This window comes from Heterodontus francisci, chromosome 7 (assembly GCF_036365525.1).
Source record: "Heterodontus francisci isolate sHetFra1 chromosome 7, sHetFra1.hap1, whole genome shotgun sequence".
Taxonomy (NCBI): domain Eukaryota; kingdom Metazoa; phylum Chordata; class Chondrichthyes; order Heterodontiformes; family Heterodontidae; genus Heterodontus; species Heterodontus francisci.
In genome coordinates, this window is record NC_090377.1 from 49,101,819 (window position 1) to 49,678,534 (window position 576,716).

Genomic DNA, 576,716 nt, shown 5'->3' on the forward strand with positions numbered 1-576,716 from the left:
AATCCACACCACAAAGCTCACTAGATCTTTGTAGGTAGCTTTCTTTGAGGTCAGTGGCGAGCACCATCACTTTGCCACCGACCACAAAATCCAGGCCATTGTCTCCCATCCTTTGGAACTGGGTGTAGGAATTGTCGCAATCATTTCATACCTGCAGTCACTGCTCAACCAACAGTTTCATCGTCTCCCCAAATGTGCCGTGCAACCTCTTAATTCCAAATTACAAAGATTTGTTTTATGTAGTTCAAAAGCGCTTGAAGAATCGGTGCAGATCATTAACGGACAGGAGGGAGTCTCATTCTAGTTCACTCTAATTGCAATTCACCATTCCAGTCTAAATATGTATCTACTGCCAGAGAATTAAGTTGGAGTTGCTGAGGATTTCTAGGCAGCCGACGTGTATCTGGCCCATGAACTTTCTAAACATAATTCTTCTCACTGATGTTTACACAATACATATATATTCGGGGGCTTGACATGGGTTAGAACCATTCACCCATAATCCAATGCAGTTTCAACTTGGTAACTCGTGATAAATCACCAGTTCATAAACCTCAACCGTGCGTGAAAGCACGTAGTATTTAACAGAACACCAGTAAATAGATGTTTCTGCATTACCCGTGCCCACCGAAAGCAAACAAGACCTTCTGTTTGAACTGACCCCTTCCCATGTCTGCTCCACCTAAAGCCTGCCGTGGAGTCACTGCCAGTCTGTTTACCAATGAGCCGGAGAGCGCATGACGTTCCAGCCAAGTCAGCAAAAGAGTATCTGCACAACGAGTTTTGCAACCTGGCCGCTTTCCCGGTCCGATTTAATGCATCTCGTTAATCATAAAACCCGGCCAATTGTTGGACTTTGACTCCCGAAATGACCGAGAACTCTTCAATGTCTGGAAAGAAACAGCTTCGCCTTCCCTAACCATTGCTGCCCGCCGTGCTGTCTTTTCACTCCAAACATCATGAAGATCTCCAAACATCTCCTGTTAAAGGTATATTCACTCTCAAGATTGTTTTTTTATATAAAGTCCTGCAGTACGGGAAACCATACAGTTTATTCACCCGAATAGAAATGTTTTTTAATCTCGTCCATTTATACGCAGTACCCAGTGGTTCGAATTTAGATATAGGTCTGTGAGGAAGGGAGAATGGGTTCGAGTGCATGCACTACTATCTATTAAACTATTTCAATTGTCTTAAAAGTTTTGATTGCCCTTTAGTAATCTTAATAAAATCTGATCGACTTTCTAGCTTCTCATATTCTCCTATCCAGTAAATGACAATAAAGGTGAATTGTGGACACTGCTTTAAAGGGGAGCTGGTAGCATGAGACAAAAAGACCCAACAGAAATTTAAAGGGCTCCAGCCGTGCTTGTTATCTGCTGACCTGATGGCAACTCCTGATTTTATGTTGTTACTGAGTTGAAACATTTCTTCTCCGCTTAGTATGGAACAAGTTACTTAGATAAATCAGAACACTCCAGAAATAGTGCTGCTGGTGAATAAATATTGTACATTTGTAAACAAAAAAGTATCCCTTAGCAAACTCTGTCACGTGGTTATATATCGCTATGTAACCCTCATAACACGACAGTCAGCTGCAACTTAGGTAGTTCACATTGCCTTCCACCATAAATCTTGGTTTCATTCTCAATAAACACAATAATCACCCATCCCACCCAAGGTATAGGTCTGAAAGCATTTGGAATGGTTTACCTATCAACAGTTTGTGAAACTGGCAATGCCACTTTAAAGAGAGCTTACACCTTATCTATGGACTGGTAAATCCAAACGGATGATTGTTTACGGACCTTATCAGAATTTGCCAGAGGAGGAATAGTTGGACACTGCAATGAATCCCAATGACTGGCTTAAAAGAAAGTTTGTTTCTAAATCAAGTGACTGTAGAACAGGAGATCTTTAATGTGTACTAGAGTTCCTGGAACTTATTGGAGTTCCTTTTGACAGCAGCTACAGTTGTGTCACTTATCAAACAAATCAGAAATCTCAAGTGAGAAGAAAAATTATACCTCACCGGTCAGAGTTAAATGTTGTGATATTTTTAGCACCCATGTTACACATTTCATTCATTTTTTTTTAATTTTCCAAAGTATGTTTAAAGTTAGGAAGCAAGACTTCAGTTTCAGATTTGTTATATACTAATTGGATTGCAGAAACAGAGAAAATAATCCCAATATATGGGGCTGGGTTTTGTGCTGCAGGTAGGGCTCCCGGCACTGGGCCGAAAAGGCAGGGGAAACCTACCCCACCTCCGGTAAGATCGCTGGGTGATGGGAAGGCAACGGGCCCTGCCTCCTGCCGCCTCTCACACTATGTGCCACCCCCGCCTCCGACCCCACCTCGGGGCCTCACAAAATCCCAGCCATAATTTAAAGAATTTAAAAAGCTCCTTTTTCTTATGTGTAAGATGCATGTTCGCAGAGCTTTGTGTAAGCTTAAAATAGTAGCAATGAAGTGTTTGTTTTCTGTAATTTGTCTGATAGTTCACTCCTATAGGAGACATAATGCATGTAAGCTGGTCACCCATTTACCCCAGGTACCTTCGCCTAAATATTGTGGAATCGTGCCTTACTCTTGATATCAATGGCACATAACAAGTATTTGTTCTCATAAACTATTTACCTATTACGCAAACTACAGATATACTCACTATACTGTTAGTTGGTAACCCCACATGCAAGAGTTCGTTCCTGGGTGTTCGGTCTGCTGAATGAGTTCTCTTGATGTCTTCAGTGGCTGACCAGGTCACTCTTACTGGCTGCAGCAACAATATCCTTGTGAGCTGTGGCTTTATATCCCTTTCCGACCCTGGTCCCTTGACATAGAAGGTAATGTCTTGAATTGGGACATCTGATTGGGTTTCAGTGCCTTTTCAATCCCACCGTGGCTATGCAAGACCACTTGTATGTAGCCATTTCCTGCTCTCAGCGGGGTACAGGTGTGGTATCTTAGGTGCATGCCAGCAATGGATGCTGTGATATCTGCATCTTGATAAGTCAGGAAGAAAGTCATTCACACAGTTGTTGTAGACAAAGTGCCTGATGTTATAGTGGTCTGGAGCCACAACCTTAATGACATGCCGTAACTTGTTTATGTGTGTGGGACCCTGTTCAGTTCAAACTGTCTTTTACTTTTAAAAAGCCCAATATGAGCTGACCAAAGACCAGCGATGAAGTCTTCAATCAGAATTCTTCTCCCTTCGTCCCGATGTCCTCCACATTCAGTGTTCCTACCACCCTTTGTCAAACTTTGCACAAAAAATTACCAAGTCCCAGTTTACATTTGTATTGAGCACATTTTGCAATTTGATTAACAGTTACAAGCAAATATTCGAATGAAAACTTTGCAGAAAAATACATTCCCCTTTCATGTGCTTGCAGTTGTTGAAATGCCTGCTGATTATTTAAAATGTAACACTTGTACATCTTGCATGAAAAAATAACAAATAGGCAAACCCTTCGAAGTGGAATCTTCAATGGTAAACTGAGTTACCATTTTTGTGAAAGAATAGTTATTGTCCAGTAACTCATGAGTTATGATATCCTGTATGTTATCTATAACTCCTGATCCCTGTTGGTTTAGGGTTTCTTTCTTCCATTTCTGCTTCGTGGCTTGGTGTCGACATTTTATTTGTCGATGCTCCTGTGAATCACCTTGGGACATTTTACCACATTAAAGGTGTTCTATAAATGCAATTTGTTGTTGTTTGTGTCTCTGCTTCTCTAATCTGCTTCAGTTTCTGAGTGTGAAATTTCAAATATGTTGTATAGGCAGGATCCATAACATTAGAATTTATAACCTTCTGTTATCGGTGTGTAAATTGGGAAAACATGTAGAATAGCACTTTCAAGTTGCTGCAAACACATCTACTAACTTCTGCTCAGTGACATGAAAACATACCAAAGCAACATTGCTGAATTAGAGTGCTAGGTGACATTACATTTTCTTTTAAAGACTACAAGATTTCCCTCAGCTTAGAGTGAGTGGAGGAGGATAAGATGATTTTTAATGTACGCTACATTATCAGGTCCACTGATTTACAGTGACTGAATACCGTACCTCATCCTGCTTTTTATTCTATGGCATTCTGGGATTATTACTTTGGTGACTTGGAGATTGAATTCTGCAGCTGTTCATTTTTCTGTGAAAATTACAAATCCGTGGCCTTGGCTATTCTTATTTTCATAAATGAGTGTCCTTTATTTTCAAAAATTATTCTTTACCCATGCATTCATTTTTTACAATTCTTTTTCAAATTTTAAAGCTGGAGATGGTATGCAGGATGTAGCATGTCAGAGGTAGATACCTGGCTTTTAGTAGTACTGAAGAGAAGGAGGAGCTCACAAGCTTAGCCACACTGAGGTGAATGATTCTGGAATTTGGCAGCAATAAGCTGGGTCTCCAGGATTTTCACAGCAACAGATGGCAGAATGTGGGGTTTGGTTCACTTGTGAACTACTGCGGTCTGTCACCTTTTAAAAGGAGAAAAATATAAAGGCCAGATTTGAATTATGAGTACAGTATCTCTTTCCCTAGATAATGAGAGAAATTTACCATTTCTAAAAATCTTAAAATATATATTCACAGTAATCATATTCTATTTATCTAAGGGAGTCATAGTTTATATTTTTAACAAGGTGTGGGGTATACATTTTTCAGTATTGTTTTAAAAATACATTTGATCCTGTGCTGACTTTATTATATAAGGCATTTTTTAAAATCCCTGGTAGGCTAGTATTAAATTTTGTTTTGTACTGCAGAGAATAGAAGCCAACAACCAATAGTCTAACAATCTTAGCAGTTCATGTGGATTGGATGAGAGAATGAGTCAAATAAAGGTTGGAACTGTACTATTCACGTCTGTTACTGTTGTGCTCATGCTTCATAGTTTCCCTGTTTGTTAAACTCATTAACACAGTTTTGGCCTGAAGTAGAATATTTACTTTTCCATTTGACCGTGAGGAAAACCACAGGAGTTATCAGCTTGCACACATGAAACACCAACGACTCTGTTTTTTTCACGAATGCTGTTTAACCTGCTGAAAGAGTCCAGCATATTCTGTTTTTGTTTTAGATTTCTAGCATATGCAAAATTTTGGCTTTTTATTCTCAAATAATTACCGTAACAGGTAAAGTTTGTTCTTTTCACTCACGTTTAATTTGTTCATTTATTAGGAATAAAATTAACAATGGGAGGGAAATATGACCCCAGTTACCAAAAAACACTTTGGACTGATGCAGTACAAACTTTCTTAGCAATTAATGTGCCAAGTTGAGAATAGTTCAAGGATGTGATTCTGTTCCAAAAATGTTGAGAGTGACAACAGTTCTTTTCAACTGCTGCATAATTTAGTGCTTTTTTGTGATAAAGATTTTTGTTAACAGAGAACCATGGCTCCTAATATTAAATCTTATGTTCAGAAAACTAAACTGTCAAAAATAATTTGGCAACAGTTTATAAAGAGAAGTTTCTTTATAGACATGGCATTGAAAGACTTAAGACCCATATGATATAACAGCAACATAATTCAAAGAGGCATGTGTGTGTTTTCAGGCAGGCTCAAACTGAATCATAGAATTTTACAGTATAGAGGGAGGCTACTTGGCTTATTGTACCAGTTCTGTGAAAGAGCTATCAACGTAATCCTTTCCCTGGCCTTTTCCCATAGCTTTCTAAACTTACCCTTTCAAATATTTATCCATGTGGAGACATTCATCATTGTATGGGAGAGGAGGATTCCTGTAGTGCACGTTGCAGAAGAGGGTCATCCTACAGCTAAAGAGAAATAGAGGGACATAGGAAGGAAAATGGTGACTAACTATCTGGGGGAATTGTGGTTTGGGAGAAATATTGCAGGATTCATGGGAGTTTCATGTTGTCTGGTGGGTAAGGTAACTGTCACATACCAGAAGGTTAAATCAAGAGAGAGAATTCATGGTGCTGTGCAGCCAAAGGAAAGGAAGGTGGTAGCTGTAGGCGTGTTGAGAAAATAAAAGGTGCTATAACTACCATATTTATCGTTAGAGGGATAAAAAGCTTTTTCTGCAGCTGTGTTGAGGAAGAATGATCTGTTGCTTCCAGGGTGTAGATATAAGGGACATAATGGAGTATTTAGAGATCATTCTGGACGGGGAGAGTGATCAGCTTCAAGTCTTGATTTCTTTGGAATTCTTGAGTTAGGGAAGAGCAGGGAGGAGGCCTTTCAAAGGAATTTTGAGAAGTTAGATATTAAATTGAAAAACACAATTTACTGATCACAGGATTTAGGGATACCTGTGGAAGATCCAGTACTGGAAATAATTATTCAAAAGGGCACCAAATTAAAAATGTTAATGAAACTAATGTAAGATCTCGCATTGTAGATTTGCTATTATAAATCTCCGGAAGAAATACACTTTCAGGATTGCTGCTTTAAACTGAACATTTATCAACTCCCTCTATTGGCACACTGCGCATGCTACACCAAGCTTGTACAGTGGCCTCAAATACAGTGGTATCAAATGAACAATACACTTTATCCTTCCCCTTTTTAGTAACAGAGTTTCAATGGTTTCTTTACAACGTTCTGTTTGGACATTACTTCAATTTGTCACATTGCTTAAGTATGGCAGGCGTTTCTGCTCATAAGCAGGATATCAACATGTGACATCAGGTGTTGTCTCATTTAGCATGTGTTGATGTCTGGATCGGACACGATGTGTGCGGATGGTGTTTGCAACACTTTGAAGAATGATGCATTTCGTGCGATGATTTGCGAACCGCGCTTAGCAGCGATCAGTGTTCCCTTTGTGTTGGCCACAACAAATGGCTGGAGGTCATAGGGGGTTGAATGTTTTCCAGCATAACCATCATGTTTTACAAGCACTTTGTCTCCTGGCTTTAGCGTTGTAGTTCTGAATTTCAGGTTTTGCTCTGCATTTGCTCTTCTGTGATCTTTCTGTCCTCAATTACACTCGCCTACATGTTGAGCATTAGCTTTGCAGGGTAGCTCAGGAAGATGCGTGCGCATAGGATGTGTGAAGATGAGCTCAGCTGGAGGCTTTCCAATGGTCAAATGAGAAGTTGCTCTGTAATTGCAAAGAAAACGATGCAACTCCTGTTTTCACGACTTGCTCTCAGCAGTAGCTGCACAGATCACTTTTTTCAAGGTACACATGAATCTCTCAACTTTTCCATTAGCTCTTGGACAACAGTGTGTGATATTTTTTGAGTGAAGCCCAGGTAATTTGCAAACTCATCGCTGTCCATTGTCGCTTCTTACCATTTGAGGGACTCCAAACAATGCAAAAATCTGTTCAGGCTTTGGGACAACTGCTTTCACTGAGGTAGACGTAACTATTCCTATGACTGGGAATCTGCTGCAGTCATCAGTGATAATAAGCAAGTGTTTGTCAGTGGACAAGTCTGTGAAGTCTACGCTAACTTCAGTCCATGGGCCTGCAGGTAGCTCAAACATGCTGAGCGGCTCACGAAGATTTGACATTGATTTGAAACTGATGAGTGTGCCACTTTCTCCAGCTATGACATAGAATACAGCATTTGTTCTAGTGTCTTTGAATGTGGTTGGCATTTCAAAAGTCCCAAGAGCCTTCAGTGGTTTGTTACTATTGTAGGGGAAGATTTTTGTATTCCCTGATTTGCAAAGGATAAGTTAGTCCTGAAGTTTGTTGAATGTTTTATCTCCCATGACGTTGACAGATGCTTCTGTATCTATGACAGCGTCTACTTTTGAGCAGCCAATGGTCACTGTCACACATGGCTGGTTGCTGTGTCTGGAAGAAAGCACAAAAGTATATTCAGGGTCATCTATTGCTACATTTTCTTGCCCTTTTGGTGTGGTACGCGTACATGGCACCCTTTTAGTTGTATTGGTCTTAACTGTTGATTTTGCTGATGAGCAGCAGACGTGACCAAAATGGTTGAGTTTCCCACAAGCTTTATACTGCTTGCCAGTAGTAGGGCATATTTTCTGGTGTGGGTAAGTACTGCCACAGTGGAAGCATTGCTTGGACAAGTGATGATCCTGTCTGTAAGATTGATGTCGTTGCATTGCAGGTGGTTGCCTGACATATGAGCGGTGAACACTGTTCTCCAGAGTTGAGCTTGAAGTGTGGCAGTTGTTGTAGGCAGCCTCAACTTCGGCAGTTCTGGACTCTGAAAGGGATTGTGATCTTGCTAACTCCAGCAGCTCTGATACTTTCTGTCTTTCTCAAGTGCTTTTCTACGTATTTGACTGGAGACGCAACCTTCAATTATTTGTGTTTTGATTTCCTGTTTGACGTCATCAAAGTTACATTTTGTTGCCAGTTGCCTCAATTGTGCGCAATTTCGATTAATTGTCTCATTTGCTTCTTGCTTGGTATATCAGAAAATAATTGTTTTGTGTATTGTGTTCTTCTTGGACATGAAATAAGTTATTAGTGCATTTTTGTGCTCAGTTGTATTTGTCTTGCACAAGTGTAAGTATCTCAAATATTTTCCAATACATCACCTCCAGAGTGGAGAAGTAAGGCCTTTTTTGCCTTATCATTGGTGATTCCAAAGCCCACCTTTGCACCCTCAAATCGTCCGTCACTTCTGCCAACGAGGAACATCGATGAGGGCTCGGAGTGCATGTTAAAATGTGGTAGGTTGGGCATAGTTGTCACTATCTTGATTGTTAGTGCAGCAATAGTGTGATCAAGGATCCAGGAGAGTGTTCTGCAGGCACAATTACACAGACATCATCAAAAGTAATAATGGCAAATGAAAGAAGCAAATGCACATTTTGTGGGATGCTACAATCCTGCAATAAATTCTTCTCTCAGGTTTAAGCAGACCAAACTACCCTTGCCTTGGATTATGAGACAAAATGGCTGTCCTGCATTAGCTGCATGAAGATACAAGGCCTGCTGTGCACAAACCCTAACACTGTCTGTATTTAACAATCCGCATTAGAGTTCACGACTGAAAGCACAGCAAATTATACCTGACTAAAGTAAATGCAGATCTGCTATTGTAAATCTCTGGAAGAAACAAATGGCACTACCTTCTGGATTTCTACTTTAAACTAAATCTTTATTATTATTGATGCCCTCTATTGGTACACTGCGCATGCTATACCAAGCATGTGTGATGACCTCAAATCAACCATACACTACAACAAAGAGTAGAAATGTTACCATGCCAGATTGTATTCATCCTGGAATACTGAAGGAAGTTGCGGAGGAAATAATTGAGTCATTTAAACAACCTTTGAAAGTAGGAAGTGCATCAAAACACTCGAGGACAACAAACCTTACTGTCATGTTAAGCTTGCTCCCATGTTAAGCAAAGGAGAAAAGGATGTACTATGTAGTTATAAACCAGTTAGATATACCTCAGTTATGGTTAAAGTTTTAAGGGGTGGAAAAAAAGATCAGATGCAGTGTAAAACAATTTGCTGATTCGCTATGAGTCCATTGCATGTTACTAATGTAGACCAATTTCACCTCCTTTAGAGTGCAATGGATGGGAATGTAGCTACATAGGTTGAAGGTGGCTAGGGATCAGAAAGCTTAGAGATTGATGTGGGTAATGGTGCATCCAGGGGTCTTTTTTGTTCCATTTATATAAATGATTGGACATAGGCAGAAGCCAAGTGAAGTTTCCTGATTAGACCAAGTTAAGGGCAGATTGTGAGGAAGAATGCAAGAGATTGCAGTCAGAGACAAACAGTGTAGGAGAATGAACAGTTATGGAGTTCAATAAAGAAAAATAAGATCGTACATTTTGGAAAAAGAACAGTGAAAGTAAGTATATCTAAATAGTAAGATTTTTAACAGAGTGGAGGGACAGAGAGAACTAGGGGTGCAGATACATAGATGTTTAAAAGTAGGCTGCCTGAAGAAAAGGTTGTAAGTTGCGAATGGGGGTCTGAGTTTTATACATAAGGGCGTTGAATATAAAAGCAAAGAACTGATGTTGAATTTTCACAAGATATTAGTGAGTTGTGTGCAGTCTGTGTACCCTGTTGTAGAAAGGATATGCAATGGGTATAAAAACTATTCATTAGAATGTTACCAGGAAGGAGAGGTTATAGTCATTCGGAAAGGTTTTAAAAATTGGGCCTTTTCCACTAGAACCGAGGAAGTTAAGGGGAAATCTATAACAGAGCTGTTCAAAATAGTGAAAGGTTTTGAGAGCGTAAATAGTCAAACCTGCAGAATTAGTAACAAGGGGATGTAATCTTCAGGATTCTCATGAGAAGAACAAAAAAGGAAGTTATACAAAATGGAATTATTTTCTCTGGCAAATGGCAATTGAGGCAGAGTCTAAACATCATTTAGAAGATAATTCGAGAAGTAATGTATATAACAGGTGAGAATCTAAAAGATGATGAGTAAAATAGCCAGCTCCAGAGCTAGCACCAACACAGGCCTGTTGGGCCGAATGACCTCCTTATGTCCTGTAAATTCCATGATTCGTTGATTCTGATAGCACCAGTTGACTGAAGGCATAAAGGAGTTAAACAGATTATAGCAATTGCAAAATAAATGTTTGACAACCTGAAAAAGTTTCCATGCAACTTTAAAATCGAGCTAGTGTTAGTAGATTGCTTAGATGTTATTTTGTGATCAACAATGCTATATGGATGTGAAAATTGAACCTTGAGTGCTGAGGTAAAAGTAATATGAGGTGTTTGAATCATTATGCTTCAGACATATGTTGAAAACTAGTTGGATAAGAATGACCAGTGAGAAGATTATTGAACTAGCACAAGAGGAAAACAATGAGGCTGCATATGACTGGAAAATTTATATACTAGAAATTTTTTTTTACTTTTAATTAGTTATAGGTAAGTTGTAAATGTGCAGAAAGCACAGCAAATATTTCCCCTTGCTGTGAGTATCTTATTCAGATCTAACAAGGAATAGTTTTTCATTTTTTTTTCTAGATTACAACTATGAGTACTCTTCAAAACGACTTTATTAACTGTAATAAAAGCAAAATACTGCAGATGCTGGAAATCTGAAATAAAAACAAGAAATACTGGAAATACTCAGCAGGTCTGGCAGCATCTGTGGAGAGAGAAGCAGAGTTAACGTTTCAGGTCAGTGACCCTTCATCAGAACTGGCAGAGGCTAGAAATGTAAAATGTTTTAAGCAAATAAAGTGGGGGAGGGGCAAGAGATAACAAAAGAGAAGGTGTTGATAGGACAGGGTCACTGAGAATAACTGCCCAGAAGGTCATGGAGCAAAGGCAAATGGTATGTTAATGGTGTGGTGAAAGACAAAGCGTTAGTACAGAGAGGGTGTTAATGGACAGAAAACTGAGCAGTCTGGCCCCAAGCACAAACATGAAAAAAAAAGTGAGTAGGCACAGTAGAAACAAACTAAAATAAAATACACACAAAAAAGAAAAAATAACTGAAAAATTAAAATAAAAAGGGGGGCCCGTCATGCTCTGAAATTATTGAACTCAGTGTTCAGTCTGGCAGGCTGTAATGTGCCTAATCAGTAAATGAGATGCTGTGGTCTCCTCTACATTGGGGAAAAACCAAACGCAGATTGAGTGACTGCTTTGCGGAACACCTCCGCTCAGTCTGAAAGCATGACCCCGAGCTTCCGGTCGCTGGCCATTTCAGCCCTCCCCCACCACCCCACCCCACCCTGCTTTCATGCCCACATCTCTGTCCTGGGATTGCTGCAGTGTTCCAGTGAACATCAACGCAAGCTCGAGGAACAGCATCTCATTTACCGATTAGGCATGCTACAGCCTGCCGGACTGAACATTGAGTTCAATAATTTTAGAGCATGACGGGCGCCCCTTTTTATTTTTATTTTTAGTTATTTTTTTCTTTTTTCTTTTTTATGTGTTTGTTTTATTTTAGTTTAATTTGTTTCTACTGTGCCTACCCACTCTTTTTTTTCATGTTTGTGCTTGGGGCCAGGCTGTTCAGCTTTCTGTCCATTAACACCCTCTCTGTGCTAATGCTTTGTCTTTCACTACACCATTAACATACCATTTGCCTTTGCTCCATGACCTTCTGGTCAGTTTTTTTTAATTCATTCATGGGATGTGGGCATCGCTGGCCAGGCCAGCATTTATTGCCCATCCCTAATTGCCCTTGAGAAGGTGGTGGTGAGCTGCCGCCTTGAACCGCTGCAGTCCATGCGCGGTAGGTACACCCACAGTGCTGTTTGTTATTCTCTGTGACCCTGTCCTAACAAAAGAGAAGGTGTTGCTATCTCTTGCCCCACCCCCACTTTACTTGCTTGAAACCTATTACATTTCTAACCTTTGCCAGTTCTGTTGAAGGGTCACTGACCTGAAACGTTAACTCTGCTTCTCTCTCCACAGATACTGCCAGACCTGCTGAGTATTTCCAGCATTTCTTGTTCATTGACTGGCTGTAAAGTGTTTTGGGATGGTTCTAAGGTCATTAAAGGTGTTATACAAATTTAAGTCTGTGTGAGTGTATAACATGAAAACCATGATATACTCTGGTCAACACTGTCCAGAATGAATGAATATATAGATGGAGAGATAGAAAGAAAGAATAATCTTTCCTCAAGCACCTTATACAAAAGATGACAACTACAACAGAAGTAAGGACAGAAAGATGAGAGAGAATGTTTGCAAGGTTAATTTACATTCTCACAATGTGGAATGTTTCCTAACATGCTGATACCCTCATATCCTTCCTGATTCACTCAACTCCATATACAAATAAGAATACTTGCTGACATTTCAGTGTAGTGCTGAGGGAATGCTGTATAATAGGCAGTGCTGTCTTTCAGACAATACATTAAACTGAGGACCTGCTTGTCCACACCAGTGGATGTAAAAGATCCCATGGCATCATATAAAGACTAAGGAATTCCGTCAGTGTCCTAGTCACATTCCTTCCTCAGCCATCCACACTAAAATAAATCGATCAGAAAGCTGTTCTATCATTGAACTATATATATCTTTGAAAGTACGCAATGTTTAGGCCAATTTAACGTGTTTACTGGAAAGGGAATCTGTGTTTTTCATATGTGGCTGGTAATGACCTTGCAAGTCATTGTGCTTTTTGTTTGGGTGGGTGACTGCAAGCAGTCCCCTGAGTATTTTGATTGCTTATTCAATTACTTTGGACCTATGACATTATAACTGATATCTTGCAGGGCGTGTCTGAGAGCAGAGCTCGATTGACAGCTCCATGCTTATGCTGATAAATACTCTGGAGCCTTAGTTCTTCTGGTTCTGCTGATTAGAGACAAACTACTGAAGGTTCTATGAGATTAGATTAAGCGTCATGTGTAAATTTTTAATGGGCACTGGTCTAGGTTCAGTAATCAATTAGGAAAATTAGTGAAGTGTTGCATTTTTTTATATATGAGGAAGTGTAAATTAAAATGTCTGATCAAAAGGAGTATGCTCTATTGATTCTCTGCTACTGTTTAATTTTTACATTTTTAATGAATCTTATTTATAGTTTTCTATATTGAATTTACAGTACAGAAACAGGCCATTCAGTCCGACTGGCCGATGCTGATGTTGATGCTCCACATGAACCTCCTCTCACCATACCTAATCTCACCAAATCAGCATAACCTTCCATCTCTTTCCCCCTCATGTACTTATCAAGCTGCCCTTTAAATGTGTCTCTGCTATTCACCTCAAAAGGAGGGATGTTGACACTCATCCCAATCTCTGCCTACCTGAACTCCACTCCCAGTTAATATAGCTCCCTAGAAGTCATGATTCCAGAGAATCAGGCAGATTGACTTCTTTTATGGCTCTTGTTGTCCTTCTTGTCTGAACCTTTGGTTCCTGACCTAAAACCCCTCTTGATCTAAAAGGAGGTAATATGCCACTTTTGGAGAGAGAGAAATGTGAATTTACATTGATTTGATGAGGTGGGGCCTATAGGTCTATGCCGGGGATAGCTTTTTGAAGTTGTTGATGCTGCTAGAAACTTGCTAAAGTATTATTTAGTTATCTAAATTATTAGATTACATTTCTGGGGTTTTCCACTGTACCAAAGACATTCCAAACTGAACCTACATCTGAAAACCACAGGTAAAATTAACCACAGATTGTATGTCAATAATCATGGGAGCTGTATGTAGTCTACTACATCAATACAGGACTGATATGAACCAACGTAAGCTCTCCAATATTTCCTCAGGAAAGGACACATGGTTGAAGAATGAGTGAAAAATGGCAAGTGGGAGGCACATGTGATGGAAAGTTCACCCTGTTAGTTTCGGAGTTCTCCAAGCCATAAAGCTCAAGACAGTTAGTATATGTTTATATTAAAAGGAAGAGGAGGGTACTACTATTCCCTGTTTAATAATGTTCTAGGGACTTAAGTATCTTCTCTTCCCCACCATCACCCCATGTGCCCTTATTTATCAGTAGAAAATTCCTGTGAAATAAAAAGGAAAAACGGTAATCTGAGATAAAAACAGTAACTGCTGGACATACACTGCAGTTCAATGAGTATCTGTAAAGAGAAAAGACAGGCTGAGACATTTTGAATGTGTACCCTTTTTACTGAGTCTGACCTAGGGTACACACCCAAATTGGCAGGTACAGGTGTGATGGGTGAACGAGATTTGGTGTGAGTTAAGGGGCGGACGGGAATTCATTTTCCGGGTCCCCGGGCTTTAATTGTCCCGAGGCGGGACTTCCACCAATCAGTGGGCCAGCAGTTCTTAGTCCCAGCAGCGCCACCAGGAGCAGTGGCCATTGCTGGGACTGCAGCGCAGCCGACACCATGGACCCACGAGCAAAGGTAAGTTGGGCATGCCTCACCAGGGAGATCCGGTCTTCCCTGGTGAGGCTGGAGTGGTCTTTTGGAGGGAGGGGGGTGTCTTGCACCCTGGGGGTAGGTTGTGAGGTGGGGGCGGCTCTCAATTGGGCACCCTGTGCCTGACTGCCATGGCCCCCCCACCCCGGTGCACGGAAAGGCCGGCAGCTATCGCTGGGCGGCCTTTCACATCCCCAGCACGCCCGCTTGCCACAGGTAAAATACCCGTGGAGGAGGGCGAGGGCTCTTAAGTGGCCACTTAAGCACCTTGATTGGCCTCAGGCGGGCTGTTCCCCCCCCCCCCCCCCCCCCCCAGCCCGACAGCCGTTAGGTTGACTGGAGGCGGGAGCGGGTAGGCCTCACGGAGCCTCCTGCTCAATTTTACGCTGCGCCCACACCACCATCCGACCCACTGGGGCAGCGTAAAATTCAGCCCAAGGTGCTGGCAGCAGAGTGTTGGATGAGTTCAAGTTTATTATGAGTGGATGATGGAAGGCTGGCAGCAGAGCTTTGGAATAGTCAAGTCTAGAGGTAACAAAGACAGGAATGAGGGTTTCAGCAGCAGATGAGCTCATGCATGGGTGGAGATGGGTGTTTGTTACAGAGGTGGAAGTATGCAGTCTTGCTGATGAGTCAGATATGTGGTTGGTAGCTCATCTCTGGGTCAGATAGAATGCCAAAATTGCCAATGGTCTGGCTGAACTGAAGGCAGTGACTAGGAAGAGGGTTGGAATAGGTGGCTAGGGAACTTAGCAACTTGACAATGGCTTCGGTCTTCCCAATATTTAACTGAAGGAAATTTCTGTTCATCCCAAAGAAATTCTTTGGGAACTGGGCCGACTGATGCTTTGTCCCCTTCACCGTCAGGTCAGACTACCTGAAGGTGCGGGGGATATGTTTTCAGAGGGGCTGGGGCGTGTGCCAAAAACTGGAAGGAGCGAACAGGCAGGGTAAAACGGAAACTAGTCATGTGGGAGCGGCGCTCCCTCTCCATTGCAGTTATGAAACTGGTCATCAGGTGCAAGGTGCTCTTGGTGTTGCTGTATGTGGTGCAGATCTGGCCCATACCCACTCCTACACCGTGGCACTCACCTGAGCCATTTTCAGCTTTATCTGGAGATCAAAAATGGACTGTGTCTGCAGGGACACGATGTTCAAACCTCTGGATAAGGGGGGAAAACGCGTACCCAACGTCGCCCTCATCCTGACGGCCACCTTTGTGTGCGGCTGCATCAAGCTGTGCGTAGACCCCCCAGTACGCAAGCACCAAGTGTCACTATGTGCTGAGGTTCTATCTGTCCCTGGAGTTGTGAAGGATGGGTCTGTCCACATTGCCACGGAACACTCCATTCAGTTGGACCCGTGCTGTACCACCTATCCCTCGTGAAAAAGTTTTTGTGGAGAAACACCTTTGACTGCAAGTGTATCAGGCGGTGGTCCATACATAACGTCCTTGAGGCCCTACGGGAAAAGGAGATGGTGGATCCTGTTGAATGGTTCCCCGAGCAGACTGTCAAATTCATTTGGCTAGTTGTCCATGATCAAGTGTTGCAGACTGGCACATTCCAAGGTCCAGGACTACAGGCTGAGGGACACAATAAAGCATGGGGCAGCTGCTGCAAGGGTTCAATAGGGAAATGCTACTGTCGCTGGTTTTGCCGCCATAATAAAACAAGGGGTTGGAACCCGTGTAAAGGCCCTCGGGCTGTATCCACCAGAAAATGCTTTTGCTACGTAATGCAAATATACATTGCATATAAAATGGAATGGCAAGAGTTGTGAGGCACCTCACGTTCTGTATCAAAAGAAACTAATCTTCTTTGCACTTTCTGAAATGGCAACCATGAATTGTTTTGTAATGTATTTTTTTTTTACAAATTTTATGAATAAAGTAGATTTTCGGGGGAAAAAATGTCTGTTCATCCAGGACTAGATGTTGGACTGGCAGTCTGATAATTTAGAGATAATGGAGGTGTCGAGAGAGGAGGTGATGGTGAGGTAGAGCTGGGTATCATCAGTCCACATGTGGAAATTGTCACTGTTTTTGGATGATGTTGTTGAGGGGCGGCAATGAGATAAAAACTAGGAGGGGGCCACATTGACTAAGATAGCAAAGTTAAAGTTTGTCTAAATTGATGGTTGATTCAGATGTTTCAAACAGATCAATTACCTTTTTAAAACTATATAATCTTTTAATAAATAAAAAAAATTAAAAACTATATAATCATATCAAAACAAGAATTCCAATTTTGTCAGACCAGCATCTGCATTAAGGTAGGAACTTCAGCTGATTGAATAAATCTCGTTCTACCATATAATCAGTTCTTAAGAAAAACCTATTGATCTATTTAAGACTTGTTTAATATTTTCTCGTTCGTCTGTGAGAGGCAGAGCATTTATAAATAAATTTCCTGAGCACAACTAAATCATCTTGTTATGCAATTGATATTTAAGTGTTGATGCCAACAATGGTAGGTATCTTGACTAGTGCTGAAGTGCTCACATTTATTCTAGTGACAATGTTACTGACAGAATTAGGCAGGAAAATAAGTACTTTGTAAGTTTTGATGTTTCTTCCCAATGAAAAAGTGGGAAGATGTTATGATCAAGTACCTCTGATTGGAGCTGAAGGAAGATCCTAATGTCTGCTTCTCAGTTTGTAAGCTAATGTATAATACTTGATCAGTGCATCTTTGTAGATTTAAGCTAGAAATCACTAATATCTAAACCTCGACCTGGGCACCAGAAACGACAACGGCAAACCCAGCCCTGTCGACCTTGCAAAGTCCTCCTTACTAACATCTGGGGGCTTGTGCCAAAGTTGGGAGAGCTGTCCCACAGACTAGTCAAGCAACAGCCTGACATAGTCATACTCATGGAATCATACCTGACAGACAATGTCCCAGACACTGCAATCACTATCCCTGGGTATGTCCTGTCCCACCGGCAGGACAGACCCAGCAGAGGTGGTGGCACAGTGGTATACAGTAGGGAGGGAGTTGCCCTGGGAGTCCTCAACATTGACTCCAGACCCCATGAAGTCTCATGGCATCAGGTCAAACATGGGCAAGGTAACCTCCTGATTACCACCTACCGCCCTCCCTCGGCTGGTGACTCAGTACTCATGTTGAACACCACTTGGAGGAAGCACTGAGGGTGGCAATGTCCATCACCAAGAGTGGCTTGGTAGCACCACTACTGACCGAGCTGGCCGAGTCCTAAAGGACATAGCTGCTAGACTGGGTCTGCGGCAGGTGGTGGGGGAACCAACACGAGGGAAAAACATACTTGACCTCGTCCTCACCAATCTGCCTGCTGCAGATGCTTCTGTCCATAACTGTATTGGTAGGAGTGACCACCGCACAGTCCTTGTGGAGATGAAGTCCCGCCTTCACATTGAGGATACCGTCCATCGTGTTGTGCGGCACTATCACCGTGCTAAATGGGATAGATTTCAAACAGATATAGCAATGCCAAACTGGGCATCCATGAGGTGCTGTGGGCCATCAGCAGCAGCAGAATTGTACTCAACCACAAAATGTAACCTCATGGCCGTGCACATCCCCCACTCTACCATTACCATCAAGCCAGGAGACCAACCCTGGTTCAATGAAGAGTGCAGGAGGGCATGCCAGGAGCAGCACCAGGCATACCTCAAAATGAGGTGTCAACCTGGTGAAGCTACAACACAGGACTATCTGCGTGCCAAACTGCGTAAGCAGCATGCGATAGACAGAGCTAAGCGATCCCATAACCAACGGATCAGATCTAAGCTCTGCAGTCCTGCCACATCCAGCCGTGAATGGTGGTGGACAATTAAACAACTAACTGGAGGAGGTGGCTGCACAAATATCGCCATCCTCAATGATGGGGGAGCCCAGCACATCAGTGCGAAAGATAAGGCTGAAGCATTTGCAACAATCTTCAGCCAGAAGTGCTGAGTTGATGATCCATCTCGGCCTCCTCCTGAAGTCCCCATCATCACAGATGCCAGACTTCAGCCAATTCGATTCGCTCCACGTGATATCAAGAAACGACTGAAGGCACTGGATACTGCAAAAGCTATGGGCCCTGACAATATTCCGGCAATAGTACTGAAGAGCTGTGCTCCAGAACTTGCTGTGCCCCTAGCCAAGCTGTTCCAGTACAGCACTGGCATCTACCCTGCAATGTGGAAAATTGCCCAGGTATGTCCTGTACACAAAAAGCATGACAAATCCAACCCGGCCAATTACCGCCCCATCAGCCTATTCTCTATCATCAGTAAAGTGATGGAAGGTGTCATCAACAGTGCCATCAAGCAGCACTTGCTTAGCAATAACCTGCTCAGTGACGCTCAGTTTGGGTTCCGCCAGGGCCACTCAGCTCCTGACCTCATTACAGCCTTGGTTCAAACATGGACAGAAGAGCTGAACTCAAGCGGTGAGGTGAGAGTGACTGCCCTTGACATCAAGGCAGCATTTGACCGAGTATGGCATCAAGGAGCCCTAGCAAAACTGAGGTCAATGGAAATCAGGGGGAAAACCCTCCGCTGGCTGGAGTCATACCTAGCGCAAAGGAAGATGGTTGTGGTTGTTGGAGGTCAATCATCTGAGCTCCAGGACATCACTGCAGCAGTTCCTCAGGGTAGTGTCCTGGGCCCAACCATCTTCAGCTGCTTCATCAATGACCTTCCTTCAATCACAAGGTCAGAAGTGGGGATGTTCGCTGATGATTGCTCAATGTTCAGCACCATTTGTGACTCCTCAGATACTGAAGCAGTCCGTGTAGAAATGCAGCAAGACCTGGACAATATCCAGGCTTGGGCTGATGAGTGGCAAGTAGCATTCGCGCCACACAAGTGCCAGGCAATGGCCATCTCCAACAAGAGAGAATCTAACCATCTCCCTTTGACATTGAACAACATTACCATCGCTCAATCCCCCACTATCAACATCCTAGGGGTTACCATTGACCAGAAACGGAACTGGAGTAACCATATAAATACTGTGGCTACAAGAGCAGGTCAGAGGCTAGGAATTCTGAGGCGAGTAACTCACCTCCTGACTCCCCAAAGCCTGTCCACCATCTACAAGGCACAAGTCAGGAGTGTGATGGAATACTCTCCACCTGCCTGGATGGGTGCAGCTCCAACAACACTCAAGAAGCTTGACACCATCCAGGACAAAGCAGCCCGCTTGATTGGCACCCCATCTACAAACATTCACTCCCTCCACCACCGACGCACAGTGGCAGCAGTGTGTACCATCTACAAGATGCACTGCAGAAATGCACCAAGGCTCCTTAGACAGCACCTTCCAAACCCGCGACCTCTACCAACTAGAAGGACAAGGGCAGCAAATACATGGGAACACGACCACCTGCAAGTTCCCCTCCAAGTCACACACCATCCTGACTTGGAACTATATCGCCGTTCCTGCACTGTCGCTGGGTCAAAATCCTGGAACTCCCTTCCTAACAGCACTGTGGGTATACCTACCCCAAATGGACTGCAGTGGTTCAAGGAGGCAGCTCACCACCACCTTCTCAAGGGCAATTCGGGATGGGCAATAAATGCTGGTCAGGCCAGCGTCGCCCATATCCCTGAATGAATTAAAAAAAAACTATTTCTTAAATTAAGTTGAGTTGAGCTGAAATCTTGATGATCAGGTTGGCTTTCCACTTAAGAAACAATCACAAGAAATACTTTTGCTGAACTTGGCACAAGCTTTACAGGGCTTGGAAATCATATGAAATCTACAGATCGAGAGAGGTATCTTGGGTGCCAATAGCTGGAATGGATCTATAATCTTCAGCACAAATCTTGAAATCAAATGTTGAGCTGAAATTATCTCTCCAAAGTGTAAATTTGCAGATTAGTGGCAGAACACATGAGAGAATGGATGCTTAGCTGAAAATATGCTTTTTAAAAAAAAAAGAAACCTCCAAACTTGCATAGAGAATTTTTGAAAAGCAGATTATCAAATTACATTGAGCATGCAGTTCACAAATGAGGCCTTGGGTATGGAGATAGGGATAATTATCGGATGCAAATCCACGAGAGTTCTTGCAGGTAATTTGGCCTGGGTGTTCGCCTCAATCTCAATTTTCTGTTTGCAATTTATAAGGATTTACATTTGGGAATTGCTGTTTTGTAAAAAAAAAAATCCTCTTGTCTTATGCTCCCTTGAAACCTGACACCGTCTTGTGTTATTTAATTGATACCATTTTCCCCCCCATAAACCGCTAATTTTTAAATCATACGTCCCATCCTCTCAGAATGACAAGATTGATTGTCTGTGATTTTCAAGTCTTTGCTTTGTCATCATCTTATACAAATTACACTGGCTATATGATGCCGAATAATTGAATAGTATTGTAACAACTTATTGATTTTCCATTGTGCTTTCTTTTTCTGTAGCAAATTGTGCCACCTACTGGGAACAAAATTTTAAGGGAAAAACACAATATACCAAAGTTTACTGCAGTTGTTAGGTGTCCTAAGTGTGAACTGAAAGTCCAGCTGTGTTTTAAATGCAAATTCAACATTTTATTTCCTCCACATAAGATATTCATTGCTCAATGTTAGAAGTAGCTACTTTGCAAATAATTAGCTTGTGATTAAACTAGTTCAAAGAAGCTCTTTTTCTCCATGCACACACACAAAGCTATGCCACAAAAGCACATTTTTTGCCTATCTTTTCTTTTGGCCCCTTCTACCCCCCCCCCCCCCCCCCACCCTTCCACGTTGTGCAGAATGCCAATAGAAAGCTCACTCATTTACATTAATCTGCAGGTGTACTGTTCAAAAGGAAAAGTTAGAAATTTGGCCTTGTAGATTTTACCATAGTTTGCAGGGTCTCTGTACTGTGTTGATCTTGGTTAGTGAGTGACAATTCTACTTGTGTAATGTATATTTATTGAAATTTAGTTTCAAATGTATTCATATTTAATTTTAAGCATTTGTAACTATTTATTTAATGTAAAGTGAAATATATTCAGATATGTTTATAGTTCCCTGGAGAAATTACAAGACTAAAGACTAATTTTAAATTCAGTGATATTTTACCCAGTAATTACTTACATTGAAAGCATACAAAGTTGTTCTGGCCTAGGCATTAAAGCACTGCAATGCCCTGTTGGATAGCCTTATATGTGAGGTAAAAGTCTGCAAAGGAAGCCCGACCGAGCCCGAATGCCGGATCCAGAAGTGTGACCTGACCCGAACCCGACACACATCATCGGGTCCCGTCGGGCTCGGGTCGGGCAGCAGGCCTTTACATGGGTAAAGGCCTGCCGCCTGCTACTCAACTCAAGTCTGACGGGACCCGACGACATGTGTCGGGGTCGGATCGGGTCGCACTTCCTTGTCCGGCATTCGGGGCTCGGTCGGGTTTCCTTTGCAGACCTTTACTAGGGATAACCCTTTTGTTTTTAAACTAGTTTATTATGCCAGTAAGTGTAGGCCAGACATGTTCCTTGGAATGAAGATAGATATTTGATTCGGAATTGCTCAGAAACAAAACTGGACCACTACTTAAAAGTTGTGAGTACTAGAGCAGGTCAGAGGCTGGACATTCTGTGGTGAGTGCCTCAGTTCCTGACTCCCAAAGCCTTTCCACCACCTACAAGACACAAGTTAGGAGTGTGATGGAATACCATCCACTTGCCTGGATAGTTGCAACTGCAACAACACTCAAGAAGCTTAACACCATCCAGAATAAAGCAGTCCACTTTGTCGGCACTCCATCCATCACCTTAAACATCCACTCCCTCCACAACCACTGTGCTGTGGCCACAGCATGTATGATATACAGGATGCAATGCAGCTTCTTTGACAGCACCTTCAAAACCCATGAACTCCACCATCAAGTAGCACATGCCTTCAGATTTCCCCCCAAGTGTCTCTCAATCCTGATTTGGGCATTTATTGCAGTTCCTTCATGGTTGCTGAGTTTAAAATCCTGGATCTATTTAACAGCACTGCATGAGAACCTTCACCACATAGACTGCAATGGTTCAAGAACAAGGCTCGCCATCAACTTCTCAAGGGCAACTAGAAGTGAGAAATGAATGCAGGCCTTTCTAGCAATGCCCAAATTCCAGAATGAATATGAAGAAAATACGCTTTGAAAGCCCAGGTGATATGGTCCTGAAGAGCTTAACTAATGAAGTTGAAGATAGGAAAAAAGTACAGTAATGTCATTTTGTGGGTCCAACAATTTGATCAGTATATTTTGCATTTTTAAACCAAAATCATTGACATCTTAAACAAGTAGAGATGGCCTTTATTTGATACCTATTATTTGGCCTGGACACAAAGGCCTGAATTTTATTAGCACGGCGCGCTCTGCAGCGGTGCACTTTAAACTCGGCAGCCTTCCAACACGGAAGTGCGGCCGAGGAGCCCCCGCGATATTACGCACGGGCTCATTTAAATGGAGGGGGCAGAGTTGCATCCCCGGATGATGTAGAGGTGGCAGCAATGGCGTCAGGCGCCAGTGCGGTTTTTAAAGGGCTTTAAACCCTTAGTCATTTTACATTTTAAAGGTACAGTATTAAGGAATTTTTTATGAACATATAATAAAGATATGGAGGCCCTTGCCCAACCACCCCCCCCCCTCTACCAATGGTCATTTCATTGGCCCTTATTGACAAAACTGACTTTATTCCCTACCCAACCTTTTCCCCCTGACCTTCTAATATTTGGCCTCTAACCCCTTCCCACCATCCCCACAGCCAATTAAAATTGTCTTCCATGCTCCCCCACCCCTCCTGCCCTGAAAGTTTTATTCCTCCGCTCTCCCCACCAGGTTCTCACCTCGGAACTCTGTATCGAGTTCTGACAGCGCGCGAAGGATGAACAGCGGCTGAAAAATTGGCGTGGGATGGCCGCCGCCTGCAGGTAAGTTTATTTGCATCTCATTTAGATTCATTTTAGTATGCAGATGAAGAGCACACAGTCATGCGGCACCAAGGTCCCCCTGCCACCGGTAATATGCAGCAGGCTCTTCTCGATGTTTCCTCACTTAAGGAGGGATATACTTGCACTGGAAGCAGTTCAGAGAAGGTTCACTAGGCTGATTCCTGGGATGAAGGTGTTGTCTTAAGAGGAAAGGTTGAGCAGGTTGGGCCTGTTCTCATTGGAGTTTAGAAGAATGAGAGGTGATCTTAGATTAGATTAGATTAGAGATACAGCACTGAAACAGGCCCTTCGGCCCACCGAGTCTGTGCCGAACATCAACCACCCATTTATACTAATCCTACACTAATCCCATATTGCTACCAAACATCCCCACCTGTCCCTATATTTCCCTACCACCTACCTACCTACACTAGTGACAATTTATAATGGCCAATTTACCTATCAACCTGCAAGTCTTTTGGCTTGTGGGAGGAAACCGGAGCACCCGGAGAAAACCCACGCAGACACAGGGAGAACTTGCAAACTCCACACAGGCAGTACCTGGAATCGAACCCGGGTCCCTGGAGCTGTGAAGGTGCGGTGCTAACCACTGCGCCACTGTGCCGCCCTGAAACATATAAGATTCTGAGGAGGCTTGACAGGGTAGATGCTGAGAGGATGTTTCCCTCATGGAAAAATCTAGAACTAGGGTGAACAGTTTCAAAATAAGGGGTCTCCCGAAATGAGGATTTTTTTTTTCTCTGAGGGTTGTTAATCTTTGGAATTCTCCTCCCCAGAGAGCAGTGGAGGCTGTGTCATTGAGTATATTCAAAGCTGAGCTAGACAAATTTTTGATTTACAAGGGAGTCGAGGGTAATGGGGGACGGGCAGGAAAGTGGAGTTAAGGCCACCATCAGATCAAACATGATCCTATTGAATGGCGGAGCAGGCTCAAGAGGCTGAATGACCTATTCCTTCTCCTATTTCTTACGTTCTTATGTACTTTTTTTTTGCACTGGAGTGCTGACTTGGGTTGCATTAGAGTGCTATAGTGGAAGTTTGGTAACTGAGGAAGTTTGGTGAGGAGGGAGCGAGGAGCTCCTTTCATTTCCTCCCTGTCCTCAGAGTGAGGGGAGCCGAGAGCTTCCAAAGAGCACAGCTGACTGGTAAGTAAGTCCTAGTGGGTATTTTTCAAAGTGGATTGAATTGTAAGTCATTGTTTTAGCAAGACCTAATTGTTTTTTTAATTATGATCTTCCATAATTTGAAATTTAAAGGGTTTAGTCATGGCAGGAGAGCTTGAAGCCGTGGTTTGCTCATCTTGCTGCATGTGGGAATCCGGGAACATTTCCAGTCCCCGGGACCAGCATGTGTGCAGGAAGTGTGTCCAGCTGCAGCTCCTGGAAGCTTGGGTTTCAGAGCTGGAACGGTGGCTGGAAACACTGCGGAGCATCCGCGAGTCTGAGAGCATTGTGGATAGCACCTATAGAGAGGTGGTCACACCGCAGCTGAAGGGACTTGAGGAAGGAAGGGAATGGGTGACCACCAGGCAGTCCAAGAGAAACAGGCAGGTCGTTCAGGAGTCCCCTGGGGTCCTGCTTGCAAATCGGTATTCCATTTTGGAGGCTGGTTCCTCCAGGGAGTGCGGACAGAGCCAAGCTTCTGGCACCGCAAGCAGCCTATCTGCACAGGAAGGGGGAAAGAGAGGAAGAGCAATAGTAATAGGGGATTCTATAGTCAGGGGAACAGATCGGCGCTACTGTGGCCGTCAACATGACTCCAGGATGGTGTGTTGCCTCCCTGGTGCCAGGGTCCGGGATGTCACTGAACATCCTGAAGGGGGAGGGTGATAAGGCAGAGGTCATGGTACATGTTGGTACCAATGACATAGGTAGAAAGAGGGATGAGGTCTTGCATCAGGAATTCAGGGAGTTAGGCAGTGGACTAAAAAGCAGGACCTCTCTGGTTGTAATCTCTGGATTACTCCCAGTGCCACATGCTAGCGAGTGTAGAAATAGGAGAATAGCACAGATGAATGCATTGCTTAAGAGTTGGTGCAGGAGGGAGGGTTTTAGATTCCTGGACCACTGGGACCGTTTCTGGGGAAGGTGGGACCTGTACAAGCGGGACGGTCTACATCTGAACCAGAGGGGCACTAACATCCTTGCTGGCGGGTTTGCTAGTGCTGTTGGGAGGAGTTTAAACGAATTTGGCAGGGGGAGGGGATGCAGACTCCTAGCAGAATGGGGACACAGCTAAGCACAGGAAAGCAAACAAGTCAGAGGGAATACAGCGGAAGTAAGTTTCTAGGGAATAAGACCAGGATGGAAGGCCTCTACTTTAATGCCAGGAGTATTGCAGGTAAAACGGATGAGTTAAGGGCAATGATTGACACGTGGAATTGTGATATAGTAGCCATCACAGAGACATGGTTGAGGGAGGGGCAGGATTGGCAGCTCAATATCCCGGGATATAGAATCTTCAGGCGAGAAAGAGGAGGGGGTGTTGCAATATTAGTTAAGGAGTCAGTTACTGCAGTAAGGAGAGATGATATCTTGGAGGGGGCATCAATTGAAGCTTTATGGGTAGAGTTTAGGAATAAAAAAGGGATAGCCACATTGCTAGGTGTTTATTATAGACCTCCAGATAGTCAGCGGGAAACTGAGGAGCAAATATGTGTGCAATTTGCAGAGGTGTGTAAAAATAATAGGGTAATTATATTGGGTGATTTCAACTTTCCCAACATTAATTGGGATTGTCATCGTGTTAAGGGCTTAGATGGAGTGGAGTTCTTAAAATGTATACAGGAGAACTTTTTAGCTCAATATGTAGAGGATCTAACAAGGGAGGGTGCAGTGCTGGACCTAATTCTGGGGAATGAAGCCAGACAGGTGGTTGATGTGTTGGTGGGAGATCATTTTGGTGATAGTGACCACAACATGGTAGAATTTAAGCTTGTAATGGAGAAAGAAAAAGACAAGTTGCAAAAAACGTTTTTGGATTGGGGGAGAGCAAATTTTTGTAAAATAAGGCAGGATCTGGCCAAGGTAGACTGGAAAGAGTTACTTGTCGGGAAATCTACAGAAGAGCAGTGGGGGACATTCAAAAAGGAAATGGGGAGGGTACAGGCCCAACATGTTCCCTCTAGGGTAATAGGTAGGAGCAACAAGCCCAGAGAACCATGGATGACCGGAAAAATTCAGGGTATGATGAGAAGGAAAAGAGAGGCTTTTAGCAAATACAAGGAGAGCAAATCAATGGAAGCATTAGTGGTGTACAGAAAGTGTCGGATGGAGCTTAAGAAAGCAATTAGGAGAGCAAAGAGGGGATATGCGAAAGCTCTGGCTGGTAAAAGTAGGGAAAATCCCAAGATATTCTATAAGTATATCAATGGGAAGAGGATAACCAGGGAAAGAATAGGACCCATTAGGGACCAAGGGGGAAATTTGTGGGTGGAGCCAGAGGACATTGGTAGGGTGTTGAACGAAAACTTCACATCTGTCTTCCACCAAGAGAATGAGGATGTAGATATGGAAGTTAGAGAGAGAGACTGTGAGGTTCTTGAGCAAATTGTCATAGGGAGTGACAAGGTATTGGAGGTTTTGGAAGGCTTAAAAGCGGACAGATCTCCAGGTCCGGACGATTTGTGTCCCAGGATGCTGTGGGAGGCGAGGGTGGAGATTGCAGGGGCTCTGACCATAATTTATAATTCCTCTCTGGCCACGGGGGAGGTGCCAGAGGACTGGAGAACAGCTAATGTGGTCGCACTATTTAAGAAACGTTGTAGAGATAAGCCAAGCCAGGGAACTACAGACCAGTGAGTCTCACGTCAGTGGGAGGGAAACTATTGGAGAAAATTCTGAAGGAGAGAATCTATCACCACTTGGAGAGGCAAAATTGGATTAGAAATAGTCAGCATGGCTTTGTCAGAGGGAGGTCATGCCCAACAAATTTGATTGAACTTTTTGAGCATGTGACCAGGTGTGTAGATGAGGGTAGTGCAGTTGATGTAGTTTACATGGATTTCAGCAAAGCCTTTGACAAGGTCCCACATGGGAGACTTATCAAGAAAGCAAATGCACATGAGATACAAGGTAACTTGATGAGGTGGATTCAAAATTGGCTTAGCTGTAAGAGACAGAGAGTGATGACAGACGGCTGTTTTAGTGACTGGAAGCCAGTGTCCAGTGGCATACCACAGGGATCTGTGCTGGGTCCCCTATTGTTTGTCATTTATATAAACGACATAGATGACTATGTGGGGGGTAGGATCAGTAAGTTCGCGGATGACACAAAGATTGGCCGAGTGGTTAACAGTGAGGTGGAGCGTCTTAGGTTACAGGACGATATAGACTGGATGGTCAAATGGGCAGAAAAATGGCAGATGGAATTTAACGCTGAAAAGTGTGAGGTGATACACTTTGGAAGGAGTAATGTGACACGTAAGTATTCAGTGAATGGCCTGACACTGGGAAGTTCCGAGGAACAAAGGGACCTTGGCGTGTTTGTCCATAGATCTCTGAAGGCAGAAGGGCAGGTTAATAGGGTGGTGAAAAAGGCATATGGGACACTTGCCTTTATCAATCAAGGCAGAGATTACAAAAGCAGGGAGGTCATGTTGGAGTTGTACAGAACTTTGGTAAGGCCACAGCTGGAGTACTGTGTGCCATCCTGGTCGCCACATTATAGGAAGGATGTGATTGCATTGGAGGGGGTGCAGAGGCGATTCACCAGGGTGTTGCCTGGGATGGAACATTTAAGCTATGAAGAGAGGTTGGATAGGCTTGGGTTGTTTTCACTGGAGCAGAGAAGACTGAGGGGTGACCTGATCGAGGTGTACAAGATTATGAAGGGCATGGACAGGGTGGATAGTGAGCAGCTGTTCCCCCTTAGTTGAAGGGTCAGTTATGAGGGGTCACAAGTTTAAAGTGAGAGGCGGGGGATTTGAGGAAGAACTTTTTTACCCAGAGGGTGGTGATGGTCTGGAATGCCCTGCCTGGGAGGGTGGTAGAGGCAGGTTTCCTCACATCCTTTAAAAAGTACCTGGATGAGCACTTGGCACATCATAACATTCAAGGCTATGGGCCAAGTGCTGGCAAATAGGATTAGGTAGACAGGTCAGGTGTTTTAATGTATCGGTACAGACTCGATGGGCCGAAGGGCCTCTTCTGCACTGTATTATTCTGTGATTCTGTGATATGGGTGCAGGTGTGGTTTGATCACTGTCACATTTCTAGATTGACCAGTGATTATTATGTGGCACTAGATGTGCTGATATGGGCATTAGAAATTTATTCTAATATTCTTCCTACAGTAAGTTAATTAGAAATTTTATAGAATGCACATTTTGTATATTCCGAAAGTCTATGCCAGCTCATATGTTGATAACATGAAATATTACTTATACATGTATGATGACAGGAAGAAAATAAAATTCAACCAAGCAGCTAACAAAATTATTGATGAGCACAAGTTCCAACAAAATAGAAAATATAAGTTGCCTTTCTAAATATGCACTCTTTTTAAAAAAAAAAAGTTAATAATTGCACAAAGGAACTAGGCGGCTTTCTTGGGCATTTTAACTACAGATGGGGTTAAAACCTCCCCTCGTGTTTACTGTGGGTTTTGTGTTATCTGTGAGTAAGACAAACCCTTCTTTTGGCTTACTTGAAATATAACAATATAGACGTGCTTGTGCTCAGTTCAGTTTGCACTGTAGATTTTTTTTTAATTACTTATTAATTTAGTGGAATATTTCTGTTTTGAACCATATATTTAAAATCTGAACACCACTCTTACATTATTTAGTTCAAGAGAAATAGTGGACTACACTTCACAGCTTCCGAGAAGTAGCACCTAAAGATGCAGAGGGCATGATCTATCTTTGCACTAAATGAATATTTAGTCAGCTGTTCGAAACTGCATGGAACACGATCATTTTTGCAAAGGGTAGAATTAGGTTCATAACTGAAGAATCAAAAAATGCAGCATCTTGAATCAGTATTTAACCTGCATCTATTTGAAATTATTCATTGTTTATTCTGAGAAAATCTTCTGCTTTCTCTCTTTGAGTATCACTGACTGATCAATCAGTTGTGGAAAAATCAGGTTTTACTATAAAAGGGTTTCCTTGTATTTTGTAATTTCTTAATCATTAACTAATAAAAGCAATATTACTTCCAAGCCATGAGATATTCGATTAATTGCAAGGCCATGTGAAAGAATCCTGAGGGTAATATTGCCTGCTAATGAGCTCTTTATATGATTAAGTTTAAACAACACTGTCAAGAGAAAGCTATCATTAAATCATCCTTTAAACAATTTAATTAGTTCAATCTTCATGGCTAAATTACAAATTATTATAGCAACCTATTATAAAAAAGACAAAAGTATTATTACTGGTTTAAAAAATCCACATACTGGGAAATTGGATGGGAGTACAGTAATTGCTGGAAATACATAGTAGATCAGTCAGCACATGGAAGAGAAAGATAAGCAAACGTTTCAGGTATAACTGTTCATTGGAGCCAGAAATGCTAATCTTTCTTCCTTTGGATGCTAACAGATCTTATGCACATTGCCAACATTTTCAGTTTTTTAAATTATGATTTATGCCATTGAAGGATCTGCAGAATTATTCTGCTCTTTCTGACCTACACTGTAATTCCAATGACCTACTTCAAAACACTTTAACTATAAAACAATTATGGTGAGAGTCTATGCGGCCCATCATGTCTATGCTAGCCAACAAAGAACTATCTGGCCTGATCCCACTTTCCAGCTCTTGATCCATTGTCCTGTAGGTTACAGCATTTCAAGTGCATATCCAAGTGTTTTTTGAATGCAGTGAGGGTTTCTGCCTACCACCCTCTGGGTGAAAATGTTTCTCCTCAACTCCCATCCAATCCTTCTGCCAGTTACTTTAAATCTATGCCCCATGGTTATTGACCTTTCTGCTAAGGAAAATAGATCCTTCCTGTCCACGCTATCTAGGCCACTCATCATTTTGTGCACCTCAATTAAATCTCCCCTCAGCCTCCTCTGTTCCAAAAAAAACAACCCCGGCCTATCTAAATTTTCCTCATAGCTACGATTTTCAATTCTTGATTACAGCTTCATAAATCTCCTCTGTACCCTTTATAGTGCAGTCACATCCTTTGTTATGAGTGACGCAGGAGGAATGCACTGTCTTCCTCTAGTTCCACTTCTCCACAGGTCACAACATATATTTAAATATTTCCCAGTTACCGATACGATCAATCGTATACTCTACTCTTTATCCCAGAATAAAATACACCAACCAGGGTTCTTTAATAAACAACAAAATCATCAGTTTATTATAAAACAAGACTTATCCAGTAAAGAAACAAGGCATTAATACACAGATTGAAATATGAAAGTTCCCTTTTAAAATGGTTTAAAAAAAAAAGAGGTCTTTTACGAAAAAAGAGACAAAAAGATACTTTGGCCAAATACTTGTTCATTCTTGAAGAAAAAGGATGAGCTATGTTGTGTCCTAAAAATGACATACAGTCTGGTGTCCGAGTACACGTAGACGGGTCACTGGGATTTTTTCTGGAGCAGTTTTTTTCAGGTGGCGTTGCAAATTAATCCGGCAGGTTTCCAAAAGCTTCTCAGGAGAAATGTGGCATTGGGGGTTTTAGCTCTCAAACACTGGATTTTTCAGGGTCTTTTAAAAAGAGGTAGAGAAAGAGGAGCTGGGTGTTTATTTTCAGCAGGCTACAAACCCAACAGCCTTTAAAACAGTTCACACCCCAACTGAACCAAAACAATATCCCAAAAGCGAAACCTTCTGACCACCATAAATCTTGACATGCCACTTCTCTGTAAACATCTCCCCCAAGTCACCAAGGTTTCTGTTGTTTATTGAGCTTAAGGCATGTGACATCCAGTAAACGTTTGTTTTCAAACAAGACCTCCCAGTGACACATGCAGAAAAACACATCCACGGAATCGTTTCAGCTTTCCAAATGAACCAATGTCCATAATTCTAAAATGAGTCCTTAAAATTTTTTTTTTAAAAAGCACTTTCATAACACCTTCCTGTAACACAATGACCAGAAGTGTTTGTAGTATTCTAGCTGCGGGCTAACTAGTGTTCAAAGAAGTTGATTTTGATATTGGATGGCTGACCGGTGGAGTGAGCCGGTCAGCCACCCATCCCAATGGCAAAAATTCACTGCGATTTTGAGGCGCTGGACTCATTTTATATCAGCCCAGTGAACTGCAGGGCATCAAACCAGCATCCCAATGTATGTCATTGAATTAAAGTTGTCTAATATCAGGTCATCCCAGCTGGCAGCAAGATATGTGTAAGGTCATGCTCAGAGTTGCATTCCAGGATACCAGCAGCCCAAATTATTTTTGTAGGGCTCAGAGAACTCCTGCTCCTGCTGCCCTGACACAAATAATTTCAAATTTACCTTTGCTGGGCTTCTGATGTCCTCCTAAAATGGCAATGAAGTCCTTTGTACATCATAGTGATGAAAACTTACTTTCTTTATCATTCCTTTATCATTCAGGCATCCATCATATACTGTAGAAGCCATCCCAAAGTAGCAGCAATTAAAAGGGAAGAGGCTTCAGCCAGGAAGACCCTAATCCCTGCTGCCAAAACAGATTAGTTCAAAACACTGTCCTGGATGTTGTCCAAATTTAAATAATAATGTCTGGTTAAATGTGAAGGACACTCCACATAGCTAACTTACAATTACTGTCAATGGAAACCTAACTAAGAGGTCCCAAGAAGCAGTCAATGCAAAGAGTATATTAGCCCCTAATCTGGATTTTTGAAAATATATCCGTTCAATGTTACAATAGATAAAACACTGCATTGACTTTTTTGTTATGTGCTGCTTTGTGCCAAGACTGCCTAAATCCTCTTCCCCGAGAACCTGAATAACTGCTGGGAATTCATAAACTCTTGAGTTGAGTGAACATAAACACAAAATGCTGTATACACATTGACATTGTGAAACCTATAATTAATGGGGAGGTGAATTTAAAAAAAAAAGCTGTAACAATTTTCTGAACCTAATCAAGCTAATAACTTGGGGAAAAAAACTGGGTAAAGTCCAAAAGCTGTTTCATCCTTCCACTGAATCAAATAGGGATCATCCACAATTAAAACCTGCAGCTGACTTTTTTTTTAGAACATTACAGCGCAGTACAGGCCCTTCGGCCCTCGATGTTGCGCCGACCTGTGAAACCATCTGACCTACACTATTCCATTTTCATCCATGTGTCTATCCAATGTCCACTTAAATGCCCTTAAAGTTGGCGAATCTACTACTGCTGCAGACAGGGCGTTCCACGCCCTTACTACTCTCTGCGTAAAGAAACTACCTCTCACATCTGTCCTATATCTATCACCCCTCAACTTGAAGCTATGTCCCCTCGTGTTTGCCATCACCATCCGAGGAAAAAGACGCTCACTATCCACCCTATCTAACCCTCTGATTATCTTATATGTCTCTATTAAGTCACCTCTCCTCCTCCTTCTCTCCAACGAAAACAACCTCAAGTCCCTCAGCCTTTCCTCGTAAGACCTTCCCTCCATACCAGGCAACATCCTAGTAAATCTCCTCTGCACCCTTTCCATAGCTTCCACATCCTTCCTATAATGCGGTGACCAGAACTGCACACAATACTCCAGGCGCGGTCTCACCAGAGTTTTGTACAGCTGCAGCATGACCTCGTGGCTCCGAAACTCGATCCCCCTACTAATAAAAGCTAACGCACCATATGCCTTCTTAACAGCCCTATTAACCTGGGTAGCAACTTTCAGGGATTTATGTACCTGGACACCAAGATCTCTCTGCTCATCTACACTACCAAGAATCTTCCCATTAGCCCAGTACTCTGCATTCCTGTTACTCCTTCCAAAGTGAATCACCTCACACTTTTCCGCATTAAACTCCATTTGCCATCTCTCAGCCCAGCTCTGCAGCCTATCTATGTCTCTCTGTACCCTACAACATCCTTCGGCACTATCCACAACTCCACCGACCTTAGTGTCATCTGCAAATGTACTAACCCACCCTTCTACACCCTCTTCCAGGTCATTTATAAAAATGACAAACAGCAGTGGCCCCAAAACAGATCCTTGCGGTACACCACTAGTAACTAAACTCCAGGATGAACATTTGCCATCAACCACCACCCTCTGTCTTCTTTCAGCTAGCCAATTTCTGATCCAAAGCTCTAAATCGCCTTCAACCCCATACTTCCGTATTTTCTGCAATAGCCTACCGTGGGGAACCTTATCAAACGCCTTACTGAAATCCATATACACCACATCCACTGCTTTACCCTCATCCACCTGTTTGGTCACCTTCTCGAAAAACTCATTTATTCTTCTTTTAATGTTAATGTTGCCAAAGATGCTTTCATCCAGGTAAGAATCATGTATTCAAAAAGTTGTGAATGGTGGGTTCAAAAGTTAAGGATTAATTTGAGGTATTAGGAATCAAGATGAATCAATTTGTGTGTCAGCTGTGGTTCATTTGTAGTACTTTTGCCTCTAAGTTAGAAGGTTGTGGGTTCAAGTCCCACTCCAGGTCTTCAACACAAAATCTATGCTGACACTGTAGTGTCTAGTGAGGAATGCTGCACTATCGGAGGTGCCGTCTTTCAGATGAGATGTTAAACCGAGTTGCCATCTGTCCCCTCAGGTGGATGTAAAAAATCCCATGGCACTATTTTCAAAGAAGATCAGGGAATATCAGGGCAATTTTAACCCCCAAATACAGGAAGATTTGGGTTGGGTGGGATATTAAAATGTTAAAAATCTGAATGCCAAGCCCAACTCATCGCCAACCCAGCACTTTGGTTTTAATAAAAGTGGGACAAGGAGTCGGAAATCAACCACGGGTTGCATCTAAACTGGAGAGGCATATCCTGGCTGCGAGGTTTGCTAGCGTCACTTGGGAGGGTTTAAACTAGTGTGGCAGGGGGGTGGGAACCAGAGCAGTAGGACAGCAAGTGAAATAACTGAAGGGGAACTAGTAAATAAGGCCAGTAAGACTAAGAGGAAGAGCAGGCAGGAAGATGTTGCGGAGCACAGCGGGACTGGTGGTCTGAAGTGCATTTGTTTCAATGCAAGAAGTATAACAGGTAAGGCAGATGAATTTAGAGCTTGGATTAGTACTTGGAACTATGATGTTGTTGCTGTTACAGAGACTTGGTTGAGGGAAGGACAGGATTGGCAGCTAAATGTTCCAGGATTTAGAAGCTTCAGGCGGGATAGAGGGGGATGTAAAATGGGTGGGGGAGTTGCATTACTTGTTAAGGAGAATATCACAGCTGTACTGCGGGAGGACACCTCGGAGGGGTCGTGCAGCGAGGCAATATGGGTGGAGCTCAGGAATAGGAAGGGTGCAGTCACGATGTTGGAGGTTTTCTACAGGCCTCCCAACAGCCAGCGGGAGGTAGAGGAGCAGATATGTAGACAGATTTTGGAAAGATGTAAAGGTAACAGCGTTGTAGTGAAGGGTAATTTTAACTTCCCCTATATTGACTGGGACTCACTTAGTGCTTGGGGCTTGGATGGGGCGGAATTTGTGAGGAGCATCCAGGAGGGCTTCTTGAAACAAAATGTAGATAGTCCAACTAGGGATGGGGCCGTACTGGACCTGGTATTGGGGAATGAGCCCGGCCAGGTGGTCGAAGTTTCAGTAGGGGAGCATTCGGGAACAGTGACCATAATTCCATAAGTTTTAAGGTACTTGTGGATAAGGATAAGAGTAGTCCTCGGGTGAAGGTGCTAAATTGGGGGAAGGCTAATTATAACAATATTAGGCAGGAACTGAAGAATTTAGATTGGGGGCGGCTGTTTGAGGGTAAATCAACATCTGACATGTGGGAGTCTTTCAAACGTCAGTTGATTAAAATCCAGGACCAGCATGTTCCTGTGAGGAGGAAGAAGGATAAGTTTGGCAAGTTTCGGGAACCTTGGATAACGCGGGATATTGTGAGCCTAGTCAAAAAGAAAAAGGAAGCATTCGTAAGGGCTGGAAGGCTAGGAACAGACTAATCCCTTGAGAAATACAGTAGGAAGGAACTTAAGCAAGGAGTCAGGAAGGCTAAAAGGGGTCACGAAAAGTCAGTGGCAATCAGGATTAAGGAAAATCCCAAGGCTTTTTATACGTATATAAGGAGCAAGAGGGTAACGAGGGAAAGGGTTGGCCCACTCAAGGACAGAGAAGGGAATCTATGTGTGGAGCCAGAGGAAATGGGCGAAGTACAAAATGAGTACTTTGCATCAGTATTCACCCAGGAGAAGGACTTGGTGGATGATGAGCCTAGGGAAGGGAGTGTAGATAGTCTCAGTCATCTCATTATCAAAAAGGAGGAGGTGTTGGGTGTCTTGCAAAGCATTAAGGTAGATAAGTCCCCAGGGCCTGATGGGATCGACCCCAGAATACTGAGGGAGGCAAGGGAAGAAATTTCTGGGGCCTTGACAGAAATCTTTGCATCCCCATTGGCTACAGGTGAGGTCCTAGAGGACTGGAGAATACCCAATGTTGTTCCTTTGTTTAAGAAGGGTAGCAAGGATAATACAGGAAATTATAGGCTGATGAGCCTTATGTCAGTGGTAGGGAAATTATTAGAGAGGATTCTTCGGGACAGGATTTACTCCCATTTGGAAACAAACAAACTTATTAGCGAGAGGCAGCATGGTTTTGTGAAGGGGAGGTCGTGTCTCACTAATTTGATTGAGTTTTTTGAGGAAGTGACAAAGATGATTGATGAAGGAAGGGCAGTGGATATTATCTATATGGACTTCAGTAAAGCTTTTGACAAGGTTCCTCATGGCAGACTGGTACAAAAGGTAAAGTCACACGGGATCAGAGGTGAGCTGGCAAGATGGATACAGAACTGGCTCAGTCATAGAAGACAGAGGGTAGCAATGGAAGGGTGCTTTTCTGAATGGAGGGCTGTGACTAGTGGTGTTCCGCAGGGATCTGTGCTGGGACCTTTGCTGTTTGTAGTATATATAAATGATTTGGAGGAAAATGTAGCTGGTCTGATTAGTGAGTTTGCGGATGACACAAAGGTTGGTGGAGTTGCGGACAGTGATGAGGATTGTCAGAGGATACAGCAGGATATAGATCGGTTGGAGACTTGGGCGGAGAAATGGCAGATGGAGTTTAATCCGGACAAATGTGAGGTAATGTATTTTGGAAGGTCTAATGCAGGTGGGAAGTATACAGTAAATGGCAGAACCCTTAGGAGTATTGACAGGCAGAGAGATCTGGGCGTACAGGTCCACAGGTCACTGAAAGTGGCAACGCAGGTGGATAAGGTAGTCAAGAAGGCATGCTTGCCTTCATCGGTCGGGGCATAGAGTCTAAAAATTGGCAAGTCATGCTGCAGCTGTACAGAACTTTAGTTAGGCCACACTTAGAATATTGCGTGCAATTCTGGTCGCCACACTACCAGAAAGACGTGGAGGCTTTGGAGAGGGTACAGAAGAGGTTTACCAGGATGTTGCCTGGTCTGGAGGGCATTGGCTATGAGGAGAGGTTGGATAAACTCTGATTGTTTTCACTGGCACGACGGAGGTGGAGGGGCGACATGTTAGATGTTTACAAAGTTATGAGCGGCATGGACAGAGTGGATAGTCAGAAGCTTTTTCCCAGGGTAGAAGAGTCAGTTACTAGGGGACATGGGTTTAAGGTGAGAGGGGCAAAGTTTAGAGGGGATGTGCGAGGCAAGTTCTTTACACAGAGGGTGGTGAGTGCCTGGAACTTGTTGCTGGGGGAGGTGGTGGAAGCAGGTATGATAGCGACTTTTAAGAGGCATCTTGACAAATGCATGAATAGGATGGGAATAGAGGGATACGGTCCCTGGAAGTGCAGAAGGTTTTAGTTTCGGCAGGCATCAAGATCGGCGCAGGCTTGGAGGGCCGAATGGCCTGTTCCTGTGCTGGACTGTTCTTTGTTCTTTTGTTCTTTGTTCATAAGAGGTGGGCTGGAAATATAAATATTATAATGAGGCCGCATGCTTCATATGTAACCACCACTTTAAATAAAGGAGTGGCTCCTGAGTTTTCGTGGCCTCAGGAAACCCAGTGGATACAGGGATGTGAGGACTGCTGGATCCAGGAGGTAAGTGCCTTTCCACTTACTTGCTGTAACCCGTATACTTGTTTCCTCAACCCTTTTTCCCCCCCCCACTGTGATCGGGCACCCAATGACCCTTCCGATCTCCTGCACAAAATCTCTGATCTCCCCCTTTTCTCCTTCCCTTAACCCTTTCAATCTTCCCAACCCCAGCCTCCAATCTGTCTCTGGCCTCTGTTCTCCTCTAACTCTGGCCTCCCAATATTGCCTGACTCCATGCCCCAATCACCCCCCCCCCGCCCCCCCCCCACCCCACCCCGCTCCAGCCTCCCCACTCTTCCCCAGTTCCGGACTCTAATCTTTCTCTCCTCTGCCAGCCTCCTCTATCTTCCCTCGTTCTGGTCTCTGATCTTCCTCCTTTTTGGCCTCCTCGATCTTACCTGGCTCTTTGCCAAAGGCCTACCTACCTGCCAGCCAGCATATAAATCTGGCTGGCTGCAGGTGTGAGGCGGAGGTGATAATTAGGTTCTGCCTTTTAAATATGGCAGGACCGGAGGGAAACTTCTTGTTCCAGATTTCCTGACCTCAAACCAGCACCCCACTCCCTGCTCTCTCCCCACTTCCGAATTAATATCCAGCCCATAGTTTCTTCCTTAACCATCAACCTTGAAAGCGAAATCATAACTCTGTTTTCTGTTCTAAATCTTTTACATTTAGTCCTTTAATTGTAATCTCCTGTTCTTGACCCCTCAACTACTGGAAGTAGTCTGCTTCTGTCTACTCTGTCCCATCCTTTCATAATTTGCTCCTTTTTATGGGCAGTCTTGTGCTCTGGTCATGCGCACAGGAAGAGGTGCATTGGGATTTTTCAGATCCGTTTCACTGAGACCCTTACAGTCAGCAGAGAGACACTTTCACCCTATCAATCTTGGGTGAATTCAAAACTACATCCCAGAATTTTAAGTAAAAGCAAAATACTGCGGATGCTGGAAATCTGAAATAAAAACAAGAAATGCTGGAAATACTCAGCTGGTCTGGCAGCATCTGTGGAGAGAGAAGCAGAGTTAATGTTTCAGGTTAGTGACCCTTCTTCAGAACTGGCAAATATTATAAATGTGAAAGGATTTAAGTAAGTAAAGTGGGGGTGGGGCAAGAGATAAGAAAAGAGCAGGTGTAGATAGGACAAGGTCACAGAATAGCTGACCAGAAGGTCATGAATTTTAAGTGTTAGCCACTGAATCACTGCTGTGAAAATTTCTCAACAATTTACTTCTCCTGTTAAAACAACTTTTTCTGTATCACCATTCACATGTAACTTCACATTTAATATTGTGATTTTCTTTTTGACCTCTTCACCTTCTTTCCACATCATCTACCATGTTCCTCATGTATATTTATTAAAACTTCCACGTCGCCAACAGAAACAATACGAGAACATTAGACCCTGAATTAAGAATATGTTTTCAAGTTCCAGTCTCCACTGTTATTCATAGTCACACTTAATGTTGAGGAGGTGAGTTGGATTTCTTGCCTAGGATGTTTATGACAGATCAATTCAGTTGTAGTTTGAGGGTTTTCATTCTTCAACTGTTGGAGCACGTTTTCTGGTGCATCAATCATAGTATGTCATTGATGGTATTTGTTGATGACTGCAGGGTGAGCTGTTTAAAATTCTCAATCAAGGAAAATAGCAAAGTTTGGGCAGGGTCAGGGGGAGAGGATGGAGATGATTACAGTTTCTAATTTTGAGGCTTGAGTTTGTAAAGGAACCTGATATTTTTCAATTCCATTGCATAAAAAGATGATAGGTATGGCAATAAGACAGTAGAGACCATTTTGGCATGAGAGTTTAAGTCAAGGTAACAGTATTCTCTTGATAAAGGGATATCTTAATCTAAAACATGTTCAGATTTACTGAGAGAACAGAATGCAGCAAGCTCAGAGGGAGACAGGTTAGAGTGAGCCAGGGGGGCCGAGAAATTAAGACGGCAGTTGTCACTCCGACAGTGCCCAATGAAAAGATCAAGAGCGGGTAAGAGGCCAGAGGGAGGGGTCCAGGAGGAGGGAGAGTACTGAAGGTGGGTGAATGGGTCCGCTGGTCTAGGGGAGGACTCCTGGCCAAAGAAGTGAGTCTGGAGGCAATGGCGATGGAGAAAAGCTCAACATCATGCCGAGCGCGAAATTCATTGAGGTGGGGACGTAAGGGTTTAAAACAGAGTCCTTTGCTAAGTACAGAACATCTGATGAAAGGTCACAGACCTGAAATGTTAACTTTGTTTCTCTCACCACAGATGCTGCCAGACCTGCTGAGTATTTCCGGCACTTTCTGTGATCATTTCAGATTCCCAGCATCTGCAGTATTTTGCTCTTATTCAAATTTACTTTTAGTTGAAGGTTGCATAGGAATATAGTTTGGAAAATTTGAATTCACTACAACAGCTCTTATTCCATTGACCTGCATTGACATACTCAAAATGGAACACATTGCCGTTCTAAAAAAATTCTTATACACAAGACAATCAAACAGTATCTGCTTTCAGCTCATCTGTCCTCTTTCAAAGCAATTGTGTATTCTTCAACCTGACAACCACGCATGCTGTTTCAACATTGTCCTGTTTTGATTATCTTCTGTTGCCTAAAGTGTAATAATGCAAGAGAAGTCCCAGTTTCAACTGCAAACAATGTATTCCCCAGTTGTTGTTCAATTTCCACAAAGCCAGAAGCAGGGAGCGAGTAATACATATGGTTTTGAAAATAAAATCCAAGATTTTAATCAACATAGATTCCTTGAACTTCACCTAGGAAAGCTTACAAAAATCACATCTTATTGGATAATAGTATAAGGGGGTACATTCATGATGAGGTAATTTTGATTCCCTAGTCCGTGATACCTCACAGTTCTACTACACATGATCGAATCACCATTGTATATACTATAATATTTATAGAAATATAGAAATGCATTAAGAATTTCCATATGGTCTTCTGCTGAGCCCAACCTGTTCCGAAGAAGGGTCACTGACCCGAAACGTTAACTCTGCTTCTCTTTCCACAGATGCTGCCAGACCTGCTGAGTGAATCCAGCATTTCTTGTTTTTGTTTCAGATTTCCAGCATCCGCAGTATTTTGCTTTTATTTGGGGGAAGAAGAGTTTGTTATTGTGTGTTATTGTAGTTGTAGCGTAGTTAGGGCATTCTTGATAAAATCTCGGAGTCTGGATTAGGTCAACTAACAACTTTTTTATTATTTACACGTCTATTTACGCACTCTCCTCAAGCTTCTCTAGCGAGCATCCTTGGTGGTGCTGCTGCTGTTTTCTTCCAAAATCCATTACCATGTGACTGTTACATCATTACAACTATAGTGGGAGGGGTTTCTCTCACTGTCTCCAACATTAATCCTTTCAAGTCGTTCTACAGCTGTGAGCTCCGCTGTCTTCATTGGTTGAATTATTTTCCTTTACCATTGCATCCCAGGATCACCAACTTCTCCATGGCAGCCCTGGGCAGCAATGATAAGTGTGGCGAGAAACTTTGGGGTTCTGGGCCCTGTCTCCAAAACCATTTTCATGTGGCAGGGGGAAAAAAATCCCAGTTGAGGTGATTAGGTATTAGTAGGTAGTGCATTGCCTAATTTTTTTCTCCAGTCTTCACCACAACCCTTCCCAGTCATCTGTGCACAAAGTACAATTATGCATGTGTTTCTTGCCCCCATCATCAGTTATGCATTTCAATGCATCACCAGTCTTACAGCAGTTCTCACAATAACCAAATTTCTTGCCAATGGTCCACAATTTCCTAATCATATCCTTTCTCTTTCTCGCTCTCTCTCTCTCTCTCTCTCTCTCAAACACTGACACTAGGAGTACATATCTATTTCTTCCTCTCCACTACATCTTTCAAACTCTCTCAATTTCTCCATTGCATCTATAGAATCAGGTAGCTTGCCCAACATCCATAGGAGAATTCCTTTTGGATTTCTACCCACTCCTCCAAATCTCCCTCATCCCCAACCTATTTTTCATGATCATCCCATGTGCACACAATGGGATTCCTGCTGCTAAGACTGTCCACCAGTGCAAGGCTATAAATTTCTCGTGGTACAACAGGAAGGATGTTCTTGTAGCACTAGTACAGACAGTGAGGGTCCTTAAAGGGACATAAACAGCCTGAAGATGGAATCGAGGCTACCCCCCCCCCCCCCCCCAAATGTATTGGCCAAAGCCTTCAGCAGGTAAGTCTGAACCCAACTTGGGGGGAAGGGAAGATGCTACAAGTCCCTCTCCATTGATTGGATGAACTGTGTCTCTACTGCTCCATCCCAGAATCGCCAACTTCTGCGTAGCAGCCCTGGGAAGCAACAGTAGTGTGGAGGGAAATCCACTGAGTCATAAGCCCTGTTTCTATAGCCATTTTCATGTAGTGGGGAAAGAAAATCCCAGGGTGATGGGGTAGGTAGGCCATGCTGCCTACATTTTTTTTCATTCTTCGACACAATCCTGCTCAATTTTGGGTAGGATCACAGAGGAGAATCCTGGCCCCAGTCTTGGATGAACAGTAACTTCCTCCAGCTAAAAATTGGAAACATAATAATAGGAGTAGGTCATTCATCTGCTTGAAGACTGAAGCCATTGTCTTTGGCCCCAGCCATTAACTCAGGTTATTCAAATTTTGTCCTGCTTCAATGTAAAATATTTTCAAACACCCGGCTGCTAATTTCCTCCACTTCACAAAATCAAAGGACTGAATTTTACCGGCCCCTCGATGCAGCCAGTCACAGCATGGGAACTGGTAAAATGTTGCGGGGAGAGGCCTGCTTCTACACGCAACGTTGAGATGCGCCTGCCGCATATTACCGGCAGCGGGGGGAGCTCAGTGTGGCCGCCCCGCCACCTGGCGGCAGGCCCTTCATCTGCATATTTAAATTGACAGTGATATTCAAATGAACTTATCTGCCATCTCACGCTGATTTTACGGCCTCCGTTCGGCCTTCGCGCACCTTCAGAACTCCGTACGGAGTTCCGAGGCGAGAGCCTAGTGCGGCGTAATAAAATTTCAGGGTGGGAGGGGTGAAGGAGCGGGGAAATCAATTTTTATTGGATGTGGGGATCTTGGGAAGGGGTTATAGGCCAAATGTTATAATTTTGGGTGGTAAAGTCCAGGTAAGGAAAAAGGAATGTGTTGGTCATTTCGGGCATTGAAATGACCTTTGGGGGGGGTTAGGGAAAGGCCATCCACATATTTCTTATGGCTTATTAAAAATGTAATACTACTGCCCGTTTAAAAATTTAAAGTAATTATAAGGGCTGAAAGCTCTTTAAAAATGGCACCGGTGCCTGCGTGGTGGCACCGGACACTGTTGCTGTTGTCTTTCCATTAACATTAACATACCATTTGTCTTTGCTCCATGACCTTCTGTTCAGTTATTCTCATTGACCTTGTCCTATCAACACCTCTTTTGTGATCTCTTGCCCCACCCCCGCTTTACTTGCTTAAAACGTTTTTACATTTCTAATATCTGCCAGTTCTGATGAAGGGTCACTGACCTGAAACATTAACTCTCCTTCTCTCTCCACAGATACTGCCAGACCTGCTGAGTGTTTCCAGCATTTCTTGTTGGTGTGTCAGATTTCCAGCATCTGCAGTATTTTGCTTTGATTATACTCCAGAAAGTCAGGTGGTGAGGGATTGAACTAAGGCCAATCTTTCGAAACTTTTTATAAGCATTTATTTAGAGATACACATTACAAACAGGCACTTCCTAACCCAACAACCACAGTTTCAATCTGTTCCTATTTATAGGAGCACAAGTGAATCTCCAGTTAATGCCCACCAGCTGCTTACAATTAAGCATAATTAATATACAATTGACAACCAGGTGGGGGAATTATAACCCTCTCACCCAGTGGAAACTGGGCATCCTTGTTTGTGACTGCATTTGCCTCTGGCCTTTCATGACCACTAGCCTAATGCTGGGGACCATTCCTTTGGGCCCCCAGCTATGGCCTCTTGTTGATCAAAATACCACTCCCACCTGCCAGCCTCTTTGTCATTCTCCCCAGCTTGAATGGAAATCCATCCTACAGAATGGAAATGTTGCTCAGCCATTAAAGTTGGCTGGGCCGCTCTGCCTGCTGCTGCCAGACAGCTAGACTGTTAGCGAGCCCATGTTCCCACCCAGGAGTAAAAATTGTCCCCTGGGTGTCTGAAATGGTAAGAATTTATTTTTACTTTGTTTTAAAATGGGCGTAACAGATTGCTTACAGATTAATAAAATGCCAATAATATAATGGGGGTCTCAGGAGACTTCTCAGCTTTTAAAATTCAAATCGTTATTAAGGTGTATGTTTGTGCATGTGCACAAGATTGTGTGTCTGTCTTGCACTGTCATCTGACAATCCACTGTCAAGGTTTATGATGATTTTTGAACCACTTAATTGTGCTTATAGCCATAAGGGTCTATTGCACATTCTTTCAGGGACTGCATTACAGAGTCTGAGTTTGCAAGCCATTAACATTTTCCATGATGCCCTACCTGAGTGTGAAGCTCCCAGTAGGATACTGGAATGGGCCCTATTGTCTAAGTCCACCAACTAAAAGCAAAAACAAATCTCATTGAACATGAATTCTGAGATGTCTCTCACTATTAATGTGCAAATTTCATTCTAGGCACAAGAAGAGCTCCAATGCAGGAAGGTTGGAAAATCAGTACTGGATACATTCATCAGGACTCTGATAATTCTCTGCACAGCAATAGCAGTTGTTCTGTCATCCATGTCTGTGTGCTGTGGTCACTGGCTGACTGCAGACAGGAAACTATTTGGACTCTGGTATTTCTGCACTTTAGAGCATGGCCATAAGCCTCAATGTACCACAGATTTCAGTGTTGCTGAGGTTGATGGGTTATACACCAGTTTAGTTTTCACAAGGATTGTCATCACTTTTGCTGTGGTGCTGGCAATGTTTGGTCTGGAGATGCTAATTACCTCTCAGGTTTGTCAAGATGCCTATTCCAGACGCAAGTGGGCATATGGCTCAGGGCTGATTCTCCTAGCTTTCTTCATGACATCTGTTGGTGTGCTGGTCTTTGCCTTTCAATTGTGGAATTTTATTACACTCTCCGGCATCAGTTTAGCATACTGGTGTGAGTTCATTACAGCTTTTCTTTTTTTCCTCAATAGTATTAGTGGTCTTCACATGTACAGCATGCCAAGGTCACATAATTCAACAGACGTATGAATAATTCCATTTGTTTGATGTTTATTCTTACACTAGTTTCTTACTTATGCAAAATAACTTGGTCTCAGAGTCTGTATATGTGAATTGCAGGTATTCAAAGTCTTTAACATTTGCTGACTATTGCTATTATTGACTATTTTTACAATCTCAGTGAAAATGCTTTTGCTGTATGTTTTGTTTTGTGATGTGCCATTTTGAATTCCTATTTTTCTAAAGAATAAAAAATATCAACTATTTTGAAGCAGAAATCAGACAACAAATCATAGCACGTACATATGAGTGCTATTTTGTGGGGGGTTGGGGGGAAAATACCTCCACCTTAGGTTTATAATCTCACCGAAATTAATTTCTAGAAACATTGCAGTGATATTAAAAAAATCACTTGGCTGGCTGTACTCAAACCTAGATGATCTACTTTAATGATGCAGGGGGAGGTGAGTACATTATTGTCTTAATATTAACAAAGCTAAAAATGGTTTGAAAATTCTTACCATTTCTTAGAAAAGAAAAGGTGGATCTTGGCTTAAGAATAAGAGCTGCACAGTGCTATTTTTAAGACTGCTATCCTTTATGAATTAAGTGGCACCGTGGCTTACAACACTGTACATTTTGCCTTTTTGGGATTTGGATTTGAATCCAACAAAGACTGGCTGGATGAAAGTCTCCTGCGCTTTGACTGCAAGGGATTGGAGTAAAATGAATGTGGACAGTCTTAAACCAATTAGGTGGGGATAGGCTCAGAGCATAAAACTGTCCACTCATTGACATTAAATTGGCTGAATCACTGAGAAGTTTTGAGGAGTGATTAGTGAGAGATTTAGGAGAATGAATTTTAGAGCAATGCAAGTGCTTTTCTGAGATTGTGTTGAGGCACATTGTTGACTTAGAACAGAGGGAACTTTGCTGAATATCTTACCAAACTATACCTGACATGAGATGCTTGATGTTGATATGGAACAGGATAATTTTATCAGACTGTGCCATCAGTGGGGAACCTCTCTGGTGGCAGAGCACAGTAGGAATTCAGATGTGCATCGCCCTATATGGTTGGAAAATTAAGGTGGGTAGCCAGTGCCTGAATTTTTCATGTGTCCTGCCATAAGAGGCTCCCTTCAAACAGTGCGGGCATGCCACATTACTCGTATAGAAACATAGAAAATAGGAGCAGGAGTAGGCCATTCGGCCCTTCGGGCCTGCTCCGCCATTAAATAAAGATCATGGCTGATGGTCTAATTCAGTACCCTGTTCCTGCTTTCTCCCCATATCCCTTGATCCCTTTGGCATTGAGAAATATATCTAACATCTCCTTGAATATATTTAACATATGATGCTCATTTTGGGAGAGGATAGTAGTTGCAATAATTCAGGAAAGAAATTATACCATCATAATTCAGGAATAAAATTAAAACATTGAGTTTAATAAAATTGGAGTTGATCAGTGTAGTTTATGACCTACAGTATATAAATTTAACAGGAACTCTGATAACTATAGACTGAATTGTTTTTTTATGCTGTTAAAGTATCTTATGTGACTCACACTTTCTTCCCCATCATCTGGAAATTTTTGGTTTGATTACACATATTGAAGAGACCACTGCATGGAGTATGGAAGAAACTTTTAAGCTTTCGTAAACATCACAGTTGGCAACAGGTAGTCTAAAGAAAAATATTCATAAGTTACATTTACTAATTTATGCAGTAACTAAGAACTAAATTCACATGGAAAGGCCAGCACATCAAATTTCAGTTTTATACGGGAAAAAGAATAGTTTACAAAACAAGTGATCACATTCAAAACTTTGATACTATAATGTTATACTTAACAAATAAAATGCTTCTAAATCAAACTTAACTTCATATGTTATGATAATGATGAGATTTTAAGCAGGGTAGTGTAGAGTAGAAATAATATCCTCATGGAATATAATTATTTAAAAAGATATGCATTTATAAACTCTTCAGTTTAAATAACTAGCTAAATAACTTATTATGTTGTAACTTTTGCAAAGGAAAGGAAGTGCCATTCAAGATTAATTGTACTTTATCCAGATAGCAAGTTTAGTCGGATGTAAGTTTTTTTTTTTCCATTTTAAAACTCCTAATCCCTAAGCCATCCAATCTAAACAGATTTAACTCATCAAACACTTTGGGGAAGTTTATTAAACTAGTTTAATAATGCTGTGCGCCAAGATCTTTGTTTTCAATGATTTGTTGTAAAATTAAGAATTCAGCTACAATTTTGTTGTGAAGCAGCAGAACTTAACCAAATCAAACTTTTTGCATCCCACCTAGCTTGGATTTATGATCATCTGTACTGAATTAACACAGATATACTGAATTATTTCCATTGTACTTTATCATTTTGTGAATGGTTTTAAGCTGTATAACTGATTTGGATTGAAGGACTGTAAATTTCTTTGAAACCAGTCTTTTTTTTCTTTCTCCTCTGAATTGTAAGTTTATTGTAAAAAAAAAAGTTTAATTTCGACATGCTCTCCAGACACTGTTGGTTCAGTTTATGGCTGATAAAGTTTGAATAAATAACCAATGTTAAGAACAAAGCTTTGTTGCCAATTTTGTTTTTAAAGCTGTATATTCAGACTTAAATATACACCATTTATCAATACTGAAAAGAGGTTGCCAAGTTTTTCATACTGTTTAATTCAGTTCTTAATTGCAAATTAAAATGCCTTTCATATGACATGCCAGTGTCGTAATGTAATCACTTCTCAACCAAATGGGCGTCAGACTACAGATACAATCCCAGAAAGTTTGCTTTAGACGAGAACCTAATGATTGATTCCATTTCATTGGGCCATAATTTGCAGTAGTAAGTCATCTAATAGTATCTACCATTAGTTAGACTTGCCTTTGCACATTTAGGTTTTAAATTTTTTGCGTGGCAAGTTGCTGAAAGTGCCAGCTGATAACATCATAGCAGGGGAAATCGAGTATCTGGGACCTGAGTGAACAGGGCAAGCAACTGTGTATCTCCTTAACTAATCAGATTGAAGGAGTGTGAAATTAACAGTGCAAGGACTGAAGGAAGTGTGGAGTGGGTGAATTGAATGTAAAATCAAGTACATAAAGAGAAGAGAGGAAAGATAGGATTGAGAGGGGGAAAAAGACAGAAAGGAAAAGTTTTTAAAAAAAAATACATTTTTAAAATCTCCAACAACAATTATAACCTGAAGCAATGAAACTTGACGCTTGTAATCGGTACTTTTCAGTGCCAGAGAGGTTTCTTGTCAGTAATTAACATTTATCACATTGTTAAAAGGATACTTAGACTGAAATGATCAAGATTTAACTTTCTGTGGTAAGTTTCGTTTGTATCTACTATGCAAATGCAGCAACTTCAATGTTGTGGCACACAACAAGGTGCTGATTTTGTGAAGCTAGCGACAAAGTGGCACAACTCGAACAGCAAATCGCCTGAAGTTACTGTGCTATTTGCACGTAAATAACAGGGACTGCCATTAACCTTCCTGTTAATTTGACAACAAATTATGCCCCATTGTTAAGATCCATTTGTTTAAATTTGAAGCTATGAGTTGAATATTTTATATGTGGGCTAAACAGAATTCCTTTTAATTTTTGCATATTTTTCAAGTAATCAATAATAATGTTTGTGGGTAAAGTCAATTTTATAGTTTCCAAAAATCATTCTTTTTAAGGTAGTAGGGTATGATTATACTGGCACGAACAGGAACTAAGCAGGAAAAGGAACTCCTTATCAAGGCAGTTAAACATCCTGGACTTTCCCTCTTGGGAATAAACTTATATGTTTGTCTCATTGCAAAACTATGGGTTGAATTTTGAGTGCACCGCAAATCTTGGCAGTACGCTCTGATCTCAGCGGCCCATACGCAGAACCGCCCTCACTGAGTTAAACGTGGGGGCTCGTTTAAATGGACGGGGTGGAGCAGCCGTCCCTGATGACGTAGAGGACATCCAAAGACCAGAATGTCAGCGTGGGACGGCCGTCTGAACCAGGTAAGTTTTATTTACATGCGTTAACCTTTATTAACATTGAAATAAAGTGGACCACACTGAGGCCTCGCCGCTGCCATGATCACCCGCTCTGGAGGGCTTGTAAAATTCAGCCCTATTTGTGAATGAAGGATCACTTCTCACCAAATCAAACAACTCTGAACAATTTTTGTTGCTTTTTATTTCCAAACAAAGCTTGCAGTTATAAAACAGTGTGATATATTTTTGCTGATCATCCTGAAAATTCTTCTCTCAGTTTGTTCATCCTGAATGGAATATTTAGGATATACTGAGTGCCGGGCTGAATTTCTTTTTGTTTTTCAATTTTTTTTTCTCAATTCTTCTCCCCTCAGCTGCTGAAACTATTGATTCCTTGCTAGGATATGATGCCATGGGTTTTTACTACTCTATTGTACCTCACTTGTGTGTCAAAATTCATGCATGAATAAAGCCAATGAGTGTTGGTAGGTTAATTGATAATGGGTCTCATCCTGTTCTCAACCAACATTCACAAGTCAACTTTCAGCAAGAGTTGCCAGACAGTAACTATTACTGGAAACTTGACTATTTTTTCCTTTTCCTGACCCAGGTGTGCTGAACCCATTGTAGTACCTTGAGTGAGATAAGCTAATTTGGCACAGATGCCTGAAATATTAGGGAAACTTCTAGGTGATTTATTTCTCTCAAATACAAAATAGTAATTCATTAGTATTCTACATAGTACTGGTTTATACAACATGTTGTATTAATTCTGATAATTGACAATCCATGTATCAGAAGAACATAAGAACCGGAGTAGGCCGTTCAGCCCCTCGAGCATGTTCTGCCATTCAATGAGATAGTGGCTGATATATATAACTAATCCATCTACCTGTCTTAGTTCCATAACCCTTCATACCCTTACCTAATATCAATCTATAAATCTCAGTTTTGAAACTTTCAATTGACCTAGCATCAAAAACCTTTTGACTACCCTTTATGTGCTTTCTGATATCATCTCTGAATGGCTTAGCATTAATATTAAGGTTAAGCCGATTTGTTCTAGGCTCTCCCACCAGAGGAAATAGTTTCTCTTCATCCACCCTAACAAACTGGAGTCAATGGGAATTGAGGAAAACTCTCCGCTGGTTGGAATCATACCCAGCGCAAAGGAAGATGGTTGCGGTTGTTGAAGGTCAATCATCTCAGCTCCAGGACATCAGTGCAGGAGTTCCTCAGGGTAGCGTCCTAGGCCCAACCATCTTCAGCTGCTTCATCAATGTCCTTCCTTCAATCAAGGTCAGAAGTGGGGATGTTCACTGATGATTGCACAATGTTCAGCACCATTCACAACTCCTCAGATACTGAAGCAGTCTGTGTAGAAATGCAGCAAGACCTGGACAATATCCAGGCTTGGGCTAATAAGTGGCAAGTAACATTCACATCGCACAAGTGCCAGGCAATGACCATCTAACAAGAGGGAATCCAACCATCTCCCCTTGACATGCAATGGCATTACAACCACTGAATCCCACACTATCAACATTGTGTGGGTTACCATTGACCAGAAACTGAACTGGAGTAGCCATATAAATACTGAGAGCAGGTCAGAGACTAGGAATCCTGCGACGAGTAACTCACCTTCTGACTCCCCAAAGCGTGTCTACCATCTACAGGCCACAAATCAGGAGTGTGATGGAATACTCTCCACTTGCCTAGATGGGTGTAGCTCCGACAACACTCCAGGAGCTCGACACCATCCAGGACAAAGTAGCCTGCTTGATTGCCACCTCATTCACAAACATTCACTCACTTCATCACTGACGCACAGTGACAGCAGTGTGTACCATCTACAAGATGCACTGCACCAACGCTCCTTCGACAGCACCTTCCAAACCCGTGACCTCTAACACCTAGAAGGGCAAGGGCAGCAGTTGCATGGGAACACCACCACCTGTAAGTTCCCCTCCAAGTCACACACCATCCTGACTTGGAACTATCTTGCTGTTTCTTCACTGTTACTGGGACAAATTCCTGGAACTCCTTTCCTAACAGCACTGCGGGTGTACCTACCCCACATGAACTGCAGCAGTTCAAGAAGGCAGCTCACCATCACCTTCTCAAGAGCAATTAGGGATGGGCAATAAATGCTGGCATTGTCAGTGACACCCATATCCCACAAACGAATAAAAAAAACCTATCAAATCCTTCAATCATCTTAAGCACCTCAATTGGTTCACCCCTTAATACTCTTCTCAAGGAAATGCAAGGCTCGTCTATGTAACCTGTCCTCAGAATTTGACCCTTTTGACCCCTGCATCATTCTGGTGAATCTGTACTGCACCCCTTCCAAGGCTAAAATATCCTTCCTGAGGTGTGGTGTCCAGAACTCACTGCAGCACTCCAGATGAGGTATAACCAGAGCTCTGTGCAGCTGTAACATAACTTTTCCTCTTTGTATTCAAGCCTCTTGAGGTACAGGCTAATATTTCAATAGCCTTTTGAATTATATTTTGTGCCTGTCCACTAGCTTCTCATCGTTTAGAAAATACTCTGATCTATCTTTCTTAGGTCCAGAATGGATGACCTCAAACTTTCGCACTTTAAATTCCATCTGTCAGTTTTGTCCACTCACCTAATCTATTAATGTCCTTTTGCCAATTTCTGTTACCATCTACACAATTTACTGTGCCACTTATAATAGTATCATCAGCAAACTTACATATCTGGCACTCTATTCCTTCATCCTAGTCATTTATAAATATTGTGAAAAGCTGAGGCCCTAGTACAGATCCTTGGGGGACATCCCTTGTCACATCCTGTCAATTTGAGTTCATGCCCATTATCACTTTTTTCTGCCTCCGACTTCCTAACCAATTTTGTATCCAAGCACATAGGTTGTTTCCAATTCCAGGTGCTCTCATTTTGTTCACATCATTAAACATATCATGGATATGACTGCATTTTCCATGTCCTTACTAGCAGCTGGAGTGTATTATGTCCCTCTGAATGGTTAAATGTTATCTTTGCATGTCCTTAACAGTTTTGTTTCCTCCATCATAAGGTCGGGAGTGGGGCTGTTTGCTGGCAACTCCACTGTATTTAACATGGTTCGTAATTGCTCAGATAATATAGCCCATATCAACCGATAGCAGGACCTGGAAAACATCCAGGCTTGTGCTAACAAGGGACAGGTAACATTAGTGTCACATTAGGTTGGCATCCTTCCATCTACCAAAGATGATGGACACACAGCAAACAATCCATTTAGGTGGGGTGTCTTCTCTTGGTGCAGCTTTGCTGATGGCTGTGAAGGCCAATCCTTGAAAGGCAGGTTCTACCACAAGTGCTGCACGTGGAGCTACCAAGTGACACTGTGAGTTGTTGTTTTTGACGTTGGCGCCTGTTGCCAAGCTGCTGTAGCTTGGTAGTGGTAGTTCACACCAATCCACAGGATGTCTCACTATTTCCCTCTTTCGCCAGCTAGGTGTAGGGCATGAGAGTCCCTTGTGGAGTTTCATTTAGGTTTGGAGCTGTATTCTGAACGTAACAAGAATGAGTGACTCAACACCAAATAATGTGTTGAAACAGCAATTTTTATTAAGTAATTATTGAACAATTATTCGTGGTAAAAATAGGAAAGGTAACTTTATTAAAGAAGGGAAGGAAAAGAGTATAGAAAGACAACAATTGCTATAACCCCTAAAATGGTACTGTTCTTCCTTGGTATATACATCACCAAGTCCCTGGAGAACCTTGCACGGGGGTGGACTCTCCTGTCAGTCACTCCGTCGACGTCCTTCCTCCATAGTCTTCAGTGGTTGATTAGTCCACTCCGGCTGCAGCCCTGAACGTTGGATGTTTTGCCCCTTTAAGTCCAATTTCCAACTGCATTCCAGCTTTCCGAAGCCTTCAATGATCTTTCTCAAAATAAGAGTCTAACAATCATGAGTCCTTATCGAATTCGTTTCACAAGCACTACGAGGCTGCTCAGGCTCGTACTTTGATGGTGTCTGTCACCTGCCATCAATTCGGTTATACTGTCCATCAATTAAACTCCATCTCCTGACTCCATACCATAGTGGACTACCCCATGTGCAAGGCTATCCATTGTCCTGGCTTGTAGTTCAAGGGACATTGAGTATTGTAAGAACTGACTCTCCTGTTTAAACAATAGGGCCAGAATTTAACATTGGGTGGGACGTCCCGCCCACCGGCCAAAAACTCTGGGGCCAGCCTGTCTCAGCCGGGCCTGGGAGCCATGCCAGGATTTTACATGCCCCAGGTCCTTAATTGGCCTTGGGCGTGACTTCCGCCCTTCTGAGGCAGGAAGTCCCGCCTCCAAGAGCTGCCAGCCAATCAGCCGACTGGCAGCTATCGGTCCCAGCAGCATCACCCGGAGGATAGTCACTGCTGGGACTGCACCCAGCCACAGCAGCAAGAAAGGTGCCAGCCCGGAAACAAGGTAAGTGTCTGGGGCCTTGCCTGGGACAATCGGCTTGGCCCCGGCGAGGTAAGGGGGGATGGTTGAGAGAGGGGGTGGGAGTGTAGTGCAGTTGGGGTGGTTGGGCTGTGTGGGTGCCCTCTGTGGGACACAGGGTGCCCGATCAGGAGGGCGCCCACCCAGCCTGCAAGGAAGCCGCCAGGTTTTACTGGGCAACCTCTGGGGGACCTCAGCTGGCCATCGGCTGCTGGTAAAATACCTGGTGGTGGGAGGAGGCCCTTAAGTTGCCTTGATTGGCCTGGGGTGGGACAGCCGTTTCATGCCGCTGCTGCCCCTCGTAAATTGCAGCGAGGACGGGAAGGCATTGGGAATGGCCCCCGCCTCCCACTCTATTTTACAACCCCCTGCCACCGGCCCAGTCCTGGAGGGGAGGGAGCATAAAATTCTGGCGTAGGAAACAGCCTTTATTTTTAAGAAGAGAAAAACAGTAGTTTGGACAAAACAACAGCTGTGAACATGGTCTACTTTGACCAACGTGGAAACAAAATGAAGGAGTTCTTGGGAAAACAAGTTCACAGTTAATAATATTACTACTGATTACCATTAATTACATAATTGATTAATTACTTGACTTTGTCAGAGGACAATCACACTTTGTTTTCAATCAAAAATTCAGTACAGGTTTAATACAGCTTTTTTTCAAAATCAAGAGCAAAGCAGAAGTAAAATGTAAAAATATAAAAGTGCACAAAGTAGTGGTTGCAGGCCTCAGGTCTACATAGTAACTCCCAGGTGTGATAGTGGACATTTAGGGCCTATATGTCACATTTGCAAGCATCCTTGAAGTGGAGCTTTGGGCGCTCCACTCGTCATCTGGCCCTGGCTACCTCACCAAACAGAAGGTCCTTGGGTATGTGACCATCTTCCATCCTCTGGACGGGTCCGATCCACTGAAGCCGCCTCTGTTTGATTATTGCCAACACACTTGGGAGCTCTGCCTTTGAGAGGACTGCCACATTTGTGATATACCCATAATGCACTGCAGACAGCGAAGATGGAAATAATTGAGCTTCTTTTCCTGGCAGCTGTAAGTTGCCCATGTTTCACAGCCATACAGCAAAGTGCTGAGAACACAGGCCTTATAAACCATCAGCTTGGTCTTAAGGGGCAGCTTGGTGTTAACCCTTGTGCATTTCGTGAGTCGGCCAAAGGTGGTAAATGCTTTCCCTGTGCATTTATGAGCTCTGCATCAAGGGACAGATTGTGACAAAAGTGCTGGTTAATGGCTATCTCAAATAAGAGAATGCCCAACCACTTTCCCCTGACCTCCAAAGTACCACCATTGCTGACACCTCAGCCAGCAACATCTTAGGGGTCACCATGGACAAGATGATGAACTGGACCTGCCATATCAACATTGTCGCTACAAGGGAAGGGCATAGGCTTTATAACGTGTAACAAGTGGCTAACCTCCAAACCTCTGAAAGTCTCTCCACAATCTACAAGGCTTAAGTCAGGAGTGTGATGGAATTCTCAAACTTGTGTGGATGGGTGCAACTGCAACAACACTCAAGATGCTCTACATCATTTACCACAGAGCAGTTGACTTAATTGGTACCATTGCTACTGAACTCAATATCCACCCCCTCTGCCACCAATGCACTAAGTCTACAGTATGCATGGTCTACAGGATGCACTGCAGCAACTCAGCATCATGCTGTCCTGCAAACTCTAAGGCCAAAATAACCAAAAGTGACAATGTTTGTGAACACCATCAATCTATGTCTTCCCTTGTTGTGCAGCAACATTTTTGCACCATCTTTAATGAAGCAGGTAATTTTGACTTTAGGTCAGTATGAAATACATTGAAATAAAAATCAGGAGTGGTGTTTAGTGAGTGGCAGGGAGGGGAATAGGTTTGCACTCCTTGGATTAGTTTAATTGTGTTTCCATGGCTATGGGTTGAGGCAAAACTCAGAATGAAACAAAGAAAAATGTGGAAACCAAGACCACACTGAGGTGGTTATTGTATATAATTGCTATCACAATAAAGATTGAATATATTTAGCAACCTCAGTTGAATGGAATCAAAATAATAGTTCTGTCAGCATCTAAAATAAAACAACATAGATTATCATATAAGAACTGACAAAGGGAACCCAAAATCCTATGATACCGCTTGCTGCCATAACAATTACAGAGCAGAACTTCTGATTTGTGTATGACTGCATCGGAATTCCCAGCATCAGGCAACTAGTGCACTATTGGGGGTGCATGTGACAATATAGATGGAGCTGGGGCACCAGCAACGTGGGGGGATCGAGAGCTGGCAGGACCAGCTGTAAGTTTCAGTTCTAATGAAATCTCAGCCCCCTTCTAGAAAGGCTGCTTTCAGGGTGTAAATAAGCTGCTTTCTTCTGTGGTCTTACTGATACTGCTATGAAATAATGTATGCCAGTTTCTTTACAATCCACAGTAGATAGGGGGCACCAGAAGCAGGAATATTGGAAATTCCAACAGGTGGCATCATTCTGCTAGTGTTTCCTCCATTTGTGAAATAGGGTTGTAAGGTGTAGTTGGAAGAACTGCCATTGCCCACAGCAAACGCCAATGCACCACAGGAAAGGGCAGAGGCTTTGCATTACAGGGTTCAGTCAAAATTTCCAACCTTGCTAGTCCCTAGCAGGCCCGATTGTATTCCAAATCCAGTTGGGTTAAGAAAATTAAATAAGCAAAACATATTATAATCACTAATGCAACATGTAATATTCCTAGTGGAACTATTTCTCTCATCTGATTACCATAAATAATTACAGTGAAATGAATTCTAATTTTCAGTCTTCGTATAATTTTAGTGTTAATATTTGCTTCACTAATCTCATGAAAGTAATATTTGGAGCTGAAATGCTTCTGTGAACTTAGAACTTCATCCTTACTAAGGAACTTAGGGTGGCACAGTGGCACAGTGGTTAGCACCGCAGCCTCACAGCTCCAGCAACCCGGGTTCAATTCTGGGTACTGCCTGTGTGGAGTTTGCATGTTCTCCCTGTGTCTGCGTGGGTTTTCTCCGGGTGCTCCGGTTTCCTCCCACAAGCCAAAAGACTTGCAGGTTGGTAGGTAAATTGGCCATTATAAATTGCCCCTAGTATAGGTAGGTGGTAGGGAAATATAGGGACAGGTGGGAATGTGGTAGGAATATGGGATTAGTGTAGGATTAGTATAAATGGGTGGTTGATGGTCGGCACAGACTTGGTGGGCCGAAGGGCCTGTTTCAGTGCTGTATCTCTAAAAAAAAACTTAAAATGGCAGCTCACTATGAGACATCACCAACCTCCAAGTAGATGTAGGCTTGAAATGCTCCATCTAATAGAATCGCAAGGCTGCAACACTATTTTAATGCATTGTACCTCAGCGCATTCCAATAAACTAATTTTGAATTTGATTTTGAATTGGAAACTAAATTCCAAAAGTCCAGTTGTGTTGATTGCAATATGCTGATCTTCCTTGCAATAATAATTTTATAGGGTGTATCCGCCAACTATTAAAAGTAACTTTACTTTGTTTTTTTTGCAACAATTGTTGAAAATTTGTTTTGAACTGCAAGGCAGTGCTATCTGTCTCTTCTGGTTTGTGGATGTGACACAATGGGTTGCATTTTAAGACTCCACCACTGAAGTAGGCAGCGGACATAAAAAAATGCGGCCCGCGTGCACAGGCCACAAGTCACGGAGCTGCTGCGATTTCAAACACGGCGGCTCATTTGTATGGCCGCGGCGCATACCACCTGCGATGGCGTGGAGGGGGCAGGCGAGCCGTCACCGGCAATTCGCAGGCCCTGGCGCCATTTTTAAATGGCTGACAGCCCTGAATGAACATTTAAAATTTAAAGGGCAAGTTCAGTGAAGATTTTGCTCAAATAAATGCAATGACCTTTCCAGGCATTCTCCCACCCTCCTCCTTCCACCCCCCACCCCCCCCAATGGCATTGCACAACATTCCTGCCCTTCCTCCCCCTCCCAGAATTCCAATATTGAAACTTTGACCTTTCCCCTCGCCCCCCAAATTTCAGCACCTTTGTCCTTTACCCCTTCCCATCACCCCCCACCCTGGACCAATCCGAGGCCTTATAGCCCCGCACCCCGCTCCTGCACAGAGAAACAAAACCTCCTCCCCACAGGTGTCGTGTCATGTTATCCCAAACGGGGATTCGAAGGCTTGGCATTGTCGGCAGCAAGAATAAAGATGGCAACATGATGGCAGAATCGGCGAGATTAATGGTAAATAGGTATTTACATATTTTAATGCGGTTCCCATCGCCAAGCGGCGGGGCGGCCACAACGAGGCCTAGCCACCTCTGCCGAGATCGGTACGGGACCTGCTGCCGTCGGGGTTGTTGGCAGTACCAATTTTCATTGCCCCCCGACACCATTCCCGTCGGTAGAGGGGCTTTAAAATCCAGCCCAATGTGGTAAAACAATGACATTATTAACACTCACAGGTGCTATTATCACTTGGCTATGTTTAAGAATTCTATTTTCTTATGTAACAACACACAATTTAGACATTTCAAGAATTATTTGGGAGACTGATTTACAAGCACTTTACAAAATAGCTACTCTTAAAAATGAACTTGCTCGCTCATAGCTGATCGGTGGAACAAGTTGAACTTAAATACCAATAGCCCTTGTAACACACATCACACATAAACCCCATATTACGCATATACATAAATTTCATGCCTATCTTGATCAATATAATGTTCCTTGGTAAGTGCACGTTGCAAACACCAGCTTAGCTGACACCCCAATTTGGAAAAATTGGAATTCTCAGTGTAATTGGCAGATCAATAACATCTGGCCTATCAATAGCAGCAGTATCTCTGTTAAATTGTTCACAGTTAATAAATCTGGTTTCATATTCTTTTGGAAAAGCATTTGAAGCACGATATTTCATGAGATCCTTTAAAGAACATCTGATTCTTGGTCAGGAAATTCCCGTTGTTCCTTGGGACTGGACCTGGTCAGCAGAGATACCTGTGTTCCGCCTGTCACCCCATTACTGATTATGGAATTGTTTTGGTTGTGTAAATTAACAGCAAAATACTTCCTTAGCCTCCATCGTCTCCATTTTCTCTTGATTTCAGCTCGAACCTAAGTGGAAAATAATCATGTTTTATTGATAGAAAAGCAAAACTATGTTTATTACTATTAAAGAAAAGTTTTTGACTGTGTGTACGTGGCATATAAATCAGAGTTAATCAGTAAATAAAACTTACTTCACCATTAAGGAAACAGTACAGTACTGCAACAACAAAGCCCTGTAGGTTAAAAAATTTCTTATTAATGGTTTAAAGAACACATTTACATTGATATAGCATACTCCTCTAAAGGATCTTAAAATGACTCAATTGAAATAACCTTTATTTACAAGTCACAGTACTACTTAACATGTATCAAGTAAGTTTCTTGGTATGCACCAGTGCCAGACAACCTCAGTTGTTGCTAATGCATATTAGAAAACCATCAGCACATATTCAGAAAAATATTCACATCAAATTTATATAGAACCCTACTAATATTAATGATACTTTCGCTGAATGATTCACTAATTTTAATCAAAAATTCTAATGTTTATTCAAATAAATACCTGAAATGATCCAAGAGCAAGCTCAAAGCCTATTCGTAAGTCCATTGCAAGGTTGCTTTCTTTATCCGGGAAAATTACAAAGACAATGTAATGGATTCCAAACAATGGGATTAACAAGAGAGTGGACTTTGCAAGTCTCCTACAAAGAACAAATACAACATACAGAACCAGTTAAAATATATTTGGCTCTTCCATTCTTGGGTGGATTTACACTCCCAGGTGGGAAGCTGGGATGAGCTGACAGCCTTACTTCCCAGAAGACTCCATGGGAAACCTTGTCTGATTTTAACAGCTGGATGTCACTTACATTCTGGCAGCCAGCGACAAGCCCAAAGCAGATGAAATGCGACAGCTTACTGGTTTCAGGCGGCTCAAAATCGTGCGCCCTGGAGGCCGCCCGTTAGCACCAAGGTAAGTCACAAGGAGCAGGAGCGGGGCTGTGGTAAGTGAGGAGCCCAGGATAGCAAAGGCCCAAAATGCCCTTGTTGAAGCTCAAGGTAATCTCCAGTTCCTCCTGGTCCCACTAAAGAAGGTTTCTGAGTTACCTTGGAGGGCCTCCTCTCCTTCCCTGTAAAGCTGTATTGAGAGGAGAGCCCATGGTGGGCACACTACTCAGTTGGCTAGTAAAATGCCATCTGAGTCCTATGTATATGATAGGACCCCCAATTAACATGTAATAATGACGCTTCCTTGAGTCAGATGGGCACCTTGATAGCCTATAAAAAGAGCCCAGTCAAGATGGAAGTGAGTGGAAATTGAACAGGAATGGGGCAGTAAATCTTTGTACATCTGTTTCAATTGCCAAGTAGTGGGGTTAAAGTTCCACTTTCTGTGTCTATTCTGTTGTACAGGAGTTACATTTCATTCTAAGAAAACAGAGCCACCTTATGCACTTGATATGAATTCCTGATTGTAGTTTTCAGAAGTGCCTTTGATTGAGATGGCATTCCTGTCACTGCTTTTCTTTATGAACTTGGATTACTGTTTATAAATAGATATGGATTAACAGTAATGCTACCTGGGAATGGTACAGAGAGATAGGTCACTTTCACTTCATGTATTTCGAGAACTACAAATCTTACAATAAATTTAAATTAACATCGGTCTATTTCATAGTGACAGCAGTTGTCTGAGTGACAATTTAAATTTAAGGCTTATTTTGCACAAAAGGTAAGGCTTTATTTTATACTACTGATTATTTCTACAGTGTTTATTTGTAGTCCAGTATCTGAAGCATGGTTATGATAAGTTGTTAATGTAGAGCTATATTTAAATTTAACCTGACCACCACAAGAACCATTGAATCATATAGTTTTACAGTACAGAAGGAGGCCATTCAGTCCATCATGTTTTCACCAGATTTCGAAAAGAGATAAACATTTAGTCCCATTTCCTGCCCTTTCCCCATTTGCTTTTTTTTAGTTTTCAGTTATTTATCCATTTCACTTTTGTTTCTACTGTTTTTTTTATTCTGGTAGGATATTCAAATTCCTAACAGTCCTCTCTGTAGAAAAATTCTCCTAACCCCTCTCTTCATTCCTGTGATGATGATCTTAAATTTATGCCCTTTTAGTACCAATTGACCAAGCAGTGGAAATAGTGTAAAATACCCTGTTCTTATATACATACATACGTAGGGTTAGGAATTGTTTCATAGAACATAGAACATAGAACAGTACAGCATAGTACAGGCCCTTCGGCCTGTATGATTCAGGTTTTTCCTTTCATTTTACTTATAAATCATTTGTGGATTTTTTCTGTAGTTAGAAATAATGAAATGGTTAAAGTTGTTCATTCTCAGGATGCTTTAGGGTTTAATTTATCAGGGTACAATTTAGCTGACTAAGCTGTTTTAGTTTCTGCTGAAAGTGCAGGATGTGTGATTCTTTGTTGACTTTTTTTGTTGCCACATTTGAAAAGAGATAGCCAAGAAATCTTGAGATAAAGAAATGGGACAATGAGCTCAGGATGATGTGCAGTTTTGGTCGCCTTATCTGAGGAAGGATGTTCTTGCTATAGAGGGAGTGCAGCGAAGGTTTACCAGACTGATTCCTGGGATGGTGGGACTGACGTATGAGGAGAGATTGAGTCGGTTAGGATTATATTCGGTGGAGTTCAGAAGAGTGAGGGGGGATCTCATCGAAACCTGTAAAATTCTAACAGGACATGACAGGGTAGATGCAGGAAGGATGTTCCCGATGGTGGGGGAGTCCAGAACCAGGGGTCATAGTCTAAGGATACAGGGTAAACCTTTCAGGACTGAGATGAGGAGAAATTTCTTCACCCAGAGAGTGGTGAGCCTGTGGAATTCGCTACCACAGAAAGCAGTTGAGGCCAAAACATTGTATGTTTTCAAGAAGGAATTAGATATAGCTCTTGGGTCTAAAGGGATCAAAGGGTATGGGGCAAAAGCGGGAACAGGCTGCTGAGTTGGATGATCAGCCATGATCATAATGGATGGTGGGGCAGGCTCGAAGGGCCGAATGGCCTACTCATACATTTTCTATGTTTCTATGTTTAGCTCATGCTAGATGGTAAACAGATGGTTGAGTGTTTTGTAGGAATTACCTCATTCCTGAGGGTATTATTCACAATAAATGTCATCAGAATATAATGAAACTTATTGGACTGTGCATGGTGAGAGGCTTATAAAGATATTGAACTTTCTGTCACAATAGTAGAGAGTCAGGATCAAAAGCATCAATGACGGTTATGTATCAACCCAGAACAAAAATGGGGTAATTATGTTTATTTCCTTGTATGTCTACTGCTTGTCTCAAAGACTTGGTTGAACACAATATTACATTACACCCATATTTGGTGTCAGAATCGAATTCTCTTACAATATTATTTCCCTACATACTTTATGAAAATTCCTCATAATTTTGAACACCTCAAAGATATTCTCACCGTGAATAGTGTCCCATTTTCTCTATTCTCTCATTAGAAGTAAAGTCTCTCATTCCTTGTATCATTTTAGCAAATTTATTCTTTACCCTTTCCATAGCCTTGACATCTTTCCTAAAGTAGGGCACTGATAACTGGACACCATAGGCTGGATTTTCAATTTGTGACGGAGGCGCAAATGTTACTTGCCACTTATCAGCCCAAGCCTGGATATTGTCCAGTTGCGCAGTGGAAAGCCAGTCAGAGAAGGGAAACAACTCCTGATGCTGCATAAATGGAGGAAGGAGCAGAGAACAGTTCATGCATTATCACACAGTGGCTATTGTGTGAGCAGTGCTCAATGAGTGTTTTAGGTGTAGGTGCTGGGGCAATTGAGAAGGAATGTACCTGCAGGGCTCAGTCGGGCAGGGGTCAGTGGGGCACAGCAGGGAGGTCCAGGCAACTGTTCCCATGCAGCTGGTGGCAAGTGAGACCATCTCTATCTCGACTCTATTTTGTTCTCCTCTTGTCCTGTATCTTCTCACCTACATCTGTGACTCTTCCGATGCCCTCTGTCACTTGACAGTTTCCTGGTCCTAACCATTTCCTTTTCATCATGAATATCCAATTCCTCTACACCTCCATCCCCCATCAGGACAGTCTGAGGGCTCTCTGCTTCTTCCTTCAACAAAGGCCCAACCAGTCAGTCCCCATCCACTACCACCCTCCTCCACCTGGCTGAACTTATTCTTGCATTGAACAACTTCTCCTTCAACTCCACTCACTGCCTTGGAATAAAAAGTGTTGCTATGGATACCTACAGGGGGATATGTGGAACATTCTTCTTCCAGTTTAACTCAGGCCACCTCCGTCATATCTTTTTCCGGTACATTTATGACTGTATTGGTTCTGCTTCCTACTGTCGCCCTGAACTGGAAAATTTCAACAAATTTACTTCTAATTTCCACCCTTCTCACCTTTGCATGGTCCATCTCCAACTCTTCCCTTTCCTTCCTTGACTTCTCTCTCTCCATTTCTGGGGATAGTCTGTCAACCAATATTCACTGTAAGCCAACTGACTCCCACAGCTACCTGGACTACACTTCCTCACACATTGCTTCCTGTAATGACTCTATTCCATTCTCCCAGTTTCTCCGCCTCCGTTGCATCTGTTCAGAAGATGCAAACATTCCATACTAGCATTTTCCATATGTCTTTCTTTTTCCTCAACTGAGGAATTCCCCCCCCCCCCCCACCCACCCGTGGTTGACAGGGCCCTCGACCATGTCCATTCTATCTCACATACTTCTGCTCTCACCCCTTAGCCTCCCTCCCAGAACGACGATCGGGTTCTCTTTGTCCTCATCTTCCACCCCACCAGAATCCATATTCAACAGATCATCCTCTGCCATTTCTGTGACCTCCAGCGTGATGCCACCACTTCCTCAATGTACAGCTACTGTGTGACCACAACAAGCATTTTCTGCAGTTTTGTGCACAGTTTCCTGGCAGTTGCTATGATGCCTTCATCCTGAGGCAATCACAGGCACAGCAGCTGTTCATGCTGCCAGAGAGACGACAAGGATGGCTGCTAAGAGATGAGGGCTATCCATTGAAGAAATGGCTGCTGACACCTGTGTGCAACCCTACAACAGCGGCACAGAGACGTTACAACTGCTCCCATCTCAGCACAAGGACCATTATAGAGCAGTCTATCAGACTCCTGAGGATGGGTTTCCTATGCCTTGACCTGTTGGCAGGGTGCCATCCAGTACGCTCCCTCAACAGTTTCTCGTATGTTGGTGGTATGCTGCACTCTTCATAACATGGCTCTCCAGAGGTATGGACCTTGAGGATGAAGATGAGGAAGAACGGCACAGGTCTTCGGAGGAGGAGGACGACGTGGTGGAGGACAACGTGGTGAGGTCAGGCTGAGATGTCAACCCATTGACCAGCATGGCAGGGAAGCTCGGGCCACACTAATCCAGGCACTTTTCTCCTGAGGGCACCTCATCCTGGATGGCATTTGGTCTAGTACCACACCTTTCCCACAATGAACGGTCGCAGAGCATATCCTGTTTCCCAAAAATGTCTGGAAGGCATATCACCACACAGTGTCCCTGACCACCAACCATTGTGTTGCACACCCACCGCCACTTCATCATGTTGGTGCATCAATGGCCTCAAAACATTGGGATCACACAAGTCAAGCTTCAACCGTCAATCTTTGCATTACATTTAGGGGAATCAGCGAATAGAAGCATAACAAAACTCACCCAAATGCACAACCAAGTGAAACTACTGATGCAGCACCATCCACACATGGCTACTCCTACTGGGGGTGGGGTGGGGGGGTGCTGGTATTCCCCGTGTAGCTGAGGCAGAAATGGAGGCAGGCTGCTCATTTGTGTCTGCACGCGGCTGAGTTGGCCATGGTGCCTTTCTTCAGAGTTGCGGTGCCATTGGGGCACTGCCACAGGCTGCCCCACATGCAACAACATAAGGGCAAACTCGGTCACTGGTCCTTGCCGTATAGATGTTGCCTCAATCAGAGGCACCAAGGAAGTAACTGATGACGAAAGTGCCCATTGAGGTGTGGCCTCTTCAACATCATCCCTTACTGCCCCAGCATTTTTATGGTACACGTGCACGTCTGAGGAAAGCAGCACCTAGGGCTCAACTGGCAGCCCATCCATGCATCTTTGCGCCCTCACTGCAACTGACTGGTTTCTTTAGTTTCTCATTATAATTAAAGGCTTTCTGCACTGGTATCATTTTTATCATTATTATTTTATGTTTTTTATAGACATACTCAGTTACTAATTTCTTAACATTTTAAGAACAGGATACAGATCATGATGGCAGACAACATATGCTAGTTTAGAAGTAGGTACCTGGAGTTTTATATTGCTGTGTTGGGGTTTGGATTTTTCCATACTGTTGAGTAGTTTTTTTTATGCTGTACATGGGATGTTAATGTCACTGGCAAGACCTGTATTTACTGCCCATTGCTAACTGCCACTGTGAAGGTGGTGGTGAGCCACCTTCGCGAACCACTGCAGTCCATGTGGTGTAGATGCGCCCACAGTGCTGTTAGGTAGTGATTTCCAGGATTTTGATCCAGCAACGATGAAGGAATGAAGATATATTTCCAAGTCAGGCTGGTATGTGACGTGGAGGGGAACTTGTAGGTGGCAGTGTTCCTGTGTACCTGCTGCCCTTATTCCTCCAGGTGGTAGAGATTGCCGGTTTGGAAGGTGCTGTTGAAGAAGCCTTGGCGAGTTGCTGCAGTGCATCTTCTAGTTGGTACACACTGCTGCCACAGCGCCACTGGTAGAGGGAGTGAATGTTTGAGATGGTGGATGGAGTGTCAATCAAGCTCACTGACGTTCCCACAGCCAGAGTAGAATTTGCATGGCTTTGTGTTAAAGAGGCTGGTAGATACAGTGACTCACCTGTACTGGTTTAAATCATTCCCCACAGCATCAGGTGTCTTTAGCTTTTTTATTAATATCCTAATGATCCGTACGAAGAGAACAAAGTTGATCTGTGAAGTAGAATAAAAGTAAATGTTTACTTTTTCAAAGGTGACAGGACAAGTTGATAAAGCTGTTAAAAAAAGCACATGGGGTCCTGGGCTTTATAAATAGAGATCTACAGAGCAAAACGTAGATACATTGCACCCTTACCTTGGTCTTAGAGGACCAAAATGGCATTCACAGTGAACGTGCACACTTCTAATACGGGTCTCACTGGATGCCGTATTGGTGAGGGCATTAGCGTGTGCAGTGAACGTCTGCTGTAAGTATGCAGAATAGCAGATCATGATGATAACCAACATGTAGCTCTAATTTGACACCAGCACTGCCATTTTGGAGCTTAGCGCTCCAATTACACTGTTTCTTAATCACACAGAGCTGAACACAATGGAAGGAAAGAGGCCCCATCTCTGCTATTTAAAGGATCATCAACTATTTTCAGGTTATTTGCTGATTGTTTTGTTCCTATGATTACAGAAGTGTTTGGTGCTTTTGAGAGTCCTTTAAAGTTTCTAACATCTACAGGGAGTAGTGTGGTAGGTGCTAAAGGAGTTGATCTTGACTTCACGGCTTCTGCACAAGCCAATTGCTAACAGATATGGGTGCACTAGTGGATATTCCATGTGGAATGTAGCATGACTGGGAGAATGAGCAGAGGGCATGCAGAGCAGGATGAGCTGCTAGAAGATGGAGGAGGAGGGGGGAGGTAAGGGCTATTAGCAAGAGGCCATATTCGTCTAGTATGTTCAGAGAGCAAGTATCCTACCTAAACTTTAACAAGGAACTGTGTGTGAGATATCTGCACTTCATTAAGGATGTCTTCCCTGAAATCTATCACCTGCTGCAGCCACAAGTGCAACCTCAGAGCAGGGCAAGAACTGCATTATCAGCAGTTGTGAAGGTGATCGTGGCCATGAACTTCCAGTCTAGAGTTGGAGATCTTTGCAATATCTCACAGTTTGCTGTCATAAGGGAGGTCACTGACACTCTATTCAAAGAGGCTCACTTCACTTCATTCCTCCTTGCCAGAGAACAGGAGATGCAGCAAGTACATGGCTTCATAAGGACTGCAGGCTTTCCCATGGTGCAGGGTGCCATTGGATGCACACAAGCCATTTAGCAGGTACTCTGAGATGCATCACAACATAAAAGGAATTTTACTCCCTCAATAACCAGCTGGGGTGTGATCATCCACAACAAATCATGCAGGTCAATAGCTGATATCATGACATAAGGGGATATGAGGAGAGTGTGGGAAAAAGGCATTGAAGTGGATGATCCGCCATGATCATATTGAATGGTGGGGTAGGCTTGGTAGGCTGAATGGCCTACTCCTGCTCCTATGTTCCTGGCAGCAGACATGATGCCAAATGGCCTCATTTTGTACTGTGAGACTCTATGAACTGGGGAGAAGCTATTGACCGATCACCACTTTCACATCCTAGCCTCTTTTGCACATATCCTCAAAAATAGATATTATTTAAGTAATGAATTTTAAATACATAAAAGTAAAGGAAAAGGACACCATGGTGTAAGTGAATAGGTATAGCCATTAGTTACAATGATTCTTAAATTAACATATGCATCTAACTAGAGTTTTCTAATACTTTCAGTACCAACATTTCAATGATAGTATATACAGGGCATTGACAATTGCCATAAGTAAAATATTTGAATAGTATATCACCAAATCCTTCCCTTCTTTGTCTACAGATCTTATTAGCAACTAATATACATGTATAAACTATAACCTGAGCACTGACTATTCAAGTCATGTAAAAATATTTGTTTTTATTCACATAAAATAGCTAAATACAGCTGTGAAGCAACAGAAATTCCTAAATCCTCTGTATGGGAAAAAGTAAATGTAAATGTTTCACATCACAATTGTTATCCTGTTTAAGGACATTTGCTCCCACTGAGACTGACCACAGTTACTGAACAACTGATAGGAGCACCCTTTATTGGCCAGTATTGTTTTCTTCTTGTAACTACAATTGTTCTGATATTGCCTTTGACGTTACTAAACTTTGTACTTAGCTTTTAATACATAGTCACAGCGATGCCACAAGGGGGAAGCAGTATGCAGAGGCAATTCCCAACCGTCTATCGCTAAGAATTTCCTTGGAGGTTCTCCTGATTGGCGACTGCAATTTTGGTAGAAAATCAGCCAGAACCCCAGATAGATGCATTGAACAGGGTATCTACTGATCTTCCACCAAAGTTATGGTGGCTAATCTGGAGAACCATCAAGCATATTCCCAACATATGTCCCGACTGTCTATCAGGATATAAGGAATGAAAAATATATGGAAAAGAGGTGGAAAATGTACGATTTTCAAAATTATACATAAATCAAAATCTAGGATTTTGTGTAGCTTTAACAAATACCTTGGTAACATAATTTATTTATTTTGCTTTTGTGGCCTTATGCGGTGGATTCTCACTTACTAAGAACTGAGTTGAGACTGCCAGAAGTAATTTAAAATTCTTGCAGTTAGCAGAAAAAGGAAACTTTCATTCAATTTGCTGGGGTTGGATTTAAACAGACGAGTAAGTGTGTAACCAACTGCACCATTCAATCCAGGAATGATTCTTGTCTATTTCATCTGTTTCGTCATTTAGAATTGGATTTGGTTTTTGTCTTATAATCATTGAGAAATTTTCAGCCTGTTACAAAAGATATTTAATGTTATACATGCACAATGTTGTTGTAAATAATTAAATTAAATGGACCAATTTGAAGTCCATACAGTTCATTCAGTCTTGTACCTGAAAAGAGTTGAATCTGAGTCATTTTAACTTTAGGAGATAGTATAACATGGGTGATATTGGATTGGCCAAATGTTACACACCTCTCCTGTTTTCCCTCTCATTGACTTCAGTTGAAAGAAATATTGGGCGGAAAGTATAACAGATGAAAAATTTGTTTTTCTCATTTTGCCATATTAGCAAAAGTCACCCAATTTAAGAGCATAACTGCATGTACCACACATTGGTTTGCAAATTGCTGAATACTTCATGTTTGTCGGGTGCACTATTTAATTATAAAAGTGAATTATTTAAAATGTAGTACTTGAACTAATAATTTACCACAGATCAGAACCATCTTTAATTAAAAAGTACTTACAAAAATAGACAGAATTACAGGTCCTTTAATGATCCACCATATATATTCATCTGAGTTAACATCCCAACAGCTGTGGATTACACAAAGAGATAATGAACCTTTTAAAATGGTGCTGTTTCTCTGAGTCTAAATGACTGAACATTGTCTGTGAATGTGAACAAGCTATTAGATCTGTACAGTGGTACTGAATTTACACATAGTTATTATTAATACCACATCACTTTAATTTGTTGCCACCCTTTATGAATAGCATTTGGTAGATATAAAGATAGACTTGATTCTCAAGACTTTAAAAGAAGAATGATATACTCAAAAGGTATTAAAGAACAATCGTCAAAATGGAAGGGAGACATTTGTTTTTTTCATAATAGCATGTAAACTTTTTTGTTATATCTCACTGGAGTGTCAGAAGATAATTTCTGCACCCATTTAAAGGATTGAGAGCTTTAAAGTACTCTACACATTTATGTCATTACCATGCAATTTTACATTTATGTATAAGTATGCTACACTACCTTTGGAGGTTTTACTCCTGCTGAACAATCATTTTTTTTCAAATATCTAACACTAAAAATGACCACAACAAAGGTTTGACCTGAAAAGATCCTTTCTTGCGGCATATGTTCTTCATTTGTGGTTCTTCAATGTGGTTGGCTCTTACATGCCCTCTGAAATGGCCTAGCAAGTCACTCAGTTGTATCTAACCACTACGAAGTCAATAAAAAGGAATGAAACCGGACGGACCACCCGGCATCGACCCAGGCACCAGAAACGACAATGGCAAACCCAGCCCTGTCGACCCTGCAAAGTCCTCCTTACTAACATCTGGGGGCTTGTGCCAAAGTTGGGAGAGCTGTCCCACAGACTAGTCAAGCAACAGCCTGACATAGTCATACTCACGGAATCATACCTGACAGACAATGTCCCAGACACTGCCATCACCATCCCTGGGTATGTCCTGTCCCACCGGCAGGACAGACCCAGCAGAAGTGGTGGCACAGTGGTATACAGTAGGGAGGGAGTTGCCCTGGGAGACCTCAACATCGACTCAGGACCCCATGAAGTCTCATGGCACCAGGTCAAACATGGGCAAGGAAACCTCCTGCTGATTACCATCTACCGCCCCCTCAGTTGATGAATCAGTACTCCTCCATGTTGAACAGCACTTGGAGGAGGCATTGAGGGTGGCAAGGGCACAGAATGTACTCTGGGTGGGGGACTTCAATGTCCATCACCAAGAGTGGCTCGGTAGCACCAGTACTGACCGAGCTCTCCGAGTCCCAAAGGATATATCTGCTAGACTGGATATGCGGCAGGTGGTGAAGGAACCAACAAGAGGGGAAAACATACTTGACCTCGTCCTCACCAATCTGCCTGCTGCAGATGCATCTGTCAATGACAGTATTGATAGGAGTGACCACCGCACAGTTGTTGAGAAGACAAAGTCCCACCTTCACATTGAGGATACCCTTCTTCGTGTTGTGTGGCACTACCACCATGATAAATGGGATAGATTTCGAACAGATCTAGCAATGCAAAACTTGGCATCCATGAGGCGCTGTGGGCCATCAGCAGCAGCAGAATTGTGCTCAACCACAATCTGTAACCTCATAGCCCAGCATATCCCCCACTCTACCATTACCATCAAGCCAGGAGACCAACCCTGGTTCAATGAAGAGTGCAGGAGGGCATGCCAGGAGCAGCACCAGGCATACCTCAAAATGAGGTGTCAACCTGGTGAAGCTACAGCACAGGACTATCTGCAAAACTGCATAAGCAGCATGAGATAGACAGAGCTAAGCGATCCCATAACCAACGGATCAGATCTAAGCTCTGCAGTCCTGCCACATCAAGCCGTGAATGGTGGTAGACAATTAAACAACTAACTGGAGGAGGTGGCTCCACAAATATCCCCATCCTCAATGATGGGGGAGCCCAGCACATTCGTGCAAAAGATAAGGCTGAAGAATTTGCAACAATCTTCAGCCAGAAGTGCCGAGTTGATGATCCATCTCGGCCTCCTCCTGAAGTCCCCAGCATCACAGATGCCAGACTTCAGCCAATTCGATTCACTCCGCGCAATATCAAGAAATGACTGAAGGCACTGGATACTGCAAAGGCAATGGGCCCTGACAATATTCCGGCAATAGTACTGAAGAGCTGTGCTCCAGAACTTGCTGTGCCCCTAGCCAAGCTGTTCCAGTACAGCTACAACACTGGCAGCTACCCTGCAATGTGGAAAATTGCCCAGGTATGTCCTGTACACAAAAAGCAGGACAAGACCAAGCCGGCCAATTACCCCCCCATCAGCCTAATCTCAATCATCAGTAAAGTGATGGAAGGTGTCATCAACAGTGCCATCAAGCGGCACTTGCTTAGCAATAAACTGCTCAGTGACGCTCAGTTTTGGTTCCGCGAGGACCACTCAGCTCCTGATCTCATTACAGCCTTGGTTCAAATATGGACAGAAGAGCTGAACTCGTGAGGTGAGAGTGACTGCCCTTGACATCAAGGTAGCATTTGACCGAGTATGGCATCAAGGAGCCCTGGCAAAACTGAGGTCAATGGAAATCGGGGGAAACCCCTCCGCTGGCTGGAGACATACCTAGCGCAAAGGAAGATGGTTGTGGTTGTTGGAGGTCAATCATCTCAGCTCCAGGACATCACTGCAGCAGTTCCTCAGGGTAGTGTCCTGGGCCCAACCATCTTCAGCTGCTTCATCAATGACCTTCCTTCAATCATAAGGTCAGAAGTGGGGATGTTCGCTGATGATTGCACAATGTTCAGCACCATTCGTGACTCCTCAGATACTGACGCAGTCCATGTAGAAGTGAAACAAGACTTGGACAATATCCAGGCTTGGGCTGATAAGTGGCATGTAACATTCGCACCACACAATTGCCAGGCAACAACCATCTCCAACAAGAGAGAATCTAACCATCTCCCCTTGACGTTCAATGGCATTACCATCGCTAATCCCCCACTATCAATATCCTAGGGGCTACCATTGACCAGAAACTGAACTGGCGTAGCCATATAAATACCGTGGCTACAAGAGCAGGTCAGAGGCTAGGAATCCTGCAGCGAGTAACTCACCTCCTGACTCCCCAAAGCCTGTCCACCATCTACAAGGCACAAGTCAGGAGTGTGATGGAATAGTCTCCACTTGCCTGGATGAGTGCAGCTCCAACAACACTCAAGAAGTTCGACACCATCCAGGACAAAGCAGCCTGCTTGATTGGCACCCCATCTACAAACATTAACTCCCTCCACCACCGACACACAGTGGCAACAGTGTGTACCATCTACAGGATGCACTGCAGCAACGCACCAAGGCTCCTTAGACAGCACCTTCCAAACCCACGACCTCTACCAACTAGAAGGACAAGGGCAGCAAATGCATGGGAACACCACCACCTGCAAGTTCCCCTCCAAGTCACACACCATCCTGGCTTGGAACGATATCGCCGTTCCTTCACTGTCGCTGGGTCAAAATCCTGGAACTCCCTTCCTAACAGCACTGTGAGTGTACCTACCTTACATGGACTGCAGCGGTTCAAGAAGGCAGCCCACCACCACCTTCTGAAGGGCAATTAGGGATGAGCAATAAATGCTGGCCTGGCCAACGACGCCCACATCCCATGAATGAAAAAAAAATTCTAGGTTTTATTTATCATGGAAGTACGGCTTACCCAATGTTCTCATATATCTGCCTTGCAATTGCCCAGGGTATAAGAACAATTGCTGGTGCACCTGAAGGTGAGAAATTAAAACAAATCAACAAAATTGAAGAAACTCAGATTACTAGATGCAGGAAAACATGATAACACTTTACAAAATGAGTAGTTTAGAACCATACAAAAATGCATGCCATTTAGTTTCTTAGAGTGAAACTTACCCCATCCTAGAACAATATACCACCAGAAGTATTTTCGCTCTGAAAAGACAGATACCACCAGGAGTGTGTGCAGATACAGTGCTTCTACAAGCAACCAACTGAAATTAGCCATAATACAGTACTGGAAGAAAACAATAACGACTTTACATTCAACCTGGGAAACAAAGTAAACAGAAAACACAATAAATTGCAGATCAAGTCATAATTTCCCTCACTACAAAAATAGATAACTACTGTGTTGGCGTACTATTACTTTTGTATTAATGCTTTTATACTATTACTTTTGGCTTTGGCTGTGCATGGATGTGACAATGACATTATATCATAGAAGAAAATGGCAGAATATATGGTGTTCAAAATCATGAGGGGTCTGGACAGAGTAGATAGGGAGAAATTGTTCCCAGGGGAGTGGGACTAGGTGAGGTGCTCTTGCAGAGAGCCAGCACAGACACGATGGGCTGAATGGCCTCCTTCTGTGTTGTAATCATTTTATGATTCTATGATAGTGAGAGAAATAGCAGTCCATCTTCAGATCCTCAGCAATCCTTTGTCTGAGTGCACTGCAGCCCTGTGATGAGAGACCACCTCCAGAGTATAATCTGACACTACTTTGCACCAGTTATAGTACAACTCCAACCAGTATGAAGGTATGTTTTAGGATGCCAAACAACAAAATGATGGGTTCTTTCAGGCCAAGATCCGGGCCTGGAAACCCATGTGGGCCCCACTTCCACCATTCCATTAACCTGGATGCTGGTATCTTGCTGTTGTCCATGTTACTCAGGTCAAAAGGAGGTGGGAGCAATGGGTAAATGGCAGAATCCTTCCAGTCCCACGACCTTTTACAGACCTGCAATGGGGCAGGCAGAACTTCCATCTAACTCTACCCTTGTAGGGATTTTCACAATGCAATATGTGAGGCAGGACCCAGTGTTTCTGAGCATCATCCCATTTCCCACACCTAACTATCCTGTCACAATTATTTTGCACCAGCATTCTGTCGAGGCCCAAATGAAATTCAGGGCCACATTAACTAATACTAAAATATTAACCTTGGTTAAGCTCAAAAATGTAACATCTGACTTACACCAGAATATTTATTTTTCCATGTGACTCTCTTGCTGCAGAAGGCTGCAGGAGTTTATCATTAACGCTCACCTTCAGTAAGAACTAAACTGGTTAAATTAATTTGTTTATTCCTTTTTCTCTAACCCTTTCTTTTGAAGAATAGGAACACTCCGCTGGAAAAGTGTTTGTCGGCATTTACTTCTGACCCTACCACTCCTTACACATATCTACCATTTCATTAAAATTAGCAAACACAAACTTGTCATCACTGTGTTTCATAGAATTTTGCCATAATACAAGGCTTATTGTCCAAAGCTCTACCGGCTAGTTAATTAGTCAATGATTAACCATAGCAACAGAAAATTTTAGTTCAATGTACATGGCTATCTACATTGTACAATGTTCTTGCCTCTTAACCATGGCATTCCTCCTATTGACTTGTTTATAAACTCATGGGTAATTTAAGAAGCAGGACAACTTAAAATTTTAGAATGATCCCTACAAATAATTATCATTTTTGTTATGTAATGAAATAATTACCGAGTAAGCATTGCAGTGATGAATATCCTCACTGGAAAACAGGACACTGTCTTTTATGAAGATTGAAATTGCACGAAGGATGTACGACACAAACAAATGCATATGAATGTAATTCCTGGTGCAGTGAAGCTTCCTATAAAATATGCAGCATATTTCAGTTATATTAGATACAAATTTAAACAGTTTAAACTTATCTATGCTTGTTTATATATTACAAAATAATGCATTATGAATGGTCCCAGTATTGGGGAGTGGGCAACAGGAAGTTGGATAGCGCAGCAGGAAGTTGCAATTTAATATGAAATGCCTTTTAATATGAAAAACAAATACGGTGTTTCTAAGGGCAGGCCCAATGCACAAAGGAATGGATAGGGAGGTAGGGAAACTGAATCCAAAGAGTAGAGGAAGGGACTGGACAAGAGGCTAACATTAGGAGAGGTGGCTGGACTTGCAGGAGGACACACAGAACTGGATGGTAAATGTCTTATAGTATCCACCTCTTTCTTCTGCTTCTTTGGCTGGATGTAGAGATGAAAGGGGGAGATGAAAGGGTATCGTCACAGCAGGCTTCTGTTTTTGGTTTTGGAATATAATTGGTTCATACTGATCATGTGAGTGACAATACCATGGGCCAGATTTTGCAATAAGAATAGTGGTGAGGCTAACAGTGCTCACCATAGTGCTGGAATAAATCAGACAGCAATTTCTGGTGTCAGCACATATGTTGTCAGAGATGCCCTACTCCTCCATAGGGTACGCTGTTGCAGTCCTCGCCGATAGACTCAGCACTGAAATCAATGCAGTGGTGTGAAGTTAGGGTTATTGCCCACTAGTTCCCTACTAAAGATGGCAGGAAAAGTTTGGGCTGGTGCACTCAGGGGTAGGTTTTAATGGCGCATAAGTGATAATTACTGCCAAACAACCTCTCTAGCCCTAAAAAAAATAATTTTACAAGTTAGGATTCGAATTTACCTTAGCCAGAATTTAATTAGTGGTGGAGATTTTTTTTTAAATAACTTTTTTTTAACTTTTTCTTGTCTGTTTTTCTTTCTCCATTAATCCCATTCATATTTCTCAATTTTATTTTGCAGCTTTTCATGATTTAAATCTAATTTATATTTCTTGCAGTATACCTCCTGGTTTGAACTCTGTGATCTGAATTTTCATTGGCTGTGGAGGTGTGACCGGAAACGGACGGGCCCGCAATTTCCTGCTATCTGTCTCCCGCCATGGCCCTACCTCCTGGCAATTTTCATGAAGGCAGGATCGGAGGGAGTGACAGACAACCGCCCGCAAGCGGTGAATAGCCAATTAGGCCGATTAAGGGGCCTATGAAGGTGACTCTGCACATGCTGATTGTAGGCACCCACCCCTCCCCAACCCCACTGAGGCCGAAACACAGACGAGGGATGGAAGCAGCCTCCTGGCAGCAGACTGCAAGGGCCATTGCTTCATCCAGCAAGAAAACCCCAACTCCCACCCAACCATGCACCCGCCATAGCCTTAGCGCCATAGCTGCAGCAGCCGGCCATCCACTGGGGGTTGCCCCTCCATGAGGACGGTCTGGCAGCTGTGGCCTCTTTGATTTTAAAAATTTGTAAAAGCTCTTCAGGGGGCTCCTCAGGCACATCTTGACACACACACTCTCCTACCTACATCGGCAGCTCCCATCTCTCATGGTGGGGCCTCCTAGTGGCGCTTCAGCCTCAGGAGTCCACCCTCTGCCCTGAATTGGACAGGGCTCCCGGAGGCAGCCACTTAATTGGCCATTTCCTTGACAATCACCCTCTTGTGGGGTTCCAACCTGCATTTCCTCCCTACAATGGAATCGGGCCTAACAAATGAAAATCCAGCCCCGCATGTCTCAGTGAGGATTCTTCAATATGATTGGTTGAAGAGCCTCACTGTTGCTTGCTCACAGATGTCTCAGTTCCCCTGTAGAGGGAACCACACTGGATCAGGGGCCAGATTAGAGAAAGTCTGCACTCTGAAGCTCACAAAAACTTTGTGGGCATCTGTCAGCAGGTGAACAACAAGCTTTGTTCTTTTACTGCTGACCGCAAATTCTGGGCCGTCGTGGGTAGCCTGGATCAATGAGACATTCACGGCCATACAGTGATACAATCTTGCAAACAGATAAACACAAAACTTTTATTAATACAGATGCTACTAATATCACACTCACCGAAATAAGCCAAGGATTGCTACCGCTATTGACAGGGCTATGAAGGAAGTGCTGTATCCGACAGTATACATGATTTTCACATTCATGTAGTATGCTCTCTTTATAAAGATAAAATAAATAACATTAGAAAACAATACATTCAACTATATCTACCATGTTGTAAATGATTTACCTGTCTGTGTCATTTGTATCCTTGCACATGCAGAATGTAAGATTAGAGTCTATTAGTAGAACTGAAATGCCAGTCACAAAACCTGCATTGCAACATATTGATTGAAATGCTGGATATGTCCACTCATGCACATTTCTGTCTCTACATACATACCATATAAGAGATTATCGTGGAAAATTAAAGCGCATGGGATTAGGGGTAGTGTTTTGCGATGGATAGAAAATTGGTTGGCAGACAGGAAACAAAGAGTAGGGATAAATGGGTCTTTTTCCGAATAGCAGGCAGTGACTAGTGGGGTACCACAGGGATCGGTGCTAGGACCCCAGCTATTCACAATATATATTAATGATTTAGATGAGGGAACTAAATGTAATATCTCCAAATTTGCAGATGACACAAAACTGGGTGGTAGGGTGAGTTGTGAGGAGGATGCAGAGAGGCTTCAGGGTGATTTGGACAAGTTGAGTGAGTGGGCTAATGCATGGCAGATGCAGTATAATGTGGATAAATGTGAGGATATCCATTTTGGTAGCAAAAACAGGAAGGTAGATTATTATCTGAACAGCTATAAACTGAGAGAGGGGAATATGCAGCGAGACCTGGGTGTTCTCGTACACCAGTCGCTGAAGGTAAGCATGCAGGTCCAACTTGTGGTAAAAAAGGCAAATGGTATGTTGGCCTTCATAGCAAGAGGATTCGAGTACAGGAGCAAGGATGTCATGCTGCAATTATGCAGGGCCTTGGTAAGGCCACACCTGGAAGATTGTGTGCAGTTTTGGTCTCCTTATCTGAGGAAGGATGTTCTTGCTATAGAGGGAGTGCAGCGATGGTTTACCAGACTGATTCCTGGGATGGTGGGACTGACGTATGAGGAGAGATTGAGTAGGTTAGGATTATATTCGCTGGAGTTCAGAAGAGTGAGGGGGGAGGGATCTCAGAGAAACCTATAAAATTCTAACAGGACATGACAGGGTAGATGCAGGAAGGATGTTCCCGATGGTGGGGGAGTCCAGAACCAGGGGTCATAGTCTAAGGATATGTGGTAAACTTTTCAGGACTGAGATGAGGAGAAATTTCTTCACCCAGAGAGTGGTGAGCCTGTGGAATTCGCTACCACAGAAAGCAGTTGAGGCCAAAACATTGTATGTTTTCAAGAAGGAGTTAGATATAGCTCTTGGATCTAAAGGGATCAAAGGGTATGGGGAGACCGCGGGAACAGGTTACTGAGTTGGTTGATCAGCCATGATCATAATGAATGGCGGAGCAGGCTCGAAGGGCCGAATGGCCTACACCTGCTCCTATTTTCTATGTTTTTGTGTTTACCTTGACTTCATTTGTGGTATCATTAACATCATATCCACAAGCTGTTCCGTATACAGGGAATGCTGCAGACCAGCCCTCACTTGTACAGTTTCGGTAAACAAAACCTGGCAAAAGTTATAAATAGAGCCTGATCAGACTATTAAGAATTTAAAATAAGGTGTTGCAAATACAATCTGCCACAAGTAACCCAACCATCCTTCGTTTGTATCCATTCCATTGCAGAATAACATGTGTGAAAAGAAAGGTGAAATAAAAAGGAAGAGCTGTTTATAAAGTTTCTTGAATATTAGCCTCCATATGTGGCTGTTTGCCATTAGCTGACTTCATCCATTTAAAGTTGAGCTGTTACCTTTTAAAAGTTGCATGCCTGCAAGATTTCACACTCTTCAATTAGGCAAGTTCCTTCACAAGTTGCGATCCTCCCAGGAAATGTAAAATATTTACTTCAGTGAACTAACCCAGGAAACTAGGTGAAAATCTGTGCAATGTTATTGGGGAAAAGGTGCACTCACCATTCTAGTGGTGTTCTAGTTGGTTCCCTAAATCTCCACAGAAAACCTAGCAAATTATACTAAAGTTCTTAGGTGTCTTGACACATTAGTTACACTTTTGCCTCTGAATCAGCAGTTTGTGGTTTCAAGTCCTGCTCTAGAAATTTGAGCACATAGCTTAATAGGCTGGTATTTAAGTGCAGTACTGAGGCAATTGTGCACTGGAAGTGATACCTTTCAGATTAGATATTAAACTGAGGACCCATCTGCCCTATGAGGTAGATAGAAAGATTCCACAACACTATCAGAAGAAGAGCAGAACAATTCTCCTTGTGCTGTGGCCAACATTTATCTTTCAACAAAGTTTGTGCAACTTTGTTGTGCACAAATTGGCTCTCATATTTCCCACATTACAACAGTGACTACACTTCAAAAACAAAGCACTTTGATTATAAACAATTTGGTTCATCATGAGGCCTTGAAAGGCACTATATAAATGCCAGCTGCTTCTTTCTAATAGCACTTTTAAAAAAATTAAAGACTTGAAATTTGTCCTTTGATCAGGCGACTGTTTCAGAGGACCCATTGTTTCCCCACAAAATGAATTTCTAGGGCTGAATTTTCAACTTACTGTCTGGGCATAACACTGACCAATTCAAATTGAAATCAATAGAAATGAAAATCGGGGAATGTCTATAACTGGCAGTCTATCTGCAACATCCGTTTTGCATCATGGACAGTAAGTTGAAAATCTGCCCCCTAGTCTTTCATCTATCAGACAGCACAATTGAATAGAAGCTAGGAGTAAGAGGAGGGAAAAAGTCATTGGCAATTCATTCTGGAATACTATTGAATAACCTGCCATAGTAAATACAGATAGACTTTGGCAGAGACCTCATCTTTATTGATGAGGCAATGATGACTTCGAAGAGGGGAAAACATTTTAAAAAGCATGGTTTTTATGAACAGTAAAGTGTTGAATCCATATTCATGTTCATTTGTCGTGCTGTTTACCTATTTTTCTGCAGCATCATTCAAACTGCAAGTAGACTTTTCAATTTATCATTGAATATTTTTATTTGAAAATTACAAAGTTGATGAGAGTTCCCAATCATCCCTAAAATAAGAGCTAACCTGAACTTTTTAGGACAATCTCAAGTGAATGAATGAACATACTTCATCCTCTAAAATTTTCAGCACCTGTTGGAATTATTATAAAAATGTATGTTCTTTATAAAATATATTTTTCTAATACATTGAGACTTCCAGATGATGAAGCTTTCCTGCCTAGTTTTTAAGTTCATTATCATCTTTGTGAATTGCTACTTGTCTCTATGACTATAGGCAAGCAATGATATTCCTTCCAGTAACTCTAATCCTCAAAAAAGTGGAATTTCTGCCAAATAGACAAGTAGGTTTGATAGAAAAGGTGCCACTCAAATGACAGTGGTCCCAACCTCCATTATGCTCATAAAAACTGCAGTTTAGAACAATTATTGTGTGTATTTGGCTGTCCTTTCTTTCACAGAGGACTTCATTCCCTCTTCCTCATTCAGAGATTTGCCAATTTGCCACTTGCTACTGATCCTGTTATAGCTCTGCTCCAGGACCAGACTCCTTCCTATGTGCCAAGCGTAGGAATTCCTGATCTGGCAAAAATTACCATTGCATCACAAATTCCAGTGCATAGTCCAGGGCATAGCTCAGGAGAGAAACTGCAGCATCAAGTAATGGAGTAAATATGACCAGCCTTGAGGAGCTTGTCAGGGAGAGAAGCAGCAGTCATTCACAGATTGAGATGAGGGTCTCCAACCAACCATGAATTAGAAATGAGACTGAAAAGACAGATTGGCACCCCATCAAGCAATGCCTTGATTTTAAATGCCTCTGTGTCCTCGCCCCTCCTAATCTCTGTAATCTCCTCCAGTCCCACACCCTCCAAAATATCTGTGCTTCTCTAATTCTGACCTCTACATCTCTGATTTTAATTTCTGTACTATTGCCTAGACCCCAAGCTTTAGAATACCCTCCCTACACCTCTCTGCCTCTCCACCTCACTTTCCTTCTTTAAGACACTCCTTAAAACCTACCTCTTTAAGCAAGCTTTTGGTCATCTGACCTAATATCTCCTTTTGTGGCTCGCATTTGTTTTAAAATGCTCCTGAAAAGTACCTTGGGATAGTTCATTACGTTAAAGGCGCTATATAAATATAGGTTGTTGTTTGATTAATTTAACAATTCAATTGGAATGTTCTTATCTGGAATTGCTGAGAAATTGGTGTTTATATTAATCAATCATCAGATTTCCTCTCCAACAACAACAGAAAATGCTGGTAATGGAGAAACATGAGGTCTGGCAGCATCTGTGGAGAGAGAAACAGAGTTAATGTTTCAAGTCTTTGACCTTTCATCAGAACTGGCAAAAGTTAGAAATGTAATAGGTTTTGAGCAAGTGAAGGGAGGAGGGGGGAAGAAGAACAAAAGGGAAGGTCAATGCTAGGGTGGAGGGCAGGAAAGATTAAATGACAAATGGTTTCATGGTACAGAGTCAAAGAGGGTAATAATGGGACAAGTGAAGAAACAAAAGATTTGGCTGGATGAAGTGTAAATGACAGGATAGCAGCTGTCCAAACACAAAGTAAAGGGATTAAGAAAGAAATTGGAGGTGGGGGGAAAAAAATGAAGCAGCAAAAAAAACATGAAAAAAGAAAAAAACAAAATGGAAGCAGAGATTATGATCTAAAATTATTGAACTCAATGTTGAGTCCAGAAGGCTGTAAAGTGCCCAGTCGAAAGATGAGCTGCTGTTCCTCAAGATTACGTGGCGCTTCATTGGAACACTGTAGGAGGCCAAGGAGAGAAAGGTCAGAGTGGCAGCAAGGTGGAAAATTGAAGTGACAAGGGATAGGAAGATCAGGGTGGTGCTTGTGGACTGAATGGAGGTGTTCTGCAAAGCAGTCACCCAGTCTGCGTTTGGTCTCCTCAGAGTAGAGGAGACTACAGTGTGAGCAGCGAATACAGTATACTAAATTGAAAGAAGTATAAGAAAAAATTTAGGAGTGTTTGGGGCCCTGGATGGTGTGAAGGGAGGAGGTAAAAGGACAGGTGTTGCATCTCCTGCGATTGTATGGAAAGGTGCCATAGGAAATGGAGGAGGTGTTGGGGGTGACTGATGAGTGGACCAGGGTGTTGTGGAGGGAACATTCCCTTTGGAATGCTGAAAAGGGAGGGGAGGCGAAGTTGTGTTTGGTGGTGGCATCACGCTGGAGGTGGCGAAAATGGCAGAGGATGGTCTGTTGAATACGGAAGCTGATGGGGTAGAAGGACAAGGGTAACCCTATCATGGTTCTGGAAGGGAGGGAAAGGGGTGAGAGCAGAAGTGCGTGAATAGTTCAGAGACAGTTGAAGGCCCTGTCAAACACGATGGTGGGGAGTCCTCAGTTGAGGAAATAGGAAGACATATTGGAAGCGTTAGTATAGAAGGTTGCATCATCCATACAGATGCAATGGAGACAGAGAAACATGAGAATGGAATCGAGTCCTTGCAGCAAGTGGGGTGAGAGGAAGTGGCCACAGAGGCAAAAGCAATGGAAGAAGAGCTCAGCGTCTTGCCGAACTCGAAATTCATTTAGGCGAGGGCGTAAGGGGATGAAGCTGAGGACAGATTGTTCAGGGTCAGAGAGGGGAAGGTTGAGGGTGTCATGAATACACGGCAAGAAGTGGGATTGGAGGAAGGGGTGGGGTCAGAGGGCAGTAAAGAGGAAGAAGGATCCAGAGGGGTGTTGGTACCCTTGAGTTTTTGAAACTTGCGATCCTTCCCCCTTCTCACTTTCACTTGCTCAAAACCTATTACATTTCTAACTTTTGCTAGTTCTGAAGAAATGTCACACGACCTGAAATGTTAACTCTGTTTCTAACTCCACAGATGCTGCCTGACCTGCTGATTATTTCCAGCACTTTCTGTTTTTGTTTCAGATTGCCAGAATCTGCAGTATTTTGCTTTTGTGTCAGATTTCCTCTGGTTAGATGCAGTGACCTGAATTTTCCAGCTCATTGGAGACGGGCTGGGAGGTGAGCGGGCTGGCAGTATGGTAATATGGTGGGGGAAGGGGTCGGGAGGGAAGTTCAATGTATTCCCGTTGCCAGGGCATACTTACAGTGGCGGGAACCTTGGTGGTGCAACCACCCACAAGATAGCCAAGTGAGCCTATAAGTGCCTAATTAAGGACCTTTTCCTGCCCCCATGGGCATTTTGCCCATGTCAGGAGGGCCCACCACCACATGGGGAGATCACCTGTGAAACCTGGCAATCTCCCAGCAGGCTCCCTGCATGACCCATGGAGGGGCCCCCTGGCGGTAATGGCTACCCTTACAGCAACAGCACTGCCGGTGCAGCATGATGTTATTGAGAGGCAGAAATCAGCAGCGCAGGCTGACCATCCAGTGGCTGGACTCCCCACCAAATGAAAACTGTCATTGTAAGCTTCCTTTATAAAGTGGCCATGAAATTAAAACAGTACTCACATTTTCTTCAAGAGTCCAACGCATGACGCATGTCTGGACTCACAGATGGGCCCATGTGCACCCATGCTGCATATGGTACACCATCTTTCACCTGACTGTTCTTCTGCCTGTTCAGGGCTGAGGTTACTCCCCGTCTGGTTGTCCCCTCCATCCCCCTGGCCATGATATTGATATGGGTGATCAGTTTATAATTTGGAGGGATTGCCCAAACAAGGCTACATGGAAACATTGCGGAGAAATTTGTTCACATGGCACGATGCAGACTTACGTCAATTCCCTGGGGGCAGGCAGTGCCACAGCCACTATCCATGTAGCCTGCATGGTGTTCATCATTGATATCAATCAAGAATGCCAAACAGGCCACATAAGTAGCAGCCCATGGCACCACCTGCCCCGGACAATCAACTTAGGCTGTGTACTGCCATTAGAAGTGGATAAATTTTCCCCCATGAAGTGGGTGCAGGAAACCAGCAGAAGGTCCCAACCTATTTTCTTGCCTTCCACTGCAGTTTCACCAGACATACAGCAGACGTGTGCTGAAATTTGGGACCAGATTCATTCATTGTCTTATTATTATGAATAATAATAAATGTGTTGCACAAATATATTTGGAGGCTTGGTGCTAGATGTAACTCAAGACAAATCATTGATGTTATAATATCTTAGAAGTTTAGGACTGCAGAAAAGTATTAAAAGGTTGACCATTGCAGCCTCACAGCTCCAGGGACCCAGGTTCAATTCTGGGTACTGCCTGTGCGGAGTTTGCAAGTTCTCCCTGTGACCGCGTGGGTTTTCGTCGGGTGCTCCGGTTTCCTCCCACCGCCAAAGACTTGCAGGTTGATAGGTAAATTGGCCATTGTAAATTGCCCCTAGTGTAGGTAGGTGGTAGGGAATATGGGATTACTGCAGGGTTAGTATAAAATGGGTGGTTCTTGGTCGTCACAGACTCGGTGGGCTGAAGGGCCTGTGTCAGCGCTGTATCTCTAGTTAAAAATAAAAAAATAAAATAAAAAATAGATAAATATGGGTTTGCCCTGAAACGTCATGTGTGTCACAGCAATGTGTGCTCTTGATAACTAAATTTATTCCTTGGCATTGTGTCAAACAAATAAAATAATCTTTGTTTTAGAAATAAATATTAATTCAGTAGGAAGAAAAGGACTTTCAGAAGGCATGACCCTAAATTGATCACATTTTACTTCAGCTGCATTGTAAAGAAAAACAGTTTGGCCACAATTTCCAAGAAGGATACAGAGAATGAAAAAGGAATGCATCAGTAAGACATGAGTTAGAAAGAAACCACTCCCTACCCTTTATTTATGATACATGGATATTGCTATTTAGGTAGAAGACAATCTTATTTTGTGATTTATTTGAAAGTTGAGTTGGATTTTGTTTAAATCCATCGTGATCTGTTGTTTTCTTTTGTATTTGAAGGTGATAGCTGAACACGTAGTAAAATATTGGACAAGGATCTAATCTGTGTTATTTGTTTAAGTAACTCAGAATTTTTTTTGTATTCGAGACTGCAAAGCTTCTAACTTGAATTTCCCTGTCAGCTGGACTTGCAGTCATGCATTAATTTTTTTTCTTGAACAGAAGATTAAAATAAATTAAATGCTGTTAGGTGTTCATTTTGAAGTTTGCAAAGATTCAAGCTAGACTAAAACACAATATCAGCTAAGACTTCTCTATCTCCCCGGTAATACACCATCTCATGTGAAGAAGGTCTTTAGCTTAATTGTGTAATTTAAGGATCAGATTGCAGGGGCAATGATGTTGTTGGACGCTGAGGTTATGTATGAGCAAGCATCTGAATTTTTATGCATGTAGGAAGGAAGCTTCAGGAAAGGAGAAAAGATCAAGTTCAGATCCCTAAGAGACAGTGACCACAAATTTGAGCTCCATAGAGACCATAGTTTTGGTGCTATGGATGCCGTTTTGGCCCCAAAATGACATCCTTGCTGCAAGCACACAGTTCCAGTGCAGCCCTGCTAAACGCCATCTTGGTGAGGGCATTAGCACTAGTGTTAGGACTGCACACCGGAAGTATAGAGAGTCGGCAGATTGTGCTTTCAATCAGTGTGCAACACTAACTCAATTTCAGCCATTTTCAACCTCATCGCTCCAACTAGTGCCTGCTTTTAAACACCCACAGCTGAACATGTGTTCAGCAGCAGGAAGGATCACCACCAGTGCTATTCAAAGAGATCATCAACCACTCTCAGGTTAGTTGCTGATTGTCTCTGAGTTTGCAAAGTACTTGGTGCTTTGCAGAGTAGTTTAAAGTTGGTAAAGTCAACAGGGAGTGGTGCTGCATGTGGAGAATGCCTTGGTTTTGATTTCAAAGATTCTGATTAGACCACTTACTCCCAGTCATGGGTTCTATGGTTAACAACCCCTTTGGGCTGCAGCATATGAGGGAGATGGAGCAGATATAGCAAAGAAGAGGACAAACTGCTCGCAGAGAGAGGAGGAGGAGTGGAAGAAGGCTGTCAGCAGGAGGCCTTGTCCATCTAGTCTTCAGGGAGCATTTCTCTCACCTCAACCTAAGTCAGGAACAATATGTGCATTGTCTGCACTTTACAAAGGAGATGCTCACAGGACTTTGCCACCTCTTGAAACCAGACTTGCAACTTTAGAGCAAGGCAGGGACACCACTGCTAGTGGCTGTGAAGGGCACCATGGCTCTAAATTTCTTCATGTCAGGATGCTTCCAAGCTGAAGCAGGCGACATCTGTAATATCTCCCAGTTCGCCGGAGGAAGAGAAGGAAGAGGAGGTGCAGGCGGAAGGGAAGAGGACTGGTGGAGTGGTAATTCTGGAAGGATGAATGCTGTCAACTTGAGAAAAGACAACAGGTTCATCCTCCACAAAGCCACACCCACTCGTCTGGGGCAGCGCCTCAGCAATCCGAGTAATTTGCCGGAGCACAGATTCCTGGACTACTGTAAGACCCTGAAAGCCCCTTTGAGCACTGGTATCCACAGCCATGAGGCTGCATGCATGGCACCAAGCTGGGCTTGCATAGCAATAAGCTGAGATTTCATGACCTCAGTTTGAGTTTCCATTGCAGCTTTCACTCAGATCTTGGGAGGCTTCTGCTTGTGCTGCCAAGGAAGCTGAGATATCGGCCATTAGATGCTGCATCATGGTCAGGTCTGCAAGCGGCTTCATGGATTTTCTTACCACTTCCACGCTGGAAAGGATCGGCTCCAAGCTCTGCACAAGGCCCAATGTCAAGTTGGAGCCAGACTCCTCCATGCTCCTTGACAGTGACATCAGGCTTTCTGGTAGGCCTACCAATGCACCAAACATTTCTGTGTGCATGCCCATCATCTTCATCTGAGTCCTCTGCAGCAGAACTGATGTGTGACTTCACCCTCTGAGGAGCTGGCACCAATGTGATCCTTTCTGCATATCTTGGCTGCAGGCCACTTACCATGTGCATGATCCTCCCTCTCGAGAACCCTCTAGAGAAGGTGCAGTGCTAGTATCTGAGCTGGTGGCTGCAGATGTGAGATTGAGTGACAGTGTTTCTTCTTCATCAGTATCTTGCTCCTCTTACACTTAATGCTCCTGCAGCAGTGCTTGACGAGTTCATAAAAAGCCAAAGGTTGGGGTGAGGAACCGGGAGAAAGCAAGAGATACATGCTTACACCATCTGCAGCTTATAACTCAGAAGGGATTGTGGGATATGGGGAAGTGGAATGTGAGAAGGTGGATTAGTTGAAACATACCGTCATCTTTGATGGTTTCAGCCCCACCACATCCAATGATGTCTCCTCCATGGGGGTGAGGGCATGCAGCCATGCCTGTTCCCCCTGACAGTGCTGCTGCCTCCGGTTATGCTCCACCTCGTTGTGCAAGAGAGAGGAAAGTGTGTCAGTGAGTGTGGTACAATGTGTTTGGATGATGTGACTGTCATGGTTGAATAGCTGACAGTGTGTGCAAGCTATGAGATGTGGCTGTGAGGCTTGCAGCAGTGCTAAGTGTGTGAGGGTAAGGTGAAACTATGAATGTGAGGTGTGAGTCATACTTGAAAGAGATTTTTGGTGCATGAGTGAAGTGAGGGAGGTGGTGAATGGAGCAGTGTGTGATCTAGTGGTTCATTTGTAAGGATATGGCATTTGAAGATGCATCTACTGACCTTGACCACGCTTGCAAGGTCATTGAACTATTTGCGCCACTGCATCGATGTCCTTGGGGCTAGACTGCTGGCATTGACCTCGATGGCTACCTACTCCCATTGCCTTTTTAGTGTCTGTCTGGAGGACCTCCTGGTCCCCTGTGGATTGAGCACCTCTCTCCTCTGGTCCAACTCCTGCACCAAGGCCACGAGTGGTGCATTGGAGAACATTGGGCCCACTATTTGGCCAGTTGTGCCATTTCCATTCATCTTTCCACTCGGAGTCTCATCATTTCCAGAACCTGCTGTAGCCAGAATGTACTTTGCCTTTAAGAGGTGTAGGCTGACTTTAACTGCTGCCAGCCTCGCACAAACTTGGTCCCCCTGCTGAGGAGTGCAGCCACGCAGCAGCATGCTTAATGCTAGGCTGCATACCACGATCATTTAAATTTGCAAGATTTGCATGCGACCTGCGTCGTTACAATCAGCAGCAGGTTAACTGCACATTCCCGCACCTGTTGTCCAGCGTAATCCATTTTTCCCCCAGTAGGCCTCTGGGGAATATTCATTGAACAGATTTCTAACACTCATGGGCAGTGTGAGTGAGTTAGTGTAAGATTTTGTTGTGGATTATTTTGCTTCTATTTATTTATCTTATAATTAATTAGATGTATAGAGTTGGTTAAGTGTGGAAACAATATGACTGTTTTAGCAAGTTGGTAAAGGTTCTGATAACTTGATTAGTTGGTTTTAGAGGCACAGTTGGTTCCTAATGATAGTAGCTTTTCTTGCATGTCTATAATTGAGTCATCATGGATAACTTAACAGATAATGGTTATTGGAGACAATCAGTAAAGAGTGGTATGTAAAAATGAGGTACACTACTGAAGTTTGATGTCAATGCACCCTATGAAAGGCTTTAATTGTAAAGAATAGACATTTTCCAGAGGAATATTTGAAAATAAAGTGGGCTTTTAATGCAGCAGTTTGTGGGTAAAATTTCTATTTGTGATAACTGTAGCAAAAAATCAGCAGAATACAAAATTAATCAAATTCCTTGATTGTCATTGTTTTATTTACCTTCCTTACGAGTCAGAACATAGATCACCTTGGGGCATGATACAGCAACAGTTTTTCCCAGTGATGAGGAGGGCCAGCATGTCAAGTTATCCCACATTCCATCACAGCCTATTGCAATTAAAACAGAAGCAGAGAAAAAAAATGTTTAGAAAATGTTTAGAAAAAATGCCTTTTACCCAGCTTCTCATACATGACATGATTTTAAACCATCATTGTTGGAGGAATGATAAGCTCTCATATTTAATAATTGTACTGTTTCTGCTCATTATAAATGTATTCTTAAATGTATTATTCTAAAGAACTGAAAACATTCCAAACAACCATTTCTCCTTCTAATAAAACTTTATTTATACCATTTAATCTAGATTTATGGTATTATATGGTGTTTGAGTGCAAACTGAAACACACAGAAAACAGTCCAAATACTTCATGCACGGTTTAAAAAAATATTCCTAGCAATCTTTTACATTCCCCCCATCTTCTGTGGAATTTTTCACTGTTGATTTTGGTACTACATCAGTGATAGGTATCAGAATTTCAAAATATGTACAAGATAATTTTATGGTTCTTTAAATCAATTCATTTTACCCCCTTGGGAACTTGCTTTTAACCTCTGTAGTTTTCAATTTTGGGGGATTTTTCTTTAAATTTGTATTACTTCAGTAATTTGTACAGTGCTTTCCTTAATTTCTCTGGATTTTCAAAAAGATATAATACATTGTGATATTTATTTCCTTCCCATGGAAAAACAATTCTCCTAGTGTCCTGGCCAACATAGCTCCTTCAACAGATGAACCGGCCATTCACCTCATTGCTTTTGTGGGATTTTGTTATCTGTAAAATGGCTGCTGTAAATACTTACCCAACACAGTCACTGCAGTCACTACACTGCAAAGTAAATACGTAAAGTAGTTTGAGACATTTCTGAGAGAGTTTTTCTTTTCCCTACTTGATGCAGATTTCACTTTGACTAGTTCATGCTTGATAAATGGAGTTGTTTTACTATTTCCTTGTTGGATGATTGTTTCCCTTTATATTCAAGAGAATAAAGAAGATTACAGGTTTTGTCAGGTGAGTAATGAACGTGAACGTTTGGTCAGTGAGGGTATATAAACAAGTTGAACAGATCTCATTATTTGGAACTTAGGAGGAAAATGTGGAGTACTTTGCCACTGAGCCACTGGGACTTTCCATAAGAGGAAGGGTAACAAAGTCATGTATTGTCTCTCTTTTTTCAATCTTGCATGTGTTTTTCCTGGAAAAAATCCAATATTTTAAGAGGTGATAAATATTTCATTCCTACTCTGTCATGATGTTCATTTTGGTTACCTAGTTTCTTTGAACATTCTTCCCCTTCAAACCACACTTGGACATAAGTGAAATTCTTACTTTACTCACCTACTGTAAATAGATGCCTGGAAGACAAATTGCCATGAATTGTATTCAGATTGTTTAAGCTGAAAACATTAGAAGGTGTTTTTTGTCAGTAGAGTTTGAATAATAATTTATTGGTACTGTGAATATATTTTGTATTATCTTGTGTAATGTATCCAAGCATTTCTAAGGTTCACAAAATAAGGTCAACTTGAAATTGAATTTATTTTTAAATATATTTAAGAAACAAAGTGGAATTAATGAATGGAGGATATACAATTCAACTACAGTATTAGTTGAAACAGTATATACAGTGTCAGCCGTGGCTCAGCTGGTAGCACTCTTACATCTGAATCACAAGGTTCCAGGCGCAAGTCCCACTCCAGAGCTTGAGCACAAAAATCAAGGTTTACAGTCCAGTGCAGTACTGAGGGAATGCTACACTGTCAGAAGTGCCATCTTTTGGATGAGATACTAAACCAAGCCCCCATCTGCTTGCTTGGGTGAATGTAAAAGATCCCATTGCACTATTTTGAAGAACAGCAGGGCAGTTATCCCTGGTGTACTGACCAATATTTATACCACAATCGACATCACAAAAAAATTTATCCAGTCATTATACATTCCTGCTGTGTGCATACTGGCTGCTGTGTTTCCTGCATTACAACAGTGACTACAATTTAAAAGAGCTGGATTGGCTGTAAAGCACTTTGAGATGTCCTGGTGGTTGTGAAAGGTGCTATATAAATGCAAGTTTTTTTTTCTTATTAGTATTAGGTAACTGAATGGAATGATATTCTTATAACAACACCACAACTCATTTATACTGAATTTCTGAGTGAAAATCCTCCATTGTTTAGTTTGTATGATTCAGTGCTTCAAAGATCAATAGAAACTAGTGTTGCCAGTTGTAAAACTTCAATTAATCAATCACCCTCTGTGTGCACTCAGTGACTCCCTTTATTATACTTTCAAATCTGTTATTTCTAGTTAAGCTATTGTTAGCAACCTAGATAGAAACTTGTTTATGAAGTACATAGTTTCAGGGAGGGGCCTATACAGAAGTTTCTGAATGGGGGTGAGTGCTGCTGGTGGCTAATGTGAAATCAGTATAAATTTTTCTATGCCTGGAGCTTTGTAAGGAACTGTTTTTAGTGCAGTTACCCCATTTGTGGATAAGTCCTAAATCAAGATTTGTTAGTATCAACAAGTTGAGATGTATGGAAAGGATTAATGGAAAGATGATCTAAACTTGATAGCTTAGATTCTCTGCTGGAGTTACAACAGCTCCCAGGCATAACTCCAACTGACTACAACTGCTCCATGGCTTTCCTGCTCAGCCCCCCCCCCCACCCCCCTTCCATCCAGCTTATGGGTAGTGTGTTATATTTGCTGCAAATTTTATATTTCCTGTTATTCGTATCTTAGCATGATGGTTGCAAAAGCCTGTGTATCTTGGCTTTCAGCATTGCTATAGGCAATGGAGGGAATATTTAAAGAGCCAGATAACCTATGCAATCAATTGCACAGACAATGGTGCATTTTGCCAGAATTTGAAAAATAATTTTTCTTCAGCCAGCAGCACAATGTTGTTCAGGCCTCTGAGGCTTGTCACAATCAATCTTTGCCCCACTGAGGGCATCTTGCCTAGTGAGTCACCTAAAAATGCAAATGACCTTAATACTGGAGAATCATTCGAGATCATGGTCTTGTGGCAGGCGGAATACCTGGCCTGTCAGAGATATGCTGGGGCCATGCAATTGTGGAAAATATTGACCACTCTGAAGCCCCTAAGGTGTCATGGCAAGCCGTGGAAATAAAAGCTTGAACATCCTGCTCTAGGGTCACTGACAACTGTGGAACCAGGCCTCAATATGTCTGCAGCTTTAGTTGAGAGGAAAAGGATGAAAATGAGTTGAAAGAATTCCTCAAAGAAGTGTAGTAACATCCCATTCAGAACTATGATTTTACCTTAATAGCTTACCTTACATAGAAAAATACCACCAGCTCCAGTTAGGTGCAGCTCACACTGCCTGATTTAACTCATTCTCTTGTTTCAAAAATTATTTTAGAATATACAATATTAATCTGGGTGCTGTGAAACCAGTGAAAAATCTAGATTATAAAGTTGACAATCCTGACATACACTTTTCCACCAAAATAATCTCAACAAACTGAAAGAAACTTAAAGAAAATATGTATTTTGTTTTAGAAAGCAACCAAATATTTAAAAATATAGTAAACTGAATGATGAAAAAGAACTTGTATCATGTTCATTAGACAAGCTTATAAAACTGACTTGTGGATTTATTTATATGTTACAAAACCAGACTTATTCATAAACTAAGCATATAACTATCTCTTCTCCCAACACACATCTCCGTAAACAGCACAAAATTGTCACAATAAAATTCACTTTGTTGTGCGATGGCAACTATTTAGTTGCACATTTGGTTAAGTGTTTTGACTGTATACTATAGCAAGATGCTATCTACAGTGTTCAGTTTCTACCAGTCACAAGAATATGATGTCAAACTTTATGGTTTACCTATTGTATATCAAACTCAGTCCTAGTATTTACTTCACACATTTTCTTTTCTGCTATCAGTACTTGTCATGGCTTTTGATACCTCAGGCATTATCTAGAAACCACTAGATGGCAACAACAACTTATCATACTGCCTGTTCACACTTTAACAGGACTATAAGATTGTTTCAATTAAACATTTTACAAATGTGACTTTTGTGTTTGTTTAAATATTGATCTACAACAGTGCATGTATATGTTCAGTTTAATTTTTTGATAGAATGTGGCTTCCTTTCCTCCATCTTTCTCCTCCCTCAATGGCTTGGAAGGTGCATTGGGTAGCTGCTCATTGCATACAGATAATGATGCACTCAGTTATGCGGTGTGGAGGTGTAATTAGATAAAGGCTGCTCATATGATTTTTCTTTCCTGATGCAAAGATGCCTAGTTTCAGGTTGGTTCTTGCGCATATTGAACCTACGTATTACCAGCCTGTGACATTGTACTTTGGATCTCAAACTCAATGTTTAGCTGTATAGTTTAAAATTATTGGCATATTACATATACAAGGGGAAACATGTACTTCAAATACTATAACCTCTTGTCATTATATTCAGTATCTTCATACATAGTGTGGCCCACTTAAAATTAAATTCTTGCTAAACTGATCATTATAGTAGTTCCAATTCTTTTGCTGTAGTTTGTCTCAATGAAATCTATTTTAAGATCAACTTTACTTTGAAAAATGGATTAGAACATATAAATGTTCCACTGCATTTAGAATGATCCCTCATACATATATCAGAATCTTGGAAAGAAGTTGGGGTCTGAATCAAGAACAGATGGTTGTTGGAAATGCTACAGATTTCAGATTTCAAAAAGTAGGAGCAAAAGATACTAAGAGTACAAATTATAATGCGTACTTTTTATTTAGAGAGGATGTTATTGAGAAGATCTGCTGCTTGGAAGTCCAAAGTGCATTAATGGAATACTTAAAACATTTTGAAATTGGTTTTCATTGTGGATGGTATTTTTGTTGGTTTGTTCCGGCTTGTCATAAAGCCATAGAGTCATTTATGGCACAGAAGGAGGCCATTCTGCCCATCGAGTCCATGCTGGCTCTCCCCAGAGTGACACAGCCAGTCCCATTCCCCCGCTCGATCCCCATGACTCTGCAAGTTTATTCCCTTCAAGTGCCCATCCAATTTCCTTTTCAAATCATTGATTGTTTCTGGTTTCACCACCCTTGTGGACAGCGACTTCCAGGTCATTACCACTTGCTACGTAAAAAAGTTTTTCCTCACAGGACCCCTGCTTCTCTTGCCCAAAATCTTCAATCTGTGCCTCCTAGCCTTTGTACCATCAGTTAATGGGAACAGTTTTTCCTTGTTTAACTTATCTAAACCTCTATCCCTCAATCTCCTTTGCTTCAAGGAGAACAATCCCAGCTTTTCCAATCAAACCTCGTAACTAAAATTCCCCATCCCTGGAACCTTTCTGAGAAATATTCTTTGCACCCTCTCAAGGACCCTCGCATCCTTCATAAAGTGTGGTGATTAGAACTGGATGCAGTACTCTAGTTGGGGCTTAACCAAAGATTTATAAAGGTTCGGCATAACATCCCTGCTTTTGTACTCTATGCTTCTATTTATGAAGCCCAAGATCCTATATGCTTTGCGAACCACTCTCTAGATATGTCCTACCACCTTCAAAGATTGATACGCATGCACCCCCATGTCCCTCTGTTCTTGCACACTCTTTATAACTATGCCATTAAGTCTACATTGCCTTACCCTATCCCTTCTGCCAAAATGCATCACCTCACACTTGTCTGTATTAAATTCCATCTGCCACTTGTCTGCCCATTCTGTTAGCATATCTGTATCAGGTCACTTTTTTTACACTTTTTTTGAAAGCTTACAATGACGTATCAAAAAACATTTATTAGACTGTACAAGTATAGGAGTTAACATTTGAAAAATTAAATAAAAACTTTGCCTTTAAAAAATCTGCTTTATCATGTCATCAGAAAATCTCAATACACTTCATTAATGAGCCACTTTTGAAGTCCAGTAACCATTATGTTGTCAAACGGGCAACAATATCCACACAATGTGCCAGCACTATCCCACTAACAGCAATGACTGACTCAACTTGTTTTTTCTTGCTAGTAGTGGTGAAGGACGATTTTGGCACGGAGATCAGGAATTATTTAATCCCTTTCCTTCCTCAATAGTAGCATGGGATCACAAGATCAAAAGCTGCTTATGGAAGAGGAAATCCATTTGGTACAGTTTAATTTATCAATTTAGAACAACCCTACACTCTCCTATTGCTACATTTAGTTGTTCCTTAAATGATTCCAGGATGTTTTCCTCCACTATTCTGTCCGGAAGCCTATTCCAAGTGTTGAGCAGTCTCTGTGTAAGAAGAATCTTCTGATATCTATCCTAAAGTTGCTTTTTATTAGATTGAACCTGTGTCTCTCTTATCCTATTCCTATAGTATAATTTCAAGCAGTATTCCAGTTTAATCCTTTTTCCATACCATTTACTAACTTGTGTACCTCTATAAGATAACCACTCAAATGCCTCCTTTCTAGGCTGAATATTCCAAGTCACTCTAGTCTTCCCTGATAACTCAGACCTCTGACATGTGCAGTTTGATCGCAACTTCCTCTAACTTGTATTCCATATTTTGTAGTTCAACATCAAACCTCTTTGACCATGGTTGCCTGTCATAATTTTGCCTTATGTAGCTTGGTATCGAATTTTGTTTGATAATATCCTTGTGAACCTTGGGATATTTTAGTATGTTAAAAACACAATTTAATGCATTTATTTTTTGCTTGCTGCTCTAAATTGACTGAATATGTTGAATTTTGAGTGAATTAGAAGTCTTTCAACTTCATCCTTAGCTATTTCAAAACCATTCATGAAGTATAGCTACTGCCAATTTTGTCTTCCCATATGCGATACTTTACATTTACCTGAATCATGTTTCATTGCCTTTATTTGGCCCACTAACATATTTTGTTTAGCTCCTTCTGCAGTTTCTGAGCTGCGTCTTTCAATTCCACTGCATCTCCTAATTTAATATAATTTACAAATGTAACCAGTTTGTAATGAATTTCAGAATCAAGCCGTTGATCTAAATTAGTAGTGCTTCCAACACTGAGCCGTTAGTTCCAATGTCCAGCTAGCTAGGATTCAGTTTAATATCTAATCTGAAGGAGAGTTGCCTTCAACAATGCAACACTAACTTACTGCTATACTAAAGTGTCAGCCTATATTATTTAACCAAACCTCAAACCTCTGACCTAGACACCGGATTGCCACCAACTAAGTCAAGCAGGAACATATAATAGCTGAAATAATAGTAACATAAATAATGGACGTATAATCATCCCTCATATAAAAAAAAAAATAGAAATCTGGGAAACCCTTTTGTAAATGTTTATGTCAAATAACTTTATTAAAGCAAATCATTTCATTATTGAAATGAAAAGTAAGAAGATAGCTGACAAAGTATTTGACAAGTCTGCAGAATCTACTGCTAATTAAATAATTCTGAATTTCCTGTTTTTTCTTCTGAATTCTGACATGCAGCATAACACATTGCCACTCAGTCATGCGTTAATATCTTCTTAATGTGACATTTAAACATGCCTGATGATAACTGGCATTTTAAAATTTATTATTAATTATATAGGGGATGAATTATGAAGCTGTTTGGGAGATAAGTCATACTAAGATTGACAGCAAGTGTAATTCTCATGAAGTCCTGTTCATACTTTAGGACAATATTTTTCATCTTCGAATTACTGTTCCTTTGAAAATTGAAGATGTTTTCTGCACAGCATGTATGTTACTTGCTTCAATCTGTACCTTTATTCAAAACCACAAATGGTTTTGAGATATGAACCATAAGCTGAGGGGTTTTGCAAGGCACTCTGTTTATGTTTGTGTTGGTGGTAAACTCGTAAAGGCTGAAATAAAAGCAAAATACTGCAGATGCTGGAAATCTGAAATAAAAACAAGAAATGCTGGAACCACTCAGCAGGTCTGGCAGCATCTGTGGAAAGAGAAGCAGAGTTAACGTTTCGGGTCAGTGACCCTCCCCGAAACGTTAACTCTGCTTCTCTTTCCACAGATGCTGCCAGACCTGCTGAGTGGTTCCAGCATTTCTTGTTTTTATTATATGAGTAAAGGCTGAAGTTACCTCATGGGATACTGGCATATGAATCCTTAACACATGCATTTGGAATGGAGGTGTTAATAGGTTTAAATAAATGGGTTAGTGCCTAAGCTAAAATAGCAGTGAGAGGAATTTCATACAAATGCATTATGTATTGTATGTTATTATCCCAGAACCCTAACTTCATACTTTAATTCAACTTTAACAGAACTTGAGTTCACTGTCGCACTATGTTCATTTGGTATTGGGTTCCAGTGCACTTGAACGCAGCATCACTGGGTTTAGAAAGCTTTGTTCCGGATATTTTGGAAGATGATATTTTTGGAAAAATGAAAAAGATTTCATGAGAACTGTACGTTGTAAATCGCATCCTTGATCAAATATTTTATCCAATTACCGTAATGTATATTAGCTGCTCCATTCTATGCCCGCAGTCTTACCTGCTTCAAACTTTTGCATTTCAGAATCGACTTTAGCGTTTGACAACATCTCGAAGCAATGTTCTTTCTCTTTTCTGAGGATATTCAGTAGATCACATTCTGGTGGGTTGGTTTTCACCTGAAGAAATATATCAATAATACTATATATCATTCACTAATTCTTTGGTCAAGACACTTCGTGCTGCAGAAAGTTAACCAGGTGTAAAGGCAATTTTTCATTCTCTCGATTTTGTTTTAAATATTGACATTGCAAGGTTCTTATTTCTCCACATTCTTTCGATTATAGTTATCCAGGTATGTCTGCGTCTGGGGTTGCTCTTTCTCGGCTATTTTATATAAACTTAGAAATCTATAATAAAGTAAATAAAGTGGTTGGAACGGACAAACTGACCCCCTCCCCCCCGCATCCCTGTTTAAAGTTTCATGCGAGCTCCTTGCGTATTAGCTCTCTGCATCAGAGTCCAGTGAGCTGGGTGTGGGTTCATTATGAACGAAGTAAATAGAAGCGGCTTGGATCACAGCAACAGTTGGAATGAATCAGTTTAAAACAAAAGAGTATAACACGATCGCAAGGCATTACACATCTCTACATAGTTTTTGTGGCCGTGGATAATAGTTTTCTTTCGTTAACACAGGTTTTGCTACACTTAAGTTAGCATTTTCCGAGAATACTTCGGACAGTGAATTAAGATGATCAAAATAGCCCTCTTGAACCTAGCAGACAGACTAATTATTGACATCGAGTTGTTGGTCTTTGCTCCAAAAGGGCAAATAATTGAAGCTTATCAGAACCTAACCCTCGTGCTCACTGGACCTGACGAGATGAAACATCTTATCTGTGGAAATGTGCAAAATGGCCTCGGTATTGAAATAAAATATATCAAATATTCTGACTTTTTAACTTCTGGGCATGAAAATGAATTCATCTAAACACTCGAGTAAAACGTCCACCTAAAATGCGAATTTAACAGTTTACTTACCGTTACGATGGTGTCCAGATAAATTAAAATCAGAAGGATCCTCATAGTGTGGGCACGTCCCAGAAGCTGTACTCCTGCCGCTCTGTACAGAGTGGTAACAAATTACATGGAGTTCATAAATCTTGTCAATTAAAATGGCAATTTCTTTTTCGTTCTGATTTGTCAGTAACTAATCTAACTCTGACCTTACCACTACATGGAAAAAGAACCCCTCCGGACGCTGAGCTTTGATATAAACAGAAAACCCTTTCTCACACGAGCATTCAGTAACCTGCCGCCGCCGATCGCAGTTCCATCATTTCGCCTAATAAGTGCATGACACGAGATGTGACATTTCCAGACTTAACCGAGATACCGCAAAGTCACAATTCGTACGCTTAAAGGAAAGCTGAAGTACTTAACAATCGCAAATCTGAAAGTGCTTATATAACTTTCCAACTTAAAAAGACTTGTGAAACCCCGAACTTTCCTCGCCCTCCCTGCTTTTAGCCGGAGAGTCCTTTGAAATGAGATTGAACGCTGATGATGTCCGACCTTTTGCGAAAGCCGCTAAAATGATGAAGACTCCTGGCCAGGCTCTGTCTGAATCGCAGGATGATCCTGTGTTTTGGCCGCTGTTGTGGAGACTCCGCCACAAGTGTTGAGTGATTTGTCGACTTCTCATTATCCTTTACTCACCGACAATGAATAATAATAGGAGGAGGAACCCTGTGCAGGGCAAACTCAATTATTTGTGCTTATCAATACTTATAGATATCTCGGTAATATGCAGTGGAATTGTAATTTGTTTATGCCTTTAATAATATTAAAGGAGTTAAATCGAGTTTCTTTTATGATTCACATTATCTATTAGTTATTATGACAATTAGAGTTATGATATTTCAATAAATTTTATACCGTATCATTCTACTCGTAATAGTTTCAAGGATTTGTGAAGGTGAAATCTATGTTTTATATCTGTTAGATATAATCATACACAGTTTAGATGCTGCCAACGTTACCAACATTTCATGGAGAACATCAATTTAGAGTGCGGGACTTTGGGTTCACCCTCCATAGCGCCTCAGTTCATGGAACTTATTGCTAACGCTGCTCTGGTAAACTGTCCAAGATTCAAATCGTGTTAGAACAGTGGCTACCATCGCGTTTATTAAGTGGACCAGTCCTCATAATACACCGGCCATCAAGTGGGTTATAGAAGAGCAAAATATTGCGCATGCTGGAAATCTGAAACAAAAACCGAAAATGCTGGAAATACTCTGTTTTTCTCTCCACAGATGCTGCCTGACCTGCTGAATCTTTCCAACATTGGATCAAGTGTGTTCTGTCTGGCTGTGTCCCAAAGTTTAAAGTGGGACTAGCATAGAATCATGGAATTGTACAACACAGAAGGAGGCCATTCGGCCCATCGAGTCTGCACCGGCTCTTTCAAGGAGCAATCTGGTTGGTCCCACTCCTGGCTCTTCCCCAGATTCCTGCAAGTTTTTTTTTTCTTTTCAAGTATTTATCCAATTCCCTTTTGAAATTTACTATTGAATCTGTATCCACCACCCCGTCAGGCAGTGCATTCCAAATCCTAACCATTCATTATCCAGCTTATGCAAGGTAGTTTAATATTTTATATAATATATAATATAAAATAAAAATAAGAAATGCTGGAACCACTCAGCAGGTCTGGCAGCAGGTCTGTGGAACGAGAAGCAGAGTTAACGTTTTGGGTCAGTGACCCTTCTTCGGAACTAGCAAATATTAGAAATGTCAAAGGTTATAAGCAGGTGAGCCGGGGGTGGGGCAAGAGATAACAAAGGAGAAGGTGTAGATTGGACAAGGCCACATAGCTGAGCAACAGGTCATGGAGCAAAGGCAAACAATATGTTAATGGTATGTTGAAAGACAAAGCATTAGTACAGATAAGGTGTTAACGGACTGAAGTTTGAACAGCAGCGAGTGGATCTCTAGCAGAGCAAGACTACACCTTCTGGCAGGGCAGGGATCCTGAAGAACCAAGACAGCATGGAGTGGGCTTCGCCATCAGAAACTCCTTGCTCAGCATGATAGAGCCTCCCTCAAATGGCTCGGAACGCATACTGTCCATCCGACTGCTCACCACCTCTGGTCCAGTACACCTACTCAGCATCTATTCTCCAACACTCTGCTCCCCACCTGAAGCTAAAGACCAGTTCTACGAGCAACTCCATAACATCATTAGCAGCATCCCCAACACCGAACACCTATTCCTGCTGGGGGACTTTAATGCCAGGGTTGGGGCCGACCATGACTCATGGCCCTCCTGCCTTGGGCGCTATGGTGTTGGAAGGATGAATGAGAACGGGCAGAGACTGCTTGAGTTGTGTACCTATCATAACCTCTGCATCACCAACTCGTTCTTTCACACTAAACCCTGTCACCAGGTTTCATGGAGGCACCCAAGATCGCGTAGTTAGCACCAGCTAGACCTCATTGTCACAAGGCAAGCCGCCTTAAACAGTGTTCAAATCACACGCAGCTTCCACAGTGCGGACTGCGACACCGACCACTCCCTGGTGTGCAGCAAGGTTAGACTCAAACCAAAGAAGTTGCATCATTCCAAGCAGAAGGGCCACCCACGCATCAACACGAGCAGAATTTCTCACCCACAGCTGTTACAAAAATTTCTAAATTCACTTGTAACAGCCCTTCAAAACACTCCCACAGGGGATGCTGAGACCAAGTGGGTCCACATCAGAGACGCCATCTATGAGTCAGCTTTGACCACCTACGGCAAAAGTGCGAAGAGAAATACAGACTGGTTTCAATCTCATAATGAAGAGCTGGAACCTGTCATAGCCGCTAAGCGCATTGCACTGTTGAACTACAAGAAAGCCCCCAGCGATTTAACATCCGCAGCACTTAAAGCAGCCAGAAGCACTGCACAAAGAACAGCCAGGCGCTGCGCAAACGACTACTGGCAACACCTATGCAGTCATATTCAGCTGGCCTCAGACACCGGAAACATCAGAGGAATGTATGATGGCATGAAGAGAGCTCTTGGGCCAACCATCAAGAAGATCACCCCCCTCAAATCTAAATCAGGGGACATAATCACTGACCAACACAAACAAATGGACCGCTGGGTTGAGCACTACCTAGAACTGTACTCCAGGGAGAATGCTGTCACTGAGACTGCCCTCAATGCAGCCCAGCCTCTACCAGTCATGGATGAGCTGGACATACAGCCAACCAAATCAGAACTCAGTGATGCCATTGATTCTCTAGCCAGCGGAAAAGCCCCTGGGAAGGACAGCATTACCCCTGAAATAATCAAGAGTGCCAAGCCTGCTGTACTCTCAGCACTACATGAACTGCTATGCCTGTGCTGGGACGAGGGAGCAGTACCCCAGGACATGCGCGATGCCAATATCATCACCCTCTATAAAAACAAAGGTGACCGCGGTGACTGCAACAACTACCGTGGAATCTCCCTGCTCAGCATAGTGGGGAAAGTCTTTGCTCGAGTTGCTCTGAACAGGCTCCAGAAGCTGGCCGAGCGCGTCTACCCTGAGGCACAGTGTGGCTTTCGTGCAGAGAGATCGACCGTTGACATGCTGTTCTCCCTTCGTCAGATACAGGAGAAATGCCGTGAACAACAGATGCCCCTCTACATTGCTTTCATTGATCTCACCAAAGCCTTTGACCTCGTCAGCAGACGTGGTCTCTTCAGACTACTAGAAAAGATTGGATGCCCACCAAAGCTACTAAGTATCATCACCTCATTCCATGACAATATGAAAGGCACAATTCAACATGGTGGCTCCTCATCAGAGCCCTTTCCTATCCTGAGTGGCGTGAAACAGGGCTGTGTTCTCGCACCCACACTTTTTGGGATTTTCTTCTCCCTGCTGCTTTCACATGCGTTCAGGTCCTCTGAAGAAGGAATTTCCTCCACACAAGATCAGGGGGCAGGTTGTTCAACCTTGCCCGTCTAAGAGCGAAGTCCAAAGTATGGAAAGTCCTCATCAGGGAACTCCTCTTTGCTGACAATGCTGCTTTAACATCTCACACTGAAGAGTGCCTGCAGAGTCTCATCGACAGGTTTGCGGCTGCCTGCAATGAATTTGGCCTAACCATCAGCCTCAAGAAAACGATCATCATGGGGCAGGACGTCAGAAATGCTCCATCCATCAATATTGGTGACCACGCTCTGGAAGTGGTTCAAGAGTTCACCTACCTAGGCTCAACTATCACCAGTAACCTGTTTCTAGATGCAGAAATCAACAAGCGCATGGGTAAGGCTTCCACTGCTATGTCCAGACTGGCCAAGAGAGTGTGGGAAAATGGCGCACCGACACGGAACACAAAAGTCCGAGTGTATCAGGCCTGTGTCCTCAGTACCTTGCTCTATGGCAGCGAGGCCTGGACAACATATGTCAGCCAAGAGCGACGTCTCAATTCATTCCATCTTAGCTGCCTCCGGAGAATACTTGGCATCAGGTGGCAGGACCGTATCTCCAACACAGAAGTCCTCAAGGTGGCCAACATCCCCAGCTTGTACACACTACTGAGTCAGCGGCGCTTGAGATGGCTTGGCCATGTGAGCCGCATGGAAGATGGCAGGATCCCCAAAGACACATTGTACAGTGAGCTCGCCACTGGTATCAGACCCACCGGCCGTCCATGTCTCCGCTTTAAAGACGTCTGCAAACGCGACATGAAATCCTGTGATATTGATCACAAGTCGTGGGAGTCAGTTGCCAGCGTTCGCCAGAGCTGGCAGGCAGCCATAAAGACAGGGCTAAAATGTGGCGAGTTGAAGAGACTTGGTAGTTGGCAGGAAAAAAGACAGAGGCGCAAGGGGAGAGCCAACTGTGCAACAGCCCCGACAAACAAATTTTTCTGCAGCACCTGTGGAAGAGCCTGTCACTCTAGAATTGGCCTTTATAGCCACTCCAGGCGCTGCTTCACAAACCACTGACCACCTCCAGGTGCGTATCCATTGTCTCTCGAGATAAGGAGGCCCAAAAGAAAGTGTGACTCTTGAGCTGTGGGACATTAGAGAAGCCTTGGTGGATGATGGGCCTAAAGCATGGGTTTCTAAAATTCTGGTGCTCGCAGTTAGTGGTAATGTTGAGAAGGATAACATATAAACTGGTGATGCAAAATTGAACAAAAGTTGCCTTTGAAGTACAATAACTCTTTTTTTACTGAAAATACATTTTGTTAGGCTTTTATTTAAGACTGCAAACTTTTTGTTTCTTTTCTCATTTTAGTAATACCTTTAATGTAGTTGGTACACCATGGCGGAGATGTAAGGAAAAGGTGTGATGAACACCTGTTATGTTATTAGAGTTTTGTGTTGAAAATTTGTGTATATTGATTTTCACATTCCCTTTCACGATTTTAAGAAATCTTTTTATTTTCACTTGTTGTGATGCAGTTATACCCTTGATTTTACTGCTCTGAGATCTGAACAACCCAATATTTTGCCTATCATTTGTAAGGTGTTTACCTTCAGCCTGAGTATATCTCATTAAGTGTCACTCTGTGATTTCTGTCATTCTAAGTGTTGCATGGCTGTAACCCAGAGACTGTTCAGCGATTGAGGGGCATAAAAGTGAAATTGTTTCTGCTTGTAGATTTCCCAATGCTCTCTCATGTCTGTCCATCGACAGTGATTGATCTTGGTTTCTTTTTGATGTGTTTTTTTTTGTTTTTTCAGCATGTAAGCAGTTTTTGTTTAGAATGTTCTGTTACTTAATGCATTATTATTTTTCCCATTCCTCAGTTGGTATCCCATTTACTTTCAAAATCACATTCTATGATTCTAGGATTCATCACCCTACACCTTCCCTTTCAAAATACCCACCCTTTTAGGTAAGGGCATCAAAGGGAGAGGCAGAGATGAGCGGATCCCGAGGAGCAGCAGGACCGGAGGTTTGTGTGGGAGAGAGGCAGAGAGGAGAGGAGCAGCAGGACCGAAGGTTTGTGCGGGAGAGAGGCAGAGAGGAGCGGATCCCGAGGAGCAGCAGGACCGGAGGTTTGTGCGGGAGAGAGGCAGAGAGGAGAGGAGCCCGAGGAGCAGCAGGACCGGAGGTTTGTGCGGGAGAGAGGCAGAGAGGAGAGGAGCCCGAGGAGCAGCAGGACCGAAGGTTTGTGCGGGAGAGAGGCAGAGAGGAGAGGAGCCCAAGGAGCAGAGAAAAAAAAATTGAAAAGTGACATCAGACTGACATCAGATTGAACAGCGAGAGCAGGGAAACAGAGAGCAACTGGGGTCAGTTTCAGGTAAGTTTTTAATTTAATTTAATTGAATCAACATAGAGTAAGACTTGATTAATTTATAAGTATATAAACTAAAGACTAAAGCGGTTTAAAAAAAACTAAAGACCAGTCAGAAATTACAATAACAAATTAAAATCTAATTATATAAAATAGAGATTCAGGGCCAGGCGATGTATTGTACCTGCATGATGTGGGAGCTGGTGGACCCCATTGTGGTTCTTGGTGAACACATCTGTAGCAAATGTTGGCTGCTCGAGGAACTCCAGCTCAGAGTTGATAAGCTAGAGTCTGAGCTTTGGACGCTGCGACACATCAGGGAGGAGGAGAGTTACCTGGACGCTATGTTTCGGAAGGCAGTCACACCCATTAGATTCTTTTGGGCCTCCTTATCTCGAGAGACAATGGATACGCGCCTGGAGGTGGTCAGTGGTTTGTGAAGCAGCGCCTGGAGTGGCTATAAAGGCCAATTCTGGAGTGACAGGCTCTTCCACAGGTGCTGCAGAGAAATTTGTTTGTTGGGGCTGTTGCACAGTTGGCTCTCCCCTTGCGCCTCTGTCTTTTTTCCTGCCAACTACTAAGTCTCTTCGACTCGCCACAATTTAGCCCTGTCTTTATGGCTGCCCGCCAGCTCTGGCGAATGCTGGCAACTGACTCCCACGACTTGTGATCAATGTCACACGATTTCATGTCGCGTTTGCAGACGTCTTTATAACGGAGACATGGACGGCCGGTGGGTCTGATACCAGTGGCGAGCTCGCTTTAACTACCTTGAATTCGGCTAGTGGTCAGGGACAGGAGGGTGTGACTATGAGTGAGGCAAGTAGAGGGATCCAGGAGGTTGTGCTGCAGGAGCCTCAGCCATTGACCTTGTCCAACAGGTTCGAGATTCTTGCTCCCTGTGTGGACGAGAGCAGGGACTGTAGGGAGGATGCGCAAACTGACCACAGCACCGTGGTACAGGGAGCCATTCAAGTGGGGGGAGAAAAGAGAAATTGCTAGGGGCTAAATTAAAAAGCAGAACCAAAAAGGTAATAATCTCCAGATTACTACCTGAGCCACAAGCAAATTGGCAAAGGTCAATAAGATTAAAGAGGTAAATGCGTGGCTCAAAGATTGGTGTGGGAGAAATGGGTTCGAATTCGTGGGACATAGGCACCAGTATTGGGGAAGGATGGATAGTATAGTTAGGGGCAGAGACACTGTTCTCTGTGGCCAGGATCGAGAGTCCTGAAGGCTCTGTTGCCTACCTGGTGCCAGGGTTCGGGATATCTCATCTGGGCTGCAGAGGAACTTGGAGTGGGAGGGGACAGATCCAGTTGTCGTGGTCCATGTAGGTACCAACAAAATAGGTAGAGTGAGGTTAGAGGTTCTGCTGAGGGAATATGAGCAGCTAGGGGCTAAATTAAAAAGCACAACCAAAAAGGTTATAATCTCCGGATTTCTACCTGAGCCAAGGGCAAATTGACAAAGGGTCAATAAGATTAAAGAGGTAAATGCATGGCTCTACGATTGGTGTGGGAGAAATGGGTTCGATTTCGTGGGACATTGGCACCAGTACTGGGGAAGGAGGGAGCTGTTCCGATGGGACGGGCTCCACCTGAAACAGGCTCCACCTGGGGCAGCACAGTCATGCAGTGGTTAGCACTGCAGCCTCACAGCTCCAGCGACCCGGGTTCGGTTCTGGGTACTGCCTGTGCGGAGTTTGCAAGTTCTCCCTGTGACCGCATGGGTTTCTGCCGGGTGCTCCGGTTTCCTCCCACAGCCAAAGACTTGCAGGTTGATAGGTAAGTTGCCCATTGTAAATTGCCCCTAGTGTAGGTAGGGGGAAAGTGGGGATGTGGTAGGGAACATGGGATTAATGTAGGATTAGTATAAATGGGTGGTTGATGTTCGGCACAAACTCGGTGGGCTGAAGGGCCTCTTTCAGTGCTGTATCCCTCTATCTCTCTGTGACTCTATGAATCATGCTGGGACCAGAGTCCTGGCGAATCACATAACTAGAGCTGTAGATAGGGCTTTAAACTAAATCGTCGGGGGGAGGGTTCAGTTGCATGGTAAAACAGGAAGTTAAAGGAGAAGGTAGGAGTGCAGGTTAGTGGTAAGGCTGATTGTTACCAAACTGCAAGAAGTATACTGGTTAAACCAGAAGAGAGAAATGATAAACAGGTGAATAAAGCATCAGTGCTGAGGGATCAATAAGATTAAAGAGGATAACTGGCTTGTGGAGGCCAAGCATTCATAGTGACGTCGCTTTTTGATCCTTCGATGTCGGCTCTTCCTATCATTGTGAAGCAGACTTCACCAAGCGTTGGATTGTTCACCCACTAATAGGGAACGTGAGCTGGGATTAGATAGTCGTGAGACAGGTTAGTTTTACCCTACTGATGATGTGTTGTTGCAATTGTAATCCTACTCAGTACGAGAGGAACCGTAGGTTCAGACATTTGGTGTATGTGCTTGGCTGAGGAGCCAATGGTGCGAAGCTACCATCTGTGGGATTATGACTGAACGCTTCTAAGTCAGAATACCCCCTAAATGTTAGTGGGTTTAGCCCAAATAAGAGTTCTATATACAAATGCACGGAGTGTAAGGAATAAACTAGATGAGCTGCAGGCGCAAATTCAAATGGAAGATTATAGTGTGGTGGCCATTGCGGAGATGTGGCTGCAGGATGGTCAGGCCTGGGAACTAAATATACTTAGTTATAAAGTTTACAGGAGGGACAGGGAAAATGGGAGAGGGGCCTTACTGATTAGAAATAATATCACCTCATTGGTGAGGGAGGATATAATGAGGGGAAAGCATCCAGTGGAGACCTAATGGGTGGAATTGAGGAACAGAAAAAGATCTAAAACGGTAACAGGTTTTGTGTATAGACTCCCTGGTAGCAGTTCTGAGGTGTTAGATTGTATAAATGCACAAATTAGGTAAGTGTGTAACAAAGGTAGAGTAGTATTAATGGGGGATTTTAACTTACACATAGATTGGGAGAGGTACTAGCAACTGTCAGAAAGGTAGTGAATTTCTGGTATGTGTCCGGGATAGTTTCCCACAGCAATATGTCCCAGATGTAACAAGGGGACAGGCAATATTAGATTTAGTTATGAGTAATGAGCCAAATTTAATTAGTAGCTTAACTGTGCGTGAACATTTATCAAATAATGATCACAACATGATCGAATTCAAGGTAGCGTTTGAAAGTGAAAAGCACGAATCAGCTACTAGAATTTTAGACTTGGGTCAGGCTGACTTTACCGGGTTGAGACAGAGACTGTCCACAGTAAACTGGGTAGATCAGTTCATGGGTCAAATGACTGAAGAACAGTGGAGAATATTTTAAAAAACATTTAATGAAATACAGAGCGAGTATATACCCCTGAGAGGAAAAAGCTCCACTTCACAGAAAAAACAGCCATGGACAACTAAAGAGATTAGGGATAGCATAAAACAAAAAGAAAGGGCTTACAAAAATGCAAAACGCAGCACAGATCTGGCCGAATGGGATCGATACAAAGACAAGCAAAGGGTCACAAAGCAGCTTATACGAGCTACTAAAAGAGATTATGAAAGGAAACTTGCAAGGGACATCAAAATCAATAAGAGGAAATTTTATAGTTACATAAAGGGAAAGCGGGTGGTCAAGAGCAATGTAGGCCCACTAAAAGCTGAAAATGGAGATATTGTCATTGATAATGGGGAAATGGCAGACATGTTGAACAATTATTTTGCCTCAGTATTTAAAGTTGAAAAGGAGGATGACTTGCCGGAAGTCCCAAAAAAATTAATAGTCGAATGGGGACAGGGACTTAATACAATTAACATAAGTAAAACATCAGTAACAAGGAAATTAATGGAACTAAAGAGTGGGAAACCCCCAGGACCTGACGGTTTCCATCTGAGGGTGTTAAAGGAAGTAGGCGAGCACATTGTAGATGCCCTAACTATAGTCTTTCAGAGTTCCCTAGATTCAGGCGTGGTCCCTTTGGATTGGAAAGTTGCACATGTCACTCCACTTTTTAATAAGGGTAAACGGGAGAACCAGGGAAATTACAGACCAGTTAGCCTGACATCTGTGATAGGCAAGTTGCTGGAGTCTATAATCAATGGGTGACTGAACACCTAGAAAAATTTCAGTTAATCAGGGACAGCCAGCATGGATTCATGACGGGAAGGTCATGCCTGACAAATCTCATTGAATTTTTTGAAGAGGTGACTAAGGTAGTGGACAGGGGAATGTCTATGGATGTTATTTATATGGACTTCCAGAAGGCATTTGATAAAGTCCCACATAAGAGACTGTTAACTAAGGTAGAAGCCCATGGAGTTGAGGGCAAATTATTGACATGGTTAGGAAGTTGGTTGAGTGGTAGGCGACAGAGAGTGGGGATAATGGGTAAGTACTCCAATTGGCAGGATGTAACTAGTGGTGTCCCACAGGGATCTGTGTTGGGGCCTCAATTATTCACATTATTCATTAACGACTTGGATGATGGCTTAGTAAGTCATATATCCAAATTTGCTGATGATACAAAGTTAGGCGGCATTGTAGACAGTCTAGATGATAGCATAAAATTGCAAAGAGATATTGACAGACTAGGTGAGTGGGCAAAACTGTGGCTGATGGATTTCAATGCAGGCAAGTGTGAGATTATCCATTTTGGTCCAAAAAAGGATAGAGCAGGGTACTTTCTACATGGGAAGAGGTTAAGTACAGTGGATGTCCAAAGAGACTTGGGGGTTCAGGTGCATAGATCTTTAAAATGCCACGAGCAAGTACAAAAAATAATCAAAAAGGCTAATGGAATGCTAGCCTTTATATCTAGAGGATTGGAGTCTAAAGACACAGAGGTTATGCTGCAGCTGTACAAAACCCTGGTTAGACTCCACTTGGAGTACTGTGAGAAGTTCTGGGCACCACACCTTAGGAAGGATATATTGGCCTTGGAGGGAGTGCAACGTAGGTTTACAAGAATGATACCTGGACTACAGGGGTTAAGTTACGAGGAGAAATTACACAAATTAGGCCTGTTTTCGCTAGAATTTAGAAGGTTAAGGGGTGATCTGATCGAAGTCTTCAAGATATTAACAGGAAAAGACAGGCTAGATAAAGATAAACTATTTCCACTGGTTGGAGATTCTAAAACTAGAGGGCATAGTCTAGAAATTAGGACCAGACCGTTCAGGAGAGATGTTAGGAAGCATTTCTTCACACAAAGGGTGGTAGAGGTTTGGAACTCTCTCCCACAAATAGCAGTTGAAGCTAGAACAGTTGTTAATTTTAAATCTGAGTTAGATAGATTTTTATTAAGCAAAGATATTAAGGGACATGGGCCAAAGGCAGGTATATGGAGTTAGGTTGTTAGGATCAGCCATGATCTCATTGAATGGCGGGACAGGCTCGAGGGGCTGAATGGTCTATTCCTGTTCCTATGTTCCTATAAAGGAAATGGAAAGTAAATGGAGTTGAGATGCAGATCAGCCTTGATACATCATTAGGATCAGAAGTTTTATTGGAATCCAGAGAGTGGAGGATCTGACAGACCTGGCAGGAATAAAACCTCATGTTGGTCACATTGGTGAAGTAGAATGAACTAATGGAAGGAGGTTCTTTAAATCTCATTGAGTTTGAGATTGGAGGAAAAAATTGATAAAAATTAGTTTGCTTTCTCATTAAACTAGTTTGCATCTACACCAAATGGAAAAGGAGTATAAAGTAATTTTCTGAAGAGGAAGGGGAAGGGGGAACGAGATTTTTAGTGTAGTGGGGGAGGGGGACTGGGTCAACTCTGCACTTTTTGTGGCAGGTCTGGCAGCCCTTTAAAAATGGAGGCAGTGCTTGCACAGAGGCAGCTGATGCTGTTGCCGGCATCGCAAAGCCTACCACGTGATTGGGGGAGGCGGTGGCCCTTCATATTTTAAGGAGCTACCATGTGCTAGAACGCGGCAGCATGGTGGCTTGCGACCCGCATGTGCGGGCTGCCATTTATTTCGCCCAACCCCTTGAGTGAGGGCTGCCATGAAATACTAAAGGCACAGTTAGCTGTCCAGATTGTCATTCCAGTGGTAAAGAAGACAATCATTGGTTTTAATTTTTAGGTTACAGGGAACTTCTTAGCACTCACAAGGAAAATGCAGGGCTCAGTCATGATGCTGTCTCTATGTTAATTGAATTGAAATTTCATCATCTGCCATGGTGGGATTTGAACACATTTCCTCAGAACATTAGCCTGGGCTCTAGATTACTAGTCCAGTGTCATTACCACCACGCTACCGCCTCCCCCTACTCTCATAGTACTCCAGGTGTGGTCTAATCAGGGCTTTATATATCTGAAGCATGACATCTACCCTTTTGTATTCTAGTCTGCTGGATAAAAAGACTGACATTCCATTAGCTTTTTTGATTATTTTCTCCACCTGCCCATGACATTTTAATGATCCATAAATTTGGACCCCCAAGTCTCTTTGGACCTCCACTGTTTCTAGCTTTTCTCCTTTTAGAAAGTACACTGTTCTATCTGTAACATAAGGATGTAAAGGGTTAATACTGAAGACAGTGAGAGAGACTCCTCCCACTGGTATGAGCGATGATGTAACAGTCACATGAGATAGACTTGAGAGGAAAAAGGTATAGCAGCATGAAGGATGCTAGCTTAAGTGGCTAGTGGAGAGTGTATATAGTAACTGTAAATAAGCAGTTGTTAGTTAACCTTTACCTGAGTCTAAAACTTTCTCTGGAACACCATACAATGCTACTAATACAACTAAACCCAACAAACCCAATATCATGGCAGTGGTAAAACAACAGTAAACAGCAGTGAAAGTGACCAGGAGAATTTGAAGATCTCCTTTCCTTTGGAAGAAACACGAGGTAAACAACAGTGAAGTTTAAAGATAAATACTGGCCCAGTACAGTAAGAAAACTACTAACCTACAAAAGAGGCTGTGAAGAGCTCCGCAGATGTGGCGAGTCAGAGCACCACAGGACAGAAGCGTGGTGACTTGCAAGTAGAATCCAGCAATGGTTTGAGTCATGATACCGACGATCGTGGATCAGTTTAAAAGCCCTTTGAAAAGCTTAAAGTAATTTTTTAAAGGCGTTGTGCTCAAAAAAGAGAAAAAAGGGGAAAACCCAATCCTACACTTGGGCTGAAGACGAGGGCGAAGAGTAGGAAACCCCTGAAAAGCGCGGGAACTCCTGAAAAGTGCAGGAAACCCCGCGAAAAGAGCGGAAACATCTCCATTAAAGTAGGCAAGCCTGAAAAAAAAACAAGCAGAATTTCTTAAAGCAAGGGGAACGCCCTAAAAAGTCTATTAAAGAAACCAATGTGGATCCAAAATTGGGAATGCCTGAGAGTTTCTAGAATCATGAGGGACCAAATCAGATTCAAAATTGGCTATCGTAGAGAAAAAGGTTCATAAGGTTTAGAATCGCTTTGTAACTCCATACAAAATCTGAAGTGGAACAAGTGAACACCCTCCTATATTCAGTAAGTGCGGTTGTGGATGACGTAATTGTCTGATAAGGGATCAACAAGGCTACCCATAAATTTGAAGAGGTACTCTAAGCCTTTGATAAATATTTTAATCTCCGTACCAATAGAATCTTGGAAAGAGCTAAATTTAATAAGCAGGCGCAGTTGACTGGCGAATCTGTAGACTCCTATATTAATGATCTGTATAGATTGGCAGAAAGTTGTGAATACAACGAATAAAAGGCAGAACTAATCTTAGACAGGATAGTCATCGGCATAGAGGATAAATCCTTATCAGACCTGTTGCAATCCAAGGAAGACCATACACTGGAAAATGCCATTCAAATTGTAAGACAGGCTGAAGTTCACAAAAGAATAGGGATGTCCTACGAGCTGACGACAAGCCGTGGATGAGAAGGAGTCCAATGCCTGTCCAACTGGTTAAGTCAAAGGCATGGAAACACTTTAAGGAACAGAAAAAACATACAGGTGAGAAGGCGCATGACATAGGAAAACCTTGCCAATGTTGTGGAGCCAAGAAGACCCACAGACGAGAGCAGTGCCCAGCAAGTGAAATTGAATGTTTTAAGTGTGGAAAAACTGGACACTGTGGGAAGATGTGCCACAGCAAAATTTCTTCGCTTAAAAGTACAAAACAGAAGTCCTTCATGCAAAGAGCAGTGAATCAAGTTCAACAATATCCAAAGACAAAGAACCAGAAGATTTCTTGGGAAAAATCAGTAAATTAAAAATACCAAGATTTCTGGACAGCAGACATCTACATGAATGGATACCTCATGAATTTTAAACTTGACGCAGGGGCTAGCGTCATGGTATTGTTTGACCAAGAACCATGGGTGAAGAGACATTACCTGCAACCAACAGATATACAGTTGCATTGTCCAGGCGGGCACAACTGTGAGTAAAAGGCAAACTCCAAACAAGTCTTCAGCATAAAGGAAGAGACCTTATACATCTTACTCAATCAAGAATTTTCTTTACTGAGCGAGAATGCATGCTTGGAACTGCAGTACATTGAAAAGGTAGCTGATGTCAAGAAAACAAAGGTAAAAAATTCATTCCAATCGTCAGCCGATGCGTAGATCATCTATCACAGGAATACATGAATTTTGTATGTGACATAGAGTCATACTCGCAACACACAGTATAAAGTTGGCCATCAAGCACACAGAAATTGCAAGAAATATGACAAGCTCAGAGAATGACGAGTGCATTCACATTAGACAATATTGTACACATGGGTGGCCACAAGAAAGTGCAGGAGGAAGAACAATGAAGAATTTCTATGAGTATAGGAAACACTTTACAATAATTGACAACTTATTAGTTTACAAAGACAGAATTGTTATTCCTACTTCAATGAGATCCGATATCTTAGATCGATTACACCAAGGCCATTTGGGTATGACCAAGTGCAGAGCGAGGGCACAGTCTTCAGTATGGTGGCCTGGGATATCCAAGGCTATTGAGATCATTATCAACCATGTGTGATACAGAGACCAGGACAGCGTAAACCTCTGTTGACTACCTAATTTCCAACTAGACCTTGGCAAAGGCTAGGCATGGATTTATTCATATTTGGTGGGAAGTCATATATCATCAATATCAACTACTTTGCTAGGTAGATAGAAGTCCAATGATTACATTCTATGACCATCGAGGTAGTTATCAGAATCCTTACAGGTATCATTGCGACACATGGGATTCCGGATTAAATATTATCAGACAACGGACCACAGTTTGGTCGAATGTTTTACCCAATTTGTCGTGAAGATGGTCTCTCAGCATCTATGAGCTCACCAAGGTAGCCACAGTCCAATGGCGAGGCAGAACAAGGCGTGAGAACCATAAAATTTTTACTCAAGAGAAATGAAGATCTTCCTATCTCTCTACTAGTTTATTGTTCAATGCCACTGCTGTGAGGATTATCACCAGAAGAATTACTAATGGGAAGGAAATTAAGAACACAGCTTCCAATATTGCCTCAACAATTAATGCCAGGATTGAAGATTCAAAACTACAAGAAAGTTTGAGAAAGAGAAAACGCCTACGGAAGGAAACAAACATGGACTTACAATAGGAGATTTCGAACAAGAAGCTTACCCAAATTAAACAATGGTCAAAAAGTTTGGATACATGTCCTGGAAAGAGAAGTTACAGTAATTCATAAACATGAGGACTATCAGCGATCGTATGTCGTACATACGAATGAAGGGAACATACGAAGAAATCAGAGGAATATCATTCCTATTCTGCAGCCAGTAATCCATCTGCAAGATCCAGATGAAGAGGAACAAACCCAAACCGGACAGAATACTACAACCAGAGAAACGAGAAACCAAGTCAGCAACCCCGACTTCCCATGAAGACTACTAATTGTCCCAGATGGATTACAACCAGATCGGGGGAGAGTTGTCAAACCTCCAAAGAGACTGAATTTGTACAGTCAGAGACTTGGGGGGAGAGAAAGTAGTAGACAAATCATAAATGTATATGTTTGGAAAAATGTTGGATAAAGACTTGGGGGCAGATGTAGTATAAGGATTTAGATTTTTAGAATTAGAGATACAGCACTGAAACAGGCCCTTTGGCCCACCGAGTCTGTGCCGACCATTAACCACCCATTTATACTAATCCTACACTAATCCCATGTTCCCACCACATCCTCACCTGTCCCTGCCAGTAAAGTTAAATTTTAAAGAAATACACCCCCACTACTGTTGTAGTAAAAATTATATCGCTCCTTTCCCACCCCCCAATACCAATGACACTAAGTATTTGCCCTTCCCCACCAAAACACCTACCTTTGAAATCTGACCTTCCCCCCGACCCCCGCAGACTGTACAATGTTTAAAGTTCACCCTTTCCCATCATCCCCTACAATTTTTATGATGAGTTGACCCCTTCTCCCTGACCCGCACTAAAACTCTAACTCCCTCCACTCCTCAGCAGTGTCACGCCTGGTTTCCCCAGATGGGTAAGTGAAGGCACGGGAGTGCCTGCTGCTGCTCCAAAGATCGTTAAGTTTCTTTAAATGTATTCGCTGTATTAATTTAAATATTTAAGTGAAGGCCCCATTGCCCAGTGGCGGGGTGGGTCGCCATGGAGACACACCGATACCGGGAGGATCGGGTGCGGCCCTCCCACCGTCGGGCTCCTTGGCAGGCCTCTGCCAGAACCATCTTCCAATCTCTCCCGCCACAGAGCCCGACGTCGGGGGCCCAGTAAAATTCAGTCCATCATCTGCATGCACCAACAGGAAGAGTGGGGGAATTGGAGCTTTCCAACATACTTAGCATGTCCACTGTGCAGGATTTAATTGATTATGTTGTAGGACTGCCCCTCCCCCAACAGGTGATCCAAGCATTTGAGACATTACTTTGGTATCTCAAGGGCTGCATTTTATTAGTGTACCGTTTGAATTCGGCAGCCTTCTGACACAGAAGTGCTGCCGCCGAGCCCCCGTGATATTACACGTGGGGGCTCATTTAAATAAAGGGGGCGGAGCAGACGCCCCCGCTGATGTAGAGGGGATGCCTGTAGCCATTTATACACCTAACTAGAATGGTATGGCATATCCTAATAGTTAGATTTATTATTTTATTTATGTCCACCAGAAAATAATGCATATGCCCTGGATGTATGCATGTTTTCATTCAGGGCCGTGGGTCGTTGTTTTGGTGGGGGGGGGCCATAAAATTCTGCGAAGAGAGGCACGCCTCGACCCTGACATCGAGATGGGCCCACCACATATTACCGGCAGCGGGGGGACCTCGATGCGGCCAAGAGAGAGGGGGCCTTCATCTAAATGTTAAAATGAACATAACTTAGAAGTAAATGAACTCACCTGCTGGCAGCAGCTGTCCCATACTGATTTTACGCCCGCTGATCGCGTCTCACGCACCTTCAGAACGCCATACGGCGTTCCGAGGTGGGAACCTGGTGGGGAGGGAGGAGGAATAACATTTTCAGGGCGGGAGGGGTGGGGGAGTGGGGAAAACAATTTTTATTGGCTGTGGGGATGGTGGGAAGGGGTTGAGGGTCAAAGGGAACAAATTTCGGGGGGGTAAGTTCGGGATATCAATAAAAGTTTATTATGGGGGGAGCGGGCAATTTTTATATAAATTATCCATTGGGAGGTGGGAGACAGGATTTAGAGTTGAAATAAAATTTTATTTTTATTCCCCAGTGACTGGGGCCTTTAAATATTAAAATGCTACTGAAGGGCTTGAAGCCTTTTAAAAATGGCGCCAGCGCCTGCACGGTGGTGCTGGATGCCATTGCCGGCGCGCAGTCGCCATCCCCTCTACATCAGCGGGGGCGTCTGCTCCGCCCCCTTTATTTAAATGAGCCCCCACGTGTAATATCATGGGGGCTCGGCGGCAGCACTTCTGTGTCAGAAGGCTGCCGAATTCAAACGGTACACTAATAAAATTCAGCCCTTGAGATACCAAAGTAATGTCTCAAATGCTTGGATCACCTGTTGGGGGAGGGGCAGTCCTACAATATACTCATGGAAAGATTAACAAAAACAAAATGTGACGAGCTGCATAATATTGCCTTGGGGGTGTCAACACCATAGACTTCAAAGAGGAACCAGAGCAAGCCAAGGAAGACCAGGATGGTAAGCAGCAGTAGCAGGTGAGGCAACATAGTAAGGACTCAGGTGCATGAGTCTCTTGCTTGGTTCTTTGCCCAGTTACATTAGTCTCTGTAATTGGCTACTATTTCTATTGGATGCAATATATTCAGTTTGCTTTATTCTAAGACAACAAACATTTCCGTTCCTATTTTCCGCTGCATTTGATGCTTTTATATCATTAACCCCAAACATGGATCAGATTTCACAGGTATGCTGGTAAAAACAACTTAATCCTTTACCGCTATCATTGACTCCAAGGCTGGCACTGTTTTATTGAGCATTTCTGATTTCAAGGCTTGCGTAAGTTCTAATTTCCTCCAGCTCAAAATTGACAAAGCTGAAACAATCTATTTAGTTCCTGCCAACACCTATGAGCTTCTTGCACTGCTTCTATCAATATTTCTGCATATGTACTCAAAGTGGCTTAGTTGTTGTTCAACATATTTTTGCTGTATGTTTACTGCTTCTGAATTGCGAGCTTCATGTGTCCCTTTCCGAGGTGTCACACTTCCCTAGTGTTCAAGAGTTTGAAGTACCCGTCCCAGCATCAGGAGCCCCTTTGATCACAATGTGCTGTTTCATGTTGCCATTTGCATCAGTTGTGCATAATTAAATTGAATCAAAGAATGGTTGCTAACTGAAGCGACTAGTTATTGCTGTGCAACTCCACAAGCCACTCCGAGACAGTGTATCCCTCCAAGGTTCTATGCTCTGTCTGAATATATGGTGAGCAGCTATTAGTTTTCCAAATCACTACTTTATACATTCTACCAACTGAATTAAAGCCTATTGTTACTCTTGCTCTGTGAATAGAGCCGAGGACATTTTTCAATTACATATGTACAATTTTTTTATGATTCATTCATGGATGTGGGCAGTGCTGGCTAGGCCAGCATTTATTGTCCATCCCTAATTGCCCTTGAGAAGGTGGTGGTGAGCTTCCTTGTTGAACTGCTGCAGTCCATATGGGATAGGTACACCCACCATGCTGATAGAAAGGGAGTTCTAGGATTTTGATCCCGTGACAGTGAAGTAACAGCGATATAGTTCCAAGTCAGGATAGTGTGTGGCTTGGAGGAGAGCTTGCAGGTAGTGGTGTTCCTATGCAGCTGCTGCCTTTGTCCTTCTAGTTGGTAGAGGTCATGGATTTGGAAGGTGCTGTCCAAGAAGCCTTGGTGCGTTTCTGCAGTGCATCTTGTAGATGGTACACACTGCTGCCACTGTACATCGGTGGTGGAGGGAGTGAATGTTGGTGGATGGAGTGCCAATCAAGTGGGCTGCTTTGTCCTGGATGGGGTTGAGCTTTTTGAGTGTTGTTGGAGATGGGCTCATTCAAGCAAGTGGAGAGTATTCCATCACACTTCTGACTTGTGCCTTATAGATGGTGGACAGGCTTTGGGGAGTCAGGAGATGACTTGCTTACCACAGGACTCCGAGCCTCTGACCTGCTCTTGTAGTCACTGCATTTATATGGCTACTCCAGTTCAGTTTTTGGTTAATGGTAACCTCCAGGATGTTGATAGTGGGGGATTCAGTGATTTTAATACCATTGAATGTCAAGAGGTGATGGTTAGATTCTCTCTTGTTTGAGATAGTCATTGCCTGGCACATGTGTGGTGCGAATGTTACTTGCCACTTATCACCCCAAGCCTGGATATTGTTCAGGTCTTGCTGCATTTCTACACAGACTGCTTCGGTATCTGAGGAGTTGCGAATTGTGCTGAACATTGTGCAATCATCAGTGAACATCACCACTTCTGACCTTATGATTGAAGGAAAGTCATTGATGAAGCAGCTGAAGATGGTTGGACCTAGGACACTACTCTGAGGAACTCCTGCAGTGATGTCCTGGAGCTGAGATTATTGACATTTACTCAATCCCAACAATTTTTAGCATGAGAGAGAGAAAGTCAGTCAATCTCTGGTATAAAGCCATTGTTAACTGAGTTTCTTGATAATGGATAAATTGTGGAGTTTACTGGATACATTCTTTAACCAAGGGGTCATGTTGAATAACTTCCAAATTGTTAGACAACATTAGTTAAAAAATGAAATAATTTTTTGTATATAAATTGATGTGGTAGGTAACAAGATTATGCAAGATTTGCTTGTGCACTGTCAGCAAAATGATGGGTATCCGAATTTCCGATTTGCAATGCTGTTAGGCAAGGCTCCACATCAACAGTGTGGAAGCTTAAAACTACTCCCATGATACTTTTTCAAAGCAGCAAAAAGTTATCAGAGCCAACAGGAATAAAACTCAGTCCTGCAAATTTACTCAAAAGGTCAATCCTTGGGATTCTTGGGTGTGCTGTGAGGAGCTGTCATGTAACGTTAGGTCTGGCCCCATTGCAATCAACTAATCTTGAAATCACTTACCGTTTTTAATGTAGAATGGATATCCTTGTTCTCTTAATGAGTCCCTGTAAATCTCCATCTGCAGCAGTGTACAAATGGACTGAATTCGGATAATGGATAACGTAAGCCAGGTGAACCATCTTCAGCATGTCCATTCTTTAGCAATTGCTAATGCAGGAGACTATTGAATCTCATAAATGAAACCTTGGACATGGGAAGTGACCTTGGATCAGTTTTTGGATGCTAAGTAGCTTTTAGCAGGCAGGACTAGGTCTCCTGCGAGATTATGAAGTAGTGTCAAATTTTATAAATCACAAACAATGGATGAATCCGATCCAAAGAATTGGATTATTCAACAGTTATCCTCCAACCAAGTATAGAGCAGATATATTCCTGCTCCACCTTCTCCTTGTAATGGCAGTTAGACCTTTTATTGCTGTTCAAAGTTTGTTACAGTTTTATACAAGGAGAAATATAAGCAATTGGGGCTAAAAAGGGGCTATGATTTGTGGTAAGAGATCACAGTGAGCTCTTTCAAGGCCTTGAAATAAGCTTATCATTTAAACAATCTTTTATAATAAAAGCAAAATACTGCAGATGCTGGAAATCTGAAATAAAAACAAGAAATGCTGGAAATACTCAGCAGGTCTGGCAGCATCTGTGGAGAGAGAAGCAGAGTTAATGTTTCAGGTCAGTGACCCTGAACTTTTATGTTTTCTACAGATATTGCAGAACTATTGATGAATAAATATTTTAATTCAAATTCATTTTAAATTATGGATTAGAGAATAATTCTACTATCAAGATGGCACTCTGTTAATTAAATGTCTGTATTGTAGAGTGTAATAGAAATTGTGGACAAATTCATCAAGACTGGACGTAGATTTGAAAGCTCTAATGAAGAAAAAAACCAGTGTTATGAAAGTACTTCTATTTTAAAAATATTTTTTGAGGATTCGTATTTTAGAATCATAGACATTAAGTTATTTGGGAAAACTGAAAGGACTCTATCGATGTTTTTTTACAAGGGTCACCAAGAGGTCTTGTTTGAAAACAACCTTTACTAGAAGTCACATGCCTTAAGCTCAAGAAACAGCAGAAACCTTGGTGACTTGGGGGAGATATTTACAGAGAAGTGACATGTCCTGATTTATGATGGTCAGGAGGTCACTTTTGAGATATTGTTTTGGTTCAGTAAGGGTGTGGACTATGTTGAAAAGCAGTTGGAGATCAACCTGCCAGCTCATCTTTCCTGCACCTCTCTAAGAGACCTGGAGAAATACATTGTGTCAGCTCCTTTTTCTCTACTTCTTTGAAAAACCTGCGAATCCAGAATGGGATAACTGAAACCCTGATGCCATGTTTCTCCTGGAAAGCCTACCAGACTACTTCTTGACATCTCCAGAACGAGCTGCTCCAGAAAAGATCCCAGTGATCTGTTTCCATATACCCAGACACCAGACCAAAAGGAACAACTGACATCCTTCCATATCTTCTTTTTTCTTCAAGAATTTACGTATTTGGCCAAAGTATTGCTTTTTATGTTTTTTTTAAAAAAGAGCTCTGCAGAGATAATTTCTTTATTTTTCAGTTAACCACTGTGTATGTGTCTGTGTGTGTGTATGGGCGGGAGGTGGGGCTAAAGTAAAAAGGGGATTTTCATACTTCAATCTGTGTGTTGATACTTTGCTTCGTTACTGGATAAGTCTTGTTGTATAATAAATTGATATTTTTGTTGTTTAATGAAGAAACTTAATTGGTGCGTTTTATTCTGGGACAAAGAGTATCGGTAACTGGGTAATCATTTAAATTTATGTTGTGACCTGTGGAGAAGTGGAACTAGAAAAGACAGTGCATGTCCCATCTCCAACCTCCCACCTTGGTCGTAACGCCAGGGCAACGTGTGATCATTAGCTCATGACATTATATTATCATTTTGCTTCTACAACCATTCAGTTTTTAGAACTGGATTTTTCCTACTGATTCTGCATAAGGCATGAGAATTATGTGGGACATGTTAGATGGACCAGCTGGTCTTTTCCTGTCCAACATTTTTGTATGTTCAGTGTTCACAATCGTCCCGGGGTTGTGCAGATATTAACATATAATTGCTTTTTCTGAAAAAAAAAAGACAAGAAATTGCCTGAGCAAAGGAAAATGACTAATAGCTCTGAAAAATTACCTTAGGCACTTTTTTCAAATTTAGAGAAAGAGATGCTATGAATTTCAGCAGTTTAAATTAATTAACTTTTGACACAGCGTTGTGCTATATATGTATGTGCTGATAATGGCCCCGCAATGCTCCTCGCCCAAATAAAACAATGTTATCAATGTTTGGTTAATATCCCATATGAAACATTATGTACTCATAACTAAAGTAAACAACATTCCATGAAATCTGGGATCTTTCCCACATTTGTTGCAATCAGTTGAACACTGGGTTAAGCTGACTACACACAACAATAACAAAAGCTTTATAAGATCTGTTTATTTCTGATATTTTGATAAATACTTAGTGGGTTTTATTCAAAATTAATTTACCTTGTTTGACCTATAGGCTCAGGTTTTTGGGACATTGACATCTCATTTGATGCACTAGCTGATTCCTCATGACATTGCTCTTGAACAGTTTGGGATCTGGAGCATATGGTAATGTTTCCTTTATCTACTCTCCTGTCCACTTAGGGCTATAGTCTGGGAGAATTGTGAGTGTGTCTTATGGATGTGAGAGCATTGGGGTGTGCAAAGGTCTGAGAGAACAGGGTGAGCTTAGATTTGTTAGTGTATGAGCACTGGGATGAGGAATCATGTGTTTGAAAACACTAGGAAGCCATGCCAGGGTTTGGTCGTAGTGGAAGTGTATTGCTGGGTATACTTATGATCATACAAACAGAAGAGACAAGAGAAATCAGACCCATCAAGCTTGCCCCATTCAGATAGGATGCAGTCATGTACACCATTGACTCACCCCCGAACCACACAACCTGTTGCAAAAGTAAAAACTTGTGGCCAATTCTGAAAAAAACTAGAAAATTCCCCTCCAAATCTCTTTAGGCAATCAAGCAAGGTTTCAAGAGACTGCTGTAACCCATAATCCCAGCTAAGTAGCTACATAGCCATACTCTATCCAATTAGTACATTTTAAAAACCTCGATCATATCCCCTCACCACCTGTATTTTTCTAGAGTTGATAGCCCTAACTCTTGCTGCCTATCATAATGGCTGAGGGCCCAAGATTAAATTGTTCTCCTCTGTATCTTCTCTAGAGCCTCGATATCCACATCAATGCAGGAACACAATACACCAGTTATAGATGCAGCAGAGCCTTATATAGATTACATACAGGGGCCCTTCATTTTATAGTTGATAACCCAACAACACAATGTGAAACCCTATTTGTGATCCTTTGTACTGCTTGTGAACCTTTTAATAAGTTAAGAGCTATCACCTGCTGGTTACTTTCTTGATCTCTTACCTTTAATAAATAAACATTCCTGCACAAAATAAATAGAGTTGGAGTTTCCAAACCTCAGATGCACTGCACTGCATTTGTCCATATTGAAGGACATCCGCCACACGTGGGTGCATTCTTCAAACCTATCTAAATCAGCCTGCAACCTATTGATCTGCTCTAAGTTACTAACGTCTTGACATATTTTCATGACGTTGGGGAATTTATAAATGTTTCCATTAATCCCCTCATTCAAATCATTAAGGAAAAGGATAAGCAGCAATGATCCAAACAGAAAGACCTCCGGAACTTCAATCGTGACATGGCTCCATTCAGATCAACCCATTAATTATACCCTTTTGCCAACATTTCAACCAATTACCTATCCAGTATAATACTATTTCTACGATCCCATAACATTTAATCATTCCTAATAGCATTCCATAGACCAATTTATGGAAAACATTTTAGATATTAACAGAAATATCGTCAATAGGACTGCTATCCATCCAGTATTCTAGTTGCTTCTGCAAAGAACTTAAATCAGGTTAGTGAGATAGAACCTATGTTTCTTGAAGCCATCTTGGGCATCCTTAATAACCTTAAACTTTCTAAGTGATTATAAATTACATCCTGTACAATGTTCTCCAGCAGCTTTCCTGCAATATTCATCAAATTGACTGATCTATAAGCCTCAGGTCTGATTTCTTCCCCTTCTTAAGCAATTGAACATATAAGCTTGTCTCCAGTCCAGGGAAACCAGCCTAGGCCTTAAAGAACTACTGAATATATTAGCCAGTGGCTCATATTTGATGACCCTTATTTTCTTAAGTGTTCCTTGGTAAATGTAATGAGGTTGAGCAGAATAATCAGCTTTAAGCACTTTGATCTTTAGTAGGACCATTTCTGAATTCTAATAAACAGCCGCAATAATGGCAGTGCCCGTTCCTGTGCGGGGTGGAGTGGGGGTGGGGGGGCGGGGGGTGGTATTCCCCCTCCTGTCCAATGGCGCTGATCCTTTTGGCCCTTTTAATATCCCTCATTTGTGGCTGGCAACTGGGAATGGTAGCGCCCTGTGCCTCCCTAAATACCTCAGAAGCGCCCACCTCTTTCAGTGCTGGATGGCCTCCAATTATCCCTCCAGACTCAGGAGACCACCCACCATCCTTAAATCGGATGGTGAGCGCAGAGGCAGCTGATTAGGAGGTCACCTCTGGGAAAATAGCTCTGCTGGCCTGGCTCCCAGCAAGTGTGGACTTGGGACACCCATTTGGTCCCAACATCGGGGTCTTGAAGCCCATGGGAAAATTCTGCCATCAGTTTCAACAAGCTGGCGGTCTTTATTACCAAATGTGCCAACTTCCTTTGTGGCCTTTTCTCTGGTAAGTTCACCAAGGAATATTTTCTAAATAAGGCATCTTAAGAACAGTCTTCAGCGCACATATCCTCAAGCTTCCTTTGAATGTTAGGCAGCAAAACAGTGAACTCCCTTTTAATGGACAACATTTTTTTTTAGATAAAAACAAGAAATGCAGGAACCACTCAGCAGGTCTGGCAGCATCTGTGGAAAGAGAAGCAGAGTTAACGTTTCGGGTCAGCAGCAAGTGCAAACATGAGAAAGTGGGGAAGCAAACTGAACAAACTAAGATGAAATGAAATAAATGCAAAAAAAGGTTGTAAAAAATGTAAAGAAAAAAAAAAGAAAAAAGAAAAAACAACTAAAAATGAAAGTAAAATGGGGGGCTGTCATGCTCTGAAATTATTGAACTCAATGTTCAGTCCGGCAGGCTGAAGAGTGCCTAATCGGTAGATGAGATGCTGTTCCTCGAGCTTGCGTTGATGTTCCTCGAGCTTGCGTTGATGTTCACTGCTGTTCAATATTCAGTCCGTTAACACCTTTTCTGTACTAATGCTTTGTCTTTCAACACACCATTAACATATTGTTTGCCTTTGTTCCATGACCTTTTGGTCAGCTATGTGGCCTTGTCCAATCTGTACCTTCTCCTTTGTTATCTCTTGCCCCACCCCCATCTCACTTGCTTATAACCTGTGACATTTTTAATATTTGTTAGTTCTGAAGAAGGGTCATTGACCCGAAACGTTAACTCTGCTTCTCTTTTCACAGATGCTGCCAGACCTGCTGAGTGGTTCCAGCATTTCTTGTTTTTATTTCAGATTTCCAGCATCCGCAGTATTTTGCTTTTATTTTTTTTGAGATGTTGGCTAGCCCAATTTTGCAATGCACAGCCAATCCAAATATAGACCTGCCTCCTTGAGCATGTTTTCTATACACAGGGAACATGATGAAATGAAGGGGACAGATTGTCTTTCAAAATTCAGCAAAGCCAGCACTGCTTGTTGCTAGCATGGATGACATCATATCATGGTTAAGTGAAGCCCTGATTTTAAGGTTCTTGTTAAATCAGAGTTTATACTCAATAAAATTGTTAACAGTATCTATTTTTTATTAGGTTTCCCATGCTATTGCTGATGGGTATCCAGAGGTAGAAATGTTTTACAATGTGGGGCCTGCCAAGCCCTGACAGAACCTATCTCTCCTGTTCCCAGCAAAGCTGGTGTGCTTCCCCAATGCATCTGTTTGTTTCTCCTCCTCTTTCTCCACTCCTTCTACTCAACAAGTATTTTTGTCTCTCCCTCTCTCTTGGCTGGATTTTATAAGCTTGTCGCCGATCAATCTTAGAGACAAGCTTCAAAAATAGCGTTCCGCCCACGCAGACCGCACGTCGCGGAGCCGCTGCTATATTAAACGCGGCAGCTCATTTAAATGGTCAAGGCAGGTCGCTCTCCCTTGTTCCCCCCCGATGATGTGGAGGGGGTGGGCGGTCCGTCCCCAGCAACGGTGACACCACTGTGCAGGTGCCGACGCCATTTTTTAAGGGCTTTGAGCTCTTCCACTTCATTTAAAGATTGAAAGATAGTGTTAATTAAAATGGTATCAACAAATTGAAATAAATGTTTCTAGCCCCTCTCCCAGCCCCCCATTAACCACAGAATTCATCCTTTGCCCTCTCCCCCACCAAAATACTTACCTTGTGCACTTGACCTTTCCACCCCCCTGACAGTTCACAAACTTTAATCTTTACCCCCTCCCACCATCTCCTACACTAATCAGAGGAGTTTGACCCTGCAGGAGTGCCGGCCACCAGCACCAATGTGGCACCAGAACAGATGGTGGGAGCAGGTAAGTACTTTCTTCTTCTTTCTTCTTCTTTCTTTTGGGCCTCCTTATCTCGAGAGACAATGGATACGCGCCTGGAGGTGGTCAGTGGAGTGACCTGATTTAAATAAATTTCCTGATGCTAACTTGGCTCCCGTTACCGGGTGGCAGGTGAGCTGCCATGAGGCCTCGCCGCCGGTGCCAGCAATATCGGCTGGGCTTTCCTGGCATCAAGGCCCATGGTGGGCCTCTGCCGGAGGCATTTTCCGGCCCCCCTTGCCATGATCCCCTTCGTTGGGGGGGCTGTAAAATCCAGCCCTCTGTCTCAACAAAATTTTCCTCCTCATTCGAGCATTTTTGCCTTTCTCTTGTTCCCATTCAACAGGATGTCTCTCTGTTCCTTTCTCTCTCCACCTGCCATTAAATAAGGTGAGTTTTTTTTTATATTGAACGCCCTACTCCAAAAGGGTGTCACTTTTTCTTTCTCTTTCCCACTTTATTTATCCATTTGATTATTCCCACCTCAACGGTATTCCTCTTCTTCCTGCCCTCACAATTGCACCTTTCTTTACCATTTCCCACTGAAAGAAGTCGATAGTTTGTTCATCAGATGGACTCTAATGCATGCAACCATTTTTATTGCCTTATTTTTGCTTTTTCTACATTCTTCTCTCACTTATTTTCACTTCTTTTTCCCCTTTCAGATTTTTATCTTTCAATTCTTTCTTGATTATTTTGCCACACTTTCTTCTTCCACTCCCAATCATGGGGAGACTGCAGAAAATGGGGAGAGCCAGCCACAAAAAAACATGCAAAAATCACGAGGAGGTGTGCCACAAATAAAATGCATGAAGAAATTGAGAAGAAGCAGGGCACAGAGAAAGCACATGAGTTGGGAGAGTGCAGAGCATAGAAGGAAGTCATTCCTGCATGCATTGTAGCTTTGGCAGCCAAGTGGCTCCGGGCTCCGGCAATTATGAAACTGCCCTGGTTAAAGTCCTCAGTAATATTCCGCACCTACAGTAATTAGTACCTTATCTCTCCTTGGTCTCCTTGACCACTCAATCCTTTGCTATCGCCTTTGTTTTGTGGTCCATTTCTGTGGAATTTCTCCTTCTTTGTTCTATTCCTTCTCGTCCCTATATAACCATTACATATCTTGCAATGGTTTCTCCTCCTGTCTCCACTTGGTCACCTCCACTATGCTCAGTTGCCTCACTCCTCATTTACACTCTGTGTCCCAGCAATATTATTAAAATAGCTCTGCAAGTATACCAAAACATCTTGTTTTATCCTCCAGCACCACCCTTGGCTCCATCACTTCCACGGTGTTGTCTTACTGGCTATCAACTAAGTTGTGGATGAGTCAGAACTCTGCCCAGCTGAACATTGGCAAGGCTGAAGCCATCCTCTTTGGTCCTCACCAAAAAGTCCACATCACCATGCTCAGTTCTCAAATGTACAGTATGGGAATCCTGCTTGATCATAATTGAGCTTCAAACCCCACATCTACTTACTACCATGACTACCTATTGCCACCTTCAAATTATTGGCCACCTTCAATCCTATTGCACCCCTCTGAAACCCTCTTGCTTGCCTATGCCACTTACTATGTGTTCCATTCTCCCTCTACATCAAAGTCAGTGGGAAAGACAGTCTTCAGCCATGATGCAATCTGAAACTCTCTTCCCAAATCTTTACATCTTTCTACATATCTGACACCTTCAAATACCTCCTCCTCAAAAATGACCTGTTCAATTCACTTCACATAACTTGTGCTTGGTGTCCAATCTTCTCCTTTGTGAAATGCCTTGGGGGAGGTGGTGGCGTAGTGGTAATGTCAGTGGACAAGTAGTCCAGAGGCCCAGGCCAATGTTCTGGGGACATGAGTTCAAATCCCACCACGGCAGATGGTGAAATTTGAATTCAATTAATAAAAATCTGGAATTAAAAGTTGGTCTTATGCTGACCATGAAACCATTGTCGCTTGTTGTAAAAACCCATCTGGTTCACTAATGCCTTTAGGGAATGAAATCTGCCTTCCTTACCTGGTCTGGCCGACATGTGACTCCAGACCCACAGCCATGTGGTTGACTCTTAAATGCCCTCTGAAATGGTCCAGCAAGCCACTCAGTTCGAGGGCAATTAGGGATGGGCAACAAATGCTGGCCGAGCCGGTGACATTCCAAGAACGAATAAAAAAAAAATGTTTTGCTGCATTAAAGCTGTGTCTATTGTTACGAATGCTGGACTTTATAGTATGATTATGCTTTTAAAAACTGTGATTTTTAAGGTAATGTGAGAAGGATTCAGAAGAAACATGTGACCTCACACCAACTCTACATAGAGACAAGACAAGGATCCTGGTTACCATGCAAACAAGGAACCCAAATCAAAGACTCTTTTGAAAGCAGAATGCAAGGTTGTAACACCTGAAGAACAATGGGTTTTGTTCTCCCAGACTCTTAGATTGTAAACAGGGAGTCAGGGCATCTGCAGATGCAAACTCGAGTTGAAATTTTTAACACCTGGAAACAAATGAAGGCCCAGGTGGTTCTACTGTGATCAGATTTGTGGACTTTGCATATTGAAAAGGGCAGATGTCTACTGACTTTTGAATCTGGATAAATTCAACAGGCTTTCAGAAGCCTGGAGGCTGTAAGGAAGGTCGGAAGACATAAAGACCAGCAGTGGCAGCTTCAGAAGAGAGAGAACACTGATACAGCAAAAGGCTGCTAAGACTTGAACCCAATTCAAAAGCTGAGGTTTGCGAAGGGAAAAGACCAATGGGATTACCAGAGATCGTCTTATTCACAAAGTCCATGTTGAAAGTGCTCGGAAGAAGTGAGCGAAGAGGATATTGTCTTTGAGAAGGACTGCGAGATCCAACTCATTGCAACTGGGAGCAGTTTGTGACTTTTAACTGCAAAGATATTGCTTCAATGAGGACACTGTGTAATGTATAAATGTGGTGTGGGGTTTTCAAGTATTTTAATAAATTAAAGGGAAATAACTTTCTCTGTAATTTAGTATAATAGCTACTTACAAAGTACTGTTTAGTTAATGTTGATTTTTCATTTAGTTGTTATAGTAAAAGTCTTACAACATGAAATCTTGTCATGTACTTCTTAAATTTGTTCTGGGCAGTTCATATCTCTTGTTTTAACGTTAATGGTCTCAAGGAGGTTGTAACGCATTTCATATATGTTATGACTGACCGCTCCTGTCAAAGCCCCCGATCAAAATATATTATTCTGGTTGTGGTGGGAGAAACGCACTGATAATTCAATCCCGTCGCTCCACAGATCATCTAATATATCATTTAAAACTTACCAGATTAAAGAAAGACCCAGCCAAATTGTACCATCTATTAACCCCCAAATGAGGCTAACCAAACCAGGTGTCTTTAAATCAACAAATTAACTCTTTCATTAAAAGAACTAAATTCTTAAACACTATGAAGATATAAATAATATATAAAAATAGCAAAAATTAGAATCCTTGCAAATTTACAGTCCGAAGTTGCTTGAAGTCCTCACAGTCATCCGATGCAGGAAAAAAGGTTCTTCCACAGTAGAACAGTCCGTAGTCTAACTTCAGTAGGTGATGCTTTCCTTCTCCAGCGAATTTCAACAATTAAAAACTTGCCAACACTTTCAATGGAATCAATCTGACTTTAGAGTTTTTTAAGGGATAAAAGATTCTCACAGTCTAACTTCCCTTTCTTCAATTTAAATTACCAGAGATCTCTGTCTTTCCTTGATGTTTTTAGAATTTTAAGAGATAATAATAATCAGACTAAAATCCTCTTCCTTCAGTTTAAATGGTAGAGCGCTCTTTCTTCAGGCGTGCTCATCACAGCTGTGTCCTCTGTGTCTTCTGTCTGTGTGTTCAAACTGTCTCACTAAAAGCCAGTTCAAACTGAATTGTAACAAATGTATCGCATCAGGCTCACTCCCAGTGGCTGTTCCATGGTATCGAGAATATTGAATCACAGTCTTCAAATAGCTGTTTCTAAGGCAACGAAAATGCACCTTCCTATAACTCCTAAGGCTTGCCGGCTCTTAAAGCAATACTGATCCCTTGCAAGTCTTAAAGGCAAACTGCATATTCTGAAAAAAAAGTACAGGATCGTGACATAGAATGCATGCGTATAAACACTTTCCAACATAAACTACATTAAGGCCCCATAAAATTGCAATAAGAATAAATGTAAAAAATAAAAATGCAATTTGGTGATTGATATTGATCCGAACTTAACAAACTAGTCAACATGGAAACGTTCTGCAATATTTAACATAAGCTTCTGTGAGAACTGAGACTGCCCCAAAACTCTATTATAGGAAAAGTTCATTCCCCACAGACCATATACAATCTACACTATCATAGCTCGATTCCACCAATGTAATCACCTAATGGAAAGTTTTAAATGCCCTCCATCCCCAAAGATAATCAAGCAACCTTGCAGAATATTCCTCCATCCTTAGTGTTCCCCAAGGAGCCCCGACCTGTTAGCCTTTATACGAACTTACATACGAATATACGAATTAGGAGCAGTAGGCCATTCAGCCCCTTGAGCCTCCTCTGTCATTTGATAAGATCATGGCTGATCTGATTGTGGCCTCAACACTACTTTCTTGCCTGCCCGCTATAACCTTTGACTTCCTTGTCGATCAAGAATCTATCTAACTCAGCCTTAAAATATTCAATGACTCAGCCTCCACTGTTCTCTGGGGAAGAGAACTCCACTGACTAACAATCTCTGAGAGAGAAAATTTCTCCTCATCTCTGTCTTAATCTCCTTATTTTTAAACTGTGTCCCCTAGTTCTAGTCTGTACCATAAGTAGAAACAATCCTTTCAGCATCCATTCTGTTAAGTCCCCTCAGGATCTTAAGTTTCAATAAGAATACCTCTTATTCTTCTAAACTGCAATGGATACAGGCCCAACCTAGAACATAGAGCATAGAACAGTACAGCACAGTACAGGCCCTTCGGCCCACGATGTTGTGCCGAAACTATTAACCTACTCTAAGATCAAACTAACTACCTACCCTTCATTCTACTATCATCCATGTACCTATCCAAGAGTCGCTTAAATGCCCCTAATGTATCTGCCTCTACTACCACCGCTGGCAGCGCATTCCACGCACCCACCACTCTCTGTGTAAAGAACCTACCTCTGACATCTCCCCGAAACCTTCCTCCAATCACCTTAAAATTATGCCCCCTGGTGATAGCCCTTTCCACCCTGGGAAAAAGTCTCTGACTATCCACTCTATCTATGCCTCTCATCATCTTGTACCCCTCTATCAAGTCACCTCTCATCCTTCTTCGCTCCAATGAGAAAAGCCCTAGCTCCCTCAATCTTTCTTTGTAGGACATGCCTTCCAGTCCAGGCAGCATCCTGGTAAATCTCCTCTGCACCCTCTCTAAAGCTTCCACATCCTTCCTATAATGAGGCGACCAGAACTGAACACAATATTCCAAGTGTGGTCGAGCCAGGGTGTTATAGAGCTGCAGCATAACCTCGCGGCTCTTAAACTCAATCCCCCTGTTAATGAAAGCCAACACACCATACGCCTTCTTAACAACCCTATCAACTTGGGTGGCAACTTTGAGCGATCTATGGACATGGACCCCAAGATCCCTCTGTTCCTCCACACTGCCAAGAATCCTGTCTTTAAGCCTGTATTCCGCATTCAAATTCGACCTTCCAAAATGAATCACTTCACACTTTTCCAGGTTGAACTCCATCTGCCACTTCTCAGCCCAGCTCTGCATCCTGTCAATGTCCCGTTGCAACCTACAACAGCCTTCCACACTATCCACAACTCCAGCAACCTTCGTGTCATCGGCAAACTTGCTAACCCAGCCTTCCACTTCCTCATCCAAGTCATTTATAAAAATTACAAAGAGCAGAGGTCCCAGAACAGATCCTTGTGGAACACCACTGGTCACCGAGCTCCATGCTGAATACTTTCCATCTACTACCACCCTCTGACTTCTATGGGCCAGCCAATTTTGTATCCAGACAGCCAACTTTCCCTGAATCCCATGCCTCCTTACTTTCTGAATGAGCCTACCATGGGGAACCTTATCAAACGCCTTGCTAAAATCCATATACACCACATCCACTGCTCTTCCTTCATCAATGTGTTTTGTCACATTTTCAAAGAATTCAATAAGGCTTGTGAGGCATGACCTGCCCCTCACAAAGCCATGCTGACTGTCTCTAATCAAACTATGCTTTTCCAAATAATCATAAATCCTGTCTCTCAGAATCCTCTCCAATAATTTGCCCACTACTGACATAAGACTGACTGGTCTATAATTCCCAGGGTTATCCCTATTCCCTTTCTTGAACAAGGGAACAACATTTGCCACCCTCCAATCATCCGGTACTACTCCAGTGGACAGTGAAGACGCAAAGATCATCGTCAAAGGTGCAGCAATCTCTGCCCTCGCTTCCCGTAATATCCTTGGGTATATCCCGTCTGGCCCCGGGGACTTATCTGTCCTCATATCGTTCAAAATTTCCAGCACATCCTCCCTCTTAACCTCTACCTGTTCGAGCATATCAGCCTGTTCCACGCTGTCCTCACAAACCTGTCCAATGTTTCCTCATAAAATAACCCCTTCATCCCAGGAATCAGTGCTTCTAATGCAATGATATCTTTCCTTAAGTAAGGAGACCAAAACTGTATGCAGTACTCCAGAGGTGGTCTCACTATGGCTCTGTACAACTGTAGCAAAATGTCCCTACTTTCCATCATTCTTTGCTGTTTTTTAAATTCTGTCTGATCTTCTGACCTACCACTGATCTTCACAGAATTGGAGGCTTTTTCTTTCAATTTTATACGATTGTTACAACCAGGTGAGAATGAGGTCTAGGGGTCCCTTTCAGTCTTCACCTGGTCTTACTGTAACAGGGTTTTATTTTTAAACACACTATGTTTTTAGCTCCCCCTTGGTGAATCCTTGTTCACTGCTTTCCAAATATAAGGTAAAGAAACAATCAGAAACAGACTTTCTTAGGTTTAAAGAAGAAAGATGAAATTTTATTAAAACTCAAATTCTAATTTGGTTGACGCCTATGGATGCATGATGCGCCCATGCTAGCATGCATATGAGATAGATACATGCAGATAGGGACAGAAAGAGCAGAAGAAAAATAAAGTGGAAAAGTTTGAGGCAATCTCTGAAGGTGGGTTTTTTGTTACTGTGCTTCAAGCTTGCTGTAGTCCTTGATTGTAGCTAGATCTTTCTTTTTGTTGGGGCCCAGTATTCTTCTTAAACCTCGTTCACTGTAGGAGTCTTTTCTCTCCCGGACATGTATCTTCAGTGGATTTCAGTTCCATGAGAAAGAGATGGGAATAGACAGGCGGACAGGATGTCTTCTTCAGTCCAGGAGCATTCTGCTTTCTCGCAGTTCAAACACTGTCTCTACAGTTTAAAACTCCCCAAGTTGGCCAGCAGGGTGGTCATGTGACCGACTGGTTTGACCAGGTCTGTTCTGTGTATTGTATGGGAGCAGGGCATAGCTCCTTTGTTCCAACACTGTCTGTTAATATGCAAATTTCTCTTTCCGGCCAGGGGCCTGGCAATTCCTTGTAACAAGCCTTCTCTTCTTCCCAGCAACAATTTGAAATTTAATGTCCATGTGGCAAAATTAATGTGCCTCATTCTTGGCAGGTGGGGGCTTGCATGATGCTATCCTTAGCTTCCTTAGTTAGCAACAGATGATGTGACCTTCTCATAGAGTCTTTATTTTTCACTGGAATGTATCTTTGCTGAGTTTTATGAAATATCTCCTTAAATGTCTGCCACTGCATCTCCACTGTCCTACCCTTTATCTTAATTTTCCAGTTCACTTTAGCCACCTCTGCCTTCATATCCTTGTAATTGCCTTTTATTTAAGTTTAAAACACTAGTCTTTGACCCACACTTCTCACCCTCAAACTGAATGTGAAATTCAACCATGTTATGATCCCTGCTACCTACAGGCTTCTTTACTATGAGGTCATTAATTAATCCTGGTCATTACCTGGTCTAGAATAGCCTGCTTTCTGGTTGGCTCTAGAACATGCTGCTCTAAGAAATTTTCCCAAATACACTCTACGAACTCATCCTCCAGGCTAACTTTGCCAATCTGATTCATCCAATTTATATGTAGATTAAAATCACCCAAGATTATTGCTGCAGCTTTGTTACAGGCCCCCATTATTTCTTCCTGTATACTCTGTCCTACAGTGTAGCTACTGTTAGGAGGTCTATAAACTACTCCCACAAGTGACTTCTTACCTTTATTATTTCCTTTCTCTACCCAAACTGATTGTACATCTTGAACTTTAGAACTAAGCTTAGCTCTCACTTATGTACTAATGTCATCCTTAATTAACAGAGCTACCCCACCACATTTTCCTAGCTTCCTGTCCTTCCAAAATGCCTCTGAATATTTAGCTCCCGGCTTTGGTCACCTTGCAGCCACATCTCTGTACTGGCTATCAGGTCATACATATTTATTTCTATTTGTGCTGACAATTCATCTATTTTGTTATGAATGCTGCGTGCATTCACATACAGAGCCTTTGGTTCTGTCTTTTTACTATTTTTACAAACACTGGCCCTATTTGTTGGCGCACACCTAAGATTGTACATTCTGTCCCTTCCTGCCACACTCTGATTATCATTACCCTGTTTGCTACCTTGCTCTTTCCCTTTAATTTACCACATCTTTTCTCACATGATCCCTCCACGCCACTATTTAGTTTAAAGCCTTCTCTGCTGTCCTAGTTATATGACTGGCCAGAACTCTGGTCCTAGCACAGTTCAGATTAAGACCATCCCAATGGTACAGCTCCCACTTTCCCCAGCACTGGTGCCAGTGCCCCTATAACATCTTCCCCACAATACCACAATTTTTATTAATGCCCAGATCTGTCAAATCCAACACATTTGAGTCTAAAATCCAACTGATTTGTGGTCCTAAATTGGTATCCTAACCTTTACAGTTCTATATATAAGAGCACCACTTTAAAAGAGTTGGGGGAGGGGAGGCAGTTTTCATTTTCTTGCACGTGAAAGATCAAAAGTTGGGTAGTTAGAAGACTTTAAAAGCTTTCGCTGACACCACGAACAAGCTCAAAACCCCATCAGGTAAACCTCGCCATTAAAGAGTGCGCGTGCTTCAGTCACTTGACCGGAAGTTGCTTTGTTTTGGCGACCCTGTTGCTATGGTAACAGGGCTGTTGAGGAGGACGGAGGTGCCAGAGACATTGTTGACTCGCAGTATTTTGCTGTTCGCCTCGCATGTGGGTGAGTGAACTCAGTAAATGTGTGCCGCTACAGAAAGTAGCCGAGGTTCGTTTCTGCTGCATGCAGCTTCATCCAGCTACCGTGTAACATGGCAGAGAGAGAGAGAGAATCCTGCCTTTACTCTTCCTACTTTACTGCATGCATTTGAAGCACATGGTGGAGTCACCATCCTCTCTCTCTCTCTGCCGTTACACAGTAGCTGGATGAAGCTGGATACTCTCTCTCTCCCCCCTCCCCGCCTATTGCAGGGTCGAAGGTATATGGGAGAGAGAGAGAGAGAGAGAGAGAGAATCCTGCCTTTACTCTTCCTACTTTACTGCATGCATTTGAAGCACATGGTGGAGTCACCGTCCTCTCTCTGTCTCTCCCATGTACCTTCGACCCTGCAATAGGCGGGGATGGGGGGGGAGAGAGAGAGAGAGTATCCAGTCTCAGCAAATATCACTTTAATCACCAGCTCACACCAGAGGAAGCAACCCGAAACCGGGAAGATTTTTTCTCTCTTTCTCCAAGCGCAGTTCTTTTAGTGATACAAGTGCCAATAACAAACTTATTGGGATCTGCAGTAGCTTTAAGCGGCTACAGCAGAGCCACAGTATCAACAACTACAATCTCCCGTAACTGCACCATCCACACACGAGCTGTTTTGATGTCATGTAGTTAACATAGATTTACTTAAGCTGAGTATATACTGTTACTTGTTACTCTGACCCTGCAGAAATGAATAATACTCTTGTTTACAGTGCAGTGCCCAATAATTATACATGCGATTGGGTCAGCAAAGTTTCCATACGTACTCTTTCAGGATATATGTTAAATTAGAGTCGTGATAAATTGTAATAGTAAATAGATCATAGTTCCTATATTGGACTTTAAGCACAGACAGTTTATTGGCTTCAAAGAATTGGCAAACTTTCTCAATATACCGAAAAACTTTGAACCAGGCAAGGCAATAGAGAGTTGGAGAGAAAGCCGAGAAATCATCTCAGCTTGGCTCTGGCATTTTCCACGTTTGGCAGCAAAATGACAAGGTGGAGAGGGACAGGCAAACACTTGATCGAGGATTTGTCTACAATTTAATGGAAAATTCCTGAGCTAAGTGTGTGGCAATAAATCTGAAGAACTATGAATGAAGCAGATGTACACAAGTCCAATCTTATGCCAGCCAACAGCCAATAACTGAAGGAAATCTTTTGAATACGTTAAGAACTGGTACTGCAAATATTGGTGGGACAAGAACAAGAATGACATTCAGGAGCAAAATACTGCTGGAAATACTCAGCAGGTCATGCAGTATCTATGGAGAGAGAAACAGTGTTAACATTTCAGGTCGATGACCTTTCATCTGTGAATACATTGACAACCTCACCCAAGAGTATGTTGCCGATTTCAATTTAAAACAAATGGAAAAAGCATCCACACAGTAGGATGAATAAACTGAACAAACTGTATTCCAATTGACCATCATCAGTAGAATTCCAGAGAGTTAGAAAAGCTGTGAGAGAATAATGCTGTTTCATATTTGAAGCTGTAAATTTGTCCATTGATTCTGTAAGCCAAATCTAAAAGTGGGCTACAATCATCATGATGTAAGTTGAAACTTAACTGACCAAATTGGTCTACTGTGTTGCCAATGACTCTCGAATCGGTCTGTTAGAACATTCTTTTATATGTAGTATGCTAGTATTTTCTGTCTTAATGGACACAGCTGGGAGGGCTTGATTGAAATATCAATTAGACTACTTTGGAGAACAATAGAGAAAATCCAGCTGTAATAATGTAAGATTTAGAATGCCTTTCTCCCCTGTTCTGTGAAATAGAAGGCAACGGCTCAAAGGGCAAGTGAAGGTTATTGGAAAGGAGACAAATCCTGAATTGGTTAAAATCGAGTTAAAAGATAAAAGAGTTAAGCTTTAAAAGAAACTATAATGAACACAAGGAAAGTATAAATGCAATTAAAATAAAGAAAGACAAAGTGACAGGATCTGATAGAGTATATCCAGGATCCTGAGCGGAAATAGCAGAGGTCCTAGATATGATATTTCAGGGTTGTGTTACGAGTGGATGTGGGTCAAAGGACTGGAGAATGGCCAATGTAATACCCATTTGCAAAAGAAGACAGAGCTAATTTATGGCAAGTGATATAGAATATTAAAGCCAAAATGTAATGGTGGATCTATATAAAATCATAGTAAGACCATAGTTAAAGTATTGTGTGCATTTCTGGCTCCACATTATAGAAAGGATATTGAGCCAATAGAGATGATACAGCAGATTCACTAGGATGCTGGTTGGTATGAATACAAATATGAAGAAAAACTTCAAGAGCTGTTTTCATTGGAATCAAATGGATTAAAGGAGTGATTTAATGGAGTTCTTTAAAATTATGATAGGATGGGACAGAGTAGATTGAAACCGAGGTCTAGAATGGGGGACACACATGTATGGAAGTAGTTTAGGGCAGAGCGCAGGGAAAACTTTTTTAGAGGAGAAATCATGGTCAGGGGGGTGGGGTGGAAAGGAGTTTGTGGAGGGAAGGGAGGAGAGATGGGGACATTGGAGTTCGCTGGGGGGGATCGATGGCGGGGAAGAGTGGAGATCATGGGGGAAGGTGGAAGTGCGGGAGAGATCGTGGCGGGGGTATCATGATGGGGGGTGGGGGAAAGAGATCGTGGTTTGGAGAGATTGTGCTCAAGGGGAGAGATCGTGGTCGGGGGAGAGAGAGTAGAATTGGGGAGCGATGGTTAAAACCGAAAGTAGGTGAGTTGGGGTTTGAAATTTTAACTTATCCGACCACCCGTTCTTGGGGGTTAAAATGACCCCCATTGAGATTTGAATGGCGCAGGGTAACAGAGGATTCAACGTTATCAAGTTATTATATAGAGGGGATAGAATCTAACTGATGCTTTGAAATACACTCAAACCGCCCCCCCCCCCCCTTTTTACACCAATAACCTTACATCTATGTTTTCTAATGACAGGATAATCCATTTTCCTCTCTCAGTTTTGACATCCTATAACATATTAAATCTAAACTATCATATATAAGGTGAAAGATAACCAATTATTTATACTTAATGCACTTGTTATGCATTTAGGCTACATCTAAATATCGCAGTTCTTTCATTGCAGTTAGTTCTGCTTCCTTGTGTAGTGAGGGCCAAATTCCTCCCAGCTAATTCCAAAGTTGCAAAAAGTTTGCTTCAAAAAATAAAAGCCTTGTTCGAGCACCATTTCTTTAAAATGTTTGTAATATTTTAAGATTGCCGAATAAAAACATCTCTAATGAAGCATTTCAAACTAGGTTGGAAGCCACTGTTTTGAAGGAGAAAGTGCCAATTACAATTTTTGGCTAGTTTCAATAGTACGATATTTTATTAGTAGGAAAAGATATACAAATTAATTTTTGCTTCTTGGAAGCAAGTCAAAACAGTTTAAATGATTCAGTCGCCCCATTGTGTCTGTTGTGGCGTAAAATACACGCACAGTTCTACACGTTTCATAAAAAAGCTGACAAAGTGAACATTGGACACAAAATTTACAATCAACCAAAGATTTTTTTAAAATGTTAGCATGCATTTAAAAACTAGGTTATTCCATCATGCTTTATGACTTCTGCTGTTAATATTTTTATTCGGGGTTGCATTTTTATAAACAAAGGTACAGTGCCATCGAAACCTATAATTCATGTTAGTCAAGGTAATAAATTAAAACCGTATGTGTACATAGTGCATCAGTCTAAAGAATTAAATGCTTTAAATATTCACCATTCTAGGTAGTTCATCCAGAGATACACAGATCTGGAATTCTGGCTCATAGTTGGAAAATTAAGCTTTTCCATTCACACTTACTATGACAGATCTTGTGTCAAAGAAAATCTGTTTGGGAAAGATGATTTCCAGACTCTTCTACCCCCCCCCCCCCCCCCCAGTTGCAGGTGTTTATAAACATTTTGAATAAATCGTTCACATTTTCCAAAGCGTTGCCTATGGAGCATTTAGATTTCAAAATTTTTTTTTTCCCCTAATTCTTCATATATTTTACATTTCATTTTGTGCCTGGCACAAGACCACAGCTATTGCGCTGTTGGTTAAGCCCAGTTATATCCTGGAGGAATACATTTATTAAATCATTTTTGTTTTACAAAAAGCTATTGACAGTTCTAATGCTGCTTGGGATGAAAATAGTCATTTTATACTTTTCAGAACTGAATCATAAAGATGAAATTTTGCTACCAGTACAAGCTATTTCTCTCATCTATGTTACTTGCCTATGTTTCCCCCTAGGGTTATTGTAATTTTCATCATAAAAAATTGATTTTGTTTTAAACTTTCTATCACTTCATAGTCCTCTGCACTGATTCCTTGAATTTGCTTTTTTTGTGTCACTTTCAGGAGTTGGGCAATGCTAGCAAGGATGCATTTATTGCTCTGCGAATATGGTGTTTATGGCTTGGATTATCTGATCACTGACTTGACTGACGTCAGCTTGGGCAGTGGTATAGGCACTGCAGTTGGCTTTAGAATATTTAGGTTAAAGAAGAGAAAGTCTGTCAGGGTTTCCACTTCTGATTGTTCTCTGATCATGCCCACTATAAAGTGTTGGAAATTGCTTCAAAAGTTCAAAAACTAGGAAATATCAATAATGGGAATCAGAGTAAAAAAAATACTGAAATGAATTAACTTGGGGTTGGGGGAGAGATTGTGGTCTGCGGGGAGAGAGAATGTGGTCGGAGGAAGAAAAAAATCATGGTCATGGAGAAGAGAGATTGCGGTCGGCGGGGCAGAGAGATTGCGGTCGGCGGGGCAGAGAGAGAGTGTGTCGGCAATGTTCCTCTAAGCTTGACCATGCAGCAATTGGGAATGTGCTGCGCAGGAACAAACAGGCTGCCTACACGCAACATTCCCTTTAAGATGCTTGCATGCGTGACCACGCGTCAATCTTAAAGGGACTGCATTGCATAACATGCCAGCCATGCACAGCAAACAGAAGTTAAAGGGAACATTGGTGGTCGGTAAGGGAATGGTACCACTAACAAGAAATTGGATAAATGACTGGACAATCTATTTTGGTGAAATTATATCTTTGAAATATCAGCATTTATTACACTAAACTAGGTAAAATAATTTTATTTCTGTGAAACTTCATGGCCCTAAATATCCACAGACTACAGACTGACCAGCATTTCTGCCAGACATGTGCCAGGTTCCGATGAAGGTCTCAGTCACAGGTTGCTGCCTTCCTGACAATGGTGGCCATGTTTGGGCAGGTAGAGGATCTGAGGAGATACTTCAATGTGTGGTCAGGATCTGGCATATCTGAGTTCCAGCCTATTTTCTGGCCATTAAATTCCCATCAAAGTTATAATGCGAGTTATAACTGGAACAGGCATAGATTTTCACATTCATGCTGTTCAATACAATAAATGTCTAAAATGATTGAAGAACCAAAATGCAGCAAACCATAGCAAGCATTAAAACAATGTACTATATATCATTGTAATGCCTTATGAGGAGTTGACATAAATATAATCCTGTAAGTCAAAATATATTGAAATGCCCTTAACTCTGGGTTCTAGCTTTAACTCTGGTGTTCTGTAATTCCATCCGTTGTGTGAATTTTCAATTAATAATCAACAGTTACTGTGGGTGGGTTGGGGGGGATGGTCTAGAAAAGCAAATAGCAAACTATTGTGATATGAAAGGACATTTATCCTGATATTTACAGGGAGGTGGTTAGGGAGCAGGCTGGAGGAAACCTAAAATGCGGGTAATGAGGAGGTCTTGATGAATCTAACAGTGCGATCTCATTTGAATTTCTTCCTCTGTTTCTCATTTGGGAGCCAGCCAAATTGAGAGGCTAGCTGGCTGGCTGTTAGGTGGGATGATATGGCCTGGAAAGCTGCAGTCAGGGGCCAGAGAGGAGGGTGGGTGGATTTGGATCACAGATTGGGGAGAGATCGTGACGGGGTGGGGGGGGGGGGTGCAGCGGATCACGGGCAGGCTGATTGATCATGGCAAATTAGCTTGGGGGCTGGGGGTAAGCGCTACTGCTCCTCCTGGCCCACAAACAGTGCTGGAAAGGCACTTGGCTGCTGGATCCAGCCATTCCTGCCACCCTTCAGTTGCCAGGTTTCCTGAGCGCTAGGAAACCCGATCCACAGCTATTAAATGTAAAAGTCTGAGGCATACAGCTTCATTAGCATATTACTGACCCACCCCCTGAGGGCAGGTTACTTTCCCACTCCCCAACACACCCCGGTTAAACCAGAAGTAGGAGAAATTGAAAGCGGATTTCAGAATTTAACCCGTCGTTTGTCCACTCATTGTGGAGGGGTTAATGTCTGCAACAAAAACTTACTGAAGATTTATGCATACGACATTGAATGTTGAGCTGTATCAATACAGTAATGTAGTTGATGGGTGGACGTAAACATAAAATAGTAGAGGGAAAAATGTGATGTATATATTCTTTAAAACAATTTAAAGTACAGCAGATGTAAAAGAAAGATGAAATACGGAAGACACAAGAAAGTAGAAATATGGCAAAATGCAAGCAAAGAAGCTGCATAGGAGAATACAGGAAAAGTCAAAGGACATAAGAGAATGACGTAGACTTTGGCACTCTGTATCTCAGAAATGTTATTGTTTAAGAAGATATGAAAGGTCTCAGTAGAAACTACAATATCAAAAGATTATCAATCACTACTACATTTAATCTAAATCGAATAAACTTTGTAAAAAGATTAACTGGGTCATTATTACTAAATGTTAAAAAATATAATTCAAGCTTCTCAAATTAAGCTGCTTAAGTGATTTTGATAATTTAGAGAAAATAATAGCGCATTTCATTTTTATGGACATTGCTAAGTATTTATCACAATAATCTTGTGGATGGATTCAGTAATAATTAACTAGTTTTGCACTGAAATGTTGCATGGGAAGTAAGTATGTTGATTGCTGTACTTTTGACTTAGTCATTCTTGAGGTTGCGTAGTTTCTTACACTTATGGCATTAACAATTTCACACACAGATCATTGGGACAATATTAATTGAGAACCTTTAGCACAGCGATGATTTTTATATGCTGTAATTTATCTGTTTACAGCACAAATTGGAAGTATTGTGCTTATTTTGTTTTAAATTATAAGCTGCAAAAAATGCATATCCAGGGAAGATTTTAAAATACTCAGCAAAACTATTCCTTCAGCTATTTTAAAATTCCTTCTTTAAAAAATATTGCATTGTGAATGAAGTGTAAGTGTTAAAATATAACAATAGAAGTAGACTGAGATTCCCAATATTCCCAGTATTATTTTAAATAGCTAGACTAGAATTGGGCTCAAGGCATCGTCCTGTGTGGCTCATGTTAAAATGAGCAGTAATCTTTTTAAATGGTCTATACATCGCTGCCTGTACTTTGGGTTTACCTGACAGTGGAGTATACTTGAATGACAACTGTTTGTTAAGCAATAAGTGCAGTATTTAGAATCATTATCAATAATGCAAGAATATTTATGCAAGCTGCTGGTTAAAACCCTAAAAATTAAATGATGTGCAATTCTCAGGACTCATATCTTACCAATAAGAAACAGAATTTTAATGAGTAAACAAGTTGGGCAGGGTTTTCAGCTGGTTGCGATGTTTTCTCAGCGGTATTGGCCCGTAGTCAGCCAAAACAAGTGCAGACGTTGTGGAATTTTAAGCACAGATTACATCCAGTGCAAATCGAGATCCTGTGATCTTTTGCGTAATAGCCAGTCCCACCAATAAAACTGGTCACGCAATTCACCATTGTGAATTTCCACTAATTGCATCATTACAGGTCTTCGATGAGGCTTTTTTTAGGCAAGAGGACACTAATTGGCACATTTTAAAACTTTCAGTTTTTTAAAGATTTGCTGAGAAACTGGCAACACCAATATAACTAATAAACCATTCTGTATTTTTTTCTGTCATTTTCAGTTATTTAAATTCCGGTGAGGCACTGTGGGGCATGAGAGTCCCTTGCAGAGTTTCACTTAGGTTCGGAGTGGCTGTAGGTCTGAAGCCTACAGAAGGTAAGGGGATTGAGAAGGTAATAGCGGAGGGACCTCATCCCTTGTAATTGGCCAACAGGTTCGTGGTTCTTGCAGCTTGTATGGATGAGAGTGGGGGCTGCAAGGTGGCTGAGCGAACTGACCATGACACTGTGATACAGGAAGTCACTCAAGTGGGGAGAGTAAATAGGAATGTTGCGGTGGTGGGGGCCAGTATAGTCAGGGAGATAGACTCAGTTCTCTGTAGTCGAGAATGAGAGTCCAGAAGTCTCTGTTGCCTATCCTTGCCAGGGTTCGGGACATCTGCTCTCGGCTGGAGAGGAACTTGCAGTGAAATGGGGAGGATTCAGTTGTCATGGTCCACGTGAGTGCCAATGACATAGATAGGAATAGGAAAGGGTTTCTGCTTGGGAATTATGAGCAGCTAGGGGTTAAATTAAATCTCTGGATTATTACCTGAGCCATGAGCAAATTGGCATAGCATAAATAAGATTAGCGAGTGAATGCGTACCTCAAAGATTGATGTGGGAGAAATTGGTTTTGATTCAAGGGGCACTGGCGCCAGTAATGGGGAACGTAGGAGATGTACCGTTGGGACTGTCTTCACCTGAACCCTGCTGGGACCAATATTCTGGTGAGTTGTATAACTAGGGCGGTAGAGAGGGCTTTAAAATTAAATAGTGGGGGGAAAGGGTCATGTGAGGGGAGATGTGGTAAATTCAAGGGAAACGACAAGCTAATAGAGCAGGGGAATAAATTGGGTAATGATAACCAGAGTGTGGCAAGAAGGGACAGAGCATGCCAACTTAAGAGTGCACCAGTAGATAAGACCAGAGATGGTAAAAAGGCAGAGTTAAAGACTATCTGAATGCATGCAGCATTCGTAACAAAATGGATGAATTGTTAGCACAGATAGAAATAAATATGTATGACCCGATAGCCATTATGGAGACATGGTTGCAAGGTGACCAAAGCTGGGATCTGAATATTGAAGGGTATTTGACATTTCTGAAAGACAGGAAGCTCGGAAAAGCAGGTGGTGTAGCTCTGTTAATTAAAGATGACATTAGTGCAGAAGTGAGACATGACCTTAGCTCCGAGGAGCAAGACCAAGCGCAGACTGGGTGACCGCTTTGCGGAACATCTCCGCTCAGTCCTCAAGCAGGACCCTGAGCTTCCGGTTGCTTGCCATTTCAACACTCCCCCCTGCTCTCATGCTCACATCTCTGTCCTGGGATTGCTGCAGTGTTCCAGTGAACATCAACGCAAACTCGAGGAACAGCATCTCATCTACCGATTAGGCACACTACAGCCTGCCGGACTGAACATTGAGTTCAATAATTTCAGAGCATGACAGCCCCCCATTTTACTTTCATTTTTAGTTATTTTTTCTTCCTTTTTTTTACATTCCTTTTTACATTTTTTGCAATCTTTTTTTGCATTTATTTCATTTCATCTTAGTTTGTTCAGTTTGCTTACCCACTGTTTTTTTCAGGTTGTTTTTCTTCAGGTTTGCACTTGCTGCTGTTCAATATTCAGTGTATTCACACCTAATCTGTACTAATGCTTTGTCTTTCAACACACCATTAACATATTGTTTGCCTTTGCTCCGTGACCTTTTGGTCAGCTATGTGGCCTGGTCCAATCTGCACCTTCTCCTTTGTTATCTCTTGCCCCACCCCCACCTCACTTGTTTATAATCTGTGACTTTTCTAATATTTGTCAGTTCCGAAGAAGGGTCACTGACCCGAAACGTTAACTCTGCTTCTCTTTCCACAGATGCTGCCAGACCTGCTGAGTGATTCCAGCATTTCTTGTTTTTGTTTCAGATTTCCAGCATCCGCAGTATTTTGCTTTTATATTAAGATGTAGCATCAGTTTGGGTAGAGATAAGAAATAGGAAAGGTAAGAGGTCATTTGTGGGAGTAGTTTATAGCCCCCCCTAACAGTAGTTACCTGACAGACAGAGAATACAGGAAGAAATAAATGGGGCGTGTAAGAAAGGTCCTGCAATAATCATGGGTAACATTAATCTACGTGCAGATTGGGCAAATCAGATTGGAAAAGATAGCCTGGAAAATAAGTTCATAGAGTGTATTCAGGACAATTTCTTGGAGCTGTAAATTCTAGAACCAATCTGGAAGCAGCCTATTCTAAACATGGTAATGTGTAATGAGACAGGATTAATCAATAACCGAGTAGTAAAGGAGCCTCTAGGTGACAATGGTCATAACGTGTTAGAATTTCATAATTAGTTTGAAGGTGAGAAGTGTGGATCTAAGACTAGTGTTTTAAACCTAAATAAAGGTAATTATAAGGGTATGAAGGCAAAGTTGGATAATGTGAACTGGGAAACTAAGTTTAAAGCTAAGATAGTAGAGAGGCATGGGCAGACTTTTAAGGAGATATTTAGACTGTGTGAGAAGGATGTATATGTGGCTAAATAAGCAAGTATCAAATTGAAAGAAACACTGTACAATTATAAGTCAGAAGATTGGGCAGATTTTAAGAACCAGCAAAGGATGACTTAAAAAAAGGATGAAGTTAGTCTGAGAGAAAGCTAGCTAGAAAGACAAATTCACTAAGAGTTTCTACTAATATTTAAAAAGGAAAAGAATAAATAAAGTAGTGTTGGTCCTCTCGAGAGTGAGTCTGGGGAATTAATAATGGAAAACAAGGAAATGGCGGAAGCGCTGAACAGGTATTTTGTGTTTGTCTTCACTGCAGAAGACTTGGAAAACTTCCCAAAGATAATTGAAAATCAAGAGATGAAAGGGAGGGAGGAACTTAAGACAGTCACCATCACCAGGGAAAAGGTGCTGGGAAAACAACTAGATCTAAAGGCTGACAAGTCCTTGAACCTGATGGCCTGTATTCTAGGGGCTAAAAAGAGTGAGGAAATTAAGGATATTGATATCAGTCGAGAAAAAGTATTGGAGAAACTTGAGGGACTAAAATCTGACAAGTCCCAGGACCAGATGGCCTACATCATAGGGTTCTAAAAGAGATAGCTGCAGAGATAGTGGATGTGCTTTCTATGATTTTCAAGAATTCCTTAGATTCAGGAATGGTCCCACCAGATTGGAAGTTGGCAAATATTATGCCACTTTTCAAAAAAGGCGCAAGAGAGAAAATAGGGAACTACAGGTCAGTTAGCATAACATCGGTCATTGGGAAGATGCTGGAAACTATTATTAAGGAAGTCTTAACATTGCACTTGGAAAAGCATAGTCTGATTAGAACAAGTCAGCATGGTCTTACTAAAGGGAAATCCTGTTTGACAAATTTATTAGAGTTTTTTGAGGATGTAACTAGTCGGGTTGATAAAGGGGAACTGGTCGATGTAGCATACCTGTATTTTCAAAAGGCATTCAGTAAGATGCCACATAGAGTCATAGAGTCGTACAGCATAAAAACAGGCCCTTCAGCCCACCGTGTCCACGCCGACCTTAATGCCTATCTGTACTAATCCCACCTGTCTGCATTAATTCCATATCCCTCTATGCCTTGCTCATTCAAGTACCTGTCCAGATGCCTCTTAAATGTCGCTACTGTTCCTGCCTCCACCACCTCCTCAGGCAGCTCATTCCAGAAACCCACTATTCTTTGTGTGAAAAATTTACCCCTTTGATCCCCTTTAAACCTCCTCCTTCTCACCTTAAATCTATGCCCTCTAGTTTTAGTCACCCCTACCATGGGAAACAGACTCTGGCTATCTACCCTATCTATGTCTCTCATAATTTTATATACCTCGATCATGTCCCCTCTCAGCCTCCTTTGCTTCAGGGAAAACAGACCCAGCCTATCCAATCTCTCTTTATAACTCAAGCCCTCCAAACCAGGCAACATCCTTGTGAATCTTTTCTGCACCCTCTCTAGCTTAATCACATCCTTCCTGTAGTGCGGCGACCAGAACTGCACACAGTACTCCAAATGCGGCCCAACCAACATTATGTACATCTGTAACATGATGTCCCAACTCTTGTACTCAGTGCCTCCGCCGATGAAGGCAAGCATGCCATACACCTTCTTCACCACCCTGTCTACCTGTGTTGCCACTTTCAGGGAACTATGTACTTGCACCCCAAGGTCTCTCTGCTCAAGAACACTCCCCAGGGCCCTGCCATTCACTGTATATGTCCTGCCCTGGTTTAACTTCCCAAAATGCATCACTTCACACTTGTCTGCATTAAATTCCATTTGCCACTCCCTTGCCCACTTTCCCAGTTGATCTATATCCTGTTGTAACCTTAGACAACCTTCTTCACTGTCCACTATACCACCAATTTTGGTATCATCTGCAAACTTACTAATCATGCCCCTTACATTCACATCCAAGTCATTAATATATATGACAAACAACAGAGGGCCCAGCACCAATCCTTGCGGCACACCACTGGTCACCAGCCTCCAATCTGAAAAACCAAGCCAATGTTGTATCTAATTTGCTAGCTCACCCTGGATCCCATGTGTTTGAACCTTCTGGACCAGCCTACCATGCGGGACCTTGTCAACGGCCTTGCTAAAGTCCATGTAGACGAAGATTAATAGGCTCATGGTGTTGGGGGTAATATATTAGCATGGATAGAGGATTGGTTAAAGGACAGGAAGCAAAGAGTGAGCATAAATGGGAAATTTTCAAGCTGGCAGGCGGTGAATAATGGGGTGCTGCAAGGATCAATGCTGGGTCCTCAGCTATTTACACTCTATATTAATGGCTTGGATGAAGAGACAGAGTAATGTATCTAAATTTTCTGATGATACAAAGCACGGTGGAAAGGTAAGCTGTGGGGAGGATGTAGAGAGGCTGCAACAAGATATAGACAGGTTAAGTGAGTGGGAAACAAGATGAGTATAATGTAGGGTAGTGCGAAGTTGTTCACTTTGGTCATAAGAATGGAAAAGCAGAATATTTTTTAAAAGGTTTGAAACTAGTACGTGCTGATGTTCAGAGAAACCTGGGGGTACTTGTACAAGGAACGCAGGGATAAAGAAGTCTTACTAAAATTGTATAGGGCTTTGGTGAGATTGTACCTGGAATACTGTGTGCAGTTTTGTTCTCCACATTTAGGAAAGGATAAACTTACACTGGAGGCAGTGCAGTGAAGATTTACTAAATTGGTCCCTGGGATGAGGGGGTTATCCTATGATGAGAGGCTGAGTAAATTGGGCCTATATTCTCTCGAGTTTAGAAGAATGAGAGGCGATCTAATTGAGACATGCAAGATTCTGAAAGGGCTTGATAGGGTAGAAGCTGAGAGATTGTTCCCACTGGTCAAGGAATCTAGAACATGGGGACACAGTCTCAGGATAAGGGGTCAATCATTCAGGACTGAGATGAGGAGAAATTACTTCACCCAAAGGGTTGTGAATCTTTGGAATTCTCTATCCCAGAGGGTTGTGGATGCTGCGTGGGGTTGATAGATTTTTGGTCTTGCAGGGAATCAAGGGATATGGGGAGCAGGCAGGAAAGTGGAATTGAAGCCCAAGATCAGCCATGATCGTATTGAATGGTGGAGCAGGATTAATGGGCCATATGGTCTACTTCTGATCCTATTTCTTGTGTTCTTGTCTTAAATGAGTGGCTGCAGAGGCATTGGTTACTATCTTCCAAAATTCCTTAGATTCTGAAAGGGTCCCAGCGGATAAGAAAATCACAAATATGATTTTATTCAAGAAAGAAGGGAGACAGAAAGCAGGAAACTATAGGCCTGTTAGCCTAATAGATACGTAGATAATCATATTGGGATCAGGCAGAGTCAAAATTGTTTTGTGAAAGGGAAATCATGTTTAACTAATTTATTAGAATACTTTGAGGAAGGAATAAGCAAGATGGACAAAGGAGAACCTGAAGATGTGGTGCACTTGGATTTCCAAAAGGCATTTGACAAGTTGCCACATCAAAGGTTACTACACAAAATAAGAGTTGATAGTGTAGGGGGTAATATATTAGCATGGATAAAGGACTGGTTAGCTAACAGGAAGCAGAGAGTAGGGATAAATTGGTCTTTTTCAGGTTGGCAAGCTACAACTAGTGGAGTGTCACAGGGATCAGTGCTGGAGCCTCAACTATTTACAATCTATATCACTAACTTGGATGAAGGGACCAAATGTATGGCAAGATAGGTAGGAGAGTAAGTTGTCAAGAGGAGGTAAAGAGTCTACAAAGGGATATAGCCCGGTTATGTGAGTGGGCAAAAATTTGGCAGATGGAGTATAATGTGGGAAAATATGGACTTGCCTACTTTGGCAGGAAGAAGAGGATTGCAGTATACTAATTAAATGGAGAGAGATTACAGAACTTGGTCGTACAGGGGATCTGGGTGTCCTGGTGCATAAATTGCAAATGGTTATTCAGGTAAAGCAAGTGATTAGGAAGGCAAATAGAATGTTGGCGTTTATTGCAAGGGGAATGGAATATAAAAGTAGGCAAGTTTTACTGGAGCTGTGCAGGGTATTGGTGAGACCATATTTGGAGTACTGTGTACAGTTTTGGTCTTCTTATTTGTAAAAGGATATAATTGCATTAGTAGCAGTTCAGAGAAGGTTCACTTGACTCATTCCTGGGATGCAGGACTTATCTCATGAAGAAAGGTTGAACAGTTTGGGCCTTTACCTATTGGAGTTTAGAAGAATGAGAGGTGATCTTATTGAAACATATAAGATCCTGAGGGACTTGATAGGGTGGATACCAGGAAGATGTTTCCTCTTCTATAGAACTAGGGAACACAGTTTAAAAATAAGAGGTCTCTTTTTTTAAGACGGAGATGAGGAGAATTTTTTTTCAGTTAGAGGGCTGTTAGTCTGTGGAATTCTCTTTCCCAGAGAACAGTGGAGACTGGGTCATTGAATTTATTCAAGGCTGAGTTAGATAGATTTTTGCTAGACAAGGGAGTCAAGAGTTATGGGGTGCAGACAGGAAAGTGGAGTTGAGACCACAATCAGATCAGTCATGCACGATCTTATGGCAGAGCAGGCTTGAAGGGCTGAATGGCCTACTCCTGTTCCTATGTTTCTATGTTCCTTACTCACTGGTGATGGACTAGACACTCTGGTTAAAATGCTTATGTTTTATCAATAAAGCTGCACCAGGTTAACACTTCTGAATATAGCAAAGAATATTTTCCAAGGCAAATTTAAAAAAAAGTTCTAAAATGGTATCCGACTGTGCTGGCTCATGGTACGATTTACATTCGTGGAATTTTGAGTGCAGTTTGTGCCCAAAGTACCATAGGTATTCAAAACAGAAACTCTTTGTTTGCCTTATAACTGCATCGTTTATTTTCAGGGCACAGCTGAATTTGTAGATCCGGATACGGTCTAGTTTTTCAATTTTTTTCAAATTATGATCAATTATATGGAATGTAACATTCTAGGCAAGTGATGCAATTTGGAATATCTAATTTGAATGACAATTAATAAAAAGTTTTGCATCTACAAGAAGATTCTACAATAGTGCTACATAATATATATATATATTTATATATCTCAGTCCTATTTAACTTACACCATCAGACCCCTTGGGCAACCATATATCATATGATACTGCCACACTGCATGCTTCTACTGTGCTTGGAGTAAAAACAACAGGTCTCAGATCTGTAGGAAAATTGGCTGCATCTCGGGTTGTCAACATTGGTTGGAGTATTACTTGAGGTTTCATTTAATCACTCACTCCCATACTCATGACATTGGTTGCCTAACATGTTGATCCTTGCAGTAACATCCAATTGGAAAGCAAACAAATTCTTTGTTATCCAATTGAATGATTCTTGATTGTCAGTCAAACAGCCCTTTTACAATTTCCAATATTTTTATAATTAATAAATGTGTTTAAAGAAAATGAAAGAATTTTTTTTTGTGAATACTTTATTTATTTATATTTATTTATTTAGAGATACAGCACTGAAACAGGCCCACCGAGTCTGTGCCGACCATCAACCACCCATTTATACTAATCCTACACTAATCCCATATTCCTACTACATCCCCACCTTCCCTATATTCCCCTACCACCTACCTATACTCGGGGCAATTTATAATGGTCAATTTACCTATCAACCTGCAAGTCTTTGGCATGTGGGAGGAAACCGGAGCACCCGGAGGAAACCCACGCAGACACAGGGAGAACTTGCAAACTCCACACAGGCAGTACCCAGAATTGAACCCGGGTCACTGGAGCTGTGAGGCTGTGGTGCTAACCACTGCGCCACTGTGCTGCCCAAATTTTTATTTTTTCTATAATTTTTTTCTCCTGGGTTGCTGTCAACTGTGTCCTGGAGATTAATTTTTAATTCCAGGAGTCTCCAGGGCAAATCCAGAGGATTGGCAACCCTAACCCTGCTCAGGTGTGTGATGTCACTATGTCTGTACCAACTCATCAACGACCACTTTCACTGCCGGTTCTGGGTTTAGTATTGAGATTCTTTTCTAATCATAGCCACCTCTCTTCAAGTAACTTGGTTGTAGCTCCCTCATCATCCAAATTATTCTTTAATAATAGCTCTAATGGTATAGATGTTGAAACTCCTACTACATTCAGATCTGTTCCTATCGGATATTCTAGTTATACCTTGGCCAGTGTATATTTACTATTCAGAAAAATAATATGGTGCAATTAGTCCTTTACTGCAGATTCCTCCACCAAAATGTAGTTCAATAGCATCAGATTACAGTTGACAATATATAGACCTTTTGTTTGCCACATGCTCACTGCATATTTTTCAAAGGTCCAGCCCACTGACCTGACCTGAACTTCCCCAGGCGAGCCCCGATTCTGTACCACTGCCAGGCTTACACAGGCTTGTCTGAGGGCCGCACATGTGGTAGCTTCCAATGTAAGGATTATACTAGTGGCCTTGTTTCAGTTGGGAAGAAACTCCACTCCCAAAAATACCAAGTAAAAATTTCCTCAAAAGGCATGCATTCCCACTTAAATTACATTTACAATGGAAGCGTCTGAAAGGCCCAAGGATTTTCATCCCTGGTTTAATTTCTAAAATATGTTCTGCATTAAGAATCTGATATCAGTAATGCAATCCCGAACCAGTCTTTTACTAGAGGGATATGTGGGAGATTTCCCATATTTAGTCAGGATGTAGAAAACAATAAGGAAGTCCATATCCGGTTGAAAGGTTTCTCAACTGTTAAATGGCTCCATATATTTTACTTGCTTTCATATTGGCTCTTTGGTTGCAATCTCCCAATTTCAGCATTATGCCTTGGGAGAAACTGCCAGCTATGGATCTTGAGGACGAATTCTTGCACGCTAGAATTCAAGAGCCATACAGAAAGCACTCAAAGAGGAAAAAAATCTAATTGATATAAATTTTTTATGTTTGGCCTCACATCAGCATCCCTAATCTTTTTGAAGTATTTGTTGTTTCAGTCTTGGTCAGAATATGTTAGCCCTTTTGGGGAAAGGAAGTGAGAATATTGGGGGAGAATGGTGGTCCGAAGGCGAGTGTACTGAGCTAATTGTGGTTACCAACACTGCTTTGTTCACAGCTTGAAGAGTCGCCTACAAGGATTGCTACCCAAACATTCACCTTTTTGAGCAGTCCCTGCCTCAGCTCATCTGCTATTAAAATCCTCATCCATGCAATTTTTATCTCTAGACATGAGTAATTCAATGCACTCCTGGCTGACCTCCCATCTTCCACTCTCCCTAAACTTAAGGCCATCCAAAACTCTGCTGCCCATATCCTAAGTCACACCTAGTCCCGTTCACCCATCACCCCTGTGGTTGCTGACTTACATTGACTTCTAGTTGAGCAATGGCTTGATTTTAAAATTCTCATCCTTGTTTTCAAATTCCTTCATGACCTCACCCCTCCCTATTTCTGTAATCCCACAACCTCCAAGATTTGAATTTGATGGCTTGGTTCTTGAGAAAACTAAGCTAATCAACATATTTGCTCTTTTCACTGATAGACTTATTTTGCTATCCCATCTAGGGATGTTGCATCATTGGCAAGGCCAGCCTTTATTGCCTATCCCTAATTGCCCTTGAGAAGATGCTGCAGTCAATGTGGTGAAATTACTCCCATAATACTGTTAGGTAGGGGGTTCCAGGACTTTGACTCAGCTGCAATAAAAGAACGGTGATAAATGTCCAAATCAAGATGATCTGTGACTTGGAGCGGAAGCTGGAGGTGATGGTGTAGCCATATACCTGCTGCCCTTGTCCTTCTAGATGGTTGTGGTCATGTGTTTGGGCTGTTAGTGGCTGTAATGTGTTACATGTAGAAAAATCAAACTGTTTAAAAGCCAGCTCATTGTAAACCAATTGTTGTTAGTTGTTACGCGGCTTTGTTTTGAACAGCAAATATGATGCTGAGGACTGAGGATCATCTTGTGTATATGCATCCATACTTTGAGGTAATTAATGTAGTGTGCATACATTCTGTATTTAGAGATTGTATTGCATGTTTCAACAATTCAGTTGCGTTCCTTTTAAAAAAAAAAAAAAATTGCCTGTGCAATCTGCTGTATGCTATTAATGTCAGCCATATGCTTATCCTGTCAATTGATTAGGTCTGGGCAATTAGCCAACTTGCATCACAGAGGAAGTTTAGAACCAGATTATCCGGTATGTAATACTATATCAGGGAGTTTGATGGTTAATCAATAGATGGTGAAAATTATTTCCTAAGTCAGAACTCATTGACATCAATAAGAATATTTCTAACACAAATCTATTGCTAAAGAGTAGGAGTAGGACAAGACAAGACAATTACATCATGTCTCCAGAAGGAGCAATTTCTGCAGTGGCATGGATCTGCATATATGTCACCTATATTCCATCTTCTCACTTGATTATGAATATAAATATTTAATTAATTTTGATTACAGTAAAATTAGACTCTAATGATTACTAAATAACTGAATTCAGGTAGTTTTTAAAATTCTTTCTTGGGATATGATTGTTGCTGACAACACCTTGCCCATCCCTAATTGTACTTGTGAAGGTGGTGATGAGCTGCCTTTTTAAACCACTCCAGTCCAAGTGGTGTGGGTACACTCACAATGCTGCTAGGAAGGGAGTTCCAGGTTTCTGACCCAGCAACAATGAAGGAATGGCGATATAGTTCCAATTCAGGATGGTGGGTGGAATGGAGGGGAACTTGCAGGTGCTGGTGTTCCCATGTGACCCTGTTCTAGCTGGTAGAGGTCACGGGTTTGGAAGGTGCTACAGAAGGAGGCTTGGCAAGTTGCTGCAGTGCATCTTGTAGATTGTACACACAGCTGCTACTGTATGCTGGTGGTGGAGGGAGTGACTGTTTAAGGTGGTGGATGAGGTGCCAATCAAGGGAGCTGCTTTGTCCTGGATGCTGTCGAGCTTCTTGAATATTGTTCGATCTGCACTCTTGCAGTCAAGTGGAGAGTATTCCATGTGTGCCTTGTAGATGGTGGACAGGATTTGGGGAGTCAGGAGTTGAGTTACTCACCACAGACTTCCCAGCCTTTGACCTGCTCTCATAGCCACAGTATTTATATGGCTGGTCTAGTTAAGATTCTGGTCAATGGTAACCCCTAGGATGTTGATTGTGGGGTATTTGGCAATGGTAATGCCATTGAATGTCAAGGGGAGATGGCTAGATTCTCTCTTGTTGAAGATAGTTATTGCCTGGCACCTGCATGGCATGAATGTTAATTGCCACTTAACAGCCCAAGCCTGAAGGTTTCCCAGGTCTTGTTGCATGCAGGCATGGACTTCTTCAGTGCCTGAGGAGTTGCGAATGGTATTGAACACTGCAATTGTTAGTGAACATCCCCACTTCTGACCTTATGATGAAGCAGCTGAAGATGGTTGAGCCGAGCACACTACCCTGAGGAACTCCTGCAGTGATGTCCTTCAGCTGAGATGATTGACCTCCAACAACCACAACCATCTTGCTTTGTGCTATGTATGACTCTAACCAGTGGAGAGGTTTCCCCTGATTCTCATTGACTTCAATTTTGCTAGGGCTACTTGATGTCATACTCGGTCAAATGTGGCATTGGTGTCAAGAGCAATCACTCTCACCTCACCTCTAGAATTCAGTTCTTTTGTCCATGTTTGGACCAAGGCTGTAAAGAGGTCTGGAGCTGAATACCCCTGGCACAACACAAACTGAGCATAGGTAAGCAGGTTAATGCAGTGTAAGTGGGGCTTGACCGCACCGCCAATGATACCTTCCATCACTTTGTTGATGATTGAGAGTAGACTGATGGGACGGTAATTGGCCAGATTGGATTTGTCCTGCTTTTTGTGTACAGGACATACCTGGGCAATCTTCCAAATTGTTGGGTAGATACCAGTGTTGTAGCTGTACAATAGCTTGGCTTTGGCTGCTGCTAGTTCTGGAGCACAAGTCTTCAGTATTACAGCCGGGATGTTATCATGGCCCTTAGCCTTTGCTGTATCCAGCGCCTTCAGTCGTTTCTTAATATCAAGAAGAGTAAATTGAATTGGCTGAAGACTGGCATCTGTTATTCTGGGGACCTCAGGAGGAGGCTGAGATGGATCATCCACTTGGCACATCTGGCTGAAGATGGTTGCAAATGCTTCAGCTTTGTCTTTTGCACTGACATGCTTGGCTCTTCCATCATTGAGGATGGGGATGTTTGTGGAGCCTCCTCCTCCAGTTAGTTTTTTAGTTGTCCACCACTGGCTATGGCAGGACTGGAAAGCTTTGATCTGATCTGTTCGTTATGGAATCACTTAGCTCTGTCTCTTGTATGCTGCTTCTGCTGTTTAGCATGCATGTAGTTTTGTGCTGTAGCTTCACCAGGTTGGCACCTCATTTTTAGATATGTCTGTTGCTGCTCCTGGCATACTGTCCTGCATTCCTCATTGAACTAGGGTTGATTCCCTGGCTTGATGGCAATGGTAGAGCGAGGGATATGTCAGGCCATAAGGTGACCGATTGTGTTTGACTATGGTTGTACTGCTGCTGATGGCCCACAGCGCCTCATGGATGCCCAGTTTTGAGTTGCTAGATCTGTTCTGAATCTAGTCCATGTAACACGGTGGTCGTGCCACACAACAAGATGGACTGTGTCCTGAGTGTGAAGATGGGACTTTGTCTCCACATGGACTGTGCGGTGGTCACTCCAACCAATACCGTCATGGACAGATGCATCTGCGATAGGCAGATTCGTGAGGGCAAGGTCAAGTAGGTTTTTCCCTCTTGTTGGTTCTCTAGCCACTGCCGCAGGCCCAGTCTGGCAGATATGTCCTTCAGGACTCGGCCAGGTATGGTGCTACCAAGCCACTCTTGGTGATGGACATTGAAGTCGCCCAACCAGAATACATTCCTTGCGATAATAAAAGCAAAAAGTGCTGGAAAATACTCAGCAGGTCTGGCAGCATCTGTGGAGAAAGAAATAAAGTTAACGTTTCAGGTCAGTGACCTTTCATCAGAACTGCGGTCACTGACCTGAAACGTTAACTTTGCTTCTCTCTCCACAGATGCTGCCAGACCTGCTGAGTATTTTCCAGCACTTTTTGTTTTTACTTCAGAGTTCCAGCATCTGCAATATTTTGCTTTTATTTACATTCCTTGCTACCTTGAGTGCTTCTTCCAAATGGTGTTCAACATGGAGGAGTACTGATTGATCAGCTTTGGAGGGCGGTAGGTGATAATCAGCAGGTGGTAAACACATGGCCTGTATTTTATTTGATTCTATATGACTTCTTGGGGTCCAGAGTCAATGTTAAAAAACTCCCACAGCTGCTTCCTCCCAACTATACCACTGTGCCACCACCTCTAGTGGGTATGTTCTGTCCCAGTGGCTTATCCAAGGATGGAGATGGAACAGCCTGGGACATTGGCTGTAAGGTATGATTCTGTGAGTATGATTATGTTAGGCTGTTGCTAGGCTAGTCTGTGGGACAGCTCTCCCAATTTTGGCACAAGTCCCCAGAAGTTAGTAAGGAGGACTTTGCAGGGTCAACTGAGCAGGGTATGCCTTTGTAATTTCCAGTGCCTAGGTCAATGTCGGGTGGTCTGTTGGGTTTTATTCTTTTTTAGATTTTCTGCAGCTGTTTAATGCAACTGAACGACTTGCTAGGCCATTTCAGAGGACAGTTAAGAATCAACCACTTCGCTGTGGGTTGAACCACCGATAGTGAACATTTGTTTTTACGAACATCTGGTAGTTCCACTATCACCATTATTGAGACTAGCTTTATATTCCAGGTTAATTAATTGAATTTAAATTCCACCAGCTGCCGTGATGAAATTTGAACTTTTGTGTTGGGAGCATTAGTTTGGGCCCCTGGATTACTAGTTCAGTAACATTACCATTATGCCACCATTCCTGGTAGAATTTCAGAAACACGATGAACAACTTCATAAAATTATTTTCCATGGTGTCATGCTATACATTGCCTCAACTCTAGTTTACAGTATTTAGAACTCAAAATATGTAGAATTTTTTTTTAAATATGTTGACTTGTGAAAATGTTACATTTTTGAAAAAATAGGGAAATTGAATGCGCAGGATTTGTAACTGTAATAGATATTTAACAGATGGCTGCAGGAAACAAACTATCTATTTATTAACAAAACTTCACTTAAGTGCTATTAAAATCATGTCAATAAAGCTGTGAAAGTAGTTTTTTATCTGAATGCTTTATGTTTACCAGCCGATTTTAAGAATGGTAGTAGAACAATAAATACAATACTTGATTGACTTTAAAATACAAATCAATTTGCTCGCTATCTTAATATTTCCCTGTTCAATATTTTATGTTCAATTAAATGATTAGGATGAATTATAAAGTAATTAATAAATTCAGTAAATTAAAATAGATGAAGAAATCTCTGGGAAAGATCTTTTGCAACACTCAAAAAAAATTAAAATGAGAAATAGTAACTGCATATGAGGTTTGTTGTTTATTTAGCATCTCCTCTTTCCTCTCAGTGACCCCAGACTATTTCACTGACAAGGGTGGTTAAACAACGGGCTAAATTTTTGGGTCCTGCTGGGACGGGAATGGATGTGAGTGGGGGTCGAAAATATTGGCGCTGGCCAGCGTGCTGGTTTTTTCTTTATTCATTCCTGGGATGTGGGCGTCGATGATTAGGACAGCATTTATTGCCCATCCCTAATTGCCCTTGAGAAGGTGGTTGTGAGCTGCCTTCTTAAACCGCTGTAGGGGGGTAGGTACATCTGCAGTGCTGTTAGGAATTATGCCCTTCCCATCGCCAGCGATTTTCACTAGAGTGGGTGGAGAGCAGTCCCATGAACCCACTCTGTCCATGATTAGGGCCAATTAAGCTGGTTGAAGAGCTTATTAACGGGGAATGTTGTGATTTTCATAGGAGCGCATGGGTCGCACACGCTGTCTGGGGCAGTCTAGGTTGAATAGAGGCGGGTACCCCATGGGGAGCCAGTCATGGCTGCCCCAGGGAATTAGCTGGGCCCCAAAAGAGCATAAACTGTGTAGAGTGGGACTCTCCCATTAGCAGACAGGTGACATCAGGACAGTACAGGTTGCGGGGAGAGTGGACAGTGACAACCCAGGCAGTGCAAGGGGTTATCACTGTCCTGGCAGCGTGGGGGAATAAGAGCAGGGGGAAAGGCTCCCAAGCACAATTGGGAGGCCACCTGTGCACAAGGAAGGCTGCAGCTAGCAATAGGAGCACGACTCAGATTTTGGGCCCAGTGGCAAAGAGCAGCAACACCCAATGCAGACTGGAGCACTGGGCATCAATAGAGCAGAGGAGAAGGAAGAGCGGCAGGAAGGACAAGGAAGCCATACCATTAGCATAGGACCTGCCGCCGAACACAACGTACCTTGCGGTGACCAAGAGCCAAAGATGCAGGAGACTGAGACTCTCCAGACAAATGGCCACAGACGTATGTGGGCTTATCACTAAAGACCTCACACCTCGCATCTCTGGTCACCATGCCCTGCCAGTAGCTGTCAATAACTGTGGCCTTGAACTTCTTTGCTTCTGATTGCTTCCAAAGATCAGCTGCGCACCTTGGTGGCATCTTGAAAACAGCTGCACATCACTGCATCCCGCAGGCCACTGATGCCTTACTTGCTGGAGCTGGACATTACATTTATTTCATGACAGATAAGGCCTTGCAGGCACAGAGAGCAGTGTGTTTTACCACCATCGCTGGACTCCCCCAAGTGCAAGGCATCATCGATTACACCCATGTGGCCATCAAGGCACCCAGTGACCAGCCAGTCAGATTCATCAACAGGAAGGGCTTCCAGTCTCTCGACATTCAGCTGGTCTGCGACCACAACAAGAGCTTCCTGCATGTGTGCGCCCGTTTTCTTGACTCCTTCATTCTGCAGAAGTCCAGGCTGCCACAGCACTTCACTCCATCCACCAAAATCCGTGAATGGATTCTAGGGGACAAGGGATTAACCTTCAAGAAATGGCCACTCACCCCTGATTTCTAGGCACAGTCCTGGAGGTCATACTGGAGGCTGTGAGGAAGAGGAGGGAGGTCTTTTTCCACGAGGGTGGCAGGAGGAGGCCGCCCTCCTAAACCATCAGACATGGCTGGACATCACTGCCACAGTTAGTGGCAGAAGTGTGGTCAGACGAACCTGGATCCAGTGTAGGAAAACGACTTGATACGCTCTGGCCAGCTGAGTGCTACACTCAACTCTCAGGATATGTCCCTGGGTATTCACCCTCCAGTAGACACACCAACTGGGGAGCACAGTTGAAGTCCTTGCAAATAGAAATAAATTTAAAAATTACTGAAGGGATGTGAATTTCAACTTTTCGCAATATTATTCTCATGTATAAAAAGCCTTGAAAAAGTTACACATGGTTGAATGAGATGCAACTGGGTTTTTGATGCCTACTATGTCATAAGTAGTGTTGAACAACCTCTCCAGCTCTGAAAAATTAGTTAAGTACAGTTCTGATCACCACATTCCAGGAAGGACATAATTGCCGTGGAGAGAGTACAGAGGAAGTGTACAAGAATGTTGCCAGGGTTTGAAAATTGCAGCTATGAGGAAAGATTGGATCAGCTAGGGTTGTTTTCCTTGGAACAGAGGAGGCTGAGGGGTGATTTAATTGAGGGGTACAAAATTATGATGGGCCTAGATAGAGTAGACAGGAAGGACCTGTTTCCACTAGCAGAGAAGTCAATTACCAGGGGGCACCAATTTAAGGTGATTGGTAGAAGGATTAGAGGGGACATGAGGAGAGGCCTTTTCATCCAGAGAGTGGTGGGTGTCTGGAATTCGCTGTCCTGATCAGTGGTGGAGGCAGAAACCCTCAACTCATTTAAAAGGTGTAAAAACAAGAAATGCTGGAAGCACTCAGCAGGTCTGGCAGCATCTGTGGAGCGAGAAGCAGAGTTAACGTTTCAGGTCAGTGACCCTTCTTCAGAACTGGCAAATATTAGAAATGTAAAAGGTTATAAGCAAGTAAAGTGGGGGTGAGGCAAGAGATAACAAAAGAGAAGGTGTACAAAGAACAAAGAAAATTACAGCACAGGAACAGGCCCTTCGGCCCTCCAAGCCTACGCCGATCCAAATCCTCTATCTAAACCTGTCGCCTATTTTCTAAGGGTCTGTATCTCTTTACTTCCTGCCCATTCATGTATCTGTCTAGATACATCTTAAAAGACGCTATCGTGCCCGCGTCTACCACCTTCGCTGGCAAAGCGTTCCATGCACCCACCACCCTCTGCGTAAAGAAATTTCCGCGCATATCCCCCCTAAACTTTTCCCCTTTCACTTTGAACTCGTGTCCCCTTGTAATTGAATCCCCCACTCTGGGAAAAAGCTTCTTGCTATCCACCCTGTCTATACCTCATGATTTTGTACACCTCAATCAGGTCCCCCCTCAACTTCCGTCTTTCTAATGAAAATAATCCTAATCTACTCAACCTCTCTTCATAGCTAGCGCCCTCCATACCAGGCAACATCCTGGTGAACCTCCTCTGCACCCTCTCCAAAGCATCCACATCCTTTTGGTAATGTGGCGACCAGAACTGCACGCAGTATTCCAAATGTGGCCGAACCAAAGTCCTATACAACTGTAACATGACCTGCCAACTCTTGTACTCAATACCCCGTCCGATGAAGGAAAGCCTTCTTGACCACTCTATTGACCTGCATTGCCACCTTCAGGGAACAATGGACCTGAACACCCAAATCTCTGTACATCAATTTTCCCCAGGACTTTTCCATTTACTGTATAGTTCACTCTTGAATTGGGTCTTCCAAAATGCATCACCTCGCATTTGCCCTGATTGAACTCCATCTGCCATTTCTCTGCCCAACTCTCCAGTCTATCTATATTCTGCTGTATTCTCTGTCAGTCCCCTTCAGTATCTGCTACTCCACCAATCTTAGTGTCGTCTGCAAACTTGCTAATCAGACCACCTATACTTTCCTCCAAATCATTTATGTATATCACAAACAACAGTGGTCCCAGCACGGATCCCTGTGGAACACCACTGGTCACACGTCTCCATTTTGAGAAACTCCCTTCCACTGCTACTCTCTCTCTCTCTCCTGTTGCCCAGCCAGTTCTTTATCCATCTAGCTAGTACACCTTGGACCCCATGCGCCTTCCCTTTCTCCATCAGCCTACCATGGGGAACCTTATCAAACGCCTTACTGAAGTCCATGTATATGACATCTACAGCCCTTCCCTCATCAATCAACTTTGTCACTTCCTCAAAGAATTCTATTAAGTTGGTAAGACATGACCTTCCCTGCACAACCATGTTGCCTATCACTGATAAGCCCATTTTCTTCCAGATGGGAATAGATCCTATCCCTCAGTATCTTCTCCAGCAGCTTCCCTACCACTGACGTCAGGCTCACCGGTCTATAATTACCTGGATTATCCCTGCTACCCTTCTTAAACAAGGGGACAACATTAGCAATTCTCCAGTCCTCCGGGACCTCACCCGTGTTTAAGGATGTTGCAAAGATATCTGTTAAGGCCCCAACTATTTCCTCTCTTGCTTCCCTCAGTAACCTGGGATAGATTCCATCCGGACCTGGGGACTTGTCCACCTTAATGCCTTTTAGAATACCCAACACTTCCTCCCTCCTTATGCCAACTTGACCTAGAGTAATCAAACATCTGTCCCTAACCTCAACATCCGTCATGTCCCTCTCCTCGGTGAATACCGATGCAAAGTACTCGTTTAGAATCTCACCCATTTTCTCTGACTCCACGCATAACTTTCCTCCTCTGTCCTTGAGTGGGCCAATCCTTTCTCTAGTTACTCTCTTGCTCCTTATATAGGAATAAAAGGCTTTGGGATTTTCCTTAACCCTGTTTGCTAAAGATATTTCATGACCCCTTTTAGCCCTCTTAATTCCTCGTTTCAGATTGTGCCTACAATCCCGATATTCTTTCAAAGCTTCGTCTTTCTGCAGCCGCCTAGACCTTATGTATGCTTCCTTTTTCCTCTTAGCTAGTCTCACAATTTCACCTGTCATCCATGGTTCCCTAATCTTGCCATTTCTACCCCTCATTTTCACAGGAACATGTTTCTCCTGCACGCTAATCAACCTCTCTTTAAAAGCCTCCCACATATCAAATGTGGATTTACCTTAACAGCTGCTCCCAATCTACATTCCCCAGCTCCTGCCGAATTTTGGTATAGTTGGCCTTCCCCCAATTTAGCACTCTTCCTTTAGGACCACTCTCGTCTTTGTCCATGAGTATTCTAAAACTTACGGAATTGTGATCACTATTCCCAAAGTAGTCCCCTACTGAAACGTCAACCACCTGGCCCAGCTCATTTCCCAAAACCAGGTCCAGTATGGCCCCTTCACGAGTTGGACTATTTACATACTGCTCTAGAAAACCCTCCTGGATGCTCCTTACAAATTCTGCTCCATCTAGACCTCTAACACTAAGTGAATCCCAGTCAATGTTGGGAAAATTAAAATCTCCTATCACCACCACCCTGTTGCTCCCACAGCTTTCCATAATTTGTTTCCATATTTGTACCTCTATCTCACGCTCGCTGTTGGGAGGCCTGTAGTACAGCCCCAACATTGTTACCGCACCCTTCCTATTTCTGAGTTCTGCCCATATTGCCTCACAGCTCGAGTCCTCCATAGTGCCTTCCTTCAGCACAGCTGTGATATCCTCTTTGACCAGTAATGCAACTCCTCCACCCCTTTTACCTCCCTCTCTATCCCGCCTGAAGCATCGGTATCCTGATAGATAGGACAAGGTCACAGAATAGCTGACCAGAAGGTCATGGAGCAAAGATATGTTAATGGTGTGTTGAAAGACAAAGCATTAGTACAGAAACGGTGTTAACGAACTGAAAATTGAACAGCCGCAAGTACAAACATGAAAAAAACAGTGGGTAAGCAAACTGAACAAACTAAGATGAAATAAAATAAAATAAACACAAAAATAATTTTAAAAAGGAAAAAGAAAAAAATAACTAAAAATAAAAGTAAAATGGGGGGCCCGTCATGCTCTGAAATTATTGAACTCAATGTTTAGTCCGGCAGGCTGTAGTGTGCCTAATCGGTAAATGAGATGCTGTTCCTCGAGCTTGTGTTGATGTTCACTGGAACACTGCAGAAATCCCAGGACAGAGATGTGAGCAGGGGGGAGTGTTGAAATGGCAAGCAACCGGAAGCTCGGGGTCCTGCTTGCGGACTGAGCGGAGGTGTTTCACACAGCGGTCACCCAGTCTGCATTTGGCCTCCCCAATGTAGAGGAGACCACATTGTGAGCAGCAAATACAGTATACTACATTGAAAGAAGTACAAGTAAATTGCTGTTTCACCTGAAAGGAGTGTTTGGGGCCTGGGATAGTGAGGAGAGAGGAGGTAAATGGGCAGGTATTACACCTCCTGCGATTGCAGGAGAAGGTGCCATGGGAAGTGGATGAGGTGGTGGGGGTAATGGAGGAGTGGACCAGGGTGTCATTTTCATTTTCATTTAAAAGGTACCTGGACCTGCACCTGAAGTGCTGTAACCTGCAATGCTACAGACCAGGTGCGAGAAGGTGGGATTAGAATCGTGGCTAGTTTTTTCAGCTGGTGCAGATATAAATGGCTGAATTGCCTCTTTATGTGCTGTATCTTTTCTATGGTTCTATTTATGGAATTTCAAATTTCTCCACTCCAAGATAAAAGTTCCATAGATATTTAAAAAAATGTTTTTAAAGGAGTTTGTTTGTGATATGTCAGCTTCTAACTTAATCCAATGTATGTGCACAAATCTGTATTTCTCTTTCTGTAAAATTGTGAAAAGTGAATGATAAAATCTGCTTCTTGCTTCTTGGTTTTCTGTCTGTGAAAATTCATCAATGTGATTGGTTGCTTAGCTTGCTTGATTGCATTACTGTTGCTGGATGACACAGATCCCCTATACCTTGTGCCAGAATGCAGTTAACATCGGGAAAGGTGAAATCCATTACACAGAGCTCGCTAGATCTTTGTGAACAGCTTTCTTTAAGGTCAGTGGTGAGCACGGTCACTTCACTGCTGATCACAAAATCTGCCGTTACCCTTCATCTTCAGATAAAGGAGGCTGCAGTACGTGTGGCAATCAACCTTCTTTGACTTGTGTAGAAAAGTGCATTGCAGATTACTTCTTACTTGTTTCAGAAAAGGTATTTATTTTACAAAGTTGCAAAGCATCGCATTAGCTAAAATTATTAATTTTTATAATTTTAAACGTGATGTCAGAAGTTTTAAGAAGTAACTATTTTCTTTTGCATGTTTCTGTTCTGTGGATCAAAGCAGGTTATTTGAATCAAGTGTTATTATGGAGGTGGAGAAAAATGCTGCCTTGCCGTTCAGCAGTCTTGGCCACACCCTTAAGAACCAAACAACTCTTCCTAAAGACATTTTGGTGGAGGAGCCCAAGCGTGGAAATGTGCCAAATCATTTACTGGAAACAAGTAAGATTACCCTGGGAAAATAATAGAAGCAGCTAACATAATTAAAAATTGAGTAGAGTCTTATCCTTGATAAATAGCTGATACAGGAATAAACTTTTAATACAACACAAATACATTTTCTTCTGTTTTCCTTGTGAATAACTATTTGGGTTTTAATCAGTAAATGCATATTCGATATCTATGCCCCTTTGCATGTACACTCTACTCCTAATCATTCAGATGTTTTTCGAACATAATATTTTGCATTATCAAATAAGTGGAATTAGTTAGTAGTTAGCTAACACAGTACAGGGTGGAGGTGGGGGGAATGGCTTTTAAAACTCTGAATTATCAGTACATTTGAATTAAGTGACTTTGAATAAAGTAAACTATATGCACATATCCCAAATACATTGAAGATTTTTACCTAGAGCTTATTTTATAACATTCCACTGTCAATTTTCACATTGAATTTATATTGAGTGGTCAGTGGGGTGGGGGGTCATTTGATCCGCCCACCGAGAGCCATCAGTGCGATGGCAGGTCAATTTTCATGGGCAAGCCTTATTTAGATACAACAGGGAAGCTGCCATCACGAATCATGCTTCTTAAAGTTCACAGTGAACAGGATGCAGTACAGGTGGAATGGACAGCCCAGGAAACAGCTCACCGGGGAGCAAGCTCATGTTTTGACTATGCTGAATAGAACAAACTTGCATACTTTGGCAGCCAAGCTTTTAATAGAAAATACAATCTTGGCCCCCATCCACCCAATTCCCACCTAGAGTTAAAATCAGGGCTATAGTTTTAGTTGTAGTAGTACTACAACATAACTTCCTACATAAAAATGTGATTGTTGCCCTGTTATGGAAGGTATATAAAAATCGATTGGTCAGGAGTTATTTCCCCCCATCTTCCTTCAGAAAAAAATGTATTTGAGTACGCAAAACAATAGTTGCACTATTTGCAAATTATTAACTAAACCTTTCTGTAAAGTAGGAAATTCAAACTGTGGACTACTATGATGATGCAATGAAGTAGAATAAACTCTGATTGCTGGAAGTGACAGGAAATGAAATATGTACCTATTTATGAAACAAGGTTTGATAGGTGACACTTTCAGTCATACAAAACTCACTGATAGTAAACAAATGATTTAAACTTGCTAAACTTGAAAACAAACATTTCAAACTGCATAAGCTTCAATCTAAATAATATATGTATTGGAAGGATAGTTCAGTCTATTCCAATAAGGATGAACTGTTTTGTTTTAGCTATGTTGTAAATCAGATGATAATGAAAGACTATGTTGTGAAAGATAGATTGCACATGAGGCATTTTTTATTCTGAGTATATTACAAGGGCTGTAGTTTGGAAAGATTTTTTGGTGTGATGATGCCTGTTTCTAGAAGTAAGTCAAGAATTACTCTTTTGGGCACTATGTTATTTTACTTTTTTTCATACTTCATTACAGAGATCTTTGCCACATTAGAGAGAAACAAAGTGATTCAGGCTGTCCCTGCTGTTTTGCATTTTGGAGGTTATGAGATTGGAAAACATCACCAACAGATTCTGGTAGGCTGAAAATTTACAACAGAGTGATGTATTCTAACGATATTCCTAATAAACCCAAGTCTATTCTTTTGACTCCTTTATTAATATGTAGAAGATAAGTAATGTGCAACTGTACAATGTATTTTTTTTTATAATTTTACACATTTATGCTTTTAAAGAATGGATGCTGGAATTCTAACTATCCTAATTATTAGTGCACAATAAGTCATGTGGCTAAATGTAGTGGTCATATAGCCTCTATCAATAGGAATACATTGGTTCTGTATTTATACTATCAGTGACTATACATCATTCATCGCTAGAGGCTTTTCTTTAAAAAATCTTTAATGTGGAGTCTCGGGTTGTTTACTTTCTGTACAACTAGACCCATTAGAGACCACTGTGTTGATAGCTTCAACAAATCTAATATGTTAGTTTTATATTTCTCTGAACTATTCAAAGAAGCATTAATGGACATAGAATTAAGTGCAGGGCTATACTTCAGCATGCAGCCTATACCTTACTTCACCCAAAATATTACGGTCTGCTTCAAGCAAGAGATGGAGCTTATATAAAGAATATTATGAATCTAATATCAATTATGTTTTATGGATATAAATGCATTGTAAGGGAAATACAAGAAAATAACAAATTTGTTCATTTAAACACAGGTGACAGCCGGTTCAGGAAAAAAATTAGGACGTTTATTGTTACAATAATGGCCGGAATTATATGGCCCCACACAGCAGTGGGCCAGTGGCAGGGAGAGGGGTGGCAGTAAAATTGAGTGGGAGGTGAGGGGTGCCGTTCCCGATGCCTTCCCGCTTCCGCTGCAATTTTACGAGGGGCGGCAGTGATGACAAATGGCCCGCCTGCCCCAGACCAATCAAGGCCCTAAAGTGGGCAGTTAACTGACACTTAAGGGCCTTCTCCCGTCGCTGCCGCTGGTATTTTACCAGCAGTCAGTGGCGGCTCAGGCCCCCAGATCACCACCAGGTAAAATCTGGTGGTCTTCTTGCAATCTGGGGGTGGGGTGCCCTCCTGATCAGGCACACTGTGCCCCACGAGGGCCCCCCTCAATGCTTAACAACCCTCACTGCACAACATTTCTCCCCTACCCCTAACCGACCTCCCCACCTAGCCTAGCCGGGGCCCAGCCAATTGTCCCCGGCGAGGTCCCAAAAACTTGTTTCCGGAGCCATCATCCCTCTTGCTTCTGTTGGCTGGGTGCAGCCCAGCAGTGGCCACCGCTGCTGGGATTCTGTCGGCCAGCTGATTGGCCGGCAGCTCCATTAAGCAGGACTTCCTGCCTCAAGGAGGGTGTAAGTCCTGCCCAAGGCCAATTAAGGGCCTGAAGAGCATAAAATCCTAGCATGGCTCACCAGGCCAGATGGAGGCGGGCTCGCCTCGACTTTTTGGCCCATGGGCGGGGCCTCCCACCCAACATAAAATTCTGCCCAACATTTCTTCTTGTTTGAATTAAATATGTTATCTAAGCTGTGCCTGCTGTAGTTTTATGTCTGTTATCTGCATCAACACATAAGCTAATTTTCTTCCTTATTCTGTAATTGTCTATATCTTATTTTTTTAATTTGGTATTTTCTGCTTTAGCTTTAACTAATTAACATCTGCAAAAGCTTTTCTCCCGAATTTAAATATTCTCTCCATTCAAACATTCCTTCCCCAAAATACCTAAAATACCCTAAAATAATCATAATTAAGCAACACATTCTCTGATGTAGTCCCAATATTTCCTTGCTGTATACCATTAAAAATAAAATGAATCATATAACAAACACCAAAATATTCACAAAATCAAAAGCTGTGGAGTGGAAAAGGAATCTGGAACTAAAATAATAATTTAAGAAGTATGTGCCTGTATTTAAGGGAGAGGGACAGAGAGAGAGAATTGGGACAGGGAACAATTTCATGGATGGAGAAAAAAGATTTTAAAGCAGAAAAGATATGCCAGAAGAGGGCAAGAACTTCACTTCTGCTCAGGTCCACGAATGTCACTATGGTGAAATAAGAGCACAATCCACATAAATCTAAGTGTATGCCACAGATGACCAGCTTATTAAAAAAATCTGCTCTTGCAAAATAAAGGAAGATATTAATTAATATTATTAATAAAATCTATAAACTATTGACTATAAACTAACAATAAAAGTTGAAGAAGAAAACAAACTTGTGCATGTAGAGGACAGGGTGTGCAACTATGCGCCTGTTGCAGATGACTCATACAGCATACTATATTCGTGCAGCCTGATCATTATCACAAATCAGGCATGCAGCTAGGTCTAACTGGGCCATTTATTGGTTGCATGCCTGTAGGGGGAGCTGGATATCAGGCATCTATGACTCCACTGAAAGATAGCCAGCACTTTTTGGAGGCCCTGGTGCAAACAATGGATGTGGGGTGGGGGGGGGGCGTGTGGTGGGGGTGGGTCACCTTCTTCTCCACTGGGTGCAGGAAGCCTTCCAGCCTAAACTTTCAACAGTAAGAAGAGATTGCAGAGTATGTAAATGCCAGGAGTTTACCACCCACAACATGGATGCAATGCTGGAAGAAATTAGAGTTGTTAAGGTAAGAATAGTGCTCTCTGTTCACAGATGTATCACTTGCAGTTTCACTAATCACAGCATTAACAAAACATGCCTCTCCCCCTTTGCTTCACTCGCCAACAGTCACTGCATTGCATTTCACCACACCTCGTCCTCCTCATATTCACATATTTACCAATATTATAACCCTCACTTACCCGCAACTCACATCTTACACATTGACTATTGTTAAGTCTGGGTGAAGAAGGGGTCTCAGGCTCCCATCTTGCCCCTTTCTTTGTTTCGTCATAACAGGGTTTACTTTTAAAACCCAGTGATTTTTAGCTTACCACCTGAGTGAACCCTTGCTCACTGCGCTCTAATCGTAATTGCAAATGAACCAATCAGACAGGTTTTCTTGAGTTTAAACAAGAAAGATGTAAGTTTATTCGCCTTATGACTCTTACCTGGTTAAAATTACTAAAATACGCGATGCAATCACACTCGCATGCATACAAGAGAAACACACACACACAAATAGATACAGAGGGGAAGAAAGAATTGGGGGAAGGCAGTGGGGGTTGAAGTAGTGTGGGCAATAAATGGAATACAGGTACTGTCCTTGATTGAAGTTAAGGTCATGGAGTTCTCACTGGGGCTCAGTGCACAATTTCAAACTTGCTTCTCTGGTACCAGAAGGCCAAAGAGGTGCTTTGTCTGCAGTCTTGAAGTTTACTGCCACTGTGGCTTCATGAGACTTTGCTGGAGAGAGAGACAGAAAGAAAGAGAGTGACTTTTTCTTCTGCCAGTCCAGTTGCAGTCTTTCTCCTTTCTCTGTCACAATTCAAAAAACCCAGTCTTACCAGCAGGTAGGTCATGTGACCATCTCTTTGTTTGAAACAGAAACTTCTGGGAGGGTTGTTGGATTTCAGAGCGGCCCAGACATACTCAGTGGGGGGGGTGGAGTTTTGTCCCGTACTAAGTTAAAAGCTGTTGGTGTCTTTTGATCATAACTATTGTTCAGACCAATCTTGTTAATTGAATCAAGGAGCATTTCCATTGTCTCTCCATTCATGTCTCTCAGAATGCAAATGTGCAATCATGTTTTCAGCCACTCAGTTCTGTTTTTTTTAAACAAGTTCTTTGCAATATCCAGTAAAAAGTTTCAAGTAATATCCCATATGATGAAATTAATACGTTTCCATTTGGCAGGTGTGATTTCCATCACACTATCAACTATTCAAATATAACAGGTACATTCTCCAAAAACCTCAAGACTCACAGAAATCTACTCTGTCATTCTTGCAGGAGAAGGTTGCACACAACTCCAGGCATCAGGCTCACACCAGGGAAGGATCAATCTGCCTACATACCCTATATCCCCTTGAAGAAGGCATTTTTGGGCAGGTGCAGAGTCAAAGCTCTGGCAACTGGCAGCGCTGGAGGAGACATTGGGCTGAATTTATGCTCCTGTTAAAGGCGGGACCATCGGCTTGGGGAGGCCGGATAATCCCTGCAGAATTATCCACCATGGAACCAAGCGCCATAACGCTCTTTTCCAATTTTGTCAGAAGCGGGGAAGTACCGTGGCAGCACTGACACCCCAATGCAACGACATCGTAATTTAAATGTTCTACATACTGATTTAAATGCATTTGAATGTCATTCACCGTGATCCAACAAAGCGTTCTCCATTTTGTGTTTGAGGTGTGGCACTCACCTGACTATAGTTTCTTGACTTTCAAAAGCTGGCACCACCAAGGTGAAAGTTCTCATTGCCTTGAAAGGGAAGGTAACCTCACCGGAGTTTTTTTTATGGAAAGTGGGGTTTGCAGCGGACATTGCCGCAATGCTGAATCAATAAGGGGATTGTGTGTGGAGGGGGATTGTCTGTGAAGGGGGGTAAGCTCTGAAAATGTATAAGCTCTGTTTGTCGGGGGTGGGGGTGCATTACAAGGTAGTTTAAATGATGTTGGTCTTGTTGTGAAGGCTCACACTTTTGGTAAAGTTGTCAGACCAACATTAATCCCAACTATAGAGCCACCGCAGGCATCACGCAGAACAAAAATTGACAAACGTCTTTGCCCAGACAGATTTCATTTTGGTTTGGAAGGAAGCTGAAGGTCTGAAGGGAATAGGCATGGGTATGATTCGCCCTGTTTTCCTGGATCCCCTTGCCGTGTTGAGGTGTTTCCACTGGAGGCAGGCCCATGAGACAGTTGCGGATCAGGAGGAAGTTTCTAGACACAACCAGCAGCAGCCGGCAAGGCAAAGACGAGCTGAAGTACGCCAGCGAATCTACAGGACTCAGTTAACCTACCTGCAGATGTCTAAGCAAAGGCTGCAGCTTTCCAAAGCGGCCGTCACAGACCTATGCGGCCTTCTTAATGACAAAATAAATATGAGTGCCCAATATATTCATCACCATACATGTAGTCCCCTACCCCAATACTATCTGTTTCTCCTGAATGAAGGGCAACAACATTGTGAGCTAGTGCTCATGTGACATCATTCATGCAATAAAACCTCATGCTCATTGCCATGTTAATGATGTGAGTGGTCATATTGGCAATGCTCTAAGGCTTATGATGGGATTCCAAGAGTCACAATTAAGACATATTGGAATGTGCTTTTCAAGCATTGGCACTAATTAACATTTAATTAAAGTTAACATGACATATCTGTGTCACCCATGAATACTCGTGTATCTAGGTGATATTTTAATACGTTTTTGGGTGCTCCTGTGTGGAGTAACCCCTGGGTTAGCAGCTGCTTATCATGACACCCCCTTTGGCCTTGGATGACTTTGGCAGTCATCCTCTAGTTGCTTGAGGCCTGGAGGGCCCCGGCTCCCTGAAGGCTTCCTGCACTGGTGCAGGACTGTCCTCAGGTGTCGTAGTTGCTGGAGCTGGACTCACTGGCGGAGGGGCTGAAGAGCTGGTGTCCACACTCGAAAGGCCCTGAGGGGAAGCCCCAGATGTAGAATGCATCCTTTCCTCATCCCACTCAAGTCTCGTTGGAACCTCCTTGCTCACCAGAGAAGGACTAGGGGTGGGAAAATTCTCCAGGCTTATGGTCCTTCTCTCACCCTGCCACTGTCGATACATATGAACATTGTTACGACCAAGTGAGGTCCAGGAGTTCCCTGTCAGCTTTTGCCTGTTTAACTGTACCAGGGTTAAACTTTTAAAAAAACATTGTGTGCTCGATTTCCCTTAGTGAATCCTTGTCCACTACTTTCCAATTGTAAGGCAAATAAATCAGTTCTGACAGGTTTTCTTAGAGTTTAAACAACAAAAGTAAAAGTTCATTAATCTTAAATTCTAATCCGGTTACCGACAATGAATGTGCGGCGCGACACGCTAGCATGCATACGCAATAAACACACACGCAGATAGACAGAAAACTAGAAAAGACTAAAGGGGAAAAGTTTGAGGCAATATTTGGGTTTCTATTCTACTGTCCTTTAAGTTTGCTGTGAAGTCTTTGGTTGGCGGTCAGATTGCAAGTCGTTGGAGCCCAGTGCACGCTTCAACTTTTTTTGAGTTCGGAGTCTTTTCTGTCTTGAGGTTTATGGGTCTGGTGGCTTGGGAGACAGCGCGAGAGAGAGAAAGGCTTCCTTGTTCCAGTTCAAACTACTTCTGCCTTTTTCTCTGTGGCACAATTCAAATAAACCACAGGTTGCCCAGTAGGTTAGTGATGTGATTAGCTGGTTTGACCAGTTCTGTTTCTGGATTCTGCCATCTTAATAGCCATCCTGGAACGTGAGCTCCCTCACCTTCAATGACTGGTGATCAAAATCCATTTTGGGTTAAGTGGACCAGGGAATAGTCCCTTTTCTCTCCAAGCACTGTCTGTTAGTATGCAAATGTTTCTCCAGAAAAGTGTCTGGTGATTTTTTTTTAACAAGTCCTTTCTTCACTCCAGCAACAGTTTAAAATCAATGTTTATGTGACAAAATTAATATGCCTCATTCTTGGCAGGTGGGGGTCTGCATGAAAGTATCATGATCTGAACTCATGGCCAAGGTGAGGGTTTGCAGGTCATGGCGCATCTGCGGAATGTGGCTGTCCAAGAGGGTTGCCACCCTTTTGATGGATGAAGCCATGTGCTTATATCCCTGTGACATGGCAGCAGTCATGGCATGGAGGACTCCCCCACCGTCCGCTCAAGGCTATGCATGGCTCTGGCATCTCCGCCAGATGTTGCCTTACCTCCCTCTGAAACTCCAGCATGCCCTGTGCTGTCAACACCAGAGGCTCATCACGAGCCTGGGGCACAACATGGGCCTGATCACCCACAGTCCTCCGACTGTCAGAGGCCTCGGCTGTCTCAGCCTCAGCCAGCTACTTCGGCGTGTGTGCGGTGCTCTCACCAGCTTGTGACCCTGATTGTAAAGCCAAGTGGAAACCCACTGAGGTGAAAGTATCTGCACTAGTGGAAGGTGCAGGATAATCTTGGGGCAGTGCATCCTCTGAGTCCTCCTTGTCCTCCAGAGGTTGTCGTGAGTCTCTCGCTGTCTACAGTCACCTGCGAGTGGTGACCTGCCAGATAAAAGTTAAACAACAAACATTTGGGTGTTTGGGTACAGTTTTCCCAGTAAGGACAGCATGGCATAGCTCATTTAACATGAATATTGTATTTTTCTCTGATTGGCAATAATCACCCTCTTCAGCTGGGAGCTCCACACCTGAGATGGCATGTCCATCTTGGCTATCGGCTAGTTCCAATGCCTCCTCTGAGTTAAAGGCCACTGGCCCTGGCTGCCCCTCTCCTGCTGTGGGCCCTCTTCTGAAAGAGCAAGGATGCAGATATTGAACATTTCCAAATGTCTCAACATCACGGCAATGCTAACATGGGCCACTCTTCAACACCTGGGGGATGTCTCTTCTCTCATACTGACCCAACCTATCATGGGTCTCACTTGGATTGAGGTATAAACGAGGGAAACTTGTTTCACATATGCAGTCAGTCATTAGCTATCAATCTGCTATGACCTTTCTGTCCTTGGAATGTCTCTGGCACCCGTGTGGCATAACGTTTGTGGACAACCAGTTCACACCAAGCAATTTTGTAATGTGCCACTTACTTTGGCTAAATGCAGGAGGTACCTGCACTGGACCCAGTTACGATGGGTAACCCCATGGCTATTGACCTCCTCTGCAATCTCGCTCTAGGCTTGCTTGGTCAGGCAGGAGGACCTCTTCTAGCCATTGCTGGGGAAAAGAACCTCCCGCCTTTCCCTTGCAGCCTGGAGGAGAATCAGTGGGGACGCATCACTGAAATCTGGGGCCACCCTTGCTCGATATCTGACATGGTTGCCAGTGGCTAGCTTGTTGATTGAGAGATTTAATTCAAAACAGAGAGGTTTTGCTTTAATACACTGCTGCTCAATGCTCGGAGAAACTATATGTAGGACTGGCAGCCTTTTAAAGATGGCGCCAGCACCTGCTCCAACATCAGATGACACCAGTGATATCCTTGTTGTCTCCATTATGCAAAATGGCCACCTGCCACGCAATCACGGTGCAGCCACTAACGTCACATGCGGGACCTCCGCCATTTTGCACACCCGCCACCGCTCCAGGCGGCAGGGTTATAAAATTCAGCCCACTGTGTGGGTTTCTTCATACCTAATCCACTTCCTTTCTGACTTCTATCTCACCCCTAACACTCTGCATGACAAGCTACAGATGCTTTCACCACCTTTTAAATATCGTTGGTGAGGGGGCCTTCCTGCTGGTTAATGCCACATCACACTGTACAAGTTCAGCTTGTGGCAATTGAAAGACTAGGGCATTTAAAAATTTTAAATAAAATATTCCACCCTTTAAATAATCTAAGTGTGCACTCTGGATGTCAACGTATCCACTTTATGCCGTATGGCAGGTGGCGCACTCCTGGTAATAAATGTGCACATGCTTCCTGCCTGTCGTATTTGAATCTTAATAGGCTGTTTGGCACTGAAAGACAGGCACTGCACAGCTGCATTTCTGGTTCATCGCATCCTAGCTCAGGCTTTTGAGATGCGCCTGAGGTCTTCCAGGAAAATACGTACAAATCTCAACATGGGAACAAGCCATTCAGCCCAACCAATCCATGGTGGTGTTTACCCTCCATGCGAGCAAATAATTCTAATTACAGTTACCAACCCTGTTCCCATATCTCTCCAATCCTGTTTTCTTCTATAACAACAGCAAATTTCATTTAGAATGTACATTTTGAGCAGTAAAAGGAAAGGAAAGAAGGAAAAAGAGAATAGGACATAGAAAGAATCAAAGAGAAGAGAGAGTAAAGGCAGAAGAGGGACAACTTACCATGTGAAACCTAACAGATTGACTAGGATATTTAAGCAATGCTGATAAAAATTAAATGCGGTACTGAAACAACATTCCTTGAAGACTCTAAGACTACTGCAGAATAATATCAGAGTATTCACTGAAATGCATGATAGCTCTGAAATAGAGTTGTAAGGGAATTAATGTTCTGGTATTATTTTGAGTAATTAAGTCTGTAAATTCAAAAATAAGACAATTAAACAAGAAGGCACCCTTCTTCCAGTAACATTTGTGCCACACAAGTGCCAGGCAATGACCATCTTCAACAAGAGAGAAACTAACCATCTCCCCTTGACATTCAATGGCATAACCATCGCTGAAACACCTGCCATCAACATCCTGGGGGTTACCATTGGCCAGAAACCTAACTGGACCAACTATATAAATACTGTGGCTCAAGAACAGGTCAGAGCCTGGGAATTCTGCAGCGAGTAACTCGTCTCCTGACTCCCAAAAGTCTGTCCGTCATCTCCAAGGCAGAAGTCAGGAGTGTGATGGAATACTTTTCACTTGCTTGGATGAGTGCAGCTCCAACAGCACTCAAGAATCTCAACACCATCCAGGACAAAGCACCGTGCTTGATCAGCACTTCATCCACCACCTTAAACATCCACTCCTTCCATGATTGATGCACACAATTGCAGCAATGTATACCATCTACAAGATACACAGCAGCAATTTGCCAAGGCTCCTTCGACAGCACCATCCAAACCTGCAACCTCTAGCACCGAGAAGGACAAGGGCAGCAGATGCATGGGAACATGACCATCTGCAAGTTCCCCTCCAAGCCACAAAGCCTCCTGACTTGGAATTATTTCGCTGTTCCTTCACTGTCACTGGGTCAAAAATCTGGAACTTCCTTCCTAACAGCACTGTGGATGTACCTACACCAGATGGACTGCAGCGGTTCGAGAAGGTGGCTCACCACCACCTTCGCAAGGCCAATTAGGAATGTGCAACAAGCATTGGCCTTGCCAGCAATGCTCACATCCCATGAAAGAATAAAAAAATACTTACTAGCTGCTACTGTTTAAACATATTGATCTAATAAAGTTTTTACACAGTATTTTGTTTATTTCCGACACTACAAATAACTGGAAACTGAATAAAGAAAGGTATCAAAATAATACAATTATCAGTTACCTTTATTGAGTTCATTAGTCTTGGTTTGAAAAATGCAAAGGGAGTTATTTAAGGAAAAATTGTATACAGAATACAGCAATGTAATTACTGATTTATACAATGATTGATCTGTGGTATGAAATGGTTTCCAGTGTTTGCAAACTCTATTTTCAATACTAAATGAGTAATTTTAAATTTGTGTATCTGTTTTGCACTGAAATAGATGTCAGTTATTCTATACAAAATCAATAAATAATAACTTAGATATTGTACTGTGCACAGAAATAGCTATTTTAAAATCTTAAATGCTTAAATATTTGTTTCGTTGCAGAAACTGGTCAACGTTTCTTCGACAATGACAAATGTTCACATTCTACCTCCTCAGACCAAGTACTTCCAAATCAAATATACCAAAAAGGTTAGTATTCCTTTTACATATGATCATATGAATTAGGAGCAGTAGGCCATTCGGACTGTCAAGCCTGCTCCGCCATTTGATCAGATCATGGCCAATCTGATTGTGGCGTCAAAACTACTTTCCTGTCTACTCCTATACCCTTTGACTCCCTTGTCAATCAAGAATCTATCTAACCCAGCCTTAAAAATATTCAAAGACCCAGCCTCCACTGCTCTCTCTGGAAGAGAATTCCACAGATTAACAACTCTGTCAGAGAAAAAAACTTTCTCCTCATCTCCATCTTAAATGGGAGACCCCTTATTTTTAAACTGTGTCCCCTGGTTCTAGTCTCTCTCATAAGGGGAAACATCCTCTCAGTATCCACCCTATCGAGTCCCCTCAATATCTTATGTCTCAATAAGATCACCTCTCGTTCATCTAAAATCCAATGGATACAGCCCTAACTTGTCTAACCTGTTCTCATAAGATAACTCCTTCATCCCAGGAATCAGTCAAGTGAACCTTCCCTGAACGGCTTCTAATGCAATTATATCCCTCCTTAAGTAAGGAGACTAAAACAGTACACAGTACTCCAGATGTGATCTCACCAACACCCTGTACAACTGTAGCAACACTTCACTACTTTTATATTCCATTCCCCTTGCAATAAATGACAGCATTCCATTTGTCTTCTTAATCATTTGCTGTACCTGCATACTAACGTTTTGCTATTCATGTACCAGGACACCCAGATCCCCTGTACCATAGAGTTCTGCAATCTTTCCCCATTTAAATAATATACTTTTTTTTATTCTTCCTGCCAAAGTGGACATGTTCCCACATTATACTCCATCTGCCAAATTTTTGCCCACTCACTTAACCTATCCATATCCCTTTGTAGCCTTTTTATGTCCTCTTCACAATTTATTAGATTGAATATTTACAGTGTCTCTATGTGTATCAAGTAGAGAAGTGTTGGAGGAAAGATTAATTTTCTTATTTGAGATGCATGGTCCAGTTTTGTATTCATTTTACAGGAGCAATTTTGTTGCACCAGTGTGTGATATATTTTATTTATTATCTATCCCTATAACCTTTGATGAACCAATGAAAGGGAACAACAGTAGTCCTTGAAATAATCAAGTCAATAGAATAGCCAGTTCCCACATTTGCCAGTTATGCTGCAGCCTGCAATTAATGGAATTGAGGCACCAGAAATGGCTGTTGCACTGTTGAGTAGTGGGGATTCACAACTATCTGGAATTGGATGAAGGCAAGGGCTTTATATAAGGAAGGTTGGAAATTGTTGAGGACATCAACAATTAATATTATCCTGAGTGGAGGGCAACTTTTTGGGGGGAGGTGGTTGCAGCATGGTATTTTGTGAGAGTTGGGGAGGTTAGTAGCTGTTTTTCCAGGGATGGAAAGTGATGGTGGAGGTTAGGAGCAGGGATAGGATACGTAGAAGAAAGGTGATTCAGGGAAGAAAATATAGAGTGAAGTGAGCAAAAGCAAGGAGGGATTAACGGGGCAGAATTAATTCAGTTGCAGGTTGGAATCACTGAAAATGTGGCAGAGGTTGAAAGGTGAAAAGAATTTGATGAGGAAAGAGATCTGAGGTGGGTCGTTGTGTTAGAAATTAGCAAAATGTCTAAATCAGCGTGAAGTAAGCAAAGCAATAGGTTAGTGCTGTAAGTTTCGATTTTCTGGAAATTGCTTAATGTTTCTTTTCTCTAGAAACAAATTAGTGGAATGATTACTTTTAGGTGATGACAGCTGTACCTAGCCTAGAAAGGGGATGTGGTCAGAAGTGGCCGAGTGGAAGAGCAGCTGGGAACTGGGTAGATATTTAAAACAAACAGCCATACTACAAAGCTGTGTTAGGCCCTTCATTTAAATTTGCCTAATTAAGATGCTTGCTGAAATACATGTGAGAAGGGGTCTAGGGTTCCCTCTCAGCCTTCTCCTGGCTCTACCGTAACAGGGTTTAATTTTAAACACGCCATGTTTTTAGCTCCCTCTTGGTGAATTCATGTTCACTGTTTTCCAATTGTAAGGCAAAGAAACCAGCCAAACAGGTTTTCTTAGGTTTAAAGAAGAAAGGTTGAACTTTATGAAACTTAAATTCTAATTTGGTTAACGCCTATGGATACACGACGCGCCCACGCTAGCATGCATATGTGATATACACATGCAGACAGAGACAGAAAAGAGCAGAAGAAATAAAGTAGAAGAGTTTGAGATGATATCTGAAGATGGTTTTTGTTACTGTTCTTCGAGCTTGCTGTAGAGTCCGTGATTGTAGGTAGGTCTTGCTTTTCTTTGGGGCCCAGTATTCTTCTTAAACCTTGTTCGATGTAGGAGAATTTTCTCTCTTGAGGTTCACACGACTTCCATGGGACAAGAGGCTTGTGAGAAAGAGATGGGAGCAGACAGGAGAGGTCTTCTCAGTCCAGGAGTAAACAGTCACTCTCAAACTGTCTGTACAATTCAAAAAAAAACTCCGGTTGCCCAGCAGGTTAGTCATGTGACTAGTTGGTTTGACCATGTCTGTTTGTGGATTCAGGCACCTTAGAAGTCATCCTGGAATGTGAGCTCCCCCACCTTCAATGTCTGGTGATCAAAGTCCATTGTGGGTTGAATGTGTCAGAGAATGGTCCTTTGTCTCCACAAGCACTGTCTGTTAGTATGTAAATGTTTTTTCCAGCCACAGCTTATCTGTTTAACAAGTCATTTCTTCGTTGCAGCAACAGTTTAAAATCAATGTTCATATGACAAAATTAATGTGCCTCATTCTTGGCAGGTGGGGGTGTGCATGATGCTAAGTTAATTAACATAGAAAATAGGAGCAGGAGTAGGCCATTCGGCCCTTCGAACCTGCTCCGCCATTCATTATGATCATGGCTGATCATCCAACTCAGTAGCCTGTTCCCGTTTTCGCCCCATACCCTTTGATCCCTTTAGACCCAAGAGCTATATCTAACTCCTTCTTGAAAGCATACAATGTTTTGGCCTCAACTGCTTTCTGTGGTAGTGAATTCCACAGGCTCACCACTCTCTGGGTGAAGAAATTTCTCCTCATCTCAGTCCTGAAAGGTTTACCCCGTATCCTTAGACTATGACCCCTGGTTCTGGATTTCCCCACCATCGGGAACATCCTTCCTGCATCTACCTACCCTGTCAAGTCCTGTTAGAATTTTATAGGCTTCTATGAGATCCCCCCCCCACTCTTCTGAATTAATGTGTGGAAGTAGAATAGAAGTAACTTTAGTGAATCACTCCATGATTCAACAGTTTTATAAGGAACAAAGACACTGGACTGAATGGCTATTTATGAACAGCTTGTTAACAGACCTGATGAACAGTCTTAGACATAAATAACTGATAGTGGAACAGATACAAGTAATGAAACTTCTGCAAGTTAGCTTTGGAGGCCAAAGGTAGAATGTTTCTGGGAGGATGGGACTGGCCATGGAGAGCAGCTTGAGATGAGATAAGGAAAGGATGATGTTAGCCCTAGGTCTGATTGATCAAGGACAGAAGGTATGTGCAAAGGCTCAAGGAGCTAATGGCAGGCGAACAATAATAAAGGCAGTTTTTCAATGCAAGGTTTAGACAAAGAACTCCATGTTTTATAGGGTATTTTTTATTAAAGTAAATCCTTATAGGGTGAAAAGGCCTTGTCAATAATCCATCCAGGTCCACCCTTGAGAGAGGATATAAAATAAGAGACTTTGGGAGACCTTAGTACAGTAGGTAGTGAAGAAAAACGCCTAAGAGTAGATCCATGTTATCATTCTTGAGTAGTTTGAGAGGTCATGAAGATGGGAGGCACCGCTGACGAAAGAACTGTTCCCTCATTAGGCCATCCTGCCTGATCTGAACTGGTACCCACTATTGTCACAGATGTATGTTTTTGCTGTATAACTAGTGTGCTATGTCCCATCTCAAACTCTGATTAAGCTCACCAAAACCACCATATTGGTTGCAGTCAATCCTGATTGATTAGATAATTGATAATTGATAACATCAACCATCTTTGAACGATTAAAATTACCAGAGTTGTATATGTTCTTAAAGGAGACTGGGAGGCCTGGAGATGGATAGATTCTTGATTGTGGCAGAGGGGTTGGAGGAATAGATGAAGAGACTTGAGTTTGGACTTGAAGATGGATGCTATGTCGCAACCCGGTGGTTAAGGTGGGATGGGTGTTGGAAAAGGAAGCCAAGCAGGAGCCATGGTGAGGGAATCTGAAATGTTATCTGATGCACAGTTATTAGAGGGGAAACTTCATTCTGTCTGTTCTGAATTCTAGTCTGGCCGCAATAATGAAAGAACTGTGTGTTGTGAAATGGTTTTCACTTTATAAATTCAATATTGACAAAAAAAGTGGTTTTTTTACAATATAACATAGAATAATAAAGCTGTTTTGTTATATTGTGTTGTACTGCCAATGTGTTCTATATTTTTAGGGGATTTACTTGATTTGTAATTTATCTCACAGAATCATCTGGTGCCCGGAATGTCATTTAATGTTATAGTTGATTTCTGTCCAAATGAATGGCGATATTATTATGACAGTATTCGCATTCATTGTACGGTGAGTGTGAGTCTTTAAGTTCTTTTTCACTGGTGCTTATTGTAGAAAATGAGTTTTGTTTTGGTCCACATCCTTGAAGGTAATGTCAATTTAATCTTGTTTTCACTTTTACCAAAGTTATGTTAATGAATCATACAAGGATTCAATACAGCAATGCCTATCTATCTATTTGTCTATCTTTGTCGATGGAAACTAAATTGAAAATAGACATCATTAAAAGCAAAATACTGCAGACGCTGGACATCTGAAATAAAAACTAGAAATGCTGGAAATAGTCCGCAGGTCTGGCAGCATCTGTGGAGAGAGAAGCAGAGTTAACGTTTCAGGTCGCTGACCCTTCATCAGAACTGTGATGTTCTCAGGGTTCTGAAGAAGGGTCACTGACCTGAAACATTAATTCTCCTTCTCTCTCCACAGATGCTGCCAGACCTGCTGAGTATTTCCAGCATTTCTTGCTATTATTTTTGAAAATAGACATACCTTGATCATATAGATGCTGTTTGGTAGAATTAGGACTCTTTATTGTTCCCTGCTTCCTCCATCTTCTGCCTAACATCTGGGCTGGGATTTAACGAGTAGGCGGTGGCACTGCTCACCAGCTGGGGAATCAGGAGCGAGCCTGCATCTGCTGGCCCTGGAAGTCATTACACTATTTTGTGTGGCTCAGGCAATTAATTGCCTGAGATAGTTGCCTAAATTTTATATTTCGGCGATGGCTGTAAGCTCGTCACGGAGCCACCGCAATATTATACACGGTGGCTCATTTAAATGGTTGGGGCAGACCGCAATACCACCCCCCCCCCCACCCTCCCCCCACCGCCACTGATGACGTGGAGAGGGCGGGCATTCCGTCCCCGGCAACTGCGTCCAGTGCCACTGCGCAGGCGCCAACGCCATTTTTAAAGGCCTCCGAGCCCTTCAACTTAGTTTAAGTATTTAAAGATACAGCAATGTTAAATTTAATTAGAAAAATTCAATTAATGTTTCTAGCTGCTCTTCTCCTACCCGCCCCCCCCATCCCCCTCCCCTGGAAATAACCATACAGTTCATTCCTCACTCCACCACTCACTCCTGCACAGAGAAACTTACCTGCTCCTCCCTCCCCACCAGTGTTATGCCTCAGATCTCCGAACGGAGATCCAAAGGTGCGGAAGTGCCGACCACCTGCACTAATATCTGTACAGCATAGACGTCGGGAGCAAGATGTTCTCGCTGACCTCTTGCAATTGGCTCTGTTTCCCATTCTATGCTGCACAGCAAAAGAAATGCTTTATAGGTCAGTTACACTGCCAGTTTTGCATCAGCCTAAAGTGGTTTTGGGAGCACATGGGTGTAAATGCCATGCTATAAATCAAGAATCAGGTCATTGGCCTGACTACATTATGACAAAAGGTGTGTGAACATTTTCAGGAGGTAGTCTTATGCCATTGGGTTTCACATCATGTGCAGTATAACTGAATCTGGTAGAAAGTCAAATTGGAGAAATACTTAAATGCTCCATTGGACTGCTTAGGAACTTACTAAACATAATTGTCAACGTTTAGTAGAGGGACAATGCTATGTACGTTTGAAAATATACACGTGCAAAGTGCCATTGTCTTTGTGCAGAGTACTATGGGAAGCTGGTGGAGAACCTTGCATCTGCAAGCACCATATCATGGATATGAGGTACCACTTTGAGAGCTGTAACTGTAGTACAGTTATCTCAAAAGAGTAGCCCGTGATAACACTATTACTGATTTTTTTTTCTTCTCTGTGCCAAATTAAAGCAAAAAAAAAATCAACGGGAAAATGCAATGATTAATGCAATGATATTGTGATACCAATTCTGTTCTGATTGTAGGAATGTGTTATAAAATATTTAATTTCACAAATTAGCATGGTCCAAATGAGAGAAACTAGAGCCAATGAAGTAGTCTTATATAACTGTTTTATTTTCAAATATTTAAAATACCTTTGCAGAATAGATTTATTTTTGGTTTGAAAGATAGAATTGTAGTAAGTTTCAAAATACTGGAAAATTACACCAAATAAAGTGTGAGAAATTAAAATTTTCTACTTTAGTGCATCCCTCAAAAAAAACATACCCTCAAGCCACTTCCTATATTGCGACTGCAACTTGAGCCTTTCTTTAGGTTTTTTCACCTGCAAAACAAGTGATGGAATGTTAGGCATACCTCAAGCTTAAACTACAGCAGGCATTCTCATTGTAACTACTTGTTTTCACATGCTGTTAGTCTATATTAAGATCTGTTTGGTTGCCAGTTTTTTGGGGGACTGTGTCATCTTTTTTAGTTTCCTCATTTTAACTTTCCATTTTCATGCTAAAAAATATAAGGTGTGTTGTAAACTATAATTACTGTATTTTTTCCAGGATGGTAACACTCTACTTGTTCCTGTGCATGCTTATCCAGTTGCAAATATAGTGGATTTTCCTACTTACTTAAACGTAAATGACGTCCCTCTTGGGCAAAGGTAAGTTTATAATATTACTTTTAGTTATTGAAGATAAAGTAATTTTTTTTTGCTTTTAAAGTTCGATATTACTGGCATCTGGAACAATGGCATTCCTCACTTATTTAAAAGTTACCTTTCTTGATGAAAAAGGGGTTATGTATTATTTTGTATTCAGTGGTTGGCTTATCTTGTACCCCTTCTTTATCAAATTTTCACTTCATTATTTGCTGAATGATGGAGAACATTATCTTAATTGCATGGTTATAACTGTGTTCTGATGTTGGCAGACTATATGAGATTGTATTTTTATAGCCAATATCTCTCAACATTTTGCCTTGCAGTCAGCCATTTACAAATCGTTCATATAGATCGTGCATATAGATCTCTGTCAACGTTTATTCATGTGAAAAGTGATGTCCGTTGTGGTCCACTACACATTGAATGGAAGCCTTCACAGTGATGGACACTATCAGATTTATTCTGCTTTTATCTCCTATGATGTGCTTATCTTCACATTCAAAATTATGAAGGATTTTGATGAAATAAAGAGGAATAATATTTCCATCATTCTGTGAGTTGACAACTCAAGGGCAACATTTTAAGATCCTCAGCAGAAGAATGAAGATACAGGGGAGAAAATTGTTACCATCGTGTGTGCTAACATAAGAACCTAAGAAATTGGAGCAGGAATAGGCCATATGGCTCCTTGATCCTGCTCTGCCATTCAATAAGATCATGGCTGATCTTTGACCTCAACACCATCTTCCTGGCTAATCCTCATATCTCTTGACACCCCTAGAATTCAAAAATCTATCTTTCTCAGCCTTGAATATACTTAGTGACTAAGAATCCACAGTCCTCTGGGGTAGAGAATTCAAAAGATGTACAACCTTCTGAATGAAGAAATTCCTTCTTATCTCAGTCTTAAATGATCGGCTCTTATCCTGAGACTGACTATGCCCTCTAGTTCTAAACTCTACAGCCAGGGACAACCACCTCTCAGCATCTACCCTCTCAAACCTGCTCAGAACCTTATGAGATCACCTCTCATTCTTTTAAACTCCATTCTACTTGAGCTCTGTTGTTAGCACATGGATGCCCTACAAGAAACAGTGATCGAAGCAGAATTTCTGTTTGGGAAATCAGCAGTGGAGTAGAATTGTTTGTGTCTTTCCAACCTTTACTCGACATTTGTATAAAAATGGTTGAGGCTGTGATATCCTAAAACAATGATTTAACTATCTCTTAGAGTTGGGCATAGTTCTTCGGCTATTGCATAAATAATTAGCCACATGCAATTGGGGAAAAAAATGAATGGTCGTGATCTTCAATATAATAGGATCACCTAAAACTTTATAATCAAAAATGCTACTTTCCTAATAGCTATGCAAAATCGTTTTTGACATAGTAGCCCAGTGTTTGAAAATGGAATCTCCAATTCAAATGTCTTGCACCATTGTTTCTAGATGTTAATAGACCATCAGAAACCTTACCAATTTTAGGAAATGTGTCTCCATTTTTCTTTTACATTCGTTCCTGGGATGTGGGCGTCGCTGGCTAGGACAGCATTTATTGCCCATCTGTAATTCTCTTGAAGGTGGTGGTGAGCCGCCTTCTTGAATTGCTGCAGTCCATGTGGGGTAAGTACACCCATAGTGCGGTTCGGAAGGGAGTTCCAGGATTTTAACCCAGCAGCAGTGAAGGAACAGTGATACAGTTCCAAGTCAGGATGGTGTGTGGCTTGGAGGGGAACTTGCATCTGCAATTATAGCACAGAAGGCTGTTCAGACTATCACATCTATAGGAGTATGAGCCCACATTGTTGTCATATTTTACTTTGTGAGCAGAAAGAGGAGTAGAAATGGCACAACAGACCAGAGAGTGTGCTCCAAGTTTCTCCAATGAAGCACTGGAGACCTTATTGCAGGAGGTGTACAGTATGAGAGAGAGGTCCTCTTCCTTCACAGGGCTAGGAGGCCACCAGACAGACATTGTGAAGGCAGTGGGAACAGATAGTCATCACAGTCAATGCCAGCAGTTTCGCTCCAAGGACCTGGATGCAGTGATCAAGGTCAGTGAATGCATCTTCATCTGACATATCCTTACAAAAATATGACTACACTCATGCACTGCTCCATTCACCACACAGTCTTCACTCGCGGATCAACGTCGTTATCAAACAAAATTCATACCTAACATTCATCGCCTCACCTCACCCTCACCCTCACACACTTGGCAACGCTGTAAGATTCACACTCGTATCTCACAGCTAACACAAACTGCAAGCGATTCAACTGTGACAGGCACATCACCCAAGCACATTGCACCACACTCACTGACACACTTCCTTCTCTCTTGCAGGACAAGGTGACCCATAATTGGAGGCAGAAACACCTGCAGTAGAAGTTCAGACTGAGGTCATGAAATCTCAGCTTGGTGGCATGCAGGCTCAGACTGTTGCTATCATGGTTGCAGATGCCAGTGCACAAAGGGTCTTTCAAGGTCTCCAACAATCTGTGCTCCAGCAGATAACTAGGATTGCTAAGGTACCACTCTGGGCAAGTGGCAATGGCACTGTGGAGCACGAACCTGCTGTCCTCTCTCAGGATTACAGCAGTCTTACTTCCACTACTGTTTCTCCACCAGTGCTGCTGCTGTTGCCTGTCAGCCAGCCAGCCCACTCAGCTGCCGCCCATGCTGAGGTGGTGAAATCCAAAGCCAGGCCCTCTAGACTCAGATATAAAAACAAGAAATGCTGGAAATACTCAGCAGATCTGGCAGCATCTGTGGAGAGAGAAGCAGAGATAACATTTCAGGTCAGTGACCCTTCATCAGACCTGACCTGAAACATTAACTCTGCTTCTCTCTCCACAGATGCTGCCAGACCTGCTGAGTATTTCCAGCATTTCTTGTTTTTATTTCAGATTTTCAGCTTCTGCAGTAATTTGCTTTTATTTTGGCCTCTGGACTCAGAGATGCTTGAGTGTTTTGCAAAGTCAACTGCAGTCACCCCCACTACAAGTCAGCAATATTCCACCAGCCTTGCTGCAGCCACTGAGGTAGCACTGTGTAGGAGCACTAGGCCAGGCAAGGCACCTGCAAGACAGGCACAAAGGGAATGTAAAATTGATTTTATGTGGAATATTGGGTGGGTTGTTGGATATAGTTGATTTTGGTGCTGGCTTCAATTTCGGGTTTGTGGCCAAGAGGATGGCCCATAACAGACGGATGTTAAAAAGTGTGAATCCTTTACAATAGGGATTATGGTTGTGTTCAGTGGAACTATAGTCACATGAGGAGATCACCGAGAGCTTGGTTGGAAATGAGACATGCTGGTTCCCTCCTTCCTTCCTCCTGTTCCTCCTCCTCCTCCTGATCCTGAGCTGCTCATCCTCATGGTGTCAACAACTGTGCCCTCATAATGGGCAGGTTTTGGAAGATACAGCAGACCACTTTGAATTGGGACACATGCTCTGATGAGTACTGGAGCATCCAGGCAGTGGAACAGTTATTTCAGTACTCCAATGGTTTGTTCTGTGATGTTTCATGTGGCAGCATTGTTGGGTTGCGGAGTGGAGTCATGAGCCAGATGTAAATGGTGGTTGAAAAACTGAGAGAACAGCAGACTGGCACAAAATGGACTTCATCCTAGGGTCTTAAAAGAAGTGGCTTGTGAGAGAGTTGATGCGTTGGTTTTAATTTTCCAAAATTCCCTAGATTTGGGGAAGGTTCCATTAGATTGGAGAATAGACCATGTAGTTCCTTTATACAAAAAGGGAGGGAGACAGAAAACAAGAAAATACAGGTCAGTTAGCTTAACATCTGTCTTGGGGAAAATGTTAGAAGCTATTATTTAAGACGTTATAACAGGGCACTTAGAAAAATTCAAGGTAATTGGGCAAAGTCAAAATGGTTTTGTGAAAGGGAAATCGTGTCAAACCAATTTAGTGGAGTTCTTTGAAGAAGTAACATGCACTGTGAATAAAGGAAAACTGGTGAATGTACTGTACTTAGATTTCAAGAAGGCATTTGATAAGATGCCATATCAAAGGTTTTTACGTAAAATAAATGCTCATGGTGTAGGGGGTAACATATTGGCATGGATAGAAAATTGGCTAGCTAACAGGAAACAGAGAATAGGCATAAATGGATCATTTTCTGATTGGCAAGATGTAACGAGTGGTGTGCCGCAGCATTCAGTACTGGGCCCTCAACTTTTTACAGTTTATATAAATGACTTGGATGAAGAGATATGGTTGCTAAATTTGCTGATGACACAAAGATAGATAGGAATGTAAGCTGTGAAGAGGACATAAGGAGGCTACAAAGGGATATAGATAGATTAAGCGAGTGGGCAAAGATCTGACAAATGGAGCATAATGTGGAAAAATGAGAAATTGTCCATTTTGGCAGGATGAATAAAAAAGAAGCATATTATCTAAATGGTGAGAGGATGCAGAGGGATCTGGGTGTCATAGTGCATGAATCTCAAAAGGTTAGGATGCAGATACAGCAAGTAATTAGGAAAGCTAATAGAATGTTATCAATTATTGCGAGGGGAATTGTATACAAAAGTAGGGAGGTTATGCTTCAGTTATACAGGACATTGGTAAGACCACAACCGACATACTGGGTACATTACTGGTCTCCTTAGTTAAGGAAGGATGAAAATACATTGGAGGCAGTTCAGAGAAGGTTTACTAGACTAATATCTGAAATGGGTGGGTTGTCTTATGAGGAACGGTTGGACAGGCTGGGCTTGCATCTGCTGGTGTTTAAAAGAGTAAGAGATGACTTGATTGAAACATATGATATCCTGAGGGGTCTTGACAGGGAGTATGTGGAAAAGATGTTTCTTCTTGTGGGAGAATCTAGAACTAGGGGTCACTGTTTAAAAATAAGGGGTCACCTATTTGAGAGAGATGAGGAGAAATTTTTTCTCTTAGGGTCGTGAGTCTTTGGAACTCTCTTCCTCCAAAAGGCAGTGGAAGCAGAGTCTTTGAATATTTTTAAGGTAGAGGTAGATAGATTCTTTGATAAGCAAGGGGCTGCAAGATTATTGGGGGTAGGCGGGAATGTGGAGTTGAGGTTACAATCAGATCAGCCATGATCTTGTTGAATGGCGGAGCGGGCTTGAGGGGCCGAGTGGCTTAGTCCTGTTCCTAATTCGTATGCTCGTATGTATGTATGAAAACATCATTGCTGCTGCCAGGAGAGCAGGCATTCAGTAGCATGATGTGCTGAGCATAGTTGCACACCAACTTTACATTCAGCGAGTGGTAACCTTTGTGATTGCGGTGCATCTCAGCATTTGATGTGGCGACCGCAAAGCCGCCTGTGTGTAGTCAATGTCATTGTGCACCATGGGGAATTCCCTTATCTTAGCAAAGCCACGTGTACGCTCCGACTGTTTCTCTCTGGTCAGAGAGAACACAATGAACTCCCCTTTCCTGACATAAAGAGTATCTGTCTCCTCTCTGATACAGCAATGGTAGGCGAACTGGGAGATGTTACTGCTATCGCATGCTCCAATCTGGAAGAATTCCAATATAAAGAAATTGAAGGCCATAGTCACCTTCACAGCCACTGGCAGTGGTGTCCTTGCCCTCCTTTGAGGTTGCAAGCCTGGTTGCATGAGGTGGCAGCATTCTGTGAGCATCTCCTTCGTAAAGTGTCGATAACACACACAATGCTCCTGCCTTAGGTGGAGGTAAGAGAAGTGCTCTCAGAAGATCCAAGGTGGTTAAGGTCTCCTGCTGAGAGCCCTTCTCCCCATTCTCCCTCTGGGAGAAGCTTATCCTCTTCTTTGCTGCCTCTGCTTCACTTCACACTCATGCTGCAGCCCAAGGGAGATGACAACCATGACACCCATGATTGGTTACAAGTGGCTTGACCAGAATCCTTGAAGTCACAGCGAAGGCTTTCTCCGTGTGCAGCACCACACCTTCTCCACTTCACCAACTTTAACCAATTCTGCAAATTACCAAGCACTTCTACAAACTCAAAGAGCCAGTAAAATTTAATCAACAACTAGCCTGCGAGTTATTGATGATCCCTATAAACATCGCTGGTGAGTTTTTCCTGCTGCTGAACGCATGTTCAGCACTGCGTGGTTAAGAGAGGGCATTGGCAGGAATGGTGAAGTTGAAAATGGTAGCACTGCTGTTGAATCAGTGTTACACAGACTGACTTTGCGATCTGTCTACTCTGTATATTTTCAGTGCACACTCCTAAGGCCACACAAAAACTCTCACCAAGATGCCGGAAGTGTGCATGCACGGAGTGTGGACAACATTTTAATACCAAAACGGCACACGAAGCACTGCAACTATGGGTGCTCCGGAGCCCTACTTTGCTGCACATATACACAACATCAATTGCATTATCCTCATCCATTCTCCCTGTTACTACATCGAAGAACACAGTGAAGTTAATCAAACACAATTGACCGTTAACAAAGTCATGCTGGCTTTCATTTTATTAACCCATATTTTTCCAAGTGCCAATTAATTTTGTCCAGATTAATGTTTCTAAATATTATTTCACCACTGCTGTTGGGCTGACTGGCCTGTAATTGCCAGGCTTAACACTCCCTTTTTTTGAACAGGGATGAAACATTTGCAATCCTCCAGTCCTCTGGCACCATCTCACATCCAAGGAGGATTGGAAGATTATGAACTGAGCCTCTGCAATATTCACCTTTACTTCCCCCCCCAGCAACCTGGGATATATCCCATCCAGACCGCTACTTAAAGTGCTACCAACCTTTTAAGTACCGCCTCTTTAGCTGTTGTATTCTATGCAATTTCTCTACTACCTCCTCCTTTACCATGGCATTAGCAGCATCTTCTTCTTTGACTGAACACATGCAAAATACCTATTCGTACAGCAGCCAGACCCTCTGCCTCCACAAGGAGATCTCCTTTTCGGTCCTTTATTTACCTGATCCTTCCTTTAAATATTCTTTTTGCTATTGTTACAACCACGTGGTGTAACCTGGGTGGTTCCCACTGTTCAACTCCCCACCTGACTGCAGCAAGTGGATTTGTATTCGAGTTTAGCCCCTTGGTGTTTTGTTTTTCAAATAAGCAGACAGTGTAGGCTTTTAAAAACAGAAAATCAATTGTTTATTAATCAATACGCCTTCTCCCAAAATTGTCGCAACCACATCCACTCACACATTTGTTCATGCACACACACAAGAAGAAACAGATAGAGAAGGGAAAAAGGAAGGTAGCTTTCAGTGGGGGTGGGAAAGGTTATGATGAACCTGTTGAATTCTCATGGGAATCAAGTTCTAGATGGATGCAGGCCTGAGATGAGTGTAGATTTCTCTCTTGATTGTCGGTCCTGTTTAAGATGGTAGGCGACCTCTAGCTCTAACTGCTGTATAATGTAGATGTCAGATTTTTCAGCAGGGCATGTGCTTCCTGGCTTGGCACTATTTGGTGTCCTGCTTCTATTTTCTGTTTCTTGGCACTATTTGGTGTCCTATGATATACACCCAGTAGCATAATAGCTCCTCAATTGTTCTTTAATTCTAACCAAACAGATCATGTCTTTGAATCTTCAGGTACATCAACTAGTAACCTTTGTTATTAAGGCAAACATGACAACCAATGTGCACACAGCATGAACAACAGCTAAAATGATATGTAAGTTGAGAATGTTATGATGGCCAAGACACAAAGAGAGCTCATTGTTCTTTTTTGAATAGTATCAGGAGATCTCCAGTGGTCGTCTTTACCACAGCAACATACAAACAGTTACTCCAATAACAGAAACTTCAACTGAACAGGCTACAGGATTTTGGTTTTATATCTCATCGGAAACATAACATTTCTGATAATGATGCACTCCCTCAGTGTTGAACTAAAGTCTCAGTCTAGACTTTCCTGGAGTGGGCTTAAATCAGACCTTTTAACTCCAAGGGAGAACGCTACCAGTTAAGCCAGAAGATTTAGGAGTAGTAACTGAAAACTTGCTCAAAAATATTCACATGAAGTCTCTGCTGCTTAAATGTAGTAGGGGAAAGGAGGAACGTAAAGGAGGCCAAAATCAGGGGATAAAACCTGTGTGATGGAGATTTGGAGGAGGTTGCAGATTTAGGGATGGATTTAGTTGCACTGGCAGGGCTCCCGGCATAGGGCCAAAAAGGTGAGGCGGTCCCCACCTCTGCCTTTTGGAGCCCGCCTGGCGCGATTCTATGGCGCTCAGGCACTTAAGATAGAATTTAATACATACAAGTGATGCATTTTGGTAGAAGGGATAGGGCAAGGCAATATACACATGGCGTGGTTCCAAAGAGTGCGTAGGAACAGAGAGACTTGGGAGGTGCATGTGCATTGATCTTTAAATGTGGCAGGACATACTGAGAGAGTGGTTAGCAAAGCATATGGGATCTTGGGCTTCATAAATAAAGGCATTGAGTACAAAAGCAGGGACGTTATGCTGAACCTTTGTAAAGCTCTGGTTAGGCCCCAACAAGAATATTGCGTAGTGGTAATGCTGCTGGACTAGTAATCCAGAGGACAAGACTAATGCCCCAGAGGCTCAGGTTCAGATCACACTATGGCAGATGGTGAAATTTAAATCAATTAATTAATAAATTCAATTAATAAATTGAAAGCTCATCTCCGTAATGGTGCCATGAAACTATCATCGATTGTCATTAAAAAAACCCATACGTTTCACTAATGTCCTTTGGTGAAGGAAATCTGCTGTCTCCTTACCTGATCTGGCCTACAGGTGACTCCAGACCCACAGCAATGTGGTTGACTCTTAACTGCCTCTGAACTGGCCTAGCAAGCCACTCAGTTCAAGTGCAATAAGGGATGGGCAACGAATGCTGGCTTACCAGTGATGCCCACTTCCTATGAAAGAATACAAAAAGTTCTTGTCACCACACTTTAGGAAGGATGTGAGGGTCCTTGAGAAGGTGCAGAGGAGATTTACAAGACTGGTTCCAGGAATGGGGATTTTAGTTACAAGGTTAGGTTGGAAAAGCTGGTGGTGTTCTCCCTGAAACAAAGGAGATTACAGGGAGTTTTGATAGAGGTGGGCAAGATTACAGAATCATAAAATCATAGAACGTTTAAGGCACAGAAAGAGGCCACTTGACCCATCGTGTATGTGTCAGCCAAAAAATGATCCACCCATTCTAATCCCACCTTCCAGCCCTGCAGATTACAACAATTGAGGTGCATATCCAGACTCCTTTTAAATGATTTGAGGGTTTCTGCCTCAACTACCCTTTCAGGCAGTGAGTTCCAGACCCCCACCACCTTCTGGGTGAAAAAGTTTTTCCTCATCTCCTCTCTAATTTTTCTACGTATAACTTTAAATCTATGCCCCCTCGTTACTGACCTCTCTGTTATGTTGAATAGACTCTTCACCTCCACTCTATCCAGGCCCCTCAAAATTTTGTACATTTCAATCAGATCTCCCCTCAGCCTTCTCTGTTCCAAGGAGAACAACCCCAGCCTATCTAATCTTTCCTCATAGCTGCATTTTTCCAGACTTGGCAACATCCTCATAAGTCTCCTCTGTACCCTCTCTAGTGCAATTACATCCTTTCTGTAATGAGGTGACCAGAACTGCATAAAGTACTCAAGTTGTGGCCTAACCAATGAGTTATACGGTTCCAGCAAAACCTCCCTGCTCTTGCATTCTATACCTCAACTAATAAAGGAAAGGATTCCATATGCCTTCTTAACCACCTTTTCGATCTGTCCTGCTACCTTCATGGATCTTTGGACATTCACCCCAAGGTCCCTCACTTCCTCTACATTTCTCAGTATTTTCTCATTTATCATGTGTTCCTTTGCCTTGTTTATCTCCCCAAATGCATCACCTCGTACTTCTCTGGGTTGAATTCTATTTGCCACTTTTCTGCCCATCTAACCAGACCATCAATATCTTCCTGCAACCTACAGCTATCCTCCTCACTTTCTTCCACACGGCCAATCTTTGTGTCGTCTGCACTACCCTCATCTATCTTCCTTGTTACTTCTTCAAAAAGTTCGATCAAGTTGGTCAAACAAGATCTTCCCTTAACAGATCCATCCTGACTATCCTTGATTAACGTGTGCCTTTCTAAGTGACAATTTATCCTGTCTCAGAATAGATTCCAATAATTTGCCCACTGCTGAGGTTAGATTGACTGGCCCGTAATTACTCGGTCTATCCTTCACTCCCTTTTTAAACAGAATGTTACGACCAGGTGAGAAAGATGTCTAGGGGTCCCTTTCTGCCTTCACCTGGTCTTACTATAACAGGATTTAATTTTAAACATATTGTGTTTTGAGCTCCCCCTTGATGAATCCTTGTTCACTGCTTTCCAGTTATAAGGCAAAGTAATGAGTACAAACAGGCTTTCTTAGGTTTTGAGAACAAAGAACAGTACAGCACAGGAACAGGCCATTCGGCCCTCCAAGCCTGCGCCGATCTTGATGCCTACCTAAACTAACACCTTCTGCACTTCCGGGGCCCATATCCCTCTATTCCCTTCCTATTCATGTATTTGTCAAGATGTCTCTTAAATGTCGCTATCGTATCTGCTTCCACCACCTCCCCTGGCAGCAGATTCCAGGCACTCACCACCCTCTGTGTAAAAAAACTTGCCTCGCACATCCCCTCTAAACTTTGCCCCTCGCACCTTAAACCTATGTCCCCTAGTAACTGACTCTTCCACCCTGGGAAAAAGCTTCTGACTATCCACTCTGTCCATGCTGCTCATAACTTAGTAAACCTCTATCATGTCGCCCCTCCACCTCCGTCGTTCCAGTGAAAACAATCCGAGTTTTTCTGACCTCTGCTCATAGCTAATGCCCTCCAGACCAGGCAACATCCTGGTAAACCTCCTCTGTACCCTCTCCAAAGCCTCCATGTCCTTCTGGTAGTGTGGCGACCAGAATTGTACGCAGTATTCTAAGTGTGGCCTAACTAGGGTTCTGTACAGCTGCAACATGACTTGCCAATTTTTATACTCTATGCCCCGACCGATGAAGGCAAGCTTGCAATATGTCTTCTTGACTATCTTATCCACCTGCGTTGCCACTTTCAGTGACCTGTGGACCTGTACGCCCAGATCTCTCTGCCTGTCAATACTCCTAAGGCTTCTGCCATTTACTGTATACTTCCCACCTGCATTAAACCTTCCAAATGCAGTACCTCACATTTGTCCGGATTAAACTCCATCTGCCATTTCTCCGCCCAAGTCTCCAACCGATCTATATCCTGCTGTATCCTCTGACAATCCTCATCATTATCCGCAACTCCACCAAGCTTTGTGTCGTCCGCAAACTTACTCATCAGACCAGCTACATTTTCCTCCAAATCATTTATATATACTACAAACAGCAAAGGTCCCAGCACTGATCCCTGCGGAACACCACTAGTCACAGCCCTCCATTCAGAAAAGCACCCTTCCACTGCTACCCTCTGTCTTCTGTGACAAAGCCAGTTCTATATCCATCTTGCCAGCACACCTCTGATCCCGTGTGACTTCACCTTTTGTACCAGTCTGCCATGAGGGACCTTGTCAAAGACTTTACTAAAGTCCATATAGATAACATCCACTGCCCTTCCTTCATCAATCATCTTCGTCACTTCCTCAAAAAACTCAATCAAATTAGTAAGACACAACCTCCCCTTCACAAAACCATGCTGTCTCTCGCTAATACGTTTGTTTCCAAATGGGAATAAATCCTGTCCCGAATAATCCTCTCTAATAATTTCCCTACCACTGACTTAAGGCTCACCGGCCTGTAATTTCCTGGATTATTCTTGCCACCCTTCTTAAACAAAGGAACAACATTGGCTATTCTCCAGTCCTCTGGGACCTCACCTGTAGCCAATGAGGATGCAAAGATTTCTGTCAAGGTCCCAGCAATTTCCTCCCTTATCTCCCTCAGTATTCTGGGGTAGATCCCATCAGGCCCTGGGGACTTATCTACCTTAATGCTTTGCAAGACACCCAACACCTCCTCCTTTTTGATAATGAGATGACTGAGACTATCTACACTCCCTTCCCTAGGCTCATCATCCACCAAGTCCTTCTCTTTGGTGAATACTGATGCAAAGTACTCATTTAGCACCTCACCCATTTCCTCTGGCTCCACACATAGATTCCCATCTCTGTCCTTGAGTGGGCCAACCCTTTCCCTGGTTACCCTCTTGCTCTTTATATACGTATAAAATGCCTTGGGATTTTCCTTAATCCTGTATGCCAATCACTTTTCATGACCCCTTTTAGCTCTCCTAATTCCTTGCTTAAGTTCCTTCCTACTGTCTTTATATTAAAACTTAAACATTAAACTCTAATTCGGTTAATGCCTATGTATACATGCCGCGCTCCACGCTAGCATGCATACGTGATACGCACATGCAAATTGAGACAGAAAAGACCAGAAGAAAAGATAAAATGGAACAGTTTGAGGCAATATCAGAGGAGGATTTTTTTGTTACTGTGCTTCGAGCTTGCTGTAGAGTCCTTTTGTAGGTTGATCTTGCTTTTCATTGGAGCCCAGTATTATTCTTAAACCTTGTTCATTGTAGGAGACTTTTCTCTCTTGATGTTCATGTATCTTCAGTGAGTTTCAGTTCCGTGAGAAAGAAATGGAAGCAGACAGGAGAAGCTGCGGTGAGCCAGCCAAGAGAGGTCTTTTCAGTCCAGGAGTAAACAGCTTTCTGTCTTCAAACACGGTTTCTCCAACTTATAACTCCCCAAGCTGGCCAGCAGAATGGTCACATGACCAAACTGGTTTGACCAGGTCTTTTCTGTGTATTGGGAGCAGGAACTGGTCCTTTGTTCCAAGCAGTGTCTGCTGCTATGCAAACAATATCCTTCTGGCCAGGCCTGGCAATTCCTTGTATTCGATCTTCTCTTCTTCCCAGCAACAATTTGAAATTTAATGTCCATGTGATGAAATTAAGGTGCCTCGTTCTTGGCAGGTGGGGGCCTGCATGACACAGATGTGCAACGTTAGCAGTTCTCCAATCCTCCGGCACCATGCCTGTATCCAGTGAGGACTGGAAAATGATGGTCAGAGCGTCTGCTATTTCCTCTTTTGCTTCTTTTAATAACCTAGGGTACATTTCATTTGGCCCTGGTGATTTATCAACTTTCAAGGATGTTAATCCCATTAATACTTCCTCTCTCCCTATGTTTTTCACATCCAATACTTCACACTCTTGCTCCTTAACTACAATATCTGCATCATCCCTCTCTTTTGTGAAGACAGATGCAAAGTATTCATTAAGAACCATGCCAACATCTTTTGCCCCTACACGTAGGTTACCTTTTTGGTCTTTTGTGGGCCCTACTCTCTCTTTAGTTATCTTCTTACTCCATGTATTGCTAAAACATCTTTGGGTTCACCTTGATTTTCCTTGCCAATATTCGTTCATGCCCTCACTTTACTTTCCTAATTTCCTTTTTGATTTCACCCCTCTACTTTTTATACTCCTCTCGGCTTTCTGTAGGATTGTGTCTTTGGTGTCGGACATAAGCTTTCCTTTTCTGCCTTGTCTTACCCTGTAGGCTCCTTGACATCCATGGGGCTCTAGAACATGTTTACTCTGAACCCCTCGAATCTCCCCTTTGCCTTCCACTGTTCTGACACTGATTTACCTTCAAGTAGCTGTTTCCAGTCCACTTTTGCTAAATCACTTCTCAGTTTAGTAAAATTGGCCTTGGCCCAATTGAGAACTCGAACTCCTGTTCTATCTCTGTCTTTTTCCATAATTAGGTTAAACTGACTGAATTATGATCACTACCACCAAAATGCTCTCCCGCTCCCAATCCTTTCACATGCCAATTATCATTTCCTAAAATTAAGTCTAAAACTGCACCCTCACTTGTTGGACTTGCTACATACTAGGCAAAAAAGTTCTCCTGAGTGCACCTCAAGAATTCTGGTCTCTCAATGCTTTCACACTAAAACTATCCCAGTTAATATTGGGGTAGTTAAAATCCCCTATTATTACCGCAATATTGTTCTTGAACTTCTCAGAGATTTGCCTATATATCTGCTCTTCTATCTCCCTCTGACTGGTTGGGGGTCTATAGTACACTCCCAGCAGTGTGATTGCCTCTTTTTTTGTTCCTTAGCTCAATCCATATGACCTCATTTGATGAACCTTCCAACATATTATCCCACCTCACAGCTGTAATGGTTTCCTTGACCACAATTGCCACTCCCTATTCTTTTTTTATCCCGCTCCCTATCATGTCTGAAAACCCGATAACCAGCAACATTGAGCTGCCATTCCTGTCCCTCCTTAAGCCATATTTCTGTAATAGCTATAATATCATACTGCCACGTGTCTATCTGTGCCCTCAGCTCATCTGCTTTATTTGCTCTACTCACTTGATTAGTTTACCTGACATGAGTCATACACCCTTTTTTTTTTGTTTCGTCATCATCGTTATCTCCCTCATCAATCAAGGAGCTCTTTTCTTGGTTCCCCTACCTTGCACCCTTGTTGGAATATACCTAGCCTGTTCCTGAAGAATCTCTTCTTTAAAAATAACCCATTGTTCCAATACAGCTCTTCCTGTAAGTCTTTGGTTCCATTCTACCCTGGCCAGATCACTTCTCATCACGTTGAAATTAGCCCTCTTCCAATCTAGACATTCTACCTTATTTTGTTCCTTGCTTTTCTGCATTACTAGTCTAAACCTTAGGATACGATGATCACTCTTACCCAAGTGGTCCCTGACAGATATTTGGTCCACTTGGCCCACCTCATTTCCCAGCAGGCCTATAGGACATCCCTAGTAGTGTGATGATACACTTTTTGCACCTCAACAAATGGATTCTGTCCTTGCCCCTTCAAAGACATCTCTCCTTTCCAACACTGCAATGTTGTCCCTAATCAGTACTGCCACCCCACCTCCCTTTTTTCCTGCTGTATCTTTTCTGAACACTTTGGGTGTAATCTTATGAGTGCCACGGTGTTCCCGATGGCTGGACCGGAAGTTGTTGTAACTTCTTTTGCAAATCCTGTTTCCCTCGCGATTTTGTATTTAAATTAGCCTTGCGGCGACAGACACAGGGGACATGTAGGATCATGCAGTGGGGGCGGCCTTTCATTGGTGGAACCCGCCATCACAGTCCCAGGCACCATGATCGCCACAGATACAAAACATTCTGTGCTTGCAGCCTCAAGGATCAGGAGCCTTCCTTTCATGTAAGTATCTTCAGACTAACAAATTGAAGCTTTTAGTTAAATCAAAATGTTTTTGCCTTCCTTGTTTGTGAAAGTCACCACCAACTTCACATCATTTATTTTCCCTGTAGCCAAAGTGAGTCAGATGTCAGCCAGTGCCCTCAATTTGCCCCACAGCTCACCGATGTTGACAGCACTCATCCCTCCCTTTAGACCCTTGCCAAATATCTTCACACAGTACTGATCTAATCCACCCATCACCCCTACAGCCAACAAAATGCATCTTCATCAGCATCAACCATTCAACAACCTGAACACTCCATTGCACCCTCCGCTTTTCTTCAAAACCAATCAACCCCACCCTTCCCTCTCGACTACCCTCCCTGCTCCTCCATGTACCCGATTGCTCCACCCTTTGCTCCCCGACTATCCTGCTCCTCCATGTTGCCCCCACCCATGCCTTCACTGCCATTGCCTGAGATGATTCACCCTTCCTGGTGCCGAGCCTGGAGGCAAACATCCATTCCAATGCCAGCATGGAGGTAAACATCCATAGCAATGCAAGCCTGGAAGCAAATTTCCATTCCAATACTGGTGTTAGTTTAGTGGATGAGTTAAAGAGCGAAGAGCACAGACCTGAGACTCAACTGCACAAATCCGACTGTTGCATGCCATGTTGAAACATTTGTGAACAGGGTGGCATGGGAATATTGCTTGCCATTCACTTAATCTGGCCGGTAGGACTACATTGTAATTATGTGTATGATAATGTGTATTCATGTTATTTAAATGAACGCAAAGCTGCAATCCGCCACCGCGCTGGGGGAACCCTGGAATGCAGAAAACATGCCGCCAAGTTAATTCCTCTGAAATATCCCGCTGCTGGAAATCCGACAAAACCCCTCCCGCCTAATTATATCACCCCACATGCCGCCAAATCCGCTGCGACGGACAGTATAAAGTTCTCCCCTTTATATCCTTGCATATTAAGCACCCAATCCTTGCCATTTTTAAGTCGCATTTCCAGTATTGCCACTACATCATATTCCAAATTGCTATTTGTGCTTGTGGCTCACCAATCTTATTCACCACACTTTGTGCATTTACACACATGCATTGTCTTTGCATTCCTTGTAGTTCTTCTGAGTCATATCCATCTAATACCAAACTATTCCCTACTCTAGTACTGTCTAATACTCGCACGGTGACTCCACCTAATAATTTACTGTTAACTACTTTAGTATTATCTGCCTCTTCCAATTCTCTGGGCACCTTGGTGTTCTTCTCTTGTACTTTCTCCTGGTTCCCGCACACCTGCCAAGTTAGTTTAAGTCCCCCCCAATAGCACTAGCAAATCGCCCCGCTAGGAAATTTGTCCCAGCTCTGTTCAGGTGCAACCTGTCCAGCCTGTATAAGTCCCAGCTTCTCCAGAACTGGTCCCAGTGAATGTCCCAGGAATCTAAAGACCTCCCTCCTGCACTATCTTTCCAGCCATGCATTCATCTGCAGTGTTCTCCTATTTCTATACTCACTTGAGTGTGGTACTGGGAATAATCCGAAGATTCATACATTTGAGGTCCTGCTTTCTAATTTCATACCCAGCTTGCTGAACTCTTTCTGCACGACCACATCCCTCTTCCTCCCTATGTCATTGGTACCAATGTGGACCATGACTGCTGGCTGTCACCCTCCCCCCTCGAGGTGCTCTGCAGCCGTTCAGTGACATCCTTGACCCTGGCACCAGGAGGCAACACACCATCGTAGATTCATGTCTGCGGCTGCAGAAACGCCTGTCTATTCTCAACTATCGAATCTCCTATTGGTATTGCTCTTCCAGCATTCTTTGTGCCGTCCTGTGCAGCTGAGCCAGCCAGGGCCTTGGCTCTGGCTGCACACCCGTCCCTTTTAAATAGGTACCTTCTACCCCCAGAACTGGTCCCAATGCCCCAAGAATCTGAAGCCTTTCCTCCTGCACCATGCTTCAAGCCACGCATTGATCCTTCCTTTCTTCCTATTTGTACTCTCTCTAGTGTGTGGCACTGGGAGTAATCCAGAGATTAATACCTATGAGGTCCTACTTTTAAGTTCCTCCCTAGCTCCTGAAAATCTGACTGTAGGACCTCAATACCTGCCCTTGCTATGTCATTGGTACCAATGTGTACCACAACTTCTGGCTAATTCCCTTCCCCCTGCTGAATATTCTGCACCCTTTCCATAATGTCCTTTTACCCTGACACCAGGGTACCTGCTGGATCCAGCTTACCTGCTTCACCCACTCCCCATGATCGTACATGCCCCACCAACCCCGCCCCACCCTTCCAATCTCCATTCCCCGGCCTTTCCTGTCTCACTCTGATGGTTTTGCTATGCCTTCTGGACTCTGATCTCCCCAACCCCGGCTCCAATCCCCCCTCAGACTGATTTGCCTTCTGATCTCTGATCTCCTTCCTGCTGTGCCCCTGATCTTCTCTCAGGCCTCCCAATTCCTTCCTTCTCCAGACTCCATTTTCCCTCTATCCAAAGATCTGCCCTCTGGCCTCTGATCTTCCACCCCCTGCCCCCACACCATCAGGCCTTTTGGATCACTGCCTCCTTCCTGTCTGTTCCCTGTCTGCAACTTGATGTCGAAGGCCTACCCTTTTATTTATTCATAGGATGTGAGTGTTGCTGGCAAGGCCAGCATTTATTGTCCATTCCTAATTGCCTTTGAGAAGGTTGTCGTGAGATGGCTTCTTGAACTGCTGCAGTCTGAATGGTGAAGGTACACCCACAATGCTGTTAGGTGTAGAGTTCTGGGATCTTGACCCAGCGACGACGAAGGAACGGCGATATATTTCCAAGTCAGGATGGTGTCTGATGTGGAGGGAAACTTGTATGTGGTAGTGTTCCCATGCATCTGCTGCCCTTTTTTTTTGTGCTCTGTATTCTTCTGCTTTGTTTTGGATGGTGTCGAGCTTCCTGAGTGTTGTGGAGCTGCACTCATCCAGGCATGTGGGGAGTCTTCTGACTTGTGCCTTGTAGATGATGGAAAATCTTTGGGGAGTCAGAAGGTGCGTTTCTCACTGCTGAATACCCAACTTCTGATTTGCTCCTGTAGCTAGAGTATTTATGTGGCTGGTCCAGTTAATATTTCTGGTCAGTAGTGATCTCCAGGATGTTTATGGTGGGGGGATTCAGCAATTGTAATGCTGCTGAATGACAAGAGGAGGTGGTTAGACTCTCTCTTGTTGGAGATGGTCATTGCCTGGCACATTTGTGGCATGAATGGTACTTGCGATTTATCAGCCCAAACCAGAATGTTGTCCAGGTCTTGTTGGAGGCTGGCACAGACTGATTCAGTATCTGAGGAGTTGTGAATGGAACTGAACACTGTGCAAACATCAGCGAACATCCCCACTTCTGACCTAATGATGGAGGGAAGGTTATTGATGAAGCAGCTGAAGATGGTTGGGCCTAGGACACTACCCTGAGGAACTCCTGCAGAAATTTTGTGGAGCTGAGATGATTGGGCCAACAACCTTTGTGCTGTGTATGACTCCAGCCAGTGGAGAGTACCTGCTTAACTCCCCTTGACTCCAATTTTTCTAGAGCTTCTTGATGCCACTCCCGGTCAGCTGCTGAGAGAGCATTGGAATAGTTGAGCCTTGAGGTGACAAAGACATAATTCAGTTTTCAGCAGCAGCTGAGCTGAGGCAGGGACATTGATGGGTAATGACAAAGGTGGAAATTGTTGGTGTTTATGATATAGAGTATATGGGGTCAGAGGCTCAACTCAGAGTGAAGTAGGACACTGAAGTTGTGAACAGTGTGGTTCAATCTGAGACAATGGTCTGGGAGCGAGATTAATTTAGTGAGTTGACTACACTTGCCATCCCCTTTCCTTTTTATCCCTCCCAACCTCTTCCTCCTCCACTGTGATATTGTAACATGTCGATACTATGTAGGCTAATGGTTGAAAAATGTGTTGGAGAGTTACTGTAGTATTGTGCCCAGCATAACTAGACACCTTCAAGTGAAAAGGGGAGAAATTACAGAATTTGGATTGTAGTTGAAGGTTATCAAACAAACTAAATTATTTGGTATTTGCATAGTTTGTGAGGTGAGCACACAGGAATTCCAAATGGCTCCAAATCATGTAAACCTTAAAACATTTCAGTAAGATAATCACAATCAGTGGGCTGTACTGGGAAGTTGACATTTGTGGTTGAGAGATCCATTTCGTTGAAACTATCCAATTTCCTCCTCCAGGCAAAGAACTTTAAATTTAAACATTTATATCACCTTTGTGAACTATATCTGTTTTGAGTGCAGTGGGAGAGTTAAAGAGACTGTTTTTGTGCATTTCTTAGCAAAAATGCAGATGGAATTGTGGCCTGCTGGGTAACGATGCTATTGCCCATCTGATGATACAGAGACAAATCAAAATTTGGCTCGTAAGTTATTATTATTTTCAGTTTTCTGCCTGCTAGATTCATCTGCTCATTTTTCATGCTGCATTTCCTGTGGCCCCCTTGTATTTCTCATCTACCTGCTGCCCTTTGGTGGCATCATCCAAAAGCACAGAGTTAGTTTTCACATATATGCTGACAACACCCAGTTCTACCTCACCACCACCTCTCTCAACTTCTCCACTGTTGTTAAATTATCAGACTGCTTATCTGACATCCAGTACTGGATGAGCAGAAATTTCCTCCAATTAAATATTGGAAAGACAGAATCCATTGTTTTTCATCCCAAACTACATTCCCAAGCTACCCACTCCATCCCTCTCCCAGACAATAATTTGAGAATAATCCAGCCTGATCACAATTTTGTTGTCATATTTGACCCTGAGATGAGCTTGATCACATATTTGCACCATCACTAAACTGTCTATTTTCCACCTCAGTAACATTGCCCAACTTATCCCCCTCCTCCTGCCCCACCCACCCCATATTGGTTCATCTGCTGCTGAAACCCTCATTCATGCCTTTGTTACCTCTAGACTTGACTATTCCAATGCACTCCTGGCTGGTCTCCCACATTCTATCCTCTGTAAACTAGAGGTCATCCAAGACTCTGCTTCCTGTATCTTAACTCGGACCAAGTCCTATTCAGCTATCACTCCTATGCTCGCTGACCTACTTTGAATCCTGGTCAAGCAACATCTTGATTTTAAAATTATCATCCTTGTTTTCAAATCCCTCCATGGCCTCGCCCCTCCCTATCTCCGTAATTTCCTCCAACCCCACAACCCTCCAAGATATCTGCACTCATCTAATTCTATACTCTTGAGCATCTCCAGTTTTAATCACTCCACCATTGACGGCCATGCCTTCAGTTGGCTAGGCCCGAATCTCTACAATTCCCTCCCTACACCTCTCTGCCTCTTCACCTTACTTTCTTCCTTTAAGGACACATCTTAAAATGTACCTCTGACTAAGTTTTTGGTCATCTGCCCCTACCATCTCCTCATGGTTTTATTTTATTTTGTTTTATAACGCTCCTGTGAAGCACCTTGTGATGTTTTATTACACTAAAACACTAAAGATGCTATACAAATATAAGCTGTTCTTGTAACACTAAATTATATGTAAACATTTCTAATTATTGGACCTAATTATGCTTTGCTAATATTATACAGTTTCCTGTCAACAAGTGAATAAACTAGAGTATTTTTATGCAATACCTTATGGGTTTCTGAAATAAAATCACATCATCTAAACTTTATGCAGACTTTGGAACATCATACTGCATAGATTATGATATTAAAGATGAACGATACTGTACAAATAGTTCACAAAACCTGTCAGTTAAATAAAATAAAAACAGCACATGAATATTATTTCATTTCGTGCTTTTATTTGTGATTCTAACTATTATGATAAAATTAAGATTGTTACAGTCAAGTGAAGAGGGGTTGAAGGGCTTCCATTTTTTCCCTCTCCCTGTTTGACCACAACAGGTTTAATTCTTTCTTAAAGTGGATGTACTGACCAATTCAATAGGTGTTTGATTTGATTCTTATGATCATAACAAGAATCAATCGGACAGTTTTTCTTGAGTTTAACAAAGAAAGAGGTTAACTTTATTGTACCTAAACCGAACTATTGAAAATAATAAACAACGCGCCAACTTTCCCTCACACACACACATAGGTTACAGAGTGGAGAAAGGTAGATCGGTTGAGTTAGAGTCCTTAGAAAAAAGGGGTATACAGTCTGTGACGTTTGGTGATTCAGCTGGCTTCTAGCTGAATTCAGTGGTCCTGAGGCTTTTAAGTTGAAGAGGTAGACTGGTTCGGTGGGTCTCTTGGAGACAGCAATGCGGATGATTTCCTCCAATAGGGTTTCTGATTGTAGCCGGAGTATGCAGAGGTGGTCAGTCAACAAGCAGGACTTGAAGCTTTCAAGCTGGAATGGAGAGAGAGAGAGAGAGAGAGAGAGAGAGACCCTCACTTGGGTCTACATGTGTCAGAGTCCAGTTGCTTCTCTCTGCTGCAGAGAAAACACCAGCTTGAAACAACATGGGGAGGGGCTTGTCACGTGATAGTCGCTCAGTGATTCAAAACATAGCAGTTAGAAGTATTTCTCTCGTGCTAGAAAGAAAAAGAATAAGCAGTTCCCTTAAACTTCCTAGATCTTGGTTCTTGCTGGGAAATGCAGCCATTTCGTCTCCTTCCTCACAGTTTTTGCAATGTAGGATACAGTGTTGCAAATTAGGTAGCCATCTTAAGTTGCTAACAAAGTCATCTTTTTTATCTGTTCCTTTTAAATTTCTTTAAAAAAAAATTCAGATCTCCGGTCAGTGGATTAAAGAAGATTACCATTCAACAAAGCAAGTTGGCGTGACAAGGTGCTTAATAAAATGAGAGACAAAGAAACATTTTTTTTGTTTCAGGTGCCTCGTGTTAACTTCCAGTAGACCAGACATAGCATATTTCTATGCAGAGTAAACTTCTTTCACTCTGCTCCCTGACATGTGTCTCAGACCCATCCTCAGAAGAGTGACTATACCAAGTGCAACATTTTTTCATGTCCCACACCTGCCATTCAATGTACTTTCTAAGTGAGATTGCTAATCTCAGTTATTGAGAAATTAGGATATAACATTGCTTCTTATCATGGAGATAGACAACCCATGGATAGATTTCACCCTGAGCAGACTTCGGGTGGCTGGCTTTGGAAGTGCTCATTGACATGCTGATGCTCCCAGCCAGAGGCTTGGTCAATTTTAGGGAACAGGTCTTAGTAGCATTGGACCTCAGGCTCAGGTAGAAATCAAGCCTCCAGGGATAATCCTGTGGCTCTGGGCTGCCACAAATTTGGGCAGTCCAGCTGACCATCAGGCCAGAAGAAAGCAGTCCATGGTGGGTGGGGCCTTCCAATAAGCGGTATCAGCACAGGCTGGTTGTGTGGATGCCTGGAGAATGATTGTGCTATTTCTGGTCTCAAGAAAATAAGGTGAAACTTGTCTCTGGATTCCTCTGTGGCCCAGCCACCAGCTCATACTGATATGCTTTTCCCAGTTCAGTCCGAAAATAACATTAGGGCCTTATTGACATCATAGGATCCCAATTTAAATATCCATATCAGCTCAGCTGCCGGAATGGAGACAGCCACATAATGGGAAAGGGATGGTAAGTTCTTCCATAATAAAAACAAGAAATGCTGGAACCACTCAGCAGGTCTGACAGCATCTGTGGAAAGAGAAGCAGAGTTAACGTTTCAGGTCAGTGACCCTTCTTCGGAACTGACAAATATTAAAAATGTCACAGGTTATAAGCAAGTGAGGTGGGGGTGGGGCAAGAGATAACAAAGGAGAAGGTGTAGATTGGACAAGGCCACATAGCTGACCAAAAGGTCATGGAGCAAAGGCAAACAATATGTTAATGATGTGTTGAAAGACAAACCATTAATACAGAAAAGGTGTTAACGGACTGAATATTGAACAGCAGCAAGTGCAAACATGAGAAAAAAACCTCCTTTGTTATCTCTTGCCCCACTTCCACCTCACTTGCTTATAACCTGTGACATTTTTAATATTTGTTAGTTCTGTAGAAGGGTCACTGACCCGAAACGTTAACTCTGCTTCTCTTTCCACAGATGCTGCCAGACCTGCTGAGTGGTTCCAGCATTTCTTGTTTTTATTTCAGATTTCCAGCATCCGCAGTATTTTGCTTTTATTTTAGGTAAGTTCTTCCATGCCATTTTCATCATATTACCACCCCATTTCCATTGAGTGAGAGGCCTTAAAATTACAACTCCCAGTTTCTGCAGTCTTTCCTCCTTCCTCATAATTCAAACCACTGATCCACAAAATTATTCGTATGGTGAGTCAAGCAGAGTCATCCTTCTTTCCACAGCTGCATCAACCATCTCTGCCATAGCCGATATGGAAACGTAGTGCATACATTTCTGCTCCTGCTTTAAATGCATCTGTCTGAATATTGCCTATTATTATTTACACTTTTATGTTGCGGTTGCGATGCTGGAAAAGTGCAGATCAAGCATTAATTCTGTTGACTCCTGACTGGATACATTTAAGGTGCTAATAGTAATTCCAATGTGTTGTATTATTGTATGCAATGGGAAACACTAGAATTTAGCCAGATCATTAAGTACTTTGGAAAAACGGGAAATGATAATCATTTTAACAAAAGCAGAAAATATACTAGATTAAAACTTGCGGAACTCCAGATGCAATATGAACTTTGCTTTGTTGAATGCTGATCACTGAAAAACAATGTTGCAGGACTAAAGCATTGTTTAAAATTATAGCTGAATACAATGACAATATGACAAATGACTATTTTCTTTATTCAGAGAGTAGATATTTTAGGGGATTTTTCTCAAGTTCTTTTAATAAACACCTCTCCTGGTGAAACCACCATAGATTTTTGACTTGATACCCAGGTATAAAATTGGCTTTGTGGATTGACCACCTATTACATCATTGAAATTGATGAAAATCTAGCCCATCATTTCTAAATTCATCTGTGTGCCATCAAATAGAGAAAATGGGATGCTAGATATAAAAGTGTAAATAATGATAGGCAATATTCAGACAAATGCATTTAAAGCAGGAGCAGAAATGTATTCACTACGTTTCCATATCAGCTATGGCAGAGATGATTGATGCAGCTGTGGAAAGAAGGATGACTCTGCTTGACTCACCAGGGGTCACAAGTACAAGGACTTGCAGTCAAAGAGCACAAGAACAACTCATCAAAAGGGTGAACTCATAGGGCATAACCTCTGCACAAGGAAGGTGGTCAGTAAGAAGCTTAATACATGAATTAGAGCATAAATGTAAACTTATACAATAATGACATCTGCAAGTTTTTATAAGACCAAATATGTTAAGGTGCCTCTTCAGTAAGCAACAATTGAAGTATGACTTTGATGATTAATTCACTTAGGCAAATTACTGAATCAGCGATTTATTCAAGATTCTCAAAATATCTGAGTGTGTAAATGGGTTCCATGTGGAACTGGAACCCACAGTTTCAATGGTAATGGAAGTTTTATAATTGGCCACATTGCTACTGAAATCTCTATATATCCAACTATTGATGAGGACAGTATATAGACACTCACTGTCTAGGCTTACACATGAGGAATGGCCATTTAGGAGAGGAGTCAGAGTGTATTCATCACCCATGTTACTGTACATCTGCATGAGACATTGCCTACAAAAACGAAAGGGGGAGGGAATGAAAAAAGATTTTAAAAAAGCACAATTAAAGAGAATTGGAGCTGGTATTGACCCAATTATCACTGTCCTGCATCAGCTATATAGGCAGACCTGACACTCAGGCTTTATTTGGTACCATATGTCTGTCTATGGGTTCTTGACTTGAGGTGTCTCCCTGTAGTTATTTCCATTACATGCTTCCCCTGAGCACAGCCAGATTATTAGCTTAAGAAGATATCACCATGTAGTATTTAGAAATTCAATTCCCAAGTAAGATCTTTTGGGGAATGTCAAAATATTTTCATGCTGGCAACACATTCCTAATGTGGAAATTTTTAGTTTCAGCATAGCCCCAATAGCACTCTTAACCTTTGAGTTAGAAGGTTGTGTGTTCAAATTCCACTCCAGAGACTTTTGAACGCATCATCTAGGAAGATCTGAGGGAGTGCTGCATTTGCTGCATTTAAAATGCCCAGTCAAGTGGATGTAAATGATCACATGACATTTTTTAAAAACATGTATACCGGTGTGCTGGACAGCATTCTTTCGCTAACCAGTGCTATAAAAACAAATTAATGGTCATTTATCTCATTGATGTTTGTGGCATTTTGTTACGTTAGGGGCGGCACAGTGGCGCAGTGGTTAACACTGCAGCCTCACAGCTCCAGCGACCCGGGTTCAATTCTGGGTACTGCCTGTGTGGAGTTTGCAAGTTCTCCCTGTGTCTGCGTGGGTTTCCTCCCACATACCAAAGACTTGCAGGTTGATAGGTTAATTGGCCATTATAAATTGCCCCTAGTATAGGTAGGTGGTAGGGGAAATATAGGGACAGGTGGGAATGTGGTAGGAATATGGGATTAGTGTAGGATTAGTATAAATGGGTGGTTGATGGTCGGCACAGACTCGGTGGGCCGAAGGGCCTGTTTCAGTGCTGGATCTCTAAACTAAACTAAAAATGATGGCCAGGTTTGCCTATTAAAAAAAAGTAACTGAATCCAATTCAAAAATAAATGTAATTCTCTGGCTGTGATGCATTGGGATATTTTGCGAATACTGAAAGTGTTTGTCATAGTTTGGGAATGTTGTTTACTTGACCCAGGAGGGATCTTGGTTTGAGCTAAATATGTTTTTAATATGAAAGCAGTTTCAGTATACTAAGGGTTAATTCTAAGGATCCAGTGTCATAGAATCATAGAAAGTTTATGGCACAGAAAGAAACCACTTGGTCCATTGTGTCTGCGTGACCAGAAAACAAAAAGAGCCACCCAGCCTAATCCTTCTTTCCAGCATTTGGTCTGTAGGCCTGCAGGTTACGGCACTTCAGGTGCAAATCCAGACACCTTTTTAAATGAGATGAGGTTTTCTGCCTCTACCACCCTTCCAGGCAGTGAGTTCCAGACCCCCACCACCCTCTGAGTGAAACAAAAATTCCTCATCTCCCCTCCAATACTTCTACCAATCACTTTAAATCTCTGCACTCTAGTCACTGACCTCTCTGCTAAGGTAAATAGGCCCTTTCCATCCACTGTATCAGACTCCTCATAATTTTGTACATCGCAATCAAATCTCCCCTCAGCCTTCTCTGTTCCACACTGTAGGAAGGGGTAGAAAGGAAGAAATAATGGCAGCCTGTCAGAAAGGTACGGCGATAATCATGGGGAATTTTAATCGACATATAGACTGGAAAGATCAGATGGGCAGAGGTAGCCTAGATGAGGAGTACATAGAATGTTTTTGGGGTAATTTCTTGGAACAGTACATTCTGGAGCCAACCAGAGAGCAGGCTATACTAGACCTGGTATTGTGCAACAAGATAGGATTAATTAATGACCTCATAGTTAAGGTGCCCCTAGGTAGCAGTGATCATAATATGATTGAATTTTACATTCAGTTTGAGGGAGAGTGCTGACTTGGGTTGCATTAGAGTGTTAAAGTGGAAGTTTGGTGACTGAGGATAATTAAGGGTTAATTTTATCTTAAGTCTAGTCTGTCTTTTATTTAGCAGATTAACTTAACAGTTGCTGTTTCGGTTGGAGAAGGTGAGTTTTAGACCAGCTTTAAACAGAGTTCACTCAGGCTCTGCTTGCAGCTGCACCTTGTTAATTAGAGAATTGGCTTAAACCAGTTTTCAGAGGCGAGAGTCAGTCAGTATAAAAGTGGGCCATCTTACAGTGCTGGCCTTGTTTGCACTGGAGTGCTGACTTGGGTTGCATTAGAGTGCTAAAGTGGAAGTTTGGTGACTGAGGAGGTTTGCTGAGGAGGGAGCGAGGAGCTCCTTTCATTTCCTACCTGTCCTCAGAGTGAGGGGAGTTGAGAGTTTCGAAAGAGCACAGCTGACTAGTGAATAGGTCCTGGTGGGTATTTTTCAAACTGGATTGAATTGGAAGTCATTGTTTTAGCAAGACTTAGTTGTTTTTAAAAAAAATTATTATAGTCTTCTAAAGTTTTAAATTTAAAGGGTTTAGTCATGGCAGGAGAGCTTGAAGCCGTGGTTTGCTCCTCTTGCTGCATGTGGGAATGTGGGAACATTTCCAGTCCCCAGGACCAGCATGTGTGCAGGAACTTTGTCCAGCTGCAGCTCCTGGAAGCTCAGGTTTCAGAGCTGGAACGGCGGTTGGAAACACTATGGAGCATCCGCGAGTCTGAGAGCATTGTGGATAGCACGTATAGAGAGGTGGTCACACCGCGGCTGAAGGGACTTGAGGAAGGAAGGGAATGGGTGACCACCAGGCAGTCCAAGAGAAACAGGTAGGTAGTTCAGGAGTCCCCCGGGGTCCCGCTTGCAAATTGGTATTCCATTTTGGAGGCTGATGAGGCTGGTTCCTCCAGGGAGTGCGGACAGAGCCAAGCTTCTGGCACCGCAAGCAGCCTGTCTGCACAGGAAGGGGGAAAGAGAGGAAGAGCAATAGTAATGTATATGGATTTCAGTAAGGCGTTTGATAAGGTTCCCCACGGTAGGCAATTGCAGAAAATACGGAAGTATGGGGTTGAAGGTGATTTAGAGCTTTGGATCAGAAATTGGCTAGCTGAAAGAAGACAGAGGGTGGTGGTTGATGGCAAATGTTCATCCTGGAGTTTAGTTTCTAGTGGTGTACCACAAGGATCTGTTTTGGGGCCACTGCTGTTTGTTATTTTTATAAATAACCTGGAAGAGGGTGTAGAAGGGTGGGTTAGTAAATTTGCAGATGACACGAAGGTCGGTGGAGTTGTGGATAGTGCCGAAGGATGTTGTAGGGTACAGAGGGACATAGATAGGCTGCAGAGCTGGGCTGAGAGATGGCAAATGGAGTTTAATGCGGAAAAGTGTGAGGTGATTCACTTTGGAAGGAGTAACAGGAATGCAGAGTACTGGGCTAATGGGAAGATTCTTGGTAGTGTAGATGAACAGAGAGATCTTGGTGTCCAGGTACATAAATCCCTGAAAGTTGCTACCCAGGTTAATAGGGCTGTTAAGAAGGCATATGGTGTGTTAGCTTTTATTAGTAGGGGGATCGAGTTTCGGAGCCACGAGGTCATGCTGCAGCTGTACAAAACTCTGGTGCGGCCGCACCTGGAGTATTGCGTGTAGTTCTGGTCACCGCATTATAGGAAGGATGTGGAAGCTTTGGAAAGGGTGCAGAGGAGATTTACTAGGATGTTGCCTGGTATGGAGGGAAGGTCTTACGAGGAAAGGCTGAGGGACTTGAGGTTGTTTTCGTTGGAGAGAAGGAGGAGGAGAGGTGACTTAATAGAGACATATAAGATAATCAGTGGGTTAGATAGGGTGGATAGTGAGAGTCTTTTTCCTGCGGATGGTGATGGCAAACACGATGGGACATAGCTTTAAGTTGAGGGGTGATAGATATAGGACAGATGTCAGAGGTAGTTTCTTTACTCAGAGAGTAGTAGGGGCGTGGAACGCCCTGCCTGCAACAGTAGTAGACTCGCCAACTTTAAGGGCATTTAAGTGGTCATTGGAATGACATATGGATGAAAATGGAATAGTGCAGGTCAGATGGTTTCACAGGTCGGCGCAACATCGAGGGCCGAAGGGCCTGTACTGCGCTGTCATATTCTAATTCTAATAGGGGATTCTATAGTCAGAATAGATAGGCGCTACTGTGGCCGTCAAGGTGACTTCAGGATGGTGTGTTGCCTCCCTGGTGCAAGGGTCTGGGATGTCACTGAACGGCTGCAGGGCATCCTGAAGGGGGAGGCTGATAAGGCAGAGGTCATGGTACATGTTGGTACCAATGACTTAGGTAGAAAGAGGAATGAGGTCTTGCATCAAGAATTCAGGGAGTTAGGCAGTAGACTAAAAAGCAGGACCTCTCTGGTTGTAATCTCTGGATTACTCCCAGTGCCACGTGCTAGCGAGTATAGAAATAGGAGAATAGCACAGATGAATGTGTGGCTTAAGAGTTGGTGCAGGAGGGAGGGTTTTAGATTCCTGGACCATTGGGACCGTTTCTGGGGAAGGTGGGACCTATACAAGCGGGACGGTCTACATCTGAACCAGAGGGGGACTAACATCCTTGCTGGCGGGTTTGCTAGTGCTGTTGGGAGGAGTTTAAACTAATTTGGCACGGGGAGGGGATACAGACTCCTAGCAGAATAGGGACACAGCTAAACACAGGAAAGCGAACAAGTCAGAGGGAATACAGCGGAAGTAAGTTTCAAGGGAGTAAGACCAGGATGGAAGGCCTGTACTTTAATACCAGGGGTATTGCAGGTAAAACGGATGAGTTAAGGGCAATGATTGACACGTGGAATTGTGCTATCATAGTCATCACGGAGACATGGTTGAGGGAGGGGCAGGATTGGCAGCTCAATATCCCGGGATATCGAATCTTCAGGCGAGACAGAGGAGGGGGCATTGCAATATTAGTTAAGGAGTCAGTTACTGCAGTAAGGAGAGATGATATCTTGGAGGGGGCATCAAATGAAGCTTTATGGGTAGAGTTTAGGAAAAAGGGACAGACACATTGCTAGGTGTTTATTATAGACCCCCAGATAGTCAGCGGGAAATTGAGGAGCAAATATGTGCGCAATTTTCAGAGGTGTGTAAAAATAATAGGGTAATTATAATTAGGTGATTTCAACTTTCCCAACATTAATTGGGATAGTCATTGTGTTAAGGGCTTAGATGGAGTGGAGTTCTTAAAATGTATACAGGAGAACTTTTTAACTCAATATGTAGAGGATCCAACAAGGGAGGTGCAGTGCTGGACCTAATTCTGGGGAATGAAGCCGGACAGGTGGTTGATGTGTTGGTGGGGGAGCATTTTGGTGATCGTGACCACAACATGGTACAATTTAAGCTTGTTATGGAGAAAGAAATAGACAAGTTGCAAAAAAAAAAGGTTTTGGATTGAGGGAGAGCAAATTTTAGTAAAATAAGGCAGGATCTGGCCAAGGTAGACTGGAAAGAGTTACTTGTTGGGAAATCTACAGAAGAGCAGTGGGGAGCATTCAAAAGGAAATGGGAAGGGTACAGGCCGAACATGTTCCCTCTAGGGTAATAGGTAGCAGCAACAAGCCCAGAGAACCATGGATGACCAGAAACATTCAGGGTACGATGAGAAGGAAAAGAGAGGCTTTTAGCAAATACAAGGAGAGCAAATCAATGGAAGCATCAGTGGAGTACAGAAAGTGTAGGATGGAGCTTAAGAAAGCAATTAGGAGAGCAAATAGGGGACATGAGAAAGCTCAGGCTGGTAAAAGTAGGGAAAATCCCAAGATATTCTATAAGTTTATCAATGGGAAGAAGATAACCAGGGAAAGAGTAGGACCCATTAGGGACCAAGGGGGAAATTTGTGGGTGGAGCCAGAGGACATTGGTAGGGTGTTGAACGAATACTTCACATCTGTCTTCACCCAAGAGAATGAGGATGTAGATATGGAAGTTAGAGAGAGAGACTGTGAGGTTCTTGAGCAAATTGTCATAGGGAGTGACAAGGTATGGGAGGTTTTGGAAGGCTTAAAAGTGGACAAATCTCCAGGTCCAGATGACGTATGTCTTAGGATGCTGTGGGAGGCGAGGGTGGAGATTGCAGGGGCTCTGGCCCTAATTTTTAATTCCTTTCTGGCCACAGGGGAGGTGCCAGAGGACTGGAGAACAGCTAATGCGGTCCCACTATTTAAGAAAGGCTTTTAGCAAATACAAGGAGCCAGGGAACTATAGACCAGTGAGTCTCACGCCAGTGGTAGGGAAACTATTGGAGAAAATTCTGAAGGAGAGAATCTATCTCCACTTGGAGAGGCAAAATTTGATTAGGAATAGTCAGCATGGCTTTGTCAGAGGGAGGTCATGCCTAACAAATTTGATTGCATTTTTTGAGCATGTGACCAGGTGTGTAGATGAGGGTAGTGCAGTTGATGTAGTTTACATGGATTTCAGCAAAGCCTTTGACAAGGTCCCACATGGGAGACTTATCAAGAAAGCAAATGCACATGCGATACAAGGTAATTTGATGAGGTGGATTCAAAATTGGCTTAGCTGTAGGAGTCAGAGAGTGATGACAGACGGCTGTTTTCGTGACTGGAAGCCAGTGTCCAGTGGCGTACCACAGGGATCTGTGCTGGGTCCCCTATTTGTCATTTATATAAACGACATAGATGACTATGTGGGGGGTAGGATCAGTAAGTTCGCGGATGGCACAAAGATTGGCCGAGTGGTTAACAGTGAGGTTGAGTGTCTTGGGTTACAGGAAGATATAGACGGGATGGTCAAATGGGCAGAAAGGTGGCAGATGGAATTTAACGCTGAAAAGTGTGAGGTGATACACTGTGGAAGGAGTAATGTGACATGGAAGTATTCAATGAATGGCCTGACACTGGGAAGTTCTGAGGAACAAAGGGACCTTGGTGTGTTTGTCCATAGATCTCTGAAGGCAGAAGGGCAGGTTAAAAGGGTGGTGAAAAAGGCATATGGGACACTTGTCGGCCACTTAATGGCCTTCGCCTATGTCCACGCGGATTTTACATGTGGCAAGCGGGTGTCCTGGAGTCAGGAAAAGCCACCTGGGAAAAGCAGGTGGCTTCTCAGTATCCCGGGTGGGGTCCAGTTCATTGGGCACAGGGTGCCCAATGGAGGGCTGTCCCCACTTCCCCAACCACCCCCGACCCAACACTCCCTCCTTTTCCCCCCCCGCCCCCCCAAAGACCACCCTTGCCTTGCCAGGGCCCGACCGATTACCCCCGGTGATGCAACCAAAACTTATCTTACTTCCCGCTGGACTGGAAATAGCAAATGTAACTCCTTTATTCAAAAAGGGAGAGAGAAGTAGGAAACTAAAGGCCAGTTAGCTTAACATCTGTCTTAGGGAAAATGTTAGAAGCTATTATTAAAGATGTTATGGCAGGGCACTTAGAAAAATTGAAGGTAATCAGGCAGAGTCAACATGTTTTTGTTAAAGGGAAATCATGTTTCATCAATTTATTGGAGTTCTTTGAGGGAGTTACATGTGCTATGGATGAAGGGGAACCAGTGAATGTATTGTACTTAGATTTCCAGAAGGCATTTGATAAGGTGCCACATCAAAGGTTATTGCAAAAAATCAAAGCTCATGTTGTAGGGGGTAACATATTGGCATGGATAGAAGATTGGCTAGCTAACAGGAAACCGAGAGTAGGCATAAATGGGTCATTTTCTGGTTGGCAAGATGTTATAAGTGGTGTGCCACAGGAATCTTTGCTGGGGCCTCTACTTTTTACAATTTATATACATGAGTTAGATGAAGAGACCGAAGGTATGGTTGCTAAATTTTCCAATGACACAAAGATAGGTAGGAAAGTAGGTGAAGAGGACATAAGGAGGCTATTCAGGGATATAGAGAGGTTAAGTGAGTGGACAAAAATTTGGCAGATGGAGTATAATGTGGGAAAATGCGAAGTTGTCCATTTTGGCAGGAAGAATAACTAGGAAGCATATTATCTAAATGGTGAGAGATTGCAGAGCTCTGAGATGCAGAGGGACCTGGGTGTCCCAGTGCATGAATCGCAAAGGGTTAGTATGCAGGTACAGCACGTAATTAGGAAAGCTAATAGAATGTTATCGTTTATCGCAAGGGGAATTGAATGCAAAAGTAGGGAGGTTATGCTTCAGCTGTACAGGGCACTGGTGAGACCACATCTGGAGTACTGTGTACAGTATCGGTCTCCTTATTTAAGGAAGGATGTAAATGCATTGGAAGAAATATGAAGAAGGTTTACTAGACTGATACCTGGAATGGGTGGGCTATATTATGAGGAAAGGTTGGACAGGCTAGGCTTGTATCTGCTGGAATTTAGAAGAGTAAGAGGCGACTTGATTGAAACATATAAGATCCTGATGGGTCTTGACAGGGTGGATGTGGAAAGGATGTTTCCCCTTGTGGGAGAATCTAGAAACAGGGTCACTGTTTAAAAATAAGGGGTCGCCCATTTAAGACAGATGAGGAGAAATTTTTTCTCTCAGAGGGTCGTGAGTCTTTGGAACTCTTCCTCAAAAGGCAGTGGAGGCAGAGTCTTTGAATGTGTTTATGGCAGAGGTAGATAGATTTTTGATAAGCAAGGGGGGTGAAAGATTATCGGGGGAGGTGGTAATGTGGAGAAATCAGTTCAGCCATGAACTTATTGAATGGTGGATAAGGCCCGAGGGGATGAGTGACCTCCTCCTGCTCCTAATTCGTATTTTCATATTGTTATGATCCTGTAGTTTTTTTTGGGATGAATGTGGTGTGCCTTTAAGGCTGGAAAAGGAGCAGTACTGCTTTAAGGCAACAAGCCCCAGAGACTGAGTCAAAGAGTGCATTTTGGTTGCCCGGATTACAGCCACCCGGGACCAAAGACACGAGATACATTGTTGCCGATTGACGTTTGAAACTAGTTAAAACTGGCTTTAGGACACAGTTTACAGAGAAACAGACAGACAGCTGGACCAGCATGGACGGAACAGAGATCTCTGAAAATTTAACATGAAGGAAGGTAAATTAGAATGACAATCTTTTATCCCTCAAAAATTCTAAAGCCAAATTGATTCATTAAAAAGTGTTTGCAAGTTGTTAATTGCTGAATTCATCGCTGGAGAAGGAAAGCATCCCTTCATCTGCTGAAATAGACTACAGATTTTTCTACTGTTGCAGAACCTTTCTTTCCCCCCTTGGACTGCTGTGAGGACTTCAAGCAACCTTGGACTGTTCCACATTCGGCAGGAGCGTAATTCTGCAAGGACACTTTTTTCCATTTTAAAAGTTGTTTATATCTTAGTTTTTAAGAATTTAGTTTTTTTAATTGAGCAGTTAATTTGTTGATCGAAAGACACCTGGTTTGGTTAGCCTCATTCGGGGATTAATAGATGGTACAATTTGGCTGGGCCTTTCTTTAATTTGGAAAGTTTAAAATGATATGTTCGGCGATCTGTGGAGGCATTGGATTGAATTAACAGTGCGTTCCTCCTACCACAGTCAGAATCGTATATTTTGATTGGGGGCTTTGACTTGAACGGTCGGTCGTAACAGTATGTTAACAACCCCAGCCTATCCAATCTTTCCTCATAGCTGCATTTTTCTAGTCCTGGCAACATCCTCGTAAATCTCCTCTCTATCCTCTCTAGTTCAATTACATCCTTTCAGTAATGAGGTGACCAGAACCACACACAGTACTCAATTTGTGGCCTAACCAATGTTTTGTATAGTTCCAGCATAACCTCCATACTCTTATATTCTATATTGTCTCTCACTATCCCTGCAGCCAAAATGCATCATCTCACCCTTCTCTGTATTAAATTCCATTGGCCACTTGTCTGCCCATTCTGCTCACCTATCTATTTCCTGTTGCAGTCAATTTGTATCATCCTCACTGTTTGTCACTCCTCCAAGTTTGGTATCAACAGCAAATTTTGAAGTTCTACCCTGTATTCCAAGGTTCAAGTCATTTTATACAGTGAAATAAGCAGTGGTCCCAGCACTAACCCTTGGGAAACACCACTGTCCACTGTCTCCCAGTCCAAAAATAACCATTTACGACTTGCTATTTTCTGTCCTTAAGCAATTTTTTTTTAATTCAGTTGGACACTGACCCTCCTATTCCATGAGTCTCAATTTTATTAACCAGCCTTTTTTATGGTACTTTTTCAAATGCTTTCTTAAAACCCATATAGACAACTTCCACTGCATCCCTTCATCAACCTTCTCTGTTACTTCATCAAAAAATTCAGTTAGATTAGTCAAGCATGATCTGCCGTTTACAGTGCGGCACAGTGGCGCAGTGGTTAGCACCGCAGCCTCACAGCTCCAGCGACCTGGGTTCAATTCTGGGTACTGCCTGTGTGGAGTTTGCAAGTTCTCCCTGTGTCTGCGTGGGTTTCCTCCCACATGCCAAAGACTTGCAGGTTGATAGGTGAATTGGCCATTATAAATTGCCCCTAGTATAGGTAGGTGGTCGGGAAATATAGGGACAGGTGGGGATGTGGTAGGAATATGGAATTGGTATAGGATTAGTATAAATGGGTGGTTGATGGTTGGCACAGACTCGGTAGGCCGAAGGGCCTGTTTCAGTGCTGTATCTCTAAATAAATAAAAATCCATGCTAACTATCTTTAATTAACTCAAACCTCTCCAAGTTCCTGTTGAGTTTTTCCCCTCATTCTCGTTTCTAAAATATGACCCACCTTTGATGTTAAACTAACTAGCCTATAGTTGCTAGGACTGTCCTTATACCCTGTCTTGAATAAGGGTGCCACATTTGCCACACTCTAATCCTCTGGCGCCTCCCCCATATCTAGGGGAGATTATGGCAAGCCCTTCTGCTATCTCTATCGCCATTTCCATTAGCAACCTCCGGATTCAAGCCATCCGGACCAGGTGATCTATCTACCCTAGCAGAACCAGCCTTTCCAGCACCTCCTCCCTCTCAATTTTTACCCTATCCATTGCCTCTACTCTCTCTGCTTCTACTGGTATTTTGTCAGTTCCTCTCCCTTATTAAACACCAATACAAAGTACTTGTAAAGTATTCTAGCCTTGCCCTGTGCCTCGAAGCATATATTAAGGCATGTTTGAAATTACAGTATTAAATACATACAACAAGGGATTTAACTTATTGCAATCTCCTGGGCCATGCTAATGTGTGACTAGATTGTTGGCAGTAAAGATAAACTCTTTATCATAAAGGACAAAGCATCTGCTTACTGGAGAGATTGGTGATGTTGAACCTGACCGTTCTTGTTAAGACACAACATTTTAAGAAGTGCAATATCAATACTTGTTTTTCTTGTATGAGCAATGCACATTTCGATGCTAATCAAATATGTTCTTCTGAGCAGTTTTCTAACAATTCTTTGGTATACAGCTACCCTTGGAAAATTATCTTATTTGTTTATTTCAAAGGAGTGGTGGAAAAAGGTATGCAACAATGCATAGATAACAAGGAAGATAATTCAGAAATTAGTTTAATTAAAAATTCTTTATAAAGTTAGATGCCAGCTAATCTTGTTTGAATAGGATTATTAGTCTTGTAGATGCACAGTGGCTAGCACCGCAGCCTCACAGCTCCAGGGACCCAGGTTCGATTCTGGATACTGCCTGTGCGGAGTTTGCAAGTTCTCCCTGTGTCTGCGTGGGTTTTCGCCGGTTTCCTCCCACATCCAAAGACTTGCAGGTGATAGGTAAATTGGCCGTTGTAAATTGCCCATAGTGTAGGTAGGTGATAGGGAATATGGGATTGCTGCAGGGTTAGTATAAATGGGTGGTTGTTGGTCGGTACAGACTCAGTGGGCCGAAGGGCCTGTTTCAGTGCTGTATCTCTAAATAAATCTAATACAAAAGTTATAGTTTTTCTATTGCCATCACGCTATAATTGATGTTTGGTTTGGAATGAACTTCAGAAACTTTTTGGAAAGATTATTTATTGTGTATTCCAACAAGTCTTACATTAATCATTTAGGCAATACTGCTGTTATTTTTGGACAAGACAACAAAAACGTTTCTCATGACTCCAATGAAATAACACTCAACAGATTTTAATATGAATGTAACATTACTGCAAATAATAAAGACACACTTAAAATGTTATTGTACCCCTTATCTTGGTGCCATCTGAAAACTTAGATATCGAACTCTATTGTTTCATTCAAATCATTGACATATAAGGTGAAAAGCTGAGGCAGCAGTACAGATCCCTGGGGAACACTGCGTGTTTCATCCTACCGATCGGAGAACTTTCCCTTTAACACTTCTCTCTGTCTCTGACCTCGCAACTAATTGCCAAACCAAGATATAAGATTACCACTAATTCTGTGTGCTTTCATTTTGCTAATAATCTCTTGTGTGGAACTTTATCAAATGCCTTCTAGAAGGCCAGAAAGACAACATCCATAGATGCTCCTGAAAGAGAACTGCAATAGGTGACAACCCTCCAAAACATCTGACCTTACCGCTAAAAGGAGTAAGGGCTCCAAATCTTGGGAGGTCTTTGAAGATATCAGAGATGGAAAAGTTGGAGGGAATGTGGCGACTGCAGGTTCATGGTGAAATTCTACTTGTCTTGTTACGGTACACCAAATTAACTGTTAATAAACTATATCATGAATGCCCTGCTTATCATGAAGATCCCCCATGACTTTCTAACCTGTCTTCCTCCTCCTTAAAATGTGCCGAAGGAACAAGATACAGGCCTATTTGTATGTGGTGCTGCCAGCACCTTAAAGCATGTAACATGTCTGATCTATGCATCTAAAGCACTTGGAGCTATCTATTCTAAGGAATTAGATTAAGCCAGCGAGAAATGTACTAGCACAAATGTCAAGAATGATACTCCAGTGTAGCACTGAGGCAATGCTGCGCTGTTGGAGGTGCTATCTTTCAAATGAGATGTTAAATTTGTATGTACTATTAAAATCAGTCTTGTTTAAATGTTATAATAAAATGTGAGAAAAACGTACAGAGCAGGAAAATTGCTGGTGATATGATTAGGAATACATTACTGACTGGAGGATCAAAATCGGAATCCACATTCCATTGTTCCTGCTTTCAAGAGAACAATATTGTCAGAGCATCAAGCATTGATGTAGGAATTGGAAACTATGTCCAGATGCAGTCCAGCATGGAATTTGCAGCAGCTTCAGAGACATCTGTAGCAGAGAATGCTGTGTCAGGGACCCTCAAAACAGACTGTACTTTTTTCATGGATGCTCCAACAGTTGCCATGGAGAAGGAATGGAAGACTGGAGAGGGATAGCTCTTGTAGCTTCAGCAGGCTTGATTTCATGAGATAGGGTTTACTGATCTCATTGATACTATTAGGTCAGCTTTCCTGTAAGCCCATGGCCTTGCTGAGCCAGTTCACAGAACTTGTGACATTGCAGGAATGGATGTAGAATGGCTGTAGATGATGATGTAGCTCCTCTAGATGCAGCACATGAGGGCTCTCGTACAAGCTACATGGGAGGTATAAACGGAACATAGGGTCACGCTGTCCATGCAGCAACACAGGAGACACAACCTGCAGCTGATTGATTTTTAGATTTAGTTGTCAGAGGTGAGGGTAAATTCAATCCCAGGAAGATATTATTGCAATTCAGCAGCTGCACACTTGCATGTTCCTGCCACTGATTAGGCACCTCGGAAAAGCACCAGACCAGGTTTTAAGAGTAAGCACATCACACACTGACAAGGGAGGAAAGCCATAAAAGCAAACACTAAACACACATATATTATGGTTTCACACTGAAATTACAGTTTCACTAAAGTTGTCCTTGTACAGATATTTGTTCTCAGACAAATCTGGAATGAACGGAAGTTTTGAGAGTTTTGGAAGATATAGGACTGTTAATTCATTGGCCAGACATGCTAGTCAAGAGAATCTCTCTTGAATGGAGTTGAGCATATGTTGTAACTCAATTATATAAAAGCAAAATACGGCAGATGCTGGAAATCTGAAATAAAAACAAGAAATGCTGAAAATACTCAGCAGGTCTGGCAGCATCTGTGGAGACAGAAGCAGAGTTAACGTTTCAGGTCAGTGACCCTTCATCAGAACTCCTGACCTGAAGGATTACTGATCTGAAACGTTAGCTCTGCTTCTCTCTCCACAGATGCCGCCAGATCTGCTGAGTATTTCCAGCATTTCTTGTTTTTATGTTGTAACTCAATGATGGCTTTCTTGGTAAAAGGATGTCTGAAAGCACTTTACAGCCAATGAAGTACTTTTGAAGTACAGTGACTGTTGTAATGTAGGAAATGCGGCAGCTAATTTGTACACAGCCAGCTCCCACACACAGCAGTGTGATAATGACCAGATAATCTGTTTTAGTGACGTTAATTGAGGGATAAATATTGGTCAGAACACTGGGGATAACTTTTCTTCAAAATAGTGCCAGGGGATCTTTTGCATCCACCTGATGGGACAGATGGGGCCTAAGTTTAACATCTCATCTGAAAAATAGCACCTCCAACAGCACAGCATTGCCTCAGTGCTACACTGGAGTATCAGCCTTGACATTTGTGCTCAAGTCCTGGAGTGGGACTTGAACTTGGAGACTTAGAGGTTAACGTACTACCAACTGAGCCACATCTGATGCTGTAAAGCAAAGCCTCCACAGAAGTTGTTCCTCTGACAAATTCAGTCAAGTTTGCCTCTGTCTATATATATTCTGTTGTGGTGATACTGGCAGGTGCACCTGCAATATTGCCTGACATCCCTCCATTGACTCTCATTCTCTTCCAAAAAGCTACAATACAAGGGAATTCACAATGGGAAACCCATTATCCTCAGCCTAAAAGAACCAGGAATAAACACCAGCCCCACAGCAACTGGTATAAAGGCAGCTGGCAAAGTAATTGGCAGAAGCAAAAACAAGCAGAAATAAATTTTAAACTGATGTAATCAGCATTGATGCTGGGCTCTTTAAATTTTTGTTTATCTTCTGCTCCACACCTAGCAATCCTCAGTACCTGTTTTAATAGGTTAGGAAGTGAAACTGCTCAAATAAGACTGCACGACAGCATTAGATCATTTTCATCTCATTTCCACAGAACTGCCCAAAATGGGTAAGTAGTCCCTTCAGCTACCAGAAAATGAGGCTGGCAAAAAAGGGCAAAGATCCAATATCACCAGAACTTCATTCAGTTTTCAACTTGAGTCTGCCAATTTACACCTGCAAATTGGGCAGACCCAAGCAGAGATTTCAAGCTCCTAACTCTAAACCGTTAGTAATGCTGTTGGGGGACAGAAGATACAAAATAATCTTCATTATAATTCTTAATAACAAACATTTGTTTTCTGGAAATATCCTGATGTGGAACTCCTTCTATGAACTTGCTTCTGTTCTTCTCTTCAAAGGTTATCTTCCAGATATTGAAATTTAACTATTAGATAAGATGCGAGAGGATATTTCCATAGCCATCAAAATTTAGTGAATGGAGGTGCATCCCAGTCTTTTTACAAAAATGCAATTGTTTTGGTATCTTTTTAGGCAGCACATTGTAAATAATACTTGTAGCACATTTCAAGGACCCTCTGTTACTGCTAGTTTAGCTGAATTTACTTGTATTTTAACCTATTTTATAGTTCTGAATAATCTTTGTAACAGATGACTGTAGTTATTAATCTATTAGTTTGCCTTACTTTTATAACATGCCCTGCATTTTACCACAAATGTTAATGGTATTATTTTTCCAAACTTTACAGCAAGGACATTATCATTCCTTTGCGATGCAGCTGTCCAGTTGATTTTGACTTCCAGTTAAATTTTCTGCAACCTCATCATGCATTCACAATTCAGCCAACAGCAGGTGTGAGAGAACTTCCAATATTATTTTAGTATTTTGTACTGGTGATTATCGTTGAACTGTGCTCCATGCCCCACACCCAGTATTCAAACATTACACTTACACCAAACTATTAAACATGGTTACCTTGTACTGGCTCAAAATCTTAGTTAAAACTATTGTTGACACTCTAGATTTGGAGGTCATCTTCCTTATGTCGAAAGAAGTAATAAAATAATATAACAATTTTTCGTCCTTATTTTCTCTGAATATGTTTAGCATTGTTTTAAATTAAAAACAAATGCAAAGGAAGAAAAAAGGAAGCATGCAAATAACCATTCAAGTCAATAATTTATTATTAGAAAACTAAACTAGTTGCATAAAATTCCTTAGGAAGTTTTATTAAATCGTGCACAAAGTTGATCTAATATACTGTTCTACATTAGGTCACATACCCACCTTTCAACAAATTCTAATTGCCTGTTGATTCATTTTAAATGCATATATTTGAATAAATAAACAGAATCATTTTAGGGATTCAGAAATATTTCTGATATATAAGTAGACATTTGAAATATATTGCTGTTTTAATTTTACTTTTTCAGATTTGCTTCCTTCATTTAATTTCACCCACCAGAAATAAAGTGTACACAATACAATTAAATAGATTTACAGTAATAGTAAGTGATTTTTCATTTCATACAAACATATGAAAAGATGGACAGAAAAATACCATCCCATCCATCAAGTCTGTCCCATTCTGCTATGTTGCAATCGGGCAACATGAACCCAATACTCGCCACCCAGCAACATCCATGTAATGTTCTGTGAAAGGCAAACAAACCCAGAACAAGAAACCCTCAGGAAAACAGGGAAAAATTTATTCCGGGAAATTCTTCTCTGGCCCCCGAAGGTGATCAGAAATAAGTTCCAGGAGATAACACTAAAATAAAAGCAAAATACTGCGGATGCTGGAAATCTGAAACAAAAACAAGAAATGCTGGAATCACTCAGCAGGTCTGGCAGCATCTGTGGAAAGAGAAGCAGAGTTAACGTTTCGGGTTAGTGACCCTTCTTCGGAAGGGTCACTGACCCGAAACGTTAACTCTGCTTCTCTTTCCACAGATGTTGCCAGACCTGCTGAGTGATTCCAGCATTTCTTGTTTTTGTTCCAGGAGATAACATTGTGTTACCAAACATCTCATCCAACATGGTATGCATTGATATCAGCCTCTTTTAGGAGCTCATCCAGCTCTCTTATGAATGTTGCGAATCTGCCTCCACTCCAAGAGTCAACCAGCTATTTGAAAGGTCAATGATCCTCTTTGAAAAATAAAACCTCTTGACAGTGAACATGATTCTATGCTTACATAACTTGTACGCATGACCCATTATTCTCCCTATCTAATTCAAATAATTTAACCACTTGTACACAGTCTTGTCATTATTTTAAATACTTCAATCAAGGATCCTAGACAGGGCTAAAATGTGGCAAGTCGAAGAGACTTAGTAGTTGGCAGGAAAAAAGACAGAGGCGCAAGGGGAGACCCAACTGTGCAACAGCCCCGACAAACAAATTTCTCTGCAGCACCTGTGGAAGAGCCTGTCACTCTAGAATTGGCCTTTATAGACACTCCAGGCGCTGCTTCACAAACCACTGACCACCTCCAGGCGCATATCCATTGTCTCTCGAGATAAGGAGGCCCAAAAGAAGAAAGAACACAGTCTTGTCATTATTTTAAATACTTCAATCAAGGATCCTCAAAGTTTATGTTTTATAGACTAAAGGCCCAAATTCCTGAGCCCATTGTGATAGCTAAGGGTTTTTAAGTTAGGTATCAACGTAGTTCTGATGAAAGGTTGACCTGAAACATTGACTCTGCTTCTCCCTCCACAAATGCTGCCTGACCTGCTGAGTATTTCCAGCACTTTCTGTTTTTATTTCAGATTTCCAGCATCTGCAGTATTTATATCAACGTAGTTGCCCTGCTCCAAAGCTTTCCCAGGGCCTGTCTATCTCTATATATCAGGTAGCATAAACTGGACACAATATTCTCGAAGGGAGCTGATTAAGGTCTTGTGTAAGAGCACTCTGGTGCTTTCTATTTTATATTGAATCATCCTTGCTATAAATCCTAATACTCTTATTTGCTTTTGCTATAGCCTCTCGGGTACTGGTCACGGATATTTAGACACTCATGCACCATATCACCCAAGTTTCCTTCCCTTTTAACAGACTTCAATACATATCTGATTCATATCAATTTATAGCTAACTGTACCTACTGCAAGCTCACCTGTACATATGGATCCTCAGAAACTCTCTGCCAATTTTTGTTAATTTGGTAATCTGTATTTAAAGGTTAAATGAACAAGAAATTATCAATGTATTACAAATATAGTTTTTCTGCCTGCACAGACAAAGCTCGTCTGTGGCTTACCCTTCACATTTCTTTATGAACTTTTTCATCTTGGAGCTTTGTTTCTCATTTCCTGTTATGTTTCAGTGTTCCTCCTGTTACTGAGGTGTCAGTGCCATGGTAGATCATCTGACTGCTTAGAGCACAGATGTTTTGAAAGCTCAGTGTAGCAGGTGAATATCTTCTGTGAGACAACGGTAGTATACTATTTTGCGGGAAATTTCCTAGGGAATTCTCCCAATTGGCCACAGTAACTTCATCAGAAGATTGATGGAAACACTGTTTATGCATCTATCCAAGGTTATGAGGGCCAATAGGGAAAACGCCCAAGGAAATTCCTGAGTTTTGTATTCAAATGTATAACTCCTTCAAACAATAAGAAATATCATGCATATTGTAGGTAATGTAACATCTTTATAAATGTAAATGTATGATGATTGTATTTTGTTTGTTGAACAGGAATAATACCAGCTAATGGACAAGTTGAGATTGTTGTCACATACGCACCCTCTGATCGTGCTACAGCTCAAATTAGGGTACAACTCCTCATCTCACAGTTTAACTCAAAGCCTTGCATCTGTACTATCACTGGAAGTTCCTCTCCAGGGCTTGACTTTAGGTAAGTAGTGGATTAAGAAATGAAAAATGGAATCATTTATTGTTTTATGAAGATTTTCAATTGGTTTATTTATTGACACAATAAATTCAGGGCAAAGTGATTTCAAGCTAAGCAATTTCAAACTAATACAAAATAGTTGGTAAGTGCATGGTATTAAACTTCTGTAGTACTATTCAAAGATATGCACCCTGAAATTCCTGGTAGTTCCATGGGACTTCTCTCTGTCTGCTCTGATGTTGACCCCATCCAAAATCCTGACATGAATGAATTTAGGTATTTTGGACTAATCCATTGGTCATTTTGGCACAACTATGGCATCCACTCTGGCTGGTTTGGGAGGGTGGAAGAAAATCACTGCAGCACCTTGTCACAATGTACGAGGCAGGCAGTATGCCAGAATAAATTTAAAGATGGGCCAAAGGCCCAGAATTTATATTTGCTGGTATAAAAATTGGCAGATGACCATTTTGCAATTGATTGCCACATAGTGTCCAATGCATGCTTCTTTCATTAAGTGTGTTGAAGGTAACTGTAAGTGGTGGATTGGGTTACACCTAATATCATCGTGACAGACCCAGCTATTCCAAAATAATCACCATGGAAGCTGAAAAACCACAAAAAGAGGCTAGAGTTGTTTTCCTTAGAGCAGAGAAGGCTGAGGGGAGACATGATTGAGGGATACAAAATTATGAGGGGCATTGATAGGTTAGATAGGAAGAAACTTTTTCCCTTAGTGGAGGGGTCAATAACCGGGGGGCATAGATTTAAGGCAAGGGGCAGGAGGTTTAGAAGGGATTTGAGGAAAACTTTTTCACCCAGACAGTGGTTGGAATCTGGAACGCACTACCTGAAGGGGTGGTAGAGGCAGGAACCCTTACAACATTTAAGAAGTATTTAAATGAGCACTTGAAAAGTCACAGCATACAAGGCTACGGGCCAAGTGCTGGAAAATGGGATTAGAATAGTTAGGTGCTTGATGGCTGGCACAGACACGATGGGCTGAAGGGCCTGTTTCTGTGCTGTATAACTCTATGATTCTATAAGAAGCATTCCCAAGTTTTCTCACATCTGCCCTTAGAGTGTGTTTTACCATTACATGCTTCATATACTAATTAACTAAACAATACATTCAGATAATGAACACCAACCTCTTCAATCTAGCTTTCTGTCATCTTCTGTGATCCATCTTCCTCGATTTTTTGGTCTGCAATTATTTTCTGCCTTTGTGAAGCACGTTGAGACATTTTAGTCTGCTAAAGGTATTATGTAAATGTCTGTTGTTGAAAATAAGCCAAGCCATGGCATATTTATTAATCTGTTATGTCAACACCAAACTAACTTCATATTTAGCTCTTCTGGTATTATAACAGTAACCAGAACAAAAATGAAACTTCTGTAATATTTAAATTTTGTATACATATTACTGCACGACCCTTGAAATGCATGCACAATGTCAAAGGATTAAAGTTTAATGAAATAATAACAGAACATTTCATTACATTTTTCACTATTAGAAAGAAAGTACACACATTATGCTGAGTCTTTTCTGCTTATTCTGTGTCTTGCATTTAATACACTTAACAGAAATCTGAAATGTTACTGGTAAGTTAGTTCAGTTTCTTTTTTGAATGATCAAGTGATAGAATTATGCTGGGGAGCAACAATATACTTTGAAATATCAGGCTGAATTTTACTGACACTCCCAAAGTGGCGGGTCCCGGAAAATGCCCCCGGGAGAGGCCCGCAATGGGCCTTGATGCCAGGAAGGCCTGGTCCCATATTTTTGCCAGCGGCGAGGCCTTGTGGCAGCACCCCCCGCGCCGCTCGGTGACAGGATCAGAATTTCAACATGTTAATCCTTGCAAAATAATGACTTATCTGTTCCCAACGGCCATCCTGCTCCGATATTGTGGTCGGTGGCTGGCACTCGCATGCCTTCGGATCTCCGGATGGAGATCCGATGTGGGACACTGGTGGGGATGGGGGAGGAGGTAAGTTTTCAGAGTGGGAGGGGAGTGAGTGCGATGAAACATTTTGATTGGTCTAGGGGCTGGTGGGAAGGGTTAAAGTCCATAGTTTATTAACTTTGAAAGGGGGAAGGTCAGAATCTCAAGGCAAGTTTTTTGGGGTGGGGAGAGGGCAAGTAATACATTTTGAGGTAATTGGAGGGGGTGGGAGAGGGTTGCGATAACTAAATTCACTTTTTTACACTCATGTTACTTTGAAAATTTTAATTACATTGAGGGATTGGAAGCCCTTTAAAAATGGTGTCGGCGCCTGCACAATGGCGCTGGGAGCCATTGCCGGGGACGGACTGCCCACCCCCTCCCGAGTCATCAGTGGGGGCGGTCCACTCTAGCCATGTAAATGAGCCGTCGTCTTTAATATCGCGGTGGCTCCGTGGAGTAAAGCCAGCGCATGCGGGCCGCCATTTTTTATGGTTGCCACCAATTACGGAGGCAGCAATATAAAATCCAGGCCAGAGATATGTAGTTAAGAATCTTGTGACCCAAATGCAGACAGTATTTTGCCAAAAGATACTGCAGATCAGTCCAACTAGGATCATCTGTCCTTTTCTAGTTTTATTTAGGATTAATTTTGTGCATAGAACTCCACGAAAGAATAATAGTAAGAACCTAATTTGTAAGCCCTGTACAAACTTCTGAAAAGATTAATAGCAAGTGGCTAAATCATTGTGTTACAAATTAACAGAGGATTTCGAAGATTATGCAAACTTGCAAACTTACCAGAAACGTTTATGCATGAAAAAGGCTTAGAAGAGAACCACACTCATGAATCTTGTCTTCAGTGAATCTTTTACACAGGCACCACAAATATAAGCAGTGAGTTGGTTGAGGGTTGCTTCACTACTGCTTGTCAGTAGGTTTTAATGAAAGACATCATCCATTCAGTGCACATCACCCACTTTATAAAGGAAATTACCAAAACAATTTATTTGTGATCACATTTATTTTTATTCCTTTCTTTTCCCACTATTCTTGTCTTATTTTGTCCTTGCATTTTATTTTTCTTCTGAACTGAGATGGTGTTAATGTGCTACTCAATCATTCTTACCACTTTTTTATGAAATCATAGGCCAGAATTTTATGCCGCCTCAGTGGGTCAAATGGCGGTGTGGGGGCGGCGTAAAATTGAGCGGCAGGCTTCGGGAGGCCTCACCGCCCCGATTCCACCTCCGACCAACTTTACATTGGTCTGGCGGTGGGGTGGGGGTGAGAGATGGCCTTCCCGCCCAATGCCAATCAAGACCCTTAAGTGGCCAGCTACATCTGCTGGCCTTTCTGCACCCCGGGGGCGGGGGGGGGGGGGCACGCCTGGCAATCGGGCACAGGGTGAGGGCTGCCTCCACCCCCTCACCCCCCCTCCCCCCCATACGACCATACTGGGGGCACAACTCTGCATACCTGTAGGGAGGTGGGAATGGTGTTACTGGGGCACAACTCTGCAGGCATGAAGGGAGTGGGAGAGGGGATGGTATTGTGGGAGGGGGGATGGTATTACTGGCGGCAGAGCTCTCCCTCTGTCAAGGGGGGGCACCCTGCACCATTGAATTTTTGTGAAGGAACAATGACACTCCAGGAGTCCTGTGTGTGGGAAGGGTGCCATAAACAGTTGGAGCTTAAAGGTAATCTGGCTTCTGGGCCAATTGATGCCGCTGCTACAATCTGAATGCAGTCATGCTGTGCCACTCTTAGTGGAAGCTAAGATGGGCAATGCTATGCCATGTGACATAGTTGATGCATGAAAGCACCTGATGTACAAGTTAACATCAATCTCTGACATGTTAGGTACTTTTGAAGAAGTGAAGGAACCGAGTTTATTCGCAACTTGGAGATGGGGATGGTACACCCTCTATTCATTGATCCGTTTGTTATGAGGAGCCATATGTGCCACAGGCAAAACCAAGAGGCAGGTGCAGCCCATGTAGAAGCCCCCAGTTGTGAGCAGCAGCAGCCCCCAAGGCGAACTCAGCATTACAGAACGCCGCATATCTGCATGTTCCGCCTGACATACCTGCAGATGTCGCAGTGCCAGTTACAGAGGCGACTGCAGATGTCAAGAGAGATGGTGACGCATCTCTGTGCCCTGCTCAACGATGAACTGCAGCCGATGGACTTCGGTGGACATCCTATGCCTGTGGCCCTCAAAGTGACAGCGGCTCTTAATTTCTATGCCTCTGCATCATTTCAGGGACCCACCGGTGACCGATGTGGGATCACATAGTCAGCATTGCACCGCTGCATCAGGCAAGTCACTGATACCCTGTACCGGAGGACCGGTGACTATGTCTGCTTCAGGACAGACCCTGAGAGCCAGGCCCCAGATGGCCATCGCATTTGGCTTCCACAGGTGCATGGGATCATAGACTGCACCCATGTGGCCATTAAGTACCCCCCGGGTGACCAGCTGCATACATAAACTGAAAGAGCTTCCACTTGCTCAACATGCAGCTAGCCTGTGATCATTGTAAGCTCTTTATGCAAATCTGTGCCCACTTTCCAGGCAGCTGCCATGACACCTTCATCCTGCACCAGTCCCAGGTGTCCCTGCTGCACACTGAACTGGCTCAGATGGAGGGGTGGCTTCTTGGAGACAAGGCTACCACTTGCAGACATGGCTCCTGACCGCAGTGAGAAACCCCCACCAGTGCTGCAAAGGAGAGATACAATGCCAGCCTTGGAGATACAAGAGCCACTATTGAGCAGGTGATTGACATGTTGAATATGCACTTCCGCTGCCTGGATAGATCGGGTGGTGCCCTGCAGTATGAGCTGGAAAGGGTAGCTCAGATAGTTGCTGTCTGCTGTGCTCTGCACAACTACGCACTTAATAGGGGGGAGGCCTTGCAGGATGAGGAGAGACATGAGCAGGACTCATCCTCGAGTGATGAGGACTTACAGCAGGAAAGGTGCATGGGAGGACAGAGAGCATCCAGGTGCTGCATGCAGGGCAAGCTGTGAGTTAGGGATGCATGGCAACACCTCATTGATCAACAGTTCTCCTCGTCATAAAGACCACCATGTGCTCTGCAAGCCACACAGCACCCTCGTTCACCTGTTGTGCAGCAGTCTGCATCTGCAACATCTTTGTCTCCACCATTACTGGCAGCAGCAGACTAGGCCAATGTCCATGTTACTGCATCCGTGGAGAGACACAGGAGTAATGCTGGCATGGTAGTCATGTTGTTCCATTCATCGGCAGTTGTGAAAGGCCAACGATGTAATAGGAGGAGATACGATCAGTACATGCTGGCACACGTCATTCACACAGTAAAAACAACAGACACGTTAGTGAAGAACATTTAGTGAATCAACTTTTTCCTGTGTTGTGTCACCCATGCATACCCATTTGTGCCATGGTGTTTTTTAAATGCTTGCGGCTGCTGCTTTGCAGTGCCACCTCTGCACTAGCAGCCTGACTGGAGGAAGGCTGCTGATCAGATTGCTCTTTGGCTGTAGATGACTTTGGCGGTTGTCCTCTGTGCGCATGAGCCCTGAAGGGGGCTGGCTGGGGGAATCCTGCATCAGTGCAGAACAAAGAACAAAGAAAAAGAACAAAGAAAATTACAGCACAGGAACAGGCCCTTCGGCCCTCCAAGCCTACGCCGCTCCAAATCCTCTATCTAAACCTGTCGCCTATTTTTGAAGGGTCTGTATCTCTTTACTTCCTGCCCATTCATGTATCTGTCTAGATACATCTTAAAAGACGCTATCGTGCCCGCGTCTACCACCTCCACTGGCAATGCGTTCCATGCACCCACCACCCTCTGCGTAAAGAACTTTCCACGCATATCCCCCCTAAACTTTTCCCCTTTCACTTTGAACTCGTGTCCCCTTGTAATTGAATCCCCCACTCTGGGAAAAAGCTTCTTGCTATCCACCCTGTCTATACCTCTCATGATTTTGTACACCTCAATCAGGTCCCCCCTCAACCTCCGTCTTTCTAATGAAAATAATCCTAATCTACTCAACCTCTCTTCATAGCTAGCGCCCTCCATACCAGGCAACATCCTGGTGAACCTCCTCTGCACCCTCTCCAAAGCATCCACATCCTTTTGGTAATGTGGCGACCAGAACTGCACGCAGTATTCCAAATGTGGCCGAACCAAAGTCCTATACAACTGTAACATGACCTGCCAACTCTTGTACTCAATACCCCGTCCGATGAAGGAAAGCATGCCGTATGCCTTCTTGACCACTCTATTGACCTGCGTTGCCACCTTCAGGGAACAATGGACCTGAACACCCAAATCTCTCTGTACATCAATTTTCCCCAGCACCTTTCCATTTACTGTATAGTTCACTCTTGAATTGGATCTTCCAAAATGCATCACCTCGCATTTGCCCTGATTGAACTCCATCTGCCATTTCTCTGCCCAACTCTCCAATCTATCTATATTCTGCTGTATTCTCTGACAGTCCCCTTCACTATCTGCTACTCCACCAATCTTAGTGTCAAATCTTAGAACTCTCCTTTGACATCGTGGCTGCTGAAGCTTGACTCACCGGCGAAGGGGCCGGCAGCCACAATGGAATCACCTTGAGGGGCGATCCCAGGTATGGCGCACAGGCTCACCTCCTCCATCACAGGGCTCGTTTGAACTGCTCTGCTCTCCCGGGAAGGACCAGGGGCAGGGACAGTCTCCACGCCCCTGGTCCCTCTCCTGCCTTGTCACTGATTAGTGGATCTGATGGCCTCGGTGAGGGATTGCAGGTCAGCGCAGATTCATGGAATGTGGCTCACCAAGAGGGCCGCCGTCGTCTCCATGGATGACACCATGCGCTCAAATGCCTGGGACACGTGTCATGGCCTGGATGGACTCCCCCATCATCCACTCAAGACTGCGCATGGCCTGTGGTATCTCCACCAGATGATGCCATGACTGCTGCTGCAGCTCCACCATGCCCTGTGCTGTCAACAATAGAGGGTCATCAGTAGCCTGGGGCTCAGCATGGGCTTAGCCAGTCACAGCACTCCAACTGTCAGGGGCGTCAGCTTTCTCAGCCTCAGTCAGCTGCTCGGGTGTGTGTGCAGTGCTCTCACCAGCTTGTGACCCAGACTCTAAGGCTGACCGGATTCCCACTGAGGCGACTGTATCTGCGCTGGTGGAAGGTGCGGGAGTGTCTTGGGATGCTGCGTCCTCTGAGGATGTCTCTTCCTCTGAGGTGCGGGAGGTGTCCTGGAGTGCCGGGGTTGATTCAGAGCGTTGACCTGCAAGATACAATAAGAAGAGCACACTGTCAGTCTTTATGGTATGCATGTAACGATTATGACAGCACTGTCTCAAACACTAAGATTTTCACAGTGATCATTGTGTACATCAAATGTATGTCTTTCACCCAGGACCCCGAGCTCAACATCACTGACTGAACAGTCCACATGTATCACTGCCAGAGCCAGGGCATCCTCCTCAGCCTGTGTCAGCGTCGGGAGATCTGGCATTCCTCCACCAGTCCTGTTCGCCTTCCGAGCATTATGAGCCCTCTTTGCTTGAAGGAGCAAGGAGGCAGTGATTAAGCATGTGCCATTCTGTGTGGGGTCACCCAGGTTCAGTGGGGCCTTGATACAAAGTGACACTTACTTTTGCAGCGCTAAGCTGATCGTTCACCTTCTTCTGGCATTGGACCCAGTAATGCCGGATAGCCCCATGGCTACTAACCTCCTCTGCCACCTCCAGCCAGGCTGCCTTGGTCAGGCGGGAGGGCCTCTTCTTATTATCACCAGGAAAAAGGACCTCACGCCTTGCCCACACAGCCTAGAGAAGAGTGAGCAGGGAGGCATTACTGAACTGTGGGGTCATCCTGGAGCGCCCCTTTGCCATCTTTGGATTTTTGTCTGGTCCTTTATATGCAAAGGTTATTCCACAGTCTAACTGCTCTAACTTCTGGCTGCAAGTTTTTTTTTCAGGTTTTAAAACTAATGCAGGACGAGTGAGGAAATATGTCCTGTTGTACTAGTTTTGTACATATGGTAGACAGACACAGATTTAGATGTTGACGTATACTTTGCTTCTGCACCAGTTTATCATAATTATTTATTTAATATTTCAGGTTTGAAATTCAACTAAAAGAGAAACATATTTCCCTGGTTCTTTGACAAATAGTTCTAATTCTAGGAACATGTATTTTCTGATACAATTTCAATAAAAAAATGAATACAAATTCAAAATGCATATTAGTCTGCAGCTTTTTACATTCAGGAAATGAAAAGCCCATAATATGTTGATATTATTGAACGATGCTTTTATTTCTGAAAAAGTATTTTCCTTTTCTGATAGAATTCTATCTCAATTTCATGTATGTGCAAAATGAAGATTATGCACCCAGGTGCAGTAGCCCGGAAGAAAAAATGTTGAACTTGAGTGGAAGAAGAGGATCTCAACTGCACAGGACACTGGCGCTTTGCCAAAGCAGAGTAACTATTTGCAAGTTGGCAATAAGCAGGTTCAGGGCCCCAGCACCTGCTCATCATATGACCCCACACAAATCTTGCCCCATCCATGTCATTTGGAGGGTCGGAGTGTCTTGCCTATGATAATGAGCCACTGCGATGCTCTGCAATGGGCTCAGTTTTAAACCTCGCTTGAGATCGGCGGCAAGCTAGTAAAATGCAGCCCATGAAAAGGAAAAATGTAGCATTCAACAAAAAACATTAAACTAATTTCAGCATACTAAAATTGTTACATCATTCACACCATGAGAATTGTTTAGTGGAACATGAAAATTGCATCTCGTAGTGAACGAGTTTCTTAAAAGGATACAAAAAATAATATTTTTTAATGATGTAATGATTGGAATAATTTCATAATGATTTCATGTGCGAATAATGCTAATTTACATGATTATTCTAAACTAAAAAGGGTATAATGACAGTTTGGCATTTATTTCCAGGTGGGTAGCAATTGAATTCAACTATGAATTTAGTGTTACTGCCAACAATTCAGTGTTTTCATTTTGAGAGGTGATTTCCACCGTGAGCCAAGTTTGGCAAAAATGTAAGTGCATACTTCATTCGCCAACAGTGGCTTTCCTCTAGTTGTGCCTATTTGCAGCAATTGTACTGGCCTTGAAGGAACTGGCAGAGGTAAACACAACTGCATTGTAGAAGCAGAGTAATACATTGTGCATTCCATGGCATAATATGCCTGTTATTAAAAAACATCCTATGATTTGAATTACCCTGAGCAAATGCCACAGACGTTCTGCTAGTAAATATATATTTGACAACCGTACCCATAACAGACAAAATGTATTCAATGTTCATTGTTACCATAGGGAAATTAGCCAGCACATAATAAGCACCCAACCAAAAGTAAACAAATTAAAATTAATTTAGGCTTTACCCCCAGAGTCTAAATCTTTTGTTATGTTTATTTAATGTTGCTCGATCTGTTATGCATAAAAGCCCTCACCTTTAACTGCTTTCAGTTCAAACAACTGTGAAATCCATAAATTTGGGCTATTTGCCTGAAATGGAATATGCACTTTTTTCCCATAGGAATACATGCCATTTGTATAAAACACTGGTTTGGCCTCAGCTGGAATATTGGGCTGGATTTTGCCAAGCTCACAATGTTGGGCTCCGTGGCGACAGGAACAGCATTTCAACATTTAAATGAATAACATGAATAAATTTATATAAACTTACCTGAAATCTTCTGGGCCTACTGTGATCTTTGGCACAGCAGTTGGCACTCCTGCGCCTTCAATTCCCTGTCCGGGGAATGTTGGCGCTACACAAGTGGGGAGGGGGGAGGAGTTAAGCGTTTCAGTGCGGGGATGGGGAACGGGGTCAAATAAACGTAATGGGTATAGGGGATGGTGGGAAGGGGTAAATGTTAAACTTTGTGCAGTTTGAGGAGGAAGGTCGGATTTAAAAGTTAAGTGTCTTGGAGCGGGGGTGGGAGGGGTGTGGGGTGAAGGGCAAATAGTTAATGTAATTATTATTGGGGGGTGGGAAAGGGGCGTTAGAAATTTATTGGATAAATTTTGGAGGATACTGCTTTAAAAATTCAAATCGACCGGCAAAGCTGGCTGCCCTTAAAAAGGGCGCCAGCACTTGCACACAGGCAGCTAAAGCCGTTGTCGGGGACAGATAGCCTGCCCTCTCCAAGTGATTGGGGGGGTTGGGGACCGCCCCGGCTATTTAAATTAGCTGCCACGCGGGAGATTACAGCTGCTCTTTGGCGTGTGGTCCGCATGTGCGGGCCACCATTTTTTGAGCTCGCCGCTGACGTCACCAGCGGGCTCTTAAAATCCAGCACACTGTGTTCACTTCTGGGCACCACACTTTAGGAATGATGTTAAGGCGTTAGAGCAGGTGCAGAAAAGATTCACAAGAATGGTTCCAGGGATGAGGAACTTCAGTTGTGTGGATAGATTGGAGAAGTTGGGACTGTTCTCCTTGGCGAAGAGAAGATTAAGAGAAGATTTGATAGAGGTGTTCAAAATCATGAGGGGTCTATATAGAGTAGATAGGAAAAAACTTTTCCCATTGGCGGAAGGATCCAGAGCCAGAAGGCATTGATTGATGGTGATTGGCAAAAGAAGCAACAGCAACATGAGAAAATTTTTTATGCAGTGAGTGATCAGGATCTGGAATGCACTACCTGAGTGTGTGGTGGAGGCAGATCCAATCGAGGCCTTCAAAAGAGAATTGGATAATTATCTGAAGAGAAAAAAATTGCAGGACCATGGGGAAAAGGCGAAAGAGTGGTACTAGGTGAGTTGCTCTTGTAGAGAGCCGGCACAGTCACAACGGGCCAAATGGCCTCCGTCTATGCTGTAACCATTCTATGATTTACCTAAATCCAGAGCACTTGGGAGCAGATTGCCAAGAGCTAAGGCTTAAGGAAATCCCTGTGTTTGCTTAATAGTGCTGCAGTTTAACCAGTTAAACCCATGCATCCTAGCAGCATATTGATAAGCTTCCTTCAGATTGTAAAGCTAAGCTCACCCTATCCATTGCCTTGCTTCATTAACTGGAGCCAAGTGGAAAGGATCACAGCTTTCAATGACAAATTTACTTCTCCAGACCTCATTATTAAGCCAAGTTGGTTGAGAAATCAACTACTGCACCCTGGAATACAGTGAAACTGCATGCCTCAGGTATTGAATACCTGTATCTGCCGCATAGAATATGTTTATTTGCAATCTCCCTTTACCAGGCTTGTCGTCTTTGAACCAAGTCAAGCTGAATGAAGCTCTGCTTATCTCTCTCTTCCGCACCCCTCCCACTCTGAAGCAAATACCACTAGCTGGCCAATACTGCTTGATGAAATCGAACAAGACTTGAACAGTTGACTAGTGTTTCAGAACACTACAGTACATATATAAAACCTGTGATTAATGGCAGACTGTGTTAAGTTGCACTTTTAATTAGAAACCAAAAGCAAGTGCAATACTTTGCAAATACAGATTTCCAATATCTATCTCAGTTACAAATAAGTAGGTGTAGGTCTAAATGACCTGGAGATGTTGGCTGAGATTTTGCCGACCGCAAAGAACTCTTGACATCAGGACCAAAAGCAGGTGGCATGGCCATGCAGGAGGGGGCAGAAGTGGGAGCATGATATTCTTGGGGCCATCCAATTAATGGCCGGCAGGTGTGGGAGCCAACCAATCAGGAGGCAAGGGCAGGAGGAAGTAACCGGCGCGGGCAAAGCTGACGCCATCTTTAAAAGGCAGTTAGCAGCTGTTTTAAAGGTAGCAGGCCCGGAGCCTGGGCAATTGCAGAGATAGTGACAGAAGGCAGAGCAAGAATTGTGCCCAGGTTCACAGATGCTTCCATGGAGGTGTTCCTCCAAGCTGCAGGGACTAAGAGAGAAGTCCTGTTCCCTCAGGACGGCAGGGGGACACTGGCTTGTCAAAGCAAACAGGCAGGAATGGAGATAGCAGAAGAGGTGAAGCGCTGTGGTGTGTATTTGGCAGTAGTGTCAAAAAAGGATCAACAACCTAATGCATTCTGGCAAGGTGAGTGTAGCACATAATATTAAGCTTGCAGCCTTAATGGTGACTGAAGATGAATATGAGATTAGAGAAGTGGGTGCCCAACCAGTTAGTGGCAATACCCAGGCATCAGCATTGGTTTGTCAGATGCATGTTAGTTTCTCTGTGGAGGACACTGGTCAGGCAGAGTTGATTCCTGCAGAGCCAGTACTGATTGGCTGCATGCAGGAGGCATCCCTGTGGCACCATGATGGACAGTTAGGCTGCCACAAGCATAGGCGTAATGCGTGTCTTTGATGGGCAAGTAACAATGGAAATTTATATGATTGCAGGAGAAGAGAGCTCACAACGTGAGGGAAGATTCAAGAACCGGAGATGATGGCCATACATGGTGATCCTCATACCTATAGAAGAAGCACCTTTGGAGATAGGAGGCATGGAAGCAAGGCAGGGAATTGCAGATGTATTTTTGTTTCATGGGATGTGGGCATCACTGGCAAGGCCAGCCTTTGTTACCCATCCCTAATTGCCCTTGAGAAGGTGGTGGTGAGCTGCCTTCATGAACAGCGGCACAGTGGCGCAGTGGTTAGCACCGCAGCCTCACAGCTCCAGCGACCTGGGTTCAATTCTGGGTACTGCCTGTGTGGAGTTTGCAAGTTCTCCCTGTGTCTGCGTGGGTTTTCTCCGGGTGCTCCGGTTTCCTCCCACAAGCCAAAAGACTTGCAGGTTGGTAGGTAAATTGGCCATTATAAATTGCCCCTAGTATAGGTAGGTGGTAGGGAAATATAGGGACAGGTGGGGATGTGGTAGGAATATGGGATTAGTGTATGATTAGTATAAATGGGTGGTTGATGGTCGGCACAGACTCGGTGGGCCGAAGGGCCTGTTTCAGTGCTGTATCTCTAAATAAAATAAAGCTCCAGTCCATCTGGTGCGAATACACTCACAGTGCTGTTAGGGAGGGAGTTCCAGGATTTTGATCCAGTAACAGAAGGAACGGTGATATAGTTCCAAGTCAGGATGGTGTGTGACTTGGAGGAGAATTTGCAGATGGTGATATTCTCATGCATCTGCTGTCCTTGTCCTTCTAGGTGGTAAAGGTCACAGGTTTGCAATGTGCTATGAAGAAGCCTTGGCGAGTTGCTGCAGTGCACCTTGTAGATGGCATATACTGCTGCCACTGTGCGTCAGTGGTGGAGGGAATGAATGTTTAAGGTGGTGGATGGGGTGCCAATCAAGCTGGCTGTTTTGTCCTGGATGGTGTGGAGCTTCCTGAGTGTTGTTGGAGCTGCACTCATCCAGACAACTGGGGAGTATTCCATCACACTCCTGACTCGTGCCTTTTAGATGGTGGACAAGCTGTGGGGAGTCAGGAGGTGGGTTATTCACGACAGAATTCTCAGCCTTTGACCTGCTCGTGTATCCACAGTATTTATGTACTCCAGTCCAGTTTCTGGTCCATAGTAACCCCCAGTTTGTTGATAGTAAGGGATTCAACAATGGTAATGCCATTGAATGTCAAGGGGAGATGGTTAGATTCTTTCTTGTTGGAGATCGTCATTCTTTGACACTTGTGTGGTGTGAATGTTAATTTCCACTTATCAGCCCAAGCCTGGATGTTGTCCAGGTCTTGTTGCATGTGGGTATGGACTGCTTCAGTACCTGAGGAGTTGCGAATGGTTCTGAACATCGACCAATCATCAGCGAACATCCCCATTTCTGGCCTTATGATGGAGGGAAGGTCATTGATGAAGCAGCTGAGGATGGTTGGGCCTAGGACACAACCCTGAGGTACTCCTGCAGCAATGTTCTGGGGCTGAGATGGTTGGCCTCCAAAAACCACAACCATCTTCTTTTGTGCTAGGTACGACTCCAAACTGTGGAGGGTTTTCCCCTGATTTCCATTGACTTCAATTTTGCTAGGGCTCTTTGATGCCACACTCGGTCAAATGCTGCCTTGATATCCAGGGCAAGCACTCTCAGCTCACCTCTTGAGTTCAGCTCTGTTGTCCATGTTTGAACCAAGGCTGTAATGAGGTCAGGAGCTGAGTGGCCCTGGCAGAACCTAAACTGAGCATCAGTGAGCAGGTTGTTGTTTGGTAAAGTGGCGCTTGACAACAATGTCAACGACACCTTCCATCACTTTCCATAAGATCGAGATTAGACTGATGTGGCGGCAATTGGCCAGATTGCATTTTTCCTGCTTTTTGTGGACAAAGACATATGTGGGAAATTTTCCACATTGTAATGCAACAGCTTTGCTAAGGGCGTGGCTAGTTCTGCAGCACAAGTCTTCTTGAGAATACAATTTCTAAATTTGCACATAACTCCAAATTAGAAAGCATAGTATGACACTCAGTAAAGTACAGCAATTGAAACTACAAGAACTCACCATGAAGAGTTATAAAAATAGACCTTTCTTTTTAAACAGTGGATAATGTGTTTTAAAATGGTTGCCGAAGGTCAAAAGACCTAGCTTGTGTATTCAAATTGTTTGCTGACTGGCAAGGACAAAGAATACATTCAAAGCTAAGAGGTGTTAATTGCACCCATCCCAAAACCCAACAGGAGACATTTTTGAATCAAATGAGTTCTTCTGAAACAAAGAAGGTGTGAAGTAGCCACATCTTGGGCCATTGTTGGTCACTACAGGGAGGAAAATCCATTTCCCAACAGAGGCAAAGTTGAGAAACCATTTTTGACCGTAAAAGGTAGCTCTCTGGAGGGAGAAGGAGATACAGGAAGAAGCATCACGAAAAGTTTGTTCAGCTAAGAGCAGGGAGAAAATCTAGCAAGCTTAAAAGCAAGGCACCCTGCTGTGAATTCTACCTTTTCAATTTATGGAGCAGAGAATTGGAAGTGACCCTGTGTCTTCAAACTGAACTTTCAACCAACAGAGAAATCTACAAACATCTCAGGCTTGCAACCAAAGAGAACTTGACCTGCAAGAGAATTCAACAGGTTTACTGTGAACCCTGAAACCCTACCTCACTTAAAACAACTTACCCCTTTTCCTCTCTGTCTCTTCTGCTGTATGTGTGTGTTTGTGTGTGCGTGAGTGAATGCGTGAGAAGGTGTGGTTGTGACAATTTCAGGATAAGGCATATTACTTAATAAATAATTAATCTTCTATTTTAAATTTATAAGAACACCTGTCACTGTCTGTTTATTTGACAAATAAAGCACAAAGGGGTTAAAACTCTAATAACAAAAAAACTTGCTGTGGTCAGGTGGGAGTTGATCAGTGGGAACCACCCACACCCCTCACATGTGGCCATAAGAATAGTCAATACTGAGGAGAATTGCAACAAATTACAATAAGACATTAGTACATTTGCAGAATGGGCATTTAATTGACAAATGAATTTCAACACAGATAAGTGTGAGCTTTGGTAAGAAAAATAAGGAGGCCACACATTGGAAAACAAGAATCCAAATGGGGTAGAGGAACAGAACAGATGCAGAGTACAAATACACAAATCACTAAAAGTTGCGATGCAGGTTAAAAACGCCTTTTTAAAAAAAAAACCAAGCAGTAGGATTATTTCTAGTTATGCTAAACTTGTTTCAAACCTTGGTTAAACCGCACGAAGTATTGTGTACAATTCTGGTTGCCACATTATAAAAAGGATATAAAGGCACTGGGGAGGGTTACAAGAAGTATGAAGTTATACCTATCAGGAAAGGATGAACAGGCTGGGTCTCTTTTTTCTTGAAAAAATAAGGCTGAGGAGTGATCTAATAGAGGCCTTTAAGATTATGAAAAGTTTTGATAGAGTAGACACAGAGTGTTTCCACTTTAGGGAAGAGCAAAACTAGAGACCATCAATGTGAGACAGACACCAAGAAATCAGATAGGGAATTCAGAGAGTATGAGAATGTGGAACTGGCTACTCCAGAAAGTGGTTGAGGTGAATAGCATAGATGCAATTAAGCATATGAGGGAGAAGGAAATAGTGGGTTATGCTGTTAGAGTTAGATAAGGAAAGATGGGAGGAGGCTCCAGTGGAGCATAGATGCTGTCGTGGACTGGTTTGGCCGAATAGCCTGTTCCTGTGCTGAATATTCCTTGTAATTCTTTGTGCTTGGTCAATCTCTATTAGTGTGGAGAAGATTACTTAACTTATAGCGTCTTCTTTTTTCTTCTAAGGAGCATCTCCTCTATCCTGTTTTCATCTGGCTGCCCAAAGGCCTCAGGATTACAAATAATGGACTTTTCCCTGTAGAGAATCCCTTAAGGCAAAAACAAGCATATGTTCCAAAGTGAGGTCTCACAAATTACCTGAGTGGGAAGAATCACATGAGACTGTTTCAACCCCATGACATTAGTACATCTCTAAACATTTAATTGTCCCTTTGTGATTTATTTTCCAGTCATTGCAGTACAGTGAACTTTCTCACCAGTGTACGGACAGTGTTTCTTAGTAGATCAAAGACAACCCTAGCAGGTTGCTGATCTTTCTTTTCCATTTGACTGTTAAAAGTAAGGAAGTTATGCTAAATCTCTGTAAAACACTGGTTAGGCCTCAGCTGTTGTACTGTTTTGAATTCTGGCTACCACACTTTAAAAAAGATGTCAAGACTTTGAAGAGGGACCAGAAGAGATTTATTAGAATGGTACCAGTATTCAGAGAAACTAGGATTGTTCTCTTCGAGCAGAGAAGGTTAGTCAGAGATTTGATAGACATATTCAAAATCATGCAAGAGTAAATAATGAGAAACTGTTTCCAGTGGCAGAAGGGTTAGTAACCAGAAGACACTGATTCAAGGTGATTGGCTAAAGAACCAGAGGTGCCATGAAAAAACCTTTTTTGCACAACGAGTTGTTGTAATCTGGAATGCACTGGCTGAAAGGGAGGTGGAAGCAGATGCAATAGTAATATTCAAAAGAAAAAATTGAATGGAAAAATTTAAAGCACTATGGCGAAACAACAAGGAAGTTTTAACGTCGGTGGTGGGGAAGTTTCTAGAAATGATAATTCAGGACAAAATTAATAGTCATTTGGGCAAATGCGAGTTAATTGAGGAAAGCCAGCATGGATTTGTGAAAGGGCAAATTGGGTTTAACTAATTTGCTGAAATTTTTTGATGAGGTAACAGAGAGGGTTGATGAGGGTAATACAGTTGGTGTGGTGTACATGAACTTCCAAAAGACATTTGATACAGTGCCATATAACAGACTAGTGAGCAAAATTATAGTTCATGGAATAAAAGGGACAGTAGCAATGTGGATACGAAATTGACTAAGTAACAGGAAACAGAGAGTAGTGTTTAATGGATGTTTTTCGTACAAGAAGAAGGTTTGTGATGGAGTTCCTAAGGGTCAGTCTTGGGACCCTTGCTCTTCCTGATATATATTATACTTAGACCTTGGTGTACAGGGCATAATTTCAAAATTTGCAGACGATACAAAACTTGGAAGCATTGTGAACAGTGAGGAGGATAGTGTAGAACTTCAAAATGACATAGACAGGTTGGTGGAATGGGTGGATATGAAATTTAATGCAGTGAAATGTAAAGTGATTCATTTTGGTAGGAAGAACGCAGAGACACAATATAAAATAAAGGGTGCAATTCTAATGGGCTGCAGGAGCAGAGGGACCTGCGTGTACATGAGCATAAATCATTGAAGGTGGCAGGGCAGGTTCAGAGCACGGTTAATAGAGTGTCCAGCATCCTAGGCTTCATTAATAGGGGCATAGCGTATAAAAGCGAGGAAGTTATGTTAAACTTCTATAGAACACCCATTCAACCTCCGCTGGAATACTGTGTCCAGTTATGGGCACCACACTTTAGAAAAGATGTGAAGGCATTGGACAGAGTGCAGAAAAGGTTCATAGAAATGGTTCCAGGGATGAGGAATGACAGTTATATGGATAGATTGGAGATGTTGGGACTGTTTTCTTTGGAGAAGAGAAGTTTGAGAGGAGATTTGATAGCTGTATTCAAAATCATGAGGGGTCTGGGCAGAGTAGATAGGGAAAAACTGTTTCCATTGGTGGAGGGATTGAGAACAAGAGGACACTGATTTAAGTTAATTGGCAAAAGAAGCAAAAGTGAAATGAGGAAAACCTTTTTCACACAGCAAGTGGTTAGGATCTGGAATGCACTGCTTGAGAGTGTGGTGGAGGTAGGTTCAATCGAAGCATTCAAGCAGGAATTGGATTGTTGTCTGAAAAGGTACAATGTGCAGGGCTATGGGGAGAAAGCCAGGGAGCGGCACTAGGTGAATTGCTGTTTTGGAGAGCTGGCGCAGCCACGACAGGTGGAATGGCCTCCTTCTGTGCTGGAACAATTCTGTGATTCTGAGTTGCTCCTTTGTGATTTTTTTTCCAGCCAATGCTGCACAGTAATTTTTCCCACGACTGTGTGCTGTACCAGTGAGATGGCACAGGTATAATGGGCCAAATAGTTTCCTGTTTTGTATCATTCTATGATTCTATTTTTGTTACAGGTGTTTAACTCCCTAATTTAAAAATTGATTACATGTTTCCACAGAGGAAAAATTGTGCTAAATCAAATCTTTATGTTCACAAAAAATGTTCTATTTCACTTAAAGGGTGGGATGGTAAATAAATAACCTGAGATAGGATGTTAAATATCAGATGATTAATTGTTGTCATCAGCAACAATAAGACTTTTGTTCACTGTTATAATACATGACCAAGTAGAAAATGACCTGGAACTTAAGAGCTCTGGGGTGCTCAGCATACCTATGGATGTTTTCCAGACAGCTGAGAATAAATTTCAGGATGTGAGATTTCATGAATCCCATAAATCTGTAGCTTTGGATTGAGTGCTTTTTTCTTTCTTAATCTCATTGCCTTAGATAATAAGGGTAAATGTGCCAGTTATGGACTTAAAGCTGTGGAAAATATCTGCAGCTAAGGCAATTTTTTTGTATACTTAGCTGACAAATTAACCATATAGAACATCGGTGCTAAGTTTGTGCATATATGGCCTCTCTTCCTGTCCACTTATATCCTGTATAAGTTACAAAGTAAACTATATGAACCTCCAATGTGTTACATTAATAACATAATCATATTTAGGTTGTGAACTAGGGATTCTGAAAAGTCCTTTCTAAACTCCAAGCTCCATTAATTATGGAGGGTCTTGACTGTTTTCCCTCCCATTCCAACACAAAAGATTCTTCCCTCATAACTTAGTTAAGCAAGTATTTATAGCATAAAAGCAAAATACTGTGGATGCTGGAAATCTGAAATAAAAACGGCAAGTGCTGGAAATACTCAGCAGGTCTTGCAGCATCTGTGGGGAGAAAAGCAGAGTTATTCTGATGAAAGGTCACAGACCTGAAACGTTAACTCTGTTTCTCTCTCCACAGATTCTGCCAGACCTGCTGAGTATTTCCAGCACTTTATGTTTTTATTTAAGTATTTATAGCACCTGGGCATACTTTAAATAATGGCCCAAAATTTGCTGGCCAATAGCACTCACTGTTATTTATGCACAAATACCAGGCTAGGGCAGAAGAGCAATTAAATGTGGAAATCAGAAAATTGCTGTTGAAGATGCGCCAGTCTGTTGCTACCTTTGCAAAAATGACATCTCTCTGACTGGCTCCTATTCAAATGCATTGAGTGGTGTGAAGTTCTTGTACTTGCACTTTAGATATGAAGTAAACTCACCTCAGGAAGTTAAGTCAAGTCTAGGTACCCTTTGAACAATATAAGTGTTAGTTACTGCCAGTCAGCTTCTCTGGCATTGAAAATTAACTTTATTCCTTCAGGTTTTAATTGTTGGAGATTTCATTTTAAAAGTTCAGTTGCTTTTTCCTTTCTCTCTTAATCTAATCTTTCGAGCCCTCTCTTTATTTCCCTTTCTGTACCTGATTTGACATTGATTTCACCACGTTAACTTACACTTTCTTTTCAGTCCTTGCACTGATAATTTTACAATCGTTCAATCTCATGGGTTCAGTTACTTGCCCTGTTCAGTCAAATCCCAGATCCCCTGCAGGGAGCACCACACCTTTTCCATGTCCCAATTATAGCAACTTGCAGTGCAAAATATTATGGAGATTAAATGGGCAAGGGCAAGTCAAACTAACAGTGGGTGCCATGCTTTGACTGGCAAGTGCTGGCCAATACCACATGCTATTTTTAGTAAAAATGAAAGGATTTCTAGTTGCAGCATGTTTATCAGTAACGTACTGTAATACTTTAAAAGTACTTTATCAAACAAATTTGTTTTTATAAGTGGCTGTTTCCTTTCAGGTGGTGTGTTCTTTTTAAAAATGAACAAGCTGGGAAGTCTCTTTCTTGTATACAGTAAACAGTTGTCCTAGACAACTTGAACATTCTTACTGGATTTTTGGCAAACCTGATAAGAGACTACTGTTCATGTTACTTCTTTCAAAAAACAAACATGTTGGGAGACATCAACTTAACTCCAAATATTTTACTCTGTATAGTTTGTTACTTCAATAACTTAAAATCCCAAGACTGTACTTCTGTAAATATCAAATTTGATAGTAATCTAATCCTTTTAAAAAACACAATTACTGGAAACTACCTGCTCAGGCAGAGGGTATTTGTTAGTCACATTCTCAAAGTACATTAATGTTATAAATCTGTAGTTAGGGATGAAGTGTTTTTTTTTTACCTTCAAGTCATTCTCTTAGATAACGTGAGTAAAGTTGCATATTTTGATCAACTATGGAAAACAGCTGCAGTTAAGGCAGTAAGTAAAAATCATGATATTAACTCAGCTGAGAAATGAGCTATATAGAACATGAGTGTTAAATAAATTGCCTGATTGAATTATAGAAAGAATAATCTCTTTGTCTTTGTCCAAAGGTAATGCTGGACAGCCATACACATGACTGATTTATTTTCTGTTCACAGTTTTTATGAGAACCAAGAAATAAAATGACATTCCCCGTCTTTAAAAAATGATGCATAGCTTTTCAAATGATCTCTGGTTAGGTCAATACAAAGGAATTTTCAGACCCATGCCCTGAGCAGCCTGACCCAATATGGTAGGTGGCGTACTTCAGTTGTGGAATGAGCGTGCGTGTGCCGCCCACCATAAAGGATGCCTAGGTGTAAAATAGGTGCAGTGCAATTGCATTTCAAGGCAAATGATCAGTCTAACCAGTAACAAGCTGCATCCTGAAAGGAAACATTGAAGGCCACTCCAATAAATGCCTGAAGCATGTTTTAGGGACATTTATGTGGATCTAGGAAGAACAGAAATGATCAATGTTCTACAACCCATTGCCAAGCACTAGGTAACCTCCACCACACCTCCAATCCTACTGAAGATCTCAGGCAGGTGCAGCAGACATGCTGCTGACTTTTCAGCATATGTTTAAAATCACATCCAATTGGTCCCAAATCACAACGATATGAAACTCAAAGTGTGATTGATTCTGGATGCAAACACACTTCTTAGTCCAGCTAAACACCGATGTACAGTGTTGCAAAAAAGGGTATTATTCTTGGTCTCCAATTTGAACTTATAATTCTATAGACATTAGAAGCACAGATTTCTTTATATTTACCTGATATATCTCAGGCCCCAAGATGATGAAAAAACTGAAGATACCTTCACAAAGAAGTTACTGGATCCTCAAAGTCTCTCACCAATGCACATTTCAAGAAAAAAGCGACGCCAGAAAGTTTTATTGGATCACAGCTCTGGGAAATTGAAGGTAAATTGTTAGAAATGTATTGTCACTTTGTATGGCACAGTGATAGTTTTAGGTTTCTCGAGTTCATTGCAAAAACAAACTTATTTTTGATCTAGATTTTGGTGCTATACTTGATAAAATCAATATGCATTCAAAGTTGTTTTAAAAGCCTGACTTATCCAGCAATAACATCACGGCCTGAAAAGTGGGAATCAAGATCAGCGGCACTTCTAAGGAGATGATATTCATGCTGGAAAACTAAAGCTTGATGTACCTTTCCCAAATTCTTCTTATGAATTGAAAATTTAGCCCTTCTGAAATTAGGGACAAACAACAATCAGTGGTGTTAATTCACCTCTGCAACTGAAATCAGACAATGTAATAGATCATTATTGCTCAGGTACTTCTTCACATAGAGATCAGTTGTTATTTCCAAATTATTACTAAGTACTAAATCTTACAATCTGAGGTATTCTCCCTAACATGCTGAGTAAAGAAACAGTCATTAAAAGCATCAACAAATAATTTCACCTTGGCTTGCATTTGGATGCCCTCTACCAGGCTAATTTATGTAGGGATGTTAAAATCCCCTATGATAACAACACTACTATGTTTTGGCATCCTTCAATTTGTTTACAATATTCCCTCTTCTGTTTTACCTGTTGTTCCAGAGGCCTGTAACACATGTCAAGCAACAAGCTAGGACCAATTCTTGGTGTGTCTGCACTCAAATCATTTCAACCACTCCTTCCTGCTGACCAATGTTCTCCCTCTTAGTTACCATTATATCACCTTTTATATGTAAAGCTATGGAATCACAGAATGGTTCCAGCATAGAAGGAGACCATTCAGCCTGTCAAGCCTATGCTGGCTCTCTGCAATAGCAATTTAGTTAGTCCCACTCCCTTTCCCTTTCCCCGTAGTCCTGCAAATGTTTTTCCTTCAGGTGCCTATCCAATTCCCTTCTGAAAACTGTGATTGAATCTGCCTCCACCACACTTTCAGGCAGTACATTCCAGATCCTAACCACTCGCTGTGTGAAAAATTTTCTCCTCATGTCACCATTGCTTCTTTCACCAATTACCTTAAATCTGTGTCCTCCAGTTTGCGAACCTTCTGCCAATGGGAACTATTCCTCTCTATTTAGTATGTCTGGACCCCTTATGATTTTGAACACCTCTATCAAATCTCCTCTCAATCTTCTCTTCTCCAAGGAGAACAACCCCAGCTTCTCCAATCTATCCACGTAGCTGAAATTCCTCATCCCTGGAACCACTCCAGTAAGTCTTTCTGCATCCTCTCTAAAGCATTCACATCCTTCCAAAAGAGCAAGGCCTAGAATTGTGCACAAGATTCCAGTTGAAGCCGGACCAGTGTTTTATGAAGGTTCACCATAACTTGTTTGCTTTTATACCCTATGCCGCTATTTATAAAGCCAGGATCCCATATGTCTTTGAGCCACTTTCTCAGCCTGACCTGCCACCTTCAAAAAGTTGTGCATATATATCTCCAGAGCTCTCTGTTCCTACACCCCCTTTAGAATTGTGCCCTTTATTTAATAATGCTTCTCCTCATTTTTCCCACTAAAATGTATCACCACATTTCTCTGCATTAAATTTCATTCTGCCATGTGTCCGCCCATTCCACAAGCCTGTCTACAACCTCTTGAAGTCTATCACTATCCTCCTCACAGTTCACAATACTTCCAGGTTTTGTGTCATCTACAGATTTTGAAATTCTGCCCTCTGCACCCACATCTAGGTCATTAATATAGATCAAGAAAAGCAGTGGTCCCAGTACCAACCCCTGGGGAACACCACTGTATGCCTTCCTCCTGTACAAAAACAATTGTTTACCACTACTTTCAATTTCCTACCACTTAGCCCATTTTGTATCCATGCTGCCACTGTCCATTTTATTCCATGAGCTTCAACTTTGCTGGAAAGCCTATTATGTGAGAGTTTATCAAATGCCTTTTGAAAGTCCATGTACACCACATCAATTGCATTGCTCTCATCAACCCTCTCTGCTACCTCAAAAAGCTCAGTCAAGAACCTAGAACAGTACAGCACAGTACAGGCCCTTCGGCCCACGATGTTGTGCCGAACCTTTAACCTACTCTAAGATCAAACTAACTACCTACCCTTCATTCCACTATCATCCATGTACCTATCCAAGAGTCGCTTAAATGCCCCTAATGTATCTGCCTCTACTACCACCGCTGGCAGCGCATTCCATGCACCCACCACTCTCTGTGTAAAGAACCTACCTCTGACATCTCCCCGAAACCTTCCTCCAATCACCTTAAAATTATGCCCCCTGGTGATAGCCCTTTCCGCCCTGGGAAAAAGTCTCTGGCTATCCACTTTATCTATGCCTCTATTCATCTTGTACCCCTCTATCAAGCCACCTCTCATCCTTCTTCTCTCCAATGAGAAAAGCCCTAGCTCCCTCAATCTTTCTTCATAGGACATGCCCTCCAGTCCAGGCAGCATCCTGGTAAATCTCCTCTGCACCCTCTCTAAAGCTTCCACATCCTTCCTATAATGAGGCGACCAGAACTGAACACAATATTCCAAGTGTGGTCGAACCAGGGCCTTATAGAGCTGTAGCATAACCTTGCGGCTCTTAAACTCAATCCCCCTGTTAATGAAAGCCAACACACCATACGCCTTCTTAATCCAGTCTAATCTTAGTCAAGTTAGTTAACAACGATTTTCCTTGAACAAATCTGTGCTGGCTTTCTTTAATTCCATACATGTCCAAATTACTTTTGATTTTTATTGATTTATTTATTTTGTCCCAGATTATCGTTTCTAAAAGATTTCCCACCACCAAGGTTAAACCAATTGACCTATATTTGCTGGATTTATCCTTACAACCTTTTTGAGCATGGGTGTAACATTTTAAGTTCTCCAGGCCTCTGATGTCATTCCTATATCTAAGGAGGATTGGAAGATTATGGCAGTTACCGCTACAATTTCTATCCCTTAGCAGTCTTGGTGCATCTGATCCAGTTCTGATGATTTATCAACTTTCAATATAGTCAATCTTTCTAGTATACCGTTTTGATCAGTTTTTAGCCCATGTATTATCTCAACTACCTCCTCTTTCATTATGACTTTGGCAGCATCATCTTCCTTGGTAAAGACAAATACAAAGGACCTTAGCCATGCCCTCTGCCTCCATGCATAGGTCTCCTTTTTGGTCCTTAATTGGTCCCACCCCTCCACTTACTACCTTTTTACTATTTATAAGCCTACAGAAGACTTTTAGATTCCCTTTTATGTTAGCAACCAGTCTCTTCACATACTCTCTCTTAACCCCATTTATTTCCTTTTGCAACTTCTCCTCTATTTTCTGTATTCAGCCTGGCTCTCACTTCTATTATCGGCCTGATATCTGTCATACACACCCTTTTTCTCCTTCATTTTACTCTCTATTTCTTTTATCATCCAGGGAGCTCTGGCTTTGGTTGTTCTACCTTTCCTCTGGGAATGTACCTCGACTGTACCCGAACTATCTCCCATTAAAGCCAGCCCATTAACACCTCATTGAAATTGGCCTTCCTCCAATTAATTAACTTTAATCCAGATTGTTCCTTGTCCTTTTCCATAGTTAACCTAAACCTTCTGATACTATTATCACTGTTCCCTAAATGTCCTCCAACTGACACTTGATCCATTTGACCCACCTCTTTCCCAGAACCAGATCCAGCAATGCCTCCTTCCTGTTGGGCCGGAAATATACTGATCAAGAAAGTTCTCCTGAACACACTTCAGAAACTCATCCCTCTCAATGCCCTTTACACTATTATCCCAGTCTGTATTAGAATAATTGAAGTTCCCCAATTTCACTACTCTATAATTGTTGCACCTTTCTGTAATTTCTTTGCCAATTTGCACCTCTATATCTATCCCACTAGTTGGTGACCTATAGAATGCACACAGTAATGTAATGGCAGCTTTATTGTTTCTTAAGTCCAACCAGCTAGAATCTGTCCTTGGCCCCGTCAGCACATCTACTCTCTCCAGCACTCTAATACTCTCCTTAGTCAATATTGTCACCCCTCCTCCTTTCTTTCCTTCCCTATCTTTCCTGAACACCTTGTATCCAGGAATATTTAGTACCCAGTCCTGCCCAATTTTCGAGCCAGGCTATCGCTACAACATCATATTCCTATGTGGCTCTTTGTGCATTTACACACATGCACTGTAAACCTAATATAGACCTTCCTGTATTCTCTCTTACTCTGACTGCTACTAATATTTTACTGTTCCTTATTCTAGTGCTTTATTTCCTACTTTCTGGCCCAATCTTTATTTATAAATATCTTATAGCCTTCACTTGAACTTACAGTTTATTCAGTTTTTTGGAGATTGTGGGCTGAAATTTATGTTGCCACCACCGTGATCAGTGGCAGCCGGAAACAATGGCTTTGCGGAGCCGCCGTGATATTAAATACAGCGGCTCATTTAAATAGCTGGGGTGGACTACCCCGCCCCCCGCAGAAGGGACAGGCTGTCCATCCCTGGCAATGGCATCACGTGCCATTGCGCAGGCACCAACACCATTTTTAAAGTTAATTTTTAAATTGCAATTAAAATTTTTAAGAGATATTGAATTAAAGTTTATTTTTAAAAATAAAATAAATGTTTCTAGCCCCACTCCCACCCCCAATGACCATACAATTCATTCCTTGCCCTCTCTCCTGCCAAAATACTTACCTTGTGTACCTGATCGTCCCCCCTCCCACCCCCCAACAAAGTTCATAAACTTTTAACTTCACCCCTTCCCACCATCTGCTACACTAGTCATACTAGTTTGACCCCGCTCCCACCTCACCCCCACTGAAATACTTACCTGCACCCCCCTCCCCACTAGTGTCTTGCATCGGATCTCCAAATGGAGATCCATAGGTGCGGGAGTGCTGGCCACTGGCAGCAATATCGCTGCGGAATGGACGGTGGGAGCAGTTAAGTAATTAATTCATATATTTTAATAAATTTACATATTTAGATTGGCCTCCCACTGCCAGCAATATCGGGCCGTCCTTCATGGCGTCGAGGTCCGTGGCAGGCCTCTCCCAGAGGCATTTTCCAACCCCCCCTGCCGCGAACCCCCGCGTCGGTGGCAGGGTTGGAGGGAGGGGGTGGCAGAGTGGCTGTAAAATCCAGCCCTATATCTGGATTTTCTCTGAAAGCATATGCCTGTAATTCCATCATTTTATTTTTGCTCATGTTCAATTTAATTTGAATGGGAAGTCATCCATTTCTGACAAGTGTCACCTTTTACAAGGAGGGCACCACTAAAACACTTATTGCACAACAAGCTAAAAATGCATGGAACTTTCGAATATTACACTATTTTGAGTCAACATAATATGCCCAGCAGTGCCCATTGGTCATGCGAAATGCAAGAAACAAACTCGTAGATACTGTGTGATCCCACGCCGCAGCATTTTATTTCTCCAGTGCGGCACTGGTAAAAAAAAAATTCAAGGGATTCCTTATATGCATTATGTGGTTCATCCAATGTAAAGTGTATTGTTCCTTGTAATTGAAATTAATTAACTAGTTACTGTTACTATCAGCTGTCCTACCTTGTCTAGTAATTAGTGGAGCTATATTCATTTTGAGCTACTGTCTTTCTGATACCAACCAACGGCACTTTGCATCTTCTGAGATAGCCATTTAGCCCACGACACATCCAACTGAACTCATGCTTCCTGTAAAGTTTATCTTTCATAGATTATTGCCCCTAATTATCTATAAACTTAAACTTTTATCTTTTAACTCCATGCCTCCAGCCAATCATTAAAGCCAATGATCCTACTGTTCTTTTCTGATATACCACCAGTAACTGCCAACAGACCTCTAACCTAGTGCCTTTGATCTTAAGTTTTCTGAGCATTCTCCATTAATTTTCCTTTATGATGAGCGACGTTCCTATTCATTATATAACATGTGAAGCAATTATAGCTCCCATACTTTCTCCCTCTATCTATCCCTTTGTCTATGCTCTTAATCCCAGCCCCAGTACTGAAAGAAAACTGCAGGGAAAGTCTGTCCAAGCCATCCAGCTTGCTATCAATTAGATCCTTTTTCAGGGTTGAAGCTAACATTTTTTTACATTGTTTCCCTGTTCCAAAACCATGTTCTTTAAATTTTTGCTGAATCCAACTTCATTTGAATTATTTTTATCAAGTCAGTATTTACCGCATTAGGTAAAAGATTGTTCTGTAATTTAATAACTCCAAGGCTGAAGACCAATGTTCCCTGTAAGCTGTGCAGCCACACAGCAACCCAAAAGTCCCTTTGCAGGCCATGCACGTGTCAGGCCCTTCAGGTTACTGTGGGGAGTGCGGGGGATGTGGTGGAAGATCGGAGCAGCAGCAGCCCACCACGGAACACGAGGCCGGGATTGCCGGGCTCGATCTTACCGGCAGCTGGGAACTCCTTGGTGGGCCCTCTGCCACCCTGTAACAGGGCCCAATTTTACATATTTAAATTACCTGTTCGTATGGATTAAAAGGAAAACCGGAGCGATCTTGCCTGCAGTTCCAGATCTTCAGCGTGACGTGTGGCACTCATGTGCCTTCACTTTCCCGTCCAGGGAAAGCTAATGCCACCGAAGTGGGGAAGGGGGGATCTCTGCATTTGTAGTGTAGTGGGGTGGGGGGGGGCTGGGGTAAGGGGTGAATTCTGCACTTGTTGTATAGTTGGGGGGGAAGGGGTAAATTCTGCATTTGTAGTATAGTTGGGGAGGGGACAGGGGCAACTCTGCAGTTTCTTTGCAATTTAAAATGACACCAGCCCCTGCACAGAAACAGTTGACACCGTTCACAGCGTCGTCCTGCATATGATAATGAGCCGCCGGGCTCAAGTTCACGGCGGTGTGACGGCAGGCATCACACCTGCACACCTGTGCGTGCAGGCCGCCTTTTTTTACGCCAGCCGCTGTGGGCGCAAGAGTCAGCCCACCTTGTACGCACAAAAAAATTTAAAGGGGCTGCTCACTTAAATGAATCACCCACACACTCAAAAAAATTTCAAAGGAATGTTGGTGAAGACATAATGCACTAGTACTCCTATACTTATTTTAAACAAACAGACCTCATAATATTCACTACATCTAAATCCTTTATTATCCTTGATGCTGCAGGGCCTCCTGCAGTATCGGCAATTGCCACTGCTCCCAGTAGCACTGTTGGTTCTGCAGACCAGCCGGCCTTCCGATTGCCCAGCATCTCTGGAGGTGGGAGCTCATCCCTTAAATGGACAGCGTCTTGGACAATGGGAGGTTAATTGTCTGCCTGCTGTTAAGTAGCTATGGGTGTCCGACAGAGTGTCGAGGAAGGGTCATCCCCACCTTCCGACCCAAAGCTGGAAACACCCTCATAGAGTCATTACAGCACAGAAGGCCATTCGGTCCATCGAGTTCATGCTGGCTGTCTGGAGAGCAATGAAAGTACCCATTCAATTTCCTTTTGAAATCTTTGATCGTCTCTGCTTCTACCACCATCGTAGGCACCGGTTCCAAGTCATTAGCACTCACTGCGTAAAAAAACTTCTTCCTTACGTTCCCCTGCATATCTTGCCCTAAACCTTCAATTTGTGTCCCCTTTTCCTTGTACCATCAGCTAATGGGAACAGTTCTTCATTGTCTACCTTATCTAAACCTGTCATAATCTTGTACACCGCTATCAAATCTCCCCTCAATCTCCTTTGCTTCAAGGGCAAGTTCCCCAGCTTTTCCATCCTAACATTGCAGCTAAAAACCCTCATCCTGTAACCATTCTAATAAATCTCCTCTGCACCTTCCCAAGGACTCTCACATCCTTTTTAAAGTGTGGTGACTAGAACTGGATGCCATACTCTAGCTGTGGCCTAACCACAGCTTTATGAATATTCGGCATAACTTCCGTACTTTTGTACTCAATACCTCTATTTGTGAAATCCAACTTCCCATATGTTTGGCTGACTACTTTCTCAATATGTCCTGCCACCATCAAAAGATCTGCACCTATGAATCCCCATATCCCTCTGTCCTTGCACACTCTTTAGAACTGTTCCATTAAGTCCATATTACATCTCCCTATCCATTCTGCCAAAATGCACTTCTCTGTATTAAATTCCATCTGCCACTTGTCTGCCCATGCTGCTTAGTCTTTCTATGTCCTGTTGCAGTCCATTGGTATCATCCTCACTGTTTGCCACACTTCCAAGTTTGATATCATCTGCAAATTTTGAAATTTTACTCTGTATTCCAATATCCAAGTTATTTATATATATATATATATATCAAAAAAGTAGTGGTCCTGGCACTGAACCTTGGGAACACTATCCTTCAGTCTAAAAAACAACCTTTTACCATGTTTCACTGTGTTTTTGTACTTAAGCCAATTGACCTAAGCACATAATCCAGGTTGACACTTCAGTGCAATACTGAAGAAATGAGACACTGTTAAAAAAATGTTGTCTTTTGAATGTGGTATTAAATCAAGACCCCTTCAGCCCTCCCAGGTGAGTGTAAAATATCCCATGACGCTATTTGAAAAGAACAGAGTTCTTTTAGTGTCCTGGCCAACATTTATCCAACAACCAGCAAAATCACATTAATCTGTCATTTGTCTCATTACTGTTACTGGGATTATGTGTGTACGCATTGGCTGCTTTGTCTCCCTACATGACAACAATGGCTTTTCAAAAATACTTAATTGGCTATAAAGAGTTTACGAATATTCTTAGATTGTGGAAATTATATAAAAGCAAGTTTTTTCTTTCTTTACCAGAACATGAAAATTCCAGTTAATTTATCCAATCCACATGCTGTCGCCCTTGTGTTAAATCAGCAACATGGCAAACTACGAATTAAGGACCTGCGAGAGGGTAATTCATTCAGAAACATTATTATTATACTCTTCTAAGTACAAATAAAAGTAATTATTTTGTTGTGAGTAGTATACCTTAAACCTCTACCTATGGAAATAAGAACTGCTGTGGATTTGAAGTGACAGGACAGCCTACTTGTTTTAAGAGTCTTCCAATCATGCTCATTTAATAGATTTTATGTTCTTAATAATTCCTCTGTAAACCGCAGCTCATCCAAAATCCTGCTGCCTATATCCTATCCTGCACCAAATCTGCTGACCTACTAGATTGGCTCAAATTTCATCTCATGTTTAAATACCTTCATGGCCTCCTCCAGCTCTACAACCACACCCTAATTCTCTACTCCATTGATCCTGTTTGAACCAAACATACCAACCCTACCACTCCCCTCCCTTATTCACTGCACCATTGGTGGCTGTTCCTTCAGTTGCTTCAGCTGCATGCTTTGTAATTCCCTTTGAAACAACTTACTAGTTTTTTGGGAAAAAAAAATTTGAATGAGGAAAGACTGCCATCTGTGAAGCTGGGGACCTCAGGAGGCGGCCGAGATGGATCATCCAGTCAACACATCTGGCTGAAGATGGTCACAAATGATTCAGCGTTGTCCTTTGCACTGATGTGCTGGGCTCTGCTGTCATTGAGGATGGGGATGTTTTTGGGGCCTCCTGCAGTTAGTTGTTTAATTGTTCACCACCATTCACGATTGGATGTGGTAAGACTGCAGAGCTGTGACCTGATCCGTTGGTTGTGGGATTGGTTAGCGCTGTCTATTGCATGCTGCTTCCATTGTTTGGCATGTTGTGTTGTAGCTTCAAAGGTTCGCACCTCATTTTTAAGTTTGCCTGATGCTGCTCCTGGCATGCTCTCCTGCACTCCTCATTGAACCAAGGTTGATCCTCTAGCTTGATGGTAATGGTCACGTGAGAGATATTCCGGGCGTTAAGGTTACAGATTGTGGTTGAATATAATTCTGCTGCTGCTGATGGCCCACAGCGCCTCATGGATGCCCAGTCTTGAATTACAAGATCTGTTCTGTCCAATATTTCACTCGCCCAAAATAGTGAACTGCAGCAGGGTCCCCATTTCATGCTCACAGTTTGCCTGGGGCATACTAATGAGGGCTGGCCATCAAAATAGACCGCATTGCCTGCCAGCAGGAACGGGCAGTCATTGTTTGGCCATCTGAACGTTTTATTCTACCCTCTGTCTGCCTCTCGCTACCTCTCATTCTCACTCTCTTGCTTTAACTCTGCGTGTGCTCTTTTTGTGTCTCTCACTGGTGTCACTGAAACAAAAGCTGCAAGAGGTATGCTATCAATAGTGTCTTTCTCTCTCTCTCTCTCTCTCAATAAATCTTTACTTTAAAAAAAAGATTAAAATATTAGGCAATTGTTCTTCCCACCTTAGGGTTAAGCATACTCACAGCCAGTTCTCATCTTTTATAACTTGAAACAAACATTATCAGTACTTAGTTGTGTTTTTAGTGCTGTAATGAACCTTCTACCAGTTGTTGGTGCACCTTTTAGTTTGATTCTCTGGTGAATAATGCTAATAAGCATTCTTACACACACACTAAGGCCAGTCTCAAGCATAACAGATGATTAACATGGCATAAGCATGACATTTATGTGTGCTTCTGAATTTTTTCTCAATATTTTCACCTTAACCTTTTTTTTCCTAAGCTTTGACCAATGTTCAAGGAGCATCAAAAAGCAGACAGGCAAAGGAAGCTGTGTTTAATCATAAAGTCAAAAAAAATATGATGTTGGAGCAGGCTAACCAATTACGATGGTAAGCAAAAGATAAAGTAGCAATAGTGCATATTTACTTTTTTTTTGGAATGTGAAGTGCTCTCCATGTATAATTTTGATTTTTTTTAATCTCAAGGATTGACAAAAATACTATCTGCTATTAACTTGGAAGTATTCGTTTTAACCAGCACTGTATTAATTCACTGAAGTCTAATTTATAGTTTGTTTGGAGCTGACACTAAACATGTTTTTCTATCATCCTTCAGGCAGACGCACCTTGGTAGAGATCCAATTTCTGCTAAAGCTAAACGGTTGATTCTGGAAAATAGGGAACTAGCAGAAGAAGAATACAAGGTTTGAAGTAATTTAATACCATGCATATAAATTTAACAATAGTCCTTTAAGCATCTTCTTAGCCCCAACCCAAGCCCTGCAGAAAACCTGAAACTTGTGCAAAATGGGTACAGGGTCATTGCCCTGATATTCTGTCCTCTCTGTGTCTCATATGCCACTGGTGCATGGGAGCAGCATTTCAGCCCTATAATGTTGTAAGTGTGAAGTAATATACTTTGTGAAGAAAAAACAAGGAATGGGAGGACACACTCAATGGAACGTTGAAGGATGTCCACAAACAGAGAAACTTAGGAATTCAAATTTCCTGGAAGTGCAACTGCAGGTAGGTTAAGCAATTCAAAATTACCAGTAGCTTTGAGTCCAGAAGTAAAAAGATAATGACAAGTATGTACAAGGCAATGGTTGATAATATAGTATTATGTGCAGTTTTGGGCAGTCCATTATATGAAGGACATTAAAGCCATAGAGAGCATACAGCTTAGTTTCATCAAATTATGCCAGAAATGGTAAACCGTAGTTTACCTCTATAGTTCACAGAGTTTTACAGCACAGAAACAGGCCCTTCGGCCCAACGTGCCTGCGCCAACCATCAAGCACCCGTCCTAACTAATCCCATTTCCCCACACTTGGCCTGTAGCCTTGTATGTTATGGCGTTTCAAGTGCTCATCCAAATATTTCTTGAATGCCGTGAGTGTTCCTGCCTCCACCACTCCTTCAGGCAGTGTGTTCCAGATTCCAACCACCCTCTGGGTGAAAAAAATTCCTCCTCAACTCCCCTCTAAACCTCCTGCCCCTTACCTTAAATCTATGCCCCCTAGTTATTGACCTCTCCGCTAAGGGAAAACGTTTCTTCCTATCTATCCTATCAATGCCCTCATAATTTTATATACCTCAATCAGGTCTCCCCTCAGCCTTTTCTGCTCCAAGGAAAACAACCCCAGTCTATCCATTCGGTCTTCATATCTGAAATGCTCCAGCCCAGGCAACATACTGGTGAAACCCTCTCCATTGCAATCACATCCTTCCTATAGTGTGGCAACCAGAACTGTACACAGCACTCCAACTGTGGCCTAACCAGCGTTTTATACAGTTCCATCATAACCCCCCTGCTCTTATATTCTATGCCTTGGCTAATAAAGTATCCCGTATGCCTTTCTAACCACCTTATCTACCTGAGCTGCTGCCTTCAGTGATCTATGGACAAGCACCCCAAGGTCCCTCTGACCCTCTGTACTCCCTAGGATCCTACCATCCATTGTATATTCCATTGCCTTGTTAGACCTCCCAAAGTGCATCACCTTACACCTCAGGATTAAACTCCATCTGCCACTGTTCCACCCATCTTACCAGCCCATCTATATCGTCCTGTAATCTAAGGCTTTCCTCCTCACTATTTACGACACCACCAATTTTCATGTTGTCTGTGAACTTACTGATCATACCTCCTATATTCATGTCTAACTCATTAATGTACACTGCAAACAGCAAGCGTCCCAGCACTGACCCCTGCGGTACACCACTGGTCACAGGCCTCCACTCACAGAAACAACCCTCGACCATCACCCTCTGCCTCCTGACACTAAGCCAATTTTGAATCCAATTTGCCAAATTACCCTGGATCCCATGGGCCTTTACTTTCTTAACCAATCTCCCATGCAGGACCTTATCAAAAGCCTTACTGAAGTCCATGTAGACTATATCAACTGCTTTACCCTAATCTACAACTCTAGTCACCTCCTCGAAAAATTCAATCAGATTTGTTAGACATGATCTCCCCCTGATAAAGCCATGCTGACTATCCCTGATTAATTCCTGCCTGTCCAAGTGGAGATTAATCCTGTCTCTCAGAATTTTTTCCGATAATTTCCCGACCACTGATGTTAGACTCACCGGCCTGTAATTACCTGGTTTATCCCTGCTACCCTTCTTAAATAATGATACCACATTCGCTGTCCTCCAATCCTCTGGTACCTCTCCTGTGGCCAGAGAGGATCTGAAAAATTGTGTCAGAGCCCCCGCTATCTCCTCCCTTGCCTCACATAGCAGCCTGGGATACATCTCATCTGGGCCTGGGGATTTATCCACCTTCAAGCCCACTAAAACAGCTAATACTTTTCAATGCTAATTTGATCAAGTATATCACAATCCCCTTCCCTGATCACTACACCTATATCGTTCCTCTCCCTAGTGAACACAGATGAAAAGTAATCATTCAAAACCTCCCCTATGTCCTCCAGCTCCACACACCGATTGCCTCTATGATCCCTAATGGGCCCCACTTTTTCCCTGGTTCTCCTCTTGCCCCTAACATACTTATAAAATGCCTTGGGATTTTCCTTTATCTTGTCTGCCAGTGATTTTTCATGCCCCCTCTTCGCTCTCCTAATTACTTTTTTAAGTACTCCCCTACACTTTCTATACTCCTCTAGGGCCTCTGCTGTTTTCAGCATTCTGAGTCTGCCATACGCCACCTATTATTTCCTTATCCAATCCTCTATATCCCTTGACATCCAGGGTTCTGACCTGTTGGTCCTACTCTTCACCTTTACAGAAACATGCTGCACTTGAATCCTCACAATTTCCCTTCTAAATGACTCCCACTGGTCTGATGCAGACTTTCCTGTAAGAAGCTGCTCCCAGTTCACTTTGGCCAGATCCTGTTTTATCATATTGAAATCTGCCTTCCCCCAATTCAGTACACTTATTTCCGGTCCCTCTATGTTCTTTTCCATAACAATCTTAAATCTTACAGAGTTATGGTCACTATCCCCGAAATGCTCCCCCACTGCCACTTCTATCACTTGTCCGGCTTCATTCCCTACGATTAAGTCCAGTTCTGCCCCTCCTCTTGTAGGCCTCTCTATGTGCTGGCTCAAAAGGCTCTTCTGAATACACTTTGAAGAATTCCGCCTCCTTTAAGCTTTTTGCACTAATACTATCCCCTCTTATATAGGGGAAGTTGAAATGCCCTACTATTATTACCCTATTATTTTTGCACCTCTCTGAGATTTGCCTCCATATCTGCTCCTGTATCTCTCCCTGACTGTTTGGAGGCCTGTCGTACACTCCCAGCCAAGTGACTGCCCCATTTTTGTTTTTATGTTCTACCCATATGGCCTCATTAGAGGAACCTTCTAAGATATCATCCCTCCTTACTGCAGTAATTGTCTCTTTAATCAACAGTACAATGCCACCTCCTTTTTTACCCCCTCCCCTATCACGTCTGAACATTCTATACCCTGGAATATTAAGCTGCCAGTCCTGCCCTTCCCTGACCCATGTCTCACTAATAGCAATAATATCATATTCCCATGTGTTAATCAATGCCCTAAATTCATCTACCTTACTAATAAGACTCCTTGCATTAAAATAGATACAATCCAGCCTTGCATTATTTGCCTGAGCCTTAACAGGTCTACATTTACTCTGTCCTCCAGACTGACTTAGCTTCACATTAATATTTGACTTTACAACACCCACTACTGTGCATCCATTCTGTATCCCATCCCCCTGCCGAATTAGTTTAAACCCCCCCCTCCCCCCTCCACCAACAGCACTAGCAAACCTCCCAGCAAGGATGCTTGTCCCATTTTGGTTCAGGTGCAACCCGTCCATCTTATACAGATCCCACCTTTGCCAGAAACAGGCCCAGTGATCCAAGAATCTAAAGCCCTCCCTCCTGCACCATCTCCCCAACCATGCATTTATCTGCACTAACCTCCTATTCATATACTCACTAGCCCGTGGCATTGGAAGAAACCCAGTTCTGAGAAGAAATGGAGGTTTTTAAAATTATGAAAGTTTTGACCATTGAGGAGTATTTCCCTTGGTTGGGAAATCAGTGATAAGGATTGACAATATAAAATCATGACTAAGAGTGAAGAATAAGTTTCGGACAATTTTATTTTATGCAGCAGGTTGTCCCAGCATGGAATGCTTTGTTGGAGAGAGCCGTTAGGTCAGAAACCATTGCATCATCAGGCGAAATGTGGACAAATAGAAGTTGCATAACTATAGAAGGAGAACAGGGCAGTGAGATGTTTAGACCACAGTAGCAAAGAGCAAACACAGGCAAAACACAGGAAGAAATTCAACATTATTTTACCTGTTCATTGGGCATGAAATTAGGAATGGGGTCAAAGTTTGGGTGGTGATTTCTGTGCACTGTGCCCACCTGTAGCAGGTGTTAGGTGGCTTGCATATGCAAATTAGGACTGGCTGTGGTGCTCCAATAGAAAATCATGTACAAATTGGTAGAGTTTGTGCTGCACCTGCTCCGCCCAGTTGTTCCAATCGTAAATCTACAAACATTCACTCCCTCCACCACCGATGCGCAGTGGCAGCAGTGTGTACCATCTACAAGATGCACTGCAGCAATGCACCAAGGCTCCTTAGACAGCACCTTCCAAACCCGCGACCTCTACCAACTAGAAGGTCAAGGGCAGCAAATGCATGGGAACACCACCATTTGCAAGTTCCCCTCCAAGTCACACACTATCCTGACTTGGAACTATATCGCTGTTCTTTCACTGTCACTGGGTCAAAATCCTGGAACTCCCTTCCTAACAGCACTGTGGATGTACCTACCCCAAATGGACTGCAGCGGTTCAAGAAGGCAGCCTTCTCAAGGGCAATTAGGGATGGGCAATCAATGCTGGCCTGGCCAGCGACGCCCAAATCCCATGAATGAATTTTTAAAAAAGGGACTGCTGGAGGTCACGCAAAAAACACCAGAAATCTTTGTAGTAGCTGCTAATAGGCCAAAAAGAAGCATCACCATCTGAATTACATCACTTTTTTTTTACACAAACTAAAATAAAACTCCAACCTGAGAAGAAATGGAGGTTTTTAAAATTATTAAAATTTTAACCGTTGAGTAGCATTTTCCTTGGTTGGGAAATCAGTGATAAGGGTCGGCAATATAAAATCATGACTAAGAGTGAAGAATAAGATTAGGACAATTTTTATTTTATGCAGCAGGTTGTTCCAATAATCATGGGGGATTTTAAGCTACATATAGACTGGAAAGATCAGATGGGTAGAGGTAACCTAGTTGAGGAATACATAGAATGTTTTTGGGATAATTTCTTGGAACAGTACATTCTGGAGTCAACCAGAGAGCAGGCTATACTAGACCTGGTATTGTGCAACAAGATAGGATTAATTAATGACCTCATAGTTAAAGCGCCCCTGGGTAGCAGTGACCATAATATGATTGAATTTTGCATTCAGTTTGAGGGAGAGAAAAGTGGGTCCAAGACTAGTATTTTAAACTGAAATAAGGTGAATTATGAGTGCATGAATGCAGAGTTAGCTAATCAAATGGCTGAAGTTAAAGTGACTTTATGTATCATTGTGAGTTCCACCAATCTCATCCAAAGATTGAGCCAGATGAAGTTACTATCAAAATAACTTGGTTGTACCCAGTTTCTACTGCAATTTATTGATTCTTCTTTTCTGGCTGACGATTATCAAGGCTATCCATAAAGTTATGTTTTCCTTGAACACTGTCTTAAAAATTCTAGGAATATAATTCTGAAAATCGAAGATTTTTAAAATTAGTTTATTTAATTAATATTGTAAATCTAAAAAAGATCAAGTATGAGGTTTGTCACTTACGCTTAAAGCCAACTGGCCTTTCTGTACTGCTGCAGTCTTCTTTGTTGCATTTTCCTGGATTTTGTGTTTCCTTTCCCCTTCATTTTGGGGTAGAATTTGATAAAAGACAAAATTAATTACTCTGCATGTTCTCTGTCTTTAAGCCTCAGGTGATCCAGTTAAGATTTAATTTAATTTAATGCAGTTTTTACCTTTTTTTGCTCTGTGGTGTGTCTGTCAATAGAAGACAATTCGTAACACCTCCGTGTCCGTCAGGTAAAAACTGACACTTTTGGACTGTTATCTTTCCATCATCTTATGGTTTTGTTGGACTACTGTTTTATTTTTAGGTAATGCTGTTTTTTTGTTTGAAAATACATTCTCAAATTGCAAAATAAGACTGTAAATTGCTCAACAATTTGAGATCTGACCTTTTTCAATGTAAATATGAATATGCCCGATCACTTGTGTAAGTTCACATTAATAGTTCTCATTTTCATTTATAAGTAATTCTTAGTAAAAACTAGATTGTAAAGAAAATGAAATGTAGCTTCTTACGAGCTGCAGTCTGCTTTACGTATAATTATTGCAATGCTCAGAATGCAACAAGTTCATATCATAGAAAGTAAACAATCAAGTAGCAGAGGCTGCACACGTAAATTAAAGCATCCATGACAATAATGATCCCAACACTGAACCCTGGGACACCCACTCAGTACTTTCACCAACAAAAACAAGAAATGCTGGAATCACTCAGCAGGTCTGGCAGCATCTGTGGAAAGAGAAGCAGAGTTAACGTTTCGGGTCAGTGACCCTTCTTCGGAACTTTCACCACTCTGATGTAGCTTCTTTAAGGAGTACACTTTGTTTTCTACCCTTAAGCCGATTTCTTATATATTCTCAGGGTTTACCATCAATTCCCACAGCTGTGACTTAACTAATTGTAGAACTTTGACAAAGGCCATTTGGAAGTCCAGGTATATCATATTGTAGTGCTTTCGACAGCACACTTGGGTTGTCACATCATCAAAAAATTTGAAGAGGTTAGTGAAATCCCTTCTGAAGTTGTTATTTACTCGGTTGTTATGATGACCATAATCTTCAAGCTTATTCATGAAAATATATTCCATTATTCGACACCAAATGGAAGCAAGACAAATAGGTCTATAATTACCTGTGTCTGTGTTCTTCCCCTTTTTGAATATGGGGACTAAATTGGCCTGCTTTCAATCTACTGATTCCTCCTCAATGTCCAGTGATGCCCTCATAATGATTGTCAGTGCCTCAACAAAGGTCAATTCACTTTGAACAACTTTGGAATGTATCTGGCAACATATTTGCCACATATTTCTTGCTCCACTGATTCTGCCAGTTTTTATACTGTGGGCCTGGAGGTTTTCAAATATTGTTGCTATCTTCTAAATGCTATCTTCTAAATCAAACCAATAGCAAAGCAGACAGAGAACAACCCTTTCCAAACCACTGAGTGTGCATAATTTGAAAAGAAACAAATAAGAAATATTAGCCATCAGTAATGTAGGGAGTAGGATTTTCACTGATCTAGCCTTTTCTTTTAGAATTATAATACTTAATACTTTGCGTAAATCCCCAATAAGCATATTCACGTAAACTGCAGGCGGCCGTGTGTTGATCAGTTACACAATAACAGGTATAAAGGAGGGTGTTGGAGTGTTGGTGTACAGTAGTCTGCTAGGTTATATTGAAAGTTAGAGGGGCAAAAGGGTGTGAGAATTAATGATAATGTAGTGTAGGGAAGGACAAGAGGGGAGAAAAGCTGTAACCTGAAAAGAAATCAGGATTGCATTTGGAAGGATTCAAATAGATTTTGGGAGCGCTGAAGAGGCAGAGTCAGTACATCAAATTTTGTTGAAGCAAAACTTCTAGAGCAAAGTTATATTTTTTGAGTAACTATTTGTTTGCAGCTAGCTCATGCAATGAATCCATTCATGCCAATAAACATTACGAACTAAATTCATATTTAAAATTCTAAAAAAAAAAGAACTTCACAGAATAGCACTCCAGAAGTTCAACACCATCCAGGACAAAGTGGTCACTTGATTGGCACCCCATCCACCACTTTAAAAATTCACTCCCTCCACCACCAACACACAACGGCAGCAGTGTGTACCATCTACAAGATGCACTGCAGCAACTCGCCAAGGCTCGTTTGACAGCACTTTCCAAACCCATAACCTCTACCACCTGGAAGAAAGGGCTGCAGGTGCATGGAAACACTACCACATGCAAGTTCCCCTCCAAGTCACACACCAGCTTGACTTGGAAATATATCGCTGTTCCTTCACTGTTGCTGGCTCAAAATCCTGGAACTCCCTCCTGACAGCACTGTGGGTGTACCTACATCACATGGACTGCAGTGGTTCAAGAATGCATCTCACCACCACCTTCTCAAGGGCAGTTAGGGATGGGCAACAAATGCTGGCCTAGCCAGCAATGCTCACATAGTCATAAAGAGATACAGCACTGAAACAGGCCCTTTGGCCCACCGAGTCTGTGCTGACCAACAACCACCCATTTATGCTAATCCTACATTAATCCCATATTCCCTGCCACCAACCTACACTAGGGCCAATTTACCTATCAACCTGCAAGTCTTTGGCTGTGGGAGGAAACCAGAGCATCCAGCGGAAACCCACGCGGTCACAGGGAGAACTTGCAAATACCACACAGGCGGTACCCAGAACTGAACCCGGGTCGCTGGAGCTGTGAGGCTGTGGTGCTAACCACTGCGCCACTGTGCTGCCCATTTCTCATGAATGAACTGAGAAAAGAGAAGCAAAAGGGCACTTCTTACTTTTCTACTGGTTAAATTATTGGCTCAGAGGTACCAACACATATCCCTTTACTGTTCCATGATGTTTTCTAAAAGAAAGAGGTCAACAGGAAAATGTATAGTATTTCTTCCACATGTGAAAGGAAAAACATAATTCAAATAGACCACTTGTCTATTATATATTAAAAACATTTTATGGTGGCGACGTCCTAATGCTATTGCACCTGTAGAAGTGCTGTCAAAGTAAAATGATGTTATCATTAACTTAAGTGGCATCCCACTGAACATTAGATGACTGTCAATCAACTGGCTCCAATTTCTCTTGTAAAATCTCGGTGTGATTCCTTTGTTTTATCCACCAGGTGGTTTTGCAGTGATCATTTATTTAGAGAATGGCAGACATGTTAGAGGTGAATAAAGTTTTCCCCGACTAATTGAGGGCTCAAGCAAAATTATAAATACTAAAAAAATTCAGGAAACTCACTCTTTGGGACATAAAGTTCCGATTCACTGAACCCCTTTGGAGAAATTAAAACCCAAATTCCCCCCATGGACGCAATTTGGCAGTATCAGATCAGAAACGCACAGCAACCAAGCACCACTCAGATGGAATTCAGAGTATGGACAGAAACCTCTGCCTCCACTCCCCTGCAGGCAGAAATCAGACATAGGTTCACAAAGCCATAGTAATCATCCAACCTCTCCCCACCCCACTCGGCCCAACAATAAAATAAAGTGGGAGAGCATTTGGGGAACAGTGATCATGATATCAGGTTTAGAATATCTATGGAAAGGGACAAGGTACAATTAAATATAGAATTCAAGAATAGTTACAGCACAGAGGAAGGACATTCAGCATGTCCTGACCATGCCAGCTGTCTGCAAGAGCAACCCACTCCCAAGTCTTTTCCCCGTAGCCCTGCAAAAGTTTCTCTTCAGATAATTATCAAATTCTCTTTTGAAGATCTCGATTGAATCTGCCTCCACACCATTAGGCAATGCAAAACTGGGCATCCATGAGGCGCTGTGGGCCATCAGCAGCAGCAGCAGAATTGTACTCAACCACAATCTGTAAGCTCATGGCCTGGCATATCCCCCACTCTACCGTTACCATCAAACCAGGAGACGAACCCTGGTTCAATGAAGAGTGCAAGAGGGCATGCCAGGAGCAGCATCAGGCATACCTCAAAATGAGGTGTTAACCTGGTGAAGCTACAACACAGGACTACTTGCATGCCAAACTGCGTAAGCAGCATGCGATAGACAGAGCTAAGCGATCCCATAACCAACGGATCAGATCTAAGCTCTGGAGTCCTGCCACATCCAGCCATGAATGGTGGTGGACAATTAAACAACTAACTGGAGGAGGTGGCTCCCAATCTACATTCCCCAGCTCCTGCCGAATTTTGGTATAGTTGGCCTTCCCCCAACTATAGGACCACTCTCGTCTTTGTCCATGAGTATTCTAAAACTTACGGAATTGTGATCACTATTCCCAAAGTAGTCCCCTACTGAAACTTCAACCACCTGGCCGGGCTCATTCCCCAACACCAGGTCCAGTATGGCCCCTTCCCGAGTTGGACTATTTACATACTGCTCTAGAAAACCCTCCTGGATGCTCCTTACAAATTCTGCTCCATCTAGACCTCTAACACTAAATGAATCACAGTCAATGTTGGGAAAATTAAAATCTCCTAACACCACCACCCTGTTGCTCCTACATCTTTCCATAATCTGTTTACATATTTGTACCTCTATCTCACGCTCGCTGTTGGGAGGCCTGTAGTACAGCCCCAACATTGTTACTGCACCCTTCCTATTTCTGAGTTCTGCCCATATTGCCTCACTGCTCGAGTCCTCCATAGTGTCCTCCTTCAGCACAGCTGTGATATCCTCTTTGACCAGTAATGCAACTCCTCCACCCCTTTTACCTCCCTCTCTATCCCGCCTGAAGCATCGATATCCTGGGATATTTAGTTGCCAATAGTGCCCTTCCTTTAACCAAGTCTCAGTAATAGCAATAACATCATACTCCCAGGTACTAATCCAAGCCCTAAGTTCATCTGCCTTACCTACTACACTTCTTGCATTAAAACAAATGCACCTCAGACCACCAGTCCCTTTGCGTTCATCATCTGCTCGCTGCCTACTCTTCCCCTTAGTCACGCTGACTTCATTATCTAGTTCCTTACAGGCTTTAGTTACTACCTCCTTACTGTCGACTGACCTCCTCATTTGGTTCCCATCCCCCTGCTACATTAGTTTAAACCCTCCCCAACAGCGTTAGCAAAAGCACCCCCAAGGACATTGGTTCCAGTCCAGCCCAGGTGTAGACCGTCCAATTTGTAATAGTCCCACCCCCCCGAGAACCGGTCCCAATGTCCCAAAAATCTGAACCCCTCCCTCCTGCACCATCTCTCAAGCCACGCATTCATCCTGACTATTCTTTCATTTCTACTCTGACTAGCACATGGCACTGGTAGCAATCCTGAGATTACTACCTCTGAGGTCCTACTTTTTAACTTGGCTCCTAACTCCCTAAATTCTGCTTGTAGGACCTCATCCCGTTTTTTACCTATATCATTGGTGCCTATGTGCACAACGACAACTGGCTGTTCACCCTCCCCTTTCAGAATGTTCTGCAGCCGATCTGAGACATCCCTGACCCGTGCACCTGGGAGGCAACATACCATTCGGGAGTCTCGTTTTCGACCACAGAACCGCCTACCTACTCCCCTTACAATCGAATCCCCCATGACTATAGCTCTTCCACACTTTTTCCCGCCCTTCTGAACAGCAGAGCCAGCCACGGTGCCATGAACCTGGCTACTGCTGCCTTCCCCTGGTGAGCCATCTCCCCCAACAGAATCCAAAACGGTATACATGTTTTGGAGGGAGATGACCACAGGGGACACCTGCGCTGCCTTCCTGCTCTTTCTCTGCCTTTTGGTCACCCATTTCCTTTCTCCCTCAGCAATCCTAATCTGCGGTGTGACCAATTCGCTAAATGTGCTATCCACGACCTCCTCAGCATCGCGGATGCTCCAAAGTGAGTCCATCCGCAGCTCCAGAGCCGTCATGCGGTCTAACAAGAGCTGCAGCTGGACACACTTCCAGCACGTGAAGGAGTCAGGGACATCAGCCGTGTCCCTGAGCTCCCACATTGAGCAAGAGGAGCATAATACGGGTCTGAGATCTCCTGCCATTTTTAATCTTAAGCTTAACTTAGTCTTAACTTAGATAAATGAAAAAGGAACAAAAACTTTTTACCAATCACATGAGAAAAAAAAAATAGAAAAAGCCTTACCTTATCTACACACCACTGAGTCCTTTTTTTTTGGTTAGAGGAGGAGGGCGGGTGGGAGACACTACAGGCAGCCGCTGCCCAAATATATAGGACTTACTTACCCAGCTGCCACCTCGCTCTCCCTGTCGCCGCTGCAAAAAGAAACTGTTGAAACAAAAAGGTAAGTTTATATAAGTTGAAACTCACTTACCCAGCTGCCACCTCGCTCTCCCTGTCGCCGCTGCAAAAAGAAACTGCCAAAACAAAAAGCTAAGTTTATCTAAGTTGAAACTCACTTCCCCAGCTGCCACCTCGCTCTCCCTGTCGCCGCTGCAAAAAGAAAACTTCACATTTTTCCACATTATATTCCATCTGCCATGTTCTTGCCCACTCACTTAGCCTGTCAAAATCCCCTTGAAGCCTCTTTGCATGTTGCTTACAACTCACATTCCCACCTAGTTTTGTGTCATCAGCAAACTTGGAAATATTACATTTGGTCCCCACATCCAAATTGATATAAATTGTGAAAAGCTAAGGCCCAAGCACTGATCCTTGCGGTACCCCACTAGTCACAGCCTGTCAACCAGAGAATGATCTGTTCATTCCTACACACTGTTTTCTGTCTGTTAACCAATTCTCAATCCATGCCTGTACATTATCCATAATCCTATGTGCTCTAATTTTGTTTACTAACCTCTTGTGTGGGACCTTATTGAAAGCCTTCTGAAAATTCAAATACACCACATCAACTGGTTCCTCCTTATCTATTCTGCTAATTACATCCTCAAAAAACTCCAACAGGTTGTCAAACATAATTTCCCTTTCATAAATCCTTGTTGGCTCTGCCCAATCCTACCATTATTTGCTAAGTGTCCAGTTATCACATCCTTTAAAATAGATTCTAGCATTTCCCTACTACTGATGTCAGGCTAACAGGTCTGCAATTCCCCATTTTCTCGCTCCCTCCTTTTTTAAATAGTGGAGTTACATTTGCTACCTTCCAATCTGCAGGAACTGTTCCAGAATCTGTATAATTTTGGAAGATGATCACCAATGCATCCACTATTTCTACAGCCACCTCTTTCAACACTCTGAGATGTAGATCATCAGCTCCAGGTGATTTACCAACTTCCAGCCCCATTAATTTTCTCTGGAACTACTTTTTTACTAATACTAATTTCTTTCAGTTCCCTATTCTCGCTCGTTCCTTGGTTCTCTAGTATTTCTGGGAGTTTTTGTTTTGTATCTTCCTTTATGAAGACAGACACATTTGTTTAATTTCTCTGTTATTTCCTTATTCCCCATTATAAATTCTCCTGTCTCTGCCTGTAATAGGCCCACATTTGTCTTTGCTAGTCTTTTCCTTTTTACATACCTATAGAAGCTTTTACAGTCCGTTTTTATGTTTCTGCTAGTTTACTTTCATATTCAATTTTACCTTTCTTTATCAGTTTCTTGGTCCTGCTTTGCTGAATTCCCAATCCTCAGGCTTACTACTTTTTTGACAACTTTATAAACCTCTTCCTTTGATCTAATACAATCTTTAACTTCTCTTGTTAGCCATGGTTGGATCACTTTTCCTGTTGGGTGTTTGTGCCTCAAAGGAATGTATATATGAGTATTGCTGAAAATAGAGACATGTTGTCGAAGCTTTTTGTCTTGCACTCATCAGGACAATCTGAAAGAATATCAATGTAAGGGAAACAACAAATCTATACTGTATGAGATTTGCAGATGATACGAAACTTGGAAGCATTATGAACTGACATAGACATGTTGGTGGAATGGGCAGACAGGTGGCAGATGAAGTTCAGTGCAAAGATATGTGAAGTGATTCATTTTGGTAGGAAGAACATGGAGAGACAATATAGAATAAAGTGTACAATTCTAAAGGGGGTGCAGGAGCAGAGGGATCTAGGGGTATATCTGCATAAGTCATTGCAGGTGGCAGGACAGAATTGAGAGCGCGGTTAGTAAAGCATACAGTATCCTGATCTTTGTTAATAAGGGCATAGAGTACAAGAGAGAGGAAGTTATGTTGAACTTGTATAAGACACTAGTTCGGCCTCAGCTGGAGTATTGAATCCAGTTCTGGGCACCGCACTTTAGGAATAGTGAGGGCATTGGAGAGAGTACAGAAAAGATTCATGAGAATGGTTCCGGGGATGAGGAATTTCAGTTATGAAGATAGATTGGAGAAATTAGGACTGTTTTCCTTGGAGAAGAGAAGGCTGAGAGGTGATTTAATAGAGGTATTCAAAATCATGAGGGGTCTGGACAGAATGTTTAGTTTAGTTTAGAGATACAGCACTGAAACAGGCTCTTCGGCCCACTGAGTCTGTGCCGACCATCAACCACCCATTTTATACTAATCATACACTAATCCCATATTCCTACCACATGCCCACCTGTCCCTATATTTCCCTACCACCTACCTATACTAGGGGCAATTTATAATGGCCAATTTACCTAACAACCTGCAAGTCATTTGGCTTGTGGGAGGAAACCGGAGCACCCGGAGAAAACCCACGCAGACACAGGGAGAACTTGCAAACTCCATACAGGCAGTACCCAGAATTGAACCCGGGTCGCTGGAGCTGTGAGGCTGCGGTGCTAACCACTGCGCCACTAGATAGAGAGAAACTGTTCCCACTCGTGAAAGGATCAAGAAGAAAAGGGCATAGATTTAAAGTACTTGGTAGAAGCAAAAGTGACATGAGGAAAAACTTTTTCACGCAGCGAGTGGTTAAGTTCTGGAATGCACTATTGAGAACGTGGTGGAGGCAGGTTCAACTGAAGCATTCAAAAGGGAATTAGACAGTTATATGAAAAGGAAGAACGTGCAGTGTTATAGGGAGAAGGCAGGGGAATGGAACTGAGGGAATTGCTCTTTCAGAGAGCCAGCCTGGACATGATGGGCTGAATGGCCACCTTCTGCACTGTAACCATTCTGTGATGCAAAGTGTCCTCAAGGGGATTTGGACAGACATGGTAAGTGGGAAAGAACATGGCAGATGGAATATAATGTGGAAAAAATGAGAGGTTATCCACTTTGGTAGGAGAAACAGATGTGCAGAGTATTTCATAAATGGTAAGAGCTTAGCGAGTGTAGATATACAAAGGGACCTGGGTGTCCTCATCAATAAGTCACTGAATGCTAACATGCAGGTACAGCAAGCAATTAGGAAGGCTAATGCTATGTTAGCCTTTATTGCAAGAGGATTTGAGTACAGGAGTAGTGAAGTCTTGCTGCAATTGTATAGAATCTTGGTTAGACTGCATTTGGAGTACTGTGTGCAGTTTTGGTCCCCTTACCTAAGGAAGGATATTATTGCCATAGAGGGAGTGCAACGATGATTCACCAGACTTGTTTCCAGGATGGCAGGACTGTCCTATGAAGAGATATTGGGGAAACTGGGCCTGTATTCTCTAGAGTTTTGAAGACTAAGAGGTAATCTCATTGAAAAATACAAAATATGTAAAGGGAAAGAGAGGGTAGATGTAGGTAAGATGTTTCCCCTGGATGGGGAGTATAGAATCAGGGGACACAATTTCAAAACAAGGGAGAAGCCACTTAGGACCAAGATGAGGAGAAATTGCTTTACTCAGAGGGTTGTGAATCTTTGGAATTCTGAGCTGTGGAAGCTCAGTCATGGCGTATGTTTAAAGTAGAGATTAATAGATTTATAAATGACATAAAGAGATATGGGGATAGTGTGGGAAAAAGGCATTGAAGTGGATGATCAGCCATGATCATATTGAATGGCCGAACAGGCTTGATGAACTGAATGGCCTACTCCTGCTGCTAGTTCTATGTTCCCTTTCTTATTGCACAATACTAGATCTAATATAGCCCGTTCTTTAGTTGGTTCCTCAACATACTGTTCGAGAAAACTATCTCGTATACATTCCAGGAAATCGTCCTTCATGGCATTAGTGCTAATTAGGTTTACCCAGTCCATATGTAGATTGAATTCCCCCATGATTACTGTATTACCCTTAATTCATGCACCTCTAATTTCCTGATTTATACCATGTTCTACACTACTGCTACTGTTTGGTGGCCTATAAACAACTTCTACCAATGTTTGCTGCCCTTTGCTTTCTCTTAGCTCCACCCAAACTGATTCTACATCTTGAACTTCCCATCTAAGATCCTCTCTCACTAATATACTGATATCATCCTTTATTAACAGTGCTAACCCAACTCCTTTTCCTTTTTGCCTATCCTTCCTAAATGCCGATTACTCTTGAATATTCAGTTCCCAGTTTTGGTCACCCTACAGCCACATCTCTGTAATGCAATAAGATCATACCCGTTTACCTCTATTTGTGCCATCAATTCATCTACCTTGTTGCGAATGCTGCATGCATTCAGATAGAGTGCCTTTAATTTTGCCTTTTTAACATTTTGACCCTATTTGATGCTGGCCTTTGTTTCCACTGCCTTCCAATTTCACTTACCACTTTTCTTCTTACCATTACCAACTTTGTTTCTTCCCTATCTGAAATCCCTCTCAGGTTCCCATTCCTCTGCCAAGCTGGTTTAAACCCTCCCCAACAGCATTAGCAAGTCTCCCTGCAAGGATATTGGGCCCAATGCTGCTAAGGTGTAACCTGTTCATCTTGTACAGGTCCCACCTGCCCCAGAACCAGTCCCAATGCCTCAGAAATCTAAAGACCTTCCTCCTGCACCACCTCTCCAGCCATGCATTCATTTGCTCTATCCTCCCATTTCTATACTCACTAGTACATGGCACCGGGAGTAATCCTGAGTTTACTGCCTTTGAAGTCCTGCTTTTTAATCACTTTACTAGCTCATATCTGCTTTCAGGACCTCATCCCTCTTTCTACTTATGTCGTTGGTACCAATGTGGAACATGACCTCTGGCTGTTCACCTTCCCCATAAGAATGGCCTGCAGCTGCACAGTGATATCCTTGACCCTGGCACCAGGGAGGCAACATACCATACTGGAGTCACATCTATGGCTGCAGAAACACCTGTCTGTTCCCCTAACTATCGATTCCACTACCACTATTGCTCTTCCACTCTTCTTCCTTGCCTCCTGTGCAGCTGAGCCACCCATGGCACCACAGACTTAGCTCTGGCTGCACTCCTCTGAAGAACCATCGCCCTCACCAGTTTCCAAAATGGAAAACCAGCTAGTGAGCGAGATGGACTTGGTGGACTCCTGCACTACCTGCCTGGTCCTCTTCAATTGTCTGGCCACCACCCATTCCCTCTCTGCCTGCACTCTCAACCTGTGGTGTGACCACCTCTCTAAGTGTGCTACCGACGTAGTTCTGAGCCTCGCGGATGTGCCACAGTGACTCCAGCCATCACTGGAGTTCCAAAACCAGGAGCTCAGGTTTCTGCAGCTGTTGACACTTCCTGCACATGTGGTCACCTAGACTTGTCAGCAAAATTATAGCCCATGGGATTAAAGAGACAGTGGCAGCATGGATACAAAATTGGCTAAGGACCAGAAAGCAAAAGGTAGTGATGAATGGTTGTTTTTCAGATTAGAGGGAGGCATTTCCTGGGGTCAGTATTAGCATCACTGCTCTTTTTGATATATGAATAACCTGGACTTAGATATACAGGGCATAATTTCAAAATTTGCAACAAATACTAAACTTGGAAATATCGTAAACAATGAGGAAAATAGTAATGGACTTCAGGAAGACAGAGACTGGTGAAATGGGCAGACTCATGGCAGATGAAATTTAATGCAGAAGTGTGGTGATACATTTTAGTAGGAAGAATGGGGAGAGGCAAGATAAACTAATGGTACATTATTAAAATGGGTGCAGAGAGTGCTGGGAATGTATGGAGATAAATCTTTGAAGGTGGCAGAACAAGTTGAGAAGGCAATTTAAAAAGCATATGGGATTCTTGGCCTTATTAATAGAGAAATCAAGCACAAAGGCAAGGAAGTTATGCTAAATCTTTATAAAACACTCATTAGGCGAATACTGGAGAATTCTGGCCACCACACATTAGGAATGATGTCAAGACCTTGGGGAGAATGCAGAAGAAATTTACTAGAATGGTATCAGGAATGAGGGACTTCAGTTACGTGCAGAGACTGGAAAAGCTGGGGTTCTTCTTCTTGGAGAAGAGAAAGTTAAGAGGAGATTAGATAGTGGTGCACAAAATCATAAATGGTTTTGATAGAGTAAATAAGGAGTAACTGTTTCCATTAGCAGGAGGGTCGGTAACCAGAGGACACAACTTTAAAATGATTGGCAAAAGAACCAGAGACGACGTGAGAAAACATATTTTTTGCACAGCGAGTTGTTGTGATCTGGAATACACTGCCTGAAAGGATGATGGAAGCAGGTTCATTAGTAACATTGGGCTGGATTTTATACCCCCCCCCACCACCTCCAAAGTTGGGCTCAGGGATGGGTGGCATAGAATATAGCGGCAGAGTGGAGGGCCCATTGCCTCCCTGTCACCCAGCGATCTTCCTGGAGGCGAGACAGGCTGACGATGGCCTGCCTGCCCAGAAGCCAATTGAGGCCTGTAAGTAGCCTATTATCAGCCAATTAGGGACCTCTTCCCGCCGCCGCTGAGAGCTTACCAGCGATGAAAGGGGGCCTCCGCCATGTGGGGAGAGCACCTTGTAAAATGAGGCACCCTCCTGCAGCATGGCGGGGGCGGGGTCCCTCCTCCATGGGCAATTTGTGGGCCATGGAGGACCTCCACTAGGAGCCAATTCACCCCCCCCAGAACCCCCCTCCCCCGGACTGCAAGACCACCCCACAGCATCCCCCCCCACCCACCTCGCTGGGGCCTTCCAGACTGGCCCTGATGACCCTGCCTCATCTACCTCTTGTTCGGGGTTCCAGTGCTGCACCCTCTGATTGGCCAGCAACTCATGGAGGCGGGACTCTGTCTTGAAAGGGATGGGGATCCCAGCTGCTTAAACTTACATTTAAAAACAATGAAGGATCGCTCCGGGGGGGGTGGGGGGGGTGGGCTGCGAAAGTGCAGAGGTGGGGTTCCACCCGTCTTTTCTTCCTGGCGTCAGGAGCCCCACCTCCTACACAAAATCCAGCCCACTGGCTAAATAATTGAAGGGTAGAAAAATTACAGGGTTATGGGGAAAAATCAGGGGAGTGAGATTCATCTCCTTGGATGTGGGGATGGTGCCAGAGGACTGGAGGATTGCTGTACCAAACAGTCAGCACAGATAAGTGGCCTCCTTTGGTACAGTATCATTCTATGAGTCTTTGATTCTAGGTTATTGATGATTAAGTGCTGCCTGTTATTTTGATGACTCCTTCCATCTCTTCGCTGATGATTGAGAGTACGTTGATAGAGCATTAATTGACTGGGTTTGATATGTCCTGCTTTTTGTGGGTAATTCAATTATTTAAACAGGTAAGCGGTAATCTGCTCTTAAATTCCTGGCAATTGCTGAATTTGTCGAATACTGAGACAAATAGTTGGTTAATTAAAATAAATTATATATCCAGTTATCCTATTGTTTATATTTGTCCAAACCTTGCTTGTGGAATTTCTTTCTTATGCCAGTAGAAATAAACTCTTTCTAGATCAATCATAGTGCCATACTTTGCTGGAGGAATTTAAGGATTCAACATAATACTGTCTAAAATAAGACTATATCTTTTCTGGTAAGTTATATAGTTACAGGTGTAGAATATTTAACTATAAGTTTTTCAAACAAGGATACAAATAGATCTTGAAGTTTTAATGCCATAAACCATAATTAGTATACAAAATTATGACGGGCATTGATAAGATGGATAGGAAGAAACTTTTTCCCTTAGCGGAGGGGTCAATAACCAGGGGGCATAGATTTAAGGTAAGGGGCAGGAGGTTTAGAGGGGAGTTGAGGAAAAATATTTTCACCCCGAGGGTGGTTGGGATCTGGAACACACTGCCTGAAGGGGTGGCAGAGGCAGGAACCCGCACAACATTTAAGAAGTATTTAGATGAGCACTTGAAATGCCATAGCATACAAGGCTATGGGCCAAGTGCAGGAAAATGGGATTAGATTGGACGGGTGCTTAATGGTCGGTGCAGGTGCGTTGGACCGAAGGGCTGTGTTTCTGTGCTGTAAAATTCAATGACTCTATAATCTTTAAAGGTAATAGCATTTCTGGAGTCAAATTTAAACATGTAAGATATATTTCATCAAATAGTATGTGAACTAAGAACAGGTATAAAATCTCTTAGAGTTATATAATAATTTTGTAGGCAGTATTTTCTGCCCTGAGTTATTTAGCTGCAGTGATGGATAAATAGAATTGTAGATAGAAATTTACTGCACAGGAGGAGGTCATTCAGCCCATTGTGCCTGCACCATCCGACAAGGAACCATCCAGCCTAATCCCACTTTCCGGATCTTGGTCCATAACCTTGTAGGTTACAGCACTTTAAGTGCATATCCAAGTACTTTTTATATGCCATGAGGATTTCTGCCTCTACCACCTTTCAAGCAGTGAGTTCGAGATCCCTAACACCTTCTGAGTGAAAGCATTTCCCCTTGAATCCCCTATAAACCTCCTACTTCTTATGTTTATGCTATGCCACCTTGTTATGGACCCCTCAACAAAGGGGAATCAGGCTACGATCCACAATATCTAGACACCCTCATAATTTTATACACTTTAGTTAGGTCTCCCCTCAGCATCCTCTGTTCCAAAGAAAACAACACTAGCCTATCCAATCTTTCCTCATATCCAAAATTCTCCAGTCTGGGCAACATCCTCATAAATCTCCTCTGTACCCTCTCGAGTGCAATCACATCTTTCCTATGGTGCAGTGACCAGAACTGCACATAGTATTCCAGCTGTGGCCTAACCAATATTTTATACAGTTCCAGCATAACCTCCCTGCTTAAATTCTGTGCCACAGCTAATAACGGCAATATCATGTATGCCTTCTTGACCACCTTATCCATCTTCAGAGATCTGTGGACATACACTCCAAGGTCCCTCTGTTCCTCTACACTTTTGAGTATCCTAACATTTTTTTATGTATTCCCTTGCCTTGTTAGCATTCCCCTAATGCATTACCTCACAGTTTTGTGGATTGAACTCAATTTGCCACTGTTCCGCCCACCTGACTAGTCCATTGATATTTTCCTGCATTCTACTGCTTTCTTCTTAATTATCAACCACATGGCCAATTGTTGTATCGTCTGCAAACTTAATCATACCCCTTACATTTAAGTCCAAATCATTAATATATATACACAAAAAGCAAGGTACCTAGTATTGAGCCCTGCGGACTCCCACTGGAATTAGCCCTCCAGTCAGAAAAACACCCATCAACCTTACCCTTTGCTTCCTGCCTCTGAGCCAATTTTGGATCCAACTTGCCACTTTGTCTTGGATCCCATAGGTTTTTACTTTTGTGATCAATCTGCCATGTGCGACCTTATCAAAAGCCTTGCTAGAATCCATATAGAGTACATCAAATGCACTACCCTCATCGACTCTCATTGTTATCTCCTCAAAAAATTCAATCATGTTAGTCAGACACGGCCTATCCTTAACAAATCTGTGCTAACTGTCTTTGATTAAGCCATGTCTTTCTAAGTGAAGATTTATCCTGTCCCACATAATTTTTATCAGAAATTTTCCCACCACAGAGTTTAGGCTGACTAACCTGCAATTACTCGGTCTATACCTTTCCCCCTTTAAACAATGGTACAGAGCTAGCTGTCCTCCAGTCCTCTGGAACCATGCTGTAGCCGTAGAGGATTTTAAAGTGATGGTCAGAGCCTCTGCTATTTCTTCTCTTGCTTCCCTTAACAGTCAACAATGCATTTCATTTGGGCCTGAGAATGTATCCACTTTCAAAGATGTTAAACTCCTTAATAAGTTTTCTGTCATTATGTTAATTTCACCTAATATTTCACACACCACCTCCCTGATTGTAATGTCTGTATTGTCACTCTCTTTTCTGAAAACAGACGCAAAGTATTCGCCACATTCTCTGACTCCACACACAGGTTACCCTTATGGTCCCTAATAGGCCTTACTCTTTAATAAAAGCAAAATACTGCGGATGCTGGAAATCTGAAATAAAAACAAGAAATGCTGGAACCACTCAGCAAGTCTGGCAGCATCTGTGGAAAGAGAAGCAGAATTAACGTTTTGGGTCAGTGACCCTTCTTCGGAACTAGCAAATATTAGAAAAGTCAAAGGTTATAAGCAAGCGAGGCGGGGGTGGGGCAAGAGATAACAAAGGAGAAGGTGTAGATTGGACAAGGCCACATAGCTGACCAAAAGGTCATGGACCAAAGGCAAACAATATGTTAATGGTGTGTTGAAAGACAAAGCATTAGTACAAATAGGGTGCTAACGGACTGAAGGTTGAACAGCAGCAAGTCCAAACATGAAAAAAAAAACAGTGCGTAAGCAAACTGAACAAACAAAGATGAAATGAAATAAACATGAAAAAAAAAGTTGTAAAAAATGTAAAAAAGAAAAAATAACTAAAAATAAAAGTAAAATAGGGGGCCCGTCATGCTCTGAAATGATTGAACTCAATGTTCAGTCCAGCAGGCTGTAGTGTGCCTAATCGGTAAATGAGATGCTGTTCCTCGAGCTTGCGTTGATGTTCACTGGAACATTGCAGCAATCCCAGGACAGAGATGTGAGCATGAGAGCAGGGGGGAGTGTTGAAATGGCAAGCAAACGGAAGCTCAGGGTCCTGCTTGCGGACTGAGCGGAAGTGTTCCGCAAAGCGGTCACCCAGTCTGCGTTTGGTCTCCCCAATATAGAGGAGACCACATTGCGAGCAGCGAATGCAGTATACTACATTGAAAGAAGTATAAATAAATCGCTGCTTCACCTGAAAGGAGTGTTTGGGACCTGGGATAGTGAGGAGAGAGGAGGTAAATGGGCAGGTATTACACCTCCTGCGATTGCAGGGGAAGGTGCCTTGGGAAGGGGACGAGGTGGTGGGGGTAATGGAGGAGTGGACCAGGGTGTCACGGAGGGAACGATCCCTTCAGAATGCTGACAGGGGAAGGGAGGGGAAGATGCGTTTGGTAGTGGCATCACGCTGGAGGTGGTGGAAATGACGGAGGATGATCCTTTGACTATGGAGGCTGATGGGGTGGAAAGTGAGGACAAGGGGAACCCTGTCACGGTTCTGGGAGGGAGGGGAAGGGGTGAGGGTAGAGGTGCGGGAAATGGGCTGGACATGGTTGAGGGCCCTGTCAACAACAGTGGGGGGGAATCCTCGGTTGAGGAAAAAGGTCATATCAGAAGCACCGTCATGGAAGGTAGCATCATTAGAGCAGATGCGTCGGAGACGGAGAAACTGGGAGAATGGAATGGAGTCCTTACAGGAGGTAGGGTGTGAAGAAGTGTAGTCGAGGTAGCTGTGGGAGTCGGTGGGCTTATAATGGATATTAGTAGACAACCTATCCCCAGAGATGGAGACAGAGAAGTCGAGGAAGGGAAGGGAAGTGTCAGAGATGGACCATGTAAAGGTGAGAGAAGGGTGGAAATTGGAAGCAAAGTTGATAAAGTTTTCCAGTTCGGGGCGGGAGCAGGAAAGGGCACCAATACAGTCATCAGTGTACCGGAAAAAGAGTTGGGGGAGGGGTCCTGAGTAAGACTGGAACAAAGAATGCTCGACATATCCCACAAAAAGACAGGCATAACTAGGACCCATGCGGGTACCCATAGCAACACCTTTTACTTGAAGGAAGTGAGTGGAGTTGAAGGAGAAGTTGTTCAATGTGAGAACAAGTTCAGCCAGGCGGAGGAGGGTGGTGGTGGATGGGGACTGGTTGGGCCTCTGTTCAAGGAAGAGGCGGAGAGCCCTTAAACCATCCTGGTGGGGGATGGAGGTGTAGAGCGATTGGACATCCATAGTGAAGAGGAGGCGGTTGGGACCAGGAAACTGGAAATTGTCAAAATGACGTAAGGCGTCAGAAGAGTCACGGATGTAGGTGGGAAGAGACTGGACCAGCGGAGTAAAGATAGAGTCAAGATAGGAAGAAATGAGTTCAGTGGGGCAGGAGCAGGCTGACACAATGGGTCTGCCGGGACAGTCCCGTTTGTGGATTTTGGGAAGGAGGTAGAAGCGGGCTGTCCGGGGTTGCGGGACTATGAGGTTGGAAGCTGTAGAGGGAAGATCTCCAGAGGAGATGAGGTCAGTGACTGTCCTTTGGACAGTGGCTTGATGTTCAGTGGTGGGGTCATGGTCCAGAGGGAGGTAGGAAGAAGTGTCTGTGAGTTGGCGTTGAGCTTCTGCAAGGTAGAGGTTGGTACACCATACAACAACAGCACCACCCTTGTCTGCAGGTTTGATGACCATGTCGGGGTTAGACCTGAGAGAACGGGGTGCCTCAAGTTCAGAGTGGGACAGGTTAGAGTGAGTGAGGGGGGCAGAGAAATTGAGATGACCAATGTCTTGCCGACAGTTTTCAATGAAGAGATCAAGAGCGGGTAAGAGGCCCAGGGAAGGGGTCCAGGTAGAGGGAGAATGCTGGAGGCGGGTGAATGGGTCTGCTGGTTGGGTGGAGGACTCATGGTCAAAGAAGTGAGCCCGGAGACGGAGACGACGGAAGAAGAGCTCAACGTCATGCCGAGCGCGAACTTCATTGAGGTGGGGACGTAAGGGGATAAAACTGAGACCTTTGCTGAGTACAGAACGTTCAGCATTAGAGAGGGGGAGGTCAGAGGGTATAGTGAATACACGGCAAGGGGTCAGATCAGAAGGGGTGGGGTCATAGGGAAGTGAAGCGGAAGGAGGATTTGGAGGAGCATTCGTCCCCATCAGCTGCTGGAGATTGCATTCCTTGACATCTGAAAGGAAGAAAAAAAGTTTTTTGTTAATGCGTCGGATGAGACGAAGGATGAAATGAAACTGCGGAGTAGAACAGCTTTGAGATAAGGTGAGGCGGTGCTGCTGGAGAGAGAGGTTCAGTGTGTGCATGTGGCGGCGCATAGCACTGAGTGTGGATCTCAGGATGCGGCGAGAGTAGCAGTCCGAGGAACATTGTATTTCTCGGAGATACCTGTAGTCCTTACTCTTTCTTTAGTTATCCTCTTGCTCTTTATGTATTTATAAAAAAATCTTTAGGTTTTCCTTGATTTTACTTTCCAATATTTTTTCATGCCCTCTCTTTGCTTTTCTAATTTCCTTTTTAATTTCACCCTACACTTTCAAGATTCACAAGGATGTTGCCTGGTTTGGAGGGCTTGAGTTATAAAGAGAGATTGGATAGGCTGGGTCTGTTTCCCTGGAGCGAAGGAGGCTGAGAGGGGACATGATAGAGGTATATAAAATTATGAGAGGCGTAGATAAGGTAGATAGCCTGAGTCTGTTTCCCATGGTAGGGGTGACTATAACTAGAGGGCATAGATTTAAGGTGAGAGGGAGCAGGTTTAAAGGGGATCAAAGGGGTAAATTTTTCACACAAAGAATAGTGGGTTTCTGGAATGAGCTGCCTGAGGAGGTGGTGGAGGCAGGAACAGTAGCGACATTTAAGAGGCATCTGGACAGGTACTTGAATGAGCAAGGCATAGAGGCATATGGAATTAATGCAGGCAGGTGGGATTAGTATAGATAGGCATTATGGTCGGCACGGACGCGGTGGACCAAAGGGCCTGTTTCTATGCTGTACGACTCTATGACTCTATGACTTTGTATCCTCCTTTAGGTTTTCTGCAGTATTGAACCCTCAGTAACTCAGCAAGCTTCCCTTTTTTTCTTTATCCTCTCCTTTTAACATCGTTGACATCCAGGGGGCTCTGGATTTATTAGTCCCACCCTTTTTCTTTCAGGGAACATACTTGCTCTGAACCCTCAATATCGCTTCCTTGGATGCCCCAATTAACTATTGGCCCTTCTCCCCTCTCCCCCAAAACACTTACCTTTTAAATCTGACCTACCCCCACAGGTCAGACTGCACAAAGTTTAAGGTTCACCCCTTCCTGCCATCCCCAGCACCCATTACATTTATTTAACCCGGTCCCCCCCACTCCCATCCCCGCACTGAAAATATTAACTCCTTCCCCCTCCCCACAGTGTCACACCGACTTTCCCTGGATGGGGAATTGAAGGCACGGGAGTGCAGGCTGCCACGCCCTGAAGATTGAAGATAAATTCATTTAAATTTATGCATATCATTAATTTAAGTATTGAAATCCAGGTCCCCTCGCCCAGCGGTGGGGGGGCCGCCACGGAGCCTTGCCGCCGCCGGGAGGATTGGACTGGACCCTCCCGGCATCAGCCTCCATGACGGGCCTCTGCCGCAACCATCTTCTGGCCCTCCACCACCCCCCCAACCCTCCACCACGGAGTGCGACGTCGAGGGCTTGGTAAAATCCAGCCCCCAGTAGTTTGATTTCTTCGTCTTTGTTCTTCAGTTCAGCCCATATGGCCTCATTTCATGATCCTGCTACCATATCATCCCTCCTCATAGCTATAATTATTCAATATTGTGTCCCCTTCTTTTCTATCCGGCTCTATATCTCATCTGAAAACCCCGTAACCAGGAATGTTGAGCTGCTATTCCTGCTCTTCTTTTAGCCATGTCGCAGTATTAGCTATAATATCATACTTCTACTTGTCAATTTGTGCTCTCAGCTCATTTGCCTTATTTCTTAGACTGATTGCATTACAGTATATACCATTTAGCACTGCCAAACTCCCTTCTTGTCTCTTTTCTAGCCTCTGTTTCCTCGGCCTTCCAAACATGCCTACTAATTTTCTGCCTTCTATTTCCAACTTTTCTTTTCTCCATTCTGAACCAACTCTCAGGTTTCCATTCCCCTCCCAAGCTAGTTTAAATCCTCCCCAACAGCACAGGAGTGATTAATATGTAAATAGAGTTGCAAATATTGGAGGTACAAGTGGTGGACTTCTTGCTGGCTGGAGGCAGCTGCAGATAAGATTGGCAAGAGTCAGGAGTTGGGGCTGTTTCACAAGAAGAGTCCAAATCATGGTTGATCATGAAATGCAAATTGGTCTTGGGTACAAAATTGAAACCCACAACCTTATATTAACTTAGAATCTGAACCTGATTTTGAATGTTTTGCACAAAAACTGAACTATAGCTATGAAAGGCACCTGTGTCTTATCAGCCTAGTTTTCTGAGTCCTGCCCCTACCCCCACCAGCATGTGTTCAAATACAATGGGCACCTGTGGTGGGGAAAATCTACCCTCACAAGTCCATTTTATATTTCCTGCACTATTAATTTTACATTAGAAAGCCAGGCTCTTTTGCAAATAGTGTGTCACAAAACTAAATAGTATAATTGTACAGTTTTAATGTATTTCTAAAATGTACTTTAGCTATTTTATTAATTTGGCTAGATTTTTTTCATGTAAATCATCTGGATTATGTATTCTATGTCACGTTTCACAGTGAAAGTATTTGGTGCTGTGGCACAATAACAGATAAATAAAATGTATCTTTTTTGCTATTCTAAGGAGAGCATAATTATTACTTATTATTGAGGTACTTCATTGCTTAGACAAATTAAGTGAATATTCATTCTCTGCCTATTATTCATCCAATATCCATTGCTGATAAAAAATAAACTATGTAAATGTATACATTACTCCTGTAACTTTATATTGTAAGGACAAAAATCTGCTTTACAGTTAACTGAGAGACAGTTTAGGTAAATATTTCAGATTTATTTGATGCAACATTTCAAAGATTCCTGCACTATTCATTAAAAGATATGAAAAGAACTGCCAAGATGCTGAGCTCATCTGATGAAAAGATTCAGATGCAAATTATTCAGTTCTCTTTATCAAGTATGGCATGGGCCAAGAATGATTAGGGGACAAAATAATCATGAGGGTCCCTTTAAAGATCCTTTAAAAAGTTACAGGTTGGACGTAATGTCAATGCTTGGCAACAAGACGGCCTCAAATATTGTGTCAAGTTGAAACTGCAGTTGTGTTGTGATGGTCGTTTTGAGCATGTTTTAAAAAGCTACCGGATAACTGTTACATTCTAGTAAATAATGCTTCAGAAATAGAATAAAAAAAGAAAAGGCAAATGTATCAACAGTTAGAAATATGCGATACCTTTGTGACAAAGCTCCCTGTGCCTTCTACAACAGGATGTTGGTATAACCATGATTCAACAAAATGTATGACAATTAAAAATTGCAGAACTGGATGGTACAGTAAATTATTATAGTAAGTAGCCTTTCACCCTCAAACCAGGTTTGTAGCAAATACTGTAAGAATTAAAGTCTTTTCTGTCTGCTGGTTATAAAAGCCGAACACAAAATGAGTTTGGCAATCTCAGCCAAATGTGGGACCACGGCACAAATTTGGACCCTTAATTTCATTCCAGCTTGGCAATCTCATTTAGAAAGGCTACAGGATTGGCTGGTGTGGTGAATGGAAAATGCTGTAATAATGTTTTAAGTTTGAGCAAAGACATCTTGGTGGGTCAGAGGAAATGTTATTGTTTATTGAGCCTCTTGTTACAGACAGAATTGAGGGAGAACTGAAACCTCAGTTCCCTTCCCTTTACTGTCTGTAATCAGTGTGTTTTTGACAAGGAAGATGTGCGTGTTTCTTAACCCCTGAGTGTATGGCCAATTTGAATAACCAGCAGCAGGCTTTCCGTGGGTTTAAATAAAAAGGATTGTTTTTCTTTATTCACACATCCACCCCGAAAGCCAAACACTACGTCATTCACTCACCACTCACACACGTGCACACTTGAAAAAGAGAACCGTTAAAGAGGAGAGTGCATTTTTACAAATTATAAGTTAAGGAATAGTTCGTAAGTCACATGATTTTGGCTGATCCTGGGGAAAGGGCATGCGTGTGGGCCCAGTGAAGAAGGGGTTTTCACTCCTGCAGTGTAGTTAGGTGGATTCGATAGCCGGAGCTGTATATCGAAGTCGTTGCAGAATTCTCTCAAAGAGGTGGATTTTGCAGCAGGTCATGAAGTTAGTTGCTTGTAGACACAACACTACATGGTTGGTTTCCTGTACTGGTGGACTTGAAAAGGAACAGGCTTGGAGACCTTAGGATGTTGTAGTCTCCAGTTTTCAGGCATAGGTGTTCTGCCTTTGCTGCTGTGTCTGCAGCTGTGTTTGCAGACTGCCCAGTTTCTCCCTTATGCTTGGAGTAATAAGATTCATTATTTGTGATCAGTTTCAGTCATGTGACCACCTGTTCAAAACTGCTATTGTCCACCCAGAATGATTTGAAGGTCGAAGCCATTGCTACACAGTGGGGATGAATAGTGACCGTTCTCACCTACTTATTATTTAACTGATTTCTTACAGCTCTCTTGGTTAAGGTTCAGACTCGGAGACAGTGGGTCTAGGAGTCCATAGATATTGAGTTTTGAGTCAGACCGCAAACAATAGGAGGTGCAAATTTCACAAGTGGGGCTGAATCTTAAGAGCCCGCCATTGCTCCCAGCAGCAAGCTCAAAGAATAGTGGCCCAAATGCATGGGCCGCATGCCGAAGAGCCGCTGCGATCTCCTGCGCAGCCAATCACATGGAGGGGGCCGGCTGTCCGTCACGAACAATGGCATCAGTTGCCTGTGTGCAGACGCTGGCGCCCTTTTTAAAGGGCGGCCAGCCCTGCCGGCGAAGTTGAATTTTTAAAATGAACCCCCTCCCTAAAATTTACAAATAAAATTGTAATGCTCCTTTCCAACCCCCCAATAAAAATTACAGTAAGTTTTTGCCTTTTCCCCCGCACCCCGCCCCCTCAAAACACCTACCTTTGAATTCTGACTTTCCCCACACCTGACTGCACAAAGTTGAAAGTGCACCCATTTCCACAATCCCCGACACTAATGATGCTTATTTGACCCCGCCCCCCCAACAGTAAAAATCCTAGCTCCTCCCCCCTCCCCACCAGTGCCACACTTGCTTTCCCCAGACAGGGAATTGAAGGCATGGGAGTGCCAGCCGCTGTGCCAAAGATCACGGTGGGGCCAGAAGGTTCAAGGTAAGTTGATTTAAATTTATTCCTCATTAATTTAAATAGTTAAATCCAGGTCCTGTCGCCCAGCGGTGGGGGGGCCGCCACGGCGCCTCACTGCCACCAGGAGGATCGGGCCATGCCCTTGTGGCACGGACCTCCGTGGCGGGCCTCTGCTGCAACCATCTTCCAGCCCCCCACCATGGAGCCTGACATTGTGGGCTTGGTAAAATCCAGCCCAGGCATGGATTTTAAGAGATTGGCGGCGAGTTCAAAAAATGGGACGGTGCCTTGCCACTGCTGGGAGGATCAGGCTGGGCCCGCCTGGCGTCGAGGTCCATGGCGGGCCTCTTCTGAACCTATCCTCAGGCACCCCCCTGCCACGGAACCCGGCGTTGAGGGCTTGGTAAAATCCAGCCCATAATAATATTCTGATGTGAAACTTTTTCAGATATATGCTGTAAGGATGCTGTTCTGAAGTCAGGATTAGAGCTTTCTGTTGGAGTACAGTACAGCGAACTTCACTGTTTATTTGGTACATTTTGTATCTGAAGTTGGACTGCCTGGTGTTGACACTGTGTACTGGGAGTGGAAAAGTATTTTGTCATCAATACCAATGTGCTTATTTTGATAAGCGCAGAAAATCATCCAATAAAACTTTCATTCCTTTAGATGGAAGTTGCTTAATTCCTCTAATGAGGATTCCAGGAAAGAGGAGGAAACAGACATCATGGCTCATCTAAAGGCTCTGATTTATGTAGTTTAGATAATGTACAGCTAGTTCCTTTGTGCCAGCTGCCACAAAAGTCAGATTGACCCTGTTTACAGAGTTGCAAATGATCAGTGTACAAGGCAATGAAAACCATCTGAGATGTATGTTAATTTAGAAAGGTCATTATTGTATCAAATTAGATAAATTAACTTCAGATTTCCAGCATCCGCAGTATTTTGCTTTTAGATAAATTAACTGTTTGCTTTGAAATGAAATGCATCAAGTACAACAGATAAGTGCTTACTGCAGATGCGTGTGAACCACTTGAGAATATGTGGCTCCGAGTGGCTTTGTGCCTATTTAAAAATATTCTTGTTCTGAAGTTATACACGCAGATATGAATGATGGAATCAGTGTCAGATATTACAAGTTATGTGCAAAATTTTTTCATATGTCTATAAGAGTGTAATTTCAATCCAGTAATTCCCTACAAATGTTTAAAGATATCGTCCACAAGAAAGTCACAGAATCATCTCAGAACTTTTTGCATAATATACATCTCCTTTCTTTGTTAAATACATGTTTTTAAAAAATGTATCTAATAATGACTTTCCTCCTGGTGGAATTCCTACTTCCACACAAAGGGCAGGGCATATAATATACCTTTTCTGCACAAATTTGTTTTTTTATGTCACAAGCACCAATGTTTATACATTTAAAGAAAGAAAGACTTGCATTTATATATTGCTTTTCATGACCACCAGACATCTCAAAGCACTTTACAGCCAGTGAAGTGTTAGTAGGGGAACATTTAGGGAACAGTGATCATAATATCATAAGGCTTAGATTAGCTATGGAAAAGGGCAAAGAACAATACTTAAGTAAAAATACTTAATTGGAGAAAGGCCAATTTTAATGGATTGCGAACGGATCTGTTCCTGGTAAATTGGAATCAAAGATTGATTCCAATCTTTGGAATCCAGGTAAAACTGTAATCAAAAAATTGGCTGTCTTTAAAGAGAAGTTGGTTTGGATACAATCCAGGTACATTCCCACAAGGGGGAAAGTTAAGGCAACCAAAGGCAGAGCTCACTGGATAATGAAAGAATTAGAGTAAGATGAAGCAGGAAAACAGTACCTATGACAGATGTCAGGATGATAATAGAAGTGAGAACCAGGCTGAATATAGAAAGTTCAGAGGGGAAGTAAAAAAGGAAATAAGAGATGCAAGGAAAGAATAAAAGAGACTGGCAGCCAACATAAAAGGGACTGCAAAAATCTTCTTTAGGCATATAAATAGTAAAAGGGGTAGTAAGAGGAGGGGTGGGACTAATTAGGAACCAAAAAGGAGATCTACACATGGAGGTAGAGTGCATGATTGAGGTACTAAATGAGTCCTTTGCTTCTATCTTTACCAAGGAAGAAGATGCTGCTGAACTAATAGTGAAAGAGGATGTAGTTGTGATACTGGATGTGCTAAAATTTGATTAAAGTGGAGGTACTATAAAGACTGGCTGTAATGAAAGTTGTTAAGTGACCAGGACTGGGATGCTGAGGGAAATAAGGATGGAAATTGCAGACATACTGGCCATAATCCTTCAATCCTCTTTAGATATGGTGGTGGTGCCAGAGTACGGGAGAACTGCAAATAAGGATAAACCCAGCAATTAAAGACCAGTTAGTGGTGGGAAAGCTTTTAGAAATGATCAGCTGGGACAAAATTAATAGTCACTTGGACAAGTGTGAATTAATTAAGGAAAGCCAGCACAGATTTGTTAAAAGCAAGCAAAATACTGCAGTTGCTGTAAATCTGAAGTAAAAACAATAAGTGCTGGAAATACTCAGCAGGTCTGGCAGCATCTGTGGAGAGAGAAGCGGAGTTAACGTTTCAAGTCAGTGACCTTTCATCAGAACTGGCAAAGGTTAGAAATGTAATAGGTTTTAAGCAAATAAAGCGGGGTGGGGCAAAAGATAACAAAAGGGAAGGCATTGATAGGACAGAAGGTCACAGAGAATAACTGAACATTATTCTGTCATTTAAAACCCTCTCTGCACTAACACTTTGTCTTTCACTACACCATTAACACTACCTTTGCCTTTGCCCCATGACCTTCTTGCCAGTTATTCTTTGTGACCCTCTGACCTATCAACACCTTCCCTTTTTTTATCTTTTGCCCCACCCCATTTTATTTGCTTAAAACCTATTACATTTATAACTTTTGTCAGTTCTGATGAAAGGTCGCTGACCTGAAACATTAACTCTGCTTCTCTCTCCACAGATGCTGCTAGACCTGCTGAGTATTTCCAGCATTGTTTGTTTTTATTTGTTAAAGGCAAATCATGCTTAACCAACTTGATTGAGTTTTTTGAAGAAGTTGATGAGGCTAATGCAGTTTATGTGGTCTATGTGAACTTCCAAAAGGGAATTGATAAAGTGCCACATAATAGGTATGCCAGCACAATTGAAGCTCATGGAATAATAGGAACAGTGGAGTCATGGATGCTGAATTGGCTAAGTGACAGGAGGAAGGTACACAGTGGTGTTCACTAGGGGGTCAGTACTAGGACCACTGCTTTTCTTGATATATTTTTAATGATTTAAACTTGGGTGTACAGGTCACAATTCCAAAATTTGCAGATGACACAAAACTTGGAAATATGGTGAACTGTGAGGAGGATACTGATAGACTTCAAGAGGTCTTAGATAGGCTGATGGAATGGGTGAGCATGTGTGTTATGGGAAGGTGGGAAATGGGGTGGCTGGTTTCTACTTGTTACCTCCCAGCTGACCACAGATAGTGTTTTTGTTCTAAAAACAGAAAATGCTGGAAATACCTAGTAGTTCAGACAGCATCTATGGAGAGAGAAGCAGAGTTAACGTTTCAGATCCATGACCTTTCATCAGAAATCAGTTCAGTGTCTGCCTGCCTGGTCCCAGCACAGAACTTAAACAAACTTCTCTTCAAGGGCACCTCGGCATTGAGGTGCCCTCTCCTTCATCCTGCAGCCTCAGCAGTGGCCACCTCTAACATTCCCCGATTGGTCTGGCAGCACTGGAAGGCGACCGCTGTCCTCAATTGGATAGTGGTCCCAGCGACAGCCTGTTAATTGGCCACCACCAGTAAAATGCCACCCCAGGATCTCCACCTGCTGGCACCAGGTTGGTTGCCGCTTTCGATCCTGATGGTGGGATTTTTTATCTCTCTAAAAAATTCTGTGCTTCTTGGCTGATGTTGTGAAAGGCTTTATATAAAATGTAAATTTTCTTAGTTAAAACTGAAAAATAAGAGATGGAAAGGTATATTAATACAAATTGTCATTTGGTAGTATTGCTGAACACAGAGACATTTTGTCGAAGCTTTTCGTCTTGCACTCATCAGGACAATTCGCAAGAATACCAATGAAAAGGAAACAACAACTTGATACTATATGAGAAGAGACTGCTGATTGGTTGGCAAGTGGACTCTGGTTGAGGTGTTGCCATGGAGAATGCATCAGTTTATGGTGACTGACAGTTAACTGCCAAGCTTCGTTTGAAATTTAAACCAGGCAGCTTGATTCTGATTGGTCAAGGCGTTGCCCTGAGGAATGAACCAACGAATGGTTGTCACTTATTTTGTTTAACTGAAACAGGTGCAATGTGTGCACATGTTCTTTCTGTCTGCAAAGAATAGGACCCTCTGTATTAATATATGTAGCTTCCAGTACGCACAAATACGCCACACTGTGAGCCCAATTGACAATCTTAAATTGGTTGTCAGCGTAATTCTTAGTACACTGAGGATTATTTAGCATATGTTGTCCAAGGGTAGGTGGTGGCATAGTGGTATTATCACTGGATTAGTAACCCAGAGACCCAGGGTATTTCTCTGGGGACATGGGTTCGAATCCCACCACAGCAGAAGGTGGAATTTGAATTCAATTAATCTGGAATTAAAAGCTCGTCTAATAATGGCCATGAAACCATTGTCGATTGTTGTAAAAAACCATCTGGTTCACTAATGTCCTTTAGGGAAGGAAATCTGCTGTCCTTACCTGGTCTGGCCTACATGTGACTCCAGACCCACAGAAATGTGGTTGACTCTTACATGCCCTCTGAAATGGCCTAGCAAGCCACTCAGTTGTACCTAACTGCTACAAGGTCAATAAAAAGGAATGAAACCAGACGGACCACCTGGCATCGACCTAGGCACCGGAAACGACAACGGCAAACCCAGCCCTGTCAACCCTGCAAAGTCCTTCTTACTAACATCTGGGGGCTTGTGCCAAAGTTGGGAGAGCTGTCCCACAGACTAGTCAAGCAACAGTCTGACATAGTCATACTCACAGAATCATACCTTACAATGTCCCAGACACTGCCATCACCATCCCCGGGTATGTCCTGTCCCACCGTCAGGACAGACCCACCAGAGGTGGTGGGACAGTGGTATACAGTAGGGAGGGAGTTGCCCTGGGAGTCCTCTGGATCCCATGAAGTCTCATGGCATCAGGTCAAATATGGGCAAGGTAACCTCCTACTGATTACCACCTACCGCCCTCCCTCAGCTGATAACTCAGTACTCCACCATGTTGAACACCACTTGGAGGAAGCACTGAGGGTGGCAAGGGCACAAAATGTACTCTGGGTGGGGGACTTCAATGTCCATCACCAAGAGTGGCTCGGTAGCACCACTACTGACCGAGCGGGCCGAGTCCTAAAGGACATAGCTGCTAAACTGGGTCTGCGGCAGATGGTGGGGGAACCAACACGAGGGAAAACATACTTGACCTCATCCTCACCAATCTGCCTGCCGCAGATGCTTCTGTCCATAACTGTACTGGTAGGAGTGACCACCCCACAGTCCTTGTGGAGACGAAGTCCCACCTTCACATTTAGCATACCGTCCGTCGTTCTGTGTGGCACTATCACCGTGCTAAATGGGATAGACTTCAAACAGATCTAGCAAGGCAAAACTGGACATCCATGAGGCGCTGTGGGCCATCAGCAGCAGTAGAATTGTACTCAACCACAATCTGTAACCTCATGGCCCGGCATATCCCCCACTCTACCTTTACCATTAAGCCAGGAGACCAACCCTGGTTCAATGAAGAGTGCAGGAGGGCATGCCAGGAGCAGCACCAGGCATACCTCAAAATGAGGTGTCAACCTGGTGAAGCTACAACACAGGACTATCTGCGTGCCAAACTGTGTAAGCAGCATGCGATAGACAGAGCTAAGCGATCCCATAACCAACGAATCAGATCGAAGCTCTGCAGTCCTGGCACATCCAGCTGTGAATGGTGGTGGACAATTAAACAACTAACTGGAGGAGGTGGCTCCACATATATCCACATCCTCAATGGTGGGGAGCCCAGCACATCAGAACGAAAGATAAGGCTGAAGCATTTGCAACAATCTTCAGCCAGAAGTGCCGAGTTGATGATCCATCTCGGCCTCCTCCTGAAGTCCCCAGCATCACAGATGCCAGACTTCAGCCAATTCGATTCACTCCGCATGATATCAAGAAACGACTGAAGGCACTAGATACTGCAAAAGCTATGGGCGCTGACAATATTCCGGCAATAGTACTGAAGACCTGAGCTCCAGAACTTGCTGCGCCCCTATCCAAGCTGTTCCAGTACAGCTACAACACTGGCATCTACCCTGCAATGTGAAAAATTGCCCAGGTATGTCCTGTACACAAAAAGCAGGACAAGTCCAACTCGTCCAATTACCGCCCCATCAGCCTACTCTCAATCATCAGTAAAGTGATGGAAGGTGTCATCAACAGTGCCATCAAGCGGCACTTGCTTAGCAATAACCTGCATAGTGACACTCAGTTTGGGTTCCGCCAGGGCCATGCAGCTCCTGACCTCATTACAGTCTTGGTTCAAACATGGACAAAAGAGCTGAACTCAAGAGGTGAGGTGAGAGTGACTGCCCTTGACATCAAAGCAGCATTTGACAGAGTATGGCATCAAGGAGCCCACGCAAAACTGAGGTCAATGGGAAACAGGGGGAAAACCCTCCGCTGGCTGGAGTCATACCTAGCGCAAAGGAAGATGGTTGTGGTTGTTGGAGGTCAATCATCTGAGTTCCAGGATATCACTGCAGGAGTTCCTCAGGGTAGTGTCCTGGGCCCAACCATCTTCAGCTGCTTCATCAATTACCTTCCTTCAATCATAAGATCAGAAGTAGGGATGTTCGCTGATGATTGCACAATGTTCAGCACCATTTGTGACTCCTCATATAATGCAGCAAGACCTGGACAATATCCAGGCTTAGGCTGATAAGCGGCAAGTAACATTCACGCCACACAAGTGCCAGGCAATTACCATCTCCAACAAGAGAGAATCTAACCATCTCCCCTTGACATTCAATGGCATTGCCATCGCTGAATCCCCCACTATCAACATCCTAGGAGCTACCATTGACCAGAAACTGAACTGGAGTAGCCATATAAATACCGTGGCTACAAGAGCAGGTCAGAAGCTAGGAATCCTGAGGCGAGTAACTCACCTCCTGACTCCCCAAAGCCTGTCCACCATCTACAAGGCACAAGTCAGGAGTGTGATGGAATACTCTCCACTTGCCTGGATGGGTGCAGCTCCAACAACACTCAAGAAGCTCGACACCATCCAGGACAAAGCAGTCTGCTTGATTAGCACCCCATCTACAAACATTCATTCCCTCCACCACCGACGCACAGTGGCAGCAGTGTGTACCATCTACAAGATGCACTGCAGCAATGCACCAAGGCTCCTTAGACAGCACCTTCCAAACCCGCGACCTCTACCAAGGGCAGCAAATACACGGGAACACCACCACCTGCAAGTTCCCCTCCAAGTCACACAACATCCTGACTTGAAACTATATCGCCGTTCCTTCATTGTCGCTGGGTCAAAATCCTGGAACTCCCTTCCTAACAGCACTGTGGGTATACTTACCCCAAATGGACTGCAGCGGTTCAAGAAGGCAGCTCACCACCACCTTCTCAAGGGGAATTAGGAATGGGCAATAAATGCTGGCCTGGCCAGTGTCGCCCACATCCCATGAATGAATTTTTAAAAAAATCACGGAATCACATCTAATGTTGGACACAGTGATTTGAATTTCACAAGCATGGGCTGGTTGGGAATGGTCTGTACCTTGCACATTGCAAACAGCAGAAGGAGCATGTTGTTTGACACGATCCACTAGTCTTTGGGACGTATGGCCTATATATGTAGCATTACACTGGCATTGAAATTCATATATCACATAATGTTTTCGTGTGATAGGCAGAACGTCTTTTTGGTTTGACGGCAGCATCCTGTTGGTGGCGAATACCACATTTGTTGCTACTGCATAGTAGCAGCGTAAAATAGCTGGCTTCACCTGTTGTTCAAATTTTTGGGATACATTACCCTTCCAGGATAATCTGAGCTAGACTGGGCACTTTGCAGATAGAAAGAACGTGTACACATATTGTGCCTGTTTCAGCTAACCAAAATAAGTGACAGCGATTTACTGGTTCATTCCTCAGGGCAACGCCTTGACCAATCAGAGTCAAGCTGTCTGGTTTAAATTTCAAACAAAGCTTGCAGTTAACTGTCAGTCACCATAAACAGGTTCATTCTCCATGGCAATGCCTCTACCAATCAGGGTCCACTTGCCAACCAATCATCACTCCCTTGTCAGGTAGGATAAATTTGTTGCTTTCCCTTACATTGGTATTCATGTGATTTGTCCTGATGAGTGCAAGATGAAATGCTTCAACAAAATGTCTCTATGTTAATGCAATTAGAAAAAGAGAGGGAATGTATGTCTATTTAAACAAAAAAAAGGCAATCAAGTACACAGAAAAAGCAGATAATACAATGTGCAGTCTTGAAGGAGGTGCATATAAATTGCTGTCTTGCACAGGAGTATTTGTATCCTAGACAACAATGTGGTACTTTGCCTAATTATGTGGAATGACGTAACAAATCATCTGGGTCAAGTACAGTAATAGAAGCGTTAAGACATTAAAGAAACAAAGGATATGGAAATAAGTAAGAGTGAGTGATCTGAGATAAATGCAAGAAAATGGGAGAGATGGAAAACCCATGTGAAATCAAAACAGGTTTGAAAATTAAGAAAATCTAAAGCCTAAAGTTATTGAAGTCAGTGTTCACAGCAGAGGTTTGCAAGGTGCCTCGGAGTAATATGAGATACTGTTCATGAAGCTTCTGTTGAACATCTTTGGAACAATGTTTCAGGCAATTAATAGAGAGGCTAAAAAGGGAATTAAGAGAGAGTTAAAGTGGCAAGCCACAGGTAATTTAGACAGAGCACAAGTGTTGGTCAAAGTGATCACTTAATTTGAATTTGACTCCCCAAACCACCCCCTCCAAGCACATTTTTGAGGAGACTGCACCCCAGCAGCTAATACAATTTATTAGTTTAGAGGAAGTGTGTGTACATAATAAAGCGTTGCTACCCGACACCGAACCCGACCAGACTCGACAACATGTGTCGGGTTCCGGTCGGGTTGGGTCTCTCTTCAGGGTCCAGCATTTGGGCTCGGGTCGGGTCGGGCTGGACATGGACAGTGCTGCCTTGCCCCGGGAAGTAATCCTCAAATGAATATTCAGGACTTCAAGGCGGGAAACCTGCAGTCCGGCCTCCGCACTCTGCACTAAAGCCTGGCCACCCGACCAAACCCAACGAGGAGCGAGGGATGCGGGGCGAGAGTCCCGGCCGGCCTCCTGCAGTAAGGCCCGCGTATGCGGGGTAGGTGTGCCGGGGCTCTGATGGATTTGGTCCCGCTCCCGCCCGCATTCTGATTCTGGGGGAGGCCATAGGTCAGCCGGGGCCTGGCTGGGGTAGAGTAGCCCGGACTGTCTTTCCCGTGGGCGGTGTCGCTGCTTGTCGCGGGCCTGCGGATGTCCTTATCCCTGCCGGGTAACGGGTAGGGTTCCTTGTGTTGGGACAGGGGTCTGGGTGGAGTTGTTGCCAGTTCCCCCCAATAGTCCATCGGCAGCCCGGGCAGCAATAGTGAGACTTGTGGATAGTGATGAAGTCTCATTACAGGAAGTAATCAGTAGTACCTGGGCTAGGTGTTCACCTCAGTCTGACAGGTTCTGTGGGAGGCGGTCCATTGCTGAGTTAATCCAGGATCATTCACAGCTTTACTTCAAATGTTTCTCCCCTTGGATGCAAACCAAATGTGGCCTTGGCATTGGGTGAGAAGCTTTTGCTTGTGGCACTGCAAACCAACCAATGTGTGGTTATAGAGTGCCCAGGGAATGATCCATTTTTATACAGGTTTCTTTAGCTATGTGTATATTTCTAGAGATAGTAACTTTCTGTTCCTGGTACCATTCCCTTTAAAGCATTTGCACTTCTCTAGTGATAGTGTAACCTCACTTTTCACTCAATATTAATCCATAAGTGAAAATGTAATTAAAAATTGAATACATGAGCAGTGGGAAACCTTACAAAAATTGGAATTGTATTTTCTACAAAATAGTGTTTGTAATGTTAGTATGCTAAGATACTCTGGTTCCGATTGTATCTGTAAACAGCCAGTCATTGCTCTGTCTAGCATTTTACACTTGTGTTTGTACTGTCTGATCCCATCTATATTATTTTAAAAGTTCTGTCGTGTAAAATGTGCATTCATCTCAGGTCATCTGTTCCATGTTAAGTAGCATTGATTTAATTCATTTAAATAGTTACTATTTGTTGAGTTCACAACACTGATTTAATTATATAAAGACAATTCTTATGCCAAGATAGGAAAAGTTGCCACTGCAGACCAGGAGCCACTACCCACATAAAACTAAGCAAATACCCTCATTTCATTCTGCAACTAACCACCAACTATTCTTAGAGTAGGTTAAAGGTTCGGCACAACATCGTGGGCTGAAGGGCCTGTACTGTGCTGTACTGTTCTATGTTCTATGTTCTATGACATGTCAGGCATTTAAAAAAATTAAAGGACTCGGGCCCTGGTCGGGTTCGGGTTGGCTGTTGTCGGGTCAGGCCCGACAGGTTTTAATTTTAGACCTGAGCCAGGCTTTAGTACATATGTTACTGTCACACATGGAAGAAGTGTTTGTACCCTGGACAAAAGTATGGGACTCTGCCTACTTTACATGGGGCACAATCCCAGCAGAAGTGGGTTCTGTCCCACATTCTGTTCTTGCTCAGCAGGTCCACATGAGCCCGATCAGAATTGGGCTCTCTGATAACCCAGAGAGTGCATTTTTTAAATTCGTTTTTGGGATGTGTGTGTCACTGGTAAGGCCAGCATTTATTGCCCATTCCTAATTGCCCTTGAGAAGGTAGTGGTGAGCAACCTTCTTGAACCATTGTTGTCTGTGTGATGTAGGTACACCCACAGTGCTGTTAGGGAGGCCATATATTGTATGTGTATATGCATGTATTACAATACTAAACCATAGAAATCTAAAATTTTGATATTCAATCTCTAGTTTGTACAGAATTAGGTAATTTCAACTGCATTCACAATAGTGGTGCTACAATTGCCCTTGGTTCCTCCAGGATAATAATTGAAAGGGTGGCCAGCAACCTCTTCTAACAGGATCTACATGTGGATGTGTGAAGGCAAGATCAGATCCATTCTTCAACCTGCAGCGAAATAGCCTGGCTTTCTAAGTTCATACATGAAGAATGATCACAAGAGTAAGATAGGGCTGTTCATATCTGAAGAAACATTCTCCGACACACATCAGTGCTTTCGGGAGAAGGCAGGAAGATGGAGAGAATTATTTTTTTCTAATCTAGACTATTATAAACTGCCCAAGGAGAAGTTTATTGGATCTCCTTATTATAGAAACTCAGGCATTGTAAACATTGGTGGAAGGAAGACACACTTTTGTAAGTCAGCATCAAAGCCATTTTATTGTCTTCTTAACATTGGGGAGTTATTTCTTATATACCATTAAGAAAATCTTCAATCCATTTTGAATGAATAGGCTTACAATTTTGTTGCGGGTGGCACATATAGGAATTCTTCCCACCTAGTTTCATATTTTATGGAATTTACTACATCTAGGATGATGTGTTTCGTTCAATTGCCAGATTAATATCCTCCTGCATTCATATGGCAATATGAGTATCAAAATCATGATGAAGGTCCTGAATAGAAAAATGCATCTGAATAACTAGACGATATTGCAAAATTTAGAAACTTGAAGAGCCTGTCAATGCAGAAAGAAAATTAACTATTTGTGTTTTTATTATGCATCTGTGTTGTGGCTCCATTCAGAATTAATCTGAATTGTGTTTCCCATGGCCTAGGATGTCCAGCAGACATAATAACATTGATGTTTTTACTTCATAGGTAAATCTAGATGTTCCCATACCAGAAAATGAATGTCAAAGACAGGGAACAGAGACTTCATTGAAGCGTGTTCTAAGAGCCATTGGACAGGTGAATTCTATTTTCTCAGCTACACCATACAAAAGATTTAATACTTTTGGGTTGTGGCAGTTTTTTTCCAACTGGTAAGCAACATGGCATTTTGAGTGGATCATTAACTAGTTTTGAGGAAAAAAGAACTCCAGCCAATGTTTCTGTTGAATAAATAAATTTGATCATATAACAATGTTTTGGTGGCAATAAAATTAGGAAACCAATCATATAAAAGCACAATACTCATGGTTAAATGCAATAAGATGAAAATTCGATTCCTGGTCCTGCAAAGGCATACACAGAGATTTTCTGTTAACAATTTAGTCAGAAAATGTGATAGATTATGAGAAAATCAAAGTTTACAGAAAAATAGCTGAATTTGCTGGCAGAGAAGGTGATGAAAAGCATCCATGCAGCCACTTGCCTTTCTGGCTGAAAGAATGCAGGCAAGGCGGATGCCTCAGAATGATAACATTATGGTAGCTTCCAGGAAAGTAGATTTTATATTTGAAATAAAAACAAAAGTGCTGGAAATAGTCAGCAGATCTGGTAGCATCTGTGGGGAGAGAAATAGAGTTAATGGGGTGGGAGGGTATGGGGGCGGGGAGGGGGGATTTTCCCAGGGCGTTGGAGGAGGGTTTGGGTGCGACCAGGGTGGGAAAGTCGCAAAAATTGACGTTAGGGATGTTGACTTGATCTCACCCTCTGCCGGCTTTCTCCAGGGTGGGATTAAAGGCAAGTGGGAACCCCCTTTGATTTGGCGGATAAGGAATTACAAAGTGGTTGCGGTTGTTCAGAAGCCAATTATTAGCTGTTATAACACTGAATTCGGAATCTCCCAGCCTTGGAACATGTTTCCCAACCCGTCAGCAACTCGCCATGGTCACTGAGGTGGGTGCACAGTGGGAAGAGTTTGTTCAGTGAAACTGACAAGCTGTGAAGGCTTTGATCCATTGAATGGAAGAGTTCCAGCCATGGCCATTGAGAGACTGCTGCCTTTTCTCTCAGAAAGTGCTTTCAGTGCTTGACAGATGATTGTCAACTCTTGGAAGGCACTTTGCCTATCTAGCACCATGTCCCTGCTGTCAGCCTTCACGATGGCATGGGAGCATCTTATGCATCTCGACGTTTTACCTCTGTTGTGGTTCAACAGCGGAGACCAGACCACAGCCAACTGCTCTAGCAGGAGCAACACCAGCAGCAACACCAGCTGCCTTCTCCTCAGCCACATGTCCCTACACAGGGCAGATGGATGGACACCAAGATCCAGCTGAACGAAGGCAAGACACCCAACACAAGGTCTAGAGGCAGAAGATCGGCTCTCACAGTGCCTCAGGAGGATGTTCAGGCTCTCACAGCAGGTAGCTGCTGATATCTGCAGCCTCTTGGAGCAAGATCTCCTTCCCAGTGGAGCAGTTGGGAACACATTGCCAATGGCTGACAACGGCCTGTCACTGGAGGGCCATCCCGCCCCCACCCCCACAACCCTCGGACTCTGCCTCTCGCCAAGTTGCGTGCTCTCTTCTCCTGCAAGGAGAGAAAGCAGAGAGGTGTGAGTGTTTGTAATGGCTTGTGTTCATAGGAGAGGAACTAGTTGGGGCCTTAACAGATATCTTTGCAACATCCTTAAACACGGGTGAGGTCCCGGAGGACTGGAGAATTGCTAATGTTGTCCCCTTGCTTAAGAAGGGTAGCAGGGAAAATCCAGGTAATTATAGACCGGTGAGCCTGACGTCAGTGGTAGGGAAGCTGCTGGAGAAGATACTGAGGGATAGGATCTATTCCCATCTGGAAGAAAATGGGCTTATCAGTGATAGGCAACATGGTTTTGTGCAGGGAAGGTCATGTCTTACCAACTTAATAGAATTCTTTGAGGAAGTGACAAAGTTGATTGATGAGGGAAGGGCTGTAGATGTCATATACATGGACTTCAGTAAGGCGTTTGAAAAGGTTCCCCATGGTAGGCTGCTGGAGAAAGTGAAGGCGCATGGGGTCCAAGGTGTACCAGCTAGATGGATAAAGAACTGGCTGGGCAACAGGAGACAGAGAGTAGCAGTGGAAGGGAGTTTCTCAAAATGGAGACGTGTGACCAGTGGTGTTCCACAGGGATCCGTGCTGGGACCACTGTTGTTTGTGATATACATAAATGATTTGGAGGAAAGTATAGGTGGTCTGATTAGCAAGTTTGCAGATGACACTAAGATTGCTGGAGTAGCAGATACTGAAGGGGACTGTCAGAGAATACAGCAGAATATAGATAGACTGGAGAGTTGGGCAGAGAAATGGCAGATGGAGTTCAATCAGGGCAAATGCGAGGTGATGCATTTTGGAAAATCCAATTCAAGAGTGAACTATACAGTAAATGGAAAAGTCCTGGGGAAAATTGATGTACAGAGAGATTTGGGTGTTCAGGTCTATTGTTCCCTGAAGGTGGCAACGCAGGTCAATAGAGTGGTCAAGAAGGCATACGGCATGCTTTCCTTCATCGGACGGGGTATTGAGTACAAGAGTTGGCAGGTCATGTTACAGTTGTATAGGACTTTGGTTCGGCCACATTTGGAATACTGCGTGCAGTTCTGGTCGCCACATTACCAAAAGGATGTGGATGCTTTGGAGAGGGTGCAGAGGAGGTTCACCAGGATGTTGCCTGGTATGGAGGGCGCTAGCTATGAAGAGAGGTTGAGTAGATTAGGATTATTTTCATTAGAAAGATGGAGGTTGAGGGGGGACCTGATTGAGGTGTACAAAATCATGAGAGGTATAGACAGGGTGGATAGCAAGAAGCTTTTTCCCAGAGTGGGGGATTCAATTACAAGGGGACACGAGTTCAAAGTGAAAGGGGAAAAGTTTAGGGGGGATATCCGTGGAAAGTTCTTTACGCGGAGGGTGGTGGGTGCATGGAACGCATTACCAGCGGAGGTGGTAGACGCGGGCACGATAGCGTCTTTTAAGATGTATCTAGACAGATACATGAATGGGCAGGAAGTAAAGAGATACAGACCCTTAGAAAATAGGCGACAGGTTTAGATAGAGGATTTGGATCGGCGTAGGCTTGGAGGGCCGAAGGGCCTGTTCCTGTGCTGTAATTTTCTTTGTTCTTTGTTGTTCTTGTTCTTGACACCATTTGTGGAGAGTGACTGTGAGACATGGGTGTGAGAGGGCAATAGGCTGAGGGTGAATGTGATTGTTGGCTTTTCTGATGGAGATGTGAGGTCCCTGCAGGGAGAGGAATGAGTGGATTTGCAAGGTCTGTTGACCTAAGATCTGCGATGCAGAAGAATGCTGGGCAAGTCAGAATGTGGGTCGGCACCTGAAATTGTTACCTGACAGCACTTACCTGTCATGCCCTCCTGAGGTCCTAGATGCCCTTGGTGCACTCTCTCCAGGTTGGATTGAACACATTTCTGCTGCTGACTTCCTTGGCTACTTCCATGCATGCCTACTTGGTTGGCATGTTGTCCTCTTCCTCCCATTTGTGGGAGAGCTCACCCTCACGGCAGCCCCTCAAAACCTGCAGCAGACCTCCAGGTAAGAGTGAGAGACCCAGGGGTCAGCCTTCCCAGGTCTTCTCTGCATTCCAGTGGTTGCTGCAGCCTGAAAAATCCAAGTGCTGGTGAGCTTTTCTGAAACATGCCATGGTCCCTTTAATTAGAAATCCTTCCTTTGACATAATGGATGTGTCATTCTGCCTTTCCTCCTTAATTGGGCAGGGAGCCTGGAGGCAGGCTGCTAATTGAACAGCCACAAAGCGTGCACATCGAGGGGACTAGCTGAAAATGATCCCGCTGTTGCACCAGGGACTAAGTTGGCAAGATTCACTCAACTTTTCAGGTCAATGACCTTTTATCATTTCTGTTAACTAATTAATTCTGCAGCTTCATCAACCCAAAAAATCCTAAACACCAGCATCTACATAGTCTCCTGGGAGAGGCAAATAAAACCGATGAAAATACAATCCTAGGCCAATTCAGGGAATAAAGGATTCTGGGAATTTTTTTCACTGACCTCAAAGTCAATTCAAACATGTTCCAGAAGACCACAAAGAACGTCAATGATGTCACCCAAAGTCCATCTGATCCTCATGGAGTTGTAAATGTGGATCATATTTGACTAATATAATTGAATAATCTAGCATGATGGATAGTGGAGTCTATATGGAAGTTGTCTTTATGGACTTCCAGAAGGCATTTGGGAAGGTTAAGCATAAAAGATTATTAGCAAAAATGAAAGTGCATGAAATTGAAGATAACTTTATGACTTGGGTTGGTAATTGGTTGCAAGGCAGGAAACAGAGAGTAGGGAGAAAAGGAAACCTCTCCAATTATCTGGATATCACAACTGGTGTTCCCCAGGAAAGGTACTGGGGCTTCAGCTTTTCACCATATATATCCAAGTTTACAGATGACACTTAGTTAGGAGTTGTGTAGATGGGAGTGAGAAGTTACAAAGAGACATAGACAAACTACGTGAAGATATCCAATTTGGATCTGAGAAAGACAAAGCAGAATATTTTCTTTATGGTGAAAGACTAGAAGCTGTGGAGGAGCAAAAGGATTTATGTGTCCATGTACGGAAATCACTAAAAGGGAGTGCACAGATACAGAAGGTTGTCAAAAAGACTAATGGAATGTTGAACTTTATCGCAAGAGCTTTGGTCTACAACATTTGATATGATACCTCAGTTGTACAGAGCTTTGGTCAGATCCTATATGGAATATGGTGTGCCAAGTTTTGTGCACAATATGTCAAGGAAAGTAAATTGGCCTGAAAGGAGGTATAGGGTAGATTCAGCAAATTGATATCAGGTTGATTAAAGTTGGCCTGTATTCTGTTGAGTTTAGAAGTTGGAGGGGATGATCAAAATGAGAAGCTTAAGATTTGAATGGGATTGGGAAATTATTCAGTGCTAGAGTACATCATCTCTCATTGAAGCTAGGCCATTTAGGGGTGGAATCAGGATGATGTTTTTCATATAAACAGTAGTGGGAATCTGGAACTCTGTCCCCCAAAAGTCTGTGGATATGGGGTTGAGTGAAATTTTCAAGACTCAGATTGATAGTGTTTTGTTGGCAAAGGATATGGAGCTACGGCAGTAAAATGGAGTTGAAATACAGATCAGCCATGAACTAACTGAATGGCTAAACAGGCTCTAGGGGCTGAATGGACTACTCCTGCACTTATGTTTTTGATATTACTGCATGTGTACTCTTGCATATTTACTTCAAATATTTTCATTTTCCAATAAAACAGTTTTTACGATTGCTACAATTTTTCTGTTGGTAAATGATTTATATGGATGGACACCACATAGACTGAGCTCACCACCACCTTCTCAAGGGCAATTATGTATAGGCAACAAATTCTGGCCTTGCCAGCTACCCCCATATCACATGAAAACGATTAAAAAAATCACAATAGCTGTTTGTTTCAGACATTTACAAATCAGTTTGTTCCAAATGGCTTTTACTGCGCATCAACTAAATATCGAAGAAAAAACTACACAATGAAGAGCCTTTCTTCTATAGACAACTTGGTGGCATCGTATATTTTTGCATTCATGCTTTCAATTCACAAATCCCTACTTCTTACATTAAAACAGTGACTACATTTCAAAAGTACTTAATTGACTGCAAAGTACTTTGGGGTATCCTGTAATTGTGAAAGGTGCTCGATGAATGAGAGTTCTTTCATTCTTTTATTTAATTTTGCTCTATATCAGATTGTCAACCAAAGATTAAATGACTCCAAACTGAGGGATGGAACATCAGAGGGTGAGTCAATCAAGGCAGCTTCAGGAGGCACACACATAGTTGCTAAGAGCACCATTGGCAGAGCTCAAAGAATAGGTTGCTACCCACAGTGCTGTTAGGAAGGGAGTTCCAGGATTTTGACCCAGCGACAGTGAAGGAACGGCGATATAGTTCCAAGTCAGGATGGTGTGTGACTTGGACGGGAACTTGCAGGTGGTGGTGTTCCCATGCATTTGCTGCACTTGTCCTTCTAGTTGGTAGAGCTCGCGGATTTGGAAGGTGCAGTCTAAGGAGCCTTGGTGCATTGCTGCAGTGCATCTTGTAGATGGTACACACTGCTGCCACTGTGCGTCGGTGGTGGAGGGAGTGAATGTATGTAGGTGGGGTGCCAATCAAGCGGGCTGCTTTGTCCTGGATGGTGTCGAGCTTCTTGAGTGTTGTTGGAGCTGCACCCATTCCAGGCAAGTGGAGAGTATTCCATCACACTCCTGACTTGTGCCTTGTAGATGGTGGACAGGCTTTGGGGAGTCAGGAGGTGAGTTACTCACCTCAGGATTCCTAGCCTCTGAACTGCTCATGTAGCCACGGTATTTATATGGCTACTCCAGTTCAGTTTCTGGTCAATGGTAGCTCCTAGGATGTTGATAGTGGGGGATTCAGCGATGGTAATGCTGTTGAATGTCAAGGGGAGATGGTTAGATTCTCTCTTGTTTGGAGATGGTCATTGCCTGGCACTTGTGTGGCGCGAATGTTACTTGCCACTTATCAGCCCAAGCCTGGATATTGTCCAGGTCTTGCTGCATTTCTACACGGAGTGCTTCAGTATCCGAGGAGTCACGAATGGTGCTGAACATTGTGCAATCATCGGCGAACATCCCCACTTCTGACCTTATGATTGAAGGAAGGTAATTGATGAAGCAGCTGAAGATGGTTGGGCCTAGGACACTACCCTGAGGAACTCCTGTAGTGATGTCCTGGAGCTCAGATGATTGACCTCCAACAACCACAACCATCTTCCTTTGCGCTAGGTATGACTCCAGCCAGCGGAGGGTTTTCCCCGTTTCCCATTGACCTCAGTTTTGCTAGGGCTCCTTGATGCCATACTCAGTCAAATGCTGCCTTGATGTCAAGGGCAGTCACACCCACCTCACCTTTTGAGTTCAGCTCTTTTGTCCATGTTTGAACCAAGGCTGTAATGAGGTCAGGAGCTGAGTGGCCCTGGCGGAACCCAAACTGACTGTCACTGAGCAGGTTATTGCTAAGCAACTGCTGCTTGATGGCACTGTTGATGACACCTTCCATCACTTTACTGATGATTGAGAGTAGGCTGATGGGGCGGTAATTGGACGAGTTGGACTTGTCCTGCTTTTTGTGTACAGGACATACCTGGGCAACTTTCCACATTGCAGGGTAGATGCCAGTGTTGTAGCTGTACTGGAACAGCTTGGATAGGGGCGCGGCAAGTTCTGGAGCACAGGTCTTCAGTACTATTGCCGGAATATTGTCAGGGCTACGGTTGGATTTTTACAACAATCGACAATGTTTTCATGGCCATCATTAGACTAGCTTTTAATTCCAGATTCATTAATTGAATTCAAATTCCACCTTCTGCTGTGGTGGGATTTGAACCCATGTCCCTAGAGCAATACCCTGGCTCTCTGGGTTACTAGTCCAGTGACAATACCACTATGCCACCGCCTCCCCTTACTGATGAAGGTTTGGATCTTCTGTTAGAATTCTTGAAATTTACAAGAAAGATGACCCATTGAATGTGTTTGAGGCATGGTCCGACTTTGATAGATTTCGGAAAACAGATTGTTATTCAATGGAAAAATATATCATGGATATTAAAAGACTATGTAGAAGATTGAGAAAATTCAATTTGTAGATCCCTGGTTCAGTGCTAGCATTTAAATTGCTGGATTGTGCTAGGGTGCAACATATGGACAGGATCCTGGTTCTAACTGGGGTTTGCTTCTTGGCAAAAGACTCCCTGTTAGATCAGATGTCTGCTGCCTTAAATAAATTCCTTGGGAAACAATCATTTCCTGTAGTCCTGACAGAACAAATGGGGCATTCTGTGGTGACACAAGGAATGGAGGACTCAATCCTTACTGGATTTTGAAATAGTCCAGATACTGGGCACGTAAGAACACAAGAAATAGGAGCATAAGTAGACCATATGGCCCATCGAGCCTGCTGCACCATTCAATACAATCATGGCTGACGCATGCATTAGTACAATGGAAATGTTAAAGACAGGAGGAATGAGGATGAAAGCAACTTTAGCAGGGCAGACTATTAGTGGAAGACAGAATTGGAACAGCAATCATAGGCGAATGAATCCAAGGAATGCCCAAGGAATAGTTAATAGATGCTTCAGGTGTGACTCAAAGTATCATTACACAATGAACAGCCCAAAGCAGTAGGGAAGAGTCCTCAAAATAATGCACGACACTGAGAATTCTGAGGCAGAAGAGGAAGATACTGATGAATCTGAACGAATTGTATTAGTCACAAGGAGTTTTAATCTTATAATGAATGTGCTAGTTGTGGATTCATTCAACTGTGCTGTATTTGATGGTGCTTGCACATCAACAGTATGTGGAACAGATTGGTTACAATGTTATCTGGATTTACTCAGTAGTGAGGATCGTTACACAGACAATTTGCTCACCCTTCTTGTCAAAGATTTAAAACCTGGCTAAAGGTGCAGGTGTGTTTGTTGAAGAGTATATGAGGATAGTAGAAGAGATTAGTAAAAAGTGTGAAATCTGTAAAAAGTATCAGAGGATACCATCACATCCTATTGTTCGCCTTCTATTGGCACATAACTTTAATGAGGTAGTTGCCATGGATTTAAAGGTATGGGACAGAGACAAGAATATTTTCATTCTACACTTTATAGATCTAGCAACTGGATTAAGTATTTCAACAATAATAAATAGCAAGAACAAAAGGGTGATTATAGATAAAATTATGGAGAAATGAATAGGGACCGGACTTGGAGCACCAGCTAAGTTTCTGACTGATAATGGAGGAAAATTTGGCAATGATGAGTTCAGGGACATGTGTGAAAACATGAACGTTATGGTTATGAGTACTGCAGCTAAAAGTCCTTTTAGCAAAGGACTCTGTGAAAGGAAACACACAGTGATTTATGAAATACTGCATAAAATCTTAGCTGATCAACCAAACTGCAAGTTGACAACCGCCCTGGCATGGGCAGTTCATGCGAAGAATTCACTTCAGATGGTTGGGGGAATATAGTCCCTATCAATTGGTCTATGGGCGGAATCCCAAATTGCCTTCTGTACTGTACGACAGTAGGTACTCTAGAAGGTACTACAATTAGTTCAATTTGTTCTGCATATTTGAATGCTTTGCATCGGTAAATGAGATGCTGTTCCTCGAGCTGGCGTTGATGTTCACTGGAACACTGCAGCAATCCCAGGACAGAGATTTGAGCATGAGAGCAGGGGGGAGTGTTGAAATGGCAAGCAACCGGAAGCTCAGGGTCCTGCTTGCGGACTGAGCCGAGGTGTTCCGCAAAGCAGTCACCCAGTCTGCGTTTGGTCTCCCCAATGTAGAGGAGACCACATTGTGTGCAGCGAATACAGTATACAGTACAAGTAAATCGCTGCTTCACCTGAAAGGAGTGTTTGGGGCCTGGGATAGTGAGAAGAGAGGAGGTAAATGGGCGATTGCAGGGGAAGGTACCATGGGAAGGGGATGAGGTGGTGGAGGTAATGGAGGAGTGGATCAGGGTGTCACGGAGGGAATGATCCCTTTGGAATGCTGACGGGAAGGGAGGGAAAGATGCGTTTGGTAGTGGCATCACGCTGGAGGTGGCGGAAATGGCGGAGGATGATCCTTTGGATATGGAGGCTGATAGGGTGGAAAGTGAGGACAAGGGGAACCCTGTCACGATTCTGGGAGGGAGGGGAAAGGGCGAGGGTAGAGGTGCGGGAAATGGGCTGGACACGGTTGAGGGCCACTGTGGTTGGTGAGGATAAGGTCAGGTAGGTTTTTCCCTTGTGTTGGTTCTTTCACCACTGCAGTAAGCCCAGTCTGGCAGCTATGTCCTTCAGGACCCAGCCAGCTCGGTCAGTAGTTATGCTACCGAGCAACTCTTGATGGACATTGAAGTCCCCCAACACTGAGTAAGTTCTGTGCCCGTTCTGTGTTCAGTTAATGATGTTTTATGTGAAGAATAAAAAAGGTATATTTGTTTCATTTATCATTTTTAAAATTTAATATGAGATTTATTTAAATGAACTTTGTGTAGTAATTATTCACATTATAAAGATGTTTTGCAAAAATAGAGAATCATGAAGTTGCAGAGAATTATCTTAATCACCATCTTCAATGTTAAATACACTAAAACTATGAAATAATGCTCAAGCACAATAATGGTGTATAAATTAAAATTTCACAAAAGAATCAACTTAATTATGGACATCAGCACTGAAAATGGCTAACTTGAAAATGTTATCTCACATTTTGTTTTATGCCTTATAGTTTCCAAGCTGCAAACCAGGATTTGACCCTTATTCTAATGATCCCTGGGAAGTTCGTCAGAGGACTCTCAAACACTTCCAGCAAGCTGCACGAAAGGTACAAAATCATATCAAAATACAGCAATTAATAAATTTCCATAATAGCTTTTCTCAGAAAATAGAAAAATGATGTTCTAATAGAAAGGTACTGATGAATTGTATTGTAATTTTTTCTTATTATTTTTACTATTACTAGTTTGCTTTATGGCCACAGCTGGGTAACTGTAATAAGGCAGGAACTCCGAGGACATAAGAACTTCTGGTAATTGCAAGGCTAGCTTTAATTGTTGCCTTAAAAAATCATAATTGACCCTATATGAACCAGATAGCAGTATCTATAGTCCACAGGAGCATAAATTTCCCAACTGAGGCTCTGATCGAGCAATCATTGTAACCTATTAGTGTGCTGGCTGCATCTGTTTATGAGTCATTCATTTACATGAAATGGGTGACTTCATGGTCCATGTTGGGCTTCAGGATTGGAGTCCACTGGAGAAATGGGAATTGCCTGTAAGCAGCTCTTAAAGGGCTGTTTACGAGTGTTTTTTCTCCTGTGAGGGACTGCTTGTGAGAAGTAAAGGGCAAATTTTATAGGAAGGAGTATTTGGCCACATTTGCAGGTAAAAATGTTGGTAACAATTACAAAGGCGACTAGTATTTTTAATGCCTTTGTAATGGTTATTTGTGTAATAAAAATGACTGGAAAATCCAGTTGCCTGCACAATAAATTTAAAGGCAGGAAACTGATATTTGGGCAACACCCCAATCGCTTGTGTTAATGGCTGGTGAAGTGGAAATATTGTAAAATGAGGTGGTAGCAGGAAGTGTTACCCTCCGTTCCATTGCAAGGTATCCTCCCCAGTATTTTTTCAGTGAGAACCCCATATAACATGGCTCTTTGAGGGAAAAAGAGAGGGACCAATGCTAGGACGCTAGGCAGGTCAGGCGATATCAGGGCAGACGACACCCACTTGTTAGTACCTCCATCGCTGTTTACAAGCAGAAGTGCATCTACTTGGCAATGACCATGCAATACTGTCTATACAGCTCTGGGTCAGCACAGCCAGAAGCAGAGCTGTGCCATCTGCAGTTAATGTGTACCATAGAACTGACACTGCCTATGGCAGTATGGTTAGCTGTACTTTCATGTCCTATTACTCTGCTTAATTCCAGGCATACTGCACTGTTGGCTGGTGAGGTGGCTGCCATGAGATGACAAGCAAGGCTACTGTCCTTGTGACTGTCTCATTCTGCACCACCTCTGATTTGCTAGCCCATGCCGAACAGCCCGTGAGTGGCTTGCTAGGCTAATCAGAGGGTGGTTAAGAGTCAACCACATTGTTGTGGGTCTAGAATCACACATAATCCTGACAGATAATGATGGCAGATTTTCTTCCCTGAAGGACATGAGTGAATCAGATGTTTTTTAATGAAAATCCAGTAGTTTCATGGTCAACATTGCTAATGCTAGCTTTTAATTCCAGATTTTATTTAAAATAATTGAATATAAATTTTCCAGCTGCCATGATGCGATCTAAACTCATGTCTCTGGATCATTAGTTCAAGCCTCTGGATTACTATGCTCCTGTACCCCTGTATAAATGATGATATGATGGGGTACACTCTCTGATAACATGAGATCATAAGAAATAGGAGCAGGAGTAAGCCATTCAGCCCCTCGAGCCTGCTCCGCCATTCAATAAGATCATGGCTGATCTGATTGTGCCTGGTTGTTGCTATTACAGAGACTAGGTTGAGGGAAGGACAGGATTGGCAGCTAAATGCTCCAGGATTTAGAAGCTTCAGGCGGGATAGAGGGGGATGTAAAAGGGGTGGGGGAGTTGCATTACTGGTTAAGGAGAATGTCACAGCTGTACTGCGGGAGGACACCTCGGAAGGGTCATGCAGCGAGGCAATATGGGTGGAGCTCAGGAATAGGAAAGGTGCAGTCACGATGTTGGGGGTTTACTACAGACCTCCCAACAGCCAGCAAGAGGTAGAGGAGCAGATATGTAGACAGATTTTGGAAAGATGTAAAGGTAACAGGGTTGTAGTGGTGGGTGATTTTAACTTCCCCTATATTGACTGGGACTCACTTAGTGCTAGGGGCTTTGATGGGGCAGAATTTGTAAGGAGCATCCAGGAGGGCTTCTTGAAACAATATGCAGATAGTCCAACGAGGGATGGGGCCATACTGGACCTGGTATTGGGGAATGAGCCTGGCCAGGTGGTCGAAGTTTCAGTAGGGGAGCATTTCGGGAACAGTGACTATAATTCCATAAGTTTTAAGGTACTTGTGGATAAGGATAAGAGTAGTCCTCGGGTGAAGGTGTTAAATTGGGGGAAGGCTAATTATAACAATATTAGGCAGGAACTGAAGAATTTAGATTGGGGGAGGCTGTTTGAGGGTAAATCAACATCTGACATGTGGGAGTCTTTCAAATGTCAGTTGATTAGAATCCAGGACCAGCATGTTCCTGTGAGGAAGAAGGATAAGTTTGGCAAGTTTCGGGAACCTTGGATAACGCGGGATATTGTGAGCCTTGTCAAAAAGGAAAAGGAAGCATTCGTAAAGGCTGGAAGGCTAGGAACAGACGAATCCCTTGAGGAATATAAAGACAGTAGGAAGGAACTTAAGCAAGGAGTCAGGAGGGTTAAAAGGGGTCATGAAAAGTCATTGGCAAACAGGATTAAGGAAAATCCCAAGGCTTTTTATACGTATATAAAGAGCAAGAGGGTAACCAGGGAAAGGGTTGGCCCACTCAAGGACAGAGAAGGGAATCTATGTGTGGAGCCAGAGGAAATGGGCGAGGTACTAAATGAGTACTTTGCATCAGTATTCACCAAGGAGAAGGACTTGGTGGATGATGAGCCTAGGGAAGGGAGTGTAGATAGTCTCAGTCATCTCATTATCGAAAAGGAGGAGGTGTTGGGTGTCTTGCAAAGCATTAAGGTAGATAAGTCCCCAGGGCCTGATGAGATCTACCCCAGAATACTGAGGGAGGCAAGGGAAGAAATTGCTGGGGCCTTGACAGAAATATTTGCATCCTCATTGGATACAGGTGAGGTCCCAGAGGACTGGAGAATGGCCAATGTTGTTCCTTTGTTTAAGAAGGGTGGCAAGGATAATCCAGGAAATTATAGGCGGGTGAGCCTTACGTCAGTGGTAGGGAAATTATCAGAGAGGATTCTTCGGGACAGGATTTACTCCCATTTGGAAATAAATGGATTTATTAGCAAGAGGCAGCATGGGTTTGTGAAGGGGAGGTCGTGTCTCACTAATTTGATTGAGTTTTATGAGGAAGTGACGAAGATGATTGATGAAGGAAGGGCAGTGGATGTTATCTATATGGACTTCAGTAAAGCCTTTGACAAGGTCCCTCATGATAGACTGGTACAAAAGGTGAAGTTACACGGGATCAGAGGGGAGCTGGCAAGATGGATACAGAACTGGCTCGGTTATAGAAGACAGAGGGTAGCAGTGGAAGGGTGCTTTTCTGAATGGAGGGCTGTGACTCGTGGTGTTCCGCAGGGATCAGTGCTGGGACCTTTGCTGTTTGTAGTATATATAAATGATTTGGAGGAAAATGTCGCTGGTCTGATTAGTAAGTTTGCGGATGACACAAAGGTTGGTGGAGTTGCGGACAGTGATGAGGATTGTCAGCAGGATATAAATCGGTTGGAGACTTGGGCGGAGAAATGGCAGATGGAGTTTAATCCGAACAAATGTGAGGTAATGCATTTTAGAAGGTCTAATGCAGGTGGGAAGTATACAGTAAATGGCAGAACCCTTAGGAGTATTGACAAGCAGAGAGATCTGGGCGTACAGGTCCACAGGTCACTGAAAGTGGCAACGCAGGTGGATAAGGTAGTCAAGAAGGCATACGGCATGCTTGCCTTCATCGGTCGGGGCATAGAGTATAATAATTGGCAAGTCATGCTGCAGCTGTACAGAACTTTAGTTAGGCCACACTTAGAATATTGTGTGCAATTCTGGTCGCCACACTACCAGAAGGACGTGGAGGCTTTGGCGAGGGTACAGAAGAGGTTTACCAGGATGTGGCCTGGTTTGGAGGGCGTTAGCTATGAGGAGAGGTTGGATAGACTCGGATTGTTTTCACTGGAACGACGGAGGTGGAGGGGTGACATGATAGAGGTTTACAAAGTTATGAGCGGCATGGACAGAGTGGATAGTCAGAAGCTTTTTCCCAGGGTGGAAGAGTCAGTTACTAGGGGACATAGATTTAAGGTGAGAGGGGCAAAGTTTAGAGGGGATGTGCGAGGCAAGTTCTTTACACAGAGGGTGGTGAGTGCCTGGAACTTGTTGCCGGGGGAGGTGGTGGAAGCAGGTACCATAGAGACGTTTAAGAGACATCTTGACAAATACATGAATAGGATGGGAATAGAGGGATACGGGCCCCGGAAGTGCAAAAGGTTTTAGTTTAGGCAGGCATCAAGATCGGTGCAGGCTTGGAGGGCCGAATGGCCTGTTCCTGTGCTGGACTGTTCTTTGTTCTTAACTCCATTTTCCTGCCTGCCCCCACCACGCCCCCCCGCCCCCCCCCCCCCCCCCCACACCTTGCCGCGATAACCCTTGACTCTCTTGTAGACCAAAAATCTGCCTTACTGAGCCTTGAATATATTCAATGACCCAGCCTCCAATATTCTCTGGAGAAGAGAATTCCAAAGGTTAACGACCCACTGAGAGAAGAAATCCTTCCTCATTTCCGTTTTAAATGGTGGACCCCTTATTTTGAAACAGTGCCCTCTAGTTCTAGATTCCCCCATTAGGGGAAACATCCTCTTCGCATCTACCCTGTCAAGCCCCCTCAGAATCTTATGTTTCAATCAGATCACCTCTCATTCGTCCAAACTCCAATGAGTATTGGCCCAACCTGCTCAACATTTCCACATAATACAATCCCTTCATCCCAGGAATCAACCTTCCCTGAACTGCTTCCAATGCAATTATGTCCCTCTTTAAGTAAGGAAACCAAAACTATACACAGTACTCTAGGTGCTGTCTCACCAATGCTCTGTACAGTTGTGGCAAGAATTCCCTACCTTTATACACCATCCCCCTTGCAATAAAGGCCAACTTTCCATTTCCCTTCCTAATTAGTTGCTGTACTTGTAAGCTAACTTTTAGTGATTCATGTACAAGAATACCCAGGCCCCTCTGTACCACAAAATTCTGCAGTGTCTCTCCATTTAAACAATATTCTGCTTTTCTATTCTTCCTGACAAAGTGGACAACTTCACATTTTCTCACATTATACTCCATCTGACAAATCTTTGCCCACTCGCTTTATCTATCTATATTCCTTTGCAGATTCTTTGTATTCTCCGAACAACTTGCTTTCCTATCTATCTTTGTATTTGGCTGCAATATACTTGGTCCCTTCATCCAAGCCATTAATATAGATGGCAAATAGTTGAGGCCCCAGCAATGATTCCTGTTGCACTCCACTAGTTACAGTTTGCCAACCTGAAAATGCCCTATTTAGCCAATCCTCTATCCATGCTAATATATTACCCCCAACACCGTGAGCTCTTATCTTGTATAGTAATCTCTTATGTGGCACCTTATCGAATGTCTTTTGGAAATCCAAATACGCTGTATCTACTGATGGGGCTAAGACAACTGCAAGCTTGAAGAAGATGCAAAGCAGGTGTGGAATGTGCCTTTGCAAAGCAGGTGTGGAAAGAGATGCAGTGTTTTATTTAGCTGGAGTACTGTGTACAGTTCTGGGCACCACCCTATAGAAAGGATGTGATTGCACTGGAGAGGGTGCAGAGGAGATTCACCAGGATGTTGCCTGGGCTGGAGCATTTCACCTATGAAGAGAGACTGAAAAGGCTAGGGTTGTTCTCCTTAGAGCAGAGAAGGTTGAGGTATACAAAATTATGAGGGATATTGATAGATTAGATAGGAAGAAATCTTTTCCCTTCGTGGAGCGGTCAATAACCAGGGTGCATAGATTTAAAGGTAAGGGGCAGGAGGTTTAGAGGGGATTTGAGGAAAATTTTTTTTACCCAGATGGTGTTTGGAATCTGGAACACACTGCCTGAAGAGGTTGTAGAAGCAGGAGCCATCACAACATTTAAGAAGTATTTAGATGAGCACTTGAAACACCATTGCATACAAGGCTACGGGCCAAGTGCTGGGAAAATGGGGTTAGAATAGGGAGGTGCTTGATGGCCTGCACAGACACGATGGGCCTATTTCTGTGCTGTATGACTCTTTGGTTGGTTCCCCTTTATTTACCCTGCTTGTTACATCCTCAAAGAACTCTGATAAACTTGTCAAACATGATTTCCCTTTCATAAAACCATGTTGACTCTGCTTGGTTGCATTATGATTTTCTAAATGTCTTGCTACTACTTCTTTAATGATGGATTCCAGCATTTCCCTAATGACATATGAAAATACAAATTAGGAGCAGGAGCAGGAGTAGGCCACTCGGCCCTTCGAGTCTGCTCCGTCATTCAATAAGTTCATGGCTGAACTGATTACTCCACATTTCCACCTACCCCGATAACCTTCGACCCCCTTGCTTATCAAGAATCTATCTACCTCTGCCTTAAAAATATTCAAAGACTCTGCTTCCACCGCCTTTTGAGGAAGAGAATTCCAAAGACTCACGACCCTCTGACAGAAAAAATTTCTCCTCATCTCTGTTTTAAATGGGTGACCCCTTATTTTTAAACAGTGACCCCTAGTTCTGGATTCTCCCACCAGGGGAAATATCCTTTCCACATCTAGCCTGTCAAGACCCCTCAGGATCTTATATGTTTTAATCAAGTCACCTCTTACTCTTCTAAATGTAGATGTCGGCTAACTGGCCTGTTGTTTCCTGCTTTCTGTCTCCCTCCTCTCTTCAATAGGAGCATTAGATTTGCGGTTTTCCAAACCGCTGGGACCTTTCCTGAATCTGGGGTATTTTGAAAGATTACAACCTATGCATCCACAATCTCTGCAACCACTTCTTTTAAAACCCTAAGATGTAGGCCATCAGGTCCAGGGGACCTGTCAGCCTTTAGTCCCATTAGTTTTCAAAGTACCTTTTCTCTGGTGATCGATATTGTTTCAAATTCTGCCCTCACTTTTGCCCCATAATTTTCTATCATTATTGGGATACTTTTAATGTCTTCTACTGTGAAGACAGATGCAAAATATTTGTTCAAAGTCTCTGCCATTTCCTTGTTTCCCATTATTAATTCCCCAGTCTCACCCTCTAAGGGACCATGCTTACTTTAGCTACTCTTTTCCTTCATATATACTTGTACAAGGTTTTACTATCTGTTTTATATTTCTTGCTGGTTTACTCTCATACCCTAATTTCTCCCTCTTTATTATTTTTTAACCATCCTTTGCTGATTTCTAAAATGTTTCCAATCTTCTGGCCTACCACTAATCTTTGCAGTATTGTACACCTTTTCTTTCAATTTGATACCATCCTTAACTTGCTTCGTTAGCCACAAATGGTGCATTCTTCTCATAGAGTCTTTCTTTCTCAATAGAATTTTTTTGTTGAGAGTTATGAAATATCTGCCACAGATTCTCTGCTGTATTACCTTTTTACCCTATTTTCCCAGTCCACTTTAGCCAATTCTGTCTTCATAAACTTAAATAAAGGCAATTGAAAAGGTAATACACTAGTTTCAGACCCAAATTTCTGACCCTGAAACTGAATGTGAAATTCTAACATGTTATGATCACTCTTGCCTAGACTATCCTTTACTACAGGATCATTAATTAATCCTGTCTCATTACACATTAACAGGTCTAAAATAGCCTGCTCCCTGGTTGGTTCCAGAATGTATTGTTCTAAGAAACTGTCCTGAATACACTCCATAAACTCATCCTTCAGGCTACCTTTGTCAATTGATTTGTTCAATCGATATGAAGGTTAAAAACACCCACAAATATTGCAGTACCTTTCTTACAAGCCCTCATTATTTCTTATTTGGTTGTAAGGGTATCCACTAAAATGAAACACATTAATATATTTGCACTTTTTGTTTCAGAGTGATGAATGATTTTGTACAATGATTCTCAGACTAGTTTGGGTAGGGCCCCAATTTCTCAAATAGTTTCTGGTTAGGTCACACAAAATGGTTCGTAACTTGTTGCAACTGGCCAGCTTTAGATACTGGTACAGATAAATCTGCAGACCTCCCATCTAACTATGTTTTTCATTTCCTCTTCCTCTCTACTTTTTCTGTTCCCCACTTCTGTTACTCTCTTCATTCATTTCTGCTCCTCTGTTAACTTCTTTTCTTTCTCCTCCTCTACTGCCAGCTAGAGGACAATGCTGGGAGTAGCTCTACTTCCTTAAGACCTGAAATATTATACTGGTGCCTTCTGTCTCACTATGATCACTGGTATGTGACCTACCTGGGGATGTCTCCTGTCCCACTAGGAGTAGTACGTTGAGTACCTACTGATTTAAAGATGATAAATGTTAAACATATGCACTGATAATAATTAGGTTATGACTGCATTGTCTACTGTATGTCCAGCTCATCCATGACTGGTAGAGGCTGGGCTGCATTGAGGGCAGTCTCAATGACAACATTCTCCCTGGAGTACAGTTCTAGGTAGTGCTCCACCCAGCGGACCATTTGTTTGCGTTGGTCAGTGATTATGTCCCCTGATTTAGATTTGAGGCGGGCGATCTTCTTGATGGTTGGCCCAAGGGCTCTGTTAATGCCATCATACATTCCTCTGATGTTTCCGGTGTCTGAGGCCAGCTGAATATGACTGCATTGGTGTTGCCAGTAGTCGTTTGCGCAGCGCCTGGCTGTTCTTTGTGCAGTGCTTCTGGCTGCTTTAAGAGCTATGGATGTTAACTCGTTGGGGGCTTTCTTGTAGTTCAACAGTGCAATGCGCTAAGCAGCTATGACAGGTTCCAGCTCTTCATTATGAGATTGAAACCAGTCTGCATTTCTCTTTGCACTTTTGCCGTAGGTGGTCAAAGCTGACTCACAGATGGCGTCTCTGATGTGGGCCCACTTGGTCTCAGCATCCCCTGTGGGAGTGTTTTGAAGGGCTGTTACAAGTGAATTTAGAAATTTTTGTAACAGCTGTGGGTGAGAAATTTTGCTTGTGTTGATGCGCGGGTGGCCCTTCTGCTTGGAATGATGCAACTTCTTTGGTCTGAGTCTAACCTTGCTGCACACCAGGGAATGGTCGGTGTCGCAGTCCGCACTGTGGAAGCTGCGTGTGATTTGAATACTGTTTAAGACGGCTCGCCTTGTGACAATGAGGTCTAGCTGGTGCCAACGACGCGATCTTGGGTGCCTCCATGAAACCTGGTGACAGGGTTTAGTGTGAAAGAACGAGTTGGTGATGCAGAGGTTATGATTGGTACACAACTCAAGCAGTCTCTGGCCGTTCTCATTCATCCTTCCAATGCCATAGCGCCCAAGGCAGGAGGGCCATGAGTCATGGTCGGCTCCAACCCTGGCATTAAAGTCCCCCAGCAGGAATAGGTGTTCGGTGTTGGGGATGCTGCTAATGATGTCATGGAGTTCCTCGTAGAACTGGTCTTTAGCTTCAGGTGGGGAGCAGAGTGTTGGAGCATAGATGCTGAGTAGGTGTACTGGACCAGAGGTGGTGAGCAGTCGGATGGACAGTATGCGTTCCGAGCCATTTGAGGGAGGCTCTATCATGCTGAGTAAGGAGTTTCTAATGGCGAAGCCCACTCCATGCTGTCTTGGTTCTTCAGGATCCCTGCCCTGCCAGAAGAAGGTGTAGTCTTGCTCTGCTAGAGATCCACTCGCGGGGAGGCGAGTCTCCTGAAGTGCTGCAATGTCTACATTGAGTCTACTGAGCTCGTTGTTATGATGGCGGTCTTCCCAGAATCGTTGATTTGTGGAAGGTCTTCCGACAGGGCAGGACACATAGTTTGGTGCGGTGTTTCAGTCCACCTTTCGGGCAATGACCCTGAGCTCCAAGCACCCATTGAAGCAGGTAGACTGTGGTGGTACAGAACCTTATTGACCGGGGGGCTGCCCGGTTTGAGGCAGGCGGTAGCTGTCCAGTGAGGTGCGATGACCTCTCCCACTGACAAAGGCAACCCGTGGCTCCCAGTTTCTACGCCAATCTATCTGGACTTATAACCCATAACTGCTGCCTTCCGTGTTGTTTCAGTCGCTGTGAGGCAACTATGGAGTGACCTCTCCATGGCGCATGCCTGGGTGAATTTAAGGAGGTTGAGAGTTGCCCAGTCGTCAAAACCCCCCTCTCGGCCTTTCTGGTGGGATCCAAATGAGTGCAGAGCACAACGTTTGGCACTGGTATGGCTGCAGGAACTGCCGGAAACATGCCAAAGGTGACACATGACCGCCTACAGGGTTCCGCTCTGGATTTTCTGTTAGGGTTTACTCCCTTAGCCTTGGAACTCAGTGATGCCATTGATTCTCTAGCCAGCAGAAAAGCCCCTGGGAAGGACAGCTTTACCCCTGAAATAATCAAGAGTGCCAAGCCTGCTATACTCTCAGCACTACATAAACTGCTATGCCTGTGCTGGGACGAGGGAGCAGTACCCCAGGACATGCGCGATGCCAATATCATCACCCTCTATAAAAACAAAGGTGACCGTGGTGACTGCAACAACTACCGTGGAATCTCCCTGCTCAGCATATTGGGGAAAGTCTTTACTCGAGTCGCTCTAAACAGGCTCCAGAAGCTGGCCGAGCGCGTCTACCCTGAGGCACAGTGTGGCTTTTGTGCAGAGAGATCGACCGTCGACATGCTGTTCTCCCTTCGTCAGATACAGGAGAAATGCCGCGAACAACAGATGCCCCTCTACATTGCTTTCATTGATCTCACCAAAGCCTTTGACCTCGTCAGCAGACGTGGTCTCTTCAGACTACTAGAAAAGATTGGATGTCCACCAAAGCCTTTAGGTATCATCACCTTATTCCATGACAATATGAAAGGCGCAATTCAACATGGTGGCTCCTCATCAGACCCCTTTCCTATCCTGAGTGGCGTGAAACAGGGCTGTGTTCTCGCACCCACACTTTTTGGGATTTTCTTCTCCCTGCTGCTTTCACATGCGTTCAAGTCCTCTGAAGAAGGAATTTTCCTCCACACAAGATCAGGGGGCAGGTTGTTCAACCTTGCCCGTCTAAGAGCGAAGGCCAAAGTACGGAAAATCCTCATCAGGGAACTCCTCTTTGCTGACGATGCTGCTTTAACATCTCACACTGAAGAGTGCATGCAGAGTCTCATCGACAGGTTTGCGGCTGCCTGCAACGAATTTGGCCTAACCGTCAGCCTCAAGAAAACGAACATCATGGGGCAGGACGTCAGAAATGATCCATCCATCAATATTGGCGACCACGCTCTGGAAGTGGTTGAAGATTTCACCTACCTAGGCTCAACTATCACCAGTAACCTGTCTCTGGATGCAGAAATCAACAAGCGCATGGGAAAGGCTTCTACTGCTATGTCCAGACTGGCCAAGAGAGTGTGGGAAAATGGCGCACTGACACGGAACACAAAAATCCGAGTGTATCAAGCCTCTGTCCTCAGTACCTTGCTCTATGGCAGTGAGGCCTGGACAACGTCTGTCAGCCAAGAGCAACGTCTCAATTCATTCCATCTTCGCTGCCTCCGGAGAATACTTGGCATCAGGTGGCAGGACCGTATCTCCAACACAGAAGTCCTCGAGGCGGCCAACATCCCCAGCTTATACACACTACTGAGTCAGCGACGCTTGAGATGGCTTGGCCATGTGAGCCGCATGGAAGATGGCAGGATCCCCAAAGACACATTGTACAGCGAGCTCGCCACTGGTATCAGACCCATCGGCCGTCCATGTCTCTGCTTTAAAGACATCTGCAAACATGACATGAAGTCCTGTGACATTGATCACAAGTTGTGGGAGTCAGTTGCCAGAGCTGGCGGGCAGCCATAAAGGTGGGGCTAAAGTGTGGCGAGTCAAAGAGACTTGGCAGTTGGCAGGAAAAAAGACAGAGGCGCAAGGAGAGAACCAACTATGTAACAGCACCGACAAACAAATTTTTCTGCAGCATCTGTGTAAGAGTCTGTCACTCTAGAATTGGCCTTTATAGCCACTCCAGGCGCTGCTCCACACACCACTGACCACCTCCAGGCGCTTACCCATTATCTCTCGAGACAAGTAGGCCAAAGATAAGATCGATAGCATTGTCTACTGAGTTAAATACCAGATTGTACGTGCAAAAATCATGACACATGGGATTATTTATGCTTATTCATTCTTACTTTTTGATAACTATGGGCTGGATTTTGTGCAGGAGGCGGGGCTCCTGGTGCGGGCCGAAAAGTCAGGGGGAACCCGGCCTCTGTATTTTTTCAGACGCCCGGAGCGATCCTCCTGTCAAAGTTTAGGGAGGCTGGATCCCTGTCCCTTTAAAGACTTTATTGGGATGGGGATCCTGCCTCCAAGAGCTGCTGGCCAATCACAGGGCTGGTAGCTCAGCAATATTGGCAGCACAACCAGGAGTGGTGGTCGCTGCCGGTACTACAAAGGCTTCAGACCCAGGCCCAATGCAGGATCCCAGACAAGAATTGCTGGGACCAGTCCGGAAGGCCCCAGCAAATGAGGGTGGTCATTACTAGGATGTTGCCTGGTATGGAGGGAAGGTCTTACGAGGAAAGGCTGAGGGACTTGGGGTTGTTTTCGTTAGAGAGAAGGAGGAGGAGAGGTGACTTAATAGAGACATACAAGATAATCAGAGGGTTAGATAGGGTGGATAGTGAGAGTCTTTTTCCTCGGATGATGATGGTAAACACGAGGGGACATAGCTTTAAGTTGAGGGGTGAAAGATATAGGACAGATGTCAGAGGTAGTTTCTTTACGCAGAGAGTAGTAGGGGCGTGGAACGCCCTGCCTGCAACAGTAGTAGACTCGCCAACTTTAAGGGCATTTAAGTGGTCATTGGATAGACATATGGATGAAAATGGAATAGTGTAGGTCAGATGGTCGGCGCAACATCGAGGGCCGAAGGGCCTGTACTGCGCTGTAATGTTCTAATTCTAATTCTAATTTGATCCAGGGAGAGGGGGTGTCCCAGGGGGTGCAGTTGTTCCCAGTGGGGTCCTCCGCGAACTACAAATTGCTCACAAAGGAGGGACCCCACCCCTAAGCCCGCAGGGAGGGTGCCTCGATTTTCAAGGTGTCCTCTCCATGCGGGAAGGCCCTCCCCTGCCGTTGGTAAGATCTCAGCAGTGGGAAGAGGCCCTTATCTGGCCTCTGGGTGGGAAAACCGTCATCGGTATCCTGCCCCCAGCAGAATCAGAACCAAGAATGCCGACGTTGGGTCCTGTGGTGGGCGAATCTGCCTCAATTCTTCGGTCACCCTTCCCCACCCCCCTGCCACGAAAACCAGTGTCGGCAACACATTTTAAAAAGCTGAAGCAACATGAAATGATCTTATGTTTTTTATTTAATGTAAAGTTTATTGAGAGTGGGACTTGTCAAGTGAGCTGAGTGACACTTTTATAAGTTCTCCTAATGAGAAAGCTGGCCTTTGTCTTGCTTTTCTTCTCAAACTTTTAAGTTCACTAATCTTGGTAAAGAAACTCTCTCTTCCCTGCTCCATTCTGTCAAATTACTTACACCACACCAAATAATTCACCCTATTCTTTTGATGGTATCTCTTCCATATCCTTAATATATTCAACTTAAAATTTACCTGGAATCATGAAAATTTACAGTACAGAAAGAAGCCGTTTGGCTCATAATTTCCATGCCAGCTGAAGTAAAACTTTCCAGCAGTTGATCTGTAACCTTGCAGGTTATGGCACTTCAGGTGCACATCCAAGTACTTTTTAAATGTGACCAGGGTTCCTAGCTCTACCACCCTCTCAGACAGTGAGTTCCAGACCCCCTTAGCCCTCTAGGTGATAAAAGATCTCCTCAATGCTCCTTTAATGCTGCTGCCAGACATTTTAAATCTATGCCTCCCCGGTTATTGACCACTCTGCTAAGCGAAATAGGTCCTTCCTATCCAGTCTATCTCGGCCACTCATGATTTTATACACCTTAATTGAATCAACCCTCAACCTCCTCTGTTCTAAAGAAAACAATCCCAGCCTATCCAATCTTTCCTCAAGCTAAAATTTTCCAGTCCTGGCAACATCCTTGTAAATCTCCTTTGTACCCACTCTAGTATGATCGCATCTTTCCCTTCCTGTAATGTGGTGACTAGTGTTACGATCAAGGTGGGAGGAGTGCACATTCTTTTCTCGTCCAATTCCTCCACAGGTCACAGCATATATTTTTAAAATGCTTAACTGTAACCGATTCAGTCAATTATATACTCTACTGTTTATCCCAGAATAAAATACACCAACTAGGTTTCTTTAATAAACAAAATTATCAGTTTATTATCAAACAGGATTTATCCAGTAACAAAGTAAAGCATTAACACACATTGAAATATGAAAGTTCCCTTTCTAAATTCCACCCCCCCCCCCCCTCCACCCCACACACACTGAAAAAATACAGAAATTCTTTCTGCTGAGGTCAGTAACAAAAAAGATTTTTAAAAAGAATATTTTGGTCAAATACTTGCTAATTCTTGAAGGAAAAAGAGAAGATATGGAAAGAAGTCAGTTGTCCCTTTTGGTCTGGCGTCCGGGTATATGGAGACAGGTCACAGGGATCTTTTCAGAAGAAATTCATTCTAGAGAAGTCAAGAATTAATCTGGTAGGCTTTCCAGGAGAAATGTAGCACCAGGCGTTTTGGTTGTCACACTGAATACATAGGGTTTCTTTCAAAGAAGTAGAGAAAGAGATAAGCTGGATGGTTTTTCTTTGGCAGGTTGATCTTCAACTGTCTTCAAAACAGTTCAAACCCCAAATAAACTGAAAAACAATATCCAAACCCAAAACAGCAATTCAGATCCTCCTTACCATTCATAAATCTTGACATTTCACTTCTCTGTAAATATTTTCCCCAGGTCATCAAGGTTTCTGTTTATTGAACTTTATGCACATGATTTTCAGCAAAGGTTGTTTTCAAACAACATCTCAAGTGTCCTTTCAGTGAACTATCAATAACAAATCAAAGTCCAGCATTTATAAAATCTTCAGCCTTCCGATGAATCCATCTCCACAATTTAAATATGAGTCCTCAAAAAAGATACTTAACAAAAAATATAGAAGCGTCTTCATAACATTAGAACTTCAGTTTGAGGGAGAGAAGTGTAGATTTAAGACTATTATTTTAAACTTAAATCAGGTCAATTATGAGGGCGTGAAAGCAGAGCTAGCTAAACTGGCAAATCAGTTTAAGGGATAGGTCAATAGAGATGCAGTGGCAGACATTTAAGGGGATATTTCAGAATACACAGAATAGATACATTCCAACAAGAAAGAAAAATTCCAAGAGGAGGATCCACCATCTGTGGTTAACCAAAAAAGTTAAAGATGGTATCAAATTTAAAGAAAAAGCATGTAATTGCGCAAAGATGGATGGCAGGTCAGAAGATTGGACAGTATATAAAAAGCAGCAAAGAATGTCTAAAAGATTAATAAGGAGGGAAAAATTAGAGTATGAGAGAAAGTGAGCTAGATATATCAAAACAGATAGAGGCCGGAATTTTACACCAGCCCAATGAGCCAGATGGTGGCGCGGGGGTGGCGTAAAATGGAGCGGGAGGCTCCGGGAGGCCTTCCCTATCCACTCCCGCCTCTGCCTCCCTTTATGTAGGACAGGGTGGGGGGGGGGGGGGGTGCAAAAAATGACCTGCCCGCCCCAGGCCAATCAAGGCCCTTAAGTGGCCACTTATCGGCCACTTAATGGCCTTCGCCTATGTCCACGCAGATTTTACACGTGGCAAGCGGGTGTCCTGGAGCCGGGAAAAGCCACCTGGGAAAAGCAGGCGGCTTCTCAATGTCCCGGATGGGGTCCAGTTCATTGGGTACAGGGTGCCCAATGGATGGCTGCCCCCACTTCCCCAACCACCCCCAAGACCCAACACGCCCCCTCCCCCCCCCCCCACCAAAGACCACCCTTGACTCGCTGGCGCCCGACTGATTACTCCCAGTGATGCAACGAAAACATACCTTATTTCCCGGCTCCCAGGCATCCTGTCTTCATGCCGGGCTGTAGTCACTGGGAGCGGTGGCCACTGCTGGGAATAAGAGCTGTCGGCCCTCTGATTGGCTGGCAGCTCTATTAGGCGGGACTTCCTCCCGCAAGCGGGTGGAAGTCCCATTCAGAGCAATTAAAACCTGGGGTCCTGTAAAATACGGAAGGGATCCCCAGGCGAGGCAGAAGCAGGTTCGCCACCGACTTTTACGTCGGAGGCCAGCTCTCGTCCACCCACCGTAAAATACAGAGTTTCTATAGATATTTAAAAAGGAAAAGAGTGAACAAAGTGAGTGTTGGGCCGACAGAAAGTGATTCTAGGGAATTAATAATGGAAAATAAGGAGATGGCAGATGAATTGAACAGGTATTTTGCATCGCCGTGACCATAGAGGATACAAGTAACATCCCAGAAATAGCTGTAAATCAGAAAATGGAAGGGAGGGAGGAACTCAAGAAAATTACAATCACCAGGGAGGTGGTGCTGAGCAAATTGTTGGAGTTGTGGGCTGAAAAGTGCCCAGATCCTCATGGACTTCATCCTGGGATCTTAAAAGAAGTGGCTAGTGAGATAATGTAACTCCTTTATTCAAAAAGAGAGGGAGACAGAAAGCAGGAAACTACAGACTAGTTAGCTTGATACCTGTCATAGGGAAAATGTTAGAAGGTATTATTAAAGATGTTATAACAGGGCACCTAGAAAAATTCAAGGTAATCAGGCAGAGTCAACATGGTTTTGTGAAAGGGAAATTATGTTTAACCAATTTATTGAAGTTCTTTGAAGAAGTAACATGTGCTGTGGATAAAGGGGAACCAGTGGATGTACTGTACTTAGATTTCCAGAAGGCATTTGATAAGGTGTCACATCAAAGGTTATTACAGAAAATAAAAGCTCACGGTGTAGGGGGTAACATATTGGCACGGATAGAAGATTGGCCAGCTAACAGGAAACAGTCGGCATAAATGGGTCATTTTCTGGTTGGCAAGATGCAATGAGTGGTGTGCCACAGGGATCAGTGCTAGGGCCTCAACGTTTTACTTTTTATAAAAATGACTTGGATAAAGGAAACAAAGGTATGATTGCTAAATTTGCTAATGACACAAAGATAGGTAGGAAAGTAAGTTGTGAAGGAGGCATAAGGAGGCTACAAAGGAATTTAGATAGGTTAAGTGAGTGGGCAAAGATCTGGCAAATGGAGCATAATGTGGGAAAATGAGGAATTGTCCATTTTGGCAGGAAGAATAACAAAGAAGCATATTATCTAAATGGTGAGAGATTCCAGAGCTCTGAGATGCAGAGGAATCTGGGTGTCCTAGTGCATGAATTGCCAAAGGTTAGTATGCAGGTACAGCACATAATTAGGAAAGCTAATGGATAGTTATCATTTATTGCGAGAGGAATTGAATACAAAAGTAGGGAGGTTATGCCTCAGTTATACAGGGCATTAGTGAGACCACATCGGGAGTACTGTATACAGTATTGGTCTCCTTATTTAAAGCAGGATGTAAATGCGTTGGAAGCAGTTCAGAGAAGGTTTACTGGACTAATACCTGGAATAGGCTGGTTGTCTTATGAGGAAAGGTTGGACAGGCTAGACTTTTATCCACTGGAGTTTGAAGAGTAAGAGGCGACTTGATTGAAACATGTAAGGTCCTGAGGGGTCTTGATAGGGTGGATGTGGAAAGGATGTTTCCTCTTGTGGGAGAATCTAGAACTAAGGGTCACTGTTTAAATATAAGGGGTCACCCATTTAAGACAGAGATGAGGAGAATTTTTTTCTCTGAGGGTTGTGACTCTTTGGAACTCTCTTCCTTAAAAGGCAGTGGAAGTTGAGTCTTTGAATATTTTAAAGGCAGAGGTAGATAGATTCTAGATGAGCAAGGGGGTGAAAGTTATTGGGGGTAAGCAGGAATGTGGAGTTGAGGTTACAATCAGATCAGCCATGATCTTGTTGAATGGCGGAGCAGGCTCGAGTGGCCTACTCCTGCGGCTAATTTGCATGCTCCTATGTAGTCTAGCTGTGGCCGAACTCGTGTTTTATACAGTGCGAGCATAACCTCCCTGCTCTTATAATCTATGCCTCATCTAATAAAGGAAAGTATCCCACAATCCTCCTTAACCACCTTATCTGCCTGTCCTGTTACCTTTAGAGATCTGTGGACATGCAGTCCAAGGTCTTTCTGAATCTCCAAAATTTCTCAGTATCCCACGATTTATTGTGTATTCCTTACCTCGTTTGCCCTCCCCAAATGCATTACCTCACATTTCTCCAGATTGAATTCCATTTGCCATTTTTCTGCCCATCTGAGCAGTCCATTGATATTTTCCTGCAGTCTATACATCTTTCTTCCTCACTAGGTGCAGGAAGGCTGTTTCTCCTGGCTGGGGAGTTTAGAACCAGGGGACATAGTCTCAGAAAAAGTGGCAGGCAATTTAGGACTGGGATGAGGAGGAATTTCTTCACTCAGAGGCTGATGAATCTTTGGAATTCTCCGCCCCAAAGGGCTGTGGAGGCTCAGTCATTGAATATGTTTAAGACTGAGATCGATAGATTTCTACATATTAAAAACATCAAGAGGTACGGGGATAGTACAGGAAAATGGTGTTGAAGTAGCAGATCAGCCATGATCTCATTGGATGGTGGAGCGGGCTCGAAGGGCTAAATGGCCTACTCCTGCTCCTATTTCATGTTCTTATGTTCTTATCAACCACAACCAATTTTTGTTTCATCTGCAAACTTCTTAATCATTCCCCCGACATTTATGTCTAAATCCTCAATTATATACCATGAAAAGCAAGAGTCCAAGTAGTGAACCCTGCAGAGCCTCTCTGGAAACAGTTTCCAGTTACAAAAACACTCTGGTGACCATTAACCTTTACTTCCTGCCACTGAGCCAATTCTGAATCCAACTTGCCACTTTCCCTTGGATCCTATGGGTTTTTAATTTTCTGCCATGTGGGAACTTGTCAAAAGCCTTGCTAAAATCTACAGAGACTACATTAAATGCACTACTTTCATTGACCCTCCCCATTACATCCTCAAAAACTACAATCAAGTCAGATACAAACTTTCTTACACCAGGTCCAACTTTCTTTCTCCCTGTCAGTTTATTTCTATTCCCTAGGAAACTGATTCCACTTTGTCTTCAAATTACCATCCATTGTTGTTATAGTTATGGAAGCTGCAGTTCATTCTCTTAATAACATAATTATGTATCAGTTTTTAAATCCTGGCCTAAACCATGGTACCACAAATGATCATGTTGCCTACATGATGCAGTTCTGGAACTCTCCTCTAAAACACTTTAGTTCATAATCTGTCATTTATCTTGAATATCTCCAATGTATTTCGCTGAGTCAGGCATCTTTCCCATCTACAAAGATTTTATTAGTTAATATTTCTTTTAATCTTAGATCATCATACAATGCCGGGTAAACCACAGATTGATTTTATTGCGAAAACTTGTTGCAGACCTCAAACCACAAACAGAAAGTATAATCAGTTTAAAAGGTATGTATTTGATTTTTTTAAGAATTCTATAAACTATTTTAATACAATATATACTGGTAACTATATATTTAATAGAATAATACTTCATACTTTCACTCATATTAGAAATTGAGTGCCTCACATTATTTATAAATCTTGTTATTAAATTATACTTCTGACATATGGGCCAGCATTTTCCCTGAAGCCTTCTGAACCCTGAAAACAAGTTCAAATGGGGATCAGAAGCCTGCACTGTGTAGGAAACAGTAACTCAGAGCTGAATTTAGTTGAGCTCCCGACATCGGGCTCCATGGTGGGGTGGGGTGTCAGAAGATCACTGAAGCAGCAGCCCCGCCATGAAGCCCGACGCCAGGATTGCCGGGCCCGATTTTGAAATTCCGCGCCTGACCACTTCCATTCCCAGCCCCAGTGGCGGCTGAAAATCCAACCCATAATTACTAACTAAGTTTGAATAAATCTGCATTTAAAACGAAGGGCAACTTATGCATTATTGTCACTTATCTAAACAGAATCTTTGTAAAATAGTAAAATTTGTCCCAATTAGGACTTCAGGTCAGCATGTATGTAACATTATGGTGAGTTACCTGTATAGTACCATTGTTCTTTTAATAACTAGCAATATGGCTAAGTTTCAGGCATTGTGCTGATTTTACTTAATTGTTTTTTGATTGATTCTTAACTTGTAGGTACATGTGTTTTAGTCAATGCTGCCACGGCCAAATATTATTCCCTGTATACAGTTGAGAGTTTTCTAAGCAACCATGAGAATATGAGACAAATGAGAGGCCTTAACGCTACCCCTGAAATTCCATGGCCTGCTCTGTCAACAGAAATGCAGCACAACAACCATAAATCCACCGATGTCAGCCAGTCCAGACCCTGTCCCATTTACAAGGACAGGGTAATTTGTCCATATGGGTGGCCTGTGCCCATACGGATGCAACAGTAGTAGCTCATGTCATAATCTTTTGGCAGAGAGTAGAACGGCTGAGCGGCTGAAAGCCTTTCTGTTACTGAGGCCCGTGCTGAATTGAAGATTTAAAAAGTTAAAGATACCTTCAACTTCAAATGGAGCCTTTCGGTGTCAATTTTAAGGTAATCCATCCCCTTCGTGATCATTTGCCCACCTGTGGACAAGGTCTGAAGTCTTTCCTGCAGCCTCCACAGAATTGCCTCCAGCTTTCAGCTGGTGAGAATTGCATGACCCCTTTGTAAGAGCAAACTAGATGTAATTCCCTGGGTATTCCAGCAATTATCCTTGACTTGCCCTTTCGATGTGGCATGGCAAAGCAGAAGACTGTCATTCTATCCCACCAGCTGACATCGATGGACTTATGATTGTTCTGCCCCACCAGAATTTAAGACAGGATTTTGAATGGGAAGGAATCCTTATAAAAATAAGGTCTAGCCCCAAACTTCTGTGCACTTTTCTGTACTAAAATGTTTTCCGTTATTCTTCCTGTATGGCAGAGAGCACTACAGTTTCCATTGACTGGACAGCTCAGGAAAGTGAAGAAAAACGGCATGTGAACCTTGCAATGGGAGACATTCAGCCTTTTACATTCCCTTATTATGTCGCTCCTGACTGGAATGATGAATTAGTAAGTAAAATATAAATGTTTTGAGAATTTGTATTATTTATGTTTAATGACAAATCAGACTTTAAACATATGATTTTTTTTTAATATTCATATAGCTAAAACAACAACAAAGCAGTTGTTAGCAAATTTATATTGACTAGATAGTATTTCTCTTAGCAAGTATCTTGCTTATTGACATGCAAACAGAAATGCTGGAAATACTCAGACAGCAACTGTGGAGAGAGAAACAGAGTTAACGTTTCAGGTTGATGATTATTTTGTTTGTTGATAGTGGATTTGTAGAGGACAATTGCAACTTGTAACATAAATTTAGCGTTTGATGTATTGTATAATTATTCTGTATTGTTTTGGAGAGAGTACAGTGAGCAAATGTCCTGTAGATAAAATACAGGGCAAATGGAAAGGAGCAGTGAAACTAGATTCAAGTTGATAAGACACATTGATGGAGAAGGTCATTTGGCTGACCTAAACTCATTCATTCAGAAAAACCCTACATAGGATTCAGTTGTTTCTAGAATGATGCCAGAGTTTTTGCCTTCATTACACAGGATAGATTTGGGTTGAGTCCAAGGATAAAGCACAGGTTTTAAATGTCTAATCTGCATCAACAAATCAACTTGAATTTAAGGGCATCTTTAGGGGTAGAATTGGTCCTTGTGTCCATTTTCTTGGGGGGGGGGGGGGGGGGGTGGTGGGGAACAAGGGCAAAAGTACCATTTTTAGAGTGCTGCTGCATTTGTCATTTTATTGTCACCATTTGCTTTGCATGTTTCTGTTGCTTTGGCTGATATTTATCTAGTGTAAGCATTTATATTAGCTCATGGGATGTTCCATATTTAAATAGAGATTGATATCTGACAGGCTGGCAAAATAGAGATATTTTATGTTATCAGTATTTAATTCTAACCTTTAATTTAAGGAGCTGTTGTACACTGTAACAAATGCTCACAATTTCTGGCAGCGTGATGTCTCAGCATCATGCTCTTGGCTGTAATAATATAAAACATCATTGCTGATGGAGTTCAGTATAACAATATAAATTCTAATGAAACTAGTATTCAAAATAGCACACCATGACTAATGAATAAACATCTAATTTTTAGGCCGCTGCTGCACTTGGACCTGTGTCTGTGAAGCCTTCAGAAGTAGTAATCAATCAACTAATACCATTCTTCAATCTAAAGGTTATATATTTTAAGCTGCAGTTCTTATGCCATTCTCAATGGTGCAGTGTCAGAATTATGTTTTTAATTTATCTGAAGCAGTGTTAAAAGAATAATATGTGAAACAATAATACCTGAAACTATCCATTTTGGTGTCTTTCATTTCCTCTGTTAAAATGATCTTCAGTTATTTTTAGTCCTCTTCTTTAATGTAACATTTTACTTTATGTAATTTATAAATTTTACAGGTTCATCAACGTTACAAACAAATGAAATACAAACCGTACTCTACCCAATATGCTTCATCCAGTTACCTTCCATTAACATTGTCACGGCCCCTCAGGTCAGAAGCAGAGGTAATTAATCTTAAATAATTTAGCATACTATTTTGAAATATAAATAAAAGAGCTATTATTTGTTTTCAGGAATGGAATTAGGATCTAAATTCAGGAAACTAAGATGCAATTAAGGATTCTATGCTAAATAAGAATTTTTGGTATCATGTCCACTTAAGAAGTTCAAATTCAAAAGGGGAAAAGCTTTGTAAGATGTTGTATCTTTCTTAACCTAATCATCACCTTTCCCTGTTACAAATGAACCGTTGTAGATCTGTAAATTTGTACCCATATAGTAAAGCTCAGGGCAGCAAGGTTAGTTGAGCCCTCGGGGGTGGTCGGTCCTGCCCGTTTGCAAGTCGTCCCAGGTCCAGGTAAGGGTCCCATGCTTAGGGTTGCAAGCCATGGCCAATGGTGGAACCAGCGAATTTTGGTGGTGAGGGTGGAAGAGCTAGACCCTCGAGGGACAATAGCTGCTTACAGGCACCAGGTCCTTCAGGAAGAGGATTTGTGTTTCCTTTAATAACACACATGAGGAAGGCAACTGGAAACCACCTAATGTACTTTTTCCCTAGTCATATTGCTCATTTCTCATGGAAGTTAAAAAAATAGGAGGCTCTTACTGAAGAGGAAAGTGTAGGACTGTGAGGTGTGGAGACATAAGCAGAGGGCCTGCCCTTGGTCAGATCACCACTACTGCTAGTAAAACTGCCAGTATTGTCCAAAATACAAGAACACAATTGTATTACATCCAATTGGTCTTGATATTTTGGTCTGGAAAAAAGCATGTTTCCCTCAAAATAGCACATGCCCACACTATTTGAGCTTATCAAAATTAATTTAATGAAAATCTCTGGCATTATCAGTATTAACAGAAACAAAAGTAATACTACTCACTGATTACTAACACACATACTTCCTCATAAATACTTGGAAGTGGAACCGGACAAATGATGATATAAAGGTTCAGGTGGACTTGCATTTCACTGGTTTTCTCAAGGTAGCTGCAGCAAGTTTAATTGGAATGGACACTGGGGTGAGTAGGTAGGGCAAGGGCAAAAAAATCAGGCAGAGATCAATCTATCCAAATCTTTGCTTATTGTGCATCATGTATAAACATCTGTTCGGCCAGTAAGGTAAGCATAAGGAGTTCTGATTATAAACAGAAGAGAACTTTGTTTTAATATTAAAATCTATCCCAATGGCATCCATATTATACATGTGCAATTTCTTGTCACTTCTTCTACACTGACTCCTCCATTACATTCAATCTCTTTCCTGGGTCAAGGGTCATTAAGCATCCATGTGAATTTCATCAGCAGCTCCAAGTAAAATCCAGGTGATGTTGCAGTGGAATCGCCACTGCAGCACTAGAGAACGTGGACTACCCACAACAAATCATCCACAGAAACCCTTGGCCGAGACTGAGACTTTCAGCAGTTAAATCTGGGGTTAAAATAGAAGGGAAGGAAGCTGTTCGTCCCATCAGGAGGCTTTGTGGCTTTCCTGCAATTACCAAAGGGACTATTGCCAGGCATTATCTGGTAGCCCCCAGGGAGTGGTGAGAACAGGGGCAGACAGAGAAGGCATGGGCCAGGAACAAGGGCCCTGCTGACAATTGTCAGCAGGGAGGGTAATTCAGATTTGCTGCCCCACTCAATTTCAAGCAGGTTTGTAGAGGAAAATCTAGCTCTATCTGAAAGAAAAATTTATCTGTAGCTTTGTGTGAAGTCCCTCTCCATATTTCTCTCCAAAATGTCCACTTATTTACAAACGAGGACCTTACCATGCAAAACATTATTGTGGATGATTCTATTGGTATTCTGACACTGACTGAAACATATTTAATGGATGGTGACTCCTTTCTTCTTATAGAGCTTCCTTGTCTGCTATAATTTTCATCAATTGTTACACCCAAACCATTGTGGGAGTGGCATACCTTTAATTGTAATTTGCACCTTGGCCTCTGTCTCTTCATATTTCTTCCTCCTCTGAATGTCTTTTCCATCTCTCTGTAATCTCCGTCAGTGCTAGAACCTCTGCCCCTCCCCCAAACTCTTCAATCCTCAGATAGTGGCCTCTTGTGCAAGTCCTTTACCCTATTACTGGCAGCTGTGCATTCAGCTACCTAGGCCCTATGCATTTGAATTCCCTCCATAAACCCCTTTACCGCCCTTACCCTCCTTAAAACTACCTCTTTGATCATGCTTCTGATCACCCCTCCAAATATGTGCTTGGCTCATTGTCTATGTGAAAATATTTTTCTATGTTAAAGGTGCTATATAACCGCAAATTTTTCTTTTCCCATAGTTTCTGAAATGAGTGTGATTTAATCTGACCTTTGCTGATTTCACCTCAACTCCCTAATTTCCCCCTCAATCTTAACTTGATATAAACTCCCTAATCTATATCCTTAGCTATCTCTTCAACTTCATCAGGTTGGTCTCTGCTGGCAGATTTTGTCTGGGGAAGTCCAGGTATGGATCAACTCTGATGCTTCCTGTTCAGTGTAGTCACCTTCACACACAAGTCCAAAGAGATAAGGAGAAAGGCAGAGCCTGTTAAAAGTGGCATCGACTGGGGAACCTGACAATACTTTGTACAGTGCAGGAGAATTCTGGTTGTAGTTTCAGGGTTAATATCAGCAGGTTATTGGATTATCACTCGTTACAGGTTGTATTTTGGGGCATTATACATATCACTTGGGATATTTTACTAGGCTGAATGCGCTATTATAAATGCAAATTCATGTTGTTACAAAAAGATCATCAGTAAGTTGTTATATTATCGTTGGTTATGAGGGGAATCTGATTATTACTAGTACTACTGTTAGTTATCCGTGAAATTTCAGTGAGTTGCTGGTGGAATCAAAGTTCTCCCCACTTCTGGCTTCCCCTCTGCGAACCATTCCTCCACCTTTTCCTTCCCATCTTCCGTGCCCCAGATTTCTCCTCTTCACCTGCTCATGGGTGACCTCAAGGTTCTTGGAACTTCTCAAAAACAGCCACAAGCACAACTACATTTATGCAATAAATACAATAAAATGTGCAGGTTTCATATGACCAGATGTCACACGGTAAGATAACATATGGTCAGAACATCACAAAATCAAACCTCCAGGAAAGTCTCCAACCAGAGTTGACAAATCTAATCCCTCCATACACATTAACTACTATTTCATCTGTTACAATGACAGCTTACATTTATACAGCCCCTTTAGTGTCAAGGTGCTTCACTGGGATATTTTTATGTCAAATTAAACTTAAAGGCCCAGATTTTGCAGTCAGCAGCAAAGAAACAGTGCTCGCTGCTGACCTTGAAGATATCTGCCAACAGTAACAACCTGTATTTATATAGCACCTTTAATATAATAAAACATCCCAAGGTGCTTCACAGGAGCATTATGAGCAAAATTTGACAGGGAACCACATAATTAATGACCTCATAGTAAAGGTGCCCCTAGGTAGCAGTGATCACATCGTGATTGAATTTCACATTCAGTTTGAGGGTGAGAACAGTGGATCTAAGAGTAATGTCTTAAACTTAAATAAGGGTAATTATGAGAGTTTGAAGACAGAGCTGGCTAAAGTCAACTGGGAAATTAGGTTAAGGGATAAGTCAGTAGAGATGCAGTGGCAGACATTTGAGGAGATATTTTGTAATACTCAGAAAAGATACATTCCAGTGAGAAAGAAATTACTCTAGGGGAAGGACGCTCCATCTGTGGCTAATTAAGGAAGTTAAAGATAGTATCAAACTGAAAGAAAAAGTGTACAATTCAGTGAAGAGTAGTGGCAGGTCAGAAAATTGGACAGAATATAAAAAACAGCAAAGAATGACTAAAAGAATAGTAAGGAGAAATAAATTGGTGTATGAGAGAAAGCTAGCTGGAAATATAAAAAGGTAGTAAGAGTTTCTACAGGTATTTAAAAAGGAAAAGCTTAAGTAAAGTGAGTGTTGGTCCTCTAGAGAGTGAGTTTGGGGAGTAAATAATGGAAAATAAGGAAATGGCAGAGGAATTGAACAGATTTTTTGCATCTGTCTTCACTGTAGAGGATACAAATAATATCCCAGAAATAATTTTGAATAAAGAGTTGAAAGGGAGGGAGGAACTTAAAACAATTACCATCACCAGGGAAAGGATACTGAGAAAATTATTAGCACTAAAAGCTGACAAGTTCACAGGGCCTAATGGACTTCATCCCGGAATCTTAAAAGAAATGGCTGCTGAGATAGTGGATGCATTGGTTTTAATCTTCCAAAATTCCCTAGGTTCTGGGAAGGTCCCATCAGATTGGAAAATAGCAAATGTAACTCCATTATTCAAGAAAGGAGAAAGACAGAAAGCAGGAAACTACAGACCAGTTAGCTTAACATCTGTCATAGGGAAAATACTAGAATCTATTATTAAAGATGTTATAGCAGGTCATTTAGAAAATCCTAATACAATCAGGCAGAGCCCACATGGTTTTGTGAAAGGAAAATAGTGTTTGACTAATTTATTGGAGTTCTTTGAGGAAGTTACAAGCAATTTGGTTAAAGGGGAACCTGTGGATGTGGTGCACTTGGATTTCTAGAAGTCATTTGACAAGGTGCCACATCAAAGGTTACTAAACAAAATAAGAGCCCCTGGTATAGGGGGTAAGATATTAGCATGGATAGAGGAGTGGTTAGCTAACAGGAAACCAAGAGCAGGAATAAATGAGTTGTTTTCAGGTTGGCAAGCTGCAATTAGTGGAGTGCCACAGGGATCAGTGCTGAGGCCTCAACTATTTACAATCTATATTAATGACTTGGATGAGGGGACAGAATGGATGGTTGCTAAATTTGCTGATGACACAAAGGTAGGTGGGAGAGTAAGTTGTAAAAAGGACATAAGGAGTCTGCAAAGGGATATAGATGGGTGAAGTGAGTGGGAAATGATTTGGCAGATGGAGTATAATGTGGGAAAGTGTGAACATGGCAACTTTGGCAGAAAAAATAGAAAAGCAACATATTACTTAAATGGAGAGAGTTTGCAGAACTCTTGAGTTGCAGAGGGATCTCATTGTCCTTGTATATGAAATGCAAAAAGTTAATATGCAGGTATAGCATGTGATTGAGAAGGCAAATACAATGTTATCGTTTATTGCAAGGGGAATATAATATAAAAGTAGAGATATTTTGCTCCAGTTGTACATGGCATTGGTGAGACCACATCTAGAGTATTCTGTACAGTTTTGATGTCCTTACTTAAGAAAGGATAAAATTGCATTGGAAGCAGTTCAGACTGATTTCTGGGATGAAGGGGTTATCTTATGAGGAAAGGTTGGACAGATTGGGTCTGCATTCTTTGGAGTTTAGAAGGATGAGAGGTGATCTTATTGAAACATATAAGATCCTGAGGTGACTTGACAGGATGGATGCTGGAAGGATGTTTTCACTTGTGGATGAAATTAGAACTAGGGGACACAGTTTAAAAATAAGGGGTCTCCCATTTGAGATGAGGAGAATTTTTTTCTCTGAGGGTAGAGATGATTGTTTTTAAGGCAGAGGTAGACAGTTTCTTGACAAACAAGGAAGTTAAAGATTATCAGGGGTAGGCAGGAAAGTGGAGTTGTGTCCACAAACAGATCAGCCATGATCTTATAGAATGGCGAAGCAGGCTTGAGGGGACAAATAGCCTACTCCTGCTCCTAGTTTGTATGTTCATCAGGCATTGTTAGGGCAGATGGCCAAAAGCTTTGTCAAAGAGGTAAGTTTTAAGGAGCATCTTAAAGGAGGAATGGGAGGTAGACAGGCGAGAGGTTCAGGGAGAGCATTCCAAAGCTTGGGGCTTTGGCAGCTGAAGGCAAGGGGGTTGAGAAATCAAAATCAGAGATGCTGTAGAGACCAGAATTAGAAGAGTGCAGATACCTTGGAGGGTTAGGGTGTTGGAGGAAATTGCAGAGATAAAAAGGGGGATGAGACCAGGGAGCAAATTTAAAACAATGATGAAAGTTTTAGAATGGAGGCGTTGCTTAACTGGGAGTCAGTGTACGTCAGTGAGCACAGGGGTGATGGGTGAATGGGACTTGGTGCGAGAACAAGGGCAGCAGACTTTTGGATGACCTCAACATAATGTGAGAGGTCAGCCAAGAGGGCATTGAAATAGTCAAATCCAGAGATAACAAAGACATGGACAAGGGTTTCAGCAGCAGATGAGCCGAGGCAGGAGCGGAGTGGGGCAAAGCTAAGGAGGTGAAATAGGCAGCCTTAGTGATGGCACAGATACGTGGTTGGAAGCTCATTGCAGGGTCAAATATGACACCAATGTTGCGAACAGTCTGCTTCAGCCTCACACAGTTGCTAGGGAGAGGGATGGAGTTGGTAGCTCGGGAATGGAGTTTCTATCAGGAATCAAAGACAATGGGTGGAATTTTATGCTCTCCCCTGTGGCAGGTTTGTAAGTGGGGAGAGCATAAATCGGGAGGGATAGTGGTGGGGAGAAGGAGTGGTGGTGGTGGGTGGTTTTCCACCAAAATTTAGTCCGGAGCCGGATGATCTGAGAATGACCTTCCCGCCCCGTCGCCAGTTGAGGCCGATTAACTGGGCAGTTAACCCCCAATTAAAGGCCTCTTCCTGTTGCAGCCACAATTAGCCATACAGTGGATGGCACGGGAAGCACAGCACGGGAAATGGGTGGTCCCTCATTAAAAGGCATTTAGCGCTTGAATGAGGGACCTGACATCGGGAAGGTGTTGCCCGCTGAGGGCTACACCACCCCGCCCTTGCTGCCTACCTTTTTCCCCTGTCCCATGCGACCCCCACCCCACGAGACCCTTCCCGCCCTGATCTACCTGGCGCCTGGGTCCAGCGATGCTCCTCGGCCTCCGGGAGGTGCAGCTGCAGCAGTAGCCACTGCCTCTGCGGTGGTGCTGCAGCTGCCGGCCTCTGATTGGCCGGCAAATCTGCAAGGACAGGACCTCAGGTGACGGGGTCTTTTATCCCATGGAAGGCCCACCGCTATCCACTTAAGTGCCTGATTGGCACTAAATTCGGCAGGCCTTCCGTAGAAGAAGTGACACGGCATCCTCTGGATGTCGAGACCCCCGCCACCAGGATAAAATTTCTCCCAGTGGCTTCAGACTTCCCTAACTTTAACCACAAAGATTTGGAGGGCTATAGAACGCAGTCTTCATATATTCCGATGTTATTTTGAATTTTGTATCTTCTACTGGGGATCTGTCACATTCAGCAACAGGGCAAGCAGCAAGCAGGCTGATCTATCTGTCAGATTGAAGAATTCTCATAGATAGCAAAGCAGGAGGTTAAAAGCAGGGAATATGAATTTTATGTTTGAATTATTTTACAAAAAGTGTAATGAAGATTAATGTAGAAAGTTAAATATCAAAATTGCAACTTAAAAAAAAGTTACTTTTAAAAATCTACAATTTTTAAATTTTCTTCTGAGTGAATGAGACGCTACGCTTGTAAAAATAGTTTTTCAGGACCAGAGAACTTGTTCATCAGTAATTATTACTTAGTGTGCCATTAAAAACTCAGTTACTCCTGATTGAACAAGACTTGACTTTTTCATCTTTGGGAATAGTGGGTAATTCGTTTGATTTCATAAAAAATTGGTGATTTCTATGTTGATTCCATCTGCGAAGATTGCAACAGCACATCTTGTGGAGGAACATGGTATCTCTGACAGAAATGTCTGAATTTCCAGGTTTAACTGCGCATTTCCATATATCATAAATTCCTTTCAGTTTTACTCAGTAATAATGATGAGCGCTAACAGTCTCACTGTTATTACTACCACAAATTCAGGGCCAATATATGTGACATCAAACAGAGGGACTTGGGTGTCCTTGTACATAAATCACAAAAAGTCAGCATGCAGGTACGGCAAATAATTAGGAAGGTAAAGGGAATGTTGGCCTTTATTGCAAGAGGGATGGTGTATAAAAGTAGGGAAGTCTTGCTACAACTGTACAGGGCATTGGTGAGACTTCACCTAGATTACTGTGTGTGGTTTTGGTCACCTTATTTAAGGAGGGGCATGCTCACATTGGAAGCAGTTCAGAGAAGTTTCACTAGGTTGATTCCTGGGATGAGGGGTTTGGCTTATGACGAAAGGTTGAGCAGGTTGGGCCTATGCTTATTGGACTTTAGAAGATTGAGAGGTGGTCTTATTGAAGTGTATAAGATTCTGAGGGGGCTTTACAGGGTAGTTGCTAAGAGGATGCTTCCCCTCGTGGGGGAATCTAGATCTCGGGGGCACAGTTTCAAATTAAGGGGTCTCCATTTAAGATGGAGATAAGGAGGAATTTCTTCTCTCAGAGGGTCATTACTGTTTGGAATTCTCTTCCCCAGTGAGCAGTGGAGGCTGTCATTGAATATATTCAAGGCTGAGTTAGACAGATTTTTGATCTATAAGGGAGTCAACAGGTTTTGCGGGGCAGGCAGAGAAGTGGAGTGAAGGCCACACAATCAGATCAGCCATGATCTTATTGAATGGCATAGCAGGCTCAAGGACAAAAATGTCCTCCTCCTGCTCCTATTTCTTATGTTCTATGTTATAATTGTTTTCCTTTTCTTTATTCTTAATGTTCATCATACAGTATGAGTGCATCTCAATGATTCAAACTGAGAAAAAACACCCTGAAACCAAAATACATTTGGATGAGCAGCCTGAGATAGATCACCACCTTGAAGCCTCATGGAAATGTACAAAAATAGCAGCTGGTGCCTTGTCCTTATTGGCCCCCCAAGCATTACTCAAACAGCCTGACTATCATCCACTACAAGTGTTTGTAAGTAGTAATTACAAAAATATCTTTATATCTTGTCACAAGGTTATTTTCTATTTTTTTTCCTGCCCTGAAACAAAATGAAATAACTATATTCAAGCTATTTTTAATAATATAAGGTTGCAATTTATGTAATACAATTTTGAGTGCACATCAATGGGAAAAGTGAAAATATAATTTGATTATCAGCTGTCAATGTAAAATTCAAGCAAACAAAAGATGGGAAATGCAGACCCCTCACTATGACTCTATGACTCATTTGAAGTCTATCTCGTATCATTTTGAGTTCATAAACCAGCTACAGTATGAGTCCACTATGCTGCAAACCGATATTTTAAAAGTACTTTCTCCCTCTGCAAACATTTAAAATTTCAAATTGAGTCCAATTAATGTTCGGGAAACATTGATACTCTCACCATGATCTTCCAACATAAAAGATTAGCTTCTATTAGACATCCTGGCTGTAGTGCTGAAGACTTGTACTCCAAAACTAGCTGCGCCCCTAGCCAAGATGTTGCAGTCTAGCTACAAAACAAGCATCTACCCAACAAAATGAACTGTTGCTCAGATATATCCTGTCCACAAAAAACAGAACAAATCCAATCCAGTTAATTACTGCCCCATCAGTCTGCTCTTAAATCATCATCAATGTGATGGAAGGACTCGTCAACAGCACTACCAAGTGGTACTTACCCAACAATAAGCTGCTCACCGATGCTCAGTTTGGGTTCACCAGGTTCATTTGGCTACAGACCTCATTACAGCCTGGTCCAAACATGGACAAAAGAGCTGAATTCCAGAGATCAGGTGAAAGTGACTGTCCTTGACATCAAGGCAGCATTTGACTGAGTCTGGCATCAAGGAACCCGAGAAAAGCTGAAGTCAATGGGAATTAAGGAAAAGTCTCCACTGGCAAAAGTCATATTTAGGACAAAGGGAAGTGATTGTGGTTGTTGGAGGCCAATCATTTCTGCCTCAGGATATTGCTGCAGGAATTCCTCTAGGCAATAATTTAGGCTCAACCATCTTCAGCTGCTTCATCAATGACCTTCCCTCCATCATAAGGTCAGAAGTGGGGGTGTTTGCTGATGATTGTACCGTGTTCAGTTTCACTGGCAACTCCTCAGATAATGAGGCAGTCCATGCCTGCTTGCAGAAAGACAAGGACATTCAAGAAGGATAGCAAATTACAGGCCAGTGGGTCTAACATTAGTGGTAGGGACAGGATTAATCTCCACTTGGAGAGGCAAGGATTAATAAGGGATGGTCAGCATGGCTTTGTCAGGGGGAGATCGTGTCTAACAAAAGTGACCGAATTTTTTGAGGAGGTGACTAGATATGTGGATGAGGGTAAAGCAGTTGATGTAGTTTACATGGACATCAGTACGGCTTTTGATAAGGTCCCGCGTGGGAGATTGGTTAAGAAGGTAAGAGCCCATGGGATCCAGGGCAATTTGGCAAATTGGATCCAAAATTAGCTTAGTGGCAGGAGGCAGAGGGTGATGGTCGAGGGTTGTTTTTGCGAGTGGAAGCCTGTGACCAGTGGTGTACTGCAGGGATCAGCGCTGGACGCTTGCTGTTTGTAGTGTACATTAATGATTTAGATGTGAATACAGGAGGTATGATCAGTAAGTTCGCAGATGACACCAAAATTGGTGGTGTCGTAAATAGTGAGGAGGAAAGCCTTAGATTACAGGACAATATAGATGGGCTGGTAAGATGGGCAGAGCAGTGGCAAATGGAATTTGATCCTGAGAAATGTGAGGTGATGCATTTTGGGAGGACTAACAAGGCAAGGGAATATGCAATGGATGGTAGGATCCTAGGAAGTACAGATAGTCAGATGGACCTTGTTGTACTTGTCCTTAGATCACTGAAGGCAGCAGCACAGGTAGATAAGGTGGTTAGGAAGGCATATGGGATACCTGCCTTTATTCGCCGAGGCATAGAATATAAGAACAGGGAGGTTATGATGGAGCTGCATAAAACGCTAGTTAGGCCACAGCTGGAGTACTGTGTACAGTTCTGGTCACCACCCTATAGAAAGGATGTGATTGCACTGGAGGGGGTACAAAGGAGCCCAGGATGTTGCCTGGGCTGGAGCATTTCAGCTATGAAGAGAGACTGGATAGGCTGGGGTTGTTTTCCTTAGAGCAGAGAAGCATGAGGTGGGGGGGGGCCTGATTGAGATATACAAAATTATGAGAGGCATTGATGGGATAGATAGGAAGAAACTTTTTCCTTTAGCAGAGGTGTCAATAACCAGGGGGCATAGATTTAAGGTAGGGGCAGGAGGTTTAGAGGGGATTTGAGGAAAATATTTTTCACCCAGAGGGTGGTTGGAATCTGGAACACACTACCTGAAGGGGTGGTAGAGGCAGGAACCCTCACAACATTTAAGAAGTATTTAGATGAGCATTTGAAATGCCATAGATAACAAGGCTATGGGCCAAATGCTGGAAAATGAGATTAGAATAGATAGGTGCTTGATGGCCGGCACAGACACAATGGGCCGAAGGTCCTGTTTCTGTGCTATATAACTCTATGGCTCTATAACATTCAGGTCGGGGCTGATAAGTAGTAAATAACATTCACACTACAGAAGTGTCAGTTAATGACCATCTTCAACATGATTGGTTTGGCATCCTTCCATCTGCGGAGATGTTGGAAATGCAGCCTCAGAACTTTGAGGTTAGATGAGCTCACCTGCTGCACTTCTTTTGAAGGCTGAACAATCCAATTCTGGAAAGGCAAAGTTTGCCACAAGTGTCACACTTGAAGTCATCCCTTGCCGATGGTGCAGGATGATCTCTGCTGATGCCTTGTTTGCAGGGCTGGCATCTGCTTTGGAACTTCTGAAACCATATGTCGTTGTGGTGGCGAATACCTGCCCACAGCTGGTGTCACCATTTGCATCAGTCGTTAGCTAGAATTTCCTGGTTGTTATAATTGATGCTGAAGGCTTTCATGTCTCTATTGACAGCAACCTTGAATCACCTTGGGCACCCTGCTGGTCATTTGACACAGGTTACCTCCCCCATACAGCATCTCCTTGGGGATGCAGCCATCTTCCATCCTGTGCACATGTCCAAGCCAGTGTAGCCTTCTTTGTGTGATTCGCGTGAGCATGCTTGCCATGTTTACCCTAGAGAGGACTGCTTCATTGGTGACTTTGTCTTTCCATGTGATGCTGAAGATGTATCGTGGACACCAGAGGTGGAAGTTATTGAATCTTTTTTCTTGGTAGGTGTAAGTTGTCCAGGCTTTGCTGCCAAATAGAAATGTACTGAGGATACAGGTCTTGTAGATAAACATCTAGATCCTGTGAGTCAATTTGTTGTTTTTCCATGCCCGTTTTGTTGGTCGGCCAAAGTTGGTGGCTGCCTTTCCAATGTGTATGCTGAGCTTTTCATCAAGACACAGGTTGTCTGTCACTGAAGAGCCATGGTAGCAGAATTTGCTGACTGCTTTCAGTGGTGTGTTGTTGGGTCTGATCACAGGTGGAGACACAATACCCTGTCCCATAAGTTTTCTTGACGCTGATGGTGAGGGAGAACATGACACAAAAATGGGATAGACAATCCTTGAGCCTTTGGAGCTGGGCAACTAGTGCAGCATTATCAGCATACAGAAGTTCTCTGATCAGGATATGCTGCACTTTTGTCTTGGCTTTCAGTCTTGATATGTTGTGGAGTTTACCATGTGTAGAGGTACACTCCTTCCATGTCGGCAGGGATAGCATGGGTCAGGAGGACAGAGAAAAAGATACAAGACAGTGTAGGGGCTACGATGCAGCCCTGTTTCACCCCATTCATGATCTCAAAACTGTCAGAGGGTGGAGCCTTGAATGGTATCATGGAAGGACCGTATGAGACTGTGAAACTTGGGAGGACAGCTGATTTTCTCTAGTATCCGGTAGAAGTCCATCCTGTTCACAGTGTCAAATACTTTTGTGAGGTACACAAAAGGAAGGTAGAGTGGTGTTTGCTGCTCTCTGCACTTCTCTTGAAGTTGTCTTAGGGCGAAGATCATGTCGACCATGGATCTGCCTGTTCTGAAGCCATATTGTGCCTCTGGGTATATTCTGTTGGCCACTTGTTGGAGCTTTGTTAGAATGTCTTTGGCAAAGACCTTCTCAGTGTCGCTGAGGAGTGAGAAGCCCTGGTAACTCTTGCCCAGGAGGCCCGTCTCCAATAAGAGAGAGTCTAAGTACCTCCCCTTGACATTCAACACCATTACCATTGCCAAATCTCCTACCATCAACATCCTGAATGTCACCATTGAATAGACACTTGTTATGAAAGTGATTCTGTTTTTGTTAAAAAAAAAAATTTTTTTTGAGGAATTCATAGTCAAACTGAAGAAGTGTTGGTCCAGTTTTTTTTTCAAGAGGGTCATTAATAGGACACTGAAAGAACTGGTTTGGCAACAACGTTTACTGGTTGTCACATGACTCAAGTTAAAAATAGAACAGAAGCCCTGGTGTTACGACCAGGTGTGAAAGGTGTTTCGGGGTCTGTTACTATCTTCACCTGGTCTTATTGTAACAGGGTTTAATTTTAAACACACTGTGTTTTGAGCTCCATTTTTGTGAATCCTTGTTCACAGTTTTACAATTATAAGGCAAAGAAATTAGCACAAACAGGCTTTCTGTGGTTTTAAGAAAAAAGATGAAATTTATTAAACCTTAAACTTAAATTCAAATGCCGTTAACGCCTACGGATATACGACGCGTCCACGCTAGCATTCACACATGGTACACACATGCAAATAGGGACAGAAAAGAGAAGAAACGATAAGTGGAACAGTTTGAGGCAATATCTTGTGACTGTTTCTCGAGCTCGCTGTAGTCCTTGATTGAAGATATGGTCTTGCTTTTCATTGGGGTCCAGTATTTGTCTTAAACCTTGTTCACGTCGGAGACTGTTCTCTCTTTGCGTTTACGTGTCTTCACAAGATTTCGTTCCGTAGGAAAGAGATGGAGGCAGGCAGACAGGGTTCTGCTTCAGTTCCAGGAACACACCCTTCTTCACTCCATGAGAACATGGCTTAGTCTGTCTTCTATTTCCTTTGCTGGAAGTTCAAATTCAAAAAAACTCCCAGGTTACCCAGCAGGTTAGTCATGTGACTAGCTCCTTATTTGGAACAGTCTCTCCTACGAGGTTTGTGAATTGTACCTTTAGCAGTCTCTGGAATGCTAGCTCCCTCCACCTTCAACATTTGGTAATCAAAAGTTCATTGTTGCTTGAATGAGTCAGGGCATGGCTCTTTGTCCCTTGTTCCAACACTGTCGGTTACCATGGAAATATCTTTCCAGTCAGGGGCTTTCAATTTTAAGTTTTAATGTTCAGGTGGCGAAATAATGTGTGCCTCAATCTTGGCAGGTGGGGGGTTTGCCTGACACTGGTAATTGGGGAAGATGTGGGCAGAGCAGTCAGTCACATGCCCCTTGATAAGACAAGCCTGGGAGCAGCAGCGCACACCTGAGAGAGCAGCAAACTTGCAAGCTTTTGGTTGTAGTGGCAGTGTGTTTACCTTCTGGAATGAGATAAAAGTTAGTTCCTGCTCCTGAAGAAGTGTCATGGAGAAAGTGACCAGATTCTTGCTGAATGTTTAAAGAAAAGCCTGCTAAATTAATTCTCAATGCTGCCTGTCAGGAACTGTTCTAAAAGATCTCAGTGACCTGTCTATGTGTACTCGGAGGCAAGATTGTATGTCAGTTTTGGAACACAACATATCTCATCTGCTATTTTCTTCAAGAATGAGCAAGTATTCAGCCCAAGTGTTTTTTTGTCTGTAACAGAACTCTGAATAAAAATCGCTTTTCTTTTTCTGGTTAATTGGTGTATGTGTGTATGTGAGTGTGAGGGGCTAAAGTAAAAAGGGAACTTTAAAATTTCAATCTGTGTGTTTATGCTTTACTTCATGACTGGTTAAGTCTTGTTTTATAATAAACTGATAATTTAGTTGTTCATTAAAGAAACCTGGTTAATGTGTTTTATTCTGGGGAACATACGGTAAGTGGGAAAATTTAAATAAATGTTGCGACCTGTGGAGAAGTGGGACTCGAATAAACAGTGCACTCCTCCCACCTCGTAACTCACACAACTGGACCAGTGACATAAATACTATGAGTATAAGAGCAGGTTAGAGGCCAGGTATTCTGTGACTAGTGACTCACCTCCTGATTCCCCAAAGTCTTTCCACCATCTATATGGCATAAATCAGGAGCGTGATGGAATACTCCCCACCACATGGATGAGTACAGCTCCAACAACACTCAAGAAGCTCAGCACCATCTAGGACAAAGCAGTCTGTGTGATTTGCACCCCATCCACCATGTTAAACATTCATCCTCCCACCACTGGTGCATCATGGATATAGTGTGTACCATCTACAAGAAGCACTGCAACAACTTGCCAAAGCTTCTTAGACAGCACCTTCCAAAGCTGTAGCCTCTACCACCAAGAAGAGCAAGAGCAGCAGGTAGCACCACCTGCAAGTTTTCCTCCAACTCAGACACCATCCTGACTTGGAAATACATCGCTGTTCCCTAATCGTCACCGGGTCAAAATCTTGGAACTCCCTACCTAACAGCACTGTGGGTGTACCTACACTGCATGGTCTACAGCGGTTCAAGGCAACTGCTCACCACCACCTTCTCAAGGGCAATTAGAGATGGGCAACAAATATTAGCCTTGCCTGTAATGCCCACATCCAGTGCACCTACACTGCACGGTCTACAGCGGTTACCACCACCTTCTCAAGGGCAATTAAGATGGGCAACAAATATTAGCCTTGCCTGTAATGCCCACATCCCATGAGTAAATAAACAAAAGATTAAAAGTATTAAATAGCTGTCATACATGGAAGGAGCCATGATGAAATAAACAATAAATTGGAAGGCTTATGAATTTAAAAAGTCATCTGTTAACAAAACCACATGAACATGGATACTTGTGCCACAGTCAAAATGGATTAGCAGTCACATGACCCCTCCTGTACTGGAAATAATTTTGGGAATTGCGTAAAAATAGTTATCTTTTTTAACCTACGACAAAACCTATCATTTTTCTGTTGTCTATAAAAATGGAACTTGTTAATCTAATCTGAAATAGCTCTGTGGAGAGCCCCTTTGAAATTGAAAGGAACACTGTTGCATATTAATGACTCCTATCAACATGAATGAGCTAACAAATGATTCTGAAGACAGACTGACTCACAGCCCAAACTAAAATAAATAGGTGTGAATTAGCACCGTGTTAGCAGAATGGTCCCCATTCCGACATCAATTGATAACCATGGTCTCCATATCCTGGACTATTGTGTGATCACAACAGAGGAGAGGGCCATATGTCTCCTAACAGAAACTCTAGTGTGATGGATTGTTTACCTTAACAAGGTAGCCCTCTGGAGAGAGAGGGGAGATCAAGCCAATACCTTCAGAAAGCAGGCCAGTCAGAGGCTGTGCAAAAGATCGAGTAAAGAAAGAAAGAAAAACCCTGCTGATCAATAACTGTACAGCCATTACAGCAGAAACAATACAAAGTGACTTCTGGACTCTCCATCTGTGAAGGTAACAACATCCACACCACCAGCTTTGTGCTGAGTTGTGACCATGAGAACTGTACACCACCTCTACAAATTCAGGATTACAAACACCCAGGCCTGCACCTTTAAAAAGGCTTTCGTCCTAAGAAGATTCAGCAGGTTTACTGTGAACCACAAATACTTACCTCACATTGAACTTTAAACTACCTCCTACCTTTTGCTCTCTATCAATCTATTCTTGTGTATGTGTATGTGATTGAATGTGTGTGTGGGTGAGGTTGTGACCATTTTGTGAACTGTGTAAAAATAAAGTTATCTTTTTTAACCTATGAGAAAACTTATCATTTGTCTGTTTATTTGATCCTAAAAAAAAAACTCGGGGGCTAACTCACTATTTTTATAAAAAACAAGATTGCAGTCAGTTGGGAGTTGAACAGTGGAAACTATCCACACCCCTTTCCATCTGTCCATAACACAGCCACATGACTGCATACTAGGAGAACATAATGTACAATATAAATATGCAATGAATAAATTAGCAGAGGGAAACTTTGAAAGGGACCTGAGAATTATAATGGACACATACCTTTCAACATAACAATGCAATTAATAAACTTTGTATAATATTAAGATACATAGATATACATAGATATGTAGAATATGGGGAAATTTTAATTTCGGGCAGGAAGTGCAGCAGTGTGTGGTCTTCACTGAAAAGCCCCAGCTCCTTCAGTGACCTTATCTAACTGCTTTGGATTTTTGACATGTGACTAAACCATCTGCAGTGATTGATGCTCACTCTTTAGAATAGTATTTGCCACAGAAGCGAGCCCTGCTAAACCCTTGGTAAGCCAGTGCTGAGGAAGTTGAGTGATTTATTGAATATGACATGGAATAAATATTTGTTTTAAAATGCTTAAAAGATAACAGTTGAGAACCTTGTGAATTAAGGGCAAAATTTCTACGTTGTGCGTACCTGGAACTGGAATAGAGCGCATCCGAACATCCTTTGTACACATGCTTTGCACACTTCAATGCCTGTCTGAATTTCTGAGCTTGGATCTCATTACATATTCATGGAGACTTCCATCTGCACAGCAGGCTACTTCTTGGAACTTGGATGCTAGGAGGTGGAATTTCTTGTAGTGCTACAGCTCTTTGAATGAGGGCAATCATTTAAAGACAAGTGACTTTTTTGGCAGATGAAGAAAATGTGTATCTTACAAAGAGAGCCCCTCCATAATAATGATATGCTGTAGGAATAAATTTGCCACTTAGATAATGAAGTGGAAGTGCTGTTGCATTATACAGATGCAAGGAGGCATGTTTTCTTTGGCACTACAGGGCATCCTTCTCTTATAACAGTGTGTAGCAAAACCTAGGAGAAACTGGGAGCCAGGTAAATACTGTCATAAGTAGCCACAAAACCCAGTCTGTGGGCTCCCAGTGGAGTCTGAAGCCCAGCAGATGCCTGGAGGTGACCTCCTAGCAGCAGGATGTGGGGCATGGAGGGGGGGGCAGGGGCAGAGCTCCAGAATCAATTTGAGGCCCTCCCCGCAGCCGCCATACTTACAATGTCACAGCTGCAGCTGCAGGCCGCCCTGTGGAGGGGTTTCCCCTGCGCAATGGTGGTCTGACAGCTGTGGCCGTTTCTTTTTTTACAAGTTTGTAAAAGGTGGAGTCGTCCTCTGTGTCCCTTACCTGCAGCAGGCTGCAGCTCCTTCAGGGCTCTTATTGACCTTCTAGATTCCTGTGCCCACCCGCCATCCTTAATTTGTTGGCGAACGTGCCTTCTGGCCATTAATTGGCCTTTCATTCAAAAACTGCGGCATGCGTGTCATGCCAATGCCGTACAAGATCAGGGCCTGGTAATTATCCCAATGTTGGGGTCCCAAATTAAAAATGAAAATCCGGCCCATTGAGTTGTAACAACAGAAAGTGCTACCAAAGATTTATACACGCTCAGGACAGGAGTATGCACGGGTGTTATTCTGTTTAAGTTAAGTAAGACAATCTGTTTTGAGTAACTAAAATGCCTGCGGTCTAATGCCTTCCTAACGGAGGGAAATATAGTGTGTTTGCTATTTTATATTATTACTAGTCAAGTTGTATTTCATTAAAGTAAGTGAATTCAATTGTAACTGTTGATCTGTATGATTACCTGCTGTAAAATATTGATGATTGGTATTGAGCCTCATCTCATCAAGAGATTTAAGAAATGCACAAATGGAAAGATAAGATATCTGGTCCAGTTCCCAAGGGGATGCAATTGTTAGATTCCGAGGATACATTACTGCACAAGTAGATAGAGCATAGTATGGGTCAACTCCCCTAAAAATAAGACATTCACACTCTTTATAGAAGTGACTGATGCCACAGAATCTCAGACAGCTTCTACCCCATCCCTGAATTTGTAACTGTGCCTTTGTGCTCCAAAGACAGTCATCCACCTTTGTTACACATCTTCAAGTTGGACCTCCAAGGCATCAATGATAAATTGTCTTCCCAGGCCACACTATGGGCTGAATGTTATGATCCCGCCACCAGGAGCGGCAGCAGCTGGATAAAAAAGGCAGCATTCCCGCTTGTGACATGAGCAGCCGCACTGCCACGATTACGTGGCGGGCGGCCATTTCACATAATTGAGGTGGCTGTCCCTCCTGTTCATGTGATGAGGGCAGCAATGGAGATGCCATTTACAGCATCACCTGAAGTTTCTCCCATTAACTCACAAGCTCCTTGCAGAGCTCCCCCTGTACACATACAAGCCCCCTGTACACATACAAGCCCCTTGGAAAGTTTCCCGCAGTTCACACACAAGCCCTTTGCAAAGTTCCCCCTTTCCTCCATTCACACACAAGCCCCTTGGAGAGCTCCCCTGATTTACACACAGCCACACAAAACCACTTACCCCCACACCCCAACTCTAACTCCCTCCTCCCCCACTAGCCAGTAGTGTGACTGGTTTAGTTTCCTGCAGTCATTCTTCATGCACAGAGTGCTAATTAGAATTAGATGTGGTTAACCTCACATGATTTACCAGGCCCCCCTCTTTGCTGTTCACATAACCTCACATATGCTGAAGGCAGGTCTGGCCCCTATTTTGTTTTTATCACCAACAGGAAACTGAAATTGGAAAAGAATACAGGCTGTGATTTTCCATGTCTGTGCATGACAACCTGAGATGTTCCAGATATATTGCCTCGTGCTGGAAAATGGGATTAGAATAGATAGGTGCTTGATGGCCGGCATGGACACAATGGGCTGAAGGGCCTGTTTCTGTGCTGTATAACTCTATGACTCTATATTTAGAGCTGAGAATAATTTCTGAACATTGTTCACAAACATAATACTGATGGGACCATTCCCACAAATTGGAATATCATGCAATTCTTCAAGAAATTATATTTTGAATATTCATGCAGCTGTTGCCTAGTCTTTTCTCATTTACATTTATTTATACTGCAATAATTGCTCCAGCTACAGCAGCTGTTCCATGCCCGTATGTAGGATGATACACAGGATTGGGTGAAAATACAGGGAGCGATTGGTGGACAAATGCCAAGACCCATTACAGAGCTAAAGACAGAGGGTAATCAGTAGTCAGGAAATGCAGGCTGATAATGGGACACACAAAGAGAGAGCACAGACAGTGCTGCTGACAATGAGGTCTGCAACATGCTGGTAAACTTTATGATGATAAATTACAATTCACAACTTACTTTTTGTTTGCTGTGCTGCACTGTGTGTGGAGAACTCTGGCAACTGAAGGGGAGAAGAAAATTTCTTGTAACATTGGTTTGGTTGTCTTTCGCAATGGAAACACTGAAGTAATCAGAAAACCCACCATGAAACTTCAGATGGTAAAATATTACAGATGCATATATAAAGATAGCTATGATATATGAAGATAAATATGTAGATAAAGATATTCAAAGCCTTTACTCCTGTCTTTTGCTAGAACCCTGCTCCTGATCTTTATGCATATAAGAGGCCTCTTTCATACGCTGAAACAGACCTGGAATATCACCTTTGTCCTCTACCAAGATACAACATAGTCAGCAAAGATGGAACCAATGTTGCCAGCACACAGAAGAAATTTCTTGATCAAGATGTAAGAACTCCTGGTGATCTGTTTTTAATATGTTTATCAATTTTAAATTTCTCTATTGCTATTGAAATTGTATTGTTATTTTTAGTTAACTTTATTCTGTCAAATTGGACAAAGGAGAAAAAAGAACATCAAGCAGTCTAACCACTGCTAATTGTGATTCATGGGTTTTGCGAGAAAGTGTGGAATTGAGATGAAAATAAGTTCAGTCTTGTCTATAATGCAATGCAGTTTTGAATAGCCTGCTAAGACTCACTTGGCTAGATTTCTCGATTGGCTCTTTAATTGGGCATTAGCTTTACAAATCATTATTAGCATTTGCCCAGCTGTTAGTTTGCTGACCCCACAGGCTGAATTTTGAGCCCGCCCCGTGGCTAGGAACAGAGGTGGGAAGGAGCTAAAAATAGCTCCGCTGGCTGCCATTCTGATTCCCACTTCATCCTACATCCGGGCCATTTTGGCGGGTGGGCGTTGGTGGTGGCAGGGCTATCCATCCACATGTAACAGGTAGCCGATTAAACTAATTAAAGACCACTTACGGCCAATTGAAGGAGGCCGACTAGGATTGTTCAATCGGCCTCCAGGTTCCCCGAGGTAGTGGGGAACAGTTTGGTTGCCTGGCGATGGCCTCCCAGCAACAGATTGGGGGCGGGGGGGGGGGGGGGAGGCAACGGTCCAGGGAGGCTTAGAGACCCTCCATGCCTGTCTGGGTGCAGCAGCAGCTGCAGGCCACCCTACAGAGGGGCTCCTCCCCCACCCCCCACCAGTGTGATGGTCCGGCAGCAAAGGCCATTTTTTATTTTACCTGCTATGGCGTGCTACTGCTGCTTTCAACCTGGAAGGCCTCTGATTGACCCTCCAGCTTCAAGACCCCTTTCACCATCCTTAATTGGATAGCGAGCCTGTCCCCTTGCCATTAATTGGCCCCTCCAGAGAAAAATCACATTGAGTGACTATTTCCCACACAGTGCAGGCTTCTGACCCCCATTTGAGCCTGTCAGTGGGGTTTAGAAGCCTGCAGGGAGAATCATGCCTCATCTGATTTTGAGAAGTCAGCTTCATTTGCATTTTGTGGGTGAGCCCCTTGCCAGTGAACAACTTGGCATTGAGTTTGACAGAGAAGTTTGGTAATTACACCTAAGAGCCCTTAAAGAAATGATGGGTAAATTTAATGAGATGCAGTCACTTACAAATAAATGGCTATATATAGGGTTGAAAATGTTGTAGTAATTACAAAAGATTACATAGGATATATGGCACAGAAACTGGCCATTCAGTCCAACCAGTCCATGCTGGCAGTTATGGTCCACTTGAGCCTGCTACCATATTTTCTCATCTAAATCTATCATCATAACTCGCGATTCCCTTCTCTCTCATAGTCATGTCTAGCTTTGTCTTACATATGCAAATTTACTATTCACTGCAATCATTTCCTGTGGTATCAAGTTCCACATTCTCGCTACTCTTTGGATAAAGACGTTTCTTCTGAATTCCCTATTGGATTTGTTGTTGACTATCTTATACTGATGGCCTCTAGTTATGCTCTTCCCGCACAAGTGGAAACATTAATTCTCTCTGTATACACTCTATCAAAACCTTTCATTATTTTAAAGGCTTCTGTTAGGACATCCCTCAGTCTTCTTTTTTCACAAGAAAAGAGATCCTGCCTGTTTATATTTTTTTGAAAAATATACTTTATTCATAAAAATTTGCAAAAAAGACATAACAAAACAGTTCAAATTTGACATTTCGGAAAGTACAGTAGAGATCAGATTCCTTCGATGCAGAACATGAGGTGCCTCACAACTCTTGCCATTCCATTTTATATGCAATGTACATTTACATTACATAGCAAAAATATTTTTGGTGCATACAGCCCGAGAGGTTTTACATAGGTTCCAGTCCCTCGGTATACTATGGCAGGAGGACCTTACACAGTGGCCTTTCCCGTTTTTGCCTTTGCGGCAGCTGCACCAAGCTTTAGTGCATCCCTCAGCACATAGTCCTGGACGTTGGAATGTACCAGTCTGCAACACTCGGTCGTATACAATTCTTTGCACTGGAAGACCAGCAAGTTTCGGGCAGATCAAAAAGAGTCTTTCACCGAGTTGATGGTCCTCCAGCAACAATTAATATTTATCTCTGTGTGCATCCCTGGGAACAGTCCATACAGCACTGAGTCCTGCATTACGGAGCTGCTCGGGATGAACCTCGACATAAACCACTGGATTTCTTTCCCCACCTGCTTTGCAAAGGCACATTCCAGAAGGAGATGGATGACGATCTCTTCCCCACCACAGCCACCTCGAGGGCAGCATGCGGAGGCGGTGAGACTGCGGACATGCAGGAAGGATCTGACGGGGAGGGCCCTTCTCACCACCAACCAAGCTGCATCTTGGTTGAAAGTTCTGGCAATGAGGCATTCTGCCAAATAACTTTGACAGTCTGATCAGGGAACCATCCAACAGGATCCACCATCTCCTTTTCCCACAGGGCCTTGAGGGCATTCCGTGCAGACCACAGCCTGATGGATTTGTGGTCAAAGATGTTTTTCTGCACAAACCTTTCCACGAAGGATAGGTGGTATGGCACGGTCCAACTGAATGGAGGGTTCTGCAGCAATGGGGCCAGATCAAACCTTTTTATCCCTTTCTGATATGTTTATCTACACATTTCTGGTATCATCCCTGTATATCTTCTCTGCACCCTGTCTAGTGCCTCTATATCCTTTTTATAATATGGCGACCAGAACTGCATGCAGTACTCTAAGTGTGGTCTAACCAAGGTTTATTACAGGGGGTTTAGCATAACTTCCCTGCTTTTCAATTCTTTCCCTCTAGAAATAAAGCCTAGTGCTTGGTTTCTTTTTTTTTATGGCCTTGCTAACTTGGCGCAACTTTTAGTGATTGGCACATTTGTACTCCAAGATCCCTTTGTTTCTCTACCCAACCTAGACTTGCACTTTCCAAGTGATAAGTGACATCCCTGTTCTTCTTACCATTTACCTGTGTTGAACGTAATTTGCCAATTATTTGCCCATTTCTGCAAGTTTATGAATGTCCTCCTGTAATTTGTGCAGTCTTCCTCAGTATTCACCATCCCACGCCCCCCCCCCCCCCCCCCCAGCCCCCAGTTTAGTGCCATCTGCAAATTTAGAAATTGTGTTTTTTATTCCAAAGTCCAAATCATGAATGTAAATTGTGAACAGCAGTGGTCCCAGCACTGATCCTTGTGGAATACCATTTCCCGCCTTCTGCCATTCTGAATAATTAACCTCTACTCCCACTCTCTGCTTTCTGTCTTGAAGCCTGTTAGCAATCCATTCTGCTACACATCCCCTAACTCCAATTCTCTGACCTTATTCATTAGTCCATTTTTGGGCACCTTATCAAAGGCCTTTTGAAAATCCAGATAAATTACATCTATTGCATTACTCTCTCTGTTACCTCCTCAAAAAATTCAATACGGTTGGTCAAGCAAGATTTTCCCTTTTGAAATCCATGCTGACTATTCATTTTTATATTTTTCTTTTCTAGATGCCCCTCTATTCTCTCCTTTAGTAGGGATTCCATGATTTTTCCACGCACAGATGTGAAGCTTACTGGTCTATAATTCCCTGGGCATGTTCTGTCCCCCTTCTTAAATATAGGAATTATGTTAGCTATTCACCAGTCTTTTGACATTACAAGTTTTTCTAACTAAATATTAAAATGTGTAGTTAATGCCTCTGCTATCTCTTCCTTAGATTCTTTTAAAATTCTTTTAAATTACAAAGGCTGTTAATGTTTTAAATTTAGATCTCAGTCTTTGCAAAGATTATTTAGGTTACAAACACACCTGTCAAAACTTTGTAGCTGGCACAGTATAGGTGGAGGCAAGAAGCCAATATTTTGCACCACTCCAACCCTCTGTTTGATGACTGATGAAGTGGAGGTAGTGAAGAAGAAAATCGTAAGGATCAAATTAGCCCTGCTTTGCACTGCTGAGGAGCTTCCTCTTAGGACATCATTGAAGCAAGCCTGGGAACAGACAGGTGGACAGGACTTAAGGCACAGTTGAGTATTACTGCCAATGGCAGCACCAGGCCTTTGGTAGATGTTAGCTGAAGGTGTCCTTGCAACTGTCAACTGACCTCATGCATTTTGGTAAAAAAACTAAGAATGATTATACTCTAACTGGGAGTAGGCTTTGTGCTATGGAAGAGCAGAGGGATTTGGGTACAGGTTCACAAGACAGCACCACAGGTTGATTTTTTATTATTATTCATTCATGGGATGTGAGCGTCACTGGAAAGGCCAGCACTTATTGCCCATCCCTAGTTGCCCTTGAGAAGGTAGTGTTGAGCCGCCTTCATGAACCGCTGCAGTCCATGTGCTGCACTGTTAGGGAGGGAGTTCCAGGTTTCTAAACCCAGTGACAGTAAAGGAACAGCGATATAGTTCAAAGTCAGAATGGTGTGTGATATGGAGGGGATCTTGCAGATTTTAGTGTTTCCATACATCTGTTGCCCTTGTCCTTCTAGGTGGTGGATTTTGCATGTTTGGAATCTGCTGTCAAAGGAGGCTTGGCAAGTTGCTGCAGTACATCTTCTGGATGGTACACACTGCTGCCACTGTATGCTGGTGGTGGATGGAGTGCTGATCAAGCAGTCTGCTTTGTCCTGGATGTTGTTGAGTGTTGTTGGAGCTGCGCTCATCCAGGCAATTGGAGAGTATTGCATCACACTCCTGACTTGTGCCTTGTAGATAGTGCACAGGCTTTGGGAAGTCAGGAGGTGAGGTACTCACTGCAGAATCCCCAGCCTCTGACCTGCTCTTGCAGCCACGGCATTTATATGGCTGGTCCAGTTCAGTTTCTGGTTTCTAACCTCCAGGATGTTGATAGTGGGGGATTCAGCGATGGTAATGCCACTGAACATCAAGGGGAGATGGTTAGATTCTCTCTTGTTTGAGATGGTCATTGCCTGGCACTTGTATGGCACGAATGTTACATGCCACTTATCAGCCCAAGCCTGAATGGTGTCCAGGTCATGCTGCATACAGACATGGACTGCTTCAGTATCTGAGAAGTCGCAAATGGTGCTGAACATTGTACAATCATCAGCGAACGTCTCCACTTCTGACCTTATCTTGGAGGGAAAGATATTGATAAAGCAACTGAAGATGATTGGGCCGAGGACAATACCCTGAGGAACTCCTACAGCAATGTCCTAGGTTGAACTGATTGGCCTCCAACAACCACAACCATGTTCCTTTGTGTTAGGTATGACTGCAACCAGTGAAGAGTTTCCCTCCGATTCCCGTTGGCTGCAATTTTGCTAGGGCTACTTGATGCCACATTCCATCAAATGCTGCCTTGATGTCAAGGGCAGTCACTTTCACCTGATCTCTGGAATTCAGCTCTTTTGTCCATGTTTTGACCAAGGCTGTGATGAGGTCTGGAGCCGAGTGAGCCTTCAGGAACCCAAACTGAGCATCAGTGAGAAAGTTATTGCACTGTAAGTGCCGCTGATAGCACTATCAATGACACCTGCCATCACTTTGCTGATGATTGAGAGTAGACTGACGTGGCGGTAATCGGCCTGCACTGAGTGTGAAGAAGGGAGTTTGGTAAGTGAGGGAGCTCGGTAAGGAGGGGCACTATAAATTAAGAAAAAAAAATTTACTGCTCTGAGAGCTGCTTTGAGTGCACAGAGTGTAAAGTAGGAGTTTGGTGCGTGAGAGAGGGGCTCCTTTTTTCTTTCTTTCTTCTACCTTTTTTCTGCCTCCACTGGCTGCCTCTCTCTTCAGTATAGGGGAAGAAGTGAGTAACTGGTAAGTTATTCTACTTCTTACTGTAATAAAATAAAATTTAAATTATGGCATAGCAGGTCAGTTCGGCCAAGTGGAATGTACGTCCTGCGGTATGTGGGAAGACATTGATGCACCACATGTCCTAGACGAACACACCTGCAGGAAGTGTCACCGACTGCACAAGGTTGAGCTCTGGGTTTCAGAACTCGAGCAGTGGCTAGAGTCACTGTTGTGCATCCACGAGGCAGAGGACTATGTAGATAGCACATTTAGGGAACTGTTCATACCGCAGGTTAGGAACATGCAGGCAGAGAGGGAATGGATGACCATTGGGCAGGCAGTGCAGGAGTCCCCTGAGTCTATCTTATTTGCTAATCAGTTTTCTATTTTAGATACTGGTGAGGGCAATGGTTCCTCAGGAGAGTGCAGCCAGAGCAAAGTCCATGGCACCATGGCTGGCTTAGCTGCACAGGAGGGGAGGAAGAAGAATGGAAGAGCAATTGTCACAGCGCTTTGATAGGGGATCAGACAGGCATTTCTGCAGCAGTAAACGTGACTCCGGGATGGTGTGTTGCCTCCCTGGTGCCAGGGTCAAGGATGTCACGGAATGGCTACAGGACATCCTTCTGGGGGAGAGGGAACAGCCAGAGGTCATGGACCACATTGGTGCCAACAACATAGGTATGAAGAGGAATGAGGTCCCGAAAGCAGATTTTAGGGAGTTAGGAAGGAAATTAAAAAGCAGAACTTCAAGAGCAGTAATCTCAGGATTACTCCCAGTGCCACATGCTGGTGAGCATAGGAATAGGAGGATTGATCGATTGAACTGGAGAATTGATGTAGGAGGGAGGGAATCAGATTTCTGAGACATTGGGACCGGTTCTGGGGCAGGTGGGGACCTGTAGAAGATGGACATGCTATACCTTAACAGGACTGGAAGTAACATCCTTGCAGGTAGATTTGCTAGTGCTGCTCGGGAGGGTTTAAACTAGCCAGGGGGATGGGAACCTGAGGGGTAGCTCAAATTGGAAGCAAGTAAAGCTGGTAACAGGAGGTAGAAAAGTAGCAAGTGACATTAAAAGACAGGCGAAACAAAGGCGAGCATCAATTAGGCTTAGAATGCAGAATAATGTCAAGAAGACAAGGTTAAGGGCACTCTACCTGAATGCATGCAGCATTCGCAGCAAGGTCGATGATTTAAAGGCACAAATGGAAGTAAACGGGTATAATCTAATTGCCATTACGGAAATGTGGCTTTTGGGTGACCAAGACTGGGAACTGAATATTTAAGGATATTCAACATTTAGGAAGGACAGACAAAAAGGAAAAGAAGGTGGTGTTGCGCTGATAATAAGGGATAGGATCAGTACATTAGTCAGGGAAGATCTCAGATCTGAAGAACAAAATGTGGAATCTGTTTGGGTGGAGCTAAGAAACAGCAAGGGGCAGCAAACATTGGTAGGAGTTGTTTATAGATCACCAAACAGTAGTGGTAGTGTGGGGCATGGTATTAATCAGGAGATTAGAGAAGCATATAGCATAGGTAATACAGTAATGGGTGACTTCAATCTGCATTTTGACTAGGTAAACCTAATGAGCATTAATGCTGTGAAGGACGAGTTTCTGGAGTGTGTTATGGATGGTTTTCTAGAGCAGTATGTCGAGGAACCGATTAGAAAACAAGTTATTTTAGATCTAGTATTATGTAATGAGAAAGGGCTCATTAATAAACTTGTTGTAAAAGAACCTTTAGGTATGAGTGACCATAATATGATTGAAAATTTACATTATGTTTGAAAGTGAGGTAGTTCAATCTGAAGCCATGGTGTTAAATTTGAACAAAGGAAATTATAAAGGTATGAGGGGCAAATTGACTGAGGTGGATTGGGAAAATACATTCAAAGGTATGACAGCACATAGGCAATGGGTAGTCTTTAAGGAAATATTACATAGTTTATAACAACTACACCTTCTTTCAGGGCACAAAAACTCCAACAGAAAAGACAGTCAACCATGGATAACAAAGGAAGTCAAGGATTGTAAAAGATTAAAAGCAAAGGCCTATAAAGTTGCCAGAAATAGTAGTAACTCTGAGGATTGGAAGAATTTTAGAATACTGCAAAGGAGGACGAAGAAACTGATAACGAAAAGGAGAATAGAATATGAATGTGAGGTAGCAAAACACACAAAAACAGACTATAAAAGCTTCTATAAGTACATTAAAAGGAAACGTTTGGCTAAGACAAATGTGAGTCCATTACAGGCAGAGTCAGGAGAATTTTTAAATGAGGAATAGAGAGGCTAAATGATTACTTTTTGTTTGTCTTCACTGAGGAAGATAAAGAAATCTCCCACAATTAGAGATCCAAGGGATTAGGGAGAATGAGGAATTGAAGAAAATGAGTATTAATCAGAAGGTTGTATTGGAGAAATTGATGGGGCTGAAGGTTGCTAAGTCCCCAGGACCTGATATTCTACATTCCAGAGTGTCGAAAGAGGTAGCTATGAAGGTAGTGGATGCATTGGTGATCATCTTCCAAAATTCTATAGATTCTGGAACGGTTCCTGCAGATTGGAAGTTAGCAAATGTCACCCCACTATTTAAGAAGAGAGGGAGAGAGAAAACAGGGAATTACAGACCTGTTAGCCTTACATCAGTCATTTGGAAAATGCTAGACTCTATTCTAAGGGATTTGATAAATGGACACTTGGATAATAATGATCTGATCAGGGATAGTCAACATTGATTTATGAATGGGAAATCATGTTTGACGAACCTGTTGGAGTTTATAGAGGATGTTACTAACAATTGATAAAGGGGAGTGAATAGACGTAGTATACTTGCATTTTCAGAAGGCTTTTGATTAAGTCCCCCACAGGAGGTTGGTTAGCAAAATTAAAGCACATAGGATAGGAGGTAATATACAGGCATGGATTAAGGACTGGTTAACAGGTAGAAAGCAGAGAGTAGGAATAAACGGGTAATTCTCGCATTGGCAGGCTATGACTAGTGGGGTACCATAGGGATCAGTGCTTGGGCCTCAGCTGTTCACAATATATATCAATGATTTGGATGTGGGAACCAAATACAGTATTTCCAAGTTCGCAGATGACACAAAACTAGGTGGGAATGTGTGATGTGAGGAAGATGCAAAGCGGCTTCAAGGGGGTTTGAACAGACTTAGTGAGTGGGCAAGAATGTGGCAGATGAAATATAATGTGGAAAATGTGAGGTTATCCACTTTGGTAGGAGGAATAGATGTGCAGAGTATTTTTTAAATGGTAAGAGATTAGAAAATGTAGATGAACAAAGGGACCTGGGTTTCCTTGTCAATAAGTCACTGAACGCTAACATGCAGGTGCAGCAAGCAAATAAGTAGGCTAATAGTATGTTAGCCTTTATCGCAAGAGGATTTGAATACAGGAGTAGTGAAGTTTTGCTTCAATTGTATAGAACCTTGGTTAGACCGCACCTGGATTACTGTATGCAGTTTTGGTCCCCTTACCTTAGGAAGGATATTATTGCCATAGAGGAAGTGCTACGAAGGTTCACCAGACTTGTTCCCGGGATGGCGGCACTGTTCTATGAAGAGAGATTGGGGAAACTGGGCCTGTATTCTGATGGTGTCCCCTGGTTGGGGAGTCTAGAACCAGGGGACACAGTTTCAAAATAAGGGGGAAGGCACTTAGGACAGAGGTGAGGAGAAATTTCTTTACTCAGAGATTTGTGAATCTTTGGAATTCTGTACCCCAGAGGACTGTGGAAGCTCAGGCATTGAGTATGTTTAAAGCAGAGATTGACAGATTTCTAAATACCAATGACAGAACGGGATATGAGGAAAGTGTGGTAAAAAGGCATTGAAGTGGATGATCAGCCATGATCTTATTGAATGGCAGGGCAGGCTCAATGGGCTGAATGACCTTAGGAGGAGGTTGAGATGGATCATCCACTGAACCCTTCTGGCTGAATGTGGTTGCAAACATTTCAGCCTTGTCTTATGCACTGATGTGCTGGACTCTGCCATTATTGAGGATGGGGATGTGTGTGGAGCCTCCTCCTCCTGTTAGATGTTTAATTGTCCATGACCATTCACGACTGGATGTGGCTGTAAAAATAATGAATAGCATTCTAGATTTTATCAAGTAAGTATAGAATATAAAAACTAGAGGTAAGGTTGAGCCTATATAAAGCCTTGCACACTCGCAATTATCAGCCTGGCATCTTCCTCAACAGAAAGGGATAAACATTCCTTCAATATCCAGCTTTTGTTGTGTCTGCAGGAAGTGTTTAATGCTCTGTTTCATGGCAGCAGCTGTGATTCCTTCTTCTGCATCAGTCCTCTGTCACACTTCCATTCTAACCAGAACACGGGCTGGCACTCTAAAACCTGATCAATACCATTATATTGTTGAACCCCTACATGAGAACAAGTACATGTTTGTGTCTGGAAAAGAAATAAAGAAGAAGAAGCATTTGTTTGGATTGATATATAAATGAGACCCAGTCCTCAATATCGGGTATTCCTCTGGCCTACCCTTCCCCTGCACCCAATTTCTCAGTCGCGGTTTGTTAAACAGTTTGCAAGAACTTGGAGTACCAGCTGTTTTATGAGGTGAAATCCTTCTTTTCAAGGTTAGAATCCATCAGCTCAGTGAATGTTGATATATAAAAATTAAGCTAGACTATTGAGATAAGTTTGTGTAATTTATTCAGTTTTCAATGTTACAAGGAACAGTAGGGGTGATATTGAATTTCAGTGAAGACTGTGTACTGTAGCTTCCTGTACTTTGTGCAACAAATAGCTTCTTGATTTACAATTGGCCTCATCTCACTGTAGTCTACTCTCTGTATAAAATGCACATGGGGGTACTTGCAAAGTTTTAGGATCCAATGGAAATAACAAGAGGTTTTCTTGATGACAACGCTCACCTCCCATCACTTCTCTGCAAATTAATCTGCTAAATGATTGAATATTGAGCTACAATGGCTACAATTGTAAGCTCCTGTTTTTTATTCATTCACGTGACATGGGCATTGCTGACAAGGCCAGCATTTATTGCCCATTCCTAACTGTCCTTGGTGAGCCGTCTTCTTGAACTGCTGTAGTCTGTGTGGTGAAGGTACTCAGCACTGTTAGGTAGGAAGTTTGAGGAATTTTAACCAGCAACGATGAAGGAAAGGCAGAATGGTGTGTGACTTGAAGGAAATTTGCATGTGGTGGTGTTCCCATGCACCTGCTGCCCTCGTCTTACTAGGCAGTCACAGGTTTTGGGAGTGCTGTCAAAGGAGCCTTGACAAGTTGCTGCAGTGCGACTGGTTTAATTCCCTGCAACCATTTTTCATGCTGGTGGGACAGGATATACCCAGGGATGGCGATGGAGGAGTCTGGGACATTGGTTGAGGTATGATTCTGTTAATGTGACTATATGAGTATGTGCTTGACTAGACTGAGGTACAGTTTTCCCAATTTTATTCTTATTATTGCTTTTTGTAGCAGTTTGATACAACTAAGTAGCTTCCTAGGCAATTTCAAAAGGCAGTTAAGAGCCAACTACATAATTGTGAGACCAAAGTCACAGATAAGCCAGACTGGGTAAGGACTGTAGAATTCCTTCCCTGAAGGACTTTAGTGAAACTGATGGCTTTTTACGACAATGTGGTAGTTTCATGGTCACCATTACTGATACGAGCTTTTGATTCCAGATTTATTTAATTAACTGAATTAAAATTCCCCAGTTGCCGTGGTGGGATTTGAACTCAAGGTGTGAATTTTACATCCCACCCCGGGAGGGGGCTGCGAGGCAATGGGGGGGGGGGGGGTCGTAAAATCATGTGGGAGGCAGGTGGTGCTATTCCCATTGCCTACCCACCCCTACTATTATTTTACCAGGAGCAGGGGCAGTGGTAAATGGCCGGCCTGCCCCAGACCAATTGAGGCCCTTAAGTGTCCAATTAATTGCCACTTAAGGGCCTCCTCCCACCACCGTAGGTATATTACTAGCAGTGATAAGACACTTCAGCACCGGAAGAGGCCACCCAGTAATACTTAGCAGCCTCCTTGTGAGCTGGGAGGAGTATGGGTCCTCCTGATCGGGAATGCTGTCCTCCATGGAGGGTCCCCAGCTGCACAAGCCACCACTTCCCTCCGTCCTCTTGATCAACCTCCACCCGATCCCTCACCGGAGCCCAGCTGATTGTCCCCAGTGAGGCCCAATCCCCACTTACCTGTTCCGAGGGCAACATTCATGTTGCTCCTCTCGCTGGGTGCAGTCTCAGCAGTGGCCACCGTTCCCGGTGGCACTGCTGGGACTGAAGAGCTACCGGCCTTCTAATTGGCTGGCTGCTCTTGGAGGCGGGACCTCCTGCCTCAGCGGGACAGAAGTCCCGACCGAAGCCAATTAAGGGCCTGGCTCATGCAAAATTTTCAGCTGGTTGGCAGAGCCACCGCCACCATGTAAAATTCTGGCCCATATCTCTGGATCATTAGTCCAGGCTTGTGGATTACTAGTCCAGTAATATAACCACTATGCTACTGTACCTGTAAATAATAGGTATGGTAGCTTAGTGTTCCTGACAGGGTTCATTTATGCTGAATGCAAGAGAATATCTAGTATGTGCCTGAAATTTGTAAGTCAGTCTTTAACAGCATTGCCCATGGTAAATGGGTAACCATCACGAATGAGTTCCTGTTAAGTTGTGTTCCATTTATAGTAAAATATATTAAAAAACAACATCATAGACCTCAGAATACCAGGTTTACTAGCTAATCTTATTTTGTCTAAATGTGCTTAATGAATCCTGTACTTTTGTTGGTTGTTAAATGATGATCTGATTAATAAACATGGAAAAATTTGTTACACATCTTATTTATAAGTGTAGCAAATAAAAGCCGATAGGTAAGTAATATATTTTGTATTTTATTTCAGTATTCAGTATAACTGACTGCATTCTTATTTTAAATCATGTTTACATTTTTTTGTCTTACTGATTTCCTTCGCCCAGACTTCTTGCTGGGGTGAGAGTTTACAAGTGACAATTACACTGTGATTCTTCACTCAACTGGCCATTGTTTATGAATCAGCTTCAACAGTTAGTGGTGGCAGTTTGTTGAAACAATGGGCAACATTCCAAATGCCTGCATCCTGTCTTTGCCTAATGTGCAGTTCAGAGGTCAGCAGAGAACCTTGGCAAATTTTCCTTTCCTATCTAAGGGCACCGAGGCCAATTGTCATGCCTCTATCTGTTCACAGCCAAGGTTAGCCAACTCAACACAAACCAGCAATTGAAGATATTACATTCCAGGTTTGTAAGACTCAGCTACTCGCTGAGGAAATTTGCTGAGCCATCAGTCGAGCCCCTTATTATTTTAATTGGTAGTGAATTATTAGATTAGATTAGATTAGAGATACAGCACTGAAACAGGCCCTTCGGCCCACCGAGTCTGTGCCGAACATCAACCACCCATTTATACTAATCCTACACTAATCCCATATTCCTACCAAACATCCCCACCTGTCCCTACATTTCCCTACCACCTACCTATACTAGTGACAATTTATAATGTCCAATCTACCTATCAACCTGCAAGTCTTTTGGCTTGTGGGAGGAAACCGGAGCACCCGGAGAAAACCCACGCAGGCACAGGGAGAACTTGCAAACTCCACACAGGCAGTACCCGGAATCGAACCCGGGTCCCTGGAGCTGTGAGGCTGCGGTGCTAACCACTGCGCCACTATTACTAATGCAATAAAAATATACCAAGAAAACAATTTAATGTATGGACTATTGATTTTTTTGTTCAATTGTATGTATTCACATCAAGTCTGGATAGTGATTATAGAAGACATATTACTAGACCTATTAACTGTATTGCTCTTGATCAAACAGGAAGTAATTAAAGGTCTCATGACTTGGAAGAAGTTTCCTTCTGCTGCTGTTATGGCCTTATCCAGCACCGACTTTCTAACCAGTACATGGGTGCCACGATGGTATGTATTCATAAAACTTTAGGTGGGTAAATATCTGCTGAAACTTTTAATTTCACTTTTACCAATGTACAAGAAACAACACCAAAAACGTATGTATGCTTTTAAATAGATCCCATAATTAGTCACACAAACACCCAGTTTGGTTACAAAGAAGAATTCTTTCAGTGTACAATGAAGGAATTCACTAAAGTCGGTAGCACCACTACTGACCGAGCTGGCCGAGTACTGAAGGACATAGCTGCTAGACTGGGTCTGCAGCAGGTGGTGGGGGAACCAACACGAGGGAAAAACATACTTGACCTTGTCCTCACCAATCTGCCTGCCACAGATGCCTCCGTCCATGACAGTATTGGTAGGAGTGACCACCGCACAGTCCCTGTGGAGACGAAGTCCCACCTTCACATTGAGGATACCATCCATCGTGTTGTGTGGCACTATCACCATGCTAAATGGGATAGATTTCGAACAGATCTAGCAATGCAAAATTGGGCATCCATGAGGTGCTGTGGGCCATCAGCAGCAGCAGAATTGTACTCAACCACAATCTGTAATCTCATGGCCTGGCATATCCCCCACTCTACCATTACCATCAAGCCAGGAGACCAACCCTGGTTCAATGAAGAGTGCAGGAGGGCATGCCAGGAGCAGCACCAGGGATACCTCAAAATGAGGTGTCAACCTGGTGAAGCTACAATCCAGGACTACTTGCATGCCAAACTGCATAAGCAGCATGCAATAGACAGAGCTAAGCGATCCCATAACCAACGGATCAGATCTAAGCTCTGCAGTCCTGCCACATCCAGTCATGAATGGTGGTGGACAATTAAACAACTAACTGGAGGAGGTAGCTCCACAAATATCGCCATCCTCAATGATGGGGGAGCCCAGCACATCAGTGCAAAAGATAAGGCAGAAGCATTTGCGAGAATCTTCAGCCAGAGGTGCCGAGTTGATGATCCATCTCAGCCCCCTCCTGAAGTCCCCAGCATGACAGATGCCAGACTTCAGCCAATTCACTCCACGTGATATCAAGAAACAACTGAAGGCACTGGATACTGCAAAAACTATGGGTCCTGACAATATTCCGGCAATAGTACTGAAGATCTGTGCTCCAGAACTTGCCGCACCCCTAGCCAAGCTGTTCCAGTATAGCTACAACACTGGCAACTACCCGGCAATGTGGAAAATTGCCCAGGTATGTCCTGTGCACAAAAAGCAGGACAAGTCCAACCTGGCCAATTACCGCCCCATCAGTCTACTCTCAATCATCAGTAAAGTGATGGAAGGTGTCATCAACAGTGCCATCAAGCAGCACTTGCTTAGCAATAACCTGCTCAGTGATGCTCAGTTTGGGTTCTACCAGGGCCACTCAGCTCCTACCTCATTACAGCCTTGGTTCAAACATGGACAAAAGAACTGAACTCAAGAGGCGAGGTGAGAGTGACTGCCATTGACATCAAGGCAGCATTTGACCGAGTATAGCATCAAGGAGCCCTAGCAAAACTGGAGTCAGTGGGAATCAGGGGGAAAACCCTCCGCTGGTTGGAGTCATACCTAGCGCAAAGAAAGATGGCTGTGGTTGTTGGAGGTCAAACATCTGAGCTCCAGGAAATCACTGCAGGAGTTCCTCAGGGTAGTGTCCTAGGCCCAACCATCTTCAGCTGCTTCATCAATGACCTTCCTTCTATCATAAGGTCAGAAGTGGGGATGTTCGTTGATGATTGCACAATGTTCAGCACCATTCGCGACTCCTCAAATACTGAAGCAGTCCATGTAGAAATGCAGCAAGACCTGGACAATATCCAGGCTTGGGATGATAAGTGGCAAGTAACATTTGCGCCACACAAGTGCCAGGCAATGACCATCTCCCACAACAGAGAATCTAACCGTTGCCCATTGACATTCAATGGCATTACCATCGCTGGATCCCCCACTATCAACATCCTGGGGGTTACCATTGACCAGAAACTGAACTGGAGTAGCCATATAAATACCATGGCTACAAGAGCAGGTCAGAGGCTCGGAATCCTGCAGTGAGTAACTCACCTCCAGACTCCCCAAAGCCTGTCCACCATCTACAAGGCACAAGTCAGGAGTGTGATGGAATACTGTCCACTTACCTGGATGGGTGCAGCTCCAACAATACTCAAGAAGCTCGACACCATCCAGAACAAAGCAGCCCACTTGATTGGCACACCATGCACAAACATTCACTCCCTCCACCACCGACGCACAGAGGCAGCAGTGTGTACCATCTACAAGATGCACTGCAGCAACGCACCAAGGCTCCTTAGACAGCACCTTCCAAACCCGCGACCTCTACCACCTCGAAGGACAAGAGCAGCAGATGCATGGGAACATCACCACCTGCAAGTTCCCGTCCAAGTCACACACCATCCTGACTTAGGAACTATATCGCCGTTCCTTCACTGTCGCTGGGTCAAAATCCTGGAACTCCCATCCTAACAGCACTGTGGGTGTACCTACCTCACATGGACTGCAGCGGTTCAAGAAGGCAGCTCATCACCACCTTCTTAAGGGCAATTAGGGATTCGCAATAAATGCTGGCATAGACAGTGACACCCACATCCCATGAATGAATAAAAAAAAAACCAAAGCCCATTTGCCTGTTGAAGCCTACATAAAGGATTGCATAAAACCAGTCAAAGAACAACAGATTGTTCTCCTGTAGTTCTGGTCAACATTCTTCCCACAACTAACACCACCTGGTAATTCCTTCATTTGACTTAGTGAGGCTTTGCAAATTCACTGCTGTGTTTGCCTGCATAAAAATGGTGAATATACTTCAAAAACTAATTAATTGTGTCTAAACAACTTTGAGGCATCTTAAATAAGATTAGCTAATTAAAAGCAAGTTCTTTCTTTACGAAGAGGCAACATCATGTCAAAAGAAACTGACAATATTCACTCATCACACAACAGATAAGTGCACTACAGTTGGTTTGATCATTATATTTGTCACTGGTTAGGATACAGTGGAGCCGATCATGAGATGGCAATAGATGGCATTTGAAGAATTCACGTCAACATTCACTCCCTCCACCACCGACGCACAGTGGCAGTAGTGTGTACAAGATGCGTTACAGCAACACACCAAGGCTCCTTCGACAGCACCTTCCAAACCTGTGATCACTACCTGCAAGTTCCCCTCCAAGTCACACACCATCCTGACTTGGAACTATGTTGCCATTCCTTTACCTGTTCAGACCCTTCATGATTTTGAATACCTCTATTAAATATCCTCTCAATCTTCTCTTCTCCAAAGAAAACAGTCCCAACTTCTCCAATCTATCCATGTAACTGAAGTTCCTTATTCCTGGAACCATTCTCGTGAACCTTTTCTGCATTCTGTCCAATGCCTTCACATCTTTCCTAAGCCCTTTCAGAATCTTGTATGTTTCACTGAGACCGCATCTGATTCTTCTAAACTCCAGACAGCATCGGCCCAATTTACTCAGCCTCTAATCATAGGACAACTCTTTCATCCCAGGAACAACGCTAGTGAGCCTTCACTGTACCACCTCCAAGGCAAATGTATCCTTCCTTAGATATGGAGACCAAAAGTACTCCAGATGTGATCTCATCAAAGCCCTATATGATTGTCACAATACTATCTTATTCTTGTACTCCAGTCCCCTTGCATTAAAGGCCAACATGCCATTTGCCGCCTTAATTGCTTGCTGTACCGATTCCTTGTATGAGCACACCCAAATCTCTCTGAACATCAACATTTAAAAGTTTCACATCTTTCAAAAATATTTTACTTTTCTTTTCTTCCAACCAAACTGAATAATCTCACACTTCCCCACATTATACTCCATCTGCCACCTTGTTGCCCACTCACTTAACCTGTCTATAGCTCGTAGTGACCTCTTTGTGTCCTCCTCACAGCTTACATTTCCATCCAGCTTTGTATCATTAGCAAATTTAGATACATTACAGCTATCCTGCCATTTACATATCATCAAGGCACATCTATTTTTTACTTTACTTGTTCCATTATGACTCCCCTTGGCTTTGTACCATGAAACCTTTTGTTATTTAATCTGTCCTGCCCTCTACCCTATCATAGACCTTCCCTTTAGTTCTTCTTCCAACATGTGCCCTTCTCCACTGCCCCCCCACCCCCGCCCTGACCCTTGCTCACTTTCACTGGTTCAAAATCTATTACATTTCTAACTTTTGTCATTTCTGATGAAAGGTCACACAGACCTGAAATATTAATTCTGTTTTTCTCTTCACCAATGCTGCATGACCTGCTGAGTATTTCAAGCATTTTCTGTTTTTGTTTTAGATACATTACTCTTGGTCACTTCATCTAAGTCATTAATATAAAGCCCAGCAAGCCACTCAGTTTCTCAGGGACAATTAGGGATAGGCAATAAATTCTGGCCTTGCCAGCAACGTCCTCATCCCTTGAAAGAATAATTGAAAAGAAAAGCTTCCCCAGAAGCTGCAGTTTGGGAGGTGGAAGGCTGCAGAACTTTCTTTGTGGCCACGTCAAATGCCCATGGAAGATGAGCAGCTCTGAGTCTTGAAGGCCCACCTGCAGCTTGTAGTATCTTACCCTTGACTGCAGCAGTCTGATCCAGCTGGCTGTATAGCACTAACAAGGGAACTGGTAGTGGTGGCAGGAAACTAGGCATGTTGTCACCCTCAGAAAGGATAACAGATACCTCACCCATGGAACTAAGGCCATTCTCCTGGAATAGTGGCTCCGCAATCCCACAGCTCTGCAAAAGTACTGGACTGTTTTGATTCTTTGGAGGCTCCTGTCAACATTAAACCAGAGCTATGATGTCAGTCTTCTGACCATCCAATTACAGCAGTCTATGCTGAGGGACTTCAGTGATGCAGAGAGATTAGAGAAACTGTGATTGTTTTCCTTAGAGCAGAGAAGGTTAAACAGAGATTTAATCGAAGTGTTCTAAAATGTAACAGGACTTAACAGAGTGCATAAGGAGAAACTACTTCCATTGGCAGGTGGGAAAATAATTAATGGGCATAGATGTAAGTGAATTGGTGAAAGAACCAAGGGGGCAATGAGGGGAAATATTTTTATACAGTGAGTTGTTATGATTTGGAATGCACTACCTAAAAGGGTGGTGGAAGCAGATTCAATAGTAGTTTTCAAAAGTCGTCACTATAGAGGATACAAGTTTCATCCCAGAATTAGCTGTAAGTCAGGAAATGGAAGGGAGGGAGGAACTCAAGAAAATTACAATCACCAGGGAAGTGGTACTGAACAAATTGTTGGAGCTGTGGGCTGACAAGTCCCTGGGTCCTGATGGACTTCATCCTAGGGTGTTAAAAGAAGTGGCTAGTGAAATAGTTGATGAGTTAGTTTTAATTTTCCAAAATTCCCTAGATTCAGGGAAGGTTCCGCTCGACTGGAAAATAGCGAATGTAACTCCTTTATTCAAAAAGGGAGGGAGACAGAAAGCAGGAAAATACTTAATATCTATCTTAGGGAAAATGTTAGAAGCTATTTTTTTTTAATTCATTCATGGGATGTGGGCATCACTGGCTATGCCAGTATTTATTGCCCATCCCTAATTGCCCTTGAGAAGGTGGTGGTGAGCTGCCTTCTTGAACCGCTGCAGTCCATGTGAGTTAGGTACACCCACAGTGCTGTTAGGAAGGGAGTTCCAGGATTTTGACCCAGCGACAGTGAAGGAACGGCGATATAGTTCCAAGTCAGGATGGTGTGTGACTTGGACGGGAACTTGCAGGAGGTGATGTTCCCATGCATCTGCTGCTCGTCCTTCGAGGTGGTAGGTGCTGTCTAAGGAGCCTTGGTGCATTGCTGCAGTGCATCTTGTAGTCACACTCCTGACTTGTGTCTTGTAGATAGTGGACAGGCTTTGGGGAGTCAGGAGCTGAGATACTCGCTACAGGATTCCTAGCCTCTGACCTGCCCTTGTAGCCACGGTATTTATATGGCTACTCCAGTTCAGTTTCTGGTCAATGGTAGCCCCTACGATGTTGATAGTGGGGGATTCAGCGATGGTAATGCCATAATAGCCCAAGCCTGGATATTGTCCAGGTCTTGCTGCATTTCTAAATGGACTGCTTCAGTACCTGAGGAATCACTAATGGTGCTGAACATTGTGCAATCATCAGCGAACATCCCCACTTCGGACCTTATGATTGAAGGAAGGTCATTGATGAAGCAGCTGAAGATGGTTGGGCCTAGGACACTACCCTGAGGAACTCCTGCAGTGATGTCCTGGAGCTCAGATGATTGACCTCCAACAACCACAGCCATCTTCCTTTGCGCTAGGTATGACATTATAGCAGGGCACTTAGAAAAATTGAAGGTAATCAGGCAGTGTCAACATGATTTTATTAAAGGGAAATCATGTTTAACCAATTTATTGGAGTCCTTTGAGGGAGTTACATGTGCTGTGGATAAAGAGGAACCAGTGGATGTATTGTAATTAGATTTCCAGATGGCATTTGCTAAGATGCCGCATCAAAGGTTATTGCAAAAAATACAAGCTCATGGTGTAAGGATGGATATTGGCATGGATAGAAGATTGGCTCGCTAACAGAAAACAGAAAGTAGGCATAAATGGGTCATTTTCTGGTTGGCAGGATGTAATGAGTGGTGTGCCACAGGGATCTGTGCTGGAGCCTCAACTTTTTACAATTTATATAAATGACTTAGATGAAGGTATGGTTGCTAAATTTGCTGATGACACAAAGATAGGTAGGAAAGTAAGTTGTGAAGAGGACATAAGGAGGCTACAAAGGGATGTAGATAGGTTAAGTGAGTGGGCAAAAATCTGGCAGATGGAGTATAATGTGGGAAAATGTGAAGTTGTCCATTTTGGCAGGAAGAATAACAAAGAAACATATTATCTAAATGATGAGAGATCGCAGAGCTCTGAGATGCAGAAGGATCTGGGTGTCCTAGTGCATGAATCGCAAAAGGTTAGTATGCAGGTAATTTAGTTTAATTTAGTTTAGAGATACAGCACTGAAACAGGCCCTTCGGCCCACCAAATCTGTGCCGACCATCAGCCACCCATCTATACTAATCCTACACTAATCCTATATTCCTACCACATCCCCACCTGTCCCTATATTTCCCTACCACCTACCTATACTAGGGGCAATTTGTAATGGTCAATTTACCTACCAACCTGCAAGTCTTTTGGCTTGTGGGAGGAAACCGGAGCACCCAGAGAAAACCCACGCAGACACAGGGAGAACTTGCAAACGCCACATAGGCAGTACCCAGAATTGAACCCGGGTCACTGGAGCTGTGAGGCTGCGGTGCTAACCACTGCGCCACTGTGCCGCCCATAATTAGGAAAGCTAATAGAATGTAATTGTTTATTGCGAGGGGAATTGAATACAAAAGTAGGGAGGTTATGCTTCAGCTATACAGGGCATTGGTGAGACCACATCTGGAGTACTGTGTATAGTATTGGTCTCTTTATTTAAGGAAGGATGTAAATGCGTTGGAAGCAGTTCAAAGACGGTTTACTAGACTGATACCTGGAATGAGCAGACTATCTTATGAGGAAAGATTGGACAGGCTAGGCTTATATCTGCTGGAATTTCGAAGAGTAAGAGGCGACTTGATTGAAACATATAAGATCCTGAGGGATCTTGACAGGATGGATGTGGAAAGGATGTTTCCCCTTGTGGGAGAATCTAGAACTAGGGGTCATTGCTTAAAAATAAGGGGTTGCCCATTTAAGACAGAGATGAGGAGAAATGTTTTCTCTCAGAGGGTCATGAGTCTTTGGAATTCTCTTCCTCAAAAGGTGGTGGAAGCAGAGTCTTTGAATATTTTTAAGGCAGAGGTAGATAGATTCTTGATAAGCAAGGGGGTGAAAGGTTATTGGGAGTAGATGGTAATGTGGAGAAATCAGTTCAGCCATGAACTTACTGAATGGCAGAGAAGGCTTGAGGGGCGGAGTGGCCTGCTCCTGCTGCTAATTTGTATGTTCGTACGTACGGACGTATATTCGTATATTCTTAAAAGGGAAAACAGTGCAGGGCTATGAGGAAGGAGCAAGGGAGTGGGACCAATTTGATAGCTCTTTCCAAGAGCTCGCACAGGCATGATGGACCAAATGTCGTCCTCCTGTGCTGTATGATTCTGTGTTCAAGGAAGTGTTACCACTCCATATATGTACAGGTCTTTTTAGATCTAGAAATGCATCCTTACATTAACGCCTATTATCCATGAGCTGCTATAATGATTTTATTCTGCAGCAGTACATGGTAGCACCATTAATTGATGGGCTCCAGAGGATAAAGGAATGGCTCTTCGGAGACCAGGGCTATGCTCAACATTAATATCCAATGACCCTTGAAATGCCTAAAAAGCAGCAGAGCAAAAATACAGTGAGGCCAACATGTCTGTCACAATTACTGAAATTCGTAGTTCTGGATGGCACAGCACTGCAGCAACATGTGACTTAGATTGCTCTTTGTTTTCTGGTGTTCTTTGCTGTGGGTTGGTGGGGTGGGAGCATCAAGACTGGGGGGTGCGAGGTACTGGGACCAGTTGAGGCCAGAGATGAGTGGAGTTGTCAAGGCCGAGCGGGTCCAGAAGAGGCGAGGCTGCTGAGGCGAGGCTGGGTTGAGCGAGGCCACTGAGGACGGGTGATGCCAGGGGTGAACAAAACTGCTGAGGCGAGTGAAGATGTTGAGGCTGAGCAGGGCCAGAGGAAGTGAAGCTGCTGAGACAGGATAAGGCAAAGGGTGAGCGAAGCTGCCGAGGCCGGGCGAGGTCAGGAATGAGAGAAGCTACCTCCATTACATCAAATATGACCACCTGTGTTGCTTGAACTCGCAGGAACTTTAGCCTTGTGAGCTACACCTATGACTTACCCGTGTGGGTACCAACAAGAGATGATCCATATTTAGGGCCGAAGTGTCCTCAAATTGGGCAGCGAGTGAAACGAGAGTCATTGAAAAGGAGAGAATAATGCTTATCAACAAGAGACAACCCGAATTCAGGGCCCAGGCAGCCTTAAGTTAGGTGGAGAGGGAAATGAGATCCGCAGACTTGCTTTGACAACACAAATTGGGATATTTTTATGGAGAACGATGACATAGATAGGACCACAGATATTATGAAGGAGTAAATTATCTATTGTGAACAGCTTCAAACTAAAACGATTAAGATCTATCCAAATGAGAAACTTTGGATTACAAAGGACTTAAAATTAATAATGAAGGAAAGACAATTTGCATTTAGTGTTGGGGACCAAGTCAAACTTGGTGAATTAAAAATCAAAGTAAAAAAGGAATTTCAGAATGTTTAAAATGCATATAGAGACAAGCTGCATAATTGTTTTAGGACAAATAATCCCAGAGATGCATAAAACGACAGGCTTCGCGTCGAAAACGTGAGATGACCTCTTTCAGTGCACAGATAATTCTCGTAATGTTGCGAATGAATTTTTAGCCAGTTTGAAGATGATGAATTTGAGGAACATGTGATTTTGCAGCAGGCTTCACTTCGTGAATTGGAAGGATCTCATGTTATTATCAACAATAGGTAGAGAAGCATTTCAAGTGAGTGAATCCAAGGAAAGCATGTGGCCCAGATCATATCAGCAGAAAAATTCTTAAGGAATGTGCTCATCAGCTGGCAGATACTTTTTCTCTGGTCTTTCAGAAATCATCTGACATGCATACTGTTTCTTGCTGTTGGAATTCAGCCATCATGGTTCTGGTTGCTAAGAAGTCACAGCCTGTTGAGATGAATGAAAAGGGGTGGAGGAGTTGCATTACTGGTCAAAGAGGATATCACAGCTGTGCTGAAGGAGGGCACTATGGAGGACTCGAGCAGTGAGGCAATATGGACAGAACTCAGAAATAGGAAGGGTGCGGTAACAATGTTGGGGCTGTACTACAGGCCTCCCAACAGCGAGCGTGAGATAGAGGTACAAATATGTAAACAGATTATGGAAAGATGTAGGAGCAACAGGGTGGTGGTGATAGGAGATTTTAATTTTCCCAACATTGACTGGGATTCGCTTAGTGTTAGAGGTCCAGATGGAGCAGAATTTGTAAGGAGCATCCAGGAGGGTTTTCTAGAGCAGTATGTAAATAGTCCAACTCGGGAAGGGGCCATACTGGACCTGGTGTTGGGGAATGAGCCCGGCCAGGTTGTTGAAGTTTAAGTAGGGGACTACTTTGGGAATAGTGATCACAATTCCGTAAGCTTTAAAATACTCATGGACAAAGACGAGAGTGGTCCAAAAGGGAGAGTGCTAAATTGGGGGAAGGCCAACTACACCAAAATTCGGCAGGAGCTGGGAAATGTAGATTGGGAGCAGCTGTTTGAAGGTAAATCCACATGTGATATGTGGGAGGCTTTTAAAGAGAGGTTGATTAGCGTGCAGGAGAGACATGTTCCTGTGAAAATGAGGGATAGAAATGGCAAGATTAGGGAACCATGGATGACAGGTGAAATTGTGAGACTAGCTAAGAGGAAAAAGGAAGCATACATAAGGTCTAGGCGGCTGATGAAAGACGAAGCTTTGAAAGAATATCGGGAATGTAGGACCAATCTGAAACGAGGAATTAAGAGGGCTAAAAGGGGTCATGAAATATCTTTAGCAAACAGGGTTAAGGAAAATCCCAAAGCCTTTTATTCATATATAAGGAGAAAGAGGGTAACTAGAGAAAGGATTGGCCCACTAAAGGACAAAGGAGGAATGTTATGCTTGGACTCAGAGAAAATGGGTGAGATTCTAAACGAGTACTTTGCATCGGTATTCACCGAGGAGAGGGACATGACGGATGTTGAGGTTAGGAACAGATGTTTGATTACTCTAGGTCAAGTCGGCATAAGGAGGGAGGAAGTGTTGGGTATTCTAAAGGGCATTAAGGTGGACAAGTCCCCAGGTCCGGATGGGATCTATCCCAGGTTACTGAGGGAAGCGAGAGAGGAAATAGCTGGGGCCTTAACAGATATCTTTGCAGCATTCTTAAACACGGGTGAGGTCCCGGAGGACTGGAGAATTGCTAATGTTGTCCCCTTGTTTAAGAAGGGTAGCAGGGATAATCCAGGTAATTATAGACCGGTGAGCCTGACGTCAGTGGTAGGGAAGCTGCTGGAGAAGATACTGAGGGATAGGATCTATTCCCATTTGGAAGAAAATGGGCTCATCAGTGATAGGCAACATGGTTTTGTGCAGGGAAGGTCATGTCTTACCAACTTAATAGAATTCTTTGAGGAAGTGACAAAGTTGATTGATGAGGGAAGGGCTGTCGATGTCATATACATGGACTTCAGTAAGGCGTTTGATAAGGTTCCCCATGGCAGGCTGATGGAGAAAGTGAAGGCGCTTGGGGTCCAAGGTGTACTAGCTAGATGGATAAAGAACTGGCTGGGCAACAGGAGACAGAGAGTAGCAGTAGAAGGGAGTTTCTCAAAATGGAGACGTGTGACCAGTGGTGTTCCACAGGGATCCGTGCTGGGACCACTGTTGTTTGTGATATACATTAATGATTTGGAGGAAAGTATAGGTGGACTGATTAGCAAATTTGCAGACGACACTAAGATTGGTGGAGTAGCAGATAGTGAAGGGGACTGTCAGAGAATACAGCAGAATATAGATAGATTGGAGAGTTGGGCAGAGAAATGGCAGATGGAGTTCAATCAGGGCAAATGCGAGGTGATGCATTTTGGAAGATCCAATTCAAGAGTGAACTATACAGTAAATGGAAAAGTCCTGGGGAAAATTGATGTCCAGAGAGATTTGGGTGTTCAGGTCCACTGTTCCCTGAAGGTGGCAACGCAGGTAAATAGAGTGGTCAAGAAGGCATACGGCATGCTTTCCTTCATCGGACGGGGCATTGAGTACAAGAGTTGGCAGGTCATGTTACAGTTGTATAGGACTTTGGTTCGGCCACATTTGGAATACTGCGTACAGTTCTGGTCGCCACATTATCAAAAGGATGTGGATGCTTTGGAGAGGGTACAGAGGAGGTTCACCAGGATGTTGCCTGGTATGGAGGGCGCTAGCTATGAAGAGAGGTTGAGCAGATTAGGATTATTTTCATTAGAAAGACGGAGGTTGAGGGGGGACCTGATTGAGGTGTACAAAATCATGAGAGGTATAGACAGGGTGGATAGCAAGAGGCTTTTTCCCAGAGTGGGGGTTTCAATTACTAGAGGACACGAGTTCAAAGTGAAAGGGGAAAAGTTTAGGGGGGATATGCGTGGAAAGTTCTTTACGCAGAGGGTGGTGGGTGCCTGGAACGCATTGCCAGCGGAGGTGGTAGATGCGGGCACGATGGAGTCTTTTAAGATGTATCTAGACAGATACATGAATGGGCAGGAAGAAAAGAGATACAGAACCTTAGAAAATAGGCGACATGTTTAGAGAGAGGATCTGGATCGGCGCAGGCTTGGAGGGCCGAAGGGCCTGTTCCTGTGCTGTAATTATCTTTGTTCTTTGTTCTTTGTTCTATTACCAACCAGTTGCTCTTACATCGATAGTCATGAAGTGTTTTGAGCGCATTGTGCCAAAGCATCTTTTAGATCCTCTTGTTCCACATATCAACCTCATAAGTCAGTGAACGATGCTGTTCTGACCTTGGTCGATTTGATCCAACAGCACACTGATAGATTAGACAACTATGCTCTCGTCACCTGTGTTAATTTCTCTTCAACTTTTCATACCAAGCAATCATGTAGAGTAGCACACTGCCTGGGTGGTTCAATTCAATTTCAATTTATTGTCCATACGAAAATTCATTTCGGCTACATTGCTCATTCATTAATATATTACTTATGAATAATAACAAAATATTACCCTATCACAAACTGTCTAACTTGATTAAAGAATCTATGTTAAAAATTAATTCTGGTACATTAAAATAATCGGTCAGTGAGTACCATCATGAGTGCATATCCTCATCCATTCATCAAACTCCTGTTAAAAGTTCTTACAGAGAAAGGCACAAACAGGTTCAAGAATGGATTTGTCCTATATCTAAGGGATTGTAGCCTTTTTCCCTGCATGCATCCAACAGTTATATTGACAAGGGGTGATTCTCTTTGTCCATAACACACTTTACTTCATCAAAATTCCTTGAGAGCAGATTTTGCCAAGAAAGATCTACTCGCCAAATACCCTTCCTGCCTGGTTCAACAATTACTGTACCCTTAAAGAATCTCCATTCCAAAGAAAAGAGTACCAGGAGAGACATCTGAAAAGGATAGCACTCTCAATTACAGCCAAAAAGAAGAGTTTCATGAGTGTGGGATCTACTCGAAAGGATTTTAACTTTCTGAGGTAATATAATCGTGTGTGTCCCTTGGCCACCACATCTCTACACTGTTCAACCCCAATTCAACTTATCATCTACTTTGGTACCTAGATACTTGTAGCTGATGACTATTTCAATGTCCTCATCATGAATCTTCATGGGAACCATATCATTAACTGGCTTTTTCCTAAAGTCTATAACTAGTTCTTTCATCTTGTTTTCATTCAGTTTAAGATAATTGTTGTCGCACCATTTTATGAACCTCTCCACCGAGTCCCTGTAGTTTACTTCATTATTCCTGTTGAGGCCCTCAAGTACCGTATCATCAGCATACTTCCGAATCGTTATGCCGTCATGTTCTGATTGATAATCATTCATATAGAGGATGAAAAGGAAGGCTGAGAATGCACATCCCTGAGGAGATCCAGCATTCATTAACATGGGCTCTGAGTAAATCCCGGAGACTAGCACCCATCTCCACGATCAACACCATCTGTTACATGCTTCACAAATTTGCATTCTTAAGAGGACTGAGCATGTAGCTGACCAGTAGAGTCCCTTGAGGTATGGCCCAACAGTAGGAAGAGAATGGCAACACAGAGTGAGACAATGTCCATGTTGGGAAATTGGAGATGAACCCTGTCGGGGATAACTATTTCCAATAACGGATACCACCTGCCACCAATCAATTTTGTGACATCTAGGAAACCCCACACATTGCTGCACCCAAGGACAACACATTTCCTCAACAATGGCTGAACCGCCCTCTTTCTGCCCCCTCCCAGTACTTATTACTTGATAGCCAACCCAGTAAATACTGTCCATAAAATAAGGAAGTACAAAGATCAAAATTTATTGGGTGACGTTTAGAGTTGTGGACTGCAAAATTGGACTCTGTAGTGCTGTGGGTTTGGCACTACAGGAGCCCGGAGGGTCTAAAAATGGTGCAGCCTGTGCTGATCTCCATGCTTGGACTCAACGTTCAACTGGTCTGTGACCATGACAAGAGCTTCCTGCATGTGTGCACTCATCATTCTGGTTGCTTCCATTCTCTGCAGTCTGAGCCTGCATGGCACCAAGCTACGCTTGCATGGCAACAAGTAGAAATCTCATGACTTCAGTCTGAGTCTCCACTGCAGCACTCAGATGTTGGGTGGCTTCTGCCTGTGCTGAGACATTGGCTATCAGATGCTGCATCATAGCTAGATCCACAAGTGCTGTCACGGAGTTGGCCACCATTTCCATGCTAGAAAGGATGAGCTCCAAGCTCCACGCAAAGCTCTGTGCCAAGTTGGAGCCAGATTCCTCCATGCGTCTTGATAGTGATAACAGGTTCTGTGGCAAGCCTGCCAATGCATCAAGCATTTCTAGCATTTCTGTATGCATGTCTATCAGCCTTTTCCCTGCCCTAGCAACATCCTCATCCTTGTTCTCTGCAACAGAACTCGTCTGTGACCTCGCCCTACGGAGAGTTGACATGCATTCTATCCTTTCCCTCTGGCCTGGCTACACACCACTTGCACCTGGTGACGCATCACATGCTGATTCCACCTCTATGCTACCCTTTAAAGTACGCACAGGGCCAGCATCTGAGCTAGTGGCTACATGTGTCAGATCAAGAGACGGTGCTTCTTCGTCAGACATCTGCTCTTGCTCATGCTCTTCATGGCGAGGCTGCACTGTCTGGCCAGGTGGCAGTTCTTGGAAAGCAAGAGGTCGATAGTCACACCATCTGCAGCTTGTACTTCATATCAGATTGTGGGATGAGGGTGAAGTGGGTTTTGAGAAGGTGCATAAGGCAGGAACATACCGTCATCCTGGATGGTTTCAGAGACTCCGGGTGCAGTGGCCTCAGTGACTGCAATGCCAATAATTCGGAGCACCACCTCCTTCAAGGGGTTCAGGAGATGCAGCCATGCCTGTCCCTGCCAGTTGTCCTCTGCTCCTTCCTATTATGATTAGATTAGATTAGATTAGATTAGAGATACAGCACTGAAACAGGCCCTTCAGCCCACCGAGTCTGTGCCGAACATCAACCACCCATTTATACTAATCCTACACTAATCCCATATTCCTACCAAACATCCCCACCTGTCCCTATATTTCCCTACCACCTACCTATACTAGTGACAATTTATAATGGCCAATTTACCTATCAACTTGCAAGTCTTTTGGCTTGTGGGAGGAAACCGGAGCACCCGGAGAAAACCCACGCAGACACAGGGAGAACTTGCAAACTCCACACAGGCAGTACCCGGAATCGAACCCGGGTTCCTGGAGCTGTGAGGCTGCGGTGCTAACCACTGCGCCACTGTGCCGCCCATTATGGACCACCTTATCCTGCAAGAGAAAGGAAAGAGCGTCAGTGATTGTATTGCAATGTGTTTGGTTTATGTACCTGTCATAGCTGAATATCTGGAAGTATGTGGAAGCTGCAAGATGAGGGTGTGAGGCTTATGACCGTGAGTAAGTGTGTTAGGGTGAGGTGGAGCATCTGAGTGTTTGGCATGAATCCTGATTAGTAGAGATTGCTGATGGGTGAGTGATGGAAGAGTTGTGAACTGACAAGTGTTGCAGTTTGTTGGATTATGGCATTTGAAGATGTATTCACTGACATTGAGCACTCATGTGAAGTCATTGAACGTTTTGTGGCACAGCAGCCAGGTCCTCAGACCCAGACTCCTTGCATTGACCTCCATGGCTATGTGTTCCCATTCCAACACCTGTTGCAGTCAGAATGCACCTTTCTTTAAGATGTGCAGACTAACTTCAACCCATGCTAGCCTCAAACACACCTGGGCCGCCTCCTGACTGTGCAGCCATTCAGCGTGTGTTTAGTGGAGGGCTACCATGCCACAATCATGGAGATGAGCAGGCAGCACGAAGTTTGATGCTGCCTGCATCATCTTGATTGGATGCGGGATAATCGCACATTGCAATTACCCACATATATGAATGTTAGGCATGAATCCTGATTGAATTTTTAGCCCATAATGTCTTTTAAGCCCTACATCCATAATTCCCTTTGGTGACCTTATTCGTGTGTTTTTGCTATTTCTAAGACTATAATCACAATGCTTGCTCAATAGGAGTAACTGTCGTGGAAATTATAGACAGGTACAATAATGTTGGTCATGCAATGCTTCCAAAGGCCCTAATATCTGCGAGAAGGCAGGCCCTGGTCTTCCTTCAGAATGAGCATTAAAAAGTTAAAATTAACCTGGTCAACCCAATAAGGGCTACTGACTCACTCATCGGAGCAACAGCATGCTACATCGATTTTCCACCCAGCAGACAGGCAGGGTGCCTGTATTGTTTCTGTGCAGACACAGGTTTGTGTCGTAGCCCTCCACTAAACACACGCTGAATGGCTGCACACTAAGGAGATGGCCCAGGTGTGTTCGAGGCTAGCATGGGTTGAAGCTAGCCTGCACCTCTTAAAGGAAGGTGCATTCTGACTGCAACAGATGTTGGAATGGGAACGCATAACCTAATTTGTTAAATGACCCAGTCTTGCCATTTGGGATAGTATGAGCATGTTTAGCAATCAAAAGCCAATGGTCCTGCTCTACTGTGTCTCTGGCAGTCAAGCAGTTCATCAGACGTAGGCTTCCCTTGGTGTCGAAAATGATGTCCCTTTGAGCATCAGAGTTCTTCAAATCAACCCCATAATTTCTGTAAATATCAAAGGTTTGTATTCAGTATTAAGATCCTATCTGATCAGAGAAATTTCATTATTCATGTCAATGGCTGTTATCTAGGAAGTAGCCCTGATGCCTTATTATGCAGCAGTTCAGATGTACTTGCATTTTTAAACAGACAAAAAACAATGGGTAGATTTTTTTGAAGACCAAGGTTAATTTCTGTATCCAGGACTGCTGACCTTATTGTTGAAAGCCCCAAACAGCAGAGGAGTGCCTTGAACTAGAAAACTAAGAATTTGTGTGTTGTTTCACTGCTGCGATCATCACATGCAACATGGGTAATAACTTTGGCATATTGAAAGAGTTTATGTGTAAAGACAATAGTTGTGTACTGGTTAAAATTGAATTGCCAAAGATGTGATATTTCCTGACCTAGTTTTGTGTCATGATTATGAGCAAAAGTGAGGAGCAGGCTTGCCCTTGCCTTCCTCTTTATACCAGCAAGCATCTTCCTCACTTGCAGCCAAGTACAAAGAACCTGGGTCACTACATGACTGGATTGCTGACCTTTCTCTTGTGCTTTTACTGAAGGGTAACGTTCAGAACTGGTGCATCTTCTAGAGCAGGTACTCCAACTCTGCAGCACAGCATCGAGGGGAGCAGTGTTGCCCACATATGTCCGCAATTAGTTAACTTTTCTGCCACCACAGTTCTCCTTTAACGGCTAGCTCCAAGCTGTGCCAGATTTCTATTCCCCAACCACGTGTGATATAGATCAATCTGTCTGGACAAGCTTTTCATGTGTCTAACTAGAAGCAGTAAAGAGAGGATAACCATCACAAAAATTGACCTGGCTCAGCCTCTAACCTTCCAACACAAGATAGACTGCACCAGAGGTCAGTTCAACTGTACTAGACTAGCAAAACTGGGGCATTAATATAAAACTAACAAAATAGTACTGGGATTTTTTTTTGCATTCAATGTACAATATAAATGCAAACTGTTTCTGTTATCCATGTTGAAATTCAGATGGCAAATATCCTGCTTAGACAAGTTAGGGCTTAAAATCTGAAGACACTTTTAACCTCTGAGCACTATTGAATGAAATAATTTGGGATGGATTGTAAAATGGAAAAAATAATAAAATGCCTATGTATTCCTGTCTTCAGACTAAGAGGTCTTATATCAACTTTATCAAATGTTACTTTCCATTCCAAGCTGTCCTACTTCAGAATTCAGGCCTTTTTTATTTTGCCTCCCTACAGTTCGGTGTGTGAGATCATTCCAATGCTTTGACTTAAACAAATACAGGTGTATTTACAAAGTATGTTTGCATTGTTCTAATAGTTTATTGTTGGTCTTGTTATCTTGCAGCGAGATAATTTGCAAAGTAGCCCTTTCTGGATAACTAGGACATGCTATTCTTAAAGATGTTTTGAAGCAGTGCTTTCTAATTGTTCTAAACTTTACTCATGAATGATTCATAATGGGGAATTTGTGCACATGAGAGATAAGGTCACTTGAAGAGGCATACTATTTTGCCAAGTTAAAGCCCCTTATCATTTTTGGCTCAATTATTTCAGGAAACTATTCCACTGGATGTAAGTTCCGCAGATGTCTGAGCAATGAGGATGATACCATTTATAGCATTTATCAACTCCATATTTGGAGTACCTTTAAACTAAATTGGCAGGTGGATGGGCAGCAGAGTATAGAAGTAGAAAAGAGGAATAAGGTACCTAAAGGAATGAGAGTGTTAGATAGCTCTAGAGAAGGAAGTAGTACCATATTAGATGGGCACAGACTAAGAAGGACTCTGGAATACAAAGACAGGTTTACAATGCATGTATGTAAATACACAAAGCATGGTGAATAAGATTGGTGAGGTACAAGCACAAATAGCAGTGATGTAGTGGCATGGAAACATGGCTTAAAATGGTGAGGATTGGGCACTTAATATTCAAGTATACAAAGTGTTCAGAACAAATAGGGAATGAAAAGTGGGAGGTGGGGGGCAGTACTGATAAGAAAGACATTCTAATGTTGGAAAGGGAGGATGTCCTAGAGGGGGCAAGGACAGACTTCATTTAGTTAGAGTTGAGAAGCAAAAAGGAGATGATCACACAACTGAATGTATTCTGTAGGCCTCCAAATATTGAGAGAGAGATAGTGGAATAAATTTGCAGGGAAATCACATAGACGTGCAAGAAAGATAGAGTGTTGATATTGGGAGACTTTAGTTACCCAAATACCGATTGGAATCATGTTAGAGTAAAGGATAAAGAGGAGGAAAATTTCTGAAATGTATTCAAGAGAACTTCTTTGACCAGTATCTTCTCAGTCCAACTAGGAAAGAAGCATTGCTGCATCTGGTGCTGGGGAATGAGGTGGGCCAAGTGGACCAAGTGTCTGTGGGGGACAATTGGGTAAGAGTGATCATTGTATCATAAGGTTTAGATTAGCAATGGAGAAGAGTAAGGAACAATCTAAAGCAGAACTTCTAAATTGGAAGAGGGCAAGCTTCAATATGGTGAGAGGGCATCCAGCTAGGGTAAAATGGAACCAAAGATTGACAGGAAAAACTGTAACAGAACAATGAGTGATCTTTAAGGAGGAGATGGCATGGCTGAACGCATGGTGTGCACCATCAAATCGCTTATTTTAAAGTGTAGGCAGACAGGACAACATCTCAACCATTGCCCCTTGTGGGAGAATCAAGAACTAGGGGTCACCCATTTAAAACAGAGATGAGGAGAAATTTTTTCTCTCAGAGGGTCATGTGTCTTTGGAACTCTCTTTCTCAAAAGGCAGTCTTTAAATATTTTTAAGGCAGAGGTAGATAGATTCTTGATAAGAAAGGAGGTGAAAAGTTATAGGAGTAGGTGGGAATTTGGAGTCGAGGTTACAATCAGATCAGCCATGATTTAATTGAATAGCGGAGCAGGCTCAAGGGGCCGAGTAGCCTACTCCTGCTCCTAAATCATATGTTCATATGTTTCAGGTACAGGGCAAAATGTAAGGGAACCAAAGCCAGGCCTCCTTGGATTACGAGGGCAATAGAGAATATGATGAAACAAAAAAAAGGGAGTATGATGCACATCAGATGAATTCTTCAAGCGAAAATCAGGCCAAATACAAAAGGTTGAGAGGGTAAGTGAAGAGGAAAATAAGACTGGCAAAGAGAGTATATGAGAATAGAACGGCAGTTAATGTAAAAGGGAACCCAAGCATTTTCAATTGTCATGTAAATATTAAGCAGATAGTAACAGTTGGGGTTGGGCTGAATAGGGACAAAGAGGTATATACCTTTAGAGGTGCAGAGCAAGGCTAGAATACTTAATATGTACTTTATACCAGTGTTTACATAAGAAAAGGATGCTGACAAAATATCGTTAGAAGCGGAGATGGTAGAGTTAATGGATGTGGTGAAAATTGATAGGTAGGATGTACTGGAAAGATTGGCTATGCTTAGAGTGGATAAGTCACCTGGTCCGGATGGCTTGCATCCCAGGTTGCTAAGGGAAGTGGGAGTGGACATAGCGGAAGGACTTGCCATAATCTTCCAATCTTCCAAAGATATGGGGGAGCTGCCAGAAGATTGGAGAGTGGCAAATGTGACACCCTTATTCAAGAAAGGGTGGAATGACATTCCCAATAACTACAGGCTAGTTAGTTTAACATCAGTGGTGGGTAAGGTTTTAGAAACAATAATCGGGAAAAAAAATCAGCAGGCTCTTGGAGAGGTTTGAGTTTAGGAGAAAGAATCAGCATGGATTTGTAAAAGACAAATCATGGTTGACTAATCTAATTGAGTCTTTTGATGAAGAGGGAAGGTTGATGACGGGAAAGCAATGTGTCCATATGGATTTTTAAAAAGCTTATAACTAAGTACCACATAAAAAGGCTGGTTAACAAAAGTAAGGCTCATGCAATAGGAGGGTCAGTGCTAGCTTGGATAAAAAAAATGGCTTAAGGACAGAAAATAGTCTTTTTGTAAATGGTTGTTTTTTGAACAGGATGGTTATTTTTTATTCATTTGTGGGATGTGGGCATCGCTGGCTAGGCCAGAATTTATTGCACATCCCTAATTGCCCTTGAGAATGTGGTGGTGAGCTGCCTTCTGGAACCGCTGCAGTCCTTGGTATATAGGTACACCCACAGTGCTGTTTGGAAGGGAGTTCCAGGATTTTGACCCAGCGACAGTGAAGAAACAGCAATATAGTTCCAAGTCAGGATGGTGTGCTGCTTGGAGGGGAACTTGCAGATGGTGGTGTTCCCATGAGTCTGCTGCCCTTGTTCTTCTAGCTGGTAGAGGTCATGGCTTTAGCAGATGCTGTCAAAGGAGCCTTGACGAATTGCTGCACTGCATCTTGTAGATGGTACACACTGCTGCCACTGTGCGTTGGTGGTAGAGGGAGTGAATGTTGAAGGTGGATGGGGTGCCAGTCAAGTGGGCTGCTTAGTCTGGATGGTGTCGAACTTCTTGAGTGTTGTTGGAGCTGTACCCATCCAGGCAAGTGGAGAGTATTCCATCACACTCCTGACTTGTGCCTTGTAGATGGTGGACAGGCATTGGGGAGACAGGAAGTGAGTTACTTGCCGCAGAATTCTTAACCTGCTCTTGTAGCCACTGCATTTATGTGGTTGGTCCAGTTCAGTTTCTGCTCAATGGTAACCCCCAGGATGTTGATAGTGGGGAATTCAGCGATGGTAATGCCATTGAGCATCAAGGGGAGATGGTTAGATTCTCTCTTGTTTGAGATGGTCATTGCATGACACTTGTGTGACCCCAATGTTACTTGCCTGAATGTGTCCAGGTCTTGCTGCATCTGGCAACAGGCTGCTTCACTATCTGCGGAGTTGCGAATGGTGCTAAATATTGTGCAATAATCAGCGAACATCCCCACTTCTGACCTTATGATAGAGGAAGGTTATTGATGAAGCAGCTGAAGATGGTTGGGCCTAGGACACTAGTCTGAGGAATTCCTTCAATGATGTCCTGGGACTGAGATGATTGACCTCCAAAAACCACAACCATCTTCCTTTGTGCTAGGCATGATTCCAACCAGCAGAGATTCCCATTAATTGCAGTTTTGCTGGGGCTCCTTGATTCCATATTCAGTCAAATGCTGTGTCATGCTAGGCCCCTACCTGCCAAGAATGAGGCATATTAATTTTGTCATGAACATTGATTTTAAACTGTTACTGGAGTGAAGAAAGGACTTGTTAAACAGATCAGCCGTGGCTGGAAAAGACATTTGCATATTAGCAGACGGTGATTGGAAGGACAAAGGACCATTCCCTGACACATTCAACCCACAATGGACCTTGATCACCAGGTATTGTGTGTAAGAGGAGCATTCCAGAAACTGCTGTAATCTAAGATGTGGTCATAGAGTCATAGAGAGATACAGCACTGAAACAGGCCCTTCGGCCCACCAAGTCTGTGCCGACCATCAACCACCCATTTTATACTAATTCTACATTAATCCCATGTCCCCTACCGCATATCCCCAGCTTCCCTCAATTTTCTTACCACCTACCTACACTAGGGGAAATTTACAATGGCCAATTTACCTATCAACCTGCAAGTCTTTGGCTATGGGAGAAAACCGGAGCACCCGGCGGAAATCCACGCGGTCACAGGGAGAACTTGCAAACACCGCACAGGCAGTACCCAGAACTGAACCCGGGTCACATGACTAACCTGCTTGACAACCTGTGTTTTTCTGAATTGTACAAACAGTTTGAACTCAGAGAGAAAGTCTGTTTGCTCCTGAACTGAGAAGATCTCTCCCATCTCTTTCTCACAAGCCTCTGAATCCACTGAAGACACACGAACCCCAAGAGAGAAAAGCCTCCTACCGTGAAGAAGTGTTAAGAAGAATACTGGGCCCCAACAAAAAGCAAGATCTCCCTACAATCAAGGACGCTACTGTGAGCTCAAAAAACCGTAACAAAAGCTCTTCAAATATTGCCTCAAACTTTTCTACTTTATTTCTTCTGCTCTGTTCTGTCTCTATTTGCATGTGTGTATCACATATGCAAGCTAGTGTGGGTGTGTCATGTTTAAGTTCAATAAATTTCAACTTTTCTTCTTAAAACATAAGAAAGCCTGTTTGTGCTAGTTTCTTTGCCTTATAATTGGAAAGCGGCGAACAAGGATTCACCAAGGGGGAGCTAAAAACACGGTGTGTTTAAAATCAAACCCTGTTACAATAAGACCAGGTGAAAGCGGAAAGGGAACCCTAGATCTCTTTCTCAGCTGGTTGTAACAGCTGCTTGATGTCAAGGGCAGGCACTCACACCTCACCTCTGGAGTTCAGTTCTTTTGTCCATGTTTGGACCAAGGCAGTAATGAGGTCAGGAGCTGAGTGGCCCTGGTGAAACCCAAACTGAGTGTCACTGAGGAAGTTATTGCTGAGCAAGTGCCACTTGATAGCACTGTCAACGACCCCTTCCATCACTTTGCTGTTGATCAAGAGTAGACTGATGGGGCAGTGATTGGCCACGTTGGATTTGTCTTGCTTTTTGTGTACAGGGCGTAGCTGGGCAATTTTCCACATTGCCGGGTAGATGCCAGTGTTGTAGCTGTACTGGAACAACTTGGCTAGGGGAGCAGCTAGTTCTGGAGCACAAGTCTCCAGTACTATTGCCGGAATGCTGTCGGGGCCCATAGCCTTTGCAGTATTCAGTGCTTTCAGTCGTTTCCTGATATCATGTGGTGTAAATCGGATTGGTTGAAGACTGGCATCTGTGATGATGGTGACCTCAGGAAGAGGCCGAGATGGATCATCCACTCGGCAATTCTGGCTGAAGATGGATGCAAATTCTTCAGCCTTGTCTTTTGCACTGATGTGCTGGGCTCCCCATTATTGAGGATGGGGATATTTGTGGAGCCTCCTCCTCCTGTTAGTTGTTTAATTGTCCACCACCATTCACAACTGGATGTGGCAGGACTGCAGAGCTTAGATCTGATCCGTTGGTTGTGGAATAGCTTAGCCCTGTCTATCGCATACTGGTTCTGCTGTTTGGCATTCAAGTAGTCCTGTATTGTAGCATCACCAGGCTGGAACCTTGTTTTGAGGTATGCCTCATGCTGCTGCTGGCATGTCCTCCTGCACTCTTCACTGAACCAGGGTTGGCCCCCAGCATGCTGGTAATGGTAGAGTGGGGAATATGCCGGGCCATGAGGTTGCAGATTGTGATTGAATACAATTCTGCTGCTGCTGATGACCCACAATGCCTCATGCAAGCCCAGTTTTGAGTTGCGAGATCTATTTGAAACCTCTCCCATTTAGCATGGGAGGTAGTGCCATGCAACATAATGGTGGGTTTCCTCAATGTGAGGACAGGACTTCATCTCCACAAGGAATGCAAAAATTCCACTTCTCTATGTTCTTTTATTACCTAACTGAAAATTTTAAAATGGCTTCAAATTATCAGAAGTAATTAGCAATTTATTAAACGATGGCAGGCAACTACACTGGCACACATCCACCATTAGCTACTAGATAGCAATCGAAAGTAAGAACACTGACCAATTTTTATTTTCCCTTTCCCTGGCACAGGGATGTTAAGACAAATTATAGCGTCCAACTTATATACTAATATTCAGTATTGTTTCCGTGAGGAAGAAAATACTGCATTAGAAATTAATCAGGCAAATTATGCATTGCTTGCATCTTAGCATTTATCATTATTAGACATTTCTGTTTGTCTAGGTGTGATCCATTTGCGTCAGATATGCTTCCTGTTGATGTTCCTTTGCAATTGGAAAGTCTATCAAAAGAGGACAAGGAAAACAAAACCATGGAAAGGTATGTTAAAAATACCTACCATTGTATTACTTCCTGGGAAAGATTTTTTGTATATTGTGCTTGAGCAAAAGTTGACTGTTATAGCTGCATATATGTCAAGACGAAAATGGGAAAATTTATATTTAGTTACATTCATAATTCGCAGACACATGGATAAATGGCACAAGCAGAATAAAAGAAAATTGCAAACACTAGTTTAGGGACTGGTGGGGATGTGGTAGGAATATGGAATTAGTGTAGGATTAGTATAAATGGGTGGTTGATGGTCGGCACAGACTCGGTGGGCCGAAGGGCCTGTTTCAGTGCTGTATCTCTAAATAAAAAAATAAAAATAAAAATAAATAAGAGGGTACTTCTGTGACCATCTTGATGTGGTGAGGGAGAAGCTAACAAGGTTGGTGGAAAAAACACTCTGAAGGGAAACAGAGAAAAGTGAAAAAATCTCCAGGAATGAAGAAAAGAGAGCACAATAAGACAATGAAACTGAAGACTTTAATGCAAAGTCATGAAGCAAAGAAAAAAGCTTCATAAAAATGTCAGAAAGCGTATGAGGCAAGGATACTTAGGATAAAGAATTAGTGAGAAAGGAAGGCAACTATGAGAGCTACTAACCAGCACATACCCTCACTGAACAAGGTCCTGCTGTGACTATTTGAATTAATGGAAAGAAAATTAAACAGGCTCCTAACAAATATATGGGCAGCCATTTTTGTCCGCCTACTATCCTGTTCATGCTGAAAAAAACATTTGAAGCCCTAACAAAATATTTAAATCTGGGGTTTTTGCTGTAGGATCCCTACAGGTACCAATGGGGGAGAACACGATGACGTGTTTCTGAGGTCACTACTTGCTTTTCTGGAGTGGCAGCTAACACTGCTCCAGTCAATCCCTTAGGGTCAGCCTGAGCATGATATTTGCACAGGATTTCCAAGGTCTCATTTGCATTATTTGTCTGGAATCACACTGACGGTGGAAATCTCTGAGCCTGCACACTATGCTAGTGGGCCACAAGGAAGGTCACAAATGTTGCTATCTCTCTGGACAGGGACTATGAACTTGCTTCTTTAAAGCCACTTCCAACACTTATACATGAGAGAAACATGGACCTGCTATAAGAGCAAGAAAAAGGTTGCTAGAAGGTAGTCCTTCTGGGACAGCTGCTTCATTGAAACAAGAGTCACCTTAGGTCTCTAAATCACCAGGGGAATCATCTTGGCTACCTACTGCACAATCTCACTCAGGCTGCACCTCATAGAAGTAGTAGATTCAAAGCTAGAGCAAGTAAGTTAGCTGGCATAGATGCTAGACATGGTTTTAAAAGGTAGTTTATAAATTCACTGAATGGAATTGTTTACAGCTTTTGATGAATACTATTATGGAAAGTAAATAGCTTCTGAGTTTTGTTTTCTGTATGCTTATAACTTTTTGAAGTTGAATGATGGCAGAAGAAAATTAGATTATTGGATTATGTAGGAAATAGACAGAAATCTCAAACAGTTAAGGACTGTTAAGGGAAACTGGCAGGTATAAAATTGTTTTATTTAGTCTTTCAACTTTTATTATTAAGAACACTAGGCTATAAGTTATCATTGCTTTTCCCTGGCGATTGGCTCTCCTGTTCCTAGCTTCTCCTTCCTGCGTACCCTCTTCATTCTGTAGAATTAGTAGGCCTTCCCCAATTCCCCCATCCAATCCTGTTATGCAAAGCATTCTGCACTATTTTTAAATGTACTATTTAAAATTCATTATCTCATTTGCTTTACTCATGTAGAGGATAAACATCAACATGGACTAGTTGGACCGAACTGCCTAGTCCCGTGTTCAAATTTCTATGTAATGCTATATTTCAGGGAGCACATTCGGTGCGAAAGCTATTGGTTCAGACACACATGTTTGCCTGAGCTTTGAAAGTGTAAATATCAAGTAATTTAGATCTAGTCCTTCATTCAGAGAATGATGTATCTGATTACAAGTAATATTGCTTTACTTTGTCTGCCTCCCAAAATCAGAATATTTTTGTTTTGATTCATAAATGAAAGAAATTTAAGCATAAATTTTACATGTCAGTGTTTTTACATTGAAAAACTCCACTGAAAATTCTTACATGATACAGAAAAAGCAGAATACCGGAAGCAGTGAAACCCTGAGCATATCATGTGATCACTGAAATGACCTTCAGTTGAGAGTCCTAACCTGTCACCTGATAGTAATAGTACAGATAAAATACAAAGTATAGAAATAAAATAGAAACTGAATAAAATTACACCTTTATTGTGTTTAAAAAAACAAGGTATTTGCAATAATTGTTGATGTTTGCATCAAAGTCCTGAAGGAGTGGTACTAACACCAGAAATGTTGGAAGCTGAATTCCCAATGATTCAAAGTTCATTCCGACGACCAGAAAGTCCAATGGATGGAGCAGCAAAAGAGGATGGGTAAGGACTTTATACCACATGTATATGGACTGAGAACTGGGGAGATTTTCATATCTTTCATATCTGGAAGAAATGTTCGGGGTAACATTCAATTTAGGCAGGGTCAGAAAACAGGCAGTATTGGATTGACCTCCTATTGTTCATCCACGTTAATGGAAAGGAGACCCAGGCAGCATGTGTAATAGACAGCCAATCTGATAATGTCTGTGTAACAGTGCCGCCGAAGTTAGTCCCATTATCTTCTTGGAATTTTTAGCTGTGATTTCACAGGGGATCAATAAATTGAGTAGAATTCCCTGAGAAAGAATTGCTCTAGTCATTGTGTGTAGCAAACAAAAAGATCCTGTTAATAATGTCAGTAAATATGATAATTGGAGCTGTTCTTCCATGATGACAGAATTTGTACTGTAAGTAATCCAGAGAGACGACAAAAGAGATTTACTGGAATGATGCTAGGGAGTAAGCTTCAGTTCTGTTAGAGAAACTTGGGGCTAAATTTTGTTCTGTCGATTGGGGTCCCGGCAGTGGGCTAGAAGGTGGGGGAGACCCTGCCTTGGCTCTCTGTCGGACCCCCATTGCAATTCCACAGCGGGCAAGCAATTAACTGCCCATGTCAGGGACGTTGTCCCTTTAAGGGACGAGATCTGCAGTACTGAAGACGTTGAAGACCGTGAGAGAAGTGAGTGGCATTGGGGTCACTGGGGCCATTCAGGCATGATCCAGCAATGGGGTTGGTGGGGGGCTGTGTGGCGATCACTGCTGGGGTGTCCTCTGGGGCCCTGGATGTCCCCCAAAGGAGGGACACCCTGACTTCTCTAGGAGGCCGCCATATTTTACCTGACAGCGTCTTCCCATGGCGATGGGCCCCTACGACTTCAATTAAATTGAGGTGGAGGCAGAAAGAGGCTGTTAAGTGGCCATTAATTGGCTACGTAAGGGCCTCAATTAGCCTGGGGCGGAAAGGCCATTCTCGGTCTTCCCCACCCCAGACTAAATTGGAAGGCGTCAGGAAAGCAATGACACTCTGCCCTCACCTTCTGGCACAATTTTATGGGGCCCCCGCCTCCATTCCTGTCCCTAGGGGGCCCATAACATTCAGCCCTGGGACTCAATTCACTAGAACAGGGGAAAAAAAAGGAGAGAGCTGATAGACAGATTCAAAAATATAGTTGGTGTGGATGAAATTGGACCTTATTGTATCCATTTTCCAGGCACTGTCCCTGGTGAATTCCTGAAAAAGGAATTAGGCCCCTTGAATATGCTAATAAGTGGCCTAATACAAAGAACAAAGAACAGTACAGCACAGGAACAGGCCATTTGGCCCTCCAAACCTGCGCCGATATTGATGTCTGCCTAAACTAAAACCTTCTGCACTTCCGGGGACCGTATCCCTCTATTCCCATCCTATTCATGTATTTGTCAAGATGCCTCTTAAACATCGCTATTGTACCTGCTTCCACCACCTCCCCTGGCAGCACGTTCCAGGCACTCACCACCCTCTGTGTAAAGAACTTGCCTCGCACATCCCCTCTAAACTTTGCCCCTCTCACCTTTAACCTATGTCCCCTAGTAACTGACTCTTCCACCCTGGGAAAAAGCTACTGACTATCCACTCTGTCCATTCCACTCATAACTTTTTAAACCTCTATCATGTCGCCCCTCCACCTCCGTCATTCCAGTGAAAACAATCCGAGTTTATCCAACCTCTCCTCATAGCTAATGCCCTCCAGACCAGGCAACATCCTGGTAAACCTCTTCTGTACCCTCTCCAAAGCCTCCACGTCCTTCTGGTAGTGTGGCGACCAGAATTGCACGCAATATTCTAAGTGTGGCCTAACTAAAGTTCTGTACAGCTGCAGCATGACTTGCCAATTTTTATACTCTATGCCCTGACCGATGAAGGCAAGCATGCCGTATGCCTTCTTGACTACCTTATCCACCTGCATTGCCACTTTCAGTGACCTGTGGACCTGTACGCCCAGATCTCTCTGCCTGTCAATACTCCTAAGGGTTCTGCCATTTACTGTGTACATCCCACCTGCATTAGACCTTCCAAAATGCATTACCTCACATTTGTCCGGATTAAACTCCATCTGCCATTTCTCCGCCCAAGTCTCCAACCGATCTATATCCTGCTGTATCCTCTGACAATCCTCAACACTATCCGCAACTCCACCAACCTTTGTGTCGTCCACAAACTTACTAATCAGACCAGCTACATTTTCCTCCAAATTATTTATAAATACTACAAACAGCAAAGGTCCCAGCACTGATCCCTGCGGAACACCACTAGTCACATCCCTCCATTCAGAAAAGCACCCTTCCACTGCTACCCTCTGTCTTCTATGACTGAGCCAGTTCTGCATCCATCTTGCCAGCTCACCTCTGATCCCGTGTGACTTCACCTATTGTACCAGTCTGCCATGTCAAAGGCTTTACTGAAGTCCATATAGATAACATCCACCGCCCTTCCTTCATCAATCATCTTTGTCACTTCCTCAAAAAACTCAATCAAATTAGTGAGACATGAACTCCCCTTCACAAAACCATGCTGCCTCTCGCTAATAAGTCCATTTGTTTCCAAAATAAGAGTAAACCTTGTCCCGAAGAATCCTCTCTAATAATTTCCCTACCACTGACGGAAGGCTCACCGGCCTATAATTTTCTGGATTATCCTTGCTATCCTTCTTAAACAAAGGAACCACATTGGCTATTCTCCAGTCCTCTGGGACCTCACCTGTAGCCAATGAGGATGCAAAGATTTCTGTCAAGGCCCCAGAAATTTCTTAACTTGCCTCCCTCAGTATTCTGGGGTAGATCCCATCAGGCCCTGGGGACTTATCTACCTCAATGCTTTGCAAGACACCCAACACCACCTCCTTTTTGATAATGAGATGACTGAGACTATCTACACTCCCTTCCCTCGGCTCATCATCCACCAAGTCCTTTTCTTTGGTAAATACTGATGCAAAGTATTCATTTAGTAACTCGCCCATTTCCTCTGGCTCCACACGTAGATTCCCTTCTCTGTCCTTGATTGGGCCAACCCTTTCCCTAGTTATCCTCTTGCTCTTTATATACGTATAAAAGGCCTTGGGTTTTTCCTTAATCCTGTTTGCCAATGACTTTTCATGACCACTTTTAGCCCTCCTGACTCCTTGCTTAAGTTCCTTCCTACTGTCTTTATATTCCTCAAGGATTCGTCTGTTCCTAGCCTTCCAGCCCTTATGAATGCTTCCTTTTTCTTTTTGACTAGGCTCACAATATCCCACGTTATCCAAGGTTCCCGAAACTTGCCAAACTTATCCTTCTTCCTCACAGGAACATGCTGGTCCTGGATTCTAATCAACTGACATTTGAAAGACTCCCACATGTTAGATGTTGACCTACCCTCAAACAGCCGCCCCCAATCTAAATTCTTCAGTTCCTGCGTAATATTGTTATAATTAGCCTTCCCCCAATTTAGCATCTTCACCCGAGGACGACTCTTATCCTTATCCACGAGTACCTTAAAACTTATGGAATTATGGTCACTGTTCCCGAAATGCTCCCCTACTGAAACTTCGACCACCTGGCCGGGCTCATTCCCCAATACCAGGTCCAGTACGGCCCCATCCCTCGTTGGACTATCTACATATTGTTTCAAGAAGCCCTCCTGGGTGCTCCTTACAAATTCTGCCCCATCCAAGCCCCAAGCACCAAGTGATTCCCAGTCAATATAGGGGAAGTTAAAATCACCCACCACTACAACCCTGTTACCTTTACATCTTTCCAAAATCTTTCTACATATCTGCTCCTCTACCTCCTGCTGGCTGTTGGGAGGCCTGTAGTAAACCCCAACATCGTGACTGCACCCTTCCTATTCCTGAGCTCCACCCATATTGCCTCGCTGCACGATCCCTCCGACGTGTCCTCCCGCAGTACAGCTGTGATATTCTCCTTAACCAGTAATGCAACACCCCCACCCCTTTTACATCCCCCTCTATCTCGCCTGAAGCTTCTAAATCCCGGAACATTTAGCTGCAATCCTGTCCTTCCCTCAACCAAGTCTCTGTAATAGCAACAACATCATAGTTCCAAGTACTAATCCAAGCTCTAAGTTCATCTGCCTTACCTGTTATACTTCTCGCATTGAAACAAATGCACTTCAGACCACCAGTCCCGCTGTGCTCCGCAACATCTCCCTGCCTGCTCTTCCTCTCAGTCTTACTGGCCTTATTTACTAGTTCACCTTCATTTATTTCACTTGCTGTCCTACTGCTCTGGTTCCCACCCCCCTGCCACACTAGTTTAAACCCTCCCAAGTGACGCTAGCAAACCTTGCAGCCATGATATTTGTGCCCCTCCAGTTTAGATGCAACCCATCCTTCTTGTACAAGTCCCACCTGTCCCTGAAGCGATCCCAATGGTCCAGATATCTGAAACCCTCCCTTCTACACCAGCTGTTCAGCCACGTGTTTAGCTGCACTATCCTCCTGTTTCTAGCCTCACTGGCACGTGGCACAGGGAGTAATCCCGAGATTACAACCCTAGAGGTGATGTCTTTTAACTTTGTACCTAACGGTATACTTGTTAGAGAGGGGGATAGCCACAGGAGATTCCTGAACTGACTACCTGCCCCTTCTAGCGGTCACCCATCTATCTGCCTGCACCTTGGGTGTAACCACTTCTTTAAAACTCCTGCTTATGACGCTTTCTGCCACCTGCATGCTCCTAGGTGCATCCAGTTGCCGCTCCAACCGATCCATGCGGTCTGTGAGGAGCTGCAACTGGGTACACCTCCTGCAGACGTAGTCGTCCGGAACGCTGGAAGCGTCACGAACTTCCCACATCTCACAGGTGAAGCACTTCACCCCTCTAACTGACATTTCTAGCCCTAATTAATACATTGATTTAAAATAAATAAATACTTATTAAATCCTTACTAAATTGTTATAATTAACTATATGGTCCCTAGTGCTAGATTCCTACTATAAATATTAAATGCTAAGTAAATACAGTAATCTCCTCCCTCTGGTTTACTGACTCTACTTATTAGTTAGTTAATTAGGGTTTTAATCAATTTTTACCAATGTTTTATTTTCAAATTCTGTAAAAAAAAATTCCCTACCAGCCAATCAGGTCACAGCTTTCCTGTGACGTCACTTTCAGGTTTTTTTACCAGAGGTAAGTTTTTTTATACTTAACAGTCTGGAACTCCGCCCTCCGAGTCGTCTCCCAGTCAGCTGTGCTCTTTGGAAGCTCTCGACTCCCCTCACTGAGGACAGGTAGGAAATAAAGGAGCTCCTCACTCCCTCCTTACCGAACTTCCTCAGTTACCAAACTTCCACTATAGCACTCTAATGCAACCCAAGTCAGCACTCTGGTGCAAATATCTCTTTTAAAACTCAAATCATTCATGGGTTTATGCTAATTTTTTGACCCCTCGCCTGCCTGCAGCAAAAGAGCCTCATATGCTGCCCGAATCATGTCAGTTAAACTGACAGCAGGGTGAGTGCAGCATCAACCACCCTGTTCTCATGTGGCATGGGTGTTGAGGCAGAAGGTAAAATTTTCTCTATTATAATACACATAAAAACATAGTACTCATACACTAACTAAATTAGGAATAAATAGCAAATATTTATGGTGACGTGGCCTAGTAGGCCAGTTGGCCCAAGCCTCTGTGTAAATTTTGGGATTGATTTTAAGTATTCTCACCTGGCATTAACGGGGATGTAGTGGCCTCAGGTATTGATATAAAAATTGATATTGATATCGAAATCAGGATCCTATGGCATCACATCAATAGGATCCTGATTGCCATTTTAGGTAGGAACTGGTCGGAGCTTGCACAGTGCAGTTTCCAATCAGTTCCATGAGCAATGGCGGAGAACATGCCCTTTAAGGATCAGTCTTTAATTAAATAATTGCCTTTGCCTATGAGAGCCACTGTCTTCCTCCACCCTACAAATCACATTGCTGGTGTCAGCTCCAGCCTACTTTTCAAGCTTCAACCTATTCAGCTGCATTAGCATGCCTTTGCGGCACACACAATTTGCCCACCGAATTTAAATGAAGCTGGAGCCTCAAAATGACAGGGGTCTCTTTGCCGCAACAATTAGCGGCTGGCCAGTGCACTCTTCCAGTTGGCCACCCAAAAGTGAGAATCTACCCCTTGTTTACGAATCCAAAAATGACAATCAATTAATCAACACTGATTATCTTTTTCTTATAAAAGAGCCACCTAACTATTTGGTTAAGATCAGGATTAAGCATTTTAATGATATGGGTTCAGTTGGTAGCACTCGTGGCTCTGACTCATAAAGTTGTGGGTCCAAAACCAAAGTACTGAGGATGCTGAAAATCTGTAATAAAAAGAGAAAATATCAAAAATATTCAGCAGGTCCGGCAGTATCTGTGGAGAGAGAATCAAGAGTTGTGGGTTCAAGCTCTCCTGTAGACTTGAGCACATTATCTAAAGCTGACATTTCAGTGTACTGCTGAGGGAGTGCTGCATTATTGAAGGAACTATCTTTCATAGGAAATGTTAAACTAAGGTACTGTTTGCCTGTTTAAGATTCCATGGCACTATTCAAAGAAGAGTATAGAGTTCTCCTGGCTAACATTTCTTTAATGCCCAACACAATGAAAAATAAATTCGGTCATTCAATTGCAGTTTCTGAGACCTTGATGTATGTAAATTGACTGCTGTACTTGCCTGTCCCCACATCCCTTGATTCCCTCGGTGCCCAAAAATCTGTCGATCTCTCTCTTGAATATCTTCATCGACTGGGGTAGAGAATTCCAAAGATTCACAACCCTCTGAGTGAAGAAATTTCTCTTCATCTCACTCCTGAATGGCCAATCCCTTATCCTGAGATTGTGACCCCTAATTCTGCACTGAGGGGCAACAGCCTGTCACTGGCTAACCAGTCAAGCCCTCTAGAATTTTAGACAATTCAGTACAATCTCCTCTCATTCTTCTATAATCCAGAGAATATAGGCCCATTCTACTCAATCTCTCCTCAGAGGACAGTCCTCTCATCCCAGGAATTAGTCTTGTGAACCTCTGTTGCACTCCCTCCAAGGCAAGTACATCCTTCCTTAGGTACGGACACCAAAACTGTACACAGTACTCCAGGTGTGGTCTCACTAACATCCTATATTATTGCAGCAAGACTTCCTAGATGTGTAATATGGGTCCATGGTACCATCTCCTGAAGTGCCACTGTGATGCCAGTAGCTTTCGGTGAAGCCTATGCGGCACACCAAGTTGAGAAGGGTGCTCATGTGGGCGTTCCCTGTGTGTGCCGGAAGCAAATGAATTGATCCTACCATGACATCACAAGCCTTACCAGGTGATGTGACTCCCATTTTTCAATTTTGAACCACACAGGTCAATTCAATGAATTTGCTTGTCATTCACCAATGATCTTGGCTGCAAGAGGGTTCCAACTTGCAAGTAAGGTAATTTTGAATAACTTCTGCTATTACAAAGTCTCTGGAAGTACCCTGGAGTGTTTTAGAGGTGTTGTGGTGAGTTCCTGGATTTGGCATGAAGTGTTGCTGCATCCTCACAGGAAGGGCATAGGATTTGGTGACCTGTCCACACAAAGGCTGCAGCAGGTATGTGGGCTGCAGTTGCAGTGCCTCTGGATCTGCAGCACAACAGGGAGATGGAGCAAAGGTTATGGAGGGGGGAAGCTCCACACAATGCCCTATGCCAAGTTGGAACCAGACTCCTCCATGCTCCTTAGTGACAGGAGGCATCTGTCAGGTGAGCCAATGCTTCCTCTATGCTGCTCATCAAAGTGCTCATCTGCGTCCCTGTAGCAGAACTCATCTGCGATCTCTCCGTCCAGTGAGCTGGCAAAAAGACAATGCTTTATCCCGGGCCAGACTACAGCTCACTCGTGCCCAGTGACTCACCATGTGCTGATCCCAACTGTATGCTAACCTCCAAGCTAAGTTAGTGCCAGAGTCTGAGCTGGTGGCTTGAATGTCAGATAAAGTGACAGGGCCTCTTCATCAGTTCTGTGCTGTTACTATCTTCCCTCCTCCTGAGAGAGGGGCAGGCAGCGGTTCATGGGTGTCTGAAAAGCAGGGATTCAAAAGGAGAAGGTTGTTGTGAGGGAAGAGATTGGGACAGGAAGCAAGAGGACTGTGGTGACACCATCTGCAGGTTGCACATCATGCCAGTTAGCAGGATGAGGGTATGCTGGGAGTTGAGAAGGGGCATAAGACAGGAACATACCATCTCCTCAGTATTCGCAGCAAAGCCGGTTGGCACAGGCACTGTCGCTGCTTGCCCCATGATGTCGACTACTATCTCCTCTGCAGGGCTCAGGAGATGCAGATGTCCTTGCCCTCTGCCAATTCTGCTCAGCTCCCTTGTATTGTGAGCCACCTTGTCCTGAAAGGGAGAGGGAAGAATGTCAGTGATTATGCAGCACTGTGTTTTGGTGATGTGCCTGCCACAGTTGAATAACTGGTGGTATATGGAGACAGCAGGAGGTGTGTGAGTCTGGCAGTATCGGTAGGTATGTGAGGGTGAGGTGGAGTATCGGATGTTAGGCATGAATCCTGAGTGCCAGGGAGTGGTGCTGGGTGAGTGATTGGTCTAAAGTGCATTGAGTAGTTTGGAAGTCTGGTATGGCGATAGGGAGGAGATGTCACGTAACGATGTATTTACTGACCACCTTCTTGCGGTACTGCTGCAAGATCCTCGGGGCCTGATGCCAGGAACTGACCTCCCTAGCCACCTCCTCTGAAAACTTTCTGAGGGTGTTCCTGGAGGGCCCTCCGCGGAACCATGGCACCTCTTCTCCTGTCTATTACTAGGGCCTCCAGTGCCCATCCAGTGACCCTGGAATCCTCTCTCTGCCCTGTTTAGAATTGCAACAAATAATATCCAGCAGCAGCCTTCTGTAATTCAATGCAGCTTCCCATTACAGTGGACTGGATGCACCATGTGCTATTGGCACACGCTGCTCAGCTCCCTACTGAGTGCAGAGGCAGCCAGCAGCATATCAGACACTCAGCTCTACACTACAATCAGGTAAATGAGGTGGCGGCACAAAATTTGCATGCCATCTACCTCCGCCTCTAGGAGCACAGGCAGGTTGCGAATCATAACCCGCGTGCGCAAAAAAATGGCGTGGACGAATCTTTAGTCCCTGTAGTCTTATACTCCAACCTCTTTGGAATAAAGGCTAACAACACATTTTCCATCCTAATTTCTTGCTTTTCCTACATGTTAACTTCCTGTGATTAGTGTATGAGGACATCTAAATCCCTCTGAATATCAACTTTTACTAGTCTCTCACCTTTTAAAAAATTCTGCCCTTCCATTCTTCCTATCTAAGTGAATAATTTCACACTTTACCACATTACACTCCATCTGCCTCCATCTGTCACCTTCTTGCCCAATCACTTAATAGGTCTACATCTCAATTTGATAATGCAACCTTCCACAACAGGCCTTCTGATATGCCTTCCTTTTTCCTCAACCAAGAATTCCCCCCCACTGTGGTTGACAGGGCCCTCAACCGTGTCTGGCCCATTTCCCGCAGCGCTACTCTCACCCCTTCCCCTCCCTCCCAGAACCGCAACAGGGTTCCCCTTGTCCTCACTTCCCACCCACCAGCCTCCACATCCAAAGGATCATCCTCCATCATTTCCTCGACATCCAGCGTGATGCCACTACCAAATACAGCTGCCCCTCCCCTGTCAGCATTCCGAAGGGCACCCTGGTCCACTCCTCCATTACCCCCGACACCTCGTCCCCGTCCCACGGCACCTACCCATGCAATTGCAGGAGGTGTAAAACCTGCCCCTTTACCTCCTCTCTCCTCACTATCCAAGGCCCCTAACACTGCTTTCAGATGAAGCAACGATTTACTGCACTTCTTTCAATTTAGTATTCTGTATTCGCTGCTCATAATGTGGTCTCCTCTACGTTGGGGAGACCAAGCGCAGATTGGATGACCACTTTGCAGAACACCTTTTCTCAGTCCGAAAACATGACCCCGAGCTTCCTGTCACTTGCCATTTCAACACTCCCCCCCGCTCTCATGCCCACATCTCTGTCCTGGGCTTGCTGCAGTCTTCTGGTGAACATCAACGCAAGCTCGAGGAACAGCATCTGATTTCCCGATTGGACACGCTACAGCCTACCGGACTGAACATTGAGTTCAATAATTTCAGAGCATGACTGGTCCCCCCCACCCCTGCTTTTTTATTTTTTATTTTTTATTTTATTTTTTATTTTTTATTTTATTTTTTATTTTTATTTTGTTTTAGTTTGTTTCATCATTCATTTCTTTTACCAAGTGCCTGCCCACTGTTTTATTTTCATGTTTGTCCTTTTGGCCAGAGCTGTTCATTATTCCATCATTGAACATCCTCTCTGCACTAACGCTTTGTCTTTCACCATACCATTAACACAGCCTTTGCCTTTGCTCCATGACCTTCTGGTCAGTTATTCTCTGTGACCCTGTCCTATCAACACCTTCCCTTTTGTTATCTTTTGCCTCACCCCCACTTTGTTAGCTTAAAACCTATTACATTTCTAACCTTTGCCAGTTCTGATGAAAGGTCATTGACCTGAAATGTTAACTCTGCTTCTCTCTCCACAGTTGCTGCCAGACCTGCTGGGTATTTCCAGAATTTTTTGTTTTTATTTCAGATTTCCAGCATCTGCAGTATTTTGCTTTTATCTCTGTTTGCAGCCTCTTTATGTCCTCTTCACACTGATCCTTGTGGCACTCAGCTACTTACTCCCTGCCATTCTGAAAATGACCTGTTTATTCCTACTTTCTATTTTCTGTCCGTTAACCAATCCTCAATCCATGCTGATAAAGCACTCCCAATCCCATCATCTCTCTCTCTTTCTTATGGCAAATGTAAATGTAGAGCAACAGTTATAATTTTACATGCAAGTGGTTAAACATTATTAAAAATTATGTCAGGAGTAGCGTATTTGTGAAATGGGCACTTGTTACACGTTCCATGTTCTAGTTAATCACAGTTACTCACTGCAGAATTTGTCATTTCCCATTTGTGCATCAAGTATCCATATCTACCATGGCTTGTGCAGATACCCATGAGCTTCATGGAAGATCGAAGCCAGGGATCTTCTCTTTCAGATATTTGTTTGCGACTTCTTGCGAGGTCTATTTGGCTTTCCAAGCATCATCAGGGTTGAAGTTGCATTGCTGAAAGTTAAGTGTGAGTCCAAAAGGGCTTCTGTGTCTTCAGGTGACATTGAGGGTCATTGTTGAGCTCCTGGTGGTTGGGGAAGTGTTCATTTTCATCAGTTTGCTGGACTTCATGGAGGGTTACAACATTGTGGTGAATGGATGGGGGCAGGGTGCGGGGGTGGCTAGTGATGTGCTATAGCACAGGCAGCCAGGGTGTTGAAGTTGACTTGAGGGTTCCAAAGATCCACTGCATTTCCATGTTTAGTTGGACATCAAGAAGTTGAGTGTGACTACTTCTGGTCCATATGAGTACATAGTACTTAGCTATGACGTGCACATTGATCCCTAATATTGTGTAACAACCTTTTGTGTAGCACCTTATCGAATACTTCTGAAAATCTATATATAGTACACCCACTGCTTCCCCTTTATCCACCCTGCTAGTTACATCCTCAAAAAACTCTAATAAATTTGTCAAACACGATTTCTCCTTCATAAAACCATATTGACTCTGCCTAATTATAATGTGATTTTCCAAGTGTCCTGTTACAATGTGCTGATTAATAGATTCTAGTATTTTCCTTGTGTCAGGCCAAATAGCCTGGAGTTCCCTGCTTACTCTCTCCCTCCTTTCTTGAATAGTGGGTTGCGTTGAGCAACAGATTGTGATGTAACATTGACCTGGATTTTTGTTTCATTATCTTAAGGGATCTTAGGCTACAGAAAAACTTCACAGAACATATTTTCTTTGAAGTTAAGTAGGAATATTCTCACTATATTCTAGGCTGATATAAATTGAGGGAGGATTACTTTATATTGCACTGTTGTTTAATTAAAGTTTGTGCAATGTTGACTCTAGCTAAAAGTATTAGAAAGCTTCTATCTGCAAGTGAGATTAGGTAATTTTACTTCCGAATGTGCAACCCCACCTGTTTGGAGCACATATTGACTTCCCACCTGCAGCACAGATTCATAAAATTAGCACCATCTGGCAGTAATAGAAGAATTGTGCATCTTTACATGGATTGTATCTTTAATAATTTGATTTTTGGTATCTCATTGGTCTCATCCCTTAATTTATTGTAATGTAATCTTAAGATCTTTCTGCATATTGCAGTAATACATTTACTGCCTACCTTGGGAGGACAGGTAAAAAGAAAAAAAAAGCAGGAAATTGCAATTCTTTAAAAACTACTAGAAAGAATATTAATCACTGATTTGTTTTCTTTTGCAGTGAGCTCTTAAAGGCTAAACCTTCACAAACATTTTCTGCTGTTGAACCCATTCCAAGGTAAATATTGCATAAAAGAGTTTGTAACTAATTGTTCTTTATCTGAAATGTCTAAGAACTTCATACAGCTGCTGCTTTTATATTCTTCTGCAAATTTTTAACCAGTACAACAATGAAAACCGAATCCTCACAATTTGTTTCACCTGTAAAATCTGAGAGATACAGCGTTCAATCACTCATTGTCAACATATTCTAAGCAATAATAAAGATCATTAAATCACCTCTATTGCCAATTTGAAAACACAGGTTTTTCAGGGTTTTTTTGTTTTGTAATTTTAGCATCAAAAAAGAGAGAAAATCAGAGGAAAAAAATTAGACCCAAAAATGCATGAAATCAGAGAATAACCATAAAGTCATAAATTATTTGGAACATCGCTAAAACCCAAGTAAGCATGTAAGGGACTAGTTTGTTCATGTTGTATGTTTGTTTGGTACGCTGCCACCTTAATTAGTCCAGCTTAGAGAGATTCTTTAGTCTGGAGTTATTAGAACATTACCCTTTATTAAATTATAACAATCTACAGCTTCACACCAGTCTGTGTGACTCCTCGAAAGCCACGTTTCATCTATCTTCAAGTCTCTCTCACGTGTGGTCTTTTACATCATCATGGTTGGAGGTATTCTTTACACTCTCAACATTAACTCTTTCAGATCCTTATACTACAGTTAGTGAACATAATTATTGAGAATCTGAATAATTGTCTCAAGCAGTTAAACAAATAGACAGCCCAAAATTATTTGCACAACTGAAACAAACTACCTGACCTGAGTTCCAATTTCTGTCCATGGTAGTCACAAAACACCACAGAAACCAGCTTGTGGCCTACCATTGATTAATGGCTAAGAGGTTCCCAAAGGGAATAAGTGAACATGGAACGTGCAACAATTTGCAGTATTCTGAAGCACCCCTTATTGAATATTTAAAGTATAGTGTGGACCAGTTAAAGATTATTATGTGAAACATTTCAATCAAGATCATCAATGCATGGTTTTGCATTCCGAATCCAATGCACTTGCATCTCCCAACCTCATTTTCTCCACAAAACAATCAGAGTTAGAATTTTATTATTGGAATCAAGAAATTCTGAGGGAGAAATTGATCTCCATCCCGTCTAATTTCTGGATGAAAAGTAGAAGCTGTGGAACTAATCTCCTGGTGTGAGCACCATGCCTGATTTCTTCAGGAAGTGCAATAGCTGCCAATTTGGCAACTGTCGACTTTTAAGTATCAAAGGTTGTTGTTTAAAACAGGCATTAGGCCCCTGAAACATGCTACTCAGAGGCTTAATACCGTTTGAGAACTCTAGGTCAAATATAGCAAAAACTGGGCAGCTGTCAGATGGTGCCAAAGTGCAGGTAAGTTTTCATTTTTTACTTACTTTAATATGGTTCCAGCAGGAACAGGAGATGCCAGCAGTACTGTAGTCTTGCTTTGTAGGGCCACCTTTCAAAATGGTCACATTGAAAAATACTGGGGGATGGGGGGCGGGCGGGAGCTGCGTTGTGAAGGGTACTCCAGTACAATGTCTATCTGGATACAACAGGGTGAAAGGAAATATGAAGTTGCCCATCTACTTGATATAGTAAAATGACCAGGCTTACTGTGGGATACTTCCTTAAGACTCCAGTGTTTTTCATTCATCTGTTTCCAGTTTGTCTGAATGGTAGATTCAGTCTCCCACCTCTTGCCAAGCATCCTAGTTATTAAATAGGATGGGGGCTTAGCATGCCAAAGAGGGCAACTTTCCTTTGCTGTTCTTTGTGCTCTTTGACCTGCTCTTGATCCAACCACATCATCTTTAGTCCAAGGCAACAAATGATGTTGAGCCCTTTAAATAGCAGTTGCAGCTAGTTGCTATTTCCTGTCCCACTGCCAGTGAGCTCATATTTTTAGGCTCAACCTAAGCCAGGAGCTCTCTGTGCATAATTAATCAGACCAATCTTGAAAAAAACTCACTAATTGAGAAATCCATGGTCCTTTTTTTTCCAATAATATACTTTATTCATAACAATTTGTAAAAAAAAACTTTACATTTCATAAAGTGCAATCAAGATCAGTTTCTTTCAATACAGTACATGAGGTGCCTCACTATTCTTGCCATTCCAGGTTATATTTACAATGTACTTTTTCATTACATAGTAAAAACATTTCTGGTGCTTACAGCCTGAGGGGTTTTACAGGGTTTCCAGCCTCTCAGTTCACTATGACGGGAGGACCTTATACCTTATTCTTCCCCATTGAGCCTTTGCAGCGGCTGCCCCAAGCCGCACTTAGTCCTGGACCTTGGAATGTGCCAGTCTGCAACACTCGGTCGTGTACAATCCTTTGCACTGGAAGACCAGCAGGTTTCGGGCAGACCAAAGTGTGTTTTTCACCAATTTATTGTGCACCCCTGGGAACAGCCCATACAGCACTGCGTCCTGTGTTACGGAGCTGTTCAGGATGAACCTCGATAAAAACCACTACATTTCTTTCCAGACCTGCTTTGCAAAGGCACATTCCCCTGTTGCTGTAATGCTGAGCCTGGCAATATTCCTGGTGAATAGCTCAAGTAGATAGCTAAATTATAGAACAGGAAGTTCGCAAGTTCTGTTTCAGTCATTCTCTGTTAACATTAAATTATACGTTTCATGGATTTCTTAATTATTGTATATGCGCCAGTTAAAATAAACATGAAAATTTCTGTGTATGAACAATGGCCAAATAACAATCAGGATAAATTAGAGGCAACTAACATTTTACCATAAATGTGTCTAATTAGGTTCAAAATTCAATATTTACAAACAGGATGCAAAGCCATCAGTTGTAGTTACATGTTTATCACATGCTGCAAAGGGAATATGGCTCTGAGGTAAAATCTCCTCAGAGGTTCCACGATCTCTATTCATAAATTTAGATGAAGATCAGCAGAAACCCTGGAGAAACTATGTAAACAATCGGGAACGCTGTTTCTCTGGTGATTCTGCCAAAGTTATCGTGGGAGATCAGGAGAAACCCCATGGAAACAACTGGCACATAAATTGCTGCTGACAAATATTTGTTCTACTTACATCATGGTGCTTTTGTGGATGAAGCATGTTAAACAAGTTTCGTTATTTAATATCACTGCACCTCAAATTTGTGATAAAATATTTTATGTATTTTTGAAAAGGAGAAAAATCTCCTTATGATAAAAGTCGGGACTGTATTTCTGTCTTCAATATTATTAATACTAACTCAGCTTTGTCTGCTAAACCTTGATGGGCGTGAAATTCATGTGCCCCAATATTTGGCCATGGGAGTCCCGATTCACGCCCATTGGAAGCAGGGTGGGTTGTGCACGAAACTTTTCTACCCACCTCATATCCATGATTGTAGCGTGGCCATGCCCCATCTCCATTTCAGTGCAGGTGTCCTCTGCACACTCCAGAGGGCTGAGTAACATTGTTCAGGCTGCTCTCAGCAGTCTTTGCTTTTTAAAGGCATAGTCTCTATGAAAGGGAAGTATAGCAATGCACTGCAGGTTGCTGGATAATTGTTTTTGGCCATTCATGGAGAAGCAATGGCACTCCAATGGAAGTAGAGGGCCCCCAGATTTTATGACACCATCCTGGACTCAATCTGTCAAGAGGTCCAGGTCAGGAAGGAGGCCATGTTTCCAATGAGGGACAGGAAGCCCTCCAGACTAACCCTACAAAGGGAGTGGGTGCAGGTGGCAAGGGTCATGAATGCCCAGAGTGTGCCATCATGAACCTGACAACAGTGCCGGAAGAAGTTTAATGACTTTACTCAGGTGGTCAAAATAAGTGAATGCATCTGCACATCACATCTCCCACCCACCAAATGACACACCTCTCATACTGCTAAAAGCACCACACTCCCATTACTCACCCAGCAGCACTGCCTAACACTCAGAACTCACCCCTAACATTCTTGTACTGCACCTCACCCACACACACTTTCCAATCATGCCAGCCACACATGCACCTCTCACTGCCTCCATATACCTCCAACTATTCAGCTACAGCAGGCACAGGACCCAAACACACCGAAACTCCACCTCTGTCTTACAGGAGAATGTCGCCCATAACAGGTGAGAGAGGCAGAAGATGGTTGGAAGACCACCAAGGATCCATCTTCTTGGTGCCCTCAAACAGATTGCCCTGAGGATCATAGCATTCCTGCAATGGAGCCAGTGACACTGGGCGCTGCTGTGACCATCCTGGATGGCAGTAAGTTGCTGCCTTATGCACCTTCTCCACTAACTCCTCACTCTCATCCTGAAAGGTGCCATGAAATGGAAACTGCTGACAGTGGATCGTCTGCTTTCCTCTCCACCTCCCTTCCCAGACCCCTACTTTCCCCTTATGTCTTTGTGTTTTCAGATAGCCAAGAACTGCTGTTTGCTCAGCTCCTGCAGCCTCATGTGGAGGAAGGGAACTTTGAGGAAGATTCACCATCACTCGACCTAGCACTCGCAGCCACCAGCTCAGATACACTAGCACTCCATATACCTTAGAGGCTAGTTTAGAGTCAAGATCTGCATGTGGTGAGTCACCAGGCACAAGTGGGCTGCAGCCAGGCCGGGGGATAGGTCAACTCATGTTCGAACACCCTGGAGGGCAAGAATGCACTCCAATTCTGCTGCAGGGGACTCAGGTAAGGACCTTGTTGGGGCAGACTTTAGGAAAATGCTGATGAACATGCACACTGAGATGCTTGGTGCATTGGCAGGCCTGCCAAATAGTTTCCAGTCACTGTCTAAGAGCATAGAGGAGTCCGGCTCCACAGTGGCACAGGACATCTAGCAGGGGTTAGTGGGCACCTCCATAGCAGCACTGCCAGACACATCCATGAAGGAGTGTCTGCTGGCGCTGTCTCAGCTTTCACTGCAGCACAGGCGGAGTCCTGACGATATATCAATGTTGTGGTGGAAGTGCAGAGGTAATGAGAGCCCTGGCTGCTGGCATGCAAGCTCAGACTACTGATGATCGTCTCAGGTTGCTGCCATCCAGGCACAGACAGCTGCCATTGTGAATGTGGACCTCAATGCATTCAGGCTCTCCCAGTAATGCAACAATCTGTGTTCCAGCATATTACTAGGATTGCTAAAGTAACACCCCACCCCTCCCCATGGGAATGGCAGTGGCACCATGGAGCATGAACCTGCTGTCCCTCTCTCAGGGCGACAGCACTCATGCTCCCACCACTGTCATTCTGCCAGTGCCCTTGCTGTTGCCTCTCAACCAGCCAGCCCAGACTGCTACCACCCATGCTGAGGTAGTGCAGTCCAAAGCCAGGCCCTCAAGGCTCAGAGCTGCTCGAAGATATCCTACAAGGCCATCTGCAGTCTTCTGTAGTCAGAGTCAGCTCATTTCCACCAGCCATGCTGCAGTCTTTGGGGTATCACTGCAAGGGAGCACTAGGCAAGTAAGAGAACTCACAAGACAGGCACTAAAGGGGATGCACAAGGGTGATTAGTTCTGGGTATTTTTGTATTATTGGTGTGTTGCTGGATAAAGTTGTTTTGTGAAGGTTTTAGCAGTTGTCCTTCATTGGGTGATGTAGGCCAAGGGGACTTTGTGATGGGGAATCTGAGATGGATGTTCTGTAAAGGAATGGCAGGTCCATGTTGGGGTTAGAAGTTCCTTTTAACTGAAGCATAGCCTGATAATATGGTCCCTCTGACTCTGTCCAGTAGCATCTGGTGCATGTGATCTCCTTCTTTCCTCCTTTTCTGCCTCTTTTTCTGCTCGAGGTGGCCTCTGGATCCCTAAGGTCATGGCTGGGCCATGTGGGTAAATAGCAAACCACCAAAAGCTTGGAGACCCTCTCAGGCATGTACTGCAGAGATTCCCCTCGGCATTGTAAGCAGCAAAATCTCTGCTTTAAGACGCTGCCGGCTTGCTCCATGGTGTTGCAGGTGGCTCCATGGCCCGCGCTAAAGTCCCATTGACTTTGCACAGTGGGATGGAAGAAGGGGGTCATGAGCCATGTGTGGAAGAGTAAGCCCTTGTCATTGAGCAGCCATCCTGTTTTTTGTCTTGGAGGCCCAAAAATGATGGGAATTGCTGACTGTTGCATAATAAATGCATCGTGCTGCCAGGATAGCGAGCAATCACCGAGATGAATTTCTAGCTGTGATCGCACATCAACTGCACATTGACTGAGTGGTAGCCCTTGCAATTGTGGTATAGCACTCCCTGTTGATGTGGGGACCTGCAGAGCCATGGCTGTGCAGTCGATGGCGACCTACACCATCAGGAAGTCCACTGTCTTGGCGAACCCACATGCCCTTTCATCCTGGTATTCCCTTCTTGGAGAGAAGAGGATGAAGTCCCCTCTCTTCCTGTTAGAGCGCCCCTGCCACCTCCTGGATACTTCTGTGGACGGCAGATTGCGGCACCTTGCTGTGTCGTGAGCTGCCGTTTGGAAGGAACCAGTTGTGAAGAACGAAAGGGAGACGGTGATCTTCACTGGCACTGGGAGGACTGTCCTCATCCTAGTTTGAGGCTCTAGGTCTTCATGAAGGAGGTGACACAACTTAGACACTACCCCCCTAACTGAAGCAAAGCTTCCTAAGGCATTGCTCCTGTTCACCCAACTCCTGCAAGATCCTTGTAGTTGTACTTGTACTTCTTTCAATGTAGTATACTGTATTCGCTGCTCACAGTGTGGTCTCCTCTACATTGGGGAGACCAAGCGCAGACTGGGTGACCGCTTTGCGGAACATCTCCGCTCAGTCCGCAAGCAGGACCCTGAGCTTCCGGTTGCTTGCCATTTCAACACTCCCCCCTGCTCTCATGCTCACATCTCTGTCCTGGGATTGCTGCAGTGTTCCAGTGAACATCAACGCAAGCTCGAGGAACAGCATCTCATCTACCGATTAGGCACACTACAGCCTGCCGGACTGAACATTGAGTTCGATAATTTCAGAGCATGACAGCCCCCCACTTTACTTTCATTTTTAGTTATTTTTTCTTCCTTTTTTTTTTTGCATTCCTTTTTACATTTTTTACAATCTTTTTTTGCATTTATTTCATTTCATCTTAGTTTGTTCAGTTTGCTTACCCACTGTTTTTTTCAGGTTGTTTTTCTTCAGGTTTGCACTTGCTGATGTTCAATATTCAGTATATTCACACCTAATCTGTACTAATGCTTTGTCTTTCAACACACCATTAACATATTGTTTGCCTTTGCTCCGTGACCTTTTGGTCAGCTATGTGACCTGGTCCAATCTGCACCTTCTCCTTTGTTATCTCTTGCCCAACCCCCACCTCACTTGTTTATAATCTGTGACTTTTCTAATATTTGTCAGTTCCAAAGAAGGGTCACTGACCCGAAACGTTAACTCTGCTTCTCTTTCCACAGATGCTGCCAGACCTGCTGAGTGAATCCAGCATTTCTTGTTTTTGTTTCAGATTTCCAGCATCCGCAGTATTTTGCTTTTATCCTGCAAGATCCTCTTGGGTTAGGGCTTTATAAGGAGAGCCCTCTTTTTCTTCCCTCTTCACCGAGGTTCCCCTCTGCCTCCTGCTCTGCCTGTCCTGCTCATGTTGCAGCACAAGTGGTACTGCAGCTATTGCCCCCATACTTATACAAGGCAATGCAATTCTCAGCCTTTCTCTGGTGAGCAAAAACCTGCAAACTCCTCCAGCAACTCACACACTGCTTCCATCAACTTGAGTACAAGTAAGTTAAAAACACCTCATCTTCTACTTATTGGGTAAATAGTCCAAGAATAGGGCCCATCTTGCTTCCTAACACTTGTTGTTTCAGGAGTGAATAAGGAAGGCATTCCCTGCACATTTGTTGGCCATTTTTAGAATTTGTGCATGATATCAGCCCTTTGACATAATCTCACTCTTTCTACCTCGTCGGACACACACAGGGGGCGTGTGCCACTCCATTTGTCTCACGGCATGCAGGCTGTGCAGGAAGCAGTGGCAGGTAGCCTTGTGTAGCACAGGTAGAAGCAAATGAATTTTGTGGCTAATAAGTTCAGTATTTTCTTAACTCATTCCATTGGAACATTATTAATCGTAAGTTACTAATGTTAAAGAGATAGCACCCTGGAATTTTCTGTGAAGTTCTTCCAATCTTCCACAGCAACTTTAGTGGAAGATTGGCAGAAACCCCAGAGAAACAATTTCTTCACATTTTCTTCCAATCTTCCACCAAAGTTACCCTGAGAAATCAGGGAACACCTGCAAAATTTCTAATCCATCATGTTGATTTTCAGCACTGCTAACTAGTGATGATCTACATATTTTCAGGGAAAGTCGAGAAGAGCAACTGGATTTTTGGCTACAGGCTAATAAAAACCAGCTGGGATCAAATACTCAACTGCGGATTGAGCACCTAAAAAAGATATGTATCAACAAGTCATTGCTTCTTAACTGACTCTTACGTTCACTACTACACTGCAATTCCAGACCACGACTGGTATATTTTTACCTTTTAAAGGCCCAAAACTGCTGCTTGGCATGTAATCATTGTAATACTTGTAATCTGGTTTTAAAAGTTGTGGAGTGAGTAAAATTACACATATTTGGAAAAAATGCTGAGACTGTGGCATTATTATGTACCAGGAATTCTGTGTGCCCCTATTACAATAAATGTAGAGTAAAACTATTGTATATAAAGTTCAAGCTGATAATTAGACTTGCTATGTCATTATTGTTGTGACAATGTTGTAAACTTCATTTGCATTCAATTTTAAATAAAATCTTAAATTACAGTGAAGACAGGTTTATTTCAGTATGGCCTGTTATCCCTGTAATTCTCCAGGGGTTTTCCTGATCTCCCACTATAACTCCAGCAGGAGACTGGTGGAACCCTTAGGAATATAGCACAAATGGCAAACACAGCTTGCATACAAGGAACAACTACATAATTTAGGATATTAACTGCCACCATGGAGCTCCCTTTTCCTAGTCTAAGTCCATGCTTCTTTTGTTGTAGAGTTAACGATTACAACAAACATACTAATTTTAAATTTATCCACACCTCTTAGACACTTGAATATATCAATGAGATCTGCCCTAAGCATTCTTCTGCTTAGTGTGCACCATATCAACATAATGGCCCTCATTATACCCTTGCTATAGCCAGTAATGAAGGCTTAGCGCAGGTCAGCCTGAATCATTGCTTTTACAAGTTCATTACTACTTCCTGGGAATTATGCTTCATTCCTCAAGTTATACACCCTAAAATCTTGCTTGTTTTCTTTAAAACTGCTACATATTATGCCAATGGTTTCAGTAAACTATCCATGACTATCCCAGACCCACTCTGTATTGTGTCCTGTTGATGAATTCCATTTATATTCTAGTTCCAACTTTGCAAGAATGGTAAAATTGAGGCTTCACTCATGACTGACTCCTGCTCAGAGGCCTGGCTTTGACAGATTTTAAGAGGCAAGCCATCCCTGTCATTTCAATTTGGTACCTATACATGGAAATCTTATATTTTTCCATACTAGGAGTCACAAAATTGGCCAAAGCAGCAGTTCCTAAAGGACTGCTGCTCACTATAGGAAAGGTGGCAGCCAATTTGCACATAGCAATGTGATAATTACCAGATAATCTGTTTTAGTGATGTTGGTTAACAGATAAATATTAGCCAGAATACTGGGGAAAACTCCCCTGCTTTTCTTCAAATAGTGCATGTGATATTTAACGTCCACCTGAAAGGACAACCGGGGTCTTGGTTAATACCCTGTCCAAAAGGCCGCACCTCCAACAGTACAGCAGCACTCCATCATTACTGTACTGGTGTGTCAGCGAAGATTTTGTGTTCCAGTTTCTCGAATGGGATTTGAACATACAGCTTTCCAACTCAGAGTGAAATAGTGAATTGCTGTTTAATAGTGAGCAGCAGTCCTACAATACAAGGCTGTCTGTCTTTCTTTCTAAAAAGTATGAAAGTTTATAATTGGAAAATGTTTACAATTAGAGCCTAAGAGTCTTTAATTCATTTAGTAATGATTCCTCAGAGCAAATGCACAAAGGAGGGTGACCCGTTTATGATGTCAAAGACCTTTTGAATCCAAGGTACCAATAGCAAAGATGGAGGTCACCAAGCAAGTGGGTGAAGTCTCCCAACTCCATCATATCTGGAAGCAAGGACAAAATAAATTCAGTGGCATCAGGAGAGATGTCAAGGTTAAGCGTAGCTCTTTGTCCATAGAAGGTGGGACCTAATTTAAATGTTCATTGTCTGCACCTTACACAGATGACTTATAAAACATGCAGACAACCTTGACCCCTTTTTGCAGCATTTTTTTATACAACAGAAGCTGTAAGATGCAAACACAGTGGAGGATAGTAATACCTTACACATATAACAGTTGTGTTTTAGAAGTTTTATATCTAACTAGATTTTGCTAACTTTATTCAATGTTTTTTCTATAGAAATCCACCGTATATGCAATAACCTAAAGTGACTGATTTTTTTTCAATTAATCAAAGCATAAAAGATCAAAATGCAATTTTTGGCATTGATGGTGTTACTGCACTTTGGACTAGGTCACCCTATTATTGGTGGTTGAGACCTTAGGACTATTCAGTGGCCAATGATCAGCATATAACATTATGGGCTGGGAGTTCTTTGAAGATGAAGGCCCTGATTCAAACACCCCACTGCCACTTCCCCGCCCCCCACCAGCACCACCCCAACCCTGATCTGGCAGAAACTAAGAGAGGGACAGTTAAAATGAGGCCTGTCACTTTCCCCTTCATGTCCTGATCATAATAGGAAGGCAGTAGGGTCCTTGTGTTAAAATGCAGATTGGGTCTCAATAATGTTATCAAAGCCTGACTGCAATATTAGTCAGAGGCCTGAGTGGGGGAGCAGAGATGGCTTCCTTAAAATGCCAGTAGCTGGATTGTAGGCTAGAAGAGCCCCCAGCATCGTTTGAATCATGTATTTATAAGTTTCCTTGTGAGCTAGAGGAACAGGAGCAATCTTCCATGCCTCACAAGGAAGCATTGGGCCTCCCTTGACTTGGGCTCTTACCCACACCTCCCCAACCAACGCCCCTCCCCCACCCCACCAATTGTGACTAAAAAGCATCCCCTCCCCACTCCACGCTGATAGACTCCAGATACCCCCACCCCTCTCAACTGAATCCACACGTCCCCAGCTGCAGCTGCAGCCACTAAAACCTGCTCGGATCCACCAGCCAGTAGTATCAGATATAAAATAGTAGATCTGGCCGGGTATGGTTGGGACCTCAGGAAATTAAAGCAGATGAGGCCCAGTAATTAAGATTGGCTGAGCCTCCTTATACGCAGACTCCTTGAATTTGCTATCCGCTTCAGGGACCACACACTCCATTTCCATCCCCACTTTAAAATCAGGGACCGTCGAGTCTATGGCCAGAATTTTACCAGCCCTTTGGAGACAGCAGGCCTTTCCCAAAGGAGGCAACACAGGTCTCTCGCTGGCTCTGCAGCCGAGACCCCTATCACCTCCATAAAATTCTTCACTACAACAACAAGGAGGTTGTAAATCTTTATAAATCATTGATTAAATCTCAGTTGGAGTATTATGTCCAAATCTGGGTACCAGACTTTAGGAAGGATGTCAAGGCATTGGAGAGGGTGTAGAGATGTTTTACTAGAATGGTACCAGGGATGAAGGACTTCAGATATGTGGAGAGAGTAGAGAAGCTGGGATTCTTCTCCTTACAGCAGAGAAAGTTGTCATGCTAGGCCCCCAGCTGCCAAGAATGAAGCACATCAATTTTGTCATGAACATTGATTTTTAACTGTTGTTAGATTGAGGAAATGACTTGTTAAACAGATCAGTCGTGGCTGGAAAAAAAAACGTTTACATACTAACAGACATTGAAGGTGAGGAAGTGCATTCCAGGGCCTGCTTTGGAGGACACAATCCATAAGGACCAGGACTGGTTCGACCAGCTGGTCACATGACTACCTGACTGTTCCAGGGTTTTCTTTTGAACTGGCCACTGAGAGTTTGGGCAGAAAAATCTGTTTGCTCCAGGACTGAGAAGATCTCTCTCCTGTCTGCTCCCATCTCTCTTTCTCACAAGCCTCTGAATCCACTGAAGACACACAAACCCCAAGAGAGAAAGGTCTCCTACAGCGAACAAGGTTTAAGAAGAATACTAGGCCCCAGTGAAAAGCAAGATCTACCTACAATCAAGGACTCTACAGTAAGCTCAAAGAACCGTAACACAATCTCTTCAGATATTGCCTCAAGCTTTTCTACTTTATTTTTCTTCTGCTCTTTTCTGTCTCTATTTGATGTGTGTATCACATATGCATACTAGCGTGGGCGTGCTGTGTACCCAAAGGAGTTAACCGAATTAGAGTGTAAGTTTAATAAATTTCAACTTTTCTTCTTTAAACCTAAGAAAACCTGTTTGTGCTGGTTTCTTTGCCTTATAACTGGAAAGCAGTGAACAGGATTCGTCAAGGGGGAGCACAAAACACAGTGTGTTTAAAATTAAACCCTGATATGGTATGACCAGGTGAAGGCTGAAAGGGACTCCTAGACACCTTTTTCACCTGGTCGTGACAAAGTTAAGGAGAGATTTCATAGAGATATTCAAAATTAAGAGGGGTTTTGATACAGCAGATTGAAGAAAAACTGTTTCTGCTGGCAGGAGGGTTGGGAACCAGAGCACATAGATTTAAGTTAATTTGCAAAAGAACCGAGGGGAGGATGAAGAGAATTTTTTTTTATGCAGTGAGTCTTATGATCTGAAATGCACTGCCTATAACAGTGGTGGATGTAGAATCACTAGTAACTTTCAAAAGGAAATTGGACAAATATTTGAGAAGAAAAAATATGCAAGGTTAGTGGGAAAGAGCAGGGGAGTGGGACTAATTGAATAGCTCTTTCAAAGAGCCAGCACAATGGGCCAAACTTCCTCTTGTGTTGTACGATTCAGAGGTCAGCCAAGTGATTCCAATGTGTGTGTAATACCCATTGCTCAGTGACTCTGGGGCTGCATTATCCTTGTATATTTCTCAGTAGTATACAAGATTATTCTCTTTTGTATTTTTTATTCTTTATTATGATGTTGAACCAGACTTACCTCATATAACATCCATTAACGTGATGATTTAATGACAGTATCTGTTGACCTATTCCCCTCTCATCAGAAATGCTTCTTTTCATTACAATTAATTAATTAATTTAAATGTAACACACGACATTTAGGACGGTTGCAGCAAGATACTCTTCTACTGAAATCTAATGAAGCAATTCAAGTGTAATGTGCTTTAGGGTGTTAATGTTTCAAACATTCTCTTCAAATGAATTTTAGAGTAAAAGTAATGTCAGTAATTGTACTGTAATATGTTGATGTCACCTTTACATACTATGAAAATATTTATTGGAAATGTCATCCACACTTGTGGTATAAACAGTTTCCTCATATTAAGAGAACGCAGCAAGTTCTCAGATATAAACACTCCAAATCCATTCTAAGTCATGTTACCCTCGTGATGTCAAACTATTAATAAATATGATAAATTGCAATTTTACAAGGGGTCTGTGATTTATTTAACCTTTCCATAGTTGTTATGAATACTCCCTAATGTTAATAAAGCTATTCTGTTAGCAGAGAACATGCAAAATGTATCCCAAAAAATACACAGATAGCCCTATAAATTCAGCAGCACAGTATCCATTGTTTGGGCATAAACCAATGTACGAAGCCCCAATATGGTGGGCAGAAAGTGGGGCACCTGTCAAATTGGTAGATCAGATTGTACTAGCGGCAACATTCAAAGCAAGGAATAATACATGGAAATTAAGGTCCTGTGCTTCTTGCAGCACCTGTATTCAATTTTCGATTGCCCTGGCATGTCACTTGACATGTGCTGATCTTACACAGCAGAGTGTGGTACTAGGGAGCATGAATGCCCTCTCACCATTTCTTTTTAAAGGGATCATGCAGCACTTACAGGTTACTTGTTGGTTTATCATTTCTGGATTCCTTTTGACTTCTAGGTGTTTTTTTATAGTTGTATCATTCTGGAAAGTTCACTTTGTCTGCACTTTGGTCTTTCACTGTTTTTAGCTGTGGCTCAGTTGGTAGCACTCTCACCTCTGAGTCAGATGATTGTGGCTTCAAGTTCCACTCCAGATACTTGAGCCCAAACATTGAGGTTGACATTCCAGTGCCAGTACTGAGGGAGTGCTGCACTGTCAGAGGTGCCATCTTTCAGATTAAACTGCGGCTCTGTCTGCTCTGTCAGATCCCATAGCATTATTTCAAAGAAGAGCAGGGGAGTTATCCCTGGTATTCTGTCCAATATTTGTCCCTCAGTCAACATCACAAAAATTCATTATCACATTGCTGTTTGTGGGAGCTTTCTGTGTGAAAATTGGCTGCTTCAGCTCCTGCATTACATTTGAAGTGACTAACACTTCAAAAAGCACTTTATTGGTTACAAAGTGCTTTGGTACGTCTGGAGGTCATGAAAGGTGCTCTGTAAATGCAAGTCTTTTTTGATGTTCTTTGCACCACAACTAGAGTTTTGTATCCAGTTCTGGTCACCACACTTTAGGAAAGGTGTGAGAGTCCTTGCGAGGGTGCAGAGGAGATTTACCAGAATGGTTCCAGGTTAGGTTGGAAAAGCTGGGGTTGCATCTCCCTGGAGCAAAGAAGATTGGGGAGTGATTTGATAGAGGTGTATAAGATTATGACAAGTTTAGATAATTTAGACAAGAAAAAGCTGTTGCATTAACTGATGGGCAAGAGATGCAGGTAGAACATGAGGAAATACTTTTTTACGCAGCAAGTGGTAATGACTTGAAACTTGCTGCCCACGAGGATGGTGGAGGCAGAGACAATCAACGATTTCAAAAGGAAATTGGATTGGCACTTGAAGGAAATGAGCTTGTAGGGCTACAGGGATCAAGCAGGGGAGTGGTAATGACTGGCTTTCTCCGCAGAGAGTCAGTATGGACTCTATGGGCCAATTGGCCTCCTTCTATGTCATAAACAATGCTATCATTCTAAATAGTTGCTCTGCAGACATGGGTGGTCTCATATTACTGCGTTTGGATCTAGATAATGAGGAGAAGCAACAAGGAAGGCACCATTGATCCCGATAAACTGCCTCAAGAGGAGAAGGTGGTGGACACAGAACAGGACATATCCACAGAGGGACATCAGTGAGCATTTCTCCTTCATCAACTTTACTTAGAAGCCATGTATGACGCACATTTGCTTCACTTTTTATTATGATTACTTTTCATCTGTGTTCACTATGGAGAAGGATGATGTAGGTGTAGAGATCAGGGAGGAGGATTGTGATATACTTGAACATATTAGCATTGAAAGGGAGGAAGTATTAGCTGTTTTAGTGGACTTAGAAGTGGATAAATCGCCAGGCCCAGATGAGATGTTTCCCAGGCTGATATGTGAGGCAAGAGAAGAGATAGCAGGGGCTCTGACACAAATTTTCAAATCCCCTCTGGTCACAGGAGAGGTATCAGAGGATTGGAGGACAGCGAATATGGTACCATTATTCAAGAAGGGTAGCAGGGATAGACCAGGTAATTAAAGGCCGGTGAGCTAACATCAGTGGTAGGGAAACTATTGGAAAAGTTTCTGAGGGACAGGATTAATCTCCACTTGGAGAGGCAGGGATTAATCAGGGATAGTCAGCATGGCTTTGTCAGGGGGAGATGGTGTCTAACTAACTTGACTAAATTTTTTGAGACAGTGACTAGATGTGTAGATGAGGGTAAAGCAGTTGATGTAGTCTACATGGACTTCAGTAAGGCTTTTGATAAGGTCCCGCATGGGAGATTGTTTAAGAAAGTAAGAGCCCATGAGACTCAGGGCAATTTGGTAAATTGGATCCAAAATTGGCTTAGTGGCAGGAGGCAGAGGGTGATGGTCGAGGCTTGTTTTTGCAAGTGGAAGCCTGTGACCAGTGGTGTACCACAGGGATCAGTGCTGGGACCCTTCCTGTTTGTAGTGTACTTTAATGATTTAGGCTTGAATAGAGGAGGTATGATCAGTAAGTTCGCAGATGACATGAAAATTGGTGGTGTCGTAAACAGTGAGGAGGAAAGCCTTAGATTACAGGACAATATAGATGGGCTGTTAAGATAGGCAGAGCAGTGGCAAATGGATTTTAATCCTGAGAAGTGTGAGGTGATGCATTTTGGGAGGACTAACAAGGCAAGGGAATATACAATGGATGGTAGGACCCCAGGAAGTACAGAGGGTCAGAGGGACCTTGGTGTACTTGTCCATAGATCATTGAAGGCAGCAGCACCTTTAGATAAGGTGGTTGGGAAGGCATATGGGATACTTGACTTTATTAGCCGAGGAATAGAATATAAGAGCAGGGAGGTTATGATGGTGCTGTATAAAACACTAGTTAGACCACAGCTGGAGTACTGTGTACAGTTCTGTGCACCACACTATAGAAAGGATGTGATTGCCCTGGAGAGGGTACAGAGGAGATTCACCAGGATGTTGCCTGGGCTGGAGCATTTCAGCTATGAAGAGAGATTGAAAAGGTTAGGGCTGTTTTCCTTCGAGTAAAGAAGGCTGAGGGAGGACATGATTGAGCTATACAAAATTATGAGGGACATTGATAGGTTAGATAGGAAGAAACTTTTTCCCTTAGCGGAGGGGTAAATAACCAGGGGGCAAAGATTTAAGGTAAGGAGCAGGAGGTTTAGAGGGGATTTGAGGAAAAGAATTTTCACTCAGAGGGTGGTTGGAATCTGGAATGCACTGCCTGAAGTGGTGGTAGAGGCAGGAACCCTCACAACATTTAAGAAGTATTTAGATGAGCACTTGAAATGCCTTAGCATCCAAGGCAATGGGCCAAGTGCTGGAAAATGGGAGTAGAATAGATAGGTACTTGATGGCCGGCATGGACATGATGGGCCGAAGGGCCTGTTTCAGTGCTGTATAACTCTATGACTCTATGACTAAGGTGGCTATCACTGAGCTATGTCACCTGCTGCAGACATAACTGCAGCCTCAAAACAAAAAAGATTGCATTCTTTCAACGTACAACTGGTTTGAAACCACAGGCAGCATATTATGCAGGTCTGTTCTTGTTATCCTGTTATGTCTCTTTCATCCTGCGCCAGTCCTCTGTGCTGCCTTTATTCCAACCAAGCCACCACATTACAAGTTAATTATTGGACAACAAGGGCTATGCCCTCCAGACATGGCTCATGTCTTCAACACTTACAATGAGAGCCATGTGACCATAAGGATCAAGTGAGGCATCAACTGCCTGGACAATTCAAGAGGAGCTTTACAGTATAACCTTGACTAGGGTGTCCAGATTTATCATGCTTCATGCTTCACAACTTCACTATTATGAGGGACCAGCCCCAACCACCACCTGAGTAGCAAAAAATACAGGAAAAAGAGAAGGAAGAGGAGACTGAAGAGGAAGAGGAGGAGGTGAGGCAGTTAGCACCAGAGCCCCTATCTGCCTGAGATATCAGGGACAGTCTCATCGAGGAGTGCTTCACCTAAATCAGGCCTCCTATTCTCCATTTACCAGTGTGGGTTCTGCCAGGACCATTCAGCTCCAGACCTCGGGCTGGATTTTACCCTAGGCAGACGGGAATTCGCCAACAACGTAAAAGTCGGGTTTTATGGGTCCCCGGGCTTTAATTGTCCCAAGACAAGACTTCCATCCGCTTGAGGGAGGATGTCCCACCTCATTGAGCTGCTGGCCAATCAGCAGTGAAAGTGACTGCCCTTGACATCAAGGCAGCATTTGACCGAGTATGGCATCAAGGAGCCCACGCAAAACTGAGGTCAATGGGAATCAGGAGGAAAACCCTCCGCTAGCTGGAGTCATACCTAGCGCAAAGGAAGATAGTTGTGGTTGTTGGAGGTCAATCATCTCAGCTCCAGGACATCACTGCAGCAGTTCCTCAGGGTAGTGTCCTAGGCCCAACCATCTTCAGCTGCTTCATCAAGGACCTTCCTTCAATCATAAGGTCAGAAGTGGGGATGTTCGCTGATGATTGCACAATGTTCAGCACCATTCGTGACTCCTCAGATACTGAAGCAGTCCATATAGAAATGCAGCAAGACCTGGACAATATCCAGGCTTGGGCTGATAAATGGCAAGTAACATTTGCGCCACACAAGTGCCAGGCAATGACCATCTCCAACAAGAGAGAATCTAACGATCTCCCCTTGACAAACAATGGCATTACCATCCCTGAATCCCCCACTATCAACATCCTAGGGGCTACCATTGACCAGAAACTGAACTGGAGTAGCCATATAAATACCATGGCTACAAGAGCAGGTCAGAGGCTAGGAATCCTGAGGCGAGTAACGCACCTCCTGACTCCCCAAAGCCTGTCCACCATCTACAAGGCACAAGTCAGGAGTGTGATGGAATACTCTCCACTTGCCTGGATGGGTGCAGCTCCAACAACACTCAATTAGCTCGACACCATCCAGAACAAAGCAGCCCGCTTGATTGGTACCCCATCTACAAACATTCACTGCCTCCACCACCGACGCACAGTGGCAGCAGTGTGTACCATCTACAAGATGCACTGCAGCAACGCACCAAGGCTCCTTAGACAGCACCTACCAAACCCACGACCTCTACCAACTAGAAGGACAAGGGCAGCAAATACATGGGAACACCATCTCCTGCAAGTTCCCCTCCAAGTCACACACCATCCTGATTTGGGACTATATCGCCGTTCCTTCACTGTCGCTGGGTCAAAATCCTGGAACTCCCTTCCTAACAGCACTGTGGGTAAACCTACCCCAAAGGACTGCAGCGGTTCAAGAAGGCAACTCACCACCACCTTCTTAAGGGCAATTAGGGATGGGCAATAAATGCTGGCCTGGCCAGCGACGCCCACATCCCATGAATTAATAAAAGAAAAAGCTCTTAGTCCCAGCAACGCCACCGGGAGAGGTGGCCACTGCTGGGACTGCAGCCCAGCCGACCTGATGGAGCCAGGAGTCCAGCTAAGTTGAGTTTGCCTCACCAAGGGGATTGGTCCTTTCCTGATGAGGCTGGAGTGGTCGTTTGCGGGGACGGGGGTGTCTTGGGTCCGGGGCAGCAACCCCGGGGCGTGGAAAGGCCAGCAGCTATCGCTGGGTGGCCTTTCACATCCCCAGCACGCCCGCTTGCCACAGGTAAAATACCCCTGGAGGCGGGCAAGGGCCCTTAAGTGGCCATTAAGTGGCCACTTAAGGTCCTTGATTGGCCTCGGGCGGGCCGGCCATTTCCCCCCACCATCACCCGAGGCCATAGACTTGACCGGAGGCAGGAGTAGGGAGGGTAGGCCTCCCAGAGCCTCCGGCTCAATTTTACACTGCCGTCACGCCGCCATCTGACCCGCTGGGGCGGCGTAAAATTCAGCCCATCATTTCAACCTTGGTCGCAACATGGACTGAAGAGCTGAATACCAGTGGTGATGTGAGAGTGACTGCCCTTTACATCAAGGCAGCATTTGACCAAGTGTGGTATCAAGGAGCCCTAGAAAAGTTGAAGTCAATGGAATCAGGCGGAAATCTCTCCACTGGTTGGAGTCATAGCTAGCACAAAGGAAGATGGTTGTGATTGTTGGAGGTCAATTATCTCAGCCCCCAACATTGCTGCAGGAGTTCTTCAGGGTAGCGACCTAGGCCCGACCATGCTCAGCTGCTTCATCAATGATCTTCCCTCCAACATAAGACCAGAAGTGGGGATGGGTTCACTGTTGATTGCACAATGTTCAGTACCATTTGTAACTCCTCAGATACAGAAGCAGTCCATGCTGGCATGCAGCAAGAACTGGGTAACATTCAGGCCTGGGGTGATAAATGGCAAGTAATATTCATGCCACAAAAGTGCCAGGCACCATCATCTCCAACAAGAGAGAATCTAACCATCTCCCCTTGATATTCAATGGCATTACCATTACCGCGTCTCCCACCATCAATATCCTGGGGGTTACCATTGGCCAGCCACATAAATACTGTGGTTACAAGAACAGTTCAGAAGCTGGGAATTCTGCAGCGAGTAACTCACTTTCTGGCTCCCTAAAGTCTTTTCACCATCAACAACGCACAAGTCAAGGGTGTGATGGAACACTCTCCACTTTCCTGGATGAGTGCGGCTCTAATAACACTCGTGAAACTTGACACCGTCAAGGATAAAGCAGCCCATTTGATTGATACCCCATCCACCACCTTAAACATTCACTCCCTCCACCACAATGTCAGCAATGTGTGCCATCTTCAAGATACACTGCAGCAACTCGGAAAGGGTACTGTGACAGCACCTTCCAAACCTGCAACCTCTACCACCTAGAAGGACAAGGGCAGCAGGCACATAGGAACACCACCACCTGCAAGTTCCCCTCCAAGCCACACACCATCCTGACTTGGAACTATATTGCCGTTCCATCACTATCGCTGATAAATCCTGGAACTCCCTCCCTAACAGCACTGTAGGTGTATCTACACCACATGGACTGCAGCGGTTCAAGGAAGTGGTTCACCACTCAAGAGCAATTAGGGATAGGCAGCAAATGTTGACCTTGCCAGCGACGCCCACATACTATGAACGCATTAAAAAAAACTGTGTCATAATTCTTACAGGTGTCCTTAAGACCATTGTCATTCCTTCTCTCCCAACCTATGGGTCTTACAAGCACTTCACTACAAAAACGAACACCAAAATCAAGTCCACAACAAAATACAAATTGAGCAAACAAATCATGTCAGCATTGACAAAAAAAATGACTCACCACCCCCCATGCAAGTCCATAGTGGCTGGTGAGCTTCTATTGAGGTCACTTGAGATAGCCTTGGAGGAGACCTCGAGCAGCTTGTGCCTAGAAGCTCAACCGCAGTTGGCAGCATTTCAGTATAAGCTGCAGAAGTCTGAACCGACTGGCATGGGCCAAACTAGCAGAGTGTCTGACGGGAAGAAGGCATGCAAGGGTTTATATCAATTCAGCGAGCTGATTACGGTAACTCTTGGGAAAACCTATATTACCAAATACTGTGCATACACAATAACGCTGCACTTTGCAGGGAAGAAGGGCCTGCTAATGGGAGTGGGTTTTGGTGATAATTATAAGAAAGATATTTAGGCAAGTCCTATTGTCAGATGTAGTATAGTGTGAAATGAACTACAAAAAAGCTTCAGGCCAAAACCCAAAGCACAATGAGTGAGGAAGACAAGTCAGGTGGGAATGGACTGCAGGTATTTTTCTTAATGTTGTCTTGGGCCTATGCCAACATTTTTTGAGAAGTGAAGGAATGTTATACCTAGAAGCCTGCATTCTGTCCTGGAACACAAAACAAAATACTGACTGATATTGGTGCCCTTATAATAGGTATGGTAAAAGAAATGTTTTTCCTGGCGTCACTGGCTGGGGCACCAGTTGCTAGCAAGCACCAATTTTCACCACACCCTCCTTTGGCAAGGGATCTAAAATGCACCAGCATTTTCTCCGCAGTATTTGTGCTTTTCAGAGCCAGTCTTACAAACATAACTTTGTATTATAGTATCTAACGAAAAGTGATGATCCCAATTTGGAAAAGAGTAGCTAGGACATGCAGGAAAGATATGCCAAAGATGTATAAAGTTATTATTTAGATAAAATGATTAACAATACTGTGCATTCTCCTTCAGTTACCTGTATTTATTATTGTTATATGTAGAAAACTGAAGATGCTGAAAATAAAGAATGGAATAACAAAAAAATGAAAAGGTGGGAAAAATCTTGCAACCGTGAATAGAAAGATAATAAAGAAGGAAGTAGAAGAAAACTAGGAAAACATTTTATCACAGCAAGAGGAAAACTTCTTTCAATGACCTCTCTTTGGTATGATGCTATGCAGTAACAATTCTCACAATTTTCACCAAACAGTTTTTTTTTTGCAGCTATGTAATTATAGTTCTGTTGAGGATATCTGACAGTTCGATGAATCAAGAAGACATTCTGATAGCCCGAAGCTCCACTTTCAAACCAAACTGCATTTGACTGCTGTTACCAGTGGCTACAGCCATTTGTTCTGCACCTTAGAGGCACAAAGTCATACGATCAGTACACGTCTTTAATAATATAATCAAATCTAGTCCCAATTTTCACCAAAACTAATTTCTCAAAACTGTCTCAACCAGTTTACAATTGCGGTAACTGTTTTAGGCTTTTAGTTACCTGCTCTTCCATTCTATCTTTCTGTCGTGGTTAAACTGGTGCAATGTTCTTGTGCTCCTTTTATTTGATTCCTCAGAACACAGCAAAAATTTGATTTTATCATTGTTATAAAATCAAATCTACAAGTCACATTTCTGTAGAAACTCCTTCGTGTGACATTTGTCCTTTTCAGGAAAAATAGTTTTTCGTTTGTATACAACTCAAGTTAAAAAATGATTTTTGTTTAATGATTGCTTTCAACACTGTTCCAGTCATGTGGTGTGGGGAGTAGGTGGTTCCCACTGTTCAACTCCCACCTGATCGCAGCAAGTGTTTTTTGTTATTAAGGTTCTAACCCCTTTGTGTTCTATTTGTCAAATAGACAGCAACAGGTTTTCTTGTAGGTTAAAAACAGAAGATTAATTAGTTATTGAGCAATACGCCCTATCCAGAAATTTTCGCAACCACATTCCACTCACGCATTCACTTGCGTGCACACACACAAGAGATAGGTAGAGAGGAAAAGAGTAAGTGATTTGAAATGAGATAGGGTTTCGGGATTCACAGTAAACCTGCTGAATTTTCTCAGAGGTCAATTTCTCTTTAGTTACTTGTAGATTTCTCTGTTGGTTGAAAGTTCAGTTTGAAGTCAGGGGGATCACTTACAGTTCCCTGCTGCACAAGTTTAAATGCAGAATTCACAGCATGGCACCTTACTTTCAGCTTGGTTGATTTTCTCCCAGCTCTCAGCTGGACAAGCTTTGCTGATGCTTTTTTGCATGGATCTTTCTCTCTACCTTTTATGTTAGAAATGTCTCACAACTTGCTTCTGTTGGGAGACACAGATTTTCCTCCCTGTAGTGACCGACAGTGGCCCAGGATGTGGCTACTTCACACCTTTTTTGTTTCAGGAGAACCCATTCAATTCAAAAATGTCTCTTGATGCATTCAAGATGGGTTTAATTGATATATTTTGGCTTTGGTATGTATCCTTCCGTCCTTGCCAGACAGTAGACAGTTTGAATATACAAAGCCAGATTTTTTGAACTTCGGTGGCCATTTTGAATCACATTGTCCACTTTATTTTAAAAGAAAAGTCCATTTTTATAACTCTTCAGGTTGAATGTTTGTATATTTAATTGCTGTACTTTATGGGAGCATAACAACACAGATCCATAGAAAATACATACAATACTTAGCAGTTGCATTTCAGTTCTCTCTCTCTCTCTCATTGAAAGGCATCTCTGCTGCTTCCTCCACTCATCTGTTGCTGAAGCCCTCATCCATGCCTTTGTTACCTCAGTCATTCTGTTTCCTCAGACTATTCTAATGCTGTCCCGACTGGCCTCCTGCCTTGCACCATCTATAAACTTCAACTCATCCAAAACTCTGCTGCTCATATCCTAACTTGCACCAAGTTCCGTTCATTCATCACCATTGTACTCACTGACCTACATTGGCTCCTGATCTGGCAATGCCTCAATTTTAAAATTCTCATCCTTGTTTTCAAATCCCTCCATTGCCTTGTCCCTTCCTATTCTCTGCAACCTCCTCCAGTCCTACAACCCTCCAGCATCTCTGCACTCCTCTAGTTCTGGCCTCTTGAGCATCCCTGATGTTCATCACTCCACCAGTGGTGGTTGTGCCGACAGCTGCCTAGGTCCTAACTTCTGGAACTCCCTCGCTAAGCCTTTCTACCTCTCTCTCCTCCTTTAATATGTTCCTTAAAATCTAAATTAAAACATGTCCTAATACCTCCTTATGTGGCTCAGATTTGTTTGATAATGCTCCTGTGAAAGCACATTTGGCATTTTACTATATTAAAGGTGCTATATAAATGAAGTTGTGGTAGTTGTCTCCTACTGGGGTGTTTTAATGCTCACTGCTACCAAATGTTTCTTATTTCGCATTATCACAATAGCACATCTCATGGTAGATCTTTCTCTATCTTTCTAATAATTTTTGGATGGTTTTGGGTGGGCTGGAAAGGCAGTTCGCTGTAGAGCTGTTACCTGCTGAATCCTGCCACTTTAGGCAGATGTTTTCTAAATTGGTAATGGAAACACATCATCTGATGTATTTTTCCTCAATATTGCCTCACAATGCTGGGTATTAAGAACACTGTTGCATTCTATAATCCAACAGTTCTAAGGAGGTGGGGGGAAGTTAAATTTGCAATGGCATGCAAGCCAACTATAATTAATCATCAGGCAATTGATTACACTTGACCAATAGGTCAAATTAAAAATAAAGTTTTAAAACGTTCTCCAACTGCCCCAGAGTTATCTAGCTATACTTTTATTTATTTGTTCTGGGATGTGAGTGTCATTGGCAAGACCAGTATTTATTGCCCATCCCTAATTGCCTTTGAACTGAATGGCTTGCTAGACCATTTCAGAGAGCAGTTAAGAGTCAACTACTGGATCTGGACTCATATGTAGGCCTGTCTGGATAATGAAAGCAGATTTTGTCCCCTGAAGTGAACCAGATGAGCTTTTATGACAATCTGGTAGTTTCATGATTATTATTAATAATGAGACTTACATTTTTTAGTCCAGATTTATTAATTAGTTGAATTTAAATTCCCCCAACTATCATGGTGGGATTGTGAACTCATGTCTCCAGAGCATTAGTCCAGTAACATTACCACTATGCTACCATCCTCCAACAGGCCTGAAGTTACAGTAGTGACATTGTCCCTTCTCCCACAGAAATCCCACCAGGAATCTGGGGCATTTCTGTGGGATGCCTCATTTCTGGGCTGCCAAATACATGGCAGAGGAAGTATAATGTGGATAAATGTGAGGTTAAACACTTTGGTGGCAAAAACAGAAAGGCAGATTATTATCTGAACGGCGATAGATTGGGAAAGGGGGAGTTGCGGTGAAACCTGGGTGTCCTTGTGCACCAGTCGCTGAAAGTAAGCATGCAGGTGCAGCAGGCAGTTAAGAAGGCAAATGATGTGTTGGCCTTCATAGCGAGAGGATTCGAGTACAGGAGCAAGGATGTCTTGCTGCAATTGTACAAGACCTTGGTGAGACCACATCTGGAGTATTGTGTCCAGTTTTGGTCACCTTATCTGAGGAAGGATGTTCTTGCTATGGAGGGACTGCAGCAAAGGTTTACCAGACTGATTCCTGGGATGGCAGTACTGACGTATGAAGAGAGATTGGGTCGATTAGGCTTATATTCGCTTGAGTTTAGAAGAATGAGAGGGGATCTGATAGAAACCTACAAAATTCTAACAGGACTGGACAAACTAGATGCAGGAAGGATGTTCCCGATGGTGGAGGAGTCCAGGACCAGGGGTCACAATCTAAGGATAAGGGGTTAGCCATGTAGGACTGAGATGAGGAGGGATTTCTTCACCCAGAGAGTGGTGAACCTGTGGAATTCTCTACCACAGAAAGCAGCTGAGGCCAAATCATTAAATATATTCAAGAAAGAGTTAGATATAGTTCTTAGGGCTAAAGAGATCAAGGGATACAGGGAGAAAGCGAGAACAGGGTACTGAGTTTGGATGATCAGCCATGATCGTATTGAATGGCGGTGCAGGCTCGAAGGGCCGAATGGCCTACTCCTGCTCCTATTTTCTATGTTTCTATGTTTCAGCACTTACCTTTCTGCAAGCCACAATTTGATCGTTTTGTGAGTTTATGGATCTCATACAACCTCTATGGAGCATCTGATGTCTCATTGGCCTGGAATTTCCTTGGAGCTGCTACACATTTCCACTACACTGCCAACGAGGTTACAACGATGGAGAGGGAGCATCTCTGAGGAAATCCCAGGACATTCTTTCTGTGGGGTATCTCAATCTCAATATTTCTTGAGTTGTCTTCTATTTCATCGGCTCTGTGGAGTGACTCTTTGTCTCTATGTGCTTTCTTATACTTCATGGTCTGTAAGATAGCTCACCTTTCACTGCCTTTATAGAAGGTCAAATTACACTGTCTCTGTGAAGTGTCTTACCTCTCACTGTCTCTGTGGGGGGGTTTTCATTACTCGCTAAATTAGATTTTCCGGTCAGGAATGCCCATTTTTCAGACACAAAGTGAACATGTCCAATCACAAAATTGAATCGAGACACTAGATATCCATCCATTTTACATTTGTTCTGATTTTTTGATCAGGATTTTTCATATATTTTTTCTAATTCACAATGTTTCCTTTATATGTCCATATAAATTGGTCATCTAGGGTTCCTGGGCACTGAGCTGCATTGTAAAATCATTTCTGTCGCTTTTCTCATTTTTTTTCCCCTGTTGCCACTGAGGACTGTCTGGAGCCTTCATGGTGATTATTGTGATGCTGTCTTTTTCACTTCTGCTGGAATGACAGGTTGTTACTATGGGGTTCTATATTTCTGCTTTTTGGTGAAGCTGCATAAGAAACAATCTGCACCCACCCACCTGTGTCCCCATACCAAAAAATACAGGCAGAGGGAGATATATACATCCTCTTATCTGAGGAGTGGTGCATACAGGGAACAAAATATACCACAACTCCCAAAAGAGGGGGACAATGCAAATATTGTAGTTAGGGAGGAGGAGTGTGAAGTATTGGATGTGATAAACAAAGGGAGAGTGGAAGTATTAAGGGGATTAGCTTCCCTGAAAGTGGATAAATCACCAGGGCTAGATGAAAGAAGCCAGGGAGGAAATAGCAGAAGGTCTGACCATCATTTTCCAATCCTCACTGGATATAGGTGTGGTGCTGGAGGACTGCAGGTCTGCCAACATTGTACCTTTATTTAAAAAGGAAGCGAGGAATAGACTGAATAATTATAGGCCAGTCAGTCTAACCTTGGTAGATGACAAATCATTGGAATCAATTCTGAGAGATAGGATAAACTGTAACTTAGAAAGGCACAGATTAATCAAGGATAGTCAACATGGATTTATTAAGGGAAGGTTGTGTCTAACTAACTTGATTGAATTTTTTGAGGAAGTAACAAGGAGGATTGATGAAAATAGGTGCAGTAAATGTGGTCTACAAGGATTTTAGCAAAGCTTTTGACAAGGCCCCACAAAGCAGGCGAGTTAAAAAAAAAAATAAAAGCCCCTTGGGATCCATGGGAATGTAGCAAGCTGGATACAAAATTGGCTCAGTGGCAGGAAACAAAGGGTAATTGTTGAAGGGCGTTTTTGCCACTGGAAGGCTATTTCCAGTGGGGTTTCGCAAGGCTCAGTGCTGGGTCCCCTGCTTTTTATGGATGTAAATGTAGAGGGAATTATCAAGAAGTTTGCAGATGACACAAAAATTGGTCATGTGGAGGATAGCTGTAGACTGCAGGAAGATATCAATGGACTGGTCAGGTGGGCAGAAAAGTGGCAAATGGAATTCAACCCAGAGAAGTGTGAGGTGATACTTTTAGGGAGGTCAAACAAGGCAAAGGAATACACGATAAATGGGAGGATACTGAGAGGTGTAGAGGAAGTGAGGGACCTTGGGGTAAATGTCCACAGATCCATGAAGGTAGTAGGACAGGTTGATAAGGTGGTTAAGAAGCCATATAGAATCCTTCCTTCATTAGCCGAGGCATAGAATATAAGAGCAGGAAGGTTATGCTGGAACTATATAAAACATTGGCTAGGCCATAACTTGAGTACTGTGTGCTGTTCTGGTCATGTCATTACAGAAAGGATGTATTTGCACTAGAGGGGGTACAGAGGAGATTTACGAGGATGTTGCCAGGACTGGAAAATTGCAGCTATGAGGAAAGATCGGAAAGGCTGAGGCTGAGGAAGATATGGGGAAATTTGATTAAGATGTGCAAAATTGTGAGGGGGCTGGATAGAGTGGATGGGAGTGGCCTATTTACTTTAGCAGTGAGATCAATGACAAGGGAGCATGGATTTAAAGTGATTGGTAAAAGTATTAGAGGGGAGATGAGGAAAATTTGTTTCAGCCAGAGGATGGTGGGGGTCTGAAACTCACTACCTGAAAGGTGGGAGAGAATTTTCCTTGAAAAGGTGCCTGGATGTGCACCTGCAGTACCGTAACCTGCAGGGCTATGGACCAAATGCAGGAAAGCATGCTTATTTACATGTCCATTAGTGCAGGCATTGGTGTAAAATCCATGTAAAATGGATGTAATCAACTAATCAATGTAATTAACCACCAGGAAATATTTGTACAACTTTCTAAAAGCACTGTTTAGCTTGTGCTCTGCAGAACAGCACTCTGGGAACAGACATGTAAGATAGGAGTAGTGCTTTGCTCTTTCATTTTTCTTTCAAATTTCTTCACAATATACCTTACCAATATCTTGATTATACTTGGACAGAATGATGGCCACTCAGGTACCATCTGTGCCCAGACAGCAGCAGGTCATGGCACCATCCAGGAGAAGATCACAGAAATCCATTGATGAAGACCATGAAGCCTTCCTCAAGGAGATTGAAGACAGGAAGCACAGACTCCTCAGTGTGTTCTTCCCCCAAACCTGTCAGGATTGTCATGGAGGGAGATGGCACTGAAATGCCCTTACTTGGTTTATGTTGCAGAGATGTTTTGAGGTTGTCTGAAATGAGCCTTTCCCATAAAGGTTTAGAGCCCTCATCACCTTCACAGAAATAGAGGGCGTAACCTTACCACCTTAATTTTTAAAAGCCAACTAGGACCATATGTGGATCCTGACCCCCAATTGTCAGTGAGTCCTGCTTGTCTGCGTAATCTTCCCAGAGGCAACCAATTAAGAGGCCACCTCCACGAGCCCTGCCGAATTAGGGATAGCAGGCAAAGTGGCTGATAAGACAATCCAAGGCTCTGGGTGGCTGGCAGCCCCAGCGGGGAAGGTTGGTAGTACTGATGTAGGAGGGAGACAGTGGGAGTGCCTCAAAATATAGACACCCTCTGAAGACATAAAAGATATTTAAAAATAAGTGTGACTACAGGTTCCAGCAGGGAAACCCTCCACAGGATGGCCTGCCGTCACGTTTCTAACCCTCACTCTGCCAGATGTGGCTCTGGGCTTGTGGGTAGAGGGAAGGTAAATAAAGGAGGCCTTGCAGCCTTGTCGGCTTGCCATTGGCAGTCCACCTCCAGCCATTTGCCAGGATTCAGGCTCAATGCACAGCCCAGTAAGATCCCAGTGGCATCCCCAGGCTGCCCGCAAATGGCCACAATTGCCACTAATTGGCTACCTGCCACTGCAGGCGGGTCGCCAGTGCCCATATGACCCTGCCTCCAGCAAGAGTGCTCAGTGGTGGGGTCACATCAGGTAACCAAACTGATGCTCTAATCTGCAAGTTTGCCCTGGTCCCACCTTCAAACCCGCCTTGGCAGGACCAGGAACAGCCCGCCTGGAGAGAAAAGTGCTGGTGGATGAGCACAGTCTGAGATTTTCATGCAGTGAATCACAGAGGTAATGTATTGTTCCTTCTGAAAAATTAATTGAGATATTACTGAAAAACAAACCCTGTACAGCCCTTGTGTTAACAGGTTCATTGGATGTCTTTTGTTACTGCTGACCACTTCATGGAATTTTTCTTTTCCTTGATTTTACCATTTTTGTTTGATTAATTTTAGTTATTTTCACTGGTTTGTTTTGATTCAAAACCAGTTTGGATAGCCCAGTTTGGAAAGCTCTGAAATTATAAGGGGCCCCACCTTTTTACGGGAGACTCTTGTTGAATTATGTGTGATTGAGATCAGCTAAATTTCATGATTACCAGCATGGACTCAATGGGCCGATTGGCCTCCTCTTGTACCATAAATGATTCTATGACTTTATGATTCTAATCACTTGTCCATGTTCCAAGCTCCAGTTCTTATCTGAATGACTCTCCAAAAGCAACAAGTGGTGTTTACTAGCTCAATGTCATTTTCTCTGACTGGTGGACATTGTATAAATTTTTGCTCAGAGTACCACTGATTTTATAATTTTGATTGAATTTTGCTTTTCTTTTGGTTACTTTTGCTTAAAACAATGTTCAGTGGGCCATTTCCCTCTCAGCATTTAGTGTTGCCCGTTTAAGAGAAGACACTTTCATGCCAATAGAGCTGAGCTTTGCCCAATTGCACAGTCCCAGCAGTCTACTTTAAAGTAGAACTCACTCTTATATCCACAGGACCTTCTTTCTTTCTTTCTTTCTTTGGCCTCCTTGTCTCGAGAGACAATGGGTAAGCACCTGGAGGTGGTCAGTGGTTTGTGGAGCAGCGCCTGGAGTGGCTATAAAGGCCAATATTAGAGTGAAAGATTCTTCCACAGGTGCTGCAGAAAAAATTGTTTGTCGGGGCTGTTACACGGTTGGCTCTCCCCTTGCGCTTCTGTCTTCCATCCAAGCCCCTAGCACTAAGAGAGTCCCAGTCAATATAGGGGAAGTTAAAATCACCCACCACTACAACCCTGTTACCTTTACATCTTTCCAAAATCTGTCTACATATCTGCTCCTCTATCTCCCGCTGGCTGTTGGGAGGCCTGTAGTAAACCCCCAACATCGTGACTGCACCCTTCCTATTCCTGTGTTCCACCCATATTGCCTCGCTGTATGACCCCTCTGAGGTGTCCTCCCGCAGTACAGCTGTGATATTCTCCTTAACCAGTAATGCAACTCCCCCACCCCTTTTACATCCCCCTCTATCCCGCCTGAAGCTTCTAAAGCCTGGAACGTTTAGCTGCCAATCCTGCCCTTCCCTCAACCAAGTCTCTGTAATAGCAACAACAATAGTTCCAAGTACTAATCCAAGCTCTATGTTTATCTGCCTTACCTGTTATACTTCTCGCATTGAAACAAATGCACTTCAGACCACCAGTCCCACTGTGCTCAGCAACATCTTCCTGCCTGCTCTTCCTCTTAGTCCTACTGGCCTTATTTACTATGTCCTCCTCATTTATTTCACTAGCTGTCCTACTGCTCTGGTTCCCTCCCCCCTGCCACACTAGTTTAAACCCTCCCGAGTGACGCTTGCAAACCTCCCCCCTGCCACACTAGTTTAAACCCTCCTGAGTGATGTCTTTAACGCGGAGACATGGACGGCCGGTGGGTCTGATATCAGTGGCGAGATCGCTGTACAATGTGTCTTTGGGGATCCTGCCATCTTCCTTGCGGCTCACTTGGCCAAGCCATCTCAAGCACCGCTGACTCAGTAGTGTGTATAAGCTGGGGATGTTGGCCGCCTTGAGGACTTCTGTGTTGGAGATCCTGCCACCTGATGCCAAGGATTCTCCGGAGGCAGCGAAGCTGGAATGAATTGAGACGTCGCTCTTGGTTGACATACGTTATCCAGGCCTCAGGACCAGCTTCTGTGTAATTACCAGAAAGGGTTCCTCTGACTGTTTGCTTATAATTGCAGTGTTAGTTTGCATCCAGATGATCCATGAGTATCACTAGACAGTGTCCACTGGATCACAGTGTGGCTTTGTGTATTTTTCTCTGACTTTAACATTTTGTTTGAATAGCATTTTGGTCGTCCAATCCTTCCTCAAATATTAATATTTCCCTCCCTGAAAAGGAAAACACCAGATGATGTATTTCTACTGAGTTAAACTTTGCCTAATCTCACAGTCCACTGACATATTACAAGATAGTAACGCTTTGCCTTGTACACAAGTGTCAAGTTTTCTGTTCCATTTCCCATAGCCTTATTCACATAAAAATTCATCCACTTAGTGGCTGAATGAGTCATGTTTATATTGCTGGTTTTAAAAATTAGTGGCATGATATCATAGTTGTCCTGCACATTTGGCGCTCACCACTACCGCCAAATATGTATGAGTGCTGATCATGCAGGAATCAGCTGCTTAGCATGAGTAAGGAGTTCAACTGGAAGAGGTGTTTTTGCATTGCTTGTACTGTGAATTACCTGGGGATAAAACAAAAGTAAAGCAGTTGGCACAAAGGCTCATGGAAATTTACATGCCCATAGAAAAAACTGGCAACAAATTTAGAAAAAGAGTCAAGAAATGTTTTCAATACACTAAGTCTGAGGCTCAAATTAGCATCAGTTTGTGGGCACTCTGACATATAATTGTTTTGCAAAGGCAGTACTGCAAAAATACATTATAACCAAAAGCCCTAAATTTAAGGGAACTTTTCCATTGCATCATATTCAGTTGTTAATTACTTCTGTTATGCATGTGAATGTATGGGTCATAGAGAGTCATAGAGTCATCTATGGCACAGAAGAAGGCCATTTGACCCATCGATCTCCACAGAGCTATGCAGTCAGTCCCATTCCCCGGCTCTATCCTCATAGCCTTGCAAGTCTATTTCTCTCAGGTGGCAAGCCAACTGCCTCTTGAAGTCATTGATTGTTTCCACTTCCACCACAAGAAAGAAAGTCATAGAGTCATAATGTCATAGAGTCATAGAGTTATACAGCACAGAAACAGGCCCTTCGGCCCATCGTGTCTGTGCCAGCCATCAAGCACCTATCTATTCTCATCCCACTTTCCAGCACTTGTCCTATAGTCTTGTATGCTATGGCGTTTCAAGTGAACATCTAAATACTTCTTAAATGTTGTGAGGATTTCTGCCTCTCCCACCCTCTCAGGCAGTGTTCCAGATTCCAACCACCCTATGGGTGAAAATTTTTTTCCTCAAATGAGCCTTTCCCGTAAAGGCTTAGAGCTTTCAAGAGGGAATTGGAGAAGCACATGAAGAGAAAAAAAACTTGCAGGGTTTCAGGGAAAGAGCAGGGGAGTGGAACTAGCTGATTTGCTCTTGCAGAGAGCTGGCATGGACACGACGGGCCAAATGGCCTCCTTTAGTGCTGTAACATAAGAAAATAAGAATTAAGAGCAGGAGTAGGCAATTCAGCCCCTCGAGCTTGCTCCGCCATTCAATACGAACATGGCCGATCTTATCTTGGCCTCACCTCCACTTTCCTGCCTGTTCTCCATAACCCTTCAACCCATTTCTAATTTAAAATCTGTCTATCTCCTCCTTAAATTTACTCAATGTCCCGGCATCCACCACACTCTGGGGTAGTGAATTCCACAGATTCACAACCGTTTGAGAGAAGTAATTTCTCCTCATCTCTCTTTTAAATCTGCTACCCCTTATCCTAAAACTATGACCTTTTGTTCTAGATTGCCGCACAAGAGGAAATATCCTCTCTATGTCTACTTTGTCAATCCCCTTAATCATCTTATATACCTCAATTAGATCTCCTCTCATTCTTCTAAACTCCAGAGAGTAAAGGCCTAAACTGCTCAATCTCTCTTCATAAGACAAGCCCCCCATCTCTGGAATCAATCTAGTGAACCTCCTCTGAATTGCCTCCAATGCAACTACATCCTTTCTCAAGTAAGGGGACCAAAACTGTACGCAATACTCCAGGTGCGGTCTCACCAATGCCTTGTACAGTTGCAGCAATACTTCCCTACTTTTATACTCTATTCCTTCAGCAATAAATGCCAAAATTCCATTTGTCTTCCTTATCACCTGCTGTACCTGCAAACTAGTTTTCTGTGATTCATGCACGAGGACACCCAGATCCCTCTGCACCGAAGCACTCTGAAGTTTCTCTCCATTTAGATAATAATTTGACTTTCTATTCTTCCAACCAAAATGGATAACCTCACACATATCCACATTAAAATCCATCTGCTAAATTTTGGCCCATTTATGTAATCTATCCATATCCACTTGTAGATTTCTTATTTCTTTATTGCAACTTAATGTCCCACCTATTTTAGTGTCATCTACAAATTTGGCTATAAAACCTTCTATCCCAGCATCCAAGTCATTTATATAGATTGTAAATAGTTGGGGCCCAAGGACCAAATCCTGTGGCACTCCACTAGTTACATCTTGCCAACCAGAAAAAGACCCATTTATCCCGACTCTCTGTTTTCTGTTGGTTAGCCAATCCTCTATCCAAGCCACTAAATTGCCCCTAACCTCATGTGAACTTACCTTGTGTATTAACCTTTTGTGCGGCACCTTATCAAATGCCTTCTGGAAGTCCAGATAAACTACATCTACAGGATCCCCATTATCCACTTTGCTTGTTACAGCTTTGAAGAACTGTAGCAAATTAGTCAAACACAATTTACCCTTCATAAAACCATGCTGGCTCTGATGGATTGCGTTTTGACTTTCTGATTGTCCTGTTATTACTTCCTTAATAATGGATTCTAACAATTTCCCAGCAACAGATGTTAAACTAACAGGTCTATAGTTTCCTAACCATTCCTAGTTAACCATTCAATGATTCTGGAGGAAACAATTTAGGTCAAGCCATTTACATAAGTGCATCTGACATGTTATGTACAGGAGGTGACATTGTAAGTGTGCCTCATTGTCTGGCCTAGTCATTGCATAAATGATGCAATGCATTGTGACTAAGCATTTTCTTTTTTTTTAATGTAATGGTAATCGGGGCTGAAATTCCTAGACTGGAGGAAGGCACAGCTCAGTATGCAATTTTCTGTGGGAAGTGGCAGGAATTTGAGGCAAAACACATATCCGCCAGGTTTCTGCCTCTGAAACACACAGTCCTAAACTCCTTGAGGAAGGGAATGTCTTTCGCCCACCAACAACTCCTCCTCCCTACCCACTACCACATTGTTGTGAGAAGGATAGGGGTGATCATGGGTCACCCCAAGAACTACAACCAGGATGCCAGCAAGCCTACCTTAGTAGAAGCCAATTCTACTGGCCTAGTAAAGGCCCGAGAAATGTTCAGAGACAAAGCTAATTGATCCCCCATTGTGTTTCTCCCTTGAATTCCCTGTTCAATTTCAAACATTTCACCTTCAGACCATTAAGGAGCTGGGGCTCCTCCAAGAGTGCAGCAGGGCAAGGCTCCCATCTTCCAGCACTTCATGGCAGATGCTTTTACAATGCTGACCAATTGACTAAAATCAACCTGTCCCTGAAGTTTGAAACGGAATCCCTGATTTTATCCTAACTCTCCCAGCAGGTTAGATAGTGGAATGTACAATGGAACCTCTGAAGCAATCCCACCCTGTTCCTGTCAGGCAGGACTAAGTTAAAATCAGGGTGGGAGTCCACAGGTGCGAAATTGGGCACAGCAGCGTCCATTGTTTGAGTGCTGCGAGTGACATTTGGGGACTAAAATAGCATCCACTGCACACAAGTACACATCTGCCATGAATTGCACCAGTTGCCATATCGGTGGGAGCGTTAGCACATCAGAGCTAACATCTACTGGAAGTATGCAGAACAGGCAAATTATGAGATCAATCAGCGAACAATGCTGATTTGCTATCAGAGGTGCTATTTGGAGCTCGGTGCTCCAGCTGACGCCTTCTCTCAGCCTCGCACAGTTAAATGCATGTTAAGCAGCTTGAAGGACACCCCTCAGTGCTGTTTAAAGGGATCATCAACTACTTATGTTAGTTTCTGGTTGATTTTTTTCTGGCTAATGCTATAAGTCTACAGCTGTTTGATGCTTTTTATAGTTGTTTCAAGTTGGAAATTGTCTACAGGGAATGATGTGGCGGCTGCTGAAGAACTTTTTGCTGAATTTAAGGCTTTTGCACAGCTGCTCCTAGACATGGACACACTGTTAGGCATTCCACTTAGAATACATCATTACTGAGAAGAGGCCATGCAGAGCAGGACAAATTGTTAGAAGAAGGACGAGAAGGAGGAGGAGGATGAGATAAGGGTTTTCACAGGGTGGAATCTTCCCGGTCCTGGAGGGGTGGTCTTGAAAGCGGGACTGGGTAGAAGATCAGAAATATTAGCATTGGGTCAGTGGGCTGACAAGTTCCCACCTCTGGGAAATCTTCCCGGAGGCAGGTCATGACTGGCAGAGATGGGTAACTGATTTCAATGATTAACTGTCCATTTGTGGGCTGATTGAAAACACAGCCAGGATCTGGAGGCGGCTGCTCCGTGGGGCCCGCAAGGTCTCATGTTAAAACCCCACCCCCGTCGTGATGAGTTGCATCGATCAGCGGACCACAGCTGCGGCTGCCAGCCATCCTTTTTTTTTCAAAAAATATACTTTATTCATAAAAAATTGCAAAAATGCAATACAAAACAGTTCAAAAGAGTACAATTTCACATTTCAGAAGGTACAATAGAGATCAAATTTCCTTGATGCAGAAACATGAAGTGCCTCACAATTCTTGCCATTCCATTTTAAATGCAATATACATTGGGATTACATAGTAAAAATCATTCTGCTGCATGCAGTCCGAGAGGTTTTACACAGGTTCCAGCCCCTCGGTATACTATTGCGGGAGGATCTTACACAGTGGCCTTTCCCCATTGAGACTTTGCGGCCGCTGCACCAAACTTTAGTGCATCCCTCAGCACATAGTCCTGGACCTTGGAATGTGCTAGTCTGCAACACTCGGTCATGGACAACTCTTTGCACTGGAAGACCAGCAAGTTTCGGGCAGACCAAAAAGCATCTTTCACCGAATTGATGGTCCTCCAGCAGCAGTTGATGTTTATACATCCCTGGGAAGAGACTGTAGAGCACAGACTCCTGTGTTACAGAGCTGCTCGGGATGAACCTCGACAAAAAACACTGCATCTCTTTCCACACCTGCTTTGCAAAGGCACATTCCAGAAGGAGGTGGGCAACAGTCTCTTCCCTACCACAGCCACCTCTGTGGCAGTCTGCTCGGGGAACCATCCGACAGGATCTACCATCTCCTATTCCCATCGGGCCTTGAGGACATTCCATGCAGACCACTGCCTGATGTATTGGTGGTCAAAGGTGACCGTCTGCACAAACTTTTCCACGAAGGATAGGTGGTACGGCACAGTCCAACTGGATGGAGCGTTCTGCGGCAATGTGGCCAGACCCATCTTTCGCAACACCAGGGACAGATAGAACCTCAGCACGTAGTGACACTTGGTGTTTGCATACTGGGGTTGATGCAGCCGTACACGAAGGTGGCCATCAGAATGACGGCAACATTGGGTACTTTCTTCCCCCTTTATCCTGAGGTTTGAACATCACGTCCCTCCAGACATGGTCCATTTTGGATCTCCAAATAAAACAGAAAATGGTTCTGGTGACCACCACGGTGCAAGAGTGGGGTATGGGCCAGATCTGCGCCACGTACAGCAACAACGTGAGCGCCTCGCACCTGATGACTAGGTTCTAACCCGCAATGGAGAGAGAACACTGCTCCCACATGCTCAGTTTATTGTGTACAATGGCTACTCGCTCCTTCCAGGTTTTGGCACAGGCCCCGGCCTTTCCGAACCAGATCCCCAGCACCTTCAGGTAATCTGACCTAACGGTGAAGGGGACAAAGTATCGGACAGCCCAGTTCCCAAAGAACATGGCCTCGCTCTTGCCGTGATTTACTTTGGCTCCTGAGGCCCGTTCGAACTGGTCGCAGATGCTCATCAGCCTATGAATGGACAGAAGATCTGAGCAGAAGATGGCGACGTTATCCATGTACAGGGAGGCTTTGACCTGAGGGCCTCTGCTGCCTGGGATTGCCACCCCTCTTATGCCCACATCCTTCCTAATGGACTCAGCAAAAGGTTCGATACAGTAAACAAACAAGAGGGGAGAGAGGACATAATAAAAACAAAAAATGCTGGAAATACTCAGCAGGTCTGGCAGCATGTGTGGAGAGAGAAGCAGAGTTAACATTTCAAAAAGTGACCCTTCATCAGAACTGGCAAATATTCGAAATGTAACAGATTTTAAGCAAATAAAGCAGGGGTGGGGCAAGAGATAACTAATGAGAAGGTGTTGATAGGACAAGGTTACAGAGCATAACTGACCAGAAGGTCATGGAGCAAAGGCAAATAGTATGTTAATGGTGTGCTGAAAGACAAAGCATTAGTGCAGAGAGGGTGTTAATTGACAGAAATATTAACAGCCTGGTCCCAAGCACAAACATGAAAAAAAAAACAGTGGGTAGGCACAGTAGAAACAAACAAACTAAAATAAAATAAACAAATAAAAAAGAAAAAAGAACTAAAAATAAAAAGGGTGGCCCGGAATGCTCTGAAATTATTGAACTCAATGTTCAGTCCGGCAGGCTGTAGTGTGCCTACTCGGTAAATGAGATGCTGTTCCTCGAGCTGGTGTTGATGTTCACTGGAACACTGCAGCAATCCCAGGACAGAGATGTGGGCATGAGAGCAGGGGGGGGTGGGTGTTGAAATGGCCAGCAACCGGAAAGTCGGGGTCATGCTTTTGGACTGAGCGGAGGTGTTCTGCAAAGTGATCACCTAATCTGCTTTTGGTATCCCCAGTGTAGAGAAGAGCACATTGTGAGCGGTGAATACAGTATACTACATTGAAAGAAGTACAAGTAAGTCGCTGCTTCACCTGAAAAGAGTGTTTGGGGCCTTGGATAGTGAGGAGAGAGGAGGTAAACGGGCAGGTACGACACCTCCTGCAATTGCATGGGAAGGTGCCTGAGAGGACAGCCCCATCTGAATGCACGGGACACAAACAGGAAGTCAGTCCTGGAACCAGCAGACCAGTCGAGTCTTGACCAGGTGTATCTACACTGCGCTCCATCTGCACAAGGGTAAGATTGTGATGAGGGGGTGGGAGGGGGAAAGTAAAAGGTGCAAGCTTCCACCATCTGCAACTTGTAAATCAGAAGAGTGTATGGAATGAAAGGGAAGTGAGACAGGAGAAGGAGGATTAGATCTGAGGATACTGTCAACTTTAATGGTGTCAGCTCCATCGCTGGCCACATCCTCAGCAATAGCCATTCTAATAATGGCCGGCACCATCTCTTCCATGGAGGTTAGGACATGCATGCCTGCCTGACCCCTCCAGTTATCTCCAGCTGCTTCCAGTTGTGCATCACCTGGTCCTGCAAGGGTGAGGGAAATGTGTTAGTGAGTATCGTGCAATCTGTTTGGGTGATGTGGCTGTTATGATTGAATAGCCGGCGTGATGTCTCTCAGGACTGAAGTGAGGTTTAGCCGAGTTTAGCATAGGATATGAGGCAAAGATAGGGAAACAAAGACTGCAGAAGGCTGTTGAACATAAAGGGTCTTTTTTAAATTATATTTTAGTTTCACTTTCCCTTTGCTAGCATGCGTGTTCAACAGCAGCCTCTAGAGTAAAAAAAACGCACCATGCAATTGCAAACTCAAAACACTGCAAAACTACATCTGGCAGAGTGTGCAAGCTGTGAGATGTAAGTGTGAGGCTTGCAGCAATGCTAAGTGTGTGAGGGTCAGTTGAAGAAAACAGATGTAATGTTTCAGTCCTGGTCAATAGAGATTGTTGTTAAGTTAGTGATAGAGTGTGGTGAATTGAGCAGTAGCTGAGGCTAATGGTGTAGTTGGTAGGATATGTATTTGAAGATGCATTCACTGACCTCGACTGCCTGAGTGAGGTCATTGAACTTCTTGCAGCACTGCATTCAGGTCCTTAGGGCTTGACACCAGCCATTGACCTCCAGGATTATCTGCTTCCAGTGCCTTTTGACCCTGTATCTGGAGGGCCTCCTGGTCCTCTGCAGGTGCAGGATATCGCTCCTCCTTTTCACCTCCTCCACCAAGACCTCCAGTGAAGTGTCTGAAAATCTTGGAGCACACTCTCTCCTGTGTTGTGCCATTACTCACTGTTTCCAGGGCAGATTCACTTCCTACAGGACTCCCAGCACCTGCTGTAGCCAGAATGCACCTTCCCGTTAAGGAGTGCAGGCTAGGTTTAAACAGTGCAGGCTAGCTTTACGTACTGAAGGCTAGCTTTAAGTGGTACAAGTAGGTCAGAATTTTGGGCCCCCTGCTGATGCACGCCACCAAGGAACAGTGCAGTCAGCACTGGCTGCACAGACATCATTATAATGAGCAAAGAGCGCCAAGTTGGCATGCTGCCTGCATTTCAATCAAAAGGCATGGGTTAATTGTGCATCGTGATCCAGTGCCTGTTTTCAGGGTCTATCTAATTTAGCTCCCATGATCTCCAACTGTCTTTAGACATTCTGTTAGCAGCAGCAAAAGATGGATCTTGGCATTTTGGGTCCACAGTTAATAATTTGAAAACCTATCTTGTATTTACCTTATTTATATATGAAGCACAGAGGAAAACACCTTGTGACCAGTTTGAACAGCATACTACTGGGGAACTTTGGATCTTGTTTTTCATGGATAGTGACATGATCTGTGGAGCAATAGAGGTTATAGTTTGGGATTGTAGTTTATCTGCCTCAGCTGTTAATTTATTGCTAGCCAATTCTAACATTGTGTATAGTCTCAGTATATGAAAATGATATTCAGTGCTCAGAACTATCAATAGTAGATTTGAAAGATTCAATTACTTTTTTAATGCTTCAGTGCACTGCATTAGGTGACCCTTAATTTCACATGCCTATGGCCCTAAATGTGAAGAAATTATTCCTCAAATTGAAACAAAAATATAAAAATGCTGCAAACAGAAGAAGGTCTATCAGCATCAGTAAAGATAAAAGGCAGGTTAATATTTTAGTTGCAATCATTAATCAGTGCAGCATTTTCTGCTTTGATTTCAAATTTCCAACATTCGTAAAATTTTTATTTATTCTTTCAAACTGTGTTTAATTTATATATTTCATTTATAATCATATGATAGATTTTTCACCCATTATAAGGGGGTGGAATCTAATTTCCAGTTCTGTTCTGGTTTGACACAAAGCACCTCTGAACATTGTCAATTTAGCTGAGTTGGTAGTATCTGTTTTCTGAGTCAGAGAGCCTGGGTTCAAGGCACACGTAATTAAGATTTACAATTCTGTTTATTTTGCGGCAGTGCTGTTATTGTTGGAGGTGCTGTTTCTCAGATGTTAAACCGAGGCTTTAGCTGGATGTAAAAAATCCCATAACACTATTTGAAGAAGAACAGGAAGTTCTCCCAGAGCCAACATCACCAGAATAAAGCAGACTAATTGGTCATTCATCTTATTTACCTGTTGCATTTGCTTAAAGACAGACACTGCACTTCAAAAGTAATTCATTATTTGCAGAGGACTAAATGCAAATCTTTTTCTCACAAGTCAACAAAAGACCTTATTGAATCTCGTCATTATTTCATAAATAATGGATCCTTCTTCTAGCAAAAATACACGTACAATTTAACAAAATGATAATTACTGTTGTGTTTAATTCACAGACTTTTATCCATGACTCAAACATGCCATGTGCTCAGCCACCTGACCACCTTTTTGGCAATTTCTGTATTTCATTTATCAACTGCTGAATTAATCATCCACATATGTGCAGGCTGTATGTTGTAGTGCAACATTGTAATTAACACACATGCAAAAGCCATCTGACAGCATCAAAAAAGCTAACTGAGCTCATAACTCAGTGTCTCTGATCATAAACCGATGATGGGTGAAAACAAGTAGTCAAGCAAGTTTTGTAACTTAAGCTGTAGGTAAACCAACACTTCTTTCACCTGCATTGGAGGATAAAGAAAAATAAATGCATATAAATGCTGAAATCTCAAAATCAGTGGTGCATTTCTACGTGGAGTCTGGGACATGTTTCCAAGAAAATTTCGCATTTTTACATTTAAAATTCTGCATTATTGGTCTCCTTATTTCATGAAGGATATACTTGCTTTGGAGGCAGTTCAGAGAAGGTTCACCATGATGATTCCTGGAATGAAGGGCTTGTCTTATCAGAAAAGGTGGAGGAGGTTGGGCCTATACACATTGGAGTTCAGAAGACACATATAGGTTTCTGAGGGAGCTTGACAGGGTAGATGCTGAGAAGATGTTTCCCCTTATGGGGCAATGTGGAATTAGGGGAACAGTCTCAAAATAAGGGGTCTCCAAATTAGGATGGAAATGAAGTGGAATTTGTTCTCTCAGAGGGTCATTAATCTTTGGAATTCTCTACCCCAGAGAGCAGTGGAGGCTGGGTCATCGGATATATTCAAGACTGAGTTCGACAGATTTTTGATCCACAAGGGAGTAAGGGGTTATGGGGGGCAGGCAGGAAAATGGAGTTAAGGCCACAATCAGATCAGCCATGATCTTATTGAATGGTGGAGCAGTCTCAAGGAGCAAAATGGCTTATTCCAATTTCTTATGTTTTTATATGTTCTTATGTTACATTCTAGTGCTGTGGTGGAATCTTTGATAACACTGAGTCCCTCCTTTCTTTTTTCAAGCTTGATCTCTCCTGAATATTTTGTAATATGAAATATTCAACTCCCTGCTGTACTACCTCAATGATCTATCTTTGGCCTTCGCCTCTTCCTCATCTGCCTGGTTCCCATTGGGGACATCGGGCTGGATTTTATGTAGTTGGCAGGGGTCCCAACGCCAGGCCGAAAAGGCGAGGGGAACCCTGACTCAGCCCTTTGGAAGATTCCCCGGCTGTATTTAACAGTACCTGGGCAATTAACTGACTGGCATCGGGGCCCCCATCCCTTTAAGATTGGGGAATCCCACCTCCAAGATCTGCTGGGCAATCAGAGGACCAGCAGCTCAGTAGTCCCAGCAGTGCCACCGGTGGCGGTGGTCACTGCTGGAACTGCAGCAGGCACTTGAATAAGAGCAGCCATGGAGCTGGACTTGAAGGTAAGTGGGGGCGGGCTTGCTGGAGCCACTCAGGGAGGCCCCGGCGAGGGGGAATGGGTTATTTACTGAGGGCAGAGGGGGGTAGGTGACAGTCTTTGCCACCGGGGGCCACCAGGAGCCACAGATTGCCCACAGGAGAGGCCCCCCCCACCACAAGCCCACACGGCGGCCACCTTGAGTTACTGAGCAGCCTCCTCACATAGCAGAGGCACCACCTACCACAGGCACCACCTACCACTGGTAAAATACCAATGGCAGCAGGATGAGGCCCTTGAATGGCCATTAATTCACCACTTAAAGGCCTCAATTAGCCTCTGGGCAGGAAAACCATCCTTGGCTTGCCCCGCCCCAGACTAAATTTGAAGGCAACTGGCACACCACCCCCCCCCCCCCCCCCCCACCCCCCTCCCCACCTTTCCACACAATTTTATGGGCCTCCCTGCCTCCATTCCCATCCCTAGGGGGCCCATAAAATTCAGCCCAACATCTGCAGACATAGCATCACCTTCCATATGTATCCTGGCTACACCTGGCTCTACCTTGCCAACAGCTTGCCTGATCCCTCTGTGTTGTCAGACTACTACTTCAACATCCAGATTTGGATGAGCCACAATTTCCTGGAGTTAAACAATGGGAAGACTGAAGTTATTGTATTCAACCCCACCAGAAACATGTATGTATTGGTCTGATGGAATGGTGGTTTCCAATAGCTGGCTAGTTCCCACCTTTTCTGGAGAGGAGAAGGTGATTGGAGATTAATTGTTAAAAGTTAAAAAGGTTGTTACAAACTTTCCCAGGCAAGGGGAGGTGGGTTTGGGTGCGTGCGGGGAGCTGACTCTCCTAATAGAAACATAGAAACATAGTAAAATAGGAGTAGGAGTAGGCCATTTGGCCCTTCGAGCCTGCTCCGCCATTCAATACGTTCACGAATGATCATCCAAACTCAGTACCCTGTTCCTGCTTTCTCCCTGTATCCCTTGATCCCTATAACTCTAAGAACTATATCTAACTCTTGCTTTAATGATTTGGCCTCAACTGCTTTCCGTGGTAGAGAATTCCACAGGTTCACCACTCTTTGCGTGAAGAAATCTCTCCTCATCTCAGTCCTAAATGGCTTACCCTTTATTCTTAGACTGTGACCCCTGGTCCTGGACTCCCCCACCATCAGGAACATCCTTCCTGCATCTAGTCTGTCCAGTCCTGTTAGAATTTTGTAGCTCTCTATGAGATCCCCTCTCATTCTTCTAAACTCAAACGAATACAAGCCTAATCGACCCAATCTCTCTTCATACCTCAGTCCTGCCATCCCAGGAATCAGTCTGGTGAACCTTTGCTGCACTCCCTCCATAGCAAGAACATTCTTCTAAACTAATAGTGACATTGACAGCGAGTGCAGCTGAACACGTGGCTACAGAGCTGGTGTAGGAGGGAGGGCTTCAGATATGTGGATCATTGAGATATCTTCTGGGGAAGGTGGGACCTGTACAAGAAGGACGGGTTGCATCTGAACTGGAGGGGCAAAAATATCCTGGGTGGGAGGTTTGCTAGAGCTCTTCGGGAGGGTTTAAACTAGTTTGGCAGGGGGATGGGAACTGGAGCTACGGATCAGTGGATGGGGTAGCTGTTGAACAGGAAGATACAGAGTGCAGAGAGTCTGTGAGGAAGGTTAGACAGTTGACAGAGCAAAGTTGCAGCCAGTATGATGGGTTGAATTGTGTCTATTTTAACGCAAGAAGTGTCAGGAATAAGGGTGATGAACTTAGAGCATGGATCAGTACTTGGAGCTACGATGTTGTGGCCATTACGGAGACTTGGATATCACAGGGGCAGGAATGGATGTTGGATGTTCCGGGGTTTAGATGTTTCAAAAGGAATGAGATGGGGGGTAAAAGAGGTGGGGGAGTGGCATTGCTAATCAGGGATAGTGTCACAGCTGCAGAAAGGGAGGTCGTCGAGGAGGGTTTGTCTACTGAGTCATTATGGGTGGAAGTCAGAAACAGGAAAGGAGCAGTCACTTTATTGGGAGTTTTCTATAGACCCCCCAATAGCAACAGAGACAAGGAGGAACAAATTGGGAGGCAGATTTTGGAAAGGTGCAGAAGTAACAGAGTTGTTGTCATGGGTGACTTCAACTTCCCTAATATTGATTGGAACCTCCTTAGTGCAAATAGTTTGGATGGAGCAATTTTTGTCAGGTGTGTCCAGGAAGGTTTCCTGACTCAATATGTAGATAGGCCGACTAGAGGGGAGGCTATGTTGGATTTGGTGCTTGGCAACGAACCAGGCCAGGTGGCAGATCTCTCGGTGGGAGAGCATTTCAGTGATAGTGATCACAATTCCCTGACCTTTACTATAGTCATGGAGAGGGACAGGAGCAGATGGGATGGGAAAATATTTAATTGGGGGAAGGGGAATTACAATGCTATTAGGCAGGAACTGGGGAGCATAAATTGGGAACAGATGTTCTCAGGGAAATGCATGACAGAAATGTGGAGGTTGTTTAGAGAGCACTTGCTGCGACTGCTGGATAGGTTTGTCCCGATGAGGCAAGGAAGGGATGGTAGGGTGAAGGAACCTTGGACGACAAGAGATGTGGAACAGCTATTCAAGAGGAATAAGGAAGCTTACTTAAGGTTGAGGAAGCAAGGATCAGACAGGGCTCTAGAGGGTTACAAGGTAGCCAGGAAGGAACTGAAGAATGGACTTAGGAGAGCTAGAAGGGGACATGAAAAAGTCTTGGCGGGTAGAATTAAGGAAAATCCCAAGGCGTTCTACACTTATGTGAGGAACAAGAGGATGGCCAGAGTGAGGGTAGGGCCGATCAGGGATAGTGGAGGGAACTTGTGCCTGGAGTCGGAGGAGGTAGGGGAGGTCCTAAATGAATACTTTGCTTCTGTATTCACTAGTGAGAGGGACCTGGTCGTTTGTGAGGACAGCGTGAAACAGGCTGATATGCTCGAACAAGTTGATGTTAAGAGGGAGGATGTGCTGGAAATTTTGAAAGACATGAGGACAGATAAGTCCCCGGGGCCAGACGGGATATACCCAAGGATATTACGGGAAGCGAGGGAAGAGATTGCCGCGCCTTTGGCGATGATCTTTGCGTCCTCACTGTCCACTGGAGTAGTACCAGATGATTGGAGGGTGTCAAATGTTATTCCCTTGTTCAAGAAAGGGAATAGGGATAACCCTGGGAATTATAGACCAGTCAGTCTTACGTCGGTAATGGGCAAATTATTGGAGAGGATTCTGAGAGACAGGATTTATGACTATTTGGAAAAGCATAGTTTGATTAGAGACAGTCAGCATGGCTTTGTGAGGGGCAGGTCATGCCTCACAAGCCTTATTGAATTCTTTGAATTCTTTGGCACATTGATGAAGGAAGAGCAGTGGATGTGGTGTATATGGATTTTAGCAGGGCGTTTGATAAGGTTCCCCATAGTAGGCTCATTCAGAAAGTAAGGAGGCATGGGATACAGGGAAAGTTGGCTGTCTGGATACAGAATTGGCTGGCCCATCGAAGACAGAGGGTGGTAGTAGATGGAAAGTATTCAGCCTGGAGCTCGGTGACCAGTGGTGTTCTGCAGGGATCTGTTCTGGGACCTCTGCTCTTTGTGATTTTTATAAATGACTTGGATGAGGAAGTGGAAGGCTGGGTTAGCAAGTTTGCCGATGACACGAAGGTTGCTGGAGTTGTGGATAGTGTGGAAGGCTAGTGTGGTAGGTTGCAACGGGATATTGACAGGATGCAGAGCTGGGCTGAGAAGTGGCAGATGGAGTTCAAACCTGGAAAAGTGTGAAGTGATTCATTTTGGAAGGTCGAATTTGAATTCAGAATACAGGCTTAAAGACAGGATTCTTGGTAGTGTGGAGGAACAGAGGGATCTTGGGGTCCATGTCCATAGATCACTCAAAGTTGCCACCCAAGTTGATAGGGTTGTTAAGAAGGCGTATGGTGTGTTGCCTTTCATTAACAGGGGGATTGAGTTTAAGAGCCGCGAGGTTATGCTGCAGCTCTATAAAGCCCTGGTTAGACCACACTTGGAATATTGTGTTCAGTTCTGGTCGCCTCATTATAGGAAGGATGTGGAAGCTTTAGAGAGGGTGCAGAGGAGATTTACCAGGATGCTGCCTGGACTGGAGGACATGTCTTACGAGGAAAGGTTGAGGGAGCTAGGGCTTTTCTCATTGGAGCGAAGAAGGATGAGAGGTGACTTGATAGAGGGGTACAAGATGATGAGAGGCATAGATAGAGTGGATAGCCAGTGACTTTTTCCCAGGGCGGAAAGGGCTATCACCAGGGGGCATAATTTTAAGGTGATTGGAGGAAGGTTTCGGAGAGATGTCAGAGGTAGGTTCTTTACACAGAGAGTGGTGGGTGCATGGAATGCACTCAGTGGTGGTAGTAGAAGCAGATACATTAGGGACATTTAAGCGACTCTTGGATAGGTACATGGATGATAGTAGAATGAAGGGTAGGTAGGTAGTTTGATCTTAGAGTAGGTTAAAGGTTTGGCACAACATCGTGGGCCGAAAGGCCTGTACTGTGCTGTACTGTTCTATGTTCTAACCCGACATCATTCCGCTTTCTTTCGGCTTTGACCTGGGCAGGTTTGAAGGAGAGCGGGGAACTACAGTGCAGCTATCGAGTAAGGTATTTAAATATAATAAGCAATTAAATTCTGTTTTAACCAAGGATTCTACACTTATCAGGCTGCGGACCTATTTCCCGATCTGTGTGGAACTCGTCAAGTCAGTGAGGCAAGCACACAGCGGGAAGTGCCAGTTCAGTGAAACTGACAGGCTGGAAGCCTTTAATCAGTGAAACTGAAGTGCTGCAGCCATGGCCAGGTGAGAGGCTACTGCTCACAGCATTCCTTCTCATAGAGTGCTTTCAGTGCTTCACAGGTGATTGTCAACGTCTTGGAAGTCACTTCACTTCGCTCATCTTCAGCTGCACTTCCCTGCTGCCAGCCTTCACCATGGCGTGAGAACAGCTTATGCAGCTCGACCTTTCACCTCTGACAAAGAACAAGAGGAACACCAACAGCAATAGCAACAGCAGGAGCAACACCAGCACCAGCTGCCTTCTCCTCAGCTATATTCTGGTCTACCGGGCAGAGGGAATGGTTAAGGAGATCCAACTCCAAGGAGACGAGACCCCAAAATAGGGCCTACAGGCCAGGGATCAGATCTGTCAACATGTCTGAGCACCAGTGCCTCAGGAGGTTCAGGCTCTCATGTTAGCATCATTGCTTACGTCTGCAGCCTCCTGGAAGAAGAACTCCTTCTCATTGGGTCAGGTGGGCACACACTGCCAGTGGGCATCAAGGTTCCTATCATTGGAAGGCCAGCCCTCAGATCTCTGTCGTCCCCTAGGTTGTATGCTCGCTTCTCCTGCAAAAAGAGAAAGCAGAACGTAATGAGTGTTAGCAATGGCTTGTGATGTAGCAGGGAAGGATAACATTTGTGAAGGATGATTGTGAGGTATGCATGTGAAAGGGAAATAGGTGAGTATGCGTGTTGGCTGCTCAGATGGGGATGTGAGATGCCTCGAGAGAAAGGAATGAGTGGAGCTGCAAAGTACGCTGGCCTGAGGAGTGCTGTGCATGAGAATGCTGGGAAAATCAGTGTGTGGGGCTTGGCATCTGAAATTGCTATGCCATTCACCTTCCCTGTCCTCCTTAGATTCTGGATCCTCTTGGTGCACTTTTGCTAGGGTTGGAGGGACCACACTTCTGCTGCTGACTTCCTTGGCCTCCTACATCCATGTCTGCTTGGTTGGAGAGGTTGTCTTCTTACTCCCATCTTTAGGGGAGCTCACCTCACTGCAGTCCCCCAGATCCCGTAGTAGGACCACTAGGTAAGAGTGAGAGTACCAGGGAGCAGCCTTCTCAGATCTCCTCTCCATTCCTGTGGTTGCTGCAACTTCAAAAATCCATGTGCAGGTGAGCCATTGTAACCCAGGCCATGGTCCCTTTAATTAGAAATCCTTCCTTTGACAGAATCAACATGTCATCGCCACCCTGCATGATTACCTGAGGAACTCAGAGGCCGAATGCTAATACCATGACTCAGTCAAATAGCCTTGCCTAAGCCTGCTGAAGAGTTCAATGGGTTCCTGACCCTTGACATCAAGACAGCATTTGACCAAGGGTGGCATTAAGGAGCCCTTGCAAAATTGAAGTCAATGGGAAGCAAGGGGGAAAGTCTCCACTGGTTGGAGTCATACCTAGCATAAAAGAAGATGGTTGTGGTCATTGTAGGCCAATCATCTCAGCCCCACAATACTGCTGCAGGAGTTCCTTGGGGTAGTGTCTCAGGCCCAACCATCTTGGTTTCATCAATGACCTTCCCTCCATCATAAGATCAGAAGTGCGATGTTCACTGATGGTTGCATAGTGTTCAGTAACATTCATAACTCCTCAAATGCTGAAGCCTGCATGAAGAAAGACCTGGACAACATTCAGGCTTGGGCTGATAAGTGGCAAATAACATACATGCTACACAAGTGCCAGGAAATGACCATCGCCAACTAGAGAGACTCTAACCATCTCCCCTTGACATTTAATATCATTATCATTGCTGAATCCCCCACCATCAACATCCTGGGGATTACCATTCACCAGAAACTTAAGTGGACCAGCCATATATGTATATATGTAATGGTTACAAGAGCAGGTCAGAGGGTGGGAATTCTGTGGTAAGTCACTTCCTGACTCCTCAAATCCTGTCCACCATCTACAAGGCATAAGTCAGGAGTGTTCTGGAATACTTTCCACTTGCCTGGATGGGTGCAGCTCCAACAACACTCAAGAAGCTTGACACCATCAAAGAGGAAACAGCCTGCTTGATTGGCACCCCATCCACAACCTTAAACAATCACTCTGTCCATTACCAGTGCACAGTGGCAGCGGTGTGTACCATCTACAAGATGTACTGCAGCAACTTGCCAAGTCTCCTTAGACAGCACCTTTCAAACCTGCAACCCTTACTATCTAGAAGGACAAGGGCAGCAGATGCATGGGAATACCACCACCTGCAAGTTCTCCTCCAAGCCACACACCATCCTGACTTGGAACTACATCACCGTTCCTTCATTGTCGCTGGGTCAAAATCCAGGAGCTCCCTTCCTAACAGCACTGCTGGTGTACCTACACCACAAGGTCTGCAGCGGTTCAAGAAGGCATCTCAGCACTACCTTCTCAAGGGCAATTACGGATGGGCAACAAATGCTGGCCTAGCCATTGACAACCACATCCCCTGAAAGCATTAAAAAAAAATGCTGTTGCTGTATCTCAGAGCTGTTCAAAGTGAGAGGGGAAAAGTTTAGGGGGGATATGCGTGGAAAGTTCTTTACGCAGAGGGTGGTGGGTGCCTGGAACGCGTTGCCAGCAGAGGTGGTAGACGCGGGCACGATAGCGTTTTTTAAGATGTATCTAGACAGATACATGAATGGGCAGGAAGCAAAGAGATACAGACCCTTAGAAAATAGGCGACATGTTTAGATAGAGGATCTGGATCGGCGCAGGCTTGGAGGGCCGAAGGGCCTGTTCCTGTGCTGTAATTTTCTTTGTTCTTTGTTCTTTGTTCTGTGGGCTCCTAGCATTTAAACTCACATGAATGAAATCATTCCAATATATTGGCTGGAATTTTACCGGCCCACTGAGTATGAGGCCAGAAGCCGGGGGCGGGGGGTGGGGGGAAGGTGGGTGCGGGATGTGAAAAATCAAAGTGGACAGCATTTGGCCAGAAGTCCAACATTGCTTCCAAATTTTACCAGCAGCGGGAACTATGGAGAGCACACTTCTGACAACGAGGCAGTTGGACACCGTATTTAGAAGGCCAATGAACTGAAATTTTGCAGGGTAATTTCAATTTTATCAGCAGTGCACAGGACCACACGGCTTCAGAGCTCCGCCTGATGAAATGAGACAGCAGTGAAGTGAATGGCGGCAAGGAAGCAGGGGATAAGTGCTCGCCCTCCAGAGAGGCCATCGGGAGAGCCAGCATGTGGTGGCAGGAAGGGGAGTGCACAAAGAGCAGTGGCAGACATTAGCAGAAGTGGGGAGTATGGTTGGGGTGGGATGGTGGTAGGGTCACATAGGGGCAGTGGCACTTCCCCGAAGAGAGGAGGACTCAGGGGCACGTTTGGGGGTGAGTGGTTCAGCTTTTTGGCAGGGCTAGGACTGAGAGGGAGGCCACCTGCCTTGGGTCTCATTCACCCAGGCTTCTTTTTCAAAGCTCAACGCGAAGCATAGCTCCTGGTCTATCCACTTAGCCAAGAAGTCCCAGCTACTCACAGCTTTTAGAACACCATTCAGGAGAAACTATTTCAGACGGTTACCGTTTGGTCTGTGTGTCAGCCAGCATATTTTCCAACAATACATAAGATAGGATAACCAGGCCAGTTCTGATGAAAGGTCACAGACCTGAAGCATTAACTCTGTTTCTCTCTCCACAGATGCTGACAGGCGTGCTGAGTATTTCCAGCATTTTCGGTTTTTATAATGGAAAATTATGATGAAACATAGGTATAATAGCCTTAATTAGGTAGAATTTAGACATAGTCAATATATTATACCTTTTAAAATTAAAGATTAAATAAATGGTTAGTTTTCAAGACTCACTGAAATTCCATTTTAAGAAGGTAGAGTTCAAAGTTTCAAGGTCTTTCAAGGTCCCTGTTACAATAGAATCTGAACCAGAAACACCATTTTAGTTGGAAAATCCATTTCAACTCTGTTGCCAGGGACGTGGAGGATAAACACACATTGAAACATCTTGAAGTATTGAATTCCTCATCAATGCTTCTCAACCTATGGCTTACTCGGGGAATTTAAGGTTAACGTTTACTGTAAATTTTGTTGGATCTTCTAACGATATCAAGGTTGAACTTTTGGAATCTATTTTGGAAATAAGATTGTGTGTTCCACCTCTTAGTAATATTTTATATTGTGATATACTTATCCACTTAAAGTGTATTGCATGTTCAATTCTTTAATAAATATATAACAGTTAATAAATTGTCTCATGTAGCATTCTGTATACAACAACTATAAGCCCCTATCTGTGTCTCTTTTAGTGGAGAGATACATATTGAAGAGAGTTTCCCAGACCCTTATAATATCTGGGATATTTATGATAGCCATAATTATTTTAAAAATAGGCTATCTGAAAGATGGTAATATTCTCTGTTAGTTTTCTTTCTTTGAGGGAACACTAGTTAAGTTCTTTGTACCCAAATAAGTGTCCCTTAAAATTTGTCTGGTTTGAACTTAATTAAGGGAGATTCATAGGGATATACACTTGATTTGGTTTAGTCATAAATCACTTCAAAATGTCAAGGGCTGTATCTGTATCGCTGGCAATATTGCAGTGATGGGGCAGACCAAGGCAGAGCATGACTGAAACTTGCATTTGATAATGCTGGCTCCTCATGAGGGCCTTGTGTTTAATAACAAGAAGTACCAGGTCAGTGTTGGGAAATCAACTTCTTTCTGTTGATATATTCCGCCACAGGAATATGCCCAGGCCCAGATAAGATCAAAGATGTCAAAGCCATGTCAACTCCTCAGGACTGGGAATACCTACAATAATATCTAGGGCTGTTCAACTTTTTGGCCCCGTACATCCCCAATGTCGCTGAGCGAGCAACACCGTTTAGGAAACTGCTGCATAAAGATATCCCTTACTTGTGGCAGGAAGACCACCAGCAGGTGATTGAGTCCTTAAAATTAGCTCTGTCAAGTCAAGACAGCATGCTATAGTTTTACAACCTGACCAAAGAGACCACGCTTGACGTCCCAGATGGGATTAAGTGCCTGCATCATGCATTGAAGAGTTTGTTGCAAACCTAATCCAATTACTCTAACATCAAACATGAAACCTTAGCTCTTGTATTTGGCATCACTAGGTTTCACACCTACTTGTTGGAAAGACATGTTACTGTGGAGACTGACCACAAGCTACTTGAAGCCATATGGAGCAAACCGCTCATGCGTGCTCCTCCGCGGTTGCAGAGGCTTTTGGTGAAGGCCCAGGGCTACGATTGTTACATCCAATATAAACTGGGCAGCAAAATGGTCATAACGGACACCTTGAGCAGGTTGGCTAACTCAAATAAGGATGCAGATGTCTTGCCAGATTTGCATGTCCCTGGTGTGCATACTGAGATTGAAGCTGTCTTGAAGATTGACCTCATGCGTTTTGGACCCCCCAAATGCGAGCAACTAAGAGATGAGATGGCATGTGACCCTACCCTATCATTGTTGTGGAAGGTGATTGTGAAAGGATGGTCTGACACCATACTGAAAGTAATTGAATTTCTACGCTATTTCTGGCCATATCGAGATGAGCTCGGTATATCACAAGGGGTGTTTTTCAAAGGGAAACAAATCCTGATACCTGAAGTGTTGCATTCTGATATGTTAACCCAACTACATCGAGGGCATTTAGGAACAAAATGTACCAGACGCCTTGCCAGAGAGATGGTCTACTGTCCAGCAATCAACAGTGATGTTGAGACTGGAGAAATCCATCAGGCATGTCAAAGTTGTCAGCCAAGTCAACAGAAGAACCCTTGATTCCACATGAAGCACCTTCACATCCATGGGTGAAATTGGCACTGATTTATTTTATGTTCAAGGTGATGATTTCCTCCTTGTTACGGATTACTTCACCAAGTTTCCAATCATCAGATGGCTAAGAAACATGTTAAATGCAGTGGTTGCTGATATAGTCAGTGCTCTGTTCAACCGATTTGGGGTGCCAGAAGAAATAATTTCCGATAATGGGCTGCAATAAGCAACAAGATCATTCCAAGATATGTGTATCAGGTGGGGAGTCCATTATGTGACATCATCACCACATTATCCAAAGTTAAAGGTAAACAGCTGAAAGGCATTGTTCACTTAAGGATATGAAGTGAATATAAAAAGAGCCTGCTGGACACAAGGTGAAGGTGAGTAATGTTGCATTCTGGGAATAAACTGACTAACCAGAAAAGGATCTGCATCTAGTTTCATTCTTCACCCTTTGGCTTGGATCCAGTTAATAGAGATAGGCATTGACATGTTGCACCACTGACATTTGACAAAATTATTGACTCAGCCGTGGACATGGGGCAATTAATCTGTATATAAAGTGAATAGTCAATCTAATACCATCAAAACACAGTCCAATTTAAAATACATTTCTCCCTATAAATAAAGTAACTAAGCATACAAACATCAATGGAGAGCAGCACAACTGTATTAGATTGCTAGCAAGCAAATTAGTATGCAATGCCAATGTGACTTACTAGCTACACCATGTGACAGGGTGGTAGATGGACCTTATCAGATGACCTCTGTAGATTCAGTAGTGTAAATTTATCCAATAAACCATGGAACTCAAGGAGAGGATTGTTATTGAGATGACACAGTAGAAAAATCAACAAAAGGAAGATGGACCATTTTTCACACTGCTGTTGTCACAAGCCAATTTAACCTGTGATGGTCAATATTTGTGTAAATTCTCCACCTGCTTATAACAGGTGTCTGAAGACAGGGAAGCCAACAACAGGGCAGTGATCTCCAAATCAGGAGAATTTTATAGGATAGAACAGAAAGTACCTCAGAAGAGTTATGTAAAACAGAAAGGCAGAGTAGGACAGGAAGGGACAGAGAGATTAATATTAGGTAGCCAAGACTAGTTTACTCATCTTGACAGGCTGTTAAACTAGGTCCTGGATTCTAAAATACACAATCAACAGAATCTCTCATGGACAAAATGTCATTTGCTCACCAAAACTAGTGACAAAATTAGATAAACACAATTACAAATAAAGAGCGCCCTTCAATTCCTCCAATAAAACAATTCACTTAAGTTTACTAATATAAAAACTGGAAGTGCTGGAAATATTCAGCAGATCTGGCAGCATCTGTGGAGAGAGAAGCAGAGTTAATGTTTCAAGTCGGTGACCTTTCATCAGCACTGGCAAAGGTGAGAAAAGTAATAGGTTTTAAGCAAGGAAAGCGGGGGTGGGGGAAAACAGAACAAAAGGGAAGGTGTGTGATGGGTCAGAGGGCCGGAGAGATTAACTGACAAGGAGGTCAAGAGGCAAAGGCAAAGAGAGTGAGCTCATGGTGTGGTGAAAGACAAAGCATTAATGCAGAGAGAGTGTTAATGACAGAATAATGAACAGCCCTAGCCAAAAGCATAAACATGAAAAACCAGTAGGCAGGCACATGGTAAAACAATGATGAAACAAAATAAAATAAAATAAAAATAAAAAAGGGCCAGTCGTGCTCTGAAATTATTGAACTCAATGTTCAGTCTGGTAGGCTGTAGCATCCCTAATTGGAAAATGAGGTGCTGTTCCTCGAGCTTGCGTTGATGTTCACTGGAACACTGCAGCAGGCCCAGGACAGAGATGTGGCATGAGAGCAGGGGAGGGTGTTGAAATGGTAAGTGACGGGAAGCTCGGGGTCATGTTTTCGTACTGAGCAGAGGTATTCCACAAAGCAGTCACCCAATCTGCATTTGGTCTCCCCAATGTAGAGGAGACCGCATTGTGAGCTTTTGTGCTCCAAAATGGCTCTGCTAGTGCCAAGTCAGCATTACACACTGATTGCTGTCATGATCTGCCTACTCTCCACACTTTCAGCGGATGCCATCTGCACATGAGCCAGCACCCTCACCAAAATGTCATCAAGCACAGGTAGCATCAGAAATGTGCATGTGCGCTGTGGATATCATTTTGGAAGTAAAACAGAACACATAGCAGCAAAAAAACAGTCACTGCAGAGTCAAATTGTGCAACCATTATTCTCTACTGACTGGCTATCAAAGATTGAGGATGCAAGTGCATTAATAATAAACTTATCTCGATTTGTTTTGAATGCCACTCAGATATTTTCATTGCTATGATGCACTTGGGTGATGATTAAACAACCACATCTGTTCACATATGATAAATTTTACAATATAAGATAAAATAGCAGTTTCCTTTCAATTAAATATTAATAACATTTATGTCAAGGAGAAGATAAACTTAAGCAAAATGCACCCAGTCTCAATTTATCTATATACTGATCTACACAGAAAATTTCTATCCAGAATAAATGTATAGGCAAACCTTCCTTCCGAAATAGCATATAATTGTCAAACAGCAATGTTCAAAGCAGCCATTGAGATGCTTACATTTGCATGATTTACAAAAAAGGTGAGTTTTAGGGATTGACCATGTGTTTAATAAACCACTTTCTCCTTTAAGTGTATTCGATTAGGTTGTGTTTTTTATGTAATGGTTGACATTTATATGGTGCCTTTCGTGTAATATAACATTCCAAATGCTTTATAGGAGTGTTATAAACCAAAATATGACAGGAGCCACATAAGGAGGTATTAGATCAGGTGACCAATGCTTGATCAAAGAGGTAGGGTCTAAGGAGGACCTTAAAGGAGGAAAGTAAGGTGGAGAGGTGTAGGGGTGTATTTCAGAGCTTAGGGCCCAGGCAACTGAAGGTGCAAGCACCAATGGTGGAGTGATTAAAATTAGGGATGCTGAAGAGGCCAGAATTAGAGGAGTGCAGATACCTCGTAGGATTGTCGGGCTGGAGGAGATTACAGAGATAGGGAGGGCCGAGGCCATGGAGGGATTTGAAAATAAGGATGAGAATTTTAAAATCAAGACATTGCTTAACCAGGAGTCAACTTAGGTCAGCGAGCACAGGGGTGATGGGTGAACGGGACTTGGTGTGAGTTAAGACATGGGCAGCAGAGTTTTGGATGGCCTCAAGTTTAAAGAGGAAAGAATGTGGGAGATCAGCCATGAGTGAACTGGAATAGTCAAATCTAGAGGTAATAAAGTCATGAATGAGGGTATCAGCAGAAGATGAGCTGAGACAGGGGTAAAGTCGGTCGATGTTACAGAGTTGGAAATAGGTGGTCTTAGTGATGGCGCAAATATGAGGTTGGAAGCTCATAGGGTTAAATGTGACACCAAGGTTGTGAACAGTGATTTAATCATTTTTTGTTGCCTGGGAGAGGGATGGGGTCAGTAGCTAGGAAACAGAGTTTGGAGCAGGGACTGAAAACGACAGTTTCAGGAAATTTCTGCTTATCCAGTACTGGATGTCGGATAAGCAATCTGATAGTTTAGCAACAGTTGAGGAGTCGACAGCGATGGTGGTGAGATACAGTTGGGTGTCATCAGCTTACATGTTAAAACTAGCGCTGTGCTTTTGGATGATGTTGCCAAGGGAAAGCTTGTAGATGGGAAATAGAAGGGAACCAAGGATAGATCCTTGTGGGGGGCACCAGAGGTAACAGTGCAGAAGCAGGAAGAGACGCCATTGCAAGTGATTCTCTGGCTACAATTAAATAGATAAGAATGGAACCTGGTGAGAGCAGCCCCACACAGCAGGACGACAGTGGAGGGGCGTTGGAGGAGGCTTCAGTCGTAAACGCTGTCAAAGGCTGCAGGCAGGTCAAGAAAAATGAGGAGGGAAAGTTTACCTTTGTCACGTAGGATGTCATGGGATGTTGAGGGATAAAGGTTGACCAGACCAACAGGAGAACTCTCCTGTTCTTCTTCAAAATAGTGCCATGGGATCTTTACGTCCAGCTGAGAGAGCACAGGGGGTCTTGGTTTAACATCTCATCCAAAATCTGTCCCTTCCAACATTCCCTTAAAACTGTAACAATGGGCTGAATTTTACAGCCTCCCGACGTCAGGGGTCGTGGTGGGGGGGACAGAAAATGCCTCCGGGAGAGGCCCGCCACACTCCCCGAAGACGGGAAGGCCCAGCACCATATTCTGGTGGCGGACCTCCCACCCCACCCCACTGCTCAATAACGGGACCAAAATTGACGTATTTTTAAAAATGCAAATGAAGGAATTAATGACTTACCTGCTCCCGTCGTCCATTCCACTCCGATAATGTTACCGGGGCCGGCACTCCCGCGCCTTCGGATCTCCATCCGGAAATCCAAGGCAGAACACTGGTGGGGAGGGGGAAGCAGGTAAGTACTTCAGTACCTTGGGGGACAGGAGTGGGGTCAAACTCTTCCGATTGGTTTAGGGGATGGTGGGAAAGGGTAAAGTGCATAGTGTATGAACTTTGGGGTGGGAAGTTCAGGTGCACAAGGTAAGTATTTTAGTGTGGGGAGAGCACAAGGAATAAATTATATATTTATTGGGGGGGGGGTGTGGGAGAGGGGCTGGAAACATTTATTTGATTTTGTCAAATCTATTTTAACTCACTATCCCTTTAAAGATTTAAATTGAGATGTACGGCTCGAAGCCTTTTAAAAATGGTATCGGCATCTGCGTAGTGATGTCATCGGTGGGTGGTCCATCCCGGCTATATAAATGAGCCGCCACACTGATTATTGTGGCAGCTTTGTGAAGCTCGTCACGCGTGTGTGGGCCGCCATTGTTTACGGTTGCCGCCATGCATAAATTTCAGCCCAATGTATCAACTTAGATTATGTGCTCAAGTTTTTGGAGTGGGATTCCACTCCAGTGGAGGTGGTGACATTCTGACTCAGAGACGAGGCTGAGCCAATGCTGACACCTGAATTACTTATAGGAAATACACAGAAGGTATAATCCTGTGTGTGCAAAAACAGCAATAAAACATAAAAAATTGCATTAAAAACTTACCAATGCCAAATGAAAATATATTGATTATGCAGTTTTGAGTGTCTACAATGGAACACTGGTGCTGGTTACTTCAGAAGAGTTGAGGAACGCCAGTGAAGTGAAATGCAGTATGACAAAATCTGACATAGCTTTTTTTTAAAATTTTAAATCACTCCTGCAAGTGCTTTAGTGAAAACTTTGATAAGACGACCAATAGGCTAGTGAAAAATAGCAGCTCACTGACAAATTTTAACTTTCAACCTAACCTGAAGGAAACTATATTTATAGCATTGATTTTAAACAGTTTCTAAACTTGAGTATGGGCCTTGATTTACCTTTCTCCAAGTAGTTCTCCATTCTCAGACCTACACTGCCAAATGGGAATGAGGAATTTACTCTGTTTTAACACAGTACACCCTAGTACAGAATAACAATTTTACATTTTTGTGCAATTACTCCATATTAGTGAAACATCAGCACAATATTCAATTATAATTCTAACATTCACAGTTATAGTTTTCTTTAAGAAAACAGAAAATCCTAATCTTGCAGCACTCTACATATGTGTTAGCTAATCAAAATTATCACTGTGTAATGAAAATAGGGCTGTATTCTAAAATTATAAATGAACTCATTGCAGATCCTTGGGGGTGGAGAGGGGGGATTCTCCTCTGCTATTGTGCTTGAAATCAGAGATTTATTTACCTGCTGAAGGCCATGGTCTCTGCTGAGGCCTTTGGTCTTCATTTCTGTCCCTCTATGGTCCCTCACCAGATCTTTTGGTGCTGCAACAGCATCTCACCTGCAGCACCAGCTGGAGTCTCTGCCTTTGCACTAGTGGACTTCTTGACAGCAAGAATTCTGCTGAGCATTTGCTGTGCATCCTTAATGAACCCTGCCACAGGAGAATGGGTTAGGGCTGGGGAGGATAGGAGGGTTGGGTGAGGTCCCACTCTTATAGTTATATTGGCTTATGTTCAATTGTTATGATTAAACTTATGGTTGCGTTCATGATCTGTTTTGATGACCATATCCAAAACAATTGTGTTTAAATTGGAAGTCTTATCGACTGGTGCTACTTATTGTTTTATTTTGCTGAGATGGGTTGATATTAATACAAGTTTGAGTTTATTGATTTTAAAAGCAAATTAAATAATTACATTTCAACAACCTTTGCTTTGTAAATTCAATTGACTAAATGTTCCACTCACTGTTAATGTCATTACTAGCAGACTAACTGCATATATTTGCAACCTGTTGTGGAAAGTAATACTTTATTCAGTACTTACTGTGATCAGCTGTGCTGGAATTTGAACATTTATATATTGTTGTAAATCATTTTCCATCACATCAACATGTGATTGAGGCTAAATTTGCTGGATGGAATGGTCCCATAAAAATGAAGACCAATTTCCTGTTACTGTTTTTCTAAGGAAGATGTGAAAAATGATGCAAATGTCACTCTGTCTAAATCATGTTTTGCTTTATATTTTTAAACCAGAGATATAGCCTTGCTACTCATATAATTTATAGCATTATGTTGAATTCAGAAAAATAAACTGGTAATAGTGAACTTAATATAATTAAACTCAGCATGAGCTTTATGTAGATACCACAGATCTTCTATTGATGTCTTTAGTATAAAAAAAGGGCATCAAAGGATTAAGGAAGAAAATGAAAAGGGATGAGGTAGAGGTTCAAGTAGTGTATGAGTATATATGCTGGGAAGTTGTATGCTCAGCAAAATCACAAAATTGATGAAGAGACCAATTTCTTTATTTGAAAGTGTCCTTGATGGACTATGGAAATAGTTCTGCTTTAGAAACAGAAGGACATAGAATTTGATGTGAGAAGTGTTCAATTATCAGCTTTGAATGGTGATAGGAGCTGGACACTGATGAAAGGCACAGCAGTAGCAACTCTGAAGTGCATTGTAAAAGGAGGATGGTGCGTATTTGTTGAGTAGATGACAACACTGAAGTAATAAAAAATATTGCTTGCCTGGAGTAGCAAAGAATATTATAAAAGACTGTGAAAGGCAGGGATGTATGCATATGGCTGAAGAGTATTGATGTTGTAAGATAATGGATAATCTGAAATAATGAGACTACGTAAAGGAAAATGTGAATAGAAAAGTGTCAACAGGCAGCCAGCTGTGTCACTATTAAACAAGGAGCATAGTGTTTTGACTAGGTGAGAAAGAGGTCTAGGGGTCGCTTTTAGCCTTCACCTAGTCTTACTGTAACAGGGTTTAATTTTAAATGCACCAAGTTTTTTTAGCTCCCCCTTGGTGAATGTTTGTTCACCTCTTTCCAATTATAAGGCAAAGAAACCAGCACAAACAGGCTTTTTCAGGCAGGTTTAAAGAAGAAAAGTTGAAATTTATTCAACTTAAACTTAAACTCGAATTCGTTTAACGTCTACGGATATATGACGAGCCCACGCTAGCATGCATACGCGATACACACATGCAAATAGAGACAGAAAAGAGCAGAAGAAAAATAAAGTGGAAAAGTTTAAGGCAATATCTGAAAAGTTGTTGTTATGGCTCCTGGAGCTCACTTTAGAGTTCTTGATTGTTGGTAGATTTTGCTTTTCATTGGGGCCCAATATTCTTCTTAAACCTTGTTTGCTGTAGAAGACTTTTCTTTCTTGGGGTTCATGCATCTTCAGTGAATTCAGAGGCTTGTGAGAAAGAGATGGGAGCAGACAGGAGAGAGATCTTCTCAACCCAGGAGCAAACAGCTTTCTGCTTTCTACAAATTCAAAAAACTCAAGTTGCCCAGCAGGTTAGTCATGTGACTAGCTGGTTTGACCATGTCCATTTGTGTATTCGGCCATCTTAGCAATCAACCTGGAATGCGAACTCCCCCACATTCAACATCTGGTGATCAAAAGTCCATTGTGGGTTGAATGACAGGGAATGGCTTCTTTGTCCTTCCAAACACTGTCTGTTAATATGAAAATGTATTTTCCAGCCACGGCTGATTTGTTTAACAAGTCTTCTTCACTCCAGTAACAGTTTAAAATCAATGTTCATGACAAAAATTCTTGGCAGGTGGGGGCATCGCATAGCAATAGTCTTGTGCTTTTCACAGTTGGCTTGTATTGACTGACTGAAACTCTCAAATGTTGATATGCATTGAAATTACATTTCACCACAATAATATAAAAAATTTTGATGTTCTTGGACAATGTCACCATGTTGTGTTAGTATGGGAGACATTATCCAAGATTCACATAACTATACTCAGCAAGGATCACTGAATAACAATTGGGAGTAGCAACTCTCTTATTTATTTATTCCATTGTCCAGGGCTGTTCAGACAATTATAGTATCAATCACCACTGGCCCAAATGAGAACCAAATTGAACCTGGGGCTTAGCACCTTCCTATCTGCATGACTTCTTATAATGTATCTGAATAGCCAATCATTTTGACATTTTCCCACTGTAACTTTGATCTGCAAGAACAGCTTAGACACAGTCTTCACCCAAAGTTTCCTCTTTATCTTATTCTTTGTTGGCGGGGGTGGGGGGGTGAGGGATGGTGGGGAGGATTTCAAATGTTTCAGTACCCTTGCCCGATACCTTCACTTGGACTTGGAGGGTGGTTGGCAGAGATACTTCTAATCAGGTAAGGCACACCTCACTAACTGGCAGAGGGTGCCTAGGCTGCGTTTGGTGCCTGGAACCCTGAAGAGGAGCCAATTCAGCCTGCATGTGAAGGAGGGCCCAGCTCCCCCTTTGACAAGCAACTTTCACTGAACTTTCTGGCCTTCCCATTCAGTGGATTATCCAGATCTGCCCCTGGCATTCACTGGTATCCACAGTCATTGGGAAAATGCTAGAATCTATTCTAAAGGATGTGATAAATAGACACTTGGATAATAATGATCTAATTGGAAATCTTCTTCTTCTTCGGCCTCCTTGTCTCGAGAGACAATGGGTAAGCGCCTGGAGGTGGTCAGTGGTTTGTGAAGCATTGCCTGGAGTGACTATAAAGGTCAATTCTAGAGTGACAGATTCTTCCACAGGCGCTGCAGATAAAATTGGTTGTCGGGGCTATTACAGAGTTGACTCTCGCCTTGCACTTCTGGCTTTTTTCCTGCCAACTGCTAAGTCTCTTCAACTCACCACACTTTAGCCCCGTCTTTATGGCTGTCCGCCAGCTCTGGCGATCACTGGCAACTGACTCCCATGACTTGTGATCAATGCCACAGGACTTCATGTCGCATTTGCAGACGTCTTTAAAGCGGACATGGACGGCCGGTGGGTCTGATACCAGTGACGAGCTCGCTGTACAATGTGTCCTTGGGGATCCTGCCATCTTCCATGCGGCTCACATGGCCAAGCCATCTCAGGCGCCGCTGGCTCAGTAGGGTGTATATGTTGGGGATGTTGGCCGCCTCAAGGACTTCTGTGTTGGAGATAAGGTCCTGCCACCTGATGCCAAGGATTCTCCGGAGGCAGCGAAGATGGAATGAATTGAGACGTCTCTCTTGGTTGACTTACATTGTCCAGGCCTCGCTGCCATAGAGCAAGGTACTGAGGACACAGGCTTGATACACTCGGACTTTTGTGTTCCGTGTCAGTGCGCCATTTTCCCACACTCTCTTGGCCAGTCCGGACATAGCAGTGGAAGCCTTTCCCATGCGCTTGTTGATTTCTGCATCAAGAGATAGGTTACTGGTGATAGTTGAGCCTAGGTAGGTGAACTCTTGAACCACTTCCAAAGCGTAGTCGCCGATATTGATGGATGGAGCATTTCTGACGTCCTGTCCCATGATGTTCATTTTTTTGAGGCTGATAGTTAGGCCAAATTCGTTGCAGGCAGCCGCAATCCTGTCGATGAGTCTCTGCAGACACTCTTCAGTGTGAGATGTTAATGCAGCATCGTCAGCAAAGAGGAGTTCCCTGATGAGGACTTTCCGTACTTTGGTCTTCGCTCTTAGACGGGCAAGGTTGAACAACCTGCCATCTGATCTTGTGTGGAGGAAAATTTCTTCTTCTGAAGACTTGAACGCATGTGAGAGTAGCAGGGAGAAGAAGATCCCAAACAGTGTAGGTGCAAGAACACAGCCCTGTTTCATGCCAGTCGGGATAGGAAAGGGGTCTGTTGAGGCGGCGCTATGTTGAATTGTGCCTTTCATATTGTCATGGAATGAGGTGATGATACTTCGTAGCTTTGGTGGACATCAGATCTTTGCTAGTAATCTGAAGAGACCACGTCTGCTGACGAGGTCAAAGGTTTTGGTGAGATCAATGAAAGCAACATAGAGGAGCATCTCGTTATGTTGTTGTTATGTTGTTCTCATACGTTGTTCTCGGAATTTTTCCTGTAGCTGGCAAAGGGAGAACAGCATGTCAGTGGTGGATCTCTCTGCTTGAAAGCCACACTGTGCTTCAGGGAACACACTCAGCCAGCTTCTGGAGCCTGTTTAAAGCGACTCAAGCGAAGACTTTCCCCACTATGCTGAGCAGGGAGATTCCACGGTCGTTGTTGCAGTCCCCATGGTCGCCCTTGTTCTTATAGAGGGTGATGATATTGGCTTCGCGCATGTCCTGTGGTACTGCTCCCTCATCCCAGCACAGGCAAAGCAGTTCGTAGAGTGCTGAAAGTATAGCAGGCTTGGCACTCTTGATTATTTCAGGGGTAATGCCGTCCTTCCCAGGGGCATTTCCACTGGCTCGACAATCAATGGCATCAACCATTTTGTTGGCTGTTCATCCAGCTCATCCATGACAGGCTGCATTGAGGGCGGTCTCACTGACAAAATTTTCCCTGGAGTACAGTTCTAGGTAGTGCTCCACCCAGCGGTCCATTTGCTTGTGATGGTCAGTGATTGTGTCCCTTGATTTAGACTTGAGGGGGGCGATCTTCTTGATTGGCCCAAAAGCTCTCTTAATGCCATCATACATTCCTCTGATGTTTCCGGTGTCGGAGGCCAGCTGAATATGACTGCACAGGTGTTGCCAGTAATCATTTGCACAGCGCTTGGCTGTTCTTTGTGCAGTGCTTCTGGCTGCTTTAAGTGCTACGGATGTTAACTTGCTGGGGGCTTTCTTGTAGTTCAACAGTGCAATGCGCTTTGCGATTATGACAGGTTCCAGCTCTTCAAAGTGAGATTGAAACCAAACTGCTTTCTGTTTCACACGTCTGCCATAGGTGGTCATTGCTGAGTCTTAGATGGCGCCTCTGATGTGGGCCCACTTAGTCTCTGCAGCCCCTGTAGGAATGTTTTGAAGGGCTTTTTCAAGTGAATTTAGAAACTTATGTAACAGCTGTGGATAAGAAATTCTGCTAGTGTTGATGCGCGGATGACCCTTCTGTTTGGAGTGATGCAGCTTCTTTGGTTTGAGTCTAACCTTGCTGCACACCAGTGAGTGGTCGGTGTCACAGTCCACACTGTGGAAGCTGCGTGTGATTTGAACGCTGTTTATAGAGGCTCATCTTGTGACGATGAGGTCACAAGGTGCCATCCTTCAGAAGAAACAGCCTCATCTGCCTGTCCCAGTAGCTAACGTTCCTTTGTCAGCCAACATCACTGAAAAATTTATGTGATCTTGGGTGCCTCCAAGAAACCTGATGACAGGGTTTAGTATGAAAGAACGAGTTGGTGTTGCAGAAGTTACGATAGATACACAACTCAAGCAGTCTCTGTCCATTCTCATTCATCCTTCCAATGCCACAGCGCCCAAGGCAGGAGGGCCATGAGCCATGGTCGTCCCCAACCCTGGCATTAAAGTCCCCCAGCAGGAACAGATGTTCGATATTGGGGATGCTACTAATGATATTATGGAGTTCCTTGTAGAACTGGTCTTTAACTTCAGGAGCAGAGTGTTGGAGCATAAATGCTGAGTAGGTGTACTGGACCAGAGGTGGTGAGCAGTCGGATGGACAGTATGCGTTCCGAGCCATTTGAAGGTGACTCTATTATGCTGAGCAAGGAGTTTCTGATGGCGAAGCCCATCTATGCTGTCTTGGTTCTTCAGGATCCCTACCCTGCCAGAAGAAGGTGTAGTCTTGCTCTTTTAGAGATCCGCTCGCAGGGAGGCGTGTCTCCTGAAGTGCTGCAATGTCCACATTGAGTCTACTGAGCTCATTGTTAATGATGGCAGTCTTCCAAGAATCGTTGATTTGTGTAAGGTCTTCCGACAGGCCAGGACACATAGTTCTGACGTTCCAGCTTGCAAAACGAAGGGCTGGTACCTTCTTTCCATTTTTTGTCGTGCTGTTTGGTGCGGTGTCCACTTTTCGGGCAATGACCCTGAGCTCCAAGCACCCATTGAAGCAGGTGGACTGTGGCAGGACAGAACCTTACTGACCAGGGTCTGCCTGGTTTGAGGGGGGCGGTAGCTGTTCGCTGTGTAGTGAGATGCGATGACCTCTCACACCGACAAAGGCAACCCGTGGTGCCCAATCTCTACGCCAATAGAGCTGGGCTTATACCCCGTAACTGCTGCCTTGCATGTTGTTTTGGTCGCTGTGAGGCGACTATGGAGTGACCTCTCCATGATGTATGAATGGGCGGATGTATGGAGGTTGTGAGTTGCCCAAGTGTCAAAACCCCCCTCTCGGCCTTCCTGGTGAGGTCCAAAGGAGTGCAGAGCACGATGTTTGGCACCGGTATGGCTGCAGGAACTGCCGGAAACATGCCAAAGGTGACACATGACCGCCTTCGGGGTTCCGCTTTAGATTTTCTGTTAGGGTTTATTCCCTTAGCCTTGGTCTCTCCCGAGCTGCCCACTAGGCAGTAGGGTTGTTAAGGCCCCTGCTCAGGGATAGGTGGATGCCAGTGGGAGGAGGTGAGGGGAAGGGAGCGCGGGGGGAAGGGGTGCGAGGGGGAGGGGGAGGGGGTGCAGGGGAAGGGGGTGCGAAGGGGGTGCGAGGGGATTGCTGGGAAGGAGTATCTAGGGTGTTACGATGGCGACCCCCACATATAGAGCCTCAGTCTTGTTGGCTGCCAGACCTTTGAAGATCTTTGAGATCAGGATTGGCATCTTGATTTCCCTGCCTCCCTTGATGCTGATCCCCAGGCCCCCGACTTCGTGCTTGATGACTCTGACGCTTCGTTTCTTGTCGCTAATGGTCTCGGGGATTTGTTCCAGGAGCTCGGTGTAGGCATTGCGTATCCCGGTGTTTCACACTTAAGGATCCAATCTAAAGTTCCAGTGCAAGTGCCTCATTAGAAGCAGACTTTAACAATTGCTTTGCCCGAAACGGGGGCGAATTTCCACGAGGTGGAACGTGGAGGAAGCGTCTCCACTCGTCTGCCGTAACTTCGAGGAAAAGTCCCATAAACCCCAGACACAGTTTCCCGGGATTTCCTGGCTCTTTGGTGGAAGTTACCGCAGGTCAGCGGTAGAACCAACATTTGCTCCCTATGATTTAAAGATGGCATTAGTCAACAGTCAACATGGATTTATGATGGGAAATCATGTTTGACGAACCTGTTGGAGTTTTTAGAGGATGTTACTAACCGAATTGATAAAGGGGAGTCGGTGGATGTGGTGTACTTTGGATAAAGCCCGCACAGGAGGTTGGTTAGCAAAGTTAAAGCACATGGGATAGGAGGCAATATACTGGTATGGATTAAGGATTGGTTAACAGGCAGAAAACAGAGAGTAGAAATAAATGGGTCATTCTCGCATTGGCAGGCTGTGACTAGTGGGGTACTGCAGGGATCAGTGCTTGGGCCCCAACTATTCACAATATATACCGGATGTGGGGACCAAATGTAATATTTCCAAGTTCACGGATGACACAAAACTAGGTGGGAATGTGTGTTGTGAGGAAGATGCAAAATGGCTTCAAGGGAATTTGGAAAGACTTAATGAGTAGGCAAGAACGTGGTAGATGGATTATAATGTAGAAAAATGTCCCTTACCTTAGGAAGGGTATTATTGCCATTGAGGGAGTGCAACAAAGGTTATCCAGACTTGTTCCCAGGATGGCAGGACTGTCCTATGAAGAGAGATTGGGGAAACTGGGCCTGTATTCTCTAGAGTTTTGAAGAACGAGAGGTGATCTCATTGAAATCTACAAAATAATTACAGGGATAGACAGGGTGTATGCAGGTAAGTTGTTTCCCCTGGTTGGGGAGTCTAGAACCAGGGGACACAATTTCAAAATAAGGGGTAAGGCACTTTGGACAGAGATGAGGAGAAATTTCTATTAATATATTAAACATAATTTCCCTTTCAGAAAGCCATGTTGACACTGCATGATTACCTTGCATTTTTCTAAGTGCCTTACTATAATGGCCAAGAATTTGCCCTCGACTGATGGGAAATGTCCACCAACTGAAAAGTCGGTGGCAAACTCACCTCTGCCTGGCCTGGGGATCCGATCAGCATTTTGCTCAATTCTCAGTTGAGAAAGTCAGTAAAACCCAAGTGTGAAACATCTAAACTTGCTCTTTCTTTCTCTAGTCACACAACGGCCAAACTTATCTGCAGCTGCTTTTCACAGGTTTAGACAATTTATGAACTCAGAAAAAATGTAAGGAGTGTTGAGAAATGCATTAACATCCTGCTGTTATTGCCAACTACAAAACCAATGTAACCACAGAACAGACACATGAAAATGTTTGTACAACAATGAAATTATCACAAATCATCTTGACCTGGACATTCTATTGTCAAAAATAGTAATCTATTTCTATGCTGATTATTAAGTACAGAACAGGATGTCAATTGATTAGACTTTAAGAAATTCAATGCATTTTACCATAAGAAAGCCCTCCTCCCCTGCTCAGCGGCCCTCAATTCCTTGTCCCATTATTTGGCAAGGTGAAATGAAAGGAATTTCAATATTTTTTAAAAACAAAATTGTAGCTGCACTTTACATTCTCAGTAGGAATTTTCCACAATTCTCTCATCAGCCAATATTTGTTCAAGATGTTTTTACATGATGGCTTCTAAATCCTTATCAGTTTATTTATAGACCAAAGAAAACAGCATGTGCTCACTGTGTTCTTTCATTCAATCTGTCATCAGTTGGCAATACACTTCATCACGAACTACAAGATTTTAGTCATGTGTTCCAGATTGGACATTTTAAATGTTGGAAGGAATAGTGCTATAATTCATAATATTAAAGAAGCAATCCATTTTAAATCCTAAAATGTATTCATAAACAGTTTTTTTTCCATTGCAGAGCATTAATAATATAGCTACACAGTTAACATTCTCCTCCTCCTCCTCCCTGCAACCCCCAGCTCTGATGGAATCTGGTCATCCCTATTGTCATCTCCCATTCTGATAAGTATATTTATAGAAGCAGTTTTGGCAAGTGAGTATAATCAGAGTTATACAGCATCAACACGAGCAACTTCTAAAAAGGTGTGCTGATTCCTACAAAAAAGGAATTGTAACAGATTGGTAAGGATTTATTTATTGGTTTTCAATGTGACTGCTGGAACCCATCAAATTAGTGTGCTACATCCAACTTTGAATTGAAAATATTATATTACCATTGTAAAATAATAAATTTGTAGTCTTGCAGTTGTCTCCCCTGCCTCAGCTCATCTGCTGCTGCAACCCTCATCCATGTCTTTGTTATCTCTAGATTTGACTATTCCAATGCTCTCCTGGCTGGCGTCCCATTTTCCACCTGATATGAACATGATGAGTTCATCCAAAACTCTGCTGCCCATATCCTAACTTGCACCAAATCCCACTCATCCATCAGCCCTCACTGACTTACATTAGCTTCCAATTGGGCAACACCAATTTTAAAATACTCATCCTTCTTTTCAAATCCCTCCAAGATCTCACTCCTCCCTATCACTGTAATGTCATCCAGTCCAACAATGCCCTGAGATCTCTGCATTCCTCCAATTCTGACCTCTTGAGCATCCCCAGTTTTCATTGCTCCACCATTGGCAGCCGTGCTTTGCGCTTAAAACTTGCCTCTTTGACAAACGATTTGGTCACTTGTCCTAATATCTCTTTATGTGGCATGGTGTTAAATTCTCTTTGTTAACACTACACTGAAGGACCTTGAGACATTTTACTATGATAAACGTGCTACATAAATGCAAATTCTTGGTTTTGTTGCTGTACTGAGACAGACAGCTCAATTCAAGGACTAAATTGTTTCTCAGTACCTGTTTTTGTTGATTTTTCTCCCCTCCGTAATTCATTGATTCCCGGATTAGGTCCAGTTCTAATGGCATTGTGCATCCTCTAGTAGTGACAGTTAAGAGGCCCAAATCCAAATTCCAAACATGTGCACTTGCAGCAGGCAAGTATCTGTCAATAGTAATTTAGAGTGGGAATCTGGTTGATTTTCTTTCCCTATCTGAAAGACACTGAGGCCAACAGTAGCACTCTTCCTGCGCTGCAGCTGACAAAATTAACTCAACACATCCTTATGATCTGTATTCTTCGTGATTTACTACATAAACATACTGAGCATTCTACTCTCTAATTACAACGTGAAAAGGAAATGAACTAAATATACTGCAAATGCTTGAGTGTTTATAATCATATACTTTAAAAGAGCTTAGTATTTTAGGAGAATATGAATTTGTATTTAAAATAATGATTGAACTATAGAATTTCATCAATCAATATAAAACAATTCTTGTTACAAGTACATTTTGTTCATGGTCTCAATCTATTCCAGACTCTGGGCTATTAATAAAAGATTAGTGTTCTTTTTCAAATTCTATCTAAGCACTGGGGGGGATTTTATGTAGGAAATGGGGTCTCGGCTACCAGCTGAAGAGCTGACAAGAGCTCTGCATTGCCTCCTCTGGGCAAGGCCCACCGCATTATGTGCCAGTTCGGCACTTAAGTGAACAGCGGCAGGCCTTCCCTGGGATTGAGGACTTTAGCAACAGAAGTCCCGCCCACTGAGAGCTATCAGCCAATCAGAGGTTGGCAGCTCTTTCACTGAGCAGAGCCACCGCGGAGGTGATGATTGCTGCCAGTAATGCACTATCCGGAAGCCCAGGAACATTGAAGGACCCAGGCCACAGGTGAGTCATGGCAGGAAGGGTTTTGTGGGGTGGGGGTCGCAGGGGAGGGGGTGTAGAGGGGTCAGCAGCAAGGGCAGGAGGTCTCTCAGTGGGCCCCCCCTTCCTGATGCCGGGTTCCTTGATCAGGCACTAAATACCTTTGAACGTGGGACCCCCACTACCACCCCACTAGAGCCAGCAAGCAACCTGCACAGGTTTGATTGGCATGCTCCCTGTGTAACGATAGGCCTGCCCGCCACTGAGCTAATACTGGCAGCAGCAGGATGAGACTCTTAATTGGACATTAATTGCCCACTTAAGGGCCTTAATTGGCAGCAGGTTGGAAAGGCTGTTCACGGGCCTTCCCAAGCGAACTTAATTGGGATGGAGGTGGAAAGGTGGCCGGGTGTCTCTGCCACCATGCCTCCCAATTAAGTGCTCTCCCTGCCTCCAAACTCACCAAAAGGGAGAGCATAAAAACCCCATCCACTGTTTCTATTTTTCGGTGGTTTGTTGAATATCCCTAAAACCTGTTCACTAAACTTTTTCTGAAATGTCCATAGATCCACAAACATTGAGAAGCAGAACTGAAGGAAAGAGCAGTGATGTGTGAATGATTTCAAGCCACTTTAACTAATTAGCAAAACAGACCTCATCAACAAAATACCACACCCTGGAAGCATCATTCAGACCATAGACACATTTGTTTAGTTTCCATAGTTTTTCTTCTGCATCTGCTGCCACTTTGGACAGTTTCAGAAACACTTCTCTCTGAAAAGCATCTCCTTGCAGAAATGTGGCTTTTATGTCAATTGATCTATACTTCCACGAATATATGGCGAAAAAGAGGTAAAAAAAAATTTCAAGATTGCTTTTCCAGCTGTAGGAGAGTCCACTCTAACATCTGTATCACCCAGCCACTGTTCAAAACTCCTAGCAACTAGCCCTTTCTTTTCTTTCTTTCTTTCTTTTGGGCCTCCTTATCTCGAGAGACAACGGATACGCGCCTGGAGGTGGTCAGTGGTTTGTGAAGCAGCGCCTGGAGTGGCTATGAAGGCCAATTCTGGAGTGACAGGCTCTTCCACAGGTGCTGCAGAGAAATTTGTTTGTCGGGGCTGTTGCACAGTTGGCTCTCCCCTTGCGCCTCTGTCTTTTTTCCTGCCAACTACTAAGTCTCTTCGACTCGCCACAATTTAGCCCTGTCTTTATGGCTGCCCGCCAGCTCTGGCGAATGCTGGCAACTGACTCCCACGACTTGTGATCAATGTCACACGATTTCATGTCGCGTTTGCAGACATCTTTATAGCGGAGACATGGACGGCCGGTGGGTCTGATACCAGTGGCGAGCTCGCTGTACAACGTGTCTTTGGGGATCCTGCCATCTTCCATGCGGCTCACATGGACATTAGATAGATAGATTTTGGAAAACTGTTGGGGGTTCCACAGAAGAATATATCATGGATTTTAACAGATTGAATAAAAGATTGATGAAATTCATTGAGGATCCCTGGATCAGTACTAGCATTTAAATTGCCAGATTGTGCTGAGGTGTCTCATATGGAGAGGCTACCGGTTCTAACTGGTGTTTCGTTCTCAGAGAGGGAGACCCTGTTGGATCAGATGTCTGCTGCATTGAAAAAATCCTGGGGAAACTGGCATTTCCTTCAGCCTTAATGTAACAAACAAGAAGAATCAATGATTGCCAGACTTTGAAATGGTCTGGGTAGTGGTCACAGACAGAAATAAAATGGAAGGATTAAAGACAGGCAGAATAAGGATGAAAGAAACTTTAGCAGATCTAGCTATTAAAGCAGAAGGCAGAATTGGAAGAGCAATAATAGGTGAATAAATCCTAGGAATGACAAAAGGGTTGATGGTGCAAGGCAAAAAGGGGATGGTAATAGGCAAGTAAAGAAATGAAAAATGGACCCAAAGGAACTGCGAATGGCGATAGTAGAATCATTTAAAAATCGCTGGTCAGGCCTGGAGAAATGGGATTGACTTGCAGCATGCAACTTCATGGATTTCTCCTTGAAAATTGCAATCAAAGCTTTGCACTGGTGTTGGGTCCCAATTTTCATATTTAAACAACCTCCCCCACTTGTTCTAGACAGGACTGCTGGGTTGCCACTTAAAGGCCTGCTCGAAAGTTGATTCAACTTGACAAATAAGTGCACGAGGTCCCCACCAGAATTTCAACTGTTGGTCTCCCACTTATATGGGTATTTTAAAGTTTCCCTCCTTTTTTATTAGAAATTTCTGGACAGCTTACTTTAAATGATAGACTGTTTTGTTCAAAATTAGATCATATGGAACGCTAACTATGACCTAATGGCTGTAACCTGACAGCATTGATTTTCCAGCTGACAGTGTCTATATCACCAGCAGGATTCAGCAAAGTGGGAACTGCATGATGAGCATTTCTGCTTGGTCTCAGGACTGATCCAGTAAAGTGATACAACCACGACAATACCATACCCTTACAACATAAAGGGTCTCAAGTTCTGACTGGAGTTGTACCCTAATCTTATTTTTATTCATGTTGTAAACCCATGTAATGAGTGGAAGCGTAAATATGCTTGGCTCCAGTATGTTAATGAGTGCCCACACCCATTCCCATTGAAATTTGCAATGTTTGGGCAAACAAACTTTGACCCATTGCAATCAGATGAAAAAGGGAACCTGGATAAAGTTGAAATTCAAAGAAATAGAAGGATAACAGTTGCAATACATTTTTTATACATATTTTCTGTTTCAGCAAATATTTTTAATCATTCTTATGATGTGGGCAACTTTGGCAATAGCGAACATCGATGTAAAGTTGGACTCAGTCTTGAGCCCTACATCTTTAAGTCCCTTTCATGAGTCAATCCTTACACATTTGGCCAGCTCTTCCATACTCAAATAATGCTCATCATTGTATTTGTGTGAGAGGGAGAGAAACTTTTTCATGAACCTTACATGGATTAAATTGTTCAACCACAGGGAGCATCTACTTGTAAGTGAAGGGAAATTATTCAATAAAATGCAACACTTAATACAACAGCTCTGTAGTTTCTAACTGGTTAAATGGTGCGTTCACACTGGCATGTGAAATGTGTGAAACGTAACCAAAGATTTCTGCAACCTTATTATAATGTGACAAACTCAGTTAAAAATTACTAAATAGGTCACTATTATCTGTCAAATTGCAAGTCAAGCATCTTTTATTTGCTCTTGACTTATGAGCCCTTGTCCAACAGCATTGTTTTTTAAACAACAGAACGTACTGTTTTGAAATTGAAACTCAAACACCATCCCCAGTGCTGTTACAATTATTAATCAAACACTCGCACATTTATCATGGAAATCAACGTATCAAGAATTAAATCAATGCCACAGGTAATGTCACCGTGAGCTTGGAGTAGAGATTTACAAGCTATAAAATAGAGCCATCTGCTGTTTACTTGATGAAATGCAGCCAGTCTTAAAGTTTGCCTTATACATAAGAGTGACCCAGATTTTGCCCTATCAGGGCATCTCACAGTCCTTGCAAGTTTTGTGCACGGTATTTGCTGAAAGTGTGAGCTGATAATGTTGCACCAACGATAATTGCATCTGGGACCTGAATGAACAGGGCAAGCAACTGCGTATCTCCTTAACTAATCAGATTGAAGGATTGTGAAATAAACAGCACAAAGACTGAAAAGGAAGTGCAAATTACAGTGGGTGAATTCATTGTCATAGAAATAAAGAGAGGAAAATAAAAACTGGATTAAGAGAAAAAAAGGGACAGAAAGGAAAAGTAAAAAATAAATATTTTGCATTGTTAAAATTCCAACATTTAATACCTGAAGGAATGAGACTTCATATTTGTAATAGTTAATTTTCAGTGTCAGAGAAGTTGATTGGCAGTAATTAACACGTATTACCTCATTAAAAGTGTACTTAGACTTGAAATAGCTTAACTTTCCATGACAAGTTTAGTTCCTATCTTCTGCGCAAATACAGTAGCTTCATGCGGTGTATTTCAATGGTGAGGCAGACTGCAAAACGTCACTTCCACAAAGCTAATAGTGGAGAAGCCCATCTCAGACAGCAATTCTTGAATATTAACCTTTAACTATGCATCTGCCCCTTGCCTGATGTTGCTGTATCATTTGCCTCTTAGCCATTAGCATTCAACAATTTTAATAATTTATTGTTTTAATTTATTTGCATGTTTTTTTTTCAATCCAACATTCTCTCTTTCCTGAAGGCAGTGGCTGCCTTCCAGTATTTCACCCAAGTTGGCATTTATTTCCTGTGAGCCCAGACAGTGGGTCTACCACCTGATTTTAAGGCACTAGAGCAGTGAGTGGCAATGGGAGACCAAGGAGTGGGCCTTTACTCCCCACTTCCAGGATTTTCTGCCAAAAGGGACAGCAGATGTTGAATGCATCAAGCCAAATATGGGCAGGTTGTTCAAATTATGTGCTGATGATGGGAAAATGCCAAACAACATATTTCTCATTATTAACAGTATAGCAACACTGAACCCTAGAAAGGTTGGCATGTTTCTTGCCCCCAATGACAATCAATTGCAGGATAATGAATTAGACTCGGCCAGCACACCATTTTCTTTTTACTTTCTTTTCAACTGCCTTAAAGGTCAAGCTTCAGTGTTACAAGTGCCCAAAGCCTGCGCAAGCCATATTCCCTTGCTCCCTCTTTTATTTCTCACCGGACCCCAACCCCACGCCTGAAGGCAGGCTCCTCAATGCTGCTGGAAATGCCACAAGACTCCCAACAAAAATGTGCAACTGAGATTGACCCCAGAAAATATTTTAGAGCCAACGTCTGGGGTGCTAGGATTCGTGATGACTCCTCAACCATAGAAGGAATCATCCAACCTCCACGCATTGGTCGGAATTTTATGCTCCCCCAAAGAGCGGGAAGGTGGCGGGGATGGGGGGGGGGAGGAGTAAAATGGAGCGGGAGGCTTGGGGGCCTCTATGTCAATCAAAAGACACAGTTACAAGTACCATACAGATTGGTGTTGAAAGCCCTGATAACGTTGTAGAGTCACTCACTTCTGTTCTTCCAAGCACCAGCCACAGAAATCAGCATTTCATGTGATTTAGATAGTGAGTTAGAGAAGATTGTGCTGGGGGACAAGTGAGCAGGAGCAGGTAAAGGTGGCAAGGAAGATAAAGGGAAGAGCAAACCAGAGGGCCAATTTATGCCCGAGAGCTACTTAACAGAACAGAGATGCAGATTTCAAGGGGCAAACATGTAAAAGGAATATGGATTCACTGAATAAACAATTGCTGAATGCATTGGGCTACCTGCAATGGAGCTTCCAAAACATGTTACATAATGTGGTGGAATCCACTACACACTTCTGTAGGATTTATAAGCATGGGATCAACACTCAGCAGTTAAACATGGAGGGCTAGATTTTCATTCTGAGGTCAGTACCTCGACACTGGGAGAATGTTTGGGTCCTGACTCAACACCACATCGAAACAGCACGCAACGCGATTGTAGAAGCGAAGGCAACTAATTGGCCCAAAGTCGAGATCGTCATCCAATTAGGGGCAGTGGGTGTGAGGAGGAGGCAGGACTTACACAGAGCAGGCCTGATTTAAAGGGCAAATGGCAGCCATCACAGTGCTAGGTGTTTCATCCACAGATGGAGGAGCGAGCAGAGCAGTGAGCCAGCGCAAGGTCACGCACCCATGTCAGGGCAGCCACACATTTTTCTGATGCCTCCCTTGAGGTACGTTTAGAGGCCATGGCAGCAAGAACAAGCATACTTTTTACTGAGAGCAGCAGGAGAAGGCCAGCTAAATGAAGGAGGCATGGCTGGATGTGGTTCATGCTGTAGTAGTTGCAGCATTGTGAGAAGGACGAGGGTTCAGTGCTGCAAGTGTTTCAATTACCTTCTTAAATCTGGCAAGGTGAGTGTAACGTGACACGCACATGAGTGGCCTCCAGGTCAGTAGCCACCAGCATACACACAGGATGCGCAGCCTGAGGTATCATAGTGCTCCTGAAATGTGTGTCCAGGAGCATTACTGAGACCTGAGCAAAAATCACAAACCTAGCACTATTGTGAAGGAGACAATGCTGAAGACTGTCAAATCTCATGTCATTGTTCCAGTGGCGGTGGTGAGGGAGGGCAGCACTGTCTTAACTCTCTCTCTTATCCTTGCAAGAGAAAAGAATGCACAATGCAAGAGAAAGGGTTCGTTCAGGTAGTGGAGCACCCATCTTGGAGGGGGCCCTTGATTTGGCAAGTATTTCTGGTATTTGCAAGTATTCCTGGATTTGTGCTCACATTTCGTAGTTTCCTGAGGTTGTGTGGAGTCATGGGCACCGACTGGAGGAGTCCATTCATCACATCAGCTCCACTATGTCACAGGATTTTGAGTGCATGAGATCCTCCATTGAGAGAGTGGCCAACATTGTGGAGAGTCATATGCAGCATCACTCTGAGTGGATGCAGGTTAAGCACACTGACATGCACAGAACGTATGACACATTCTGTAGCATTGACTGACAGTGGCGCTAATGGTGCAAAGTATGAAGTGAATGTCAGTTGCGCTCCAGCTGGCGGTCCCCTCTCACAGTCATGCGTGCCATGAAAAATCTGAGACAGTCACAGATGATGATAAGGATCTGACCACCCCCCACCAACGCCCGCACCCCCCCGACACCGCCCCATACAGGGTGCCGTCATCATTATCCACTTCCTTGACCCCACTGACTGAGGAAACATCTGCGCAGGAAGGTCCTGTGACTGAGGCTGCCCCTGCATTGATGCTAGCGCAGCAGCCTGTGAACGACTGCCATGAGCAGCTCAGCCCCGTGTGGAAGCAATTGAGCAGCCTGCCTCCACCTCATCCCCAGCCACAGGGAGAGCTCCCCACAGGAACAGCCACGAGTGTAACCCACCACATCATTATTTGCACTTTGTGGTTCACTTAAATAACAGTTTATGTGTTTATGTTAAGGATGAATTAGTCAATACAATGAACATGTTGTGGCTTGTGTGTTTGTATTCTTTGATGGCAATAAGGCAAATGAGGGAAGAAGATGGGGAACAAGGCCAAGCTTTGTGTTGGGGGAGAATGTGGCTGCTGGAGAATTGTATTCCATCCAAGGTTGATAACAATGGGAGTACTCAGAGTTTTGTGCATTATGGATGCATTCCCTCACTCAGGTAAATGTGACTTACAGAGCCAACTGTTCTACAGGATGAGTGTAGCTCAGGTGAAATGTGCCTGGATCAGAGCAGTCCTCACGTCCCTGCCATCCTGATGAGTGCTTCAACTCCTGAGGCAGTCCTGCCATGGGCATTGCTTGGCACTGCATCCTCTTCCTCCTCCTTCTCCAAGGAACTGTGCCATTCCAATACTTCTCCTTCTTCAAGGTCCATACCTCTCTGGAGGATCACGTTATGGAGAGCATAGCAGACCACCACAATGCAAGGCACCCCTGAGGGAGTGTACTGGACAATGCCACCCAACCGGTCCAGGCAGTGGAGCCATATCTTCAACAATCCAATGGCCTGCTCAATGATGGTCCTTGTGACCAGATGGAATCAGTTATAGCGCTTCATTGCCTCCGTTGCAGGGTTACACAAAGGTGTCAAAACCTTCAATGGATGGATGTTCCTTATCCTGCTGGTGTCATGAAGAGCTGTGGCACCTGTAATTGCTAGAGGATGAAGGTGTCATGGCAGCTTCCAGGATAGTGTGCATACACATGCATAAAATGCTTGTTGTGGTCGCAGACCAGCTGAACATTTAGGGAGTGGAATCCCTTCCTATTGATGAATCTACCTGGCTCCTCACTCATTGACTTGATGGCCACATGGGTGCAATCGATGTCCCCTGCACCTGAGGGAATCCAGCAATGGAGACAAATCCCACTGCCCTCTATGCCTGCGTTTCCCCATCTGTTGGAAACTCCTTGCACCCCTCTGCCCTCTCGAACAGGGCATCCACGACCTGCCTTATGCAATGATTTGCTGCCACCCTGAAATGTCACCATGGTCCACTGCCAATCATTGGAACGAGTCAGAGGCAAAGAAGTTCAAAGACTCTGTGACTTTGATGATTTCTGGCAGGGCTTGGCCACGAGACCTGCACGATCTAATGTGATCCTCTACAAGGGTACACAGCTGAGAAACCATCTGCCTGAATAGGCAAAGCCTCCTGCGGCACTGATGCTCCAACATATCGAGGTAGCTTATTTTTTGACGGTACATCCTATGCTGAGGGTATTGCCTTTGTTGCCTTCCTGCCCCTCATTCCTCTCTGCATTCCTTAAGCCCAGGAGTCTGAAACTGTTGCTGCAGATGCTGCTCCTCATCGCTACTCATCCCTATCTCAGAATAGCTCATTCACATTGCCAGGTCTGGCCTTGCTTGCCATCAGCTCAACTGTCAAGGCTTTCCAAACCGCACCCCCCCCCCCCCCACCCCTTTTGATCCGTGATCCCTGGCGGCTCACTACTCACCCAATTGCCCCAGTGCTTGCAGTCCAAATGCTCAGGGAGCTCCATTCACATGAATGGCAACTGTATGTCAATGCATGACTGTCTCTCTGAGCCTTTCCCCTTTTATGTTGCCTTATGATTATCTCCCACGACCACAACTGGCTCCTTGTTGTGTTGCCGCCTCCTCCTGGTGGATGTGTTTGAGAACCTTTGTGGTATCTGTACCTTTTTTCCAAAATAGAAAACTGACTTTCAATGTTTGCATTATCAATTGTTCATCCACCCTATTTGGACAGGCTGCCGGGTCCTCCTTCCCAACGCCGGTATCAAAATTGCTGTGCATTGATACAGCATCGGGAAGCCACTTCGCTGTTTGGGAGCACAAAATTACAGGCCATTCTTCCTCCATTCCTGCCCCCAACACACAATGAAGATTCAGCTTGGAGAGTGTGGTCACCTCTATGGCTGTTGCAGTTGAGCTCTTGAGAGGGTCACCCTGTAAGATTCTGTGGCACCATAATTGTATCTCTGTGGAATGCTCATTCTCAGGCCATGCAGTCTTCAGGCTCCGCCACCTACTCCACCTTGCATGGACTAGTAAAACAAATGGGCATGGGCTCCACTTTGTAAGGCATTTGGATATCGCTAGTATTTTTGTTCTGTGCGGCATTTGTTAATATCTCTTGCATTTCTGTTCATAAGTGGTGTGGCCCATGTTTGGTTTGAATTGTGCCACACAGAAAAAACAGACTGCAACTTAACTTGAAGAGAGAGCATCTGTCCCTGTCTCTCTCCCTCTCTCTCACACGAAATGAAGAGACTGCAACTGGATTTCAAGAAGACAGCATCTCCCTGTCTCTCTCTCTCCCTTTCACGCAAAGACAGGGACCCACGGAAGGAACTAAGCCTCAAGATAGAAAACCATTGAAACAAGCTTGGAAGTGTGCACTGGGTCCCAACAAGATGTCAAGATTTAACTGCAATCAAAGACTTTACATCGAACTCAAAAGAAAGTAAATGAACTTCAGTCATTGCTTCAAACCATTCCCCTTGATTCTTTCTCCTTTTCTTTCTCTATCTGCGTGTGTGTTTATCGCATATGCATGCTAGCATGGTCGTGTCGTGTATTTTTAGTAGTTTTAACCGAATTAGAGTTTTGAGGTGAATAAACTTACACCTTTCTTGTTTAAATCTAAGAAAACCAGTCTGGTTGCTTTCTTTGCCATTACAATTGGAGTGCAGTGAACAAGGATCCATGGAGGGGAAGCTAAAAACACAGCGTTTAATCTTGCCATCTCGTTGGGGCCCAGTGCACTTTAAAACTTGTTTCGTTGGTTTTCTGTCTTGTGGCTTAATTTCTTTTCATGGGTCCCTGTCTTTGCATGAGATCAAGAGAGAGAGAGAGACCTTCCTTCTCTGTTGTCTTCAAATTGCAGTCTAATTCAAACTGTTCTGTGAGCACAATTCAAAACCAAATCTGGACCGGCAGGTCTGTCAGGTGAACAGCTTTTTTTTTTACAAACTCTCCTGCATTTTTGTGGATTCTCCATCTAAGCAGACATCCTCAGTGGGGGTGGGGGGGGGGCGGCGGTGGTGGTGGTGGGGGGAATGGAATACTACCTTTTGTACACATTCAATATCTGATGATCAAAACCATTTGGGTTAATTGGATCAGGGAGCAGTTCCATTGGCTTCTCCAGGCAACTGTTTCTTAGAATGCAAATGTTGCCAGCCACTGCTGTGATCTCTTTAAGCAAGTCATTTTTTCAGTCCAGCAACAGTTTAAAATTAATGTTTCGTATAACAAAATTAATATGCCTCATTCTTGGCAGCTGAGGTTCTCATGACAATATTGATTGCTGATTAAGATTCAGTCGGATCAAGTTTCCTATCTTATGTCCAGAATTCTTCCAGGAAGTTATGAATAATTTCGGTATAACACAGTTAAAGTCTTCAGCATACCACCCACAAACATAAGGGGCTTTAGAATGGTGCCATCAGACCCTCAAAACAATGATCCTGGCATACTGTCATGAGCATCCCGATGATTTGGACAAAGGGCTGGAATTTCTTTTCTTTGCCACCAGGGATTCACTTAATGAGTCTACCAGTTTTAGTCCTTTTGAATTAGTTTATGGACATGAGGTAAGAGGTCCCCTAAAACTAATCAAAGAAAGATTTTTAGAACAGAGGGATGAACCTTCCATGTTAGATTATGTATCTGTGTTCCAGGAGTGGCTTATGAGAGCCTACAAAATGGCTTAGGAACACCTTAAATCTTCCCAAACAACCATGAAGAAATGGGCAGACAAATATGCCAAGACCTGAACAACCATAAAATGTTGGGGAACACAGGGTTTAGTGAGAGGGAGGAACTGAAGGAAATCAGTATTAGTAGAGAAATGGTGTTGGGGAAATTGATGGGATTGAAGGCCGATAAATCCCCAGGGCCTGATAATCTTCTTCTCAGAGTACTTAAGGAAGTGGCCCCAGAAATAGTGGATGCATTGGTGGTCATCTTCCAAACTCTGGAACAGTTCCTACAGATTGGAGGGTAGCTAATGTAACCGCACTATTTAATAAGGGAGGTAGAGAGAAAACAGGGAATTAAAGACCAGTCAGCCTGACGTTGGTAGTGGGGAAAATTCTAGAATCCATTATCAAAGATGTTATAGCAGAGCACTTGGAGAACAGTGGTAGAATCGGACAGAGACGGCATGGATTTACGAAAGGGAAATCATGCTTGACAAATCTACTAAAATTCTTCGAGGATGTAACTAGTAGAGTTGATGAGGGTCAGCCAGTGGATGTGGTTTATTTGGACTTTCAGAAGGCTTTTGACAAAGTCCCACATAAGAGATTAGCGTGTAAAATTAAAGCACATGGGATTGGGGGTAGTGTATTGCGATGGATAGAAAATTGATTAGCAGATAGGAAACAAAGAGTAGGAATAACAAAGTGATTATTTGCAATGCAGCTGGCAGCTGACGTCATCAGACTGTGTCAATATGCACACATGCCAGGATTGGCTCCTACTCTCTGCACACGCGTTGCGTTCCGCATTGCCAGGATTGGTTGGTGTATGCGCAGATGACGTCATTGCATAACGCGGGCAGAGAGTGGGGAGAGAGTAGGGTGGGCGACACGGGGAAAAAGCGGGGTGGGGGAAGCGGGGAGAGCGCAGCCGAAGACATTGGGGGTGGCAGGTGTGCTCTCCTCCTCACCCCCCACCCCCCGCCCACTTGCTTCCCCCCCGCCCGCTCGCCTCCCCCGCCCCCTGCCCACTCGCTTACCCCCCCGCCCCGCTCACTCCCATCTCCCCCCACTCACTCCCTCCCTGGCCTGCTTGCTCACTCCCTCCCCAGCCCGCTTGCTCACTCCCTCTGGCCATTGTGTGCTGCCATGATTTTAGGTTGCCTTTGTGTGATTATTTGAGCAGCACCATCTTTATTCCTTGCAGCTGTCTGACGTCGCAGACTGTGACGTTTTAGCGGCACAGGCTGCATTTGCGCATATGCCACTGCAGCGCTACCTAGTGGTTGCATTGTCAGCAAACGTAGCCTAGGAATAAACGAGTCTTTTTCCGAATGGCAGGCAGTGACTAGTGGGGTACCACAGGGATCGGTACTAGGACCCCAGCTATTCACAATATATATTAAGGATTTAGATGAGGGAACTCATTGTAATATCTCCAAATTTGCAGATGACACAAAACTGGGTGGGATGTTGAGTTGTGAGGAGGATGCAGAGAGGCTTCAGGGTAATTTGGACAAGTTGAGTGAGAGGGCAAATGCATGGCAGATGCAGTATAATGTGGATAAATGTGAGGTTATCCACTTTGGTAGCAAAAACAGAAAGGCACATTATTATCTGAAAGGCTATAAACTGAGAGAGGGGAATATGCAACGAGACCTGGGTGTTCTTGTACACCAGACGCAGAAGGTAAGTATGCAGGGTACAACAGGCGGTAAAACCACACCTGGAATATTGTGTGCAGTTTTGTGCTCCTTATCTGAGGAAGGATGTTCTTGCTATAGGGGGAATGCAGCAAAGGTTTACCAGACTGAATCTTGGGATGGCGGGACTGACGTATGAGGAGAGGTTGAGTCGGTTGGGATTATATTCGCTGGAGTTCAGAAGAGTGAGGGAGGATCTCATAGAAACCTATAAAATTCTAACAGGACTTGACAGGATAGATGCAGGAAGGATGTTCCCAACGGTGGGGGAGTCCAGAACCAGGGGTCATAGTCTAAGGATATGAGGTAAACCATTCAGGACTGAGATGAGGAGAAATTTCTTCACCCAGAGAGTGGTGAGCCTGTGGAATTCGTTACCACAGAAAGCAGTTGAGGCCAAAACATTGTATGTTTTCAAGAAGGAGTTAGATATAGCTCTTGGGGTGAAAGGGATCAAAGGATATGGGGAAGAGGCGGGAACATGTTATTGAGTTGGATGATCAGCCATGATCATAATGAATGGCGGAGCAGGCTCGAAGGGCCGAATGGCCTACTCCTGCTCCTATTTTCTATGTTTCAATTGGGGATGATGTGTTAGTATTACTGCTTTTACAGGGTGAACCACTGAAAACACGGTTCAGTGGTCCATTTAGAGTAGTCAAAAGGATTAGTAAAGTAAATTATTTGATTGACAACCCAGGTCACCAGAAAAACAATTGGCTATGTCACATCAATATGTTGAAACAATGTCACTGCTGGGAGGTTTATTAGCAAGCACAGGTATGTCAGGTAGTAAGAACACAAGAACACAAGAAATAGGAGCAGAAGTAGACCATATGGCCCATCAAGCCTGCTCTGCCATTCAATACGATCATGGCTGATCTTGGGCTTCATTTCCACTTTCCTGCCCGCTTCCCATATCCCTTGATTCCCTGCGAGACCAAAAATCTATCTATCCCAGCCTTAAATGAATTCAATGATGGAGCATCCACAACCCTCTAGGGTAGAGAATTCCAAAGATTCACAACCCTTTGAATGAAGTAATTTCTCCTCATCTCAGCCTTGAATGATTGACCCCTTATCCTCACACTGTGTCCCCATATTCTAGATTCCCTGACCAGTGGGAACAATCTCTCAGTATCAACCCTATCAAGACCTTTCAGAGTCTTCAATGTCTCAATTAGATCGCCTCTTATTCTTCTAAACTCCAGAAAATATAGGCCCAATTTACGCAGCCTCTCATCATAGGACAACCACCTTATCCCAGGGACCAATTTAGTAAATCTTCACTGCACTGCCTTCAGTGCAAGTATATCCTTTCTTAAATGTGGAAACCAAAAATGCACACAGTATTCCAGGAGGGGTCTCACCAAACCCTGTACGATTTTAGTAAGACTTCTTTATTCCTGTACTCCAACCCCTTGCAATAAAGGACAACATGCCATTTGCCTTCCTAATAGCCTGCTGCAACTGCATGTTAACTTTGTGCATTCCTTGTATGAGTACCCCCAAGTCTCTCTGAACATCAACACTTACCAGTTTCACATCTTTTAAAAAATATTCTGTTTTTCTATTTTTACGACCAAAGTGAACAACTTCACACTTCCCTACATTATACTCCATTTGCCATCTTGTTGCCCCCTCACTTAACCTGTCTATAGCTTTTTGCAGCCTCTCTACATCCTCCCCGCAGCTTACCTTTCCACCGAGCTTTGTATCATCAGCAAATTTAGATACATTACTCTCTGTCTCTTCATCCAAGTCATTAATATAGAGTGTAAATAGCTGAGGCCCGAGCACTGATCCTTGCGGTACCCCACTATTCACTGTCTGCCAACTTGAAAATGCTCCGTTTATGCTGACTCTCTGTTTCCTGTTCTTTAACCAATCCTCTATCCACACTAATATATTACCCCCAACATCATGAGCCCTTATCTTGTCTATTAATCTTTTATGTGGCACCTTATCAAATGCCTTTTGAAAATACACATATACTACATCTACTGGTTCCCCTTTATCTACCCTACTAGTTACATCCTTAAAAGACTCTAATAAATTTGTCAAATAGGATCTCCCTTTAGTAAAGCCATGCTGATTTGTTCTAATCATACTATGCTTTTCCAAGTGCAATGTTAAGACTTCCTTATTAATAGTTTCCAGCATCTTCCCAACGACTGATATTAGGCTAACTGGCCTGTAGTTCCCTGTTTTCTCTCTACCCACTTTCTTGAAAAGCGGCGTAACATTTGGAACTTGCAATCTGATGGGACCATTTCTGAATCTAAGGAACTCTGGAAAGTCATAGCCAGCGCATCCACTATCTCTCAGCTATCTCTTTTAGAATTCTAGGATGTAGGCCATCTGGTCCCTGGGACTTGTCAAATTTTAGTCCCTCAAGCTTCTCCAATACTTTTTCTCGACTGATATCAATATCCTTAATTTCCTCACTCCTTTTAGCCCCTACGTTACTGCCTATTTCTGGTATGGAACTTGTGACTTCTACTGTGAAGACAAACACAAAGTATTTGTTCAATGCCTCTGCAATTTCCTCATTCCCCATGATGATTTCTCCTGCCTCTGCCTCTAAGGGACCAATGTCTACTTTAGTTACTCTCTTCCTTTTTATGCACTTATAAAAGCTCTTACAATCTGTTCTTATATTGCTGGGTAGTTTATTCTCGTATTCTATTTTTTTCCGTTTTATCAACTTTTTGGTGGCCCTTTGCTTGTTTCTAAAACACTCCCAATCCTCAGACTTGCGACTATTTTTTGCAACATTGTCAGCCTCTTCTTTTAGTCTGTCAGTTCTGAAGAAGGGTCTCTGACCTGAAACGTTAACTCTGTTTCTCTCTACACAGATGCTGCCAGACATGTTGAGTATTTCCAACATTTCTTGTTTTAGCTTTATCCCTAGTTGGTTCTACAATGTATTGCTCCAAGAAACTGTCACAAAATCATTCTACAAATTCATCTTCCAGACCACTTTGATTGTCCCAGTTATATGCAGATTAAAATCCCCCACAATTAATACATTACCTTTTTTACATGTTCTAAGCCTGATGGTTTAACTAGATCTTGCATAGACGACAGAAATGTTAATGCAGTAACAAAGGAGATTCCTACCCAATTCCTCACTTGGAAGACTGTATTAATAGAGTGGGCAGTGCCATGTTTCTTACAAAAATTTGTTAAGGGAATCCTGGCAGGTTCCTTTAACACCCTGAGCTAAAGAAATATTGGCCTTTGTCACACCAGACATCTTTTTCAATGCTGAGTGATGCCATTTGGACGAACAAAAAAGTGCCCCAGCAACTTTCCAGAGTCTAATGAAGCAAATGGTAGCCAGTGTTCCCAACTGTGTGGTTTAACTTGATGATGTACTAGTATACAGCAACAGTTGGCAGGACCACTTGGAACAACTAGAAGCTCTGTTTAGAAAATTACAGATTTGGTGATAAACCTTGTCAAAAGTTAATTTGCCAAAGCATGGGAAACCTACCTAGGGCATATAGTAGGGCAAGGACAAGTGTTGCAAAGAACAGCAAAAGTAAAAGCATTGGTGGGGTTCCCTGCCCCTAAGATTAAATGAGCAATCATGAGGTTTTTGGGGATGTGTGGTTTCTACTGCAAGTTTGCCCCAAATTTCAGCACTATAGCTGCTCCACTGACCTACAAAAGAAAGCCAAGGTAGTGTGGTCAGGGGAGTGCCAAGCATCTTTTGAGAGGCTGAAATTAATTTTGATCAATGGCTGCCCCAAATTTCGCTAAGCCCTTCATGTAGCAATTGATGCTAATGACCTGGGGATTGGTGCAGTCCTGTTACAGAAATATGAATTGGGCATAGAAAGGCCAGTGGGATACATTTCCAAAAAGCTAAATCAGCACCAAAAGAGATACTCCACAGTGGAAAAAGAAACCCTGGACTTACTACTAGCTCTTAAACATTTTGAAGTATATGTCTGCCACGACTACTGAGAGCCACTGGTATATACTGATCATAACCCCCTAGCCTTTGTGGAAAAATTCAAAAACTAGAGTGTCAGAATATTACTATTGCAGCCCTATCACTTAAAGATTATCCATATTGCAGGAAATAATAATCTAATTGTGGATGCTTTTTGAGGACTTGTGTTTAAAAGACTGTGGAAAATACCTGAGAAGATGCCTGGACTTGTTCTTTTTTTAAATGGTCACTGGAAGGACACTTGGGACTTTGTTGAAAAAACAATATTTCTTAAGCTAAGTAAACACCCAGAGCCTTATGGACTATGGAACTGTTTGGACTTCGAGAAGTCACATGTCTGAATTTATGGCTGTCAGGAGATTTGGTTTCGTTTTTGCATACTGTTTGGTGTTCAGTTGAAGTTGCAGCCTGCAGAGAGAGAGAAACAACCAAATCATTCTGTTCCACCTCTTTGAGAAACCCTGAGAATCCAGTGTGAGAGCTGGAGAAACTGATGCCACATTTCTCCTGAGAAGCTTCTGGAAGACTTCCTCTTGACATTTCCTGAATGAACTGCTTCTGAAAAGATCCCAGTGACAACCGCATGTGTCTAGAGACATCCATCTATGTGTACCATGGCACCAGACCGAAAGTCATCTGGAACGTTCCATATCTTATCCTACTGCTTCAAGAATTGACAATAACTTGGCCAAAGTTTTTTTTTAATTGATCTCTGCAGAGCCGGTTTTTTCATTTTTCTTTAGTGTGTGTGTGCATGAGTGTTAGGTTATTTTAGAAGGGTAGATATTTATACTTCCATATTTCAAACTGTGTGTTAATACGCTTTGCAGCTTTATTGAAAAAGTCTTGTTTTATAATAACTCAACAATGTTGTTGTTTATTAAATAAACCTGGTTGGCAGATTTTTATTCTGAAATATAGATTAAGTATATAATTAGCCGTATCAGTAACTGGGTAAAACATTTCAATATATGTTGTGACCAGTGGAGGAGTGGAACTAGAGAAAGACAGTGCATTCCTCCAACGTCAGTTGCAACAATATACAAATAAGTAGACTAATTGTTTGAGGCTCCCTCTGCAATATTTGGTTGCCCCGAGGCAGTTGGTGCTGGTGCCAGCTGCAAACCAGGTCTACGTATGACCTAACAGGTATTCTTTAAAGGAGCCACTGCAGGTCGGCACAAAAAGGCTAAGATATTAAAGTATGCTTATTCGAATGTGGAGCTGGGTGGATCACCCCCTTTCTAAGGAATGTTCCCTGACAGTCAGGTAAGTCAATTGTTATGGGGTGGTCGGGGGGCATGGGCCAGGGAGAGGGAGAAAAACAGGAAAGTTTTGTGGTTGGAGAGGAGGAAGAAGCTCAGGACAGAGGAGGCTCAAACACCCCTGATCTCCTGGCTCACAAATGTACATTAAGAAAATTTTAAAAAGTTAAATCTAGCTGGAGCTCTACACCTGTTTTCATCCTTCTTGCCACCAGATTTTGCTGGTGATTCCTGACTGTGTGCATTTCTATGTTAAAATCAGCTCAGTATCCAAATTACATCATTGGACCCTGATTTCTGAATATTGATGAGGCTCCCGATGGGCTATGTTGAGCACCTTGCCCCGAGCTGAATTGATAGGGTTAAAATACAGCAAGTGTGAACATGTTGGAAACACTGCGGGTATCGCACAACTGCCATTTTAATCCATTGCCTGCACCGTTTATGCCATGCTGGCAGGATTAAAATTTGGGCTATACTTTTTACACATTTAAATAACAAATTTAACATTTTGCAACTAAAATGTACATAAAGGCAGACTCAATCTCTAATTGCTTGTGCATTGGCTCCAACTTAGAAATAAGACAACAATAATCCAATTTACCAGAAATATTCCAAGACTCCACTATTCCTACTACACCTGAAGTCAGAAGTACTGATTGCACATGACATGCGGTTAGGTTGAGTTGACTACAGATAAAAAAATGCAAGTGTAAATGCTGGAGAACTGAGATAAAAGAAAAAATAAAGTGTGTGAATCAATATCTCAGAAGAGATTAGATCAGGTTAAAACATTTCAGGTATGAGCCTTTCACTGAAAGGTATGAAGATTTTCTGATGATGGATTTGTCCCTTCTTAACTTTCCTTTGCTCTTTGCAGAGGCGAACTGACCTGTGTATTTCAAGCATTTTCTGATTTTATTTCAGGTGGACTTGATAATCCAATTGCAGGCTTATTCAGATAGGAGAAAACAAACATAATTGACCGCTAAATCAATTTTAACATCCCCTGTTTTAAGGGTCATCACCATTTTTTTACAACAACAATCTAAAATATATTACTTTCACACTGTTACAAGTTTTAAGCACATTAAATTTTCTTATGAAGACTGTTTTGGGGCAGTATGGGGACTAGGCAGTGATGTCCCCAAGGAAAATGAGACCAAGTCCTGAGGAAATTAAGAAGGTTATAGCGGAGCACTTAGAAAATCTCAATGTAATCAGGCAGTAGCAACATGGTTTTATGAAAGGGAAATCATGTTTGACTAATTTATTGGAGTTCTTTGAGGAAGTAATAAACAATGTGGATAAAGGGGAATCTGTGGGTGTGCTATAGTTAGATTTCCAGAAGGCTTTTGACAAGTTTCCACATCAAAGGTTACTAAGCAAAATAAAAGCTCATGGCATTGGGGGTAACATATTAGCATGGATAGAGGATTGGTTAGCTAACAAGACACAGAGAGTAGGCATAAATCGGGTTGACAAGTGTGACGAGTGGAGTGCAACAGGGATCAGTGCTGGGACCGCATTTACAATTTATGTCAATGACGTGGAGGAAGGGACCGAATGTATGGTTGCTAAATTTGCTGATGGCACAAAAATAGGTAGGAAAGTAAGTTGTGATGACGACATCAGGAGTATGGTTACGTGAGTGGGCAAAAATTTGGCAAATGGAGTTTAATGTGGGAAAAGTGAACTTATCCACTTTGACAGGAAAAATAGTAAAGCAGCATATTAGTTAAATGGAGAGAGACTGCAGAACTCTGAGGTACAGAGGGATCTGGGTCTCCTGGTACATGAATTGCAAAAGGTTGGTATGCAGATACAGAAAGTGATTCGGAAGGCATATGGAATGTTGTCATTTATTGCAAGGGAAATGGAATATAAAAGTAGGAATGTTTTGCTACAGTTGTATAGGGTATTGACGAGACCATATCTGGAGTGCTGTGTGCAGTTTTGGTCTCCTTATTTAAGAAAGGATATAAGTGTGTTAGAGGCAGTTCAGAGAAGGTTCATTGGATGATACCTGGGATGGGGGCTTATCTTATGAGGAAAGGTTTAGTTTAGTTTAGTTTAGAGATACAGCACTGAAACAGGCCCTTCGGCCCACCGAGTCTGTGCCGAACATCAACCACCCATTTATACTAATCCTGCACTAATCCCATATTCCTACCAAACATCCCCACCTGTCCCTATATTTCCCTACCACCTACCTATACTAGTGACAATTTATAATGGCCAATTTACCTATCAACCTGCAAGTCTTTTGGCTTGTGGGAGGAAACCGGAGCACCCGGAGGAAACCCACACAGACACAGGGAGAACTTGCAAACTCCACACAGGCAGTACCCAGAATTGAACCCGGGTCACTGGAGCTGTGAGGCTGCGGTGCTAACCACTGCGCCACTGTTGGACAGGTTGTGTCTGTATCCATTGGAGTTTAGAAGAATGAGAGGTGATCTTATTGAAACATATAAGATCCTGAGAGGGGTTGACAGGGTGAATGTTGAAAGGATGTTTCCCCTTGTGGGAGAGACTAAAACTAGGGGACACAGTTTAAAAGTAAGGGGTCACCCATTTAAGACAGAGATGAGAATTTTTTTCTCTCAGAGGGTTGTGAGTCTGTGGAACTCTCTTCCCTAGAGACCGGTGGAGGCAGGGTCATTGAATATTTTTAAGGCAGAGGTAGATAAATTCTTGACTAACAAGGGAGGCAAAGATATTGGGGGTAGGCGGGAATGTGGAGTTGAGGCCACAGTCAGATCATCCATGATCTTATTAAATGGCGGAGCAGGCTCGACAGAGCCGAATGGCCTACTACTGCTCCTAATTCATATGTTCGTATGTTCATAATCATTGAGTGGGTGGAATTCCTGCCCACTTTACTGAAGTTAAGAAAATCCCCCACTATACATGCACGTCTTCAGAACTATCCATGTGTACTGACACTTTGTACCACTAGGTGGCACTAATGGGTAATTTTACACAAATGTTTTCAAAAACAAGTTTAAAGAGCCACATTCATCAATTTGATTTCCTTCATGCAGAATGAGATTACAGTACATTAGAGTGTGGGAAAGTGGCGCACTGACACGGTCCTCAGTACCTTGCTCTATGGCAGCGAGGCCTGGACAACGTATGTCAGCCAAGAGCAACGCCTCAATTCATTCCATCTTCGCTGCCTCCGGAGAATACTTGGCATCAGGTGGCAGGACCGTATCTCCAACACAGAAGTCCTCGAGGCGGCCAACATCTCCAGCTTATACACACTACTGAGTCAGCGGCGCTTGAGATGGCTTGGCCATGTGAGCCACATGGAAGATGGCAGGATCCCCAAAGACACATTGTACAGCGAGCTCGCCACTGGTATCAGACCCACCGACCGTCCATGTCTCCTCTTTAAAGAAGTCTGCAAACGCGACATGAAATCCTGTGACATTGATCACAAGTCGCGGGAGTCAGTTGCCAGGGTTCGCCAGAGCTGGCGGGCAGCCATAAAGGCGGGGCTAAAGTGTGGCGAGTCGAAGAGACTTCGCAGTTGGCAGGAAAAAAGACAGAAGCGCAAGGGGAGAGCCAACTGTGCAACAGCCCCGACAAACAATTTTTCTGCAGCACCTGTGGAAGAGCCTGTCACTCTAGAATTGGCCTTTATAGCCACTCCAGGCGCTGTTCCACACACCACTGACCACCTCCAGGCGCTTACCCATTGTCTCTCGAGATAAGGAGGCCAAAGACGTAAGACACATTAAATGCCCAGATATATATCCCATTAGTTCTGAATTATTGTGAATTCAATTTGCTTCACCAGGAAAGGATGAAAATTTTGATAAATTTGGGTTTTGGACTCAGTGAATCAAATTTTCTGCAGCTCACTAGCTACAGTAAAATTGCAAATGTGTTCTTTAAATTAAAATCAACCCCATATGATGCCCAACCCTCCATTCCCCTCCCTTGAAATCGCCTCTTCCCATCTCTCTTTAACTTACCTGCACCAGCTGGGATTGATGGTGGAGACGCTGGAATTTCCCTCCCCTTCCAATCTCATGGGCCACAGAACAAACACATGTTGATCGCCTTGATGTAGAGTACCTAGTAAAACATAGGCATGACTGTGTAGTTCAATAGTAGGGCCCTGAACTTCAGTGGTCTCCTCCACAAACCAGCAGAAGATCAGCGGAACCCTCAGAGAAACAACTCCAATGGTTATTCTTGGCTGTTTATGCCCTTTCTCTGGGGGTTCTGCCAATATACCACTGGAGAACCCTCATGTAAATTCAAGGTGTAGATGAACACTTACTGCAGGCTTATGTATTGTCCCTCTGTGATGCGGCATCAGGCTTAGAGTGAAGTGCAAGTAGCGTGCCCTACAAGATAATATTGTTAAATTATGCAGTGTCAGGGCCATTATCATGGTAACTTTGTGGAGTCCAGCAAATTAATTCCCTATTTATTCCTGGGTTTGTGACCCAGGTGAGGCAGCATTATTTCTCTCTCCAAGCTGTTCTGCTGATACTTGTGACTGGAAGGTACTCCATTACTCCAAAAAGATCCATTCTTTTCCATGGCACTTCCTGCACAGGCACTTGAAAAGTAACAGCTTGGAATGCTGCTGTTATGCACCTTACTCCTGCTATTTATTTTTAATTTGGAGTTAGTTCTCCTTTAAGAATGTGAGTTTGAGTTTGATTGTTTGAGAGATACAGCACTGATACAGGCCCTTCGGCCCACCGAGTCTGTGCCGACCATCAACCACCCATTTATACTAATCCTACACTAATTCCATATTCCTACCACATCCCCACCTGTCCCTATATTTCCCTACCACCTACCTATACTGTCCGCTTCCTCTACACCATGCTCCATCATGAGTTTCAAGCACATTATGTGCTGCAACACCAAAAATGTACGTTTATGTGTTGACATCTTCTTATACAGTAAAGTCAGCAGAATTTACTATAGGTGCGTGCTACACCCCAAGGAACATAGGCCCTGGTGTCTCTGGCCAGGACCCAAGTATCTGGCCCACTTTTCTGAGCATATATTGGTGGGGAAGAATCCCATTGTTGCCAGCACATATCAGAAGCAATGTACTTGTGAATTTGCAACATGTTTTGGCATTACGCAAGGTTCCATGCTACTAGCATGATCTCAGAAGAAAACCCTACATTTCTCAACAGGTCAAAATATGCAAAAACTTGCCATGTCTTAACAGAATGCTGTTAGATTTTTTTTAAAAGTCTGAATGGCTTGTTTATGATCATATGATTTGAGTCACAAACCACTTTGATGGATTACAAAAGATGAGGACATAATAGATCAGTGAACCGCCAACTTCAATTAAAACAAAACTTCTAGTCCCAACTGAACATCAATATGATATTGCATAAAATATCAAGTATATTCTATCACCACCCCAGTATTCAACTTATCATCAGCACTGATAAAATCAAATTCCCATTTGTCAATTTTCTAAATATCTGAATTGTTGGGTTCTGGATGACGTTACATTCCTGAGTGGGTCAATTCCTTATTAGTATCAATATACTGGATTCAGTAAAGGTGGTCTTATATGACTTCCTTCTATTTCAAAACCATCTTACTAAAAATTTGGAGAATACCTGTTTTACTGTGTAATTAATAACCCACTAGAGAAATTATAAAATTTGAAACCTGCAACCTCCAAGAATACAATTCCATTAATGGCTCATTCAATAACTAAGGACCCCAGGGAATTTCACACTTCAGGAAGGATGTGAGGGTCCTTGAGAGGGTACAGAGGAGATTTACCAGAATAGTTCCAGGGATGGAGGATTTTATTTACAAGGTTAGGCTGGAAAAGCTGGGTTTGTTCTCCTTGGAACAAAGGAGATTGAAGGGAGATTTAATAGAAATGTACAAAATTATGACAGGCTTAGATAAGTTAGACAAGGAAAATCTGTTCCCATTAACAAATGGTACAAGGATTAGGGGTCACAGATTGAACGTTTTGGGCAAAAGGTGCAAGGGGAAAATGAGGAAGCACTCTTTGACGCAGCAGAGATGATCAATAACTTCAAGAGAAAATTGGATGGCCACCTGAGAGGAATAGACTTGCAGGGCTACAAGGATCAAGCTGGGGGGTGGGACTGACTGCATAGCCCCTGGAGAGCCAGCATGGACTTAATAGGCTGAATGGCCTCCTTCTGTGCCGTAAATGACTCTATGACTCTACATACTTGAAAGGCCCCAGCAATATTCACACACAGGTTGAGCTGGTAAGTTCCTTTGAGGCCTTCCAAGGGCCCCAAACCTTCACTAGAATATGGTAATCAATCTCCTACTGGGTCGAACACCTTCTCTATTCAGCAGGCTCCAGTGGGCGCCACTGGTCAGAATCTTCCCAGCCCCCATTGGGGGGTTGGGGGGTGGGGGCGGGAAAATTGCGTAAAACCCTGTTGGGTGTCTCCTTGATATGGTCCTGCCTTGTTATATATGTATATATTGTTACATTGCTTGTAAAATGTTAGGAACTAATTAGATGAATGGCTGATAGATCAGCTCAGTTGGAGCTCTGCACATCCTGAAGTACAGAAAGCTCTAATCGGACAGGACAAGCTCACAATATCGCAGGCTGTAGACACTGCCAGAGCACATGAAGCCATGAGCAGACAGATGAAGATTCTGACCTCCCAAATGGCTAGCCTTCAGTTAAGCCAAGAGACAGGCAGCAGGGTCGATGCAGTGAAACAACAACTAAAGAATGTACACCAAACAGAGAGAAAGACACATCCAGAGAAACATAGAAAATAGGAGCAGGAGTAGGCCATTTGGCCCTTCAAGCCTGTTCCGCCATTCATTATGATCATGGCTGATCATCCAACTCAGTAACTTGTTCCCGCTTTCACCCCATACCCTTTGATCCCTTTAGACCCAAGAGCTATATCTAACTCCTTCTTGAAAACATACAATGTTTTGGCCTCAACTGCTTTCTGTGGTAGCGAATTCCATAGGCTCACCACTCTCTGGGTGAAGAAATTTCTCCTCATCTCAGTCCTGAAAGGTTTACCCCAAATCCTTAGACTATGACCCCTGGTTCTGGACTCCCCCACCATCGGAAACATCCTTCCTGCATCTACCCTGTCATGTCCTGTTAGAATTTTATAGGTTTCTATGAGATCCCCCTCAATCTTCTGAACCCCGGCAGATATAATTCTAACGGACTCAATCTCTCCTCATACGTCAGTCCTGCCATCCCAGGAATCAGTCTCGTAAACCTTCGCTTCACTCCCTCTATAGCAACAAAATCCTTCCTTAGATAAGGAGACCAAAACTGCACACAATATTCCAGGTGCGGCCTCACCAAGGCCCTGTATAATTGCAGCAAGACATCCCTGCTCGTGTACTCAAATCCTCTCACTATGAAGGCCAACATACCATTTGCCTTTTTTACTGCCTGTTGCACCTGCATGCTTACCTTCAGTGACTGGTGTATGAGAACACCCAGGTCTCGCTGCATGTTCCCCTCTCTCAGTTTATAGCCGTTCAGATAATAATCTGCCTTCCTGTTTTTACTACCAAAGTGGATAACCTCACATTTATCCACATTATACTGCATCTGCCATGTATTTGCCCACTCACTCAACTTGTCCAAATCACCTTGAAGCCTCTCTGCATCCTCCTCACAGCTCACCCTCCCACCCAGTTTTGTGTCATCTGCAAATCTGGAGATATTATATTTAGTTCCCTCATCTAAATCATTAATATATATTGTGGTCAAAAGAACACTTGTGAAATGCCAAGAGACGAAGGAAGACCCAAACCTGGCCTTATTGTCACTCAGATCCACACCTCTCAAGGCTGACATGAAATCACCTGCAGAGCTGTTAAATGGATGAAAATATAAGACAACTCTGCCAAGCAAAATACATCCTTCAAGTGACCAGGAGGAAGTGAGACAACAACTCACAAAAGCACAGGTAAGAGGAGAGCAACATTTTAACAAATATGCTAAATCCCTACCCAAGCTGTTGAAAGGACAAATTGTACACGTACAGGATCCAATCATGAAAGCCTGGAGCCCAGCAAAAGTTGTCAGTGAAGCTGAGACTCCAAGGTCATATATCATTGAGACCGAAACCGGTAAGCAAATGAGAAGGAACAGAATCCATATTCGACCTACACCTGAGCTGGAACAACAGAAAAGACCATGAACAACATCGGAAACATTACTATCCAGCGAGACAACATTAACAACGTCACCAGCAAATGACACAACATCGCCTGTACAATGTGCCAACTCACCACTGAGAGCAACAAATGCCAAATCTACAAGATGGAGGCACAACATCTTACCACACAAGCGACACCATGAATAATATATTTTTTTTAAATATACGCTGTAAAAGACTCTAAAAAGGTGTTCAGATTCTTTCCATAAGTCGGATGATAATCTTTTTTATTTATATTGACAGTTATATTTTGATATAAGGGAATTATGCTTTAAAGAAAGAGGGATGTTATATATGTATATATTGTTATTCTTTTGGGCCTCCTTATCTCGAGAGACAATGGATACGCGCCTGGAGGTGGTCAGTGGTTTGTGAAGCAGCGCCAGTATATATTGTTATACTATCTGTAAAGTGTTAGGAACTAATTAGCTAGGAACTAGTTGTTATGTGTAAGTGTTCTGGTAGGGGGCCACACTCATGGCTACACTGGGGAGTCATCTTATATGTAACACAAGAACCAGTTCAACCAAGGTCTACAGCACAAAGCATGGTGCTGTAATAAACCAGACTGACTCCAGCCTTTTCCAAAATTAAAGTGTGATTCTTTCCCAAATTCTGGGAAGCAGAAACAACATAAAAAAGAAACATGCCTCCAGGCAAGTTTCCCAGGGGCGGTCTTACACTGGAATCGGCAACCAGCTCCATGGTGGCGGGCAGGCAGGCAGTCAGCATAATTAAGGGCCCCAACCATGAGCCATTTCCTTATAGTAGTGGAATCTTCCTGGCGTTGTATGGGTCCCCTGCTGTGTCCAGAGTCAGGCAATGCTTCAGAGGTGGCCTCTCAGCAGGAGGTCAGAGGGCCATTGGATTCTGATTGAAATGGCTCCCCTCCACTCTGAGGCCCCTCACAGTTCTGGGCCTTGTTTTTGGAAACTATTGGGAGCCTTTAGTGAGAGCCTCCATTTTGAGGTGCACCCCCCCCCCCCCCACTTCCCCCGCCCACCCCAGCCAGGTCTCCATCTTCTTCAGCAGTGCTCACCTCTCCTGGTGGGACTGCCAGTCGAACATTCCTGTTAACCCTCTCATTGGCCCTCCTGCCTCCCTGTTCCGCCCGCCATCCTTAGTTGGGCGGCGAACTTGGAGGCAGCCTGCTAATTGGCTGCCTCCCAGAAGATCTCCCCCACCGGCATACTACTGACCAGAGTGGGATCAAGTCCCAGAAATGGTGCCAGCATCCAAACCTTTAAAAGTGCATAAGATTATGCCCATAATGTTGTTAAAAATATTTTTCTTTCGCCCATTTGGGCCTCCAGAGGACTCTGCTCCATATCAGAATGGTGGAACAACCCTGGCAGCCTATCTCAATTATGCAAATATCCCTGTCCCTGGAATTTAAAATGTGTTTGTGGCCTTTTACAGGGGCAGGTGAGGATTCCATCCTGCTGCACTTGCACCAGTGGAGTGGCAATTTCCCAATCATAGGCACCTGGAACACATCAGTTTCCTACCTATTTTGATTAGGATGGTTCAGGTCACCGTCAATACTGTTCCTTGGGTGAATTGATAGAAGGGTAGGGGGAAATTTCAAATTCAGCTGCGATTGATTGAAACTTAGCTTCTTAAGGAAGAATGAATATGAAAAATATTGGAGATTGGAACTTGGATCTCCGGGTTGAAAGTCTGAAACATATCTAGCCCCGAATTGTCATTTTGCAAAACTAAATGAATAACTTTAATAGTGCAATCTGAAAATTGAAATAGGCCATTTTCTGTGTGTGTAATATAGTATACTTGACTAACTGAAAGAGTCCCAGTACAGTTAAACATATAATTATCAGTTCCTCTTTTATTTTATTTTTAAATTTACAACAAAGTAGAAACTAAAAGCTTCAAAGCCACGTAGAACTATTTCACTGTGGCAATGTTGACTGTCGCAGCAACTTTTATACTTGGATCAGAAAGCACTGTTATTGGTGCATTCACTACCTCTGGGTGACCTATTTTAGCATTAAGTGTTAAACCGCCTTAAAGCATTTACTCCCTTTGCCACCAGCCCAATGTGGTTACAGTGTGTATCATCTACAAGATGCAGTGCAGCAACTCATCAAGGCTCCTTCGACAGCACTTTCCAAACCCACGAGCCCTACCACCTAGAAAGACAAGGGTAGCAGATGCTTGGGAACACCACCACCTGCAAGTTCCCCTCCAAGCCACACAGCATCCTGACTTGGAACTATATCGCCGTTCCTTCTCTGTTGCTGGGTCGAAATTCTGGAACTCCCTTCCTAACAGCACAGTGGGTGTACCTACATCACATGGACTGCAGCGGTTCGAGAAGGTGGCTCACTACCACCTTCTCAAGGGCAATTATGGATGGGTAATAAATGCTGGCCTAGCCAGTGATGCCCACATCCTGTGAAAGAATAGAAAAAAGTCACGCACCTTCCTAACTTGTAAATATATCGCCAATCCTTTATCATCGCTGGGTCAAAACCCTGGAACTCCCTCCCTCACGGCAATGTGGAAGTACCTTCACCACACAAACTCCAGCAGTTCAAGAAAGTAGCTCCCACCACCTGCTCAAGCACAATTAGAGATGGGCAGCATATGCCCACACCCCATAAGTGAATAATTAAAAGAAAATGCACAAACATTTGCAGAGATTTCTATTTATATGTTTTTAGAATGGACTTTTGAGACACTACTTCTAAAAATTGGAGTCCTGAAATTCCAAGTCCTGCAATCTGCTACTGTAAGCATGGGACCCTCATCCAACCAGCTTGTCCAGAATTCTGGGTCCGCAAATGAATCATTGTTGGACTGACAAAAGCTCATGCCCCACCAGCAAATGCTCAGTTGCCCTGGGAGAACCAGAAAACTCAATGAGGGAGGAACAGAACAAGCTGTGCCAAAGGCAGACGTGCTGTCCTTAAAGCTGGACTGCGCTTAAAGCATTACCACGCAGCAGCAATTACAAAACGTACCAAAAATAAACCAGGATGATCTGAGACTTCTTGGAGTAATGTAAATATGATTCTGACTAAAATTAGGCATGGGGCAGGGGGTTGGATTAGAAGGAGTGGTTAGCAAGTAATATGCCAATACAGCAATGAGGACAGGGTAGTGAAGGGGAATTCAATAAGCCCCAGGAATCCTCTTCAATGAAGGATAAATGTTAATGATCTTGCAAGATCCGAAAAGGTAGATTTAATAGCTGTAAACTGTCATACATTTCAGATAGTGGTTGACATCCTCCCATCTACGAAAGATGATGGACACACAGCAAACAATCCATTTAGGTGGAGTGTCTTCTCTTGTGCACCTTTGCTGATGGCTGTGAAGGCCAATCCTTGAGAGGCAGGTTCTGCCACAATTGCCACACATGAAGCTGCCAAGTGAAGCTGTGAGTTGTTTTTTTGACGTTGACACCTGTTGCCAAGCTACTGTAGCAACTGGTCATCGTGAGAGTGCACACCACTCCACAGGATGTGTCGCCATTTCCCTCTTTCACCAGTTAGTGACTCCCAGGTGCGATAGTCAACATTTAGGGCCTTCATATTATGCTTGCAGCCATCCTTGAGGCGGAGCTTTGGGCGCTCCACTGGTCATCTGGGCCCAGCTATCTCGCCATACAGAACATCCTTAGCTCGCGACCGTCTTCCATCAGCAGCGGACGTGTCCAATCCGCTGAAGCCGCCTCTGTTTGATTAGTGCAAACACACTTGGAAGCTCTTCCTTTGAGAGGACTGCCACAATTGTGACTTTGTCCTGCCAGGATGTACCCATAATGCACCACAGACAGCGAAGGTGGAAATTATTGAGCTTCTTTTCCTGATAGCTCTCATTTACCCATGTTTCACAACCATACAGCAAGGTGCTGAGGACATTGACCTTATAAACCATTAGTTTGGTCCTAAAGGTCAGCTTGTTGTTATTCAATGTGTGATTCATGAGTCGGCCAAAGGTGGTAGCTGTTTTCCCTTGAGCTCTGCGTCAAGGGACAGGTTGTCTGTCACTGTGGACCAAGGTATCAGAATTTGCTAACCACTTCCAGTGGGATGTTATTTAATGTGATCAGGGCGGAGATGTCCCATGACCATGGTTTCCTTGATGCTTATAATCAATAATAACAATAGCTGTAAACTGCCATACATTTCAGATAATTGATCTTTATTTACTTTAAGTGCATTCACAAATCCAAGGGTATCACCTTGTGAACTAAATGATCTGTAGTGACGCTTGCACGTGGCAAACCTTAATTAGCTGGTTTCAACATCCTGCAATGTATGAATGCCCACTCATTGAAGCCTTACTACTTCAGTGGGAAATCCTTAAAAGAAGTGATGAGCATCCTCAAATAGTTGTCATATTCAATTGTCTGTTCAGCACTGTTTTGTTATGCAGGAAAAGATGGTACACAATTCCCAAGAACAGCATCCCACAGGAGGACAAACAGAAGCAGGAGAAGGGAAAACAAATCCGGGGAACTTGTTCAGTTAATCCTGTAGGGAATATAAGCATGAGCGGTCCTGCACCCATAAATGGTTTATGCTGACTAGCTGCTAATGATCAAAGATTTAGAAATAGTTTCTCTTTTTGAGGTTCATACTTTAAACAAACTCTTACATGAGCCTAACAAACAGGAAAACATGGACATCAGGAAACATATAAATTACTCATTCTTCTGATCTCCACAGAAGCCAAAAGCAAGAATAATGCTGCAGAGAAAGAGAGGGAAGGAGCCAATGCTATAACCTTGAGCATCTGCCACCGCCAGTTGAAATTGGTCCATTCCATCATGAAGCCTATCAGTTGCACTCATCAGCCTGGATAGATTTACTTGGACTGATTCAGGTCGCCTAGATGAGGAATTGACATAAGGTGATTCACAACTTATAAAAAAGCCAGAGAATGAGATTTCAGAGGTGAGCATGCTATACCTGACCAAAGGATCAAGAGATGCCTGACGCTGGCTGCCGAGCATTCTGAGAATCATCTTAATGATCCTGCCATGAAAATACGAATGATCGCAAAGCAGCAGAATAACATGAAGCCACTGCAAAGACTCTCTGAAGATATGTGGCAGATGGCAGATGACCTTTGCAATATTATGAGTGAAGGCTTCTCTATAACACAGAGCATCTTGGAGCATATGAATTTCTGAAAACCTCACACAGAATACAGAAACCTCTTGATATGGGGAATATATTTTACAGCCTTCCCCTTCATTTTAGGGGAAGTCCGCAAACAAGAAACTGTACAAATGAAGGCTTGTAAGTGAAGGTAGCAGCTTCCAAAATAAAGAGAAAAACAATCTAACAACACAATGAAATACAGCATCAGCTTTCTCAGCTGCTATTACCCATGTTTTGCAGCAGGTGAAATCAGATCAGTGGATCCTAGGCTATAAATGTCATAATTTAAGACTTTATGATGTCATCCGTATCATCCTAAATCCATAAGTTGCATGCCTGCATCTTAGCTAATATGGACTTATTTTACACCCTTCCATACATTCAGCAAAATTTAGGGTGCATTTTAAAAGTGACATAAAAACGGTGTACCCTCTCAACATCCCAAACTAGAACACCGCCTCCCCTCCACCTCCCAATTAGAGCTGGGAACTGTGATCCCTACCAAATCATTGGAATTTCAGGCTCAGGGTCATTAATTGTGAATTTTGTGCTCATCAAGAATGTTTATACTAGAAAATGGAATGCTTTCCATTTCAGGCCACCCAGTTTCCCCATCAAACATCCCCATTCTTGATATAACACGGATAGATAAAATTTCTTCCACTCTTTTTCAACACCTCAGCTCCAAACTGCATTAGTATGTAATTTTCCCCCTAACCATCCAACAGTCTCTGAATCTATTTGGGGCATTTTATGTTATGGGCCCATTCCATCAGGGATGGCAATGACTTGATGTTACGATCAGGTGAGGAGGGGTCGAATGGCTCCCCTCTTTTCCCTCTCCCTGTTTGACTGCAACTGATTTACTTCTCTTTTGAAAAGGATATTTTTGCCAATTCAGTGTGTGTTTAACTGTTTACAAGCTATGATCATACAAGAACCAATCAGACAGGTTTTCTTGAGTTTAACAAAGAAAGAGGTTAGCTTTATTATACCATAAATAACAAAATACACTCCGACTTTCACACACACACTCGAAATTCGCACACACACATATATAGGTTACAGAGTGAGGAAGGATAGATTGGTCAAATTAGAGTCCAGAGAAACAAAATGGATATACAGTTGGTGGAGGTTAGTGACACGGCTGGCTTCAGGCTGAATTTGGTGGTCTTGCAACTTTCACTCCTTCGTCCCAATGCTTCCAATTTAAAGATGTAGATAATAAAAACAAGAAATGCTGGAACCACTCAGCAGGTCTGGCAGCATCTGTGGAAAGAGAAGCAGAGTTAACATTTCGGGTCAGTGACCCTTCTTCGGAACTGGCAAATATTAGAAATGTCAAAGGTTGTAAGCAAGTGAGGCGGGGGTGGGGCAAGAGATAACAAAGGAGAAGGTGTAGATTTGATAAGGCCACAGAGCTGACCAAAAAGTCATGGAGCAAAGGCAAACAATATGTTAATGGTGTGTTGAAAGACAAAGCATTAGTACAGATAGGGTGTTAACGGACTGAAGATTGAACAGCAGCAAGTACAAACATGAAAGAAAAACAGTGGGTATGCAAACTGAACAAACTAAGATGAAATGAAATAAACAAAAAAAAATTGTAAAAAATGTAAAAAAGAAAAAAAGAAAAAAAAAGCTAAAAATAAAAGTAAAATGGGGGGCCCGTCATGCTCTGAAATTATTGAACTCAATGTTCTGTCGGGCAGGCTGTAGTGTGCCTAATCGGTAAATGAGATGCTGTTCCTCGAGCTTGCGTTGATGTTCACTGGAACACTGCAGCAATCCCAGGATAGAGATGTGAGCATGAGAGCAGGGGGGAGTGTTGAAATGGCCAGCAACCGGAAGCTCAGGGTCCTTCTTGCGGACTGAGCGGAGGTGTTCTGCAAAGCAGTAACCTAGTCTGTGTTTGGTCTCCCCAATGCAGAGGAGACCATATTGTGAGCAGCGAATATAGTATACTACATTGAAAGAAGTACAAGTAAATCGCTGCTTCACCTGAAAGGAGTGTTTGGGGCCAGGGATAGTGAGGAGAGAGCAGGTAAATGGGCAGGTATTACACCTCCTGCAATTGTAGGGGAAGGTGCCATGGGACGGGGACGAGGTGGTGGGGGTAATGGAGGCGTGGACCAGGGTGTCGTGGAGGGACCGATCCCTTCTGAATGCTGACAGGGGAAGGGAGGGGAAGATGCGTTTGGTAGTGGCATCACGCTGGAGGTGGCGGAAATGGCGGAGGATGATCCTTTGGATATGGACGCTGATGGGGTGGTAAGTGAGGACAAGGGGAACCCTATCACAGTTCTGGGAGGGAGGGGAAGGGGTGAGGGGTGAAGGTGCGGGAAATGGGCCGGACACGGTTAAGGGCCCTGTCAACAACAGTGGGGGGGAATCCTCGTTTGAGGAAAAAGGAGGTCATATCAGAAGTACTGTCCTCCGTAGGGAGGTCTTGTTACAACTGTATAGGGTGTTGGTGAGGCCACACCTGGAGTACTGCGTACAATTTTGGTCCCTGTATTTCAGGATGGATATACGAGCATTGGAGGCATTTCAGAAAAGGTTCACTAGGCTGATTTCTGGGATGAAGGGGTTGTCTTATCAAGAGCAGCTAAACAGGTTAGACCTTTATTCATTGTAGGTAGAAGAATGAGAGGTGATCTGATTGAAACATGTAAGATTTTAAGGGGGCTTGACAGGGTAGATGTTGAGAATATGTTTCCACTGGTGGGGGAATCTCGAACTAGGGGACATAGTTACAGAATAAGAGGGCACACATTTAAAACTGAGATGCGAAGGAATTTCCTCTCTCAGACAGTGGTGAATCTCTGGAATTCTCTACCTCAGAGAGTTGTGGAGGCTAGGTCACTAAATGTATTTTAGCAGGAGGTAGATAAATTTTTGAAATCTCGGGGAGTCGAGAGGTATGCGGAGCAGGCCCGAAAGAGGAGTTGAGGTCTGGGACAGATCAGCCTGGATCTTATTGAGTGGCGGGGCAGACTTGAGGGGCTGAATGGCCTACTCCTGCTCCTATTTCTTATGTTCTTACGTTCAAGAAAATTACAATCACCATGAAAGTGGTACTGAACAAATTGTTGGAGCTGCGGGCTGACAAGTCCCCGGGTCTGATGGACTTCATCCTAGGGTGTTAAAGAAGTGGCTAGTGAGATAGTTGATGCGTTAGTTTTAATTTTCCAAAATTCCCTAGATTTGGAGAAGGTTCTGCTAGATTGGAAAATAGCAAATGTAACTCCTTTATTCAAAAAGGGAGACAGAAAGCAGGAAACTACAGGCCAGTTAGCTTAACATCTGTCATAGGGAAAATGTTAGAAGCTATTATTAAAGATGTTTTAGCAGGGCATTTAAAAAAATTGAAGGTAATCAGGCAGAGTCAACATTGTTTTGTGAAAAGGAAATCATGTTTAACTAATTTATTGGAGTTCTTTGAGGGAGTTACATGTGCTGTGGATAAAGAGGAACCAGTGGATGTATTGTACTTAGATTTCTAGAAGGCATTTGATAAGGTGCCACATCAAAGGTTATTGCAGAAAATAAAAGCTCATGGTGTAGGGGGTAACATATTGGCATGGATAGAAGATTGGCTAGCTAACTGGAAACAGAGTGTAGGCATAAATGAATCATTTTCTGGTTGGCAAGATGTAACAAGTGGTGTGCCACAGGGATCTGTGCTGGGGCCTCAACCTTTTACAATTTATATAAATGACTTAGATGAAGGGAGTGAAGGTATGGTTGCTAAATTTGCTGATGTGACAAAGATAGGTAGGAAAGTATCTTGTGAAGCAGATATAAGGGGGTTACAAAGGGATATAGATAGGTTATGTGAGTTGGCAAAGATCTGGCAAATGGAGTATAATGTGGAAAAGTGTGAAATTGTCCACATTGGCAGGAAGAATAAAAAAGAAGCATATTATCTAAATGGTGAGAGATTGCAGAGCTCTGAGATGCAGAGGGATCTGGGTGTCCTAGTGCATGAATCACAAAAGGTTAGTATGCAGGTACAGCACGTAATTAGGAAAGCTAATAGAATATTATTGTTTATCGCGAGGGGGATTGAATACAAAAGTAGGGAGGTAATGCTTCAACTATACAGGGCATTGGTGAGACCACTCTGGAGTAATGTGTACAGTACTGGTCTCCTTATTTAAGGAAGGATGTAAATGCGTTAGAGGCAGTACAGAGAAGGTTTACTAGACTAATACCTCAAATGGGCAGGCTGTCTTATGAGGAAAGATTGGACAGGCTAGGCTTGTATCCGCTGAAATTTAGAAGAATAAGAGGTGACTTGATTGAAACATATAAGAGCCTGAGGGGTCTTGACAGGGTGAATGCGGAAAGGATGTTTCCCCTTGTGGGAAAATCTAGAACTAGGGGCACTGTTTAAAAATAAGGGGTCGCCCACTTAAGACAGAGATGAGGAGAAATGATTTTCTCTCAGAGGGTTGTGAGTCTTTGGAATTCTCTTCCTCAAAAGGCAATGGAAGCAGAGTCTTTGAATATTTTTAAGGAAGAGGTAGATAGATTCTTGATAAGCAAGGGGTGAAAGGTTATCGGGGGTAGATGGAAATGAGGAGTAATCAGTTCAGGCATGAACTTATTGAATGGCAGAACAGGCCTGAGGGGCCAAGTGGCCTATTCCTTCTCCTAATTTGTATGTTCATATGTTCGTATGCAACCAATCCCTTATGCGTGGTCGGTACATCTGTATAGTTGAAACTAACACACAGAATAGAAGTCACATGGTATATTACATCATTTCCTTTACACAGTTGTACATCGAAAACATAACCACACCTTCTTAAAGGTGTATAACAACAGGTATAGTATAGATATGCATGGTAAATTTCAAATAGCTGTACAGTTTTCTGTATGCTTAGTACCTTCTTTCTTCTTCTTCTTTGGCCTCCTTATCTCGATAGACAATGGGTAAGCACCTGGAATTGGTCAGTGGTTTGTGAAGCAGTGCCTGGAGTGGCTATAAAGGCCAATTCTAGAGTTACAGACTCTTCCACAGGTGCTGCAGATAAAATTTGGTTGTCGGGGCTGTTACACAGTTGGCTCTCCCCTTGCGCTTCTGTCTTTTTTCCTGCCAACTGCTAAGTCTCTTCGACTCGCCACACTTTAGCCCCGCCTTTATTGCTGCCCGCCAGCTCTGGCGATCACTGGCAACTGACTCCCACAACTTGTGATCAATGTCACAGGACTTCATGTCGCGTTTGCAGACATCTTTAAAGCGGAGACATGGGCGGCTGGTGGGTCTGATACCAGTGACGAGCTCGCTGTACAATGTGTCCTTGGGGATCCAGCCATCTTCCATGAGGCTCACATGGCCAAGCCATCTCAAGCGCCGCTGGCTCAGTAGGGTGTATATGCTGGGGATGTTGGCCGCCTCGAGGACTTCTGTGTTGGAGATGCGGTCCTGCCACCTGATGCCAAGGATTCTCCGGAGGCAGCGAAGATGGAATGAATTGAGATGTCGCTCTTGGCTGACATACGTTGTCCAACGTATAGACAACGTATGCTTATTATGGAGCAGTAATAAATGTGTAACAGGTGAACAGGCAACACTTGCATTCATACTTAAGCCATCTGCTTGGTATAGAGAAATTTTGGGTAGCTTTACCATGGCATCTTTCTTCAGCTCTATCATATCCTTCATCATTCGCTTCCCCACCCTATGGGCTCTGGTAGGAGCCTTGACTCTGACCATCATTCCCTACTCGGCATAGTGCATTGTTCACCTCTGGGGAGGGTGCCCTGGATTGCCAAACTTGTCTATCTTCTTTGCATCCATTCAATGCAGCTGCATCTAGAAATATAATTGTTCCTGTGCTTGGGGTGCTGCAATACTTTGAATTGCTGCCACAGACGATTTAATGTACCAGCCTTTTTAATAGCTGGAGCAATGCTCTAAATGTCAATTGTATGCGTGTGAGCTCAGAGAGACAGCTTGTTGTGTAGGTGGGAGCTCGTCAGGCACAACAATTTAGACAGTAGACTGAAAGAGCTAAGTGCAATACATTGGGCAGATGTCATGCTGTGCAAGTTTCCTGCTCTAGGGAGTACCATTTCTCATTTTTAATTTTTTAGAAGAAAATATTTAATGCAGATTGGTTGGTGATGACACATTTATGGTATCGTATCATCAGTAACATCATTTCACTTTCTGTTGATAAACAGGTAATGTATTTTACAGGTAATGTCGATTGTGGAGAATCCTTGTGACTTCTATAATTTAGAAAAAGCAAAGTAGTAAGGGAATTGGGATTAATTTTGTTTTGTGAAAACCAACCAGATCATATTCGTGTTTATCCTCTATCTGAACAGTCATTCTGATCCCATGTGCCCACCCTGTTCTTATATCCCTTTATTCCTCTTTCCTTCAACTACAAATCTAATGTAAAATGGTGACTTGATCATGGATCAATCACTAATTGTGGCTCAGTAGGTAGCACCCTTACCTCTAATTCAAAGGTTGTGGGTTCAAATCCAAATCCAGGACTTGTGTACAAAAATCAAGTCTAACAGTCCAGTGTAGGACTGAGGGAATCCTGCACTTTGGAGGAGATATAAAACCAAGGCCCATTTGCCCTTTCAGGTGGATGTAAAATATTCCATGGCATCCTGTTGAGGAAGAGCAGGAGAGTTATTCCTTGTGCATTGGCCAATATTTATCCCTCAATCAACATCACCAAGGGCAGGATTTTGAGTCAGGGTCAGGAACCTGACATCAAAACCATTTCTGAGTCCCAACCCCACACCAGGGGGTGGGGGGGGGGGGGGGGGGGGGGTGGTATTAGTCATAGCCTGTGATTTTGCCTGTGGTCGGCTGCGAATTGGCTGGAGGGTAGGTATGGAGGTGGGGCCTTGTAAAGTGGGGGCCCAATTTAAAGGCATGACGGCAGTGATTACTGTGGTATAAAGCCTGGCACAGGTATGAAATTAAAACCCGACCCGGGCCGGACCAAACAACAGCCAACCCGATGCTGACCCGAGCCCGAGTCCTTTAATTTTTTAAATGCCCGACCCGACCCGAACCCAACACATGTATTCGGGTTTGGTCGGGTAGCCAGGCTTTAGACCAGTGATCGAGTACAGGTACCAGTTGTACCGGTGTCCAATTAACATCATCAAGTTTAAAAAAGACAACAAGCACTGATTTCAAACAGGCGAAGGCGCCGTGACCCTGAGCACTTGCGGGATAAAAAGTATCCACTTCAGGAAATCATGCAATGTAACAAACAAGCTTCTGAACTGTATCAAGGCGGGAAACGTGCATTGCTCTGAAATCTGCACTATTCTTCCTGTTTGAAAACATATCTCGGTAGCCTCCAGGTGGCTGGTGTGGTCTTATTACTGACGTCCTCACATGAGTATCAAGGTGTGAAATGCTCAACCGCATTTTCCCCAGCAGCTCAGAGCACGCTGGCCTCACAAGTCTCTTTCACTAGATGTTTCATTTAGCCCATTTTAGTGCATGTGCGTGTATTTTTTTAAATAGAGCAGTTCTCTGTCCTTTCAAAGCCAGCAAGAGAGCGCCAAATCGTGGAGAAATGACTGAGTGCCTGAGAGACAGTGAGAAGGCAGAGTCTGGAGCCTACTTCCAGTTTGACAGCGAGGAAAGAGAGAGAGACTGAGATCAAGACAAATAGAAATCAGAGGTGAGAAGAGTGGGTGGGGTGGGGTGGGGGGGGGGGGCGGGGAGAGTGGGGGAAGGAGGGGAAAGAAACCGCTACAAGTTCCGACATAAAGCACCCGACTGAAATTAACCCAACCCCTTACACTCTGAAATCTATCAAGTCTGGGAGAAACTGACAAGCCCGGGGAAGATACCAGTAACTGCAGTTAAGTACAGGAACATCAACTGAGCTCTTGCTTTAATTTATACTTGGCCCAAGGATTTAAAATTATCTGGAAATAGGGAGATTAAACTTCCCAACCTGAGTTCTCCGCGGAGATTTTTTTTTTGTTAACGACATCGGAACTTTATACTTGACGTCCTGAATGTTCATTTGAAGATTATTTCCCGGAGCAAGGCAGCACTGTTTACGTCCAGCCCGACCTGACCCAAGCCCGAATGCTGAACCCGGAAGAGAGACCCAAGTCGGGTCTGATCGGGTTCAGGTCGGGCAGCCACGCTTTACTGTGGTAGCCGTTTTGATTTGCCATGAAAGCTGAAGCTAACCAGGAGGAGAGGCAGAGGCCTGGCACCCACTGCAGGCCTGCCCCACGTTTCACAGATGCAGCCCTTGAGATTCTGTTGGAGGCAGTGAGAGAGAGACAAAATATCTTGGCCGGGATTTTGTATGGCCCTCTGAGGTGGGATCGGAGGCAGAGGGGGCATGGAGTATCACACCTTCCCAACCAGAGGCCCTTGTGGCCTATTCATGGCCAATTAAGTGCGTCTTCCTGCTACCGCTGGGATCTTACCTTGCAACATGAGTCGCCCACCCTGCAGGCCTGCGGGGGGGGGGGGGGTCCCTTCTTCGCAGGCAATTTTTAGCCCATGGAGGACCCCCACCAAGAATCACTTTACCCCACAGAACCCCCCCTTCCCCCGGACTGCACAACCACCTTCACAAAACCCCTCACCAGGGCCTTCCAGACTGGACCTGCCGACCCCACCGCAGCTACCTCGGGTCCGGGGTTCCAAGCGCTGGGCCTGGGTCTGAGGCCTCTACAGTACTGGCAGTGGCCACCGCTCCTGGTGGCACAGCTGATAATGCTGAGCTGCTGGCCTTCTGATTGGCTGGCAGCTCTTGGAGGCTGGATCCCCATCTTTAAAGGGACAGGGATCCCAGCTCCTGAAACTTTGATTTAAAAAAACCAGAGGATCATTCCGGTGGGGGGCATGAAAAGGCAGAGGCACCACCCCCCCACCCCACTGCTGGCACCGGGAGTCCTGCTTCCAGCACAAAATCCAGCCCCTTGTTTCCAGAGGGTGGCAGGAGAAGACCACCCAGCTAAACAAAGCAGGTCTGGCTGGAGGTGGCAGAAATTGTCAGCAGCTGAAGTGTCCTCCGGAGGAACTGGGTGCAGTGCTACAAAAGGTTTAATGAGCTTCTTCGCTCTGGCAAGTTGAGTGCAACGCAATACCCGAATGACAGGCCTCCAGGTCTGAAGTCACAAGCACAGTGAATTCTGCACCCTCTTCTCCTTCAAGGACAAAAGAGAGAGAGAAATAAGGCAATGCTGGCCTCTCTCACCAATGCCAGCAGCTCATTTAAATAAGAAGCTGCATGTTTCAGTGTTGCCAGGTCCTCAACAGTGCTAGGGCTCTAAGCATTGCTGACAGGCCATTAATTATCCTGGCCATGGAGCAGACTCACCAGCTGAGCAGCCTGAGGGTTCATGGTGCCCCTGAACATAGGAGATATCAATGCAGCAGGGCCCTGTGACAGAGACTGCTGCTGCATTGACACCGGTGCAGCAGACTCTCGAAGTGGCCCCACTGGCATCTCCATGATGGGGATGACTGCTATGTGCATCTCAGCTGCAAGCAGATACATGTCAGCAGGCTAACTCCACCTCATCCGTGGCAACAAAGGGAGCATCGTGTAGAAATGGCTGAGGTCACAGCGTCGGTAAGAGCACTAAGTGGTTCACTAGGGTTTGTTTCTTGTAAATGTACAGTTTGTAATTTATTACTAACGCTGTAAATGTTGATCCCAGACATGTGAGCTTCCAGTCTTTAACGGCAAAACTGGAAAAGATGGATGAAGTGGTGAAGGGAAGCTGTGGTCTTTGAATAGGAACAGTCAAATCGCTGGATAGATGTACATCATGCATTGGTGGTAAGAGTGGATCTATTCAAGGTTGTGTCTTCAATGGAAGTGTACTCACAGGCAGATCAAAATGAGTTCCAGAGCATGCAGTCCTGCTGGATGCGTAGCTCTCAGGTGACTGGATCAGATATGTCCTGGTGTTGACGTAAACCTGATGAGAGCTTTGACTCCTGTGCCAGCCCTGGCCACCTCCCTGGACAGCATGGGTGCTATTCTGCTCTGCATCTTCCTCCTCCTCCTCCTCCTCCTCTGAGCTGCATCGATCTAACATCTCACTCTCTTCAAAGTCCATTACCCTCTGGAGGGCTATGTTATGGAGAGTGCAGCAGACCGGTAGAATGCATGAGGCCTTTGCAGAAGTGTACTGCAGGGCACCACCTGACCTGTCGAGGCAGCGGAACCACATCTTCAGAAGCCCCAATGGCCTGCTTGATGGTGGTCCTTGTGAGCAGAAGCCTCGGTTGTAGCGCCTCTGTGCCTCTGTCTCGGGGTTACGTAAAGGAGTGAGTAGCCATCTTTTCAAGGGATATCCCTTGTCCCCTCGAATTCATCCACAAAAGTTGCCTGGTAGCATGAAGAGCTATGGTAGCCTGGACTGCCGAAGGACGGAGATATCATGGCGGTTGCCAAGATAGTGAGTGCACGCATGAATAAAGTTATTGTTGTGGTCATATACCAGCTGAATGTTGAGGGAGTGGAAGCCCTTCCTGTTGATGAATCTCACTGGCTGCTCACTGGGTGCCTTGAAGTCACATGGATGCAATTGATGATGCCCTGCACCTGCAGGAATCCAGAAATGGAGATGAATCCCACTGCCCTTTGTGCCTGCGAAACCCCATCTGTTTGAAATTGTACTGCCAGCTTTTGCAAATTCAGCATCAGTGACCTGCGAGATGCAATAGTGTGCTGCTGCTTGAGAGACGCCACCAAGGTCTGCAACTGATCCTTGGAAGGAGCCAGGGCTGAAGAAGTTCAAGGCCACTGTGATTTTAATGGGTACAGGCAGTACTGCAAGGTCTAAGGTCTTCCTCAATGAGGGCACAAATGTCAATCACCATCTGCCTAGACACTCACCATCTGCCTACGGTAGCTTCTTCTTTAGCAGTATACTCAATACTGAGGGTATGGCCTTCGTTGCCTTCCTGCCCCTTATTCCTCTGCTCCACCTGTCATGATAGCTGAATATGTGCGGGCTTCAGCATTAGAGACAATAAGGTACTTGGAAGAGAAACTGAAAGTAACTCTGTGCATTGGGGAAACCAATTGGCTTGGGGGTTGTTGTAAGGTCAGATGGCATATAGAATCATAGAGTTATACAGCACAGAAACAGGCCCTTCGGCCCATCGTGTCTGTGCTGGCCATCAAGCACCTAACTATTCTAGTCCCGTTTTCCAGCACTTGGCCCGTAGCCCTGTATGCTATGGTGTTTCAAGTGCTCATCTAAATACTTCTTAAATGTTGTGAGGGTTCCTGCCTCTACTACCACTTCAGGCAGTGTTTCCAGCTTCCAACCACTCTCTGGATGAAAACATTTTTCCTCAAATCCCCTCTAAACCTCCTGCCCCTTACCTTAAATCTATGCCCCCCGGTTATTGACCCCTCCACTAAGGGAAAAAGTCTCTTCCTATCTAACCGATCAATGTCCCTCATAATTTTGTATACCTCAATCGTGTTCCCCCTCATCCTTCTCTGTTCTAAGGAAAACAACCCTAGCCTTTTCAGTCTCTCTTTATAGCTGAAATACTCCAGCCCAGGCAACATCCTGGTGAATCTCCTTTGCACCCTCTCCAGTGCAATCACATCCTTCCTATAGTGTGGTGCCCAGAACTGTACACAGTACTCCAGCTGTGGCCTAACTAGCGTTTTATACAGCTCCATCATAACCTCCCTGCTCTTATATTCGAAGCCTCGGCTAATAAAGTCAAGTATTCTATATGCCTTCCAAACCACCTTATCTACCTGTGCTGCTGCCTTCAGCGATCTGTGGACAAGTACACCAAGGTTCCTCTGACCCTCTGTATTTCCTAGGGTCCTACCATCCATTGTATATTCCCTTGCCTTGTTAGTCCTCCCAAAATGCATCACCTCACACTTCTCAGGATTAAATTCCATTTGCCACTGCTCTGCCCATCTTACCAGCCCATCTACATTGTCCAGTAATCTAAGGCTTTCTTCCTCACTATTTACGACACCACCAATTTTCATGTCATCTGCGAACTTACTTATCATGTCTCCTATATTCATGTCTAAGTCATTAATGTACACTACAAACAGCAAGGGTCCCAGCACCAATCCCTGCAGTACACCACTGGTCACAGGCTTCCACTCGCAAAAACAACCCTCAACCATTACCCTCTGTTTCCTGCCACTAAGCCAATTTTGGATCCAATTTGCCAAATTGCCCTGGATCCCAGGGGCTCTTACATTCTTAACCAATCTCCCATGCGGGACCTTATCAAAAGCCATACTGAAGTCCATGTAGGCTACATCAACTGCTTTACCCTCATCTACACATCTAGTCACCTCCTCAGAAAATTCAATCAAGTTAGTTGGACACGATCTCCCCCTGACAAAGCCGTGCTGACTATCCCTGATTATTCACTGCCTCTCCAAGTGGAGATTAATCCTGTCCCTCAGAATTTTTTCCAATAGTTTCCCAACCACTGATGTAAGACTCACCAGCCTGTAATTACCTGGTCTATCCCTGCTACCCTTCTTGAATAATGGTACCACATTCGCTGTCCTCCAGTCCTCTGGCACCTCTCCTGTGGCCAGAGAGAATCTGAAAATTAGTGTCAGAACCCCTGCTATCACCTCCCTCGCCTCACACAACAACCTGGGATACATCTCATCTGGACCTGGGGATTTATCCACTTTTAAGCCTGCTAAAGCATCTAATACTTCCTCCCTTTCAATGTTAATATGTTCAAGTATATCGCAGTCCCCTCCCTGATCTCTACACCTACATCGTCTTTCTCCACAGTGAAAACAGATGAAAAGTAATCTTTTAAAACCTCACCTATGTCCGCCGACTCCACACACACATTTCCACTTTGGTCCCTAATGGACCCTACTCTTTCTCTGGTTATCCTCTTGCCCTTAAAACATTTATAAAACGCCTTAATATTTTCCTTTATATTGACCGCCAATGTTTTTTCATGTTCTCTCTTCGTTCTCCTAATTACTTTTTTAAGTACTCCCCTACACTTTCTATACTCCTCTAATGCCTCCGCTGTTTTCAGCGCTCCGAATCTGCCATAAGCCTCCTTTTTTTTCCTGATCCAATACTCTATATCCCTTGACATTCAGGGTTCCCTGGACTTGTTGGTCCTACCCTTCACCTTAATGGGTATATGTTGGCTCTGAACTCTCACTATTTCGTCTTTGAATGCCTCCCACTGGCCAGATGTAGACTTTCCTACAAGTAGCTGCTCCCAGTCCACGTTGGCCAGATCCTGTTTTATCAAATTGAAATCGGCCTTACCCAATTCAGTACTCTTATTTCTGGCCCGTCTTTGTCCTTTTCCTTAACTACCTTAAATCATATAGAGTTATGGTCACTATCCCCGAAATGCTCCCCCACTGATACTTCTACCACTTGTCCAGCTTCATTCCCTAGGATTAGGTCCAGTACTGCCCCTTCTCTTGTAGGACTTTCTACGTACTGGCTCAAAAAGCTCTCCTGTATGCATTTTAAGAATTCCTCCCCCTTTAAGCCTTTTGCACTAAGACTATCCCAGTTGATATTAGGGAAGTTGAAATCCCCTACTATTATTACCCTATTATTTTTACACGTCTCTGAGATTTGCCTACATATCTGTTCCTCTATCTCTCCCTGACTGTTTGGAGGCCTATAGTACACTCCCAGCCAAGTGATTGCCCCCCTTTTGTTCTTAAGTTCTACCCATATGGCGTCATTTGAGGAACCTTCTAAGATATCATCTCTCCTTACTCTAGTAATTGACTCCTTGATCAACTGTGCAATACCAGCTCCTTTTTTATCCCCTCCCCTATCATGCCTGAAGATTCTATACCCTGGAATATTGAGTTGCCAGTCCTGCCCCTCCCTCAGCCATGTCTCTGTGATAGCAGTAATATCATAATCCAATGTGCTAATCATCGCCCTCAATTCATCTGCCTTATTAGTAAGACTCCTTGCATTAAAGTATATACAATCCAGCCTTGCATTTTTCACTTGTGCTTTAACAGGTCTATATTTGCACTGCCTTCCAGACTGACTCAGTTTCTCTTCTATATTTGGCTGTGCCTCACCCTGTACTGTACTTCCACTCTGTATCCCATCCCCCTGTCAAATTAGTTTAAACCCCCCTCCCCAACTGAACTAGCAAACCTCCCAGCAAGGATGTTGGTCCCGTTCTGGTTCAGCTGCAACCTGTCCAACTTGTACAGGTCCCACCTTTGCCAGAAACATACCAGTGATCCAGGAACCTAAAGCCCTCCCTCCTGCACCATCTCATCAGCCACGCATTCATCTGCTCTATCCTCCTATTCCTATACTCGCTAGCACGTGTCACAGGGAGTAATCCAGAGATTACAACCTTTGCGGTCCTGTTTTTTAATCTGCTACCTAGCTCCCTAAATTCTTGTTGCAGGACCTCATCCCTCTTTCTGCCTATGCCGTTGGTATAAATCTGTATCACGACCTCTGACTGCTCACCCTCCCCATTCAGAATGTTCGGCAGCAGCTCCGAGACATCCTTGACCCTAGCACCAGGGAGGCAACATACCATCCTGAAGTCTCATTTGCGGCCACAGAAACACCTATCTGCACCCCTTACGATAGAATCCCCTATCACTATAGCTCTGCCACCCCTTTTCCTCCCCTGCTGTGCAGCAGAGCCCTCTGTGGTGCCACGAACTTGGCTGTTGCTGCTTTCCCCTGGGAGGTCATCCCCCCCCAACAGTATCCAAAGTGGTATATTTGTTTGAGAGGGGGATGGCCACAGGGGACTCCTGCACTACCTGCCTGCACCTACCACTCCGTCTGGTGGTCACCCATCCCTTTTCTGCCTGTGCAGCCATGACCTGTGGTATGACCACCTCGCTAAATGTACTATCCACGATTTTCTCAGCATTGGGGATGCTCCACAGTGAATCCACCCACAGCTCCAAATCCATACTGCGGGTAGCCAGTAGCTGCAGATGGATACACTTTCTGCACACATGGTCGTCAGGGACACTGGAAGCGTCCCTGATTTCCCACATAGCACAGGAGGAGCATACCACGGGGTTGAGCTCTCCTGTCATGACTTACCCTTAGATTAATTAGTTACTCCCTTAATTAAAAAATACTAATTACACTAGGGGTCTTGTTCTACCCACTACAATCTAAAGTCCTTAATAAGCTACACTGAATTTTTACACTTTAGTAGTACTCACCTTATCGCCAGAGGTTTTCTTTCAACAAAAAAAACTTTCCCCTTAATTTTTTAAGCTATTTAAATGCATTAACAGCTGCTACTCACCCAACCAATCACTTTGCAGATTTCCCGTGATGTCACTGTAAGTTTTTTTCGAGTCTCAGCGCGCGCCGAGAGGGAGAGCAGGTCCGCCAGCCACCGTCGCTTCTGTCTTCCGGTAAGCCTGTAGCAGCAGTGAGCAGAAGTCTTTATTAAAAGTTTGTTAAATCTTTGTTAAAGTTATATCTGTGACTTCAAGTGTGATTCTTTCAGCTTGAGATGTGACATTGGCGATGAGGGTACACATAAAAATACAGAAGTAAATACGGAAATATTTAGGATTGTGTCATGGCATTAGCTCGAGCTGATATGTATGCAGTCCGGGCAATTAAGTTGTTTGATCCGACAGGTACCGTCATCGTGAAAGGGAAAGTGTGGCTGGAGGAGTTCGAAACATATGCTGACAGTCGGGGTTTGTTTTCAGATGGGGCGATGAAGGTGCAGAAAGCACAGCGATGGGCCTGATTGCTGTTCAATGCAGGTGCATCGGTGAGGGAGACTTTCAAGACTATGCCTGACATGGAGAAAAGGCGGATTATAAACAAGCAGTGAAAGCTTTGAAGGACCATTATGTGGTGACGCCAAATGCCATATTCCAAAGGTATGTATTCGATCAGATGAGACAGAAAGAGTGGGAACCTGTAGCCCAATTTGTGACTCGTTTCAGGCAGGCGTCGGATAGATGCAATTATGTTGCGACAGATCTGAATAACCAGATAATGGATCAGGTGGTCCAACATTGCAAGTTGGATAAGTTGAGGTGCAGGCTGCTGGATAGAAGAGGTAGCTTAATGTTGGATGACACTTTAAAGATAGTGGCTGCATTGGAAGCAGTAGATGGATAAGTTCACAGCATGAAACTTGGTCCCATTTCTGCCATCAGCACGACACAATCTGAGGTTAACCGAGTGACACAATGGAATGCAGGCATGTGTAAATGTAAACAGCAAAAGTCCGGGAGATAGTGTTTCAGATGTGGCAACTTGGGACACTGTGGAAGAGATGATGGCTGTTGCTCTGCCAAGAGAAAGATATGCAGAAAATGTGGGGGCTAAAACCATTTTTCCAAGAAGTACAGAAGCAAAGCTAAGCAGAATGGTAGCCTGGCAAACCATGTAAAGGAAAAAGAGATGGAAATAGTACAACTGTGAGACGAGTTGAAGATGCAGAGAGTGAGGACATGAATAGCAATTGTGGCTACATGTTTTCTGTCAGGGGAAGCAACCATAAGAATGTTCCAGTGATTGTTGAGGGTGTTGAAGTGAGCATTATTGTATATTCAGGCAGTGACAGTGATGTCATCTGCAGAGCACTGTGGGAGGAACTGAGACAAAGAGAATCAAGTGCACATTGCGAAAATGTGTCAAAAAGCTTTATCCTTACAAATCTAAAACCCCACTTCAAACTGTCGGATGCTTCACAACAAGTGTAAGAGCTGGAGATCAGAGGCAGAATACGTAGAGATTGAGGAGGATGGTGAGCCTCTTCTGAGTAGAGAAACTGGCCAAGCTTTATGGGTGCTATACATTGGATTGAAAGTGAATTCTGTGAAATCCTATGCGGAGTTCCAAGAGGAGCTTGGACCAGTGTTTCAAGGAATTGGGAAGTTGCACAACCGCCAAGTGAGATTAACAATTGGGGAGAACATGAAGCCTGTAGCTCAGCCTGTACGCAGAACACCTTTTGGTCTGAGAGGGAAAGTTGAGGCAAAGATCAAGGAACTGGTTGACCAAGACATCATACAGCCAGTTGAAGGACCAACACCATGAGTGAACCCTGATGTTGTAGTGCCTAAACCAAATGGTGACAACAGACTCTGTGTTGATATGCAACAGGTAAATAAAGCAGTAGTGAGAGAACATCACCCAATTCCCACTGTGGATTGAAATCTTTCAAGAGTTGTCAACAAGCAAGGTATTCTCCAAATTAAACTTAAAATGGGGATATCACCAGCTGGAGCTTCATCCTAATTCAAGAGCAATGACAACTAGAGAGATTGAAAGAGAGTCAGATAAAGATCCAGAATTGAATGACATCAGACAGAGAATCCAAGCTGGAAATTGGGAGAATTGCCCATTCAGAGTGCATACCGTTATACGAGATGAACTGTGCACAATTGGGAAGTGTGTTCTCAGAGGCAACTGACTTGTAGTGCCACGAAAGTTTAGGCCTACACTGATGATGACCCTTATGAGGGTTACTTGGGAATGGTTGGTACTAAGGAAAACTTACGAACCAAAGTATGGTGGCCAGAGATGGAGAAAGATGTGGAACATTTTGTCAAAACATGTCATGGATGTCAACTTGTCAGTAAACCCAATCCACCGGAAGCACTACGCAGTACACTGTTACTGGCTGGACCATGGGAGGATGTAGCAGTTGAACTCTTAGGTCCACTTCCACCAAGAGAGACCATACTAGTGGTGATTGACTATTACAGCCATTAATATGTGTATATGGTAATGAAGTCTACAACAGCAGAGAAAATGGTATTTGCATTGACTGAAATATTTGTAAGGCATGGTCTACCAGTCACTTTGTATTCAGACAATGGGCCACAATTCATTTCACAGACATTTGCAGATTACATGCAAGTCACAGGCATTCACCATCACAGAGTAAACCCTAAATGGCCACAGGCAAATGGGGAAGTGGAAAGACAAAACCAATCTATAGTGAAATAGATGAGGATTGCTCAGGCTGAGGGTAAAGACTGGAAGGAGATGTTGTTGTCAAATGTGGCCATGTATATAACAATTACTCACAGTACGATGGGGAAGAGCTCAGCTGAGCTGTTATTTGGATGCAAAATACTCACCAGTATACCAAAGCTGTGGGACATTAAAGTTGATCAGGAGGTTCGAGATCAAGTTGCTGAGAAAAAGGGTGCTGCAAATTTGTATGCAGACCACAGAAGGAAAGCAAGACAGTCTGATGTAATGCGAGGTGATGAAGTATTGCTGAGAGGGGAGAGTCTGAGTAAGATGGATACACCATATTATCCCAATCCATATACTGTTATTGCCAAGAAGGGAAATAGTGTGACTGTGCAGTTGCCAGAAGGAGTACGGTATGACAGAAATTCTTCATGAGCAAAAAGTATCATGGTGACAAAGACATAGCAGCAGGTGAACCAGATGTAGGAGCTGAGGCGAAGCTGACATCCAGCAATCTAGATGTCCAAACCAGTGACGCCAATGGCAAGCAGATACCTTGCTATCCAGGGGGAGAAGCATTGGTTCCAGAGGGGCCAATGACATTTTCTAATCCTGATGCGGTGACCAGAGTTCCTGAGACAACAGGAAGACCACAGCACGAGAGGAGACCACCAAGGCGATTTGAAGATTTTGTGTAGTGGTTATGTACGAAACAAAACGGGTGTACGCCAAACGCAGCCCTTGAAAGCAAATATAATTGAAGAAATTTGTTTATTCAGTGAGTTAGGAAAATAATGATTTATTAAGTTTGTTTGCAAAATTTATTACAGTGTATTTGGTAAGAAATGGAGTCTAAGCTACATACGCCAAGTAGGAAAATCATTGACATGTTTTAGTCTGATAAGGGAGGGGTGTCATGACAGCTGATTATGTGTGGCTTATGTGAGACAATACGGTTCTTGGAAGAGAAACTGAAAGTAACTTGTGCATTTGGGAAAACATCTGACTTGGAGGTTGTTGTACGGTCAGATGGCATATGTAGCAGTAGTGAGCAGTAGTCTTTATTAAAAGCTTGTTAAATCTTTGTTAAAGTTAAATCTGTGACTTCAAGTGTGATTCTTTCAGCCTGAGATGTGACACTGCCTTCCTCATGCCCAGGTCTCTGCATTTGCTCCCGAGGATGTCGCTCATCATTGCTACTGGTGCCTATCTCTGAGTACCTATACCTCATTTCCATTTGTTGCCTAGCTTGCGGGCAGCTGCATTCACAATGATTACTGGATACCACTCTGTGATGGCCCCACAGTCCCTGGTGGGCCACGACCCTTCCACTGCCCAAGCACATACAGATCACTTGCTCTCCTAACTCTGCACACACAATGGCACCTGCACGTCAAAGGATGAGTTCCCCTCTCAACCGTTTACCCTTTATGGGCTCACCTAATTGCATGGCGTGACCACGACTGGCTCTCCACTGTACAGCCACCTCTTTCTACTTGGACTAGTCCTGATCCTTCATGTAACCTGTGCATCCCTGGGGCGGCACAGTGGCGCAGTGGTTAGCACCGCAGCCTTACAGCTCCAGCGACCCGGGTTCAATTCTGGGTACTGCCTGTGTGGAGTTTGCAAGTTCTCCCTGTGTCTGCGTGGGTTTCCTCCGGGTGCTCAGGTTTCCTCCCACAGCCAAAAAAGACTTGCAGGTTGATAGGTAAATTGGCCATTATAAAAATTGCCCCTAGTATAGGTAGGTGGTAGGGGAGTATAGGGACAGGTGAGGATGTGGTAAGAATATGGGATTAGTGTAGGATTAGTATAAATGGGTGGTTAATGGTCGGCACAGACTCGGTGGGCCGAAGGGCCTGTTTCAGTGCTGTATTTCTAAATCATAAATCAAATCAAAATTCGAAACTGACCCTTGACGAGCTAAAAACAAGCTCGCTAACAAACTCAATTGGCTAATAATTCAAATCAGGGAGGTATCCGGGTCCCGCCTTCAGTCGTTCTGAGCAAAACCTCTGGTGGTCAGAACTGTGATGGCAAACCAGCACAACGGTGTTAATTTTCATGCCTGCCTGCCTATAAAATAGATGAATTTGGTCATTATCACATTGCTGTTTGTGGGAGATTGCTGTGCACAAATTGCTGCTGCGCTTCCTATCTAACAGTGACTACATTTTAAAAATATTTAATTGGCTGTAAAGCCAATTAAGATGATGTCCATGTGAAAGTGATGTCCAGTGGTCATGAACGCATCATATAAATGCAAGTTTCTTTTTTAACTCCATAGCGCACTTCATGACCTTCGGTTTAAAAGGGTTTCTTCTGCTTTCTGTCCTAAATCCTTTACATTTAATCTTAAGTCTATGCCTACTTGTTCAGACACTTAAGGGCGAAGTCGTACCAGACCCTTGGAGGAAGCCGGGGTTGTGGGGCGGATGGTGGGGGGTGGGGGGGGGTGAAGAAAACTAGAAAAAATGACATCAGACAGGAAAGCATACGTGTTCCTACCTGCAAGAGATGGTAATATTAACTTTAATTGAAATTTGTGGTTGAGTCTTGCAAGGTTATCCAACCCTGGAGCACTGATAGTTTAAATGAAATACAGGAAGCTATGCTGCATACACGTGTACAGAAAACTGACCAAACCTGACCAGTATGCATTGTGAAGGCCAAAATGGATAAAGTAACCTGTTAACAGCTGCAAGCTGTTTTCATTAAAGAGAAGTGAACAAAAGCACTTTAAAGCTATTGAATGTTTCGCAAAAAGGAAAGAAGTTGTAAAAATCGAGTTGAACCAATAAGCAGATGTATTTCAAAGCTATTGTTCGTTTTGATGCTGAGTTAGAACTTTGGAAGATTCATGTACGTAAAAGCATGGAGCCATAGTGTCTGAAAACACAAAGATAAGAGACTGAACATGGTTTAAAAATGCTAATTTAGCTGCAAGAGAGTGACACAAACTGATGCTGAATGGTGTCGTCAGAGTTTGCCTTCTTTTGAAATGCAGAGAAACTAACACCTCAAGAACCTGTTTTTTTTATATATGCTTTACCGGATAAACTCGGTCTTTAATTCTCCAAGCAACTGTTTGTAAGAAATCAGTAATTTAAGTGACTCTGATTGTTTAATTGTCCTGTGGTTTTAACTGTCCTGTGTGTGACCAGGAAAGTAAGCTACTCTTTGTGTTTACTCACAAAGATCTTGAAAGCATCTGTAACATCTACCAGAGATGATGAAATGACTGAAGGAACATGTAAACATATGCTCATCATCAAGTCAGTTTCTGATATTGTAATCTGAACAAAGAATTAGATGCATCATTGAACAATTGTAGCTTAAGGTGAATTTTGATAGGACAGTACAATCTTGTCAATGAAATATCCTCCCCACCTTAGAAAGAAAGGTATAAAAATTGTTGGAAATAGTGATTCAGCCAAGCAATTTGGTCAGTTGCTGAAGAGTACGATCACTGGGTGATCTTTGTAACATATTTGTGACTAACGGGTGTATTGTATTGCTAACAGGTGTTGCTAATGGGTGTTTTGTATTGCTAACTGGTATTCCTATCAAACCTGGTAAAGACATTACTGTTTAATTTGGGCTTTGAGTGTTGTCTCATGATTTCTTATAATTCTCGTATTTGAACAGTCGAGAAACCTGTCAACAGGAGAAGGTTATGTCTTACACACCTCCTCCCGCTTTTCCTGGTGGCGGCTTCTGTGCACTGATGGCAACATTCCCAGCAGCGATGGGAAGCCAATTGAGGTTGTTAATGAAGAAGTGGAATTTTATCGGTGGCACAAGGCAGCTCATCAACTCACAGGAGGCAAGTGCACAACGGGAGGTCAGAGCGCCATGAAAATAATATGTATTCTGCATGTTAAAGGTGCAAATCGGCAAACCTGTAGGCAGAGGCTTAAATTGCATGATTATCTCCTTGAGATAATGTCATGGACATTGCTAGTGGTGAAGAAATAGCTGATGTTTCCTTCATCTGTTTCACGCCTCCATTTTGTCCTTTTCATCCCATTTACCTCAACTGCAGGCACAGTGAAAGCTGCTGGCCATCCTTGCACTCGCAGGCGCTGAATTGCCCTCCCGCTGTCCCTAATTGGATAGCAATCCCAGAGGCGGCCTGTTAATTGGATGCCTCCCAGGAGATTGTACCAGCAGTCCTGCTGCTATGGCAATTAGGTTCAGGACTCAAAAATGGTCCCGCTGTACAGAAAAAAATCCTGATGGGAAGATTTAGCTCTTAAATCTGCTTCTTTTTACACTGTTCCATCCTGTAGTACATGGTTAGAACTGATCATTTTATAATACTGCCCTCTTTGTTGAGAAATTATATAAAGGAGTGAGACAATATGGCCCATTAATTAGTAAGTTATTTCCAGTCCAAACACGACAGAAAGATGGCGACAAAGAGGGGATGGATTTTTCTTTTACGTTTCATTGGAATAATAAAAGATCAGAGAACATTATGACATTCTTTGGAACCCCTGAAGATAGATTTGAGGATGTTTGAGCCAGTTAGAAAAATTGCTCCGTGTGCACATGTCATATTCCTGTACGGCTCAGTGAGTCAGATATGAACTGTGAACAGATGCAAATTTCAAGTGGTATATCTAGTTGCATGAAAAAAAGGCACAAAAAGCTTAGTTGAGGTCAATGGGGGAATTCAACCCTGACAAAGAGCACTGGAGTAATTTTGAACAAAGGCTTTACATTTGGATGAAAGCAAACAAAACAGGTGATGAGGTTAAAGTTAATGTCTTCCTCACCATGATGGGGCCACCTGCCTTTGATGTAGTATCTAACCAGTGTTGACCAACAGACCCCAGTACAATGAGATACACTGAAATAAATGAGATTCTTGACTCCTATTATGGCACGACTAAGAATGAAATCACACTGAGAGTTGCATTCCATCAAAGGAAACAGTTGCCAAGTGAGTCTGCAGCAGATTACAATCTTGAGTTAAAGAAACTCTCCTGCCACTGTGGGTATGCTGCAAGCTTAGAGATAAACCTTAGAGACAATTTCGTAGGATGCTTGAAGAACAATAAAATCCAGGCCAAGCTGTTGAGTGAAGGGAATAAGCTGACGTGGAAGGAGGCCTGCGATGAGGCTACGGCCATGAAAACGGCAGCAGGAGCTAATTGCAAATTGCAAGAGAGTTCTTTTTCAAAGCCGGTGTAGGCCTGAGGCCTGCAGCCACTACTTTTTGTAAGTTTTTGCATTTTATTTCTGCCTTGCTTTTGCTTTGCTTTTGATTTTTTTAAAAATTGTATTCAACCTGTAGTGAATTTTTAAAGGTTACTTTGTAGATGTTGATTTAAAACTAGGTGTGATTGTGCTCTGAATCAAGTAATTAATCAATTATGTAATCAATGGTATATTGTGAACATGTATTTTGGCAAGAACTTCATACTTTTGTTTTCATGCTGATCAGGCCAGGCCATGCACAGCTGTTGTTTTATCTAAACTACTGTTTTTCTCTTCTTGAAAATAACCATTGTTTAAACAGAAATCAGTTCTTACGGTATTCAATGACCCTTGAACTACAAGCCAGGACGATAGATAACCTTGCACATGGGGTGGTCCACTATGGTGTGGGATCAGTAGATGGGGATTAATTGATGGACAGTACGACCTAATTGATGGTCGGTGAGAGACACCATCAAAGGATATGTCAATAGCCTGAACTGCCTCATAGTTCCTGTGAGAGGAATTTGATAAGGACTCATAGTTGTTTTTTTTTGTCAGAACATTGTTTTGAGAAAGTGTGGATGGTAATCTCAAAAAGCTAGAATGGAGCCAGAAATTGGACTTAGAAACATAGCAACATAGAAAATAGGAGCAGGAGTAGGCCATTCAGCCCTTCGAGCCTGCTCCACCATTAATTATTACCATGGCTATCATCCAACTCAGTAACCTGTTCCCGCTTTCCCCCCATATCCTTTGATCCCTTCACAACCCGAGAGCTATATCCAACTCTTTTTGAAAACATACAATGTTTTGGCCTCAACTGCTTGCTGTGAGAGAGAATTCCACAGGCTCACCACTACCTGGGTGAAGAAATTTCTCCTCATCTCAGTCCTGAAAGGTTTACCCCGTATCATTAGACTATGACTCCTGGTTCTGGACTCTCCCACCATCAGGAACATGCTTCCTGCATCTACCCTGTCAAGTCCTGCTAGAATTTTATAGGTTTCAATGAGATCCTCCCTCACTCTTCTGAACTCCAGCGAATATAAACCTAACTGACTCAATCTCCCCTCATACGCCAGTCCCGCCATCCCAGGAATCAGTCTGGTAAACCCTCGCTGCACTCCCTCTATAGCAAGAACATCCTTCCTCAGATAAGGAGACCAAAACTGCACACAATATTTCAGGTGTGGCCTCACCAAGGCCCTGTATAATTGCAGCAAGATATCGCTGCTCCTGTACTCAAATCCTCTCGCTATGAAGTCCATTTGCCTTTTTTACCGCCTGTTGCACCTGCATGCTTACCTTCAGCGACTGGTGTACAAGAACACCCAGGTCTCATTGCATATTCCCCTCTCTTAGTTTATAGCCATTCAGATAATAATCTGCCTTCCTGTTTTTGCTACCAAAGTGGATAACCTCACATTTATCCACATTATACTGCATTTGCCATGCATTAGCCCACTCACTCAACTTGTCCAAATCACCCTGAAGCCTCTCTGCATCCTCCTCACAACTCAACATCCCACCCACTTTTGTGTCATCTGCAAATTTGGAGATATTACGTTTAGTTCCCTCATCTAAATCATTAATATATATTGTGAATAGCTGGGGTCCTAGCACCTATCCCTGCAGTACCCCACTAGTCACTGCCTGCCATTCAGCAAAAGACCCGTTTATTCCTACTCTTTGTTTCCTGTCTGCCAACCAATTTTTTATCCATCGCAATACACTACCCCCAATCCCATGCGCTTTAATTTTACACGCTAATCTCTTATGTGGGACTTTGTCGAAAGCCTTCTGAAGGTTCAAATAAACCACATCCACTGGCTTCCCCTCATCAACTCTACTAGTTACATCCTCGAAGAATTCTAGTCGATTTGTCAAGCATGATTTCCCTTTCGTAAATCCATGCTGTCTCTGTCCGATTCTACCACTGTTCTCCAAGTGCTCTGCTATAAAATCTTTGATAATAGACTCTAGAATTTTCCCCACAACCGACGTCAGGCTGACTGGTCTATAATTCCCTGTTTCCTCTCTACCTCCCTTTTTAAATAGTGGGGTTACATTATCTACACTCCAATCTGTAGGAACTGTTCCAGAGTCTATAGAATCTTGGAAGATGACCACCAATGCATCCACTATTTCTAGGGCCACTTCCTGAAGTACTTTGGAATGTAGATTATCAGGCCCTGGGGATTTATCGGCCTTCAATCCCATCAATTCCCCCATCACCAATTCTCTACTAATACTGATTTCCTTCAGTTCTTCCATCTCACTAAACCCTGTGTTTCACAACATTTCTGGTATGATATTTGTGTCTTCCTTTGTGAAGACAGAACCAAAGTATGCATTTAGTTGGTCAGCCATTTTTTTGTTCCCCATAATAAATTCCCTTGTTTCTGACTGTAAAGGACCTACATTTGTCTTCACCAATCTTTTTCTTTACACATACCTATAGAAACTTTTACAGTCAGTTTTTATGTTCCCCACAAGCTTACTCTCATACTCTATTTTCCCCTTCTTAATCAATCCCTTGGTCCTCCTTTGCTGAATTCTAAACTGCTCCCAATCCTCAGGTCTGTTGTTTTTCTGGCGAATTTGTATGCCTCTTCCTTGGATTTAATGCTATCTCTAAATTTCCCTTGTAAGCTACCTTTCCCATTTTACTTTTGCGCCAGATAGGAATAAACAATTGTTGCAGTTCATCCATCCGCTCTTTGACTGTTTGCCATTGCCTATCCACCGTCATCACTTTAAGTAACGTTTCCCAATCCATCACAGCCAACTCGTACCTCATACCTTCATAGTTTCCTTTATTAAGATTCAGGACCCTAGTCTCAAAATCAACTATGTCGCTCTCCATCTAGATGAAGAATTCTATCATATTATGGTCGCTCATCCCCTAGGGGTCTCGCACAACTATATCGTCAATTATTCCTCTCTCATTACACAATACCCAGTCTCGGATGGCCTGTTCTCTGGTTGGTTCCTCAACGTATTGGTCCAAAAAACCATCCCATATGCACTCCATAAATTCTTCCTCTACGGTATTGTGATTAATTTGATTTGCCCAATCTATATGCAGATTAAAGTCACCCATAATTACAGATGTTCCTTTATCGCATGCATCTCTGATTTCCTGTTTAATGCCATTCCCAATATCACCAATACAGTTGGGGGTCTATATACAAGCCCCACTAACGTTTTTTGCCCCTTAGTGTTTCTCAGTTCTACCCATACAGATTCTACATCGTCAGAGCTAATATCCTTCCTCACTACTGCGTTAATCTCCTCTTTAACCAGCACTGCAACTTTTACTTTTTGTCTGTCCTTTCTAAATACTGAATATTCCTGGATATTCATTTCCCATCCCTGGTCACCCTGCAGCCATGTCTCCGTAATCCCGACTATTTCATACCTGTTTACATCTATTTGCACGATTAATTCATCCATTTAATTGCGAATGCTCTGCGCATTAAGGCACAAAGCCTAAAAGCTTGTCTTTTTAACATTACATGTCCCCTTCTCATTATATTTCACTGTGGCCCTGTTTGATTCTGGCCCTTAATTTCTCTGCCTATCACTTTTCTTATTCCCCTTACTGTCATTTGTTCTTGTCTTTGATTTTCCCCTCCTCTGACTCCTTGCAAAGGTTCCCATCCCCCTGCCATTTTAGTTTAAATCCTCCCCAACCACTCTAGCAAATACTCCCCCTAGGACATCAGTCCCGGTCCTGCCCAGGGGTAACATGTCCAGTTTGTACTGGTCCCACCTTCCCCAGAATCGGTCACAATGTCCCAAGAAGTTAAAACCCTCCCCCTCACACCATCTCTTCAGCCACATATTCATCCAATAAATCCTGCTATTTCTACTCTGACTAGCACATGGCACTGGTAGTAATCCTGAGATCACTACCTTTGAGGTCCTACTTTTCATCTTACTTCCTAACTCCCTATAATCTGCTTTTAGGACCTCATCCTTTTTTTTACCTACGTCGTTTGTACCAATGTGTACCACAACTACTGGCTGTTCACCCTCCCCCTTCAGAATGTCCTGTAACTGCTATGAGACATCCTTGACCCTAGCACCAGGGAGGCAACATACCATCCTGGAGTCTCGTTTGCGGCCACAGAAACACCTATCTATTCCCCTTACAATTGAATCCCCTATAACTATTGCATTCCCACACTTTTTACTCCTCCCCTGTGCAGCAGAGCCAACTGTGGTGCAACGACTTAAAGGGGCACAGCATCCAACGTTCAGGGCTGCAGTCGGAGTGGACTAGTCAATCACTGAAGACTACGGAGGAAGGGACGTCGACAGAGTGACTAACCAGAGAGGCCACCCCTGTGTGCAAGGTTGTCCAGAGACTTGGTGATGTATGTACTAAGGGGGAATATTACCATTTTAGGGTGCCGTGAACAGACTAATTTGGTGTTATAGCAGTGTGCTGTAAGTCTTTTGGAAACTTGGTGGTGTATGTACCAAGATGAACACTGTACCATTTTCGGGAACTGTCGTAAACAGACTAATTAGAGGTTATAGCTATGTGCTGTAAGTTTTTTTGTCTTTCTATACCCTTTTCCTTCCTTTCCTTTTAATAAAGTTATCTTTCATCAGACCTGAAAGGTTAACTCTGTTTCTCTCTTCACAGATGCTACCATACCTGCTGAGTATTTCCAGCACTTTCTGTTTTTATTACTAATTTAATGCTGCTGTCTCTTGCACCCTAAGGGCCCATGAAATATACCCAAACCCATACTGCGTCAAGTGATATTCTAATATTGGGTCAGGTGATATTCAGGCATCCCTGGAAGCTGCCTAAATGAGGGGCCTAATGTCAGTTTCAAGACCCATCCCAGAGGTTAGTTAGCTCTGAGTGGAGTTAGTTTTTTAGGTGCTTCAGCAACCTAACCAGTGATCTTTTAAGGGACCACAAGAGAAAACTGACTTAAAGGTATGCTTTTTAAACTTAACTTCATGTGAAGCCAGAGGAGCTGGAGTGCCCATTCTCAATCTACAAGTCTACTGCATTATAATTGCGCAGCTTACAACTAATGCCAGCGTTTCACTGTGATTGAATAATTGATATTTGGCATGGCTTTGAATATTCCACTTTATAGATGAAGCTGAAAAGGTCAGCAGTTACTTACTTGAGACAATATGCAATCTTGTTGGCATGCAATTGGGATTGGCAGCGCTTGTCGTGTGTAGTGCGTGAGCACACTTTTGGGGTAAGTTGCACAAACACAAAATTGGCAACCACTTCCATGCTGGAAAGGGTGGGCTCAAAACTCTGCACAAAGCCCTGTGCCAAATTGACACTGGACTCCTGCATGTTCATTTACATTGAATGCAAGCTTTCTGGAAGGCTTCCCAATGTAGCATTTTATTGTACATACCCATCAGCGCTCTTCTGTAGGCTACCCCATCAAAGTGCTCATCTAAATCCTCTGCAGAACCCGTCTGCGAACTCACCCTCTGGCGAGCTGGCACCAGCACTATCGTTGCCCTGGCTTCAGGCCACTCGTGCCCAATATCTCACCATATGCAGATCCTGTCTCTATGCTATCTTCTAAATTATGTGCAGTGTCAGTGTCTGAGCTGGTGGCTGAGTATGAAATTGATTGATGGTGTGACTTCATCATCACTGTATTCTTGCTGTTCCTGCACTGCCTGGCCAGTTTGCAGTATCTTGGGTAGCTGAAAGGAGAATGGCACAAGTGTACTCTTTTGGTGGGGGTGTAAAGTAAGAGGTGCATGATTACACCATCTGCAGCTTGTAAATCGGAAGAGGGTGTGGGAGAGAAGGAGGAGGGATGTTTCTCTATATTCGTTTTCATAGGATGTGGGTGTCGCTGGCTAGGCCAGCATTTATTGCCCAAACCCAATTACCCTTGAGAAAGTGGTGGTGAGGTGCCTTCTTGAACCGCTGCAGTCCATCTGGTGCAGGTACACCCACAGTGCTGTTAGGGAGGGAGTTCCAGGATTTTAATCCAGCGAAAGTGAATGAACGGCAAGATATTTCCAAGTCAGGTTTGGAGGGGAACTTACAATTGATGGTGTTCCCTCATATCTGCTGCCCTTGTCCTTCTAGGTGGAAGAGGTTGCGGGTTTGGAAGGTGCTGTCGAAGGAGGCGCAGTGAGTTGCTGTGGTACATCTTGTAGGTGGTACACACTGGTGCCACTGTGCATCGGTGGTGGAGGGAGTGAACGTTTAAGGTGGTGGACGGGGTGCCGATCAAGCGGGCTGTTTTGTCCTGTATTGTGTCGAGCTTCTTGAGCTTTGTTGGAACCTCATTCATCCAGACAAGTGGAGAGTATTCCATCACAATCCTGGCTTGTGCCTTGTAGATGATGGACAGGCTTTGGGGAGTCAGAAGGTGAGTTACTCGCTGCAGAATTCCCAGCCACTGACCTGCTCTTGTTGGCACAGTATTTATGCGGCTGATCCAGTTCAATTTCTGGTCAATGGTAACCCCCAGGATGTTGGTAGTAGGGGATTCATGGTGGTGATGTTGTTGAATGTCAAGGGGAGATGGTTAGATTCTCTCTTGTTGGAGATGGTCAATGCCTGGCAGTTCTGTGGCGCGAATGTTATTTGCCTCTTATCAGCCCAAGCCTGAATGTTGCCCAGGTCTTGCTGCATATGGACACAGACTGCTTTGGTATCTGAGGAGTTTTGAATGGTGCTGAACATCGTACAATCGTCAGCAAACATCCCCACTTCTGAACTTGTGATGAAGGGAATGTCATTGATGAAGCAGCGGAAAACGGCTGGTCCTAGGACACTACCCTGAGGAACTCCTGTGGCAATGTCTTGGAGCATGATGTGAGAAGGAGGATTAGGAATGAGGATACCGTCATCTTCAATGGTTTCAGCACCTCCGTTGACCACAGCCTCAGCAATGGACGTTCCAATAAACATTTGCAGATGCATCTGTTGTCCTCCGGTTAGTTCCTGCTGCTTCCGATTGTGCGCCACCTTGTCCTGTTAGAGAAAAGGAAATGTGACAACGAATGTCATACAATCTGTTTGACTGATGTGGCTGTCATAGTTGAATAACTGGCAGTGTGTGCAAGTTGTGAGATGTGTATGAGACATGCAGCAGTGTTAACTGTGTGAGCATGCAATGCAGTGTTTGAATGTCAGGTATGAGGCCGGATTGATAGAGGTTATGGTAGGTGAGTGGTGGGGATTTGGTGATTTGAGCAGTGGCTGAGACTAGTGGGGTGCAGCTGCTGGGATATGGCATTTGAAGATGCATTCGCAGACTTTGACCATTCGTGTGAGGTCATTCTACTTCTTGCAACATTGCATTCAGGCCCTTGGGGCTTGACTCCTGGGTTTCACTTCTACAGCTATTGGTTCCTACTGCCTTTGTGTATGTGTCTGGAGGGCTTCTTAACCCACTGTGGATGCAGGACACCTGTCCTATTTTCCACCTCCTCAGCCAAGGCCTCCAGTGCAGCGTCTGAAAACCTTGGAGCCTGTTCTATCCCATATTGTACCATTATTCAGTGCTTCGCAGGCCAGATTCACTTCTTGCATGACTCCCAGCACCTGCTCCAGCCACAATGCAATGCACACCCCCACTCCTTTAAGAACTGGTGCTAGCAACTCACAACATCGGTCTCCTTCTCAGGTACACAGCCAATCAATAGCACAATTAGCGCTGATTGGACGCTGAAAACATTTAAAACAGCAGGCAGTGCAGAGCTCGGGTGTTGCCTGCGTTGTGGTCAATGGGTGTGGGTTAATTGAGCACCGCGATCCCCATGCCCTCTTTCGGGGGCTATTGAATTTAGTCCCCTGTAGTTTTGCATAGTGTTTTTGCAATGTCGGTGAACAGACAAAAAAAATTCTAGCCCCACTATCCACAATAGGTTGAGAGGTGAGTAAGACTGGCAAAGATAGAACATGAAAATAGAATGAAAGTCAACATAAAAGGGAAACTCAAAGATATTCTACTGGCATGTAAATAGTCAGCAAGTCGTAAGAGAAGTGGGGCCTATTAGGGACAGAGAGGGTAATTTATGCTTAGAGGCACAGGGCAAGGCTAATACACTTAATGAATATTTTGTTTCAGTGTTCATTAAGGAAATGGAGGCTGACAAAATATCAGTAGAAGCAGTGAGAGTAGAGGCATTGCATAGGATAAAAACTGAGGGGGGGAGGTACTAAAAAGGTTGGCTATGCTCAGGGTAGATAAGTCACCTGGTCCGATGGCTTGCATCCCAGGTTGCTAAAGGATGTGGGGGTGGAGATAGCGGAAGGGCTTGCCATAATCTTCCAATCTTTCCTGGATATGGAGGAGGTGTCAGAGGACTGGAGGATGGCAAATGTAACATCCTTATTCAGGAAAGGTGTAAGGACAGTCCTCGCAACTACAGGCCAGTTAGTTTAACATCAGTAGTGGGTAAGGTTTTAGAAATTATCAGGGAAAATATTAACAGACACTTAGACAGATTTGAGTTAATTAAGGAGAGCCAGCATGGATTTGTAAAAGGCAGATCATGCTTGACAAATCTAATTGAATTTTTTGATGAAGTAACAGAGAAGGTTGATAAAGGGAATGCACAGGATGTTGTTTAAGATTTTCATAAAGCATTTGATAATGTACCACATAAAAGTCTGGTTAAGAAAATAGGAAATGGAATAGGAGGGTCAGTGTCCAATTGGATAAAAAAAATTGGCTTATGGACAGAAAACAGCGAGTCATAGTAAATGGTTGCTTTTCAGACTGGAGGATGGTAGACAGTGGAGTTCCCCAAGAGTCAGTGCTGGGACCACTGCTTTTTTCGATATATACAAATGATTTGGATCTTGGAATACCGAGCAAAATCTCGAAATTTGCTGCCGACACCAAACGTGAAGGTGCAGCTAACAGTGAGGATGATATGAACCACCTGCAACAGGACATAGATAGGCTAGCAGAATGGACAGAGAGATGGCAGATGGGAATTTAATACTGACAAATGTGAGGTGATGCATCTTGACAGAAGGAATAGGAAGAGGCAATATATACTTAATGTCACAGTTCTAAAGAGTGTGCAGGAACAGAGGGACCTGGGGGTGCATGTGCATCTATCTTTGAAGGTGCCAGGAGATATTGAGAGAGCAGTTAGTAAAGCATATGGGATCTTGGGCTTCATAAATAGAGGCATTGAGTACAAAAACAGGGAAGTTATGCTGAATCTTTATAAAGCTCTGGTTAGGCCACAACTGGAGTATTGATTCCAGTTCTGGTCACCACACTTCAGGAAGGATGTGAGGGTCTTTGAGAGGGTGCAGAGAAGATTTACCAGAATGGTTCCAGGGATACAGAATTTCAGTTACAAGGTTAGGTTGGAAAAGCTGGGGTCGTTTTCCTCAGAACAAAGGAGATTGAGGGGAGATTTAATTGAAATGTATAAGATTATGACAGGCTAAGATAAGTTAGACAAGGAAAAACTGTTCCCATTAACAAATGGTACAAGGACTAGGGGACACAGATTGAAAGATTTGGGCAAAAGATGCAGGGGGAATATGAGGAAGAACTTTTTTACACAGCGGATGGTAATGACCTGGAACTCGTTGTCCACAACGGTGGTAGAAGCAAAGATGATAAATGAATTTAAGAGGAAGTTGCATGGCCACCTGAGAGAAATAGGCTTTCAGGGCTACGAGAATCAAGTCGGGGAGTGAGGCTGATAGCATAGCCCCCTGGAGAGCCGATGGACTCAATGGACCGAATGGCCTCCTTCTGTGCCATAAATGACTCTATCCATTACATAGAAAAGCTTACAATTCAACAGAAAAATTGAGAAATGGAAACTTAAAATAATATATTGTGAACTTTCCCTCTACACTCAGCATTCCGTAGTGTAAAAATATCCCCTGTGTCAACAAATCTATATTACATGGAGAATATGGAGTAGAAATGGGACCACTCTGCACCTTTTTTTTGGGTGCAGAAAGAAGGCAAAAAGTGTCAATTTCCCAGTCCTTTCTCCCACACATAAAACACATCAAATATCATATTGGGTATTGGTAGACACCTTGTATATCTTGATGAGGTATTTATCATCCACTTCAGGACCTCTTCTGGAAATTCATCAGCACTGCTCACGTTCGACTTTTCTTTTTCCTTTTGTGGCCACTGCAAGCCACCATCAAACAGGTAAGTATTTATTTTTCTAACATTAAAAGGTTTGGCAGTAGATAGGCAATGGCTAGTATTTAAAGAATTAATGCATGGTTTTCAAAAAACATACATTCCTTTAAGGCAAAAGAACCCAATAGGGAAGTGCGTCAGCCGTGGCGAACAAAGGAAGTTCAAGATAGTATTAGATCAAAGGGGGAGGCTTATAAAGTTGCCAAAAAAAAGTTGTAAGCCAGAGGATTGAGAGAATTTTAGAATCCAGCAAAGGAGGACCAAGAAATTGATAAAGAAAGAGAGAATAGAATATGAATGTAAACTAGCAAGAAATATAAATAAGGATTGTAAAAGCTTCAATAGGTATGTAAAAAGGAAAAAATTAGCAAAGACAAAGGTGGGTCCATTACAGGCAGAGACATGAGAATTTATAATGGGAAATAGAAAAATGGCAGAGAAGCTAAATAATTACTTTGTGTCTGCCTTCATGGAGGAAGATACAAGAAGTCTCCCGGAAATAAGGTCTAGTGAGAATGAGGAACTGAAAGAAATTAGGATTCTTAAAAAAGTAGTATTGGAGAAATAAGTGGGACTGAAAGTTGACAAATCCCGGGACTCAATGATCTTCAGCCGTGAGTGTTTAAAACAATGGCTACAGAGATAGTGGATGCATTGGTGATCACCTTTAAAAATTTTATAAATTCTGCAATGTTGCCTGCAGATTGAAAAAGGTTGCAAATGTAACCCGATTGTTTAAGAAAGGAGGGAGAGAGAAAATGGGGAACTACAGACCTGTTAGCCTGATGTCAGTAGTAGGGAAAATATTAGAATTTATTATAAAGGATGTGATTACTGGACACTTAGAAAATAATGGGCTGATTGGGCAAAGTCAACATGGATTTATGAAGGGGAAATCAAGCTTGACAAACTTGTTAGAATTTTTTGAAGATGTTACAAGCAGAGTGGATAAGGGGAAATCAGTGGATGTGGTGTATTTGGACTTTCAGAAGGCTTTTGATAAAGTCCCACTTGGGAGGTTACTAAGCAAAATTAAAGTGCATGGAATTGGGGGTAATATACTAGCATATATTACTAGTATATATCCTATATATAGACAGAACAGAAACAGACAGTAGTAATAAATGAGTCATTCTCAGGTCGACAGGCTGTGACTAGTGAGGTACCGCAAGGATTAGTGCTTGGGTCCCAGCTGTTCACAATCTATATCAATGATTTGGATGTGGGGACCAATTGTAATATTTCCAAGTTTGCGGATGACGCAAAACTTGATTGAAATGTGAGTTGTGAGGAGGATGCAAAGAGGCTTCAAGGGGATTTTGGACTGGCTGGATGAGTGGGCAAGAACATGACAGATGGAATATAATGTGGATAAGTGTGAGGTTATCCACTTTGGTAGGAGGAATGAAGGTACAGAGTATTTCTTAAATGGTGAGAGATTGTCCAAAGGGACCTAAGTGTCCTTGTTCATAAGTCACTGAAAGCTAGCATGCAGATGCAGCGAGCAATTAAGAAGGCTAATGGTATGTTAGCCTATATTGCAAGAGGATTTGAGTACAGGAGCAAAGAAGTCTTGCTTCAATTGTATAGAGCATTGGTGAGGCCCCATCTGGAATATTGTGTGCAGTTCTGATCCCCTTGCATGAGGAAGGATATATTTGTCATAGAGGGAGTGCAGTGGAGGTTTACCAGACTAATTCCTGGGATGGTGGGATTGTCCTATGAGGAGAGATTGAGGAGACTGGGCTTGTATTCTCTGGAATTTAGAAGAATGAGAGGCGATCTCATATAAAATTACAAAATTCTTAAAGGGATAGACAGGTAGATGCAGAAAGGATGTTTCCCCTGGCTGTGGGGTCTAGAACCAGGGGACACAATCTCAATAAAGACTTAGCCATTTAGGACTGAGATGAGGAGAAACTTCTTCATTCAGAGGGTGGTGAATCTTTAGAATTCTCTGCCCCAGAGGGTGGTGGAAGCTCAGTCACTGAGTAAGTTCAAAACAGAGATGGATAGATTTCTAGTTGCTAATAACATAAAGGGATAGTGTGGGAATATGGTGTTGAGGTAGAGCATCAGCCATGATCTTGAATGGCAGAGCAGGCTCAAAGTGCTGAATGGCCTGTTCCTGCTCCTATGTTCCTATGTTTCTACAATAGTCTGCTTGCACCTGCACTTGCCCCTTCCTGTTCTTTTCCTACCACCAACCCCAGTCCCTGGAACTAAAAGGCCACAGAATTCAGCTCCATAGTGCTGCTGGTTTCAGCGCTACAGGAGTGGGATGAGGAGAAAAAATGGCAGGGAGTCCGCTCCCAACAACTTCTTCCATGGTCTGTGCCGATCAGCATGCTGTGGAAGGCAATAGCACTGGCATCCCGTGCGTGTGCTGTAAGCATGCAGAATGGGACAATTGTGATGTTAGTCACCATCTAACACTGATTAGCAACTGACCTACCATCTTGGACCTCAGTGCTCCTGTTAACACCCTTTCTTAAACACGCACCGCTGCACAAGGATCCTCCAACCTCAACTAATGCCATTTAAAGGCATCACAATTCAACTTTCAGATGAGGTGCTTTTGACTATCTACTTCTGCTGCAGAGTTAATGGAAATACTGTGTTGTTGGAGGAGTTGACAGAAGTTCTGTACAACAACATCTTGTAGGTATATAGCACCTATAATGTAACAATGCTCTCAAGGCACTTTACAGGAGCATTTTAAAACAAAGTAATTCAGAAGAGAGTTGTTCTGGATCTTTGGAAGGAATTGTGTGCTTTTGAAAGAACTCCAAATACACCAGGTGCTTCCATTCATGGGAGCTATAGTTGCCACAGCCAAGGGCAACTGCATCTCAGTGAAATGGAGCAGAGGCAGCAGAGAAGACAAGCTGTTCACAGAGGGAAGAGGAGGAGGGCTATCAGTACCCCACTGGAATCTTTAGAGAGCACTGCACTTACCTGCATCACAGCTAGGAGCAGTGCGTTCAGTAGCTGTGTTTCACCAAGGAAGTGGTAACAGAACTGTACCACTTCCTCAACCTGCACCTACAGCCTCAGACAGGGCGAAGACAGCACCGCCAGTGACCAAGATGACTGTGGCCCTATATTTCTACACCAGTGTATCCTTCCAGGCTAGAGCAGGTGGCCCTGTACACCAGGAGAGGGCACTTCATTGTATTCTCTCTAAGCAGAAAGAAGCAGGAGGTGTGGGCATGTGACTTTGCCAGGAAAGCGGGCTTTCCCATTGTACAGGGAGCCATCGACTGCCTACATGTGGCCTTGCAGGCACCACATCTCAATGGGGGATGTACCGCAACGAGAAGGGGTTCCATTCACTCAACATTCAGTTGATGTGCGACCGTGCCCAGAACATCATGTTGATGAATGCCTACAATTCTGGCAGCTGTCATGATGCTTTCATCTATTTCATCTTGCATCACTCTGCAGTTCCAACTATCCTAGCCACCAGGTTGAACCAGAGGGTGGTTGCTAGGCAATGAAGGCTATCAGCTGTATACATAGCTAACGACTCCCCTCCACCACCCGGGAACACGTGACCAGTGGGCCTACAATGAGAGCCATGCTGCAACTAGGAACATCATTATTTACCTTCCAGGACCGGAGCGGAGAGGAACGGACCTGCGGGGAGGACGCCGAGAGAGGAGCCAATAAATTGAGCCCGAGGATCGAGGCCCAGCCACTTACCTTCCGGGAGCAGAGCGGAGAGCAGTCCAGGTGTGCCGGAGTTTGAAAAAAAGTCAACAGTGACATCACAGGAAAGCTGCAAGGTGATTGGTTGGTGAGTACTAGCCGTTAGTGCCTGTAAATAGCTTTTAAAAAATCAGGGAAAGTTTGTTTTTAAAACCTACCATATAAATGATAAGGTTAGTACTACTAAAGTGTGTTTTTTTAAATTAGTGTAATTTTTTAAGGACTTCAGATTGGAGTGGGTAGTGTTTGGAGTAGAACAAGTCCCCTAGTGTAATTAGTATTTTTAAAAGGTTTTAAAGGTATTTTTTAATTAATCTAAAGGTAAGTCATGGCAGGAGAGCTCAGATCCGTGATACGCTCCTCCTGTAGTATGTGCGAAATCAGGGACGCTTCCAGTGTCCCTAACGACCATGTGTGCAGGAAGTGTCTGCATCTGCAGCTACTGGCTACCCGCATTACAGAGCTGAAGCTGCGGGTGGACTCACTGTGGAGTATCCCCAATGCTGAAGACGTCGTGGATAGCACGTTTAGCGAGGTGGTCACACCGCAGGTAATGGCTGAACAAGCAGAAAAGTGATGGGTGACCACCAGGTGGAGTAGTAGGTGCACACAGGTAATGCAGGAGTCCCCTGTGGCCATCCCCCTCTCAAACAGATATGGATACTGTTGAGGGGGATGGCCTCCCACGGGAAAGCTGCACCAGCCAAGTTCGTGACACCACAGATGGCTCTGCTGCACAGGAGGGGAGGGAAAGCCTGGGACAGCCCTAGTGATAGGAAATTCAATTGTAAGGGGAACAGACAAGCGGTTCTGTAGCCACAAATGAGACTCCAGGATGGTATGTTGCCTCCCTGGTGCTGGAGTCAAGGATGTCTCGGAGCAGCTGCAGGACATTCTGTAGGGGGAGGGTGAACAGCCAGTGGTCGTGGTACATGTCGGTACCAAAAACATAGGTAGAAAAAGGGATGAGGTCCTGCAAGATGAATTTAAGGAGTTTGGAGATAAATTAAAAAGCAGGACCTCAAAGGCAGTAATCTCAGGATTACTTCCTGTGCCACGTGTTAGACAGGAATAGGAGAATAGATCAGATGAATGTGTGGCTGTAGAGATGGTGCAGAAGCGAGTGATTAAGATTACTGGGACATCAGGACCGCTTCTGGGGAAGGTAGGACCTGTACAAGTGAGACAGGTTACACCCAGGCAGGACTGGAACCAATGTCCTCGCAGGGGTGTTTGCTAGTGCTGTTGGGGTGGATTTAAACTAGAATAGCAGGGGGATGGGAACCTGAGCAGGGAAACTAAGGAGGAGGAAACAAGGATAGAAATGAAAGACAGGAAACAAAAAGGCAAAAGTGGAAGGCATAGAAATCAAGGGCAAGAAACAAATAGGGCCATAGTGCGAAATAATACTAAGATGACTAAGAATGTTAAAAAGACAAGCCTAAAGGCATTGTGTCTCAATGTGCAGATTACTTATAATAAGGTAGGCGAATTAACCACGCAAATAGATGTAAATGGATCCAATATAGTTGCGATTACGGAGACATGGCTGCAGGGTGACCAAGGATGGGAACTGAACATCCAAGGATATTCAATATTTAGGAAGAATGGGCAAAAAGGGAAAGGAGGTGGAGTAGCATTGTTAGTAAAAGAGGAAATCAATACAATAGTGAGGAAGGATATTAGCTCAGAGAATCCTGATGTGGAATCCGTATGGGTGGAACTAGGAAATACCAAGGGACAGAATATATTGGTAGGGGTTGTATATAGACGCCCCAAACAGCAGTGGTGATGTAGAGGATGGCATGAAACAGGAAATTAGAGACGCATGCAATAAGGGTGCAACTGTAATTATGGGTGACTTTGATCTACATATAGACTGGGCAAACCAAATTAGCAATAATACTGTAGAGGAGCAATTCCTGGAGTGCGTACGTGATGGTTATTTGGACCAATATGTTTAGGAAGCAACTAGAGAACAGGCCATCCTAGACTGGGTATTGTGCAATGAGAAAGGATGAGTTAACAATCTTGTTGTGTGGGGTCCCTTGGGGAAGAGCGACCATAACATGATAGAATTCATCATTAAGATGGAGAGAGAGAGAGTTGATTCTGAGACTCGGGTCCTGAATCTAAATAAAGGAAACTATGAAGGTACGAGGCACGGGTTGGCTATGATAGATTGGGGAACGTTACTTAAAGAGTTGACCATGGATAGGCATTGGCTAGAATTTAAAGAGCGCATGGATGAATTCCAACAATTGTTCATTCCTGTCTGGCGCAAAAATAAAACAGGAAGGGTGGCTCAACCGTGGCTTACAAAAGAAATTAGGGATAGGATTAGATCCAAGGAGGAGAAATATAAAATGGCCAGAACAAGCAGCAAACATGAGGATTGGGAGCTGTTTAGGATTCAGCAAAGGAGGACAAAGGGATTAAGAAGGGGAAAATAGAGTATGAGAGTAAGCTTGCAGAGAACATAAAAACTGACTGTGAAAGCTTCTATAGATATGTGAAGAGAAAAAGATTAGTGAAGACAAATGTGGGTCCCTTACAGTCAGAAACGGGGGAATTTATAATGGGGGACAAAGAAATGGCAGACCAATTAAATACATACTTTGGTTCTGTCTTCAGAAAGGAGGACACAAATTACCTCCCAGAAATGTTGGGGAACATAGGGTCTAGTGAGAAGGAGGAACTGTATGAAATCAGTATTAGTAGGGAAATGGTGTTAGGGAAATTGATGGGATTGAAGGCCAATAAATTCCCAGGGCCTGATAATCTATATCCCAGAGTACTTAAGGAAGTGGCCCTAGAAATAGTAGATGCATTACTGGTCATTTTTCAAAATTCTATAGACTCTGGAACAGATCCAAAGGATTGGAGGGTAGCCACTATTTAAAAAAGGAGGCAGAGAGAAAATAGGGAATTACAGACCAGTTAGCCCGACATCAGTATTGGGTGAAATGCTCAAGTCCATTATATAAGATGTCATAGCAGATTACTTGGAAAACAATGAGAGGATCAGACAAAGTCAACATGGATTTACGAAAGGGAAATCATGTTTGACAAATCTACTAGAATTTTTTGAGGAGGTATCTAGTAGAATAGATAAGGGAGAACCAGTGGATGTGGTGTATTTGGACTTTCAGAAGGCTTTCGATAAGGTCCCATATAAGGGATTAGAGTGCAAAATTAAAGCACATGGGATTGGGGTTAGGTAGTGACATGGATAGAGAACTGGTTGGCAGACAGGAAACTAAGAGTAGGAATAAACTGGTCTTTTTCCGAGTGGCAGGCAGTGACTAGTGGGGTACCGCAGGGATCAGTGCTCGGACCCCAGCTATTCACAATATATATTAATGATATAGATGAGGGAATTAAATGTAATATATCCAAGTTTGCAGACAACACAAAGCTGCGTGGGAGTGGGAGCTGTGAGGAGGATGCAGAGAAGCTCCAGTGTGATTTGGACAGGTTGAGTGAGTGGGCAAATACATGGCAGATGCAGTATAATGTGGATAAATATGAGGTTATCCACTTTGGTGGCAAAAACAGAAAGGCAGCTTATTATCTGAACAGTGATAGATTGGGAAAGGGGGAGGTGCAGCGAGACCTGGGTGTCCTTGTGCACCAGTCGCTAAAAGTAAGCATACAGGTGCAGCAGGCAGTTAAGAAGGTAAATGGTATGTTGGCCTTCATAGCGAGAGGATTCAAGAACGGGAGCAAGGATGTCTTGCTGCAATTATACAAGGCCTTGGTGAGACCACATCTGGAGTATTGTGTGCAGTTTTGGTCTCTTTATCTGAGGAAGGATGTTCTTGCTATGGAGGGAGTGCAACGAAGGTTCACCAGACTGATTCCTGGGATGGCAGGACTGACATATGAAGAGAGATTGGGTCGATTAGGCTTGTATTCACTACAGATTAGAAGAATGAGAGGTGATCTCATAGAAATCTATAAAATTCTAACAGGACTGGACAGACTAGATGCAGGAAGGATGTTCCCGATAGTGGGGGAGTCCAGAACCAGGGGTCACAGTGCAAGGATAAGGGGTAAGCCATTTAGGACTGAGATGAGGAGAGATTTCTTCACCCAGAGAGTGGTGAACCAGTGGAATTCTCTACCACGGAAAGCAGTTGAGGCCAAATCATTAAATACATTCAAAATAGAGTTAGATATAGTTCTTAGGGCTAATGGGATCAAGGGATACAGGGAGAAAGCGGGAACAAGTTTCTGTGTTTGGATAATCAGCCATGATCATATTAAATGGCGGAGCAGGCTCGAAGGGCTGAATGGCCTACTCCTGCTCCTATTTTTCTATGTTTCTATGTTTCTATCATGCCATTCTGAAATAACAGTTCAGGAGCTCAGGGGGAGCTCTCCTGATTCGTGGTGATCTGCTGCTTCCTTCACAACCTGACCATCATGAGAGCATAGCCCTTGCCAGTAGAGGCTCAACAGTCACCTCAGGCAGACGAGGAGGGGAGGATGCAGCTGGCACATCCATGCTGTGGATGCGCTGTCCGTGAGCATCCCATCAGATTGCGGCTCTGCAATGAAATGCCAGATCCCTGTTGCTCAACACTCCCCCAACTTAGCATTCCTCTGTTAAAGGCCATCACATCATTTTCTTGGCCACAATCCTGAAATAAAAGACACCACATGGCAACCATTCCACACCAACTTTGTCCAACAACACTTCCAATAATCAATATAATATTCAACTATTCACTATTGCCTCTCTTCCTGGTGCCTTTGCCTGGCCTAGTGCTTCTACCCACTGCTGCCCCTATGGCTGCAGCATGGCCAGTGGACCACCTAGAAGGACAAGGGCAGCATATGCATGGGGACACCACCACCTGCAAGTTCCCCTCCAAGTCACACATCATCCTGACTTGGAACTATATCGCCATTCCTTCACGGTCGCTGGGTCAAAATCCTGGAACTTCCTTCCTAATCGCACTGTGGGTGTACCTGCTCCACATGGACTGCAACGGTTCAAGAAGGCAGCTCACCACCACCTTCTCAAGGGTGATTAGGGATGGGCAACAAATGCCGGCCTAGCCAGCCGTGCCCACATCCCATGAAAGAATAAAATAAAAAGGACTTGCGGTACAACCTTGAGCAGCTCAGAGCCTTGAAGGCCTGACTTCTGATTGCATCACCTCGACATAGGTGGCAGCAGTCTGGGCTGGCGGGCTGACAGGAAACAGCAAGCACACCAGTGGAGTGGCAGTGGTAGGAGCATGAATGCTGACATCATGAGAGAGGATAGCAGGTCTGTGCACCATGGTGCCCCTGCCACTCCCCCACGGCATCACCTCAGCAATCCTAGTCATCTGTTGGAGTACAGATTGCTGGAGATATGTGAGACCATGCAAGCCCTTTGAGCACTGGTATCCACAGCCATGTTGGCAGCAGACTGAGCCCTGCATGCTACCAAACTGGGCTTGCATGGCAACAAACAGAGATCTCAGGACGTCAATCTGAGCTTCTACTGCAGCACTTAGATGTTGAGTGGCTTCTGCTTGTGCTGCAAAGGAAGCTGAGACATCGTCCACGAGAATATTGCTTCATGGCTGTTTTCTCAAGTGTTTTCATGGAGTTGGCCACTACTTCCATGCTGGAAAGGAATGGGCTCTAAGCTCTGCACAAAGCCCTGTGCCAAGTTGGAGTTGGACTCCTCCTGCTCATTGATAGTGACAACAGGCTCCCTGACCGGCCTGCCAATGCTCCAAGCATTTCTGTGTGCATCCCCAACAACCACTTCCCATATGCCACCCCTTCGAAATCTTCATCAGAGCCCTCTGCAGCAGAACTCATCTGCAACCTCGCGCTCCAGGGAGCTGGCACACCATATATCCTTTCCTCCTGGCCTTGCTACATTTCACCATGTCCTGTGATTCACCACGTGTCAATCCGACCTCTATACTACCCTTCAGGGTGCATGCAGTGCCAGTATCTGAGCTGGCGGCAATGAGTGTCAGATCAAGTGACAGTATTTCTTCCTCAGAGATCTGCTCTTCCTTTGTGTTTTCATCCTCAGGCACCACTGCCTGGCCAGGCAGCAGCTCCTGGATATCTGAAAGCATAAATGCAGAAGGGGAGGGTTGGGATGGGGAAAGGGGCAGTGGGGTGGAAAACAAAAAGGTACATGATCACACCGTCTGCAGAATGTACATCATACCAGATTGTGGTATGAGGATGGTGGGATTTGTGAAGGTTCATAAGGCAGGAACAAAAGGTAATCCTGGTTGGCTGAAATGATGCTGGTTGCCATGGCCTCAGTGATGGGCCATGCCAAGAATGCCCAACACCTCTCCTCGAAGTGGGTGAGTACATGCAACTGTACGTGTCCCTGCTGTTTTTTTGTTGCTGCCTCCTGTTATACCCCACCTTGTCCTGCAAGAGAGAAGAAACTGTGTCAGTTAGTGTGTTGCAAGGTATTTGGATGACGTGCCTTTCAGAGTGGAATAGCTGGTAGTATGTGGAAGCTGTGAGATGTGGGTGTGAGGCTTGCAACCTTGGTAAGAGTGTGAGGTTGAGGTGGAGCATGATAGTGGCGCAGTGGTTAGCACTGCAGCCTCACAGCTCCAGGGACCCGGGTTCGATTCTGGGCACTGCCTGTGTGGAGTTTGCAAGTTCTCCCTGTGTCTGCGTGGGTTTTCTCCGGGTGCTCCGGTTTCCTCCCACAAGCCAAAAGACTTGCAGGTTGGTAGGTAAATTGGCCATTATAAATTGTCACTAGTATAGGTAGGTGGTAGGGAAATATAGGGACAGATGGGGATGTTTGGTAGGAATGTGGGATTAGTGTAGGATTAGTATAAATGGGTGGTTGCTGGTCGGCACAGACTCGGTGGGCCGAAGGGCCTGTTTCAGTGCTGTATCTCTAATCTAATCTAATCTAATAGGTATGAGTCCTGATTGCTGATGGGGGAGGAATGAGGGTGTGGTGTATTGAACAGTGTGTGAAGTTGGTGGTGTGGTAAGAGATGGCATTTAAAGCTGCATTCGCTAACCTTGACCATTCATGTGAGGTCTTTGAACTTTTTCCAGCATTGTACGCAGATCCTCAGGGCCAGACTCCCCGACTTGGTGTCTATCTGCTCCCACTGTCTTTGCAGTGTATGTTTGTAGAGCCTTCTGGCCCCTGCAGAAAGATGATTTCTCACCTTGTTTCCACTTCTAGCACTGCATCTGAAAACCTAGAAACCCTCTCTCTGGTCTGCTGATCCATTATTCTGTTTTCTTCCTGCTCTTAATGTCTTTAACAGCCAGTTGAATGAGCTGCTGCAGCTAGAATGCACCTTCCCTTTAAGAGGTGTAGGCTAGATTCAATTGATGCTACCCTCGCAAGAAGTTGGGCCCCCTGCGAAGCATACAGCCACTCAATGCATGTAGCTCTAGCTGCATGCCACAATCATGGAAATAAGCAGGTAGCATGAAGTTTATATGCTGCCTGCATCACATATTTTGGGCACAGGTAATTGCACACTACAATACCACACTCACTAATGGGCCTTATCGAATATTTCCCCCAAAGGGTTAGATTCTAAGGACAGGTTGCATATCTTCTTCTTCTTTGGCCTGCTTGTCTCGAGAGACAATGGGTAAGCGCCTGGAGGTGGTCAGTGGTTTGTGAAGCAGTGCCTGGAGTGGCTATAAAGGCCAATTCTAGAGTGACAGACTCTTCCACAGGTGCTGCAGATAAAATTGGTTGTCGGGGCTGTTACACAGTTGGCTCTCCCCCTGCGCTTCTGTCTTTTTTCCTACCAACTGCTAAGTCTCTTCGACTCGCCACACTTTAGCCCCACCTTTATTGTTGCCAGCCAGCTCTGGCGATCACTGGCAACTGACTCCCACAACTTGTGATCAATATCACAGGACTTCATGTCGCATTTGCAGACATTTTAAAGCGGAGACATGGATGGCCGGTGGGTCTGATACCAGTGACGAGCTCGCTGTACAGTGTGTCCTTGGGGATCCTGCCATCTTCCATGCGGCTCACATGGCCAAGTCATCTCAAGCGCTGCTGGCTCAGTAGGGTGCATATGCTGGGGATGTTGGCCGCCTCAAGGACTTCTGTGTTGGAGATATGGTCCTGCCACCTGATGCCAAGGATTCTCCGGAGGCAGCGAAGATGCAAGAGACGTCGCTCTTGGCTGACATATGTTGTCCAGGCCTCACTGCTGTAGAGCAAGGTACTGAGGACACAGGCTTGATACACTCGGACTTCTGTGTTCCGTGTCAGTGCGCCATTTTCCCACACTCTCTTGGCCAGTCTGGACATCGCAGTGGAAGCCTTTCCCATGCGCTTGTTGATTTCTGCGTCGAGAGACAGGTTACTGGTGATAATTGAGCCTAGGTAGGTGAACTCTTGAATCACTTATAGAGCGTGGTCACCAATATTGATGGATGGAGCATTCCTGACGTCCTGTCCCATGATGTTTGTTTTCTTGAGGCTGATGGTTAGGCCAAATTCGTTGCAGGCAGCTGCAATCCTGTCGATGAGTCTCTGCAGACACTCTTCAGTGTGAGATGTTAATGCAGCATCATCAGCAAAGAGGAGTTCCCCAATGAGGACTTTCCATGCTTTGGTCTTCACTCTTAGATGGTCAAGGTTGAACAACCTGCCACCTGATCTTGTGTGGAGGAAAATTCCTTCTTCTGAAGACTTGAACACATGTGAGAGCAGCAGTGAGAAGAAGATCCCAAACAGTGTAGGTGCGAGAACACAGGCCTGTTTCACACCACTCAGGATAGGAAAGGGGTCTGATGAGGTGCTGCTATGCTGAATTGTGCCTTTCATATTGTCATGGAATGAGGTGATAATACTTAGTACTTTGGTGGACATCCGATCTTTTCTAGTAGTCTGAAGAGACCAGGTCTGCTGACCTCTGTTGTTCATGGCATTTCTCCTGTATCTGACGAAGGGAGAACAGCATATCAATGGTGGATCTCTCTGCTCGAAAGCCACACTGTGCCTCAGGGTAGACACGCTCAGTCAGCTTCTGGAGCCTGTTCAAAGCGACTCGAGCGAAGACTTTCCCCACTATGCTGAGCAGGGAGATGCCACGGTCGTTGTTGCAGTCACTGCAGTCACCCTTGTTCTTATAGAGGGTGATGATATTGGCATCGCGCATGTCCTGTGGTACTGTTCCCTCATCCCAGCACAGGCAAAGCAGTTCATAGAATGCTGAAAGTGTAGCAGGCTTGGCACTCTTGATTATTTCAGGGGTAATGCCGTCCTTCCCAGGGGCTTTTCCGCTGGCTAGAGAATCAGTGGAATCACTGAGTTCCGATTTTGTTGGCTGTTCGTCCAGCTCATCCATGACTGGCAGAGACTGGGCTGCATTGAAGGCAGTCTCAGTGACAACGTATTCCCTGGAGTACAGTTCTAGATAGTACTCCACCCAGCGGTCCATTTGCTTGCGTTGGTCAGTGATTGTGTCCCCTGATTTAGATTTGAGGGGGGCGATCTTCTTGATGGTTGGCCCAAAAGCTGTCTTAATGCCATCATACATTCCTCTGATGTTTCCGGTGTCAGAGGCCAGCTGAATATGAATGCACAAGTGTTGCCAGTAGTCATTTGCGCAGCACTTGGCTGTTCTTTGTGCAGCGCTTCTGGCTGCTTTAAGTGCTATGGAAGTTAACTAGCTGGGGGCTTTCTTGTAGTTCAGCAGTGCAATGTGCTTAGCGGCTGTGACAGGTTCCAGCTCTGCAAAGTGAGATTGAAACCAGTCTGCATTCTGCTTCACACGTTTGCCATAGGTGGTCATCGCTGAGTCATAGATGGCGTCTCTGATGTGGGCCCACTTGGTCTCTGCATCCCCTGCAGGAGTGTTTTGAAGGGCTTTTTCAAGTGAATTTAGAAACTTATGTAACAGCTGTGGATGAGAAATTCTGCTCGTGCTGATGCACGGGCAGCCCTTCTGCTTAGAGTGATGCAGCTTCTTTGGTTTGAGTCTAACCTTGCTGCACAACAAGGAGTGGTCGGTGTCGCAGTCCGCACTGTGGAAGCTGCGTGTGATTTGAATGCTGTTTAAAGAGGCCCTCCTTGTGACGATGAGGTCTAGCTGGTGCCAATGACATGATCTTGGGTGCCTCCAAGAAAGCTGGTGACAGGGTTTAGTATGAAAGAACGAGTTGGTGATGCAGAGGTTATGATAGATACACAACTCAAGCAGTCTCTGTCCATTCTCATTCATCCTTCCAATGCCATAGCGCCCAAGGCAAGAGGGCCATGAGTCATAGTCGGCCCCAACCCTGGCATTCAAGTCCCCCAGCAGGAACAGATGTTCGGTATTGGGGATGCGACTAATGATATTATGGAGTTCCTCGTAGAACTGGTCTTTAGCTTCATGTGGGGAGCAGAGTGTTGGAGCATAGATGCTGAGTAGGTGTACTGGACCAGAGGCGGTGAGCAGTCGGATGGACAGTATGTGTTCCAAGCCATTTGAGGGTGGCTCTATCATGCTGAACAAAGAGTTTCTGATGGCATAGCCCACTTCATGCTGCCTTGGTTCTTCAGAAGAAGGTGTAGTCTTGCTCTCTTAGAGATCTGCTCGCAGGGAGGCGTGTCTCCTGAAGTGCTGCAATGTCCACATTGAGTCTACTGAGCTCGTTGTTAATGATGGCGGTCTTTCGAGAATCGTTGATTTGTGTAAGGTCATCCGACAGGCCAGGACACATAGTTCTGACGTTCCAGCTTGTAAAATGAAGGGCTGGTACCTTCTTACCTTTTTTTGTCGTGCTGTTTGGTGCGGTGTTGCAGTCGACTTTTTGGGCAATGACCCTGAGCTCCAAGCACCCATTGAAGCAGGTGGACTGTGGCGGGACAGAACCTTACTGACCAGGGGCTGCCCGGTTTGAGGCGGGCGGTAGCTGTGCAGTGAGATGCAATGAGCTCTCCCACCGACAAAGGTAACCCGTGGTGCCCAATCTCTACGCCAATTGAGCTGGACTTATAACCCGTAACTGCTGCCTTCCGTGTTGTTTTGGTCACTGTGAGGCGACTATGGAGTGACCTCTCCATGGCACATGCCTGGGCGGATGTATGGAGGTCGAGAGTTGCCCAAGCATCAAAACCCCCCTCTCGGCCTTCCTGGTGGGGTCCAAAGGAGTGCAGAGCATGATGTTTGGCACCGGTATGGCTGCAGGAACTGCCGGAAACATGCCAAAGGTGACACATGACCGCCTTCGGGGTTCCGCTCCAAATTTTCTGTTAGGGTTTACTCCCTTCGCCTTGGTCTCTCCCAAGACGCCCACAAGGCAGTGGGGTTGTTAGGGCCCCTGCTCAGGGATAGGTGGATGCCGGTGGGGGGAAGGGGGTGCAGGGGGGTGGAGGAGTGCGAGGGGGAGGGGTACAGTGGGAAGGGGTGGAGGGAAGGGGGTGCGAGGGGGAGCTGGGAAGGGGGCTGCAGGGGGGTAAGGGAAGGGGTGCAGGGGAAGGGGGTACGACGGGAAGATGGTTTGAGGGGGAGCTGGGAAGGGGGTGCGAGGGGGTGGGGGGAAGGGGGTGCGATGAGGGTGAGCTGGGAGGGGGGTTGCATATCCAAGTCTTGTATTCCTTGAGTGTAGAAAACTATGCAGTGATCTAATTGAGGTGATCAAAATGATTACGTGATTTGATAGGGTAGATGGAAAGAAATTATTTATTCTGGTGGGGAGTCCAGAACAAAGGACATAATCTTAAAATTAGACCTAGGTAACTCATGGAAGATGTCAGAAAGCATTACTTCACACAATGCATAGTAGGAATCTGGAACACTGTTTCCCCCAAAAAGCTACTGAGGCCCAGTCAATTGAAAATTTCAAAACTGAGATTGATAGATTTTTGTTAGGCAAGGGTATTAAGGGATATAGAACCAAGGCAGGTCGATGGAGTTAACACACAAATCAGCCATGAGCTAATTTAATGGTGTAATGGTCTACTCCCATTCCTGTGTTTTCCCCATCCAGGGCCCACACTGCTGGGAAAGAAGCCTGCCCAAACTGGTGCTCTGGAGTCTTGCAAATTGCTTCTCGACACCTGATTGGTGTCCGCAGTTCAATGAAAATATGCCAGTGATGACCCAGACCCAATTTTAATCGAGTTCCTGGCCAGAACTTCCAGGGCACTGACCATTCTGTGCATGAAAGAGAGCCTAAACCATGTGTTTTGAATATATATGCAAGCAGTGCTGTTGCATTGTAATATGCTATGTAATAAAACTCAGTACAGCATGATATGGTACAGTCATTTCAGTTTGAATCGTGATTTAGTGATCGGAGCCTGATGTAATGGTATGTGTATAATGCACAAGTACCTGGAATTACAGAGAAATATTTCCTCTGATATGATCTAACAATTAAAAATGACTAATTCCGGTGGATATATCTGACCTTATGTGACCAAAGTGGAAAAGTAGCTCTTTCCAAGTATTGATACCTTTATCTTGCCAAGTACAAAAATATTTATGCTCAAACATGTAAATGAATAAAGTTGGTTCTTGACCTAAAAAAACTCAATGATAACAGAAAAGATCATCATTTATGCAAATACATATCCTTGTATCTTTCACTTTTAATATTTCGATCTTACAGATGAAATGTTAAACCAAAGCCCATCTGCTCTCTAAATTTGGACGTAAAAGACCCCCAAGGCATTATTTCAAAGCAGGAGATTTATCCCTGTGTCCTGGCCAGATTTATACCTCAATCAATATCACAAAACAGATTATCTGACCATTATCACATTTCTGTTTGTGGGAGTTTGCTGTCTGCACATTGAATGCCGTGTTTCCTACATTAAAACAGCGATTACACTTCAAAAGTACTTCATTGGCTATAAATCACTTTGGGACATGCTGAGGTTGTGAAAGGTGCTATATAATTCAAGTCAGTCTTCCTTTTCTCTTTCCCTTTTCCCTTTCCTTTCCTTGGACACATACATACCAAAACGATAATGAATGCCTGCTGAATGTAAAAGGTTTGATATCTAGGCTGAAATGTTTAAAATACTGTAACTCCATACTTAAGTCGTAGCAGTTGGCAGGAAAAAAGACAGAAGCGCAAGGGGAGAGCCAACTGTGTAACAGCCCTGACAACCAATTTTTTCTGCAGCACCTATGGAAGAGTCTGTCACTCTAGTAGTGGCCTTTATAGCCACTCCAGGCACTGCTCCACAAACCACTGACCACCTCCAGGCGCTTACCCATTGTCTCCCGAGACAAGGAGTCCAAAGAAGAAGCAGATACTTAAATATAGTTCCCTATTAACTTTTATCAATGTTTATTTTTAAATCATTCATGACCAGGTACCACAGCACTTGAGTAAGTTGTTATATGGTGAATGAATTGCAGCGCGGCAGGAATTGGTCACAATAACTAAATGTAGGGGGAGATTATTGGGAGATAACAAATGCAACACACAGTATTTTGCATCAATTATATGCAAATTGAATTATACTTGCATTGATGTATTAGGTGTAAAATTGTTGAAATAAATTAGAGAGCAAAAGTTAAGATATCAAGGCAGCAATTGATATCTGAAAATCCTGGTTAAGGTCAAAGATATCAAACATAGAAATGGCAATACAATCCTAAACTCTTGTAATAACTGTGTACTTCAACAGTTTCAAAGCCTTGATTTAGCTTTCAACCTTAAAAAGTTCAAGACAGCCTGTTGTGAACCAGCATGTGGTGCACAGAGTGGTAGGATATATGTTTCGGCGTGGAGTTCTTCCTAATCTCTGCCTGGCTATTAGATCCCAAGTGGAAGTGAGGTACTTGCCTCCAGGAAGGGAGATTCTGAATCAAACTTGCTCAGGATAAAAGGATTGTATCCATGTAAACGTCAAGTGTCATTTGAACTATAGAGATTAAATGGTCTGGATCATTTGGTTATTCAAACCTCAAAAGCAACTATTTTCTTCATAGCAAGTAAAATAACAGATGGCAGACAATATATTATGTCTGTAATACTGCTTATTTATCAGAATGGTTAATAATAGCAGGGAGATTTGGAAATAGAGCAAGTGATTTTACAAGAAACAATTTTGAAAAGACTCAAACAACCTATTTAAATGACATTGTTAAATGATGATTATATTTTCCGAGTTAAATTGAAGAATTAGTGCAGTTTAAGATGTGGTAGGGAATATAGGATTAATGTAGGATTAGTATAAATGTGTGGTTGATGGTCAGCACAGACTTGGTGGGCCGAAGGGCCTGTTTCAGTGCTGTATCTCTCTATGACTCTCTGATTCTATAACAACAACGCCTTTAACGTAATAAAACATCCCAAGGTGCTTCACAGCAGCATTATAAAGTAAAATTAGGCACCAAGCCACATAAAGAAATATCATGAAGGGTCACTGACCTGAAACATTAACTCTGCTTCTCTCTCCACAGCTGCTGCCAGACCTGCTGAGTATTTCCAGCATTTCTTGTTTTTATTTCAGATTTCCAGCATCTGCAGTATTTTGCTTTTATTAAAGAAATATGAGGGCAGATGGCCAAAATCATGGTCAAAGAGGCAGGTTTTATGGAGCATCTTAAAGGAAGAAAGAGAGGTAGAGAGGAGGAGAGATTTAGGGAAGGTGTAGCAATTTGGGCGGCACAGTGGCGCAGTGATTAGCACCGCAGCCTCACAGCTCCAGTAACCCAGGTTCAGTTCTGAGTACTGCCTGTGTGGAGTTTGCAAGTTCTCCCTGTGACTGCATGGGTTTCCACCAGGTACTCCAGTTTCCTCCCACAGCCAAAGACTTGTAGGTTGATAGGTAAATTGACCATTATAAATTGCCCCCATTGTAGGTAGGAGAATGGTGGGGATGTGGTAGGGAATATGGGATTAATGTAGGATTAGTATAAATGGGTGGTTGTTGGTCAGCACAGACTTGGTGGGCTGACAGGCGTGTTTCAGTGCTGTATCAATAATAAATAAAATCAGGGTTGTTCAAGAGGCCAGAATTCAATGAGTGCAGATATTTCAGTGGTTGTGGGACTAGAGGAGATTATAGAGGTAAGGAGGGGGCAAGGCCATTGGAAAGATTTGAAAACAAGGATGAGAACATTTTTAAAAATCGAGGGTGTTGCTTGACCAGTAGCTGATGTCGGTCAGTGAGCACAGGGGTGATAGATGAACAGGACTTGGTGCAAGTAAGCATACAGCAGCAGAGTTTTGGATGACCTCAAGTTTACGTAGCATAGAATGTGGGAAGCCAGTCAAGAGTGCTTTGAAATAGTCAAGCCTGGAAGTAACAAAGGCATGAATGAGTGTTTTAACAGCGGATCAGCTGAGGCGGGGGGAAGATGGGCAATGTTACAGAGGAGGAAATAAGCGGCCTTAGTGATGCCACACATATATGGCCAGAAGCTTATCTCAGAGGCAAATATGACACCAAGGTTGCGAACAGTCTGGTTTAGTCTCAGACAGTTGCCAGGGAGAGGAATGGAATTGGTAGCTAGGCAACGGTGCATGAAGTGAGAATCGAAGACAATGGCTTCAGTTTTCCCAATGTTTAATTGGAGGAAATTTCTGCTCATTCCAGTACTGGATGTCAGATTAACAGTGAATTTAGCAGCAGTGGAGGAGTCAAGAGACGTCGTAGTGAGATAGAGCTTAGTGTTGTATGTGTGTATGTGAAAACTAATGCTGTGCTTTCGGATGATGTCGCCTATGTAGATGAAAAATAGAAAGGAGCCAAGGATAAATTCAGAGTTAGTCTGTTTGCAAAAGCCTTCGCTAGCCCAATTTTTGATGATAGGAGCAGTTAGCATGGACTGGGCTGTTTTACGTGTCAATGTGCCTCCACAAGGCAATTCTAGGCGTTAATAATGGTCCTGTACTCAACAGACAAGCATGTTGATTGGCAGTACAGCCAATCCTGTTGCCGGGTAGCAAATTGTTCATTTTCTTGTAGCTTAGTTCAACAGTTTACTATTATTTCATAGTTCCTCCAGTTCATTTCATATTTCATCACTGTTCCCTCCGCGTGTGTGACAATATAGTGTCGTCCAGCTTGCTGCTGGATTTTCCAAAGGTCAAATAATGGCAAATTTAATTTGTAGTTTTTGATGCATCAATTTTTAAAAAATCATTCTTCAAGAGGACATATCCAGATGATGATCCCACATCATTCCTTAAAATAGTCCTTCTGGCTCTCCCTTTTTATGTTTTTGGTGCTTTTAATGCCCAAACTTCCTCTTTCCTTGATGGCTGCAGCCAAGGGTGAACCCCAAATGCAGCTACATGCCATTTCCTTCATTTAAATCAAGTCTGAGAGCAAGTTTGATTGTTCACCTCTTGAGACCAGCAAAGCACAATTTGAGTGCACTCCATGCTAATTGTTACTGGACAGCATCAGGAAAGGAAGATCTGATGTTTTCAGATTTGCTCTTAATGGATATACCTGTATTTCAAAGAGTAATAGAGGGGGAAAAAGCATTATACACTGGTGAATGCACTAACTGAAAGAAAATATTTTTGTTTATCACCTGGAATTTTGGTTGAACATACTTGTGCAAATATGCCCAAAAGGCACATTTTTAATCCCTTCGTGTGTCCCAGGTATATATTGTTACTTCTATTAAAGCCTTTTAAACATTTTCTACAGGGTTTAAATGGAAAACAGACTTTCACTTGTGCATAGACAATGCTTTTCAAAAAAATATCATTTTGCATTCTTCAGTATATCCATGGTTTCAAATACTGAAGTTCATGGCTTAAAGACTGTGAATGGCTTTAGTGCCTATTTATATGGTATTAAATATAGCTTTCACATTTGATTTACAGGCTTCACACAGGATGTAGAGTTCCCAGGCAAAATTTCACAATGCATTTTTATACACTGCAAGGATGTGCTTTAATCCTTTGAGTCCTGAGAGACCCTGCCAATGAATAGCCAATTTTCTTTTATATAAAATCTGCAAATAAGTCTCTAGATCTTTAGCAGTGAAATGTTAGAAGCCAAGCTACAGAAATGTACAAACAGATCATAAGTCATGTTATCACGGAGCCAACTTGAAATTAACTCTGGCCAAAGCCAAATGAAGAAGTCTTAGAGGACTGGGCACCAGGCACATTCAGAGGCCCCTTTTGCATCCCTTACACATCCTGTATCCAATCCATTAATGCACCATTATGTATTAAAAATGTGTGAAGAAATCGGCCTGTAGAATGTTTATACAGTGCATTAATCACCCAAAGGGTTGTGAATCTTTAGATTTCTCTATCCCAGAGAGCTGTGGATGTTCAGTCATTGAGTATATTCAAGACAGAGGTCACTAGATTTTTGGAAACTAAGGGCATCAAGAGATATGAGGATAGTGGGAGAAGGTAGAATTGAGGTAGATCAGCCATGATCTCATTGAATGGCAGAACAGGCTCGAAGAACCAAATGGCCTAATCCAGCTTCTATTTCTTATGTTCTTGCAAGAGTAAAGCAGGTATTTTTTTATTCATTCCTGGGATGTGGGCTTTGTTGGCAAGGCCAGCATTTATTGCCCATCCCTAATTGCCCTTGAGAAGGCAGTAGTGAGCCTCCTTCTTCAACTGCTGCAGTCCATGTGGTGTAGGTATACCTACAGTGCAGTTAGGGAGGGAATTTCAAGATTTTGACCCAGTGACAGGGAAGGAATGCTGATATAGTTCAAGTCAGGATTGTGAGTGACTTGGAGAAGAACTTGCAGTTAGTGGTGTTCCTATGCATCTGCTACCCTTATCCTTCTAGGTGGTAGCAATTGCAGGTTTGGAAGGTGCTGTCGAAGGAGCCTTGGTGAGTTAATGAAGTGTACCTTGGAGATGGCACAGATTGCTGCCACCATGCACCGGTGGTGGATGGAGTGAATGTTTCAGGTAGCAGATGGAGTGCCAATCAATCAAGCCATTTTGTCCTGGCTGGAGTTGAGCTTCTTGAATGTTATTGAAGCTGCACTCATCCAGGCAAATGGAAAATATTCCATCACACTTATGACTTGTGCCTTGTAGGTAGTGGACAGGCTTTGGGGAGTCAGGAGAATTCCCAGCCTCTGACCTGCTCTTGTAGCCACACTATTTATATGGCTAGTCCAGTTATATATCTGATCAATGGTAACCCTCAGGATGTTGATTGTTGGAGGTTTCAGCGATGGTAATGCCATTGAATGTCAAGGGAAGATGGGTAGATTGTCTCTTGTTAGTGATGGTCGTTGCCTGGCACTTATGTGGTACTCATATCACTTGCCACTTATCAGCCCAAGCTTGAATGTTATCCAGGACTTGCTGCATGTGGGCATGGACTGCTTCAGTATCTGAGGAGTTGCAAATGGTAATGCAATCATCAGCGAACATCCCCACTTCTGACTTGAGGCTGGAGGGAATGTCATTGATTAAGCAGCTGAAGATGGTTGGGCCTAGGATACTACCCTGAGGAACTTTAGCAGCGATGTCCTGGATTTGAGATGATTGGCCTCCAACAACTACAACCATCTTCCTTTTTGATAGGTATGTCCCCAACCAATGAAGAGTTTTCTCCCAGATTCACATTGACTTAAATTTTGCTAGGGCTCCTTGATGTCACACTCTGGCAAATGCTGCCTTGATGTCAAAGGCAATCATTTTTACCTCACATCTTGAGTTTAGATATTTTGTCATTGTTTGGATCAAGGCTGTAAATGAGGTCTGGCGCCCTGGTGGAACCCAAACTGAGCATCGGTGAGCAGATTGTTGCTGTGTAAGGGCCACTTGATAGCACTGTCGATGACACCTTCCATCGCTTTGAGAGTAGACTGATGAGGTAATAATTGGGGTAGAGATTTACAAGAATGTTGTCAGGGCTCGAAAGTTGCAGCTAAGAGGAAAGATTGGATAGGCTAGGGTTGTTTTCCTTAGACAGAGGAGGCTGAGGGGTGACTTAATAGGGGTGCTCAAAATTATGAGGGACCTAGATAGAGTAGACAGGAAGGACCTGTTTCCCCTAGCAGAGAGGTCAATTACCAGGGGCACAGATTTAAGGTGATTGGTAGAAGAATTAGAGGGGATATGAGGAAAAACCTTTTCACCCAGAGGGTGGTGGGTGTCTGGAATTTACTGCCCGGATTGGTGGTGGAGGCAGAAACCCTCAATTTTTTTTAAAAGGTACCTGGACATGCACCTGAAGTTCTGTAACCTGCAAGGCTGTGGACCAGGTGCTTGAAGGTAGGATTATATTAGGCGGCTAGTTTTATTTTTCAGCTGGCACAGACACAATCGGCTGAATGGCCTCCTTCTGTGCTGTAATTTTTCAATGGTTCTATTAGCTGGATTGGATTTGTCCTGCTTTTTGTGGACAGGACATACCTGGGCAATTTTCTACATTGTCGGGTAGATATCTGTGTTGTAGTTGTACTGGAACAGCTTGGCTAAGGACGCAGTTAGATCTGGAGCACAAGTCTTCAGTACTACAGCCAGGATGTTGTCAGGGCCCATGGCCTTTGCAGTATCCAGTGCCTTCAACCGTTTCTTGATATCACGTTAAGTGAATCAGATTGGCTGAAGACTGGCATCTATGATGAAGGAGGACCTCAGGAGAGGCTGAGATGAATCATCCACTCAGCACTTCTGGCTGAAGATGGTTGCAAATGCTTCAGCCTCATCTTTTGCACTGACATGCTGGCCTCCGCCATCATTGAGCATGGGGATGTTTTTGGAGCCTCCTCCTTCGGTTAGTCGTTTGATTGTCCAGAACCATTCACGACTGGATATGGCAGCACTGTAGAGCTTTAATCTGATCCATTGGTTGTAGAATCACTTAGCTCTGTCAATAGCATTCTGCTACTGCTGTTTAGCATGCATGTAGCCCTGTGATGCAGCTTCACCAGGTTGGCACCTAATTTTTAGCTATGCCTAGTGCTGCTCCTGACATGCTCTCCTACACTCTTTACTGAACCAGGGCTAGTCCCCTGACTTGCTGGTAGTAAAGTGAAGGATATGCCAGGTAATGAGTTACAGATTGTGGTAGAATACAATTCATCAAGAGCAGGGAAAGGCTGCCAGACGCAAGCAGAAGAACCAGCTGTTGTTGCTGTTAGACCAGGAGCAGAGACTGACCAAAATACTTGGTGGGGGTGGCGGGGAAAGGACATAATTTCGGGCCTTGCACCCAGACTCAGCCCAGCAAGCAGTTGCAGCTTCCTTCCTACCCTCAATACTGTCGAACGTCTCAGCGTTCTCTGCTATTGGGAGCACAAAATCCAAGCCGTTACTCTCAGTCTCTAACGCAACACCGTCTTCCTTTGGAATGTCCTCTTCAGACTACTGCCAGACTGTATTTTGGCCTATTGGGAATTTAGGCATTTTAGATAGTTATGTAGCATATAAATTCATACATTTATGCCCAACCATCAGCACTGCATATTCTGATATGCAGCATTTCATTGCCAGTGTTAAATTAAGACAATCATCTGTTATTTAAAATTATTCAGATTTAATCACATCAATTAATGGCTGGTATTTTGCCAGTGCTGCAGGAAGTATAGAAAGCAGAGCTTTTTTTTGTCATAATCTAGTTTATCTTCCAGTAATGATGGGGCATCAATGGAATTTGAGATTAATTGTATGTATTACCAAGGAATTACCAAAGGTAGTTTCAGACTTCGCCCTCTGGGGGGATCTAATGAAAAGAAAAATGCAATGTATAAAACCACAGAACTATTGACTAGTGAATGTGGGAAAATGGCGCACTGACACAGAACACAAAAGTACGAGTGTATCAAGCCTGTGTCCTCAGTACCTTGCTCTACGGCAGCGAGGCCTGGACAACGTATGTCAGCCAACAGCGACGTCTCAATTCATTCCATCTTCACTGCCTCCGGAGAATCCTTGGCATCAGGTGGCAGGACCGTATCTCCAACAGAAGTCCTCGAGGCGGCCAACATCACCAGCTTATACACCCGACTGAGCCAGCGGCGCTTGAGATGGCTTGGCCATGTGAGCCGCATGGAAGATGGCAGGATCCCCAAGGACACACTGCACAGCGAGCTCGCCACTGGTATCAGACCCACCGGCCGTCAATGTCTCAGCTTTAAAGACGTCTGCAAATGCGACATGAAGTCTTGTGGCATTGATCACAAGTCGTGGGAGTCAGTTGCCAGTGATTGCCAGAGCTGGCGGGCAGCATAAAGGCGGGGCTAAAGAGTGGCGAATCGAAGAGACTTAGCAGTTGCCAGGAAAAAAGACTGAAGCGCAAGGGGAGAGCCAACTGCGAAACAGCCCTGACAGCCAATTTTATCTGCAGCACCTGTGGAAGAGTCTATCACTCTAGAATTGGCCTTTATAGCCACTCCAGGCACTGCTCCACAAACCACTGACCACCTCCAGGCGCTTACCCATTGTCTCTCGAGACAAGGAGGCCAAAGAAGAAGAAAAAGATTGACTAGTCAGATGGCGGCTCTGACTCACATTACCCCCAATACAACTGAATTCCTAATCTTGGTCATATCACTGTGGGAAAATGCTGGGCAGAGTAAGGGATAATGATGAATTATTCCCAAATTTTTCTCTCACTCATCCTGGTGGCCCCTTCAGCCAGGCATTAACCCTGGGACTTGGAAGTGGGAATGCCTTTCCATCCTCTCAGCATGGATATATGTGAAATGTGGTGCATACCCCATCCTAAGGAAAGGAAAAAATCAGAAGGTAGACAGTGTCCCGAGATCACACCTCAGCTTGATTCTTTAATTTCAAGAGAAGAAAAAAATTAGAGGGATAAACTGAAAATACAGTTATTAGGCTAAAGTTTCATAGAATTTACAGTATAGGAACAGGCCATTCAGCCCAACTGGTCTATGTAGGTGTTTATACTGCACATGGGCCTCCTTCCAGCCCTCTTCATCTAACTCTAACCACACATCCTTTTGTCCATGTGTTTATCTAGCTTCCTCTTCAATGCATCCATTAGGATGGATCGAAAGAAGCTTTTTAAATAAGATTGTTAAGCTAAAGGAAAACAAAGCACAGAACCTGACAGGATGCATCCTAGGATCCTGAAACTGGTCTCACTATGCCCTAGCTAGGGAAAAGATAATCAGCCAGCCTTCCTATTCATGATTTCTAACTACTGCTGTCCACCAGAAAGTGCAGGTGTGTCGATACCTAGTGCAGACCAGATTGGGCTTGTTTGTTATCTCCTTCTTCTTTGGCCTCCTTGTGAGGATCGCTTCTCAGCCTTTTGGCTAAGATCAAGTGTAGTATCTGTTCTTATCAGTACTTACTTGGCAGAGGAGAAACCATGGTCAGTGGCTTTTGATCCTGGGTAGGCTTTGAGTAAAATGGTTACAACCAATCTTCGAGCTTCAGGCCAGGGAGTGCGTAACACCGTTCGGGTGGTGGTGAAGGACAAGGAAGGAGATGCACCACTTGATCGCACCTTCTTCATCAAGAAAATCCTCATCGATTGCTGTGGATTCCAAGCTACGGACATCTTCTGCCTGCAGGATTTCCCCAGCAGTGGATATTTCGACGTGACGTTCAAGAATGTGGTTGGATGCATGAAGTTCCTGAAGGCGTTCAAGGAGAAAGGGGACTGGGCGCCACTGTCGATCCTCACAATGGAGCCACTCTTCACGCTTCCGTCACAACGTGACCGGGTGGTCACAATTCACCTTTACAACCCCCATGTTCCTGTGGTGGATGTACTCACATTTTTCGCCAGGTACGTCGAGGTGGCTGGCAGCAGCACTGATGTCAAGGACCCCTTTGGGATTTGGACCAGCAAGCGGCAGGTCAAGGTGACCTTGAAGGTCGATGCCAATGGAGCCATCATCCACCCTCTCTCCAGCTTCGTTATCGGGGGATGTCGAGGCTTCTTGGTCTACACTGGGCAGCCCAGAGTTTGTCGCACCTGTGGCAAATCTGGTCACATGGCAGCTAACTGCAGCATGGTTGTCTGCAAGAACTGCAAGAATGAAGGCCATCAGACCAAGAACTGTAAGCAGAGTAAGTGTTGCAACTTGTGCAGTGCGGCAGGCCACCTCTACAAAACCTGCCCCAAACGCTGCCTCAGTTATGCTCAGGCAGCAAGGTCCAAGGAAAGGCTGGGAGAAGGTACGACGAAGGCGTCCGGTGCTGGAAAGGAGACAAGCAACCTTCTCTGCAGTGAGGAAGGTCTACCTGAGAAGAAGAACGGGGAGGCAGCTGAAACCAGCAACCCAGCACCTACCCTGCGCCCAGAAACCCCTCCTCCACAGACAGAATCAATGGAGGAGGAGGCAGCAGATGGACAAACAGGTCAGTGACAAGTGGTCCGGAGGAAAACCACAAAGAAAAAACCTCCAAAGGCGGAACAGGCCACCACCCAAACCAGTGGCAAGAGGAGGCTACCTTCTGAGATTGACTACAGCAGCTCCTGTTCACTAGACGAGGAAGTGCCGGAACGGCGGCACCTTCAAAAGAAGTGGCAGAACTCAAAGGAGCTGGATGATAAAGGCCCCCAGCCCCCGGGCACTGGAAGCTGTGATGGGCCCGGCGTGCCCCAACCCCATAGCGACATGGCCAGCACATCCCAGCTCCGGGACACCGAGAGCAGTGATGTTTTCGAGGAGGAACAGAGGGTAACAGCAGAGGACAGCCCAGTCCTTGCTGCCTAGATGAACCCCCCACCCCTCCGATGTCGCCCCAGCGGAACAAACCCTGCATGAAAAACCAGGAGGGGTTTCTGAGCCCAACGAATGTGAAACAGTTCACTATGGGTATGCAGGAACATCCCGAAAGACTGGGACTAGCAAGGACAAATGGTATGGGAAGCAACAACTAACTTTAAAAAATGGGTATAAGGATTGCTTCAATTAATGTGCGTAGCATTAAATCCACTGCGCGATGTGTTTCAACCTTGGATTACCTCACCAAGGTCAAAGCCGAACTACTGTTTCTGCAGGAGTGTGAAATACCACACCTCAGCACTTACAGGCAATGGTCGCGATGGTGGTCCCACGGGCCATCGATCTGGTCAGGGGGAAATGATTGCCGTTCCTCCGGCCTGGGTATTCTGCTGCGGGGAGGGAACTTCACCATCTCCGAAGTTAAGGAGGTGGTGGGCGGCCGCCTCCTCGTAGCCGATGTAATGTACAACAATGCTCCGCTCCAGTTGATCAACGTGTACACCCTGGTTCGATGCAGCGAGCGGCTGACTGTCTTCCAGCAGTTCCCACTGCTGCTGGCGATGTCCAGGCCGGTCATCCTAGGCGGTGACTTCAACTGCATCATCGATGTAGCTGGACGATCCGGCAGAGACGGCAGCAAACTGAGCACTACGTCCAGATTCCTAATAGAAACAGTAAAAGATGCCAAACTACACGACGTCTTCAGCAAACCTGCAGATGGAGCGCAGCGCAGATACACATTGTCAAGATCGGACGGGTCTGCCCGTTCCAGGAGTGACTTCCTGTTTGTGTCCCGTGCTGTCATGGTCAGATCCACCGACGTCAAGCCTGTGTTCTTCTCTGACCATTGCCTCTTACTGGCCGACTGTCACTTACAAGATGACCAGCGGGTTGGCAGGGGGATATTGAAGCTCAATGCTACACTGCTAACCCCAGAGAACGTTGAGGAACTCAGAAGGGATAACAAAGGTTGGAGAACCGTGAAACCCCTCTTTCAGTCTCCAGTTCACTGGTGGGAAGCGATCAAGGAATACATCAATAGGTTCTTTATCCTCAAAGGTATTCGAGGGCGAGAGAGTGACAGAGGGAAATGTCCCGACTCCAGAAAAGTATGCAAAATCTGCTCCGGCTGCAGTCGATGGGGGTCGAGGTCAAGGAGGACCTCCATGAGGTGAAGAGCCAGCAGGCCTCGCTCTTTGCCACGGAGGCCTCCAAGATCATCTTCCAGTCCAGAGTCTGCTCCATTGAGCAGGATGAGATGTGCTCGCGTTACTTCTTCCAAAAGGTACACAGAGAGAGCTCTGTTATCAGCAGCCTGAAGGAAGAGGATGGCTCGGTAACGTCTTCGCAGTCCAACATACTAAGGATCAGCAAATCCTTTTATGCTGGGCTGTATAACGCGAAGCCCACAGACAGCAGAGCCTCCCAGTCCTTCCTGTCATCTATCACATCTTAGACGACAGCAGGAGGGAGAGACTGGACAAGCCGCTAACTCTGGACGAGCTGACAAAGGCCGTCAAGTCCTTCGAGACGAGTAAAACTCCCGGAAGCGATGGCTTACCGGTTGAGTTGTATTCGGCCCTGTGGGAGTGGGTCGGCCCGGACCTGCTGGAAGTATACGAGAGTATGCTCCTGGCCGGCAGCATGTCAGAATCCATGAGGAAAGGCATCATCACCCTTATCTACAAGCGGAAGGGGGAGAGGGCAGAAAGCAGAAATTGGAGGCCCATCTCACTGCTTAATGTTGACAACAAGATTCTGTCCAAAGTCATAGCCAGTTGAGTCAAGTCTGCTCTGGAGTTGGTGATCCACACTGATCAGACCTGTACTGTACCCGGCAGGAAGATCTCCGCTAGTATCGCGCTGCTCAGTGATACGATTGCCTATGTACGGGACAGGAGGGTAGACAGCTGCCTCATCAGCCTGGACCAGGAGAAGGCTTTTGACAGGATATCGCACACCTACATGATGGACGTGCTTTCCAAGATGGGGTTTGGAGAGGGAATCTGCAATTGGATAAAACTGCTCTACACAAACATCAGTAGCGCAGTCTCAATCAATGGATGGGAATCAGAAAGTTTCCCAATCCAATCTGGAGTCAGACAGGGCTGTCCTCTCTCCCCTGTCTTGTTTGTTTGCTGTATTGAACCTTTTGCTGAGTCTATTAGGAAGGATCTGAGCATAAGCGGGGTGACAATCCCAGGCAGTGGAGGTACTCAGGTTAAAACCTCCCTGTACGTGGATGACGTCGCCGTCGTCTGCTCGGACCCGCTGTCTGTGCGCAGACTGATGAGCATCTGCGACCAGTTCAAACTGGCCTCGGAAGCCAAAGTTAACCATGGCAAGAGCGAGGCCATGTTCTTTGGGAACTGGGCTGACCGATCCTTTGTCCCCTTCACTGTCAGGTCAGACTACCTGAAGGAGCTGGGGATATGGTTCGGAAGGGCCGGGGCGTGCACCAAAACCTGGGAGGAGTACAACACAAACTGAGCATGTGGGAGCAGCAATCTCTCGCCATTGTGGGTATGAACCTAGTCATCAGGTGCGAGGCACTCACGTTGTTGCTGTACGTGGCGCAGGTCTGGTCCATACCCCACTCCTGCGCTGTGGCGGTCACCCGAGCCATTTTCCGCTTCATCAGGGGATCCAAAATGGACCGGGTCCGAAGGGACATAATGTTCAAACCTCTGGATAAAGGTGGGAAAAATGTACCCAACGTCGCCCTCATCCTGATGACTGCCTTCGTGTGCGGCTGCATCAAGCTGTGTGTCGACCTCCAGTACGCAAACTCCAAGTGTCACTACGTGCTGAGGTTCTATCTGTCCCGGCGTTGCGAACGATGAGCCTGGTCACATTGCCGCGGATGGCTCCCCGAGCAGACCACCAAATGGTGGAATGCCTCATCACCAGAACTTTCAAACAAGCACCAAAATGTAGCTTGGCTGGTGGTGAGAAGAGCCCTCCCTGTCAGATGCTTCCTGCACGCCCGAAGTCTCACCCCCTCCGTACAATGCCCTCGCGGTGGCTGTGGTGGGAAAGAGACGGTTGCCCACCTCCTTCTGGAATGTGTCTTTGCAAAGCAGGTGTGGAAAGAGATGCAATGGGTTTTGTCGAGGTTCATCCCAAGCAGCTCTGTAACATAGGAGTCTGTGCTCTAGGGGCTGTTCCCAGGGACGCACACCGAGATAAACATCAACTGCTGCTGGAGGACTATTAATTCGGTGAAAGACACCCTTTGGTCTGCCCGAAATTTGCTGGTCTTCCAGCGCAAAGAGTTGTCCACGACCAAATGTTGCAGACTGGCTCATTCCAAGGTCCAGGACTACGTACTGAGGGATGCACTAAGGTTTGGAGCAGCCGCAGCAAAGGCTGAATGGGGAAAGACCACTGTGTAAGGTCCCCCCACCAAGCTGAACTGAGGGGCTGGATCCATGGGAAACCCCTTGAACTGTATCGGGAAAATTTCGTGTGCTGGAAAATGTAAAAATGTATATGACATGACAAATGAAATGGGAGGGTTGTGAGGCAACTCACTTCTATATTGAAGGAAACTGATCTCCTTTGCACTGTTTGTATTTTTTGACTTGGTGCTGTTTGGAACGGTTTTGTCATGTATTTTTTTTTACAGATTATTATGAATGAAGTATATTTTGGAAATAATAAAAAAAAAATGGATAAGCGCCTAGAGGTGGTTAGTGGTTTGTGGAGTAGCACCTGGAGTGGCTATAAAGGCCAATTCTAGAGTGACGGACTCTTCCACAGGCGCTGCAGATAACATTGGTTGTCGAGGCTGTTACACAATTAGCTCTCTCCTTGCGCTTCTGTCTTTTCTCCTGCCAACTGCTAAGTCTCTTCAACTCGCCACTTTTTAGCCCTGCCTTTATGGCTGTCCACCAGCTCTGGCGATCACTGGCAACTGACTCCCACGTCCTGTTGTCAATGTCGCAGGACTTCATGTCGCGTTTGCAGAAGTCTTTAAAGTGGAGACATGGACGGCCAGTGGGTCTGATACCAGTGACGAGCTCGCTGTACAATACGTCCACGGGGATCCTGCCATCTTCCATGCGGCTCACATGGCCAAGCCATCTCAAGCACCGCTGGCTCAGTAGGGTGTATATGCTGGGGATGTTGGCCGCCTCGAGGACTTCTGCGTTGGAGATATAGTCCTGCCACCTGATGCCAAAGATTCTCCGGAGGCAGCGAAGATGGAATGAGTTGAGATGTTGCTCTTGGCTGACATACGTTGTCCAGGCCTCACTGCCGTAGAGCAAGGTACTGAGGACACAGGCTTGAAACACTCGGACTTTTGTATTCGTGTCAGTGCGCCATTTTCCCACACCCTCTTGGCCAGTCTGGACAGAGCAGTGGATGCCTTTCCCATGCGTTTGTTAATTTCTGCATCAAGGGTCAGGTTATTGGTGATAGTTGAGCCTCGGTAGGTGAACTCTTGAACCACTTCCAGAGCTTGGTCATCGATATTGATGGGTGGAGCATTTCTGACATCCTGTCTCACGATGTTCGTTTTCTTGAGGCTGATGGTTCGGCCAAATTCGTTGCAGGCAACTGCAATCCTGTTGCTGAGTCTCTGCAGACACTCTTCTGTCTGGGATGTTAATGCAGCATTGTCAGCATCTCCTTAATGTTGTGTTATCTCCTTAATGGTTGAATAATTTGTTGACACTCATTGTCTAAGTTTTCTCAAGCAAAATACTAGAAGGCTACTGGTGTAAATGGGATTGTATCCTAGCATGTCACTGCCTTCAGAAGAGGGGAGAAAACAGAGGCAGGGAAAGCCATGTAACCTCATAGAAAGATAAAACTACTTGAGGCATTAATTTGCCCATATTTTGAATTCAGCTTGCAAGTGAGCACATTTTTGATGGGTTAAATGACCTGTTTCTGTGTTGATCTGTGATTTATATCATTTAAATTTGTTTCTATTACAAATTGGTTACTGAAGGGAAACAAAATTCCAAAATTATTTTGAACAGAAGTACATTGCAGCATTGTTAGACTATATATGTAACAATATTCTATTCTTGGAATAAAGACATGACTTTTTAGAAATATCTACAACAAAACTAAAAGCCAGTTTTATTTGAATTTGTACATAGTTTAAAATCCCTATAAAAAGGAGTAATTTAATGTAAATATAAAACATTAGGATAATCCAGGATTCACAAGTCAGTTTATTTTTTGTCTTTGCATGTTCCGGCATCATAGAATTGCTTATTCAACACAGTTGTCAAAATCTGACCTTGAAAATGTTCCTATAATATTCCCATTTTCCTGCATTCAATCAACATTGTATGTAGCAAATAATTTAAACTTTAAAAATACTTGCCTGACTATACGACAATACAATTAGATAATCTAGAAAATCTAACACTCGATGGAACAATTTTATATTCCTCTAACCACCCACTTTTACAAAATTGCAGATTAACAAAATCTAATCTTTTTTTTATGCATCTATTAAATTACTTCATTAAAATCATTATTCATGTAATGTTTGAGAAGAAAATAAAAATATTTTAACATTGAAAATAATTCAAATAGCTCTTTTAAATTTCCCTGGGTTGGCATAGATACTGGAAAATCGGGCGGGTCAAAGTGCACATCTGGAAAGAAATATGCTGGATTTTCCTCTATTTAAATGAATGGCTTATTTGACAGGTGTGCACTCCAACCCATTGATATATGCACTAGGCCCAGGTGATTCAATAGCCCTGATATTAACTGGGGTGAGTTGCAAAATGAGTTTTGGTCAGGCAGAGGTCTGGCTTTCCCCACACGCTGTGGAGTTTTCCACAGCATGGATCTTTTTATTGAAAACAGGATCCCTACCTGGAAGTAGGGATCTGACCACTGACCACCTCCAGGCGCGTATCCATTGTCTCTCGAGATAAGGAGGCCCAAAAGACCTGGAAGTAGTTTGATTGACAGGCAGCCAAGCCTGTCAGTTGAAGAATTCTGGAGGAAGTCAACCACAGGAACAGGTAGTGAGCTTATTACTGCATTAGTGGGAGCCCGATCCAGATACCTGGGTGGGGGGGGGGGGGGGGTAAGGGGAGTCTGATCCTTGATCCAGGGGGTGATATATTCCCCTATATAGAAGGGATGGTGGGGGTGGGGGGGGGGGTCCAATCCCCGATCTCAAGGGTGGGTCTTTGATGGGCGTGCGTCTGATGTCAGGGAAGGACGTAAGCTTAGGGGGCCAGGCTAGGAGGAAGCACTGCTGTTCCTCTTAGCTCACAAGCAATGTTGTAAGGGCACTTTTCACCCAAGCTATCCTCACTTCCCTTAAGTTTGTTTCCCAAGGTCCCTTAAACCCAGCTGGCCAAGGTTAAACTGTAAGGGAAGTTAAATGTGAAGCTGCTAGCCTCATCATAATATTTAAATAGCCAACCCACCTCCTGGGAGCAGGTTGGCTGCACGCATCGTCCCACTTCCGTTAAACCGGCAAGTGGGCGAGTTGGAGATAGTTACATTTTTTGTATCTCACCCAAGTCCAACCCACTGTTTTGAGGGTTAAAAATCACCTCCAGTGTGTTTGGGTGCAGGTCTAGGAAATCTCCCTGCATAATTCAAAACATGACTTTTGTCAACTTGTAAAACCAAAAATAAAAATATATACTTTAACAATTTTGAACTAATTTCACTAGCAACTAAGTATATGAATTGATATAAACTTTCTTCTGGGGTGTCCTGGCTTCCTCTTCAAATGTTTAGATCTGGGAGAATGGATGAGCTACAATACGGAATCCTGTTTAGCACAACCATGTATAGGCTGACAATAATTGGCGCACTTTGTTTCTAGTATTTGTTCATAGATGTTTATCTCGAAAAATTTTGTATAGCAATATCTGTGCCATCTGTTGATTTTGCAACTACTTTGCTTGCAGCACAATTAGGTATGTAGTACTTCATTTCACACTAAAATAACTTTTTTTTCCCAAGCACAGT

At 43.4% G+C, this 576,716-nt stretch overlaps 3 protein-coding genes and 1 pseudogene across 9 annotated transcripts; 3 read left to right on the forward strand and 1 right to left on the reverse strand.

Annotated features, from left to right (window-relative positions):
- The first annotated feature begins 574 nt into the window (after positions 1-574).
- On the forward strand, positions 575-47,592 carry tmem37 (transmembrane protein 37). Its single transcript, XM_068035133.1, has 2 exons — positions 575-989; positions 44,421-47,592. Exons 1-2 carry the CDS (start codon positions 960-962, stop codon positions 44,988-44,990), a joined length of 600 nt encoding a protein of 199 aa, XP_067891234.1. The 5' UTR covers positions 575-959; the 3' UTR covers positions 44,991-47,592.
- A 9,918-nt stretch (positions 47,593-57,510) lies between these two features.
- sctr (secretin receptor) lies at positions 57,511-98,153 on the reverse strand. Of its 2 annotated transcripts, none has more exons than XM_068035131.1 (14): positions 98,069-98,153; positions 97,535-97,616; positions 96,555-96,672; positions 88,017-88,124; positions 77,794-77,897; positions 76,299-76,396; positions 74,114-74,246; positions 72,506-72,659; positions 72,300-72,360; positions 68,608-68,677; positions 65,394-65,485; positions 59,053-59,191; positions 58,682-58,723; positions 57,511-58,556 (listed from the first exon to the last, which is right to left on the reverse strand). In XM_068035131.1, exons 2-14 carry the CDS (start codon positions 97,577-97,579, stop codon positions 58,368-58,370), a joined length of 1,353 nt encoding a protein of 450 aa, XP_067891232.1. In that variant the 5' UTR covers positions 97,580-97,616; positions 98,069-98,153; the 3' UTR covers positions 57,511-58,367. The 2 variants fall into 2 exon arrangements, with proteins under 2 accessions (XP_067891232.1, XP_067891233.1); XM_068035132.1 differs by having other exon boundaries at positions 97,725-98,089.
- A 36,000-nt stretch (positions 98,154-134,153) lies between these two features.
- On the forward strand, positions 134,154-429,939 carry cfap221 (cilia and flagella associated protein 221). Of its 6 annotated transcripts, none has more exons than XR_010975322.1 (26): positions 135,236-135,817; positions 163,983-164,143; positions 165,597-165,697; positions 176,012-176,098; positions 180,583-180,678; positions 183,053-183,153; positions 223,633-223,736; positions 226,591-226,750; positions 248,260-248,395; positions 257,169-257,265; positions 258,951-259,059; positions 259,286-259,373; positions 301,019-301,108; positions 311,362-311,457; positions 330,912-331,008; positions 332,479-332,609; positions 333,713-333,793; positions 334,021-334,128; positions 342,696-342,887; positions 354,397-354,549; positions 368,227-368,327; positions 392,971-393,066; positions 395,391-395,501; positions 407,919-407,975; positions 415,377-415,647; positions 416,232-416,290. XR_010975322.1 is itself a non-coding variant. In XM_068035142.1 (25 exons), exons 2-25 carry the CDS (start codon positions 164,008-164,010, stop codon positions 416,356-416,358), a joined length of 2,655 nt encoding a protein of 884 aa, XP_067891243.1. In that variant the 5' UTR covers positions 134,154-134,228; positions 163,983-164,007; the 3' UTR covers positions 416,359-417,451. The 6 variants fall into 6 exon arrangements, 4 of the variants coding, with proteins under 4 accessions (XP_067891243.1, XP_067891242.1, XP_067891244.1 ...); XR_010975323.1 differs by lacking the exons at positions 415,377-415,647; positions 416,232-416,290 and adding exons at positions 423,014-423,117; positions 429,626-429,939 and having other exon boundaries at positions 135,237-135,817; XM_068035142.1 differs by lacking the exons at positions 135,236-135,817; positions 415,377-415,647 and adding an exon at positions 134,154-134,228 and having other exon boundaries at positions 416,232-417,451.
- A 138,366-nt stretch (positions 429,940-568,305) lies between these two features.
- LOC137372439 (U2 spliceosomal RNA) lies at positions 568,306-568,440 on the forward strand (annotated as a pseudogene).
- Positions 568,441-576,716: the final 8,276 nt, after the last annotated feature.

Excerpts from the sequence above, each read along its gene's own strand:
- cfap221 (XM_068035140.1), top strand. Across the intron at positions 176,099-180,582 it reads AAATCAAATATACCAAAAAG|AATCATCTGGTGCCCGGAAT; the intron begins GTTAGTATTCCT and ends TTTATCTCACAG. Across the intron at positions 342,888-354,396 it reads ATCATCCACTACAAGTGTTT|AACCCTGCTCCTGATCTTTA; the intron begins GTAAGTAGTAAT and ends GTCTTTTGCTAG.
- tmem37 (XM_068035133.1), top strand. The coding sequence starts at position 960 with ATGAAGATCTCCAAACATCTCCTGTTAAAG. Across the intron at positions 990-44,420 it reads CCAAACATCTCCTGTTAAAG|GCACAAGAAGAGCTCCAATG; the intron begins GTATATTCACTC and ends ATTTCATTCTAG.
- sctr (XM_068035131.1), bottom strand. The coding sequence starts at position 97,579 with ATGAGGATCCTTCTGATTTTAATTTATCTGGACACCATCGTAACG. Across the intron at positions 72,361-72,505 it reads GTATATTGTTCTAGGATGGG|GTGCACCAGCAATTGTTCTT; the intron begins GTAAGTTTCACT and ends TCTCACCTTCAG. Across the intron at positions 58,557-58,681 it reads ACTGTTTCCTTAATGGTGAA|GTTCGAGCTGAAATCAAGAG; the intron begins GTAAGTTTTATT and ends TTTTCCACTTAG.